This window comes from Bos grunniens, chromosome 17, assembly GCF_055505025.1.
Source record: "Bos grunniens cultivar Pamir isolate PY7600 chromosome 17, Bosgru_T2T1.0, whole genome shotgun sequence".
Classification (NCBI taxonomy): Eukaryota; Metazoa; Chordata; class Mammalia; order Artiodactyla; family Bovidae; genus Bos; species Bos grunniens.
The window spans coordinates 69,556,077-70,074,447 of NC_141181.1; the positions used below are offsets into that span (position 1 = coordinate 69,556,077).

Genomic DNA, 518,371 nt, shown 5'->3' on the forward strand with positions numbered 1-518,371 from the left:
GGCCCCAGAACTAACCGATGTGTTAAAATCCAGCTTGGAGGACCGGGAGAGGCCTGACCCACTTGGAAAGCTGGGGTGGCAGGAACACCCAAATAAGGCAATGACTCACAAACAGAGATAGAAAGACCCCCCCCCCCAGAGCTGGACAGGTGACCAGGAACCCTCCAGATGCAGGTCAGGCAGCCCCGGGAATTCTGGTTCTAAAGCCCCCATCTCAGCCTGGGATATCCCTCCAGCCAAGGCCCAGGGTGGGCCCTCCAGGGAGAGAAGCAAGATTCCCCCCACCCCAAAGACAATCCACAGACAAATGCCCTCTCCCCAGGGCCCAAGGGGTATTGGATCCTGAGCGGGCTGCCTCCCGGGTCTCCAGGCACTGGGGAAACTGAGGCCAGGGGGAGGGGGGAAGGGCTGGCCTGGGCCCCCGACCGCCACTCACCGGGCTGGGCCGTGCTCCCTGCTCCTCTGATCTGCAGCCCCCAGGTTCCCAGGGGCAGGGCGGGCGCGCTGCCAGAGGCCTGGCCCCGCTCTGGCTTTTCTGGGGAGCCACCACGACCTCTGAGTACCCCGAAGTCACACCCTTCTTCCCTTTCTGTGTGCGGGCGGGTCTGGGCTGAGGGCACCCGATAACCTCCCCCGCGCATCTGTAGGGCCCCATCAGGTCACAGCGGAATCCCAGCCCACGGAACGGGGAGGTGGCCCCACAGCGACAGGAAACCCAGGCCCAGGTTTGTGGAGCCTCTGGGCGCAGAGGCTCCTGGGGGCCTCCAGTCCCCCATCTGGTCTGTGTGGCTGAGCCAAGCCCAAGCCCAGCATGGACTCTCAGCTGCCCACTCTGGCCGGCCCCTCCCAGCACTGCTCCAGGAAAGCCCTGGGGGCAAGAACTGAGTGATCACTCCCACCAGGGATGGCCAGGACTCAGGTGTGGTCCGAGAGAAAGCTGACAGCAGGCCAGCCACAGCCAAGGTGGCGGTGGGGTCGGGGGGGATGCGGGACCCCCACCCCAGACAGGAGGGTCTGGGAGCCTCTGCTCTGCTCCGAACCTCCTGGGTTGTTCAGACCCAGAAAGGAATGAAGAGAGAGGCTGAACCTCAGAGCTGGGCAGCCCCGGCAGGGAATCACATGGCCCTGGCTTGGGTCACTTCCCCTGCCGGCGCTCCAGTCACTTTGTCCTGAGAACGGGGGCGCTGGCTCTCGAGGTGAGCACAGAGGGAGGCTGAGGTGAGCCCGGCCCAGAGCCGGCTGCACAGGATGGGGTGGGAGAGGAGGGTACAGTCCAGGACCTCAGGCGGCAGCCCCGTGGCTGAGGCTCGGACGACCCCAAGGACCACAGCCCGGTCTGCTCGGTATAAGCTCTTTATTAACAAGTTGATTTAAAAAGGAGAGAGAGAGAGGTGTAAAAATACTTTTCTTGGAGGCCCCAGGAAGGGAAGGCACGGTCAGAACTCCTTTGCTGGGTCAGGCAACCCAGCCGGGGGCGGCGTGGAGATGGGGGAGGCTCAGGCCTCAGGCAGGGAATGTGCAAACCCTGAGGCCCCGCAGGGAGGGTTGAGGGCTTCCTGGAAGAAGCCCAGAGCACCACGTCCCCTGCGTTGGGCAGACACGCGGCGGCCACGTTGAGAGCCGGTGTCTGCTTACAGCTTACATACACAGAGCGGAAGGAGGGGGCCCCCCGGCAGGAACGTCCCAGAGCTGGAGCACACAGCTTTGAGAAGTCTCTGGAAGCCAGAGGGCCAGGGGAGACCCCGGAGGCTGCTGTGGCCTGCCCCTGGAGCCTCAAGAGCCCAGGCCATCCTGCCGGCGCTGGAGGACCTCGATGACGCTGCCGATGCCGTCCTCGGGCACCTGCGGGCCGGCGGGCACAGGGAGGCGTCAGGGTCGCCCTGCCCCCTCCCCCTCCCCCCAGGTCCCCCTCCCCAGCCAGGGGGCTCACCAAGGCATGGTCGAAGTTGAAGGTGCTGATGTAGTAGGCAGAGATGTCGGCTGCAGCCAGGGGGCCCGCGATCTGGGCCACGATCCCACACTCGTCTGAGGGTCGAGGAGGGGCTGTGTGGGTCACCGCAGTCTACCCCCCACCACCCCCCCAGGCCCCAGCCCTTCCGCAGCCCCCGACACAAGGCCCGGCCCCTCACCGAAGCCCAGGGGCTGTCCGCCAATGCGCACCATCCTCCACAGCTCGCCCGAGGAGCTGGTCAGCAGCAGGTCACTGGGGAACCTAGGGCAGCAGGAGGGTGGTGGGCGGGGGTACCGCGATCCACCCTTGCCCGCTGTGAGCCCGGGAGGAGGTCAGCCTGCTGACCTCAGCGTTGGACGCTCTAGCTGCCCCCTCCCTGGGGCTGGCCGAGGGCCTGTGTGCCACCTGGGGTCAGGGGTCACTTACTTTTTCTGCGTCTCAGCATCCATGACAATGGAGATGTAGCCCTCGATGAGGGAGAAGGCAAAGAAGGCGATGGAGCTGGATCCTGGACCGCCAGAAGCTGCCTCCCTGGGGGGACTGGGGAGGATGGGAGGCTCAGGTGATCTGCCCGCTCCACCTCCCAGTCGGGCTCCACGCCTGCAAAGGGGCTGGCACAGGGGGCCCTGGGCAGACCCTCCTGGCCCCCTGTCCTCCCCCCTCATCTGAGGGCCCTGACCTGCTGGTATGGCTGGGGACGGGAGAGGATGATGAACCCTGAATGTGACAAAGAGGATTTTACCCCAGGTCCAGAGGGCCTGACCAGGGCATAGCTCAGGTGGCTCTGCCCACACCTGAGGAGGGGGCCCCAGCTGTGGCTTTGGGGCCTTGCCTGGACCTCAGTGCAGGGCAAAGGGGTGTCACAGACAGCCAGGAACCCCAGCCATGGAACAGGACACAGAACTGCAGATCCCAGGGGTGGGCGGAAGGTGATGGGAAGGAGCCCAGGAACAAGGTGTGTAGACCGATGCCAACGGGCCCACCTATGCGAGTAGAAGAGGACGTCGATGAGGGTGGTGGCGATGGCTGGCAGTGTCTCGGGGTCCAGCGTGAGGACGCAGAATCGGTTCTGCGGGCTCTGGATGGGGTGCACCGTGGGGCTGGGCCCTGCTGGGGAGGGACCAGATGGTGGTGGAGGTGAAAGGCCGACTGTGGACGGGGGCGCCCCCTGGTGGCAAGCCAGAGAGAGACGGCCTGGGCTGGGAGTAGGGTCAGGCAGCACCTGCAGGAAGCTGCCTGGGTTCTCCCGGCGCCCTCTGGTGAGGAGGCGGGGGTCCGTGTCAGCTGGTCTCCCCAAACCCACAGCCCCACCTGCACAAGGCAAGGGCCCCCGGTGGCAAGAGGAGTCCCCGCCGAGGCCCGGGTGTCAGAGAGCGACCCTCACCATGCTGGGCACGGGGAAAGCCGTTGCTGGAATCGTCCCTGGCAACAGGCACAGGCTCCCCGCCCACCTCTCGGTAAATGTCGAACTCCCGGGCCAGCGTGTGGATCACCACGGACAGGTCCTGCTCCCGCACCTGGGCCAGGAGAGGCACAACGCATGGGTCCCCAAGCACCCATGGGGCCCGTCCTGCCCCGCACCCCTCCTCCCCCCGCCCCAGCCCAGCACCTGCGGGAGACTCACCAGGATGAAGTCTGTCTGGTAGGTGGACAGCATCAGCACAGACACGTGGTGCTCGGCCAGCGGTGCGATCACTGACCGGGCGATCTTGGTGACCCCGGCGGCCTGCACAGCTGCGCCGCTGGGGGACGACACGTTCAGCACCAGCCACGTGGCCTCGGCCACTTGCAGGAACTCGGATGGGGGCAGCTCTGTGGGGCAGGGGGCACAGGCCCGGTCAGGGCCTACAGGGTGGACCCTGCCCTGTTTCCCTGTCTGAGCCTTACGGGGAGCTCTACCAAGATCGGGTCAGGTCTGGAGACTGGAGCTGTCTTCCTCCCCCAAGTTCTGGTCCTGAGACCTGCATGTCTGCAAGGACTGAGAGGTGCTTCAGGTGTTGGCCTGTCAGGGATTGAAACTTCCCAGTTAGGATCGGAGCTCCGAATTCAGACAGAGCTGGGTTCCAATCCCAGCCTCACCATCTACTTTCTGTTGACCTGGGGCAAATGATTTAACTTCTCTGAGCCTCAGTTTCCTCTTCTGTAAAATGGGATGCCGGTATGGGCCTCAAGACAAATGCTCCGTGGGCGAACAGAAGCCTTATATCACGTGGCACCACCAGGGGGAGCCAGCACACCAAGTTGGCTAGGGGATGCCTTTTACTCTGAGCAGATCCAAACTTTCCTGCTGCACAAATAGGGAAACTAAGGCCTGAAGCAGCGCTATGCCTGCCGATGAAGCCCCAGTGATCTGGCCTGAGACTCCAGGCCTGTCAGCATGGGCCAGGCTGGCAGGAGTAGGGAGGTAGATGTCAGCTCCAGGGATCAGGGACGGGCCAGGCTGGCGTCCAGTCCGGGGCAGGAGCCACGGCCAGGGTGGCTGCTAATTGCCCAAGCACAGCTAGGAGGCCCGCCAGGACCCTGCCCTGGGCTGGCTGCCTGCTCCTCCTGCATTCCTTCCCCAACCCTCTCAGACTCCTGGAGCCGCCAGACCAGTTGGGGAGGGGGTGACACACACCAGAGAAGAGAGGAGTCAGTGGGGGGAATAACGGCGGGGCTGGGGTGGGCTGGTGAAACAGCCGCAGGAACCCGATTCTTGCCCCAGAACTGTAACTGAGGCCCTGCCGGCCGGCCAGGGGCTGCTAACCGCCCTTCACACACAGCCCCGTTTATAAAGCCCTCGAGGGACCCTATTAGATCAGAGCCGTAACTATTCCATTTTACATAAGAGGAAACAGCTCAGAGAGGGGAAGTGACTTGCTTAAGGGCACACAGCCAGTGAGAAGTGGGAATGGATTCGAACCCAGATCCATCCGCCTTCGGCCCCCAGCTCTTGCGACCATGGATCTTAGCATTCGGTGAGAACCTCGCAAAGGGACGAGCGCAGTCTCCTCCCTTAGACCCCCTCCCCAGCCCAGCCCCCACCTTTGAAGCCCTCCTCGTCCACCATGAGCGTGTAATCCTCGGGGGTCTCCGTCAGGCTGAAGAACTTGCACCTGGTTGGGGGCGGGGGGCATCTTCAGCCTGGGTGGGGCGGAGGGAGCGGGTAGACCCCGGCCGGGCGCCTCCCTGCCCCCTCAAGCCTGTTTTCTCCCCAGGACAGCGGGGTGTGTGCCCCGTTTCCAGAACTGTGAACTGCTTTCCGCCTCCCCGACCTCCACGCCAGGACACGAGGAGAGGCTCACCCGCGGCTGCAAACTCAGGCCGTCGAACCTTGAGCCCTCTAGACCAGCCCCTCTGACCCGACGGGAGGCAAGTGGAAAAAGTTCTACGCAGTCGCCAGGAAAGAATGCCCCCACCTGACACCACTAGGGTTAAGCATTGACCATCCCAGGCTGTTTGCGCCTTAACCGGCCCTGGGAGGGGGCCTCACGGGGCCGGATAGGCGGCGGTCCCGGGGAGGTTAGGCCCAGGCCGGATGGCGGCCGGGGCGGGGGAGGGAGGAGGCCAGGGAGGGCTCTCCCCGCCGGCTCCCGCTGGCCCCACGACGGCCCTAATCTCCCGACCCCGTCCCAGAGCGACAGTGCAGCCCACCCCCGTCTGTGCCGCGAACCCGGACGCGCACCGGCTTCGGCGGGGCAGGAAGAGCAGCTTGATGAGCGGGTGAGTGTAGAGCCAGAGGCCGGGGCGGGCGAGGCTCAGCACCCGCACCCGGTGCTCTAGGATGTGCAGCTCCATCGCGGCCCGCGCGGACCCGACCCCGCAGCCCACAGGACCCAGGCGGTGCTGGGGGCGGGTCGCTGGGGGCGGTGCCGGGGGGCTTAAAGGGGCCGCTGCGCGGCCGAGCGCACGCCGCCAGCTACGCCAGCTCCCCGAAGGCCACGCCGCGCGGACCGGGCGGCCAATCCAGGGTGGCCACGCCTCCTTCTAGCGCCGGAGCCTCACTCTGCTCCGTCCGGCCCGCCCTACCCGCCCCTGCTGGCTCCGCCCCACCGGTTTGGGCTCGGGAATCACCCGCTGACCCCACCCGCGTCGAGTCCTCCTGCGGGGGTTGTGGTGGGGGGGGGCCCTGCCGCGCCTTGCCCCCTTTCAGGGCTCCGCGCTTTCTGTAGGACGCCCGCTGCGCTGGGGTCCCGAGCCGGCGGAGACTGGGAGTCGTATCTGTCCTTGGGCCTTAGAATTAATTTCGCTGAGCCTTGGAGGCGCGCCTGGGACAGAACACAGCCCCCAAACTCCTGGAACGTGCGAGGGGCGGGGTCCGCTGCCGCAGCCCAGGCAGCCGTGTGGTTCTAGGCCCTGAGAGCGTCCTAGGGCCTTGCCCCTCCTTCCTCTCGTGGCTCAGAGCTGGCAGGGCCACCAGAGCTGGCAGGGGTGGCGGGGACAAAAGTCCCCCAGCGAGGGCTGCCCGGGACTAGTATTGACACATACCCTCCCTGCTTCGTGAGCCCCGTGAGTGGACTGACAAGGTGAAGCTTGACTCAGTGGCCTCAACATCTTTTACTCTCACCCAGCTTCCAGAGCAGAAGGGAGGGCCCCAGCCATTCTCTGAGCAGCACGTGGTGGGGAGGGGGCTGAAGGCCACCAGGCTGAACACTTGTTTGGGCCAGAAATGCCCAAAGCCCAACCTTTGGGGGAACAGGGCCACGCATCTGGGGCTTACTGGGTCCTCAGGTTCTCCGCCGAGACATAAGGCTGCAGTTGTGAGCAGGACTGACGTGGCCTGAGCACACCTAAACATGCTTCATGCCCGAGGAGGCCCCCAGCACTGGCAGGCGCCCCAGATCCGAGGCTGGTGAGTGCCAACTTGGGCTCGTTTCCACATCAGGGCTGGGCTCTGCTCAGGCGTCCTCAGGCCTGCAAAGACCCCGGCGCGCACAGGCACGAGCACACGGAGGCTGGCCCTGCAGCAGGACAGAACGTGTTCCAGGGGCCCTTGCCTGGCCCAAGCGTCCTCAGGCCCCACTGCCAAGGCTCTGAATCAAACAGGTTAGAGCAGGACTCGGGTCTGATGGACCCAGCAGGTCTGAGCAGGCCTCCTGCCCGCTCGGCAGGCTTTACGGTAGGCGGATGGAAGAGGGGCAGCACTTGCCCTCCCTAGACTCTCCGGCTCAGTGGGTCCCCATGGAACGCCGCAGCCACTGATCCTGGCCAGTCCCTTGGAGGGCCGGGGAGGGGAGTGTCCTCTGAGGCCGAGCCCTCAATTCAGGGGCAGGTGGCATAGGAAGCCACAGGGGGGGAGCGGCAGGAGGTGAGAAGTAGGTGGTTTGCCCTGAAAAGTTCATGTGACCCTTGACCTCCTCAGCCTCAGTATCCCTGTTTCTACCAGAACAGGGCGTCCCAGGCCAAGGCCGCAGCCCTGCGATGCCTAAACGCTCCCAGGGAGGCTCTGCTCCTCCCTCCCTCTCCCCCGGCACCCCCACCCGGCCCGCCCAGCCTGGTGGCCTGCCAGGAACAGCCACTATTGTTTGACTGGAAAAGCTGCTTCCTCAGCAGAAGGGGGGCCTCTCCCAGGGACACCCTGTTCTCACCCTTGCTGGTCACCACACTGCCTGCCTGGGTCCTCAATGCGGAGTCAGGTCACCCTAGTCAGGAGAGGTAGCGAGGGGCTCTGGGTCCCAATCTGGATCAGCTTCACCTCTCCCAGTCAGCTCCTCTGCTTCCTCCTCTGTAAAACGGGGATAGGGATGAAGCCCACCCAGTCGTCAATCAGCCAGCCCAGCCTGGCATGTGCCCAGCTCGGTAAGCGGCCAGCAGGCACCTCGTATCACAGATTCAGGCTTCGCCCCGCACCCCTCTAACTTGGATGGAGGCCTGCGCTAAGCATGAGAGGGTAGTTCTTCACAACCACCCACCCTTGGCACCAGCACCGGCCCAGAACGAGTACCTTACTGGGGTCCAAAGTGGCATCCAGGCCAGCCCCTGGAGGAGGAGGACTCCGGAAGGACTTACGGAGCCCCTCACCTCTGTGACGGGCAGGGATCAAGGCCTGGGGAGCAGGCCCTGCTCTGCCTTAGCCCTGGTGACCCTCACCCTTGGCAGGCCGTGGCCATGGGCCGGGGGGATGAAGTAGGGGAAATTGGGGCCGGGATGGGGGCCTCTGTAGGGTGTGGAGGAGATGCTGAGCCCTAGAGGTGGGACCCCCTTCCCAGTCCCAAGATACACACCAGCTCTCTACACAAGCCTGTTTATTTCTGTACAAAACCATGTTTCTATTTTACACAAAGAACCTCCCCACCCCCCACCCCCACCACATCCGTGCCCTGGCCCTGGGGAGCATCCCCCCAGGAGGGGCTGGGTGAGGCCCCACCCATCGGCCCGCACTTCTACCCGCCCCAGCTGGGCCGGCCCGAGCTCCACTCTGGAGAAAATAAATAAGGAGACTCAGGCAGAATCTGTGCTGGGCCAGCCAGACTCTCTGCCGCCTGGGGCCAGGCAGCGGGCCCTCGGAGGGTGCGCGGGCCCTGGAGTGTCAGTCAGTCAGTGAACCGTGTGGTGTGTGGAGACCCCAGCCCAGGGGCCTGAGCTACCAGGGTTACAAGTAGGTGTCCTCGCTCTCCTGGGACGTCAGGCTCTCCCGGGAGCGGTGGTGGGCTGAGTCCCAAGGGGCCGAGCCCTGGGGGTCCTGGGGGGCTGGGTCCTGCACGGGCATATCCTGTGGGGGTGATGCATCTCCTGCGGCAGCCGCTGCCTTGGCTTGACTCGCAGCAGGCGGCTGGTCCCGCTGCCCACTCTCCCTCGCCGGCTCCCGCGGCTCCTTCTGGACCTGCTTGGATGCCTTGGACTTGCCTTTGGAGCCAGAGAGGGGGGCGTCCAGGGGCAGGCGGATGGATGGTGAGGGCTGCAGGCTGGGCCGTGGGCCCGGCTCTGCCTCCAGGATGGCCTTGGCGCCGTGCAGCCTGGGTGGGGACGGGCACTGCAGCTCCCCCCGCGTCTCCTGCCAGCGCCGCAGCTGGATGAGGTGCTCGCGCTCGATCTGGCGCTCCGTCACTGGCAGCTCCACCACCTGTGGGGCGGTGAAGGCAGGGGGCGTCAGGAAGAGCTGTCCCCTTCCGCCTCCCAGCCCGGGCCATGCGGGCTGACCACAGGACGGTGGTCACAGGCCCCAGAGTGACTGCCAGGTGAGCCAGGCCCTCGAGGCCCACCGCCTCGGAGGAGAAAGCCACGAGTCCTCCTGCCTACCTGTGTATCGCCTCACTCCAGCCCCCCAGAGACAAAGATCCACAAGACAGAAAAACGGGAAAATAAAGCCAAGGCTTGATGGGTGGGGGCCGCACCTACTCATTCCTTCTAGGGGGATCTGGGCCTCTCTGTGCCCCTCTCCTTGTTCAGACAGAAGGACGAGGTCTGTCCACACCGTCTTGGGCTGCTGAGCACAAGGCCGCAGGCCCCCACCAGGCCCTCAGTCTCCCCCTCCCTCCGGGGGTGAGGGGCAGGGGTGGCTGTACCTCCTGGACCAGGAACGCCTCCTGCATGACCTTGGGGTTGAGGCTCCGCAGCCGCTCGATGGTCTCGTACTGGCCTTGGCAGCCTCGGACCTTCTCGGGGGAGCCCAGCGCCTGCTTCAGCAGCACCAAGCCCACCCGGAAGATGATCTTGACTCCTGCAGGGGGGCAGGCAGTGAATGTGGGCGGTGGGGGCTGCTCTGGGGAGTTTCTCTGCAAACAGAGGCCCCCCCGTGAACTGGACTGGTGGCAGGGGTGCCGCCCCGAGCCCAGCCCAGTACCTTCACAGAAGAACATGTCCCAGACACGCAGCACGGAGCTCCAGGGCAAGGTGCGCGAGAAGGCGCACATGAACCACTCGGTCATGTAGAGCAGCGGGTCGATCTTCTGCTGGCTGAGGTGCTTGTGGGCCACGGGAGACACCTTCTGCAGCAGCGAGAAGAGGATCTCCCCGTCCAGCTGGATGGCCTCCTGGGGGGACAGGGAAGCCACCGGGCCGTGACCGAGGGCCCGCAGCAGCCACCCCTGGCTCCTCAGGCGGCTCACGCTGCAGGGTGCCAAGCTCCTGCTGGGTGCTGGGTTGCAATGATAAGCACACCAGACACAGCTAGTCCCCCTCACTGAGCGTGTCCTGCAGAGAGGCAGACAGACACAAACCACAGAAGCATCGGGCTGAGGGAGCAGAGGGAGGGAGGGGGCTAAGTGCCCTCTAAGGGCACGGCAGGAACAAGACCCTGGGGGGCATGTGCCAGAGGCCCCGCCTGTCAGGTCAGGGAAAGCTCGTGGGCTGAAAGCTGAGAGGAAAGAAGAGTTATCAGAGGAAGGAAGGGGCGGAGGATTAAGCCTATTGGAAGGCCAAGGCAGGAGGAGCGTGGTGCCCTGGAGGAACAGCCATAGGGAGGCAGAGGTGGAGGGAGGGTGGAAGTGGGAGGCCGGGAGGGACTTCCAGGGGCACAGGGAGTTAAGGTCTGGAGAGGCCACAAAGGTGGCAGGTCTGGGGCGGGTCTCAGGCCAGGGCCAGGCTGGCAAGCACTCACCAGCTTCTCACTGTAGTAGCCGGGCAGGTACTTCTCACAGATCTGCACCAGGCACCAAAAGGCTTGCTGTGGGCAAGAGAGACGTGAGGCCTGGCTGCTGGGTGTTCCCCGGCCGCCTGTCTGCCCACCCGCCCGTGGCCTAAGGGTACCTCGGCGGGCATGTGCATGAGCAGCACGGCGGCGATGGGTGCCTGGGCCTGGCAGTAGCCCTCCTCGGGTCGGTACAGTGTGTAGGCCTTTAGCACCCGGAACAGGTCCTGCTGGCTGCGGAGAGGTGAGCAGGGAAGGGCTGACGGGTGGACTCGGCCACCCACAGGCCTCACCTGTGCCCCACTGGGCCAGACCTGACTCAGAGGCTGCACTTCCCTGCAGACTGGGGTCACCAGGGGTCAGTCCTCCTCTGCAGCCCCTGCACCCTCCTTTGACAGGTGAGGGCAGAGGCTCAAAAAGAAAGCGGGGAGCAGGGCCGGGGCAGGGGGCGTGGCCCCTGGCTTAGCAGCTGTGGCCCCTCGGCCAGGCCAGCCCCGTCCCAGGTCTGTCTCGGTCCCGGCCTGGCCGCCACGTCTCTCCTTTCCTGCATACCTTGTACCCACCCAGCTCTCGCCAGCCTTCTTTCTCCCCACTCGATTTGTGCATCTTCCTGTTTCCAGAGGAAGGCCAGGCCAGGCAAGCCTAACTCTCTGGGAAGTACAGGATGAAGTGACCCAGACCTAAGAGGACCCATCTTTGGTTTGAACCAAATAGGGAACTAACAGTGCAGTCAGGATCCTCCAGCTTCCGGGACCCCCAACGTGCCGCCAGATTCATTTTACCTCCTCTCTCTGAGGGAAAGGGACAGCCCACAAGGGCCAGCCTGCTCACCCGTGGCCCCCCCGGGACACAAACATCTCGTGGAAAGGGAACTGCCGGTGCAGGTCACGCTCAATCACATCCAGCCACTTGGGGTCCCCAGGGGACATGTCCAGCTCCTGGAAGCAAGGTCAAGAGCATCTCTTAGGAGTTAGGATGGCTGGGAGGATATCATCGTCCCAGGTTATGGAGGAGGCCCCATCACCAGGGACAATGTCCACCTGATCCCATCCTGACTGGGCCTCCCCGAGGACAAGTCAGGAAGCTTGGGCGGAGCACAGACAAGGGGAGCAGAGTCCTGGAAACCCTGAGGGGCTACCTAGGCTCCAGGAGGAAGACCCACGTGGGTAAGAGTGCCTGACATAGCTGTAGCTTGAGATAACCTCCAGGTACTTCATTCAGGACTCAAACACCTTGTTACCCCCTGAAGATGGAAGGCAACTTGGAAGCAACAACTCCCACCTGGGAGCATCACCCGGAGCACCACTTGAGATGGCACACGTGGGCCTTGCCGAATGTTCTCCTCAGCCCCCCAGAGACAGGTCTGTCGTTACACTGTTCACAGGTGAGGAACTGAGGGTCAAAGAAAAGCCACTTGCCTGATGCCTTGTGGCTAGAAAAATGATGCAGCTGGGTCTGGAAGCCAGGCTGACTCAGAGCTGTCAACCCCAACTCCTGTGCTACCCACCTCCCTGTACAAGAGGTGCCACCCATTCAGGAAGCGTGTGTGTGTGTGTGTGTGTGTGTTCTGCTACCCTGAGCAACGTCATGACATCTGTCACACCATTAGCCTCAGAGCCATCTCTGGGTGCTGGGGTTTCAGCAAATTTTTACTCTTTTCTTTGAAATTTCGTGAACATTTTTGCATGAGTTCCATTTATGAAAACAAAGCTACTACACAAAGAAAGATCCTGTCTCAATTACTTGAAATGTCCTCTATCTTACTTGCTTGTTGGTTACAGGGGTATATATTATTTGTCCAAACTCTCTGAACTGTGTGCTTAAGATCTGTGCACTTTACTTTATGTAAGTTCATAACCTCAGCTTTCAAAAAAGAAAGAAACAACTCAGTGGAAAGGATGCCTGGAGGGCTGAGCAGGGAAGCAGACAGAGCCCTTGTTGTCTACGTGTTGGGCAGTGCAAGGAGGGCCCCAGGAGGAAGGCTGGGTCCACAGCAAACACATCAGTGGGTGTAGGCCCAGGCCCCTGCCCGGCAGGTGACTTCATACAAGTCCCTTTCCCTCTGTGCCTCCTCAGTGGGGGTGTCCCAGGATTGAAATAAGGACCCTAGGGTGTCAGGTAACTTGATACAAGAGGGTAAACACTGAGACAAAGGAGTGTTGGAGGCTGGAGGGTGAAGGGAGGGGCGCAGGGTCTGGACAGTGGGCCCTGGGGCAGGTGCACACGAGACCTGTGCCTGCGCAACCCCCCTCGGCGGGGCCGCTAGTGCCCCAAGCACCTGCAGGTCAGGATGCGGTCCTGATCCGAGACACTGTCTTGAGTACAGTGCAGGTCTGCTTTTGTCAGGAAGGAAAGGAGGGTCCCACAAGTTCTCCTGAAGGTTCCCCTGAGGTGTGGACCTGGGAACCTAAGGTTCCTAGAACACGCTCATTGGGTTCCTCAGCAGCTCACGGCACTCAGCGTCACCACCCCTCAGAAAGGGAAAGGTGCAGCCGAAGGGCCTGCAGGGAGAAAGGGTGCCGAGAGTCCAAGGCAGATAGGGGCCGCTGGGGGTGATGCAGTTACCGCAGCCCCCATGGAGCCTGCAGGTGCTGGCGTTGTCAAGAAGGGAAATCAGAGAAGAAAACCAGGGAAGAAAAAGACTGGAAGGTCCTGTCCTGCCTGAGGAAGGAGGAAGAAGTGGCCAGCGCAGAGGAGGAGGAGCTGCCGGGGTGTGGAGCCTGCGCTGATGGCGGAGGCTGGGGTCAGCGCGGGCCTGCAGGGGCAGGATTGCTGCACCACAGCCCCTCGCGGAGCCCCTGCCTGTGGTCTCTTGCCCCAGCAGCCAGAGGCAGCTTCTCTCCCCGTCCACTTCCTCCACCCCACAGGCAGGCAGAGTCCCTCCTGCTGTGCTCACAAACCACTGTCCTGGCCCCCAGGATAGCTTCGGGGCCCTGCCACTAAGGTTCAAAACATCATGAAGGGCTTTCTGGGCCAATCTACGTCCTCCCGCAAGCAACCTTCAGACTCCAGAGGCAGCCAACCCCTCTCAGGACGTACCACTCCCCAGACATACACAGCACAGAGAGCTCTGCACTCCGCTGCTCCTCAGAGGCATCACGTCTGCTAACTGGAACCAGGAGGCTGACCGGGCCCCCGAGCTCCCTCGGCTCTCAGGCTGTGCTCTGGTGGCTGAAGGTAACCTAGGGCCTTGGTGACGTTCCCACCCCACCCCTGAGCCTCCCACTCTGCCAGAAGGCAGCCCCCTGACATGGAAGTGATGTAGCCACAGGGAGGAAGACTCTGGAGCCAAGAGGCTGCCTGAGTGGGCATGATGTCGGTGCTCTGTGGGACAGCCTGACCCCTGATTCAGGCCTGCCCTCAGCCAGACACTCCAGCAACCCCCGTCCCCTGGGCCACTCTCCCCACCTCCCGGTCTACAGCAGCAGCTCCAGGAATAGGTTTGGCGGGAGAGGGCTGTTCACTGAAGCATGAATTTTGTCAACAGGGAGCTGCTGACTGACAGCTCTCTCACTGCCTAGCATCAGTCCCAAGAGCCTGAGAGGTGCCCTGAGGCCTGGGGCCAAGTCTGGCAGGTGAGCTGGGGCAGCCCCGGGAAAGCCAACTGACTCGCCGAGTTCCCTAGAGAAGCAGGCTGGAGGAGCAGCCTGGGCCGGGGGGGCCCCAAGAAGCCTCATGAATAGAGGGGTGTGCTCCACCTTGGCAATCTGAGGTGGGGAGCAGTGGGAGGGGAAGGCATGGCTGTCAGAGGGTATCCTGTCTGACCCCTGACTGGCTTCTAAACTCTAAGGACACTGGTTTGGCTCTGCCACCCCCGGAACAGACAAGCCCATAAGCAACACGGGTGAACCAAGTTTAGCTGGCTTGGATGAGGCAAGAGAAAGAGTAGAGGACGGGAAGTCAAAAGGTGTTAGGGTCCTGTGACCCTGCTGGGCAGCCCCCGAAGGCCCAGAGCTCAGGCCCCAGGTGGTCAGGGAAGGGCTCTGAGTGTCCCTCCCAATAACCAAGAGCTGAGAGGTAGTCCACCAAGTCCAAGAGAGCAAATCTGGGCGGCTGCCAGTCTGTCCACCCCACTGAGGCCTGCTCAGGGCTGGTGCCTCAGACGAGTGGAGCCCCGAGTCACAGACTGACCAGGCCTGGCAGTCGGCTCTGGAGGCGAGAGGTCCCCTGAGCACAGAGGATCACTGCGCCCTCGGAAGATGTCCAGAGACGAGGAAGGGAGGGCAGGGGAAGGAAGGGCAACTCACATCGAACTTTCCAGGGTTCTGCTGCAGCTTCACCTTGCCTCCTGACAGGTACTGCCAAGCACGGCCCCGCAGAGAAGGTGGGATGCCCTTCTGGCACCGCAGCCGGATCTGGAAGTCAAAGGGAGGCCATGCCTGTGCATCCAGCCAGGCTGCCCGCTGCCCCCTCCCTAGCCCCCAAGAGGCTGGTGCTCGTCAGGCCTTCAGTGAGCACGGGGGCAAGAGCGGAACGGGGGGAAAAGCGGACTCCACCTCTGTTGCTCCAACACTGCACTGGGTCTGCTGCCAGCAGGTGACGGCAGCAGCCCTGTGTTCCCTGGCCCAGTGACAACACAAGGATTCTTGAAGTCCACACAGGGTTATGAATCCCCATCTCAATTTTCTGAATCCAAATGGAACCAGACAAGTTAGAGGAGCCCCTGGGATGTCATCAGGAAGGGATCTGCACGATGTGGAACATGGCTCAGCCACAGGGAAAGCAGCTCACAAGATGACCTGGAATGTGCCCAGAGACGTGTCCTGGGTGCTTTCATGGGAGTGTTTAAGCAGCTGTGTGGCAAGATACATCCAGCCTAGAGAGGAAAGATCTCAGCAGAATTCAGGAAGAAGACAGGAGGTGATCAGAACAGGCCCCCCCTTGTTTGGTCAAGAATCCCCTCTCTTCTGCTCTCCCTGACCCCGAGCTCTCACGATTTCCAGACCAGGGTGGAGGCAACTGGTCTGGGTGTGAGTCCTGATCCCAGGCTAAAGTGACCCCGGCCTTCCCCATCACGGCCTGGGAGAGGGGAGGGAGGAAGTGTCTGGGGATCTCACGACCCAGAGCTAGTGCTCAATGCGTACGCTTGTTCTCTTCAACAGAAAAAAGGCTTCCACTGCCAAACCCAGCTTGAGAAAGCATCATGTTTTACAGATGGAGAAACTGAGGCACAGAGTGGGGACAATATTAAGGTCATTCCATCAGGGACCACGCCAACTTCCAGCCACACCACACAGCCTGGAGAACCGAGCCCTGGGTGCTCACTTCTCAGGCCTCTCCAAGTCACATGGGGAGATGAGCTTCCTCTGGGCTTGAGGGCAGAGTGAGGCTCGAAGGCAGGTGCCCTGATCATGCTCCTTGACCTCAAGGCCAAGGGTCAAAGAGATTGAGGGCAAAGGCAGAGGCACCATTCCTCTGGAAAGAGGGTGGGGAACTGTCAGGTGACACTGCCCTCGGCCCCTGCACCGAGCAGCCTGGCCTGGGGTGGAGATGGGAGCTCAGGGCAGTGGGAAGTGGACGGTGCCTGGATGATGAGTTTGAATCCAGCGCTGACCTCAGCCCATCACCTCTTATCAACTGTAAGATCAAAATGGTAACAACTAGGATTCTATCAGAAGTAGTGCAGAGGGCACATGCCTAGCACGGGGCCTGACACAGTCGGTGTTAATAAATGATGGCTTCCTCTCTGCCCCTCCAATCCCGGGAGGACACCCGACTCAGAGGCCCTGGGCCCCGGGCTCACTCCTAAGTCCCCTCATCTGGAAACCCCCTGAGAGAGTCCCCTGGGAGGCTCTCTGAGGAGGGAGCACAGGAGGCCCGGCTTTCTAATGACCAGCATAAACAAGAGAAAACTTTCCAAGGGTCAGAGGGAGTCAAGAACCAGGAAGGAGACAGGCAGGCAGGCTGAGGGCAGTGGGGGAAGAGCAGAGTGGCTGGTCAGAGGAGCCAAGTTGCGCTTCTGGGACTGCCTGCAAAGCGGGGAGAGGAAGGGAGCAGAAGGGACCGACCTGACTCCATGGACACTTTCCTGCTGCTGTGGGACTGGGGTCTCCTGAAGGAAGCCACGTGGTCTGGCCGGGCTTTGGCAAAGGGGTGCACAAGACCTGGAACCACAGGCCCTTCAGGCTCCCCAGGGCCAAGCTCAGCTGAGCTGGCCCCCACATATCATTGCAGCCCCATCACCCTCGGTCTGCTCAGGACCGTGGAGAGTCCAGGAATACCTTCAGTCCACTAAGCTCTCAGAGAGGCCCGGCCTCACCCAGGCCCAAGGTGGGGGAGGTGGGGATGGAGAGCTGGGAATACAACCAGCTTCCTCAGTGGCTCAGTGGTAAAGAATCTGCCTGCAATACAGGAGATTTAGGTTTGATCCCTAGGTCAAGAAGATCTCCTGGAGGAGGAAATGGCAACCACTCCAGTATTCTTGCCTGGGAAATCCCATGGACAGAGGAGCCTGGCGGGCTACAGTCCATGGGGTCGCAGAGTTGGACACGACTGAGCAACTAACCTTCCCCATCTGGCCTCTGGCATCTGGCATCCTCCTCAGCTCAGGGTGCTGGAGATGTTAACCTCTTAGGGAGAGGCAGAGGTGGGGATGAGCAAGGGTAAAGCCAGAGGGAGTGCTCAGCAAACGGAAAGCACAGGAATTGCCATTATCTGAGGTAAGGCCTTGGGAAAGGAGAGTTCTGATGACAACTGAGAGAAGCCACACCTAGCCTGCTGAGCTCAAGGAGGGCAGAGCCTGACAGGGGAAGACAGCATTCCAGCCAGCACCCTGTCTCTCTGCAGGGCCTGGCGGGTCCCGGGGACTCGGGATCCGTGCAGGGGGTGGGGGTCTGGATCCACTTCTGGGTGCAGGTGTCGTCCTTCCTGTGCCACCACCTCTAACCCAGCTGGCACGGCAAGGCAGTGAGAGCTCCGGAGCCAGAGTGCCAGCAGATAAGCTGTGTGCTAGGGTTCCTGCGAGGGTGGAGTGCAGCCTCCTCTGGTGGCCCCGGCTGGGCGGGTAGCCCTGGTCTCTAACCGCAGTGCCAGGGAAGCAAAGGGGAAGAAGAAGTGATGCTGGAACCCCTCTGGAATCCCCATCTGCGAGGAGGCGGGGGTGAGAATGCCATAGCCATCTTCCTGCCAGCCTCAAGTCACCTCCGCAGACGGTGAGAGGAGCTGAAGCTCAGGGTAAAGGCCTGAGGGCTGAGGAAGCAGGCAAACAGACCCCAGAGTCAGGCAGGAAGCAGCTGGGCAACAACTGCCTTAAAAAAGTATTTTTTTAAGTGAAATTTTTTCTAATAAGCAAAAAATGAAAGCCCCAAAGTCCACATAGAACAGTAAGAAAGAGCCCCGGTCTGGGTGCCTCTCTCCTCCCACAGGCACAGGGCTTTACAGGAGGAGCCTTGCAACAGGACGCTCATTCCCACTTGGGCAGGGAAACTGAGGCTGGGGGAGTGAAGTGATTGCCCAAAGTCACTCTGCTAGCCATGGGCTTGGAGAGTTGGGGCTGTATGGCTGAACCCAAGCCCAAATGTGACCTTTGGCCCTGGTTTCTGCTCAGCCCTGCCGTGGCTGTGCCAGCTTGGCCCAGACCAGCATGTCAGCTGACGATGCGGGCGAGGGGGCCACTGTGCGCTGGCGACTTGTGCAGAGAGACCCCAGCAGTGGGACTGCAGACGGGCTCCGCTCAGCCAGGGAGTGAACAGACCCTGCTAAGGTGAACAAGAGTATCAACATACATGTGGTGGACAAGGATGCGCCTACAGTGTGGCAGAGCTGGCACCTAAATACAGCCCACCAGAAAAGAACCACTGGTATTTTCATTTTTATGAGACCATTAAACTGTGAAGTCACTTTTCCTTCTTTTTGCTTTGGCTAGGGGACAAGAGGGAACTCATCGAATTAATCTAGAGGGTAAAGAAGGCCCCTTATTGTGGTGGCGAAGCGTGCAGGCACTAGTTAGACTCCTGGGTTCAAACTTTGACTCTGCCATCAGTCATAAGTGGGGATACCACCACCACCAACCTCACTGGGGTGCTGTAAGGATGACCCAGCTAAGTGCCCAGCACGCTGCGTCAACATACATTAGCCACTATTAGTATATCAAGTCCGCCCCTAGGTGGTAAGCAGTGGTAAAGACTTGCCCCAGGAGCGCTGCAGGAAAGCTGCCTGAAGGGCCTTCAGCTGAGCGCGGCTCTGCAGTGTGACTCAAGAATCTGCGTCAGTCTGAAGTCATCTGGGAGGACCAGCTTCTGTCCCCATTTCCAAGCCGGTGGGGGGACACTGGGTGGCTGGAGACCCTCCTGCTCCTCCAAGTGATGCAGCCCCTGCCTCCCCCACTGCGACTCCCAGCCCCAGGCTAAGGCCAGGCCCCTCACCTTTTTGTGCTTCTTGGCCATCCACTTGTCCCAGTTGTTGAGCATGTCCAGCCACTTGGACTCCCTCTGCCTCAGCACCTCCAGGGGGACTTCCTCCAGCCTGTGGAGCAGAGGGCAGGGCCCGTCAGAGGTGCCGAGAGAAGCAAAGGCCCTGGCTGAGGCCCCAGGTACCAGCCTGGTCAGTCCCCGTCCCTCCCCCTGCCGTCCCCTATGGGGCTAACTCAAGAACCCTCTAACACAGACGCGAGGGACACAACGCCCTCCCTAGAAGGCACAGGCTGAAGAGACACTAGGTTCAAGCACTCACTCCCCCATGTGTCAAGGGACCAGGGGCCCCAGTGCCTGCACCTGTGCACCAAAGCACAGCACTCCCACCCCGGATCTGTGTCGATAAACAAGCCTCTTCAGAGAACCAGCATGCACGGTACAAAGCTGGACGGAAAACTAGTCAAACAAGTACAGGGACACCATGCTCACCTCTGCATTCTAACAAAGCTGTTACTCATGGTTTCCCCAATTACGCCCTGGCCCTGTTCCCCTCTCAGCCTTTGCTCATGCCAGTCCCTTTGCGGAAACACACTCCAAGTTGTCTCTGCCTATCCAAATTCAATTACACTTCAAAGCCCCCTCAGACACCACTCGAATTTGCACATCCACTCATGGAACCACTGTCACAGCTATCCAGGCGGAGCTCTAGGGCCAGGGCGTCTGGGTAAACTGTGGGGTACAGTCGTGTGACTAGAACAAGTCCCAGCCCTCATGGCACTGACATTCTACAGGCTCTGAACGCCCACGAGAGCTGGTGGGGAAACACCTCAGCTTGGAGACCTACCCTGGGCAGCACCAAAGCAGCTGCGGCAGACTGGGCGAGACCCCTGGCTTAGAGGGTGCTTTGAGTGAGTGAGCTCCTTCCGAGGAGGGAGTCCCTGGAAGTTCCTGAGTTCACATACCCACGGGGGAAAGAGAAGAAGACTAGCATCTGAAGGCTGCGTCCTCTACACGTGCTTCCTTGTATTCAGCCTACAGAGCAATACTGGTAAGAAAACAGTGAGAATAACGTGTATGTGTCCTTCTCTACACACACACACGCACTCTCAGAATTATTTTTAAAGTAGTAGATTATGGATCTTTTAAATTTCTTTCTTGTGCCTCTCCCCCTTTTTTTCCAATTAAAAAATACTGGCATTATTGAGAGGTAAGATACCCAGGAAGGGTATATTGCTTAGAGTCAAACAGCAAATCAGTGGAAAAACCCAGACTCAAATCCAAGTCAGATCATAGCCAAGGGCTTGCACTCAGCACTGCCTGACCTCCCAGAACGCAGCGTGGGGTGGAGGCTCTCAGGAACAGGACACAGCGGGGCCAGGGTTTGGCCCAGGCCTTGAGTCTCTAATTCTCTTTCTACAGGAAGGAAATGCACTGCTAGAACTTTTACTGGTTGGACGAGCAGTGGGAGGGGCCCTGGCAGAGCAGGGCTCCCAGACACAAAAGGGCAGGTCCTCTTCTTCGGTTTTTTATCTGGAGAACTGCACAGACCTGAGAGCAGCCCTGGTGCTGATCAGCCGAGGAGAGACAACAGCCCCTCCACACAGGCCACCCGCTCACCTCTCACTAACTGGAGGCAGAAGTGGGGCACAAGGACCGGCTCCTTCCTATCCCTCCCCTCAGGAGAAAAGCAGAGACCACACCTTTAGATCAGGTAATCTACAAAGAAATGTGTGCACATCTCCAGGCAGCCCCCAAACACCCAGGTCCAGCATCACAGGCCAGGTCGCCTCCCATCACTACAAAGCACTCCCTCACACAAGTCAGGGGATGAGCCTTCTAGTTATCTAAACTAAAGGAGGTAGCCACACGGAGTCAACAGGAAGTTCTGGCAGCTATGAATGTGGATAATATCTGATCCAATCGCCCCACTGAGCAGAAGAGACAATGGAGGCTCATAAGAGGGCAAGGCTTTTGCCTGAGATTACCAGTTTCCAGACAATTCCCATCTGATTAAATACATACCCATCTGACACCCTGACCCTCTAGTCTGTCTCTGTTGACAAGATCTGACAGCAGGGCCACAGAGATACCCAGTCTCCCAACTACAAATACACAGGGGAACACGTTCAAGCTCAGTGTTCTTTTAAATGATGTCAGATAACAGCTTTTGCAGTTTCAAAGACCCAGCATCAAACCTCAAACCGGAATTTCAAATGGGTACAAAACAAACTACCATATTTCCTGGATTCTAAGGCACTACTGATTTTAAACTGCACCATTGATTTGGTAAGATCGTCTCAGAAACAAACAAAAAATCCACTACTACTTTAAATGTACATGTTCATTGAAAGATCTATTTTTATTTTCAAAACCTCAAATTGGGAAATTTTGGAGGAAAGATGGTCATTTGAGTGGCCTCTCCTCCAACAGCAGAGGAGTTTAACCACCTGCTGGACCCGGCACTCAGCACTTCACCTTCTAACTACAGGTGAACTTCTCTTCACACACAGAATGTGCTCCTGAATGGCTGCACACTACCCATTTTCTGAAAAATCAAAAGGTTCACATCCAGTCTGGTGGGTCAGGATCTCAAAAGGCATCTGATCAGAGTGCTGTCTGATATAGAAATTCCTTCTGCAATAGCCCCTTGCCCTCTCTGAGCCTGTTTGCTATACAGCTGGATGGCCTGCCCTGTGAACTGACCCTCAAAAGATGCCCAGAAAGGAGCTGTGACGTAGACTGGGGTCTTGGCATCTCTACAGATGACACGGTGTGGAGGCCCTGAGGTGGCTTCCTCCTAATAATGGGGGGGGAGTGTGAGCCAGTTTCCAGTGACAGGGAGGCTAACCAAATAGCCAACTTAAGGGACCAAACGGCCCATGGGGATGCTTCCAGCCTGAGAGTTTCACTCACCCTTGCAGAAAACTCCTCTGTCCTTAAGGTGGCCTGAAGGAGTCTCTGCAACCAAAAGAGTCTAATGAGGACAGTCCCTAGTGGAACTCCTCAGGGCTGGGCCTTCATCATCTCCAGGTGAAGTCACCCTCATTGCTGAAGCCATACTGTTAAGTTTTCTGGTACCTTCTGTCTACTGCAACACCCCCTTCTAAGGCTGCACAATTCTCAGCCAGATCAGCCTCATATTAGACAAATGTAATTATCCCTCATCACTCACCCACCCCTACCTGGAATGCCTTTTCTTCTCCCCTCTCCAAGTCACAGCAACACTTTTGGGGCCCAACATAATAAAAATGACAACTTCAACAATAACAGCAGCAACAGTAGTTACCATTTTTAAATCATTTACTACTTACCAATATCTTTCAAAATATTTATATATTACTTAAAATACTAATATATATATACACATGTATCATTTTCATGTATCTTTCATAATAATCCAACCATAACATTCTCTCCATTTTCCAGAAGTCGAATCCAAGACTTAGTAAAGTTAAGCTCCTTGCTCAAGGCCATGTTGTTGCCGTTTAGTCTCAGTCGTGTCTGACTCTTTTGTGACCCCATGACTGTAGCCTGCCAAATCCTCAAGCCTGGGATTTCCCAGGCAAGAACACTGGAGTGGGTTGCCATTTCCTTCTTCAGGGGATCTTCCTGACCCAGGGATTGCAGGCAGGTTCTTTACCTCTGAGCCACCAGGGAAGCCCCCAAGGCCATGCAGCTGCATTCAAACCTAGGCTTGCCTCACTCCGCAGTGCATGCTCTGAACCCCAAAGTCAAGCCCTTAGCCTCCACACAGCTGCTGTGCCTGCCCAGATCTCGTTAGCTGTCTTCCAACCTGAAGACTTTCATCTCGACTACTTACAACACCATTTCTCCAAGCTTTTAAACTGAAACTCACAGTATGAAATACATTTTGTACTGAGACTATACACACACACACATAACCAAAATACATTTTATGAAAAAATTTACTCCTACATGTACTAAAGCACCTGATATTTTCAGTTCAATTTTTGTATTATTCTATCCTACTTCCTACTTCTTTTTTATTTTTATGCTGGTCACAATCTCCTAATCAATTTCAGCACTAAATCACCAATGAATCAAGACGTGATGTGAAATGAGCAGTTCATTACAACTTGGTCATGCTGCTCAGCCCCGTCACTCCCTAACCGGACTGGGCCTTGAGCTATGTAACTCCCACTGTGTATCTCACGGATACCGACAGACGCCTGCCTGGTTATCTCCATGACATCATTACTTTCATCTATTGCCTTCAGGGCTACAAGCCACTGCTGCCTACAGCAATTGTATCTGTGCCCCTAGTAGCCCAGTGAGAGCCTCACAGATTAATTACTATTTCCATTGGACCCATGAGAAACCTGACCCAATCAGAGAGACTGTATGACTTGGGCAAAGTCACAAAGCTATTAAGTGGAAAACCAGAGCTTCTCTTTGCCACAGTGACTCCTGTGCTGTTTCTCCCTCCCCTGGGAAGACTGGGAGGAAATCAGGCCGCTCTCCAGATGCCACCGTGGGGCTCTATCTCTGGCCCTCAACCCCCTAGAGACAGTCTAAGCCTTCCTCCAGTGCTCTGACTGTCCCAGACCCTGCCCAAACCTAGCAAAGCTCAGCAAGGCCAATACGCTGGATGGGCAAAGCTCACAAGCACACCCTTGACCACCCCCTCCTGGGGAAGGAGGCACAGAGGAGACAGAAACATGCAGCTAGAGGGTGACTGAGCCCAGATTCTGCTGGGCTCTCAGCTAAGCTAAGCTTAGCCGTGCCGTGCCATGCCGTGGCCCAAGGCAGCAGTGACAGCCCACTGACACCAGCCTCCCCACCTTCTCCCCAAACCCAGAAGCTGAAGACTTCCAAGAGATGAGACGGACAAGACCAGCTCCCAAGGCTACCTGAGACCCAGGCTCTCTCCGCCTTGTCCTTCCAGCCATGCACTTTCCACCCAAGAGCGCCTCAGCCCCTCTGGCTGGCAGACTCAGCCAGGTGTGGCGCCTGTGCCCATGACCCCTTTATTCAAAGGTGTCAGATAAAACCTGGTCCCAGGGAACCAATGTAACCCCCCTCCGCTAAGCCTCCCTCTCCAAACCAGCCCAAACAAAAAGAAACACAGCCCAAGCATAAGGCCCAAGGTTGAGACCCCGGGATGAATTCTCCTCATCTCAACCGTCAGGAAGGCCATGTGGACTGTGGGAGACAGTAAAAAGAGTAGGGACCTTGAAGCCAACCGACCGAGGTTCCATTCCAGCTCCTCCACCTGGGAGACAGACCGTGAAGTCTCCACTTCATCTTCAAGTGGGACCACACACATAAGGTCTAAATGAAGAATACACGTGTGTAAGGACCCAGCCTGGCAGGTGGCCAGCTAATGGCAGCTCTGAGGGGACCAGCATCTGCAGCTTGCTAGCACTTTCCCATCCCTCTTCTCATCTGACTGGTCTGCACACACGCAGCAGGGCAGGACTATCCCCATTTTACCCACGAAGCAACTGAGACCCCAAGAGATTAAGCCGTTTACTCAATGATACACGGACTGTGACTGTCAGCTTCTGATCCAGCTCTGCCACTCTGAGCTTCCAGTTCACCACCTGTAACATGCGGGCAAGGCCACCCCTTTGGAGGGCAGGAGGAAAGACCACATGAGACAGGAGGAACTGACACACTTCCAGCACCCATTCTGCACCATTCCCGCCAAGCACTACATAGGCACACAATTCCCCAAGGAAGCAGCTTTTATTATCTCTACTTAACAGACACGAAAACTAAAGTTTAGCACAGCTGAGTAATCTGTCCAAGGTTACACAGCCTGGAAGCAGAGATGCCAACTGAGCACTAAGCCATCCAATAAATATAAGGTGATCCCCATGTAACAGGGCCTCAGTATCTGTTACATTCCCTTCCTCTTCCTTTACCACCCAGTAGACAACCACTGCTCTCTGTGCCGAGAAGGCAAGAGTGAGCAAGATGCAAGTGTGGAAAATTGGGAAATGGATGTGCAATCACAGATCCAGGGACAACAAGGGTGGGGGAACTCCCCTCTCCCACCCAGAGCTGGAAAAAGGAGTGAGGCTAAACAAAAAGGCTGACCTACTTTGCATGCTGAGTAACAACCTCTGGAGTTCATTAATCTAAGCGGTGGTAATGACTAAAAGTATAAATAGCCTTTATGCCAGCTCCATAATCACCCATGATAGGAAACGAGAAGGCAGGAGAGGGTGGGCTGGTGATCTACAAATGGCCGACGATCAGGGCTGGAAGGCCTGTGAGGTTCTGGAGTGAGTCCCCAGGCAGCTAGAGAGGCCTAGGGACCAAAGGGTACGTGATCTGCCTGAGGTGGAGCTGTGAGTCAGTGCGGGGAAGCAGGATGGTCTGCAGCAGCCTGGTGCTCCCTCCTGAGGCCTGGCAGCCCCCGCTTGGAGGCAGGGCAGTGTGCGGGCTCCCTGTCTAGGTGAAAGAGTCCCGCTTGCTTCAATCTTCCCCGACACCCCGTGCAAGCTAGGTCCGGGCCTGCCTCCCTTTCCCACAAGGAATTCCCTGGCTTTGCTCCTTGCAGCCCCAGGTCAGCGCACAATGGTAAACAGGTTCTCTCCACCCTTCTCTGGCCTCGGTGCCCTGGGCTTCTGCCCAACTCTCCACTCGGCACAGCCCCACCCCCTTGACGTCAGAGGCAAGAAATGGTTCCTTTAAGCACCAGCCTTGCTGGTTCCAAAAAGCAAGGAATCCCCCCCCCCGCCCCCGACTCCCACTCAGCTAGGGAAAGGCACAGACCAGAGCAAAAACCCCCAGGGCAGCTCTCTCTGACCAGTGCAGAGAGGTATGGAGACTACTGGGTCTTCCCTGGTGGCTCAGCGGTAAAGAATCCACCTGCCAGTGCAGGAGATGCGGGTTTCATCCCCAGGTCAGGAAGCTCTCCTGGAGAAGGAAGCGGCAACCCACTCCAGTATTCCTGCTTGGGAAATCCCATGGACAGAGGAGCCTGGTGGGCTACAGTCCATGGGGTCGCAAAGAGTCAGACACAACTGAGCAACGAAACAACAACAAAAATGGAGACTATTCTCAACTGGAGACATGCCTTCTCCAAGCCCCCACCCCTACCGGGCAGAGTATTACTTGAAACTCCCCACTGGCAACTGGGTCCTCAGGTCACAATCTCACTGTGGGCACCATGACTCATGTACAGCCCCTTACCCATCCTTACAAAACTGCTGAATTTGATTGATAGATCTTATCAATTTAGTCTTGACTCACGGTTTATCTCTGCCAAGACTCCTGCAAGGATCCCTACTGCCCATCTTGTTCAACAGAACTTCAGGCCCTGGCTCCCAGGCCTTCCTAGTCCCTCTGCACATCCCCCAGCCCTATTTCTAGACGTCCCTCTCTCTAAGCTGCCCACCCTCACCCCTACCCCGACTCTAATTCAGTCCCACTTGTTTCCTGAGGCCTCATTCAGAACAGCCTCTCATCTCTACAAAGTCCTTCCTAGCCACTGAAGGAACAGAACACAATCAGCGCCTCATTACATTCCATGCACATCTCTCCAGAGCCTGCATTCCAGGCCCTGACTCTACAAAGTTGAATAAAACGTAGGTCCTGCCCTTGGGGTCAATCTGGCAGAGGAGACAGATTGGGGAGTAAATAACTAGCCCATACAGAGGTGCTATCACAGAAGCGAGGAGGGCGGAAGGCGCTACGAGACTGCAAGAAGGCCCCAGGGTGGGGGTGCAGGTGTTCAGGGAAAACCTTAAAGGGAGCTGACTTGTTGGGATGATCCTTGAAGGGTGACAGGAAGTAGCCAGGGTGAGAAAGGGGAAACAGCACATCAGGCAGAAGACCCAGGATGAGAAAGCACACATTAATGGAAAAGAGCCTGGTGTGTTTGGGGAATGTGAGCAGTCCAGTGGAGCGAGTCTGGCTTCTCTGCCTGACTGTCCGGTCCGCTCGCTGAGGCAGCATTCCACGAGGTGTGCTCTTGGGGGCAGGGACTCTGCCAACCACTCTCCCCAGTGTGTCCCGACCCTAGAACAGAGCCTAGGGGCCTGTGTTAGTCGCTCAGTCATGTCCGGCTCTTTGCGACCCCAAGCCCTATAGCCCACCAGGCTCCTCTGTCCATGGGATTCTCCAGGCAAGAGTACTGGAGTGGGTTGCCGTTCCCTTCTCCAGGCCTGGTTGGTGCCTAGCTGGTGCTCAATACACGTATGTTGACAGGTTCAGTGGCTCTGTGACCTTGGGCGCTCTAAGTTTCAGCTTTCTCCCCAGTGAGATGGGAATAGTATCCTCTGCCTTGAAATCAGAGGGAAAAGCAGGAGCACGGAGAGCTTGATGAAGGGCACTCCCTCCCCAGCCTGAGTCCAGCGATGGATCTTCCTTGAAGCCCAGCACAGGGCTGAGCCCAGATGTGTTTGATGATGGCCTTTTACAATGTTTTAATTCTGTATTCAATTAACATAATTGAATGTCTGTTATAACCCTTACCAGGCAATTGCTATGGACCAGACATGGTGCTCAGCACTTAGATTATTTCATTTAATCCTGACAACAAGCATATGAAATAGGTCCTCTAATTATCACCTCCACCCCGCCCTTGGGCAGATGTAGAAACTCAGGTTTTTCAGCAAGCCAGTAACTATGCACCATCCAAGGGGAGCAGAGGACACCTGGGAGGTGTACCCAGGCCCTTCTGCTCTGTCACTCAGCTCTGGCACTGACTGAGTGATGCCATACGCTGTGTGATGCTTGGCAAGTCACTTCACCACTCTGGGATCTGGGATCTACCTCTGTTAAATGGAGATTATGATGATAATAACTATATCTCACGGAGTTAAATACGGTGGTCTTGGTGAAAGCCTGGTCCACCATGCTGGCACTTCTGCGAAGTGGCATGATCAAGTGACTGTGCTAGGGGGACGGAGGGGGTCACTCAGAGGCAGGACAGGGAGCCCAGGGTGAAAGTCCACGAGGAACACAGGAGGGTGGTGGCAATTATGAAGCAAACTCCGATTCCTTCCCCAAGTGACTATCTCTACCCAAGAGGGCAGAGGCCCCAGGCAGCCCTATGACTGCATGCTTTGAATTGAATCTTTCAGGAGACCCACCTCTGTTCTCACTTCCGCTTTATCTTCATGCCAAAGAGAAGATGAGGCCCTCGCATCAGGGCCCTCAGAGTCAGGGTCACCTGCAGCCCTGTTCCAGATGACTCAATGAGGAACTAACTGGGGGATTCCCAACCTGCCCTGGCAGGTCAGAAAGCTCCAGACCACAAGCTGAGTGGGACTGGCTCCCGTCTTGCCCCCAGGGTCCAAGGGTATATAGGCAGAGCACAAGGAGGGGTGTGGATCCTCAAACCCAGGGTGCCTGTTCTCTCACCATGAGGTCAAAGGCCTGAAGTAACCCTTAGAGGATAATCACACTCGAATTGTGAGAGCCACCGTGCACCACAGAACCCTCACTTGGTGGGAGACACTGCTGGGCACTTTACCAACATCATCTCCTTATACTCACAACCATAGCACACATGGGGCCAGTTCCCACTCCCAACGCCACCATCTGGCCCATTTACAGACTCAGAGAGGTCAATGGCTAGAAAGTGACGGAGCCAGGGCTTGAAGCCAGTCTGCTGGTGTCCTGAACCCAGGATCTCCCAAATTTAGGTTCTCCTTTTTTGAAATCAAGACAGAGAGGGAAGCATCCTCCAAATGTGGCTGGCTAAGAAGGACCGCTTCTGGACACACAGAATCCAGGGCCCAGAGGGCAGAGAGGAGGAACAAGAGTTCTCCATTCTATGTTCCTGGGCTCCCTTAGCATCCAGCTGCTCCTGCCTCATCTTGCATGAGGTGCTGTGTGTGGAGGGCCTGGGATAGGAAGTGTGCCATCCATTGTAACAACTCAACAACAAAAACAGGACTTCCCTGGTGGCCCAGTGGCTGGAACTCCATGCTCCCAATACAGGGGGCCCAGGTCTGATCCCTACTCAGGGAACTAGATCCAGCACGCCACAATTAAGACTCAGCACAGTCAAATAAATTTTTTTTTTTAAAGAAAGAAAGAAAAAAGCCAACAAAAACAACTCGAGAAACTCGCTAGGAGAAGTATAGACATTTGGAGCTGGACTGAAAGTCCTAAGGCTAGGACAGGAAGAGGGAGGAGCGGCCACACAGAGGCAACCAGCTTTGGTAAGATGGAAAAAATTGGAAAGGCAGAACCCTGGCTTCCAGGCACAGTTTCCTTGCTTGTTCAGCTTAGGTTTCCCTGTCTGTAAACAGGGCAAAATAAAACTTACCCTCCTGAGTTCCCACTGCTCCTGTTAGGATCACTGCAAAGCAATGAGAAAGAAAGCACTGCACAGACCAAAGAGCCAGACAGACCAACGCATTCTTTGAGTTGACCGCACTCCCAAAGACATGAGGGCCATTGGTCTGACAGACAAAGAGAGGTCCTCTCATAAGAAAAACAGAGTATGCTGCAGGCTTTGGCCTCTGTGGGCTGTGCCCTGATGACCCCTTGCACTTATGAGGTACCTGACATAAGTGAGAAAGAAAGTGAAGTCGCTTAGTCATGTCCGATTCCTTGCGACCCCATGTACTATAGCCTAGTAGGCTCCTCCATCCATGGGATCTTCCAGGCAAGAGTACTGGAGTCGGTTGCCATTTCCTTCTCCAGGGGGTCTTCCCAACGCAGGGGGAATAAACTTCCCAAAGCCCTTTTCGTATACTCCAAGGGCAGTCTCAGTATGTTAGAAGTAGAAGAGCTCTTCAACTTCATTCATTAAGGCTGCCTTAGTTTATATGTAAGGGAAACTGAGGCTTAGAAAGATTCAGCAAATTTCTCAAGGTCACAGGGTTAGTTAGGGGCCCAGTGAAGCCCAGGACTTGGGTTTCCTGATCCCTGGTCAGCAGTGTTTGTTTACACATGCTCCTAATCCAGTCATCTTATTTGATCCTCATCATCAGACCACACCTGTGTCTCCTGCCCACTATGCTCCAGGTCCTGGGAAGGCAGGACCAAGTCTGCACCCCCAGAGCCTAGCACACAGCTGCACACGCAGCATGTGCTAGGTGAAAGCAAGGAGCATTAGCCCTACGGCCAATGAGAGAACATGCTTACTCACAGACCACCAGGGTCAGTGGCGGAGCCAGCCCTGGCACCTTAGTCCCTGGGTTCAGAACCCTTTCCCATACTAGCATAAATCCACATGTCCTGCCAGAATCATCTCTGAGAAGTGCATGGTGGTGCCCATAAGGGCTGAGGGGTTCATGTTCTCATAGGCACTGGATTTGCTTCCACTTCCCAGCTGAGGCACCAGCTCCAGGAACATAATACAGACTGGAAGTGAGAGGAAGTCAGCCCTCCACTGCCAGGCTGCCTCCTCTTGATCAGCTTTTATTGTTGTTTAGTTGCCAAGTTGTGTTGGACTCTTTGCGACCCCATGGACTACAGCCTAAGAAGCTCCTCTGTCCACGGGGTTTCCCAGGCAAGAATACTGCAGTGGGTTGTCATTTCCTTCTCCAGGGGATCTTTCCGACACAGGGATCAAACTAGCATCTCCTGCACTGGTAGGTGGATTCTTTACCACTGAACCAGGTGAGAAACCCCTGATGAGCTTATGCTGTGCCTGAAAGCCTTATAAACATCCCCCCTGCTCCACCCCGCCCCCCACAGCTACACACTGCCCTAAGGGAGGTTTTCCATGCCCTCAGGACTTCCTCCTCTCTGCACAGAGAGGTGGCTAGCTCTCCCGATAGCCTTCCTTGCCATCCAATACGTCTAGCAGGAGAGACCACAAAGCTCAGCTCCACTCACCCACCCCCTCCCAACCAGGCCAGCTAATCTGCTCTCTTACTGAAGAGATACAAAGAACCCCTTGATGGGCCCTGAGCGTGCCAGCCATGCCAGGCACCTTGGGGAGCCCAGGGCTGTGACAAAGCAGTCACCAGCAGCCCACTGTCTGCTTCAAAGGAAGGTCACAGATGGCCTTCCTTCCCTGTGGTCAGAGGCCCTGGGATGGCGAGGGCCACTTCAGTTTGGCCAAAGTATTAGTATTAGTCGCTCAGTCGTGTCTGACTTTTTGCAACCCCATGGACTGTAGCCCGCCAGGCTCCTCTGTCCATGGGATTCTCTAGGCAAAAATACTGGAGTGGGTTGCCATTTCCTCCTCCAGGGGACCTTCCCAACTGTACATAAAGGAGACTTCAGCCTGGCCAAAGCCTTCGCCAAGTCCCTGCAGGTCCACACAGCTGATCAGGTACCATGCCCTACTCGCTGACTCTTCATCCTCTCAGCTCCATAACCTTCCAGACCTCTCTGCAGCCCTTCTGGGCTGTCCCAAACTCTCCCAACTGCTTTCACTGCCTGTGGTCCAGCTCCTATTCATACCATCTTCTATGCCCGCACCAGACTGACCTTAATGAAACACAGGAGGCCTCAGTGTGACACTCAAGGCCAGTCACTTCTGCCAAATCCACTTCCCTCCCCTCCCCATGCTTCACCTCATCCTCCCACCTCCCATTCTTCCTGTCACCTCCTGGCACACATTTCTCAAACAGCTGGCTTTTCTTCACACACTTCCCCTCCATACCATGGATTGCCCTTCCTTGCTCCTTCCAAAGCCTGAATCAAGTGCCACTTCTTCTTTCTGAGCTCCTATGGGTGGAGCTGGCTGCTTCTTCCTATATATGTCCATATTAACCACAGGCTTCCTGCCCTGGGTGTGGGGCCTCAGGGATGGTGAGCACCTGGCACCCTACCTGCTACACCTTAGCAAGGCTTAGTCACTGGATTCAGTATCAAGAAAAAAGGTTCTAGTCCTAGTTCTGCCATTTACCAGCTGGCAAACCTTGAACGCTTTCTTCTCAGAACTTCAGTGTACTCATCTACAAAATGGGATAACCACGCTTATCCGGGGAAAGTGAGGGTTCATCATGGGTTAGTGTTCACTCCTGCTCACAGGGGATGGATCTCACTGATGCTCACCAGAGATGCAAAGTAGAAAATGAAAAGACAGGACCACCAGGTACTCCAATCTCTATGAGGAGGCAGAACATTCACTGAGCAGCTACAGTGCTGTCAGGCTCTTTGCAAGCATTAGTTCTTTTAACCCCCACAACAATCCTTCAAAGTCAGTGTTATCATAAGCGTTTCACAGTGAAAAACTGAGGCTCAGAAGAGTGAAGCAATATGTCAAAGGTCACACGGACATCTGGGCTCAAAGGGTTAGGTGTGAGGCTGAACAGAGCACCTTCTTTCCCCTCCCTCAGTGTAAACAGACTGGGGGGCTGGACCAGAGCCAGGCCTCACTGGCCCCCCAAAGGTCCTGTTTCAAACCTAGATGCTGGGAATACAAAATATCAAGCAGGTCCCACTGTTTTCTCTCTTTCCCACAGCTTAGAGTTTCCTAGCAGGCGGCACACAGGCACCTTCCCAGGGCAGCAGCTGGTGATCTGGCCCCCTCCTTCGCCAAGTCAAGTCTTGTCTGACGCCCTAGAACACCCACAGGGCTACCAAGCTGGATTTTCCTTTGAAGCTGGGGCAAGAGGAGGAGGAGAGAAAATGAAGGACGTGTGGCCCCGAGTCATAGACCAGGGCCCCACATGTGCAGTAGTCTCTTTCCAGATGGGCCACCCAGGGACCACTCCACGCCCAGCTCTAGGCTCTCCTGGGAACTGTAACAGCTCAAGAAAAGAGGATGTCCTGAACTTACAAACTGGAGAAGGTGGTGGGAAAGCAGGGAGGCAGGACCTGGCCTGTTAGGAGGGCCCTGGCCCAAAAATAACTGGCAGAGACCAAACTACAGGGATGTCAACTGAGCCAGTTATATGATCTCCAAAGTCACAGTCGACTAGGAATAGTGGAGGGCTCAGGGGACAGGGGAACTGCTCTTCCAGATGTTTCTCCCTGCGCCCAGTTCAGATCCATTTCTCCCTAACAGGAAGCCAACAACCACGGGATCCCAGACAGCACAGCTCCTCACCTCATCTAGCTTGCAGCACTGCACACAGTAAAGCTGGGTGGGAAACTCCAGCTTCAAGAGGCCAGTCTTGGCAATCACATAGGAAAAGGAGGGGGAGGCCAGGGACCCACCCCTCTCAGGCCATCTTCCTCAGGCCAGAGACCTGGTATCCACTGAAATCCTTCTTTCCTTTCTTGACCAACTCCAAAAGGGACCCCTTCCCCACAAACAGGTCTGCTCCTCCTGTCCCCAGAGTCCTCTGGCCACCTGTCCCTGCTGAAGATCCTTCTTTCTTCTCCTCTGGTCCATCTTGGACTTCAACAACCAGCTCAGCTGCCAGCCACACCGAAGGGGCCAATGCTATCAGCACTTGGTCTGCGCTCACACCACCACAGGGCCCTTCACTGGCGGGCTGCTTTCTTGCCTCTCCCCATCACTGGCTACTGCTCCACGGCAGGCAGGGACCATCTCAGGCCCCACAAAGGTTCCCTGCAGAGTAGACTCAAAAGATAGACAAGGTGAAGTAAAGAGGGCCTAGGGCTGGGAATCAGGAGTTCTGGGTTTACTTCCTGGCTTTGCTCCCAACTGACTGAACAGGTGAGATTAATCATTTATTTCAGGCCTCAGTTTACCTATCCATAGGATGAAGGCCATCTCTAGGTGGCTTTCAGCTTCCTGACTTGAAATGTGTGTCAGAAAATGTTAACTGATCATTTACTTCTCTGCAGGCCTGAGAACAAAGTGAATAAGCCTGGTCCCAGGGAATTCCCTGGTGGTCCACTGGTTAGGACTCTGTGCTTTCACTGCCAAACTGCCAAGGGTCTGTGTTCAATCTCTGGTCAATCCCAACTCAAGATCCCACAAGCTGCAGCCAAATAAAAAAGGCCTGGTCCTAGTTCTGATGCTCATCAGTCTAATGAGTGTAACAAAGTGGTAATGACAACACAGTCTTATCCTTGCTGGACCATCTCTGTGGACCTCTCACACTGCTTAGGGAGTCAAAGTACTGAGCTAAGCCAGGGAAGGTAAGGGCACACAGGTTCCTGTTAGGGACCTTCTGTTCTACCTGTCCAGGACTTGGTTTACTGCTGGGGCCACCACACCATATTAATGGGTGGGAAAGGCAATGGAAACGGTCCTGACTTGGGAGTCAGAACCTCTGATTTCAAGACCTGGCTCTGCCACTGGTGTACTGTGTGAGCTTAAGCAAGTTCCTCTCTTCTCTGTGACTTGAGTTTCCTCATCGTATAAGAAGTTAGGGTTACACTGGTCAAATTCTTAAGATCCCTTCTATAGGAGAGATATAAGTCTATGATTTCATGATCTACTCACAACAGGCACCAAGCAGTCACCTGAGGAGGAAGCTTCTGATCTACTTTCCTCCCCTACCCCATTAGCCCCTGGCAATTGCCAAAACTGTCTTAAGACAACCTTTGGCCCAAGATGGCTGAAACAGACCTTTAATCTGGAGCCAGAGTCCTGGCCATCTCCACTGCAGCCATCAGGGCTAATGTTTCACTTCTCTGGGCTAGCACATGGACTCCTAGCCCTCAACCACGAGACTGGGTTCAGGGCGGTCACTCTGAAACTTCCCATAACTTCCTCTCTTATGGCCTTGGGCAGGAACTTACTTTTGGCTATTTTTTTTGAACCACAATATTGACTCTACAGGGTACATCCAAGTTTTCAGACACCAGAGATTTTAGGGTGGCCAACAGGGTCAAGAAAGTGAGGCAGGGAGAGAGGAAAAGACCTGGAATCCCACCTCAGCCCCAGCCCTATAGACACCAATGATGCAGAGGGCGTCTGCAAAGCCCGGGTTTGTGGTTGGAGGGTGGGAAAGACAGATGTCTGGCTGTTTGGTTGGGGACTACAGCCAAAGGGAGGTGCTCCCATTGGGGCCTCTCTCTGTTCATAAATACCAGAGGTATGCCCTCATTTTCTCCTCAATTTTCAGACCCTTAGAAGGCAAAGAAAGGAAACTAACATTTTCCTAGGCCACTACTTGCACCAGGCACTGTGCTAGGCACTTTTGAATACTTAATCTCTACAGTAATCCTGGGAATAGGTGTTACTGTTGCCCTTTACAGTGAGTAAACAGGCTCAGAGATTCAAGCTCTTGCCCAAGGTCACACAGCCAGCAAGTGTGATTTCTTCCTAAATCTGGCCTTTTCCCACTATTTCACACTGCTTTGTACCCTGAGATCTAGTTAACTTCCTGATAAGCATGTGGTAGGAATTTTTATCTCCCAGAATTCACCAGCAAATCTGAACTCTTTCCTTCCAAGCACCCACAAATGCAACTGGTAACTCCTTTCCCACTTTTGACCTCATCCCTCCCAGGACCCTAATCTCTGGTGTTTGCTCTTCAATTCAAAAATATACCCTAAGTCCTCTTTGGGTTCTCACAAGCTACTCCCTGGGGAACTGTGACAAAGCTTCAAGTCAGAGTGAAGGATCAGAATAAGGGGTGTTCTCTGAGTTCTGGACTGGACTAGGCTTGGCTTGCTCTGAGCAAGTGGGAAGAGGCTGGAGGAGAGAGATCCAGTGGGTAAAAGAGAACTCTCCTTAGGGGAGGGGCCTGCATTTCTCTCCAACTTTCCAAAGGAGAAGGAGGTCTGGTGAATACGAGGCTTTGGGACCGTGGAAAATCCCAGAAGTGAACTTTATGGGGTTGCTTGTGTAGGGTGGGTATCTTAAAGATGGTCAAGCCTCTTCCATAAGTCATAAGAGAGGCTGAAGAAGCCTTAGACGATCACAGCTGGTCAGAGAAGGGGAGGAAGGACCCTCTGGAATAGGGTCATGGCTGAGTCCTGTAGGCTCTCCCAGGTGATTGTGTGGTGCTCTCTATTGAAGGGGAGGCACATCTCAAGGGAGGCTTGTCGGTTCCGGGCAGAACACTGGTCTCAAGTGACAGGACAGCTGGGATGTGAGTGGGCTCTGGAGTCCATCTTTCCTAAAGGGATCACCAACCCATACATATGATCCCTGTGAGGACTGGACTCAGGGAGTACTCTGGGGGCAGAATATGGCTGCTCAGCTCACCCGGCTTGGAGGGAAGGTGCTGCTCCACTGACTCACACTGCTCTGCCTGCCAGCTGGGGGCTCCTGGGTGTGGGAGATCTAGGTGTGCAATGAGCGGGGCCCCTGCTGTCTCCTTGCCTGCACTCTGGTCTGCGTTTGAAGAGGAAGCGTCGACAGTCTGTCCTGGAGGTGAGGTACCGTCCCCCTGCGGGTACTGGGAAGGGGCAGTGCCTGCCCACCTGTTGCTGGTGACAGGGAGAAACTTGCCTCTGAGGGGGAGGCGGGCATTCTCTGTCCCTTCCATGAGGGGAAGTGACTCTCTATCCCAAGGTGGGAGGGAGGTGACCAATGTCAGTCTATCTAGAGGTCCCTGTGCCTTGAGATGAGGGTCAGTCTGTGCCTGAGCGCGGTGGGGGCAGGGCAGCCCGTCCCTCTGAAGTCGGCCTAAGGTGTCCCCTTGATGTGGCGGTGGCGGCTGCTGAGACAAGGACGTCAGTGGGTCTGGTAGGGGGCGGGATACGGAGAATACCGCGCTGTTGGGGAAGGGGAGACCACCTATGAGCCTGTCAGGAGCTGGCCGAACCAACCAGCCCTAAGGCGAGGGTGGCAGCGCTGGGGTTGGGAAAGGTAGCAGTCGATCTGTGTGCTCCGGTGAGGAGAGCACTCTAGGCCCTTCCTAGGGGCGGGTCAGTCCGCCGGGGGTGGGGGTGGGGGGGAAGGTGCGGGTGGGGCAAAGGAGATAAGGGATTGTTGTTCCTGGTTGGAAGGGAGACGTGTCTGTCCTTCCTGAGAGCGGCTCTGTCAGCGTCGAGGCACCGCCGCGGGTCCTGCCCCGGCCCCTGGTCCCCTGGCTCCGAGCCCCAGTGATACTCACGCGCCCTCGGCGCCCTGCGAGCCCACGATGAAGCCGAACTTGTCGATGCGGCGCTCGGCGAAGCCGTTGGTCTCTGAGTCGGAGCCCAGAGAGCTGAGCTCGTCGGCGGCTGCGGCGTCGGGGCCCGGGGCCAAGCTCTCCCGGGTCCCCGACAGGCTCCCCTGAGCTGCGGGCGCGCGCGGCCCGTTCTCTTCGAAGCTCTTCGCCATCCTGGCCGCGCCCGCCGCCTCAGCTTCAGCGGCCACCTCAGCCGCCTCAGCCTCCCGACCTCCGCCGACGCCGCCGACGCCCCGCCCACGCGTCGCGCCCATTGGTCGCCGCAAAGCCGGGGGCGGGGCCCTAGGACTTCCCTGGCGCTTCCTCCCCGCAACGCCCAATGGGTGCCGCGGACCCCAGGGCCCGCCCACCTCCCCCAGGCTGGCGCCAACAGGCCCGACGTGAGGGGGCGGGGCAGCCGTCACCCGAAGCCCTCCCCTCCGAACTGCCAATCACCGAGGGCTCACCTGAAAGAGCTTTAGGGCTTTTCCGGATTAGCCCCTGCCTGGCGGATACCTGCAGCACCGCGAAGGCAGAGACCGAGGGCGCCCTCTGGGAGTACTCGCCCTCTCCTCGCGAGACCTTAAGGACGTGGGTGAGGATTGTTTTCCCATTCATTTATGAGTAGCTCTGAGGAGACTCGGGATGGGTTCGGGGACTCGCCCTGGGACATGGCAGCTTGAAGAGGTAGGCTGAGACAGAAATTCAGCAGCCCTTTCCTTCCCCTGCTCACTGCTTCTGGGGCCTATTCAGTTCAGGTCAGTCGCTCAGTCGTGTCCGACTCTTTGCGACCCCATGAATCGCAGCACGCCAGGCCTCTCTGTCCATCACCAACTCCCGGAGTTCACTCAGACTCATGTCCATCGAGTCAGTGATGCCATCCAGCCATCTCATCCTCTGTCGTCCCCTTCTCCTCCTGCCCCCAATCCCTCCCAGCATCAGTCTTTTCCAATGAGTCAACTCTTCGCGTGAGGTGGCCAAAGTACTGGAGTTTCAGCTTTATTGCTGCTGCTGCTGCTAAGTCGCTTCAGTCGTGTCAGACTCTGTGCGACCCCATAGACTGCAGCCCACCAGGCTCCCCCATCCCTGGGATTCTCCAGGCAAGAACACCGGAGTGGGTTGCCATTTCCTTCTCCAATGCGTGAAAGTGAAAAGTGAAAGTGAAGTCACTCAGTCGTGTCTGATTCAGCTTTATTAGGGAGACCTAATTAATAAGAACGACTTCCCTGGTGGCTCAGACGGTAAAGCGTCTGCCTACAATGCGGGAGACCCGGGTTCGACCCCTGGGTCAGGAAGATCTGGAGAAGGAAATGGCAACCCACTCCAGTATTCTTGCCTGGAAAATTCCACGGACGGAGGAGCCTGGTAGGCTACAGTCCATGGGGTAGCAAAGTGTCGGATACGACTGAGCAACTTCAATGTCAATGTCAGTAAGAATAATGATCAAGGACTGTTGAGCCACTCACTGCCCTGAATGACTTCTACCTACTTTCTCTTATTTTTCCAAGAGCCTTATTGAGATATATAATTGGGTTTAAAGTATATAATTGTGTTTTAAGTATATTTGTATTGTTGTGCAGCCATCACTGTAACCTAATTTTAGAACGTTTTCATCACTCCAAAAAGAAATTCATTCCTATCCTTACCAGTCACTCCCCATCCTTCCTCCCCCAGTCCCTGGCAACAACTAATCTGTCTCCATAGTTCTGCTTTTTCTGGACATTTCATATAAATGGCATCATACAGTGTGTGGCCTTGTGTCTGGCTTCTTTCACCTCAGATGTTTTCAAGGTTCATCCATTTTCATGTCTCTTGGGTAGATAGCTAGGAGTGGGAATTGCTGGGTCTTTAACCTTTTGAGGAACTGGCAAACTGTTTTCCAAACTGGTCACACCATCACACCATCTCTTGCAATCTTTCAGCAAGGAGGTAGATAACTATTTTTAGGTTTCACTGGTGGCTCAGTGGTAAAGAATCTGACTGCTAATGCAGGAGACTCAAGTTCAATCCCTGGGTCTTGAAAATTCCCTGGAGAAATAAATGGCAACCCACTCCAGTATTCTTGCCTGGGAAATTCCATGGACGGGCTACAGTCCATGGGGTCACAAGAGAGTCCAGCATGACTTAGCGACTAAACACCAGAGACTATTTAGTCCCATTTTACAATTAAAGAAACTGAGGTGCAGGGAAGTGCTGTCAGCTGCCTGAAGTCTCAGGACTAGCTTGTGGCAGAGCCAGGATTTGAATCTAGCTCTTACCAACAGCATTCTTGGCAACAGATACTCTTGCCTGGAGAATCCCACGGACAGAGGAGCCTGGCGGGCCGGAGTCCGTGGGGTCACAAAGAGTCGGACACGACTGAGCGACTAACACTACTACCACTACTACTTACCAACAGCTTCTACTGGGAAGCACAGGCTAACAGTATTTATATAGACTTAGCTCCTGGCAGCCAACTTCTTACCCCAGGGTTTATCAACTCATAGAATCGTAATGGTAACTCCTCACCTCAGTCCAGTACTTCATGGCTCATAAGTCACAACCATATTGTCATGACACTTGCCTGCAGACCTATTGGGAGACAGGCTTAGAGAGGAGAAGGGACCAGAAGACCCAAGCCTGAGTTGCAGAACCTGGGATAGGCTGCTAAGGGGCCCAAAGCAGCCCCAAGAAGGAAGGTCTTAAGCTGTGACTTCACCAGCCATTCCTTAATGCCATGTGGCTCAGACATTCTTGAAGACTTCACTGTGCAGTCTTGACATTCCATAGGCTTCTGGTTTTCCATAAACAGGGCAATAACAGATACAAGGGTGAGCACATGCTATTTTGGTCTTAAACTCTGTCTGGAGGATGTGTTCCACCTCTCTAGCAGCTCCAGAGTGGTGGGCTCTTAGTCCTTGCTCCCAGGAAGGGCAGAGTACACCTGGCCAGAGGAGGAGGGCCTATCCCAAGGGAGGGAGAAAGAGTCACATGCCTGGATCAAATGTCCAGGTCTGGCAAAGTATCCACAGCCCTTTGACTGCAGTTCTGGTTCTACACTCATATCCCAAACATGCTCAGCTCTATGAGGCGCCTGTACAATTCACTTCAGGGGCATTTGGGGTGGGGGTGGGGGTGGGCAGATTAGAAGCATCCAGTGTCCTTCCTTAGGAGACTGGATAGATGTTGATCTCAAGTTAAGGCCTTGAGGCTCCAGCTTTTACTTTTCTTACATAAGACCATCCAGGGGAGCTCCCTGGTGTTCCAGTGGTTATGATGGCACTTTCACTGCCGAGGGCACGGGTTCCATCCCTGGACAGGGAACTGGGATCCCGCAAGCCACAAGGGGATGGCAAAAGAAAAAAAAGGACCACCCTTGATGTAAATCTCTGCTGTCACTGTGTGACCTTGAGCAAATCACTTCTCTCTGAGCCCATGTCCTTACCTGTAAAATGAAAATAAATGAAAAAATGTCTCCTTGTTGTCCCTGAGACTTTTACTGTGATCTGTGTGGTAAGCATCTGGCACGTGGAAATACCCAGTCAATGGGAGCCAGGAGTGGTGGCATCTGTAGTTTGCCAAACATTTGCAAATTCATTATTGTCTTGAGTATCTCCCACCACAGTCTGAGGCTGCAGCGGGGGAGTTTTCCTAGTTTTTGGCTTGGGAGACTTCACTTCATGGCTGTGCCCCTCAGTAACTGGATGTTCTCATGCAAAATTGCTTAGCTTGGGACTTGGCTGGTGGTCCAGTGGTTAAGACTGAACTTCCATTGCAGGGGGCGGGTGAGTTCGATCCCTGGTCAGGGAACTAAGATCCCACATGCCCTGCATTGTGGCCAAAATTTAAAAAAAAAAAAAATTTGCTTAGCTTCTCAGATCCTGTTTCCTCTTCTAAAAAATAAGAATGTCAGTCATTACTTGGTGAAGAATTGGTGGACCATCTTTGAAGCCTTCAGCATACAGTGGATAATAAATAAATGTTACAGTTCTTTACTTCCGACTCCAGAGCTCTTTAACTTATCTGATGTTACTCTAGTAACTCTGGGGGAGGGCTGGGCAGAAGTGGAGGCAGAAGGAAATGAGGAAGGCTCTCTGCAGTGCTCTGGAAGAACAGTGTGCAGCAAGCACAAAGGCCCTGAAAGGGAAGCAGGTTCAGAAGACAGTGTAGCTGAGTGAGTAGGAAAGCAGAAGTGAATGAATGGATGGTTCAGAAGAATGCCCTGCACAATCACGTGGTTCACTGGAGCACAAAACACAGGCCTTTGGCAACACTGTGAAACACCCTGGTAGACCGGCTGCAGTATTCTTTAAAGGATAAGAGGTGCATGGCCAGACCTACAGGAATGTGTTGAAAACCTGCGAGTCTTATCTTACTGGCATCGTAAGTAGGAGTGTATGAGGCCCTGACACAGACACAGGCCTCCGGCCAGCACCCTGACCTGGATCCTAGAATATGCTCAGGAAATGCCAGTGTTCGCCAGGAGCAAACAGATGTCCAGATATCATAGTCTTTATCTACAATGACAGCAGAGCTGACGTTCATAAAGTAGATAGCTGGTGCCCAGGAGCCTATGAAGAGCAAATAAACTATAAAGCTTCTTTATCCCTTTGGTTCAGTTCAGTTGCTCAGTCGTGCCGACTCTTTGCGACCCATGGACTGCAGCACGCCAGGTTTCCCTGTCCATCACCAATTCCGGGAGCTTACTCAAACTTATGTCCATAGAGTTGGTGATGCCATCCAATGATTTCATCCTCTGTTGTCCCCTTCTCCTGCCTTTGATCTTTCCCAGCATCAGCATCTTTTCCAATGAGTCAGTTCTTTCCATCAGTTGGTCAAAGTATTGGGAGTTTCAGCTCCAGAATCAATCCTTCCAATGAATATTCAGGACTGATTTCCTTTAGGATGGACTGGTTGGATCTCCTTGCAGTCCAAGGGACTCTCAAGTCTTCTCCAACACCACAGTTCAAAAGCATCAGTTCTTCAGAGCTCAGCTTTCTTTATAGTCCAACTTTCACATCCATACATGACCACTGGAAAAACCATAGCTTTTTAGTTAATAAAGTCTCTCACTGTTTCCATTGTTTCCCCATCTATTTGCCATAAAGTGATGGGACTGGATGCCATGATCTTAGTTTTCTGAATGTTGAGTTTTAAGCCAACTTTTCCTCTCTCCTCTTTCCCTTTCATCAAGAGGCTCTTTATCCCTACACTGAGGATAACAGTTAAGACTGTTTTGGCAGACAACACAAATGGGGTTAGCACAAAAGTGCAGTTAGAAGGTCCCACAGCTTAAAAACATTCACTTTTTTGTATATAAGCTTCAGGAGCAGTTTGATTCAAAGGTTGTCACCAAGGATGTCAGCCTTGTTACCCCCTTTTCTCTTTGTCCTCCTTCCTCTGGTCACTTCATCCTCAAGCTAGAATTCATGGTAGCAGCTCCAGGCTCACATGCTTCCTCCATCTATCCATCCAGTGGATGACTCTTCTGGTAGCTTCTGTTCAATGATGGGAAAGGAGTACGACAAGGCTGTATATTGTCACCCTGCTTATTTAACTTATATGCAGAGTACATCATGCAAAATGCCGGGCTGGACGAAGCACAAGCTGGAATCAAGGTTGCCAGGAGAAATAATCAATAACCTCAGATACACAGATGACACCACCCTTATGGCAGAAAGCAAAGAGGAACTAAAGAGCCTCTTAATGAAAGTGAAAGAGGTCCCAACATTTCATGGCAAATAGATGGGGAAACAATGGAAATAGTGAGACTGTATTTTCTTGGACTCCAAAACCACTGTAGATGGTGACTGCAGCCACGAAATTAAGACACTTACGCCCTCGAAGAAAAGCTATGACCAACTTAGACAGCATATTAAAAAGCAGAGACATTACTTTGCCAATAAAGGTCCATCTAGTCAAAGATATGGTTTTTCCAGTAGTCATGTATGGATGTGAGGGTTGGACCATAAAGAAGGCTGAGCAATGAAGAACTGATGCTTTTGCACTGTGGTGCTGGAGAAGACTCTTGAGATTCCCTTGGACTGCAAGATCAAACCAGTCAACCCTAAAGGAAATCAGTCCTGAATATTCATTGGAAGGACTGATGCTGAAGCAGTAGCTCCAATACTTTGGCCACCTGATGTGAAGAACTGAGTCCTTAGAAAAGACTCTGATGCTGGGAAAGATTGAAGGCAGGAGAAGGGGACGACAGAGGATGAGATGGTTGGATGGCATCACCGACTCAATGGATGAGTTTGAGCAAGCTCCAGGAGTTGGTGATGGATAGAGAAGCCTGGCGTGCTGCAGTCCACAGGGTTGCAGAGTCGGACACGACTGAGCAACTGAATTGACTGACTGTTCAGTGGTGAGGAGGCTGTTTTCCTTCACTCTGTACTAGGACACAGGTCTATCTCTAATTTAATCATCACCACGGCTCAGAGATACGGAGCACCAACTTGTTTAGTTGACCTCAGCCTAAGACAAGGCAGATGTCACCACCCTTATGGCAGAAAGCAAAGAGGAACTAAAGAGCCTCTTAATGAAAGTGAAAGAGGAGAACGAAATAGCTAGCTTAAAACTCAACATTCAAAAAACTAAGACCATGGCATCCGGTCCCAACACTTCATGGCAAATAGATGGGCAAACAATGGAAATAGTGATTTTGGAGTCCAAGAAAATAAAGTCTACTTCCATTGTTTCCCCTTTGCATTATAGGAATAAATGAAATATTACCTATAAGGATGGCTGTAATTAGAGTGTACTGCATATTTCAAGTACTCTGATACAATTTTTGTATACATTCTCTTAATATATAATTTTAGAACGTGAAATGGGTCTAATCATTAGTGGCCTCCAATGGGCTACATGGTTTTCATTTCAAGCAGCTGGTGGAACTGAAATTCCTTAGTGTCTACTACTTGAAGAACCCTCTTCGTCCAAGTCTTCAAAATCAGTGAGCCTGAAAGCACCGCGCCAGGCCGTTTTCCCAGAAATCTCACAGCAGGAGCATTTCTCCCCATTTCACAGTCTGGCAAGGTGTGAGGATGCTGTGGTCACCAGGAATACAAGAGCAGCTTTAGCCTTCCAGAGCCCTTGCTGGCCTCGGGGTATCCATTTTATCTAGAAAATTGGCCAGATAATCCCCAGAGGAATGCAAGTGAGGTCAGAAAAGCTGTGCAAGCAAGGGGCTGCCTACACGCTGTAGGCTCTAAACAAGAAGTGCAGAGAGCTGGGCTGCACACTGGGCCTGCAGCCACTGGCAACCACAGGGCCGCCTGGTCAATGGGCCTTCTGCAACTGAGTGAGCCAGAACAGATGTTCATTCAGGAGCTCCGGGAAGCTGAGTTCAGGCCCTGGACGGCGGCTCAAAGGACCCATTCACTGACATTCCGCCAGCAGCATTCCCAACATCTAGGCACAGCCTCAGTCACGGAAGGCCTGTGAGATCTGCCCATCTGTGGAGGACAGGCTGGTCCCAGAGCCATACCGGGAAGAGAAGAGAGCTTGGAGTGTGGGACTCCCCCAGCTCTACTAACCCCCTTCCCCCTGGAACAAGACCCAGGGGCTGTCCAGGGGGATTTCTGGTGTTGGTCATGGAGAAGCAACCAACAGCTGGCTTACTTCTGGCACCCAAACCTTGGAACTTCAGGAAGCCAAATTTCAGTCCTGGCCCCTGGGGGAAATTTCTAGCTACCAGGCGGGAAGCAAATATCAGTGAGGAATAACATCCCACTAACCAAGTTGCAAACGTGAGCAGTTTGTAATGGAGCCACATAACTGGCAGTCGAAGGGCCACTTGAGCCCAAGGTCTAGAGCTGGAAACTGAGCTTGGCGAGGCAGTGGAGGGAATGGTGACTAGAACACTGTGACTTCGGGGATGGCCTCACCCCTCTGGGCCCGGGAAATGACTTCTCAGGATGAAATGGAAGCAATGAAAGAAAAGGCACTGGGAACTCTCAGGGGGGAAACACACAAGATCTTCAGAATGAAATCAACATTAGGTTTAAAACCAGGAAATGGTTATCAACAGGCTCTCAACTTCCTCCCTGTGAACACCCACGCACAGCAGCACCTACCTCCCTGTGACAGCACAACTCTGAAAATAACCGCCTGAGCCTGGCCCCCACGAGGGGGCGAGGACTGTGGCAAGTGTTTTGCACACATTCTCTTTTTATCTTCTCACTGTGCGACTGTGGGCATGTGATTCAGCCTCTGTGCCCAGTTCACTCACGTGTTAAACAGGAACGCCCACATCAGGATCACATGACTCAGGGAGTTCCCTGGTGGCCTAGTGGTTAGGGTTCTGGGCTCTCACTGCCTTGGCCCTGGTTCAATCCCTGGCCAGGAGCCAGGGTCCTGCAAGCCGCACAGCACTTACCTCATTAAAATTGATCAAGTGCTTGAAACAGTAAGTAGTTGGATAATTTTATAAAGTTTAACAAAAACAGTTTATGGCCTTGGAACAATGAAGTAGTTTTAAAATAAATACATTTTTGGAAAGAAAAAAAAAAAAAAAAACCTCATCATACACTTGTGCTCACTCCGCATAAGCCACCTGCTCAAGGTCACTTATCAGGTGATGAGTGAGCCCTGGCCTGGGAAACTGCCACCCTCTGGTCTCATCTGCGTGCTGCCCACTGACCCAGGAACTGCAGCCCAGCGCTCTGTGTTCTTCTGGGGTCCTGGCATGTTGAAGGTGTTCCGTGTTAGTCTGTTATACACACAGGGCTATGCCTTTGAAGATCCATGTGTTTCAAAAAGGTAATAAAAACATACCTAAGAAAGAGTCATAGAAGACTGGATGGAGGCAAGAATTCAGTTAGAAGCCCAGCATTTCTCAGAGCAGAAGAGGAGCCACAGGCACCGTGCCATACTCCATACTCCTAGGTCCAGACAGGGCAAGGTGGCCAGGAGACAAGTCTCATGACACTGATTTCACAAGAAGGGTTGAAGAGGTTTATTAGCCCGTGGCAAAATACCAAATGATCAACGATGATGACGACAGCCACTCTCTACGAGCCACTTGGCGCTGTGATCGCATCCTACAGGGCATTCCTGGTTTCACGTCTCCTAACAAGCTGCCTGAAGAAACGAATGCCCTCAAACCAAGACCCGAGCACAAAGGGATTCCAGGGACCACTGGGGAGGAGAGAGCCTGAGAAAGCCCTCTGCGATCAATGTTGGGGGTGGGGGTGGGGAACTCTGCCGGCCAATTTGAATTTCCAAACTTAGCAAGAGGGACACAAATGTGCAAGTCAGGGTCTCCTGGCTCGGGGCCAGGGAGTGGGGGCAGGAGAGGCAGAGCAACAGTGGCAGGACCTGAGAGCAGGCTTCTCCTACTTCTTCCTCCCGCCTCTCTCCTTGAGCGCCAGGTGGATGACGGCACCGTTGGCCATGTTGTAGTAAGCCAGTGAGTTGGAATCCTTGATGAAAATGCCCTAGGAAATAGAAGGAGTGCCTCAGCCCAGGGCAGTGTGAGCACAATGAGCTGCTTCACAGCTCCCAACACTCTTAGCAAACACAGGGGCTTGAAGGCACGAGGGGCAGGAACGGGAGTGGCGCTGGGCGGGAGTGCAACACTCCCAAGAATCTGGCCCTCATCAACCTATGAATGTTGACTCTCAAATCATAAGATTGAGAGGCCAGCTAGTCCAAGAGCCTCATTTTACAGAGAAGGAAACTGAGGCCTGGAGTAGGGATCAGAGTCAAAGTCCAAAAAGGGTGAACGCAGCAGCCCCTCATCTGGCCGTGCCAGGGTGGCTGGGCCGCCACCTGTGTCTGAGCACAAAGCCGGGCTGCCTGAGGCCACACTCGCTGGGGTGGCTCCACCCCCGGGGCAGGAACCTACCAGAGCACCCCCAAGTCTTGTCCCCAGATGTCACTGAGACGTCCAGACCCCACACAAGACTGTGCTGTGACCCTGCCAGAGCCTCTCACCCTGTCAGACTAACCTGCCCCAGCACCAGCCACCAGCATCATGGCTTCTAGGATGGACTTACATGGCCACAACGAGGCATCTCCCCACTCCTGATCCCACAAATGACTTAGCTTCTGGGACAACAGAGGACAAGGGCGGCTGACACCCAACTCACCTCGTACTGCAGCTTCTGTTTCCCTGCTGGCATGCCTGTGGCTTCATGAATCTTCACCTTGATGACGGAGACCTGTGGGATGGAGGAGCGGTCAGCCACCCCTCGCTAAGGTCAGCTGGAGGAAGCGTCCCCCTGAGGCCTTGGTGCCCCTGTGCCTGAGGCCAGTTGGGGGCAGCAACTCTTACCTGGTCTGTGAGGGGGAGGGTGAAGACCAGCACCTGTCCATTCAGTTTCCATTCTGTCTTATCCTGCATGTTGGGCACCTGGACTTTGATGGACACTGGACCCTGCAAATCAGGAGTGGCCATTATGCCGGGGAAGTCCTGGGTCAAACAGGAACTACGCTCTCTAGTCCCGGGCCCTTGAGACAATGTCACCTGTCCATCAGGATTCCTGGACTCTGGCCTGATTTACTACTGACACCACCTGTGACATGGAACAACTCACTCCCCTTTTTCAAGAACTGATCTCTCTTCTTTAGAATGATCCCTAACCTGCCTAATGGTTAGGCTGGAGCTGAAGAAGGGACATGAAAGTGCTCTGCAAGCCTCAGGAAGTACCACAGGGGAAAGAACATGAACTGTGAGGTCAGAAGACCTGGGTTCCCAACTCAGTGAAGCCGCTGATCACAACTGCTGGCTGGTGAGGCTGCGAGCCTTCAGTAAAAGGCGTGGTTCTATCCCAGCACTTGAGTAGGTACTCAAGAAATGGAAACTACTGTCAGAAAGGAAAAAAAAAGGATCTGCTCAAATGCCCTGGGGCAGTGGGGCTGGGACTGTTTCTGCCTCCTCACTAGAGCCTGCCAGCTTCCCCAGGCCCCGGAAGTGCCAAGGTTCCCAGCCCTTGTTCCTAATACCCCAACCGGATCCCTACAAGACTCCTGAGGGCGGCAACTGGAGGCAAAGTTCACAAAGAAACGAAGAACTGTCCCCAGGATTTCCTCCTGTGTCCTGAACCCCCTTCATACTGGAGCCCGGCTGCCTGTGCAACTGGGCCTCCCTGCTGGCCTCTACGACTGTTCACACCAGGGGGACCGCTGACAGCTGGCGGCTGACCCCACATCAGGCATGTTGGGCACTTGGAAGCCTCAGAAGCCTCCTGGGCCTCCAGCAGCTGACCTAGGTCCCAGAAGCCAAAACCATGGGAGCAGCACAGGGTGGGCCAAGGCATGTAATGGGGGCAGGACGGTCCCCCCGACTTGTCTAGACACTGCACGTGTGGGCAACTCTGGGTCACATGCCTTGTTTCTGCGCAGAAACTCCTCCTCGGGCATGAGACTGTCCTCGGTCTTCAGTTTCTTAGAGGCAGGCTCGTCTTCCATGGGAGGCGGGGGGTGGACAGGCGGCATGGGGGCTGGAGCAGGGACAGGTGCCACGGGCGGGGCGGGCACAAAAGCTGCAGGGCAGGAGCGAGCAGCCACGTGAGTGGGAGGAAGGCGCCCAGGACCCCGGCGGCTGACGGTGAGGGGAGACTGCACAGGTTTCCGACTTCTCCCAGGCAGAAGCATGAAAGACCACTCCTGGCTGAGTCTGGCAACCAGTGAGCTCCCCAGCAGGGGACCTGGGCGCCTGCCCAGACCGGGTACCAGGAAACTGGAGGAAGGGCGGGGCCAACAGAAGGAGCAGGAGCCACCAACAGGCCTCAGCGCCCGTTCAGGCCTGACCCCACTGGGTGCACATACCCCAGGTCTGCCTCATCAGCCTATCTCCCCCAAGAGCCAGGAGCCCAACCTCCTCCACCCCAGGAATCTCTCACAGAGCTAAGTCGAGGCTCTCCTCTGGGCTGGAGCCATAGCTCGAACAGCTGGCGCTCCCCTCAGCCACTGCTCTGCTCCGGGCCTGGTCTGTAGCACTGACCCAGTGGCCTGGAAAACGACATGACACTGACCTGTCGGCACAATCATGGGTGGTGGGCGAGGCGCCATGATAGGAGGGGCCGAGGGAGGCATGGGCACCACATTGATCCTGGGCGCGTGGATGATCGGCGGCATGGGGGCGATCACTGAGCCTGGGGGCAGCCGGACCACGGATGCCATCGGGGGCCGGGGCATGACAGGTACTGCGGACACAACTGTGGTGCGGACGGGAGGCGGCATCTGCGGGCGGGAGGGACTCGCGGGTCACGGGAAGCCGAGGCTGCACCCCAGGGCACACCAGCCGGCAGCCGACCCCCTGCAGCCTCTGGGGACAGCGTTGGATAGCCTGGGGCTAAGAGCGCAGCCTCACACGGGGCCCTGACAGAACCACAAACCACACGGAGAGAGACCTAGGGCGACATTCTTGCCGCTTGGGACTCCACCCACTGAGAGAGAAACTGAGGAGACTGCCCTTGACTCAGTCCACCGGAGTCAGGCCAGCGGTCCTCCAAGGCCCCTTAAGTCCTCCCGGCCCCCGACCCAAGCCTGCTTCTCACATTCGCCACCCGCCTCCCTCCCGGTTCCAGCCCTTCCACACAAATGGACGGCCAGCCTGGAGGTTCCCACTTCTAACTAAAGGGCTCTTTTCTCTTGATTTGACCCATTCTGCCCTCAGGCTCCTGTGAGACCGCTGCCCTGAGCCGGCACTGTCCAACCCGGGGAACCCAGCTCCAGGGACCCGTCCGGGGTGGCTGCGGGCTAACCGCGGGCGGCCGGGGCACCGACGTAATGGGCGGGGCCGAGCTGGGGATGTTGGTGGCTGAGGACGGCGGCGGCGGCTGCTGGGGGATCTCGTTGGGCTTGCTCGGGCCGATCTTCTCTTTGGTGTCATCCTCCGGCACCAGGCCCTTCGCCTTGTGGATGGCCTCAATCTGCTCCTGGAGGGTGATGTTGGCCTGGGCGGCCTGCTGGGTCCGGGCCATGCTGCCAGAGTGGCCGTCCCAGGTCACCTGCACGGGAGGCGAAGCCACACTGGTCAGGGCTCCCGGAACTAAGCGCAAGTGGGGGTGCTGGCAACAGGAAAGGTGGTGGCAGTCACCGAGCCGCACCTTCTCTTCCGGCTTCTGGATCTCCTCCTCGCCGATCTTCTTACCGATGGCCGTTTCCTCCACACCAAAGATGTCTGTACGCCGCTCGGCCAGCTGCTTCAAGCTGCTCTCGATATCCAGACCTGGACAGAGCCAGACAACAGAGGCGGGCAACAGAGAGGAAAACTAAACCCGGTGCCCGGCCGACAGGACGGCGGCTCAGTCGGTGCAGGTGGAGGCTGTTCTTACGGGACACAGCTGTCTGTGGGTCCCAGTGCCTCGTGCCAGCCCTCTGAGCCTGGGGAAGGCCGCCTGATGAGCACTAGGCCTGGAAACCGGAGCGTGTCCAACCCCGACTTAACAAAAGGCATCTGAGAGGACAGAGCCACATGAGCAGCGTGGCAAGGAGAAGAGCCCGGACTCTAGAAGAGGGGTCTCCAGCCTCCGGGACAGTCTGCTCCCTCCCTGTAGGGCTGCTTCTCACAATCAAGGGACCAACAGCGCCCTCCAGCCACCACAGCCTCCACTCCAAGATGGCCTGGGAGTGAGCACCCCTCCCGGCTGCAGTCAGATCCTGCTCCAGGATGCCGACGGGCACACGCCACCCACCTCGGGTGCCCGCCTCTGCAGGGTTTCTAGAAAACAGGCGGTTCTTTTGTAGCTTCCTAGACCACACCTATCCTCAAAAGCTCCTGCTGACCTCAAAGCTTTCTGCATTTGATTAAAGCAAGTTGACTATTAACTTAAAAGATCCCAATGGGCCAAAGTGAATTAGGGCTGAGTCAAAGGAGGGGTGTGGTCCGAGTGGGGAACACCCCACCTCACCTGGCGCGTACACCTCGTCATCGCTCTGCTTCTCACGGATGGAGCGATCCCGCTGCTCCAGCCAACGGGGGTCAAGAAGCCCAATGCGCATGTGCTCCTGCATCTTGCTGGCAGGGATCTTCTCCCCAGTAATGGGGGACACAAGATACTCATCGGGAGCGGGGGCTGGAGGCAGAGGCTTGGAAGCTGAAAGGCAACAGAGGGCCGAGTGAGAACCTGGGTGGCAGCCTGGGTTAAGAGGGTGCTGCTTCATTCTTGCACTGCCCACGCAGTGCCATGCTTTCCCAGGCCCTGTGCGCTGAGCCAGGGCACCACAGACGACCAAGTCCCACGCCCTGCTGTGGGGCCCACGACACAGGGGCTCCCAATGCCTTATGACAAGCCCCCATCCTGGAAACAAACACAGGTCTGAGAAACACGAGGCAGAAAAACGGAACCCACCTTTTGGGTCATAGTCCTTCCGGACAATAACCTGGTCTGGAGTTGGGGGCAGAGGAGGTGGCATGGGTGTCTCCGGGGGTGGCGGCACTTTCTGCCCTTCTTCTTCATCATCCGAACCCTGAAAAGCAAGGCAGTGGCGTGACTCAGAGCAGGAATGAGAAGCCATCTCCCTGCAGCCGAGCCCGGCAGCTCGCAGGGTGGCAAGCAGCCGAGGCCCCTGCCGGCCAGCATCCCCATGCTAAGCTCCCTGGGCAGCCGGGGCCAGCCGGCAGCAGGCCAGGCAGCTTCCTCACAGCTTGAATGGCAGCGCTGGGGGCTGTGGTGCTGACACTCTGCCCAGGCATTTCCAGCAGCTGGCACCAGGCAGTCCCAGGAGGCCAACGGCACTTAACGTGCTGGGGAGGGCCATGGGGGGCAAGTCAGCGCTCAATGGGAGCCACGCACAGAGCAATGCTGGGAGGGAGAGAAAAAGTCAATTCCCACAGACACGTGGGCCTTTCTTCTCAGGCTGCACATAAATTCTTTCCGAGGGGAGGAAAGTGGCTTGGCTCTGGAGACTCTAAGCCTGCGGGGAGGCCTGGCTCGAAGGGGCAGAGGCGCCCAGAGGAAGCACAAGCTACAGTCAGAAAAGCTCTGGAAACTGCTGATCGTTTGGGCCTAGGCTCAAAAGCATCCAAGTATCCGGCACAGAGGGTTCCCTAAGGAGAGCCAGCCTGGGGGCGGTAGTGAGCGGGGCCTCTGGGCAGAGGAGGACGGTCACCAAACAAGCCGGCACGGCTCACGGAGCCTCGCCTACGAAGGGACCTTTGTTGCCCGAGCTGGAAAAAGGGACGCCTTACTCAGGACCCAGGCCTCCTCTCAGGCGTCAAGAGGGGGCTGGCACACTCACTCAGAGGAGCGCACCCCCTTGCCCTTGGCTCCAGGAAAGAGTCACCCCAGGCCCCCCAGGAGCGCACCTCGTCCATGTCTTGTACTTGAGTGTCCTGGTCCAGCTGGGACGGAGGCTCCTCCGCCTTCTCCTGTTTCTCGTCCTCCTCATCGGACTCAACCTCCATCTCGACCTCCTCGCTCTCCCCAAACTTCTCATAGCGCTCCTGAATAAGGATCCGGGCCCCCAGCTCCTCCGGGGTGGTGGGCGGGGGGAAGTTCCCTGGCAGAGGGCGAGCAGGAGTCAAGGGAGGGCTCCGCAGACACTCCCATCAGAGGCCTGTCGGGCGGCCCGCCCCATGCCGTCGGCTCTCAGGGCTGGGGCCGCCTGGTCTCTCTCCCACCCCCAGAGGCCCACCCAGGGCCGCGCACAATGCTATCTGTTGAACTGCGTGTAACTGGGGCAGCAGGAGGACCAAAGTCTCCTGGAAACAGGGAGGAGACAGAAGCCTCCCCGGGATCCTCCTGCTCCCTGGGGACAGCCTGGCCCACTCCCCGGGATCCTCCCGATCCCCGGGGACAGCTTGGCCCGCTCTCCCAGGACGATGGCGCCAAGCTCCTGGCTCTGCCAACAGGAGTCACAGACCGACCTTGCTCGTTGGGTTGGAAGTCCACTGTTTCCACCACCACGAAGTCATGCCAGTCGATCTGAGCGTAGGCAACCCGCTCCTTCTCCTTCTCCTCCTCCTCCTTCTTCCTCTCACGCTCCTGGAACTTGGCCCACTCCACGCGATAACACACCTGAAGGGAGGGGAACGGCACAGTGCTGAGCTGAATCAGGGTCGGCTCCCAAGGAGGCTGTCACCTCCAGGGCCTTCACCAGAGCCAGCGTCTCCTTCAGAACAGGAGGCTGCTCTGCCCACCAGAGGGACTTCCTGGAGCAGACTATGGAATCTGCATCTGGTTTCAGCCAGGCCCAGAGTCTGGACAGGATGAAAATCTGAATGCCAGAGACCTCTGTCTGGGCCCCAAGGGCAGCTCTCTGTTAGAACCTCAAAGTTTTCTGCTTGAGTTGGCGGGTGGCGAGCAAACTCCTCCCTCCCAGGAAGTCTGTGTGACAACCACGTGCCCACAGGAGCCGCGGCTGCCTGACAGCCTGCAAAACCGAAGGCTTCAAGCAGCCTCCCAGAACAGCCAGATCAACATGCCTGGTCTCCTGACTCTGTAAACCAGACTTCAAAAGGCAATTGTTGCCCAAGAACCCATTCAAAAGCTGGCTTCTAGCAAAAGAAGAAAACCGGAGACTGAGAGAAGAGAAGAGAAGAGAAGAGTGGCAAGTTAGGGACCAGAGAACCCAGGTTTCTTTGCTCTTTGCAGCCTCAATGCCCTTCTTCCCACCACGACTGTGCCTGGAGCATAACAAGGGGCCGATTCAGAGACCATTTCCAAACACACAGCAGAACCCACACACTGTAACTTGTGCAGTCAGTAACTGGTTGTAAGAAACTCAGTTTAGGACTTCCCTGGTGGCACACCTGCCAATGCAGGGGACATGGATTGGAACCCTGATCTGGGAGGATTCCACATGCCTCAGAGCAGCTAAGCCCGAGCACTCGAGGGCCCGTGTGCTCTATCTCCTGAAGCCCACGTGTCCAGAGCCTGTGCTCCGCAACACGAGAAGCCCACACGCCGCACTGAAGAGCAGCCCCCACTCACCACAACCAGCGGAAGCCCGCACAAAGCAACAAAGACCCAGCACAGCCACAAATAAGCAAAACTATTAAAAAGGAAGAAAGGAAGAAATTCAGTTTACCTGGTCCAAAACTTCTCGGGGGTTCTCTGCCTCCTTCTTGAGTTTGGTAAATAAGCCTTTGGGTGGAATCAAGATCTGAAACACGGAAGAGTTAAAGCACCTGTCAGTGCAGCACAACACGGGACAGAGCGGCCTGCGGAGGAGAGAGGAGAGCACGGGATGACAGGGCCAACCTCAGCTGCACTTGACTAGGCGACCCTAGGCAAGGTACTTAACCCCCGTACCTTGGTTTGCTTCTACAAAACGGTGACGCCGCCACTTAAAGGTGGCGTTATCAACGTAAAAGGCTGCGAGGATTAGCAGGGAGTAAGTAAAAGCACCAGCAGATCACCATGCACACCGTCTGCATGCAGTGACTACCCCGGGGCGGATCTGCCCTTACGCTTCTGCACAGGCCCCCAGGATCCCCAGTGACCATGCTGAAGACTGCAGCCCACAGGTTCCCCCTCCCTGGACTTCCATGCCCTGCTTTCTCTGTAGCATTTTATCCACAGTGTTTATCACCATCTGACACACACTAACGCTGTGCTTAGTTGTTGCCCCCTCGCTAGACCAGTCTCCACAAAGACAAGAGATTTTTGTCTTCAGTTCACTGCTGCATACCCAGAGCTTGGAACAGCGCCTGGCACTCAAAGCTTATTTGCTAAGAGAGCAAATGGTGGCCTCGTGTAAAAGAGCCACTCTTTCCAACCGGCCCAACCGTACCCACCCTCACTGGCAAAGCGGCTCAGCCCCACTCCACCCTCCCTGTCCCCCTTCCCCAAGAACAGATCTGTTCCTGGAATTCCCGAGTCCAGAGACACACCAGCGCCCTCAGGTTAGAGTGCTAAATGTCCATACCCAGGTTCTGAGGGAGAAGGAACAGGAAGCAGTTAACCCTGGAAGCAGCCCGCTAGGGGAAGTTAACCCAGGGCTCACTTAAACTTGATACTGTAATAACCCTCGGGTCTGGTGACTTGAATGGCTGTCCAAGGCCATTCAAGTCCAAGGATGGAGGAGAGCCATCACTGGCGACAGCGTGCTCTCCCCCGGGGCCCCGCCCAGGCACCTTGGTGTACTGCTCCACCAGCTTCGTGAAGTAGTTGAAGAGGCTGTGCTGCGGGCGCAGGAAGTCAAACTGGTAGTTGCGCTGCTCTTTCTGCATCAGCTGGGTCAGAAACTGGCGCCCATTCCTGGCCACAAACTGAGCTGTCAGCTTCACCACGTCCAGGTCGAAGGCTGAGATGGAAGGGGGGTCTGCGATGAACTCAAACTCAGGAGGGGGCTCTTTGGGCACAATGGTCTCTTGTATCACTTGGGCTTGAACCTAAGATGCAAAGGGAATGTGAGGTGAGAGGCAAGAGGTGGACTGGCTCCAGAGACAGGGCAGGCTCACACCACCAGAGGACGGCATGGCTCTCTACTCCTCTGTTAATCACATGCATGCCCCAGCACGTGGAGGGAGAGAAGCCCAACTCAAAGAGCATCGATGTCTCGGCCAAGGGTGGCCTCAGCTCCTGAGTGGCTTTCTGAGTGAGAACCGTGTCTCTCTGCATGTCCCCTGCTGCCCTGAAACTGAGGACCAAAACTGGGTGGCAGAAGATCCAACAGGGATAGTTTATTAAATCCCACCCAAGGGGGACAGAGGATGTAGGAAGCCCTACACATGTGCAGAGGACCCCTCATCTGACCTCCACACGAACCAGGAGTGGACACAAGTACTGGGAATTCTTTCTACAGATGAGGAAACTGAGGTTGCCTGAGGCACCAGGAGTAATCAATTGCAATGCAAGGTCTCAGAACCTTCTCCAACCTTTATTTCCCACAGTAACACAAGGGGTGGCCTTTGTCACCATGGCTCGGGAGGGAGCAAAGAGAAAGGCCCAGTCCAGGTCCACACAGCAGGCAAAATGTGTCCTCACTGACAGCCCGAGTCCTCCCCAGTGCTACGAGGGTATGAGGACAGGCCACACAGAGGGGCCCCGGGAAGTGAGACAGGAGAGAGGGACACACAAGAAGGGGTCCACAAGCCACGCCGTGGCACTGCCCCGACGCCACGGTCAGGCAAGGAGCAGGCACTGGGAGCCTGGACTTTAGGGTCCTGACTCCGTGACCATGGGTAGACTGTGCTTCCCTGAGCCTCAGAGTCCTCGTCTGAAAAAGGGTCATTTTACTGGCCTCCTCATGCAGCCCGTGAGGCACCAGTGAGACAAGGCTGCCAAAGCTCTGAGCACAGAGCTGGACAGGCATTCAGCCAACGCCAACTGTCAGCAACCCTCTGCTGTGTGAGGCTCAGCATCCACCTCTGTAAGATGCAGACAGAGGCCTCACGTTCCTGCACGTGTGGCTGCGGGGTGTGGACAGCAGTTCATTGTCTCCCTCCCCCAGCCCCAGGGCAGTGAGGTGCAGGGCGGGCTCCCACCTTCTGGGGCAGCTGCTGCTGGGAGGCCTGCTGCTGCTGCTGCATGACCTTGGGGATGGCGGCCGAGGGCTCCTGAGCCTTGCCCTCCTTGAACTCGCTGACCTTGTGCCGGTAGTAGGCATGGTAAGGGTCGTTGGGGTTCAGGAAGTTGAACTTGGGGTTGTTGATCTCGTTCTGTCGTATCCTCGCTTCAAATTCAGGTCCATTTCTAGAAAAAGGGAAAAAAGAGAAGCATCGATACCCCAGCCCTTTCAAGTGCTTGGACCAGAATACGGCTCACTCAAGTCCCATTCTTGCCACCACCCACCACTCGAACGGGCCCCTCCCTTGGCACAGCAGGTCACCTCCCCGAGACTCCTGGTGTCAGCGGCCGGCGCCCCTGCCTCCTGCAGCCCACGCAGGCCTCAGCGACCCCAGGGCCTCAGACCTCCGTCATTCCTGCAGCACCTCTGCCAGTCTCGCCAGCTCTAAAACCAGCTCACTAGCGCCCTTCTAATAAAATGTATTCACTTCGAAAAAAATACTTTCAAAGGAAGGCATGAGAATCCCCCGGCGTCTAGGGGTTAGGACTCCACGCGCTTTCACTGCACTGCAGAGGGCTCTGGGGGGGGTGGGCAGTGGGGGTGCTGCGGGGGGAAGGGGGCAACAGGGGGAGGAAGGCATATGTTACTACTTCAAATAGAAGTCATTATGGCTTTGCTAACAAAAGGCATCATACGAGTCAATACAATGAAATCAAAGCAGCATGGCATGGTTCAAGTTCAGTTCAAAGTTTGCTGAGACTGAAAGCAGTTCTTAGTCGAAAAGCAGGATGACTGAGTGCTTGTGAGGCATCAAGGATGTGTTAACACTAAACTGAGATGCTGGCCTCTAGCCAGCAAGGATGGAAAAAAAAAGAAAATGTGAACAGGGTTTAACACCCTGTCCAAGTAACAGCTATAATCACCTCCTTTACTACTGGGTGGACTCATACAGGAAACACTGCTCTCCAGGGCCCGGGATCCGAGCTGCTGCGTAAAGCACACTCAGGACAGTGACGTGACGTCAGGGAGGCCCGTCTCTCTGTATCTGGAGGAGTTTCCCACACACACCCTATGTCCCCAGTGTGTATGCCTTTAAACCCTCAACGTCCCTCTCGTGATGTATAGGAAACCCTGATTTTTTAATAGAGTCCCAACAGTAACATTTCAAGGTGTCACACATCCACAATACCCGTTATCAGTCAGAAAGTACACTCACCTTAAAGACACAAGATATGGATGTGTTCAAGTTTGGGGTTCACTACTGACTTACCAAGTTACTGAACATCTCTTTGACTCAATTTCCCACGGTAAAATATGGCTAAATACCACCTTCTCTCTCTACTCTGAAGTATTGAGAAAACTGATGAGAGAACGAGAAGCCGAAGTCTATTGAACCACACAGGCCTGAACACCCCAGGGCCTGTTACTGCTCTGAAGGCTGGAAGGGGCTGCCCTACGAACAGGAGAGGTGACTTGGGAGCCAGGAGACGGCTGTGGGGCCTCCCTTACTCCTCCGGCCAGAGCCCTACTCTCAAGAGCGCCCCAGACACACCAAGGGGCGGCTCCAGAGGCTGGGGGCAGCCAGTCCGCCCCCCGTCCTCAGACTTCCACGCCCCGGCCCGGTCACCTGAAGAGGAGGCGGGGTGCAGGCAATGCTGTGCCCCACCTTAGCAACCTCGGCGGCCGCGGTCATCAACACCCCGGCTAGCTCCTCCGCAAGTTCTGGTCACACTCGGCGGTGTGACTAACACCGCGAGGTCTGGGTGTGACAGTGTGCTAGCCCAGCTGAAGCCCATGCTCGAGGACGAAGGGTTCCCCCCACCGTAAAATAATGTGAACCACACAAGGTCGATGTCCACTTAAATACGGCTAAACAAGGCTGCCACCCAAAGGGCTGCTAAAAAAGGGGCTCTGGTTGTCTTCTCTACCACCAACTCCTAAGCCATAACCTCACATCTGGTAACGATCTGAAATATAAAATGACGAGAGGACAGGCATGCTTATTCCAAGCTACTCTGTTGCTTTAAATTAGCTTCCCTGGTGGCTCAGAGGTTAAAGCGTCTGCCTGCAATGCAGGAGACCTGGGTTCGATCCCTGGGTTGGGAAGATCCCCTGGAGAAGGAAATGGCAACCCACTCCAGTATTCTTGCCTGGTGGGCTACAGTCCACAGGGTCGCAAAGAGTTGGACACGACTGAGTGACTTCACTCACTTATGTTTAGAATTATATTCTCTAACATAAGGAATAGATTTCAGCAGGAAAAAAAAAACATGAGTCTGACTCAACCCAGCTGGTGGGACTTTTTAAGGGTAATTTCCACTTCAGTTTCTTGACAGGAAAATGCAGGGAAGGGAAAACCAAACCTAGAGAGAAAAAACTCCTTTTGGAAAACCACACTGGCCTGGTGAATTTTACTCACTCAATACACGTGAACCCCACACAAGTAAAGCAGAGGGTCCTGCACGTTTGCTTGAACCCAGCCCGAGAAGCTGACCTGTCCCTTCACGGCAACACTAACGAAAGCAAGTCCACAGACTTCAGAAACGCCTCCGAGGCAATTGGGGCTTCCCACGTGCCATAGCGGTAAAGAATCCATCTGCAACGTAGGAGGCAGGGCAGGAGCCACAGGCTCAACCCCTGGTTCGGGAAGCTCCCCTGGAGTAGGGCATGGCAACCTGCTCCAGTATTCTTGCCTGGAAAATCCCGTGGACAGAGGAGCCTGGTGGGCTACAGTCCAGGGGGTCGCCAAGAGTCAGACAGGAGTCAAAGTCAAGATCTAGAGATGCGGACGTACAAATTTATTATTAAGGGAACTTGGAAAGAATTCTTATTTCTGTGGTTGGCACAAAATGACTGGAAAGCCGTTTGGCAAAATGTTTAAGAAATATTTTAAAATGCTCTTTCGGCCAGCAATGTGCCACACAGTTTTCTTCTAGGAAAAGACTTCCTCCCAGCTTTATGTGCCAAACTGAAATGCTCGAACAACCTCCAAGGAAGACACAGAGGAGTGGGTCAGGTCAAGGAAGGCCAACGCCGCACATGGCGCATCTTCTCCGGAGAGGAGCAGGCGGCAGACCAGGGGCGACCCAGGAGAACGCTCAGCACCGGCGGATGGGAGAAAGCAGGGTGTGAGAGTACCTCCACCAGTACAAGGACCTAAAAAAGGACGCCAAGACCCAGGAGGACAGGAGAAAGTGAAAACAGCTGGTAGAAACTATTCTGGCTGTGAGACCGGTGATTCGTCCTCTAACATCTTCTTGCTGTTTATTGTCTTCAGAATACCCGGGGAAAAGGGGAAGAATGAGTGTTGCTATGAGGTATTAAAGTTATGCGTGCAATACCTGCTGCCCTAAGTCAGACATGGCCCCATAATGTTTAATCAGGCACAGAGCCGTTTCAGCCCAGTATCCAGGTTAATCAAAGCCTTGGAAATGTGGAAGGTTAATTTACACGGAGCCTGACACAGTGAAAGACACTAGAGGAGCCTCTTTCTATGTTTCATTTCATAAGGAGGCTGAGAAAGGAAGGACCCGTCTACTCAATGATGTTTTTGCCTTAAACCAAAGCTAGCCCACTCCTAGACGGGGACACTGTCCCAGGGTCAAGGTGCGGTTCCCTGGAAAGCGCGGGCCTGACTGCGGGCAGCGCTCTGCTCGAGGCTGGCTACCGTTTCCATGCAAGCAACCGTCCAATTTAGCAGCAGCCAGAAATCCAGACTTATGGTGCAATCTCATTTCTAAGCAGTGACAACCAATTCAAAAGTTAGAGAAATCACTGAGAACGAACAAAAGATCTGAAGGCTGGACATGGCCTGCTGGCTGCCAAAGGAATACTCGAAATGCACTACACCAGGGATGGCTGACCTTTGGAGTCAAGTGGCCATCAAGGAGACTCCATCTGAGGAAGCGTGGGTGTGCTCAAGTATAATGGGGAGGGACAAGAGGAAATCCAGCTGACTTCCACGCCATCTGGGCTGACAGCTACACGACGCACCCAAACTGCACCCGGTCCCCTCTCCGGCCTCAGTAACTCTGTGGGGGGCATGCTATTCCATTCTGCAGCTGGGTCAGGAATGCAGTCCTTGCTCCATGAGACTGTCTACTCCCTGTTCTGTCTTCCTCAGGCCAGCAGCTCAGAACGGACACACATCTCTGACAAAACAGTCTTCCAGGCACTTCTTCAGGCCTGGTTAGGAAGCACAGGTTCTTGGTGACGCTGGAGCTGGGTGGGCCTGTCCTCTGCCACCGCCAGACCATGTTAGAGATGCCAGTCCTGCCCACAGCCGACCTCACACCATACTGTGCTCTCCGATGAGCTGACAGGCCTAAGCCTACAATGCCACTCTAAAAACCCAGCTGTTACCCTCGTGAGAATTCAGTTCTGTGCTAAAACCCACCTGTGACCCACGCGAGCAGGAGCAGCTACGTTACCTGGCCACGAAGCTGGCAGTCTTGTCAACGATGTTCCTGACCTCCGGAGGAGGGTAAATAATACCCACCACGGGCTTGGATGGGGTAGAATCCTCCTTTGAAGATGCTTCTTCTTCTGTGGGCTGTGAAAACAGGAAAAGGAAGGCCTTTAAGTCTCTGGCTTAGTGTCGAATGCCAACCGTTAAACTCCTCTAGGATATTACTGAGAACACAGACTCTCTCCCATTCAATTCATCACGACCTCCTCAAGTTCGGAACCTCTGCTCCCGAAGAACCACTTCTCTCAACAGCTCTGGGCGTGCACGGGACTCTCCCAGGGACCAATGAGAACAGCGGCCTCCCTGGCTCCCCTCGCTGGACCACCTCTGCAACACTGGGAGTCTGCATTTTCACCAAGCGTCCAGGTGACTCAGATGTGTGGCGGGGGGAACGATGGGACATCGATCTGACCACATTCTGAGAAACCAGAATCCAGAAGGCCGTGTGTGTATCCCCACACCCTTGGATGTGCCTAATACAGGATATTTCACCACCGTCTGCTGAATAAACAAATGGGAAACTCCTTGCTGGCCACTCCTGCCTCGAATGCCGTTTCCCTCGACACCCATTCTACGGTCTAAACCACCATTTAACGTTCAAGAGGTCTGTGAAACCACTGGAATGCTCAGCATTAACTGCCCTATAAGTTCCAACACTCTCTCCTCAACAGCTTCTTCCTCTAACAAAGGGCCAAGCCTCCCATGTTAGAAAGCTTCTCCGCCGCCCTCACCTTCCTGACTGCTACCACCTTCCCCCAGCCCTCCCCTGGTAGCTCAACAGCCCGTGTGCCCTCAGGCTTGTCGCCCCCACTTCCTCACCTCCCACCTGATCCCCATTCCTATCAAGGGCTCTTGTCCAAGTCAAGAAAGACAGCCTACGGCCAACTACTGTGGTTATCTGGCCGTGCGACCAGTGACCACCCCGTCACAAGAGCCGCACCTCCTGGGCCCTATCCTCACCTGTCTCTCTTGCCCACCGTCCCACCCAGGTCTCCCTCCTGGCTCCCGTTTCACCCCCTGCCCTATAATGTGAGTGTCCCCCAAATTCTGTCCTCTTTTCAGACTCACACTGTCCTCAGTAGGCACTGACAGAGCATCCCCCACTTTCCCAGCACCGCTAGGCCGCACCATCCTGCCCACACCAACGCCCCCCGTCACTCTCACGTGGCCACAGAGCTGTAAGAGCCACGGTCCCAGGCACTTTCATCTCCAACCACCTTCCTCGTGGACAGCCAACCGTGCCTCCAGTCACCCAGGGCAGAAACATGGGTCTCTTCTCCTTTCCTTAACCTCCACATTCAGCAGTAAGGAACACTTCTCAAGCACAGAGTAGGTTTCACATACTTCTCTGAGCACTTTAAGCATATTACATCTATAAGCCTTACAGAGCCCTGTGATGTTAAGGATTCTTACTACTGGCATTCTACAGATGACAACCTGAGGAATGGAGACTTCTCCCTGCAGAGGCCCACGTGACAGAACCGGGATTCCAACGCATTGGTTTAGAGGAGAGCCTGCACCATCAGCATCTCATCTTTCGTGATGTCAGTGCCCTCTGCCCCACACCCCAGCCACAGTGTAGGCCAGGTCCTCGTCTTTCAAATAACATGACCAATCGTTCCTCTGAGCAATTCTCCACATCACTGTCTACCTCCATTTCTGCAACACAAACATGTCAATTTCCAGCTTACATCCGTTCTTCTTCTCCCAAAAGCCTGCTAGGAAAAGTTCAAATCCCCAGTAATACAGCTCTTAAGTACCACTTTCCCAACTCCATGCTTTAACCTTCTTTACCCTTGATCAGAGGCACTGTTTGATTCCGACCTCAGTATCTCTGCACTTAAGTGGCTTCACCTGGCTTATTTTTCCCCAAATACTGGGAAAATGCCAGGGTTACAGAGGTACTTGCAGTGGTCAACAGATAGGATATGCTCAATAAATAAATTTGCTGAATGAATACAGAATGGTATTTGCCTGCCCCATCACCTACCTGGTGAACTACTGATTCATCCTTCTGAACACAGCTTACACTCCCATGGGCTTCGCCTACCTTAAGCTCTCCTCTAGCCCATCAAAGCAATGTTGATTAGAATCGCTGCCTCCACTGTTTAAAATAGCCAAGCATGGAAGGGCTTCCCTGAGAGCTCAGCTGGTAAGGAATCTGCCTGCAGTGCAGGAGATCCCAGTTTGATTCCTGGGTTGGGAAGATCCCCTGGAGAAAGGACAGGCTACCCACTGCAGTATTCCTGGGCTTCCCTGGTGGCTCAGACAGTAAAGAATCCACCTGCAATGCAAAAGACCTGGGTTCGGTCCCTTAGTTGGGAAGACCCCTGGAGGAGGGCATGGCAACCCACTTCAGTATTGCGTGGAGAATCCCCATGGACAAAGAAGCCTGGACTACAGTGCATGGGGTTGCAAAGTCAGACACAACTAAGCAACTAAGCACAGCAGGCAGCACAGGACACGGAAGCAAATACCATTCAAACATCCATCGACAGATGAACGGAAGAAGAAGATGTGGTACACATATATGATGGAATATTACTCAGCCACTAAAAAGAATGAAATAATGCCATTCACAGCAACATGGATGGACTCACAGTGGCATACTGAGGGAAGTAAGTCAGAGAAGGAGAAGTACCGTATGGCATCCCTTAGATCAGATCGGATCAGTCGCTCAGTCGTGTCCGACTCTTTGCGACCCCATGAATCACAGCACGCCAGGCCTCCCTGTCCATCACCAACTCCCGGAGTTCACTCAGACTCACGTCCATCGAGTCAGTCATGCCATCCAGCCATCTCATCCTCTGTCGTCCCCTTCTCCTCTTGCCCCTAATCCCTCCCAAAATGAAATGATATAAATGAACTTACAAAACAAAAAGAGACTAACAGACTTCGAAAACAAATTTATGGTTACCAGGGGGGAGGAATAGTTAGGGAGTTTGGGAAGGTCATGTATACACCACTATATTCCAAATGGATAACCAACAAGCACTTACTGTATATCACAAGTGGTAGCCTGCATGGGAGTGGAGTTTGGGGAAGAACAGATACATGTATATGCATGGCTGAGTCCTTTGCTTTTCACCTGAAATTACCACAACACTGATAATCAGCTATCAGATCAGATCAGATCAGATCAGTCGCTCAGTCGTGTCCGACTCTTTGCGACCCCATGAATCGCAACACGCCAGGCCTCCCTGTCCATCACCAACTCCCGGAGTTCACTCAGACTCATGTCCATCGAGTCAGTGATGCCATGCAGCCATCTCATCCTCTGTCGTCCCCTTCTCCTCCTGCCCCCAATCCCTCCCAGCATCAGAGTCTTTTCCAATGAGTCAACTCTTCGCATGAGGTGGCCAAAGTACTGGAGTTTCAGCTTTAGCATCATTCCTTCCAAAGAAATCCCAGGCCTGATCTCCTTTAGAATGGACTGATAATCAGCTATACTCCGATACAAAATAAATAGTTGTTCAAAAAGAATTCCTGCCTCATTCCTACTACCCGTACTTTATCACTCTGCAATTACTGACCCCCGTCTTCCTCCTTAGCTGATTGAAATCTTTTTAAGGGCTGTCTGAAACTGCATCATTTACGGTGACTGAGACGATAAATATATTTACTAAGTATTCTCTCTTATCTGTCTCCCCACTAGTCCGTGACCTTCCTAAGTCACGAACTGTGCTTCACTCATTTGGCTAACATCGTAGCCTGGCACGGTGCTGGGCTTACAGTAAGCACAAAACAAACGCTGAGAGTTAACATTCAAAGATGTACCGTGCAGGCTGGGTAATTAGGGACTCCAGGGCAAAGGCCCAATTAACCACACAAGACCGGAGGATGCGCTAAACAGGGCTTCTCAAACGTTAATGAATCACCGTGGGATCTTATTAAAAACGCAAATTCTGATTTCAGAAGATCTGGGGTGGGAAATCAGCATTTCTAATCCACCCAAGTGCCGCTGGTCCGCGGACCTCAAGGTTGAGAACCACGGTTCTAACAAGGCTTCTTCCGCTAGCCGAAGGCAGGCGGGAAGCGCGCTGCCTCTTGGGACTTGGAGTCCCCCGAAATCCTCCTAAGCGGCAGCTCCTTCCTGCACGAGTTAGGAGCGCCCGCGTCGGAGGGGAGGGCCCAGGCCTGCTCAAGCGGCCGGTGGAGGTGCAGACCTCGCCGTACCTGTTTGGGCTCGGTGGCCGCGGGCGGCGGCGGGGGCACCGCCTGCACGGGTCCGGCCGGCATGACTGCGACGCTCAGGGCTGCCAGTCCGCCTCGGTGTAGGTGAGCGGTGCGGCGTCAAAGCGCCTTCCCCGCACCAACAGTACGACAAGCTCTCAAGATGGCGGCAGCCGACCGAATTGTCACCGAGGGGGCGATGCTGACGCACGTCCGGACCCGCCCCTTCTCCGTGACGTCACTTCCCGCCCTTCCCGCGAGCGAGACGCCGTTGCCATGGCAGCGGTCAAGGAGCCGGGCTAGGTTTTGCACTGGATCACCGGAGCTGCAGGAGCGCCTGGGGGCGGTTCCAAGAACCCGCCAGACACAGGGGCTGAGGCTGCGACGCCGGAGACTGGTGAGACTTTTTACATCTCCCGCCCCAACGCCCGGACCCCCCTCCTTTACTCTGCCAGGCCATTTCCCCTCTCCCTCCGACCCCGCCTTCTAAGTCCCGGGTTCTCTCCCATTGGCCTCCCACTTTGGCCAAATCTCCGCCTGCCTATTCTTCCAAGCTCCTCTTTGCTTCAGGTCCACGTACTCCAGACCCCTTCCCAAGTCTCAGTCCCTAATTCCCACTGGTCCCTTTTCCCGAGGTCCTGTCTTTTCCAGTTCCACCCCCGCCTTCCATAGTCCCGCCCTCGAACCGGGTGGACCAACTCAGATCTAGGTTTCTCCTTTAGGCTCCACCCCTCACGTCTGCAGGTTGGTCCCTGCGGGCCACTTCCCCGCCCCTAGCACACCCCGACCCCCCTCTTTTCGCTTCTCCTCCTGGGGGCTTCTCCTCCCTTTCCCCTCTCCCCTCCCTCGTAACTCCAGAATGTGTCTGGCTCTGAAGCCTTGCCTGGACTTCAATTTCTTCACCGATGAAATGGGGGTGTGGCGGGGGTAGTGACAGGAAAAGATGCCCTCCCAAGTCTCCTCCCATGTCTCTTTCTCACACCATAGCTGGTTGATGTTAGTGTTACTGTTAACGTTGAATTATAACGATAGTTAGGATTTATTGAACATGTACCATGAGCTAGATAGACTCTGTGCCAAACACTACATGTATTCCATCATTTATTTCCCAGAGCAACTCATTTACAGATCCTCAATTTACATGGTGGAGTGGGAATCCAAACCCAGGCCTTTCTTACTGTTCTACTAGTGCAGTTACTTGCTTTGTCTTCACTGAATTCCTTCAGTATCCCCCGGGGTATCCAGGCAGTTAGCAATCCTGAGTCAGAGACTGACGCTGCTATATAGATGGGTTTAGAGTTTCCAAAGCATTTCCATGGGTTCACTGGTCAGGATATGTGAAAACACTCAATTGTGTCTGACTCTTTGCAACCCCATGGACTGTAGCATACCAGGCTCCTCTGCCCATGGAATTTTCCAGGCAAGAGTACTGGAGTGGGTTGCCATTTCCTTCTCCAGGGGATCTTCCTGACCCGGAGATCGAACCCAGGTCTCCCTCATTTCAGGCAGATGTCTGAGCCACCAGGGAAGCCCACTGGTCAGGAGGTAGGCATAATCTTTACCTGAGGGGTAGGGTCCCAGGGCTTAAGACAAAGAAGGGATCTGAATGTTGAACAGGAGTGAAGGAAAGGTTCCTTCACTCTCTGTGGGTTAAAATCCACCTTGGGCTGAGGGACCTATGGAGAGGCAAGGTTACCAGCTGCTCCCACCCCAGGGTAGTGGTGGCTCAGTTAGTGTCATCATTTGTGTGACCTCAGAAGCAGTGCAGGGAAGCTTCAGGCTGAGGGTTCTCCTCAAGACCCAGGAATGATGGAGAAAGCTTGTGTCCAGTGCTCCTTCACTTCACACACACACACGTGGTTCTCAAACCAGGCTTATATGTGCAAATTGCCGCTGTTCGGAAGAAATGATGTAGGGTAACCTCGGATGTTTTTTCAGTGTTGTGTTCTCCTCTTGTATATTCTGCTGCTTTGGCATTTGCTGCTGCTCATCAGGATCAGAATCTGGGGCCTTCCCTGGTGGTCCAGTGGTTAAGAATCCACCTTCCAGTTCAAGGGTTGCAGGTTTAATCCCTGATGGGGGAACTAAGACTCCACATACCAAGGGGCTAACTAAGCCCACCCGCCACAGCTACCGAGCCCATATGCCACAACTAGAGAGTCAAAAATAAATAAATATTTTTAGAAAAGAACCATGATCTAACATCTGGCCCCAGAGGGACACTGTAGTTATTTGAGGGCGAACAGGTTACTGTGTCTTTGTGTCTACACAAGCAAGCTCCTGAGTTCCAGGTCCTTTACCTCCTGAGAACCCCTCCTCCCACGGTGGGATTTCTTGCTTGCTTTATTTATTTCCTTCTTGCAGTTCCAGGAAGGGAAACCGGAATGTTTCAGTCAGTTTTTCCATTTGTTTCTGCCTCATCCTTTGGGGACATAACATCTCATGGGTGATATCTCGTGAGACGTCATCACTAGGGCAACATACGTACGTGGGACGTTGACCTGTGTGTGTGTGACCTGTGTGTATTTCCACCTATATCACCCCACCTGTGGGTGGAACTGCTGTACTGTCACACCCATGACTTACTCCCTGCAGAGACCCTCAGCCATAGGTGGCTCTTGCTGGTGGACTGGGCTGTGTGCCCTGCTCTGTCCCTATTCTTTAAAGACAGTGCCCAGCACATAGTAGGTACTCAATCACCATTTTTTTTGTCCGCTTACTGAACACTGGATCTGACCCCCTACCCTGCTCTGTCCAATGCAGTAGCCACCAACCCATGTGGTGCTGTATTTGAAAATGGTGGCTGGTCCAAATTGGGATGTGCTGTCCATGTCACATACACATTGGATTTTTGAGACAATATCTTTATACTGATTTCACATTGAAGAGATATTTTCGGTACATTAAGTTAAATAATGTATGTTATTAAAATTAATTTACCTCTTTCTTTTTACTTTTTTTTTTTAATGTGGCGAGTATAGAATTTTCAGTCCTGTATGTGGCTTGCATTGTATTTCTTTTAGACAGTGCTTTAGACAGTATTTCTTTTAGACTCCTAGAGCAGCACTGCCTGAAGTCAGAGCAGAGATGTTGGACGCAAGAATGCCAGCTCCCTGAGTGACCTCGGCCTAGCCCCCTAACTTCCCAGAGCCTCAGTTCCCTCATCTGTTTAAAGGAGGTGGATTTGGGGAGTGACACCCAGCAGGTCCCGTGGTCAGAGCCAGCAGTGCCCTGAGCTCAAGGCCAGCGGCCCTCACTGCTTCTCCCGCTTGGGGCAGCCCGCTTCTTCCACGGCAACCTCCTCCCAGGAAGCCCTCCCAGAGTGCACACTCCCTCACTCTCCCTTAATCTACTCCCAGGGACTGAAGGGCTGGACACGGGAAGCCAGGCCACTAACTGAGCATCTGACCTTGAGCCCCAGAGCCGGCAGGCAGGTCCAAGAGCCGGGCACACTCAGACATCCAGCTCCACGGACAGACACCTGTAGAGACGTGAGGACAGGGCCAGTCCTCTGGGAGGCTGGCTGGCCCTCAGGAACTACCCTGGGGCCCTCTGGGTTTCCCTGCCCCTGTGGGTGCAGGCAGGCCCTAGGGTCCCCGCCCAGGTGGCCAGGTCACACTGCAGTGGGAGAGGTGTGACTCAGAGGAAACAGATGGGCACAGGTTCAGAAATGAGTGCCCGCATGGGAACTGCCACTTGTAGCCAATGGTGTGCGGAGTGGAGGGGACGGGAGCGGAGAGAGGACAAGGGGAGGGGTGTACCCAGGGGCGGCCTTTCTCCCCAGAGCCAGAGAGAGTCCCGGGGGGCAGCCGGCCAGTGTAATGTGGTCAGGTAGGCTTGGCCCAGATCTCCATAGCAGAAGTGGATCAGATTCCAGCGGGTAGGCCCGTGGCCCAGCTGGCAGCTGCAGGAGCAGCCCAAGCAGGAGACAGTGGCCAGGGGTGGCCCAGCACTCCCCGTCATGCTATAGCTACGGCTCTCTCTCAGTTGTCAGCAGCTTGTCCAGGGTTTTGCTCAGAGAGGGGTGGCCAGCAGGTACATCCTCCTGCACAGCTGTATAAATAAATAAAAATAAATGGGCTTCCCCGGTGGATCAGAGGTAAAGAATCCATCTGTGATGCAGGAGACACAAGAGACTCGGGCTCGATCTCTGGGTTGGGGAGATCCCCTGGAGGAGGAAATGACAACCCACTCCAGTATTCTTGCCTGGGAACACAGCTGTTAGGCACCCAGCATTTAGCAGGGGCCTGGCACACAGGTCCTCAGAGGAGCTGTGGACCGATGGACTCGGCCGTATGGGCATGAGGTGGGGCAGATGAGAGGGAGGCTTGTGAGGTCACCCACAAGCAGGTCCCGAGGGGGCCAGGCATCAGACTTCTCCCCGCTGTTGAGGTTGGATTTCAGCAGGTTTTCTGGGGCTTCCAGAAGCTTCCCCCAGCAGCAGCCATGCAGCTCTGGCTCGGGGGGGCCCTCTCTGCCCCACCTCAGGAGCCACGAGGATGGCGCACCTGCTGGGCAGCCCGGCCTGCATGGACAGCCTGCGCAAGGACCTTACCGACCTGCAGGGCGCCATCGTCGACGTGTTCTCCCGCGCCGGGCCCGTGCGCTTCCCCTCCTGGAAGTTCCCCGACCGTGCGGCCTGTGACCTGGACATGGTGGCCCTGCTGGAGCACTACGACCACGTGCCGGGCGACCCCGAGTTCACGCAGCTGGCCCACGCTGTGCTGCTGGAGCTGGTCATCGACAGGTGAGGGCCTCGCCGGAACCTGCTCACCGCAGGATGCCGGCCCCCGCCCCTCAAAGCCCAGCAGCAGCCCGGGAGCCCCCTCCAGCACCAGCGGTGACAGCCATCACCTTTGAGTGCGTGCCATCCAGGGACAGGTCAGCTCAGGCCCTCACGGCACCCGCTCCACCCGCGACATGCCGCGTCGCGCCGTGTCTCACCATCCATCTTCAGGGAGTTGCCAGCCACCCCGTCGGTCCACGTGGCACCGCGGCTCCGCCACCTGCTTCTCCAGCTGCCTCTTAGGGTTTCTGCACGCCGAGGATGCTACGTCTGCTGCTCAGAGTCTCCACCACAGGCTCTATCCTGTCCCTTCTCTGTGTCACGGCACCAGACACAGGGTGCACTTGTCCACACCCTGGCCCTGCTGGGAAGAGGTCACTGGACTCCCCCCCGCAGCACCATGGCTTCTACAGCGTCGTTCACGTTAGCAGGGTCATCGGCCTCCACTCCCTGGCGACCGCAGCCCAGGTTCCACGTGCTCCAAACCTTGCATGCTAACGAGGTCACGGGCTGACAGGCGGGGACCCCAGTGGCTTGGGGATGACCTGCCTGGGGACAAAGAGCCCCAGGGTAACCACTCAGAGGCCTAGAGGAGCTGTGGGCGGGAAAGCACTTCTGGGACCCTATGAGGGGCTGAAGGGGTGTGAGCCCAGAACACACCCCCCTTCCTCCGCTGCTGCACCCTCTCCCAGGAAGGCCCCACCACTCCTTCCTGGACGGGTCAGGCCCTACCTGCCAGGCACAGCCTAGTCTACCCATGGCCTTCTGGGAAGCTGGTGCTGACATGTCTTCCCAGCCCTCACCTGGCCGCTCTGTCCAGGCCACCCTCTGCCTGCCCCACCCCACCCCCAGGCTGCTCATTCATTGTCACAATTCACAGAGGAGGACACCTCGGCCAGAGAGGGGCATGGCTGGGAGGCGCTCAGCACCCCCTCCCCCAGTCCCTGCCTGCCCAAGGCCCCGGGGGGTTTGGACAGCCCTCCTATATCTGCAGCAACCGAAAGTCACTTTTCTGCCCGTTCTGTCTTGTAAACACAGTTCCTTCGTCTTCTTTTAAAACAGCCAGGTTCCCATGCAAATACGTGCATCTCTCCCCAACACCCTTTACCTTAAAATTAGCCCCTCACTCAGGGTAGGAGAGGGACCTACCTCTCTCCCTCCAGCCTCTGCTGTCTCAGAAGCAGCTCGTCACACAGGAGAAGCCCCCCCACCCCCCGCAACACACACACACACCTAGAATCAGGAGACCACAGGGCGCGCTGCCCCGCGCCCTAACCCTGAGGCATGTGCAGCCTCCCCCATGAGGGGCTTCAGCACTGTCCTCTGTGAGGTAAAGGCTCTGAGCCCCATGACGTACGGCGGCCACTCAGCCAACACTTCCTGAGTACCGAGGACACAGTTGAGGCAAAGCCCAGCCTCCCAGAGTCTCCCAGTCCAGTGGGGAGCAGCCGGGCAGAAGTGCTGCCACCCAGGTGGCCCCAAAGAGGCCCCAAGCTTGGCCTTCAGGGAGGGCTTCCTGGAGGAAGTGGCTCTTGGGTTGTGCAGAGCATACTGTGAGATGCTCCGAGCCCCTTAGGCCCAGGCCAGTCTCCAGAGCTGGAGGCCACTGGTCATGTGGTGCCAGGGTGTGTTGGCACCAGGGTCTGCCCCAGTCGACCCTACCGTCTCTGCCCACAGGCTCCTGCTGCTGCTTCAGAGCTGCGCGAGCTACCTGGAGAACCTGACCTTGGAGCAGATAGTGCCCCCGGCCCGGGCTGCAGGGCCCTGCATGTCTGTGGGACTCACAGTACGACGCTTCTGGAACAGTCTGCTGAGGCTGGGCATGCTCAGCCAGCAGGCAGCCCTCCAGGTGCGTCCACCACTCCCCTTCCCCAACTGCGGTCACCCTCACGCCAGCCCATCAGCCCCAGCTGCCTTGTCCACCAGGTGAGCAGTGTGCCCGCTGCTGGCTCCACTCTGGAAGGTAGCAATGCAGGCCTTGAGGGTCACATTTGGGCCGCCCAGCTCTGTAGTTTACACTGTGGGACTTTGGAAAACTCCTACCCACTCTGAACTTAAGTTTGTTCATCTGTGCAGTGGGAGTGATGACAGTCCTTACCTCCCAGGGCATGTTTGAGTAATGGGGATTATGAAAGTGCTAGTCACTCAGTCATTTCTGGCTCTCTGTGACCCCATAGAGTGTAGCCCGCCAGGCTCCTCTCTCCATGGGAATTCTGTAGGCAAGAATACTGGAGTGGGTAGCCATTCCCTTCTCCAGGGGAATTTTCCAGACCCAGGGATGGAACCTGGGTCTCCCACATTGCAGGCAGATTCTTTACCATCCGAGTCCCCAGGGAAGCCCCGATGGGGTTTACAATGAGCCCCGTTTGTCTTGGGTCACCCCATAACCCTCACAACCACCTGTGGGCAGGACCACTGTCACCATAACGGGAAGGAGACCAAAACCGAGAGTGGCTTCAGTGACACGCAAGCACATGGGTCCACCCAGCAAGGGCCCCGCGCCCGGCAGCTGTGTCTGTCACCGTGTCACTCCCAGTGCCAGGCAGGTACCCGCATCGACCTGGGCTTAGTAACGGAGGCAGCAGAGAGGAGAAGGCGCGCTCCCATTCACGCTGCTGCCAGATACCGTCTGAGGGGCTGAGCATTGGGCGAGGCTGCTGTCACAGAAATCCCCGGGGGTCACCACCCAGGCCTGTCTCCCTTACCTGCCTTCCCTTTCTTTCCCTGACCACAGAAAAGGGCAAACCAAGGAGAAACCCTCACCTCCAAGCCCACAGCCAAGGGCGAGCCAGCCGGGAGCCCGGAACTGGGGACCGCCCAGCTCGTCAAGCCACCCTCCCCAGTGCCAGGCCTGCCCCAGGCCTGCCCAGAGCGGGACAGCCTCCCCATCAGCGTCTCGCTGCGGCGTCCAGGCCGGACGGCCGAGAACACCAAGAGTGTCCACTCCCAGACCATAGAGACGGCCCTGGTGCCCTGTGACGCGTGCACCAGCGTCCAGAGCAGCCTGCGGGAGGTGGGCAAGGTGGTCGTCAACCTGTGTCAGAGCCAGAACCTGCCCTCGTCGCTGGGCCGCTTCCAGCAGCTGGTGCGGGACAGCATGGGGCACAGGCCGCTGCCGGCCGCCACCGTGGGCCTCTGGGCGGCTGAGCAGAGCAAAGACCTGGCATGCCTCGGCAAGCTCGTGGGGCTCCTCAGGGCCCAGCTGGAGGAGGCCGAGGGCCAGAAGGATAGGCTGAGGATGCAGGTGGGCGAGCTGGAGCAGGCCCTGCAAGAGGAGCAGGCGGCGTGGCAGCAGCAGGCCCAGGAAGCCGAGCAGCGCCGGGCCCAGTGGGAGCGCGAGAGGCAGCAGCTGCTCGCAGGTCAGCCCCCGAGGCCGGGCCCCCAGCGCTGGGCCCTGCCGCCCTCAGAGCGTGGGCTCCCCCAGGAGCCGACCCTGCAACAAGGGTGTGGAAGAAACCTAGGCTGGGAGTGGGCTGGAGACGCAGGGTATGGAAGGCAGGGGAAGGGATGCACTCCCCAGGCCGGTTACCCTGCCGGCAGCCTGATCCCCATCCCGCTGGGGAACGCAGAAGCTCCTGGAGAACAGGAGTCGTCCCACCAGAGGGGCTGGGGAGCTGGGGGATTCATACACTCCTGTGGGTCACTGAAGGGAACTCCTGGTACCCCCAGCCAGCAGAGGCGCCCCTCCGGCCTCCGCAGAAGCCGTCAAGAGACACGGCCTTGGGCCTCACAGCGGGCCAGTCCCCATGGAGGTCGTGAAGCCTGAGGGAGCTAGGACGAGCTGCCGCCCTTTCTGAGCCACTCTGTCAACCCCCCGGGAGGACACGGAGGGCCAGAGAGGTGCAGACACATGGCAGCCACCCAAGAGAAAGCAGGGTGGAGGGGCCAGGCCTGCCAGCACCTCCCCAGAGCCCCTCCCAAGTGTCCCACCATGGCGTCGGGCACACTAGGCATGAAGCCCCCACCGAGTCCCGGGGAGCCTCTGAAGGGCCTCTCTCTCGCGGCTGCCACAGAAACAAGTGACCTCAAGACGAAGGTGGCCACTCTGGAGGGGGAGCTGAAGCAGCAGCGCGAGTCCACGCAGGCCGTGGGTGAGGAGTCCCGCCATGGAGCCTGGCACCATGAGCCCTGCCCTCGGTGGCCGGACCACCAGCCCCCCATCTCTGTCTCCCGGGCTTCGGGGGCAAAGCCAAGGGAACCACAGAGGAGGCTGGGACTGACCAGCCACACCGCTGCGTGATGCCACCTCCCACCCAGAGAGGGCCTTCTGTTTTCAGTACCCACCTTCGGGCAGGGCTCGGAGCCCCACTCTGTGGCTGAGGACAAACACCGAGGCCCAGAGATGTGCTGTGACAGTACCCCCCCAGGTCCCAGGTCCCATCCTGAGGCAGAGGCCGTGCAGGGAGTCCCCAGCGCTCCCGGGCCCTGCCCCTTCCTACATGTGCTCCTTCCTGCAGAGAGCAAGGCCCAGCAGCTGCAGGCAGAGGCCGAGCACCGGTTGGAGGCCGAGCGGCAGGTGCAGCAGCTGGAGCAGCAGGTGGAGCTGCTGGCGGGGCGGCTGGACGGGGCCAGCCAGCAGATCCGTTGGGCCAGCACGGAGCTGGACAAGGAGAAGGCCCGCGTGGACAGCATGGTCCGCCACCAGGAGGTGAGGCTGGGGCCTCCTCCGCGCCTGGGCTCCCACAACAAAGGGTCTGGGGAGACAAAACTCCACCGAGGGGCGACATGCTGGAGACCTCAGAATTCCTGAGTGGAGATCCTGACCCGAAAGAAGTGGGCGGAGCCAGGCTGATGGGAGTCGGCCAACTGTTGTCCAGGGGGCGGGGTCTGCAAGCCTGGGGGCCTGGCCTCGCCCGGGGCTGCGGTCGGTCGGGCTCCCCTCGGCCCTCCACAACTCGCACTGCACCCCGGTGCACAGACGGGATGCAGCACAAGGGGGTGGGCTTGGGCACGGTCGCCTCCTGTGTCCCTTACGGCCTGCCTCTCGCCCACCCCCGGCTCAGTCCCTGCAGGCCAAACAGCGAGCCCTGCTGCAGCAGCTGGATAGCCTGGACCAGGAGCGCGAGGAGCTGCGGGGCAGCCTGGACGAGGCCGAGGCCCAGCGGGCCCACGTGGAGGAGCAGCTGCAGAGCGTGCAGGGCGAGAGAGAGCAGGGGCAGTGCCAGCTCCGGGCCCAGCAGGTGCGGGGCGGGGCGGAGGGCGGGGCCGGCTCCTCCCGGGGGCAGGGCTGCGAGCCGGTTCTCAGCTCGGAGCCTGCCCCGCCCCCAGGAGCTGCTGCAGAGCCTGCAGCGGGAGAAGCAAGGCCTGGAGCAGGCGACCACGGACCTGCGGCTGACCATCTCCGAGCTGGAGCGGGAGCTCGTGGAGCTGAGGGAGCGGGAAAGGCTGCTGGTGGCTTTCCCGGACCTGCACAGGCCCGCAGAGGCCCAGATCCAAAGTAGGGACCCCGGCTTGGTGCAGAGGACCTGGGGCCTGGGGCGGGCCGGCGGCTGGGGGCTTGTCTGGCCAGGACACTGGGGCCTGCAGCGAGGGTGGTGGGGGGTGCAGTCGTGTGGCCTCCAGAGGCCCCGTGACACGTGGGTGCTTTGTGTTGCCCACTCCTGGTGTGGACAGGGACACAGAGGCCCAGCAGTGAGGTGACCGCTCAGAGTCACACAGCCAAGTCCAGATGCCGGCTGGCTGCCTCTGTAGCCTGTGCCCTGTCACATGCCAGCCCTGGCTCAGCTTCCATGTCCCCCGTCCCGGCATCTCCCCAAACCACACCACAGGGCCAGCTCCAAGGGCGCAGTGACCCCAACTGTCCAGTGTCTGGGACCCCATGATATGGGAGTGCTAGGGACTCAGCTCGGAAGACCGGCTGCCAGGCCACCTGGGTTCTCGTCCCAACCCCTCCAGCCCCTAGAGCTCCGGGTGAATCCGGTGCAGAGCTGGCAGGATGATCCACTGCGATCTAGCTGGTCACGTAGGTCATCATTTCTGAGTGCTGGGCCTCGTGATGCCCTGTTGACCGCCCCACAGGCAGGTGACGAACCAGGAAACAGATAACAAGCGGCAGCAGCTTGCCTGGTTCACAGTCAGTGGGGAGTACCCATCCCCCAGCAGTGGGAAAGAACATCCTCGCTGAATTCCTGGCCCTCAAACCCAGGAGCTGGCCATGCCTTTGGGCGAGTCACTGTCTCTCAGGCCCTCCAAAAACGGGTAGCCTTGGAAGAGCTTCACTTCCTTACCTATTTGCTAAATCTTCAGTGAGTTCCAGTTCCCCCACCCCCACCCCAGCTCTCAAATTCTGCAAGGCTGCGGTCATCTCCCACAGGCAGGGGGCTACGGAGCAGGGGCAAGGCCTCAGGAGAAGGAAGGTGTGGGGGGCCCGGAGCACTGACCCCGCCCACTTCCCCGTGCGGCACGGTGCGTCTGCCCTCGGAACTGCTGTCCCGTTGGGCACGAGAGGCCGACCTGCTGGGGTGCGGTGCCAGGTGTGCGTCCCCACAGGCTCTGGTAACGTCACGGACGACATGGAGAGGCAGGTGCAGGCCAACGACATCCGCATCCGGGTCCTGCAGGAGGAGAATGGGCGGCTGCGGTCCATGCTGTCCAAGATCCGGGAGGTGGCCCAGCAGGGGGGCCTCAAGGTGGGCAGCATGGCTCCCCCGCCCGAGAGGGGCCGGCCCTGGGGACTCGGAAGGCCTTGGGCTTCCCCGGGGAACCCGCCGCCAGCCCTGCTCCCAGCACCTGGGGCCCTCCCGGCAGGTGGCTTTAGCTGTGCCTGCTGTGAAGCCTCCCACGATTCAGCCAAGCACGAGGGTGTCTATGTGTCCTCCCGCTCCAAGCCCCCTCCAGCCCTTTGAGCCTTTATTTCAAGTGCACCAGGAGCCTCGTCCAAAAGCAAACCTTCCCATGCTTAAGAGCTGACAGGCCCCAGGAGGCTCCCAAACCTGCCCCTCAGAGGAAGGGGTGGGCCACAGGTGCAAGCCACCCCCCACCCTCCGTGGCACCCTCTCTGGTGGGTGCAGAGTGGGCCTGGGTCTTGCTGAGCTCGGTTTTCTTTGCAGCTGATCCCGGAGGACCAGCTCTGGGCCCCTCGCAGCAAGGGAATCCAGGGAGCAGAGCCCCCACTGCAGACAGCAAGGACGTCCCCGGGGTGAGTGAGGCTTTGTCAGAGGCCGGGCGCATGGCAGGTGGCGGGCGTGGGGGGAGCCCGCTCACTCACAGGGTATCTTGCCGTCTGGTCTTCCCTCAGGGGCCCGGGCAGGCGGCACCTGCCGGGCAGCAGGCCAGCCAGTGCAGGCAGGACCCTGCCGGGCCAGCCCCAGGCATCCCCGCCCCTGCGGCCCCACAGACGGCCCGGCGAGTCCTCCCCAGAGGATGCAACCTACCTGACCAACTGCGCCCAGAGCCCCATCCGCGCCTTGGCCAGGCTGAGGAGGAGACTGTCACCAAGCAGTGGCCGGGCTAGCCCTGCACACCAGCCCCAGGAGCGGCCCACGTAACCTGCCAGTTGGGGGGCAGGCTGCAGGGCAGGCAGCTGGCAACCCACCAGGTGTAATAAAGCCCAGGCCACCTGCCCACGGCAACCTTGGCCTTACTGCCTTCCTCTCTGTTCCTGAGTCCCCAGCCCTGTGGGTCACTGGCTGGCAGAGGCCTGGCATACCGCATGCCCTCTGTGGACAGGAACCTCCCGCCTTCCTCCTGACGGGCAACAGAGGACAAGGACACGCTGAGGGCACAAGGAGGCTTCTAGCACCTGGGCTACCTGAAAGGCAGTCTTTTGATTCCCCCACTGCCGCCAGAGCAAAGGCTAAGGGATAATGTAGACACACGGGCCCCCGCCAACGAAGAGCAGGGTCAGAGTCACGGGTGTGCGGGCGAAGGGGGATGGCCCGCTGAGGACCCCGAGGCAAGGAAGGGGTCAGAGGCAGGCGGGGCCACCCAGCTGTGCACCCGGGGGTGGGGACACTAAGAACCCCCGAGTCAGCCTTCCTTTCACTGAGGAATGCCTCACCTTCAGGACACACGAGTGACAAAGGCTTTCTCTAAATCCAGGAGGTTGGTTCCCCACGAAGCCACTGGAGGCAGGGCAAGGCTTTACCTAGCCAGAGAGGGGACACCCCCACCAGACTGGCTGTCCCAGGCCTGTCCCGTGGGGCCCCAGCACCGAGGCGTCCAGGCTCGCCAGCCCTCAGTCGTCCAATTTTCCTCATGAAGCCTCTGGCCTGTCCTGAGCCCCCTCACCTGTGAAGGACAGGCGCTAAGACCTTGCTGAGGACTTCTAGGGGTGTGAAGGGGTGCTCTTGGCTTTCTGGGAGTTTTCCCTGGTCAGGATGCCAACAGATAGAGCACCTCAGTTTACAGGGAAAGGTCAAGAGAGGGCATGTGTGGTTGGGGTGAACCCAAGTCCTGCTTCTGTGGAGCCTGGGGGGCTCCCTGAAGCAGGGGCCTGAGAGCCAGGGGTGAACCTGTCAGCCCGGCTCCGCTCTGCACCCATTCAGCAGTTCACAGGTCCGTAGGTCAGATGTCCAGGCCCTGCATGGCTGGGTTCTCTGCTCAGGGCCTGAGAATCAGGCCGAAACGAAAACATCTGCCAGGCTGCATTCCTTTTGCAAGGGACTGGGGCAGATTCCAGGCTCCTTCTGACTGCTGGCCACATTCCAGCTCCTGCAGCTGCCGAACGGAGGTCCATTTCCTCGCTGGCCGCCACCAGGGCCGCTTTTGGCTCCAAGAGGCCGTCCAACTTCTCGCTACGTGGCTCCTCCATCTTCGAGTCAGCAACAGAGAATATCTCAGGCTCCAATCCCCTCTACGTTTCAAATTCCTGACTTCCTCTTCCTCCACCAGCTGGAGGAAACGCTCTGCTTTTAATGGGCTCACCTGGTTAGGTCAGGCCTCCCTGGACACCTTCCCACACGTTAAGGTCAGCCGTGCCACACCACACAACCTAATCACGGGAGTATACCCCATCAGAGTCCCAGTTCCAGGGTCACACACGGTGTGTTCATGGGGGCTGGGGGCATCCTAGGGGCTGTTTTATTTTTTGGCTGCACTGGGTCTTCCTTGCCACGTGTGGGCTTTCTCCAGTTGTGGCGAGCGGGGGCGACTCCAGTTGCAACGCAAGGGCTTCTCACTGTGGTGGCTTCTCTTGTTGCAGAGCGTGGTCTCTAGGGCGCACCACCTTAGTCATCCCAAGGCATGTGGAATCTTCCCGGACCAGGGATTGAACCTGTGTCCCCTGCACTGGCAGGCAGGTTTTAACCACTGGGTTACCAGGGAAGTCCCCTTCGGAGGCATTTTAGAGTCCTCCACCTCCTACAGGCAGTAGACACCCAAGGTGACTTGTTTATCTTAAAACATCCACAAGTTTTACATCTTATATTAAAATATATCCATGTTTATTTTAATATTAAACCTCTTTGACCCCCAATTATTTTTTTAATAAAAACAGATGACCCTGGAAAATGTACCACATTTACCCTGTGGCTTCAAGTATCCTGGTCAGCAACCTGTAGCCCCACGGAGAAGCACAGGGCTAGATGGTTTCTAAGGCCTCTGGTCCCAGCCAGGCCCCAGATGCAAGCCCAGCCGGACAGGCCATGGGACCCATGGCCCCCAGGGCCCAAAGGCCCAATGCCAGCAGACAGCGGGGGCCTCTAGGTTCAACATCATAGCCTTGACCAAGGTGTGTCCACAAGATGGTCAGGCTAGGGTGCCTCCAAGGCCAGATGGCGCCTCCCCCAACCCACCCCCCAATAAATACGCACAGAACCTAGCCTCTACAGCCTCAGCCCTCGAGGATGCCCTGCCAGCCAGGCCAGGGAGCTCCCAGAGCTCTGGGAACAGGGGCACTACCCACACCCTCTTCCCCAGACGCCTGGCAGGGGTCCTGGGAACTGCCTGGGAGGAGGCAGACAGAGACACCCCAGGATGGCAGACAAGGCCCCCAAAGCCGCCTCTCTTCCTGCCAGGTCCGGGCCGTGCATCCTCAGGCTGGGGACAGTGGTCCCTCCCTCCTGGTGTGGATGTGGGTGGGGGATGCCTTGCCCCTGAGCAGGGGGGGCCCCATCCCTCCCCTCACCCCAGGGCTTTCTGTTCTGCCCCCAGCTGTTGTCCTGTTCCAGGCGCCCAGGGCGCAGGCAGGCGGGGTCCCTTCCCCCCGTGCAGAGACCCCGCCGGGGCAGCTAATCATCGGAGTAGCGGTTCCCTGCAGGAGAGGAAGAGGAACGACAGGGAGCGAGGCGTCAGGTGGGAACCAGGTGGAGCCGGCCAAGAGCCCCCACCCTCGGTGCTCACCCAGGACGTTGAATTTGCACAGCGGGCAGGTCTGCTGGAGCATCAGCCAGGGGTCCACGCAGTCTCGGTGGAACTCATGCTTACAGGGCAGCACCCGGAGCCACTGCGGGGGTCGGGGGGGCGTGAGCTCAGGCCACAGGGAAGGCCTCCGGTGGGGGTGCCAGGCCCCGTGCCCTCACCTGAGCTGGGAACCGAAACCCCTGTGGCCCGCCGCACCTTCCCCCCTCCCCCTGCCACAACTTGTTCTGCTTCTCAGATCTCTGGTGGGGTGGGAAGAAGGCCGGTGGGGGCTCTTCCCAGGTGTGTCGGGAGCAGGGCAGCCATCATAGCCCCGGCTGCCCTCTGCCCAGGGTACTAACCTGCTTGTTGCAGAAATAGTCCAGACACACAGCGCAGGTCTCAGCACCAGGCTCCGGGGGGCTCTGCGCTGCCCGGCCCAGCCGGCACCTCCGGGTCTTGAGGGATGCCAGCCTCTGCATCACCCGGCGCTTGAGTAGCTCCACCTTGAGGGGGGGCGGGGAAAGGCAGCACAGTTCCCAGCACTGAGGACACGGGCCCCCCGCCCATGGGCCCCCCCAAGGGCTGGCTCCCACCTGGCCTCCAGGCTCCCGCCGGCTCTGCCGGGATGCCTGCCGCTGAGCCTGCACCACGAGGCCCGTGCACAGGAGCATGGCCACCAGCAGGATGGCATTCCACAGCTGCTGCAGCGGCTTCTGGGGAGGGGAGCCGGGCGTCAGGGCCCCTGGGGCCACCCCACCCCACTTCATCCCCCAGTAAATCCACCCTGAGGACCAGGCAGGTGAGGTCCACAGGCATCATGACCCTGGAGGCTCCTGGCTTCATTTTCTGAAGCCTCTGTCCTTCCTGGCTTTCGCAGGAGAAACTGTGAAACCCAGGTAAGGAGTCCGAAGGGGAGTCAAGGCTTCCAAGAGGCAAATGGACGTGACAACAGCAGCAGCTAACGCTGACTGTGTGTGACCCCGGGTCAGGCACCCACACAAAGCACCCACCCAGCCCCCGAACCCTCAGAGCAGCCCTGGGAGGTGCAAGAGGTGGTCTCCCTACCCGGGGAGGAGGGGGCCACAGGACTTGAGACAAGGCATGTGTGTACCCGGCCCCCCAAGTACCCACCTGCTCCTGGGCCCGACTGCCTCCCAGGCACACCAAGTCCTGCCATCCTCCGTAGCCATCCTTAGAGAGGCCACAGGTGGTCCACAGAGTTAGCTTCCACTCGATGTTAGCCGACAGGGACTCTCCGCTGGTGATCTCAGCCGTGGCCTGGGTCCTCCTGGGAGGGGAAGCCAGAGGCGCCAGACGGAAGGGCTCTTGGGAGGAGAGGCTCAGGCCCACCTGCCCCAGCCTTCTGGGAAGAGGATCCCCTGAGTATCACCCCATAATAGCCCTTCTGCTTTGGCCCCCAGGCCTGTCACAGCCACTGGTTTCTCCAGGTCTCATAAGAGGCGGCCAAGGAGGCCCATAAGCACAGGAAGGATCCCATCAGGAGCTGGCTTGCTCCATGTAGAGACCAATCCCCTCTGCAGAGAAAGTAGCTTCCTCGTTCCACACCCTGGCACCTCCCTCCAGTCTCTTCACCCGTTCCTCAGGCCAAGTGACTACAGGCTCAGATGAACAGGGAAGGGCCCGGTCCCAAGACCCCTGAGCTCACGGCAAAGCCAGGGAGCCTAGCGCCCAAGCCCCGTCCTTTGGAGCCCACGCCCCAACTCACTGCAGCAGCGCCTCCAACAGCTTGGTGACGTTGGAGGAATAATGCAGGACGATCACTGGCCTGAGCAGAAGCTGGGAAATGTCCAGCTAGAGGCGGGACAGGGAGGTCAGGCAGCCCGGGTCACCATCCCCTCCAACCCCGCCCCCCCCCAGCCTGACTCGATTTACCTCTCGGACCACATTGTGGTTTAGGACGAGGAGCAGCAGGGCTGAGGCTCCCAGGAAGAGCGCCCTCCGCATCTGCAGGGCAGAGCCAGAGGTCAGCACACAGCCTGCCCACACGCCCGCCCCACCACCAGCAGCCACAGTTGTTCTCGGCTCCTGGTGAGCACTTCCCCTGGACAGACTAGCAGTAAGCAACTCGAGGTCAAGGACAGAAACCCTTATTTCTCCCACCCCCACCTCCAGATGCGCTGTGGGACCCAAACAGCACTGTGCCTTCCCTGCTCCAAGCAGAGTAAGCCTACCTACCCATCGGCTCCCCCGCAAAAACTTCCCATTGGATACTCTCAGAGCCTGGTCAAGCTTCTGGACTCTCTCTGGTCTCCTGCCACCTCCCTGCTGCCAAACACCGTGACCCTAGTCTACACCTGGGGGTCCCTTGTCCCACGCAGGCCCAGGGCTTCTCTGGAAGGTCCTTAGAGGCCCATCGGGTCGTCTGGCCCTAGCAATTGCCTTGAAAACCCTTCCTCCAGCCCCTCTTCCACATACCACCACCCCCGCCACTTCCGCTGCCCACCCCGCACCTGCTGAACCAGAGCCTTGGGATAGGCCTGTGGGCCGGCGCTCCGACTCTCCTGGTGAATCTGGGCCTCCTGCTCTTTGCCCACGTATGCCACTGCAATCCAGCCTTCTACGGGCGCGTCCTGCTCAGCATCCACGATGTCCATCTGTGGGGCGAGGGGCCGTGGGTAGAGGGAGGGCAGGGAGGAAGGGGATCGGACGCAGAGCGGATGCAAGGCCAGGGTTCGGGAACGAGTTTGCAGGAGAAAGCACCCGATCTCAGGTTCTGGAAACGGGAGGGCTGGGAGCCTGGGCAGCCTGGGGGAAGGGGCGCTGGGCTGCCAGGGCTTGGTCCAGGATGAAGACGGGATGTGGGTGCAGGGTCTACGGCGGCTCAGCGGCGCTCACCAGCAGCAAGCGGCCGCCCAGCGGGGGCGCCGGGTCGGCCTCGGGGCCGATCCTCACCCCCTGCAGCACCAGCGCGTCCTGCCGCGGCAGCCTCACGTCCACCCGCACGGCGCGGGCCCCGCCCCGCCCCGCCCCGGCCGCGGGCTCGCCGCCGTCCGCCGCGGCCCCCGGCCCCGCCAGGCCCAGCCAGAGCGGCAGTAAGGGCAGCAGCAGCAGCAGTGGCGACGGCGGCGGCGGAGGAGGAGGCGGCGGCGGCGGCGGCGACCTCAGCGCGGGGCGAGCGGCGGGGCCCATGGCGGGACCCGGGGAACAGACGACGCAGGGGCGCCGGAGTGGGGGGGAGGGTGGTCCAGGGCGTGGGGGGGAGGGGGGAGCGGCGGGAGCGAGGGCGCAGCCGGACAGGGCGGGGCTCTGAGGGGCGGGGGCGTGACTGCAGCCGGACGGGGCGGGGCGCTGAGGGGCGGGGGCGGGGCTGCAGCCGGACGGGGCGGGGCGCCGGGAGGCAGGGCGGGCCCTCGGCGCCGCCAGCACCCAGGCTGGACCTCGCGCGCCCCCTGGTGGCCGCGGAGAACGCGGAGCGACGGCAGCCACGCGGAGGTGGAAGTCTGTGCTCGCAGTTTTCCTTTGTCCGATGGCAGAGACCAGAGGAAAGGACACCGACAGAAACAGGTGAAAAATAGTTGGTGACTCGGGGAGGCCGAGGCCCGCCGAGGGGCCCAGAAGGGCATCAGCAAGGAACTTCTGGGGGTCTGGACACTGATCCTTGCTCTTGAGCGGCCTGGCCTGACGGTCACAAGGTCGGCCTGGTTCTCCAGTTCTCTACCAGACTGAACTCCAGGAGACGGACCAAAGACTGGTCTGGCAGGAGGGTGGGTGATGGGGAGGGGGTGACTGAGACAAGAGTCCTGGAGGGGCAGAGAGAGGTGCCAGGCGTTCCCGCCCCAGGGGCCCAGAGCCTCAGAGGGGCCCTGAGGCTGGGTCTTCAGGACAGTCACTTTCCTGGGCTTTGAAACGGGCAGGTTGAAGACCAGCACCGTCAAACCCCTGACAAGTTATCTCTTGATGCCCGCAGCAATCTGAAGATTATGCGAGTGGTCCCCAACGTGTCCTTTACTCCCAGGGGTTGCTGCTGCTGGGAGCTGGCTCAGTCTGAAAACAGCCTTTAGAAAAACTGCATCGTGATAAAAGAACAGAGCTCTAAGGAGGCGTACATTCTTTTCCCCAGTATTTTATTATGGAAGATTTCAAGCATGCAGAAAAATGGAAAGAATATTGCAGGGGACACCTGTGTAACCACCAACATTGAACCACCAAGATGCTCCTGAAGAATTAATTGGAGATTTTGATATCTGGCAAAACTAATACAACATTGTAAAGTTTAAAAATAAAACTGAAAAAAAAAAAAAAGAATTAGTTGGAGAGAATAAGACATACAATAAAGGTGCAGTAATCAAAAACAGTATGGGAAAGACAGACATATAGACATGCGGAATAGAATTGGGAGTCCAGAAGTAAACCCAGAGGTCCACAGCCAGTTGATTTTCAACAAGAGCACCAAGACCATTCAGTGAGAGCAAGAACATTCTCTTCAACAAATGGTGCTGGGACAACCGGCTATCACATGCAAAAGAATGGGACTCCTACCTCACACTGTATACAAAAGTTAACTCAAAATGGACTAACAGTGGAAATGCAAAATGGTGTCGCTGCTGTGGAAATCAGGATGGCGGTTCCTCAAAAACAAACAAATACAGATTTACCCTCTGATCCACTTCTTGGTATATCCAAAAGAATTGAAAGCAAGAACTCAAACAGATGTTGGGACGCCAGCGTTCATAGCGGCATTATTCACAACGGCCAAAAGATGGAAACAGGTTTGTTTTGCTTGTTGCATAAGGTGAACGCTGAGACACTGAGGTTTGCAGCAAAGAGAGGGTTTATTTGTAAGACAGCCAGGCGAGGAAATAGGAGAACAAGTCTTGAGTCTGCCTCCCTGAAGGCCAAGGGCTCCGGGTATTTATGGCATGAAAATCAAGCAGCAGGGTGGTCTGCGGGTGGGGAGCCCAGGGAAAGGTGACTGGGGAAAAGTGCAGCAGTCTTCATTCTGCGCAGGCGCAACTAAGCTACAAGCCCCTGCAGGTTCATCGCATAATCTGAGGGAGGAATTATCGGCTCTCTGAAATCAAAAGGTTTCGAAGCACAAACCCAGCACGTGCCCAGGTGGAGGGTCAGTGGTCCTATCTAGTCTTAACCGGCTCAGCTCAAACTCGACACAGCTGACTCCATTTCTAGAAAACAACTCGGATGAACATCTTATTGTTTACACTATATGCTGCTTAGAAGACATGCATCTTAAAATGACCTTGGTTAGTGAGGCTGGTGAAATGGGTTGACTCATCACCCTCAGTTTCACAACTGAAATGTCCATCAGTGGATAAATGGGTAAACCTCAGATATGCAGATGACACCACCCTTATGGCAGAAAGCGAAGAGGAACTAAAGAGCCTCTTGATGAAAGTGAAAGAGGAGAGTGAAAAAGTTGGCTTAAAGCTCAACATTGAGAAAACTAAGATCATGGCATCCAGTCCCATCACTTCATGGCAAATAGATGGGGAAACAGTGGAAATAGTGACAGACTTATTTTTCTGGGCTCCAAAATCACTGCAGATGGTGACTGCTGTCATGAAATTAAAAGATGTTTGCTCCTTGGAAGAAAAGCTATGACCAACCTAGATAGCATATTGAAAAGCAGAGACATTACTTTGCCAACAAAGGTCTGTCTAGTCAAAGCCTTGGTTTTTTCAGTAGTCATGTATGGTTGTGAAAGTTGGACTATAAAGAAAGCTGAGCACCGAAGAATTGATGCTTTTGAACTGTTGTGTTGGAGACTCTTGAGAGTCCCTTGGACAGCAAGGAGATCCAACCAATCAATCCTAAGGGAGAATATTCATTGGAAGGACTGATGCTGAAGCTGAAACTCCAATACTTTGGCCACCTGATGCCAAGAACTGACTCATTTGAAAAGACCCTGATGCTGGGAAAGATTGAGGGTGGGAGAAGGGGGCAACAGAGGATGAGATGGTTGGATGGCATCACTGATTCAATGGACATGAGTTTGAGTAAACTCCGGGAGTTGGTGATGGACAGGGAGGCCTGGTGTGCTGCAGTCCATGGAGTCACAAAGAGTCAGACACAGCTGAGCGACTGAACTGAACTGAGTTTTGATACAGCCGTATCATGGAATATTCAGTTCAGTTCAGTCGCTCAGTCGTGTCCGACTCTTTGTGACCCCATGAATCACAGCACGCCAGGCCTCCCTGTCCATCACCAACTCCCGGAGTTCACTCAGACTCACGTCCATCGAGTCAGTGATGCCATCCAGCCATCTCATCCTCTGTCGCCCCCTTCTCCTCCTGCCCTCAATCCCTCCCAGCATCATGAGTCAACTCTTCGCATGAGGTGGCCAAAGTACTGGAGTTTCAGCTTTAGCATCATTCCTTCCAAAGAAATCCCAGGGCTGATCTCCTTCAGAATGGACTGGTTGGATCTCCTTGCAGTCCAAGGGACTCTTAAGAGTCTTCTCCAACACCACAGTTCAAAAGCTTCAATTCTTCGACACTCAGCTTTCTTCACAGTCCAACTCTCACATCCATACATGACCACTGGAAAAACCATAGCCTTGACTAGAAGGACCTTCGTTGGCAAAGTAATGTCTCTGCTTTTCAATATGCTATCTAGGTTGGTCATAACTTTCCTTCCAAGGAGTAAGCGTCTTTTAATTTCATGGCTGCAGTCACCACCTGCAGTGATTTTTGAGCCCCCCAAAATAAAGTCTATTTAGTCACAAATAGGAATGGGGCTTCCCGGGTGGCGCAGTGATAAAGAATCCACCTGCCAGTGCAGGAGATGCAAGAGGCTCGGGTTCAATCCCTGGGATGGGAAAATCCCCTAAAGTAGGAAATGACAACTTGCTCCAGTATTCTTGCTTGGAAAACCCCATGGACACAGGAGCCTGGTGGGCTACAGTCTGCGGGGTCAAAAAGAGTTGTACACAACTCGCAGTCATGAGCCAGTGAGCACAGCATGAATAGGAATGAGGTGCTCACATCCGTGACAACATGAATGACTTGTGACAACGTTATGCTAAGGGAGAGAAGCCGGACACGAGAGGCCATGTGTTAATATTATTGTATGATGTGTCCAGAATAGGTAAATCAGATGGGAAGCAGATGAATGGCTGCGGGGCGGGGGGGGGGGAATGACATGTGACTGCTTCATGGTTCAGGGCTTCCCTCTGGGGTGACAGAAAGGTTTTGAAACTGAACAGAGAAGCTGGTTGCCCACCATGGTGAATATACTCAATACCACTGAAGTTTTTACTTTTTTGATTTTTTTAAAGATGTCAGTTATTATGCCATTAATCTTTTTTTCAATATTATTTATTTACTTCCTTTAATTTTTGGCCTCACCGTGGGGCATGCAGGATCTTAGTTCCTTGACCAGGATCGAGCCCAGGCCCCCTGCATTGGGAATGCGAAGTCTGAGCCACTGGATCACTGGGGAAATCCCTGAATTTCTTTTTTCACTTTAAAGTGAATTTAGGTTAATTTAAGGTTGTGTGAATTTCAGTTCAATGAAAAAAAAAAATAACGCAGGCCTGGCTGTATAGTAACAAAACTCTAAAAATCAAGCAAATGGGAAACACGAAGTTCGGGTCAGCAGTGTGGGGTTTTATCGTGAAGGGGCACCCTGGGCCCCCGCAGTCTCAGTGCTGTGCTTTTAAGTCACCTGATTGTTATATCATCCTGCTTTGCATGGGTTACTAACCTTCTTTTGTAAGGTATCATTCTTCCTAAGTTGCGCCATGCCCTGGGGAGGCCCTGTGGGGTCCATGGAGAGTCTTGCTTCTCTAATTCTGTGAATGCCGCAGCCTGTCTGTCAGCCCCAGTGACAAGGTTGCAAGGACAGAGCCTGCAGTCAGCCAGGCTGTTGGCTCCAATGCCTCCCTGTCCATGTTCCCACCACTGACTCCCTGTTCCCACACTTCTTCCCAAGGCAGGAGGTCCTCGCGGCCCTCCAACACACACACAGCTCCCAGATGCAGATCTTAGCTCACACCCGTCCCCCGCCTGGAACACACCTCTGCTTCCCTACCAGTGTCCACATCCTAGCCTTCCATCTGAGGGAGCCTTAGGGCTGCTGTAAGCATGGCGAGCCGTCACTGCCTGCGGTCTGTCCTCCCGCGGGTAACCCTGGCGATCCTGGAAGAGACAGAGGCCTGAGGATACAGTCTTAATGTGGGAGAGTGTAGCCCAGGCCAGCCCAGTCGAGGTCCTTCTGCTGCTGGGTGGGGTGGAGCTGGGGGCTGTCGGCGGGGAGCAGTCGAGATCAGCTTTCTTGCCCTGGGTCCCCAAATGGAAGTTGGACTAAACAGTTGTTGGCAGGTAGGGGAGTTCCTTTCACCAGGTGTACTGTGATCCCAAACGGCTTGTGTCTTGCTGTACAAGGTTTCCTGGCCCTGGGCTGGACTGAACTGTGTGGAAGAAGCCCCCGTGTCCCTCCTCTTTCCTCACCCCTGCTAAAGTTGCAAGGGGACAGAGGAAGAAATGAAGCTGTTAATGAAAGTGTGAGGCGCGTAGGGTGTTTTGCCCCATGCACTAATGGGGTGGGGGCAGGGAAACCATTTAGACTTGGTACCAGGAATAGGGTATGTGGGGGGGCGGTGGCTGGCACGGGCTGCTCTTCCTCTGCTGTGAAATGAATTCTTCAGTGTGATTCCAGGCTGTGAATATAATGGGCAAGCATCCCACGAGTCCAGGGATGGTAGTGCTGGCAGGATATGGAGAGGGCAAATCCATATTCAGAATACAAGCTGGCCCCAGTGAGCGGGAACCTTGGCCCCTGTGATGGCGACGCGGCAATGTGCCGAAGCTACCACTAGGTGGCAGGCTCGTCCCCACAGAGCGCTTCTGGGGGTGGGGGGTGGGGCACACTGGGCCAGGTGTTGGTGTCTGCTGTGTTTAGAAAGGGGGCCTTCAGAAGGGCTTCCGCGGGCGGCACAGGGTAAAGACTCCACCTGCCAATGCAGGAGACGCGGGTTGGATCCCTGGGTCGGGACGATGCCCTGGAGGAGGAAATGGCAACCTACTCCAGTATTCTTGCCTGGGAAATCCCGTGGACAGAGGAGCCTGGCGGGCTACAGTTTAGGGGATGGCAAACGAGTTGGACACGACCTAGTGACTGAGCCCTCCAGGAGGGCAAAGCCTTGCTCACAGGAACTCATCACCCGCGGATGAGGACCCACAGGCTGCTGGCCCCAGATCGTTGAGGCGCAGATCAAAGGAATGATTCCAGATCAAAGGAATGATTCCAGCGAGCCCAGACTCTTGCATCTTCCCAGACACAGAAAAGTGCTAAGTACCTTAACTCGAGGTATCCAGTTTCTTTTATTAACAGTAATCTTTTGATGTTCCGACTACCTGGGCTTTGTCACAAAAGCTCCTATCCCTCTTGGCTCCCCACTGCTTCTTCTTTGAACAGTTTCTCAGAATTATCTGAGATGCTGTGTTCTGGGCTTAAGTCCTTAGATTTGACCACCAAATTAAACATAACTTTTAGGTTATGCTTTTTTTTCCCCCTCCCCTAGTTGACAGGGGCTTTAAAGCCAGTTGCAACAAGAGAAGGCTAGACGGTGGCAGGGAGGGCTGTATTTTCAGAACTCAGAGGTCCTTGAGGTCTCCACATTATAGGCACGAGCCCCAGAACACACACCAAATCGTCTCAGCAAAATCTTAGGCTGTCCCTCAGTTGCCTAGTGTCCTTGCCACCTCCCTCCACTCATCCAGATGCCTAGTGAGGGGTGATGCCTCACCTGAGGTCACACCAGGCGGGTGAAGAGTGGCTGTGTAAGCGTGAGGTGGCGAGGGGAGGGGCTGCAGCATGGGGGGGTCAGCATGGTCAGGGTCCAGCCCTCAGGGGACAGATAGCGTCGGGGGCAGTGTTCAGCATGGTCAGGGTCCAGCCCTCAGGGGACAGAGTGTTGGGTCATGCCTACAAATGGATGGCCACCCCAGTGGGGTTCGAGGCACTGGGCGTGTAGCTGTGACCATGACCAGCCATGGCTCCTGCCCTCAAGAAGAGATGATCAAACATAACCATTTATTTCAGACCATGGTAAGTGCCACAGAAGGAGAGAAAATGGCATTAGAGAGTGCCTGGGGCTGGGGGCCACTTCAGCTTCAGTGCCAGGGAAGGAGGCCTCTCCAAGAGACAGGTGGTGAGGGTTAAGACCTGAATGGCAGGGGCTTCCCTGCTGATCCGGTGGCTAAGACTCCCCTTTCCCAATGCAAGGGGCCTGGGGTTCAGTCCCTGGTCAAGAAACTAGGTCCCACACGCCGCAACTAAAAGTCTCGTATGCCACAGGGAAGATCAAGGCTCCCACATGCCGCAACTGAGGCCTGGTGCAGCTAAATAAATGTGTAAAAAACTTTTTAAAGGCCCGAATGGCAAAAAATATCTGGGAGAAGCAGCAGGAAGTTCAAGTAAAACAACCAATACATTTCCTATGTTCCAGGCACTGTTCAAGAGAATTGCATGAACTCGCTCTAATCTCATCGGCACCACATGGGTAGGAAAATTGTCACTGCCATCTGACAGAGGGAAACTGAGGCACCAAGGTCAAGTAACCCCAGTCGGTGATGGACCCTACCAGAACCCAGGTAGTCTGGCTGCAGAACAGGCTGCTCCGCTTCTCAAAAGCATTGGCAGGGAGTGAACGAGCCTGGCGGCGGAACCTGGGTGCAGGGGTGTGGGCAGAAATGGCAGCCCGCTCCTCCCAAGGGAAGCCTCCAGGCCCACGCCAGCCGGTGCCAGAGCCGGGGCAGGGTCTCCAGGACCCCCTTCTGCCCTCCCCTCCTCACGCCTCCCCTCTGGGAGCCCTGGAATGCCTGCTCCCTGCCCCCAGCCTCTCGGTTCACAGCTAACTGGGCCACCTCCTTCTAAAGGGATTTGACTCCTGAGAAAACAGGAGACTGGTGAGAACGGGTTTAGGGATTAGACAGCGATACCCAGGAAGGTAAGGGACTTAATTGGGGGCTCGGGTGTGGGAAGTGGGGCAGGGAGAGGATTTGTGTCTTCGCAAAGCCCGGGTGGACTGCGGAAGTGAGGAGGAAGGGGGTTCCTGGGAAGGACGGGCCAGGTTTCTCCGGTTCTGTGTGCCTTCAGGAATAATACAGGAGAGATCAGAGCACTGAGAAGCCCTCCCCTGCATGCACCCACCACTGTTCCAGCCATTATTTCACTCAGAATTCTCTCGGCAGCCCTGGGAGCGAGGCGAGGATTAGCTTTCTCCCCAGGTGACTGGCACCCAGAGAGGGCCGGTGACCTTGCCACCAGGGGAGCTGGGTTTGGCCACCGGACTCCTCGCTGCTGCTCCCGGTCTGCTGCCTCTGCTCTCGCAGCATCAGTGCGGGGGGGAGGCAGAGAGGCATGTCCAGGGGCAAAGCAGGGGGGTGGAGAGCAAACCGTGAGGGGATTGACGTTGCCATCCCGTACTCTGGGCTGGACCCTGGGGGCTCCTTAGCCCCCTCCCACCTCCCTGATATGTACCCCTCCCCCCAAGGGAAATCCTGTGTGGCCCTCTGACCTTCGAAGGCACTCTTGTCCACAGTCTGAACTCACCCTGTCAGATATTCCACTGTCGTCCAACCTCCAGGATACCCCAGGTCTGAGATGGAGAAAGACCAGCCACCCCCCCCAGCTCAAGGATTTCAGAATAGCCCCTTCCCCCCAACTCAGAGATGGGCAACAGAGGATGAGATGGTTGGATGGCATCACTGATGCGATGGACATGAACTTGGGCAAACTCTGGGAGATGGTGAGGGACAGGGAAGCCTGGCATGCTGTAGTCCATGGGGTTGCAAAGAGTCGGATACAACTTGGAGACTGAACAACAACACCGCTCAAGGGTCCTTCCTAACAGCCAGCAGCCAGCCCTCCTACCGCCACGCCCCCCAAGCCCCGACTCTTTATGTGGCCCCCATGCCCTACACACTTCTCCACAGCCTGATCTCAGTCTGGGTGTGCCCCTCTCCAACACTGTAAGTTGCCCGAAGGCATCTTTTTACTGCACGATTAGCACCGTGCTCAGTTAAACAGGTACCAGATGCGTGAATGAACGGGGCTTCCCAGGTGGCACAGTGGTAGAGAATCCACCTGCCAAAGCAGGAGACGCAGGTTTGATCCCTGGGTCCGGAAGATCCCCTGGAGAAGGAAGTGGTGACCCACTCCATATTCTTCCCAAGATACTCCCATGGACAGAGGAGCCTGGTGGGCTACAGTTCATGGGGTCACAAAAGAGTCGGACGCGACTGAGCACACACACGTGAGTGAGTGTATGAATGAATGAAAGAATGGCCTCCAGACCTCCTCTGTTCCCTCCTGTCTGGCCGACTCCTGCTCAGCCACGGGAGCTCTGGGGAATCTAGGATCGCCCTACCCCCTGACAGGGCAGGGACCCTCCTGTCTGTACCTGCTAAGGCGGCACCAACCACTCTGTACTGAGTGGCCTGTTGCCTTGGCCATCTCCCTGTGGACCAGGAACTCCCTGGGGGGCAGGACCTCTGACGCGTCCCCCCCTCCTGGCCCCACTCCTGCTGCCTATGTGCTTGTGGAGCTGAGGTGTGACAGGTGCTCAGGCTCTGCGCTCCACTTGGGAGCCTGGGCCGCCTGGATGGGGCGGGCGGGCAGGTAGTGGAGCGAGTCCCTCACCTCAGGGGCCTCCGCCTGCTGCTGTCCCCTCCACTGTCTTGGGCGGTGCAGATCTGTTTATTCTTCCCCCACTTGTGTCAGAAGAAGACTTTAGGCAGCACGTGGCAGGGCTGGCAGAGGCTCAGAGTCTGGGCCTTTCTGCACGGCCTCCCACAAGCACAAGGGCTTTCTGGAGAGTTCCAGCTGCCCCAGCCCCCTGCAAGTAGAGCGTTCCACAAATATTTGTTGAAGGGTTTAAAGGACTGTTCTCTCTGACTCTCGAATCACCATGCCAATCTCCGCACCACCCCTTGCCCGTTGGCACCACAGAACCAGAGGGCAGGGCACCCTGGGGCCTCTGACCTCCTGGTCAAGGCCCTTGTTTCAGAGAAGCCCAGAGGTCAAGGGCAGACGGCCCCGAGGAGGTCCCCTGCTGAATGGTCACTGCAGCACATTCACTCCACAATTCTAAATGAAAAAGAATATAAGCAAAGAATATACATAAGTGTATAACTGAGTCACTTTGCTGTACAGTGGAGATTGGCACAACATTGTCAATCAACTATACTTCATTATAAAACAACAACAACAACAACAAAAAAAAAAAAAACAAGGAAACATGACTTCCCTGGTGGTCCTGTGGTTAAGAATCTGCCTGTCAGTGCCGAAGACTCGGGTTCAATCCCGGGTCCGGTAAGATCCCACACGCTGACGGACAGCTACTGAGCCTGTGCTCTAGAGCCCCCGAGCCACAATGGCCAAGACCACTCGCTGCCAGCGTGAGCTCTGAAGTGTGGACCGCCGAAGCCTGCGTGCATAGAGCCTGCGCTCCACAGCGAAGAGTAGCCCCCACTCACGGCACCTAAAGCCCGCATGCAGCAATGAAGACCCGGCACGGCCAAAAATAAATAAATAAAAACCAAAACAAAACTAACAAAACATAAAAAAAAAAAAGTTGTCTAAAGCCCAGGCTCTGGACTCCCAGTCCAGGGCTCCTGTCTGGGTTCAGAACCGCCTCCCAGAGGAATCTCCAGCTCCGGGTATTACCTCTCGAGACTAAAACTGTTACCCCACACCTCCTCAGGCTCTGGGTTCTAGCAGCCTACTTTTCAGCTGTCTGCACGCCCATGCCGGCAGGGTGCCCTGGGAACAGCGCACCCATCACAGAGCTGGCAAGAGGCAGGGCCTGGATCGTGCCTCGGGCCTGCCTGCCCCGCGAGGCTGGGCTCTTTCTGTCGGGCCGGGCTGTGCCTCACCGTCACCACTACAATACAAAGCGGTCAGTGTCAAGGCCGGCAGAGAGGGGGCTACTGGTTGGCAGAGGTCACGCTGGGCTAGGAGGATCTGGGCGAGGTTGCTGGAAACAGGATTGGATCAGGCTTTGAAGGCCAGGGAGGGCCTGGCAGGAGGAAACGGGAGAGGGAAGCAACTCTGAAGAGGCAGGGGGGCAAATCTGAGAAGCAGCCTGGGGCTTCTCTGACAGAGACAAGAGTGCGCAGCAGGGAGGAGCGGCCATCGAGGCCCCGGGATGCTGAGCAAGCTGCAGGTAAGGCCTTGACTGCAAGTCAGTGAGGCTGGGCTGACCCCTGCAGAAGGCACTAGGGAGCCATTGCAGATTCTTGAGCAGGGGAGCCACATACTCAGATGGGGCTTGGGGGATGGAGAAAAGGTGGGGATATGGAGGAGCGAGTCTCACTAAGTAACCAGCCTGGAGGAGTTTCATTTTTGTAGATAATAAAAGCAGAGACATCACTTTGCTGACAAAGGTCCATCTAGTCAAACCTATGGTTTGTCCAGCAGTCATGTATGGATGTGAGAGTAGGACTGTTAAGAAGGCTGAGCGCCGAAGAATTGATGCCTTCGAACTGTGGTGCTGGAGGAGACTCTTGAGAGTCCCTTGGACGGCAAGGAGATCCAACCAGTCCATTCTAAAGTAGATCAGTCCTGGGATTTCTTTGGAAGGAATGATGCTGAAGCTGAAGCTCCAATACCTTGGCCACTGGATGCGAAGAAATGACTCATTGGAAAACACCCTGATGCTGGGAAAGACTGAGGGCAGGAGGAGGAGGGGGCGGCAGAATATGAGATGGTTGGATGGCATCATTGACTCGATGGACATGAGCTTGAGCAAGCTCTGGGAGTTGGTGAAGGACAGGGAGGCCTGGCGTGATGCAGTCCATGGGATCACAAAGAGTCAGACATGACTGAGAGACTGAACAGCAACAAAATATATAATAAATAAATATATAATCTAGATTTTGATTCCAGGACTTATATGGTCAGATTGGCCATTCCATTGGGCTGGAGATAGGTAAGTTTCAGTGGACAAAGGAGAAACAGGCAGCCCCAAGGCTTGGGAAGGATACGTCATCTAGGCCTTCATAGTAGGTAACTCCAGATACTCTGGGAAAGGGGGGTTGGTTGGGGCTGGAGACTGCTGCTGAAAAGTGAAAAATGTTAGTCACTCAGTCGTGTCCAACTCTTTGCAACTCCATGGACTGTAGCCCACCAGGCTCCTCTGTCACTGAATTTTTGAGGCAAGACCATTGGAATAGTTTGCCATTTCCTCCTCCAGGAGATCTTCCCCACCCAGGGATCGAACCCGGGGCTCCCACACTGTGGGTAGATTCTTTAGCACCTGAGTCATGTTTGCTGCTGGGGTAAACGTTTTCCTGTGCTTTCCTGGGCAGTCTTTCCAGGAAGCTCCCAGGGTAGTCCACATTCATGGGCACCTGGGAGCATTTGGCCCAGAAGCCGAGGTCTTGGGTTCAAGTCACAGCTGTAGACACTCTCACGTGGCCAGATCTCTCCCTCGGGTTCCTCACAAAGTCACCTGATCCACCTGCCTTAGAGGGTCATCATGGGCTTAAATGACAAGCCAGCTCTGAGAGAGCCTGTCGTCTGTGGAGTGTTGAACCCACACGAGCGGTTGTTCCAGGTTCCTTTGAGTAGGCCCTTCACTGAAAAGTTCACCTTGCACCTGAAAGGGTCTTAAAGAAAGATCTCAGCCAGGCACGCAGCAAGGCAGGTGGCTGTGCCCTGCCTGGAGCCAAAGCTGATGAGTCTGTAGGCAGGGCAGGACTGCAGGGATCTCGGGTGGCCTCAGCCTGTGATGACATGGAGCGGGGCTTGAGTTCCTAGCTGGGTCTCTGCGGTGAAAGTACCAGATCCTAGGCGCTAAGCCAGTGGTCAGTGACAAGAGCCCTGGCCCTTTAGCTTTGCAGAAAAGAATTCTCACAAAGACAGGAAGTAGTGAAACAGTGAAGTATTAAGAGGGGGAAAAAAAGTACATTACATTTAGATAGATAGACATATGGGCAGACTCAGAGAGAGTCCCTGAGTTATACCCTCGTGGCACTTTGAATTACTTTTATGGGGGCACTTCTTCCGGGTTTCCTTTGACCAGTTGTTTTGGTTTGCCTGGTTCACAGTTCGTATTGGTATATCTCAGGATCCACCCACGTGTGCGCACACATCTCTTAGCCAAGATGGATTCTACTGAAAAGCGGTCTGGGTAGAACATCCTTTGACATAACTCCCCTGTGGCCTGCAGGGAGCCTTTCTGCGCACGTGTAGTCAGGGAGGTCTCCTGACTTCAAGAACGAGAAATATGTGGTCTGGGCAGGGTCCAGCCCCCTCGCTTTAATTGTCCCACTATTCTGGTCTTGGAGTTTCAGTCAATAGGGAATGAATCTCCAACTTCTTTACCCTGGGGGAGGGGAGGCCCATTGACCTCCTGCCCCACTAAGACTGCCTGAAAACGCCTTGCAGGGGTGGCGATGGGGGCCACTCGGCCACCAGGCTGGACCCAAGACCTTCACCTTGTGCCCAGCTGCACACCTTCTCAGCGGAGACCATGCCAGGCGCAGAGCGAAGTCCTCCCACGCATCTTTCAGAAGCCTTCCGCAGCCTGCCTCTGCCTTCTATCCCAGAGAGCCGGGGGCTGTTTGCTTCCCACTCTTCCTGAGACAGCGCAGAGGTGGCAGGGCCTGGCTCTGGGCCCCTCTCTGCATGAATTCCAGCCAGCAAAGGGAGGATGCAACTCGCCAGGCAGCGGGCAAAGCTCTCCTCCTCAGTCACGCCACTGATGCCTTTGGGGGCAGGCTACGGCCTTTGCGGGCCTGTTTCCACAGCTGTTACGTAAGGTGAGTTACTTGCTTGATCCTTGAACGATCTATGTTTAACTCTCCACCCCGGGGCTCCCAGCTCGGTGCCCATGAGAATGTTTCCTGCATTCCCTCGTTCATTCATTCACTCAGTATTCATTTATGGAGCAGCTCCCGTGCGCAGTATGCTGTGTGGGGGAAGGCGCTTGTGGGGATTCAGGGGTGAGTAAAACAGGGTCCTGTTTCTGAGAACTCACGGTGCAACAGCATAGATGCCCCTAAGCAAGGCCGCGTCAAGGGCCCGCTGGGCTTCCCAGTTTGCCCCTTCTCTCCTCTCCTGTCTGGTTCTAGCCATGCTTCCCACCTACCACCAAGACTTCGTTCGTGCATGATGCCAGCATGGAATGAACCTCCTTTCCATTTCCTTCCGCCCCGGATCTTCTTTTAACTTAAAAGTTTAATTATTCGGCTGTGTCAGGTCTCGGCTGCAGCACGTGGGCTCTCTAGTCCTGGTGCACAGGCTCTGGCCCTCACGAGCTTAGCTGCTCGCACGGCATGTGGGATCTTCGTTTCCCTACCAGGGATCGAACCCAAGTCCCCTGCATTGCAAGGCAGATTCTCAACCACGGGACTGACAGGGAAGTCCCCCACCCCAGGTTTTTAGGGCCCAGTCCAATGTTGCTCCCTCCATGAAGACTTTGAGGATGCTTCCAACCTGAAGTCAGGCACTTTGTGGCTCTCTTCGGGGCATTTATCTCGCCCTTGTATTCTAGTTCCTTAAGGATGCCTGAGTATTACTGATCCGTGGCCCAGAAAACAGGCCCAAGTGCTAGACATCAGGGCATGCGTGTGTGTGTGTGCTAAGTCATTTCAATCTTGTCAGACTCTGTGTGACCCTATGGACCATAGCCCGCCAGGCTCTTCTGTCTATGGGATTCTCCAGGCAAGAATACTGGAGTGGGTCACCATGCCCTCCTCCAGGGAATCTTCCTGACCCAAGGATGGAACCTGGGTCTCTGGTCTCTTCTGCACTGGCAGGCAGGTTCTCTGCCACTACCACCTCTGTTGCCTGTGTCTCACTTCTGGGAGTGCAGGATGGCACCCTACTCATTTCAGGATCCCCAGAACAGCACCCAGGGCCTGGCATGCAGTAGGAGGAAAGAATGGCCACGGCATGTGACCCGCTGCTATCCTGGCGGTAGGGTTAGCGTGGGGGAGGGGGAACCCGGGCAGAGAGGGAGGTCTGGTGAGCTTGGCAAGTAGGAAATGGCTTCAGTGTATGGGGAGGGGACACTGCAGGACCGTCAGATGGCTTCTGTCCCACAAGTCAGGCTTGCAACTTCCCGGGGAACACACAGCTCTGGCCCCTGGGTGTGGGCGGGGGAAGCAGATAAGCTTTCACTGGGCCATCGGCTTTCACTGAGGCTTCCTCCGTGTCCACCCTGCATCCCCACCCCAAGGCCAGGCAGGCATCAAAGGCAGGCTGAGCAGAGAGGATGAGGGCAGTGGTCACAGAGGGGACCCTTGGGCTAAGCACTGCACCCAGGGCATTATGTATGTTAGCTGGCTTTATCCTCTCCTGCTGACCCAAGGTCCAGATCATCTAAATCCATTTAGTGAACGAAGAGGCTTGGATTCAGAGTTGAACTTGCTCCCCGAAGTCTCATAAAAAGAAGGGGAAGGTTTAGGATTCAAACCCAAGATCTTCTGATTCCCAGAGAGGAAGCACTCCTCCATGCCAGCGGAGGGTGCCAGCACCTTGCGACCCTCTCGGAGAGCTGAGAAGGTCAGGAGCAGAGGACAGGGCCCTGGGTGGGAAGATGAGGTCTGGGCTTCCCTACCCCTCAGACTGCCTGCCCCACAGCAGGAAGCGGAAAGGCTGTTAACTCCTGCAAGGGCCCCAGTTGGGTTGGCAGCAGCGGCCCCAAATCCATGGCAGGACAGGAGGCAGGCAAGGACCCCAGAGAGAAAAAGCCACTGTCCTGGAGGTGATGGCTAGTCTTAGGGGACCTGGACCCCCGCGACAAGGGCATCAGGCAAGCTCCCTCCCGGGTTGGCAGGAGAAGTCTGGCCCCCTGGGGACCTGATCTTACAAGAAATCTTTAGATAGTTCTCAGATGGGGTCACACGGCCCAGAGAGCTCAGGTGTCTCCTCCAAGGTCACACCGTGAGCTAAAGGTAAATTTGGGACTGCAACCCAGACTTCCTGCCCCACTGCGGTCCACCGGCCTCGGCCCCGGGTGGGCACTGGCGCGCGCCCCTCCCGCCCAGGTCTCCGCTTCAGGAGGGCGGAGGGGACCCGCCTCGGATGCTCCCGTGCCCAGCGCATCGCTCCCTACTCCGCCCCTTGGGATTCTTTAAGAGGCGGGGCTTGGCCGCCACACGCGGCCCGGGCAAAAGGCTGGGACTCGACTCCGGCGGCGGCGGAGAACGCGTCGGCGCTCCATCTGCTGCGACAACCGCCGCGCCCCGAGCCTGAGCCACGATGAGCGGCAGGGTCGGCGACCTGAGCCCCAAGCAGAAGGAGGCGCTGGCCAAGGTGAGCCTCGCCCCGGCTCGGGCGACGATGGCCGGCTGCTCCTCCGGCGGCGGCGGGGGGCCGGGGAAGGGGCTGGGCGGGGGGGAGCGCGGGTCCGCGGGCGGCCGGCGGAGGGAGCGGCGACCGCCGCCCTGAGCTGCCCGCGGCCGCCGACCCCCACACTCCCTGGCTCCCTCCGCCGGCCGAGGGGACCCCGGGGAAGTTTGGCCGCCCCGGCCCCATCCCCATCCCCGGGTGAGTCCTCGGCGCTGCCATCTGGGAAAGAAGTGGTTGCTTGGGAGCCCACGGAGCCAGCTGGGGGGGTGGGGGTGGGCACAAAGGCAACGTTGATTCGCAGGCACTGGCAGCCGGGCCCGGGGGCAGGGGCAGGGCCCCAGGTTCCCTCCCATTTCCGGGAGGCTTTCCTCTGGCAGAGGCGCAGTGAGTGGTACATGGAAGGGGCCTCCTCCCGAGGGCTCCTTGGGAGACTTGGATGGCTTCTGCTCTGGCCCCCAGGCTGTCTGCGACCTTGGGCACAAGCGGTCCTTCTCTGCTCCCTCCTTGAGGGAAGATATTGAGGAGTTTGGACGAGATGGTGGAGGGGGAGCACCTGCTGGTGCAAAGCCTGGGATCCTACCGGGGCCAGACTGAGTTGGGGTTAGTTTGAGCTGAGACCAGCCCCTCACCCCCAACCCCAACTCCCCTGTCCTGCCCACCCAGCCGCCCTCCCACCCCCAGCCTCCCTGGCTGGGGACTCCGGCTGATGCTTTTCAGGAGGCAAGGAGGTAAGCCTAGCTTTGCCTTGGTGCCTGGACAGAGGAAGGGAACAGCAGTTTCGGAGCCCCACCCTCTCCCACCAGCTGCCCTTGGGGAGAGGAGAGAGTGGCCATTCTTGGAATCGACTGGGTCCAGCCTTAAGGGCTGGAGGCTCCACAGCTGGGCACTTTTCCACTGCTGAGAAACTGGGGGAGGAGGGTTGGCAGACGCCTCCTGCCAGTAATAGTGGGGCTGTGGCATGAGCCCCATGAAGGTGTCCCCGGGCGGGGCCTCCCCATCCCAGGAGGCTGGGGGGTAGGGAGGTTTCAGATATTACTGCTGACCTGCAGGGGAAACCAGGCAGAGAAGGGATTAGGTGGTGATTAAGCTAGGAACCGGGGGCTGGGGAGGGTCCTTGGTAAGGGGTGGCGGCACGCCAGAGTTCCTGGGGTTCTGGGAGCTGTCTGCGGGCTTGGATGGTTCCAGTCCCTGGCTGACCCCAGCAAGGGGCAGAGGTGGTGGGTCCTCATTGGTCCCTCTGTGGCTGCCCTGTAGGTCAGTGACTGGGAGCAGGAGGCTTGGGGACAGCACAGCACGTGGGGGCGTGCTCACGGCCAGGGTCAGAGTGGGCGTGGCCATCCTTGGGGTCACTGTCCAGCTCTTGTTTGGCGCTCGCCGCCCTTTCCCCCTTTGTGGCTTCTGCCTGGAACTGCTCCCTCCACCCGGATTGCTGCCTCTGGAGTCCTTCAAGCTCAAATGCCATTATTATATGAAGACATAGGAGACCACCCCCTTCCTGGCCCCAGTCAGAATCTAACTCTTCCCTCTGCCCCCCAGCACGTTGCTCAGCATCCCATCACTAAAGGGGGAGACCATGGTGGACAGAGTGCCTGCACTGGCCTGGGACAGACCGGGGGGTTTGCTTACCAGCTCTGCTGATTTCTAGCTGTTGACCTTGGGGCCGTCACTTAACCTCTCTGAGCTCTGATTCCTTCGTCTGTAAAATGGGAGCAGTCATACCTCTAGGGACTCTTGAGTGAAGAGTGAATCAGTGCCAAGTTCAATGCTGGGCACACCAGAAATGCTTGGTAAACAGATGCCCTTACGGTGGCACACCCCAGGTTGTCTACTGTGACAGTTATCTAGGGACATGTCTGCCCATCGGCCACAAAGGAGTGTGTAAGTGCCCGCAGCCAGGCCGGGGTGGTGTCATACTTCCTGCCCACCTCCTCTTGCTACCCAGCTCCCACCAGCACAACCCACACAGGGTCCCGAGCCGCCCAGGTGCTTAGCCTGTGTCTGCAGAGTTGCCCCGTACTTAGCAGGAGCCCAGCGAAAGCCTCTATGGAGAGCCCTGGGCAGAGGGTGGTCAGGGTGGGACCTGCCGCTCACCTAGCCGCCTCTCGCTGCAGTTTCGAGAGAATGTCCAGGATGTGCTGCCTGCCCTGCCGAATCCAGACGACTATTTTCTCCTGCGCTGGCTCCGAGGTGAGGGGAGAGGGGCTGCAGGAGGGAGGCTGGGCCAGACGCTTGCTCTGGGTCACAGAAATGGCACCCTCTGGGAACCCTGCCCCTGGCGCTCTCAAAATCTGGAGGATTCAACCTTTAGAACCAAAAGGGTTCTTGATTATTAGATAATTTCAACCCTCCTGTTGGATAGTGTTGGATATTATTGGATAGATAATGACACTGAGGCTCAGAGAGGTGAGGTCACTTGCCCCAGGTCGCACAGTGTTGAGCTGCAGGCAGAGGACCGGAGCCCAGGTTGGCTGGCTCCCAGCCCTGTGCCCTGTCCGTCCACTGGATGAACACACTCTGCCGATGGATGTGAGGAAGCAGGTTGAGGAAACCCCGAGAAAGGCCCCACGCTGGTGGGAAGTTGGAGGCAGAGCTAAGTTCGGAACCAGAGTCTTGGCCGTGGGAGAGGCTGGCCCCTGCTGTGGGAACGGCAGGCTGCCTGCTGCCAGAGGTTCATATATGTCGGAGGGGCAGAGAGCGTGGGGAAATACCATGGGTGGCATTCAGCCCGATCTAGGTTTACAAAACTCCCCTCAAGCCAGCGTCTGGTTCCAGAGCCCTGAGATCTCTCCCAGCTCTGCCTGGCCTGTACCTGGGTCAGGGGTGAACCTCTGTCCTCGGCTCCTGTGTGGGAGGGCAGGACGAGATCGGGTGTCCTGCCTGCTGTAGGGTGGGCCGTAACAGCGCTGTGCAGGTGCTGGTGAAATGTACACGTTTCTGCTAGTGTCGGGTCCGGCTCAACCTCACGCTGCAACTCCTGAAAGCTTTTCTTTCTTCTCCTCTTCTGTGATTCAAGTCAGGTGCCACTCTCTCTCTCTCAATTCTTGTGACATATTTTTCTTTTTCTTCCTTTGTAGAAACTTTATTGCCAGACATAGAAATAATAGAGAACATTTCTCTGTGTTATTTTAGCAGAGATTAAATCAGGACCCAGAATCGTGGTGGTTTAGTTGCTAAGTCGTGTCCGACTCTTGTGACCCCACGGACTGCAGCCCGCCAGGCTCCTCTGTCCATGGGATTCTCCGGGCAAGAATACTAGAGTGGGGATACAGAGTTGTAGCCCCCAGTATTAAAGTTTAAGTCCCGGCCGATTAGTTGTTTATAGACACAGACACGTGCGTCCCCTACGAGTCTTGGGACAGGCGGAGAGACATGATTTTCTGTTTTAGTCCAGGAACTGAATAGCTGGGGCACTCTGGAGACGCTGCTGGCAGGCCTCCCCACCCCGGACAAGTGCCATCAGGAGAGCCCCCTGGGGCTCTGTGCACCTCAGAAAGTGCCACTTGCCATTTCCCCCACCCCCAAAAAAGCTGTGAACCCCTCCTACCTGTGCCCACTCAGAGAGGGTGGGGGGCAGCGAGGGGGGGTGGCGGTGGAGTCAGTCCAGAGTGGGAGAATATTCTGGCCCAGTCTTTACTGAAGGGCCAGCTGCGTGAGGATCAGACACACCTCCCAGCTACCTTGAGGCTGGGAGATAGTGGTTTCAGAGAGCCGTTGAGGTGAACAGCATCGCAGCTCTCTTTTATCTAAGAGAAGCCGGCAGCTGGTTTCCCGGGCACCCCAACCCCCCACCCTGGGATAGCTCCTGTCCCTCTCTTTGCAGGAAGAGGAGTGCAGTCATCCTCATCTGCCAGATGAGAAAACTGGGGCTCAGAGAGGGGAGGGCGCTTACCTGAGGGCACACAGCAAACGTGAAAGAGAATCAGGGCAGCAACCCCGGGCCCCTGGTCCTCAGACCAGCACCCTCTCGGGCAGCCACAGCTGTCCACCCGCCTCTCCGCCTGGCCAAGCTCCGCCTCTTCAAACACAGGACGCATCTCCTCTGCACGTCATTCGTGCCCCACATTTTCCTGGGCAGGAGCTCAGGCCTGGTCAGACTCTACTGTAAATTTCAACTAGGGTTTTTTTGTCCCCTTACTTTTCTTTTCCTTTTTTGCTGTGCTGTGCAGCATGCAAGGGTCTTAGTTCCCTGACCAGGAATCGAACCCAAGCCCTTGGCAGTGAAAGCTCAGAGTCCTAATCACTGGACTGCCAGGGAATTCCGCCCTGCCCCCCCCCCACCTTTTTAAAAGAAACCTTTTTTCTGTCTCCTTTTCATTCTAAAGAAAACATTTGCAAGGCACCTGCCAGCCAGATGTCTTTCTCTAGCCTTAGGTGTGAGAGGGCTTCCCTGACCCGGGCTCAGCTTTCTGCTGGCCCTCGGGCCCTCACACATCACTCTCTGACCACCCACCCTCCCCTCCCCAGTTCTGGGCACGCTAGTGAGGAGGAGGGTCAGATGGCAAGATAAAACCAGGAGGTGGAGGAAACCTGTGAGCCTGGCAGGGCAGGGCTGAGCCTCCTTATTTCCTAGGACTAGGAAGGGATGAAATAAGAACCCAGGACTCCGGCTCCCAGGCCCATCTCTCTGGCCATGCCCTAAGCCGTGCCCTGAGCTGCCCCCTGACCAAGGAGCAGAAGCCCCGGGGAGGCCTCAGGCCCATACTGCCAGAGGCAGTGGCAGCTTGGGGAGGGCCCTTGAAGACCCTGAATATTGGGCCTGAGCCACTAAGGGTTAACTAGAGAGCTTCACTGAGATAAGGGGCTCACAATTCACCACCACTCCTGTTTCCCAGGAAGATGACTTCACAGTTGGGGGTTCCCTCCCTTGCCTGGAGGATCCCCACTTTCAGGTCTGACTGCGTCCCCCCGTCATGACAGCGTGGTGCCTTGTGTCTTCCAAGTGTTTTTAGCTCATTGGGTGATTCAGCCAGAGATGCTGCAATATCTTGTCCAAGGTCAAACAGGAAGAAGGCGGAAGGGCTGAGATGCAAACCCAGATCATATTCCTCTGATAGCTGCCCACCCCCCACTGTCATGACGGCACCTGTAAGGGGACCATGAGAAGGAACTTCCCCAGAGCCAAGGCTGCTTGTTTCTGCAGGCGCAAGTCTGGCCCAAGTGACGGGCGTGGCTTTGGGCATATCTCTTGTTGCATCCTTTGGGTGCAGGAGAGTGGACTGTGTTTCAGGGCAGCAGAGTCAGGGAATGTGCCCGGCCGCTCCCAGAGAGCAGTGATTAAGGGGCCGGTGGCAGTCCAGAGGGCAGCCTGTCTGGCCCAGGTCCCGGGGCTGTCAGCAGATCTGAATGTCGATGTGACCCACAGAGGACATCAAGCTGGGAGGGGCAGTTCATAGGCCGCATGGCAAAATTGCCCACAATGTGGATCTCAGAAGCTCTTTAAGAAATGCAATGTGGCTGACCATAACAAGATGAAATCTGATAGGGAGAGATCCAGAAAACCGCCTCTTAGCCTGTGGGATAGAGGCTTCTCAGTAGCCCAGGTGAAAAGGATTTGGGGGTTTCAGTTGACGGGAAGCTGCACTTGAGTTAAGGACCTGGCCTCTTGCTGAGAAAGTTCTTAGGCTTAATTGGAGAAGGGTAGATAACACCTGTGCTCTGGCTCACACACATTAGGAGAGGCGCTGGGAAACTGGAAAACCTCCAAAGGGAAGTGGATGGACTTGACACCAAGCTATGCCGGATGGTTAAAGGATCCACGGATGGGCAGCATGTTGGCAGGCGGGGACTCAGGGTGGCAGCACAGAATTTTCTTGGAAGGGTTGTCACGTGGCTGAGGAAGCACCCCCTCCTCTCTGAGGGTCTCTGCAGAAGGGTCTCTGCTCAGAACAACAGTGAGGGGCAAGTGCATGTAGCTGCCTGGATTGTCTGGGAGCAGGTGGCCTTGGTGAGCCTTTGTGTTGAACCGTGAGCAGGACAGCGTGTCGAGGTTTGTGCATGAGATAGAGTTGACCCAGTTCAGTTCAGTTCAGTCGCTCAGTTGTGTCCAACTCTTTGTGACCCCATGGACTGCAGCACACCAGGCTTCCCTGTCCATCACCAACTCCCCGAGCTTGCTCAAGCTCATGTCCATTGAGTCAATGATGCCATCCAACCATCTCATCCTCTGTCATCTCCTTCTCCTCCTGCTCTCAGTCTTTCCCAGCATCAGGGTCTTTTCCAGTGAGTCAGTTCTCATCAGATGGCCAAAGCATTGGAATTTCAGCTTCAGCAGCAGTCCTTCCAATGAATATTCAGGACTGATCACCTTTAGGATGGACTGGTTGGATCTCCTTGCTGTCCAAGGGACTCTCAAGAGTCTTCTCCAACACCACAGTTCAAAGGCATCAGTTCTTCAGCGCTGAACCGTTGAGCCAGGGGAACTCTGATTCTGAAACTTTCTGGGAATCCTGGGAGGAGGAGGGTCCTCTGTCCCCCTGGGGTATGCGTGGGCCCTTTGATGAGTGGAGGCTCATCACCGCCACCCCCATCCTACTGGAATGTACTGCCAGTCCTGCCCCAGATTACAGGCAGCTGTGTTCATCTTTGAACCCAAGGTCAAGTTCTCAGCACTGAGTGTTAGACCCTGCAGGAGATTAGCTTTTTGGAAGGAGAAGGCTAAATGATAAGGGAGTCCAGGGTTCGCTTTTCCTAAGAGGAGATAAGATCCTTCACTTGATTGCATCCACTAGGAGAGAGCTCTTTTGACCCTGAACTTGCAGGGCTGCTCCCACCTGCCCTGAGCCTTGACCTGTTCTTCCTGCAAGCCCAGGGGTCGAGGTGCTCCCCAAACCCTCAGTGAGTGTCCTCACCCCACCTCCGCACGCAGGGTGATCTAAGAGCCCCCAGGACCCCAGCACAGGAGCAGGACAGTCTCTTAGTCCTCAGTGCCCAAGCTACTGGCCTAATTGTTGTCCGTGTTTCCCTGTTACAGCAAGAAACTTCAACCTGCAGAAATCCGAGGCCATGCTCCGGAAGGTGAGACCCTTGGTTGCTTCTCTTCCTGCCCATCGGAATCACACCGTGCCCGGACTTCTATCCAGCCCTCCCACCCTGATCACAGCCTGTACTGCCTTATCCTGGGGGACAAAGTTCAGTCCCTTCCCGGGAAGCAGAGCTTTCATAGTTCTGGGCCAACCAGGAATTACAATCTGTGCTGCTGAGACCTTGGAAACAGGCACTGCCTTCTCTTCCTGCCAGTGGCTTTCTCGTGACTTACCTGTGGTCCGTGCTGCCACCCGTTGCTAGATGCCTGTTAAGGGCAGCCCCCTCCCCTGCCCCGCTTTATTAAAGTCCCGATTATGTGTTTGCAGCACGTGGAGTTCCGGAAGCAAAAGGACATTGACAACATCATGAGCTGGCAGCCTCCAGAGGTGAGGACAGATTATGCCGCCCCACCCCACGTGAGGAGGTCGGTTACAGCCATAGCCTGTATCCTGCATCCACAGGACTGGGACCCTCAGACGAAAGGTCTGACAAGGCCGAAAGTTGACCGATGGCTCAGCGTGTAAAGAATCCGCCTGCAATGCAGGTGACAAAGGAGACTCAGGTTCTGTCCCTGAGTGGGGAAGATCCCCTGGAGGAGGAAATGGCAACCCACTCCAGTATTCTTGCATGGAGAATGCCATGGACACAGGAACCCGGTGGGCTACAGTCCATAGGGTCACAAAGAGTCAGACACGCCCGAGGGACTGCTGTAGGACAGTACGGTACCCCATGTGAGGGCTGTCAGGGCCAGAGTCCTGGAACTGTGGGCCTGGGGCCTTCAGAGGAAAGGTCTGACGATGCCGAGTCACTGAATGAGTATCCTTGGCACCCAGGGGAGGATAAACCCAGAGGAAGGCCCTGGACATGGGGAAGGGGTGGCTGCCCTGGGTCTGCTGACCAGGCGCCCCTCCGTCTTGGCCCAGGTGGTGCAGCAGTACCTGTCAGGGGGCATGTGCGGTTACGACTTGGAAGGCTCCCCCATCTGGTACGACATCATTGGTCCCCTGGACGCCAAGGGTCTGCTCCTCTCGGCCAGCAAGCAGGACTTGTTCAAGACCAAGATGCGGGACTGTGAGCTGCTGCTGCAGGAATGTGTCCGCCAGACCGAGAAGGTGAGGGGGCCAGCATGGCCGAAGAGGGGTTTGCCCAGTGGAGTCGGTCACGCCGGAGCCTGGATGTCACACATGGCTTGAAGTGCAGCCTCAGGGCTCAGGCCCTGATGTGTGGATTTCATTGACCAGTGAAATTACAGAGTTTTAGGGACTGACCTGTGTTTCCAGATTTCATTTTTTTTTTCCAAGTAAGGACTGAGGAAACACTTACCAGCTATTATTGCCATAATTAAGCCCCAAACTATAGGGAGGGTGTCGTCTCAGAACAAGGGGTAGAACTTCAGGACTTGCCTGGCAGTCCAGTGGTTAAGACTCCCTGTTTCCACTTCAGGGGGTGGGGGTTCAATCCCTGGTTGGGGAAGTTCAGCATGGTGCAGTCAGGAAAAAAAAAAGAGACAGTCCTTTGATTTATTTTTCTTTCTTTGTCATTTTTTAATTTATGGAAGTATGATGATACATTTACAGGAGACTTAGAAAGTACAGAACAAAGTTAACTACAGTTTCACTGTATATTGCAATTACTGTTTTAAGTAGATAAATTAAGATTTTTAGTTAGAATTTCAATATCAGACTCTTCAGAAACTAATGGAAAAGTAGAAAGATATGGATGGATGGATGGTTTAGTCGCTAAGTCATGTCCGACTCTTGCGATCCCACGGACTGTAGCCTGCCAGGCTCCTCTGCCCATGGGATTCTCCAGGCAAGAATACTGGCGTGGGTTGCCATTTCCTTCTCCAGTAGAAGGATACAGTAGACGAAAAAGCACTATGAACCAATTCAACATAATTAAGATTTATACAGTTTTCACACAACAGCAGGATATGAATTCTATTCAAGTTCCCATAGACTATAAACCAGGAGACACTGGAACATACAAAGGGACATAAAACAAGGTGCAAAAATTTCATGGTATAAAGGTATTGAAATCATACAGAGTCTGGTCTCTTAACACTGTGGAATCTGTGTTAGAAATCAGTATCAAACAAGATTTGAAAACAACCCACATATTTTCAAGTGCAGTGTGACATTCATCACGAGAGATCTTTGACTCAGCCGTTGAAAGAAGAGGCAATCCTTTAAACTGAGTGAAGTAAAAATATACTATGTTGTCGTTGCTTTTCTCCTGCTGCCTGGGCATCAGTGGAGTCTTTGTCGGGACCACCCTATCCTTGGACGATTATTTGGGTGCCGCTGGTGTCAGTGAGCTCAGATTCTGTGCTTGTCTAACTCAATTCAGACAGAGAGAAGGACAGCTGACTCTCTTACAGGAAAAAGACTGAAGAGCAAGCTGGAGCCGCCACGGTCTTCTCTCTTTCCCTCCTCCTCAGTCGTCGTAAACATGCAGTCAAATGATGTGATAGGTTTGGGGACATTTCAGCAGTGTCTTCCATGGTCACTGAGCACCTAGTGTGTGCCGAGGCATCGAGAGGAGCGTTAGATGGGGATGCCCCTTTAGGGCTCCTGTTGGCCGGAGAGCATCCGTGCCTGCGAGCTACGTGGCCATGTGGAGTGCAGAGGAAAGGGAGCTGCAGAACCAGGTCAAGCTGCAGAATGGAAGGGGCTTCAGATGTCATCTCGGTCTACCCAGTCATTTCCTGGATGACAGCAGGGCGATCTAGACGGGAAGGGACCTTGTCTAGGCCACAGTTCCGGCCTGGGGGTAATTATCCTGATTTGGAAAACTCTAGGTCTGGCCCTGCCCAGATCTGGTTGCAGTGTGGGCACAAGGCACAATCAGTGTTTCCCCTGAACCGGGGTGGCCTTCGGTGTGTGTTTCTGGGGGCGGGGCCGTGTGATGTGACTTTCTGCTCTTGTCCCCCTGCAGATGGGGAAGAAGATAGAGGCCACCACCCTGATCTATGACTGCGAGGGCCTGGGTCTCAAGCATCTCTGGAAGCCGGCCGTGGAGGCCTATGGGGAGGTGAGGGCCAGGGCTGGGGTGGGGTGGGAGGGTGAGAGATGGGGGTGCTCGGAGGCCCTGTGGGGTGGGGGAGGCGGGAGGAAGCAGAGCCTCTCTCCTTGGCGCAGTTCTGAGCCCGCTGAATTCTTTCCACAGTTTCTTTGCATGTTTGAGGAAAATTATCCCGAAACGCTGAAGCGTCTTTTTATCGTTAAAGGTAAGTTGGGAACTACCTGTGATGAAGCCAAATGGGAAGGAGGGGCCGAAAATGTTCCTGGGACAAATTCGGGGGAGAATAAACATAGAATGAGCCAAAGGTCAGGGTGGCGGTCTTGGGACACGTTCCAAAGACTGACCTGTGACTACACAGACGGCTTCATAATTCGCATGGCTTTTAGCATTTACCTCCTTGGAGCCTCCCAGCCTGGTGAGGAAGTTGGAGCATTCCACCCGTACAGATAGGCCAGCTGAACTTCACACAGGCTGCCTACGTGGGCTCCATGGTCCCGGGAGCGTGTGGCCCGATGCTGGAGGCCGTGATGGACATGGTTAGGGATGCAGGGGGTCCTCACGTGGCAATGGTTAGGGATGCTCTGGGGCTCACATGCCCTGGTCTCTATTGTAGCCCCCAAGCTGTTCCCTGTGGCCTACAACCTCGTCAAACCCTTCCTGAGTGAGGACACTCGTAAGAAGATCCAGGTCTTGGGAGGTGAGTAGCCCATTCTCTCTGAACCATGGCTGCGTGGCAGCACCCCCACGGGGAATGGCGTCATAGGGAAGGCCCGAGCCGCCGGGGCCAAGGCTCCCTCTTCTGGTTGGGGCGCAGTGGCACCCCGGAAGCAGGCTGGGCCCCAGCAAGGGGCTTCTTCCTCTTTGTTTTCATGAGAACTCTTCCTGTAACACTCTGGGGAAAATCAAAGGTGAATGAAATGGCAGCCCTCATTCTCAGTGAGCTTGCAATAAAGCAGGACAGGGCCCTTTAAGAGAAAGCTGGGACACAAGCCAGAAGAGGCCCTGGACGCGGCCGAGCAGGGGGTCCCAGGAGCAGAGCAGGGGGTCCCAGGAGCAGAGCCAGCCGCGTTGCACAGGCTCCTGCTGTGCGCCCGGCCCTGAACTCAATAGGTGTCAAGGCCACAGAGGGAAGACAGAGTCCCTTAAAGAGCTGGTGGCCTCTCGGGAAAGGGAGACACAAACAGCTGTATCAAGCGTGAGCATGCGTGTGTGCTCAATCGCGTCCGACTCTGTGAGACCCCATGAACCGCAGCCCACCAGGCTCCTCTGTCCATGGTATTCTCCAGGCAAGAATACTGGAGTGGGTTGCCACTTCCTTGTCCAGGGGATCTTCCCAACCCAGGGATCGAACCCACATCTTCTGCGTTTCCGGCATTGGCAGGTGGATTCTTTACCACTGAGCCACCTGGGTAAAACCACAGCAGTGTGTGACGTTACATGTAAAAGGGAAGAGCCCATGGGGACACTGAATGGGGCACTCAGCCTGCCCAGCCTGGGTAGGGGCGATGCCTCCCTCAGCTACGAGCTATAGAGTGAGTCGGGCGGCTGGATAAAGCGAGGCAGCAAGCCGTTGGGCAGAGAGAAGGGCGCTTAGCAAAGACTTTGCACACTGTGGCAAAGGTGGCTGTAGCGTGCACCGCAGGGTGTGGCAAGAGATGATATGGGAAGGGAGCCGGGTGCCAGGAGCTGGATGGCAGAGAACCCAGGGCACTGGCACTGACTCTGGCAGGCTCCTGGGCACTGGAGAGGAGTTCTAATCGGGGGGCAGGGTAGGTGCCAAGATCTGATTCTCTGTTGATTGTGAGGAACGAGATACCATTTTTGCACCCCACAGCCAAAGTCCGCACGCGTGGAGTTGAAAGGCTGAGCCGGGCTGGGGACGGTAGGGACAGAGAGGAGGGGATGGACTTCAGACTTCTGTAGGAAGTGGAACTCAATTGGCTGGAGGTAGGAAGGGAGAAAGATAAATCTAGAATGGCTCCCTGGGGTCTGGCACGAGTGACCGAGCATTGCAGTCACTTCCACTGGGGAATAACACAACCAGAAGAAAAAGCTCCAGGTTGAATTTGAGGAGACTGTGAGATGTACAGATGTTGGGGAGGCCTGGGCCTAAAGCTTAGGGACAGACTCCAGTTAGGAGTTCTGGGACTTTTCAGAAAGAGGGTCAACCCTGAAGGAAATCAACCCTGAATATTCACTGGAAAGACTGATGCTGAAGCTCTAGTACTCTGGCCATCTGATCCGAAGAGCTGACTCATTGGAAAAGACCCTGATGCTGGGAAAGATTGAAGTCAAAAGAAGGGGGTGACAGATGATGAGATGGTTAAATAGCGTCACTGACTCAACGGACATGAATCTGAGCAAACTCTGGGAGGTGGTGGAGGACAGGGAAGCCGGGTGTGCGGCAGTCCACGGGGTTGCAAAGAGTTGGACACGACATAGCGATGGAGGAACAACAAAGACAAAGGCAGATGAGACCCTGAGAAGGACATGAGACTAGTCGCCCACAGAACAGAGGCTGACCGTGCGGGATATCCAGGCTCGAGGGCAGGCAGAGAAAGAGGAGCCTGCCAGGGAGATGGAGAAGTGGTTGGCGGGGAAGCCGGTGGACGTCGGGCCAAGGGAAAGCCAAGAGGGAAGATGCTTGGGAATCAAGGCAGCCAGGGACAAGCAGGGGGCGAGTCTGGCTGGAGTATGACGTGGAGGGGTGGGAGAAAAGCCTAGAAAAGTAGATCGGCTTCATGGGTGGCTTAAGACCACCTGTGGAGTTGAATTTGCTGCTGCTGCTGCTAAGGCGCGTCAGTTGTGTCCGACTCTATGCGACCCCATAGATGGCAGCCCGCCAGACTCCGCTGTCCCTGGGATTCTCCAGGCAAGAACATTGGAGTGGGTTGCCATTTCCTTCTCCAGTGCAAGAAAGTGAAAAGTGAAAGTCGCTCAGTCGTGTCCAACGCTTGGCGACCCCATGGACTGCAGCCTACCAGGCTCCTCCGTCCATGGGATTTTTCCAGACAAGTGTACTGGAGTGGGTTACCATTGCCTTCTCCAGAGTTGAACTTGAGGGGGAAGAAAGGGAATTAATTGTGAAGGCTTCTGAATGCTCACCTTCAGGCACCACATTGAACGCAGAAGTTTTGCAAACACGTGCTGAGGCCTGGGTGTGGCACAGAGCAGTCTGGAGGGCACAGGACCTCTGGCTGTTGGTGCTGGCTCTGGCGCAAGGAGTGCTGTCCTTATTGCCTCAGTTCCTGTCTGTAAGATGGGAAGAATGCTCCTGGCCGGACTCCAACCCTCCAGCTGAGCTGGGGGAAGAAAAAGTCTGAGCGAAAGGCTCTTGATGAGTTTTGGCTCTTCTGTGGCTGCCGCCCACCACGTGCGTGAGCCCAGCTCTGGTTCCTGGCAGCGGCTGCGGAGGAGGTTCAGTATGTTCCCACCCACACCTGAAACCCTTTCAGCCGAACCCGCCTTGGGCTGGGAAGGCACAGATCTTCAACAGAGAGGAGGCAGAAATTCGCCCCGGGCTGCAGCTTAGCACAGATGGAAGCACCCCGAGACCGGGCACCCCGAGGCCGGGCACAGGGCCCTGGAGTTGCTTAGTCGCAGGTCTTTAAATCCCTGCGGCTGGGAGCCCCCGGACTGTGCTCGTGGGTTTCCAGGCCGCACTGGCCACACAGGATGCTGCAGGTACCCTGTGACTCGGAGCTGCTGCCTGTGTCTGGTGTTTGTAGTCAGCACGGAGAGGTTCCCAGGATCAAGACACTGTCCTCTGGCTGACACTCGTTTAGGAATCTGAAATGGCAGAGAAGTGGATCTCAGCCTTAGTTGCACCTGAGGCCACCTCTCCTACCAGGAAAGGGTTTGATTACTAAAATAAGAGAAAAAAAAAAACACCCCAAATCACCGGTTGCCCCAGACAGCCTAAACAAGAGCAGAAGTGAAAGTGTGCCTGGGGGTAAAGCCAAGGGACCTCGCTTAAGAGGTTAGTCTACAGTGACGCATTCATTCAGTCATGATTGAGCACAGAGGGTGATGGGGGACGAGACCCCTGGTCGGGCCCTCACGTCGGTCTAACCAGGGCAGAGCGCGTTGACTCAGGCCCTCCTGCCTGACGCACGTGCCGTGCCCTCTGCATGGAATGCCCTTCCCTTTGTTCCTTCCTGCTTGCACTTCAGACGTTTGTATCCCTTTCCTGGGAGTGATGCTATACTCTCCTAAGGATAGGGCACTTTACAGTTTAGGACAAACACCTCCTCAAGTGCTTAGTTCACTTCCCTCCCACCATGATCTTGCAAGGCAGCAGGGGGACCTAGGCTCAGAGCAAAGTGGCTTGCCTCAGGTTGACCAGCTGGCCAGAGGCCATGGGGACATGACTCTGCTCTTGTTTCCTGGTACAGCATAGGGCAGTCCTCTGGGTGATGGCCCATCTCGAACCCCCTGAAGAGCTGTGTGCACGTCCTGTGCTCCCAGGGCCCGTGTTTGGTGTGCAGGGGTGGACGGGTTTTGTTCTGCCTCTTGTGTGTAGACTGCCTGGGCTGTGATGAAATCCTGCCTAGTGCTGATCCTTTTTTTTTTTCTCCTTCCTTCCCTCTCCTGCCAGCAAACTGGAAGGAGGTTTTGCTGAAATATATCAGCCCTGACCAGTTGCCTGTGGAGTATGGGGGCACCATGACTGACCCTGATGGAAACCCCAAATGTAAATCCAAGGTATGGGCTTCCCCAGGGGGACTGGAGGTGACCAGGGAATCCCTGGCTCCAGTGCTTGTTCCAGCTCATTCCGTGCCCCACTTCTAGATCAACTACGGGGGTGACATCCCCAAGAAGTATTACGTGCGGGACCAGGTGAAGCAGCAGTATGAGCACAGCGTGCAGATTTCCCGGGGCTCCTCCCACCAAGTGGAGTATGAGATCCTCTTCCCGGGCTGTGTCCTCAGGTAAGGTCCTGGACCCTCCCAGGAGACCGGAGCTTGCCGCCCTAGGTGGCGGTCGGAGGGCTGGGGTGGGAGAAGCCTTGGTGACAGGACCCTAGAGAGGGCACGTGCAGATGGAGTCATGTCTGAGTGGGTGGTTGTCCCCTGCAGGTGGCAGTTCATGTCGGACGGTTCGGACATCGGTTTTGGGATTTTCCTGAAGACTAAGGTGGGGGAGCGGCAGCGGGCCGGGGAGATGAGGGAGGTGCTGCCCAGCCAGAGGTACAACGCCCACCTTGTGCCCGAGGATGGGAGCCTCACCTGCAGCGATCCTGGCATCTGTGAGTCCCTCAAAGCCCCTGCTCTAGCTGTCTGCCTGTGAGGTCCCTCTTTCTCCCTGGATTTCAGCTCACAGATGGTTAGCTCTAGAAGCAGAATGCCATCAGTTCCACCCTCTCTTGCTAGGATGGAGGGGTGAGAGGGCAGGCTCAAGGTGACCCAGCTGGTTAACAGCAGGGTAGGACTCTGACCTGATGCTCCCAGGTAAAGGTGAGTCACAGTGCTGGGTGCTTGCAAGGGTTCAGAACACCTGCTCTCTGGTTCCAGGTCTCCCTGGGCTGTGACTGCCGCTATCAGACGTTTCCGGGGGATGCCCCTTCCCCAGACATCAGAGAGGCAGAACAGGCTGGGCAGGTGCAGGGATCACAGGGTGAGCAGAACCCAGCCTTGACTCTGCTGAGCTTCACTCATCCAGCTTGATCAAAAAGTGACCACAGAACATGAACAGGAAGTTTACTCAAGAGGAATAAAAATGGTAAATCGGCATGGGAAAGGTGCTTAACCTCCCTTAGCTTTGCAATATTGGTCAAATTCCATTTGACTCAGCAATTCTACATCTGAAAATTTATCCTACAGAAATATTTATACAAGGACACAAAGATATAGGTACACAGATGTTCCTAGCAGTTTGGGATACTGACGATAAGTTAAATGGCTTTATTAAATAAATTATGGTCCGTCTATACAGTAGAATATAATATCACATTAAAGAGAATAAAGTGATGGATAAGATATCTGAAACTGAAAGTGAAGTCACTCAGTTGTGTCTGACTCTTTGCAACCCCATGGGAGCCTGTAGCCCACCAGGCTCCTCTGTCCATGGGACTTTCCAGGCAAGAGTGGGTTGCCATTTCCTTCTCCAGGGGATCTTCCCGACCCAGGGATCAAACCCAGGTCTCCTGCATTGCAGGCAGACTCTTAACATGTTTAAAAAAAAAAAAATAAGGCATGAGACATACCATATATGGTATATCCTCACTTTGACTAAAATAAAAAGTCAAAAGAAGTCTGTGGATTCTATGCTAACGCTAGTGGTGGTTATCTCTGGGAACTTAAGAAAACATAGAGGGCTTATGTTTTTTCTATACTGGTTCTGCAAATACAGTTTATGTTACAAAGAACATGTACTATATTTCTAGGCAGAAAAATCACACATACACACACAGAAAACCCCCCTCAAATCTCCAGTTTCCTCTGTCTGAGCCGAGGAGCCAGGCATGGAAAATCAGTAACAGTAAGGGCTTTGTCATCAAGCTGCAATAGACTTGACCACTGACTAGTCCTTAGGCCAGTGACTTGGCCTCCCTGAACTTCAGTCCCCCGATTGCTACAATGGGGATCAGATTCTCTACCTCATGGGGACACCTGATGATGAAATGTGATCAGGTCTGTGCAGCACTTAGCATCATACCTGCTGTATGGCACTCAGCACACCCTGGCCCCCATTATTATTTATTAGGGCAAGACCCGGAGGAGATAGTGCCGGAGAGGGGAGAAGCCCTGCACCCTGTTTCCATGGCAACACCACCAGTTCTGAACTAGTCCCACAGATGTCTCTGTCTCTGTACTTGTCCACACCACCGCCCAAACCTCAGATCCGTGTCCTCCCCCGCAGCCCAGGCAACCTCAGTCTCTACCGCCCCCTCCTCACAGATGCTCTGTGGTCTGGCTCCCCAGGGAGGAGAGCTATGCTTGTTAGCGAGCTGCTGGGTCCTGAGGGAGAAGGCGGTATACCTTGCATCAGGCATCAGGTGAGCGCCAGCCCAGACACTGTCGTCCTCGGGGCGTAAAGCACTTCGTCCATGCAAGCCCGAGCTTCTTTATTTTAAAGGACAGGGAAGCTGGGGTATAGAGGTATACTGTCCCACAGTGTGGTGTGCGTAGACACCAAGAGTCAGATACAGGCAAGAAATGGGGCAGGATCTCGTGACCACAGACTACCCTAGAGATGGTCACGTGACAGAGGAGAGAGCACGGTCCCAGACCCAGGAAGTGATTGGCCCGAGCCCAGGAGCAGAGCCCAGCCCATTTTCCATCACTGCCCACTGCCTCTCTGTAGTACCACGTAGGACCATGAACTCTTTAACATAATCAGGCTTAGGTTTGCAAATCCCAGATTTTAGTTCCTCGTGGATATGTTGTCAGATGGAGTGTTTACCTGCCTGCGGGGCCTTGACTGGGAGCTTTGTATCGTCCGTTCTCAGGAGGCACAGAGCCCTAGCATCCACGCCCCCTGCCCAGGTTTAAAGACAGCGTGGTGGGGTCAGCTGTTGCCCAGGCCATGGCCAAGGTTAGAGCTGAGCCTCTGAGAACCCGATATTAGGTTACAAGCTGACCTGTGGGAGGTGATGCCTTGGGGGAACCAGGCAACCCTCTGTAAAGTAGAGCATAACCACCCAGTGGAGAAATTACAGCTCTGAGTCCAATGGTAGGAGCCCACGAACCCTCCCTGGGTCCAATGGTAGGAGCCCACGAACCCTCCCTGGGCTGTGCCGGTCATTTCCCAAGTATATTCAAAGTTTGAACTAATTCCACTTTGTTTTCCTCCCAACTAATATATCCTGAGGCCCTGAGTGTAGAGTACTTGTCTAGGAAAGAATAAGATTCAGAAAAAAAAAAAGATCTGAACTCTGTCTGCTGGGAGTGTGCAGTGTGGTCAGAGAGCTGAAACATGTAGGGAGATTAAACAGCTCAGCTGGGCACCAGGAGACCTGGTTCTGAGTCCAGCTTTGCAAGTAACCCTCCAGGTGTTTTGAGCAACTGCCTCTAAGTAATTAGATTTTGCTCTTTTTTTCCTTAAAATGAGGGGAGTAGGCTAGAGCAGGAGATCTTAATCTGGGGTCTGTGGCTCCCCAGAGCAGTGCTTTTAAATCTTAAAGACAAACCATCTCCCTTTTATAATAGTATCTAATGTCTCCTCTACTATCCTGAAATGAAATTCATACATATTATAACCCACCTACACAACATAACTAAAAATTTAATACACTCTCCTATCTGGAATATAGGGCTTCCCTGGTGGCCCAGACATTAAAAACAGACTGTCTGCAATGCAGTAGACCTGGGTTCGATCCCTGGGTTGGAAAGATCCCCTGGAGAAGGGAATGGCTACTCACTCCAGTATTCTTGCCTGGAGAATTCTATGGGCAGAGGAGCCTAGTGGGCTACAGTCTATGGGGTTGCATAGAATTGGACATGACTGAGCAACTAACTGGAGAAGGCAATGGCAACCCACTCCGGTATTCTCGCCTGGAAAATCCCATGGACAGAGGAGCCTGGTAGGCTACAGTCCATGGGGTCGCTAAGAGTCGGACATGACTGAGCGACTTCACATTCACTTTTCACTGTCATGCATTGGAGAAGGAAATGGCAACCCACTCCAGTGTTCTTGCCTGGAGAATCCCAGGGACGGGGGAGCCTGGTGGGCTGCCATCTATGGGGTCGCACAGGGTCGGACACGACTGAAGCGACTTAGCAGCAGCAGCAGCAGAGCAACTAACACTGTCATTTTAATCTGGAATATAAAAGAGAAATTAAAGGACACTAATTGAGACTCTTTCACGAATGAGAGGGCACGGTTACCCCCCAGCACCTGTCTTCAGAATGGTAACCTTCCTACTGGGAACCACTGCCCCAGAGGGTCCATGATGGGCTCCGTGGGATCTGAAATTGTATGCTGTCAGATTCTCAGCCCTGACATTGTATGCCCTCAGATTTTGTAGGGATCAGTTCCCCTACAAAAGTGAAGAAGCCCTAGCCTGGAGGATCTCTGGGGCCTCTACGAGTCTGTGAGTACATAATTAGTGTCAAAATGAACCACTGCAATTCATGACCTCCACTTCCCTCAGGCCTGGGCCTAAGAACAGCCCTTTCCTTGTTTCTGAGGGCAGAATGTCATGCTAGGCAGAGTCATCTCAGCCCTGGTGCTTGGTCCAAGGAGCTCAAAGACTTCTCCTCTAGCATGACTGACTCTGGTTGCTAAGGCTCTGTCATCCAGGGCAGAGAGGAAGTCTCCTTCTTTCCAGAGGCACCATTGGTCCTGAAGAACTCTGGCACAGAGAGAAAATTGATGACTGTTATTACTCAGTCCATACCATGAAGAAAAGGGTGGGTGGTATGTCTACCCTTGGGTTAAACTATGCATTTTATCCAGGGTCAGAAAAGGGGAAGATTACATCTCAGGATTAAATACACAGGGTATTTTTTGGCTGGGAAAAGTGAGAGAAGACAAGGATGCGGAAAGAGCAGAGCCAGTGTTTTTGTTTTCCCACCCTGTTCTTTGGAAGGGGTGTTTGACTGGAATGGAACAACTCAAAAAAAGAAGGGTTAGATTAAAAGCAGTCTGTTTGTTGGCCAAGGCTTGGAAGCCTTCTCTGCCAACTGCATGCCCATTTTCTCTCTCCCAAAGAAATCACTAACAGGTCTTGTGAATTATCCTACCAAATATTTTCCATCCCTTTAGGAGCATTACATGTCTCCATAATATATAGGACATGTGCCCACACATACACATTCATAGGAATTAACATCTGTCATTCAGTGTATATTTGAAGGAGTTTTGACACTGTAAAATTAGTCAGTGTAGGTGGGCCAAATAACAAAGACAAAAAAATTTTTTTTTTTTACATATATTAACAAAAAGGGCTTCCCCAGTGGCTCAGCGGTAACAAATCCACCTGCAGTGCAGGAGATGTGGGTTCAATCCCTGGGTCGGGAAGATCCCCTGGAGGAGGGCATGGCAGCCCACTCCAGTAATCCTGCCTGGAGAATCCCATGGACTGAGGAGCCTGGTGGGCTACAGTCCTTAGGGTCGCAGAGCTGGATATGTCTAAGCAGCTAAGCACTCACCGATACTAACAAAAATGTTGTAAACAGTCTATAGACTATTCTGCAGTTTGCTTTTTTGGCCTAAGGATATATTGTCAACGGTTTCCCTGGTTAATTCTCATGAAGCTCACCTCCTTTTTATCCAGTATAGTATTTCAATAAAAACTTTTAAAGCAGTTCTCCTTTGAACATTTTAGTTTTCCTCATCTTTTATGATTACAGATAGGGGTGCATTGAGCATCTTTGTCCATTTATCTTTCTGTGGGATAAATTTCTGGTTCAAAAAGTTTGCCTAAAAAAAGGGTTGCCTATTTTACTTTTTTCAGAAAATGAACAGGACTGGGCTTTCCAGGGCCCAAGTCAGGCAGCAGTGCAGACCAGAGGGAAATTCCAGCTCCATCCCTTCCTCACATGTGACATAGTAACTTCCTGTTTCTATAAAACAAGACTAACGTTGAACTCAAGAGTTCCCATGAATAATATAGATTGCCAACCCTTTCCTGAGTCATAGGAATAGCCGTTGTCGCCATTACTATCATTATTTTAACAAGTACTGCTGCTACTAACTCTGCTCCCCGCCTTGCAAGACCCAGTTCAAGCTCTAACTCCTTTAAAAAGCTTTTCTCATGATTTCAGTCTATAGGGCCCCCTCCTTCCAAGCTGTTAACAGATGTGACTGTCTCTGCCACTTATCTGGCACTTGGCATGTTCTTTTTCCCTCTTGATGAACATCTTGTAACCACCTAGTCTGGGTTTCAGAAGGTTCAGGACCATCACTGTGCCACCTTCGTCCTCATTACCTACCACACTGACTTGCTCAGTCAACAAATAGCGCTGTCTCTAAGCTCTGTGGGGCTGCCTGAGTGTCTGTCTTTTTGCCTCCCCTCAGATGTCCTGCGGTTTGACAACACCTACAGTTTCATTCACGCAAAGAAGGTCAGTTTCACCGTGGAGGTCCTGCTTCCAGACAAAGCCTCAGAAGAGAAGATGCAACAGTTGGGGGCAGTCACCCCAAAGTAATGCCTACCCCCACAGCAGGCCTGGCTCCCTCAGTGTCTCCCCATCAGTTTCTGCCCCTTGTAATGGTCATTTCCCCGGCACTCAGACACCCAGAAAAACTGGGCTAGAAGAAGGACCTTGGGGCTGGATCTGGGGAGCCTTCATTTGAGAATAAGAAAGACCGGGAGAGTAGCTGGAGTGGGTCTCCTTGCCTCTCATATTACTAAGGAGTCCCAGGGGTTGGGCACCGAGATAGTATCTGCCTTGTAAACTGTGCCAACTTCACCTGTCCAGTGTCAGCTGAGACAGGAAGGCAGGTGCCATGGGGTGGCAGGGAAGAAATTAGGAAAAAGGGGAGAGACTGAGACCTAACACTAAAGGGAAGCCAGCTGCAGGGGGTGGGAACTTGCTCCCAAATGAACATGGAAATCTAGATCGTAATGAATAGCAAGGTAGCCAGTTCCTAGAGTTATGGTGGGGGTTCTGAGGCTCTTCTGCCCTTTGTCTCCGAGGCTGGGCTCTTGGCTTTTCCCAGGTCTTGGAAAGTGGCCTGAATCAGCACAGATCTTCCCCTTTAATGGTGAGAGGCAGGCCTCTCCCTCACCTCGAGGAATTCAGCAACCCCTGGGTCCCGCTAGCTGCCTCTTTGATTACTAATGATTGTCAGTGACTCAGAGCTTCCTGGGACGGTGAGCTTTGGTATCCAGCCACTGTCCTCAGATGCAAACAGAGCGCAGGGAAGTCACCTCCCGAGATCCCAGCTCTGGGAAGGGCCAGAGAGGCTGGTGGTGGGTGCGAGTTCGGAGGCTTCCACCCCTATTTTTAGTGCCGCCAGGCTTTCATCAATTAACTCTCCATTTGAGCACCCCACCCAAAAGTGACAGCTGGGATCAAAGCAGTGAGGGCGCTGAATCTCCCAGGGGGCCCGACAGCCCACTTCCTGACTGACCTGAGCGAGGCCTTAGCAGTCCCGTCTCTGGGAGGCACATGGTGGGTGCCGCGGGTTCTTGGTGCCTGCTGGGGAGGCTTCCACGGCAGGGGCTCAGGGCAGCCACAGATAGCCTCGCGGGCCCCCACCCCCTCCGCCCACGGTGACAGGCAGGGATGGCCACGGTGGGTAGGGGGCGGTTAGGAGTGGCGGCTCGGCGACCAGGGGCTGCAGGTCACAGGCCCTGCGGGCGATCACGACCCTTAACCCAGTCCCAGGTTTTCCAAACGGACACCAGGTCCTGGGCTGCACAGAGCCGGGGAAGGCTCCCTGCCCCGGCCCTCACTGCCTGGGGCATTCCTTCCGCTCAGAAACCCAGGCCCTGGCCCAGCCTGGGGAGATGGTCTGGCCAAGCTGAGGGAGCGGGAGTAGGGGGGAGGCTGGCGCCGACAGGAGGCCCGAGGCCGCACAGGCCCCAGCCAGACCCCTCAGGAGGACATCCCGACCTTTGTTTACAACGCTCTGTTAGGAAAAGTAGCCAATGAATAAAGAACGTTCAGCGCGCAGAGCGCGTAAGTCTGTGCCCTCTGTCTCGCTCCTCACACTTCCTCACTCAGGCAAACTTCCGCCTCAGGACTACCCGCCAATCAGCGGGGCGCACGCGCAGAGCCACCTGCTACACTCGCGTGAGCGCCCCCACGGCCAGCTCGTCCCCAGATTGGCCCGGCAGGTGGGCTGTCTTCCGCCATCATTGCTAAGGGCACTAATGGTCCTCCTGATTGCCTTCACGGTCAGGGAGGAGGCCCCGCCTCGCTCCGCTCCGGCTTCTCCAAGCAGCTACCTAGTGTGGGTCCGGCGAGCGCGCGCACAGCTTGTGGTGGGCCTGGATTGGGAGGGTGGTGGCGAAGCGACGATCACGTGGCGTTAGAGACCGTCTCCTAATTCCGCGCAGGCATTACCAGTGTTTCCGGGGCCGGGGATCGCCTTTGGTTCCCGAGCCCAGCTTCCTGCAAGATCCCGCTGACCTGGCTGCCCTACACGATCCTACAATGATAAAGCCTCCCAGGGCTGAAAACGGCTCTCAATGGGAGGCTGTGCTCTTTGTTTGATAATAATAAAGCGAATTCTTTAATGAGCATTTCCTGGGTACCAGGCCACAGCCCTGTGCTTACCTCTTAAGAGTTACTGCAAGGATTCAAGGAAACAATCATAGATGCAGAGCGCTTAGAAAGCCTGATACGCTCAGTAAATATTGGCTACTTTTCATTTCTTCAGACCTGGCTGACAGTTCATAGGTGGCACAACTGGGATTTGAACCCAGGAGTGCCTGTGTTGAAAGGCTATGCCTTTGTTTGCGGATACCCAACCCCGCTCCCCAAGGGAGTCACAGAGCTTTAGTGAAGTGCGCTTATTCCTCACGTGGGTAAACGGGTCCAGGTGGCGAAGAGTTTCCTCTTTAGTGATCAATAACCCCATGTCCTGGGATTCTGTTCCGCTCATTTCCCCGAAGTTTTGTACCCCAACTCTGTTTCCCTGGCCTCATTCCTTTATTGTTCATTCGAGGTCCTGCCCGGAAGGAGGGCAGCCTAGTGAGACCCCAGTGCTTGAGAGCACGGGCCCTGCGGGGAAGGGTCTCCAATACGAGTTCAAGCAGCGACTTCGCTGGGGGTCCAGTGGTTAAAACTCTGTCACACTTCAATGTAGCGGGTGGGCCCCATTCCTGCTTGTGCAGCTAACATCCCACATTCCCCGGCACAGCCGGGAAAAAAAAGTTCAAACACCCTCCTCAGCGGGGCTCTCACCGTTCACCACCCCTGCCTTAGGAGCATGGGAACTGGAGCTGCGCTGCCTGGAATCAAATGCCGGTTTCACTACTCAGCAGTTTTTTGTCCTGGGGAAGTGATCTATTTTTTCTGTCTCTATTCCTCATCTGCAAAATGGAGTGGGATGGGGGTGGGGGAGGCTGGTGGGAAGGTTTAAAAGAAGCAATTCATCTACTCTTTAGCCAATGGTCTGGCCCGTAGTAAATTCAATCAGCGATGACTGTGTAATTAATCCTGGAAATCGTCCCAGAAGTAAACCTGTCCTGTTCCTCACTTAACAAATGAATAAAGCGAGGCTCAGAGAGGTTACAGGCTCTTGCCCAAGGTCACATAGCTGTGCTGCGCAGCATCCCGTATTTGAATCGCCTTTCTTTGGCTCCAACACCACAGTTAGTGGTGGAAGAGGATGGTGCCGATCTCTCAACTCCAGAGAAAGCCGTGAAGAAAATTAATCTGTAAAACCCAAGCCAGGGAGAGGGGCTCCGGTGTGCGGAGGAATTTGCAGACGCTCCCTGCTGGCGGGGAGAGCACGACCTGTCCTTCAGTCCGGGACCTTCGGCCGGTCCCGCCGCGGCGAACGGGAGAGCTGGTGGAAGCCGAGGCGGTAGGATCTGCAGCAGCGGCTGAGACCCTGGCGGAAGCGCCATGTCCGAGCCGCCCTCGCGGGGGGCCGAGCGCGACCTTTTCCGGGACACGTGGGTGCGGTACCTGGGTGAGCTCCGGGCAAGGGGCACAGCGACCCCCACACCACGTGGCTAGGGAAGCGGGAATTGCTAGAGGCCGGTGAGGGACCTGGAGATGGTGGGAGGATCTTTAGTTCTCTTTCAGCCGGGGGCAGAGACTGGGCACAGAGAGGGCTCTGAACTTGCTCAGGGTCACACAGCTCCGGGCTGCCCAGCCCTGCCCTTGGGGTTTTTGCTGGTCAGTCTCCCAGGTGGATTTCCATCCCATGTATGGAAGAGCCTGGTGGGCTACAGTCCATGGGGTCGCACAGAGTTGGACACGACTGAGCGACTTCACTTTCACTTTTCACTTTCATGCACTGGAGAAGGAAATGGCAACCCACTTCAGTGTTCTTGTCTGGAGAATCCCAGGGACAGGGGAGCCTGGTGGTCTGCCGTATATGGGGTCGCACAGAGTCGGACACAACTGAAGCGACTTAGCAGCAGCAGCAGCAGCAGCAGCAGCAGCTCCCAGGTGAAAGCTGCAGTCCAGCTCAGAGGACGGGTGAGCGAGCTCTCCTCTCTGGCATGCCCCCAGGGGCTGTGGAGTCAGGGCATTAGGACTCCCATCTTGGCTCCTCACTGGCTGCATCTGAGCCTGTTTACTCCTCAGGGTAAAGGGGTGAACCCTGGGTCTCTCTCATTGCCTGGTAGTTGTAAGGGTAGAATGAGATAAGGTACAGAAAGGCCGGGCATGTGGTGAGTGCCTGGTCAGTGGGGCAGCCCTTCGTCTCTCTCACTGCCTCTGTGCCCACCAGCTCAAATGCTTCTCGAACCCACACTGTGAAGGCAGGTGAGTGATGAGAAAGGTGTCTGTGCTCAGCTCTTCCACAAGAGGACAGCTGGGGTGGGCATCATGGGTACCATTTTATAGGCTGGGAAACGGAAGCTCAGAGGGGTAAGATCGCTGTCTATCAGCACAGTCACCCAGCCGCTCCTCAGAAGGCTGAGGTAAGAACCAGCTGGCTCCAGTGCCCCCTTGTGGAGCAACCCAAGGGCTCAGGAACTGACGAGCCTCTCCCCACCAGGCTACGCCAATGAGGTGGGGGAGGCCTTCCGCTCCCTGGTGCCGGCAGCTGTCGTGTGGCTGAGCTACGGTGTGTCCAGCTCCTACGTGCTGGCCGATGCCATTGACAAGGGCAAGAAAGCCAGAGATGTGAGTGTTAACCTGCCCCGCGACCCCTCACCCTGGCCTGCGCCCCCTTGTGGTCAGTCCACAGCCTTGCACATGGTTAAGTCCCTTATAGGACAGTCCACTTCCCACAGCCTGGCCTGGCACACTCTTTACCCTCTCCTTTGTAGGGTAGTGACCCCCGCCCCCAGTCCTGTGGGTGACATAGTCTATACCCTGGTCGTGGATGTGAGTCCACACTCAGCCCTGAATTGGTACAGTCCAGAACCCAACGCTAATGTGGCTCTGTCCCCAACCCCCACTTCCCTTCCCTCTCCCTGGTCCAGTCTCATGCCCCTTGTCCACAGGGTTTCCCGCCTCTGCCCCTGCTGGATTAAGTGTCTCTTATGCCCACCAGGTACCGGGCCCTGAGGCAGGCCGCAGCAGCAGGGTGACCGTGGCCGTGGTGGACACCTTTGTGTGGCAGGCTCTGGCCTCTGTGGCCATCCCAGGCTTCACTATCAACCGCGTGTGTGCGGCCTCCCTCTACATCCTGAGCACTGCCACCCGCTGGCCTCTGGCTGTCCGCAAGTGGACCACCACCACACTGGGGCTGCTCGCCATCCCCGTCATCATCCACCCCATCGACAGGTGGGTGCGCCCCCCAGAGCTGAGCTTTGGGAGGGGTGGAGTGTAACGCCTGCGGCAGAGGCAGCGCTGCTCTTGCGGCTCCTGAGATGAAAAGGGCGGTCTAGGCCCTTGTCGTATGATCTGGCAGGTACATCGGCAGTAAAGGTAGGAGGTGCCATGAGAGTAGGGGACACAGGACAAGTCAGTTCCCAGAAAGAAAACTCAGAAAACAACCAGAGGTAGGCAGGAACAGGTGCACCCTGGAAGGGATGGGTTTTGAGAAGTTTTGGTGACAGAAGTCCATCTGAAACTGGGTTAAGTAAAATAGGAATTGATTGTTTCATGTAACTGAAAAGTTCAAGGTTGTGCTGCTTGGGACCAAGAAACCAACTGATGCTCTTAGGCGTGTAGGTCTCTTTGCTGGTCTTCTCCCCACCCTATCCCGTCTTGGCTTTAGTCACTTTCCCTCTTCTTAGGAGCAGAGATATCCACTCCAGTGTTCTTGCCTGGAGAACCTCAGGGATGGCGGAGCCTGGTGGGCTGCCGTCTATGGGGTCACACAGGGTTGGACACAACTGAAGAGACTTAGCAGCAGTAGCAGCAGCAGGAGCAGAGATGGCTCCCAGCAACTCCTAGCTCCCCTCCCACCAGCTTAGCAAGCCCATAGGAGGCGTCTTAATAGTGACAGCAAAAATCCCAGGGAAGGCTGTCATTGGTCCATCCCGGACTGGGTGCCCACCCCTGAGCCAGTTTCCATTTTCTGATTGGCCAGGCTTGGGTCATGTGCCTGCCCTTAGAACCAGAGAGGGGACCAACCGAACCAGACCAACATGGAGGGGGAGGAAGAGTCTTTCCCCACGGGAACAGAGCTGACCCTGAGGCCCTGCATGAATCTTTTATGTTTTTGGGCCTCAGTTTTCCCAACTGGGTAAGGAAGAGGGTGATGGCCGCCACCTGGATGGCACTTGTTCCCTGTGTCCAGGAGTTCCTTTCCTAGCCCTGGTCTCCTGCCTCCCGTTCCCCCATTAGCATCCCTTGGTCAGCTTGGGTCATGACCCTACACTGCCCCACAGGTCGGTGGACTTCCTCCTGGACTCCAGCCTGCGCAAGCTCTACCCCTCAGTGGAGAAGCCCAGCTCCTCCTGATCCTGCCCCGCCATCCCTGGCCTGTGGGCCAGCCCATTCCCTGCTCTGTTCCCACTCCTTCCTCCTGCCAGGGGATGCGGATGCCTCGCTCTCTGGGGTCCAAAGCCCTGGCACCTGAGTGGGTTTAAGCTGCTTGGAACCCGAAAGACAAAGACCTCAGAGCAGCAGCTGCAGTGACCCACAGACAGGACTTGAAGCCCGTCCGCTCCCGTGGAATCTGTGATACTGAGCCAGACTGGACTGAGTGGGCCCAGCCCCGTCCCTTGACAGGACAATAACATCCTCCCATGGAGGGTAAAGCACCTGAGGCCCAGACAAGGCGAGGAGCATGGCCAAGATCACTTAGCAAGCTGGGGACCCAGGACTCCCAAAGGCTCAGCCAGGTCACCCTGATGGCGGAGCAGCAAGTCACTCAGAGAAACAGGCATACACCTGCGGGGACCCTGAGGACAGATTCTCTGCCCCTTCCTGGTCAAGGCCTGCTGGCGCCTGGCTGGACGGCATGCCAGCTCTCAGTCCAATAAATCCTCAAGAAGTTGAGTTTTCTCCGTTTCTGTTGGGGATGAGCAGGGATGTGGTGAAGGGGAGCAGGGCGGGAGCCTCAGAGGTGGAGGCTGGTGTCTCTGGGAATGCACCGCTCACAGTGGCCAGCAGTGGGCCTGTCTGGTACCTCCCTGCCCACCAGTGGTCCCCTGCACGTGCCTGGAATTCCACCTTGGTGCTGCCAGCCTCCTCTGGGATGGGCATTGTCCTTTTTCTGCAAGTCTCCTAAGATACACACTAGGAGGGGAGTCTGTTGGGCAGATACTATCTGAGCCTGACTGCAGCCCAGTCTTCCCTTGGTTCACCCCCTCAAGATAACCTCTGTCTCCACAACCTCCTCGGGACTCCCTCCACTGCTGTGCTTATAGCCCCACCTCACCCCATGTGAGTCCCTAGGGCCAGGGCCTCCATCTGTCCTAGAAGCTGCAGCCCCAGTGCTCCCTAGGTCCCTGCACACATCAGCTCTGTGCCTCCGAGCCAGCGGGCGTTTCAGTGGCCCCAGTGTGTGTACGCATGCGTATGTGCTCAGCTGTGTCTGACTCTGTCACGCCATGGACTGTAGCCCACCAGGCTCTGTCCATGGCATTTTCCAGTCCAGAATACTGGAGCAGGTTGCCACTTCCTTCTCCAGGGGATCTTCCCGACTCAGAGATCGAACCTGAGTCTCTTGAGTCTTCTGCACTGGCAGATGGGGTTCTTTACCAGCTGAGCCACCAGGGAAGCCCCCCTCGGTGAGGTAGGGTCAGCAGACTCCTACCAGTTTGTGAGAGCTGACCTGGGAGGCCCAGAGCACCAGGCACAGAATGGACCGTTGCCCCTCCCAGTTCTGCTCTGAATGCTGCAGGGTAGGGCTGCTGGATATAACAAATAAAGTAACAGGATGCGCCATTAAATTTGTTTGCTTTAAACAACAAATAAGACTTTAGTACAAGTATGTCCCTAATATGGCATGGAATGTATATGCACTGAAAAGTTCTTCCTTGTTTATCTGAAATTCAAATTTAACGAGGCATCCTGTATTTATCTGCAACTCTTCTCTGGGGTAGCGGGCATCCATGGAGCTGGAACACCTCCCCCAAGCACCCCAGCCCTCTAGAGGTAGGAAACACTGTCTCCAGCTGCCTCTTTCCGGGGCAGGGGACAGTTCTTTGTGACTGGACTAACTTGTGTTATCCTATTTGATGGGAAACAGACAGAGAGGTCGGTCAACCGGACTGGAGGTGGCAGATGCTGGGTGTAATAGGAAATTGCTTTCCTGGGGCCTAAGAGGATAAGGCAGACCCCGGATGGGGTTGGGGGAGATGTCTTTTCCCACCCCGGGGGGCCTGGTGGCCTTTGACCTGGGGCACGCTGGGAGTTAGGTCCCCCAGTGGCCGCTTCATGCAATGCTCAGGACCACCACGAGGAGGCAGCACCTCCCAATCCGCCCACCTTGGCTGGTTCAAACCACTTTCAAGATTACTGAGAAGCATACATGTCATTGAATCGCCCCTAGTCGGCCTGAACCCATGCTAAGTGTTTCCTGTGATGTGGCGTATTTACTCTTTACAAGCACGTTGTGGTCGGGTCTCTGTTTCCTGGAGCGGGAGTCCCTTGAACCCCCCATCTCCCCCATCCCCCTTTCCTACTGCCTTCCAGCCCATGGCTCTCTATAGACTCAGATGCAGAGCTGACTCACAGGCTGTGTGACCTTGGGCAAGTTACCTAACCTCTCTGAGTCTTGGTTCCTTCACCGTGCAATACTCCGTAACGACCCTCTGAAGCTGCTGAGAGGGTTACAGGAGAAACGGCTTGCAAATTCGGCCAGAGTGGGTCTCACAGAGGGGGCTATTTAATCAGTATTATGACTATAATAGGCAAGACACTTCAAGAACACACAATTGGTGACTGTGCCATCAGATGAGTAATTTAGAGAGCAAGTATGCCAATTATACGGTTCAGGAACTCCAGCCCTAAGGATTTATTCAGAGGAAATAATTGGATGGTGATTTGAAGATGTGCATCTGAGGATGATCGTCATGGTTTTATTTTTATACGAGAAAGTCTTGGGCACTCCTTAAAGCCCCAGTGCGTAAAGGAGCATTCTTCCGATCTGATCCTGCTTGTTACTGAGTCTCCCCAAGTCCTTTCTGTGTCCTGGTATCTTCTATGACTCCTGGAAGTCCCCGGGATCCAGTCTGAACATCCCAGATTTCAGAGCCTCCCCGCCGAGGCAGTCTCATTTCTCACCATGACACACCCTGCACCTCTGTCCTTGCCTTCCCCTGAACCCTCCAGTCTCTGAGCCTTTGCTCAGGTCATGCTGCCTGCTGGGAATGCCCTCCCCACCCCCACTTCCCTCTGTTCTCAGCCTTCAAGATCCATCTCTAATGGTACCTGCTCCTTGAACCCTCCCTGCCACCTTCCCCACCTCATCATCATGCAGCCCCTCTCCTTGGACAAGAATCATCAAATGACACCCACAGAGAACACAGCCGGAGTGCTTCCTACATGCCAGGCGCTGTGTTACAGAAACTCTGTCACGGCCTTTTTGGCACCTGGTGCCACCGTTATCATCCCACAGATGAGAAAGTGAAGTCCACGTGCGATGAGCCTTCCGTGAGCAGTTAACTCTCACTAAATCTCACGTGAGTGAGGAGGCTTCAGAGCATTTTCTAAAAGGAGGCATTGCAGGCAGGAGGATGTGGGGACCTGGGGTGGGGGAACGTGCACGTGCTCAGCCTGGCCCAGCTTGGCCGGGCCCTGGGCTCCCGTGTGGGCTCCAGGTGAGGCTCGTTCCTTCCTCAGCGTCCTCTGGGCCAATTTAAGGAGGCTGGGGAGGGGGCAATGTCTCCTCATTATGGCTGCCCCCAGGAGGCTTCTGTGGGTTGCTCAGGTCTTGCTTCTCCGCAAAGTCTGGGTCCCCCCCTTCACACACAGTGGGCAGCTTGCAGGCCTCCGTCTTCCTGCTGCTATGCTGCTCGCTGACCACAGCTGAAATGGGGGTGCCCGTTGGCCAAGGCTAAGCAGGGTCTCTTTCTCTCCCCATTTCACCTCCTGGACACTCAGAACAAAGCGCCTGGCCCCTGAGTGAGACTGGGCACCCGGAAGCTGGGAGCTGGAGGGCTCCTGCCCATTGACTGTGGCTGGGCATCGGTGGATGCCAAGGGGCACCTTTTGACTCTTGGCTGCAGCCCTAGGCTAGGCTCTCTGTGCTACCCTGACCCCTCTCCTGGTAGCAAGTCCACGCCTCTGTCCACAGTGGGGTCTGTGAACTGTGGTCAAGGAGCTGGGACAGATGTGGATAATCTGACAACACAGCTCACAGCAGCCTCGGCCCCAAGGGTGGAAAGGGTCCACCCCTTCTTCCTCTGCACCCCTGCTGCAGCCTAGGGGTGGGACCTTTCCCTCAGGGGGCAAGGGTGAGACCCGATGCTGAGCCATCCTCCCCCACCACATCCTTGCCCAACCTGCAGACACTGCCACCATCTTCCAAGAGTATGGATCCATCCATCTCTGCCTACCTCCCCATCCCTTATTTGTAGGGTGGCCAGATAAAATATAGGACACCCAGTTAAATTTTAGTTTCAGATAAATAGCATGTCCCAAGTATTGCTTTTTTTCTTCTTCTAAATCTGACAACCCTTTCTTCTCTTCCTCCTTCCTATCCACCCCTCTCCCAGCCCCCTGCTCGGAGAGTCGGCGGTCTTGTCCTGTTCTGGCAAGTTGCTGCAGTAACGGGAATTGGTGGGAGGGTGGGAGGCAGCAGGTGGGAGGAGGGAGGCTTTGGCTCCAGTCCTATTTCTGCCACCCATGGGCTGAAGGAAACGAGGCCAGTGCTGTTTTTGATCTATAAAATGTATCCCTAAGTGCAGATGGAAAGTGCTAGCTGCTGCTGCATGTTAGCTTGAATGGTCTCGGACTCAGGCCTCTTCTGCCCGTGACGGGGCTCACCCCAGCAGGCTGGGCTCTCAGCTTATTCCCAAGGAACGTCAAGTCCTTCGTTCCCCACCCACCCACCCATGTTCTCTGTGGAACTCCTCTCCTCCTGTCAAGAGATGTATCAGGACCTGGGGCTCAAGCCAGCAGCTCCATGTCCCCGGAGCAGAAAGCTCCTGGGGCCGTGGTGTCTCCCCGAGTCACCCAGGGTCATGGTGGGTAGCAAGAGGCTACGCTTCTCAGCGGCCATGTGAGCAGTGGACTGGATGCTGGGCTCTGAAGCACAAGCCCTGCCTGCTCTGCTGTGAGTTTCCTTGGATGACCTGCTTAATCAGCTTCGGGGGTCTCCATTGTTCCAACTGCTCAATGGGCATAATCCTCTTCTGCCCACAAACTGGGATTGGAGAGGGTGACATTCAAGACATTTCCACTGGACAATCTAAGATATTCCTTCTTCTCTGTAAAAGTAGAGTCTCAGGTGGTGGTATTATGGAGCAATTAAGAGCAATGTCTTTGGAGTTAAAAACAAACAAACACACACCTGGGTCTTGGATGCTGTGTGGTGTCGGAAGAGCGACTTCACCTCTCTGAGTCTTAGTATCCTTATGCATGTGTGGCTGTGACATGTAACCCCAGGGCAGGCGTGAGAGTGAAATGAGCTAAACTCACAGAGCACTTGGCACCATCTATGGTACATGGAGAGAACTCACTGAATGACAGCTGTGATTTTTTTTTTTTATTGCCAGGCAGCAGCTAGAGCCAGATGTGACTTCCTTTGCTTTTAGGGAAGTGCCTTTAATTGCTTGAAACATAAGATGTGAGTTCCAAGGGGAGGTGGTAAGGGTGGGAGTGAGAGGTTGGGAAAGCTGTGTGTTTTGAGTCAGACAAAGCCTTCTATAGACAGCTCCTAACTACCCCAGGGGGCAGCCACTGCCAGAAATCTGGGGGCTGGGTCACCTGAGTCTCAGGAGAGACCATCCCCACCACAGCCCCTGTCCGAGGTGCTGAAATCTCCCCTTGTAGAATTCTTTTTATCTTGCACACCCATTTGCTCCCTACCTCCATTCAACTTCACATTAGTTGAGCATTTGCTTATATAAGAGGTAGAAGTAAGAAGAATTTAGATACATCTCTGACCCAAGTTGCTGATAACTCATGGGGAAGAAATTCAAGCACACAAATGCCTCAGGAGAAGTGAGGACAAAGGCCGGGAGATTCCTTTTTCTATTTCTCAGGTTGCAGGGACATCCATTCTTGTTCCTGCCCTTGCTTCTTCCTCTTCTGCAGCCTCAGCATCCTCCAAAGTGGTGCCTCCCCCACTTTTCCTGATCTGATCACAGCGCCTGAGTTTTCCCCAAGGCAGCCCTTTCTCTTCTGACTAGTGTCAGAGTCAAGAGGACTACTGAGCAATTTTTGGAGGGGAGAAGAATATAGAGACAGAAAGCAAAGGGCCAGGGTCTCTGGGAAGTGAGGGAGCCACCTAGACAGGGGTGAGCTCCTTGTCGTATTTCTGCATGCCCTCGTCTGGGAGCAGCACCTCCACTGTGAAGCTGACCTTCTTGGCATGGACAAAGCTATAGGTGTTGTCAAAGCGCAGGACGTCTGGGGAGACAGATGGGAAAATGGGTAGTTGGGCCTGACTCCATGCCTGCACCCTGCCCCAGCCATGGGGGAGAACAGGTTGTGTTCCCACCTGTTGTGTTTGCCAAGCGGGGCCAAACTCCTCCCACTCTTCTTCTCTCCCCCATGGGAACTACCCCTCCTGAGCAGGGCCTGTAAACAGACCCTGATCTCCCCCGGCACATGCCCAGCCTGGCTTTAGTCGCACCAACTGGCAACGAAAACAATGGCCACTGCACTCTGTTGTCTCCACACCTGGACACTCACATGACGGGGTGTCCTCGGGGGGCAGTTGGGAATGTCAGAGGCCTCCCAGCCCCCAGGGATGAAGTGGGGTGCTGGGCTAGGCCTGCACACACCTCCTGCCTCCCCTACTTAAAAACCTCCTTACAAGCACCCTGAGAGGTAGGAGTCGTAACCCCTGCTTCACAGGTGAGCAAACCAAGCCTCCAGGTTGGTGAGACTTTCAGGATTTTTGCCCAGGGTTATGCTGCTACCGCCAGGCTGACCTAGAACCCTGGTGCCACATGCAGCTGTGTGGCTCTGAAGTTGACTTGCTTCTCAGAGCCCTGGTTTCCTCCTGGGGAAAGTCATCTTCCCTGCTGTCCCTTGCCTGTGACCTGCGATGCTCTCAACCCCTTCAAGGCCCGTTTGGCTCCCCGCACACCGCAGGTGCGCTGGAGTGTGGGCCGCATGAGTGACTCTGTGGATGAGCGGCACTGACCCAGGCTGTATGTCCCTGGGGGCGGGGGGGTCACTGCCTCTCTATTGCTTTCTCTAAACCACGGGACAGGTGGCTCCATCCTTCCAGAGCTGGGGCCCAACCAGGGCAGACTCACAGACGCCAGCTTCCGTGCAGGTGAGGCTCCCGTCCTCGGGCACCATGTGGGCGTTGTAGCGCTGGCTGGCCAGCACCTCCGTCATCTCCGCGGCCCGCTGCCGCTCCCCCATCTTGGTCTTCAGGAAAACCCCGAAGCCTATGTCCCCTCCGTCCGACGCAAACTGCCACCTGTGTTGGGGGGAGGGGAAGGAGCACGGGCTGCTGCTGAGTCTGAGAGACCCCCGAGGGGCGAGGGTCCAGCTGGGGCGTGGGCGGTGGCCTGAGCCTTACCTGAGGACACAGCCCGGGAACAGGATCTCGTACTCCACCTGGTGCGAGGAGCCACGGCTGATCTGCGCCGAGTGCTCATACTGAGTCTTTACCTGGTCCCGCACGTACATGGACTTGGGGATCTCCCCACCGTAGTTGATCTGCAGACACAGAGCAGGACGGGCTTGCTCCCTGCTCCCAGCCATTGCATCTTTCAGGCTGTGTCTCCTGTTGGAGACGTTTCCCCATCGTCTGGAAGTATTCTGCTCATCCTGTCCTCCCCCACCCCTCAGCGGGAAGCCTTCTGTGTCCCACCAGCCTCGGTCAGGGCCTCTTCCGGGAACTTTCTCTCTCAGCTCATCCCTCTGGGTCAAAATTCTCCCATTTCTCATTTGCCTGAACAGCTGCTGAGAGCTCTGTTAGGGCAGGGCTGGGACTAACTCAGTACCTGGCTCACCGGTGTCTCTCCATAGACACTGGTGGAATGAATGAGTGGATGAGAAAGAAACCTAGCTTGACGCCTCTACCCTCCCCTGTTCTGGGGCTCTTCATACCTTGGTTAAACATTTGGGGTTCCCATCTGGGTCGGTCAGGGTCCCCCCAAACTGGGCAGGCAGTTGCTCAGGACTGATGAGTTTTAGCAATCCTTCCTTCCAGTTGCCTGTGGGCAGAGAGGTTGAAGGGTGACTATTGAGCATGGAGGGGTCCCGTCAGTGCCCCCTATTCCTACCAGGAGGGCCTAAGCTTGGCAGGTGGAGGAAGCCCTACAGGAGCTGGGCTGCCAGGGCTGATTCCCCAGTCTTTCAGGCCTTGGGCTGTAGAAGTGTCTTCCGGCGTTGTGTTGCTATGGTAACATGTTTCCCCTGGCTGATCAGTTTGCCCATTTTTGATGGTCTCCCAGTGATGAGCAGTCAAGATTAGTGTTGTCTATGTGCCTTAGGAGACTTTAAATCCCAACGAGGTCAAGGACCATGCTGGGGGCCTTGCAGTGTGCAAATGGCCCACCCAAGTCAGACCTCTGGGTGGAAGACGGTTAGCCTGGGATCTTTGAAAGGACCTCCCCCTCTTGCTGCTTCATCATCACAATCATAAAGCCCATTACTGTTCTTCACGCCCTGTGCAAAGCTCTGCGTTCTGGATTCTCGGGTGTCACACGGCCCCACCCTTATAACCAATCCAAGTTATCCCCCCTACATGGCCATAGAAGGTTAATATAAAGAAACTGAGCCCATAGCCCAGAGGTTGACCAGCAACCAAACTGAAACTGGTAAGGAGGAAGATGTGGACGCCTTAGTTGCCAAAGAGGTATGGCAGGGAGTAAGACAGAGGTAACTGGATAGACTCCATAGTGTAAGACCCACTACATCTTTGAGAAGGAGGAGCCTCTGACTCCAGGTGATGCATGGACCTCTGGATGGGGGTGATGGGCCACCTTACTCCAAAGCTCATGAATAGAGTTCAGGGGATGGAGCTGGAACAACTTACTTCCCAACACTACAATTTTCCTGCGAGTGTCCTCACTCAAGAAGGGCTTCATGAGGTTGTATCCCACAGGGAACAGTTTGGTGGCTGGAGAGATATAAGCAAGTATAATGGGGAAAAAAATGATTCCATCGGGCCATTCTCTCCATAACAGTCAGAGCCAACAGCATGGAGGAACCATGAATTAGGTTGGCAAGTTTCAATGCCCTGCACCTGACAAACCATCCAACCAACTAAGCCAACAAGCAGCCAACAACCCACCATCCAACCATCCAATGTATCACACAGCCAGCAGACCAGCCAACAAGCAGCCAACAACCCACCATCCAACCATTCAACGTATCAAACAGCCAGCAGACCAGCCAACAAGCAGCCAACAACCCACCATCCAACCATCCAACGTATCACACAGCCAGCAGACCAGCCAACAAGCAGCCAACAACCCACCATCCAACCATCCAACGTATCAAACAGCCAGCAGACCAGCCAACAAGCAGCCAACAACCCACCATCCAACCATCCAACGTATCACACAGCCAGCAGACCAGCCAACAAGCAGCCAATCAATTCTCATCAACCCATCAACCAGCCTACCAATCAACTAGCCACCCGACCAAATAATCAAACCCTACCAAACCAATTGACACGTCAGTCAATCAGAAAACCAGTTAAACAACCAGCTAACTGCCCAACCAACTGCCTTTTCCAGTCAGTCAATCATTCAAATAACCAACCATCCAACCAGCCAACCAACTAGCAGTCAACCATCCGCAATCCCACCAAACCAACTAACCAGTCTGCCAACTAGACACTCACCCTCATAGCCAACCAAAATGCTAACTAGTCACTCAATCAGTCTACCAAACTAACAACTATCCAACTAGCCAATCAGATATGCAATCAACCACCAGGCAGTCAACTAGTCAGCTAACCAACTGGCCAGTTAAACAGACAACAGATGAAGCAATGAGTCAACCAGTCCAGTCAACCACCAACATACAACCATCTTTCCATCAATCCACCCACCCAGATAACAACTACCCAAATACTATTGAGTTCCCACCTGGCCCCAAGCCTGTGAGGGATACAACAGAAGTGAAGAATCAAAGGCTTTGCCTTCAAGGAGTAGACAACTCAAGGAAAGCAGGATGAATACATAAAGCTAACTGGAGGCTCAGAAGGCAGTAGGCAGGAAAGGCCAGACTGGGCTGTGCCAGCTGCCAATGGGAGAGGCAGTTTGAGGAGGGAGAGATAGACGTGGATAGGAGAGGTGAGCGGGGATTCCTGGACAAGCTGGGGTTGGGGCTGCCTTTTCTTGCAGAAAAACCAACCGTAGACTTTACCGTTTATGGAGAACTTACTCTGTTCTAGGCACTCTGAGTGATTTGCATGCAGCCAAGCAACCAACCTGCCTCTCTGCTTCCGGGAAAGAAGGCACTATTACTGTCCCCAGAGTTCAGATAAGGGACTGGAGGCACAGAGGAGTGCAGTCACCTGCCACACACCTTTCACAATGAGCATGAACTTCAGGGTCTCTGGGTAATTCTCTTCAAGGAGGCCAAAGAACTGTGGAACCAAGAAAGACCCCATCAGAGCCCGTACCTCCTCTTCGCCTACCCCCGTCCCTTTGCAACCTCCCCTTGGAGGTTTCAGAAGGCTGCGGAGGGATTCCCTTCTTTCCATCACTTCCATGGTCCCTGGAGGAAACCTCTCCAGACTATTGTGACCACACTCTCATAATAATTACATAATATTAACCATCTTTAGAATAAATCTTGTATTTATTCTATTCTGTACTACTATTCAACAGTAGTACAGTGATAATAACGGCTACTGTTCGTTGCTTGTTCACTACTGGGGCTTCACGGGTAGTGGTAAAGAATCCACCTGCCAACGCAGCAGATGCAGGAGACACAGCCTCAGTCCCTGGGTCGGGGAGGTCCCCTGGAGTAGGAAATGACAACCCATTCCAGTATTCTCGTCTGGAGAATCCCAAGGACTGAGGAGCCTAGTGGGCTACAGTCCATGGGGTCACAGAGAGTCGGTCACGATGGAGCGAGTGAGAAAGCACACTCGTTTGCCAAGCGCGGTGTGTGCAGTTTATGTATCAACTCACAGAAGTGTGGCTATGTCCCTTTGGAGTGCAGACAATCAGTACCCCCACTGTGTAGGTGAGGACAATGGAGCATGGCGGGACAGAGTGACTTGCCCATGTCACAGAGCAGAGGTGACAGGGCAGGGGACAGTTTGTTGGAAGCTGCCCCTGTGGCGTCAGTACGTGCTGTTCCCAAGGCCTGGTCTGTGCAGTCTTCGGGAAACACAGTGATGGGGCCTGGGCTGCAGTGGTGGAAAGGCCACCACCTGTCACTAGATCCTGGCTCTGAGTGAGCAGCCAGTCACTGCTGGGCAAGCTGGTGGTTAAAGCAAGCAGGGCCGCCCGGGGCCTTTGCTCACCTCCTGGTACACTTCCACCAGGGGTTTCCAGAAGTGCTTCAGCCCCAGCCCCTCGCAGTCGAATATCATCACGATGGTCTCAATCTTCCTCCCCAGCTGCAAGGACAAGAGCAAGGATCAGGGTGCGGGCTCAGAACTTGGGAGATGGTGCCTCAGCACGTGACCCCCAGGGCTTCTCCCAGCTCCCTGCTCTGTCCTCAGAGGAATGAGCAGACAAAACGGTGACTGCATTTACCATCCGTCCATCCACTGTCCATCACCCATTCATCATCCATCCACCCTCCACCTGCCTATCAACCCATCCATTAATTGACCCACCTATTCATCAATTCACCCATCCTTCCCTTCATACGGCTGTTCATTTATCCACTCATCCCTCCATTTGTCCAGCTAATATTTATTAAAAACCTATGTTGAGCCAGGCACTGTGAGTATGGCATATAGCTCAATAATCCAGAGTTCTTATCCTTAGAGTTCAGTCTGCCTGGGGAGACTGACCAGCAACTGGGTCACCACGGTCCTGAGCTGAGAGCCGCGACTGGACGCACAGAGGTGTAGGGTGCACGTTAACCCAGATGGGGGCCTCAGCGAAGGGGACGGTTTGAGCCTTGAAAGATGGATAGGGCAGAGCCAGTGGAGGTGTGAGGGGAACGTGTGTGTGCTGGGGGTCGGATTATCCCACAGAAGGAGCAGCAAGGGCAGAGACTCAGAGGGACTCATAGTAGCTAGCACTGCTGAGGCCCCAGGTGCCGGCCACACGCTGTTATCTAACTTCATCTCTGCAACCATTATTATGTGTCAGTTTTGGAGGTGAGGAGACAGGCTCAGAGAAGGGTGAGGTGACTTTCCAACGTGGCACAGCTGGGACGTGTTGGAGCTGGTGTGTGAGCCGAGAGCCCTCTGACCGGGACGTTGAGGGCGTAGGTGTGTTCCTGGGACTGCGGGCCCGGGCGGCCTCACCCGCTCGGTCTGCAGGTCACACTCATGCAGGATGCGCTCACAGTCCCTCATCTTGGTCTTGAGCAGGTCCTGCTTGGTGACCGAGAAGAGCAGGCCCTTGGGGTCCAGTGGCCCGATGATGTCGTACCACACGGGGCAGCCATCTCGGTCATAGCCACACAGGCCTCCAGGCATGTACTTCTGGATCACCTGTGTGAGGCCAGACACATGGAACTGGGCGGTGTGCAACCTCCCAGAGACCGCCGTGGGCTTCCCTTGTGGAAAAGATGGAAAAGAATCCGCCTGCAGTGCAGGAGACCCGGGTTTGATCCCTGGACTGGGAAGATCCCCTGGAAGAGGGCATGGCTAAACCACTCCAGTATTCTTGCCTGGAGAATCCCATGGATGGAGGAGACTGGTGGGCTGCAGTCCATGAGGTCGCAAAGAGTTGGACCCGATTAAGCGACCAAGCCCAGAGATCGCCGCCCCACCCCGCCCCCTCGCCAAACCAGGCTGCCCTGGGTGGTCTGAACCTATACACACCGTGGTACAAGCACCTTCCCTTCCCTGGAGGGTGGCCCTACGTCCAGGTGAGAAAGCTGAGGGGCTTGCAGGGGAGGTGCTCGCTAATGGCAGATGCATGGCAAAGGCAGGACTCAGCCAGGCCTGCCGGAGGCCTCCCTGAGTTCTGCCCGCAGAGTCTCCCGTGCCCCTTTTCCATGGAGAGGGGTTGGGCTTAGTGATGAAAAACACGGATACTGAAGGTGAGCAGACCTGCTTCAAAAAACAGATGTGCCTGCTTCCCTGCTGTGCACCCTTGAACAGGTGACACCACCCCTCTGAGCCCCATTCCCCCTCCTCTGCTGGGGAAAGTCCCCAAGATCACACTGGCTTAGCAGCCTGCCTGGCTCAGAGCTTGTGCTCTGCAAATGAAACCAGGACTGTTATTTAGCTAAGGCACCACGGTGGGGTCTGTTCTTCCCGACTCGTCAGTGGGCAAAGTTTCTTTCCCACCTAGACAGGATGCTTTGAGCAAGGCACCAGGGGGTAAGGGCTCAGAGCCACGAGCTAACTGTGCTGCTGAAGAGCCTGCATTTGGAGGCTTGAGGTCAAATCCCAGCTCCACCTAGAGGCTCTGGGACTTTGGGTGGCTGCTTAACCACTGCTGGGCCTCAGTGTCCTCATGCGTACAATGGGTACAGCTGTATCCATCTCAGGCGTTTGTGAGGATTAAATGAGTTCATGCAGGTAAAGTCTTAACTCAAGCTTGGATCTTAATAGGAAATATTAATAATTATTACACGAGAGTTGGCTGCAGTTTCCCGGGGGTTCCACAGGCCTCTCAGGTTTGCTGCCCTCTACTCATGGTCCCCAGTGATGCCGAGGCTGTTGGGTGGTATGTCTATCAAAAACTTGGGGTGTGGGGGGCGCTGCTGTCTCACCTCGGGGGGCTGCCATTCAAGGATGTGGTCAATGTCCATGGTCTTCCGGAACTCCATGTACTGAAAGGGAAATGAGTGGAGATAGAGGCTGGAGGTGGGAATTGCCCCCAACAAACGCCCTTACCAAATTTTCTGGGGGGGATAGGTCTCACCTTGCGGAGCATGGCCTCTGATTTCTGCAGGTCGAAATTCCGAGCTGTGGGAAGATGGAAGGAAGGGGTGAGGTGTGAAAGAGGCTGCCTTGCAGTCATCTTGTCCTGGTCCTGGGCAGGAGGCGGGACTATGGAGGGCACCGGGGGCCTTAGAGAGGACCTTCCTTTCCTGTCCCCTCCCCTCTTCAGGACCTGAAGGTGAAGCAAGATGATGTGGTCGGATCCTGCGAGCCATGGGTCCTCCTGGAGCAGTTGGTACCAGGTCCCTCTTGCTGCCCCTTGCCCTGACCTCCCCCACGTCCGCCCTCACCTCGGAGCCAGCGCAGAAGGAAATAGTCATCCGGGTTGGGCAGGGCGGGCAACACATCCTGGACATTTTCTCGGAACTGGGAAGAGAGATGCTGGTTGAAGAGGTGTTCACACTGAGCCTTGAGCTCAGACTCAGTGATATTTTTTTTTTTTTTCCAGTTTCTTTCCTTCTCTTCCAGTGTAGTCTGGCCTGCGGTGATGGAAGATGGGTGGGCGGAGGGATGGGGAGGTGAATGGAAGGTGAGATGGGTGAGTAAATAGAAGAATGGATGGGTGGGTGGATGGATGGGACAAAATGAAGAGGAAACCAGTGAATGGATAGGAGAGATGGGGCGTGAGTGGACAGAGGAGGAGAGATCATTGGGTGGGGTGGGAGGGAGGAGGAATGAAGGAAAGGATAGATGGGCGGGTTGGTGGGTAGCTGGGTTGAGGGGTGAATATTCTTTGTTCTTTTCATTCGTTAGCCCCCCAAAGCTTCTTTTTTTCCATCCCATTTTCCATGAAAACATGGCTGGTAATTATGCATCCTCTTCCCCATTGACCGTGGGGATGACATACACACTCTACCCTGACTCTTAGCTCTTACAGGTAAGAGCTTTCAGGGTCCCGGGCAGTGAAACGGAACAGAGTCCGAGGGCAGAGCCTCAGCATCTTCGGCTCCTACCTACGGGGAGGTGGGGAGGAGGCAGGTCAGATAAAGTTCCCAGGTCTGGCACCTGCCCTTCTGTCTGCAAGCAGTGCTGTCCCCCCGGCCGCTGCCCTGGACAGGGCAAACATCACCAGGCACTGTAGGCTCTGACCCCGGGTGAGGTGACGGCCAAGAGACAGTGTCGAGGACGTGCTGAGCCCAGGAGAGGGGGAGGGTTCCGGCCCCCATGCTCCCGCAGCCCCTCAGCCCTTGCCCCTTCCCTCAGCTCACCTTGGCCAGGCTCTCTGCCTGCTTGGGACTCAGGTCTCCCACTCGGCCGCTCATGGCGCTGGGGGAGGCTGCAGGGGCGGGGGCCACTCCAGTCAGAGGCTGAGCCTGCTCTGTGGCCCTGACCAAGCCAGGTCTTTTGGCCCCACTCCTGGGCGTGGCTCCAGGGCGCCTCCTCCTTGGCCAACCGTTGGATTGCACGTTACATAATTGGGATTAACTGAGGTCCCATGCTTGGCTCTGGACGATTCTGGGGGTGGGTGGGGAGCAGGTGGGGAAAACAGGGTGTGTCAGAGGTCCCCTGCCAGGGCGAGGAGGCTGGGAGGGAATGAGGCTGGCCTCCCAAGGTGTGAGTGTGCAGCCTGGGTGCCTGTCGAACCCCTCAGTGCTCCCAGGCCTCCAGGGGCAGGGGAACTTCAGGGGGAAAGAGTACTAATCCGAGTGCTGCTTCGCAGGCGGCAAATACTAGCAAAACAATGGGTGTGCTCCCTGCAGGCACCATCCTCTCTGACCCTCGGTCTTCCTCTCTCACTGATGAAACCCTGCACCTACAGTCCTGCTAAGATCACTCTTACCCAGCTCTGCTGGCCAGCAGTCAGGGACTTAGTCTCGTAAATATGTTGGTCACTTTTTCGGGGTGGGAGGCTCGTGGCTTTTTGCAACAAGTGTCCATATTCAAGAGGAGGCAGGCTGGGCAGAAAAAATGGAACTCAAAAGGTGTCCTCGATAAAGGCTTGTTTTTCTATGGGGCGGGTTACTGCTCTTCCTGTCTTTCAAATTCTCTCCTGCGGTGCCCGTCCTGCGCCTTCAATACAGGGAAGGGCTGAGGGCCCCCAGCCCTGCCGACCTCCCTTCTCATGGCAGAGGTCACGAGGACACAGGAGGCCTTGTCCAAGATCCCCCATCCCCTGCGTCCTAAGGGGGAGGAGGGGCATACTGATGCCCGGGAGGTGGTATCGGTGTTCCTCAGGATTTTAAACATCTGATCAGTGATGGGTGCCCCACCACTCTGCCAGGTGATGAGGGAAACCCAGAAGGTTCCCCTGTCCTTTGACTGAGACACGGAGACTATCAAGGGTTGTGCACCTCTAAGAGATTTATCCTCCAGCTATCGGAAGCTCCGAGGGCGGAGGCCACATTGTCCATGACTGTCTGTAAGGAAACCAGGAGTGCATCTGCCGGAGACCACAGTATAGATACGTGGCTACCTCTTCCACGCCTTGGGAGGCGGGTCCAAGTGGGCTGAAACTCTCCCCTGGCCTAGCCTTGGACCCAACAGCTGGGCTAGCCCAAGGCCCTGTTCCCAGGTCTCTCCTACCCTCAGAACACCACAGGTCCCCATGCCTGGGCTATCTTGGGACCGATTTAGCTGAGGCAGGTGAGTGCTGAAACCTCCCTGCTCTGGGCCTTGATAGAATCAGGTGCGGGAGAAGGGGAGCCATCTCCCTCCGTCCAGGGCGCCTGCTGCATACACTCTGAAGCAGTTAGGTAATTCTCCACCCTCTGGTCCCTCCCCTCTTCACATTCCAGCCTCTTTCTGCCGCCACCCACACCCACTTCCCACCAGGCGGGCAGCAGGCAGGGATTGGGTTCCTCCACTGCGCTCTCATTAGCCCCTAATCCTGCTTGGTTCTCACCAGTCTCCTTTCTCGCCCTAATCCTCCTGATGGGAGGGTCTCCGGTTACCCCTGGGGACGTCAGAGACTGGGCAGGCAGGGCCAGGAGGAGGAGTTGGGGGTCCCCCCAGGAGCTATGAGGAGCTGAGGGGTATGAGACATATCCTTAAGAGCTTTTCCTGACCCAGACCACAAATTCACATTATCGTCATCATGACTGACAGCACTATGCACTGGAACTTTCTTTAGCAATGGACATGTTCTGTATTTGGGGGGGTTTCTAGTGGACATCACTGGTAGCCAGTTGTCACATGTGAAATGTGGTTGTTGTTATTGTTCAATCACTAAGTCGTGTTCCACTCTTCGCAACCCCGTGGACTGCAGCACGCCAGGCTTCCCTGTCCTTCACTATCTCCTGGAGTTTGCCCAGACTCATGTCCATTGAGTTGGTGATGCCATCCAACCATGTCATCCTCTGTCGCCTCCTCCTCCTCCTGCCCTCAATCTTTCCTGGCATGTGGTTAGTTTTAATTAACTTATATTTCGATTAATTTTATTGTAGATTGTCCCACATGGCTACCATATTAACACAGATCTACAGTGTTTATTGAAGGCTTTGTACATGTCAGGCCCCAAACTAAGTGCATCGCCTCATTTAAACGTCAGAGCCCCCTTCTGGATAGCTACTATCATTAAGTCCAGTTTGCAGACAAGCAAACTGAGGTAGAGAAGAGCTCAGTGGCCTATCCAGAGAGAAGCACATGCAGTTCATCACTCTGCGGTCATGCTGGAAGCCGCCCCTCAGCCTCAGCTCTGGAGGCTCCACCCCAAACAGGGAGAAGATCCAGGCACGGAAATCACCCCACAGGGATGCAGGTGGCATTGAGCTGGACCTTGAAGAAAGGGAGGATGTCAATCAGTGGAGACTGGGGTAGAGGAAAGGGCAACCCCCGACACCCCGCGGAGGGCACGGCGTGAGCCATGGTGTGGAGCGGGGCGGGTGAAAAGCACACCTGGGCTGTCTTGGGAGGGCAGAGCTGGGGACGTAACATGATGGATCGGGTCCCTGCCCGCAAGGAGCTCAGTCTGCATTTCTGTGCTGAGAACGTTACGTCCTTATCAAACCGCTTGGAAACAGGTAGGCGTATCCTCATTTTACAGTTAAGGATATGAAAGGCCAGAGAGATTAAGAAACTTTTCTGAAGACTCACAGCCCAGAAATGGGAAGCCAGGATTTGAACTCAAGCCCGTCTGACTCTGAAACCTATAATGGAGCTACCACCCAGGTGTACCTTCCCCCAAAGGGCTCAACGTTGTACCCGGCATGTAGGAGGTCGCTCAATAAAAGTGAATAATCATCGCGTGTTAGGAAACCTGGATCCACGCACCTCGGGCTGCAGCGTATTCCGAGCCCAGGAGAATAGATTTCCCTACCTCGAAACAAAGACCTCGGTGAAAAAGAACCACCCCGAACCCCCACCCACAGTACCCATCTTCTCCAAGTCCTAGTTTGCCAAGCTCTCAGGGGCCCATGGCAACAACCAGGCCACAAGCAAACAATCGCAGGGGGTAGACAGGGCCACCCGCGCCGCACCCTGGACCCCTCCTTCCAGACGCTAGTTACTATGAAATGCGAAATGCCATAGTATCAGAACCAGTTGGGTGAGTACAGAGGGGGCCCAGGGAGTGAGGGAGCCTCACCATGGGGTGAACGTTGCTGGGGAAGAGGCCAGGGTGGGGTTCAGAACACAGTGGGGTGAGGTGGGGTGGCCTGAAAAGGAGAGGTGAAAGGGGAACTGTGGGAGCGGGAGGTGGTGGGGGGGGCGCCTTGCCCCAGTCCCAGTGGTGGTCTGGGTAGAACCCTGGGGGGGTCTGCTTTCCCTGTTTCCCCTCTGGGCAGTTTCACCTTCTTCTTATTAAAGTGTGAATTCACATACAAGTTTACCATTCTTAAAGTGTAAAATTAGTATATTCACAAGGTTGTATAATCTTATACAATCACTGTCTAATTGCAGAATATTGTTTACAAATATTTATTTTATATTTGGTTGGGTCGGGTTCTCAGCTTTGGCACAGGCAGGATCTTCTTGTAGCTGGCAGACTTTTCTCTAGTTGTGGCACATGGCTTCCATAGCATGTGGGCTCTGTAGTTTTCGACGCATGGGCTTAGTCGCCCCGAGGCATACGGAATCTTAGTTCTCACACCAGGGATGGGGCCCACATCTCCCGCATCGGAAGGCTGGATTCTCAACCACTAGACTATCAGGGAAGTTCCTAATTGCAGAATATTCTCATTATCCCCACCTCAAAAACCACTGTACCCTCCATCAGTCATTCCCCATTTCCTGTACTCCTGCTCCTGCCTCTGGCAACTACTAATCTACTTCCTATCGTGATAGACTTTCCTGTTCTGGAAATTTTATATTAATCAAATCATAGAGTATGTGATCTTTTGACTGGCTTCATTAACGTAGCATAATGTAGACAAGGCTCATCCTTACTGTAGCTGGCATCACTACATCACTTCTTTTCATAGCTGAATAATCATTTTTTGCATGAATACACCACATTTTGCTTACCCATTCATCAGTTGATGGGCATCTGGGTTATTTCCACTTTTGGGATATTATGGATTAATGGTGCTATGAACATTTTTTGTACAAATTTTTGTGAAAACATGTTTTCACTTCTCTTGGGTGTATCTTTAGGAGTGGAATTGCAGGTAGTAATTCTATGTTCAACCTTTTCTTTTTTTGATATGGACCCTTTTTAAAGTCTTTATTGAACTTGTAACAATATTGCTTCTGTTTTGTGTTTTGGTTTTTGGCTGCAAAGCATGTGGGAATCTCAGCTCCCTGACCACACCCATATTGCTGACATTGGAAGACAAATTCCCAACCACTGGACTGCTAGGGAAGTCCCAAGATTTAGTTTTAGCTCTTATATTTAAGTCTCTCTGTTTAAAAAAAAATTTTTTTCTATTGTGGTAAAATATGCCTAACATAAAATTTTCCATTTTTAAGACTGCAGTTGAGTGGCATTAAGTACATTCACACCGTTGGGCAGCCATCACCACCATTCATCTCCAGAGCTTTTTCATCTGAAAAAGCTGAACTGAAACTCTGTACCCATTAAACATTAACTTTCCATTGCTTCCTCTCCTTAAAGCCCCTGGTGTCATTGGCAAAGCTCAGGAACAATTCTCGGGAAATTAAAATAGAATGTGGGTAATGAAATAAAGGCTAACCTTTTTTTCCTTTTTCCTCTGTGCTTAGTCTAGTTCCAATTGCTCTCAGGGGGGCTGCATGCAGAGACCTTGCATTGGCTCTTCAGACCGGAGTTCCTAGTGCAAAATGGCTGCGGCAAGCCCTCAGCTCAGTGGGCCGTGTGCAGAAGTGCTGCACACGACACTCAATTCAAGATGGCGGCAGCGTGCCGTGTGCAGAGATGCTGCACCCGGCACTGCGATCTGAAGCCGGGAGCAGCGCAGCTCTGTAGAACTCCGCCCACTCCCCCCTGACCCTATAAAGCAGCCCTGCCCGCGGCCTGTCAGGAGACCCTGGACTCCAGAGCCTGAGCTTGCACTTCTCCATTCTTTGATGAAAGAAATAAAGCTTTCCCAGGTGGCGCAGTGGTACATAATCCACCTGCCAGTGCAGGAGATGCAGAAGACGTGGGTTTGATCCCTGGGTCAGGAAAATACCCTGGAGTAGGACGTGACAACCCACTCCACTAATCTTGCCTGGAAAATTTCATGGAAAGAGGAGACTGGCGGGGTTTAGTTCATGGGTTTGCAAAGAGCTGGACTCGACTGAGCATGCATGCAAACTTCTTTCAAAACTAAACTCTGTCGCATTCTTTTGACTTGAATGACAACAGGTAGGGGGACCCGTGTTGGGGCCTGACTGGAAAGGTCAGTAACCCTGGCAACCACCATCGTACTTTCTGTCTATACAAATCTGACTACTCCAGGTGCTTCTTGGGAGTAGGATCATATAGTATTTGTCTTTTGCATCTGGCTTCTTTTGCTTTAAGTTTAATGTCATTGAAGGTTCATTCATGTTGTAGCATGTGTCAGAATTTCATTCCTTTTTAAAGGTTAAATAATATTCCATGGTATGAACGGAATACATTTTGTTTATCCATCCATTTCTTAATGGACACATGGGTTGACTCCACCTTTTGGTTATTATGAATAAAACTGTTATGAACATTGGTGTATAAATACCTGTTCGAGGCCCCAGGTTTCAATTCTACCCAGAAGTAGAATTTCTGGATCGTAACGTAATTCTATGTTTAATTTTTTGAGGAGCTGTCATACTGTTCTGCACAGGAGCTGCACCATTTTACATTCACAGCCATGCACAAGCGTTCCAGTTTCTCCACGTCCTCACCAATACTTCGCACTCTCTGTTGTTTGATAATAGCCATCCTCAGGGGTGCGAGGTGATGTTTCACTGTGGTTTTGCTTTGCTTTCCCTAATAATCAGTAATGTTCAGCGTCTTTTCATGAGCTGTTGCCCCTTTGTACATCTTCTTTGGAGAAACATCTACTTTTTAATTCACTTTTAAATGAAGTTTGTTGTTGTTGTCATTGACTTGTAGGAGTTCTTTACACATTCTGAGTTTTAATCTCATCAGCTACATGATTTGCAAATATTTTATCATTTCATGGGTTGCCTTTTCACTCTGTTGATAGGTCCTTTAAAGCACACAAGTTTTAAATTTTAATGAAGTCCAGTTCATCTGTTGTTTCTTTTGTTACTTGTGTGTTTAGTGTCATTTTCAAGAAGTCATTGCTGCCAAATCCAGTGTCATGAAGCCGTCCCCGGTGTTTTCGGCCAACATGCCCTTGCTGCTTACCATAGGAATGGGTTGCTATGGTGATAGGAGCATGGAGTAGGGCTGTTAAGGAGGCTGCAAAGTGGAGGAGCTTGTACGCTGTCCAGGGCCAGAGCTGGCACACCTCTGCTCGTGATACCAGGGGCCACCCTAAGGGCATGGAGTGTTCCAAGATTATGCCAAACTGGTCTCTGCTTTTATGGCCATTCTTGGGAACCTGGAGTGCCCAAGACTGCTGTGGGGGAGGCCGAGTCTGGTGGTGATTGCAAACAAACTACCCAACAGCTGTAGTTCCTCTCCCAACACTGAGCAAGTCATCCTCAAATGGTTCAAAAATATATGGTGCTGAAACAGCTGAGTTTGAACCTTGGCGTCCCCTCTAATGTGCTAGGTGAGCTCGAGTGTCAGATTTCTCATCTGTAAATTGGTGCTAATAATACTCCCTTCTTATAAGTTTACTGGGATGGTTAGAAGAGGCCAGTAAGTTATTTCACCACCTCCCGGCACATGACAAGTGATCAGTAGACCTGGTTTTTATGGTTATGTTTGGGCCGCTCACCCCGCCTGCCCTCAACTCCAGGACACCGACATAGCTAGGCAAGCCCATCCTTTCTGGGTCCTTCTCTCTCTGTGGCTGCCCCACCCAACCCTCTCCTTGGGTCTCTCCAGAGTGCTGAGTCACGCTGCCAGGTTCTGCCCTCCTCCAGCCGTACTCCTGGTATGACCCAACCTCTGGGGGTAGATGGGTGAGGAGGACGCAGGGCTCTGGAGCCTGACATCCCAAATTCCAGGCCTGGCACCATCACTGAGCAAATGAAAGTGTCTCTCAGCCTTACTTTCCTTCCCTGAAAAGCAAGGAAGACGATGTTTATTTCTCAGAATCAACACAAGATAGTGTAGGTGGGGGTCAACAGCAGTCAGCACGAGGCAGGTGACAACTCCGCTGTGTGATGAGCGCTGGTCCTATTGCTCCGAGAACATGGAGAAGGCACCTGAACCCTGCTGGGGGGCGGGAAGGGGCCTAGGGAAGGCCTCCCGAATGAGGGCTCTGGGAGCCTTGAGGGTGCACGCAGCAATATCAGGGAGGGATGGACTTCCCTGGTGGTTAGGACTGCGCTGCCCCTGTAGGCGGCGTGGGTTTGACCCCTGGTCAGAGAACAAAGACCCTGTGCGCTGCATGGTGTGGCCAAAAATTTTAAAAAAAGATTGGGGAGGAAGTCCAGGCTGGGCAAAGGCAGGGAGGAAGGACAGAGCTTGACGGATTGGTGAGTTCAGGTTGTTGGGGTCGGGGGAGATGCAGTTAAGGCCCAGTGTGGTCAAGTCCCAGAGGACCTGGTCAGCCACCACTGAGAATGACCCCTCTTGGGGGGAAACGGGTAGCCAGTGGAGGGCTTATGCAGGGAACCATGTGATCAGATTTTCATTTCAGAGATTTTTTCTGGCTGCCCTGTGGAGTGTGGACAGAAGAGGGCAGGAAGCGGCAGAGAGAAACTCATGGGCTCCTTTCTAAACATCCAAGCAAGAGATGACGGAAGCCCAGACCAGGGCAATGGCCGTGGTGCTGGGGGTGGAGTCCAGACGTATTTAGTGAGCAAGCCAGCAAGCTGAGAACCAGGACGCAAACCCCGGTCGGACCCCCTCTTTCTGCCTCTGCAGATGGCCCCAAACAGCCCAGGGCCTGCTGAGCTTGGCTTGTTGGGTCTCAAAGGCACTGCATTCCTGAGCAGAGTGCCGAGAGACCCAGTTCCTGCTTCCTCGGGGACAGAGGCCCTGCTGGCCCAACACCGCCCTCTGATGGCCGAAGGCGAGGTTGCCACAGTCGCCGCAGCACTCCTGCAGCCCAGGCCTGTCGCCGCCTCCTCTCTGAAGCCTCCTGATGCAAAGCCCACCCACCGAGCGTGCTCAGCAAGCTCCGTGCTGTCTGCACAGATGGCCCTGGGTTCACATCTCATCTCCTCCCTTTAAAAAAAAAATTTATTTAAAAATTTAAAAAAAATTATTTTTGGCTGCACCAGGTCTGCATTGCTGCGTGCAGGCTTTCTCTCTAGTTGCAGCAAGTGGCGGCTTCTCTTGTAGAGCAAGGGCTCTAGGGCGCGGGGCTTCGGAAGCTGCAGCTTGCAGACTCTGGAGCTCAGGCTCAGTAGTTGTGGCGCAGAGGCTTGGTTTGCTCCGCGGCACGTGGGATCGTCCTGGGCCAGGAATCAAGCCCGTGTCCCCTGCACCGGCAGGCAGGGTTCTTAATCTCTGGGCCACCAGGGGAAGTCCCCTCCTCCTCTTCATGTTGTTCATCAACCTGAAAAGTCTCTTCCCGCCCTGATCCTCACTCTCCCCAGCTTCTGGAGGCGAAGCTTCGGCCCAGGCCTGGTGCCCAGTCGTGGGGGCGGAGCTGGAGTAGAGTCACGTCCCACCGAGGCACAGATCCCCGGGCAGCTTTGTCCAGACCCTGGGCATCTCCACCCCACCCCCAGGAACCCAGCCGTTCGCCCAGTCCCGCTATGTGCCCCCTGCCCCAGGCTGGCGCTCACTGGCAGGGGCCCACCGTCCCACATGGACCCTCCCTTCCCCTGAGAGGCAGGGCAGGGCCACTGCTGGGAGCTGACCGGAGTTCTGGCTCCACCTCTGCCATTGGACATGGAGCTATTGGCCAAGGCTCTCCCCCTCACCGAGTCTTGGTTCCTGGACCTGTAAAATGGGCTATAATTCCTGGGTGCTTCAGGGTTGCATATAAAGGCTCTGTGCAAACTGGAGTGCCATGCCACGGAGCGCTGGTGAAGCTGTGACTGTCTCACGGTGATGTCCCCTTCAGCCTGGGCTTTTGGAAGGTGAGCTGGACAGCAGTGGAGATCTGAGGGGCACGAGAGCCTTTCCAACTGCATTCAAAAACCCCTGTAGGCCCCTTGCCTCTGTCCCTCCCCCTGGACCTCCCGGAAGGTCATGCGGCTTTGCAGCCAGGAGGAGGGCAGGACGGCAGGCCCTGCCTCCATTCCCCTGGGCAGGTGAGGCCTGGGAGATTTTGCCATTCTTTCCTGACAAACAACAGGGCCGTTTTGCAACCTGCCTTAAAAAATGGTTTTGTTTTGTTAATAACCACCAGATGTGTACACACAGAAATGACAAACATCAGAGAGCCGTTAGCAGCGCCGCTCAAGAGCCCTTCTGGCTTCCCTCCGGCTTCAAACACCCGACAGGCGCCCTCACCCCACTCCTCCGTCTGGAAGGCCTGTCGCACCTGGTCACCCCCCACCCCCACCCCTGCCACGTCTCTCAATTATGCCTTCAAGGGCCCCTAGAATTTGGCTCCTGCCCCTCTAAGCCCACGTGATGGCACCCTCCCACTTGATAATCACAGGAGTCACTTCTGCCTCCCTCACTGCAGGCAGCCTTCCCATTAGTGGAGTCAGATCAGTCCAGTGTCCCCAGGATACCCACGGCCTGCAGTGCCTGGCACCGGGCACTCAGTAAACATTGATGAATGAGTGAACAAACAAGAAAACAAGCTCCGGGTAAACCAGCCCCTTTCTGGGCTACTTCCTTTTTAAAGTGGTGGTTAGAAAGGCCAGGGTCAGCGTTCATATCCACAAACCTCTTGTTTTTAGGCGAGGGATGTGAAGGTGGCAGGAAGGCACTGGAAGTCGCCGTCATGACAGTTGGGCCCAGTGAAACCTGGCACAGGGTCCCCCTCCCCCTCCTCCCTTCCCTGCCACGGGCGGTGGGAAGATGGCCTTGGTAAGCCAGGGCCTTGAGGGCTCTAGATGTCCCTTCAACTGGGAGGCTGCACAGAGGGTGACCTGTGCAAGTGGGGTGATGGGAAAGCCTACCACATCCGGGATGTGGGAACGCTCTTGGACATGAGATGCTGTGTGACTTTTTTCCTGATGGACCCAGGCTGTCCCCGTGGTGATGGTGGGGCAGTTTTTTTTTTTTTTTTCCTTGCCAAATGATTTAAACACTCCTTTGGACCAGAGTGCCTTGCAGCATTGGCTTATGATATTCAGTTTCTTTCTTTCTTTCTTTAAAGGTTTTTTGAGGTGGACTATGTTTTAGCGTGTATTGAATTTGTTACAACATTGCTTCTGCTTTATGTTTTGGTTTTCTAGCCCTGAGGCATGTGGGGACTTAACTCCCCAGTCAGGGATTAAACTCACAGCCCCTGCACTGGAGGGTGAAATCTTAACCACCAGACCACCAGGGAAGTACTGGCATTCAGTTAGTTTGCTTTGCATAGCGGCAGAGACCCTGCTCAGACTCTGTGCTTCATCGTTCTTGGCGGATGGAGGGCTGGGTCCACAGAAGGAGGGCTGGGGCCTCACCTGGCTCACCGGAAGACCCCCACCTTCCCAAGCCTCATTATTTCCTTGCCTAAAACAGGCTCTGGGAAATCGAGAAACCTCTTATTAACCAGGGAAGATGAGAGCACAGAGTTTGAGAGTGGGGAAGGGACCAGAGGCGGGCTTCTTGCTGGTGAAGCACCTGGAGAGTGGGGCTCAAGGAGGCTTGCAGTCCCTGGGAAGGGCCTGGGTGGCCAGGATGCTAATGCTTGGCAGCAAGGACCCCTTTCACAGGGATGTCTGGCCACTCACTCCTGGGGACGTCACCCGAGTGGCCAGCATTCCACCCTGTGGGATAGCAGTACGGGAGCAGGAATCCAGAGCCGGGGGCCGGATCTTCAGAGGTACTGGGGGCCGCTGGCCTGGCCCAGCCAGAGGGCAGGGGGCAGGGTGCAGGGTCGTGGGGCAGCACTCTCAGGCCCTGGTGGATGGCTTCATTGACAACTAGAGTCAACCTCAGAGCCACAGTCAGCTTGGCAGCTTCCTGCTGGGTGCGATCCTTCCAGCAGAGCTGGCAGTGGTCCTGACTGTGGGCTGTGGGCCCCAGGAGAGCCAGCCATTGAGGAATAAAGCCTTCACTGGCCTGCTGCTGAGTCGCATTTGGGGCGCGGGAGGAGAAGGGTTGGCAGCCGACCTTCAGCTGTCCCCCTGGTGAGACGCAAAGATGGAGGAAAAGCCTGATGGTTCTCCTAAGGAGCAAGTCTGAGTCCAGGCTGGGTGCCCTGGGATGGCAGCTCCACTCTGCACCCCAGCACGCCCATTGCATCTCCCTCCAGCTCTGCTTGGGTCCTGGCCCCACTCAGAGCCAGAAAGAAACCAGGCTGGAGGTCGGCTGGATCACAGCAGGTGGGGACGGGGTGGGAGACAAACTGGGAATTCCCGGGAGACTCGGTTTTGCGGAAGGCTGAGTGTGGCTCTTCACTGATGGCTCACTCTCTATTTCTGATCTTCCCCCCAAAGGCGGTAGAGCCAACCTGGAGAGCTGACGCTCTGCCAGAACAGAGACCCGCTGCCCGCGCCCCCCCCCCCCCGCTGCCCGCCCCCCGGCAGGCCTGCCCATCCCTCTCCCCGGCCGCCTCCAGCCAGCCCTGCAGCGCATCCCTGCTGAGCCCCTACATGCGGAGAATGGGGCTTCTCTGCTCTTCAGGCCTGAGCAGTGCTCCCTGCAGCCAGGGCTCAGGCACACCCCCATCAAACCAGGGCCAGGCGTGGGTGCGCCCTAGGATGTGGGGACCTTGTCGGGAAGGACACAAGGGCAGGTTCTGCAGGCAGGATCTTTCCTCCTGGACACTGGCTCTCTGTGAACAGGGGATGGGGTGTCTGCCAGGATCTTCCCGTGATCCACACACTGGGGGTACCCTTCCTGCTGGGCCACCGAGCCAGGCGGGCCCACAAGGAGCTGAGACAGCGAGGTGAGGTGAGGTGGGAGGCTCTCCGTGGTCCCCTCCAGCACCGCTCTGCCTGGAAGGGCAAGGACAGGGCAGGGTGCTGAGGGGTCGGAGAGCTCGGGCACAGGGGCAGCAGGGTCTTCACTGCAGTGGGGACTGTCTTGAGTCCTCGAGACCCTGAATCTTCTCCTCAGAGGCCTTGTCGGGGAGCAGCACCTCTACAGTGTAGCTGATCTTCTTGGCGTGTATCAGGCTGTAGGTGTTGTCGAAGCGCAGGACATCTGCAGAGACAGAGGAGAAAGCAGGCAAAGCGAGCCCAGCATACCTGCACAACTGGGTGCTCTTGGGAAGGGGCTGCCCAGGACCGTGGGTGGGGCAGGCGGGTCAGCCATGGCCTGGCTCCCAGCCCATCCCTCCCGACTCTCTCCTTGGCTGATGCTTGTGCTAACCACAGGAGTCACAGTAACCTCCAGCATGCATCAGCCCGTCTATGGGCATCACGTCAGGGCTCACAGCTCCCTGAATCCTCAAAGTGGCCCCACACAAAGTACGATCATAGCCATGTTATGGACAAGGAAACGGGCTTACGGAGGTTGATGAGACCTTCTGATGATTCCAGAACAAGTGAGGGGAGGGACTGGGATTCCCTTATCCTGATGTTCCAACCCAGAGGGGATCCCTACTTTCCCCACCAGTCACTTTCTCGTGTCTTTAAAAAAATTTATTATTTTTAAAAAATATTTTTATTTTACTTATTTGGCTGCACCAGGTCTTAGCAGTGGCATGGGAAGCCTTTTCTGTGGCATGCAGGATCTAATTCCCCGATCAGAGATCGAACCCAGGTCTCCTGCACTGGGAATGCGGAGTCTCAGCCACCGGACCACCTAGGGGGTCCCTAAAATGTTTATTAAGAAAAAAAAAAACTTCTGGGTCGTTTTGTGCAGCGTGTGGGATCCTAGTTTGTCAAACCGGTGGACAACAAGATCCTATTTCCGGGCTGTGTGCTCAGATAGGCATGGCGGCCCTCCCATACCTGGGCATCGTTGGGAGGGGCCCAGAGTCCAGGCAGGTGGTGGGCTGTGACCCCTGCATCGGAAGTGCAGAGTCCTAACCACTGGACCACCAGGAAGTCCCTCTTATGTCTCTTTTAGAGGAATTTTGTTCGCTGCCAAGGTCCAACATGATCTGGATCTGATGAGCCATACAGGTTTCTGTCTGCACCCTTCTAATCCCTGCTTTGCACAGAAAAGTGAACTGTGCGTGACTGGCTCATATGCTCAGTCGTGTCTGACTCTTTGTCACCCCACTGACCGTAGACCACCAGGCTCCTCTGTCCATGGGATCTCCCAGGCAAGAATACTGGAGTGGGTTGCCATTTCCTCCTCCATGGGATCTTCCCAACCCAGGGATCAAACCCATCTCATGCCTCCTACATTGGCAGGTGGATTCTTTACCACTAGCACCACCTGGGAAGCCCTGGTTGAACCCATTCTCCTTCTCCAGGGAACATCAACCTTGGGTCTCTCTTCTCCTAGTGCTATTCCCTGCAGAGGCAGGAGGTCAGCGATGGCCCTGGGCAACACCGCTTCTGCCAAAACTGACCAGCCCGAGAGGCCTGGGAGTGGGGGACAGACACCTGGAAGGGTCATCTCCTCGGGTGGTCCACGCAGGTGGGCAGCCTGGGAGCCCTGATGCTGAGCCCACAGCTGTTTTCCAGCTGTCTCTCATTTAGCCTGTTGAGTGCGGTGAAGGGTCTTCCCAGGAGCTGAGTCCACGGGGCTGCGAGCCCTGCTCTCCACCACACCTCTCCACTCCTGTACCCACACCTGGGAGCCTCTCCTCAGATCCAACACCCGAAGCTGATGCCCCAGCGTCCAGGGTATCTAGGGGCTTGCACAGAGCCCCCCACACCCACCCTGAGAGCTGGAAATTGGAGCAAACAGAGGGGCCAGACCGGCAAGAGATGTCAGATCATTTCTCCACCATGAGGAGGAAAGCGACCCCAGTGAACCCTGTAGCTCTTACAGACGCCGGCTTCCGTGCAGGTGAGGCTCCCGTCCTCGGGCACCATGTGGGCGTTGTAGCGCTGGCTGGCCAGCACCTCCGTCATCTCCACAGCCCGCTGCCGCTCCCCCATCTTGGTCTTCAGGAAAACCCCGAAGCCTATGTCCCCTCCGTCCGACGCAAACTGCCACCTGCAGGGGACAGGGCCCCACTCACCGCCACCTGCCTGGGCTCCGGGCCCCTCCCGACCACACCAGGTGTGTGTGGGGGGCGCCGTGCCCACCTGAGCACGCAGCCCGGGAACAGGATCTCGTTGTCCACCTGCAGGGAGGAGCCCCGGCCCACGGTCGCCTGGTGGTCGTACTGCACCCTCACGTGGTTGCGCAGGAAGTAATGCTGGGGCACGTCGCCCCCGTAGTTGATCTGCAGGCGAGGGTGGTGAGCGGGCACCGCACCACGGCCATCTCCCCTCCCTCCCCGTCCTCTGGGCACCGGACCTTGGTCAGGCACTTGGGGTTGCCATCGGGGTCGGTCATGGTCCCCCCAAACTCCACGGGCAGCTGGTCGGGGCTGATGAACTTAGGCAGCTCTTGCTTCCAGTTGCCTGTGGGAACAAAAGTGGGGCTCTTTTGAGGGGGGTCGGGGGTTCAACAGAGGGCAGTGGGGCCAAGTCCAGGGAGAGGCCTGATGTGTCCTACACTGGCTCCTGGGCACCAACTCCTGAGAACACCCAGGAGCTCCGCATGGCCACCCAGGCCATTGTCTAGGGCCCAAAGCCTCGAATGAGAGTGCAAAGGTCACTGAGGGTCGGGCCAAGGTCAGGGCCTGAGTAAAGAGGAGGAGCTACAGGGAAATGGAACCTCTGGCATCAGCCTCTGCTTCCAGGCAGATGCAGAGGTGTCACAGCTGGGAGGCCGGGTCACTCACCTCCCATAATCACTATCTTCTTTCGGGTCTCCTCACCCATGAACGACTTGACCAAGTTGAAGGCCACGGGGAACAGCTTGGGGGCTGGAACACACAAACTCCCTTGAGAAGCTGGAACGGAGAGGACCTGAATACACAGGGTCACAGCCAAGGGCATGGGTGGGACAGAGGTTGGACAGACCTAGATGCTGCCATTTCCTTCTGTGAGACCTTCAGGGACTCACTCACCCTCTCTGAGGCTTAGCACTCCTAACTGAAAAGTGGAGATCAAATGAAACAATAAATGGTTGCCTCCTCTTCCCCTGTGGTAGGGCATCAGCAATGGTGATTCCCCAGGGGCGCCTCTTCCTTTCCACACTCACGGTGTGCCCATGTTGCCTTGGCACCCTCTTGGGTGCAAGTAGGGGGCATCTGCATTCGACCTCATGTTCCACCAGGACGACTCAAGCTTACTGGGTGCTTTCTATGGGCCAGGCTCTGTGCTACACTTTCCCCACAGACTATCTCATGTAACCTCACAGCTATCTTATAGGGAAGGTGCCACTGTATCCCCATTTTACAGAATGGGAAAACAGGCTCAATGAGGTGATGCTGATTTGCTCCATAGACTTGATGGGAAGCCAGATCATCTGACCCTAGAACACATGCAGCAAGCCCTTTGTCATATAGCTGTTGCAGGCACAGACTGCACTCCATGGATTCTCAGTCCGTGGACTCTCTGATGCCAGTCCCCAACCAGGTCAGTAAAGAAAATTACAGTAAACATTTAGAGACATGGCGTATTTGACATTGCTGCAGCACACGAGAGCGTGATTTTGTATATTCCAAGAGAATCAGCTGAACAAAGACAGACCCATTCTCCACCCAGGAGGGTTTAACAGTCCCTGGTCTGGGTGGCTTCCCCGCTGTCCCCCTCCCCTATTCCTCACCCTTCCCACCCCAGGAGGTCATCCCCATAGTGGGCTCACCTCGAATAACAATTAAATTCTTCATCGTCTCTGGATAATTTGCTTCCAGAATGGCAAAAAACTGTGGGGTCAAGAAGAGTCTGAGTGAAGCCAGCTGCCAACACCTCCAGCCCCCAGATTTCTGCGGCCCTGATGCTGCTGGACCCCAAGAGCACCCCCCCCCACCCCAGGAGCCCATCCCGTCCTCCCCGGGAGCATGGCTGTCATCCTCAGTGGAGCTCTTGTTCAGACTCTTTCTCCCTGGAGGGTGGATCCCCAGGTCAGCTTCACTGGCTGCTGTCTGGGGCCCCTGGGCAGTGACCCCTCCTCCATGGACTGGAGGCTGGTGTGGGCAGTGTGGCTCCCTGTTGGCTTTGAGCCAACGGCCAACCTCACCTGCTGGTAAACCTCCACTGCTGGCTTCCACAGGTGTCTCAGGCTCAGCCCTTCCATGTCAAAGACCATCACGGCCGTGTCAACCCTCCTGCCCAGCTGCACAGGACAGAGCAGGCACTCGGGTCAGATGATGGCTCCAGCCAGGAGATCCTGGCCAGAGAGCGCCCCTGAGGATCCCTCCCTCCACCGTCCTGCCCCCTCCGCCAGCTGCCCACAGCATTTTCCAAACAGACAGAGCCCATCCAGGGTCTAAGGAGGTGCCACCTCTGAGCCTTAGCGTGGTGGCCCTCACACTCTGCTCAACACTGTAGCCTGGAATGAGTTAACTGTGATTAAAGACATCATTTGTTCACTGGGCATCTTCACGTACAGTAGTATACTTGTCAGCCAGCGATGCAGCCCCACAGGTGAATCCAAGCCAGAACTGCTGCTGGGGGGCTGTGTGGCTTTGAAAGTATTAGTCGCTCAGTCATGTCTGACTCTGAGCCCAGGGACTGCAGCCCGCCACGCTCCTCTGCCATGGACTTCTCCAGGCAGGAATACTGGAATGGGTTGCCATTCTCTCCTCCAGGGGATCTTCCCAACCCAGGGGTCGAACCTGGATCTCCCTGCATTGCAGGCAGATTCTTTACCATCTGAACCACCAGGCCTTGGGTGGATTTTTAATCCCTTTGACCCTTACTTTTTCCCTCTGTAAGATGGGGATAATTCCAGGCCTTGAGAGGTCTGTGAGGATTCAACGAACCCAGGGTCCGGCGCTTGGCCAGTGCCTATTAAATCTTAACAGATACTAACTAGCGCCACCGCCACTTTAACTGCTGGCTCCGATTGGGAACGTCTGTGAAGTTGGAGACACTGCTTTGAGCCTATAAGTGAGCCATCTTACATGAGAACACACAGGCACGACACACAACATTAGGTAATTCTCTCCTGCCCGCCACAAATCTCGGTGGAGGGTCTATTTTGTGCCCCGCTCTGTGCCAGACGCTGGGGATGCAGGCCTTGCCCTTGTGTGGAATCCCATGAGGACACATATATATTAACCATAATATCCCACAGTGCCATAACAGCTTTAGACACTTAGACTCACAAAACCAACCTGGCCACACTTGGCATTAGATTCCCTCTGAAGGCTAGTGACCAGGAAACACAGAGTCAGGGGCCAGGAGAAGCCCTGCAAAGGAGGGTGTGGTCCTTCTTGGCTTAGAAGCCCCGTGCCCCACATATTTTGGTAGTAACTCCCTAGAGGCACCAGGGATGTGCCCAGATTGAAGGGTCACCAGCTTCTGGGGATGCCCAAAGCAATGGCTCCTCCATCAAGGTTCATAGTTACACAATCAAGGGACATCTTTTCTGTAAGCAAAGCTGACCACCCACTGTTCCCAGGGATCCAGGGGATTACAGCTAGAGGATTCGTAGCACCAAGGCCAGCATCTCACCCAAGGTCACAGGGGAAGGGCTTTGGCCACACTTGGTGTGCACCAGCAGAGAATGGCATGCACGTGTTAGACGCTCGTGCAAGGGTGACTGCAAGTGAAGCAGAGCCCAGTGTGCTGAAGGCTAGGGAGGAGCGGGTGCCTCCCTCGCCAGTCCTGGTACCCACCTTTAGACAGGCGGGACCCACCACGTGCCGTCTACACGCTCGCATACCTTCTGACTCTGCTGCTCACACTCGTGCAAAAGCAACTCGCAGACCCTGATGCGCTTCCGGATCAGCTCCTGCTTGGAGGCTGACAGGAGGAGGCCCCTGGGGTCCATGGTCCCGATGATGTCGAACCACACGGGGCAGCCCTCGTAGTCGTAGCCGCACAGGCCGCCGGCATCGTACCGCTGGACCACCTGGACACGGGGTGCGGTCTCAATTCGAAGCAGCCTCCAGGCCAGGTCCCCGCTCCCTCGGGCGGCTGGACGCGATGGGCGAGTTGAGGGGGCGGCAGTGGCCTGGGGGACCCCACGTGGGCTCACCTCTGAGGGCTTCCACTCGAGGATGTTGTCCAGGTCCTGTTGCTTGCGGAACTCCACGTGCTGCGGAGACACGGCTGGGCTTGCAGACTGCCTGCCCCAGAGGTCACAGGCCACGCCCCTCTGCCCACGGACACCAGGATCCTACCAGAGCCACCCCAGGTGCCACCAACATAGGACTGGGGGTGGGAATGCCAGGACGAGGGCTGTGGGGGACCCGGGTCTGAGGCAGAAAGGGATGGAGGGGGAAGGACTGGGCAAGAGTCCCTGGCCTCTGTCGATAATCCCTGGGGATAATTCCTGGGGTGCAACGTGTAGGAGACAGGATGCTTGTGAGCACAGGGTCTCACCTTACGGAGCATGTCCTCTGATTTCTGCAGGTCAAAGTTCCGGGCTGCAAGAAGAAGGCGTGGTAAGAGGACGCTGGAGGTAGAATGCAGCCTAAGCCATTCTCTAACAGCTCATAAAGAGATAAGCTCCGGGGGCAAGGAGGGTACACCTTCCTGATGCTCCAGGAATACACTGGGGGTCTGGAATTTTTTTTAAAAAAAGAAGCAAGGATCTTTAATCCTCTCGAAGACTGTGGAAGGCCCCTGATTTCATTTTCCAGGCCTTAAAAAAAAAAAAAACAACTTTATTGAAGTATAGTTGATTTATAATGTCGTATTAATTTCTGCTCTACAGCAAAGTGATCCAGTTATACATACATATATGTTCTTTTTCATAATGGTTTACTATAGGATACTGAATATAGTTCCCTGTGCTCTACAGTATCCAGGCCTTTATTTTTTAGATATTTATGTATTTGGCTGTGCCAGGTCTTAGTAGCAGCACACGGGCTTTTGAGTCTTTATTGCAGCACGTGGGATATTTAGTTGTGGTGTGCGAACTCTTAGTTGCGGCATCTAGCATCTAGTTCCCTGATCAGGGATCAAACCAGGGCCCCCTGCATTAAGAAGGAGCTCAGAGACTTAGTCACTGGGCCACCAGAGAAATTCCTCCAGGCCTTTTAAACTTGTTCACTCTAGAGCTGAGCTAGCCTGCAATATTTAACATCCCCCAGGGAGCAGAGATGCCCCTGGTGTTAGGAGGGGTAAGAGCATGGGCTTTGGGGTCAGATTTGAGCTTAAACTCTAGTTTTGTCCTTTTATTTGCTGCGCAACCATGAGTAAGTCACTTACATTCTCTGAGCCTTAGTTTATCTGGGACTATCATTTTAAGAGTTATTCAAAGGATGTCATGAAGGACTTTTGTCTTATAAATAAAATTTGAACCTTTTCTGATGCCCTTTTCTGCATTGAGATAGCCATATAATTTCTTATCTTTAACTCCATTAATGTGTTTGATGACACTGATAGGTTCTCCTTTCTTTTCTTTTTTTTGGCTGCGTGACTTGTGGGATCGTCCCGATTAGGGAGCGAACCAGTGACCCCTGAAGTAGAAGCTCTAAGTCTAACCACTGGACCACCAGGGAATTCCCTAGGTTTTCTGATGTTGAACTCTTCTTGCATACCCAAGATAAACTCTCCTTGATACTGTTGCATGATTTTAATACCTTATTGGATTCTGTTATATAATATTTTACTTAGACTTCTTGAAAAGCAGAGACATTACTTTGCCAACAAAGGTTCATCTAGTCAAGGCTATGGTTTTTCCTGTGGTCATGCATGGATGTGAGAGTTGGACTGTGAAGAAGGCTGAGCGCCGAGGAATGGATGCTTTTGAACTGTGGTGTTGGAGAAGACTCTTGAGAGTCCCTTGGACTGCAAGGAGATCCAACCAGTCCATTCTGAAAGAGATCAGTCCTGGGATTTCTTTGGAAGGAATGATGCTAAAGCTGAAACTCCAGTACTTTGGCCACCTCATGCGAAGAGTTGACTCACTGGAAAAGAGTCTGAAGCCGGAGGGATTGGGGGCAGGAGGAGAAGGGGACGACAGAGGATGAGATGGCTGGATGGCATCACCGACTCGATGGACGTGAGTCTGAGTGAACTCCGGGAGTTGGTGATGGACAGGGAGGCCTGGCGTGCTGTGATTCATGGGGTTGCAAAGAGTCGGACACGACTGAGTGACTGAACTGAACTGAACTGAACATCTACATTAGTAAGTGAAATGAGCCTATAATTTCCTTTTATCGTCCTTGGCTAGCTTGGGAATCAAATCTACCCAAGCCTCATAAAATAAATCTCACTCTTTCATATATTTGAAAACAACTCAAACAATTTGTATACCTAAGAAATTAGCTGGTCTTAAAACTGGAGAAATTCACCTGCAAAGCCATTTGTGGTCTGAGTTTGGAGGGGAGAGGATGTTTTTATTACCATTTAAATGTCTTTCATATTTACTGATCTATTGAGGGTTTTCTTTTTCTTCTTCCAGGAATGTATCCATTTCATTTAGATTTTCAAATTTGTTAGTGCATAATCATACCTGCTATTCTTTTATTGACTTTAAAAAAATCTGTGAGATGTCTCTAGGAGATTTTTCTATTGAGAACCAGAGTATGGTTTCTGGTCCTATAGACAGTGGTTTGGACACTGCTCCTGGGTCCTCTAAACTTTTTTACTATGTGTCAGACTGGGAGTACCGGGCAGGCACAGTCCTCTTGGAACTGGCATCCAAGAGGGAGAGATGGACCCAGACGAGGGATACGGACAAAGGAAAACAAAGGAATCAGCCTCAGAGGGTCGGGAAGGCTCCTCCGCTTCCAGCTGAGCTCAGCCCTGGCCTTTGACCCTGCGATGCTGGGAGGACAGCTGAGCTGAAGGGGGCGGGGCCGCATCAGCAGAGCAGCTGCATTGCGAAGGGGAGGGCTCTGAGGCCTGCACCCTCTTCCTATCTTAGGTCCTTTTCCTTCCCCTGACCCAGCCACCTACAGTGCATACAATTTCACTCTTTTATCTAAGACCCATGAGGTACCTGAAAAGCTGATTTTTAAACCCAAAAAGATTCAAAGGAGGAGGAGAGAGGTCTGAGGCTGTATCAAGTGGCTTCAAGAAATCTGCCATCCCCAAAATGGTCCAGATGAACATATTGGCAGAGCAGGAATAAAGGTGCAGATGTGGAGAATGGATGTGTGGACTCAGGGGACGAAGGGGAGGCTGGGGTAAACCAAGACAGCAGCCCTGACACATGTACACGCTGTGCAAAGCAGACAGGAGCTCGGGGCCGTGACCACCCAGAGGGGCGGGATGGGGGTGGGTGCTCGGGGCCCGTGACCACCCAGAGGGGCGGGACGGGGGTGGGAGCTCGGGGCCCTGTGATCACCCAGAGGGGCGGGATGGGGGTGGGAGCTCGGGGCCCGTGACCACCCAGAGGGGCGGGATGGGGGTGGGTGCTCGGGGCCCGTGACCACCCAGAGGGGCGGGATGGGGGTGGGTGCTCGGGGCCCGTGACCACCCAGAGGGGCGGGACGGGGGTGGGTGCTTGGGGTCCTGTGATGACCTAGAGGGGCGGGATGGGGGTGGGTGCTTGGGACCATGTGATCACCCAGAGGGGCGGGATGGGGGGTGGGTGCTCGGGGCCCTGTGATCACCTAGAGGGGCGGGAGGGAAGTGCAAGAGCAGGGCATATATATATACACATAGAACCGAATCACTTTGTTATACAGCAGATACTAACCGCATTGTAAAGCAATTATACTCCACATTAAAAAAAAAAAAAGAAAAGAAATCTACTGTTCCAACTCCTTTTTTAGCTTGGGTGGGGAAAAAGACATTAAAATGACATTAAAAATGAAATAGAAACTGCCTCAGCCAAGAGCGCCTAAAGAGACAGGACAAGAAAATGGAATGTGGTGTCCTGGATAGGATCCCGGAATGGAAAAAAACTAAGCAAATCTAAATAAAACACAGATCTTAATTACTAATCACATAGCAATAATGGCTCATTAAAGGTCACAGACATACATATGAAAGTCAAGTGTTAATGTGAAGCATCTATGGGAACTTTCTGTACTATCTTCACAACTTTTCTGTAAATCTTTTTAGAATGGTTCTAAAAAATAAAGTTTGTAAAAAAACAATAATTAAAAAAAAAAAAAAACAACCAACAATCAAATGAAACAGAACAGAAGGGAGGCCTTCCTCTGTGTAGGCTCTGTGTGTGCCCATGACCTCAGGTCTGACTCCCAGCATCTTGAAGGTAGAGACCAGTATTACACAGGCCAGGAGAGCGAGGCAGCTTGTATGGGCACCCTGCTAGCAATCACTGTTCTGCCTGATTCCAGCCTGGCTTCTGACTTCTCTCCTGGCTCAAGCTCAAAAGCCATTCCATGGAATATGCTGAGATGACATGAATTTTTTCCCTAAGTTCTAGGGTGGTTTCTGTCACTCTAACTATTCTGCACTACTGCGGCAGTTCCTAGAGGAAATTCCTCCTCTGCCTTTAAATACACCCAGTCTCTGAACATTCACTGGGCACTGGTGTCAGATCCCTGAGAGAATGACACTTGAAGCCCTGTCTTCAAGGAGCTGGAGACAGACCCAACCCTGAAGACAGTTCAGTGGTATTTACTCAAGACCTGGCCAGGCCTGTCATCCTGAGAACTTCCTAGGCGTTACCTCTAACCTCACCTCACCCTGTTGCCCACCATGCCAGGCACTACACCCTCTCATTTAATTAATAACAACCCTTGGGGAGGTGGCCTCATGCCCACTTTATGGATGAAGAAACTGAGGCGCCGTAAGATTTTTGTGCTGCGCTGATTTGGACGGGAACTGAGATTCCAGCCCACTCTTCAGGGCTGTCCCCCAAAGTCTCCCACCTGCTTTCCTGAAGCACCACCCCCATTCCCTGCCACCCTGTCAGCCTCCACCAACCCCAGCTGGCCTCACCTCGGAGCCAGCGCAGGAGGAAGTGGTCATCAGCCTTGGGCAGTGTGGGGAGCAGATCCTGAAGGTTGTCCCGGAACTGAGGGAGGGGATACAATGGTCAGAGGTGCTCCCACAATCCCAACGCTGTCCCAGACCTTCCCAGTCTCAGTCCACTGGTCAGTCCTGCCCAGGGACCCTGCAGAGTTAGCAGCACATGCCCGGACCAGGTTGCGACCTGGGAATGGGCCAGCCCTCAGCCCACCATGGCAGGAAGAGTTGGCTCCTTCTCAAACCTGAGGGGTTCTTTGCCCCACAAGACCCTTGTTCTGTAGGTTCGAGGGAGGGTTGTGCCATTTCTGTTTTTATAAACATCCCTGGTGAATCTGATGCAGGCCCACCAGAACATTCTGGAGACGTTGCCTGGATATTGCATCATGAGGGTCTGGACTTGGAAGCAAGTAGCTTAACCTTTCTGAGCCTCAGTTTCCTTGTCTGTGAAGTGGGGATAATGATACATTTGTGCCAGTCAAAGGAGTTTGTGAAGGTAAAGGCTTTAGATTCAGGCCTGGCTTGCAGCAGGTGACAGATGTGAGGCTCACAAACCAGGAGCCTCAAAAGAAACCCTTCTCCAGCGTCTGAAACTGCCCTTTCACAGGCTTAAGGTGTGAGCCACAGTTGTGATTGGAGAAGGAAATGGCAACCCACCCCAGTATTCTTGCCTGGAGAATCCCATGGACAGAGGAGCCTGGTGGGTTACAGTCCATAGCATCGCAAAGAGTCAGGCGTGACTGATCGACTGAACAGCAACAGTTGTGATACCCTCCTGTCCCCAACGTTGCCACCCTGAATTCACAGCTTCCAGTCTCTGGCCACCTGCAAACTGATTTTTTTTTGCGGGGGGGGGGGGGTTGCCGGGAGCCGGTGAGGCATTCCACTCGTGACAAAGGTCATGAGGAAGGAGGCTCGGCATACACAAAGGCGGGATCGAGCCTCAGGAGTCCCCCCGGATATTCTCGAGCATCTGCCCCCAAAAAACCAGAGTCTGCCTACTTTATTGCTTTGTGCTCTCACCTCTGATTTTACTGGGGGCTGTCCCCTACCACCATCTCGCTCTCTCTGTCAAAGAGTTAACTTACAGCTCCAATTAATAAAGTTCCTGGGCAATTAGGAGTGTTTAAATCCAAACCCCTCAGATGGCTCTCTAACTCGCCTGACAAGTTTACCCGGACTCCTACAGCTATGCATACGATTGTTTACAGTCTCCCAGCCTCGAGAGGCACGGGAAGCTTAAGATATTCAAATAGCTTAGAGCCTCTCACAGAGTTACAAACTGTCGGAATAAACTAGTAAAAGATTTCATTGATGAGCCAATGCTTGTTGCCAAGTTTTCACATCCCCTGAATTGTATCCTTGAATATGTATTAATTAATAGTTGGTATGTAGAAAAAATAAGTAGTGGCCTTGGTGTTAGTAACTTTAGACCCTTAAGGTAATAAATTCTTTCCTTTGTTGTAAACCCATTACACATCCACCCTATAGGAATGCAATTTTATCTTGGGAAGATGGCGCCAAACCTTAAAATAATTACTCTTAGAGAAAATAAGTCTTTGTTGATAAGTTCTTGTCAAGAGTCATAAAATGTTAATAGACCTTCTGGCCAGAAGATGATGTAAATCACCTAAACCATTTGTATACGATAAATTTGCAGGAAAGAAACCCTGGGTTTTGATAAGAATCAAAGACTGCTGACTTTGCATCCCCTATTATCCTCTATGTGTAACTTAGGGTATATAAGCCCCTGTTGAAAATAAAGCTACGGGCCTTGCTCACCAGCACTTGGTCTCCCCATGTCATTCTTTTCACATTCTGGCTGAAGTCTCCATCTGGAGCGCGGAACCCACCATGCTTACTAATTATGCCTGGGCTTCTAAGACCCACTCGAGAAGGTGTCTAGGGTGAGGCACCTTCCGCTATTCGAGAGGGCGCCTGCGGCCTACGTAAGTGGTGCAAACTTCTTGTCTTGAAGTTTTATTGGTCTCCCGCGTAAACCGAGCTACTCAGCCTCTTTTCTCCACTGAATTTTCCTACTGAGCTATCCTCATTCTATTACTCTTTGTATCTCTAATTAGCATATAAATAGTCGCCTAGGCAGTCTCTCCTTCGAATACCCTGGATCAGCCGGGGCTGGACCACGGCGGCGGGGAGGCGGGGGCCATGCCACAGGGTTGTGGGATCTTAGTTCCCTGACCAGGGACTGAACCCAGGCCACAGCAGTGAGTCCTAATCGCTGGATTGCCAAGGAATTCCTGGCAAACAGAATTAATGCTGTAGCACCTAAGACCTCCTCATGGTTATGACACTACCAGGTGAGGCTCAGACTTCCCTGGTGGCTCAGACAGTAAAGCGTCTGCCTACAATGCGGGAGACCGGGGTTCAATCCCTGGGTTGGGAAGATCTCTTGGAGAAGGAAACGGCAACCCACTCCAGTATTCTTGCCTGGAAAATCCATGGACAGAGGAGCCTGGTAAACTACAGTCCGTGGGGTCCCGAAGAGTCGGCCACGACTGAGTGATTTTACTTTCACTTTAGGTGAGTCCCATAAGGCTGTCTTGATAGCACCAATCCCCCCGCCCATTTCCCTTTAATGAAAACATTAACAATAGGGAGAAGGCTTGCCGCCTGGGGATTCAGAAAGCCACAGAGAGAAACCAAACAAATAAAGGTTGCAATCTGGGCAGGAGACCTGAGCGGCTGTCTACCCAAGGCTGCCTCAGTGCAAAAGGCAGGGCCGCCCTCCTCCACCTTCCTCAAGGGACAGGTGCCGGCAGAGGTGGAGAGCGGGACTGAGTCGCAGAGAGGCCCAGAGAGGGGCCTCCTGGGCCAGGTGGGTGCCCAGCTCCCTGGACAACCTGTGCGCTGGAGCCGAAGGTCTGGACGCCCACTCTCCAGGGTCCCCTTTCGCGGCTGTGCCCCGGGGGCTGCTCGCCCCCTGCCCAAGCCTCCCCGCTCCCAAGTTCCTCACCCGGGTCAGCGCCTCCTGCTGCTCGGGGCTCAGGTCCCCAACTCGGCCGCTCATGGTGCCCTGAGCGCCGGTGTCCAGGACGAGTCTGTCCTCCCCGCCGCCTGGGCTGTTTTTGCTGGGCGGGTCGTATGTTGGTCCCGCCCCCACGGCCTGGAGAGCACCCCTCCTTCCCCGACCCTTCCCGCCAGCTTTGCGCCTCCGCTCAGGGACTTTTCCCACAGTCGCTAAGGCACACCCTACCCGGGGCAGGGAGGTGACCTGCTCCAGAGGGATCCCAGAGCACAGACTCTAGGCGGGGGTCGGGGGGTGGGGAGGGCCACCAGGCTCCTCCCACCTCCCGGTGACCTCATCCCAGGGGCTTCCACAGGGTCCCAAGGGACAGGCAAGACAGGGGGGCATCAGAGACACGTGGGCAACTTTCAGGGATCACAGCAGATCTCCTTCCCAACAAACTTAATAAATTTGGTTCACCCCTCCGGGTGGTAGCGTACCTTTCTGCCAACCTGCCCCTGGTCTTGACCACAGGCTGGGTGCTTGCCTGTGCTCCCTAGCCCGTAGGAGCTCCGGTAAATGCAGAATGGTTTCAGCCTTCAAGACAGCCTGGAGGAGGGCCTTCCCTGGTGGTCCAGTGGTTAAGACTCCGCTCTGCCAGTGCAGGGGGTGCTGGTTCCATCCCTGGTTGGGGAACTAGGATCCCACATGCCCTGAGGTTTGGCCAAAAAAAAAAGATCCGGAGGATTGCATAAGGCAACCCAGGATGGGCTCCTAATCATAGTTATTACTGTCGAGACTCACCCTGCAGGGATAGAGAGCTAAAAATGCACGCTCCCTCCCCAGGGTGAGCTCCTCAGCCCAAAGGCTGGGACTAGAAGGTGTCAGTGAGCAGATGGCAGCCCCGGGCGGGTGGTGGAGGGTTGGGAAGCCCAAGGTGCTGGGCAGCTGCCACAGGTGTCCAGGGCGGCATCCGAGAGCCAGGCAGAGGTCACCAGGGACGGTGAGAAAACCCAGGTTGCTTGGGCAGGAATTTTCGAGGGAGAGGAGCAGGCGGGAGGTGAAGGGGAAGAGGGTGGTTAGTCTGGTCACTGGAACCTTTACCCTCTGTCATCACTTGCAGTCAAACCACGTTCTGCGCTTTGCTGGCCAAGCTGGTGGCCACCAGCCACGTGTGGCCGGGCATTGGGAACGTGGCTTGTCATTAGTTGAAATGGAGATGAGCTGTAACTGTGAAATGCACACCAGACCTTGAAGACAGCACTCTCCAAAATGAAATGAAATAGCTCATTAATTGTTATACAGATTACATCTTGAAGTAATATTTTTTGATACATTGGGTTAATATATTGTTAACATTAATTGCACCATTTTTTCACTTTTAATAATCTATAATTTTTTTAATTAATAAACTTATTTTTAAGGGCAGTTTTGGATTCACAGCAAAATTGGGCAGAAAGAAGTATAGAGAGCTCGCATATCCCCCCGTCCCTTCACCCCACAGCCTCCCCCACCGTGGACGCCCCCCACCAGCAGGGACATTGATTACAATCAGTGACTTGGTGTTGTACATGCTATGGGTTGGTCAATGTATAATGACATATTCACCATCGTGGTACCATAGAGAGTAAATTCACAAGCTCACTGCCCTACAAATCCTCTGTGCTCTCTGCCTTCTCTGTTTTCACTTTGTAAGAATGTGAGGACCAGAAAAGTTAAAATTACATGTGTGGCTCACATTTGTGGCTTGCATTATACTTCATTTGGGCAGTACTGTCCTGGAAGGATTTTAAATCTTAAGGAAAAAAGAAAAAGAAATTACCAAAGGCTAAAAGAAAGTAGAAGCGACGCTTACCACGTTTCTAGAAGGGGATGGTCTGCACTTAAAAACAATGACAGAAATCACAAAGGGCGATCAATTGGTTTGCCTACATAAACATACAAAAATCTGTGAAACAAGAAATGGAATTCAGGCATTTAGTCACTATTGGCTAATGTGAATTTGGGAAAAAATAAAATGGGACAGAAATTGACATCTTCATAAAGCAGGGGTCCGCAGCCTCCGGGATCTGACGTCTGATGCTCTGAGTGGAGCTGATGTAACGAGAGCAGAAATCAAGTGCACAGTGACTGTCATGTGCTTGAGTCACCCTGAAACCACCCCCACCCCCTTGGGGTCTGTGGGAAAATCGGCTTCCACGAAACTGGTCCCTGGTTCCAAAAAATGTTGGGAAACGCCATTATAAAGAAGGCAGGCAAACTGATAAAAATGGCCAAAGGACGCAAGGCACCAATTATCAGAAGAGAGAATGTACAGAGGCAATAATCACGTGGTTAATGCTTAACCTCCAGGTCACCAAAGGAGTTTGTATACAAGCAATGACATGCTTTTTCCTCCAACAAATCAGCAACAAAAGAAAATAAACACACACAAACACACAGACACAAAATCGCTTTAAAAACGAAAATAAATTTCGTTATAAGTTGGTGAAACGGAGACATTCATATGTTGCTGGCAGGACTGCAAATCCACTTCAGCTTTTCTAGAAACTACGGACAATACCTATTATTAGAATCCTTCAATCGTTTACCACGTTACCCAATAATAATCCTAACTAACAAAAGATTTCCAGCTTAAAGTTGTTTGTGGTTAATAGGAATATTGGAAACAATTTTTCAGAAAACCACTGCGCTTAATATGATGATGAAGACGTTATAGCAACATGGAAAAAATACCGTGAAACAAGTTGGAGAAGGCAGGACCACGTGACATACGCCGTGTGGTGTGTGAGCTCAGTGCGCAGTCGTCACCAACTCTGTGCCACCCCATGGACTGCAGCCCACAAGACTCCTGGTCCAGGGGATTTTCCAGGCAAGAATACTGCAGTGGGTTGCCACCTCCTCCTCCAGGGGATCTTCCCAGCCCAGGAATCGAACCCGCATCTCCTCTATTGCAGCAGATTCTTTACCACTGCGCCACGTGGGGAGCCCTATGCTTCCAGAATGTAAAACAAACTCCACTAAATAAAAGAAAAGGCAGACAAGAGAAGAGACGTGTCCCCAACTTTTCTCACTCCTTGGGAAGTCATAGTTTTTAAATACCACAGGTAACAAGCCACCTCTGAAGAGAAGTCTTTATTTAACTAACACTTTGCCAGTGTTTTCTATGGGCCAGGCCCTGCCCTAAGGGCTTTGTAAATATTAGTTCAGGCTGTTTAATAGGTAATGGGAGCCACATTGGTAATTTTAAGTTCTTTAAAATGTAAAGACTTAAAGTTTAAACACATTAAATTAAAATTTAGACACATGAAAATTTTAATTGTAATAATACAGTTTATTTAAGATAATGCCTCCGAAGTATTATCATTTTGGTGTATAATCGATATGCTTAATAAATGAAATCATTATTTAATCAATAAGTTAATAGTGAGAGAAATCAAAGAACTAAAGAGCTTCTTGATGAAAGTGAAAGACGAGAGTGAAAAAGTTGGCTTAACGCTCAACGTTCAGAAAACTAAGATCATGGCATTGGGTCCCATCACTGTACTTCATGGCAAATAGATGGGGAAACAATGGAAACAGTGACAGACTTTATTTTTGGGGGCTCCAAAATCACTGCGGATAGTGACTGCAGCCATGAAATTAAAAGACGCTTGCTCCTTGGAAGAAAAACTATGACCAATCTAGACAGCTTTTAAAAGGCAGAGACATTACTCTACCAACAAAGGTCCGTCTAGTCAAAGTTATGGTTTTCCCAGTAGTCATGTACGGATGTGAGAGTTGGACTATAAAGAAAGCTGAGCACTGAAGAATTGATGTTTTGAACTGCCGTGTTGGAGAAGACTCTTGAGAGTCCCTTGGACTGCAAGGAGATCCAGCCAGTCCATCCTAAAGGAAATCAGTCCTGAATATTCATTGGAAGGACTGATGCTGAAACTCCAATACTTTGGCCACCTGATGTGCAGAACTGACTCATTGGAAAAGACCCTGATGCTGGGAAAGATTGAAGGCGGGAGGAGAAGGGGACGACAGAGGATGAGATGGTTGGATGGCATCACCAGCATGATGGGCATGAGTTTGAGCAAGCTCTGGGAGTTGGTGATGGACAGGGAAGCCTGATCTGCTGCAGACCATGGGGTTGCAAAGAGTCATACATTACTGAGTGCCTGAACTGAGCTGATTGTGCATTCTTTTCTTTTCTTTGGATCAAGTCTTTGAAGTCCAACCTTCGTTTTGGGTGGCACATTTCAACTCCAACCAGCCTCATTTCAAATGCTGGACCAGCCACATACGGTGTTCTGTTTGCTTGTTTTTACATTTTCATTCATGTATTTATTTCTTTTTGGCTTTGCTAGGTCTTCCTTGCTGCGTGGGCTTTGCTCTAGTTGCGGCGAGCGGGGCTACTCTTCATTGCAGTGCGGGGGTTTCTCGTTGCGGGGGCTTCTCTTGACACTGAGCTCAGACTCTAGGGGGCAGGCGTGTGGGCTCAGTCATTGCTGCCCCCAGGCTCTAGAACACAGGCCCAGTTGCTCCGAGGCATAAGGGATCTTCCCTGATGGGGGATCAAACCCATGTCTCCTGCATTGGCAGGCAGAATCTTTACCACTGAGCTACCAGAGAAGCCCCTGTCTGTTTTGGTTTGGTTTTATTGGTCACGTCTCACAGCTTGCAGGGTCTTAGTCCCCTAGTCAGAGATTGAACCCGGGCCCGTGGCAGTGAAAGCAAGAAGTCCTCACCACTGCACTGCCAGGGAACTCCCCACTTGTGGCGTTACGGACTGCATTGTGTCTGCCCCCCAATTCATACATTGAAATCCTAATTCCCAGCATCTAAGAAACAGGGTCCTTACAGATGTAATTAGTTAAAATGAGGTCAGAGTGGAGTGGGGTGGGCCCCTAATCCACCATGACTAATGTCCTTATGAAAAGGGGGAATTTGGGTACATCCATGCCTACAGGGAGGAGGCCACGTGAAGATGAAGGCGGGGGTTGGGGCAATGCTTCTATATATGAGCCGTAGAACACCAAAGACAGCCAGCAAACTGCCAGAAGCTAGGGGAGAAGCAGAGCATAGATTCTTCCCCGCCCCGTCCTCAAAGGGAACCAAGCCTCCCGGCCCCTTGATCCCGGCCTTCTAGCCTCCAGACCTATGAGACAATAAGCCTCCTGCTGAAGCCTCTCGGTTTGGGTGCTCTGTGGAGGTAGTCCAGCCAATTAACACAGGTGGACAGTGGTTGCCGTATGGACAGTCCAGCATCGTCTCATCCGGACACATTCTAAGGTTGGTCCTACGACTGTTCCCATTTATGGGTGAGAAAACTGAAACCAAACCCCTCCCCGCCAGGTCTCACACTCGGCCAGCAGCAAAGCCAGGGTTGGAATCTAGACAGTTGGTGCAGGGCCAGCTGCTAAGCCTCTGTCTGCCTAGGATGGTTCCAGGTCAACGTTGAGTCCCTGTTTTTCCCACGCAGTACAGGTGTCCTGCCCCGAGCCTGAGCCATCACTGGGCATAGAGGACTTCCATTCTACCCATCTGGGCACCAGGCAGCCGGATCCCCTCTTATGTAATGTGCTGTCTCCTCCCACTTTCTGAAACTTGGCTCATTTCCTTGGTGCTCCTGACCCATGGGCCCAGAAGCCGGGCTATGATGATGGCAGTGTCACGGTATGTGACCCCGATCCCTCACCTCCAAGCCCACTCACGGCAGAATCTATCCCTCCCACCTCCCAGCTGCTCCTAAAATTCCTGGCATCTCTCAGGGGCCCTGCTCGCAGTCCTCATTCACACCTGTAACCTGCTAACTGAAGGAAAGCCCGTGCGGTGAAGGCCATCTCCATTTGTTGGCATGAGATCAGCTCTGCCAGGAGCTCCTGCCCAGTCTTCCCCCATCACGGCTAAACTGATCCCATTCTGTGGATGTCTAGGCTGGGCAAATGCCGCTGGATGTTCCTCTAGGAATGTAGGGCTTGGCTTGGGTCACCCTAGGTGGAGGGATTGAGAGAGAAGGTCCACCTGACTCAGATGCCCAAGGCAGGGCAGCCTCACACCTGGGCCTGCCTGGGAAATGGAGATTAGGCTCTAGGGCAGCTGGGGGAGTGTCTCCTTGACTCTTCCAACCAATTCAGGGTGACCCCAGGAAAGACAGGACCTTACATGACCATACCCCCAGTATCATCTATACCCTAGAAACGGAGATGGCCACAAGAGCCTGGGAGAGAGAGAGGTGGCCAAGGGGATTCTGACCCACGACCCCCAAAGACCTGGGACCAGGGAAAGAGGCGGATCAGGGGCCATAATTGGATGCCTATCTTTCTTCTCCTACAAAAGACAAGAGGGACCTGGCCTTTCCAAACCACAAATGACCAAATAGGGTGTGTGTGGAGCTACCTGTCTCCCCTTGCTGCTACCTCCTGCTACAGGGCCTTTGCACATGCCATTCCTTCTGACTTGAGCTCACTTCCCTTCCCTGCTCCTCCCATACTGCCTATTCGTGCCTCCCCGTCTCCTTCCCATCTCCTAAATGCTCAGGCAGACCCCTGCTCCTCTGTTGCAGAGACTTGCTCTCAGTAGACATGGCTTGGTTTGACATCTGATTCAGCCCCTTAACTGTCAGCCCCATGAAGGCATGGGTCATATTTGCTGCTCATCTTTGGATCCACGTGCCCATTTCACATGTGCCAGACTGAGCCTCACAGGCTGGTAAGAGCCAGAACCAGGGTTTGAACCCTTATTCGCACCCAAGTCCTGTATCCTTAACCAATATCTGTCCTGGCTGCCTGAAGATAGAGGGTTCTAATAGAAGTCTGAGCAAGACCACTGCTCTGGAGGTCTTGGAATGTCCCCCAGAGGAGGTGGTATTTGAGTTGGGCCTCTAAGACAGGAAGAGGAGGAAGATGTTCTAGATGGAGGGGTTTGCATAAAGAAGCCTCCAGAGGCAAAAGGGAAGAGGGATACTCCAAGGGCAGGGGGCTCAAAAGACTGAGGTCAGGCCACGCTGGGGACTATGCCTATGAGCTGTCAGAGTGGGCGGTGGCCTTTGAAGCTTTTCGAAGAAAACACGGATGTGATTCCTCCTGCGGCAGGAAGATAACCCAGGGCCTGTGTTGAAGGGTGGCCTGGTGTGAAGGGTGACCTGGCCAGGGCAGATGTTCAGAGAAGAAACACTGGTCAGGACGTTATTGCACAAATTTGTGGTGGAGGTGGGTGGGGAGCGTGGGGGAGCGAACAGTGAGCTGGGGCGGGTCAGAGCCTGGACTCTGTACCAGACCAGAGCTCTGTCACAACCTCACTTGGGGAATCATCAAAGAGCTACTCCGTGTCTGATCCATGGGAATTATACCCTACCTGTAAACTACAAATTCATTACAGCTGATGGTTTTGAGCACTTCAAATACCCAAAGAGCAAATACAGAAACCCAGTGAATCCAAAAATTGTTACTACAGTTTTATTTAAGCTTGTTCTAGAGACATCCCACTTGAAACTGCTTTATTGATTCTTTCTTGTTTCCTGGGCTTCTCTGGTGTCCAGAGAATACCTTTGGCAGGTATTAGACCTGCCAATATAGCAGATGCAGGTTCAGGCCCTGAGTTGGGACGAGCGCCTGGAAAACGAAATGGCGATCCACTCCAGTATTCATGCCTGGGAAATCCCATGGACAGAGGAGCCCCATGGGCTACAGTTCATGGGGTCGCAAAAGGCTTGGACACGACTTAGGACGCAACAGCAACCATTTATTTGTCTCCGTACCTTCCTTTGGTGTAGTCCTTGGGTTACAACTGTATTCTTTGACATCTTTAAATTTCAATATTCGTTTTCCACTGTTGTGTTGGAACTTTAAATCTCCATAGATCCAAATGGAAAAGTAAAATGTTTTAGATATTTCTTGGTATCAAAGCTTTGAGTTATTGGCCAATTAACTCTGGATTGGGTGGCGTATATCTGGGGGTTTCTCCCAAGGTGATTAAAGCCTGAACTGATGGTTATCAGGCTGAATTTACTATCAATAGCTCAAGTTCACTTGTTACCTCGATCAGACTTTGAAAGTTTACACTTTTTATTCATGGTTTGTTCGTTTACAACTTAGAAGGGCCCTTTCCTTCTTCTCAAATATCTTTCTATGCTTTCCCATTTTTATTGATCATTGGTCCGATTTCTCTCTACCCTGCCTCACTGGTGGGGCTCTCTGGAGGATGACTTCTGAGATGAAGGCTCAGTTTGTCTCTGGTGTTCCTCTCCTCAGAAGGCCACCTCGTACACCCCACGATGTACACACTGCTCAGTAGAGCTTTCCACAAGGGTGGACACTTCCTGTAGCAACCGTGTCTGGCTGGGTAGTGTCAAAGATAAACAAAGTCAAACGCTAGTTAAAGAGGTAAAGATGGATTTTATTAAGCATTAGCTATCGAAATAGGGAAGAGAGACTGGCATAAACTGAACTCAACTCTGTTGAAACAAAATGCAATTTCTTTCTTTTTTATTTATTTTTTTAACTGCCTCAGGTTTTGGTTGTGACTCAGGGACATCAGCTGCAGCATGAGGGATCTAGTTCCCTGACCAGGGGTCGAACCCAGGCACCCTGCACTCGGAGTTGGAGTCTTAGCCACTAGACCACCAGGGGAGTCCCCGAGAAGATGGAGGCTGAGCAGGTGAACCAATTCTTAGATACCCTCACACTAGGAAAGGGAGCGTGTGAGCCAAGACTTCTTTCTCGATGGGGAAGGAATGTGCATTCAGAGGGGCAGCGGCACAGCTGCTTGCTAGGCAAGTGTATTAATCACGTCTCCTATTTTCTGTGTTCTGATGCTTTGACACCTGGGGCTTTGTTGACCCTGGAGGGACCACCCCTCCCAGGGATAGCCAGTTCCTAGAGAGACAGTCAAAGACCTTGATGCTGGGAAAGACTGAGGGCAGGAAGGGAAGGGGGCGATAGAGGATGAGACAGTTGGATGGCATCATTGACTTGTTGAACGTGAGTCTGAGCAAGCTCCGAGGGATAGTGAAGGACAGGGAAGCCTGACGAGCTGCAGTCCGTGGGGTCGCAAAGAGTTGGCCACGACTGAGCGACTGAACAACAAGAGAGAGTCTTGCCCACGAGTGTCCTTTTCAAATACGGAGCCCACACTCCAGCCTCCTCCTGCATCAGGCTCAAACTCCGGGCAACTGGTACCCAGAACCAGGTTCCAGACAAATGGGACAACCCCTTGACCCCAGAGCCTGAGGAAATCACCCAAAATAGCCAATTCTAGGCCTGCTGACCCCGCCTCACCCATTCCTTCCGGGGAAACCATAACAAAGGCTTTTGCCCGCAGGTCCTCCCCCTCCTTCCACCTCATGACCACCCCCCTCCCACCCACGCCCACCCACCGTTTCTCCGGGTGATCCCCTGTGGCATCCATGCCCTCTCCTCTTGGGAACTATGAGTAATGCATTATCTTTTAAATGGCAATTGTTTCCAGTTCTGTCGGTCATATTATATTTCACATTTTCTTTCTTTTTTACAGTATTTATTTATTTACTTTTGGCTGTGCTGGGTCTTCACTGCTGTGCGTGGGCTATCCTCCAGTCGCAGCGAGCGGAAGGCCACTCCCTGGTTGCGGTGCTTAGCCTCCGGTTGTGGTGGGCTCTCTTGCGGAGCACTGGCTCTCGGGGCTCACGCTTCAGTAGTTGCGGCCCCTGAACTCCAGAGCGCACGCTCAGTAGCCGCGGTGCACGGATTCAGCTGCTCTGCGGCATGTGGGAGCTTCCCGGGTCTGGGATCAAACCTGTGTCTCCCTCTTTGGCAAGCAGATTCTTTACCACTGAGCCATCAGGGAAGCCCTGCACATTTTTTTGTTTTAACACGATGTATTTCAGAACGGGAACTCCCGACTCAGTATTGGTTGGTAGAAAAGGGGCCGCGAGTTTTCTCTGAGCTTGAATCACACGGCTGGAGAGTTTCTGTTGCTTTGCTGGCTGCCACAGTCCCGCAGTTCCAAAGATGCAGACCCACTGTGACAGATGGGCTGGGACCAGCTCGGTAGGATCCCCGTTCCTGGGGAGCTTGGAGGGCAGTCTGGCTAGGGAAGGCTGTGAGCTCACTGCGGACCTAGAGGCCACAGAGGAGGGTGTGGGAGCCGCGAGGCTTGTCTAGAATTTCTCTATCTTCTCCAGGGAGGTTTGGTCCGGGAGCAGCACCTCCACGGTGTAGCTGATGTGCTTGGGGTGGATCAGGCTGTAGGTGTTGTCAAACCTCAGGACGTCTGCGTCGGCGGGACAGACATTCAGAGAGGACGCCCACCTGGGACCTCGCCCTCCTGTGCAGGTACTAGACCTGGGTGCCACTGCCACACCCGAGAGCCCGGAGCCAGGGCCCCTGCCTGGTGGGACCTGATGCACGCAGTGCACCTGCCCCCCACGCCCAGGTCCAGGAGGAGCCATCCCTGCCAACACTCACAGACGCCGGCTTCCGTGCAGGTGAGGCTCCCGTCCTCGGGCACCATGTGGGCGTTGTAGCGCTGGCTGGCCAGCACCTCCGTCATCTCCGCGGCCCGCTGCCGCTCCCCCATCTTGGTCTTCAGGAAAACCCCGAAGCCTATGTCCCCTCCGTCCGACGCAAACTGCCACCTGCAGGGGACAGGGCCCCACTCACCGCCACCTGCCTGGGCTCCGGGCCCCTCCCGACCACACCAGGTGTGTGTGGGGGGCGCCGTGCCCACCTGAGCACGCAGCCCGGGAACAGGATCTCGTTGTCCACCTGCAGGGAGGAGCCCCGGCCCACGGTCGCCTGGTGGTCGTACTGCACCCTCACGTGGTTGCGCAGGAAGTAATGCTGGGGCACGTCGCCCCCGTAGTTGATCTGCAGGCGAGGGTGGTGAGCGGGCACCGCACCACGGCCATCTCCCCTCCCTCCCCGTCCTCTGGGCACCGGACCTTGGTCAGGCACTTGGGGTTGCCATCGGGGTCGGTCATGGTCCCCCCGAACTCCACGGGCAGCTGGTCGGGGCTGATGAATTTCAGCAACTCTTGCTTCCAGTTGCCTGTGGGGACAAAAGTGGGGCTCTGTGGGGGGATCGGGGGCTCAACAGAGGGAAGTGGGGCCAAGTCCAGGGCCGTCCTGTCCATATGACAGCCTCCCCCTACCTCCCACATACTCTCAGCGCCTCCAGGACAGAAGCCAAGAAAATCTAGGTCCACAGTGTCTGTGTGACCAGTTCCTGCCCCTTCAGCCCTGGTACCCACCCCTATCCGTCCAGGTGTTGGCCCATGAGGCATCTTTTTTTTTTTTTTGACCATGCCACGTAGTTTGTGGGATCTTAGTTCCCTGACCAGGGATCGAACCCGGGACCTCGGCAATAAAAGCGCTGAGTCTAACCACTGGACCACCATATTTGCAGGGACTCAGATTAGTGTCTCCTGGAGCGTGAGGCTGAGCAGGGGCTTGTCTACCCTGGGCTTCCCTTTCCCTCGGAGACTGAACTCAGCCTTCCAGTCAGTCCCTGCCCTCAGCTCCTGCAGCTCCAGCACTCTCAGAACTGGGGGGAGGGTGTATCAGCCCTCCTCCCCCAACACTGCTCTGAGAAGCCAAGGTTGGTCCACAAAGGAGTGAGAGCATTATGGGAGCACAGTGGGAGGAGGCAGAGGTGAACTCCCAGCATGCCCTGGGGCAGTGCGGACACAGAAATGAGACAGACTTCCCGTGCATTCTCTTTAAGGGAAAAGAACTCTTCATTTCTAGGCTATTATTTTATGGAAAAAAATTAAGACGTGTACAAAGATTCATCTATAAGCATCTTCACACCTCACTCTTCCCTAATGGTAAAAAAAAAAAAAAAAAAAAAACCCTAAATTTTGGACTTTACCAAAATAAACTTTATCACATGGTATGTGAAAAACGTAGGTTCTAAAAGAGTATAACGTGGTATGAACCCATTTTTTTTAAATGAATTTCTTTGAAAAGATAGTACATGTTAATAATAGTTCCTTGAGAGACAGGATTTACTCTTTCTTCTTGATATATTTCTATATTTTTCTAAATTTCCAAATTTTATCAGGTATGTAATTTGGAAAACCTGCATCTTTTTCTCCCCATTTTATGGGGGGAAACTGAGGAATCTGAGACTCAGAGCCGGTGACTCAGCCCACTTGCAGCTCACAGGTGGTGTTGTAAAGAACAACTCACAGGTGAGTTGTAAAGAATCCGCCTGCCAATGCAGGAGACGGGGGTTCAATCCCTCGATCCAGAAGATCTCCTGGAGAAGGAAATGGCACCCCACTCCAGTATTCTTGCCTGGGGAATCCCATGGACGGAGGAGCCTGACAGGTTATAGTGCAGGGAGTCGCAAAGAGTTGGACACGACTGAGCAGCTGAGCACATGTGTGATTTGAAAAACCTGCCTCTTATGCTCCCCATTTTACAGGGAAGCCTGAGGAACCTGAGACCCAGACAGAGCTGGTGACTCAGCCCACCTGCAGCTCATAACAGACAAAGTCATCCCTCAAATTCACATCTCAATCCAGAATTGGGGGCCCTCACATAGGCTGCCTCTGGGGTCTCTCAGAGCCCTCCTGGCCCCTCAGCCCTCTGGCAGGTGGACACATTGGCCTCAACAGTTGCTGCCTAAGGGAGTGGGTCCCCCAGAGCAGCTGTGTTCCCGAGCCTGGTGCCCTTGTGTTCGGGAACCCTCAGGTCTGCGGAGGAGCCACCCTCAGACCAGGTTCTGGAGCTGCAAAGGAGCTGCCCACTCACCTCCAAGGATCAGCACCTTCCTGCGCGTCTCCTCAGTGATGTACGGCTTGATCAGGTTGAAGGCCACTGGGAAGAGCTTGGGGGCTGAGACAGGCACCGTTTCAGGGTTTCCTGGGGTCTCCTTTCCCTGCCTCGTTGCCTCCCTGTCCCCTGCACCGCCCCCCAGCCCCACTTATGCATATGCAGAACTGCTTCACTCACCTTTCACAACAATTAAATTCTTCAAAATCTCAGGGTAGTTTGCCTCAAGTGCTGAGAAAAACTGTAGGGTCAAACTCAGGTCAATGCACAAGATGCAGGTGCCTAAATGCCGCCCCCTTAAGGCCCCTGAGGCCTCTCCAGACACCCCAAAAGCCTCCCAGACAAGAGGAACTCCCCCTGTCCGGTTTGTTGGGTCCCTGTCTCAGACACGCCCCCCGAAGCCATGAGTGCAAATTCTTGACAGATTTCCAGGGGATGACCCCACCTCCTGCAGACCAAAAAAATCCCCCTCAGTCAGGTCCCTGGAAGGTTCCCCTCTATGTGGCTTTGGGAACAAAATGCTTCCAGGATAAGAAACATTCAAAGTGGCAAGGCATGGCTTTTTTTTTTTGTAATTGGAATGTAATTTACATCCCATAAATGTCACCCTTTCACAGTGTAGAGTTCAGTGGCTCAGTGTACTCACCAGGCTGTGTAACCATCAGCACCGTCTAGTTGCAGAATATTCTCACCACGCCGGAAGGAACCCCGAACCATAGCAGTCACCCTTCCCCACTCCCTGCAGCCCTGGTTGACTACCAGCGTGCTTTCTGTCTCTTATGGATTCACCTAATCTGGATATTTCATATCAAGGGAATATACGTGGCCTTTTGAGTCTGGTGTTCTCAATTTATTATGTTTTCATGGTGGTTCTTTTTTTTTTTGGACCTCGGCGCACAGTTTATGGGATTCGTTTCCCAACCAGGGATTGAACCTGTGCTCCTTGCACTGGAAGCGTGGAACCTTAACCACTGGACCGCCCGGGAAGTCGCTCGTGGTGGTTCTTGAAATGTTAAAATTTTTAGGTTCTCTGCTATCCTGGATTGAGCAGAAAGAAAAGGCAGGCTAGCTGCCCCGGCGGAGGCAGACCTTATCAGGGTCTCCCTTCCTTCCTCAGGACCCCTGAAGATGACTTGCTCCCAGCCCCCTCCCAGGTAAGAGAGGGTGAGCGGGGAGGGAGTATAAGAGGGGAAGGGATACCCACGGGGACCCTGACCAGCCTGGGGACCAAGCCCTGCGGTTGTGACCTCCCGGACGTGCGGTGGTGATGCTGAGGTGATGGCTGTGGCTTGGCACAGCCCTAAGAGACTTCGGGTTTGAAAGGATCCCTGCAGGGTCTTCCGTGATGGTCCAGTGGGTCAGGAATCCACCCTCCACTGGAGGGAGCGTGGGTTGGATCCCTGGTCAAGGAACTAAGATCCCACAAGCCTCAACCAGAGAGAAGTCTGTGCTCCACAAAGATCTGACAGCCAAAATAAATAAATACATAAATATTTAAAAAAGAAAAAAAAAGAGCCGCAAAACTGTGGGTGGAGTCAGAGAACCTCCCCACACACAGCCCACACCAGCAAGCGAGGGGCAGAGACCTAGGCGAGGGGACACCCAGCCCCCTGGGTAGGGCTCCCTCACCTCCTGGATGAGCTCCACTCCTGGCTTCCACAGATGTCTCAGGCTCAGCCCCTCGAAATCAAAAACAGTCGAGATTTTCTCCACTTTCTTCCCCAACTGCAAAGGAATGCTGAGAGGTGAGACCCCAGGAGGGTCTGTGCCCCCCACAGCCCACAGGAAGTAGGGCTGGGCCTGGCTCATCCTGGCGTGGAGGTTTCATGCCGGGAAGCCAAGTACAGGGAGACAGGGCCGTCCCGAGGGGCACCCTCCCATCGTCTGCCCCTGGGAAGGCAGGTCACCCGAACCGTGTCTACTCGGAGGTGCTGGGAGGAGCCGAGGAGTTCAGGGAGGCAGGTGCCCAGTGCTGGGGGCTGTCTTGGAGGGGGCCAGATTTCGGCGGCCCAGGGGGATGGGGGGCCCTGGGACCCCCACCTTCTGGCTCTGCTGCTCACAGTCTCGCAGGAGCAGCTCCAGGCTCCAGAAGTTGAATCTGAGCAGCTCTTGTTTGGAGACGGAGAGGAGGAGGCCCTTGAGATCCAGACCCCTGATGATGTGGTACCAGACGGGGCTACCCTCCCTGTCATGGCCGCAGAAGCCACTGGGCTCGTACAGCCTGACCACCTGGATGGATGCACAAGAGAGCAGGGCTGGGCGGTGGGGGCGGGTTTGATGGAGAGCCGGGGTCTGGGGCGGGCAGGGCGCTGGGGGCTCACCTCTGAGGGCTGCCACGCGAGGATGTTGTCCAGATCTTGTTGCTTCCGGAACTTCATGTGCTAGAGTCAAGGGAGGGTGGGGCGCAGCTGAAGACCCCTCCTGAGCCAAAGGGTCTGCGGGGACCCAGGGATGCCAGGCCAGGCCCTGCTGCCGGCAACCACTGAGGGCCCGCCAGGGCATCCCGGGCTCCATGGACCCAGAACTGAGGGTGGGGATGCAAGGGGGACGGAGGAGACGGGGTCTGACACGGATGAGGACAGAAACACTCAGGACCACGTGAAGCCCGCATCCGTAGCTGCCTCTCCCTGAGTCATCCCTCCTGGTCCCCAGGCTCCTGTCCCCACGTGGCTTTCCAGGGAGCCCCACAAGCAGGGTCAGACTAACCCTAACCCTAACCCCAGCTGCCAGTCACCCTTAGTCAAAAGCCTAGACTCCCTAGGTGGCCTGCTGGGTCCCCGGGGATGGGCCTGGGCCACCCACTCAGCTGTATCTCTCCCCTTTCTCTCTAGGGCACAACCTCCTGTGCGCCTGGGTTACTCCAGCTCGCCCGCACCTCAGGGCCTTTGCACGGCTCTGCCCTGTCTCCAGTCATTACACGGCTGCCTCCTTTTGGGCATTCGTGCCGGGGCCAACACATCGCCCTTCGGCAAGGAAGGCCTTCCTGCCCTCCCTCACTTCTTTCTGCCTTACTGTCTTGGCTGCAATTTCCACTCTCAGAAATTGCCTTGTCTATTTATTGATCTGGTTTCTTTTCTCTCTCTCTCCACCACTGCACTCTCCCCAGTGCGAGAAGCAGCGAGGCTCCACTTTGAGGTGCAATAAATGGTCGTTGCAAGAAAGTAAGGAAGGAAGGGAAGAGGGAAAGAAAGAAGGAAGGAAGAAGGATGGAAAGAAGAAAAGACAGGGAATTCCTGGCAGTCCAGTGGTTAGGAGTCTGGGCTTTCATGGCTGAAGGCCCGCGTTCAATCCCTGGCCCGGGAGCTAAGCTGCCACAAAGGGCAGGAAACGGGGCCGGGCAGGTGTTGCCCTCACCTTCCGCAGCATGGCCTCTGATTTCTTCAGGTCAAAGCTCCGAGCTGCAAGGAGGAGATAGGGTGGTGGTTGTGGACTCCTGGGGGCAGTGATCCTAGCTTGTGCCCCTCGGTGGGTTATTGGCCTCTGGGGTACTGTCCACTCAGAGGTGCTTGGAAGAGTCAAAGAGCTCAGGGAAGAAGGCTCTGGGTGCCCAGTGCTGGGGGTTGCCTTGGAAGGGTCAGGCTGTGGCTACCCGGGGGCTGGGAGGGCCCCCCGGCCCCCTTACCTCCTGCCTCCCTGATTCCCTGGGCTGATAGCAGTGGGTGTGCCCCTGGGTGGGCCATGGTGGTGGCAGTAGAGAAAGAAGGCACAACCCAAGAGGAAGCTAGGAAGAGAAGGTGTCCAGAGAAATAGCACATGGAGTCCCTGCCACATCCATGGCCACCGTCAGGGCCCTGGGGACCATGTTGTGCCCAGGGTTCTTTTCCTAATGCTCTAAAACCCTGAAGAGATCAGACCCTCTGTATCTGGTGGAATCACAGAGCCAGGAATTATGTAAATCAGGAGCCTCTTCCACTCACACATCATTGAGGATGCCAATGAAGTTTTGTTTTTTAGGTTATATCTGTTGATACTTACTCAGAAACTAAAATTGTACACAGAAACTGTGTACACAGATAATACATATTTGCGGTTGCTTCCAGTGCCTGTGATTTGCAGCAACTTGTGACACAACAAGAGAGACCTCGTATGCCCTTGACCTTCATCTCATGTTACCGTCCATGCTCACCTCGGAGCCAGCGGAGCAGGAAGTAGTCATCGGTGCTGGGCAGGACAGCCAGGATATCCTGCACGTTCTCCCGGAACTGAGGGCAGAGCGGGGAGAGACCCGGGTGGGCAGGGCCGCACGGTACCCCACGGCCGCAGGGGACAGGCCGGTGCCACAGGCCTGCAGAGCCCGCGGGAAACGGGGTGTCTGAGTAAAGGGGGCCCACCTGTGCTGGGGGAGCCGAGGCCTGGGCCAAGTCACGACAGTTCCCTTCCTCCCTTTGCGAAATGGGACAGTGATGATGAACCAGTTGCCCAAAGAGAAGATGAGATGCAGATTTTTTTTTTCTTTTCCTTTTTTATTTTGGCTGCACCATGAGGCTCGTGAGATCGTAGTTCCCAACCAGGGATTGAGCCCAGGCCCTCAGTAGTGAGATTGCAGAGTCCCAACCTCTGCACCTGCCAGGGGATTCCCTGAAATGTGGAATAAATGAGATTTATAGGGCTGACTCTTCCCTGACACCCAAGGGGGCAGGGTGGGTCCTCCTAAGGGCCCAGCTCTCCACCCTCAGGGAGCCCCCAGGTCAATTCAGGTGGGAGGGTAGGTGACATGGAATCTAGGCTCAGAGAGGTGGAGTAATTTGCCCAGCGTCACACAGCAAGAGGCAAATGGTGTGTTTGATCCACACCCCATCATCCAGGCCTGAATGAGGGGTGACTCCACCCAGCCTGAGAAGACCCTCTGCAGACAGCCCCCGGGAGGCGATGGGGCAGTTTAGCTGGGCCCCAGCCCTCTCCAGGGGCTGAGGGTGCCACTTCTGTGTGAATGTCACGACTCTGAGACAGAGCCAGCTCTGGGGACTCATGGATCTGGACCAGGACTCAGCAGTCCCAGTGCCGTCTGGCCTGAGTCATTCTCCTCTTCCTGCATTTCAGTCTCCTTCGACTCCAAATAGGAGGGTCAAAGAACTAGCTCTGGGCCCCCCAGCCCAAATGAGCTGATAACCTCTGTCCTCAGAAACACAAGGAAGGGGTTTCCCTCGTGGTCCAGTGGACAAGACTCCAAGCTCCCAGCGCAGGGGACCTGGGTTTGATCCCTGGTCAGAGAAGGAGATCTCACAGGCTGCAACAAAGACCGAGCATGCCACAACTAAGAACCCGCTCAGCCAAAGAAAGAATTTTGTTTAACATATATTTAAAGAAGGAAAGAAGCACAAGAGAGTGTTTGGCCCTGAGCTAATCATACCGCTAGTACACCCATCCCCCCGCCCAAGGGAGGAATCTGAGGCTCACATGACCTGCTCTGCCAAGATCTGGACCTAATTCTGTTTGTTTTTTTTGGCTGAGCCACGGGGCTTGTGGGACCCTCGTTCCTGGACCAGGGATCTAACCGGGGCCCTTGGCAGTGAAAGCGACGAGTCCCAACCACAGGACGGCCAGAGAGGCCCCTGGACCTAATCCTTGACCCCAGTTGTCTTGTAAGAGGACTTATTCTCCCAGCCTAGCTGGAATCTGCCCTCTTTCAGATGTAGAATTCTTCAACGGCAGGATTCAGGGCCTCCCTCCATGCTACTGAGGTGAGCGACTGTGCCTGGAGCCCTCACTTGCCGTGTTCAAGCCCGAGGGAAAGACCCCAACGAGCTAGAAAGGACGCGTGCCCGCTCCTGCGTCCCCCAGATCATAGCTAATGCTGGGACCTGCCACCCCAGCAGCGCTCACCTGTGGGGCCCAGTAGAGTGGCCACTAATGTCTGAGACGTGGCCAGTCTAAATCAAGATCTGCCGTGAGTCTGAGACACACGCAGGATTCTGAAGACAGTACCAGAAACATCTCAGCGACCCTTTCTATACTGATTACAGGTTGTGGCAACTGATTACATATTGATTACATATCGTTGTTGCAACGATAACAACTTGGCTCTATCGGGTTAAATATATTACAGGGAATTCCCCTGCAGTGCAGTGGTTGGGACATGGCTTTCACCGCCGAGGCCCAGTTCCTGGTCCGGCAACTAAGACCCTACGATCCGGCCAAAAGTAAATGAGCAAAATATATTATCAAAATTGATTTCACTTGTTTCTTTTCCCTTTTGTAATGTGGCTGTTAGACACTTTGAAGTGATAAAAGTGGCCTGCAGTTGTGGTTCACGTTATGTTTCTATCGGATAGCGCTGGTGCTGACACTGGTCTCCAAGACCCTCAGAGTTGGGAAGAGACCTGGGGGTACAGAGCTCAGAGGGAATCAGGGGCCCCTGGGGCATTAGGAGAAACTGAGGCCCGTGTAGGACTCTCCCCTCCCCCACCCCCTGCCACACTCACCTGGGCCAGTGCCCTCTCCTGCGAGGGGCTCAGGTCACCCACCTGCCCACTCATGCTGCCCACGGCGGTGTGGGGTCCGGCTCCCTGGTCCTGAGTGCAGGCCCCACTGTGTGTCTCCCTGCAGGCTCTCCTGTCTTCTACTGAGCTGCTAGCCCCACCCCTTCCTGCCAGGCCTGTCCTCTCTTCCTGGCCGAGGTCATTCCTTGCCGGGTGCCTAGGGCACTGACCCTTGACTGGCCTGGATTCACATCCTCCTCTGTGAAACAAGGGCAGCGAAACTTGCCCCACAGCATGTTGAAAGGTGACACCGCCTGTCGTTACACACCCAGGGGCTGCTCTCCACCCTGCCTCCGGGCCCCCACCCCCGGCTCCTGTGTTCCCAGCAGGAGCCTCCTTGAGCCAGGAAGGCCACCACTCACCCCCGACAGAGGCCTGGAACCTCACTGTGTGTCCCAGGCTCCAGTGGCCGCCCCATGTGTCTGGAGCAACTGCCCGTGACTCATCACAGCCTTGAGGGCACGAGGCTTCAGGGGAGAGGAGAGAACTTCCCAGGCCCAGATCCAGCAGGTGGATGTGTCGCCTGGAGCTGGGTCACACCTGGCCTCGGGTGAGGGGTGACAGCGGACTCCTGGCTAGTCAGCTGCCCCAGCTCCGGACAAGAAAGCCAGAGCCCAAAACCAGGACACGGGGGGCTCGTGTGTGCATGGGACCTGCATGCCTTAGGTACTTGTCTGAGACAAGCACTCCCACAGTGTACACAGCAGGTGCTCAATAAGAGCTTGCCAAAGGCCTAGAGGAGCTATCCTACGTTGAAGGTCAGGAAGGGCGGTGGTGAGGAGATACCCCTCGTCCAAGGTAAGGATCATTGGCTGCGCTTTGCTGGAGCAGCCGTGAAGAGATACCCCACGCCCAAGGTAAGAGAAACCCAAGTAAGATGGTAGGTGTTGCAAGAGGGCATCAGAGGGCAGACACACTGAAACCATACTCACAGAAAACTAGTCAATCTAATCACACTAGGACCACAGCCTTGTCTAACTCAATGAAACTAAGCCATGCCCGTGGGGCAACCCAAGGTGGGCGTGTCATGGTGGAGAGAACTGACAGAATGTGGTCCACTGGAGAGGGGAATGGCAAACCACTTCAGTATTCTTGCCTTGAGAGCCCCATGAACCGTATGAAAAGGCAAAATGATAGGATACTGAAAGAGAAACTCCCCAGGTCAGTAGGTGCCCAATATGCTACTGGAGATCAGTGGAGAAATAACTCCAGAAAGAATGAAGGGACGGAGCCAAAGCAAAAACAATACCCAGCTGTGGATGTGACTGGTAATAGAAGCAAGGTCCGATGCTGTAAACAGCAATATTGCATAGGAACCTGGAATGTCAGGTCCATGAATCAGGGCAAATTGGAAGTGGTCAAACAAGAGATGGCAAAAGTGAACGTCGACATTCTAGGAATCAGCGAACTGAAATGGTCTGGAATGGGTGAATGTAACTCAGATGACCATTATATCTACTACTGCGGGCAGGAATCCCTCAGAAGAAATGGAGTGGCCATCATGGTCAACAAAAGGATCTGAAATGCAGTACTTGGATGCAATCTCAAAAACGACAGAATGATCTCTGTTCGTTTCCAAGGCAAACCATTCAGTATCACAGTAATCCAAGTCTATGCCCCAACGAGTAATGCTGAAGAAGCTGAAGTTGAACGGTTCTATGAAGACCTACATGACCTTTTAGAACTAACACCCAAAAAAGATGTCTTTTTCATTATAGGGGACTGGAATGCAAAAGTAGGAAGTCAAGAAACACCTGGAGGAACAGGCAAATTTGGCCTTGGAATACAGAATGAAGCAGGGCAAAGACTAAGAGAGTTTTGCCAAGAAAATGCACTGGTCATAACTAACACCCTCTTCCAACAACACAAGAGAAGACTCTATACATGGACATCACCAGATGGTCAACACCGAAATCAGATTGATTATATTCTTTGCAGCCAAAGATGGAGAAGCTCTATCTCCACTCAGCAAAAACAAGACCAGGAGCTGACTGTGGCTCAGACCATGAACTCCTTATTGCCAAATTCAGACTTAAATTGAAGAAAGTGGGGAAAACCACTAAACCATTCAGGTACGACCTAAAACAAATCCCTTATGATTATACAGTGGAAGTGAGAAATAGATTTAAGGGCCTAGATCTGATAGATAGAGTGCCTGATGAGCTGTGGACTGAGGTTCGTGACATTGTACAGGAGACAGGGATCAAGACCATCCCCATGGAAAAGAAATGCAAAAAAGCAAAATGGCTGTCTGGGGAGGCCTTACAAATAGCTGTGAAAAGAAGAGAAGCAAAAAGCAAAGGAGAAAAGGAAAGATATAAACATCTGAATGCAGAGGTCCAAAGAATAGCAAGAAGAGATAAGAAAGCCTTCTTCAGCGATCAATGCAAAGAGATAGAGGAAAACAACAGAATGGGAAAGACTAGAGATCTCTTCAAGAAAATCAGAGATACCAAAGGAACATTTCATGCAAAGATGGGCTTGATAAAGGACAGAAATGGTATGGACCTAACAGAAGCAGAAGATATTAAGAAGAGATGGCAAGAATACACAGAAGAACTGTACAAAAAAGATCTTCACCAGATCATCACCAGACCCAGATAATCACCATGGTGTGATTACTCACGTAGAGCCAGACATCCTGGAATGTGAAGTCAAGTGGGCCTTAGAAAGCATCACTACGAACAAAGCTAGTGCAGGTGATAGAATTCCAGTTGAGCTATTCCAAATCCTGAAAGATGATGCTGTGAAAGTGCTGCACTCAATATGCCAGCAAATATGGAAAACTCAGCAGTGGCCACAAGACTGGAAAAGGTCAGTTTTCATTCCAATCCCAAAGAAAGGCAATGCCAAAGAATGCTCAAACTACCGCACAATTGCACTCATCTCACACACGAGTAAAGTAATGCTTAAAATTCTCCAAGCCAGGCTTCAGCAATATGTGAACCGTGAACTTCCTGATGTTCAAGCTGGTTTTAGAAAAGGCAGAGAAACCAGAGATCAAATTGCCAACATCCGCTGGATCATGGAAAAAGCAAGAGAGTTCCAGAAAAACATCTATTTCTGCTTTATTGACTATGCCAAAGCCTTTGGCTGTGTGGATCACAATAAACTGTGGAAAATTCTGAAAGAGATGGGAATACCAGACCACCTGATCTGCCTCTTGAGAAATTTGTATGCAGGTCAGGAAGCAACAGTTAGAACTGGACATGGCACAACAGACTGGTTCCAAATAGGAAAAGGAGTACATCAAGGCTGTATATTGTCACCCTGTTTATTTAACCTATATGCAGAGTACATCATGAGAAACGCTGGACTGCAAGAAACACAAGCTGGAATCAAGATTGCCGGGAGAAATATCAATAACCGCAGATATGCAGATGACACCACCCTTATGGCAGAAAGTGAAGAGGAACTGAAAAGCCTCTTAATGAAGGTGAAAGTGGAGAGTGAAAAAGTTGGCTTAAAGCTCAACATTCAGAAAACAAAGATCATGGCATCCGGTCCCATCACTTCATGGGAAATAGACGGGGAAACAGTGGAAACAGTGTCAGACTTTATTTTTCTGGGCTCCAAAATCACTGCAGCCATGAAATTAAAAGACGCTTATTCCTTGGAAGGAAACTTATGACCAACCTAGATAGCATATTCAAAAGCAGAGACATTACTTTGCCAACAAAGGTTCGTCTAGTCAAGGCTATGGTTTTTCCTGTGGTCATGCATGGATGTGAGAGTTGGACTGTGAAGAAGGCTGAGCGCCGAAGAATGGATGCTGTTGACCTGTGGTGTTGGAGAAGACTCTTGAGAGTCCCTTGGACTGCAAGGAGAACCAACCAGTCCATTCTAAAGGAGATCAGCCCTGGGATTTCTTTGGAAGGAATGATGCTAAAGCTGAAACTCCAGTACTTTGGCCACCTCATGCGAAGAGTTGACTCATTGGAAAAGACTCTGGTGCTGGGAGGGATTGGGGGCAGGAGGAGAAGGGGACGACAGAGGATGAGATGGCTGGATGGCATCACTGACTCGATGGACGTGAGTCTGAGTGAACTCCGGGAGTTGGTGATGGACAGGGAGGCCTGGTGTGCTGCGATTCACGGGGTCGCAAAGACTCAAACACGACTGAGCGACTGATCTGATCTGATCTGAAAGAAGTGATGGCAAGGGAAGCTGGAAGGGGCCGCCTCTCCCTTTTCGGTTCTTATATGGGTCTCTGGTGCCTGTGGCTGCCGAGGGGCACCCCCTCTTCAGACTCCCTGCCTCAACTTGCCCCCTGACTGGGCCCCCCCCAGGGTCATGTGAGTTCTCTGCTAAGGAAACCAGCCCTGCACTCCTGTACCTTGGCTAAGGTGTTAGCCTCCGCAGGGATAAGGACCAGGTCAGTTAGGACAGGTGTGGAGTAGGCCCTCAAGGGTGAAGTAGCTCCTTCTCTTCCCGCTGCCCTATTTTCTCTCCCTCTTTTTCACCTTCTCCCTACCTCCTTTCTTCTCTTCCTTCCCATTTTCCTCCCTATTTTCCTTTTTCTCGACCATGCAGCCTGCAGGATCTTAGTCCCAAGATTTGCACCCACCCCCTGCCATGGAAGTGTGGAATCCTAATCACTGGACCCTTTCCTCTGTCTTTCAACATTTATTAAGAGCTGACTGTGTGTCAGGCCCTGGCCTGGCCACCGGAGGCTGGCTGTGTCCATAAGACCCAGGCCCTGGCCTGGAGGGGCCTCGCAGACAGGCAGATCCACGGCTCTGACCCTGGGCTAGCCGAGCTGAGATGTGCAGCCTGGAGGCCCTGAACCAGCCTGAACCTGGAGGCTGGGTTGTCAGAGAAGGGTGCCCAGAGACAGAAGGCAGAGCGTGCTTTGAAAACACGTAACAGTGTGAGGCCTGCAAAGGGAAGGGGGCTTTACACCATAGGAACAGCATGTGCGAAGCCCCAGAGGCATGCGGCTGCCTGGTTTCTCGTGAAGGGGATGCAGGGACCGTGGTGGGGGAGGGGCTCGGAGCAGAGGATGGCCTCAGGCTACAGGCGGAGGGTGGCTCTTAGGGGCGAGCCTGAGGGAGGGACGAAAGGAGGGGCCCAGGTGAGGGGCAGAGTCCTGACCCGGGAGAGTGTGTTCGTGTCCTGGGGCTGCCTTAACAAAGTCCCAACAGACTGGGTGGCTTCAAACAACAGGAGTTTATTCTTTCACAGATCTGGAGGCTAGAAGTCTGAAATCGCGGTGCCACGTTCCCTCTGAAACTCTGGGAGAGTCCTTCATTGCCTCTTAGCTTCCGGAGGTGGCCGTCACCCTGGCGTTCCTAGGTTGGCAGCTGCGTCACGCCAGCCTCTGCCTGTCTTCGCGTGGCGCGGTCCCTGTGCGTCCGTGTGTGTTCACATGACGCGTCCACGTCTCATCAGGACACCAGCCATGTTGGATTAGGGTCCACACCGAGGACCTCGTCTTTCTTGTTATATGTACAAAGACCCTGTTTCCAAATGCCAGTCATAGGGAACTGAGAGGTAGGACTCCAGCATGTCTTTTCAGGGGATACAGTTCAACCCCTAACAGAGAGGAACAAGTAGTTTCACTGAATTTCCCCCCGGGGCAGCCTTGATCCCTGCTTGGCTTTCACGGGTCTGGCCTACGGGTCGCCCCCACTGGCCAGTAACGGCAGAACCCGCCGAGACTGAACTTGGTAGCATGGCGCCCTCTGCTGTCCAGGTGTAGCACGAGCAGCCCGGTTCCTGAAGGCGACCCCCTTGCAGAGCCGCTTGGAGACCTATTTTTCCGGCCACGGAAAAGCCCTTCAGTCCTGAGGCTGAGGTGGCCAACTGGAATGGTGCTGAAGGTCTGGGGGCTGCGAGCACCAGCTTGGCAGCTGACTGACCTGGGTTTGCATCCTGCCTCTATGGTTGGCTGACTGGGTGACCCTGGGCTGGTGGCTCTGCTTCTCTGTGTCTCCATCACCTTCTCGGGGCAGCAAAGGGTATTGTGCGTGTTCCCACAGGGCACAGTGCTGGGCACAGGGTGGTTGCTCAGTATCTGGCAACTACTCATTATCAAAATGTTAATTATGTTAACATGAGTTAAGAACTGTACTGATTTTAAAACAAACCAGGCAGATGATCAATGCTAATAAAGTAATTTATGTTCTTAGCATCTACTAACGGCCAGATTTGTTCTCCTTGGATCCCCTAAAGGGCCTAAAAGTGCCAATATTCATAATAATAAATAATGAAATAATATATCAGATTATTATTGGCATTTCTAGGCCCTTAGGGTTCCAGGGAAATAGAATTACGGGGTTCCACGAGCCAGAAAGTTATAATATTGCACTCGGTCACATCTCTCTCTGATTAATAAAAGGAGGGAAAATTCTCTAATAAATGTGGGGTCAGTTACAGCATTTCCTGCAAATACACCTAGGTATTGTCAGTTTTATTTATTTTTGCTTATATCTCTCCTTATGAATAAAATAAAGACTCTGAGGGTGTGCTAATCTCTTGCTACAAGGAACACTATGAGGGTGCAGGCAGTAGCCCCAGGCGGTTGGTGGGGTCAAACCGGTCCCTGCCGACCGGAAGTCCTGGTTGCCCAGGACTGAGGCGTCTGCTGCAGTGTGGAGCTTTCAGGGCTGAAACCAGGTCGGCCCCAGGAACTGAAACAGTCGGTCACCCTCACTCCTTCCTACCCTGCTTGGACCAGAAGCTCACTCCAGGAAGGACTGACTCAAGCCCAGGGAGGTGAGTGATCGATCGGGCTGACTTATTTGGCTTCGAATTCTGACCCTGGCACTCTTAGCTGTGTGACCTCAGGAAGGTCACTTAACCTCTTTGAACTTTGGTCTCTAAAGGTAGGATGCTGTACATATTCAGATAAGATATATAAGCACTTGGTTTGGAGCCTGGCACAAACAGGTCTCCAAGAGTCTCCTGGCTGCAATTTCTGCCTTCCACATCTGGCTTCTGGCTCCTGGTTAGAGACCTAAGGAAGGGCCTTTGTCCCCTTGGGGAGGCTGAGGGAGGCAGGTGGTTTGAGCTGACAAATCCCCACCCTGATTGATCATACTTGACGTGCATGGCTGCTCTCTGGACCTGAGCTCCAGCAGGGCCTGGGCCATCTAGCTGACTGCTGTCTGCTCAGGACCAGCTCAATGCTGGGGTGCACAACCGACAGCTAATAAATACCTTTTTTTTTTTTTTTGTATAATTGAACCCTAGGATGAGAGGGGGAAATCCAGGACTGAGGGAGGCTTGGAGCACAAGCAGAGGATGAGGCAGCCGGGAGAGGTCAGTGGGGGAGAGGGAGCCGGCAGGGACAGGGTGAACAGACATTGGCTGTGGAAAGGAGTTGGGATCCTGGGGAGATGGGTTAGTACCGGGGTCTGATTCATCCTGCAAGCAATTCCCTTCTGTTCTCAGAAGGTCAATCCCACATGGTATATGGGATGGCGACTGCGCCTATCTCAAAGGGTTACTGTGAGGACTGATGAGATTGCAGGAGGAGCCCTTAGCCTGGGTCCAGGGTCTGCTAAGTGCTCCCCACCTCCCTGTCACTCTCACGCACACACACTCACCCCCCCCAACATGATCTTCTAGATCTTGGGACCTCACGGGAGTCCTTCAAACACAAAGGGCTTCAGCATGTGACAGATACACACCAAACCCCGCCCCACCCCTGGGCTCTGAACCCCTGGGCTCTGTCCACAGGTGCCCACTGCACTCCCTTGCTGCTGCTAAGTCACTTCAGTCGTGTCTGACTCTGTGCGACCCAGAGACAGCAGCCCACCAGGCTCCCCCGTCCCTGGGACTCTCCAGGCAAGAACACCGGAGTGGGTTGCCATTTCCTTCTCCAATGCATGAAAGTGAAAAGTGAAAGTGAAGTCGCTCAGTCGTGTCCGACCCTCAGCGACCCCATGGACTGCAGCCTTCCAGGCTCCTCCATCCATGGGATTTTCCAGGCAGAGGACTGCTCTCCCTTGGGGTTCCCAAATCCCCACCAGTCACACCCCACACACACACATCAGGGCCGCGCCAGTCAGCACCACTGAGGCTGATTAACAAAAACACATCAAATTCTTTTACTTCTGAAGTCTCCCCTTTAAGGGGAGCCAGAAAATAGAACATTCTTTTTGGGTGGAGGGTAGGGGGATTTAATTTAAAAAAAAAAACAACTCTAATTAGTCAAATACTGATCTCAGTTAGGCCCTGTGTGCCGTGGGCCCAGTCCTTGGCTGGTTGCACCCCTGAGAACAGCCCCACCTCACCCCAGGAACTGGGGTGGCACCAAGAGGGGCCGCAGGGGGGTGGCTGGCGGGACCCCCGCCGGGCCCTCCTCGGCGGGGGCCCCGGCGTCACCACCGCAGGAAGTCCCGGATGAACTTCCAGAGCTTGGTGATCCACAGGTTGGCGCCCAGGTCCATCAGGTACTGGATCTCCGGCGTGAGCATGCGCCGGCAGAGCTGCGCATGCCGCTGCCCGATGCTCTTCTTGAGGTTGTAGCCCAGGATGGACTTGGCGCCCAGCGGCTGCCAGGGCTGCATGGCCGAGTCCTCGATGGCCGCCGCGTCCACCGCGCGGCCGCCGTCGATGCAGATGCGGCGCATGCGCTCGTTGGCGCGCCGCAGGGCGGCCACCTCGCTGGCCATGCGCTCGCGCCCGAAGGCCTCCACCTTGCGCCAGAAGCTGGCGTTGAAGTGGCGGTAGAGGCGCGCGTCCAGCACGTTCCAGGCCGTGGCGCGCCGGTACAGCTCGCCCGAGAGGCGCGGCACGGCCGAGGCGCGGCGGGCGTTGAGCTTGAAGTAGAGCACGTCCTCCAGCTCCCAGCACAGCAGGTCCTTGAGCAGCACGAGCGACTCGTCGAAGTACTCCTGCAGCAGCACCAGGTGGAAGTGGCGCTCCACCTCCAGGATGTGCTCCTGCACCTGCGGGCTGCTGGGGTCCAGGTCGCTGTCGTAGCCCAGGTCGAAGAAGAGCAGGTTGCGGAGGTAGTGGGCGTTGTAGCCGCGGGGGTCGTAGTAGCGGTCGGGGTCCTGCAGGAACTCGGCCAGCTTGTCGCGGCCCGAGAGCTTCCACGTGAAGGGCACCACGGAGCCGAAGTAGTGGAAGGAGGACTCGAAGAGGCGGGCGGGGTCGCGCAGCACGGTGATGAAGGTGGCGTTGGGCGCCACCAGGCCCCGCACCTCGTCGTAGTGGAAGCGCATGTGGTTGCAGATGATGTTGAAGCAGGCCCCGGGCCGGTAGTCCTGCACCAGGCTGCGCGCGAAGAAGGCGGGGTAGTCGAAGTCGTTGCGGCCGTTGGGGAAGGCGAACTTGAGCCCGTGCTTCTGGCCGAAGCGGAACAGGATGTTGAGCAGCGTGCTGCTGGCCGTCTTGTGCGTCTTCATGAACACGATGTCCCGCCGCGGCTGGCAGCCTCCCGCCGAGCCGTTGGCCGAGGTGGGAGCCTCTGGCTCACTCGGGGCCGGAGAGCAGGGTGCCGCGCCCTCGGGGGTCCTGATGGGGATGGAGGGGTGGCAGAGCCTCAGGAATCGGCCTGCCGGCCCCTCCACCCCGGGTCTACAGAGCAGGTGGCTGGGAGTCGGGGGGGGGGGACCCCAGGGACTCGCCATGGTCAGGGAGCTGGGGGACCAGATGGGCCTGTGTTCCAGGCTGCAAGGCTTAGGTCAGTGGTTTGGCCTATCTGGCTTTACTTTCCTCTTCTGTGAAATGGGGACAGTAACCCTCTTTGTGGTGTTGCTGTGAGGACAAGAACAAGTCTCATTCATGGCCACTGTGATGTACATTCATCATGAGTTCGTATGAGGCTAGACCACATGAAACCCTGCATGCAAAAATGGGCATTTCCTCTAGTTCGACTTAATACCTCCAACTAAGGGCACAGGCTTGGGTAGGTGATCAGCCCAATGGGGAGGCAGGATGACCTCATGGTTAGGAGCCAGGCTTGGAGGCAGGCAGACCGCAGTTTGAATCCAGGCCTGTGCCAGCCGAGTGCTCTTGGACTGGGCATCCCCACCTCCCGGCCCTGCTGGAGCCCACCGTGCAGATGGTGATATTTTATTCTTATGCTCCATGTCCGGCTCTGTTACCACACCCACTTCACAGATGAGGACACCGAGGCTTGGGGTTCCACAGTGAGTTCCCTGCCTTCAGTGGGACTTCTGCCCCGGGCACAGGGTGGCCACCCAGGAGGTAGCCCTTGTTATCAGACTGGGAGCCAACCCTCTGCTACCCTCAGCCCTCAGCTGCCCCCAGGGCCACTCACGTGGAAGCCAGGCCAGTGTACAGCGGGGGGACGGCATAGGAGTACAGCAGTAGCAGGAAGCTGGTGAAGAGCGCTCCCAGCACCAGCCCCTTGGCCATGGACTCCCAGCGCTTCTTCTGTGGCAGCGGCATCTCAGACACCTGCAGGGGGTGGGAGAGGGGGTGCAGAACAGGGCACGTGTTAGGAGGCCGGCCCCAGGGAGCCCTCACCACCATCCCCGGCCAGGCTGGCTTGAGAGGCAGCTTTTAACATTGGGACCTGCCTTTGCCAGCTCTGTGGCCACCCCCACCTCAGCAGTCCAGATAAGGACAGCATCTGGGCTGCAGATGGACACGGTGGACAAAGCCAACGCCAAGAAAGGCTGGGGCGAGAGGCAGGGGAAGGCTCTGCTGCCTGGGTCAGTTTTCATTTGTGAGCTGAGTGGTGGGTATATGGGTGTTATCCGTTTTATTTTTTTGTAGACCTTTCTGGGCTTCATAATGAAATCGTCTAAATAAAACAAGGAAAAGAAGACCCTTTCCTAGTGCCCTGTACCCCCAGGCCTGGGCTAGGGGTATCTACAGAGAGGGCCCTGGGGCCTGAGTCTCTCATCTTTCTGAAGGTTCAGCCAACCTGCCTGGCCCCCCTGCCACCCTTCCCAGCCGTCCAGTGAGCGGCTGAGCTCCTTGTCTCTCCACACTGGCTCCTGTTCCCATGGGGTCTGTAGGGGACCAGGTGGAGAAACTGAGGCTCAGCGTGAGGAAGGAGAAGACTCAGCTCACACAGGCCTCTGCCCACATGTCTGCCTCTTCTCCAGCTGCTGGCAGGCTGGGTCAACCAGGTTAAGTCTGAATTGCAGGTGAACAACAAATGTTTTAGTTATCTGTATGTCCCAAATAATGCCTAGGATATACTTATACTAAAAATTATTCAGTATTTCTCTGAATATCAGATTTAACTAGATGTCCGGGGGCCGAATGAGTGCTCCAGCTCTCAGCAGGGAACCGCTGGACTGTGTCTACAGGGGGCACCTGTGTGCCTTGAGACCAGTCTGTGACCTCAGGCTGAGTAGCAGGCAGCCCAGGAGCTGGAGCGGCCCATTCACCCTGAAATTCTCCCTTGGTCACAGCCTTTTTCAGCAGCAGCCTGGTCTTACTTTTCAGTCCCTGGTGGCTCAACACAGTAAAGCGTCTGCCTGAAATGCAGGAGACCCGGATTCGATCCCAGGGTTGGGAAGATCCCCTGGAGAAGGAAATGGCAACCCACTCCAGTGCCCTTGCCTGGAAAATCCCATGGACGAAGGAGCCTGGTAGGCTACGGTCCATGGGGTCATAAAGAATCGGACACGACTGAGTGACTTCACTTCACTTTTCACTTTTCCTGGTTTTTGGGGGCTAGGTTTTAGGTCTGACTGTGGTGACCCTGTCAGCAGGGGGCTGAGGCCTGAGCTGAAATGGGGGCTGTTCAGGCAGAGCTGTGCGGGTCCAGGACAGAGCTGGGACTCACAGACTTTCTCATGGCCCCTTAGCTGCAAAGCCAAGGTCCCAAACTTTCCATTCCGTGCTGCACTGGGCCCCGGGTGCTGGAGGCCATGAGAGGTCATCCATGCCGCCCGCGATCACACATGGCAAGTCACCACTGACCCTGGGGCCAGAGGCCAGCCAGCCAGCCTGGAGGAGAACCCCTGGGAGAGTGACCGGAGGCACCCACAACCCTTTCCCAGAGAAGGGGCATTCCAGGCCTACCTGACCAGTCCCTCAGCCCCCCGCTGATCATCTAGAAAGTGCTCTCACAGGAAAGGACTAGCCGGAGGGAACCTGGCTTCCCTGGTGACAAGGACATATCTCTGTCCACTCTTAGGTGGGCAAGGTGGACAGGGTCGGGAGGGAAGGAGAGTGTTTCCGGAGGGTTTTCCTTTCAAAGGAAGACTGTAGAAACCCTCCCAGTTCTAACTCTTCTTCAGAAAGACTTGGGGAAAGTCACCCAAGTAAGGGTGTTCACAGCAGTTTGGTCAGAAAAAAAGAAACCATGTCAGTGTCCATCAGCAGGGAATTCACTGCACAAACCAAAGCCCATTCCCAGACAGAGGCATCTGTACCTGCTTTAACAGATAAAAAAAAAGAAAACCAAGGTGGAGCTGAATGGACTGGCTCAAAAACACACCATGACCTACTAACATGAAAAAAGAAGTTCTGGGACAGCATGCCGCCAAATCCATATAGGTGATGGTAAATACACACAGACCCAGTTAGACACCCCTGGAGGGTATTCTAGGTTTTAACAGTGGTATCCTCTGCATAGCTAGGGAGGGGGTATATGAGCAAATACTCTTCTATATTTGGCATTTCTGTAAGGGTTGGATTTCTTTATTAAAGAGAATATATTACTTTTTAATTAGAAAAAGGCAATAATGTGTATTTACTATATTTAAAGAATAGATAAAGCTTGCAAGGTGGGGAAAGTCAGCTCGCGCTGGTCTGGTCACAGAGAGGCCTAGGGGAGGGAGGTGCTGACCCGGGAGCCCCAGGCCCGGGTTTCAACCACAGGAACCCTTTGGAGCCCCAGTTTCTCATCCTAAAATGGGGAAGCTGGTGGTGCTAGCTCTCTCCCTGCCCCGCCCCAGAGATGGACCAGGCAAAGTGACTGGCACATAGTTGTCGCTCAAAGAGAGTGGGAACCTGCTCAAAGTCCTGTCCTTGTCACTCTCGGGGTGGGTCCCCCTTGCCAACCAAGCGCAAATCTGCCCCCCACCTCAAGCGCCCCCACCGGCCTCCTGTTCCTTGGGGTCCCACAGGGCAGTCCTGGGCTGGGCCAGAACCTCAGACTCGAGCCCAAGCCCTGAGTGGAGCCCTGGGCATCTGTTTCTGACTTTCAAATGTGGAGGGGTTTGGATTGCTGCCCTCTGACTCACTCCCCTCAGGGCCCACCCCTGTCTTAGGAGCCCACTCACCAGGGCACCTTCCGGAACTCAGGGAGGCTGCTGGTGAGACTCTGGGAGAGGTCAGGCAGCAGGGGGCAGACCAGCCTCCCAGGACCACCAATCAGGCTCTGCCTGGCCCCGCCCAGGCCCGCCCCCGACCCCCATCAGGACTTTCCCTCATGCATTCGTTCATTTCCCACTCTGGAGTCCTCAAAACCAGCAGGGCCCTGCCCTGCCAGGTGCTGGGCCCTGGGCCTCGCCACCCTCTGGGTTCACTTCTGAGCCCCTCTAGGAGCCAGGCCCTGGGACGGGGCTTCTCCAGAGCATCTTACTGAGTCCACCCCGCTGTCCTCGGATTCACTTCTGAGCCCCTCTAGGAGCCAGGCCCTGGGACGGGCCTTCTCCAGAGCATCTTACTGAGTCCACCCCGCTGTCCTCGGATTCACTTCTGAGCCCTCTAGGAGCCAGGCCCTGGGACGGGGCTTCTCCAGAGCGTCTTACTGAGTCCACCCCGCTGTCCTCGGATTCACTTCTGAGCCCCTCTAGGAGCCAGGCCCTGGGACGGGGCTTCTCCAGAGCATCTTACTGACTCCACCCCGCTGTCCTCGGAGGCAGGCCTCCCTATCACCCCTGTTTTGCAGGTGGGGAAACTGAGGCTCTGGGTCACAAAGCAGGGGGCACAACTGGGATTCGAGCTGTGGTCTGTTGGCTTGCAGTGTGCATCTTCCCGGCTGTCCGTGGCAGCTGCTGCCCAGCGTGCCACGCGCCCAGCCCCAGCCCGAGGGGAAAGGGTATGCACAGCTGGACCTCACAGAAGGCCGAGGCTTGCAGGCAGCTGACAGTCCCAGGGCTGAGGCCATGAGGTGGTGGTGGCGGCTTAGTTGCTCAGTCCTGTCCAGCTCTTTGCGACCCCGTGGACTGTAGTCTGCCAGACTCCTCTGTCCGTGGCATTTTCCAGGCAAGAATACTGGAGTGGGTTGCCATTTCCTCCTCCAGGGCATCTTCACCACCCAGGGATCGAACCCGTGTCTCCTGGCCGGCAGATTCTTTACCACTGAACCATCAGGGAAGCCTAAGGCCTTGGGGTACCGAGGACAATCGCAGCACGGCCCAAGCCTTCCAGCCTCCACCTTGGAAAACGGTGCCTCCAGAAGGCTGAGGCTCAGAGAGGGCAGAGCCCCCATCAAGGTCACACAGCACAGCAGTGGCAAAGACAGGACTAGAGCCTGAGTCTCCCTCCTCTGCTGTGGTGGGACAGTCCCAGGCACTCAGGGCAGACCGCCCCCCTCCCCACCCCACCCCTCTATTCCTGTCCTCCGGGGTTACCCCAGCCAGATCGCCCTCCGTGTGTGCCGACGGCTGGCTCCCGGCCAGACCCAGCACTCCTCCTGTTCAGCTGGACCAGCAGACTCCAGGGAACGAAGGGGAGACGGGGCTCATCCTCCGCAGCATCCACACAGGGACCCCAAGCCCAGGATGATGAGCCTTCCAGCCTAGGGCGCCACCAGCAGGCAGGCCTCCATCCCAGGACATCGGGGCCGTGCGCAGGGCAGAGGAAGACACTCACCTGGGGCCAGGTCTGGCTGCCCCTTCCCTCTCCCTGCCTGAGCCACGTCTGACTCCCAGGCTGCCTCTGCGGTCACTGGGAAACCGGAACGCTCCAATGACACCCAGGAGTGTGCTGGCTGGCTCCCTCTTGCTTCAGCGGCCGTGAATATTCATGAGTTCCCTCCCTGGGGAGAGCAGGTGGCATATCCCTGTAGTATCCCTGTACACTGTGGGTGCTGCCCCGGCCCTCTGCCCCCTGGGTGGTTCCCCCCGACCCTCTCTGGACCTCAGCAGCCCGGCAGCTCCTCCATCCCAGGGCTCAGCAAGGTCTCCGGCGTCCTTGGCCCAAGGACACAGGCAGCCGCAGAGCCCTGCAGAGAGCCTGGGACTGGCTTGAAGGCCATGGGAGGGACACGAAGGCAGGTGAGAGGGGAAACTAACTGCTTCTCCAATCACATCTCATGTTAAGTCTCAAAGCTGCCCTCTGAGTCAGGTACTACCGTTAGCCACTCCCCAGGTAAAGAAACCCAGGCTCAGAGAGGTGAATTCACCTGTCCAAGGTCACACAATTAGCCATGAGCAGACAGAACCAGAGTCAAAACACGGACTTGCCAAACTCTAGGTCTTAGAGATGTCCAAGGCACGACTGGAGACCAAGGTTGGTCTAAAAGCTGGGAGAGCCCAGAGAGCCAGGACCTCAACCTGGATGGTGCCCTGGAGGCAAAGTACCTGAGCAGGGCTGGAGGACGAGTCTGATGAGACTTCACCTCTCTGAGCTCCAGGTTCTTCATCAAAAAGGCACAGAAATGGTGCCTCTCCTGCCTTCACCCCCAGTGAGGTGGTGGCACAGGACACCCCTGGATCAGCCTCCAGGGATCTGGGCTGATCAGAGATGCAGATCCTTCCCAAAGTCTCTGTGGGAACAGGTAGGTCTAGGGGCCCTCAGGCTCAGCCCAGGCACTGGAATCTCTCATCCTTGCTCAGCGTTGCTCATGGACAGAGGGTGCCCAGAAAAGCCTCCCCGCTACACCCCACTAAATCCTTCCTTCAACACTGATGCCCAGAGCCCCACCATGGCCCATGCGTGGGGCTTTAGGGACCAAAGTATCGCCATCAATTGATCATAATCACTACTGTGACAGTCAGTGATGCCACAGCGAGCACTTTCATAAACCGAGCAGCTGCCAGTGCCTCCGAAGGAGCAGCAGGCATGTGACCCTGTGTGCTCAGCGTTCTTTCCCCCAGAGCCCCGCCCAGCTTCCACGGAACAGGGGAAGCCCAGAGTCCTCCTCTCCCTGGGGGCTGAGCCGAGTCCAGGGCTGGCATCAAAGAGCAGACACCGAGGTTTAGGAGCGTGGACTCTGGACCAGAGTCTAGTCTTGTGCTCGGGACTCGCCATGCATCACGCACCCTCATAACCTTTGCAGGGAGCCCTCTTTATCCCCCACTGTACCGTAGACGAGAAAGCTGAGGCGCAAGGAGAGCAAGTGACAAGCCCAGAATCGGGAGGTAGGGGGGCAGATGTAAGATCCTCATCCAGGTGGGAGTGAAGCGCAAGCTTTTGAGCAAGAAGTGAAATCGTGAGAGGAGTGGGAATCTAGTAAGAAGAGCCAAGTAAATATTTTATTTACACACATATGTATCAGTAACATAGAGTTTTGGAAAAATAAAGCACTGCAAGTTTGGGAACTTCCCTGGTGATCCAGCGGGGAAGAGGATACACTCCCAGTGCAGGGGGCCCAGGTCCAACCCCGGTCAGGGAACTAGATCCCACGTGCTATAACCAAAGATCCCATATGCCACAGTTAAGACCCGGTGCAGCCAAGCAAACCTTTTTATTTTAACCTCAAATTTTCATATCTCTAAATATTGTTCTTGTCCTAGTGGATTGAGGCCAAGCATAAGGGAAAATCTACTCATTGCTTCTGCTCTTAATATTTCTACTTGGAATTTGATCACTGCATTTTCTCTTTGACAACAACACTGCTCTAGTAGCCAGTGTATGCAGTGCATTGTATAATTTGATTCAATTAATTTGGTTGAACTAATTTTCATACTGTTCTTTACTAGCCAGCCTTTAGCTGGGGTTCGATGTCCACAAGCACTTACCATACAAAAACTTCATTTTAGAATGGCGAATGATCACCCAATAAGAGTTTTGTTAGGAAAATTATTTGAGAATGATAGAAGATGCCTAAGGAAACTTCTGATCCAGTGACGCTCAAAGGAATAGACTATAAAATAAATTGGGAGAGATAGAGGGAAATTTCAGTGTAGTATAACCTAGACTTGTACTTTTTTATTATGTATTCATTTATATCCAGAAAAACAAAGATGAAATTCCCTCTCGTCAACACCAGTTCATTTTATATGCAATTTTGGTTCCAGAAATGTACATTTTCCTCTCCCATAAAATTAGTCTAGAGGCTAGACATGAAAACAAGTTACTAGTAGCCAGTTTTTCAGTTATAAGTGACCCACAACTTAAAACTCACTGCAATAGAGACACAACCGTCCGAACAGCTTCCTCTCTGCCAGCCCTTTTATTAAGGCTTCGTAAAAAGTGAACGGTATGTGTGCACGGGTTTAGTCACTCAGTCGTGTCCGACTCTCTTCGACCCTTCGGCCTGTAGCCTGCCAGGCTCTTCTGTCCGTGGGACTTTTCAGGCGAGAATACTGGAGTGGGTTGCCATTTCCCTCTCCAGCGGTTCTTCCCGACCCAAGGATCAAACCCACACCTTTTCTTTCTGCTGCATCGCAGGCGGATTCTTTACCCACTGAGCTGTGGTATAGAATATCGAAAAACCAACAAGCGCTGATTCAAAGCAAATTCCTCTTTTAATCACAACACGGTAACAGGTCAAGAGAGTTTAACATCTGAGACAAGGGCAACTCAATAAAACAATAGCATCTTGATGTAGTAATTAAGAAATATGACTCCATGGCTGTCATGGATATCTCAAGCACTTTGGATCTTTTTATTGCTTTTATAAAAAACTACAATACAAACACTACTCTGATTGGTGCTATGTTTGGTAAGCAGTTAGCGTATTAAAAAGCAGATATACTAGATATGCTAGATAAGCAGATATGTTGGATAGCATATTGAAAAGCAGAGACATTACTTTGCCAACAAAGGTCCGTCTAGTCAAGGCTATGGTTTTTCCAGTGGTCATGCATGGATGTCAGAGTTGGACTATACAGAAAGCTGACCGCCGAAGAATTGATGCTTTTGAACTGTAGTGTTGGAGAAGACTCTTGAGAGTCCCTTGGACTGCAAGGAGATCCAACCAGTCCATCCTAAAGGAGATCAGTCCTGGATATTCATTGGAAGGACTGATGTTGAAGCTGAAATCCAATACTTTGGCCACCTGATGTAAAGAACTGACTTGAAAAGACTGATTTGAAAAGACCCTGATGCTGGGGAAGATTGAAGGTGGGAGGAGAAGGGGATGACAGAGGATGAGATGGTTGGGTGGCATCACCGACTCAATGGACATGAGTTTGAGTGAACTCTGGCAGTTGGTGATGGACAGGGAGGCCTGGCGTGCTGTGGTCCATGGGGTCGCAAAGAGTCGGACACGACTGAGTGACTGGACTGAACTGAACTGAACTGGTAAGCAGTTTCGGGAAGTATGAAGAAAAGACATGAATAAAAGCATTTTCTAAAGTGAGAGATGTTTTGGAATTAGACAATGCGAGCTATTATATATAGAATGGATGAACATCAAGGTCCTGCTGTATAGCACAGGGAGCTATATTCCATGTTCTGTAATAAACCATAATGGAAAAAATATATATGTAAAAATATATATATATGGAAAAAGAATATATGTGTGTGTGTGTGTGTGTGTGTGTATAAGTGAATCACCTTACTGTACACCAGGAACTAACACAACCTTGTAAATCAACTATACTTCAATAAAATAAATTTTAAAAAGAAGAGCTGCATGGAGCCAAGCCTTCCAGAGTGCAAGTGTTGATTGCAGGAGCTGTGCCTGCAGCCTTGCCAGAGGGGGCTTTTCCCAAGTGTCAGTGACACCGACTCTGGTTGGTTCTGCCCCCATGGGAAAATTTCTTTTTTGTATAATTTTATTTGCTTCTTTTCGGCCGTGCTGGGTCTTTGTGGCTGCGTGGGCTTTTCCCTAGCTGCGGCAAGCCGGGGCCGCTCTCTAGTTGGGGCCCACGGGCTTCTCTTTGAGGTGGAGCACAGGCTCCAGGCATTCGGGCTTCAGTAGTTGCAGCACGTGGGCTCAGTAGCTGCGGTTCCCAGACTCTAGAGCACAGGCTCAACAGCTGTGGCCCAGGAGCTTAGCTGCTGCTGGGCATGTGGGGTCCTTCCGGGCCAGGGATCGAACCCGTGTCTCCTGCATTGGCAGGTGGAGTCTCCACCACTGAGCCAGCAGTACAGGTGTTCTGCAGGTATTGACTGAGCACCTGTACAGTGCCCAGCACTGGGGTGCAGGCTGCCCAGTGCACGGAGCCCAGGCTTTCAGGGCGGGGGGCGAGAGAGGTGCAGGCAGACAGCTGCGGGTGCTCTGATGGAGACACACAGGCAGAGCTTCCTGGTGCAGAGAACACACCGGATCCAGCCTGGAGGGGCGGGAGCGGGGGTGGCCAGGGAGAACTTCCTGGGGTAGGGGACTCTGTTGGCAGAAGCTGCTGCGTGCTTTACTATTTCCAAAGGCAGTTAGTTCCCTTTCTCCTTGGGGTACGTGGCTAAACTGCCTTTCCCATCCTTCCTTCCAGCTCAGTGTTCTCATGGGACTGAATTCTGGCCATGGAATATGAGCAGAATGACAGCTGGTGAGGGTAAGTGAGCCAATCTCTGTGATCTCCTTTCCCACCTGCTAGTGAGTGGGTCTGGAGATGGGCAAGGCCGGGAGGTGGGAGGAACCCGGATCTCTGCATTTCTGATAATCAAACATCTGATTAAATTCAGGAAAATGACAACAAAACTGCCATTGTGTTAATAAGCCTTTTAAAACGTGGGACTTGGGACTCCCGTGGCAGACCAGTGGTTAAGACTCTGCGATCCCAACGCTGGGGACCCAGGTTCAATTCCTGGTCAGGGAACTAGATCCCACAGGCCGCAACTAAGACTTCACACGCTGCAATCAAAGACCCCCCGCATGCCACAAGAAGATCAGAAATCCTGCAAGCAGTTGGTACAGCCAAAACACAAACAAAACCAACTTGGGGCTTATCTGTTTCAGCGGCTAGCATTAACTAATGCAGAATAAGCCGGACAGAGAGAAAAGCATGTGCAAAGGCCCAGGGCAATTGAGAAGCTAACAAATGGCTAGCCTGGCTGGGAATGTCCAGTACATGTGCCTGTCAGAGGTTGGGTGCGTGAGCAAGAAGACCAGCAGCACAGCCAGAATGGGGGCAGGGGCAGGCAGGACACGCAGGGCCTCGGGAAGTGTGTTAAGGAATCTGGCTTGGATCCTGTGGGCAAGGGGAGCCCTAGGAGGGTCTTCAGCAGAGGAGCGAGGAGATGAGGCTCCCATCAGGCTGCTGGATGAAGAATGAGCTGTGGAGGTGGGAAGGAGTGGGAGAAGCAGGCACACCTAGATGGTGGTGGTCACGGCTGTGCAGATTTGAAGGGACCTGGACCAGGGGGAAGTCTGGGGATGGACTGGATCCCCCTGTAGATCATGGCATGGACAGCATTCGGTGGGTGAGGGGTGTGAAGGTGGGGGGAAAGAATTCCTGCTGGAGGTGACTGGCTGGCTGGGTGTGGAGCTAGTCCCTGAGAAGGGGAGGCTAAGAGAGGGGCGGGTTTAGTATTGGGGTTAGGGGGACAATGTCAGTTTCAGTTTAGGATACATTGAGTCTGGGGGATGTACTGGGTGCCTGTAGAATGTGCAAAGTGCAGGAGGAACCTCTGCTTTGAGTGCAAGAGCGAGATCTTGGGCGAGAGAGGCTGGGGGCCATGGGGACAGAGGTGGGAACTGAGGCCGGAAGAGGAGATGGGGTCACCAGGGAAAACGTGAGGAAGGAGAAGAACTCTGCACTTATGGGAACAGGGAGGGGAAGAGCCCCCTGCCCTCAAGGAGATAAAGGGCCCCCAAAGCCATGGTCTACAGAACATTTTGTAGAAGCACTGACCTCTCAACCCATTCCCCCACCGATGGGCATCACCGTGTGTTCAGTGGGTATATAGGAACAGGGACCTGGCAGAGGGAGGGTGGCCTAGAGCTAGCTGTTTCCTGTGGTTGGAAGGGAATCTCACAGGGCCACGGGAGGAGATTTTAAGAGGAGAGCACAAAGACTCTCCCTACAGTGCTCGTACATACAGTGTCTGTACACGTGTGCTAAGTCGCTTCGGTCATGTCCAACTCTGTGACCCCATGGACTGTAGCCCGCCAGGCAGCTCTGTCCATGGGATTCTCCAGGCAAGAACACTGGCGTGGGTTGCCGTGTCCTCCTCCAGGGGAGCTTCCCGACCCAGGGATCGAACCCCGGTCTCTTACGTCTCCTGCCCAGGCAGGCGGATTCTTTACCACTAGCACCACCAGGGAAGCCCCACTCAGGATGCGTATTTGACAGCAAATACCGTAGTTCTAAAAGTGTCCAGCCTCCGACCCAGCACTTCCACCTGTGGGAATTTGTTCAAAGAGGACAAACGAGATCTGACACGGAGCACAAGGAAGGCCATTGCAGTGGTGTTTAGCGAAGGAGCAAAACAGAGACAACCTCAGTGTCCAACAGGAGGGGATGGTTGAACGTACCATGTAATGGGGACTTCCCTGATGCTCCGGCGGTTGAGAATCTGCCTTACAATACGGGGGATGCAGGTTTGATCCCTGGCCGGGGAACTCAGCCCAGGAGCAGGGAAACTAAGTACACAGGCTCTGAGCCCCCGTGCTCTACACCCTGTGTGCCACGAGTCGAGAGAAGCCCACACGCTGTGGCAAAGATCCTGCGTGCCACAGCTAAGGCTCGCCACCACCTAAGTGAACACATATTTTACAGAATATATTATGTGACATACATCCAATGATCCCATATGTATTCATGAAAATTATGTCTGTAACATATAATAAAGTGGGAAAAAAATACATAGCTACACACATATAAGCTTCCCTGGTGGCTCAGAGGTTAAAGCGTCTGCCTGGAATGCGGGAGACCCAGGTTCAATCCCTGGGTTGGGAAGATCTCCTGGAGAAGGAAATGGCAACCCACTCCAGTAATCTTGCCTGGAGAATCCCATGGAGGGAGGAGCCTGGTAGGCTACATGGGGTTGCAAAGAGTCGGACACGACTGAGCGACTTCACTTTCACTTTCACACACATAATATTCACACACAGATAATTTTGTTTTTACAAAGAGTCTGTATTACTCTGGAAAAACATGAAAAATAACAATATTTCCATTTTGAAAAACTGCCGGCTGGCTGGAGGAGGAGGGAACCGTGGCTAGTCTGAACCATGCCCCACCTCGCTGCGTGACCTCGGTAGGCAGGCTTCCCTCTCTGAACCTCAGTGTCCAAAAGCAGGGGAGAAGCAGCAAAAGGGTGTGGGACAGAGAAGAAGCTGGAAAGTGTGAGCCACACAGTTGAAGGGGCAGATGGAAAGGCTGGCTCTCCATCCAGGAGCCCTGGGGGACTGACTTGCGAGAATCTGGAAGCTTCCTCTCTGAGACTCTCTGCGCTGGGGTGCTGGAGTAGAGAAGGGGAAGCTCGCCAGAGAGACATTTCAACTTGCAGAACCACCTCCGAACGTGTCAAGGAGCCCTGACGGCTTGCTCCTACCGCCCCCACCTGGCTGGGGGGATGGCTGCAGCTAGGTGGGGGGTCTGGCAGCTGACTAAGAAGAGGTCAGTGTACTTTGATGACTCAGAAGATTTTCTGATCTTGCAGAGTCACCTGTTTCCATGACTCCTAATGGTAACCACACCTGCAACCTCAACAGATAACCTTTGGTGTCACCTGCCAGCTTTGTGACGGTGGGCACTCTGAGGCTCTGCCCACAGGTCTTCCGACGTTGCTTTATCCAGACAAGCTCACCAGCCCTCCTGATGACAGATTTGAGTCACCCCAAAACAGCCCTAACTGAAGAGTAGCGCAGCACGGGTTAACCCAGCGGTCAGTCAGCTTCAGAACTCCTGAGAACTCCAGAGGTGAGTGTGTGGGCATTGGCAGTACCACCCTCTGTACCTTCTAGCGTGACTGAAATGTTTCTTTAAAAAGGTATGTCATGCATTTATTTGCATAACAATATGTAAAATATAAAGGTTTTTCAAAAGGAGCTGAGCAGTTGCTAGGTACAATGCCCTGGATCTGCCCGCCCGCCTCATTAATCCTGGAGAAGTTTGGCTAGAAATCTGGCTCCACCACTCCCCAGCTGGGCCACCTTGGGCAGGTGACCTCCCCTCTCTGAACCTAGGTTTTCTACCACATGGGGATACCATGACCTTCCATGAGGATCAAACGGGATGGGGCATGCGGAGCCCTTTGCACACACCTCGGATTATTATCCTGACCCTTCTAGACCCACCAGGCAGGAGAGGCAGCACCCGCCAATGCGGTCTCCTGGGGCCACCCTCCCCACTCCAGCACCCACATCCCTCCCATGCTCGAGAGCCAAGGTCCTCACGTCCCAGATTTCACATCTGAGAAAACCAAGGCACAGAGAGGGAAGGACTTGCCTGGAGTCCCATGGCAAGTCTGGGCATTACTGGGATCAATATTACTGGGGGTGCCCAAGCCACACCTCATCGCTGCCCTGGGGCTGGCGGGCAGGAGAGAGGTTTCCTCTGGACCCCCATTTCCTCTGAACCATCGCTCCTCAACAGGCGATCCCCCGACCCCAGCCTGCTGACCCCTATGGGCGCTCTGCTCCCTCGTGCCCTCCCCTGTCTGGAGTGGGGTATGGCTCCTAAATGGGGATGGTCCATATTCCTTGCTCAGTCCGAGGGGCGCAAAAAACCCTTCACAAGCCTGCTGCCGTGCCTGGAATCCCGACATCTGTGTATCCTTCTCCCAGGTTAATCATCGCCGCTTTCACCCGGTTGACATGATCAAGTCCCTTAGAGCCCAGAGGGAGGGACACACTCCTCCCTTTGCTGGATTGGACCCACAGCGTCCAATATCAGACCCCCGCCCATCAGACGAGGGATGCACCAGAGCCGGGCACGCTTCTTTGTCCTTAGGGCGCTTCCTTCAGGAAGGGCTCTGCCTGAGTGAGAAGCAGGGAGGAAGCGGCCCGAGGTGGCAGCTGAGAACAGGGCTCTGTTGTCTCTGCTCCCAGGGTAGCAGCCTGCCCACCCCTCAAGTGTCAGGCAGAGCTGGGAGCTAGGGGGGCACGTGGGGGAGGGGTCCTGAGCTGGGGGCTGGGGGCAGCCATGGCAACTCGAAGAGGCTAGGACCCCAAAAAAGGGGCAGAGAAGAGAGAGATCTTGAGCAAGGCTGGGGTCCTGAAACAGGGCCTCGGGCACGTCTCCGAATTTGGAGTCCGTTTAGCCACATCTGAACTGTACGACTCTGGGAAAGTCCCCAAATCTGCCTGAAGTTCAGTGCCCCCGCTGGAATCCCCGGCTTAGTAATTACGGCTCCTCCGAGGGGTAAGGTACAGTGCCGCCACATAGCGACTGCTTGGGCTCAGGCCTGCCCATGCCCATGCCCTTGCCCGCTCTGGGCCTTCGTAAAGGGCCTTCTCCCATCTGGACCGTCCTCCTGAGGATTTCCATGGCGCCTGTCACCTGGGCAACCCAGGTGATCAAGTGTCTAACCTGCCGCCCTTTCGCCTTCCCTCCCGCTGCTCTGGGTTACTGCAGCCAGAGGTGTGCCGGCACCTCTCCTGCTCTGTGCAGGTGGGAGGGGGTCCCCACTGGGAAGGGACCACAGCCTTTCTCTATGCTGCTACCAAAGCACCGGCTTGGTACCAAGGTGGGCAGACCAAGCTGGACCCCTTTCTGAGCACTGGTCCAGGAAACATGGGAATTGCTGGCTTAGCTAGGGGACCCTTCTCGGACCCCAGAGATTGTCCCACTCCCTCACGTCTTTCCTGCGTGGCCTTGCCTGCTAAGTGGCAGAGGACAAGGCCTTCCACAGGCAGGGGGGATCCAGCCTTTATCCTGATGCCCAGCCCCTGCTCTGACCGCCCCTCTTCTGGGGAGGGCTGGTGGGAAGAGGGAACATCCCCGCCTCTCCTCCCCCCAGGGCTCTGGCACCGTGTCCAAGATTAATGATTAATGAACACCCAGCTCCAGCCCAGCTCCCGCCCCACCCACCCCAAGTCAGGAACTGGGTAAACCCTGGAAACAGGAGCCGGGGGAAGAAACAAGGGCCGGGTGAGCACCAACCTGCTCCCCATCAGGCTCCAGTCTTCCCACCCTCTGTCAGCCGGGACGGGCGCACGGACCCTGGAGCGGTAGAGTACCTCTCGGGTCCAGCGTCTGGCGCGCGCAGCCCCAGTTCCGGGGCGTGGAGCAGCGCGGCCGGGCCCCAGGGGGTAGACTGAGGCAGGGTGCAAGCTGGTGGTGGGTGCCGGGCCCCCAGGACATACCTTGTCCCGGTCCTTCTCGGGCTTGGCGTGCAGTTTCGGCCACGGGCCGCGCCGCCCGGGCGCTTACTAAGGCGGCGGGGCGTACCCGCCGGGTCCCCCCGCTCGGCCGGGCCTGGACCATGCTCCCGCCCCCGCCGCCGCCGCGGCACCCGCTCCGGCCAGGTGCGGCCGCCAGCCTGGCCCGGCCCCCCCGGCGCCGCGGCCAATGGGTGCCCCGGGCCCCAGCCCCCTCCACGGCCCTCCGCGCCCGCCCGGGCGCACAGAAGCCGCATTCAGCGCGCCGGGGCGCAGCGTCGCGCCCCCGCCGCGGGCCCAACAAGGCGCGTTTGTCTCGGATGCGCCAACGGGGCCATTGTCCCGCCGCCGGACCCTGAGGCTCAGCCGATCTCCCGGCCCCGGAGGGGATTCGAGGGTGCCTGGGGAACGGGGTGGCGTGGTGATGGTGAGGGCAGCCCAGCTCTGGGGAGGAGGCGGCCACTCTAGTTGCTTATCTTCAATGGAAGGTACAGCCTCTGGCTCCAGAATCAGCGCAAACTGGGGACACATGTTTTTTTGGCATCTGAAATGTGGATGAGAGGAGTAGGGGCTGACCCCACCTCCCCAAGGTCCCCAGCAGGGCACAGTGCGTCAGGATGTGGGCACCCCACTCAGGATCTGACCTTTCCCAGTCCTAGGCTTTCCTCCTTCACCCCAGAGGATCAGGCCTAAGGAAGGGGACTCATGCCCCCCTGGAGCTGGGAATGCTCAGCTCCAGCTGTGGGCAGTGTGAAACCAACCGGTCACCCAGTGGGGCATAAGCCACGTCAGAGCCCCACTGCCCCCGCCATTACTGGGCGACTCTGGAATGGGGAAAATTCCATATCAGCATGACTGCCAGGAACTTTTCCGTATCTGATGGGCTTGCTGGCTCTCCAGCCTCCACGGCGCTGGGGTGCACACGCACCCAAGCACGCTCAAGGTAATCCCTTGGGCTGCAGACTTTGGTTCCAGAGGCCCTGACCCTAGAAGACCCCCCCTCCCCCACTAGGAAGCATGTCAGTGGAATGGCTCTCTTTGGACACCCACAGCGAGGGCCAGGAGCCCAGGCTTCTCCTCGGCCTCAGCCAGAGAGGCTGCCCAAGCTCCTGCCTCCCCCTGCATGTGCTCAAAACACTGCCCTGAAGACTTCTGTAGAGCCCGGGCGCTTCTACAGAGTGAAGGGCGGAAGGCCAAGGCCCTCAGGCACCCAGATTTGGGCAAGGAGAAGCCCAGTTCCAAACTCCCACTCCCCCCCACCCCCCCGGCCCTGCTCCTGACAGTACGCGGCCTACGGTAGACAGAGCGGGGCTGGGGCAGGCTCAGAATCTCCCTGCCTGACCTAGGAGGGATTGAGTGACCATCCCATGCCCCCTGATTTTGGCCCTGGCTCTGCCATGAGGTACCAGCAGTCCAGACGAGGCACTGCCAGAGTCAAATGGAAGCTGTAAGGATGGCCCGGCCTAGGTTATAAGCCAGGCTGCTGGCAGAGCCACACTGGGGGTCCCCGGCAGCTCTGCCCACAAGCCCGCCAGGTAAAGCCGTGGCCCCTCCACTCAGGCCCCACAGACGCTTAGACACTGGCTTTCACCTCCGGGGCAGACTGCAGCAGGAAATGAGTCACGCTGGGGGTGCACTGAGCGCTTTGTGTACCACACACACCTGATACTAGCGAGTCTCTAAAGCACTGTCACTGAACCCACCACAGGGGCCTGGGACAAAGGTGCCAGAATTTCCACTCTCAGCTCACATGTGAGGAAGCATTTCACAGAGGAAAGGTCTCCAGGCTGGAACGTGGGGTCCACGGACATCCAGAGGGGTCTGGCAGTGACTGGCCCCTCTCAGTGAGAACCGAGGGCTGGAGCACAGGGTACAGGGTGGCCCTTCTCCAACCCCAGGAAAGCTCGTGAACACAGGACTCAATTGGCTGCACAACTCCAGCTGTTTATTAACAAATGCTTCCCCACCCTCTGCCCATCACACATGGGGCCATCCGAGTGTGGGGGAGAGGGTGCGGAAAGCCAGGGTGAATGGGAGCGGTCAGGGAGAGGCAGGTTGGGCTCCCCACCCCCATCCCGTGGCCCTTGGCTCCTGGGAGCCTGACGTCTGGCCAGACAGAGAAGCCTCTCCTCTGCACAGACACCTGCTGGGAGCGCTATCCAAGGGAGGCCGGGGCTGCCCGTGGGCCCAGCCAGAGAGTGTGAGCGGAGGCCAGGGCCGGCAGAGGGGGGAGGGGGCTGACAACATGTGGTCCAGGTCCGTCACCACGCCCAGGCCCTCCGGTGCCTGTGCCCAGTCCTGCTGCCGCGAGCTGGCCTCGCCTGATGAGAAGCCGCTACCGCTCACAGCGCCCGCACCTTCTTGGCCTTCTTCTCCGATCTCACAGCCTCGTCGTGAGCTTTCCGCTTCTCCGCCAGTTTGTTGGCCTGCAAGGAGGAAGGGGAGGATTAAGCTGTGATGGGGGGGAGGAGGGCGGGAAGGGGACTCCCTTTTCTCCTAATCAAGGCCACCCCTTAAAAGCAGAGCTTCCAGAAAAGCTAACGGGCAAATTGTCACGGGGAAAAAGCAAATTGATACAAAGAGCCTCAGGTGAGGAACCGGGTCTTCACTCTCCCTTTATGACTCTGTTACTTCACGGGCCACCAGCAAGCCAGGAGGACCGCAGGCTCCCAGGGCTGAAGGCCACTGCCCCATTGACCCGCTTCGCATGGGGAAGCAAGGGCCTTTCAAACCTTCACCAGAAGCTGCTGGAGGGGTTGGCCTGGAGCAGTCTTTTGCCTGGGCCATTTGGCATGATCTATTTCCAAAACAGGCAGGTCTTTCCTCCTGGCAATTACATGCCTAAGAATTTATCCTGCAGACAGACACTTGGAAGTAAGACGGAGAGGTGCTCAAGAATGTTTTCTGAGAATGACCAGAAAAGGGAGACAGTCTAATCCTGTCAGCAGGCACTGTATGATGCCATGGACAGCTCACACTAAATGAGAAACACAGCAGAATGATCTTCAAGCAGACCAGACCCTGGAGATACTCTGGGTTTGAATCCAGCCGCCACCCCAAAAAAGCAAGCATTAAAATAAAGAGAGTCTCAGGAACGTTTTGGTTTCCCAGGGCACATAAAAGTTCTGTTTATGCTCTGCTGTTGTCTATTAAGTAGTGTGTAGTAGCATCATTCATTAAAAAAGACTTCACTGCTGAAAAAATACTCCCCACCATCTGAGCCTTCAATGAACTGTAGTCCTTTAGTGATGGTAACATCAAAGAACATTGATCACACATACTACAATAATAATAATGAAAAAGTCTGAAATATTGTGAGAATTACCAATGTCACTGGTGACAGAGAAACATGAAACGAGAAAATACTGGGAAAATGGTACTAAACAGACTTGCTCCACATAGAGCTGCCACAAACCTTCCGTTTTTAACAAACACTGCATCTGTGAAGCACAGTAAAGCGAAGTGCTGTATGTATAGCACATGTGTGCGTGCTGAGTCGCTTCAGTCGTGTCCAACTCTTAGTGACCCCATGGACTGTAGCCCACTAGGCTCCTCTGTCCATGGGATTCTCCAGGCAAGATTACTGGAGTGGGTTGCCATGCCCTCCTCCAGGCTGTATGGCATGATGCCCCCCAAATAACACCCGTGTGTTAGTACATGCACAAAAGAAAACTGGGGGTCTGTTACTACAGATCACTGTAAAGGCCGTGAGGTGTGAGCCACCTTCCCACCCATTCAAGTTCTGGTGTACACAGTACTCTCTTAAAAATTTTTTTTTTGGCCCAGAGTCCGCCCAGGAGAGCCCACAGGCCTGGAAGCTCATCTGTGAGGCCCCATCTGGAGCCTCAGGTTGGCGGGGTGGGGTGGGGAGACTCACCTCGCGGATTTTGCGCTTCTTGCCGAACATGATCTTGTTGTAGAGGTACTTCTCCCGCTTCTTCATCATCATGATGGCCAGGCGCTTAGCCTCGCTCTCCTCCTCCTGGGCCAGCCGCTGCTTGTCCTCCAGCTTCACTGTGCCTGCCATCACCTTGGGCTTCTGGGGACACAGGGAAGACGCTGCTGGGGACAGGCTGACCCCACACTCCACCTCCAGCCCCCTCTGGCTCCCGCCCTTCTGGCACCAAGACGGCTGGGGGTGGGCGTGGGGCCGCTTCCTGGGCTGAGACCCTGGTCCACACCCCGGTACCTTCCCCTCCAGCCTCTGCTCCTCCGGGGCGGTTAGCCGGGCCTCCGTCTTCCCCTCCAGCTTCCGCTCCTCCGGGGCGGTTAGCCGGGCCTCTGTCTTCCCCTCTAGCCTCCGCTCCTCCAGGGCGGTTAGCCGGGCCTCTTCCTCCTTCTCCGAATCAGCCTCCATGTCCTCCTCCTCCTCTTCTTTTTCTCCCTCTTCCTCACCATCACCGTCATCTTCCTCCTCATCCTCCTCCTCAGATTCATTCAAGTTTCCTACAAAGAACCAAGAATTCTGTACCCTGGGGGTCTGCTCTTCCCCTCGCGGTGTGAGAACCTGCACCCATACAGACCTTCCAGGGGCAGAGCAGGGCTGACTCAGCCACGGCCCCCTGGCACCTCCCCCTGGGCCCAGCTGCCTTCAGAGCAAGCTCCAGGCCCCCCACCCCTCAGCTCTGCTGCCTCCCACGGAAACTTCCAGACCATTCTGCTCAGTTGCCCTGGACATCAAGTGACACGAGACTCCAGGACACAACACCTCCTTCTCCTAAGCCATGTTACTCCAAGGAGGGGTTACAAGGTTTTGTGTCCCCACTGACTGCCCAGTTCTCTGGAAGGTGCCACCTCCGTAGCCAACCAGGGAAATGGCCAGCTGAGCCCCGGGAGCCGAGGCCAGCCTGGAGGAGCCTGCCCAGCCCGCCCGGTCCAGCCTCCTCCACGCACCTGCGTGCTCGCCCCGCTGCAGGGCCAGTAGCTTCAGTTTCTCCGGGGGCACATAATCTCCTTCCTTCTCTGTCACGAAGGGTGAGAGGTGTGGGGGCAGCTGCACCCCAGGGAAGTAGTCTGCCACGGGAAGGAGGAGCTGGGCATTCACTGAGTCAAACACCCACTGGGGCTGCACGTAGTACCTGGCGCAGGGCAAGAGTGGAGAAGAGTCACGGGGCCCCCGAGGACCCGGCTGCATCTGCAGGGCCCTGGACGCAGATCTCTGCCCCCAGAAACCCAAACACACGGAGGAAGAGGGCCTCGGGGGCCTACCTGCCAATGACCGGGGTCTGCTGCCCAGGCCGGTCGACAATCTGGTGGGTGATGCTGGGGTCTGTGACGTCATAGGTGGCCCCGATGCAGAGAGATTTGTCCCAGGACACGATCCCCCCAAAACTCCTACAGGCACAGGGGGAGCCCACAAGGGTCCTCAGGCACAAGCTCACCCTCCCAGGACACACCTGTTCACTCCCCCAGGGTCCCCAGTCTAGAGCGGGACCCGGCCGGCACGGGCAGGCCCCCACCTGATGATGAAGGCCAGGGCCTCGCGGGGCACCTCGCGGTTCAGGAAGAACCTCAGGCCCTCGAAGAGCTTCTTGTGCTTCTCCTGCGCCTCCAGCTCCTTCCTGCGGTCCTCCTCCTGCGCCGCCATCTCCTGCCGAGAGGAGGGGCCGCTCACGCTGTTGGGCCCGCCTGCAGCCCCATGGGAGGCAGAAGCTGGAGACAAGCCCCTCCCCAGCTTCCTCCTAAACCCCTCAGGGCCCCCAGCCCGCCTCCAGAAGGCCGCACAGCGCTCACCCCATCAGCAGGAAACTCGTCCGCCTCAGCTTCCTCCTCCTCCGTGGGCACCACCACGCGGGCCAGACTGGCACTGAGGGCGGCCAGTTTCTGTGGAAAGAAGCAGGGCTGTAGAGACGCTGCTCGCGGGCAGGGGTGAGGGCAGAGTGGGGAGGGGGAGCACTGACCACTCTGGGACAGCCGTCAGTGGGCTTGGGTTCTGGGGGACGCAGGGCCGGCGCTAGAAGCCCCTCTCACCTCCAGAGAGCTCTCCGAGTTCAGCGCGTAGGTGTCCTCGCTGGTCTTCGCTTCTGTGTGGACCTGACTCTCGAGCTTGGAGACGGGGTGGGGGGACGGTCAGAGGAAGGGGAAGCCCCAGCCCCCACCAGCCCCCACCTCCCTGCGGGCAGAGAGGCTGGGCCTACCTTGGGCGGGTAGTGCAGGTTGAGAGACTGGTAGAGGCGGAAGTTGACGAAGCCCAGCAGGGTGGTGTAGAACTCGGTGAACGTGGCCATGACCCTGTAGTCCACGTCTGTCGGGTGCTGCGGACACCGCAGGTGTGCAGGCAGTGTCAGTGCAAGGAGCACACGGACAACCACCCGGGATGGCGGCTCTGGCTGCCTGAGGACCAGGAGGGCCCTCAGGGCCGCCCTGCCTTCAGACCTCGGCCCCTTGGGAAGAGTCCAGGGGGCCCCACCCAGGAGCATCCTGGGTACCAGTCAGGCTCTGGACAAGGGTCCCAAGGGTTGTCCTGGAGGCCAGAGCCAGATCCCCGCTAGTGGTGAGAAAGGGAAGCCTTTGTCTTGAGGTGCTCAGGACTGGCTGATGCCCACTGCCCCCTCACTCTGCAGGTCAGACTTCATCCCTGCAGAGGTCGCTCACGCCTGCTCCACCGCCCAGCTCACAGTTTTCATTTACTGTCTTCTCTGGGGCTAGCCCGTGAGCACCTGGGGGCCAGTTGGGCAAGGCGGCCCTGAAACAGCCCACCTGCCTGGGTGGGGGCAGTTGGGGCAGTGGGCGGATGGCACACTGCACCCACAAGCCCTGGTGGGACCCTTGGGACCAATACTCAGAATCTAATGACCCTGCCTCAGGCCCAAACCAAAGGCACAGCCCAAGGACCCAGGATAGGCCGCGGCCACCTGGCCCAGCCTCAGGGTGCTCTTGAGAAATGCTACCTGCCTGGGCAAAAACACAGAGCACAGTCCCACCTGCCCCCCCATTGATACCTCGGTCCTTCCAGAGGCCTGGGGGCATGTGAGCAGCGACTCTCCCACGGCCCGGAAGCCCCCTGAACCCCACTACCTGCCTGGGTCCTGCTGCTGGGAGCCCAGCACTGGCTGTGTGCGGGGGTGGGGGGGCCATGAGGGCCCCAGCTCTGACCCAGCCCGGGGCCCCCATCCTCCTGCTAGGCGGAGGCAGCGTCAGTGAGCTCGCCAGAGAGGAAGGAAGAAGGGGAGGCCTGTGCCCTCCCCCGTGCCCCCAGCGCCAGCTGTGTGGAGGCCAGCCACCATAGGGCCCTATTCACCCCCGCGGGACAGACAAAGGCCAGTCTGAGCAGCGCGGGGGTGGGACATCAGAGAGCAGGAAGGAGAGGGCTGAGGAAGGAGGGCGGGTGGGCAGGAAGGACGGTGGAGAGGAGGGATGGGGCAGGGCATAAACAGGGAAGAGCACGGACTTGCACACGCCGGCCCCCAGAGCAGACACAGGGGCTGCTGGGGGCCAAGCACCTCTTACCCACGGAGGCTGCCGCCGATCCCCACTGCCGGGCCTCAGAGGGCTTCTGGCCAGCGGCCCCCCAGCCCAGCCCAGAGTAAGGAGCAGGGAGGGGCCCAGCGGACCCCGACTATGAGTTCAGGCTGGAGCACCCACTCCCCGGCCAGCAAACCCGCCATCTAGCCAGGTCTCTGATGAAGCAGGAAGCAGGCCCCACGTGGGCCCACCGCACGAGAAATCAGTTGTGACCCTATAGGGCTGACAACCCCCATCTGGAGACCAAGTCAGCATTTCCCCTCATGGATCCTGCCCCAAACCCCCCCGGTCTAAAAGACAGAGAAAGCAGAGTGAGGACTCCAAGGGTCGGAGGCAGGCTGGGCTCTGCGTAAGTCCGTGCACACAGGCGCACTCGGCCTGGCCGCTGCTCACTCTTCTTTCTGCGACCCCTGAGGACCAGGCGCTGTGAGAGCTATTCTCCCTCAAATCCTCATGACAAAGGCTTAGAAGTGCAGGCCCCTTATTAAACGTGGCACAGAGAGGTAGAGGAACGTGCTGAGGCCAACCAGCCAGCAGGTACGGCAGCCAGGCTGGCTCAGACTCTTTTTACCACACACTCCCCCTACCCTCACCACCCCATCCGGCCGGCACTCAAGACCCCAGCTGGCTCTGCAGGACAGGACGATCCCCTCCCCGTCCACTCCCTCTAGGAACTGGAGAGGGAGCCACGGCCCGCACAAACCCTCCCCGGGGAAACACTCACGTCGTGGGAGAAGGTGTAGGGCGTGATCCACACGATCGGCTGGCCCAGCACCTCGGCCTGGTAGTAGATGCCTTTGATGGACAGGAAGACCTGCGGAGGAGCGGGACGGCGTGAGGCCCCCGGGCGGCGGGAGGGCAGGGCCCCGCCGGCGGCCCGGCTCACCTTGCGCAGGGCGCGGGCGGCGATGACGTAGTGCATGAACTCCACGGCCAGCCGGCGGCACAGCTGGATGGTGTGCACGTGGCACTTGCCGGTCCGCGGGAAGGTGGAGAAGAGGAAGCACATGGACAGGGCATCGTCCAGGTCCCGCAGCGCATCGACGAACGTGGGGTACCTGCGCGGCCGGGGGGCGGCGCTCACGAGGCCGCTCCGCCTGGGCTCCTGGGGGGCCTCCGACCCCGCTGCCCCCACCTGTCAGCCACCCCAGAGGCCCCATTCCCCACGCCAGGCCCGGCCAGGCCACCACCATCTCCTGGACGGGGAGCCGGGCCACGCCCCGGGGCTGGCAGCACCGGCTTCCCTGTGGCCTTGGGAGGAACCGCGGAACCAGGACGAGCCCGCTTAGCTCCGAGGGTCAGGAGGGGCGCCGGGCCTTCAGACACAGCCCGAGACAGAGGAAAGGCCTGCGGGGGCCTCTCGCGAGACAACAGGAGAGGCGCTCGGCTTCCGGGTTCAGAGGCCCGCGCCTCGGTCAGCCCCTGGACGTTTCCAGGTCCCCTCGCTCTCCACCTCACAGACCACCCCCACCACCGAGCCCTTCCTAGAAACACCACCCGCCACTCATTCTTGAGCCACGGCTGAGGAGGGGTGCCGCAGACGGGAGCACCATCACACTGCCACCTGGTGCGCCTGTGAATCCAGACACCTGCTTTTTTCTTGTGCACCTTTTTGTTTGCATTCCTTCCACAGGACAGCCGTGTCACACTCGCCAGCTCTCTGTTAGCGGAGGACCGCTCGGAGCAGGAGCTGTTCCTGGGCCGCCCAGCTTGCGGCCGCAGGGCTGGGGTGAGAACGCCTGCCGTCGAGCTCCCAGGCTGGGGCTGCTGCTCAGCTGGCTGGCCCAGGGCTGGCCTGACTAACAAGACCAAGTCCATCCGGCCCGGAGCTGAGTGCTCCCAGGCCAACAGCCCCCAAGAGAAAGACAGACGTTCAGGGAGCCCCAGGTTTCTGAATCTCACCACAGCTGCCACTTTGGGCCAGGTTGTTCTGGGTGGTGAGGGCTGCCCTGTGTGCCGCAGGGGGCTGGGCAGCATCTGTGGCCCCTAAATACTAGGAGACCCCCCTGCCATCCTAGTCATGAGAACCGGAAGTGTCTCCAGACACTACCAAGCGTCCCCCCAATTTAGTCAGTGACGGAGGGGGACCGTGGAGAAGGATGGGCAAGAAACGGCTGACATCAGAGGCGTCGAGCCACACTCCCAGGGCTGACCGTGCACGTGTGCGCCCCAGGACCCTGGCTCTCTCACCAAGATGCACTCGCTGTTTGCTCCTCCTGAACTACACTTCCCCTGGCTGTCTCAGGCCTGCCTGCAGACACCTCCTCTGACCAGCCTGTAACTCACGCGTCATCCGGTTCCCTTCACAGAGAGCATCCCCCATGGCACTCGTGTGGACTTGCAACCATTAGAGCAACATGGAGTTGTTTCCTGGCTCTGGGGGTGGGGTCTCGGCCGAGTTCCCCTCTGTGCCCCCAGCGCTGGGCCACAGCTCCGCTCACCGCTCCTTGACAATGTGGTCGAGCTTGTAGTTGGGCTTGTTGTCCTTCAGACGCTCCACCGTGTTCCACTCACTCTTCCCATAGGCCTTCCGCAGCTTCCGGACGAACACCTGGGGGAGGAGGAGACCGCTGATGCGGGCCAGAGGCTCCTGGACAGCCCTTCTGTGGGGGAGGGATGCTCGGCTTTGGGGGGACTCCCGAGGCCACCAGAAGCCAACCACGGCTGTCTGCCGGCACCATCTGCCCCCTCGGCCACCTCCACGGAGCAGCAAACCCAACCCAGCCTGCCACACTGTTGATGGGTGAACAGGGATAAGCACTCAGATGTGCGACTCCACATGTTTACATGAAAGTCTGACATTTTCAGCCCTATTTTCCAACCAAAAAGTGAGGCAGGTCAGGGCCAGATCAGGCCAGAAACACCAGCCGTGTGTCTGTGAAAACAAGCCATGTGCCCACGTGTGGGGCTGGGCCACAGGAGGAAACACACTTGAGGCCAATGGTGGCCCCGGGAAGTCCTCTTCACTGACCAGCTGGCGCCCTCTGAGCACTTCAGGGCAGGCCTGTCCTCTGTGCTCCCCAGATGCTCGGAGGCCCCCTCCACTGTGGTCGTGAGCAGTGACCAATCCCACGAGGGGCCCACTGTCGTGAACTCAGGCCACAAACCCCAGCTGCACCTTGGTGGGCTCTGCGGAGAGGGCCACCAGCAGCTGCACCCCTCAGCCTGGCCCTGTCGCTCGGCAAAGGCTACAGTACCAGCAGTCTACTTTCAATTATTTGTGTTTGGTATAATTAGATCTCTACTTTCTCTATGGTATTTAAGCATTTAATGGTTTCTATTTGTGGAATGAAAAGCCTGATCTCCTGGGAGCAATTTCAGAAAGAACCTGAATCAGATGGGGTTCTTTGAGCAGAAAATACACCAGAGAGACCCCGAAAGACTACAATCTTTGCCTCACAGGCAATTAATTTACTTTTTCCCAAAAGAACTAGGGGAAAGGTATGACAAGTAAAGTGTTAATCATTGGCCAGGTTCTGTGTAAATGATTTCCACACAGAAAGAGCTCAGTCAATTCCCCCGACACAATTTGGAGGTAGAATTACCTCATCCTTTGTAGAGACTTGCTCACAGAGATCAAACAACCTGCCCGAGATCAGTGTTAGCAGGTCTCCATAGAACTGGGAAGGGCCCCCTGCAGGCCCCGGAGCCCAGCCTCACCTTGTACTCTCGGAACTTGTTGACGATGGGTTCGTGGAGGAGGAACTTGATATCTTTGATGAGGTAAAAGGTTCGGGCTGCCGTGGAGCCCTTGTTAACCTTCTTCTTGTGTTTGGGTTCATGGGGATAAATGCCCTTCAGGATGCACAGACGCCTGGAAGACAAATGCCATTCCTTCTATCAGCAAACATGCTGAGCACTGGCCATACTGGGCCTGGAAAACCACAGTGAACAAGAACACAGGAGCCCTGCCCTTGGGAAAGCTCACATCCTCAGGTAGGAGCCTGACCGTCACAAGTTCCTGACAAACACATGCAAAATGTCCGAGGCACCAGAAAGGAGACCAGCAGGAATACGGACAGGGGCCAATGCAAGTACCTCTTTTACAAGGGGAGCCAAGAAAGGCCTTGCTGAGAAATCAGTGTTTCAGCCACACACAGGCACACCTTGTTTTATTGTGCTGCATTTACTGCACTTCACATATACAGCCTTTTTAAAAAAAAAAAAAATTGGAAGTTTGAGCAACCCTGCATTCAGCAAGTCTATCAGAGCCAACATCTGCTCACTTCGTGCCTCTGAAACATTCTGCTAATTCTCATAATATTTCAAACTTTTCCTCATTATTATATTTGCTATGGTGATCTGTGATTAGTAATCTTTGATGATGCTATTACAATCAATTTTAGGGCATCACACTGGTCTAAGATGATTAACTTAATCAATAAACGCTGTGCATTCTGGCTGCTCCACCCAACTGGCTACTGCCCAGTCTCTCTCCCTCTCCCCAGACCTCCCTACTCCCTGGGACACAGCATTGATATTAGGTCAATAAATAACCCTACAATGGCCTCTAAGTGTTTCAGTGTTTAGAAGGAAGAGTCCCACGTCTCTCACTTTAAATCAAAAGCTAGAATGATTAAGCTGAGGAAGAAAGGGGTGTTGAGACCTGAGACAGATTGAAAGCTAGGCTTCTTACACCACAGTCACTCAAATTATGAATGCAAAAGAAAAGCCCTCGAGAGAAATTCAAAGCGCTACTCCAGTGAACACCCGAATGATAAGAAGGCAAAATGGTCATACTGCTCACCTGAAGTCGGCCAGGCTCAGCTGCAGCTTCTTCCGGGCTTTATTTCGGGTGATGTAATTGGTGGCAGAACCTCGTTCATACTTGGGGAGGAAAATCAATTCTCCATTAGCAATGGCTGCAGTGACGGACAGCCACTTCTGGACATTCCTCATGCAAAAGGCGACGACTGCTCTGGATTCGTGGCCAAGAGGCCGCGGGGAGGGAGCGTGCCCGCACGGCCCTTACAGCTGTCAGCACGGAGGGCACACATATCTGTGTGATGCGGGCACCGCGAGGTTGCTGTGGAGCAGGTGCCACGCCAAGCCCTTGGCAGTAGCTCTAAGTATCGACCATGATGATTGCTGACTTGCACGCTACTTCATTTAATCCCCACAACACTGTGAGGTGGGTGCCGTTAAAATTCTCATTTCACACGGGGGGAAAACAGGCTCAGAAAAATAACGAACCTGGGTCCACAGCTTTCTAAGAGCTGGGGCTGCATTCAGACCTAGGTCCCAGTCCAGAGCCTGAGTGCCTCGTCCACTAAGCCAGGGTTCTCAACTTCTTTTTCATTCTAACCACCCTTTCCACCACTGGAGGCCTTGTTAGACCTCTTCTCCCCTTTCATCACCCTCTCTCACAGCCTCCCAAAATGTTAACACCATAGATATACTACAGATCTCTTTAAGTAATGTGGTCCTTCAGAGGGGCACACATCATTGTAATATCTAACATGTTCCCCAACCAATTCCTGTTCCCTTGAAGATGACACTGTCTGGTTGAAAATGCACAATCTAGGCCACACAGCCTCCTTCCTTCCCCAGTCATTCATTCATTCAACAGACAATCATAAGACCTATGCTATGTTCCAAGTGTTTATTTAGCTAGACGCTAGGAGGGTAATACAAAAGGCCTGGTCTCTACCTGCCCTCTGGACCATATGGTCTTGTGCAGTCACCTGGGTGTGTGCAGCACTAGATGCGGCCTCACTCAAAGCTCTGTATCCCAACAGACCAGCAGCACACTGTACCAGCTCCCTAATGTAACCAAGCACATCTTTCCCAACGAGGTCTTCTGCGGGATTATAACAGGATAGACCTCCATGGCCAGGTCCAGCTCTAAAGGGATAAGCCTGTAGCCTCCTAACGGGTATGTTATGACTAACCCCAAAGTCACAAAACATGCCCTGCCTTCATTCACAACCTTAGACATTTATTACCTGTCTACTGGGGATCAGGCCCATGCCAAATCCTGGGGACACAAAGATGACTTTCTGCTTTTGTTAAAACTGTTTTCCACTGCCCTATGCCATACTGTCACCATTCTTGTCCTTCAAATCTTAAGGAGATAATCAAAGATAACTGGGGTGACTTTTCTCCCCGGGTGTACAGGGGGATGGATTCTGCACTTGGGGCTGTTAGGTGCTACTGGCACCTAGTGGGTAAGAGGTCAGGAGCACTGCTAAACATCCTACAAACACACAGCGTAAGCCTCCCCACAACAGTTATCTGGCTCAAATGTCAAATTTTAAATGTCACAGCCTTAAAAATTGTCATGATCCACTGACATGTCTCCATCTGTGTCTCAAGCTCAGGTTTGCTATCTTGTATCTTTATAGCTCCAGTTGCAAGCACTTTCTAGGTGTTCAAGGCCTGCTGGGTTAAAAACAAATTGGCAGTCAGGACCTGCCTGGGTGGTCCCATGGTTAAGGCTCCATGCTCCCAATGCAGGGGGCCCAGGTTCGATCCCTGGTCAGGGGACTAGATCCCACATGCAACTAAGAGTTCACTGCTGCTGATGCTAAGTCGATTTAGTCTCGTCCGACTCTGTGCGGCCCCTGGTGGACGGCAGCCCACCAGGCTCCCCCGTCCCTGGGATTCTCCAGGCAAGAACACTGGAGTGGGTTGCCATTTCCTTCTCCAATGCATGAAACTGAAAAGTGAAAGTGTAGTCACTCAGTCGTGTCTGACTCCTAGCGACCCCATGGACTGCAGCCCACCAGGCCCCTCCATCCATGGGATTTTCCAGGCAAGAGTACTGGAGTGGGTTGCCATGCGGCAACTAAAGATATCACATTCCATAAAGAAGATTCCTCAAGTTGCAACTGAGACCAGGTGCAGTCAAACAACAACAAATCTGTGGTAGAAACTTTCAAGCTGAAAGAAACAATTGAGGCAACTATATCTTCCTCATCCCCTCTCTAATCTCTTCCTACAACCAAGACGATTCTCCATACAGAAACAAGAACAACTCCTTGAAAAATAAATCACATTCTCTCCCTTTAGTTGATTCTTACTGCACTTTGAATAAAATCGTTTCCTCACTGTGCCTGACAGCCTTGCATGACCCGGTCCCCGTTCAACCCCAACTTCACCGGATGCCCCACTCCTCCCTCGGTTTACTTATTCCTGGGCCATCCTGATATCGTTTGATTTCTTGCACACAATGAACCCTTTCCATCTAAGGACCTTGGCACTTAGACTTCCCCTGCCAGGCTTGTTTGTGACCATTTCATTTGATCGTTTACTTTACTGTCCAACTTCCCCACAAGAAACTGAACTCCGGCAAGGCAGGGACCACATCTGGTTGTTTATATCTCCATCCCCAATATCTAGAACAAGGCCTGATTCAACGAAAAAAGGGAGTCACTAGTCTCAGAGACGATGAACTCGACAAAACGGTGAGCTCTATATACGGCTCATCACTTTCAGTAATGAAAAGGCCAGCTCGGCCTGTTTTGGGGTGGAGCTTTGCCTGGTAACCTCAACTCTCTTTCGCAGCTCTACCCCAGGTTTCTTTTTCAGATTTCACAGCGAGTACTGCCGTCCCGGCCCATCATTGGATCCCTTCTGGCTGCTGTCTCCTGTCGTGTTGATCCCAGCCGCTTCTGCACCCACGAGGGTCCAAGGCCGGGGAATCCCCAGGCTCCATCGCTCCCGTCCCCCACCTCCTAGGGCAGCCCCAGCCCCCTGCCCCGGCCTCTCGCCCATCACCTTCTTCTTCTCCAGGCCTCCCATAGCTCCACGCTGGATGGTCTACAGGCGCCGCGCGGACAGACACCGCCACTTCCTCCCACACGTGCCCCGAGTAGGGCCCCGAGGCCCCCACGCCGCCGGCCTTCACGGGCTGCCCAACGAGGTGCCTGAGCGAATCTAGGGAAAGGTGGAACATTTCTCCTGAAATTTACAACTAAACCGTCTGAAAAAAAATCGCTAAGACTGATCTTTCGGCCTCTTTCCTATCTATGAGCCTCTTACAGGCATTTTTAATGTTTAAGTAAAGGCGGATATTCGGGCGTTTTTATAACCATCCTGATGACGCGCGCTGACGTTTAGAGCCCCGTTGCATGTTGGGATGGAAGGGGGCGGAAGGCTTAGAGGCGGCGCAGCGCCTTCTGGGATGCAGAGGGGAACTGCTTTCTGTGGTGAGGGAGCGGGTTGCGTTGTTATGGTAGCGGTTGCTGGGCGTCGTCGGAACTAGTCTCGGTAGTCTGAGAGGGTGCCTGGGCGGTAAATGAGGCTGCTCTCCGCTATTGGCTTTGCCTTGTGTCCAGCGGCTGTTACCGGGTATACGTAGAACACAAGCCGACTTTTTTCCTCACAAAGGTGGAGAGATTCGAGAGGCCGCTTATACTTTCTGAGCCTTAGAAGAGGGTTGAAAAATGACGAAAGCCCAAGCAGAGTTACAGAACTCGTGTTCTGTATATTTTAAATGCCCATTTAGGGACCTCCCTGGCGGCCCAGTTGTTAAGACTCCACAATTCCTCAGCACCGGACGCAGGTTCGATCCCTGGTCGAGGAGCTAAGATCCCTTATGCCAGGGGGTGCCACCAAAAAATAAAAATAAAACGCACATTTAACACGTTTGAGCTTTTAATATGTATACACAAATTTCGTATTGTGTTCTCACAGGATAATTACAAGATTTATACAAATATACCAAGTGGTGTGGTCTGGGAAATAGATAAAATTTGTAAAATTTGATGTTTTCTTTCTTCAAGCTTCTAAACTCCATTTGGATTTTGCCTCAAAATTTTAAATTTGAGGCCCTGTGAATATGACGTGACCCAAGGTCGTGGTTATAGATGGTCAATCGGGTCCAACTGTTTGCGACCCCATAGACTGTAGCCCACCAGGCTCCTCTGCCCATGAAATTTTCCAGGCAAGAATACTGGAGTGGCTTGCCATTTCCTCCTTCAGGGAATCTTCCTGACCCAGGGGTCCAACCCGTGTCTCCTGCATCTCCTGCATTGGCAGGCAGATTCTTTATCACTGCACCATCCTGGTCGTAGAAGTCACCCTTTAAAGGTAAATACAGACATTAGGCAGGGGCCAGTGCTTGTTTTGAAAACTGTGTGTTTTATTATGTACTTTCTTTTTAAATTGTATTTACTTTGGGCTGCATTGGGTCTTAGTTGTTGCTCGTAGGCTTCTCTCTAGTTGTGGCGCCATAGGTTTAGTTGCCCTGAGGCACACGGGATATTAGTCCCTGACCAAGATTCAAACTTGTGTCCCCTGCATCATGAGCGTGGAGTCTTAACCACTGGACCACCAGGGAAGTCCTCTATCATGTACTTTTTGAAAAATATAATTTTATTTATTTTTGGCTGTGCTGGATCTTCATTGCTGCATGGGCTTTTCTCTAGTTGTGGTGAGTAGGGGCTACTCTCCAACCGTGGTGCATGTGCTTCTCATTTCCGTGGCTTCTCTTGTGGAGCATGGGCCCTAGGGTCTCCCGGGCTTCCGCAGTTGTGTCTCCAGGGCTCTAGAGCACAGGCTCAATAGTTGTGGTACATGGGCTTAGTTGTTTCGCAGCATGTGGGATCTTCCAGGGTCAGGGATAGAACCCATATCTCCTGCGTTGGCAGGCGGTGTTCCTTACCACTGAGCTACCAGGGAAGCCCTAATATATACTTTTAATTAAAGCTAAAATAAAGTAAAAATCTAGTTATTCTACAAACAGCAGAAAATGAATGAAAACTGGATAGGGAAAGGTGACTCAAAGATTTTGCAGGAAATTGCCAGACAGGTGTGAGGAAAACCAGAGTGATGTGGTGCTCACAGCAGAAGACTGAGGAGTGTTCCAGTAAGGGGGCAAGAGAGAGGGAAGAATGACAGAGATTGGTGCCACTATGAAGGATCTAAAGGGTGCAGAGGCGGCGGTCTCTATCACAAGTGTGTGTTAGATTATGGCCCACCAGGCTCCTCTGTCCATGGGATTCTCCAGCCAGGACTACTGGAGTGGATTGCCATGCCCTCCTCCAAGGGATCTTCCTGACCTGTCTCCTGAGTCTCCTGCATTGCAAGCGGAGTCTTTACCCGCTGAGCCATCAGGGAAGCCCAGTCTCTATCACATCTCTGTTTAATTCATCAGTCTGATATTTGCAGAAACTGAATTGATTATAGAGAATGACTGTAGATTACTGTGTACTCAAGCAAGTAATAGCCCTGATCACAATTGCTGTGCTTGAAATTGTTTCATTGCTAGAGCAAATCAGCAAGAATACTGGAGCGAGTTGCCATTCCCTTCTCCAGGGGATCTTCCCAATACAGGGATCAAACCAGGGTCTCCTGTATCGGCAGGTGGATTCTTTACTGATTGAGCCACCAGGAAGCCCTAGGTATATGGTTTCCTGAAATTGATTAAGCAAGTGCATTATTTTCCTTAGACAAGAGAATCAGAGACTTCTCTGGCCGTCCAGTGGTTAAGACTCCGTGCTGCTATTGCAGGAGGCGGATTCGATCCCAGGTTGGGGAACTAAGATCCTGCATACCTTGAGCCCAAAAAAAGAGGATCAGAAACAGTTCTCATCTTCATGGACAGTAATATTCATCTAGTTTCATGTTGGGGTATGTTTACTGTCCTGCTTTCCGTCATAATATTAGTCTGAAGAGATCTCGATCATGGGAACAGCCCACAGGCGTTACACTGATCTGTTATACTGATATCATGCTGATCAGGCAGGATAAGTAAAGACAGGGCTCTGAAGCAGGTCCTGCCTGCAGAGCAAACAGTGCCCCCACTTGGACCACCCGATCCAGCCGACACCGTGCTGTTGGTGGAGTCAGTGGAGGGAAAGAGGCAGTGTGGAGCTTATGGCAAGCCCCAGTGCGTGAATCACAAGGCAGAACTCTGGAATTCTCAGGCAGGTCATGCCATCTACTGCAGAGATGTATACACCATTGAAGAAAGCCCTCCTGGCTTGTCACTGAGCCCTGGTAGAAAACAGTTGGGTTTGGGGGGCCAAGTACAGAACTGCCAAATATAAGTTGGATTCTTTTGGACCAAGGCATAAAAGTAAATGGATCCAGCAGAGGTCAATTTAAATTTGTAAAATAAAGCATAAAATTAGTATTACAGGGCTGGTTGAGACAAAATAGAAATCAATCAACTATGATACTTGATAAACCTTCAAAAAGATGATACTAAGATTTTGGTTTCCACTAAGAACAATTAAAATTAAGATGTGAGTGAGTCTTTGAGCAACTGGTAAAATAGCTTCACTTTTAACCTAGTCTCCCAGAAGACCCCCAAGTGGCTTAAAATCAGTAGACCCTCCAGAGCATGGCATGACTTATTTAAGAGCACGAGCAAAAGTACCTGCAAAGTCCACACAAGTGATGAGATGATCATTTTAAAGAAATTCCTCCTTTAAAAAAATAGGCTTTATTTTTTTACAACAACTTTGTTGTCTAGTCGCTCAGTCATGTCTGACTCTTATGCGACCCCATGACTGTAGCCCACCAGGCTCCTCTGTCCATGGAATTTCCCCGGAAGAATACTGGAGTGGGTTGCCATTTCCTTCTCTAGGGGATCTTCCAGACCCAGGGATGGAAACTGCGTCTCCTGAATTAGCAGGTGGATTCTTTACCACTGAACCACCAGCGAAGCCTTAGAACAGCTTTAGCTTTACATAAAAATTGAGTAGATAGTACAAAGAGTTCCCACGTACCCCAGAGTCAGTTTCTCTTATTGTTATTACTATTTTTTAAAACTTGTGGGATGTTAGTTCCCTGACCAGGGACCAAACCTGGATCCTTCACGGCAGCAGAAGCGAGAGCATAGAATCTCTTAATAGTAACACCTAACAGTATGGTGTATGTGTTACAATTAATGAACCAATATCAATACTTTATTATTAATATACGTTACTCAGATTTCCTTAATTTAACCTATTATCCTTTTTTTCCCTTCTATTCCAAGACATCGTGTTACATTTAGTTGTCCTGTCTCCTCTTGGCTGTGACAGTTTCTAAGATCTTCTTTGTTTGTGATGACCTTGACAGTTTTGAGGAGTCGTGGTCAGGTATTTTGTAGATGTGCCGTCTTTGGAATTTGTTTTGTTTTTTTTAACTCATGGTTAAACTGTGGGTTGGAGGAGGACCACAGAGGCAAAGTGCTATTCTCATTACATCCTGAAGAGGGTGTGCGCTGTCAACATGATTTATCGCTGTTCATGCTGGCTTTGGTCATTTGGTCAAGGCAGTGCTTGTCAAGTTTCTCCCCGGTAAAGATGCTGTTCCTCCCACCCCCTTTTCACACTGTAATTTTTGGAAGGCAGTCACTCGGAACAGCCCACACTTACGCTTCCCCTCCTTGAAGGCAGAGTATCTATGTTCGTTACTGGAAATTGTTCTGCGTGAGAGATTTGTCTCTCACCCATTTGTCTTAGTCTGTCCAAAGGGTATAACAAAATCCCATTAGTAGCTTATAAACAACAAAAATTTACTGCTCACAATTCTGGAGGCTGGAAAGTCCACGACCGAGGGGCGGACAGATTTGGCGTCTGGAGAAGGCCAGCTTTCTGGTTTATAGACAGCCACCTTTTCACTGTGTCCTCACAGAGCTAAAGGAGTGAGGGCTGTCTCTTTCTAAAAAAAAATTTTTTTTAGTTGAAATATAGTTGTTTTACAATGTATTAGTTTCAGGTGTGTAATAAAGTGATTCAGTTATATCTTACTCATGTGCTCAGTCATGTCTGACTCTTTGCGACCCCACAGACTGTAGCCCATCGGGCTCCACTGTCCATGGGATGCTCCAGGCAAGAATATTGGAGTGGGTTGCTGTTTCCTCCTCCTCGGGATCTTCCTGACCCAGAGATCAAACCCTTGTCTCCTGCATATCTTGCATTTGCAGGCAGATTCTTTCCCCCTGAGCCACTTGGGGGAAGACCCCAGTTATTTTACATGTATGTGTAAAATATATACATAGTTATTATGTGTGTGTATTCTTTTTTAATATATTCTTTTTAACATCCTCTTCCATTATAGGTTATTACAAGATATTGAGTGTAGTTCCCTGTGCCGTACACTGGGTCCTTGTTGTTTATCTATTGGGATCTCTTTTATAAGGGGTCTAATCCCTTTCATGATGGCTCCTGATTACCTCCCAAAGGCCCCACCTCCAAAACCCGTGGCATTAGGTATCAGTTTTCAACACGTGAATTGCGGGGGGTGGGGGACATGCAAACATTCAGTGTATGTCAGAATTTATGTACTGAATCATTTATTTGTATCAGTATGTACTCATGGCTATTTATTTTTTACTTTGGGTCATAGTCTGCATGCGTGTCTGCTAAGTTGCTTCAGTTGTGTCTGACTCTTTGCAACCCTATGGGCTGTAGCCCGAAAGTCTCCTCTGTCCATGGGCTTCTCCCGGCAAGAATACTGGAATGGGTTGCCATTTCTTCCTCCAGGGGAATCTTCCCCACCCAGGGGTCAAACCCAGATCTCCCACATTGCAGGCAGATTCTTTACCAGTTGAGCCACAAGGGAAGCCCAAGAATACTGGAGTGGGTAGCCTATCCCTTCTCCAGGGGATCTTCCCAACCCAGGAATCGAATCGGGGTCTCCTGCATTGCAGGAGGATTCTTTACCAACGGAGCTATCAGGGAAGACCTGGTTATAGTCTGCTGCTGCTGCTGCTGCTAAGTCGCTTCACTTGTGTCCGATTCTGTGCGACCCCATAGACAGCAGTCCAACAGGCTCCCCCGTCCCTGGGATTCTCCAGGCAAGAATACTGGAGTGGGTTGCCATTTCCTTCTCTAATGTATGAAAGTGAGAAGTGAAAGTGAAGTTTCTCAGTCATGTCCGACTCTTCGAGACCCCATGGACTGCAGCCTACCAGGCTCCTCCATCCATGGGATTTTCCAGGCAAGAGTACTGGAGTGGGGTGCCATTGCCTTCTCCCATAGTCTAACATCACTTTATTTTTTTGTTCAAAATATTCCAGCTTTGGCCACTAGGGGGCCCTTTCTGTTTGCTTTTGTATCTTTTTGACATTATCCCTGTGTGTGTGTGTGTGTGTGTGTGTGTGTGTGTGCGCGCGCACGCGCGCACGAGTGCACGCACTTCCTTACCTTCTAGCTTTATAAGATGCACCAGACTCATCTTGCATATTTCTTGTCCTAGTCCTGGTGTCAGCCATACTAGGGGAAGTGAAAGTGAAAGTGAGTGCAAGTCGCTCAGTCATTCCAACTCTTTGCAACCCTATGGACTATACAGTCCATGGAATTCTCCAGGCCAGAATACTGGAGTAGGTAGCCTTTCCCTTCTCCAGGGGATCTTCCCAACCCAGGGATCGAACCCAGGTCTCCCGCATTGCAGGTGGATTCTTTACCAGCTGAGCTATCAGGGAAGACCTGGTTATAGTCTAACATCACTTTATTTTATCGTTCAAAATATTCCAACCTGGAATCAGCCTGGTTCCTTTTATATACCAGGGGAACTTGGTTTCTTTAGTTGGAGAATGGTTGCTACTGCTAAGTCACTTCAGTTGTGTTCGACTCTGTGCGACCGCGTAGACAGCAGCCCATCAGGCTCCCGCGTCCCTGGGATTCTCCAGGCAAGAACACTGGAGTGGGCTGCCATTTTTATAAACCAAAACCTAGGCACTTGGTAATCTTATTGCCACTGTGGCATCTTTGCTTCTAGACCCTCTCAGCTGACAGAGCAAAACGTTATGTTCGTGTATACTGTTTTGCTGTGTACACATGTGCTTGTCATTAGCTCTGGATGCAACCATCTACGTCTGTATTAAGCTAACCCTGAACTCATACTGATGTAACCACCTCTAACCCATCACCACACGGATCATCCCAGCCTCCTCCCTGTGCTTATCTGCAAACCCCTCTCCAACATTGAAAAACCAGCCCTTTCTCTGCAGTCTGCCATACATTTAATTGTTCAATTCTAGTACATATGTCTACTAGCCTCCTGAGAAACCTGTATGCAGGTCAAGAAGCAACAGTTCAAACTGGACATGGAACAACGGACTGGTTCCAGATTGGAAAAGAAGTACGTCAAAGCTGTATATTGTCACCCTGCCTATTGAACTTATATGCAGAGTACATCATGTGAAATGCCAGGCTGGATGAAGCACAAGCTGAAATCAAGATTGCTGGGAGAAACATCAATAACCTCAGATATGCAGATGACACCACCCTTATGGCAGAAAGCGAAGAGGAACTAAAGAGTCTCTTAATGAAAGTGAAAGAGGAGAGTGGAAAAAGCTGGCTTAAAACTCAACATTCAAAAAACAAAGATCATGGCATCCAGTCCCATCAATTCATGGCAAATAGATGGGGAAACAGTGGAAACTGTGAGAAACTTTATTTTCTTGGGCTCCAAAATCACTGCAGATGGTGATGCAACCCCAAAACTAAAAGATGCTTGCTCTTAGCAAGAAAAGCTATGACCAACCTAGACAGCATATTAAAAAGCAGAGACATTACTTTGCCAGCAAAGGCCCATCTAGTCAAAGCTATGGTTTTTCCAGTAGTCATGTATGGATGTAAGAGTTGGACCATAAAGAAAGTTGAGCACCAAAGAATTGATGCTTTTGAACTGTGGTGTTGGGGAAGACTCTTGAGAGTCCCTTGGACTGCAAGGAGATCCAACCAGTCCATCCTAAAAGAAATCAGTCCTGAATATTCATTGGAAGGACTGATGTTGAAGCTGAAACTCCAATACTTTGGCCACCTGATGAGAAGAACTGACTCATTGGAAAAGACCCTGATGCTGGGAAAGATTGAAGGCGGGAGGAGAAGGGGACGAAAGAGGATGAGCTGGTTGGATGGCATCACCAGCTCAATGGACATGAGTTTGAACAAGCTCTGGGAGATGGTGAAGGGCAGGGAAGCCTGGCGTGCTGCAGTCCATGGGGTTGCAAAGAGTCGGACGCGGCTGAGCTCCTGGACAGCAGCAACAGCAGTGTCTACTAGCAGCGGAGTTATCAATCCTTGCCCTCGTGATGCAGTGCCTATGTGGGGGTCCGTTTACCTTTATTCTTACAGACCTCACTCGCTATAGAAGTTTCTGAAGTCAGCACTCTTTCCACCACTCTTTTTGAAATATTTACTTATTTATTCAGCTGTCCAGGTCTTGATTGTGGCACAGGGCGTCTTTGATCTTCACTGTGGCGATGCGGGGTCTTCAGTTGCAGCATGCAAACTCCTAGTTGTGACGTGTGGGATCTAGTTCCCTGACCAGGGATGGGACCCGGGCCTCCTGCATTGGGAGCAGGGTCTTAGCCACTGGACTGCCTCCTCTATCTCCTTCTTCTCCCTTAACATGTTTTCTAATTTTTTGTGCAACCCACATGTGTTACTTACATCATTTTTATAATTTAAGATTAATTATGAACATCTTTCTACGTTAAATGGGCTCTAAGATTTTAATGTGAAGGTGAGGATGTTAGTTGCTCAGTCGTGTCCGATTCTGCGACTCCATGGACTGTAGCCCGCCAGGCTCCTCTGTCCATAGATTCTCTAGGCAAGAGTACTGGAGCCATTTCCTTCTCCAGGGGGTCTTCCCAACTCACTTTTAATTACGAGAATGGATATCCCGTATGTGACCATACAGTCATGCATTTGTTATATTCATTCTCCTCGTGCCACCGTCATGCATATATTTTTTCACCATTTTTTTTTAAATTGAAGTATAGTTGACGTACAATGTCGTATAAGTTTCAGGGGTACAACATAGTGATTCAAAAATTTTAAAGGCTGTACTCCATGTTTAGTTCTGACAAAATACTGGCTGTATTCCCTGTGCTGTGCAATGTTTCCTGGTTCATAGATACAATGTAACTTTCTTTCCCTGTTGGATTCCTTCTTAGGCTGTGTCCTAGCCCAGTCATTCTGAGACCACTAAGAAGGCTTTAGCCTAACAGAATCAGCTCAATTGATCCACTGAGATGAGGTGGAGGAACTGTGGGGGTCTGACCACACAAAGAGAAAGGTTATTACAGGATTTGGGTGAAGGGTTGGGTTAGGTAAAATGTAAACCAAACAGTATTTTTAGTTTTAATTGTTTTGGCCACATGCATTCGGGATCTTAGTTGCCTAACCAGGGATGGAACCCGCACCCCAAGCGAGGAGTTTTAACCACTGGACTGCCAGGGAAGTCCCAATCAAGCAGTATTTTGGTGGGTTTAACACAGCACAGGGCTGCATGAGAAGGGTCAGCTTGAGGTCTGGACAGCAAAGTATCCTGTTTACCTGAAAACTACAAAGTTGAGGTAGGCAGGGACTGCTGAGTCCGGAAAATACATACTGGAGCAGCTTCCCTTGCCAAAGGGACTTGGCGCCTCCGATACTGTCTTTCTTACTAACAATTTCAAACAGCAAATTACTGATGGTTTGTGATTTTAGGGGGAAAAAGAAATCCCGGTAAAAAAAGTAATAGTCACTCAAACAGCATGGTTACTGGGACACTTTACAGCTGTGATGTGACCTTGGGAGAAGTGATGCTTCCTGTTTATGTCGCAGCTGGCTGTGTCTGTGCCTGCCTGATGCCCAGACACGCAAACTTCTACCTGCCCGTTCCAAGCCAGTGTTTACTTTCTCGGCTTGTTGCTGTTGTTTAGTCGCTCAGTTGTGTCCAACTCTTTTGCGACCCCATGGACTGTAGCCCGCCAGGCTTCTTTTGTCCATGGGATTCTCCAGGCAAGAGTACTGGAGTGGGTTGCTATTCCCTTCTCCAGGGGATCTTCCCTACCTAGGGATCAAACCCATGTCTCCTGCATTGACAGGTAGATTATTTACCCCTGAGCCACCTGGGAAGCCACGTTCCCAGCTCCAGACCCCCGAGACAGAAGTCCTGAACCAAACGATTATCATTTCCTTTTTCACTTCCCCTGACCGCATTACCTAAAACATTCCACCCCCAGTCAGTCGGTCTATTTCTACTGTTTATGGAAATGCACCCCCTCCCCTGCTAGTCACCAGCGGCACCTTCAAGTTCTCAGGGGGCGGAGGTGGTGACTCTCCCAAGGAAGCCGCTTCTCACAGAGGCTGCTGTGTGGAGATGGCAGGAGACAGAATCATGGCCGAGGGTTGGGGAGCCGGGCAGCCCTGTCCCAGACCATGACCGCTCTGTTGCCCCCAGAGTTCCAAGGTCCCCCTGGAAGTCTGAACCCGAGGGGCTGCAGGAGAGCTTCACCCTGATGGGCAACACCCAGCCTCCTTGCACCAGACAGTCTAATTCTGTATTTGCAAAGTACTTCCGTGAACAGATGCACATATCTGTATTTATTTATGTCTGTATTTATTGGCTTGTGAGAAGTCAGGCACAAAACCAGATTATCTTGAAAAAATGAACCATGGCAATTACCCATAAAATGATTGCAGAAAAAAATTGTATTTGCAAGTGATTAAAGATGTTTTAAGGTCTAAGGTTGAGCTGGAAGGGAGCTTAATTAGAATGGTCTCCTCCAACCCTTTTGACTCACACAAGAGAAACCATTTCAGACTCAGAGAGGCCAAGGTAACACAGCACCTCCAGAGCTAACTCTTGGACACAGATTCTTCTGTGGGGCTTGGTGGACGGGGAAGCCTTTGTTCTCTCTTCTCGCAGAGACTATTTCTAGGTGACTTTCCTAGTCCTTGCAAGTGGCCCTGCTAACCGTGGCTTCGTGTGTCTAACGATTAAATCTCGCTCCCTAAATTGCTTTGTTTTGTCTCCCAGGAGGCGCCCAACTTTCCGGTTGGTTGAGAAAACTGGGCGGTCTGGTCCGGGTCCCGCGGCCGCGCCCACTCTGAGCAGGCGGGCAGAGAACAGCTGACTGCTCACGTGACTGTCCCAGCTCCCAGTCCCGTTCTCCTGTCCCAGGCCGGGGTGGGCAGTTTCAGGGGCTCCTTCTGGGAGGGGTAGCAGGTAGGCACCCTAGCCTACCGTGTCTACCGAGGGCATACAGACAGGCGTGGCTGAACAGACTCAGCAGTCAGACGTTCTGCACCCCCATCCAGGGCTCTTCGGGGGGCGGGGAAAGTGTGGCTGGCCGCACTCGCCCCTGCCCCCGCCTCCAGGAAGGCCCGTGCTGCTCTGCCCTTCCTTCCCCTGTTCTTTGGCCTCCCTTTCCCCTCAGCTACAGACCTTTTCCCTTTTCCCTCTGCTGACGTAGCAGTGTGCTGCCGGGCGTGGAGGGATTAATCAGTGACAGGAAGCTGCCTCTTTCGGAGCAGTGACCATTGTGGTCAGGAGAGCCTCTCTCTACCCGGCCAGCCCTAGGAGCCTGTCCCGCTCCCTGCCTGCTGTCCACCCCCTGCTCCTGCCATGGGGCACCTCGGGGCCCTCCTCTTCCTGCTGGGGGGCCTGGGAGCGCTAGCCAACATCTGCGGTGAGTAACTGGATCTAACCTGGAGAGAGGACCATCTTGTCCCAGCCCCTCATTATACAAGGGGAGAAACCAAGGCTCAGATGTGTGTTTGGGGGGTGACTTAGCCGCCCCTCCGGGCTCCCATGGCAGTTTGGACTTCCCTGAACCTCAACGCGTTTAGCGCGCTGTGTTGAGATGAACTCTACGTCTGACTTGCTACCAGACAAGATCGCTTCCATGACATCAGTCATTTGTTGATTATTCATTCAGTAAATGTTGACCGAGCCTTCGCTATGCCAAGTGTGGGACTAGGCTTTGGAGAAAAAACAGGGAGCAAGAAAGGGGTCCCAGCCCTGCCCCAGCTAGATAGAGCTTCCGTTCTAGTGAAAGGGACAGTGGTCAAGACGCGAGTCAGTGCTGGGCTTGGGGGCTGTGGCCAAAGGAAGCCCCCGGCCTGCAGGGAGAGAGCTGGGTGCCGCCAATTCAGGGAGAAAGGGTGGGATTTCCGAGGACCAGGAGGCGATGCAGGAACTGAGACCCAAAGGAGGAAAAGGCGCTGGTGGCGGCGAGGAGAGGAGTGTGGGGGGCAGGGGGGGCCACCCCAGACAGAGGGAAAGTGAGCAGGTGGAGACCCGGGGTGTGAGGACGCCGAGGCATTAGCTTTGCACTCCACATCCAGGGGCCTGCCTGCTCCACCGGGGGCCTCTCAGGGCCTGTCTGGGTGTCAGAGCACACAGGCTCAGGGCTGCTGACGCCCTGGAGACCCGCAGGAAACAGAGGCAGGAAGGGAGGCACCCAGCAGCAGGATCTCTTGTGACTCATGGAGAAACCGACAGGCAGGCTCACTTGTGTCCAGGTGACAGATGAAGCGGTCAAGGGTCATAGGGACCAGGTGACCTGCCTGCCCAAGGCACCTTGGCTTTCCAGGACTTGGCTGGAACTTGGTTCTGAGAACTCCAGGTCAGGGTCTTCCCCTGGCACCAGGAGTCTCTGACCTCTCAAGCCCTTGGCTCTTGGTTCCTGTCCAGACAGTCCCCAGGGGTGACCCAGGACCCTCTGTTGGGTATGAGCCTTTCAACAATTCATCCATAGGCTTGACCCCTTTAGAGTGCTGGGCTGGGTTTGGGGGTACAGCCCACTGCTGCCAGGCCATTTAGTCGCCCCCAGTCTCATTCCCTCACTCGTAAAAGGGGTTGAGAATGCTCCCCGGCCTTCTTCCTGGTGTGACGCAAGCATTTCTGCTCTGCCAGCTTCAAGCCCCGTGTGGTAGTGAATGTGACAGGGATGCCAGCACCAGCTCCTGCATGGAATTCCCATTGTCAGAGCCAGTCCTCAGCTGGCAGAGCTGGGCGGCCCTGTGAACCCCAGGCCCAGAGGGCAGCGCGCTCACCCAGGCTCACTTTTATTGCCTCGGGGGAATCTGCCCGGCTCCTTCCTGCTGAGACTGAATCGGGTTTACCTGCCTCTCTTTAGAGCACCAGCTTCTCTTCCTGTCTCTCTAATCCCAGAGCTGACTCACCCGCTGGAGGTTGGAGCCCTGGCTTGGGGCAGGGGCTCCCTCTCCGGTTTGAAGAAGAGGGAGAGGAAAAGAGAACTGTGGAAGGACCGATAGGCAGACAGACTGGCTGAAAAATGAAGAGAACGAGATAGATCCAGAGAGAAAGAGAGAGAAATTCCTCTAGAAATGGCGGTGGACACACAGAAAGCCACAGAGAAAGAGCAAGGAAAAGAGAAGTACCCTCCCCTCAAGTTCCTTTGCTGCATTCTTGGGGGTGGGGGCGGGTGGGGGGTAGCTGCCCAGCAGCTGGAATCCCCACTGCAATTAGGAGGAAAGAAAGTGAAATCGCAGTCGCTCAGTCGTGTCTTTTGGAAACCATGGACTGTAGCCCGCCAGGCTCCTCTGTCCATGGGATCCTCCAAGCAAGAATACTGGAGTGGGTTGCCATTCCCTTCCTCCAGGGGATCTTCCTGACCCAGGGATGGAACCCGGGTCTCCTGCATTGCAGGCAGATGCTTTGCCATCTGAGCCACCATTAACCAATTAGGAGGAAGTAGCCGGCAAAAGTCCAAGGCCACCTGCTCAGCCCAGGTCCTGTCCCCGAGGGAGGCCGGCTCCTGTCTGCTGGACTGGGAAATACCCCTGAGGCTTCTGCTTCCCTCGTGGGTGAATCCCGAAGCACACAGATAAATGGCTGCAGACAATGACGATGGCTTTCCAGCAGTTTAGCTCCCGATCTCAGGTCCTTCTCACCTAAACTCAGTTGGCAGGAAAAGCATTATTCTGAGACCTGCCCCCGAGGAAGTTCACCAGACCACCCCAGTGAGCCAGCGGGCAGCCTGCAGTGTTGTTTTTTTTTTTTGTAATCGGAATAGAGTTGATGTACAATGTTGTGTTAATTTCTGCTGTACAGAGAAGTTAATGAGTTATGTGTATACCTATGTCCACTTTTTTTTTAAGATTTTTTTTTTCCCATATAGATCATTACAGACTATTGAGTAAAGTTCCCTGTGCTATACAGTAAGTCCTTACTTAGTTATCTGTTTTATATATATATAGACAGAGTAGTATGTACATTAGTTATCTGTTTTATATATATATAGACAGAGTAGTATGTACATGGGCTTCCCTGGTGGCTCAGATGGTAAAGAATCTGCCTGCAATGCACGAGACTTGGGTGAGATCCCTGGGTCAGGAAGATCCCCTAGAGAAGGGAATGGCAACCCGCTCCAGTATTCTTGCCTGGAGGATCCCAGGGACAGAGGAGCCTGGCGGGCTACAGTCCATGGGGTTGCAAAGAGGTGGACACGACTGAGTGACTAACGTTTTCAGTGTGTGCATGTCAGTCCCAATCTTCCAGTTTATCCCTCTCTCCCCTTTTCCCCACGGTAACTTTCGTTTTGTTTTCTACGTCTGTGAGTCTATTTATGTTTTGAAAACTGGATCTGTAACCTGTTCCCACGTGGGCCGAAGTTTCTGTAAATGGGTGGGACACGCCCACAGCTTTGAACTTCTGTTTTCTCTTTGCTCCCAGCACCTACATCGCAGGCAGGGCTGGCGCGAGGACCAAGGCGGGTGGGGCGCGGTGCCTGGGGAACCACCCGTCGCTTGGCCAGTCTCTGATGGGCAGAGTGGCTGTCTGGTACCCGCTTCTGCCCTGGGCCCACCACCTCTTTCCTGGCCCACTCCAGCCACTCTTTCGGGATACTGGCTGCCTCTTGTTACAACCAGACTCCCCCATACCAGTCAGGTGTGTGGCCGGTGGCCATAAAGGTGGGGATGTTTATTCCCTGGAAAATACCTTGATAAGGTGCTGCTGTGGCCTCGCCCTGCCCCCTCACTTGGCCTCTTCTCTTTCCTAAGAGATAACCGAGGTGGACAGCACGCTGGTGGAGAGGCTGGGCCAGCGCCTCTTGCCCTGGATGGACCGGCTCTCCCCGGAGCAGCTGAACCCCAGTATCTACGTGGGCCTGCGCCTCTCGAGCCTGCAGGCTGGGGCCAAGGAGGCCCACTACCTGCACAGCCTCAAGCTCAGCTACCAGCAGAGCCTCCTGAGGTCCGGCCATGCTCTCTCCTCCTTTCTCCGGGGCGGCCCCTCATCCTAGGAGGCAGGAGACCCGCGCTCCGGTCTGGGCCTGCCTCTGCTTTGTTGGGAGACCTTAGAGCAAGTTTCACCTCCTCTGGGCCTCTCTCCATCTGTGGAGTGGGGTTGATCTGACCGGATTGGAGATCCCAATCCAGGGCCCTTGTGCGGCCTTTGTACCGCCCTCTGCCCGACTGAGGCAGACATCACTAATCCATGGCCGCACTCTTTCACACTGAGCCCAGCGGCAGCATCGGACTATCTGCGCTCCCTTTCCAGGGGCTATTAAGGGGGGAGGGGCTTGTCCTGAGGTCCAGCTTGGGAGTTTGAATGAGGGGTGAAGGGTCAGGACCGTCAGAGAGCGTCTCCTGCTTGGGAAGTGGACGCAGGGCGAGGAGAGGAAGAAAGGGAGGCTGCAGGGGAAGCGTGGCCACAGTGGGGGGGGGGGCAGACAGGTCACTTGGACTCAAGAGATCTCAGAGTTTGCCCTTGAGTTCAACTTGTCATTTTTATGAAATATGTGTGATGTACACCTCACAACTTACATCGCTGACTACATCTGCTTCTGGCAGGTCTCAGAAACTTTCCAACCACTAGGATTTTTTTTTTCCAGTTTGTCATATTGGCAGGGAGAGTGCCCCAAGGCAGGCTCACCGGGAAGGCCCTTTCTCACAAAAGTGTTGTTCCCTGGCTTGGTCCTAGGCCTGCCTCCAACAAGGATGACAATGACTCCGAGGCCAAGCCCTCTATGGGCCAGCTGGCCCTCTACCTGCTGGCTCTCCGGGCCAACTGCGAGTTCATCGGAGGCCGCAAGGGGGACAGGCTGGTCTCCCAGCTGAAGCGGTTCCTGGAGGACGAGAAGAGGGCCATCGGTGAGGAGGCGCGGGCTGCCAGGGGCAGGGAGGGCGCATCGGACAGCATCATGGAACGTGCACATCAGAGCTTTGGGTTTTCTCCTCAAGCCTCTTTCCTGCCCTCCGCTCTGCCTGTCTTGATATTTATCGAGGCTTGGGCCTGCTCCAGGGGGAATCCTTAATCAAGCCTTTCCTGCATCCTGCATGCATTCTGTTGGCAAGTCCTGCTGCTCAGCCACCAAGCTTGGTCTGATTATCCTCCTCTGGACAACTGCCCAGCCTCCTTACTCCTTAGCCTCCCTCTGCTTCCTCTCCTGCCTCCTGACTCAACCCGGCCCACACAGAGTGAGCACTTAGAGTATAAACCTAGGAACTGCCCCAGCAGCCCAGCGGTTAAAACTCCACTTTCCAATAGAGGAGGCGTGTACTCACTGCAGACGGTGACTGCAGCCATGAAATTAAAAGACGCTTACTCCTTGGAAGGAAAGTTATGACCAACCTAGCCAGCATATTAAAATGCAGAGACATTACTTTGTCAACAAAGGTCCATCTAGTCAAGGCTATGGTTTTTCTAGTAGTCATGTATGGATGTGAGAGTTGGACTGTGAAGAAGGCTGAGTGCCAAAGAATTGATGCTTTTGAACTGTGGTGTTGGAGAAGACTTGAGAGTCCCATGGACTGCAAGGAGATCCAACCAGCCCATCCTAAAGGAGATCAGTCCTGGGTGTTCATTGGAAGGACTGATGCTGAAGCTGAAACTTCAATACTTTGGCCACCTGATGAGAAGAACTGACTCATTGGAAAAGACCCTGATGCTGGGAGGGATTGGGGGCAGGAGGAGGATGAGATGGCTGGATGGCATCACCAACTCAATGGACATGAGTTTGGGTAAACTGCGGGAGTTGGTGATGGACAGGGAGGCCTGGCGTGCTGCGATTCATGGGGTAGCAAAGAGTCAGACACAGCTGAGCGACTGAATTGAACTGAACTGAGGAACTATGTTCTCACATACCACGAGGTGCGGCCAAAAAAAATTTTTTTTTAATAAAATAAATATACATTTGATCCTGTTAGTGCTGCGTAAACCCTGCAGGAGCTGCTCGCTGCTGTGCTCACAGCCCTCAAGCTCAGTCTGTCTGCCTATTTCTCCTCTGCAGACCCTGCCCAGCCACTCATCCACCCCTCTGTGGGCTCTGGTCACCCCGGCCATATCTCTCAGCTCACCTTGCAAACCAGGGTCTTGACAGATCCAGGGAACCCCCTATCTGGAAGGTTTCCTTCCGCTTCTAGCTCACTCCTGTGGGCCTCTGCCTCCCTCCCTCCCTCCCCTGGGTCACTGCCTCAGAGAGAATCCTGCCCCAGCTCCCCAGCTATTCAGAGACCTCTGTTATTCAGCCCCTTGGACCTCAGTACACGATTCAGTTATAATCATGGTCTCATGAGCATGGCAGCCGGCCCTCTCAGCGGCTCAGAATTCACAGGGAGAATTCAGGTGGGAGAGCAATTGCATATCCCTGAGGCAGAGGCGAGGTTGTGCCCACACCCCACCAGCAGAGGGCAGCACTCAGCATTTCCTCCCTCCCCAGGCAGACCCCACCCCACTGCAGTTCAGTTCAGTTGCTCAGTCGTGTCCCACTCTTTGTGACCCAATGGACTGCAGCACGCCAGGCTTCCCTGTCCATCAACAACTCCTGGAGTTTAGTCAAACTCATGTCCATTGGGTCGGTGATGCCATCTAATCATCTCATTCTCTGTCTTTCCCTTCTCCTCCCTCCTTCAATCTTTCCCAGCATCAGGGTTTTTTCAAATGAGTCAGTCCTTCGCATCAGATGGCCAAAGTGTTGGAGTTTCAGCTTCAGCATCAGTCCTTCCAATGAATATTCAGGACTGATCTCCTTTAGGATGGACTGGTTGGATCTCCTTGCAGTCCAAGGGTCTTCTCCAACATCACAGTTCAAAAGCATCAGTTCTTCGGTGTTCAGCTTTCTTTATAGAAACCACCACAACCCCCAGGGAAATCTTCTCTCCTATGGCTTCTAGGAAAAACTGCCACACCAGATTTCTACTTGGACACCTAAAAAGTTAAAGTGGCTTGATAAACAACACAGGCTGATTTTTTCCCTAAAGAAGCAGCAATTGATCTCACCTAGACTTGTTATTCCCCTGCTTCTGGGGGCCCAGGGAGAAGGCAAACTTTTGTTCGGAAAACGAGAACAGCCAGCCGCATACTGACATGTCGCTGCCTGGGCTGGGTTTGAGCAAGTCCTCAGCTAGCACTGGCTGCGCTGTGCTTGGCCTGTCATCACCGTTCACACCTCCGGGCACAGTGCCTGACACTCAGTGGTGTCTCAGCAAGTATGAGTCAAGCGGGTGAAGAAAAGAAGGGTCCCTGATAGCTCAGTTGATAAAGAATCCGCTCGCAATGCAGGAGACCCCGGTTCGATCCCTGGGTTGGGAAGATCCCTGGAAAAGGGAAAGCCTGCCCACTCCAGTATTCTGGCCTGGAGAATTCCATGGAGGGTATAGTCTATGGGGTTGCAAAGAGTTGGACACGACTGAGCGACTTTCACTTTCACCACCCAAAGGAGGGTGTCAGGGTGCTGGCAGGCGGCTGGTTGCTGGGAGGGGCAAGCGTGACGCTCCCACCCCGTGGTTTTTTTGCTCCCAGGGCACAACCACCAGGGTCACCCCCGCACCAGCTACTACCAGTACAGCCTGGGCATCCTGGCCCTGTGTGTCCACCAGAAGCGAGTCCACGACAGTGTGGTGGGCAAGCTCCTGTACGCCGTGGAACACAAGCCGCATCTCCTGCAGGACCACGTCTCTGTGGGTGAGTGGGCTGCACCCTGAAGGCCAGGCTGGCGCCCCTGCAGCCCCTGGCCCCAGGCTCACCTTTCCTTGGGACCCCTCCTCTCGGGTCCATTAGGAGGCGGAATGAGGGCTCACTGTGGTGCAGGGTCTGTGAGTCAACTCTCCTCCCCCCATCCTCCACCACACTCTTACTGCAGGGCACCCCGGGCAGCTCAGCTGGCCTTTCTAGCTCAGCTTCTCTGGTAAAATAACCCCCGCAGCAGCATCTCAGTAAGAGATGTCTGGTTTTTTTTAATTAATTAATTTTAATTGGAGACTACTTACAATATTGTAGTGGGTTTTGTCATACATTGACATGAATCAGCCATGGGTGTACATGTGTCCCCATCCTGAATCCCCTTCCCACGTCCCTCCCCAATCCATCCCTCAGGGTTGTCCCAATGCACCGGCCCTGAGCACCCTGCCTCATGCAAGGAGATGTCTAATAAGTAAAGGATATAGCATGGCGCCCAGCATGGAGAAAGTGCTAGACACACAGCTATGATGTTCTCATCGAATAATCTGGGAAGGGACAAAACAACCAAAAATGAACCAGGAGGCCTGAGACCTGGATTCCAGATCTGCTTCCTTCCTGTGTGACGTGGGTCTTCAGGGCCCTCTCTTGCCCTGGTGCATCTCCCACTAACAGGGGACAGAGTTAAGCAGGGTCAGCCCAGGGAAGGACCTCGGGGTAATGGGCAGCCCCGGGAGGGCTGGAGGAAGGGGAGCAATAGGGTCAGAGCAGCATTTTAAAGTTTCCACCAGCTAGGGGGAACAACTCAGCCCAGTCTGCCCAGTTCCCAGGATGGCAAACTGGGATGGTCAGTCACTGGATAGAGGTCAGTGAGAGAGACTGGGGCAGGGAGGGTCAAGAGGACCTTATCCTACACCACTCGCTTGCAAACCTGCCTGCACTTTAGAATTACCAGGGGAGTTTTTTTGTTTGTTCATTTGTGGTTTTTTGTTTTTTGGGGGTGGGGGGGGCCATACCACACAGCTTTTGGAAACTTCGTTTCCCCAACCACGAAATTAAAAGATGCTTGCTCCTTGGAAGAAAAGCTATGACAAACCTAGGCAGTGTATGAAAAAGCAAAGACATCACTTTGGCCCCTGCAGACACCATGGCCATGGCAGGCATGGCCTTCTCCTGTCTGGAGCTGTCCAACCTCAACCCCAAGCAGAGAAACCGGATCAACCTGGCCCTCAAGAGAGTGCAAGAGAAGATCCTGAAGGCCCAGACCCCAGAGGGCTACTTCGGGAATGTCTACAGCACCCCTCTAGCTTTGCAGGTGGGGAAGAGACTCCGGGGCCATGCTCTACCCTAGTGGCTGGAGGGAAGTGGACCAGCCAGGGGCTGGAAGACCCGGCCCCTCTGACCTCCCTCCTCCTTCTCTTCCCCATTCTGTCCCCAGTTGCTGATGGGCTCCCTCAGGCCCTCGGTGGAGCTGGGCACGGCCTGCCTTAAAGCCAAGGCTGCTCTGCAGGCCAGCCTACAGCACAAGACCTTCCAGAACCCTCTCATGATCTCTCAGCTGCTGCCTGTCCTGAACCAGAAGAGCTATGTGGATCTCATCTCCCCAGACTGCCAGGCTCCAAGAGGTAGCTGGCTTTTCACAAAAGCCCCACTCTTTTCAATCTGCATTGAAGTCGCCCTGTCCCAGTGGGGGTGGGGGGGATCTTGCTCTATCTTGATTTGCTGAATCAGCAGGGGTTTGCAGGTGTGCGTGGGACACACCTGCAGCTAAGATGCCTTCACAGGTTCTAGACGCTCAGTATGGGGAGGGAGACCCCAAACGGTGAGCTCTGGGCCTGCTGTGACTCTTCAGCCCCTTGTGTGGTGCCCAGTACAGAAATGTTTGAATGAATGAATGGATGGATGGATGGATGGATGAATAGATGGATGGATGGATGGGTGGGTGCATGGATGGGTGGATGGATGGGTGAATAGATGGATGGATGGATGGATGGATGGGTGGATGGATGGGTGAATAGATGGATGGATGGATGGATAGATGGGTGAATGGATGGATGGATGAATAGATGGATGGATGAATAGATGAATGGATGGATGGGTGCATAGATGGATAGATGGGTGAATAGATGGATGGAGGGATGGATGGATGGATGGATGGATGGGTGGGTGCATAGATGGATGGATGGATGGATGGGTGAATGGATGGATGGATTAATAGATGGATGGATGGATGGATGAATAGATGGATGGATGGATGGATGGGTGAATGGATGGATGGATGGATGGGTGAATGGATGGATGGATGAATAGATGGATGGATGGATGGATGAATAGATGGATGGATGGGTGGATGAATAGATGGATGGATGGATGGATGGGTGAATGGATGGATGGGTGGATGAATAGATGGATGGATGGATGGATGGGTGAATGGATGGATGGGTGGATGAATAGATGGATGGATGGATGGATGAATAGATGGATAGATGGGTGGATGAATAGATGGATGGATGGATGGATGGGTGAATGGATGGATGGGTGGATGAATAGATGGATGGATGGATGGATGAATAGATGGATAGATGGGTGGATGAATAGATGGATGGATGGATGGATGGGTGAATGGATGGATGGGTGGATGAATAGATGGATGGATGGATGGATGGATGAATAGATGGATAGATGGATGAATAGATGGGTGGATGGATGGATGGGGAGAGACATTAGCTCCCCAGCTAACATTTTGATTAGCTCCCATACCTCATAATGACTCCCTGAATTATGAAGTTAGCTGTCTGAATCAGGGCTTCATCTGAGCGAGGAACTAGGGTTGGTGGGTGGGATTTGCCAGTGGAGAAGAGAGGCGGAAGGCAGAGTGGGGAGGGGGCATCAAGGGCAAAGGCTCAGAGGCGTACAGTCTGGAATTGAGGGGAGGGTCTCACTGCAGCGTGGGGTCTGGGAGGATGAGCTGGAGTGGCAGGAAGGCAGGAGGATGAAAAGGAGGGGATCCCTCAGAAGTAACGGAGGATGACATGAACAGATGTATGTTCTAGTTAACAACCCCCGGGGCTGCTAGGGGGGCAGGTAGGTGGGAGGGGGACACTGGAGCAGAGAAACCAGTGAGGGGCCTGAGCTTGGGTGGTGGGGGATGTGGGAGCTGAGGGGCTGGGGAGGCTGGGAAAGCAGCTGGATGGTATTGGTGGTGGTATTGACGGGGAGGGGACCCAGGGGAAGGAGGAGGTCCCAGTGGGCTGCAGTGTCTTCCTGGAAAGAAAGGAGGACTAAGGCCTGGCCCCCTACCCTCAAAGTGGCTGCCCCTTCCCCTCTCCCTGGCTCAGCCCTGTTGGAACCGGCTCTGGAGACCCCGCCACAGGCCAAAGTCCCGAAGTTCATTGACGTCTTGCTGAAGGTCTCCGGCATCTCCCCTTCATACAGACACTCTGTCTCTGTCCCTGCCGGCTCCTCCCTGGAAGACATCCTGAAGAACGCCCAGGAGCATGGAAGATTCAGGTGAGACCTCCCCACCTCCCGGCCCTTGCCTGACCCGACCTGGCATCCCCCGAAACAGGACTCAGTGAGGCAGGGGATGGAGACAGGGCTCCCTCGGGAGAGGCCCAGGCTTTCTCCCACCTGCTGCGCCCCCGGCGCCCCCATGCTGTGGTGGAAACAGGCGTCAGGGTTGGGAGAGCAGGCTCCCAAGGCAGACCCTGGAATCCCAGCTCTCCAGCTGGGGACCAGGCCAGATGCCTTCCCTGCAGCTCATGAGGACGGCATGGTGCCCCTCACCTCCCACCCGCCAGGGCCCGTTCGGGAGCTAGGGCATGAGGGCACAGACAAGACATGGTATTAACACATGCTTTTTGTGCACAGGGTCACGCACTTAGTAAGTGCTCAACACAGGCTAGCTTTCAGAAGGATGAGACTTTTTAGTATCAAACGATCCTGGTCCGATCCCTGTGATGAAGGAGTCACCTGGCCAAGCCTTCTGCAGAGTGTGGTGGGACAATGGCCTTCCTCTTGCTTCTCACCCTGAGATGGGATGGATCTGAGATGAGTGTTTCCAGAGCGCTGCTCTGGGCCCCGCCGTGTCCACACCTGAATAAGATGGGAGGGGTCCCCGGCGGGGATCTGGCCCAGAGGATGAGTGCCTCCCAGCGGACCTCGTGGCCTGCAGTGCGCTGATGGCCGCGTCGCGGGGCCCACACACACCGGGTGCCCTTGGCAGGCTCTGGGATCACCTAGCAGACGTGCATACTCAGTCACTCAGGCGTGTCTGACTCTTTGGCGACCCCATGGATGGTAGCCCGCCAGGCTCCTCTGTCCGTGGGATTTCTCAGGCAAGAATACTGGAGTGGGTTGCCATTTCCTTCTCCAGGGGATCTTCCTAATGCAGGGATCGAAGCCGCATCTCTTACATCTCCTGCAATTGGCAGGCAAATTCCTTATCACTGAGCCACCTGGGATTACCAAGGTCGTGTTTGGACATTGTCATCAAAATGGAAAAAAAAATTGAACTTTTTTTTTTTGGCCACACCACAGCATGTGGGATCTTAGTTTCCATAGCAGAGTCGAACCCACACTCCCTTGCAGTGTAAGCGAAGAGTCTCAGCCACGGACCACCAGGGAAGTCCCAACTTGGACAGTTTTATTCAGAACTGCAGGACCTCTGAGAAAACGTGAGGGATACCAATCTGAGAAATGATTCTCTTGGTGGTAGAGAGGGTGCCTGAGCTGGGTTCAGGGGCCAGAAGGGAGGCATGTTCGAGGCACATGAGTGCACGGCAGAGAAAGCCGGACTCTGGAAGGAGAGAGAGGAAGAGACAGGCGGCGAGGAAGAGACAGAAAGAGGGGAGAGAGCAATGGAGCGAGGCAGGCCAGCAGCGCTCTGGGCAGCCACGTGGCCCCCGAGACCTGGGTACGGGCTGCTCCCTAAAACCTTCCCTTTGACCAGGTCACCCTGAGGGCATTTCTGTTTCTTAAAACTATGAAAACCCTCCATCTCCAAGGCCAGTGCTACTGATAAGGAGAGAGGACAGCCACAGCATTTGAAGAGAGTCATTTTGGCAGCCGTGTCCATGCTCAGGAAGGGGTGGTGTGGAGTGTCTTGGTTGCAAAGGCCAGGAATCTAATCCAAGCCTTTCCAGTAGCAGGCAGCATGGGGTGTGTAGACTCAGAGGGAAGACTGAGCAGCCCAGCTGAGAGAATGGGGGTGCCCCTGAGCCACAGAGGGGGCTTCCCTGGTGGCTCAGTGGTTAAAAAAAAAAACCCGCCTGCCAATGCAGGAGACTCGGGTTCGATCTCTGGATCGGGAAGATCCCCTGGAGGAGGAAATGGCAACCCACTCTAGTACTTTTGCCTGGGAAATGCCATGGACAGAGGAGCCTTGCGAGTTACAGTCCATGGAATCCCCAAAGAGCCTGACACGACTTAGCGACTAAACAACAACTGAGCCACGAAAACGCCACCGGTGTCTCTGCCTCTGTCTCACCTGCTCTACTTCTTCCTCCTGCTGGCCTCACTCTGGGCGTGGGCAGCTTCTGATTCTCACCCCGCTGCAAGGTCAGCCCCCAGAGTGGGAGGTGTCTAGGGGGCTGGAGAGGAGGCGTGGAGGAAGGGCGCCTGGTGAGGCTGCCCAGGAAGGGCTTGGCCAGTACTGCCCTGAAAGTGAGGGCAAGGTTTGCTTTCTGTGAGTGGTTCAGCTTCTGCCCTTGGGTTGACGGGAGCAAAAGTCACCTTTTCTTTCTCTTTGTCTGTCCCTTTGGTAGGTTTAGAACACAGGCCTCCCTGTCTGGCCCCTTCCTGACCTCCGTGCTGGGGAGAAAGGCTGGGGAACGTGAGTTCTGGCAGGTCCTCCGAGATCCTGACACCCCCTTGCAGCAAGGTGAGTCTGGTGGCCAGCCCCCTGCGCACGCGTTCCCCAGCCCAGCCCTGTCCCAGAACCCAGGCTTCGTCAACTCACCCCAGCTTTCCCCCAGAACCTTCCTGGCGCTCAGCCTCAGGTCACCGCTGACACTCAAGCTTGCATATAATACATTTAACTGTATTCTTAAGAACTTTTGTGTATGTCACTGTGGCAACTCTCGGAAAGCAGATAGGCAAAAAAGAAGAAATTTAAAATTGCCCACAATCCACTACCCAGCGATTAACTTTTTTTTTTTTTTTTAACTTCTGGTGTATTTTCTTCCAGGTAATTTTAAAAAATATGTACATATGTTTTTTCGTAAAAATGAAGCCATACTCTATAGCAGTGCTGTCCCATAGAAAAAAAAAATGTGAGCCTCGTCACATGTAATCCTGAATTCTGTAGTTGATCAAACTAACATTAACAATACATCTTATTTAATCCAGTACATCCAATATCATTCCAAGATGTAATCAATGCAAAATTATTGATGACATATTTTGCATCTTTCTTTGGTTCCTTTCCAGTGCTCAGTAGATACATGTGGCTACTGGCTGGCGTATTGAATGGCACAACTCGATACACGGTTTTGCAGTTTATCTTTTTCATCCTTAACATATGGTAGCCATCTTTCTATGCGGGTATATGCAGATCTTCCCCTTTCTTTGTAATAGCCACATAGGCTATATCATCCAGCAGGGTGCTTTGGGCTGCAAGGAACAGTAATGTGACACGAACTAGCTTCCACGATGCAGCTTTCATTGGCTCATCTCTTGGCTCCTGTGACCAGATTCCAGTGGGAGTAAGGATTTCAGGCCCAGCCCCACCTCCCCTCGACCCTCCTCCTCTCTTTGCTGGCTTCCTCCTCCAGAGAAGCTGCTCTGTGTCTTCCCGGGGCTGCTCCCTTTTGTGAGGCAGGAAACTTGTCTGTGAATTGCCCAGCACACGTCTCCTGGCATCCTGAAGGCGGACTTGGGATTCAGGCGCGTTCCTAGACCCTTCCCTGTTGCCAGGAGATGCCCCTCTGCACCCATCACTGACTAGAGAGAAGGGACCGTCGCAAAGCCTGGCTTGCCAGTCAGGGCCCAGCCCCAGTGTGGAGTGGGATGGGTGGATCGCAGCTTATCAACTCCCGCTGGGCCTTTAGCGCATCTCCAGTTTTAACGCCCCACGCCATCATAGCATCCCTGAGCATCAGCCCTATCACTGGACAAACTCTTAAGGATCATCTGTCCCCGCTCCTGGTATCTGGGACTTCTAGGGGGCACTTGCCATGTGCCAGGGGATTAGGCCATGTGCTTTACAGAAGGTGGGACTGACTGAGGGAGCCTAGTAAAAAGCCATCTTTCTCCCTGCCTGGCTTCTGGAAAAATTGAGAAATAAAACCAAGAGGCGACAGATGGAGAGACCGGATCTGGCCTCTATTACCGATAAAGGCTGGATTGAGGAGGTAGCCGAGGGGGAGAGCCTGATGGACTCAGCCACAAGGCAGACGTGGGCGGTGGTGTCCTCTACCTCCCCCACCCGGCCCCCCGGTCCAGCAGGAGGCCCGCTCCCCTGGGAAAAAGGAGGCCGGGTTGTTGGTATCATGACTACCCTCGTTTTAGAAATGGGAGCACCAGTGCTCCGAGAGGTTACATGAGCTGCCCAGAACCACACCCCTATGAGTACAGAGCTGGGGCTTGAACCCCGGAGTCTGCTGGAGCCTGGATGGTGCCTCGTGAGTGAAGGCTGACTTCCCTCGTGGTCCTGCTTCTCCCCAGACCTCCCGGAGCAGGTCCCTCTTCTGGATGGCTCCTCGGGGGCACCGTGAAGACGGTGACCCCGCCCATCAGTGTTGTCAGGGTCTCTGGTTCCTTTGGCCTCATGATGGTTATTAGGGTGCCATCTCATGCCCTCCCACCTCCCTGGGGGGTACCCCATTGCAAAGTGAGCCTGTGGGTCTCAGTGACCCTGAGGTCACACTGAGTTCGGAGTCTCCAGACTGGCTCTGCACAGAACCTGGGTTTCCCACCACCCAGCCCTGAGCCCATTTTACAGGGCAGGGGTCTAGAAGGTGAGGTCTGCCCTGTTAACCCCCACCCCCCAACCTCTTTCTGCAGGTATTGCTGACTACAGACCCAAGGATGGAGAGACCATCGAGCTGAGGCTGGTTGGCTGGTAGCCCCCCAGGCTCACCCACGCCGCTGCCTCCCACACTTCCTGTCTCCCACCCTCCCTCCAGACACCCCGGTAATGGGCACACGCCTGATCCTGCTGCCTTCTCTTGCACACTTGTCCCTGGATCCCACAGCCACCAGCCCTGCGGGAGTCCTAAACCACCGCCCACCTGGAGCAGGGAGCCCAGCACCTCCCCCAGGAGGTCTGTCTGCCTGGGTCTGGTCCCACCTGGCCCGGCGGGTGTCCCGAGAAGGTCACTCACAGGCCGGAGGGCGTAAACGTCTCGGACTCCTCCCCGGCCGCCTCGTGAGTACCGCTCGCTCTGTGATGGGGGTCGCTTGAGGACAGCCCTGCGGCCCTGACCCTAGCTCTCCACTCTGTCGTCCAGGCTGCCGCCCCAGAGCCGGCTGCATTGTAGCGGCTGGTGAGGGTTTCTGCAGAGCTCTCAGCCCACCTCCAGAAGGATTAAAGAGTTGGTTGTGCACGTGGCCCAGCGTCCTGATGCCTTGAGCTTGGAGTCAGTGCAGGTGCCAGGAGCAGAGGAGGGGGGACAGCCCCGTGGGCAGCAGAGGAGGGTGAGTGAGCATCCTTCTGGGTCCTGGGGGACCGAGGCTGGTGGTGACGACGCAGATTCCTGTTTAGGAGTGTGTATTTGCTAGATGCTTTCGTGCACAACTCTGAGGTTGGATGTTTCTCTTTTCCTCTCTGCTTTCAGATGAGGAAATCAGTGCCTCAGAGAGGGAGAGTGACTTGCCCGAAGTGGCCCGGGGCTGGGGTGTGGGCTGGTGATTTAGGAGACAGACCTGGGGAGGCCTCCAGGCTCTTCCACGCAAACACTGAAAACCAGGGCCCTCAAAGATTGTGTTGACTTAAAAAAAAAAAAAAAAGCGTAACATGAGAGTAGGGAGTTAAGTTTTATTTGGGGCAAAATGGAGACTATGGCCTGGGAGGCAGAATTTTAGATAGCTCTGAGAAACTGCTCCAAAGAGGTGGGGGGGGGGGTCAGTATATATGTATGTGATTTTAGTGAAGGAGTTATGTGCGGTCAAGCACACATTTTAGGAGAAGCTTCCTGCTCATCTTGTGAAGGTTACTGCTGACCACAAGGAGCAGATGGCTCCATTACTGATGTTAGTGCTTTTCCAGATACGAGAAGATGCAAGAATTAGGCTCATAAAATCTCCTGAAAATATCCACCTGGTGGCGTGTTCTTCCAGGTTTTCCCAGAGCACAGAGTACCTCGTTCTCGATCTCCACCTTGAACTCCTTTCAGGGTGTGTTAAGGTCAGTGCCTGCAGTGGCTAGTGACTTAATCCTTGTAGAGGCAGAGGGCGACTGACACTTTTTAGCTGGCAATGGCTGGGATTACACGGCAGAGTCCAATTCAGCTGGAGGCCCAGGACCCCCGAGCTTCTCCTCAGAGGACGGTCAGGGCCTCAGCTGCCAGTGGGGTGGCGACCCTGCCTGTCAGCGGGAAGGGCTGGGTTCTGGGTTCCCCTCTGAAAAGTGGGGTTCTAGCCAGGGAGGCACCCTGTTAGCCCCCTTGCACCAAGGTTAGGAAGGAGGTCCCTGGGAGGGACCCTCTGCCTGCACATCAGGTTTTACCGTGACTCTCACGGAGTCGGCAACACCGTAGATTAAACACGTGCTTCTTCCTCCAGTCCAGGGTCTGGGCAGGTGAGGGAAGTAGGCAATTTAAAAAATGCTTTGAAGGGACTTCCCTGGTGGTCCAATGGTTAGGACTTCGCCTTCCAATGCAGGGGGTGCAGGTTTGATCCCTGACCAGGGAACTAAGATCCCACATGCCTTGTGGTCAAAAAACCAAATCATACTACAGAAGCAACATTGTAACAGATGCAATAAAGACTTTAAAGTAGTCCATATCAGAAAAAATCTTTAAAAAATAGAAACTGCCTTGATATTGAGACAAACATCAAAGGATCTGAAAGCCACATGAAAACAGGACCTCTGTGTTCAAGGTGAAATGTCCACGCCCAGCCCCCCAGAGCACTGGTCCCCCTGCCCGCCTTGATCTAGGCCAAGGGTGCTCCAGAGAGGGATTCGGGACCAGCCCTGTGACCCCTTCACAGTAAGGTGAAGGCTCAGAGAGGGCTGTGGCTTGCCTCAGGTCACACAGCCTGGGGGTGGCAGAGCCAAGATCCTCACCCACTGACCCCAGCCCTTGCCCCTGAACCACCTCGTTGCCCCCCACCCCCACCCCAGGAAGCCAGGGTCCCTCCCATGGCGGGGGTGCTGGCTGGGGCGGGTCCCAGGCGAGGCTATGGGTGGGGGGTTGATGTAAAGGACCCTCGGTGGTCCAGGGTCTGGATGTGGTCCTCCCCACCCCCCCCCCCAGGGACTTAGTCGGGTGTGTTTGGCTCTAAGAAGCAGGAAGCTATTGAATCCTGCTCCAATCAAAGGATGTTTGCTGGGAAGGCTCAGCCCACCAAGTGAGGGCTGCAGAGGTGGGGGCAGGGCAGTGGAAGCCCGGAAGCTTGGCTCCTTGCCCCGCACCCACTCAGGCCCTCTCCTGGCCTCCCCCTTGACCAGCTTCCTCTGAACGTGGTAAGTTTGCCAGCCCCCTTTTATTTTCTCAGCCTGTGTCCCAAAGCTTGGGGAGGGGTCCGACCAGCACAGCCGACTTCTGGGCACTGGGTCAGGTGTCTAGTCTGGCTCCATCTGCAGGGACCCTGAGAGGGGGTGGGTGAGGACAGTCATGTCCACAGTAAGGATCTGATGGGGACTTCCCTGGCTGTCCAGTGGTTCAGACTCTGCACTTGCACTGCATGGGTCGTGGGTTCGATCCCTGGTCGAGGCCAAAAAGTGAAAAAAGAAAAAGAACTGTCGTAAGCAGAGGCCCTCCTTGGGAATGGGGCCCAGGTTCGTGTCTGACCCACGTTTAGAGCTGTGTGACTGCAGACAAGCCACATCCCCTCACGCCGCATGTTCCCTAACCCGCAGCTGTGGGCAGGCACCTTGGATCAAGCCTGTGAACCCACGTCAGATCACAGACAGGAAGGCTGAGGCCCTGCAGCGAAGTGACTGGGCTGGGGACATGCAGAGACCTGTCCCACAGCCTCTGCAGCCCAGTTGCTGGAAATGGTGCTGCTTCCCTCCTGTGCCCTCAGGGTCCCTCGCCGAATCACCTGCTTCCCGCAGCAGCTGGGGTAGGGGGGTAGGGGGTTAAGGGATGGGGGTTAGGGGGTGGACACCCCAAGGGCAGTACTCAGACTTGAGGGCTCTGGGAGCCTGTGGGCAGGGCAGGCTCCTCAGGGCTGGTCTGGGTTTTGGAGGGGGCAAGGAGTGCGAAGGAGCCCCTGCTGTGTTCTGTGAAGCTAAGCGCACCCCCTCATTCTTCAACGAGGGGAATATCCTGTAGAGAGCCTTGCTGCCTGCAGGTCAAAGCAGGTTAAAAACTAGGGCTCAGGACCTGGACAGACCTGGTCTGAATCCACCCCCACCACCCCAGCAGCATGAGGCCCTCCCCCTTGCCCCCACTCCCACCCCAGGGTGTACCGCTTTCTCCCTCCCACCAATCCTCTTTCCTCTTAGCTCACCTCTCACTAGGCAGGGGAGGTCAAAGGGCTTTGTGGCAGTCTTGGAGAGGGTTGACACTGCCTACCACTCCCCACTGGCTCAGCTCTGAGAAGATGGGAGGGTGGATAGTATTTTTGAGGGCTTCCCTGATAGCTCAGTTGGTAAAGAATCCGCCTGCAATTCAGGAGACCCCAGTTTGATTCCTGGGTCAGGAAGATCTGCTGGAGAAGGGATAGGCTACCCTCTCCAGTATTCTTGGGCTTCCCTTGTGGTTCAGCAGGTAAAGAATCCGCCTGCAATGAGAGAGACCTGGGTTCAATCCCTGGGTTAGGAACATCTCCTGGAGAAGGGAAAGGCTACCCACTCCAGTATTCTTGCCTGGAGAATCCCCATGAACAGAGGAGCCTGGCGGGCTACAGTCCATGGGGTCACAAAGAGTCGTGTCCACGACTGAGCAATTGGATGAATGGATGGAATGAATTAAAAAATACTAAAGTGAAAGTCACTTAGTCATGTTCTTCTCCAGGGGATCTTCCTGACCCAGGGACCGAAACCGGATCTCCTGCATTTAATTCATTGCTGTTTTGTTTTGTTTTTTAATTAAAGGAAGCTTAACGGAAAACTGACAAAAATCTCAAAACTAATCTAACCCACAGGGGCTCTGATTCCTCCTCTTCAGGAAATGTGGGGCAGGGGGATCTGCCCCCCTGGCTGGCTCGGTTTCCCTCCTGCAAACCCTCCTGGAGAAACCCTCTCTAAATATTAATTCCTGCATATTTTGATCCTTTCTCTGGAAATCTCCTGCCCTACAATATGGACTATTTGCAGGCTCCTGCGGGTCTCGGAATCACCAAAGGAAAATGAAAAAAGCACATTCCTGAACACACCAGAGGGTATCTGATTCAGCTGGTATGAATCAACGGCCGGGCTGGGGGGTTTTAATTCCAGTCCAAGGATTGCAATGGGGATTAGGGGACACCTGCAGCCATTCTGCACTCTGACCACCAGAGGGCGCCATGGACCGAGCTAAGCGCTCCCCCTTTGCGGTCTCGTTCCTCCAGACAGGTTGCTGTCATCAAGGGCTTGCCGGTCAGATAACAAGGCTAGGGGTGAACTGTGCCCCAGGGGACAGGAGCTTCCACAGAGAAGGAAGCTGTCAGCAAAGGGGCTCACTCACAGCGGGCTGTGGGCACTTGTGATCCTTGCACACTTGGACTCCAGAGCTGAGAGAGGAGTTCCGAGCTTGGAATTCCGATCAGATTGTCCTGCTTCTGGGGTGTGCTGTTTACCCGGCCCTGAGCTCAGAGAGCAGCCCGTCTGTTCCGATGAGAAAACCAAGACCCAGGCAGGGGCAAAAGCTTAGTGGCAGCTGCTCTGGCTCCCGGCCCACCTACAGCTCTCTGTCCTCCCAGCGAGGGCAGAGGGTGAACCCCAGGAAAGTTCAGCTATGAGTCAGTTCTGAGCGCCCAGGGGATGGGACAGGGGCTGCTGGCCAGGGATAGAGCGGCCGGCGGGACCCTGCTTCTGCAGCTGCGGGTGGCCGTGTTGATTCAGCTTCCTTCTGACTGCCTGGAGGGGGGCCCGCCCCGGGCTGGGAGACGGAGGAGGGATTGGGGTTAGGGAGGGGCGAGGGAGGGGCATTAAGGGGCCGAGTGGGCCAATTCTTTTGGATGCTGAGGTCCCACGGGATAACTGTGGCCAGAGATTAGGTGGTCCCGAGACCGGTCCTAGGTTGAAGTCTCCTGGGGCGGGGGGCGGGGGGGTGGTTCTTGAAGATGGAATCTCCTGAGAGGTTAGGGGTTTTTCATCAGGAAGATACCCCACTGGGTATCGTCCCTATTGGGGGCTTGCCTTGGCCCTGGGTGGGGCGGGGCCTGATCCCCGACTGATGCGGGGAGGAGGACAGACAGGCTAGCGGGGGTGGTCTGCGAACGGAGGAGGAGCCCCGAGCGGGCGGTGTCGGGGCGGGGCGAGACGGCCTTCCCGGCTCCGGGGGCGGGGCCTGACCCGAGGTGGCGCCCCCGGGCTGGGCCCAGTTTTCCGGGTGGGGCGCGTGGGGCGGCCGCGGAGGCGGGGCCTAGAGTACGGAGCCTCGCTCTCCGCCCGAGCCTGGCGGGAGCCGCCGGTGCTGCCGCCGGAGCCGCCGGGAGCCGGAGCCACAGCGCAGGCCCTGCGGGAGCCGAGCTGAGCCGAACTCGCCGCGTGACACCGGCCGGAGCGCGGGGCCGGCGCGTCTGCCCGCTGCTGGGCCTGGGCAGTGTCGGACGCAGCGAGCCGGACCCACCGGCACCAACCCGGCGCGGGAGCCCGGATCGCCCCCCACCAGGCCTGGCGTGAACTAGCCGGAGGACCCGGGGACTGGACCGAAGAGAAAAGGGATGGAGGATTCCGTCTAAGCGTAGCGTGGGCACTCGGGCGGGAGGAGAGTGGAGACTTCGCCTGGCACGGGCAGAGGTGCCCGGCGCTTACTAGGCCAGGCTTGAACACCAGAGAGCTTGGCATCCCAGCTGAAGCGACCTGGGCTCTGGTCTCCCGGCGCCGAGGACACCGCACGGCTCCTGGACCTCCGCTGCCGCAGGCTGGGCGCCAGAGACTGTGCCTGCACCTGCTTGAGACGGGGCGGGTCCAAGGTGGGGCTCTCTGGTGGCCCAGAGCTGGTCACCGGGGAGCCGGCCTCCTGCCGCGGCCCTACTGGTACCCATGTGCCGTTGCCCGCCGGAGCACCATGACGGCAGGATGACCTCTGCCGAGGCAGTGGAGGTGGCTGGCGGCGCTCGGTGGGCCGGGTCCGCCGAGTGGCCCCCTGGCACCCCGCAGGCCCTTCGGCGGCCTGGCCGGGCCCGGGTGGCCGTGGCCGCGCTGGTGTGGCTGCTGGCGGGAGCCAGCATGTCGAGCCTCAACAAGTGGATTTTCACGGTGCACGGCTTCGGGCGGCCCCTGCTGCTGTCGGCGCTGCACATGCTGGCGGCCGCGCTGGCCTGCCACCGGGGGGCGCGGCGCCCCTTGCCCGGGCAGACCCGCCGCCAGGTGCTGCTGCTCAGCCTCACCTTCGGCGCCTCGATGGCTTGCGGCAACGTGGGCCTGAGCGCCGTGCCGCTGGACCTGGCACAGCTGGCCACCACCACCACCCCGCTCATCACGCTGGCCCTGTCCGCGCTGCTGCTTGGCCGGCGCCACCACCCACTGCAGTTTGCGGCCATGGGTCCGCTCTGCCTGGGGGCCGCCTGCAGCCTGGCCGGAGAGCTCCGGACACCCCCGGCTGGCTGCGGTTTCCTGCTGGCGGCAACCTGCCTCCGTGGCCTCAAGTCCATTCAGCAGAGTGAGTAACCTAGGTCACTGGTTGAGGAGGTGGGGACCCGGGTGGGACTGTGGGAGTGTGGCCTGGGGAACCCTGTGAGGAGGTATGGCTGCTATCCCATTTTACTGATGACCAAACTGAGGCATGTGGCTTTGGAAGAGGCAGGAACTGAGGCTCAGAAAGGGCCAACTGCTCAGTGATTTCCAGGCCTCAAACTTAGGCTCTAGAGGCCCAGCTGGTTTTGTCCCCATTTGACGCGTAGAGGGGCTTGCCCTGGGCCATGTAAGCAGCAGAGGCAAGATTTGAACCCAGTCAGACTGTAAAGAATCTGCCTCCAATACAAGAGACCCAGGTCCAATCCCTGGGTGGGGAAGATCCCCTGGAGAAGGGCATGGCAACCCACTCCAGTATTCTTGCTTGGAGAATCCCATGGACGGAGGAGCCTGGCGGGCTACAGTCCATGGGGGTTCCAAAGAGTCGGGCACAACTGAGCGACTTTCACTTCACTCAGACAGAGTCCGTGCTGTCCTAGGGATGTGGCATAAGACTGTGGACCCAGCTTGACAGTGGGAACTGGTGGGAGAGAAAGAGGGCAAGATGGTAAAGCAGGATTTGGAAGAGGGGCGGAGGAGTGGGGCTTGCTAAGTCTGGGAAGGGCGGTGTCTTCTGGGAACTGCAGTGTAACAGGCCCTATGCTGGGTGTTCACTTTGAGTTGTCATGGCAACCACTACTTTCATCCCCATTTTACAGATGATGGAACTGAGACCCAGAGAAATTCATGATTTGCCCAGAGTCACACAGCTCCAAAGGACCAGAATCCTGGTCCATGTGACTCTGGACCTTAGCTCTGGTGGAAGGGGGCTGGGGGCTCTGGGCAGAGGGTAGAGTGGAGACTCCAAACCCAGACCCTGCGAAATCACTCTGCTGGAGGGTGGAGATCACGTTCCTGCCTGTCCTACTGAGGGTTCTTTGAGTCACAGCCCCCACCCTGTCTCTGCCCCTACTCAGGGTAGGGAGGCCTGTGTTTCAGCCACAGGTGGGCTCATAATCCTGGGTGACCTGGGGCGGATCTGGATCTTGTCTGGGCCTCAGTCTCCCTATGTGTTTGATGGAGGAGGTCAGAGTTGATAGAGTCCCAGGACTTTCTTGCTCTCCCTCCCTTGTGGCTCTGAGATCCTATGACCCAGGCCTGGAAGAGGGAAAGGGTTGCTCCAAGGGCACTGGGCTGGGGTTAGGGCAGCCTGCAGCCAGGAAAGGTTGAAGTCAGAGCTCAGGCCTGCCCTGGAATCAGGACCCAGAGGCCCTGTCCCCATCTTCCAGGGCCCTGAGGCAGGGCCAAAGCCCAGTTCTATTTTTGCCTTCAGGTTACTTGAGAGCTGGGGCCTGAGCTCTGGGCATGAGTCAGTGGGAAACTTGACCTTGTGCCCCGCCCTGAGCAGGGCCAGAAGGCTGGGAAGGCCCCAACCTAAGGCCCACACCACACCTGCTGAGGCCCAGCCTCCTCACCCGAGAAGAGCCCCGGCCAGCAGGACAGGCTGTGGCCGGCCAGGCCTCGGGCACACGGACAGGGGCTGGCAGGTGCCTGGCATCAGGCTGCTCCTCGGCTCTGCCAGCTCCCTCCTTGTCACCTGCCTGCCCTTGAGGCAGGTTGGATGCTGGCTCCGGGCTCCCACAGGGCCCTCTGCATCCCCCATCAGGACTCCATGTGCCTTGTATTGATATTATAGCCACTTGGTTACCTGTCTGCCCCTCACCAGGCAGGAGCTCCTGGAGGGCATGGCTTAGCTTTGGGGCAGCTCCATGTCCCCAGCACTTGACTTGGGGCCTGGCGCAGGGAAGGTACCACTTAAGCAGTGAATTTATTAATGGTCTGATGGAAGAATTGGTAGGCTGCTTAAGCTACTTGGCTCAGGATGCTAAGGAGAGAGCTTAGGAGGCTGGAGGTCCCACTAACAGAGATGGGAGCCCAGCACAGAGGTGGGTCAGATCAGACTGGAGGAAAGGAATGAGGTGGGTTTTGGACAAGAGGAGGTTACTACTCGCAGACTTTCCAGGAAAGTCACCAGGGCCAATTTAGACTAGAATGTGAGTGACTGACACCAGCTCCTTTCCTGATGGCAGACTCCAAGGGAGCAGAGGATGAAAGTCCAGGACGAGGAGTGCCCAGCAGCTCCCCTCCTTCCTGGGCCAGTTGCAGGCCCGGGGGGGCGCCACTCGTGGAGAGGAGTGATGCTGCCTCTCCCCTCACAGAAAGGCTGGGAGACGGGGTGCCAGCGCGCTGAGACTTGTCCTCAGCTACACACACCTGCATCAGGTTGACCCCATTCCCATCCGCTGAGCTCTCAGGCTGGTGGGGAGACACCCTCAGAAGGAACGATCACAAAGCAGGGAAGAAGGGCTAAAGCCAAGGTGGGCACAGCTATGATTGGGATGGCTACTTCTCGGGGAGACCAGAGAAGGCTGCCAGGAGGAGGAGGCAGGCAGTGATGGTGACAGCCGAGCCCTGACTATGGGCCCATGCTGTGCCCAGCTCTTCACACGGGCAGAGCAGGAAAGGGCATTCTGGGAGCGGGACGCAAGCCCTGCCAGGGTGCGGGTGTTAGCCAGCGGGGTTGCACGTAGCGGGTCATGACAGCCACCGTGGGCAGCAGTTGCCCCTGGGCACAGGTCCTGCGCTCAGCACCTCACACGGCCCCGTGAGGGCATGTTGTTACTTTGCCCATGCTTCCGCGGGGGGGACAGGCATAGAGAGAGGGTGGCCTGTGTGATATCACACAGCTCGTGATGGAGCAGAGGTGGGATAAGCCCGAAGCCAACAGAACGGCGTCCAGAGGGTGTTAGTCTGCGTGTGTCTGAAATGTGGCATGCTCAGATGATGAAACGGAAATGCCTTCGGAGGAGAAGTTGAAATGCGGGGTTTGGGGTAAGCAGGCACGGGAGGGGTCGCTGAGGAGCCTGGATGACAGGTCGGTGGGGTAACTGGCTCTTTTCCTGGGCTGGAGGGGACAGTGTGTGGGGGGAGGGGGAGGGCTGGATGGATTACAGAACAGGTGCACGGGGCCGAGCGGGGAAGTTAGGGCCTGCCTGCCTGCCTCTCAGAGAGTGAAATTCGCCAAAGGTGAAGTTCACCTGCAATCCTGACCACCTTCCAGTGATTGCACCTTGAACACGTAGGCCACAGGCAGCTCGTAATGGTGCTAAATTTGGAGCAGCCGAACAGGAGGCATTCCAGTTATCTGTTCATTTCTAGAAATGCTTGACAGAAGGACTGTTGCCTAGAGAACAAAGCCAAAACATCAAAATGAAATCGAGAGACAAATGAGATTTCCTATTCTAAGCATAGCCTCTGAGTAAGCGCCTCTGTGGTTCTTTGGAAAGTGTGTGTCAGAAAACGCATAGAGGCTGAGAGAGCCCTGGGAGGGGCTGGGGAGACCTTACTCATCTCTCTCCACGAAAGCTTGGAGAAGGCACAAAACCACCGTTGCCTCTTTGCAAGTCCTATCATTTCAGCTCAGCCCCGTGAGATTTTATGATGGGCCCTGCTTCCTTTGTGAACCGACTGGGTGGTAACGTGTACACACACAGGCACACACGGGCAAGATGCTAGGATGCGCTCTTTCCTTGCAAAGCCCCAGGTTTCCTCCGTGTCCTGGATTTGTCTTGACGAGCTCCAGCGTCCGTAGTGACAGGTGCTAACTATCTGCCGCAAACGTGAGTGACAGCGACTCTCCCTGGCGGTCCAGTGGTTGGGACTCCACCTTTCAGTGCAGGGGGTGCAGGTTCGATCCCTTGTTGGGGAACTAAGATCCCACGTGCCTCTTGGCCAGGAAATCGAAACGGAAAACAGAAGCAATATTGTAACACATTCAATAAAGACTTTAAAAATGGTCCACATTAAAAAAAAAATCTTAACAAAACAAAACACACACACACTCACACAGTGAGTGACAGCTGGGCGCAACAATGACCTCCTTGTTGTGCCTGTCATCCCAGTGGTCACAAGTGATTGAACGTGACCTTGCTTTCAAACTCTCCCTCTTGTAACGTAAAGGCCCACATAGCTAGTACGTGGCAGAGCTGGGGGTGCTGGAGCGAGCAACGTGGGAGCCACACTGTGGGGCGGGGGTGCCAGAATGGCCGAAGCCAAGAAAGCAGACTTGGGCCCCCTTGGCTCAGCACCTTCAAAGGCGGTTACGAGTCCAGGATGTTTGTTTCCAGGGCCTGGAGAACCCCTGAAGATTTTTTTTTTTTTCACATTTATTCATCAGTGGGATATCACAGATTATTGTTTCAGCTTGTGGGAGGAGTCAGTGATAACAGGCTTATTTCTCCTATCTTTTTACGCTTACTGACCGAAGCTTACCTGATAAGGGCTTTATGTACATTATTTTAATCTGCATATTTAAGGTTTTATTGGGACTTCCCAGGTGGCGCTAGTGGTAAAGAACCCGATTACCGATGCAGGGGACACGGGAGAGACTTGGGTTCGATCCCTGGGTCGGGAAGATCCCCTGGAGAAGGGCATGGCAGCCCACTCCAGTCTTCTTGCCTAGAGAATCCCAGGGACAGAAGAGCCTGGCGGGTTACAGTCCATGGGGTTGCAAAGAGTCGAACACGACTGAAGCGACATAGCATGCACAAGGTTTTATTATCCTCTGACTCTGCAGGTGAGGAAACCTAGGCCTCCCGAGGTTAAGGGCCAGGTCACAGCTGGCCAGGAGCGGACCAGGTCACCACCCAGGTGGTCTGACCTTCCCATTACAGAGCCGGAGCCCCTCGTTCCGCCAGAGGGGCTGGGGCAGGCTTCCTGGAGGTCGTGGCAGGCTGGCCTCGCAGGGGATCATCTGGAGCCCAGTGCTGACGGCTGTTGCCCTGGTTGCAGGTGCCCTGCTGCAGGAAGAGCAGCTGGACGCGGTGACCCTGCTGTACGCCACCTCGCTGCCCAGCTTCTGCCTGCTGGCCGGCGCCGCCCTGGTGCTGGAGGCTGGCGTGGCGCCGCCGCCCGCCCCCACCGACTGCCACCTCTGGGCCTGTGTCCTGCTCAGCTGCCTCCTGTCCGTGCTCTACAACCTGGCCAGCTTCTCCCTGCTGGCCCTCACCTCGGCCCTCACGGTCCACGTCCTGGGCAACCTCACCGTCGTGGGCAACCTCGTCCTGTCCCGGCTGCTGTTTGGCAGCCGCCTCAGCACCCTCAGCTATGTGGGCGTGGCGCTCACCCTTTCTGGAATGTTCCTTTACCACAACTGTGAGTTCGTGGCCTCCTGGGCTGCCCGCTGGGGCTTCCGGTGGAGGGACCAGCCTGGTAAGGGTCTCTGAGACCTGAGGGAGCACAGGGACCACCCGGGACTGCCCTGGCCCGAATCCAGCCTTGGCCCATGGCCATGGGAGAGCGGGCAGCCGCTGGGGCCGTCGGGGGAGACAGGTCTTCCTGCGGGGTTGCTGTGGAGGCTGCAATGGGGTCTCCTAGAGCGCCCCGGCTCCTGTCCCTGCCTGCCTCTCCTCATCACAGACCCCACTCACCGCTGGATGGTGCACCCAGGCACGGTCGCGGTGCTTGTCAGAGGACTCACGACGATTAGGGTCAAGTACTGTGCTGAAAATTGCTGGCTAAGCTTGGAAAACCTCACCAACGTTCTGACGGTGATGGTGGTGATGATGGCAATGATTCTTGGCGGTCGCACAATCCTTCCTGCAGGAAGTGGGGGAGGCAGCTAGGGGGCCCAGGGAAGAGCAGCTTTGCTACTTGGCTTACCTAGGGAGCTGGGGGTTGTCTGTGCCAACTCCAGGCAGCTGCTGTGGCCTCAGCCCTGGGCCCCCCAACGTTGGGTCTTCCGTCCTCAAATAAACTATTTTTGCTTGTACACCTGTGTCATCCCTCGGGGTAGCGGCCAAGGAAACACAGGCACACCATCCACCCACCCAGAAACAAGGACTTGCTCCCACCCTCACTGGGGCCTGGCCAGCCCCCCCATCCACCCAGACCGCTGCTCTGACCCCTCACACCATCTTCCCACAGCCTCGAGGGGAATCTCTTAAAACACATGGTTTCTGTGGCTCCACGCTGCTCGTGGGACCAGGTCAGGCCTAGCCCCATGGCCTCTCCCCTCTCCCCTCCTTTGTTGTCATTGTTCAGTCGCTAAGTTGTGTCCGACTCTTTGCGACCCCATGGGCTGCAGCAAGCCAGGCTCCTCTGTCCTCCGCTATCTCCCGGAGCTTGCTCAAACTCATGTCCATTGAGTCGATGATGCCATCCAACCATCTCGTCCTCTGTCGGCCCCTTCTCCTGCCCTCAGTCTTTTCCATCATCAGCACCACTTTCAATCCATACCTGCTTCCATCAGGTACCCCGTGACACCCAGCTGCCCACTGGAGTCTCCACAGACGCTGGTCCCTGGTCTGCGGTTCTCCTCCTACATCAGCTTCTCCCTTCTCGTGGCCAAACCCTTGCCTGGGGGTGAAAACCCAAACTGTGCAACTCTCCTCTAAAGGAAAAACCAGAAAAGAAGCCTGAGGAAGGAAAGGCCTGGGTGAGGGGCTGTGTCCAGGGCTGTGGGCGCAGAGGGCAAGGAATGGGGTGGTCCCATGGCAGGAGGAGCACTGGGGGTGGGGGGTGGAGCGTCTGGGGAACTGGCCTGACCCAGCTGCCTCACTTCCCATCCTTCCCTTGGCTTAGGCACTTAACTCCAGCCACCCACCTGTCTCCACTGCAGGCCCCTGTTAAAAACCATAACGTCCCTGCCTGGGTTAGAGATTCTGGGGACCTAATCCCACTCTGCCCGCCTCACTGTGCCTGGGGCAGGTACCTCCCCTCTCTGAGCCTTGGTTTCCAGATCTGCAAAATGGGCTGATGATCCCCGGGGAGAGGACTTCCAGTGAGGACCTGGTGGGCAGAGCCAGGGGTGGAGAGGGGACGATGGGGCTAGTGGGCTTGGTCCCTAGCATGAGCTAGTCACCCACTCTCTCAGGCTCTAGGTACATCTTGAAAATGGGAGGATGGGAGCTTGGCCAGGCTGGGGCTGGGGTCTAGGGTGCCTGGGACTCAGAGCTAAGACTCAGTCATTCCTTCACGTGGCCGGAATTTGTGGTCAGGGCTACACGGAGGGTTGGGCCCAGGCTGGGGTAGGGGCAGCGAGGGCCTGGGGAACGCCTGGCACAGGCAGGACTGGTGCAGGGTTGCCTGTCCCGGCCTCTGTGCAGGCGGGTCTAGCAGAGGGGAAGTGGGCCTCGGCTGAGTCACTGGACACCCACCCTCTGTGTGAGTCAGAGAAACCACCAGCCCAGCCCTGTCCTGGTGCAGCCTGGATACCTCTGGGCTCCACCCTGAGGCTTGGCCAGACGGGACAGAGGATGGATGGTTTCCGGCGAGTGGGCCCCATTGGTCCTCAGGACCCTTCCCCTTTCAAGGCACCTCCTGCAGCGCCCTGGGCCCCGGGGAATGCTTGGCTTCAGAGTGAGCCTCCTGTCTGATCAAAGCCAGCCCCTGGTGGGGGTGGGGGGGCAGGGGGCAGTTGGAGCCATGCTTGATCGGGGGACCACCCAGCATTGAGGTGTTTCCTTCAAAGTCAGAGGTACACCCCTCCTAATCACTCCCTGCTGGAGTGGGCACAGTGAATGCTGGCCTGGGGGTATGTCCTGGTCTCCTTTCTCGCCGTCTGACCTGGCTTCACAGAGAACCTCACAGTGAGGGGCTTAGGAGGTGATTCCCATGGACAGCCCTCTAGGTTCTGCTTCTAACTTGTCCCGTTGCCTCCGGTGAGTCACTTGGCCTCCCCAGCCTCCCTCTTTGTACCTAGTGCCAGCTGGGAAGCCTTCTCGGGATGACAGATGTCACCTTCCTTGGGGGAGGTTCCCTACCCCACCCTTCCCCACCCCACGCCAGTCTGGGTTGACAGCCACAGTTGAAGGTCACCCCAGCTCCCTGCACCTCTCCAAGCAGGGCCGCCAGCACATCCCGCTCTCAGAACTGGTTTGTCACCGAGCTGTCTGCTCACCACCGTCTCCCCAGCACCAGCACATAACCCGGCGTGGATGGAGTAGGCGGGAGATACCAGTCAAAAGCAGGGGTCAGACTTGGGTTTGAACCCCAGCCCTGGCATGTCTGAGCTGTGTGACCCTGGGCAGGGGTTTTCCCTTCCTGTGCCTCTTGTGTGTTAAGGGGTGGGGGGTGGTGGGGGTAGAGCCTCACGAGCCTGTCTGGCTCTGGGAGGCTGCAGGGGCTAATATGGGGCAAGTGCTTAGCGATAGTGGCTGAGACTGGATGAAAAATGAACCAGTCGATCTAAGAAAGAAATGAGAGATTTTATTTGCACTGAGTTTGAAGACTGTAACCTGGGAAGAGCATCTCAGAAAGCTCTGAGAATTGTTCTGCCCGTTAGAAGTCAGGGAACAGTTATGTAAGTATTTTTGAGACGGCAGTGGGGGGGGGGGTGCTGTACATCAAATGACAGTTTACATAATCCGGGTCTAAGCGTCGCCGTGGTGGATCATGTGACCCCTTACAAGTTTCAAGAAAGAGTGTTATCTTTTGAGGCGTTGTCTTGATGCTGGGAGAAATTCTGCTCTTTGTGGTTGAGCAGGTATTCCTGCTGGTGGGATGTTCTGGTCGATGGGTACATGCAGATGCAGAATGCACAGTGTGGGGAGAGGGGAGGTCAGAAAGGCAGAGGAGAGTGTACTGTCTTGAGCTTTTTCCTGTCTTGACATAGGGTGTGAATTTTATTTCACAAACCTACTAGGTCCTTGAGCCATGTGAGCAGACGGGCTCACTCCAGGCGCCTCCCAGTTCCTCTCCCAAGGCTTCCCGTGCTGTGCGCTCCCGCCTCGCAGGCTTCCCCTGCTCACCCAGGGCCCCAGGGCATGCCCTTGGCCTGGCTCCCACCCCCTTGCCCTGCCTTGGAGGAAGCTGGCTCTGTGCTGGGCATCCTGCCATTGTGGATTCAGAACAAAGCGGCTGCCTTGTCTCAGCCCCAGCTGCCAGGGGGCCCCTGCCCACCCTCCGCAGGGGGGCCTTGGATTCTCATTCCAGGGGGCCAGGGCAAACGAGGACTCTTGCTCCCAAATCAGCTCAGGGATGCCAGGAACCGACCATCACACTGTTCCGGCTCAGTGGTGAATACTTCCGGGAAATGACACGGAATACCGCGGTGCACCATGGGAGGTTCCGATCGCGCAAGGACCACGATGGAACAACAAACACTTCTGGTCATGGCCTCCCGGGATCTCAGCTTCCATCTGCGCCCTCCTGACCGCCATGGCCACCATGTGCCTCCTGCCTCCTGTCAACACAACCAGGCAGCTCTTGTTGCCTGGGCTGGGCACTTCTCTTTACATGTTGAAACTTTCTCTGGCGGAAGGACCCTTGTCCATGCTTCTTATGCTGTAGCCCAACATCAAATCAGCTGAAGCGAGCTTGCCAGTAGATGAACCAGCAACCCTTCGCACCTCTGCCAAGTCTCCCAGGTGGTCCAGTTCAGCCCTTACATATACAGAAAACGGAAGCCCAAAGAGATGGCTGCAGTCCGTCCAGCTGCTGTAACGAAATGCCGTAGACAGGTGGCTTGTGAACAGAAACGTATTGCTCCCAGTTCTGGAGCTGGAAGTCTGAGACCAGGGTGTCAGCATGGTCGGGTGAGGGCCTGCTTCTGGGTCACAGGCTCCATTTATAAAGGTAATAATCCCATTCATGAGGGCTCCACTCTGATGACCTCATTGCCTAATTACCCCCCAAAAGCCTAAATTCAACATGTGAATTTTAGGAAGACACATTCAGGTTATAGCAACCATCTTGCACAGAGATGGAAAAGCAAGGTGTGGTCTTCACCCCCTAATTCTTGGGGTTCTGCTACTCCTTGCTTCCCACTCTGCTGTGAACCACAGAGCCAGGGTGTGAGGTTATAGGGGTGTGTGGGGTCTGCCCGATTCACATGAGGTGTCTGCTGGGTGTTCCCCAACTCCGCCAGCAAAACATTTTTTTCTTCAGGGAAAAGGCATTACCGGTATTTTGCCAAAGGAAGTCTAGAAAGATTTGTGGGCTTGGACCCTCTCAGGACCTCTCAACCCCAACATCTCCCACTTAGGATGTGAAATCCTTCCTGCCATATCCCATCCTGAATATTAAAAGAATAACTTAAAAAAGAGGTTCGAATATCTTCTCAATGATGAACAAAAATTATATAGAAAGAAGGAATATACCACAACACCAAAGTGCTGACTTGAGGATCGTATTGTAGATGCACTGTATTTTCGTTTTTCCACAAATGAGCCTTTATTTTTAAAAACACATTTCTGAGGGTTCCAGTTCTAAGACTGAGTAAATATAGTCTGTCCTTCCTCTGAATGCAACTAACAACCCAGGATGGAATGCAGGAAGCAGCTCTCTGAGGACTCTCAAAAAGAAGTGGTAGCAGGTGGACTAGGAGAGGAAACCAGAATTTGGGATATAAAAGTCTGATGACGAGTCTCCTGTTTTGCTTTTTGCCCTGTTATCTGCTGGCCTAGTCTCCGAGGCAGCGTGAATCCTGGGACTGTGCAATGGACATGGAAAGAAAGGCCTTCAAGAGCAGCCTTGTCTTCCTGGTCTGAGGACTCTTCAGGACAGAAATCCCCTTCTTCGTTCTTTTTTTTTCCCCCCCTTATACAGTGCCATCCCTGCGCAAGCCTCACGTGAAGTGGAAACCGGGCCGTGGAAGCCAGGAAACACTTAAAGCTCAGGGGAACTCGTTCTGACCCAAAGAACTGCGGTTGAAGGCATGTATGGTGGGCAGGAGTCCCCTTGCTGTTTTTCCTCTCTTCGTCCTGTCACCTGGCCCCGGAGCACACTCGGTCACAGGATGCGTGCAGCAGGGCAGGGAGACTAAAAGCCCCAGTTTCTAGCTGGAGGACCAGGGGAAGGGCGGCCTTGAAAACTGGAGAGCCTGGGAGAACCCACGGAGAGCGGGAGGCTTGAGAAATGGATCCCACAGGCTCACGTGTGTGGATCTGACCCCAAACGGCATCCCAGTGACTTCGACACTACTGGGCAGACCACTCAGATTTCAGGCTGGCCCCTGGGTGGCACTAGCTTAGGACAGATTTGACCTAACATTGCAAAAGTTCAGAAAACCGACCATCGAACTCTGGCACTGTTTAAAAAAAATTCAGCTGAGTAAGTTTTTAAAATCTTGTTGGCTTTATTCAGTGATTCATGAATTGAGAAGCATCCATCTAGCAAACAGAAGGGGCCCCGAGGCCCCTTCTGAGGGACTTTTAGGGGCAGGAGGGAGCAGGCACAAGGAAGCTATTCCAGGCAGAAAATGGCTTTGGTTATTGCAAGTCTACTTTCCTTACGGGATGGCCAGAGTCTATCAGGCTGATTACCTAACTTGTGCTGATCTGGTGATACAAATTGACTGGCTTAATATTCCATTTCTGGAAGAGCTGAAACTATTGCCAAGTCTCAGTTTGGTGACGTGGGTTTTAGCATTAAGAGACTCCACTTTAACGCTGTTCTCTTGTTTTTAACGGCCCAGACGACAAAGACCGGAAATGATCCTAAATGGATCAACTGCCTCCTAAAACAAAGACTCAACATTTTCCATAGGATTTAACCAAGACCTAGAGTCTCAAAATATAGTAATATTCAAAATGCCCAGGACACAATCCAAAGCTACTCTACATACCAAGAACCAGGAGAGTCTAAACACTGAGATGACCCCAATGTTGGACTTATCAGAAAAGGACCTTAGAAATAAAAAGACAGAAAGTCTCAGCAGAGAAAAATAGGAGATACAGAAAATCACCAATTAAAAAATTTTAAACTAAGACAATACATCAATCAAAATTTGAAAATATACTGGATGGTCCTAGTAGCAGAACAACAGAGGAAAATCTGTGAACTTGAAGACAGGTCAGTAGAAAACTAGCTACAATCAGCAGGATATCCACCTCTGCCAAATGCCCGGTTGCCTGGAAAGTGTGAACGATACTTTACATGATAGAAGAGATTCTGCAGTTGTAATTGAGGTTATGGACTTTAAAATCCAGACTGTCTGGGTTACTGAGCGGGCCTAGTCTAACCACATGAATCCTTAAAGGCAGAGATTGCTGTCTGACTGGATTCGGAGATGCGGCAGGAAGAAAAGTCAGAGGTGTTCAAAGCCTGAGGAGGATTCAACAATCCTCCTACTGTTGGAGGAGGCCACGTGGAAAGGAATGCAGGAAGCTTCTAGGAGCACAGAGCAGCCCCCAGCTGATAGGAAGGAAATGGGGTCGCTTTCAACTTCAAGGAACTGAATTCAGGTAACAGTGTCAATAAGCTTGGAAGAAGAATCTTTTCCCAGAGCCTCCAGTTAAACAAAACAAAACAAAACACACAGGGTTTCAGCCTGACAAAACACCTTGATTTTGGCCTTGTGAGACCCAAAGCAGAAGCCTCGAGCTTCCCCAGTGGCTCAGGGTGAAGAATCTACCTTAGTGCAGGAGGCGCAGATTCAATCCCTCGGATGGGAAGATCTCCTGGAGGAGGAAATGGCAACCCACTCTAGTATTGAGAGGGTAACAGGCAGGAAGGCCAGGGGTCTCCAAATGGAGGAAATAGGCTGCAAGTGTCAGACATTTCTCTCTCAAAGGGCAGGAGGAAACAAACTCGTGTTACATTTTTTCCCCTTCTCTATACAAATTTAACAAGGTTTCTCTTAAAATTCTGTGTTGCCATAATGAGATTATGGCTCCACCGGAACTTAACCGTTCTCAAACCTTGAGCTAACCAGTGCATCTTTCTTATGGAAATGTTTGTCTTAAGCTATGTTAATGTGCTATGCATTTATCCCAGACTCTGTCTTCAAGTTGGTTTGCCTAAAGGCTCAGAACCGACTTGACAAACCAGTATGTTATACTCATTCATTGTTCTCCTAATCTGTTAATGAAACAATTTATTTGTATGGGAATCTGCCTTTCTTCAAGAATCAAGTCAATCGTTTTATGGCCTGGGATGACTCATCAGATGCCAAGATTATCTCAAAATGCATCTTGTAGGTGAGGGGCCTGGTGCCATTCTCTGAGTTTTGAGACATTTCATTTTTTTTAAATTAGGAGACTGCTAGTAGCTATATAACATCCAGCTAAAGACTAGCACGGGGGTATTCTTTCTGCCCCCTTCTGAGGTCTATGTCAGAAGCTTTCTCTCTTTTATACTTTAATACAACTTTATTACACAAAAGCTCTGAGCGATCAAGCCTCGTCTCTGGCCCCGGATTGAATTCTTTTCCTCCGGAGGCCAAGAATCCTGACCTCTTTCGTGTTTCAGCAACAACCTTTCAGTACTCTTGCCTTGCGAGTCCCATGGACAGAGGAGCCTGGAGGGCTGCAGACCATAGGGTGGCAAGGAGTCGGGCACGGCTGAGCACATACACGAGCAGAAGACTTAGTGAAGCCCGACCAGACTTGTGCCCTACACACAAGCAGAAGACTTAGTGAAGCCCGACCAGACTTGTGCCCTACACACGAGCAGAAGACTTAGTGAAGCCCGACCAGACTTGTGCCCTACATAAATCGTGAAGTAATAAATAGGTATTGTTTGTAGCCACTAAGTTTGTGGTAATTTCTTATGGTGGCAAGAGAAAACTAATACACTATCCAATATGAATACCAGTGAGAGGTAGTAAGATACTAATTTAGGTAGATTACAAACAGTTAAGTATGTATGTTAAAATCTCTAGTACAACCTCTGGAAAAAACTATACAAAATTAAAGTGGAATAATTTTAAAATACTAGTAATCCAAAAGAAGGCATGAAAAGGGAAACAGAGGAATAAAAAAACAGAAAGGATAAACAGAAAACAATAAAATGGTAGACCTAAACCCAAATAGCAATTTGGGTCTAAACACACCAATTAAGAGACAAATTGAAGATATAAATTTAAAAAAAGACCCAGCCAAATGCTGTCTACAGGAAACACACTTTAGGTTAAAAGTAAAAGGATGTGAAAAGATATATAATGCAAATACCACTTAAAGCTGGAGTGGTTCATGTTAATGTCAGACAATAGACTTCAGAAAATTAAGAAGGAAAAGAGACACCGCATGTTGATACAAGAGTGAGTTCACCATGAAGATGTAACAAACCTAAGTATGTATGTACTGGACAAGAAAACTTCAAATACATGAAACAAAATTAATAGAATTGAAAGGAGATGTACACAAATCCACAATCTTAGTTGGATACCTCAACATTTCTCTCAGTAATCAATACGACAAGGCAACAGAAAACCACCATCCATCAACTGGTCCTAACTGACACTTACTGAACATTCTATCCCAAATAACCATCTTCCCCTTTCCAAGTGCATCGTAAACATTCACCAAGACAGCCCATATCCTACACTGTTAAGTAAACATCAACAAATTTAGAAGGAATGAAATCATACAATATTATGGTCTCTGACCTAGACAGTATTTAAAATTAGAAACCAACAACAGAGATGGTGGTAAAATTTCCAAATACTTACAAGTTAAACTACACACTTCTAAATAATACACGGGTTAAAGAGGACATTGCAAGGAAAACTAAAAAATGTTTTGAAATGAACAAAAATGAAAATGCAGCATGTAAAACTTTGTGGGATGCAGCTCTCGAATCCATAATCTAAGTTTCCACCTTAGGAAATTAGAAAAAAGAGAAAAATAAACTCAAAGTAAGAAGAACTATGAAAATAACAAATAACAGAAATCAGTCAAATAGAAAAGGGAAGAACAATAGAGAAAATTAAAGACACAAGGTAGGTAATTCTTTAAAAAGATTCTTTAAATTGATAAACATCTAGCTAGACTAACAAAGAAATAGAGAAGACAAATGATCAGTTTGGAGAATGAAAATGTGATGTCACTCTGCAGACACTAAGGATATTAAGGGAATACTATGAACAACCCCACGTGCATAAACTGGATCCATTAGATGAAATGAATCTATTCCTTGAAAATCACGAACTACCAAAACACACCAAAGATGAACCAGTTTGATTAATCCTTTAACTATTAGTGGAATTGAATTCACTGTTAATCCTTTTGAAAAAAAAAAATCTACAGGCCCAAACAGTTTCACTGCAGAAGCCTACCAAACATTTAAAGAAACACCCATCCATATATCTCTTCCAGAAAACAGAAGACTTCCCAACTCTTCCTTAATCTAATACACGGCAACTACAAAAACGCCTATAGCTAACATCATAGTGAACGGTAAAATAATGGACACTTCTCTAAGAGTAAGAATACCGTAGGACTCACTCTAAAGTTACAATCATCAAGATAATGTGGTATTGGTAAAGAGAGAGAGACACATATATCACACTGAATGAGCATAAAAAACAGACCCTGTAAAGGCAGCTCAGTGGAGGAGAAAGGACAGCCTCCAACAAACAGCTGAAACCATCAAACACCCATATGAAAAAATACGAACCTCAAACTAAACCTCACACCTTATACAAAAGGATCACGGAAATAGGGAGAAAATTTTAACTCTCCAACACTAGAGAGAATCTTTGTGATAGGAGGTTAGGCAGAGTTCTTAGATGTGGCACCAAAACAATAATCCATAAAAGGAAAATCTGGAAAGTAGCACTTCATCCACATATAACACTTCAGCTCTGCAGGAGACACTTTAAAGAGCAGCTAGAAAAGACATGCTAGATTAGGGGGAAAATACTTACAGATCCATATCTGATAAAGGGCTTGTATCCAGAAGACTCTTGAGAGTCCCTTGGACTGGAAGATCAAACCAGTCAATCCTAAAGGAAATCAACCCTGAATATTTGTTGGAAGGGCTGATGCTGAAGCTGAAGCTTCAATACTTTGGCCACCTGATGTGAAGAGATGACTCTCTTGGAAAAGACCCTGATGCTGGCAAAGATTGAGGGCAGGCAGAGAAGGGTGTGACAGAGGATGAGATGGCTGGATGGTACCACCAACTCAATGGACATGAACTTGAGCAAACTTCAGGAAAAGCCTGCTGTGCTGCAGTCCATGGGGTTGCAAACAGTCAGACTCGGCTTAATGACTGAACAACAACAATCCAGAATATTCAAAGAATTCCCAACCTTCAATGGTGAGACAACAACTCAATTTAAAAATGGGTAAAATCGTTGAATAGACACTTCACCAAAGAGGGAACATGGAAGGCAATTAAACACACAAAAACAGGCTTAATATCATCAGCCACATGGGAAGTGCAAATCAGAATCACAGAAGTTAACACCACACACCTGTAAGAACGGCTAAAATAAAAAACACTGGCCGTTCCAAAGACCGGAGAGGAACCGATCTCATAGTGGAAGGCAAAAAAGTAGATACTCTGGAAATCTGGTGGTTTTTTAAAGTTAAACCTTTACTATATGACTGAGCAATCTCACTCCTAGGTACATACCTTAGATAATTTTCTGTTCATATAGAAACCTAAACACAAGTATCTGTAGCAGTTTTATTCAAAATTGCCAAAAACTGGAAACAAGCCAAATATCCTTCAGTGGGTGAAAGTAAGACACACTGGCTCACCTGTGCAAAGGAACAGCACACGGCCACGAAAGGCAACACGTGTGAGCCTCAGACACACTCAAAGAAGCGTCTCCAGAGGCTACACCCGCTATGACCTATGTATGTGAGCTTCTGGAAAAGGCAAATCTGTACGGATGGAGAACAGACGGGTTTGCCAGAGGCTGGGGTGGGGCAAAGGGCCAGCATAAGGGAATTCTGAGGGGACGGAACTGCTCTGCATCCTGATTGTGGAGGTAGTGACACAAACGTGTTAAAACACATAGAACCTTACACAGGACACAGTTACTTTTATGGTATGTTGATTTAACCATTTTAGAACCTGAAACAAAATAGACCCAAATAAACTTCTCTTAAAAAAAGAAAATGCTTTCAACGAAATTTTCCACCTGGGTTTCTTTCAGATGGGTTTCTTCTGCTTTGTGGGGGCCTCGCCACACCAGCTCTGGTGTTTGTGGGTCTGTTTATCCTTCGAGAAAATGAGACGGGTCTCCCCCGACCCTAAAATGACACCTGTGGGCAGGCTCTTCGTGAAAGCAGGGGAGGGGTGGGCGTGGAGAGAAGGTGTGTTTGGCCTCCACCGGGCTCTGGACCCAGATGGAGCAGTTGTCCTTTGGTCTGAAAACCTCTGGGTTAGAATAGCTGGTCTTGACCCAGATCCTTGCACACCTTGGACCCACCCTGGATTTCAGGACCTTCAGGTGAGGTTTGCTTATTCATCCCTTTGGCACACGCCCCCATGGACCCCAGCAGCCAGCTAGGCCAGGGCTGGCTCTCATGGCCGGTGATCTAAACAAGGCCCTTTGGGAGAAGCCGGATGTGTGCTCCTTGTTCTAGGACTCCCAGGTGACATGGGGGTTAAACACAGTGGGAAACCTGAAAAGGCTCTGAGATCTAGGCCTCCTGCAAGGCAGGGGTGCGCGAAGACTGAAACCGTTTTTTCCCCATGCAGGACAACTTTTGGAAAGAGCACTTTCTGAGCAATAAGGGGCTGTACACAGATGCAGGGAGCTGCTGTTGTGAGGATGACTCTCAGACCCGGGCCAGTGGGGCCAGGGCATCATTCGTGCAGAGAGCGGCTGGTCACACAAGCACCTACCACGCGCTGGGGCACTGCGCTAAGGAAGCACTGATCCTCACGACGACCCTAAGAGGAAAGGGCTGTCATCACTGGGATGAGGAAACTCAGGCTCCATGAGGCCACAGGTCACATGAGCAGGAGGTGACAAGGCTGCGTTTCGGTTCACAGCTCCAGCCTTCTGGGCTGAGGCCTGACGTCAGGCCTGCTCTCCAACACGTGCCCCGAAACAGAGACCAATGCCACCTTTCATCAAAAGCTGGAGAAGAGCTTGCCGTGTAGAGCAGTGCTCAAATAAAAAAAAATGTTAAAAAAAATTTAACACAACAGAATGCATCCTTTGAAAACTATCTTATGTGTAAGTCCAATCCATCCAGAAAACCAGACTTGGCCAATGGTGGCTAAAGGTGAAAGCAGGGTTGCCTTGGGGCTCCCAGAGTTTCTGGAACACTGCTTGAAGGCTACTCATCCAGTAGGTTGGCACCTAAACCGTGAGAAGCACAGGAGGTGCCATGATGCTTAAGGCTGGCGTTGGGTTCGAAAGAATGAGGTGGAATTGTGAAAGACTCATTCAGTTAGTTATCTTATTGTTAGTTAATTAGACTTATTCAGTTAGTTAGTTGGTCATGGGGAAGACTGCAGGATTCCAGACTTGCCACGTGCACTGGGCGCTGGTCCACTTGACCTGGGCACCACCTGGTTCACCCTCCCCCCTGGTCAGCAGCCATGACCTGTCACTCACTGGGGAGAAAACTTATCTTCACCATCTTACATGTAGTAAGCTGACTCTTTAAAGATGTGAATGATAAGATTAAGAGCTTACAGCACGCTTCCTTTTTCCTTGCCCTTATAAAAGGTGTCACCTGGTTTTCCTGTATTGATAAAAGGAGGGTGTCTGAGCACAGATCTTGGTGGAAGATCAGTGACCCTGGGGCACGTGCTGGCGGAATGGCTCAGAGTGGAATCATCTGACGGACCTCCTTCTCGTAGATGTCAGGGATCATGCCCACGGGGGAGCTGACCATGTGCACGGTATTCCTGCCAAATAGCTGGAACTCATAGTGGATGAGCTGCTCCCAAAAGCCGTTGTTGGGCCGGATGATGGGCCGGCAGGACTTGGTCCACGTGTGGGCGTCCAGCAGGGACATGGCGTGGTACTTCATGAGATAGGCGAGGCAGAGGGCGGCCGAGCGGCTGACGCCGGCGGCGCAGTGCAGCAGGGTGCGGCCCTGCTTCATCTCCACGCTGTGGATGTGGTCTGCGATGGGGTCGAAGAAGTCACAGAGCCGCGAGGTGGGCGTGTCGGCCACGGGCACCTGCACATAGTGAATGTCCTCGTACAAGGCGTTCACCACCTCCACTGAGACATTGATGACCGTGCTGATGCGGTTGCTGGAGAGCATGAGCCTGTTGTTGGCGGCCACCCCGCTGCTGATATACAGGCTACTGGTGATCTGTGAGAGGCCGCTGACCGAGGGCTGCCAGAACTGAACTGGGAAGGCACACGGGGATGCTGTCATCAGGCCAGTGGGTCAGCGGCCCGTGAGACATAAAGGCGCCCTCTTCCTGCTAGGCTGTGTCCATGGAAAACTGCAGGGAGGGAGAGGAGACAGATGAGGAGCCCCAGTTCAGGGCCCCCTGCTTCATATAACTCAGTGGGACCCCTCAGTGTGGCTGTCAAGGTCACTTGTGGCCTGGCTCCCTGCCCATCTCTCCACCCCGCTTTTAACCTTTCTCATGTCCTGAAGGGCCTCGGCTGGGCTGAGTCCTATTCTGTTCTAGGGCCCTTCCTGCTCTCAGTCCAGAACCCCCTTTCCTTACAAGCCTGGCAAGTCCTAGTCTGTCCCATTCAGCAGAGAACTGTTGAGCATTGGGATCTTGGCCAAGAACCACTTCCTGAGGGAAACTTTCTGGGACTATACCCCTCCCCTACACGTGATCAAATACCAGCTCCTGGCAGGTCCCAGGTGCCCTCCTTCCTAACATTTCCTGAAGATGTGCTTTTGCCATGCCCTGTGTGTGAGTTCTCATGGTTTATCACTGTTTCTGCCTTTGTTCCTACTATATCGCCAGTGCCAAGCTGCATGTTCCCACAAGCAGGTGCTTAAAAATATTTGCTGAATGAAGAAATGACTCCAACAACCAAGACTCTGCCTCCCGAGAGATTTTCTGGAAAAGATGGGATCTCTGGCCATGTTTCTCTACAATTCAGGAGAGGAGCTGGCTGGAGGTGAGGGTGGTTCTTAGGCTGCTAGAGAGGAAGGTCAAAGGCTGCCTAGACAAATCCTACCTGCCAGTACCCCCAGAGTCCAGTGCAATAGGCTCACCCCAGGTAGGTAGGGCGGATGGGACTGGTTTGTTCTGAAAGTCTTACGTGAAGTGAAAGTGAAAGTCACTCAGTCTTTGAGACCCCAAGGACGGTAGCCCATCAGGCTCCTCTGTCTATGTTTTTCAGGCAAGATTACTGGAGTGGGTAGCCATTCCCTTCTCCAGGGGATCTTCCCTACCCAGGGATCAAACTGGATCTCCTGCATTGAAAGCAGATTCTTTACAGTCTGAGCTACCAGGGGCAGAGGAAAAGCCCGACCCTCAACCAACTGGAAGCCCAAATGCTAAGGGATGTTCTGGAGCCTCATCACCTGAAAACTCAGAGAGAAGTGGACAGAAGGCCCCCAAAACTAGTGCCCAGCGGGCAACAGGAATTAGGGGAGGCTGCCATTCATTACAGGCACAAAATGTGTGGTGAGAAGACACTGCTCTGGAAGGTGAGGATAGTGATGAGAGGAAAGTCATTTTCATGCTAATCAAGAAACACTTATCAGGCACTGTGGTAGGTGCTGGGGATACTGAAATGTACAAGACAGCCATGGCCCCCTCTCTCACAGAACTCAAAGTCTCATGGGAAAGACAGACATTAAATAGGCAATTATGGGTGCAACAGAGTTGAGCAATAGGGATAATAGTGCCTACCCTAAAAAATCTTTTCCCTTCCAACTTTTAGATTAAAAAGAGAAGAAAATTGAAGATCATTTTTCACCTGTACAATGAATACCTAAAAGTGCTCTAGGAGAAAGACCTTGGTGTGTGTTATGGATGATTAACTGCTAAAATTATTGTTAAGTTATCTGGATTTAGCAGAGAATTTGCATCTTGAGTGATCTGAGCTGAACCTGAAGACTATTAATAAGTTACATTTGGAAGTTTAATTTCAATGAAGTAAATGTTTGTTGTGCAAGAAACAAATACTGACTTACTAAACAAAGATGGTGTGGTATGCTTGTTTTTTTTTCACAAGGCTCCTGAGAACCCAACTGCAGCATCTCAATTCAACTGAATGAGAAACGTGTTTAGTATCAAAAGAGCCCAAGACACTGGTGTGAAAGTACATCTCAGAGGTTGGTTAATTACTGTGGCATACTTACTGGTCACTTTGTACAATGTAGGTCTGAAGTACAGTGGTGAAAACATTAAATGTGACATTTCAAAAAAAAAAAGAATGGTGTGAGGATTAAATGAGGTAATCCATGTAAAGTGTTTAACACAGGGCCTGGCACATAATTAACTACTGTTGCTGTTGTTAGGGAAGTTAAAATCTAGGGCATTATGAGAATGAAGAATAAATGGAGTTACTTCAGGCTGGGGCTACAGAGTTGCAAAGATCGCCTGAAGAAATGACCCAAAGATCTGAAGAACTTTTAACTTGAGGGGGAGAGAGCGGGAGAAAGAGCGACTCGGCGGCATCTCAGTGTCACAATTCTACAGCCTACAAAACAGCATAGCAAGCCGGTGTCTGGGGTTAATATCTCCATTTTATACACGGGGAAAGTGAGGCAGAGTGGGGAAAAGGACCTGTCTAGGGTCACAAAGCAAGGCTCAAAACAGCCGATCTTTCTAGAGAGAAAAGTGGGCAAACGCCATGCGGCTTTCGTTAATACTGGGTTATAAAACGTGGAACATAGTCCAAGGGTTGATGGGAGAAAGGCGCCACTTCAGGGGTGAGTCAGGTAGATTTCCCGGGGAGTTGGCGTTGGAATGGGCTTATTTGCCCGCTGTGTCAAGACCTCGGGGTCTTACCTCTCTCTCGCGGGCGGGAGGGCAAGTGCATTCAGGAAGCAACCTTGGGCGAGCGTCTCCGGGTCAGAGAAGATCGGTCACGACCCAGGAGCCACTGTCCCCACCGGCCAGGGGCTCCGGTTTCCATAGCAATGGTCCCTTGTTGCAGAAAGAGATGCGCCGTGCCGGGTCTCCGGAGAAACCCCGGCCTCGTTTTCCCCGTCCTGGAGCTGCCAGGCCCGGACTCACCAGCCACCGCCCTGCGATCACGCGGGAACCCCAGCAGTCCTAGTCGAAAAGTAGGGTCCAGGCTCTGCGTGCCGCAGCCCACTAGTTCTCGCCCAGCCCGTCTCCATGGCAACGCACCGGGCGGCGCCACGGCAGTCGCCAAGGGACAATCCGGCCGCATCCGCAGGCTTCCGGGCTACGCCCACACGGCCCGCCCCACCCCACCCCCTGGTCCCGCCTTCCTTGCGTGTCTCCCGGGCAACGTGCCGTGCTCCGCGCACCGCGTCTGCGCAGGCGCTCACTCCGTGTCTGCGCGCGCTCAGAAGAACATGGACCCCGAGAAGGCTCCCATTCCCGAGTTGCTCGCCAAAGCGGGAGACGAAAACTCAGCGGTTGGCCAGCAGCTCCGACCCTCGGTCACATGGAACCTAGACTCGCCCGTTGCCGGTGAGGCGACCAGCAGTTCTGGCACCTACCCGGCGTCGGCCTTCTTCCGGCACAGTAGGCTCAGTAACCGCCGGGACACTCACGTAGGGAGCCAGCCGAAGATTTGCTTCCTGCGGCCGCGGACCGCGCAGCCGCTTGTTCTCTTCAGGTGCGGCCCGGGTACCCAGAGCGTTCGTCAGAGCCCGGACCCACGGGGAAGCCGAACTCTCTCAGACTTCTGTTCCCTCAGGCAGCCGCGGGGATCTTGGTCCTGGCTCTGCAGAACCTTGGGCGCCTCAGAGCCGGGGCTTTTCTTAGACCCCAGGAGAGTCTGAATGTCCCAGTCCAGGTCTTCACCCTCTCCGGAGCCCGAACGCCCTCAGCCCGGACTCTGAAGGAGGCTGAGATTCCCAACTCAACCCATATATCCTCCGAACGCCCGGGCCCGGCCTGTAGTCTCCCAGGCTTGACGTCGTCTGTCCAGAAGGTTCCTAGCGCCCCCTGGGCCGAGTCGAACTTCCTTACCAGCCGGGTGAAGCCCAGGTTCTCTCAGGCCTGACGCTTTCCTCAGTCTGCTTTCCACAGTGACCCAGGGAAAGCCGTTCGTTCCCTCAGCCGTGGCCATGTCCCCACAGACCTCAGCTTCCCCTCGCCGCCTCCATTTCACACTCCCTCAGAGTACCCGCCCCCGCACCCCGCACCCCTGCCCAGGCTCCCACAGAGGCCGTGCTCTGGCAGCCTTATGTTTCAAAATGATCATTACTACTTGAAAGGGAGTATTTCCTGTCATGGCCTTTATCTCCCCGCCCCCCCCCCCGCCCCCCTTCCCAGGAAGTATTGGTAATTTGGTGCACCATTGAGTGGGTGAACTGTTTAGTGTATCTTTAGGTATTTTACGCTTTTTTTTTTTACCCCCAGCAGAATTCGGGGGACTTTTGATTGTGAGCATCTTGATCTCTAAAGGAGTCTTTTCTATCCCCTCATGTCTTTTCTGTACGAAAAATTATAAATGGGAGATAAAGGGTGTTTCTTTCTACTTGTTTGTAGATGTAAAAGCATTCAGAAAAGCACAGTTTCAAACTGGCTGAACATGAATTAGGGGGAAATTTTTTTAATCCTTCGAAATGTTTTATCCTCTAAAATTTGTCCCTTTTTTTTTTTTTTTTTTCTGTGAAAATAGTATGCACTTCTAGAAAAATCAGATGGACAAGCAAAATGAATAATCTGGAGACAATCACTGTTCCAAACGGGCTGAAAATGAATTAGGATAAAGAGTTTTTTAGTCCTTCAAAGTGTTTTATCCTTTAAAAATTGTACTATTGTCCTATCAGAATAATATACACTTATAGAAAAATCAGATGAGCATAATGAATGGCTAGAGACAATCACTGCTACCATTGTGGTGTATATTGTTTCAGATTTATTCATAAATGCATACTGCAACATGCTTTTGCATTTTTTTTTTTAGTGGTAGAGAGGGAATATGTCACAAAAAAGTTTATTATTTTGTAAACTTGCCCCGCCCCCCCCCATACACTGTGGATGTCTGTTTTATCCATAGCTGCTTAGTATTTTATTGTATGGCCTAATCACAATTTATTTAGTTGCTTCCTTATTGTATATTTAAATAGTTTCCAAATTTTAGAAAGAAAATATTATGAATAATTATTTTCAAGTAAGCAAAAAATATTTATATAGTTGCAAAACCACTTCATGGTGTCACCAAATTATCAAAAGTGAAAACTCAATGCCTGGTATTATCCATTTTTGACCAGTTCCTCATTTTAACCAAATTATTACCTCTAGTTTAGCCTGGAGCACCTGGCTTCATTCTACCGTACCCCATCCCATCCCAACTTTTGTTTCTCACCCTCCAGAGTCTCCTCAAGTGTTTGTCCACTTCAGACTTTCTTTACCTTTCTAGACTTTTCCCAAACCCTTTTCCCTTAGAATTTCCCAATTAACCAACATAACCTGTGTCCAGGGATTTTATTCTCTTTTTTCCTGATTCCTTTGACCTTCCCCACCGGGATCTCCCTTAGACCTAGGCTGAACAGTGCCCCTCCCCAACCCTCCTCAAATTTATCCCTCTGACTTTGCTTCTTTCCTCTAAGACCTTTGCCTCCCATTTCATCCTGCATTTTCTTCAGTTGACTGCTCCTTTGGACACTTATAAGTCCCTCTTGACACTTCTTTTATGGATTACTCTGACCTTTCTACATCCTTCTCAGGATTTTATTTTCCTCTCAGCATCTTCCAAGAAACACCCCTTAGGCACACATACTCCACAGGAAGAAACCTAAGCCTACTCCCTTGCTCCTCTGACAGTTATGACAAGGCAGTGCCTCTCCCAAGAAACTTGAGGAAGGGTCAGCCACTACCCCGGGATCCCATCAGATCAGGTTGTGTTCTAGTCTTGACCCCAGCCATCAAGCCTGTACCACCTTCTCCTCCCTCTCCAGCTTAATGAATTCCAGTGAAGCAGCAGTGAAAAAATTTTTACCCAAGAGCCACTTATCTCGGGTGATAATACGTGACAACCTCAGTGCACAGCGAATCTATGAGATGGAGGTAAAGTCATCACAAGCCTTTCCATTAGAGGGTGTTAGTGGCTTGATCCATGTTCATTTCACTCTCCCGGAAACCTTGGAGGGAGCTCTCAGATCTTAGAAGTGGTAGGAGGCCATCAAGGTGCTCTAATACAAGCCTCTTTTACAGAGGAGACAATTGAGACTCCAGGTTACTGATTCACCCAAGTGTCATAGCTATTCCTTGTTTAAAGGAGCCAAGGAAGATTCCACATCTCTTGGTTCCTGTGGGATTTTTTTCCCTCAAAACACATTACCTTTCTATTTAAGGAGCCCCTGAGTGTATTCCTACAATCTCCTGTAAAAACAAGTCTTGCTTCTAGAGCTTGAATTGGCATTGACACCATTTGGTCATTTTTTTTTTTACCTTCAGGGATTATCTCCCACTTTTCCACATGAGAACTGAGATTTTTCTACTTTTTGCTTATGGACAAGAAAGGTTTGACCTGCTTACCCAAAAACTCTCAGAAGAAGAGAGCAACCACAGTGTCATCATCCCACAGGCCCTGACTGATTAATTCATTAAATGCATCTTCAGGGCTCACTTGGGACAGGCAGTGTTTTGGGCATGAGGAAGAGACTAGTGAACTTGATGGACTCTGAGAATGTGCCCGTTTTTTCCACTAGAGCAGGGGGCCAGAGTTAAGCTGCTGTACCCTTCTTGACTTTTTTGAGCCCCTCTCCACTTTCCAGGACCAAATCTGGAGGGACCCGTGAGATTCTGACATTGAAAACAGTGGGAAAGATTTAAGAGATGGTGGCAGATCTTAAATGTCACCGAGACCAAAAGAAGAGTAGAGGTGTGAGTGTCTCTCTGCTAAACTTCCAGTGGCATGGTGTAGTGGAATTAGAGCAGTGTTTCTCCCACACACAGTTCTCCCATTAGGGGAGGAGATGGCTCTGGCCAGCCATTGATTTCTCAGGGCCTCCAGGAGGGCAGCAAATATCTAGTGTGTTGGGAACCCTCTGAACAGTGCTCTGAGAACAGTGGATAATGGCTGGTATCCCTGCATGTGTGGCCATGGTTCTCAACTGGGATGGCTATGCCCTGTGGGGACTTTGGCAATATATTGTAATAGAAGAAATAAGTAGGGAATTCCCTGGTGGTTCAGTGGTTAGGTCTCTGTGCTTCACTGTTGAGGGCACAGGTTCAATTCATATCCAGGAGCTAGAATCCCACAAGCTGTGTGGTGTGGCCAAAAAGAAGTCCAGTTCAGTGTGACATAGGGGGTGTCACCGACAATATGTGGGGGGCACCAAGTGAGTAATAGGGACTGAGTGATAAGAGTTAAGGAGGGGGGTTACAAGATGCACCCTTTTCCCTCCCTCTTTCTGACCACTCTCCGAACAGAGATGTTAGTCTCTGAGGCTGCAGACTGTCAGAAGGTACCACAGGAGTGAGCTGGCTAGAGGCCCTCTACAAACAGGGAAATGGAGCTCCCTGTGAGCCAAGTTATTGATGGAATACTGAGTTCATCTGGCTCCTTTTCCACCTCGTAGCAGCAGCACAGATCCCTCTCTTACTGTGAAGTAATCTCACCTCTGCTTTTTGTAAGATAAGAGCTGCAGACAAGACCAAGAAAAAGATGAACCACTTGTATGACCACCTGAAAAAGAAATTCATGACAGACCAGCTCAGAAAGTTGGGGCGCTGGCGACGGGAATCCACGAACATCCGGCAGTACCTGGATAGCATCCGAGGGAACAAGGTCCCATTAAAACCTTAGCCTAACAGGAAAAATCAGCCACCCTAGTCAAGGCAGAGTGGTCCATCCTGGGGCCATGACGACGCTAGGCTGACTGGAGACAAGCTGGAAGTGAGCCAGTCTACACCATTGTAGAAGAGCAATAAATGAGACCTGTGGACAGTGGAGCACAAAGCCGCTTGGCAATGCTGCTATTTCTTGCCCAGTCCCATCTCCCCTTTTCTGGTGAAGGCAATCCTGATAGTCCTGTAGCTGCCCAAGTGGAAAGGGCTGAATTGAGCCAGCTTCCAAGGTTAAGGCAGGAATTGACCTCTGGTACCCACGTGTTTGGTGCAATGCCAGGCCAGGTGTGCTGGGACAGTGGTACCTTGTATGGGAAGGGCTTGGTAATGCCACTGCCTGGCATTCCAGTGTTGAGTCAAGGTGGGGCATCAGGCAGACCTGGGTTAAGGGCTGTTTCTGCCGTCCATCAGCTGTGAGTCTGTAACCTCTCTGAGCCTCTGTTTCCTTATGTGAAAAAACGAGGCAGCAGTGAGGGAACCTGCCTCTGAGAACCGGCGTGAGGCTGCGGAGCACTCAGCCCAGGGCCCATCATTCCACGGGCTCTCACCACAGTGCCTTCAGTTAGCTTTCAGCCTTGCCAGCCCTGCCGCTCTGGCCTGCCCGCTGCCCCAGCTGCACCTGCAGGCTCCTCATCTAGAATGATCTTCAGGGCTCTGAGGAAGTTCTCTTCACCCTCCAAGGTTTATCCCAATGCCATTTCCCCACCAGCCCCTCACAAGCTTCTCTGATCTGCCTCCTGCCTGCCCCTCCACAACCCAGCCCAAGCCGCATGGGTTCCCCTCTCTCTGAACTTGGCTTACCAGTGGTGGCTCTGCTCTGCCTTTCGAGGTAGGTGTTTGGATATTTGTCCCAGCCTTGTATCAGACTATACAGCCTTTGAGGGTAAGAGCCAGGGATCCCCAAGATTCAGTCCAGGCCTCTCCTGTGCCACTCCACCCCACCGGCAGAGGCCTCCCCTTCGTGTGCTGACGTGTCTCTGCACTGAGTGTGCGGTTGGCCATCTCTTTGCTCTGTCTTCCTGACCATGTTGTGAATATGTCAATGACCGGGTTACTCATCTGTTCACCTCTGTAACCACAATGCCCAATAACACTGAGCAGTCAGTGTTTTCTAAGTGATTATTCCTTTGTTTAATAAAAACAGCTTCAGCACAGTGCCCAGAGTAAGGGCACGGTACATATTTTTTAAAGTTAACCAGGTCCCCTCACTTTACAGATGAGGAAACAGGCCCAGAGAGGTGGCTTGACTTGCCCAAGGTCACACAGCAAGTTAGTGGCAGAGAACTAGAAGCAGGTTTCCTGGCTGCCGGGGAGTGGTCGTTCTGCATTACCACAGCTGCTAGGTAAGGACCTCAGTCCTCATCCAGGGATGGAGAGCCAGGTGTCCACGAAGCTTCTGTTTTCCCTTTTAATGGTCTTCCTTTGAGAATACGCTACTTTTCAGTGGGAGCCAAAACCTTATTTTTCTAGGTTTTTGTCTGTTTTCTTGGCTAAGCACAACTAATTGAAATAATTGACTTTAAAACTTTAAGTTTTATTATACAAGCAATATGACCACATCTGCCAAAAACAAAAACTCTTCCCTTAGACCAAGCACTGCTAGCATTTTGATGTGTTTCTTATATTTTGAGTATTCGTTTCATTTCAACAACAGTCCTTTTCCCTGGCACTGTGCCTAGAAAGGGGAAAGAAAGGCTTCGGGGATCCTGATGTCTTCTGAAGGCCCACGAAGCCACCCAAGCTTCTCTTTTCTCCAGAGAACTGTGCCCCTCCTAAATCTTCCCCTAATGCAGCCTCTCTAAGCCTCACCCCTGTCTAGCCTTCAGCCACACCCACCCTTCTCCTCTCTTCTGGATGGCTGGTCTTGGCAGAGGGTCTTTGCAGTCTTATGCTGTGGCCCAGCAGACTGGGGGAACCCTGGGAGTGAGATGGGTGGGAGATTTGGGATGTCTACCTAGTAAGTCACTTTATAAACCACTAACTCACGGGTGGACTTAATCTTCCCATATTTGCATTGAAAACCAGAGGATTTTGCATTTAAGTAAGGAACAAGAAGTAATGAAATTCTGCAGAGGCCCCTAATTTTTTTTAATAGAAATTTGCCAAGCTCTTTTTTCTTTTTAAATTAGGCATTTATAAGCAAGCAAGCATATATTAATTACATAAAAATAGTTTTTCGAGTAGTAGGGAAAATCATCATATTGTCATTAGCAGCAGTGAAGGAGAGAAGGGAACAGCAATGCAGATGCTCCTGGTGGGCGTGACGGTGGAGCTGTGAGGTTTTTTTTTTTTTTCTTAATTTAAAAAAAGTGTCATTTGTGACTCCTGACTTAAAGCAAGAACAAGATGGCATCTCCAAGCCTGGTAGGTGCAGAGGGTGGGTGGGGTCAGCCGAACCTGTGGGCATTAGGTGGCCTAATTGTGGAGAGAGGAGAAAAGAAAAGGGAAGGAAAATCAATGAGAGAAATGAAGGAGTATTGGATAGGAAGATATTCGAGAAATAGAATCCTGAAGCTAAGGACGGCCTTAGGGATTCTTTAGTCCAGTGGACACACAAACACACACACACAGGTGGAACTCCTAGTTTAAATGAAATCTCCCTTGGCATCCCATTCCCGTAACTAAAATCACTGACATAGTCACATTTATTGAGCACTCATATTTCAGGCACAGAGCTCAGTTGTTTTCAAACATGAGTCATTGAATCCTCCCAACAACAAAGTAGGTAATTTTATTAGCCCACTTTATAGATGAGATATTGAGGCTCAGAGAGCCAGAATCCTGCCCAAGGTTGGGCAGCTAGTAAGCGACAAAGTCTACCTTCAGCCTGTCTAATGTGAAGACCATCTCCTAAACAGCATGTGATAAGCCCCCAGTCTTCGTCACTGTAGTCAGAAATGGAGGCGGGGCCCCTCCGGAGCATGAGTTCACAGATGATGTGGAACCTCAGCTGTGACGTCAGTTACCCGAGACTGGCTGTTTCACAGAGAACTGGAAGGAGCTCCAGGTCTCCCTTCTGCCAGGTGGCTAAGGGGAACTTGTCACCCATTCTGGGCTGGACAGGCTGAGGGAGAGTTACAGAGATGTGGATGAGGCACACGCCCACCCAGGAAGTGGAGAACAGGACACAGGAGTCCTGACCACTGCCCATTAGCTATGAAAAGATGTCTTTAGTTTGGTCCTCAGGAAACCTTTGTGGAACATCCTTTGTGTCTGAAGAACCATGCTGATGGCAGGGGACAGATGAATGATACTCTTTTAGCGGGATCTAGTGTTTTGGGTGTACTCTAATTCTCGCTGATGGCATTTCCTTCCCTCCTGCCCTTTCACTAGATACACGTCACTCCTTTAGGGCACTTGGAAAAAACTTCCCAGTTCAAAAATCTTGCTGAGTGCACAGTGGGTTCCTTTAGATTTTCTCCATGACCTGGGACAAAAGGAGGGAACTTCTGTTTACCAAGCATCTGTTACACGCAAGACATTGATATCCTACCTCAGTGTTCACAAGAGTACTCTTCAGATATCACGCCCACTTTAAAAAAAATTTATTTTTGGCTGCTCTGAGTCTTCATTGCTGGGCACAGGCTTTCTCTAGTTGGGGAGCACGGGCTTCTCATTGTGGTGGCTTCTCCTGCTGTGAAGCATGTCTAGGGCACACAGGCTTCAGTAGTTGACACGTGGGCTTTAGCTGTCCCAAGACATGTAGGATCCTCCCAGACGAGGGATCAAACTGGTGCCCCCTACATTGCAAAGTGGATTCTTAACCACTGGACCACCTGGGAAGACCCATGTCCACTTTTAAGATGAGGAAACTGAGGCACAGAGAAGCTAAGAAACTTGCTCAGAGTCGCTCAGTTTGAACCAGGCTGTGAGATGCATAAGGCGTGCTCTTCCCTTGCCATTCGGCTGCCCCAGTGATGCTCAGCTTCATTTCCAGCACCACCCTCAATTTCAGCCATTGTCGATGCAGGAACTGCTCTGTGACAGATGTCCATACGTAGCCCTGGCCCTTGACTTTCCTCACAGGCTACCACCGTTGACCATGTGGTCACTGACACGGCAGGGAGGAAGTCTTGGGTGAGAATGCTGGGACATCATGGCAGGTCCCAGCTCCAGGGTGTCAGGCAAGGGCAGCGGCATCAGATCCCAGCAAGTGGGTGTGGGGCAGCCTGCCAGGGGCTTCCGCAGATGACCGTAGGGGCAGATAGCTGGGGAGCAGGGGAGGCAGTCGCAGCTAAGAGTGATCCCACAGTTCTTACATGTTCGTCCCATCCGCCTGTCCTCCCATCCATCCACCCATCACTCACTTATCCATCTGTCCATGTGGCGCTTCAGCCCACAGTCGGAACACAAATGTGGAGAAGCTGATTCTCCTGTTTGCCGTGACACCCTCACTGCCCCCCGCCGCTGTGGGAATTGGGGTGACCTGCCCGCTGGGAGTGCCTCTGCCCTGATTCACTCTGACCTCTAGCAAGTCACTTCTCTTTGCCGAGAGTCTGGGGAACTGGGAAAATCTCAGAGCTGCCTCAAACAGGCCGCTTCTCTTATTTCATCAACAGGTAGCTGAGACAGAGTGGGGAATTGACTTGCCAAGGTCAGATAAGGAATTACTGGTGGATCTGGGACTAGATCCCGGGGGGCTGCCAATCGTTTGTGAAGCGGGAATGGGAATTCTGGCTCTCCTCACTTGCTGGGATTGTAGGGAGGACCCCACGAGATAAGTGGTAGGAAAGTGACGTGAGAAATGAGGTCACCAGGGCAGAAAGTCCCAGAGCTGCAACCTAGGCCCTTGCTGCCAGGCCAGTGCAGATCCAATGGTGACCACAAGGGGTCAGCAGATGCTTGTGCACTCAGCTGGGATCTGCTCAAAGGCACTTTCTGTGAGCCAGGGTCTGGGTCATTTCATTCCTGGGGACCCCTAGCACAAACAAGACGATGGACGCATCGCAGCCCAGCCCACTGTTGAAGCGGGAAGTACTACTAGTTATTACAATTCAGAGCCTGGCCCAGCTGCTGACTCTGCAGGGGTCTGAGGGCTGAGGGGCCAAGCCCGGAGCAGGCCTTGGCTGGGTCCCCCTGTGTCCCCAGTAACCTTTATCTGGGCTTCGGCTCTCTCGCCTGCAACTGTTCCGAGGGGGTTGGTGCAGGTGGCTGATCTCTTCACTTCCGTTCTCAAGCCCGAGATGTGGCACAGAGCTTTGCACACATGATGCTCCAAAAATATCTGCTGAGCAACTCCTGCCCTGAGCAGAGCCAGAAAAATCCAGGTCAGCTTGTGGCCACAGACACAAAGGTATATATGCTGGTTTGTGTCCCATTTACCCAGGGAAAGAGATGTACAAGCTAAGAGGGAGGCAGGACAGCATGTAGCTAAGAGCACAGATTTGGAAGGAAGGCCTCAGTTCAAATCCCAAGTCAGCTGCTTTCCCAGCTTTATGTCCCTTAGCAAGTGCCCTGTTTAATCAAGCCAGTGTACGTTTCCTCTGCCATTATGCAGTTAGGTTTGGCTTACCTCTGGTGCCTTTGCCGAATGAGAATATCTGACTGGAAGCTTTGCGTGGGGCAGAATCAGAAATAACAGAGTCAGGAGGGCTCTGTTCTGTGATGCCGACATCCACTCCACCAGCCTTTGCTGGCCTCAGATGTTTCATTCAGTCTCTTTAGAGAAGAGACATACTGTTTTCTGCCTGGGAGAAGTGTTGCCTTCACTTTGCAACCTTCAGTGTAGAGAGCGGTGGGGCAGTGGGTTGGAGCAGTTATTCCCCAACCCCTGCTCAAGGTGGTATGTGAGTCTATGTTTATTATAAACTGAGCAGGTACAAAAGGATACTGGAAACTATGTGTGCGGCATACAAACAACATCAGCACAAAATGCCTGTGAGCTCACAGACGAGTTTGGAATCTGCTGTTCCGTCACTCAGTTGTGTCTAACTCTTTGTGACCCCATGGACTGTAGCATGCCAGGCTTCCCTGTTCTTCCCTGTCTCCTGGAGTTTGCTCAAACTCATATCCACTGAGTTGGGAATAAAATCCCCCATTTCACTTCCCTGTTCTTGCTCCTACCCTCTGCCATAACCTGTTGACTTTGAGCCTGAAGCCTCCTTGGGTTCTCTCAAGTCAGCTGGCTCCCACCTCCCGTTTAGCTGGCTGAGAGACTTCTCAGCCACTGCTTCCACCTGTTGCCCTCGTAAGAGCTCGCATCCTCTTTCCATATTCCAAGCATTTGTTGAAATCTCCCATTTATTGCCGGGGTCCAGCCTCCGCTGATCCAGGGAGTTCGAAGCGGGGACGGCGTCGGCAAGGATCAGGATACAATAGCTTCAATTAGATATTAATTAAAGATGTAAAGAGTAATAGAATGAGGATAGCTCAGTAGGAAAATTCAGTGGAGAAAAGAGGCTGAGTAGCTTGGTTTACACGGGAGACCAATAAAACTTCAAGACAAGAAGTTTGCACCACTTACGTAGGCCGCAGGTGTTCTCCCAAGGGAGAGGAGACACTGAGGCCTCCCCGGTCGGATCTTAGAAGCCCAGGCATGATTAGTAAGCATGGCGGGTTCCGCGCTCCAGATGGAGACTCAGCCAGAGTGAGAGAGCGACATGGGGAGACCAGTATTTCGAGAAACTGATCCCAATTCTTTATTTTCCATGGTCTACTTTTATACACTGAGATGTTATGCAAAAGTCACGCGGGGTCAGCAGTCCTGACTTTTATCAAAGTCAGGTGCTTCATACAAATGTATACAGAGGTCTTAGGGGTGTTACATCATCTTCTGGCCAGGGGGCCTGCTGACAATTTATGACCCTCTCCTTGTGACAGCGGTCAACCAGGACACTTATTTCTCCTGGGGTGGTTATTCTTAAAACAGATGCCACCCAAATAAAGTTACATTCCTATAGGATGAGGGTGTAGTGGGTTTTAGTTAAGGAAAGAATTTACTTAGCCTAAGGTCTAACATGATTAATATCAAAGGTTAATACTTATTTCTTCTATATATTCATTAATGTGTGTAAGGGCAGGGGATATGGAGACTTAGCAACAAACATTGGCTCAACAAATGAAAAACCCTTCACCAATACAATTTCTAATCAGCCCATTATACTTATACTAATAGTTTTCTAACTTTTCTAAGGAACCTGTTTTTAGAAGGTTTAAAGTATCTCGTGCCTCTCACGGTTGGGAGGCTGTGAGCAATCACATGTGGCCGGACAAGCCTGTCAGGCAGGCTAGAGAACCTTCAGAGGAGTTTGTAGGTTAAAACACTCTTGTCACGCCCAGGAGTTTTTATTAACTGGAGCTCTAAGTTAACTCCTTCTCTGAAAGAGGTGGTGGGGGACAGCCCCCCATAAAGTCAGAGGTGTAGATGAGCACAAAGTAGTAAAGCAGGCAGGCTCTGGTTATGGGGGTAGATGCTCGAGGATTTCCAGGGGGACTCCTGAGGCTCGATCCCGCCTTTGCGTATGTCGAGCCTCCTTCCTCATGACTTTTGCCACGGGCGGAGTACCTCACTCTGGCCCCCAACAATTTATCAGTGACCTTTCTTTCTTTCTGGCCATGCAATGTGAGATCTTTGTTCCCTGACCAGGAATCGAACTCATGGCCCTCTGTAGTGGAAACACTGAGTCCTTAGTGATCCATCTTTAAAATTGTAACATGACCTTCCCAAGCCTTCTTAACTGTTCTCTTTTGCCACATGGCATCTGTCACCTTCTAAGTGATTTAATTGGCATATTTCTGTCTTCTTTTATTAGAACGTAAGCTCCAGAATGACAGGGATTTTTGTCAGAGTTCTTTTTTATTTTTTAATATTTTATTACTCTTATTTTTGTTTTTTGGCCCTCCCACATGGCATGTAGGATCTTGGTTCCCTGACCAGGGATCAAACCTGTGCTCCTGCATTGGAAGGTCAGAGTCTTAACCACTAGACCACCAGGGAAATCCCTGTCAAGTTTCTTTCAATGCTCCATCATCAGGGCCTAGAAGAAGACTTCGAGTATGATATGAATTCCATGAACGTTTGTTAAATAAAGTCTTGTTTCTAGTTCTGTTTGTTGGTAAATGCTTAGTACTTTGGCAATCTGTCCCACTTTTGTTTCAGTGGGGTCTCTTTGGGTCTCAGTAAAGATGGGAGGCAGACATGGGTTCTTATTAAATACCCTGAGCTAGGAGTCTCCGTGTCAGTGGTTCTCTGTGAAGGGGTCATGGGCCCCTTTAAGATTATAATGAAACCTACCACAAGTTGGAACTTATATTTAAAATGTACATGTAATTTACGAAAACTATACATTTCATCTTAAAGACCTGTTCTCTTCTGGAGAGATACGTAGAAACTATCAACACTTGGAACTTCCTGAGGTTCAGGGGTTAAGACTCTACACTTCCACTGCAGGGGGCATGAGTTCGAGCCCTGGTCCGGGAACTAAAGATCCCACATGCTATGTGGCACAGCCAAAAAAGAAAAACACCTCAATCAAAAACTAGATGAAGGATGTAGCCAAACCAATACAAGTGCAAATGACTAAACATATATATTTTTTAAAAAAGAAACTATCCGTATGGTAGCCCCAGAGAGGAGGAAGAGGGGAGTCCTTCTTTCACAGTATAATGTGTTTACTTCAGTTCTGTACAGTGCAAGCATTACGATCTCAAAGTTGAAGAAATTAAAGAATTTAAATTTAAAATTAAATAAATTTTAAAGGAACTCATGTTCCAGTCCCTTGGGGCGATCACAAAATCACATATCTTTAGGGGCCAGGGAGGTCAGTGCCCATGGCTTTAGGACCATAGGCAGCAGTGGAAGCTGTGGCGACACGGAGCTTGCACACCCCACCCCAAGATGCTTAAATTTAGTGGCACGAAAAGCATGGTGTTCATCAAACTTCACTGGCCTGTTTTATTCATTTTGCCAAGCATTTCACAGAACCTCTTTAGTTAAATAGAGAATATTTACTGAGCACTTACTATGTTAAATGAACTTTACATACATGATTCTATTACTGTCAACCTGTGAGGCAGGGATTATTTTCTTCATTTTCATTTCACCGATGAATAAGAGGAAGCTCAGTGAAGTGGCTGAAGGTCCCACAGCTATGAGAGTCGTTGGGCTGGGATTTCTTTAGTGGCTCTGACTCCCAAAGCCCAAGATTTTCCCTCCACATCACTGCCCATCAAGATGTGGTCCATGATGGGAACTTCCCTGATGGTCCAGTGGTTAAGACTTCACCTTCCAATGTAGGAGGTATGGATTTGGTCAGCTAAGAGCCCATATGCCTGGTGGTCAAAAAAACCAAAACATGAAACAGAAGCAAATATTGTAACAAATTCAATAAAGACTTTTAAAACGGGCCACATTAAAAAAAAAAAACAAAAAAACAACCTTTAAAACAAATGTGGTCCAAGATTCACCCACTCAGAAACCCCTGGGGAACTCATTAAAATACGTGCTCCCGGGCACATCCCTGGTGGTCCAGTGTAAGACTCCCACTTCCACTGCCAGGGGCATGGGTTCAGTCCCTGGTTGGGGTCCTAAGATCCTGCATGCTGCATGGTGAGGTCAAAAACAAATAACTAAAAACTAAAATTCATGCTCCTGAATTCCACCTCAGACCTACTGACCCGGAGTCCCAGGGAGATGGGGATGGAAAACTGAATTTATAGTAAGCTTCCCTGGAGAGATTTGAAACATTATTTTTGAACAGGTGAAACAGACACTTGGTTAAAATATTCAAGAGGTTCAAAATGGGATAAATGCAGAGAGAGCCCCCCACTGCCTTCCCTGCTTGCACACTTCCCCTCTACCCGCTGTCCCCAAGAGGCAATCACTTTTCTTTGACTCAGCACATTGAAGTTTGAGGCCCATCTTAGTGTTTGCGGGATATACCAAGATGGGTAGGTTTCTGCACCCTAGAACTCACAAAAACCCTCAGGCAAGGCCATCAATCATTCAGGGGCAGGTGCCCCAGGAAGGGGTCTCAGAGTCACCAGATGGTAGGACTTCTGCTTGGGTGCATATCTGCAGCCTCTGTTTCTAGGACCTTCCAATCTGCTCAGCTGCTGCCATCACTTTGAGTAGGGGGCTGGTCCCTGCACAGGTGGTTCACAAGACCAGAAATGGACAGTGAGTGAGGGGCGGGTAAGGACCAGCAGAGGGGAGCCTACACACAAGTCCGGTCTGGAGGAATATGGAAGCGCAGTACCCAACCTTTCAAGCTGTGTTTCCCCTTGTTTGTGGCAACCATGACCTTCCCTTTGGGATAGATACTGAAAAATCAGTTGTGCTTAATCTTTCTGGGATCACAGACTCCTTTGGGAAGCCCATGAAAACTAGGGACCTCTCTAGAAAAATGCACAGACACGTTAAACTCCACAGGCTAAGCTTCACAGAGGCCAGCCAAAATTCCCCAGGGGTGTCCAGGAGCTCCGAGTCCGGAACTTCTCTTTTGGAGGTGGTCCTTGTACTACACCGCTTGGCCCACTAAACTCTCTCTGTTCCTTTAGAGAGTCTGAACTTCGTTGCCACTTGCAGCGAAGTGCCCTGGATGAAGCAGAGGCTAGCTGGCCCAGTAGGTGGGGGCGCGGTGGCTCCGCCCCGAGCCTGGTGGCAGGGAGAGGGACCCCTAGACAGGTAACAGCTGCCACAGCGGGCGGGGGCGGTGCGCGGTGGGCGTCCTCCTCAGCTTCTAGCGTCATCCGGCTGGGCCCCTGTGCTGTGGGCGCATTTTCTGGGTTTTGTGGAGCGAACCCCCGCCCCGTCCCCGACCCCACCCCGGGTCGGAGGCGGGGAGAGCCGGCGCGGGGCCGCGGACAGAGCTGCGATGGGAGCCGGCGGGCTCCGCATTCATCATTGTTCCCCTAGCGCCTGGCACGGGTTGGGGCACAGGCAGGGTTGGTGATCCGAAGCGCGCCGGCCCTTCTGTGTCGCCCGTTCCCCGAGCTCTCGTCCCACAAGTGTTTCCTGAGCGCCTTCCGAGGACCAGTCCGGGAGCCGGGAGCTGGCGACTCAAGGAAAGGACGGGGGTTCAAGTCCAGCCGGCTGCGCGCCGCGAGGACCACGAAGCGCTGGTGCGGGCGCCGCGGGGCGCACGGGCCGCGGAGGGACCCGCGCGCGCCCCCGCCGCGCGCTCGTGACGGCGCCCCCGGCCCCGCCCCAGGCCTCCGCCTCCCGCGTCCCCCCTCCCCCCGGCTCGGCCGCGCTCGGGTCGGCGGGCTCCATGGGGAAAGCGGCCGCTCTCTGCCGAGGCAGCGGCTGCGGCGGCCGCTCCCGCGGGCTGTCGTCGCTCTTCACGGTTGTCCCCTGCCTGTCCTGCCACACGGCGGCGCCGAGCATGAACGCTCCCACGCCCGGCTCCGGACCGGAGCCCAAGCCTCAGCTTCAGCCGGTGCCCCAGCCTCAGCGGGAACTGGTGTCAGAACAGGTGTTGGAGCCAGTTTCTGAGCGGGCGCCAGGATCGGAGCCTGAGCCCAAGAAGATGTCTGAGCCCAGGCCAGGGTTCAGACAGGAACTGGAACTGTTGCCGGCGCTGGGGACCGGGTCAGGGCCCCGGGAAGAGTGGGGCTCAAACCCGGGGCCTGGGCCCCCCACCAAGGCCCCCTTTGAGCAGGTGCCGGCGCTGGGGCCAGCAGTGGGGAGCGTGCCCCTGATCAAACCTGAGTCAGGGTTGTTGCCGGCATCAAAGGACCCGCGCCCGGGGCAGGTGAAAACACACCTTGGGATGGCAGTGCCCCGGAGCAGCTCGCCGGGCGTTGTCCCCATGGTCTCACTTCCTCTGGACAACTTCAAGGGCTGGCTTCTCAAGTGGACCAACTACCTGAAGGGCTACCAGCGCCGCTGGTTCGTGCTCAGCAATGGCCTCCTGTCTTACTACAGGTATGGAGGTGTCAGGGTAGAGGCTGAGTTTGAAGGGTGGAGATGCTGCCATCATAGTGATGGAGGGCATCCAGGGTTGGAGGGTGTGACCACTGGCCCAGGATTTTTGGAAACAGGCAGTCTAGCAGGAGAAGTAACGCCTCTGGCTAACCTTCAACTCTGGCAGGGGAGTCCCCTGTGGACACGACCTTTGGAAAGCTTGAGTCTGGCCGAGTGAGCAGGGAGGTTGGAGTGAGGGAGTGATCTGGGGCCTGGGGACCCCTCTGGCCCTGGTGGCTGTGGGACCTGGGGCAGCTATCCACAGTCGGAACCCCCCACATCCTTGAAACAAGAGCTTTCTAGTTGAGCTAAAATTACTGTATTTGGAGCTGAGGGGGCAGTAACCTTGTTCAGCCCTTAGGACCCGCATGTGGGAAAGGCTCCTGCTCCCTCCTCAGTGAGTCAGACTGCTTCCCACTTTCCCTAGAGTCTGCTGTTTGCCGACCTTGGCCTGGGGGCACCGCAGACTCAGCCTCCTCAGACACTTCAGGAGCCCATCTTGACATTCAATAGAGAATCAGGAAGTGTCCCACCGTGGCCTTTCTTATTCCTGAAGCAGCATGGGGCTCAAAATTGAAGTCTAGTGGTGAGATACCTAACACTGTATTCCACTGAAACGGATTGAAAGGGGGAAAGATCCTGAAGGCTGCCTTGGTATGTTTCCCGGGGACGGGTGGTTTAAACTTTGAGATCTTAGATCACTCTTTACCATAATAGATTCTCAAACCTGAGCAAGCATTGGGATTCGCTGAAGGGCTTGTTGAAACGTGGCTCCGCCATCCTGCTGAGTTCTGCTGCAGGGCGTCTAGGAGGGGCCCCACGAGTCAGCTTTTCTAACGAGTTCCCAGGCGGTGTTGCTCAGGACCACAGTCTAAGAAGCGAGGCTCCATTGTCAATGCAAACAGGAGAGCCCTGCCTTTCTGAAACTCAGGTCACTCTGCTCACTTTACTCAGCTGGGCAGTCTCTTCAGGTTACCCACTGGAGCATTCATGTGGTCCTTCCTAGCCTTTTTGGAACACGATTTCTAGAGGATAGTTGAATCTGTGACGCCCTTGATTATTTGAGACTGACCTTAAGCGATGGTTCCCCCTCTAAGTGGGGATCGAATCGCTGTCTTTAATTCCCGGCAGGGGGGAAAGCTGACCTGTGTTTCTCACGCGACCGTCTCGTGTGGTGTTGTGGTACCCCTCGGCCCTCTCGGCTGCACCATGCACATCACAGGACAGAGTGTTCTCAGAGCTAGGCGACTGAGCAAACTGAGATCCTTTTCCAAATGATGTTTTTATCCCATTTCCCTACCCTGTCTGGCGTGTAAACATTCACCTACGCATGCAGTGATAGAGGTCATCAGTGATTTGCTATAAAGAAGTGTCACCCTGTCTTCTTATAGGCAAGGGACGTAACGCATAGGACATGTCGACTGTGGACCACACATGAATAAATGTTCACTTATTTCATCCCCGAAATCACACTGTGAGGTGGGTTCCGGATTGTCTTCTTGTACAGATGAGGAGTCCTGAGGTTTGCCAGAGGGACGTGTCTTATCCAGAGCCACCGGGCCAGGTAGGCAGTGGAGAGAGAGTCTGACTTAGGCCTTTTGCACTCCAGAGTCTGTGCCTGTCCCAGATGTGAGGACTGATGCCAGTTCCAACTTGAGTTCAGCATTTCTGAGTTATTTGTATCTTCCCAGGTACTAAGAGTCAGTAGTTGGGGTCAAGGTAATGTTTATGAGTCTAGGGTCCCATCGTGGCAGGAAAACCCATCAGTGGAAAACCTGACCTCATGTGTTTTTGTTTTGTTTTAATCAGTAGAACAAAAATGTCCCCCTTTTTTTTGGATATGAATAACTATCTATAGACAGTTGGCCTTTCAAGGTAACTTGAAATGTCTAGATTCTCTGGGTAGTGAAGAAAAATTCTCCTTGTTTGCTGATTAGATTGTGGGGACAAATACTGGTTTAGGGGAGAGGAAGGGGTGGGAACAAGTTTTCTCGTGTGTGTGTTTGCACAGTCCAGCTCTGTAGTTTGATTCGTGGACGTTTCTAGATTTCAAGATGGGCCAAGTTGTTGCTCCAGTCGCTTGGGTGGGATGAACGATCCCTGACGTTTATACAGCTTTCTCCCTCCTTTAGCCCCATGTGAGGCCGCCACGAAGATGTTCTCAGTCCCATTTTACAGGAAGGGAAATTGAGGCTGAATAGTGAGCTTAAGGGGTGGTATATGCCAAGGTGCCCAGCCTGAAGGCGGTGTCTCCAGTGCCACAGAAACTGAGTTAGTCTCCGAGTGCAGAAAAGGCCCTTCTGCAGTGGAATCACGCCTCACTTCTCCCCTGCACTCCAGTTCTGCTTTGGTCTGCTTCTCCTCAGGCCTCCCGAGGCCTCAGGTGTTGACACCACTCTGCTGTCCCTGCTTGTGATCTGAATCCTGCCTTCCAGACCAGGCCTGGCCATCCTGCCTGCTGGGCTCAAGGGCTGAGCAGCCTCCAGGCCTGCTGCTCACAGTCTCGACAGCTCAGGGTGGGTTATCCAGGCCTCCGTCTGCACCCAGGTCCGTGGCTCTTTAAGTGTGTGTGGCTGGAATAGAGGCAAATTCTGGTGCTTGTGAGTTGCACACAGATTAAGAGAACTCTTTTTTCATGATCTCTTTTCTTTCTTTTTAGATGTGGCACGCAGAATCTTTAGTTGCAGCATGTGGGATCTAAGTTCCCTGACCAGGGTTTGAACCCAGGCCCCCTGCACTGGGAGCATGGAGTCCTAGACACTGGACCACCAGGGAAATCCCCAGAGTTACCATTTCTTTCATGATCTTTCCTTAGGGGCGTGGTGGAGTCAGCGTTAGTGCTGGGTGACGTGGCTGCTGGGGAAGGAACTGGAGCCTCTTCTCTTGGTAGCTTCCCTTTTGGAAAAACTGTAGATTTTGTTTGTTTGTTTGTTTTGAAACTGAGCAAAGCCTAGTTTGGACATTTCTTGTGTTCTTTGCCTGATCCTATGCTCCAGCCTGCCTCTCTCCAGGATAACTATCATTCCAAATCCTGATCAACATCCATTTTCTTTTTTTTAATTTAGTTTTATCTCATCTATATGCTGGAGAAGGAAATGGCAACCCACTCCAGTATTCTTGCCTGGGAAAATCCCATGGACAGAGGAGCCTGGTGGGCTGTAGTCCGTGGGGTCACAAAGCGTTGGACATGACTGAGTGACTAAGCACTCGCACATCTATATGCAATTAAAAAAAAAAGTTTTTCATTTCAACCACTTTAATTTTATTTTTAAAAATCTTGTTTTATTTTATTTTAAAATATTTATGTATTTGGTTGCACAAGGTATTAATTTCGGCATGTGGGATCTAGTTCCTTGACCAGGGATCAAATCCAGGCCCCCTGCAATTGGGAGCATGGAGTCTTAGCTGCTGGAGCATCAGGGAAGTCCCTCAACCATTTTTAACTGTGTGAAAAGGGATCTTGTACAACATATGATTTGGGGGGACTAATTTTGGGTGCTCTATGACAGCCCGGGTTGAAAGTGTACCTTTTACCTGTGTGTGCTCCTCTTGTTAGTGCGTGCCTGCTCAGTAGCATCTGACTGCAGCCCCATGGACGGTAGCCTGCCAGCCTCCTCTGTCTGTGGAATTTCCCAGGCAAGAATACTGGAGTGGGCTCCCACATCTCTTGTGTCTCCTGCAGTAGAGGAGACACAGTAGAGGTGGATTCTTTACCACTGAGCCACCTGGGAAGCCCTGCTCCTCTTGATGAGTGATTACAGAAACACTTGAATGCGTGCGGGAGTCCTTGCAGGTGAGATCACTGGGTTGTGGAGATTGTGAACGCCGACCTCTTTTCCAGAGCAGTTGTGCTAGTTTATAGTCCCACTGGGAACAAATAAGAGCTTTTTGTGGATCTCTGATCTCTGTCCTTTGCAGCTCTTGGTATTGTCAGAGTTGACTTTGCCAATTAAATGAGTATTGCATCACAGTCTTGACCTGCATTTCAGTCCCCGTTATTTTTACTTTGATAGAAAATCGGGGGCGGGGTGGGGGTTGGATTAGAATTTCTCCATTAAGTGTGGCTTCCTCGAGTGTTTCTGTCCTAGATTCTGCTGGAAAAGCTCACTCAAAGTCAAGTTTGTTCCAAGGGAGAAAGTACACAGTGCCAACAGCTGGGCTTAGTAACATTCGTATTATCAGGAATAACAAGACGCTCTTTGTAAATATTGTCACATACTGAAAGCATTTCTGGGAGGTCTGGGTAATTGTTGGCAGGTTTTTACTTCTTTCCAACAATGTGCTAGGAATATAAATACAGGAGGCAAGGTTATTCTATTGCCTGGCACACTTAATCACGTATTTGTTTGACTATTTGAATACCAATAACGGAAATATGGTTTTGTGCTCTTTTTTGGTTGTTAGTTCCCATTTAAAAACTTTCATCCCAAGTTCTCATCTCACAGGGAATGTGTAACTACCTGAAATTAGGGAAGAATTCATAATAATAATGCAGAATTTTCAAAGGTATGGGCTTCCCTGGTGGCTCAGCCAGTAAAGAATCTGCATGCAATGTGGGAGACCTGGGTTTGATCCCCAGGTTGGGAAGATCCCCTGGAGAAGGGAACAGCTACCCACTCCAGTATTCTGGTCTGGAGAATTCCTTGGACTGTATAGATTTGGCTCGTAAAGAGTCGGACTCGACTGAGCGACTTTCACTCTTCAAAGGTATTCAGTTCAGTTCAGTCACTCAGTTGTGTCCGACTCTTTGCAACCCCATGAATCGCAGCACACCAGGCCTCCCTGTCCATCACCATCTCCTGGAGTTCACTCAAACTCACCTCCATCAAGTCAGTGATGCCATCCAACCATCTCATCCTCTGTCGTCCCCTTCTCCTCGTGCCCCCAATCCCTCCCAGCGTCAGAGTCTTTTCCAATGAGTCAACTCTTTGCATGAGGTGGCCAAAGTACTGGAGTTTCAGCCTTAGCATCATTCCTTCCAAAGAACACCCAGGGCTGATCTCCTTTAGAATGGACTGGTTGGATCTCCTTGAAGTCCAAGGGACTCTCAAGAGTCTTCTCCAACACCACAGTTCAAAAGCATCAATTCTTTGGCACTCAGCTTTCTTCACAGTCCAACTCATTAGCCCTTAACAAACACATGAAAAGATGCTCAACATCACTCATTATCAGAGAAATGCGAATCAAAACCACAGTGAGGTACCATCTCACACTGGTCAGAATGGCTGCCATCAGAAAGTCTACAAACAATAAATGCTGGAGAGGGTGAGGAGAAAAAGGAACCCTCTTACACTGTTGGTGGGAATGCAAACTAGTACAGCCACTATGGAGAACAGTGTGGAGATTCCTTAAAAAACTGGAAATAGAACTGCCATACAACCCCGAAATCCCACTGTTGGGCATACACACCAAGGAAACCAGAATTGAAAGAGATACGTGTACCCCAATGTTCATTGCAGCACTGTTTATAATAGCCAGGACATGGAAGCAACCTAGTTGTCCATCAGCAGACGAATGGATAAGAAAGCTGTGGTACATATACACAATAGACTATTACTCAGCCATTAAAAAGAATACATTTGAATCAGTTCTAATGAGGTGGATGAAACTGGAGCCTATTATACAGAGCTAAGTAAGTCAGAAAGAAAAACACCAATATAGTATATTAACTCATATATATGGAATTTAGAAAGATGGTAACGATGATCCTATATGTGAGACAGCAGATGTAAAGAACAGACTTTTGGACTCTGGAAGAAGGCGAGGGTGGGATGATTTGAGAGGATAGCATTGAAACATGTATATTATCATATGTGAAACAGATCACTAGTCCAGGTTTGATGCATGAGACAGGGTGCTCGAGGCTGGTGCATTGGGATGACCCTGAGGGATGGGATGGGGAGGGAGGTGGAAGGGAGGGTCAGGATGGGGAACACATGTACACCCATGGCTGATTCATGTCAATGTATGGCAAAACCCACCACAATATTGTAAAGTAATTGGCCTCCAATTAAAATAAATTTTAAAAAATAAATGGAAAAAAAAGAAATCTTTTAAAAAAAAGTATTAGCCTCAACAAGTCCTTATGGTGAGAGTGTTTGACACATAAGCTTTATCCACGTTAATGACACAGTTGATTTGATTAAACAAAAGTCTGTTTTGTTCTGTACAGGTTGCCTGCTCAGTGACATTAGAAATGACATTTGCTTCCCAGGAAATGATTTCAAGCAAATCATGAAGCGAAAACTTTAAAAAAATATTTGTTTGGCTGCATCGGGCCTTGGTTGTGGCACTCAGGATCTTCGTTGCATCGTGTGGGATTTTTCACTGGTGCGCAGTCTTCCTGGTTGTAGCACGTGGTCTCCAGAGCGCGTGGACTCAGTCGTTGTGGTGAGTGGACTTGGTTGCTCACCCAGGGATTGATTCCGCATTCCCTGCATTGCAAGGCCAGTTCTTAACCACAGGACCACCAGGGAAGTCCACCCAAAAGGTTTCAATTTATTATTGTTCAGGCTAATCTGTGGGTAGGAATGGCGAAGCCAGTTATCGAGAAAGGGGCCAAGGAAATTAGTCTGGGTCTATAAGAAAGCAGGCTTCAGTCAATTAAAAGTAAGTTTTCCAAGTCCTCCAGCTGAGGAAGCCCACTGAACACAGGGTGAATCGGGCCCACTTTAGGGTGGAGGCCAAGACGTTTTTGCCTGTAGGATGGATCGAGTACTCCTCCAGTGAGGCCAACTCTCAGAGGCAAGCTCTCCTGGAGACAGTATTTTTCCTCTGTGTATATAGTTTTATTGTTTATTTTTTGGCTGTGCTGGGCCCTTGTTGCTGCATGTGCTTTTTCTGCCCTTGTGGTGAGCGGGTGCTGCTCTGCAGCTGCAGCGCGAAGGCCCTCATTGCGGAGGCTTCTCGTTGCAGAGCGTGGGCTCTAGGGCACGGCCTCAGTGGTTGTGGTGCCGGGCTTAGTTGCTCATCAACGTGTGGGACCTTCTGGCATCAGGGATCTAACCCCTGTCTCTTGCATTGGCAGGCAGATTCTTTACCACTGAGCCATCAGGGAGGCCTAGTATTTTTTTTTAAATAAAGTTTTATTGGGACACAGTCATGCCCATTCATTTTTGTGGCTATGACTCCTTTTTTTTTTTTTTTTGCAGCACTGAAAGTTTTGTGGGCTCTTAGTTCCCCGATCAGGGATTGAACTCTTGTCCTCATCAAAGAAAGTAGAGTCTTATATGTGACTGCGCAGTGAAAGTGTAGCCTTATCTTAATCCCCTGAGACAGTCTTTTTGATGTCAGTTTGGTGGTGGTTTAGTCACCAAGTTGTGTCCGACTCTTGTGACCCATGGACTGTAGCCTGCTAGGCTGCCCTGTCCATGGGATTCTCCAGGCAAGAATACTGGAGTGGGTTGCCATTCCCTTCTCCATGATGTCAGTTTAGGTGATGCTTAAAGGATGGAGCTAGAAAAGACCATCCAGTTGCAAAATGTCCCTGAAAACATGAAGTTGAAAGTACAAGTCTTCAGGTTAAGCCACTAGGTTATCCACCCCAGAAGGTGGCCTTATTATATTGGATTCAGCTTTAATTTGAAATATCATCCAGTATTTTATATTATGAGACCATAAGGAAGCTGGGAAGGAATGCATGGGTTGAAAATGTGTACACATTTCTTTAATGTTTAGCACGAAGGTGTTGCAAAGAGCCTCCAAGAGGACTGGCAGTATGTTTTGGAGGAGGCACGGCACATCAGTGTTCTTAGCAAGGTCTTGTTGTTCAGTTGCTAAGTCATGTCCTACACGTTGGGACCCTATGGACTTCAGCACACCAGGCTCCTCTGTCCTCCACTGTCTCCCGGAGTTTGCTCAGACTCATGTCCATTGAGTCGGTGATGCTGTCTAACCATCTCATCCTCTCCTACTCCCTTCCCCTGTCGCCTTCAACTTTCCTAGCACCAGGATCTTTTCTAGCGGGTCGGCTCTTCATATCAGGTAGCCAGCTTCAGCTGGATTTTCAGCTTCAGTTACAGTCCTTCCAGTGAATATTCAGGGTTGATTTCCTTTAGGATTGACTGGTTTGATCTTGCAGTCCATGGGACTCTCAAGAGTCTTCTCCAGCACCACAATTTGAAAGCATCAATTATTTGATGCTCAGCCTTCTTTACGGTCTGACACTCACATCCATACATGACTATGGGAAAAGCCATAGCTTTGACCATACAGACCTTTGTGGGCAAAGTGATGTCTGCTTTTTAATATGTTGTCTAGGTTTGTCATAGCTTTCCTTGCAAGGAGAAGGCATCTTTTAGTGAGGTGTAGTCACACAAATTATAATTTCCCCACACAACCCGCTCCTCCTCCTGACCTTCCTTTCTTTGAATAGCTGGAAACCCAAGTCACGCTGCTTCCTGCCACCCTCACCCTACATCAGATGGAATAGCCAAGCCCTGCCTGCCTCCTTCTCCGAGTCCACCCCTCCTCCCCATTGCTGGTGCCGCGTCATGGCTCAGGTCTGCCTTCTGCTGAGCTGGTGTCCCAGCCTCCAGCTTCTGCCCTGGACGGGGGCCCTGGTGTGGGGCCACCTGCCCGCCCCAAGGGCCCTATATTTCCCTGTCCTCTCCAGGAATCTCTTTCAACAGTCCCATCCCCTGTGTTAGCAGTTGCCTACTGTGGGTTTCTCACATTTGAAATATCCATAATGGCCCCAGACCGACCTAAGGACCACATCTTTCTCCTTTGGGAGTTTATAGGGTTGCTGTGTGGGCACCTCTGCAGACAGCTTTGTGCCAAAGGGACACTGTGGCCAAGTTTGGCATCTTCCTTTTTTTTTTTTTTAATTAAAAAAATCTTTTGGCAGGGGAGGCTGCGTGGATCGAATCTGGGCTCCCTGCACTGGGAGCACAGCATCCTAACCACTGGACAACCAGGGACGTCTCATCTCAGGCACTTTTCTGACTAGACCTTCCCCAAGGCCCTTCTTGGATTTGTCAGGCTTGGGTTTGCCTGACTTGGGTTTGCCCAGGACGAGGGTACACTCGCCACATGGACCTCCTTCCTCTACAGGACCTTCCCTTTTACACCTTTGGTGAGATGTCTGGTGTGAGTTCTTCAGCTGCTGCAAAGCCTTGTACCTTCTTCAGGGAGGGTCTGTTAATCCAGGATCAGAGCCAGCACGCAGTCTGGAACATGGTGACAGTGAACGTACCGCAGCTTTGGTTGTATCACTTATCGAGGGCCAACAATGTACAGGCAGCGTGGGAGACAAGCACGTGCGCATCGTGGAACCACGGGTGGAGGAGGAGGGGCCCAGTCTCCAGTTTCAGCAGTAATTACGTTCCTGGCCAGCCTCTGCCGGGGTCCAGCCCCGGCTGATCCAGGGTATTCGAAGGAGAGACGGCATAGGCGACCTATTTATTAAAATATTTATCAAAGATGTAAAGAGTAATAGAATGAGGATAGCTCAGTAGGAAAATTCAGTGGAGAAAAGAGGCTGAGTAGCTTGGTTTACGCGGGAGACCAATAAAACTTCAAGACAAGAAGTTTGCACCACTTACGTAGGCCGCAGGCATCCTTCCGTTCTCCCGAAGGAGAGGAGACACTGAGGCCTCCCCGTTCGGATCTTAGAAGCCCAGGCATAATTAGTAAGCATGGAGGGTTCCGCGCACCAGATGGAGACTCAGCCAGAATTTGGGAGAGAGAGCGACATGGGGAGACCAAGTTTCAGTGAACAAGGCCCGCACTTTATTTTCCAAAGTAGTTTTTATACCTTAAGTTGTGCATAGAGGATAATGGGGGAAGGGGTGGAGTCATGCAAGGACAGCAGTTCCTGGTCCTAATCGAAGCCAGGCTTTCAAACTTATCATATGCAAAAGTTCAGGTGAATTACATCATCTTCTGGCCAGGAGGCCTGTTAACATTTTAAGAAACTTATCTTTCTCTAAAGGTGATTATTCCAAAGTCAGGCACCAGCCTCCAAAATAGCATTGGACAAAGCTGCATTCCTATAGGGCAAAGGTGAGGTGGGCTCAATCAAGAAAAGAATTAACTCAAGGGTCCAAGGTTACAAACATTGAGGCTACTACTTACATTTCTATACACCCATTATATCAATCAATACACTGCCAAGGACACAGTAGGTAAGGGGTATGGAGACTTAGCAGCAAACATTGGCCCAATAAGTGAAAAACCCTTCACCAATACAATTTCTAATCAATCTTTTAACTACTCAAAGGAATCTGTGTTTAGACAGTTTAGAACATCTCCTGCCTCTCACAGTTGGGAGGCTCTGAACAATCACATGTGGCCAGAAAAACCTATTCAGGCAGGCTAGAGGATTTCCAAAGGAGTTTGTAGGTTGAAACACTGTCACACCCAGAAATTATTAACTGGAGCTGTAAGCTAACTCTTTTCAGAGAGAGGTAGTGGGGGACAGCCCCCCGTAAAGTCAGAGGTGTAGGTGAAAGCACAAAGCAGAAAGTAGGCAGACTGGTTTTGGGGATAGATGCTCGAGAATTTCCAGGGAGACCCCTGAGGCTTGATCCCGCCTTTGCGTATGCCAAGCCTCCTTCCTCATGACCTTTGCCACGGGCGGAGCTCAATCCCTGCAAGCCTCTGCATCCGTCCTGGCCAGTCAGTGAGAGGCCCGCGGGTTCAGGCAAAGTGCTGTGGGGCTTCCCAGGGGGCTGGCTACTCAAGCCTGTGGCTTTCACACCTCCTTTAGTCTTCTGGGATGCAGTTGGCAAAAGATGTCAGTAAAGAAAGACAGGCTTGTGAAAAGGATGTGAGGTTCCTTAAACCAAGATCAATATCTGTTTATCCCAGGAGGGAACAAAATATGGAGGAAATGGGCCTGTTTCCTGGACGACGACTCTGGATGGTGACATGCGGAGAGGAGATGATGAGCGATGCCCTGAACTAAAATTGATATTGGCAGCTTAGTGTGTGTTGAGTCACACACCAGGTGTCCCCACACGGACGTGGCTTAAAAGGTTCCCTTGGTAATTGCACACACGAAGCAAACTGTCAGCGAGTCTCTGGGCACTGTGTGCTTTTCTTCTTTTACGAGCGACTCTTTTCCCTCGTGTTTCCGCTTTTAAAAGTTCTTAGAGTTCCGATCACTTAGCTTCACCCCTCTTGGCCACTCGTCACCTGTTCAGCCACAGCTCTGTGCGTCGGATGCCGGTTTAATGACCTTGATGCACACCTTTTGATCTGCGTTGCTGGGCCATTGCCTAAACCAAAAAGAGGGCAGATGGCCTTGCTGAGCTGGCTCGGAGCCGGGCTGTGTTGTCCTCTGAAGCGGCAGTAGGTGTTGTCTCCCTAAATATAACTTACAGTTTGTGGCTTCCCTGGACTCAGTGCTCACTGCCCTTCCCAGTCAGCTCCCTCCACCCTCCTTCTCTGTCTTCAAGTCTTCTTCTGCCCAGCCGACCTTATTCTCCTTCTGCCAGCCACGTGCCTTTCACTCTTCCCTTCAGATCCCTGCACCTACCACCTCCCAGCAAGAGCAACCCTGCCCACTGCTGCAGGTAGCCTAGCCAGGCAGCCGAATTCCAGGTCATCGCAGCCTGAAACTGCCTGGATCCCCCTGCGATGAGTGGGGCTGGCAGAACCATCGTTCCTCTGACGGCCCTTTTGCGTGGTGTCATTTGGCTGTGTACTCCTGTTAGCTGGCTGTTGGCCCGTCTCCTCCCCGCCAGAGCGTGGGGCTGTGTCTTCTCTCTATGGTGTCCCCTGGGGTGCTGGGCATGGTGTCTTGTAGATTCCCAAATGCCAGTGGATTTTTTTCCACAGAAGCTACACATGACCCAGCTTCTCAGCTCCTATTCAGAGGCTTATCCTAAGACAAGGATATGTGATGAATTTGAGATCTCATTGTATTCATTTACATTTAAAACTCTTTGTTATAGAGAATTTAAAACATCTGTAAGAGTAGACAAGAGTAAAATGGACCCGCATTCATCCATTTCTCCAGTTTCAACAATTATTAACTTCCCGGCCAGTCTTATTTCATCTGAGTGCCCTTACCCCACATCATTTTGAAGTGAACTTCAAATATCATACATCACCTGTAAATATTTCAGTATCTTTAGAGGATAAGGATTTTTAAAAAACATATCCACAGCACCATTGTTACAACTAAAATTAGCAATAATTCCTTATTATCATCAAATATCAAGTCAGTGTTCAAAGTTTCAGTGGTCTCAAATGCCATAAAGTTTTTTTCCTAAGTGTTTTTTGATACATTTGTTTGTATCAGGACCTAAATAAGGTCTGCCTATGTAGAATGTCTGTGGGGCTTCCCTGGTGGTCCAGTGGTTAAGAATCTGCCTTCCAATGCAGGGGATGTGGGTTTGATCCCTGTTCGGGGAACTAAGATCCTCACAAGCCACTGGGAAACTGAGCCCATGTGCTCTGAAGCCCGCTCACCACAACTAGAGAGAAGCCTGCGCGCCACAGCGAGTATCCAGAGTGCTGTAACCAAGACCTGATGCAGCCAAATATATTAATCAATTTCTTAAAAGTTAGAAAAAAAGGATGTCTCTCTAGTTTTGCTGGTTGCCTCCTCTTGGTGTAGGTTAACATGTTCCTATGTCCTCTGTGGTTCCCTAGCTTGGCGGATGGAGCTGGAAACTTGATCAGGTGGTGACGTGTTCATCAGGAGCTCGTGATGTCTGGTAACTTCTTGGTCTTTGACGTTAGCGGGTGGTAGCAGTCAGTCTTAGATTAGCCTAATTCTATCATTCTTCCTCACTTATTTGCAGGAATACTTCTATAAAGAGAAATTTACCCTCATCTACTTGGGTTACTCAAGGATACAGTTCACACAGGAAAGGCAGAATAAATGCCGTGTCCACCCGCTGCTGCGTAGTCCTTACTGATACTCATCTCATCTGGCCTTCTCTTTGCCTAGTGCAGCCTCTTCGGTTGGTTCCGGAGTCCTCTGGAAAGGACCCTGATGGTGCTGATAGCATCCCGTGTCCGGCTTGGAAAGATGTTCCAGGCTCTTCTTGCTCTTGTCTTGGCTCAGCCCTGGAGTCGGCCATTTCTGACTATACTCCAACGGGGAGGCTGGCGGGTGCTCGGATGAGTCATGTGAAAACAGGAAACGGCCTCGACACCAGCCTGCTTTGACTTGCAGGAATCTTTAAAAGGAACGGAGGCAGAGGTACAAACCTCAATGTTCTGTTTGCCCGATGTCTTCGTGAGCTGGGCAGAGGCTGTTCTAGCTGTATTTAAGGTTTTTGAGTCATCAAGGAAATCTTCAACACATGACACACAAATTGTGACGGAGACAGTACCCTGTATTTTTACCCTGTTCTATCTTAGATTCCACTAATGACTATATTTGAACAGTGACTAGAGGTGTATAGGGCTTCCCTGTGGCTCAGCTGGTAAAGAATCTGCCTGCAATGTGGGAGACCTGGGTTCGATCCCTGGGTTGGGAAGATCCCCTGGAGAAGGGAAAGGCTACCCACTCCAGTATTTTGGCCTGGAGAATCCCATGGACTGTATAGTCCGTGGGGTCGCAGAGAGCTGGGCACGCCTGAGTGACTGTCACTAGCGGCGTATAAGGTGCTTATGCCTGCGTCATCCCATTGGATGACACACCCAGGGGGAAAGGTTGCCATCATGTCCTGGTAACAACTGAGAAAGCCAGGGTTTGTTCCACTGAGTTGGTGTCGCTTAGTGGGTGGCTGAGCTAAGATCTGAACCCCACACTTTCTGGAATTGCACCACCGGAGCCTGTCCTCTTAGTGTTAGAAGCTGTGTCTCCCACCCAAACAAGCCGTCCCTCCAGATCCCCCTGGTGTAGACACTTCTGGGTCCCACTTGGGAGACCTGCGGGTGGGCAGCCTCCCCCATGAAGAGATAGTGGGGGTCCTTTGTCCCCTCTCGGTTCCCACCAGTTCCCTTCATTCAGGAGATACCCTGCCTCGCCCGTCTTCAGGGTCAGTCCCTGCATGAGACCCCACAGCAGGCCCCTCCCCCCTTTTTTAAGCAGGACGTTTTGTTATCAGGTCTTTGCTAAACACTGAAACCATTGGCAAGGTCAGCTGCCTAGTGCACTAGGCTTACCCGCTATCCACTGCCGCGGAACTCTGAGGCTTAAAACAACAACAATGCTTTTATTATTGCCCACAGTTTTCTGTTGGGTGGGAATTCAGAAAGGGCTTGGTTGGACAGTTCTGGCACAGGCCCTCGAGTGGGGCTGCAGTCAGCTGGTGGCTGGGGTTGGGATGGCAGGTTCTGGAGCATCTGGAGGCTGGCCGAGCCTCTCTCTCAATCCACAGGGTCTCAGAGCTCCTCCTTGTGCTGTCCACATGGCTGGTTTGGGCTGTAGCACAGTAGCTTCAGAGCAGATAGTCTGCTTCCCTTGGGGCTGGTTTCCCTCAGAGGGAGCATCCCAAGAGAGCAGGGCAGACAGGCACGGACCAGACCTCTGATCCGGAGACTGCGTTTTCAGCAGCACTGCTTTGATCGCTGGACCCGGAGTTGTCTTAGATCCTTAAACCAGTTTGAGTTCATTTTTGTGTATGTGTAAGCTAAGGGTCCAGTCTCACTTATTTGCGTGTGGATACAGTATCCAGTTTTTCCAGCACCATTAGTTGAAGCGGGCTTCCCAGGTGGCGCGGTGGTAATGAATCCACCCTGCAAGGCAGGAGCCGCAGGAGATGCAGGCTCCATCCCTAGGTCGGAAAGATTTCCTGGAGGAGGAAATGGCAACCCCCTCCAGTATTCTCGCCTGGAGAATCCCATGGACAGAGGAGCCTGGCGGGCTACAGTCCGTGGGGTCACACAAATAGTTGGACACGACTAAGCCTGCACATGACAGCAAATTTGTTGAAGAGAACTGTCCTGTCCCCATTGAGCGGTCTCGGCACCCTGTCAAAGATCACTTGACCACATATGCAAAGGTGGAAACCAAACTCTTTTGGAAAACGTGGTCACTCACTGAACGTGCCAGCCTGTCATCCTCAGGGTCTAGCTGTGGCTCTGTCCCCAAGGACCGTGGGAAGCGAAGTCCAGGAAGATGGACCTCTTTGGTTGCGTCTCCCTTCTCGAGACCGCTGTGACCAGCTGCAGAGCCCTCTACTCACACAGAGTGTTTGCAGTAGCCTAAGAGGAGGCGGGCGGAGATCAGGAGCAGACGCTGAGGTTGCCCACAGAGGCTGCTGACAGGCGCCTGCTTTTCCACACTGGAGCCTCCTTCTCCACCTTCCCTTCCTCCTGTACGCGTGCAACCCGTTCACCCACAGGACCAGCCTCAGCTCTGCCTCTCCAGGGTCATCTGACCTCGTCCTCCACAGTCACACTCTGGTAACAGCAGGCTCTGACTGTCCTGACAGGAGAAGGAGTTAGAGCTGGGTCCTCAGCTCACTTTCCTCCTGGATCAGGCAGCCCCAAAGCAGACCACCCCCAAACCCAGAGGCTTAAAGCAAGGAGGGGGTCGGGACTTCTAAGACTCGGCACTCCCAATACAAGGGGCCTGAGCTCCATCCCTGGTCAGGGAACTAGATCCCACATGCTGCAGCTAAGACCTGGTGCAGCCAAATAAATAAAAATTAATTTAAAAAACATTAAAAAAAATAAAGCAAGGGAGGCAGTTATTTTTGTTTGCGTATCTCCCCAGCTCTGCCTCAGCAAGAGACACTCTGCTCCCCCCTCTGCCCTGTGGGCTGGGGGAGCCATGCACCCACATTCCTGTCCACACCCCACTGGCCGAGTCCAAGCACATAACCCCACCCAGTGTCGGTGGGGTGGGAATTCACCCACTTCCCACTCCAGTGTGTGATCCTGCAAAGCCCTGTGGCAAAGGACATGGGCATGTAAGTGTAATTCAAGGAGGATTTTAAGAATTGGCGGGGAGGGAAAAAAGCTTCAGTTTATCCCAACCTCCAACCTCCCTTTCAGCTATCACACTCTTCATTTGCAGGGTGAGCTCCGGGGTTCCTTCCAGCCCCAGCCTCCTGAGAACTTGATAGTTCAACCAACTGGAAGAAAGGGAGATGAGCTATCAGAAATGATTTATGCCTGGCACTGAGCTTGGCACGTTGAGGGGCGCAGGTCTGTTGACTCAGTGGCTTGGAGGTCAGAGTCCAGGCAGCCGGGAGCTGGTGGCTGAGCTGGTAGAGGAGGACCGATGGATGCTTCTGCTGGGCATCCCGTGTCCTCTGGCCTCCCTGCTCCTGCACAGACCTGTGGGAGCTCTCTGGGGCTGCAGCAGCGGCATCCAGGTGCTCGTCTCCCTTTACTCCTACTGTTGATATTGGATTTGGTCTGGGGGCAGCGGAGGCCCCTGCCCTGAGCCCAGGGGAGCATGGGAATAGAGCTAATGGCGTTTCCAGGTCCCAGTCTGGGGAGACTTGTGAGCAGGCTGGGTAGGGACAAGGAAGGCACTGCCCCTGAATTTTCCGCTTTTAGAAAATTAAATTATTTTGCCAGATGCAGGCACAGAGCGATTTTCTTCATCTGAGTCCCGCAGTTGTCCTAAACTTGACTTTATTTTGCCTGTCGGTTTACCGAGTCTGTGCCTCCTGTACGTGGGATTACAACATTCTCGGCCTCTGAGCAGACTCCCGTAGTGCCTCCTCTCCCACCGGAGTCAGCTTCACGACCTGCTGTTGCCTGCAGCCCACCCGTCCCCCCTCCCACTGCGGTCCTAGTTTGTAGGCGGCGTTGTGTTGTCTCTGCACGTGCAGCTGCTGAAGGCCAGGACCCTAGGTCATGTTTCCTCCCACAAGGCCCATCGCACGTTAGATCAGCGTTGAGTAACTTAGCCGGCCACGCACTGCACAGACCTGCCACTGGGGCCTGGGAAGCTGGTGGGGGGAGAATGTCTAGGTAGAAAAGGAAGGCAAAGGTCACCTTGTCCAACCATCTGTCTGTTCGTTGACTTCTTTATTTTTCATTTATCATTTTTTATTGGCGTATGGTTGCCTTACAACGTTGCGTTCGTTTCTGCTGTACGACAAAGTGAACCAGCTCTTAAGTACGCATACATCGCCTCCCTCTCGAACTCCAACCCCCGTCCCAGCCTCTAGGTCATCGCAGAGCATCGAGTTGAGCTCCCTGTGCTCTACAGCAAGTTGCCACTAGCTGTCTGTTTTACACTTGGTAGCGCGTATACACTGATTTCTTCCGGTAGCATTTCTGCCCCCTCAGCGCCAGCCTTGCGCAAATCTCTCAGGTGACGGAGAATAGACCTTCGTCTCCCAGGATAAGCTGGGCTTCCTTGGATAATTCTGTTAGAGCGCCCTTCTTCCGTTGATCCGAGCTGGGTTTCCAGACAGCACCTGTCCTCGCTGGGGGTGATTCTCTGCCCCGCAATGGCTGGACTTTCCCTGTCCGTGTGGCCCCGCTGTTCATCCTCAGAGAGACTGACTTAGCATCCTGTGTCTTCTCTATTGTTCCACGACGGTCGCACAACCTTCAGTGGCAGAAAACAATAATAAGCACCTCACTGTTTCCGTGGGTCAGGAGTTCATGAGCAGGTGGGTTGCTGGAGGAGCCGTGGCTGGGGATGGTCTCATGAGGGCGACACTCACCTGAAGGCTCGACCGGGGCTGGAGGATGCACGTCCAAGGCCACTCCCTCCACCCGCCGGGGCCAAGTGGCGCTGGCCGTGGACAGGAGGCCTCCGCTCCTGGCTCCGTGGGCCTGTCCGAAGTGTCCTCACAGCATGGCTGCTGGCTTTCCCTGGGGGGTGTGATCCAGGAGTGAGCACGCAGGAAGAAGCACTCGGTAAGCTCTTTCATAAGTGACGGGGATGTTCTGAATGGAAGAGTTTTGCGGGCAGCGAATGCTTAACGAGTGAGAGCCTCCTGTGTAACCCCACACTCCTGTTTAACTGGTCCGGTCAAGGAGAGCGGGCTGGATTTGCCAGAGGATGAAGAAACATACTCAGGGGTAGCCACGCTGTGGACTATCCTTCTGGAGCTGAAGAACTGTGTCGTGGGGAGACCCCTCTTTGCTGACGGTACCCTTCCCTCGCTCAGTCCAGATGCTGGGGGAGGGACAGAAGGCCACGTGCTCTTTTCTTTTTTTCTTTGAATCTTTATTGATTTGGCCATTGCAGGTCTTCATTGCGACACACGGGATCTTTCGTCTTCATTGCGGCACGTGGGGTCTTTAGCTGAGACATTTGAACTCTTAGTTGTGGCCTGTGGGAAGGATCTAGTTCCCTGACCAAGGATCAAACCCAGGCCCTCTGCATTGGGAGTGTGAGGTCTTAGCTACTGGACCGCCCAGGGAGTCCCAGAAGGCCACACACCCTTGCTGGATGCTGTGGGGGCCCGGGAGAGAGAGACTGTCCCACAGAGACCCTAACTGCCTCTGTCTTACTCACCGACCAGACCCCAGGGCCTGGCCTGCCATGTTGACTGAAGGAAAGAATGAACGTGCACGGGGGTGAAGGTGGTTTTGAACTCAGCCTCTGTTCGGGAGTCCATGACGATGGTGTGGGAACTTTGATTTTGCAGGCTGCTGTCATGGCTTGACAGGAATTGAGCTGCTGTTTCTGCTTCCATTGAAGCTGGGTAGGAGTCAACTTTTATGTAAGATTACTTCATGTAATATTAATGTCAGTGCCTATAATACCAGAGGCCATGAAGGGAAGAAGTAGAATTCTTGAATAAATTACACGTCTCACCATCAGTAAACTCATAATCTACATTTAAATTTGTAATTGTCCTTTGCTGTTGTCGTTGAGTTGCTCAGTCACGTCCGACTTGTGACCCCATAGACTGCAGCACGCCAGGCTTCCCTGTCCTTCACTATCCCCTGGAGTTTGCTCAGACTTATGACCATTGAGACGGTGATGCCATCCAATCAACTCATCCTTTCACCCCCTTCTCCTGCCCTCAGTCTTTCCCAGCATCAGGGTCTTTTCCAATGAGTCCACTCTTCAAATCAGGTGGCCAAAGTATTGGAGCTTCAGCTTCATCATCAGTCCTTCAGTGAATATTCAGGACTGATTTCCTTTAGGATGGACTGGTTTGATCTCTTTGCTGTCCAAGGGACTCTCAAGAGTCTTCTTCAACATCACAGTTCAAAAGCATCAATTCTTCAGCACTTAGCCCTCTTTAAGGTCCAACTCTCACATCCATACATGACTCCTGGAAAAACCACAGCTTTGATGATATGGACCTTTGTTGGCAAAATGGTACCTCTGCTTTTTGATATGCTGTCAAGATTTGTCATAGTGTGTTAAATTCTGATTTCTTCTTAAGTGACATTTTAATCTTCCTCTTGTCTTGGTAACTGATTTTCTTTTTTAGAGCTTCCTTTGCTTGATGTGGGCTTTCAGCTGATAAAGAATCTGCCTGCAATGTTGGAGACCTGGGTTTGATCCCTGGGTTGGGAAGATCCCCTGGAGAAAGGAACAGCTACCCACTCCAGTATTCTGGCCTGGGGAATTCCCTGGACTGTACAGTCCATGGGGTTGCAAAGAGTCGGACATGACTTTCACTTTCCTTTGCTTGATGTGGCATTTGGGGAGGGGGTTATGTTAGTGCTGCTGAATTTTTAAGCTCAGAGATCGCTTGTTAAAGGAAGAATCTAGGATGCTGTAGATCGTGACTGCAGCTCCATGGATTGTGTGATGATTTAAAAAATTAAATCTGTTCAAGTACCCTGAATTGTTCTGTGTAGGCTCATGACTGAGCTCAAAATAGATCCTGTCCTGTGCCCTAGGGACCCGTCATCTCGCTCCAGAGACACTTGCGCACGCAGCCCCATTCCTGGGCTGGCTCACAGGGACCTGTCCCCAGAGTCCTTCAGCGCCGCTGTTGGCCATCAGCGTACACAGGAGGGACGAACTTAAAATGTGACAGATTTTAAATGGATTTTATTTACTATGGAAATTTTCAAACACATAAAAGTAGCTGATACCCATCACCTGGTGTCAGCAAGTCTCACCATAAGGCCTCCCTGCCCTCCCCTGATGTGAAGTCAGTCCTGTGGAGACTTCCCTGTAGTCCAGTGGGTGGGACCTGGCCTTCCAGCACAGGGACTGCGGGTTTGATCCCTGGTAGGGGAGCTAAGATCGCTCATGCCTCACTGCCCCCAAACCAGAACATAAAGCACAGAAGCAGTATTGTAATAAATTCAATAAAGACTTTTAAAAATGGTCCACATAAAAAAATTCTTTTTAAATTTGAAGTAAGTCCCAGACATCTTTTACTTAATGCCAAGAATTACGTTAAAAATAATTTTAATAATAGTGAATATTTGTAAATATTATGTATCTCTTTAGAGATGAAGGTTTCTTAAAAATTCATCTAAATGGCATTAAAATGCCTAAAAATTTAACAATAATTCCTTAATATTATCAAATATCCAGTAAATATTAAAATTTCCCCATTGATTTTTTTAAAAATTAAAAACGTGTAGGCGCTCAATGGGTATTTATTGAATGAAAATTTCTTTAAATTCAATGGTTCTTTATAATTTTCACAAGGTTCACACACATGATTTCATATAATCCTATAATAAATTTTCCCCATTGATTACAAATTTTTTTTACAGTTTCCAGAAATCCTAATAGAGTCCATTCAGTATAACTGTTGCTACTTCTCAGATTTTTTAAAATAAACTTTTTGTTTTGAAATAATTTCAAAAATTACAAGAATAGTACCAAGAATGCCCACCTCTCAGATCCCTCAATTATTTTTCTTAATATTTATATTCATTTATTCGGCTGCCCCTAGTCCCAGCAGCAACCATGCTTCAGATGGTAAAGAATCCACCTGCAGTGTGGGAGACTCGGATGGGATCCCTGGGTTGGGAAGATCCCCTGGAGAAGGGAATGGCAGCCCACTCCAGGGAGGGTCTCATGGACAGAGGAACCCCGCGGGGCCACAGTCCATGGGTGATAAAGAGTCGCGCCTGACTGAGCAGCTAGCACTTTCACTTTCAGTCCCAGGGGTAGCGCACAGGGTCTTGGATCTTAGTTATGGCATCAGGGCTCCAGCTCCCTGAGCAGGGATCAAAGCCCGGCGCCCTGCATTGGGAGCACAGCATCCCCGCCCCTGGATCACCAGGGAAGTCCCTCCCCAAACTGTTAATATACGTCATCTATGTTATCAGTCTCTAGAAGGAAATGGCAGTATTCTTGTCACACCAGTATTCTTGCCTGGAAAATCCCATGGACAGAGGAGCCTGGTGGGTTATAGTCCATAGGGTCACAGAGTTGGACACGACTGAAGCCACTTAGCACAGCAATATATTTGTATTCTTTTTTTTTAACTCTTTAAGAACAAGTATCAGACGCGAGGCCTGTGGTCACATAACACATCAGCGTGCATTCCTTAAGCCAGAACGTTCTCTGACATACGCAGAGTGTAACCACTGACACGGCGCTCCCATCCAACCCGTGGACCCCGTCTGTATTTGCCAGTTGTCCCAATCACGTCCCTTCAAGAAGATCCACTCCCGACCATAGATTGCATTTGGTTGTCCTGTCTTGTCACTTTCGTTTCGGTCTGGAACAGTTTTCCATTTTCCCTTGTCTTTGGTGGCCTGAGAGTTTTTGAGAAATTCAGGCCGGTTACTTTGTAGAATATGCCTCAGTATGGGATTGCCTGGAGTTCCCTTATGTTTAGAAGCAGTCCTGCATTTGCGGCAGGAACACCATAGGACGCATACTTGTCTTTCACAGTGCTCCGTATCAGGAGGCACACCATGGTTTTTTTTTGTTTCTTTCTGGCATGTGGGATCTTAGTTGCTCAACGAGGAATCAAACCCAGACCCCCTGCATGGGAAGCTCAGATTCTTGACCGCTGGACTACCAGGGCAGTCCCAGGAGGCACACCGTGTTGATTTGTCCTACTGCTAACAAATGTGGCTTCCATCATTTCGTTAAGATGGTGTTTGCCAGGTTTTTCCAACTGTGAAGTTACTTTTATAATATTAATTTAATGACTGATTAGAAAATATTTTTATGGGGAGACACCTTGAGGCTCTGTAAAACTGTTCCTCACCTAGCATCCCCACTGGTGTTTAACACTGTTTGGCGATTCTTGCTGGACTCAGTTATAACTTTGATGGTTGCTCTTTAAAAAGAGCTTTTCCCTATTCACTTATTTATGTCAGAGTGAATTCATGGATTTCTAGCTTATCCAGTGGGTTAATATCTATCATTACCATTTATTTTGATGCTCAAGTTGTCCTGGATTTGGGTAAGAGGAATCTTTTAATCTAACCTATTATTTCTTTATTTTTAAAAATACGCATTCGTTTATTTGACTGCGTTGGGTCTTACTTACAGCACCTGGGATCTTTATTGCGTCATGGGGGATCTTTCCTAGTGGCACACGGACTCTCTACTTGTGGCACCCAGGCTTAGTTGCTCTGAGACATGTGGGATCTTAGTTTCCTGACCACGGATGGAACCCATGTCTCATGCATTGCAAGGTGGATTCTCAACCACTGGACCACCAGGGATGTCCCAGCTTTTGTCTTTCTATATGTCTGGGTTGAAACTTGCTGCCTGTCCTTTTTTTTTTTTCCCTTGCCCATAGACATTTTTTTGTGAAAATCCCCCAGAAAGCATAGTCCAAGGCAAGAAATGTTAAAGAGTCAACACTTTGAGAGGTGCGATCACAGGGCAATGAAGCAGAATTGGGGAGTGGAAGGACAGAAGCGATGATGCAGTGCGCTTGCTTTGCTGGATGTCGCTTCACCTTGAGCGGCAGAGACACAGTGGGCCTGGCGCACAGACTCCTCCAGAACACATGTGAGGAGAAAGCGTGCCGCCGAGCAGAACACATGTGAGGAGAAAGCGTGCCGCCGAGCAGAACACATGTGAGGAGAAAGCGTGCTGCCGAGCAGTCCGCAGAAGCAAAGGGGGGGGAGGTGGTATCTGCCCTGTTTGCCCCCATTTCCTGATTCCCGCTGTCATTTTACGAAAGTCCATAAGCAGAGGGACAGCTGGACAAGGAGGAGGCACTGACCCAGAGACAGAGGAGGAGGCAGTCAGGGGAACTGGAGAAAACGCACAAGGTTTGTGTCCAGGACGCTCCACACCTTGCGCTAGTCTGGTCCACTCGAGCCTCCGATGGCGTGAGCCCTCCCGCTTCTATAGGGACCAAGCTGCCAAGGTCTGCTGCATCACCGAAAAAGCAAGAGAGTTCCAGAAAAACATCTATTTCTGCTTTATTGACTATGCCAAAGCCTTTGACTGTGTGGGTCACAGTAAACTGTGGAAAATTCTGAAAGAGATGGGAATACCAGACCACCTGACCTGCCTCTTGAGAAACCTATATGCAGGTCAGGAAGCAACAGTTAGAACTGGACATGGAACAACAGACTGGTTCCAAATAGGAAAAGGAGTACGTCAAGGCTGCATATAGTCACCCTGCTTATTTAACTTCTATGCAGAGTACATCATGAGAAACGCTGGGCTGGAAGAAGCACAAGCTGGAATCAAGATTGCTGGGAGAAATATCAGTAACCTCAGATATGCAGATGACACCACCCTTATGGCAGAAAGTGAAGAAGAACTAAAGAGCCTCTTGATGAAAGTGAGAGAGGAGAGTGGAAAAGTTGTCTTAAAGCTCAACATTCAGAAAACTAAGATCATGTCATCTGGTCCCATCACTTCATGGGAAATAGATGGGGAAACAGTGGATGACTTTATTTTTTGGGCTCCAAAATCACTGCAGATGGTGATTGCAGCCATGAAATTAAAAGACGCTTACTCCTTGGAAGGAAAGTTATGACCAACCTAGATAGCATATTAAAAAGCAGAGACATTACTTTGTTAACGTCTAGTCGAGGCTATGGTTTTTCCAGTAGTCACGTATCGATGTGAGACTTGGACTATAAAGAAAGCTGAGTGCCGAAGAATTGATGCTTTCGAACTGTGATGTTAGAGAAGACTCTTGAGAGTCCCTTGGACTGCAAGGAGATCCAGCCAGTCCATCCTAAAGGAGATCAGTCCTGGGTGTTCATTGGAAGGACTGATGCTCCAATACTTTGGCCACCTGATGTGAAGAGCTCATTCATTTGAAAAGACCCTGATGCTGGGAAAGATTGAGGGCAGGAGGAAAAGGGGACAACAGAGGATGAGATGGTTGGATGGCATCACCGACTCGATGGACATGAGTTTGGGTAAACTCCGGTAGTTGGTGATGGACAGGGAGGCCTGGCGTGCTGTGGTCCATGGGGTCACAAAGAGTCTGACACGACTGAGTGACTGAACTGAACTGTGATAGGGGGACCACCGTCCTCCAAGACACCTTGCCTCATTCCCTGGGAGGGAACATAGGAAGTCCGGTCAGTGACAGGGTCCTGCCCTGGTGGCCCGCTGGGGTCGCCTGGGAGACTGGCGCAGGCAGGCTGTGGAGCAGGCCCCTCTGTCTGGTGCTGTGGCGGGTCCCGACGCTGTTCTCTGTGTTCATCCTCTTCCCCTCCCCCGCTGGCCATTCTAGGTCCACCGCAGCCTCCGCCAGCACCCAGCAGATCTCACCTATGCTTGGGTTGGGTGCTTCTCACCCCCGGTGTCGTTCAATGTCAGCCGCACATCATCTTCTCTAAGGAATGTAACCAAAGCAGGAGAGAATCAGAAACAGCAGCAGCTGTTCCAGTGAAAGATGAACGTCTTGTGTCATTTGACTCTAGAACTGGTAGAAGAGTTGAGAGAGTAACAGGTGATGAGCAGCCAGGGAAAGTAAGTGAGCGCTGAAGAGCAGCAGAATTGCCACAGGGACTCCAGCACCGGCAGGGCTACGGGCTGACCTTGTCCCCACCCGCTCTGTGGACAGAGCTTTGGTTTGTCGTGGGGAGGAGGACTGGTGTCTGAATTTCCAGTGAGTGTCTGAGGAGTGAGTTAAGTAGATCCAGTCATGGTAGTTGGAGCTCAGTTTTCAGACATTGATCACAGTTGGAAATGGCCCAGGCCTTAGTCACCTCTGCTTTTCCTTACCTTTTTTTTTTTAAGCTTTTTATTTTATATTGGAGTGTAGCCAATTAACAGTGCTGTGATAGTTTAGGGGGACAGCAGAGGGACTTAGTGATACACATGTATGTTCCCCTTACTTTGGTACCGTCAGCTCCATGATCTTGTAACCAGCACAGAGTAGTCCCTTGTCACTGGGGGTACTGGATCAGCCCAGCCATTGCCCTCATCCCCTGGGGCTAGAAGAGAACGGTGGTTTCCTTGCTCTTCAGGTCTCAGTTCCCAGGTCATTTCTGGCAAGTGGTTGGGGGGGCCCTCCAAGTCCACCCCCTGGGGTTCCGGGTCTCTAATCGCAGTTTTAGCAGTGGGTTCCCACCATGCTCCAACTCTGTGGTTCTGAGACTCGGTGGAAAGAGCCTGGGGTGGAGTCAGAAGTCTATGCTGCCTGGCAGGGCCCTGGCTGTCTCCCCTCTCCATTTCCCGGTGTCTGCAAGGGCTCAGAGCACAGCCAGCATGCCCTGCACGTGGCCCTGACGTGGGCCCTCCTCCCTCAGCCCCTCTCCCCGCTGAGAGCACCCCCCGCCAAGGCCCAGCCTCTACCAGTCAGTCCTGAGAGGCGTTCTCTCCTAGCACTGGCGTCAGGGCCGCGGCCAGCTCCAAGGGTCCGAGACTCCAGGGATGGGCCTTGAGGTCTCTTCTTCAGTCTGGAACAGCAGTCCCCAGCCTCTTCAGCACCAGGGACCGGTTTCGTGGAAGATAGCTTTCCCACAGACCTGGAGGCGGGGGATGCTTTTGGGGATGATTCGAGTGGGTTACATTAATGTGCACTTTGTTGGCATTATTATTCCATCAACTCCACCTCGGATCATCAGGCATTAGATCCTGGAGGTTGGGGACCCTTGGTTCAGAACCACCGAGTCTGGGAGCCTCATGCCATCCCTCCTCTCGCATCCCACAGAAACCAGGGGGAAATGGCCCACACCTGCCGTGGCACCATCAACCTGTTCACCGCGCACTTCGACACGGAGGACTCTTGCGGTATCGTGCTGACCAGCGGGGGCAGGACCTACCACCTCAAGGCCGGCTCGGAGGTGGAGCGGCAGCAGTGGATCACCGCCCTGGAGCTGGCCAAGGCCAGGGCTGTCCGCATGATGAGCAACCACTCAGGTAGCCAGCGCTCGGCGTGGCGGGAGCACGTGCAGTGTCACGGGTCTGGAGGCCGAGGGAGCTGAGAGTGTTGGGGGGACAATGGTGACCGACCGGAAGACCCACCTCGCCCTGCCCACTCAGCTCCGCGTCCTCAGCAGCCGGATGGACGTTAGACGGCAGGGGTGGCCGGCAGTTCTCGGGGTGGGGATGTGTGTGGTGGGCGGGGCTCGGTGTGCCTTTCTTGGGTCAACCCTGGTTCCTGGGCTTCAGCAGAACCTTTGGATGCTGTGATGGGTCAGCTCCAGAGGCAGAAGGCGGGGCGGGAGACCAGGATGGTGGGCTTGTGCCTCAGGCCAGACTTTCTCTGAGGTCTGCTTCGGAGACTGAAAACCATTTAGCCAGAGCTGCCCCCTTCGCCAAGGTGGAAGGTTGGCTCAGAAGTCCTAAGCAAGACATTTTACATTTTACTTTCATGCATTCATTTTTTTACCATGTAATGTCTTTACAAGATTCGTAAACCAACAGTTTCAAAGGCGCATGCTGTGAAGTCTGGCCTTGACTCTGCCCAGCTGACCACCCTGTTCTGCCACACGGGGCCACTGAGCTTCCGGGATCGTGTGTCTTTACGTGTGTATATTCAAATAAGTACACTTTTTTTGGCTGCACCGTGCAACCTGGGGGATCATAATTCCCTGAGTAGAGATTGAACCCGCACCTCCTGCATTGGAAGGCAGTCTTAACCACTGGACTAAGGGGAAGTCCCGCAAATAAGTACTTATTTTTAAAAAGTGCAATCCCCCACTTTGCTGTTTTTTTTTTTTTTTTTTTCTGTTTAGCGATAGTAGATCTTGGGATTTCTCCCTGTGAGTGCATGAAAAGCTTCCTCCTTGTTTTTATAGCACTGCAGTGTCCCTGCGCTGGGGTCCCGCCAGCACGAGCCTCTCAGTGCCTGTGGAAGGCAGGTCACTGACTGTCAGTCCGACCTTCTGTTCTGGTCTCCACTAGTTAGAATGTGGGTCCCCCTTACCATGATGACTCTCTTCCTTGGGGTCCACACTCTGGTGTTTGAGTGTGTCAGCAGCGATGCTGAACTTGGCAAGGGGCTCCCCCACCAGCCGATTGTGTGCCTCCCAGCATCCTTCCAATTCAAAGATTTCTAAGTCAGTGGGATCCAGTACGCCTGGGTTCAAACCGTGGCTCCCTTCATGGCTGTATGACCTTGGTCAAGGTGCTGCTTTCTGATGGGCTTAATCATAGAACCACCCCCTTGGAGGTGCGGTGAGGGCTGACATAGTGGGTGATATGAACCTGGCACATGGCTTGGCAAATGCTTAACGGAAGTCAGCTGTAGTTACTGATAATAGTCACCTTGGCAGCTTTAAAATAACACAGACTCCCAGGTCGCTGGGCAGTGATAAATCTGAATGAATGAGAGCAGTGTTGGGAATGGGGTGGGCAGAGGGCACCTGCATTAAAAAATCTCCCTGGATAAGATTGCCAAATTTTCGTGAATACACATAGAGGCCCCCGAGTTTCATTTGAACTTCAGACACACAACAAGTAATGTTTTAGTGTAAATGTGTCCCATACAATGATTGGGGCATACTCATACTGCAGTTTGTTTATTCTTATTCAGATGTAAAGCGTCTTTCGCCTTTCATCGACCTGCATTTAGCTGCATCTTGCGGGGACGTGAGGCTCAGCCCACTTGGGACTTTCTCAGTCAGAAACCAGAGCATGTCCTTTCATTTGACACAGGAGGGCGCTAGAAGACGGTTCATTTGCTTTCCTTGCTCCTGAATCGGTGCCTGAATCAGTTCCCGAAGCGCCAGCCGCTTGGCTGGCTTGCCACGTACCTTTCAGGATTTGTGAATCATTTTCAGATCTTCAGGCCCGCCTCCCAGTGGGTGCCAGGAGGTTGTGAGCCGTGAAGCCACTGCCGGACACCCCCTATCTCGCGCCTTGCTCCCACCATGGGGTGGCTAATCCAGCCCCTCGGGGGCTCCCTCTCCTGCCCTGCTCCCCCAGGCTGACCTGCCCCCACGTTGATGTCATAGCCCTATTCTGATATCACAGCCTGGGACTTGGAATTACCCCGGGCCACCCAGATTCTGCCCTTAGAGCAACCAAGGTGGGCGTTCAGGCAGGGGCTGCAGGGGGGTGGCTGGCCGGTGGCCCTGGGGGCTGAGCCTAAAGAACATCTGGGCAGCCTGCCGTCCTAGAGCTTCAAGATGAAAATCCTCTAAAGGTAGGACCTGGAAGGCTTTCCTGCTGTCTCTGTTGGCTGTGATCCCTCCAGGTGAAAATAAATCCCTGGGGAGTGGGGAGGGGGCTGTTCGGGCTCTGGAGAGAGCCCCTGGAAAGCCTGCTGCCTCTGTGCCTCGGCTCGCACGTGGCCTGGAGAGAGAGTGGTCTCTCCTTGGTCCCCTCGGCACTCTTCTCATTCAGAGGAGTGGCTTCCTGAAATGGGGGTTTCTGGCTTGTTGAGTGGGTGGGAGGCGCTGCTCCTGAGTGCTCGGAGAATGCTTGCAAGTACTGAGCCATGGCTTCAACCGTGGCCACCCCCAGAGGCTGAGCGGGGGTGGGGTGCGCTCGTCTCAGGACAAACGGAAAACACGGGCACATTCAAGCTGTTACCCCTCAGATTCCCAGGGCCCAAGAAGGAGAAGCCTCATCCGCTGAGGTGGACAGGTTTACTGAAGTCTTTCACGAGCTGATTAAGGTAGTAAAATATTGACTGGCATGGATTAGACAACAGCAACAGTACACACGCAGACACACGACACGCACACACACACACACCCAGAAACACTTCTCTGTAACTTAGGTGGGCACGAAGGCCACTGGGGTGAACACGTTAAAATTCTTAGGGGAGGACCATTGAGACTCTGACGAGATGATCAGGTGGTGCTCAGGAACTCCCATTTTAAATGTACACATTTCTGTTTTAAAAAAATAATTTTTTGTTTATCTTGGCTGCTCCAGGCCTGAGTTGCAGTGCCCGGGGTCTTCAAGCTTCGTTGCGGCACGCGGGGTCTTTAGTTTCAGTGTGTGGACACTTTTTTTTCCCCTAAATTTTTGGTTGCCCTGAGTCTTCATTGCTGCACACAGGGGCTACTCTTCATTGCAGTGCACGGGCTCCTCATTGCAATGGCTTCCCCGGTGGCGCTAGTGGTAAAAGGCCCGGGCAGTGGTACCCCACTCCAGTACTCTTGCCTGGAATATCCCATGGACGGAGCCTGGTAGGCTGCAGTCCACGGAGTCGAGAAGAGTCGGACACGACTGAGCGACTTCACTTTCACTTTTCACTTTCATGCATTGGAGAAGGAAATGGCAACCCACTCCAGTGTTCTTGCCTGGAGAATCCCAGGGATGGGGGAGCCTGGTGGGCTGCCGTCCATTGGGTCACACAGAATCGGACACGACTGAAGCGACATAGCAGTAGCAGCAGCCAAAGCAGGAGATGTAAGAGATGCGGGCTCGATCCCTGAGTCAGGACCCCTTTTAGGAGGAAATGGCAACCCACTCCAGTATTCTTGCCTGGAAAATCCCATGGGCAAAGGAGCCTGGTGGGCTACAATCGACAGGGTTGAAAAGAGTCAGACATGACTGAAGTGACTTAGCACTCTCGCGGAGCACAGGCCCCAGTCGCAAGGGGTTCAGCAGTTGTGACCCATGGAGTCAGAGCTCACAGGCTCTAGAGCATGGGCTCAGCAGTTGTGTCTCATGGGATGAGTTGCTCTGCCGCACGTGGAATCTTCCTGGAGTGGGGATTGAACCTGTGTCCCCGGCACTGGCAGGCGGATTCCTATCCACTGCACCACCACCAGGGAAGTCTGTGGTATGAACTCTTAGTCGTGTCATGTGGGATCTAGTTCCCCAGAGGGATTGAACTGGGGCCCCCTGCACTGGGAATTTGAAGTCTTAACCTGTAGACCATCAGAGAAGCCCGAGAAACCCCATTTTTAATATGCATTCCAGGCAGTGCTCCTGTCAGCCCCCCACGGATCTCCTTTGAGAAACACGGTCTACTCAGACTTCCTGGATGGCTTGCTGCACCCGTCTTGCTTCCCCCATTTCCAGACTGCACGTTTTCCATGGAATGAGGGTTTAATTCTGGTTTACTGCCATGTATTTTTTTTTTTAATGAACGGGATCCAGAGAGACGACGGGCAGTGTGGGGAGTCCCCCGGGGGCACTTGTACCTGTATCCTTGGCCGCTGTCTTCCTGGTGTGGGTGAAGCCTTCTCTCCTCCTGAGAAGAGGGACTGTGTCCGTACTGGGAACGCTGCGCCCTTCGCCATGAAGACTCTGGCTCCACGGTCCTCACCTGGACTGAGAGAGTGGGACTGTGGGTGTGAACTGTGTTTCACCGAAGCTGATAGCAGCGAAAAAGGCGTTGCTGACCAGAGGGTTTGGCTTCCGTTTCTCTAGTGGCCCCAGGATGAACATTCAGTGGTACTGGGGGCAGGGGGGTGGGCAGCCACTGCTCATCGATAGGTCAGCAGCTCGAGATGGGAATTCTCTGGTCGCTCTGGCTGTGGATCCGGGGCCCCCAGAATGCCACACGGCCCTCTGTACAGATAAACAGATCTGTGCCCAGTTTGGCAGGAGGTGGGGGGGTCTGCTTCTGATTTCTAGCCCTTTGGATTAGGCGGTGTCCGGCGTTCAGGCGTTCAGGCCTCGAAGCCCCTGGTGGTCTCAGCACTTCCCTCCAAGCTTCTAGCCCAGGTGAGAGGCAGGCCTCTCCTGGCCTGTAGTCCTTGGCTCACAGGTTGTGGGACAGAGGGGCTGAGCCCACCCAAACCCTCTGAAACGTGTATGAGTCAGCTTCTCTCTCCCTCAAACTCTTCTCTGCCCTGACTCACATCTGGGCCACTTCATCCAGTAAGACCAAGGGAGGCACAGGGTGGGGGCAGTTAAGATTTCCCCTCAGCGATGCCAGGACAGGAAGCCCAGCTCACCCCACTCCACTTCACAGGCCCACCCTGGTATCTGGGGAGAGAAAAATCTGTGCTCAGTTTGAGAAATGAGTCCCTGGGGGGGTTTTGTCAAAATCGAGGCCCAGCCTCCTCATCCTGAGGGCTCTTTGCAGGAGCGCCAGTCGCTCTTACTTTGCAGGGGAGGGTTTTGTGAAAATCGAGGCCCAGCCTCCTCATCCTGAGGGCTCTTTGCAGGAGCGCCCGTCGCTCTTTGCAGCTGCAGCAGCGCCTTGTGTGGAGTTGTTGCTCAGTAAACACGTCGGTTCAAAGAGGCATGAAAGCCTCAGGAGGGTGCAGGTGGACTCAAGGATGCTGCGGAACCCAGGGGACGACAGAAGCAGACAGAAGTCTCAGGAACCGGCCCATACCTGTCACCAGTTATCAACTCAGTCTTGTTTCTGTGTCTCTGCTCTCTTCCCTAACCTTGCATCATTTTGAATATTTGTCAACATTTCAGGGTGTGTGTCTAAAAGATAAGGATGCCTTTTTAAAAAGGTTAATATAGTCAAGGTACCGTTATCATATCTGAAAAATTAACAATGCAGTGCACTGAGGCTTTTTTAAAGGAACTTGTACTCTCCCTGGTGACTCAGAGGTCAGGAGGGAACTAGAAAAGGGGGTCGGGGCCTGAGAAAGGGGGACACACACGTGCTTCCAGCAGAGAAGGCTGGGCTCTCTTCAGAGTCTGAAGAAACCAAGGAGAAAGTTAGTGTCTCTGGGAGAGAATTCTGGCCCTTCCGGAAGAAGCAGGAATTGGCATAGGGCACAGCTTCCTGGAAGGACAGAGACCTCGGAGGGCTCGGCCTTGCCAGGGCTTGCAGGGCGGGGAAGGGACGTGAGTTGGAGTCAATTCTCAAGTATCCTCTTCAGCAAAGGCGAGAGCCACCAGGAGGGAACTTTGCAGAGCGACAGTGTCCTGTTGTGTAAGCGGTGTTGGCAGTTTGGATTCAGATGTGACCCTGTGCCCATACAGATGGCAGCGGCTTACCCTGAGGGACTCATGTAAGTCAGTGCTGGCGGAAGAGGCTCAGGGTAACTGGGTCACTCTCCAGCGAGTTGGAATGTACGTGCAGAACGCGAGCAGGTTGACAGCTCAGCTCTCAGGGAGGCTGAGCTGGGTTTTCAAAGCGAGGGTGGTGTTTGTTCCGACTCTTCCCACAGACCCTCTGCCAGCTGGCAGAGCCCAGGAGCCCATGGCCCAGAGGTGGTCCCCTTATTTCAGTAGAAAAAGAAGCATTCTGAAATGTCTGTACTGGAGGTGGACTTCATATGAGGATTAATAGGTCAGAGTCGTTTGACCAGAAAGATAAACTAAAGACTCACTTGTCTGCATTCCGTCCATTCTTACCATTAAGATGCTTTAAGCATCATTTTCCTGCCAGGGCAATTATCCTGATACTAATTGTTTCCTTTGTAACTAAAGGGCATAATAGCACTTATCTTTGTAATTATCAGATTGAGAAGGTCCATGCTTTGTTGCCATTTAAATGTTAACCTACTTGTGGATCTGTGGGCATGAGCACCGGTCTCTGACGTGGGTGGGGTTGGCAGCTCGTTTCGGCAAAGTACGTGACCCGAACCCAAGGTGAGCTGGGATGGGACATCTTCCTGGGTTCCTTCTGCACTCGACTTTGCCAGCTTGAGCTTTGATTTGGAGAGAAACTTACAAAGCTCAAGGCTAGGTATTCGGGGCTGTGGCACCAGCAGGCGGGCAAGTTCACCCCGACAGGGGGCATAGCTGAGTCTCATTTGCATGACAGTGTGCAGGGCTGTGGCTTAGTAAAGGGGGCACAAGATTTGGGACCCTAATTTTGCCTTGAGTCATTGTGTAGCTTAAAAACAAATTTTGAAAGTTGGTTTACAATGTTATGTTAGTTTCAGGAATACAGCAAAGTAATTCGGTTATACATATATATGTATGTATGTGTATTCTTTTCCAGATTCCTTTCCATTATAGATATTACAAGATACTGAATGTAGTTCCCTGTCCTGTACAGGGAACTTATTACTTATCTAGTAATAGTAGTGTGTATCTGCTAATCCTAAACTCCTAATTTATCCCTGCCCCCCCCCACACTTTCCCCTTTGATAACCATAATACTATTTTCTATATTGGTTGTGAGTCTGTTTCTGTTTAGTAAATAAGTTCTTTTTTTTTTTTAAGATTCCACAAATAAGTGATGTCACTTTTTGTCTTTCTCTGTCTTACTTTACTTAGTATGATAGTCTCCAGGTCCACGCATGTGTTGCAGATGGCTTCATTCACTCTTTTTTGTGGCTGAGTAATACTCCACTGTGTACACACATATATATTCCTTATCTTCTTTACCCATTCCTCTGTCGACAGACACTCAGGCTGCTTCTATGTCTGGCTGTTGTGACCAGCGCCGCTGTGAACACTGGGGCACCCATACCATTTTGAATTAGAGTTTGTCTTTTCCGTTGTGTAACGAGCTTTTAAAATTTACTTAGTTGCCGCCCACAGGATCTTCACTGCATCATGTGTGATCTCTTGTTGAGGTGCAGACTCCCAAGTTGTGTGATCTCTTACTGAGGTGCACAGACTCAAGTTGTATGATCTCTTGCTGAGGTGCACAGACTCTCAAGTTGTGTGATCTCTTGTTGAGGTGCACAGAGTCTCAAGTTGTGTAATCTTTTGTTGACGTGCAGACTCCCAAATTGTGTGATCTCTTACTGAGGTGCACAGACTCCCAAGTTGTGTGATCTCTTGTTGAGGTGCAGAGACTCCCAAGTTGTGTGATCTTTTGTTGAGGTGCACAGACTCTCAAGTTGTGTGATCTCTTGCTGAGGTGCACAGACTCCCAAGTTGTGTGATCTCTTGTTGAGGTGCACAGACTCCCAAGTTGTGTGATCTCTTGTTGAGGTGCACAGACTCCCAAGTTGTGTGATCTCTTGCTGAGGTGCACAGACTCCCAAGTTGTGTGATCTCTTGTTGAGGTGCACAGACTCCCAAGTTGTGTGATCTCTTGTTGAGGTGCACAGACTCTCAAGTTGTGTGATCTCTTGCTGAGGTGCACAGACTCCCAAGTTGTGTGATCTCTTGTTGAGGTGCAGACTCTCAAGTTGTGGCACTCGGGCTCTGCAGCATGTGGGATTTCAGTGCCCTGACCAGGGTTTGAACGCGTGTCCCTTGCAGGGCAAGACTAATTCTTAACCATGGACCACCGGGGAAGTCCCTTCCGTTGTGTCACTTTTGACGAGGCCCTTAACCTCGCTAAGCCTTCATTTCTTTGCTCCTCAAAGGGAGGATCATTGCTGTGTCTTCAGGTAGTCTGAGGGTAAGTAATGACCATTGGCAGGGGCGTCCAGCAGTGGAGATGGCCACTGCAGAGGGCGGTGCCACCAAGCGCCCAGGTGTCAAGCTAGCCAGGTGGCTCTTGCTGGGAATCTGCCATTTTCCCAGGACCATTCTGTGAGACTGCCTGAGGTAAAAAGGGTGTTCTAAACACTTCTGCTTTTTAAGATGAAAACCTTTATTGTTTTGTAAAAAGATTGAATGGAAAAAAGAAAAGTGCAAACCATACTGGGAAATGAACAAAATGGAGAAAAATCTCAAATGTACTAACCTAGAAATGATCACAGTTAAATCTTTACTGAATAGCATCGCAAACATTAATTTATGTATACAGATGCATTTTTATATGTAATTTCACACCACTGGAAAATTCACAATATTCAATATTGAAACTGGTTCATTAAATTCAACATGTTGCAGACATTCTGAGCCAAAAAAATATGCATCACTGTTTATTATGGAAGCTATCCAATATGTTTCACGCATGTGTATCTAACACACTTATACCATACATAGCCCCACGTTCTTATCACTCACCTTCCAACAAGTATCAATTCATGGCCAGTCGTATTTCACCTCATCCCATCTTCTGGTAACCCTCCACTATTATTATTTTTTATTGTGATAGATGCACATGACACAAAATTCACCATTAGTGACACTTAGCACACTCACAGCATCGTGCAGCCGTCACCTCTAATTCCAGAACACTTTCATCATCCCCAAGAGGAAGCCCCATGCCCATTAGCGCTCACTCCCTGTTCCCCACCTCCCTCTGCTCCTGGGAACCACTAATCTGCTTCACCACTGTTATTTTAAACCAAACCCCATCTGCAAATATTTCACATGTCTCTCTAAAACCCAAGGACTCAGCGCTTCCCTGGCAAGCCAGTGGTTAAGACTCCAGACTTCCACTGCAGGGGACGAAGTTTCAATCCCTGGTCTAAGATCCCACGTGCTTCACAGTGTGGCCAACAAGTAAATGAATAATCAAAATACAAGGACTCTTAAAAGCATCCATTCGAGGCCACTGTCACACCTGAAACAGCAATTCTTTCATCTTGTCACCTGTTCGGTATCTAATTACAGTGTCTTTTTTCTTTCTTTGGCTGCACCCTGTGACACGTGGGATCTTAGTTCCCTGATCAGGGATCGAACCTGCAGGCCCTGCATTGAAAGGCGGGGTCGTTAACCACTGGACCACCAGGGAAGTCCCTGTAATGTCATTTTTAATAGTGCGTGGTATCCATGGGGTGGATATAGCACAATTTAATCAAACATTTTCTTAGCCATTCGGGTTGCTTGCCGTGTTTCCTTATTATCCAAAAAAAGCACTGGGACAAGCATTTCTGTGCTCGCTTTCTCTTTTCTTTGGCTGTGGTGTGGTTATTTCCTAAGGGTAAATTCTTAGAGAAAGGATTACTGGGTTGAATGCACACTTTCCATTTTGATACTTGGAGAGTTATAAAGGTTGTTCCAGCAAACACTGCCTCAGCAGAAAGTGCGCAGCATGGCTAAGGGAAGGTAAACCCACAAATACCCTCGCGTGAGCCTTGGCCATCATAACTTATCCAGAAGGGCCTATGCTTGTCCATTTTTATGGAAATGCCCCCATTGCACCGGGCTCAGGGTCTCCCAGATGCGATCACAGCTCACGGCCATCAACTGATACCCACACTCAGGAGAAAAATGCCAGGGCGCCCCTGCGGCCACAGCCCAGGCAGCCCATCCGCGGAGGGAGGCAGGAGCTGTCCTGGAGAGGGATGAATTCAGGAGGCCCCAAGGGCAGAGACAGGCTGGTTCGCAAACACGCCCGTCAGGCTGGAAGCCGGGGACACTTGGAGGAAATCCACACTCTCCTGTGGAGAAGAGGAAGGAAGGGGGAACCGGTGGGAAAAATCATCCTCCACTCTTGCTTCAACTTGACTCTCTGTGCCATTAAAACATGGCAGGAAAGGCAGCTTGAAAGAAGCAATGAAAACACTGCTGTGATCCAGCCATCGCCACTCCCTCCCAGCTCCCCACACACATCCCCGCACAGCGAGCCGAGCTCTCCTCCACTTAGCATTACAGCATCCGTGTTCCGGGCCAGTGTTCTGCAGCCTCGCCTGTCCCTTTTTCACGCCTGGCTTCTGTTCTGTGCAGAGCCGGTGCCCCAGCTTCCTCATCCCGCCGTCCTTCGGCTGGACGCTCGGGCTTCTTACGGCTCCAGCCTGCTGCACAGGTGACAGCCTGCGGACCCTGTCTCTCTTGCAGCTCCCTCTCTTTGCTGATGCCTCCCTAGGAGACGTTGTGCTGGGTACTGGTGCGATGGTGTCGTGGGTCTTGACTCCCCTCTCCTCTGGCCTTGTTGTTTCCAAGAAGGATATGAGTTCCGCTGACCCAGAGAGCACAGGTTCGTCAGGCGTTAGTCAAGCAGCACGACGTGCGTGTGCATCATCTAGAGATGCTCAGGCACTGTGGACGCGTGATCAAACCTTTTCTCACATGGAATACGTGACCACTAACAGCTTGGTGGTGTGGCCTGTGGGTTCTGATCAAATCTTTTCTCGCATGGAATACGTGACCACTAACAGCTTGGTGGTGTGGCCTGTGGGTTCTTTGAGGACCAGTACGACCTTCTGCAGGGCTTCCCAGGTGGCTCAGTGGGTAAAGAACCTGCCTGCCATGCAGGAGATGCAGGAGATATGGGCTCGATTCCTGGGTCAGGAAGATCCCCTGGAGGAGGGCAAGGCCACCCACTCCAATATTCTTGCTTGGAGAGTCCCACAGACAGAGGAGCCTGGTGTGCTACGGTTCATGGGGTGGCAAAGAGTCGGACACGACTGAAGTGACTGGACACCTAGGACCTTCTACTCCCTCTCTGTGCCTGTGGTCAGCACGTCCCACAGACATTTGACAGTGCTTCTGAAAGGCAGCCTCAGGCGGCCCTGCCCCCTTCCAGCCTCTGCCGTCCGGGCCTCCCTGCACCTCCAGGGCTGCGCTTGCAGCTACGCGAGCTGGACAGATGAGACTCTGAGTAACAGGGACCCACGCCTGTCCTTCCCTGAAAGAGCGCCAGAAAAAACAGGAAGCACTTTAAACCAAAAGAATAGTTAATTATTTTTGGCGGTGCTGGGTCTTTGTTGCTGCGAGTGGCCTTTCTGTAGCTGCGGCGAGTGAGGGCTGCTCTTTGTTGCGGAGCTCGGGCGGCTCACTGCAGTGGCTTCTCTTGTGGCTCCCAGGCTCTAGAGCACACAGGCTCAGTAGTTGTGATGCACGGGCTTAGTTGCCTCAAGGCATGTGGAATCTCCCCGGACCAGGATTTGAACCCGTGTCCCATGTATTGGCAGAAGGGTTCTTATCCACTGGACCACCAGGGAAGGCCAGGAAGCACTTTTTAAACTTTTTTTTTTTTTTTTAAAGATGGAGCATTTAAAAAATCTTTATTGAATTTGTGACAATACTTCTTGTTTTTTGGCTTCTTGGTCGTGAGACATGTAGGATCTTACCTCCTTGATCCATGATCAAACCTGTAGTCCCTGCATTGGAAGGTGAAGTCTTAACCACTGGATCACCTCAGAAGTCCCAGGAAACACTTTTTTTCCCCAGTTTCTTTGCAGAATGAAGTAGCAATAGACTCGAAGGGACAGAGGAGGGCTCAGTCTCGAGCTTGGGTGATGGGGAGCCTTTGCTGATAGGTGCCCCGCCCGACGCCCCCTGCCCAGCCCTGCCCTTTGCTTCTCCTCCCCTCACGTCTGGTCTAGCTCCTGTTACACAGAAACCAGCCCATCCCCCTTGCTTCAGACGCGCTTCCTGCTCTTCCGTATTCCTCGGCTCATTATTTTCCCTCTTACATAGTATTTCATGTGTGCCAGTCAGATTCTCAATTTAATACGAAGCGAAAACCCTTAATCTGTCCATAGTCTATTTAAAACCAAATGAAGGTGCCCGAACCACATGATTGCTCGGGCTGAGAGCTCAGTCCGCTTGGGGCTCAGAGGCCCCAGCCAGCAGAAAGGCACAGTTATTTAGTGTTATTTTAAAAACTGCGAGTCGTCCAGTGCCGTTTTTCTCATTGCCAGTGCCAGTCCTTTTGCAATAAATGTGCTGCAGTGATCCATCTCCTCTCGGAAAATGGCCAAGCGGTTGTCCAGAGCAGGTCCTAGGGCACATTCAGTCACCAGTGAGCGGCGGGGCTGCTAAAACTCTGAGCAGTGCACTGTCCTCGGTGCAGCCCCTGCGGAGTCGCGACTCGTCACTTGTGAGATGGGGACACGCCACACACTTGTGACTCTGCCATTTCCCACAGCCCGCTGCAGTGCGCTCAGGCCACTGAAATACCGTTAAGCCCTTTTGATTTAATCCCCTTGGCATTTGTGGATCTGACTTCTGTCAGACCACTGCGTTTCAAGCAACCCAAAAGTAAATGCCGTGTCCCAATTTTATTTTAATATTAAAAATGGAGTTTTCTTGTCCCACTAATACACACGGGGAAGGAGTAGTGAAAGTCGTGCTCACAGTGGGAAGCAGCGGCCCCTGCCCACAGCCTTCCATCATTCCTGCGTCATGGTCCCACCACACACTGAATCATTTGTCCTTGGGCTCAGGCCCCAACCCGAGTTGTGGGTGTGGAGAGGCCGGTCTTGGGGGTTTCCTGGCCAGGGTACCCACTGTCCATCTCTCCACTGAAGGCTGCGCTCCTCAGACACACGCCTCTTGGTGTCTCTGTGTGTAAGGTGACTGCAGGTGGGCCGGAGCATTCTGTCCTGGGGCCAACCGGAGGGAGACAGACCCATTAAGGAGCACACCCCGTTTCTTCTCCCTGCACCCCACCGCCAAGGCTGACCCCGGGCGGTGCTGGGTCTGGTGCAGGCACGGCCGGGGCAGCGGCTCAGTGAGTCATGAACGGTCTGCTGAGAGGAAGGTGCTTTACCCCTGTTCACAGGGGCGACCTCAGCCCCTTGCCCGAGATCTCTGTTAGGAAGTGGAGATGCTTTGTTCAACATCTGTCCGTTCAGCTAGATTGCTGGCTGCCAGGAACGTGCAGAGCGCCGGGCCTGCCACAGTAGGTGCCCAGGATTTGAATGAGTGTGTGAGCAGTGGTGCTGAAATCCCGATGTAGAGTTTTGCAGCTCGGAGCTGTGCTTTGCCACATTCCCTGGATGAGGACCCAGTGAAGAGCAGGAGCAGAAAGCGTCGTTTTGCTTGCTGCCTGGTGGGGGAAGCCGGGAACAGGGAACTCTGCTTAGACGCTGGCCCTGGAGCTTGAAGGAGTCACTGCAGCTTCCCCAGAGCCCAGGCATGCTCCCGCCTTCTTGGGATCACCTCTGTTCTATTGCATTGAGCCTCGGGGAGAGGGAAATGGGCCATGTGAGTGGGATTTTCATTGGCCATCGTGATGGTGTCCTTTTGCCTAAAAGCAGCTAAAGAAGATAATCTACAATCACAAATTGAATTCTATCTGAAGAACACCTCTGCCTCACGCAACAGTCAGTCCTGGCCAGTTAGGGGGGGATGCCCTGGGGAACCTGAATGGTGGTCCCGAGCGTCATGACCGGCACGGTAGCCTCATGTGGGCTGATGGTGGGGGGGCGGGTAGGGTCTTCTTAGTGAGGGAATGTGGGGCCTTCCCAGGGCACAACTGGGCCTTCAGCAGGCCAGGTGGGAGATCTGACCATGTGAAGGTGCTGGTCTTGTGGCCTCAGAGGCTTGCAGCAGCTGCCCCAGCTGCAGGGTGTGGAGCGCAGGGTTTCTCGGTGGACAGCCTTTCTCTGTCTCTCTCTTTCTTTTAAAAGTTAGCTTTCATTTTTTAAGATTGAGGTATCATTTTTTTAAAATATGTATTTATTTTTATTTGTCTGTGTCTGGTCTCAGTTACTGCACGCAGGATCTTTCGTTGTGGCGCATGGACCCTCTACTTGTGACGTGCAGGCTCAGTGGTTTGGGTGCATGGGCCAGCATGTGGGATCCCAGTTCTCCGACCAGGGATTGAACCCAAGTCCCGCAAATTCTTAACCACTGGAGAACCAGATCAGATCAGATCAGTTGCTCAGTCGTGTCCTACTCTTTGTGAATCGCAGCACGCCAGGCCTCCCTGTCCATCACCAACTCCCGGAGTTCACTGAGACTCACGTCCATCAAGTCACTGATGCCATCCAGCCATCTCATCCTCTGTCGTCCCCTTCTCCCCTTGCCCCCAATCCCTCCCAGCATTGGAGTCTTTTCCAATGAGTCAACTCTTCGCATGAGGTGGCCAAAGTACTGGAGTCTCAGCTTTAGCATCATTCCTTCCAAAGAAATCCCAGGGCTGATCTCCTTCAGAATGGACTGGTTGAATCTCCCTGCAGTCCAAGGGACTCTCAAGAGTCTTCTCCAACACTACAGTTCAAAAACATCAATTCTTTGGCGCTCAGCCTTCTTGACAGTCCAACTCTCACATCCATACATGACCACAGGAAAAACCATAGCCTTGACTAGACGAACCTTTGTTGGCAAAGTAATGTCTCTGCTTTTGAATATGCTATCTTGGTTGGTCATAACTTTCCTTCCAAGGAGTAAGCGTCTTTTAATTTCATGGCTGCAGTCACCATCTGTAGTGATTTTGGAGCCCAGAAAAATAAAGTCTGACACTGTTTCCACTGTTTCCCCATCTATTTCCCATGAAGTGGTGGGACCGGATGCCATGATCTTCGTTTTCTGAATGTTGAGCTTTAAGCCAACTTTTCCACTCTCCACTTTCACTTTCATCAAGAGGCTTTTGAGTTCCTCTTCACTTTCTGCCATAAGGGTGGTGTCATCTGCATATCTGAGGTTATTGATATTTCTCCCGGCAATCTTGATTCCAGCTTGTGTTTCTTCCAGTCCAGCGTTTCTCATGATGTACTCTGCATATAAGTTAAATAACCAGGGTGATAATATACAGCCTTGACGTACTCCTTTTCCTATTTGGAACCAGTCTGTTGTTCCATGTCCAGTTCTAACTGTTGCTTCCTGACCTGCATACAAATTTCTCAAGAGGCAGATCAGGTGGTCTGGTATTCCCATCTCTTTCAGAATTTTCCACAGTTTATTGTGACCCACACAGTCAAAGGCTTTGGCATAGTCAATAAAGCAGAAATAGATGTTTTTCTGGAACTCTCTTGCTTTTTCCATGATCCAGCGAATGTTGGCAATTTGATCTCTGGTTCCTCTGCCTTTTCTAAAACCAGCTTGAACATCAGGAAGTTCAATGGCATCACCAACTCGATGGACATGAGTTTGAGTAGACTCCGGGAGTTGGTGATGGACAGGGAGGCCTGGTGTGCTGCAGTCCACGGGATTGAGTCAGACACGACTGAGCGACTGAAGTGAACTGAACTGATTATGCTCAGTAACAGCATTAAAACAAACATGTATTGAACACCAAAGAGAATGGTTGTCCATCAAATCGTGACGCTGTACACCTTAAACTTACAGAATGCTGTATGTCAACGATATCAATAAAACTGGGAGAAGAAAATAAAACACATAAATGTGTTCTCTTTGTCCATCACCCATCCATCACCAACTCCTGGAGCCTACTCACACTCATGTCCATCGAGTCGGTGATGCCATCCAGCCATCTCATCCTCTGTCGTTCCCTTCTACTCCCACCTTCAATCTTTCCCAGCATCAGGTTCTTTTCAAATGAGTCCGTTCTTCATGTCAGGTGACCAAAGTATTGGAGTTTCAGCTTCAACATCAGTCCTTCCAATGAATATTCAGGACTGATTTCCATTAGGATTGACTGGTTGGATTTCCTTGCAGTCCAAGGGACTCTCAAAGAGTCTTCTCCAACACCACAGTTGAAAAGCATCAATTCTCTGGTGCTTAGCTTTCTTTATAGTCCAACTCTCACATCCATACATGACTACTGGAAAAATAGGCGTGTCATAACTACCTATGGGCTTCCCAGGTCACGCTGGTGGTAAAGAATCTGCCTGCCAGTGCAGGAGACATAAGAGATCCAGGTTCAATTCCTGGATCAGGAAGACCCCCTGGAGAAGGAAATGGCAACCCACTCCAGTATTCTTGCCTGGAGAATTCCATGGACAGAGGAGCCTGGCAGGCCACAGTCCATGCAGTCGAAGAGAATCAGACACAACCGAGGGTCTGAGCATAACTGCCTGTATTTAAACTGTACAATTTGGTAAGTTTGAGGTAAGTACATATCTATGAAACCACCACCTCAGTCAAGATTAGGGACATATCCACCACCCCAAATTGCCCTGTGTCCAGCCCCTCCGGCCTCCCCAGGCCACACTGACCTGCTTCCAGGCACAGTAACGTTTGCGTTTTCTGGAATTGTGTGCAGGTGGACTTGTACAGTAAGTCTCTTCTTCCTCTCCGTTTGGCCTCTTTCGCCCAGTGTAACTGTTTTGAAATCCACTCACGCTGTGCGCGTGTCACTGGTTTCCCCTGGAGATGTGCTGCAGCTTACCCACTGCCTCCTGCCTCAGGGTGTTGCCAGGTTCTGGCTGCTGCAGGTAGAGCCGCTATGAACATTCCTGTCCAAGCATTTGCGTGGACATGTGCCTCCCTTTCTCTTGGGTAAATACCCAGGGGTGGCATGCCTGGGTCAGAGGGTAGATGGATGTTTAACTCTCTAAGTAGTTGCCAAATTGTCTTCCAAAGTGATTCTACGATTTTATACGCCCACCAGCAGTGTGGGGGAGTCCAGGCTCAGGGAGACCAAGTCAGCCTACCCAGGAAAACCAGAGGAAGTGTTCAAGTCACGTTTTCTTGATGAACACACTCATTTCGCCATTTTTTAAGTTATTTTTTTTTTAAATTTCTGTATTTATTTTTGGCTGCACTGTGTCTTTGTTGCTACGCACAGTCTTTCTCTAGTGCAGTGAATGGGGGCTACTGTTCACTGCAGTGCGGGGGCTTCTCTGGTTGTGGAGCGCATGCTCTAGGCATTCAGGCTCAGTGATTGTGGCCCAAGAGCTTAGTTGCTCTGCGGCAAGTGGTGGAATCTTCCTGGACCAGGGATCAAACCCACGTCCCCTTCACTGGCAGGTGGATTCTTAACCATTGGACCCCCAGGGAAGCCTTCCTTTTGCCTTTTAAAAATGACTGGACATTTTTCTCAGGCATCACAGCATTTTATATGTCCTCTTTGCTTCAAAGAACAGGGGGCCTGTGCACAGATCACATTCATTGGGACCCCTAGTGTGGAGCGGGATCAGGAAGGTCACTGTAGATACAGGCTGCTCCTCTTTTCTTTCTGCTGGGGCCTGAAACGCCACATCTTAAAGTAGACAAATAGCTCTGCAATACCGCTAATACTGTCGCTCCCAAAATATGACTGATCGTGTAAGATCTTTGCCTTAGGGAATGTTTGAGCAAGAATGCAATTCACGGAGATTCGTTATTTTTGGAAATAGAAAAACCATGACACCTTGATGCAAAACATGCCTTTTCTCAACCTGGTGTCCCTTGCCGACCCTGTCCCTGGGACCCAGAAGCTTCCCAGAGCCCTGCTACTTAGGTCAGCCAGGCAGTGCTGGAGCAGACCACCCTGTCTGAGAAATGAAGGTGGTCACTCAGGACTGTGCTAAGGGAAAGTGATCCCCAGGATGTGAGACCTGCAGAATGACTGCTTCCTCCCACAAAGAGGCCTCAGAAACAGCAGTTTTTGCAGACCATGTTTGTCCTTTGATGAGTTTTAATCATAGATCTGGAGCAGGCAGTGCCTTCTGAGTTAGAAAACTTGCTTTCTTGCTAAATTTTATGGAGATCAGTATATTTTAAGTTATTATACAACAAATGCTTACTGCACATCTCTCTGTGCCAGACAGTGTTGGAGATAAAGATTGAGTGGAAAACAGAACCAGTCTGTGCAGCCAGGGACCTCACTGCCTGCTGGGAGAGGGCAGACAGAGCCACAGACAGTCACAGTGGATTGTGTCTGACACTTGACCGGGACAAAGCAAGCACAGTGAAAGGCAACTAACCCAGTCTGGATGGTCAGGGAAGGCTCCCTGGAGGAGGGGATGCATAAGCCAAGACCCAGAGGGCTGATGGTGAGTGAAGTGCAGTGAAAGTGAGACTCCGAGGGGGCAGAGAGCACGGCGGTCCTGAGCTGAAGACAGTTCTTGGTGGTGGGGGCGGGGGTAGGGGGCAGGAGCAGGGAGAAGTGGGGAGGTGAGGACGTCCCAAGATGAGGCTGGAGAGACCAGCCCGGGCCAGATCCTGGGCTGTGAAAGGCCTTCCCAGCCAGGCTGGATTCCCAAGGGCTGCCAGTGGGTGCCTCAGCTCTGCTTCTCTGGCAGCAGGTGGAGTGAGGCTGGACGGTGGGTGGCAGAGGGGCCAGTGGGTCCAGGTGGCAAGTGATGCCAGCCGGGGGTGGTGGCTGTGGGGAAGGAGAAGAGTACTGGGATCTGAGAGAGCCTCGGGGCAGAGCCGGGCTCTGTGTCCTGCCTGCTCCTCATGGTGTGTGAGGTGCCAGAACCCAACTGAACCGGGATCCTGGCTGTGCCACCTTCTAGCCACATGACCCAAGACAAATGATCTAACCCAACCCCCTCCCAGAGTAGGAGATGGCACCCCACTCTGGTGTTCTCGCCTGGAAAATTGCATAGACGGAGGAGCCTGGCGGGCTGTAGTCTGTGAGGCCACAGAGAGGAGGACACGACCGAGAGGCTAAGCAGCAGAACTCCGTTCCCAGTCAGCCCATTCCTTTATTTTGAAGAATCGGCTTCTTATGAGGACATGTAAAGTGCCAGCACTGCCTGGCCCACATGGCACCAGTACCTGCGACAGTGGTGATGGTGGGGGGGAGTTCGATTGGCTGCAGGGTGTCCTGCGGGTTAGGAAAGGGGAGGGGAAGGCGTCCTGCCGGGCCCTGAGGGTTTCCCATTTCCCTGGTGTCCCATCAGTCCCTCTGGAATTGCTGCTGGGGCACAGGGTGCAGAGTCCCACCCGGTTCCCAGGGAGCCTCGTCCTGCAAGGATAACCTTCAGCAGGGAGCCCCCGGGCCTCTGCTGCGTGGCGAGCGAGTGGTGGCCATGTGCCCAGAGCAGGTCCTGGGCTGCAAGCACTCAGCGTCCTCTTTCCAAAGGCCGAACATGCTCTTGGGTGGCTGACAGAACAGCCAAGGCCTTTGGTGTGATTGACTCTGACAGACTCCAAGAGGAGCATAAAACGAGTCTGCAAGCTCAGGCTTGCAGAGCTCCCACAATGACACGTCCCCTTTCATGTAAAAGTAGATTAGCCCTGTGGATCCAGCATAATGAGTCTCTAATGCCGGGGACTGTGGTAATTAATAAGTTGTAAACATTGACTTTTGATTCAAGGCTTCTTGGGGAGGGGGTGAGCAATTAATTTTAATAGCTTTGTACAAATTTACATGAGATATCATAAAAGGGTGAAAAAAAAAGGCTCGACATCAGCTCGTTGAGAGGTATTGAACTCTGCTGGCCGCCTCAGAGTCCGCACCGTGCAGGAAGAGTGAACGTGAGGGGGATGCTCCTGGGGCTGGTGAAGCAGCTTCGGACTGTGGCAGCCTCTTGAGCGAGCCGCAGCCCGAAGGGAGGCTCCTGGAGCGTCCACTGCGCCGTCTCTGAGGTCCACCCTCAGGCCTCAGGGAGAGGTTCTGAAAGGAAGCCCAGCGCTGACCAGAGGGGAGGCCCTGAGTCTGGCAAGCCCATGGGGACCGCATCCTCGGCAGATGCAAAAGTCAGGATTTCTGGGCTGTGAGACCAGCCCTCTCTTAGAAACGACCTGGCCCATCTTCTTTCCAGACTGCACGTCTCCCACTGTTTCCAGGGGCCAGTAGCCAACACACATGGGCGAGGTTTCCTTTCCATTGACCTCACCAACTCAGGTCAGATACTGCAGAGAGAAAAGATCAACCTACAGAGCACACAAACATCAGGAGAAAAACACAGAAGAGCCCCTGGGACCACCTGGTGCCGCTCTGAGGGGTTCAGCACTTGGAACAGGCATTTGTTTGGGCTCCCCAGGCCCCTGGAGAACCCTAAGGGGAGAGAAACGTTTGACTGGAGGTGGTTTGGGTGCAGTCTTTCCGGAAGGCAGCCCCACAGACCGGAATTCTGATGGACAAACCTCAGTACTAACCCCGAGAACACAGAGCACAGCAAGATTTCTTGAGATTGTTTCTCTGTAACAGCTTTGCCTCCTTCTCCAGTGGAAACTCTGTTCCCGTTTTAGAGTGTAGCTTAATTTGACTTTGTGCGGGTTGTTTGAGGGTGGGAGGGATGTGAATCTTGTGCCCTTCTCCACACACGCAACCCTGGCAGTCGTCCGAAAGAAACCGAGGTGGTGGGGGTGACTCTGTACCCCTGGTCCAAGGCGGTCGGCCTGCAGGAAGATGATGTGGGCTCCTAGGGTTGGCATACGCAGAACGTTTCGTTCTAGGTGTCCATAGGTGGTGGGCTCTGTGGGCTGGAGGTGAAGCTGGCTGGGTGACACGCAGGGCTTATTGTCAGGTTTGAGCCTCAGCCTGCAGGCGTTCCCAGGTCAGGAAAGACTTTGGATATGTAGCCCCACATGACCCTGCTGTTGAGCCCCAGTTTTTAGGGAGAGAGAGAAAGGAGGGATGGCAAAGATTGGACAGGGTGAAACTGCGTCACCCTTCCTGTACAAGTTTTAGCTGCTTGCCTGGTTTGCACACATACGTGATCATAATGGGTTTGAGGGGGAGGCCGAAAGAACAAAGCCAGAGTGCGCTTGTTAGTCCTGAGGCTTCAGGATCTGCCCGTGGGAGCTGGATTTGGAGCATGTGTATTTATGTGTTTCCCGCAGTTTCCACAGCTGTTTGCTCTTACAGCTTGTGTGCTGGTAGCTTTCAGGTCATACAAAATAGCAAGACTGTCAGCAAAACGCAAAAACCAACCCTAAAGGAAAGGGCAAAGTGCATTTTGCTAAAGAGAGAGGGAGAGAGTTGGGGGAAGACTTGATAGGTTATTGGTTAGTTATTTGCTTGTTTTTTTGCTTTGAGATGTAACTTCCTGAGACTGCACTGACCAACGAGGTCTAGGGTCTTTTCAAGACCAGCAAGCTTTTGGATAAGCCATTTAAATATCAGTCAAGGGGGTTTTCTTCTGTTGTGTCTGTGCTTGCCTCGCTGCATACAATGGCTGCCCTGAAACTAAGGGGACTAAGAGCTGATGATCGGAGTTTTAAAATTAATCATTTGGCTGCGGCAGGCCTTAGTTGCGGCACGCAGGACTTTGATCTTTGCTGGTAAATGAGCTGTTCGTTACAATTGATTGTTTTCTTTTCTCTATACATGTTTGAGACACTCAGCTCATATCAGAGGAATATTCCTCTTGAATCATTTTCCTATTATGCACATATATATATTTTAAATTAATTGATTTGGCTATGCTGAGTCTTAGTTGCGGCGTGTGGGATCTAGTTCCCTGACCAGGGATCCAGCCTGGGCTCCCTTTACTGGGAGTGCGGACCCTCAGCCAAGGGACCACGGGGAAGTGCCTGATAATTGGTTTTTAAAGTCCATTGCTTGGAAGGACTTTGACAGTCAGGGCCAGCATGATCCCTGATCCAAACACTGCCCTCACCCGGTTGTGAGACCTTACAGATACATATACCTGCCTCTTTCTGGTGTCCGTGCCACAGCCCTGTCCTGTGAAATACTTGTCGATCTTAATTCTACTTTGTGGATAGAGAAAAGTGTATGGAGCGGCAGAGTGCCTTAGCTAGCTCAGATTGGCAAGACAGAGACGGTCACGGTCGTCTCCCAGGGCTGGGCACAGGCCAGTCGGGGTTACAGAAGCCTTTGTTGTGAATGGCTTGGTTCAGAACCCAGCTAACCTCCCTCTCTGTCCCTAGTGGGTACATATCACCAAAGTCAGCAATAGAGTCAGAGGGCTGATGATTTAAAAAAAAAGTCTGTAAGCATTTATTAAAGCAGAAAGAAACTCAGTATTTAAGAATCATGTGTAGAAGCTTCAATCACCAGGGTTTGCATGATAAGAAATCATTTATGAATACAAGTATTTTTTCATCCACCATCTGCAGTCTCGTTTACTGAAGAAACTGAGGTTATAAACCTTCTTGCAGTTGCTTCTGGCAGACATCCACTTGCAAGCCCACGGACAAAAGTTTCCATTTGTATTTTTTAATGAATCGTCTCTCCAGGGTTTAATTAGTCATTGTGGCTATGCATGAATCATTCATAATCTGGGTTTGCCACTAGCGCATGGCAGTTAAACTCAGATGAATAGAAACAGTATTTTCCAGCAGAATGTAAAATGCTCTTTGGCCAGTTATCATTGGTTGGCAACATGTCTTATCAGGATAAACGTTGATTATTGGCAGCCGTTACATGTTTTGGTTTGGGTTCTTGTCTGTGGGGAGAAAAACAACACACAAGCCTCATGTATCTTGTTTTTCTTTTTTTTAAAATTTGTTTGTTTATTTTGGCTGCACTGGGTCTTAGTTGTGGCACTTGGGATCCTCGATCTCTGTTGCCACACGTGGGATCTAGTTTCCTGACCAGGGATTGAACCCAGGCCCTCTACTTTGGGAGCTAGGGGTCTTAGCTACTGGACCGCCAGGGAAGTCCCCTCAATTATGTTCCTCACGGCACGTTGAGAACCCAGAGTCGAACACTCCCCACCCCACCTAACATCAGAGAGGTGCCTGGAGCTCACGAGAGTAACAATAAGCACTGCCGCGTGTGCCTGCCACGTGCCTGGCATTTCTACATGCTTTATGCGTCATCCTTCAAGTAACTTGCCCACAGTCACCGAGCTAGTAAGTGGCCGAGCCTGGCTTTTGGACCCAGGTCTGGCTGTCTGCTTTTGAACTATGGTGTTGGAGAAGACTCTTAAGAGATCCAACCAGTCCATTCTGAAGGAGATCAGTCCTGGGTGTTCTTTGGAAGGAATGATGCTAAAGCTGAAACTCCGGTACTTTGGCCACCTCATGCAAAGAGTTGACTCATTGGAAAAGTGTCTGATGCTGGGAGGGATTGGGGGCAGGAGGAAAAGGGGACGACAGAGGATGAGATGGCTGGATGGCATCACCGACTTGATGGACGTGGGTTTGGGTGAATTCTGGGAGTTGGTGATGGACAGGGAGGCCTGGCATGCTGCCATTCATGGGGTCGAAAAGAGTTGGACACGACTGAGCGACTGAACTGAACTGAACTGAACTGAACTGGCTGTCTGTAAGTCCTCTGCCCTGTTCGGTCTACCATGCTATCTGAAAGCTTGTGTTTCAGCTAAAAGGATGATTTGAAGAAAGTGATTAAAAATCTTTCACACGATTTGGGAAAATTCATGGCCACTATTTCTTCTCTGACTGCTTCTGGCTTGCCCTCCCTCCTCTTCCTTTCGTGGGCCACGAAATACACACATTTTAGGCCCTTTGACCACCTGCCACGCAGCTTCTGGGCTTTGTTCTGTCTTCTCCATCTTTATTCTCTGGAAATCTTTGATTAACCAAGCTTTGAGTTCATTAATTCTACTTTCTGCTTACCCTTTCTGCTATGGAGCTTAGTCAATGAACACTTAATTTCAGATACTGTATTTTTAAATCCTAGAATATCCATTTGATTATTTTTATAGACTTCCAATTCTATTGAAATGCTCCATCTATGTACCCATCTTGTCCTTTCCTCTTTTTTTATTTGACTTATTAATCATCATTATTTTGAAGTTAACTTCTTGCCAGTCAAGCTGCTTAGGACACACTCAACATGCCAAGTGGCTCTTCTCACTGGCTCCTGACATTTCAGCCATCTGTATTTCTGAAAGCCCACATTTCTCATCTTTGGTTTCCCTAACTGCCCATGTGCTCCGTGCAGGGAGAATACTAAATTTCTGAGAACTTCCCAGGAGTTGTGGGGACATGCGCCTCCAGAGTTATGGAGGTTATCTGCTTCAGTTGTCTCAGTTCAGAGCCACCTAACTGAGAGCCCCTTGGCTGGGAAGTTGAACCCTACTTGGTCAGAAGCAGGGTGATGGCATTTCAGGCTCATAACAGGGGCAGTGACAGTCTGTGCCAGTGTCTTAGGAAGAGTCAAGTGGCCAGAGGGGAGGCAGAGCGCTGGCGGCAGGCTGCCATGGTGGGCCAGGAGGAGGAGGAGGAGGAGGAAGGCTAGGTGCAGGTCCCCCGAAGGGTCAGGAGGAAAGGGTGGGCCAAGGGCTGGTGGAGCTGAGGCAGGCTGCTCGTGGGCGGGGAGGAGGGGCTGCACCATGCAAGGGCTTGGGCTTTCAGGGCCCAGCAGGGCACCGCTGGGCTGGGAGGGCAGAGGGCGGGCCTGGCTGGGGTTTACCGGCCACACCAGTAATAAAGGCGGCCTTCCCGGCGGGTCAGGAGGGGCTTACTGGTTGTCAGCAGCAGTGGCAGTCAGTCTACCCACCAGGATGAGAGTGTGTAGTGAGAAGGTCAATGCGCGAGGCCTGAGCCGCAGGGCAGAGCAGGGAAGACATCCTGCGGGCAGAAGTGTATTCCTGCTTTTGTGGACAAGAATCCGTGGCCTGTGTTCCAGTTCTTTAGCTTTTCCAGAACCTAGAAAATAACTGAATAGAAATTTAACATCTTGCTGTATGACTTGGATTGTTTCTGTTAGTTCCAAATCTTGAATATTTGGGGGTCTTCAGTATAGACGTGGCCTATCATGTCAGTAGAGATTCTGGGCTTTGTGCTAGTGATGTGTGTGTGTGTGTGTGTAGAAATGGACTTCCCTCGGTCTCTCATTGCCCTCTGGGATGGTGAGGATGCAAGCATGCTGGTGGTTGCTGGATATGCCATACATTAGACAAAGGAATTAAACTGAAGGAATCATTTATTACAAAATGCTCAAGAAAGTCCATTCCAAGTGAGGAAAAGCACCAAGATTTGAGACTCTCCTCAGAAGTGTCAGTATGTCCACCTGGCAGTTGTTGCATGTTTGAAAGGTAACTGGGAGGTACCCCACCCCCCTCGTCTGATGCCTGTGACCACTGAAGCAGGAAGCCCACACAACGCCGTTCTCCTGGAGCCTGACTTGTTTCTTCTTCTGTAGAATAGTACATTTATTTATTTATTAATATTTACTTATTTGACTGGGTCTTACTTGCGGCCTGCAAGGTCTCTGAGGCACTGTGGGATCTTAGTTCCGCCATCAGGGATCATACCCACATCCCCAGTGTTGGGAGGTGGCTTCTTAACCACTAGACCACCAGGAGAGTCCCCTGACTTGTTTCTTATCTTTGGATTTTGATGCTATGCTACCTTAAAGGGGAAAAATGCTCTTGGAAGTTGTTTTCAAAGGAGAAAAAGAAGATGTTAAGTTAAAAGATGGTCGAGGTCGTGATTTTGCTTATTTTTAAGGTACCACATGTGGCTTGTGATCCTTCTTGCTTGGTGTGAAAATGGAAGGAGCTCGTCCCCCCACCTTTCGGCCTGCCTCTCTCCCGCACAGCCGGTGCCCACTCCTGCGCCCTTTGTGAGTGGTCAGCCCTGCGCTGACAGTCCATGAATGCTTGAGCAGAGTCCCTCATGCCTGCTTGGACAGCACTTATTAACCTTGACTTGAACTCATTCCATTTGGTTTTCCCCCTTCAACTGGAGCCTTTTCCAAATGGTAAAAATGAAGTTGTCTTTGAACCTGAATTAATGAGGCATAAAAGTTGTTGTTATAAAGAGAGTTAAAGCAGGAGTGGGCAGTTTAGGCCAGTGAAGGGAAGGGTCTCCTTGTCCTGGACTCCAGAAAGGCTTGAGGGAGGTCATGAAGCAGGCGGGGTCTGGGTGACTGTCCAGTCTGTGGAGTCCCCTCTGCTTGGCCAGCCAGGCTTGGTTTTCTCAGACTTGCAACCAGAGGGAGCCCCCCCCCCCACGCCCACCATCTGCATGTCCCATAGGGAAGCTGAGCCTCGCTGAGCATGGAGGTGAGGGTGGTCAACGGTGGCTGTTTTTCTTGTCTGTGGCAGAGCCAGGGTTCCCCCATCGAAGTCTGGGACTTTCCTGGCCGGGAGTGAGGAGCAGTGGGAGGGATTTGAGCAGAAATGAAGAAACGTGGAAGCAGTTCCTCGTGACATCACCAGGCCCCAAGCAGCCCCATCTGTTGGTTGATTGATACGCTGGCACCAAGGATATGAGGGAGGGAATTGGATTCCAGGTGAGGAGGGGACCCCCTAACAGCCTTCCCTCCCTTGGTTCTGAAAGGAACTCTTAATTGGTGAACTCCTCGCATCCCCAGGGTGTATGACAGTGGGGAAACGAGGGCTTGAGCCAAGGGCCACCCAAGGGTCCCTCCCTCTCTGGATTCTGGTGAAGGGCCAGCCTTCTTTGGCCTCCATGGGGCTGGGTAGCACCCTTATGCCGGGTCAGGTTCCCGGCCATGCTCGCGCACTTTAAGAGGCTGAGCTGCGCTGTCCGCTGCCGTCCTCGTCCCGCCGCGGAGAGAGCTAGCCTTTGTCTAGCCTGCTGGGCTTGGGGAGAGCTAGTCCCTGCTTGGGACCGGGCTGGAAGCGGCGTGTCCAGTCTTCCGGGGACTGGCGAGTGGCCTCGTGGGGAGCCCTTCGCTCTTGGAGAGCGGGACCCTGGGGGGCAGAGGTGGCCTCATAAGGCTGGTGGGGAGGAGGCTGGAGGAATGAGATCGCGCCGCGCCGCGCCCCTGCCGCGCTCAGGCTGACCGACCGGCGGGCGGAGCGGGGCGCGCCGCTCCTCTCGGCTCGGAGCGCTCGGGCTGGCCTCTGTCCGCGGTGCTGAAGGGGCGGCCGCGGCGGGGAGGCTGGCGCGGGGCCGCCGGGCAACACACACCCAATCCGGGGACCGCCCTCCTCCCGTGCTCGGCGCGGCGGTGGAAGCCGGCACTGCACCGAGATGGACTGAGAGCGCGGCGACGGAAAGGCGGCGGCGGCGGCGGCGGCAGCGGCAGCTACAGGAGCCCCCGCAGCCTCGGGGCCAGACCCGCTTCCACACCCAGGAACCCCTCCCTGGGGTGAGTAAGGGGCAGGCGCAGCCAGGTTGGGGCGAACGAGTACTGGAGCATGGGGCTCTCTTGGGCTTTAAAATTTCCCTTCCCCATTGTAAATTTCTTCCAGCCCTGATCTTGAGTAACCTACAGGGCTGAGAGCTCAGATCTCTGCCCTGGTACTTCCCCAGCTCTGGGATAGAGGGCAGGTCCCTCTGCCCTCACAAGCCAGGGGACAAAGGGTTCAGCCAGAAGTCTAAAGACCGTCCCAAGGCATGTCCTCCTCCCAACCCTGGATGCAGCTCACTGTATGGCACTGGGAAGGGCTGTTTGTCCAGGCTGTTGTCAGAAGGACAGCACCTTCCCCTCTCTGTCCCCGAGGGAATGGCTCTGGGCAGCCTGGCCACTGGAATTCAGCCCAGACAGAGGCCAGCCATCTTTTAGCAGGGAAAACAGGCTTGAGCCTCCACTGGGGCTGCAAGTGAGAGGTAAAGACCTTTCCCTGCCTTCCCCCGGTCTCCTGACACCTGAGCTGTTATGAGCAGGGGTTCAGGGCCAAGGGTCACAGTGCACCTGGCTGTGGCCAGTGGGCTGGACTCAGGCAGAGGAGCTCTGGAGTGGATACTGGGCAGGCACTCCCTGCTAGTGTGTGTGTGTGTGTGTGTGGCTATTTTCCCAGCACGCAAAGGGGATTTTAAACTCCGGTGGTGCCTGTCACAGGAAAAGCCCTTCTCCAGCCGGCCTGTGCCTCTGAGTAAGCAGTCTGAGGTCACGCTGGTCAACTACCCAGTCCGAGGAGCCCTGGGCTTCCTCTGTCCCTAAAGCTGCCCCCCGCCTCGCCGTCCGCTGGGGGGAGATGTGTTTAAACTTGATGGGTCACCTCTGCCTTCGATCCCACCAGCATTCGGTTCCCATCTCCATCACCTGGCAAGGTCAGACAGAGAGACCTCTTGATTCCTGCTGGGCGGGCTGTTGGGGGGCCTTTCCTGCCTCAAGAGAGGGCTTCGGCTGTACTGGGGAGGTGAGGGGCCAGAAGGGAAGGGGAGAAGTCTAGTTGTGCAGGATTCCAAGCTGTGTGAGGTGCTCGTTCTACTCTTGAATGGGTGGAAGTGATGGATGCAAGTGAAGCTTCTAAGTCTCGACAGGCTCGCGCTGGAGGACTGAGGTCTGTGTTTTGTTCCGACTGTCTAGCCTAGGCTGTGGGCATCAGAAACGACTCTGGTGGGCAGCTTTCTTGGATCATGGGGTGTGTGACTGTGCCGCTGAAAGAGAGGTGGAGAAGGTGTGTGAAATGATGTGCTGATTTTAGGGTCAGTGTGAGCTGCAGTGGAGCTGCAGTGTTGACAGAAATGCATGCCAAGGATGTGCTCGCATTACTTGCGTAAAGCAGACCACTGGTAGCCAGGTGCCATTTATCTCTGACCAATGTTCTGTAAGAGGAAAGGTCACCAGGGAAAGCACGATAACTGCGCCTCTGGCATGTACTCAGTTTACATGATTCTTGATTGTTTTTTCCCACCCCAAAGCATTTTTGTTTTGAGTAGGTAAGTTTTTTCCTATCATGTAAACACTTTGTATTTTGGCCAGGTGAATAAACCTCTTTAGATCCAGCATAATTGTCTGGAAGGATGACTGACACATAACTGTACTTTGACATCCTCGTTGACATCCTTGTTTCATTAAAATACGAAGTTGAAAGTATATAATGGCTGGTCAGCTAAGCAGCAGGCCAGTGCTTCTGCTTTGGGGAAACAGGGTTATTTGAGCTTCACGTGTTGTTTGTTTTGAAAATACATTTATAGCCCCAAAGTTTTCCATATCTAGATCAAATTGAGGTATGTGTATATTTTTAGCATGCTCCACACCTGTAATGCAATCAGGCTACCTATTTTTATTCACAGTCTGAGCAACTTAAAACCTCCTCAATAATTAAGGTGGGCTCAAGTTCTCTGTAACTGAAGAAGATAACACTTGAGGGTTGACTGGGTGCAGTTTAGACCCAACTCTCAGTCTCTGCTCAGAAGCCCTGCACTTGGTTGTATCACGTGTAAGCCTGCGTCTGTGCACATTTGTCAAATGGGTGTGAAAAGTAGGAAAGGAACCTTTCTGAATGGATTTCTCAAGGCCAAGGCAGAAAGTGAAGACACAACAATGAAACTTTATTTTGATGAAAGCAGTTGATCTTGGTTTCCCGGTGGAATGGTGTCAGGGATGGCATAACGGCTGCGTCATATAAGGGAATGAAAGGAGGCCCAGCTTTGTAGATTGAGAGAGCGGGGTTCAAGTTCCCATTTTTACCTCTTATTTATGGTATGCTGTGATGTAGCTTCTCTCAGCCTCAGTTTTGCCATTTGTAAAACAGAGAAAGTTACAGCTGCCTGGTATGTAAACTTAGCGTAGGACGGTATGAGCTCAGTGTTACACCGAATAATAATGTCCATGATAATATAATATATTATTATTATATAACATCTAATAATAATAATATTCACAGTCTACCACCACTGCTTTTTTGTTTTGTTATGTCTTGGCTGCACCACGCGCCATGTAGGACCTTAGTCCCCTGACCAGGGATCGAACCCACGTGCTCTGCCTTGGAGGCAGGGAGTCTTAACCACTGGACTGCCCAGGAAGTCCCTGCTCCCGGTTAATAGGACAATGTGAGTGTGTTGAGACAGAAGTCTCCACGTGGCGGTGTTCAGTCTCAAACCACGCGGGCCATGACCGGACTCAGTAGTTTGCCTTCGGGTAGCCTGGTCCCATCCTGGAGGTGGTATTCAAGGTGAGGACTGTCCCTAGGTCTGGGGACATTGGTTGGCCAGTGGTGGAGCTCAGATAAAAGGACTGTTCTCCCCAAATGCCAAAGGCCATGAGGGGGTCTTTGTCCAGAGAAGCCCCTTCCAGGAAAGGGTTTGTGGCTGCTGCTGTTCCCGAAGGCTCTCTTCTCTCTGAGACAGGGTTTTTCTCCCAACAATGGTGTGTCTTCTCTTCCCACCTCTGTCCCACGTGCCCCGTGGTCACAGCAGCCGACCTGGGTGGGAGCTCACTTCAGGCCAGGCTTTCCTGCCTGCCCTCCACCCTCATGACAGCCCTGTGAGAACCATTACCACGCCTGGGGTACAAATGAGGAAACTGAGGCCTGGAGAGGTTCGATCACAGGCGCCCAAGGTCTGACCACAGCCCCCGCCTCCCCAGCACGAGGAGAGGGCCCCCGGCGAGCCAATGGCGCGGGAGGGGCTGTCATCACCAGGCTCACAGCCAGTGCCCCTCCTCACGCTGCGCTGGCAGCATCAGGCTGGCAGGAGGAGGTCTCAGCGGAAGGTCTCAGCGTCTGAGACCTTCCCTTCCCAGCCCGCCGGATCGGCTCCTCCTCACACCGGGGCAGGGCCAGGACAGCAGCGGCCGAGGCCGTGAGCAGAGCTGGGCGGGGAAGGGTCCTTGGAAATCAGCAAGACTGACCTCCCAGGATACGAAGAGCCTGAGGCACTGAGAGGGACTGACTCATCCTCGGGAGGAGGGTCTTTATTCCATTTCCCAGGGTAAAAGCCCCCCTTAACTGACCTCTCTGGGGAGCCTGGGGTTTGCTGGTGGCTCTGTCAGAACGGCTCCCTAAGGCCCAGGGGCCCCTATGATCCCAGAGAAGACCCGAGTGGGCAGCTCCCTCGGGTCTGGCTGCCCGGCCTGGGAAGCCGCTCCATCTGGCCTCTGCTGGCACGTGGGTGCATTTGCAGACTGCACCGATTTCCATTTTCCGGGTGATGAGGTAATTTAAAGGTTATTCAGTTGAGTTTGTTAGTTCCCCTGGCTTGAGGCCTTCCTCTGAAAACGCCTGCTGCTAATAGCCTGGGCACCAGGCGTTGATATAGAAAGACGTGCTTGTTGCCCATAAACTCAAATTATTGACGAAGTGCGTGGGTCTCTCAGAGCTGCTTTGCACACATGCCCCGTCTCAACGGTGCCTTAATGAGTGTACCCACGAGCTTGCTTTTTTAATTGAATGGCATTTCATGAGGCTAAACTCACGGCAGCCTCTGCGGGCGCACTGCTCTTCCTGGGCTGCCATTATTGGCAGTCGCTGGCTCCTGGCCTCTTAAGTCTCCAGCCTTGAACCTCAGCCCCTGTGGGCCTGGACTCCTCCTCTCTTAGCTCCTCCGGCCGCGCCCTGTCCATTTTCCTACCGCACTTCCTCTGGCTTCCGTCCGTCCCCCCCGGCCATGCTACCACTGCTCTGATTCAGTTCCTCATTATCTGCTGACTTTCTGCCCAAGCCTTTGACCAGCTGCCTCTCTGCTTCGGGCAGCCCCTCGTAGACGCGTCCCAGTGTGCTTCCGGCAGACTCATCTTTCAGGAACACCGGATCTGCTCTTGTCACCGCTCTCCCGACAGACGTTCCCTGGCCCCTTCCTGCCTCCAGCACGAGGGCTGATGCCTCAGGCCAGCCCAGCTCCCCGCACTGCGCAGCGCAGAGCCAAGGCCTCTCGTGCAGCCCAGCCCTCCTCCTCTCCCAGGCAGTGGTCCTCCCAGGGCCTGGACATGTCTCTTCTCGCCCCCACTTTCTCCAGGCCCAGCCTCAGAGCTTCCTCCTCCAAGCTGCCCTCTCTCTCTGACTTTCCCTCCCCTGACTGGACCCAGAACACACTGGCTGCATCATCCGTTCAATCACAGGGATCAGCAGAACTTCGCTTAGGCTCAGATTTAGTGCCGGGCACCAGGGTTGCCAGAGCGAGCGGGCTTGGGTTGTATTGTGCACCGCACCCCCCCCGCCGCAAAAGATATTTTGAAGTCCTGACCCCCAGTACCTTTGGATGTGGCTTTATTTGGAAATAGGATGTTAGCAGATATAATCAACATGAGATCAAGAGGGTGGTCCCTAATATAATATGACTGGTGTCCTTACAGAAAGGGAAATTTGGACTCTCTCTCTCTCTCTCTGTCTCTCTCACACACACACACACACACAAGAAGGTCATGTGAGGACGGACACAGAGGAATGCCATGTGAAGAAGGAGGCAGACACTGGAGTTATGCTGCGGCAGGGCAGGGGCTCTCAGAGGCTGGAAGAGCCAAGGGGGGATCCTTCCCTGCAGCCCTTGCGGGGAGGGGCGTGGCCCTACCAACAGCTTGGCGGGGGCTGCTAGACTCCAGAATTGTGGGAGAATACGTTTCCGTTCTTTGAAGCCACCTGGTAGAAAATTAATACAGTGAGTCCCAGCCCTTCCTGGCCCGAGAGGTGCTTACTGTTTGCAGGGGGCAGACAGCATCCTTTTGAGTCTGTGTGATGAGCGCAGAGAGGCGTGCTGTTGTGATGGGAACCCCGAGGAAGGGCCCTCCTCTGAGCAGCATACCATCCCCTCTCCAGGTGGACAGCGGTCAGTAAGGCTCCCTCGGGGAGGCCCACACCCCAGTCTCCAGAGGTGACAGGAGCCAGCCACGCGGGGGAAAGGGAGGGCATCCCAGGCCAGGCGAGCAGAGGCTTGAGAGGGACGGGCAGCCAGGCGAGCCAGGGAGCAGGGAGCTGGGGGCCGCTGAGGCCCACAGGGCTTTGATCCTGGTGGGCTGCGGTTGGCCAAGGAGTTGGAACTTAAAACTTGCTGCTGTGGGTGTCAGGGAACCACGGAAAGGAGGTGACAGGAGAACAGATGGTATTTTCAGTAAATGATTTCATGGCAGCAGGAAGGATGGATCAGAAGGGGTAAAAGAAGCTGAGACCTTGGAGGTGAGCCAGGGGCTGGAGAAAAGGTGTATAGATTTGCAAACTGCTCTGGATTTAATATTGTCAGGACCCAGCAGCCCTTCAAATGTAGGGGATCAGGGAGAGGGAGAGACCCCGGGAGCTGACCCTCAGGTCAGCTGAGAGAGAAAATTGTCTGGAGAGGGAAAGCTTGCACTGAGGGAGCAGAGGAGAGGTGCTGGGCTCAGCTGGGGGACACTCGGGTGGCTGTGGAGGTCCAGAGCTTGGAGGGGAGGACTCTTCTGAAGGTCCAGATGGGGAAGCGTGAGCAGGGAGATGGGACTTGGCGCCCTGGCCATGGACACCATCCCTTGGGCCCAGCACGGAGCAGGAAGTGGACAGGGTGAGGGCCGACTCCTGCCTGGGAGCTGGGGCAGAGGAGGCTGGAGGGCAACGGATGTGTGGCAATGGGCCAGGAAGCAGGGGGCGGCTGGTGTGACCCGGGCCGGCCCAGGAAGGGCCCCAGGAGGGCATCAGACTGGGCATCAGGAGGGCTGTGCTCGGGGAAACTCTTCTGAGCAGCAGAGGGTCCATCACTCCTTCCCTTCCCTGCATCTCTGTAGGCACCACCGACCACACCCTCCCTCCCCCTCTGGCACCTCTCCCTATGACGCTCTCCCAGAGCGAGCCTGGCCAGGGGAGTGCAGAGGACTCCCAGACCCCACGCGGTAGCCTCTTCCCTGGTCGCTGCAGGCTGGGGTGGCGAGGCCTGCCGCCAGCCCGGATGACAGGTGCCTGAGCCCACTGTCCCCCACGCCCGGCTGCAGCCGTGTCCGTGTCTGTTCTTTGCAGGGCCCATCGCCATGGGCGGCTCTGCCGCTCCGCCTCATGGGGATTGTGCCACGGGTGCGGCAAATGCTCCAGCCCCTCTCTGATTGCTGCCTGCCAGGTTGGTCCGTGTGCACTGCTGTGCTGGCTTTGCTGACGCGACTTCCGGGCCCTCCTGCTCCCGAACCCGCTCACTCCTCCTGTGCCCTCTTTGTGCCTGACCTTCCACCATGAGAGAGGCTCCCGTTTCAACACGAGCAGGAGCTGATTCTGAGGCACTCTTTCCAGCGATGACTGGCTGAGAGATTGCTTTAGGTTAGGAAACGCAAGACTGTAAAATATTTAAATGATTCCAGAATATATTGTCTTGGCCAAAAAGTTTGTTTGGGGTTTCCCCGTATGGCAAACCTGAATGAACTTTTTGGCTAACCCAACTTAACAAAATTTAGGCATCCATCATTACCTCCCTACATCTCTTGCCCTGCTAAAGAGATACACACACCCATTTTTTTTTAGTAATGGTCCTTTCTCAGCTCTCCCCATGCATTTACAAAGCCATGTAAGTCCCCAGGCACCGACACACACACACTTGCATGTATATATGTGAGGTCATATCACGCATATTGACACGCAGCTTGCTTTTTCCCTTACCAATATGTTTTGTAGATCTTTACATGTCAATACAAATAGGCGTATCTCACTTTTTTAAAAGATTTTGTGTGTGTGTGTGTGGACCATTTTTGAAGTCTTTATTGAATTTGTTACAATACCGTTTCTATGTTTTGGTTTTTTGGCTGTGAGGCATGTGCGATCTTAGCTCCCCAACCAAGAATCAAACCTGCACCCATTGCGTTGGAAGGTGAAGTCTTAACCATCTGACCACCAGGGAAGTACCAGGTGTACCTCATTTTTAAAATAACAGCATGGGAGGAGGAAATGGCATCCCACTCCAGTATTCTTGCCTGGGAAATCCCACGGACAGAGGCGCCTGGCAGGCTACAGTCCACAGGGTCACAAAGAGTCGGACACGACTGAGCGACTAAACAGCATCCATCATCATCCGTGGTTTCAAACATCTTACTAAGCTTTTTCTTCATGAAATTTCATAATACACATATGAGTATATATTTGTGTGTGTATATGTACACTTTTATGTCACATATGTCACAATTATTGATATATGTGGTGGTTTTTTGTTTTATTTTTGCTTTTATTGTCTTAAAAAATAAAAAAACCCTATAATTTCTAGCTAAAAAATAAAACAGTAACAGCATGGGATTTTATTGTTGTTGTTGTTCAGTCACTAAGTCACGTCCGACCCTTTGCAACCCCACGAACTGCAGCACGCCAGGCTTCCCTGTCCTTCCGTATCTCTAGGAGTTTGCTCAGATTCATGTCCATTGAGTCGGTGATGCCATCCAACCACCTCATCCTCTGTCGTGTATCGTAATCTGTGCAGTCTTTTTCCTCCTCTCAGACAGGTGTTTCCTTTATCTTTTACCATCTCAGGGAGTCCCCTGGTGAGCCTCCTGCTTGTCCATGCATCTTTGTGTACGCGTGCCAACGTTTCCAAAGTATAGATTCCTAGGAGTGGAATCGCTAGGTTGCAAGGGCATGGCCATGATAAATATCAATAGACACTATTAAATTGTCAGCCCCCCAAAAATGCATAGACTTACATCTCCCAACAGTGTGAGTTGTCAACAAAATCTACCCCATCATTCTTTTTACTCTTTGTTACTCTAATGGGCAAATGAAAAGGCATTTCCTTGCTCTTTTTCGCATTTCTATTATTACCAGTGAGACTGAATTCACTTTTTTTTCTGTTTATTGACCAATCATATGCATTCTGTGACTTGTATATTCATATTCATTGCCATTTTACTGTTTCGATTTGTGTATCTTTTTTTGTTCTTTTTGATGCTGGTATGTAGGAGCTTGTTTTAAGTCATGGTTATTTCTCCTTTGTTGTTATATATTTTGCAAGTGTTTTCTCTTCCTTGCTTATCTGTTTATGGCGGCTGTGGTGCTATGGAATTTCTCAATGTTTATGTTGTACGATCTATCAATCAGAGGCTTGTTTTTAGTACTGGGGGAAGAAAAGGAGCTTGGAGGTTTAAAACATCGCATTCTCCACCCTTCTCTGGCCTGTGCTTGCTCTTTGACTTTGAACAAAACCCCCAATATCACTGAGCTTCCATTCTGCCGGCCGGCCGTATCACAGGGCTGTCTGTCCTTCCCGGCCTCCCCTGCCCTGCCCCCGGCCATGAGCGTCACGGGAGAAGCTGTCTCCCAGGCTTCACGGCCATTCTGAACTTCAGTTAAACCGATGTGTTGATGGACGTCGACAGCCAGTCTTGATACAGGCCGCGTCTGCATCAGTGGTTTTCAGGGTGCCAGGACCCTGCCTCTGACTCTTCCCGGGTGTTGTTGTTGTTGTTCAGTACTTATTATTTGTTTATTTGGATGTGCCGGGTCTTAGTCATGGCAGGTGGCATCCTCTAGCTGCAGCATGCAGAACCTTAGCTGGGGCACGTGGGATTTAGCTCCCTGACCAGGGCTGGAGCCCGAGCCCTGCCCTGGAGCCACTGGACCAGCAGGGGAGCCCCTTACCAGGTGTTTCCTGAGTGCCTGCCCCACGCTGGTGATGTCACCTCATGACTCTGCAAAGGAAGTGTGTTCGTTTGCTCCGGCTGCCATAACCAGATACCGCAGACCGGGGGCCTTAAACCACAGAGATGAATTTTTCTCACCATTCAGGAAGCCAGAATCCAAGGTCAAGGTGTCGGCAAGGGCTGGCTTCATCCTCAGGCCTCTCTCTTGGCTTGTCGGTGGCCACCTTCTCCTTGTCTCCTCACATGGTCACCCTTGATCTGGGTCCAGTCTCTTCTTTTTATAAGGACACCGGTCATGTTGGATCAGGGCCCAGTATATGACCTTGTACCTTAACCACCTCTTTAAAGGCCCCATCTCCAAATAGACTCACATACTGAGGTCTGGCAGATCTGAATTTCAACATGTGAACTTGGGGGACAATTCAGCACAAAACAGGAAGACAGCCCCGTGTCTGGATGAGCATCAGGGAGCTGGTGCTCCCGGACTTGCTTCCAGTCACCCAGGGAGTGGGCTGCAGATCCCAACTCAGACCCGTGCATCTGACCCCCCAGGCCCACACCTCCTGGGAGGAACCAGACTGCCGTGAAGACTGTCTTGGCTCCTCTGCCCTGACTTCCTGCCCACTGGTCTCTGTCCCGCCATCCTGCAGCCTCATAACTCACCGCCGGAGCAGGGTAGCTGCTCCTCGCCCACTCTTCTGCATCGCCTTTGTCCCCGCAAGAAAGGATTTCATATAAGAATTCACTTTTTTGACCATATCTTGTTCAACTTTTGTTCTTGTGGGAAAGATCTCACAGTAAGATAAAGAGCGTCTGGAATACAGGAAACTCCCCGGTAACCTCACACCCTCACAAAACCGTTCTTGATTTTTGCACGTCCCCTTCCCTTCGCCCCTCAGCACATACAGTCGTGTTTCACAGTTCCGGTATCACCTTAAACAGGGCCCCTCAGGCGCTGCCCTTCTCACTGCACATGATCACTATCAGTTTCCCTGTCTTTATAACGACGACTTTAATGGCTGCATAATATTCCACTGAGTGGTAATACTCTAATGGTTTGAATCTTCCTCCAGCTGTTGAGCATTTGAGTTTCCCATTTGGACTTTTATAGACAGCGATGTAATGAATGTCTTTGTACTGAAAGCATTTTGCTTCTCTTGAACTGTTTCCCGAGGGAAAATTCCCAGGAGTCAGATTACTGAATTAAGGGCGGTGGTGTCATCACAGGCCTTGATGAGCTAGGATGTCTCTTTATGGAAGGAGCCTGCAGCGCCCTGTGCCACCAACGAGTGAGCACGCCAGCTTCACTGTACTCCCACGGCATTAGGTGTTAATTAAATACGTTTCTGACCATTTGAATATACTTAAAAGGGGGCCTGCCTCAAGGTGGCTTTAATTTGTATTCCCTTAATAAGCAACAAAGAAGGAGGAACATTCTGCGATAGATTTGTATTTTCAACACTTTTTATTGTCGCTTTCTTTTTAAAAATATTTGTTTTTGTTTGTTTATCTGGCTGTGCCAGGTCTTGGCTGTGGCTCGCAGCATCTTTATTTGAGGCACGCAGACTCTTAGCTGCAGCATGTGGGATCTAGTTCCCTGACCAGGGATCGAACCCGGTCTCCCTGCATTGGGAGTGTGGAGTCTTAGCCCCTGGACCACCAGGGAAGCTCCTGTCGTCACTGTCTTTAAAAAAAAAAAAAAAGAATTGGAGACTAGACAGATGGATATTAATTCCTTGGGAATCCCAGCTCTTCTTTGGTTTTCTTGAGGGATTTGTTGCTAAAAGTAGTACTTTGATTTTGAGAGAAAAGGCCTTTTGGTCAATAACGAACACAAACTATGAGGTGGGGCCAGGTGGGCTGGTCATTCCGGGGAGCAGAAGGGGCTGAGAAGAGGCCACGTCCTCAGAGTGACCTGGTGGGACCTGATCCTAATTCTCCAGCCGGTCCTCAAGCCAGCCATCCCTTCCCGTAGCCCCTGCTTACCCCCGGGCAAAGCCCGGCAGACTCAGCTTCCTACCTCTGGCCCCCGCCTCTTCGGCCGCCTCTCCAAGCGGAGGGCACGTGTGAGCAGCGTCAGGCCCAGGTACTGTCCCTGGTGGAATCTGTCTCATCTCTACCTTCTTTCAAACTGACTTGAATGATGCGCTCTTCCCCCATTCCATTTTTCTGATCTAAAATAATCAACGATAAATTTAAAAAAATTTCCCCCCTCGGAAGTTTATTTTAATTGCCTAGCAACACATTGTCATAAATTGCTCTCAAATTAATTCTCTGGCTTCAGTGTGGAATCCTTTATTAATGATGGTGGCAGTCAGCATCTATGCACAGCTATTGTTAGAACACTGCTGTTTTAAAGGGCTTCATTCTTAAGACATTCCCACAAGGAGTGTGTGTGCAAGACAGACCCTCAGAGAACTTGGTCCTCCAGACAACACAGAAAAGGTCAGTACTTCTCTTCTGCAGGCCGAGCCCCTGCTCAGTGGTGAGCCCGGGGCCCTGGGGGGATCCGGCGGGCCCTGAGCCCCACGGTGGTTGGAAGTTGTGGCCCACTTGAGTCAGAGCTTGCCCCTGTGGGACTCCCAAGCCTGCGCTCCCCTCTGCGAGGTCCAGTCAGGGTCCAGACAAGGGCAGAGGGGCAGGGCCTGCGTGGCGTTGTGCGTTAGAAATGCCCTGTGCCGGCTCGGGGAGGGGGTCAGCGACAGGGTCAGCAGTGGAAGACGTGGCAAGGCCAGTGGGCGGTGTGGGTGTGGAGACCGAGCCAGACAGGGCTCCTGTGAGTGACACAGTTGCTTTCATCCATGGACTCATTGGTCAACTGGTTGATGTGTTTATTCCCGGGCTCACTCATTCAGTGCATACGTGCTGTGTGCTGAGCCCCGCTGGAGGCTGAGCGCAATAAGCAAAGACCGGGGTCTCTGCCCTCCGCGGTTCACAGTCTGGTGTGGGAGACAGACAAGCAAACAGGAACCCACAGCAGGGCACGCCAGGTCCCGGGAAGGAAAGAAGCCTCCAGGCGTTCTGGGAGCCCAGACTTGAGAAAATTCCCTGTGGTCATATTATTTTTAACATTTCCATGTATACATGTCTTTCACACCATCACAGCTATATTGCACAATTTGCTTTTTTCCTCTCAGCAATTTGTGTTTCAGCGCAGTTTCTTATTTCTACAAAGTCATCACATACACACTTCTAAATGGTCCCAGGATAGTCCATGAAGGTGGTGAAATAAGCATTCACCTGCCGTTAGGCTCCTTGGCTGCAGAGCCTTGCACTCCCTCTTGTTCACACTGGGCCGGAGGGTGTGGGCGTGGTTATGGTTTTTATACAGCACGACCACATGCCCGCCCCCGCAACGCCTCACACCAGCTTCCGGGCACCTGTTTCTCCGTTGCCTCCGGCACTGGGATGAACAACAGATCCACCCACCCACCAACACGCTCGGATACGTGTGTACGGATTTTAGTTGAGTGGGTGTGCACGCCATATTATTGAGCAAGTTCAGGGAACGTGTCAGAACTAGACTCTGTTGAACAGTGTTCTGGCAGCAAGTGGAAGCCGGGAGGCCTGCCTCTAGGGAGACTTGCAGCCACTGCCACCCAAGTGGGACGCGACACGCTATCGGTCACTGTCACGGTGAGAGCAAGCCAAAGACGCGGAGGTGAGCAGATCAGCCGGCCTTTATGGGAGGTCGGAGAGAGCTTAGAGGGGAGGTCGCAGCTGCCTCCAGGGTTGCCAGCACGGGATGTTTGGGGCTGAGTGGCCCTCAGGAAGGGCACGGAGTTAATGCCTTGGTCTTAGAAAGTCACATTTAGCGTGTTGGGGGCCATCCATAGAGCTGTTCAGGAGATGCCCTCGACGTGGGAATGCAGACAAGGGCGAGAGCAGGGCTGGGGTTCAGCCTCACCCACACAAGGTTAGGAGGCAAACTTGGACGGGTGGCTGGCAGAATGGATGGCATTAACCACCCGTCGTCATTTGCTTGGTCTCTTGGCCTTCTGACTGTTGGGCCAACTAAGACTTTTCAGCTAATGTATTTCCTTCTTTCTTTAAAGAAGAAATTTATCTATTTGGCTGCGGTGGGTCTTGCCAAAGGCAAGTGGGATCTAGTTCCCTGACCAGGGATGGAACTCGGGCCCCCTGCACTGTTAGCACACAATCTTAGCCACTGGACCACCAGGGAAATCCCTGTATTTCCTTCTCTGAGGACAAACCGGCACTCTTCTGAGCACTTGTGAAGCTGGGTCGTAGATTTTTAAGTATTTCGCGTGAACAGAATCTGATCATTGTTGATGTGATTTGTAATGTAAAAGAACTATGTCTGTGTGTGCGTGCTCAGTCGTGCTCAACTCTTTGCTACCTCCTAGACTGTAGCGCCCACCAGCCTCCTCTGTCCATGGAATTTCCCAGGCAAGAATACTGGAGTGGGTTGCCATTTCCTCCTTCAGGGGGATCTTCGCCACCCAGGGATCAAACCCACGTCTCCTGCATTGGCAGGCAGGTTCTTTACCGCTGAGCCACCAGGGGATCCCAAAAGAACTATATGTTGATAGAAAGAAGAAAGAGCAACTGCTCTTTAGTTTAGGAAACTAAAACAGTAAAGATGAATACAGTAGGATCCATGAGTTCTTCTGTATTCACCTTCACTATTTTAGTTTCCTCCCCGGCTGTGCTCTGTCCACGGTCTTCTGTCGGCCAGGCGTGGCTTTAGGTGGGGATGGATGGGTCAGCGACCCCAGTGCTCACTGGCCGTGACGACAGTGCCAGGCCCGCAGCCCCTCTGCCTCCCCTTTCTCGGCTCTGAGCCGGAGGGCACGGCTCTGCATTCAGAAGATTCTTCCAGTTCTGAGTCCATGACCCTCGGAGTGTCTGGTTCAATATCCTGGGTTCACTGCACACACACATCCTGCGAAAGTCTCCTGTATGTTCATGAACGTGTCCCAGAGCATCCAGGACCCTGCTCCCGTCTCACCTCATCTTTCCTGGTGAGGCGCCTGGAGGCCCAGGGAGCAGCAGTCTGCTTAAAGGACCCCACAGAGCACAGTTCAGGGTGTGGCCTCTGAGGTCAGCCAGAGCAGGCCGGCTCCAAGCACGCTGATCCTGTACGTCAGAGCCTTAGTTTCCCCATCTGTAAAGAAGGTGTTGAGGAACCCATCCTTGGGGATTAAATGCAGAAACTCAGGGAATGCAGGTGAAGCTCACAGCCCAGCACTCAGCACTGGGTCGGCAGTCCATCTCTGGTGGCCGTTTGCTTCACTGTTATGCTCTTCATTTTGTAAGCCCAGCACCAAGGCCCACAGTGGCCAAATGCCTTATCCCCCGGAACCAGTGAAGCTGACATGATCACTAAGGATTCGTTCTTCAGGTAGGAGAAGTAGCCGTCGCTTCAAAGGCCCAGAAGGGAAGTGTTGACTTAGCACCATCTTCCCTGAGTCTATTACGTGTTACAACAGGGACTATTTGAAAACCTTTAAATTGGTGAAAATTGATTCAGCTTCATTAAATTGCATGGACGGAGCCCGCCTTAGGTGGTGGTGTTGAGGAGGGCTTGTTTGGGGAGGGCAGGACGCAAAGGGCTTGATGGTGGGAACGACAAGCAATCCCAGGGCTTGATGGTGGGAACGATAAGATGCAGGGTGGGATGAGGTGGGGGCTGAGGCTAGCGAGTGGGGCTGGGCCCGGAGGTGGGGGTGGGAGGGGAAATCCCCATTTCCCACGTGCCGCTTGTCTCTCTAGGGCATCTTTACTTTTGAAATAAAGCAACTCTTAGCGGCTGCTGCAGGGGGCGGCACCTTCGCTCGGGTTTTCATATTAGAATATGACGTTCAAATGGGGCAGGGGTCCTGCCGGTCGCCTAGGTCTCAGCTGCCCTGGGACGGGCGCACGGGCGAGCAGGCGGCGTGCCGGCCGAGACCGCGCTCCCGTGGCCGGGCGCACTGCTCGCGCTGCGCCCGGCCCCCACGGCGCCGACGGGGTTAACGAGCTCAGCAGGCTCGTGCACCGGGCAGCGGGCGGCCGGCGGGCGGCAGTGGTGCATTGTGGTCACGCGGCGCCGGGACCCGCGAGTGCCCGCCGCCTCCGCCGGGCGGCCCGCCGAGCTGCGCGCGCGTCCCTGCGAGCCCCCCAGGGCGCGGCGCCATGTAGCGCCCGGCCGCTCGGAGGCCGCCCCGCCGCGGGGATGAAGGGACGCGGCTGCTGGGAGGCGGCCTCCGTGCGCTCCTTCTGCAGCTCCGGCTGCCTGAATAAATTTAAGAAGGGTTAGTTCTGCCCAGCTTCCACCCGGAGGCCCGGCTCCCCGCGCACGCCCGCCGGAGCGCCCGGCTTGCTGCATGACCAGCCCCGGCGAGCCTCTGATGTCACTCCCTCGCGGCGTGGGGAGCGCGGGGAGACTCGGGGAACCCCTGTCCCGGTTCCCTGCTGGCGTGAGCTCCGAACTCGCTTACCGCACCGGGTATTTTGGAGAGGGGGCTGCGGCTAGAGATGTGTCCGTGATTAACCTCTGCAAAAAGGAACTGAAATACAGTCCAGAGCTTTCTGGAAAGAAGGGGGGAAGTGGCGGCCTTGTTCAATCCACCCACTTAGCTCTCCTGCTCCAGAGTCTGCTTGGGGGGCCCCCGCGTGCTGTGGTGCCTGGGCAGAATTCCTACTCTGCCCGGAAGGGCTTCTTGGCTTCCGAGGGCCACCTTGCGTGTTGGCTCTGCTCAGTGCATGACCCGCTCCCTCCACGTTTGCCCTCTGAGCAAGCTGCTACAGACCAGGAGAGTCACTGTACGTGGCCGCCTGGGTTTGAGCGAGCCCTGAGGATGCTGTCCCTCAGGCACAGCGGTCCTGAATGACAGTGCAGGCATAGTGGCCTGAGAGCCCTTTGTCAGCAGTGGGGGTAAAAATTTCTTGGTTGTCTTAAGGGTAAAGCCTTGCAAACTTCTTAAGTTCCTTAGTGCAATTTCTGATGCGCGAAGCCTTCATTATTGGAGATTTTGCATGAGTGAGACTTGCTGTGTTTTCCTTAATGAATGTTTCCTTGGTGTCTATGTTATCATTTGAAACTGGGGGAAAATTGGGATTTTTTTTTGACCGTGTAGACCTGAAAGACACAGAGGGAGTTAATTTCACTTAACACCAATTTATTAGAAACTGGCTCCTTTTAGGAATTAACGCCCTCTGATCTGTAATAAAGCTTGTAATTAACTTCACCTGCTTGACGATCACACTCACAGCTCCTAAGGCCCAGGCCCAGCATAGACCTCATTCCAGGAGCCAATTCCCAAGCTTCATTCCCGGAGCCACATTTAATCTTGCAAGCTCAACTGAAAACACCATCTGAAGTCTTAGGATGTTTGTAATTGTACGCATTTTAAATTTATTTCATGGGGAACTAATAACCACAACTCCGTCTTGAGAATCCTTTAAAGAAACTTGCAAGTGAATTTTGTCCAAAATATTGCTTTCTCTGGTTTTAGAAGATTGGTCTTAATTTCTAGTTTTTATTCTGGATGTAGTGTCATTTCTAATGCAGCTTTGTTCTTTATGTGAAGTTTAAATGATGTTCCTATTATCAATTTGGATGGATTTATTCTGAGGGTGAATTTTAGAGCCTGGGGAAAAAAAAGGTACAGCTCATATCAGTTAAGTGTTAAAATTGTTTTTCATCTGGCCTGGCTGATGACTTTCTCGGTTGCCGTTCTGCAGAAGATTCGCTGCTAACGCGTGCCCTGGGCCTGGTGTGCACTTGCTTTTTGCTTGCTTGTGGGAGGGACGCTCACCTTTGTCTGGAAGGAAGCTCAGGTGGCCAGGGCAGCTGTACCTGGAGCGTGGTGACAGGGTAGCCTCTTGTTGGCAGAGCCCCGCAGGCCAGGCCTGCTTTCCTACCCCTCATGGATCCACTCTGCACGGCGGGTCTGGGAACGAGGAACTCAGGACATGGTATGTCTGACACGGTGCTTGGAGCAGGGCTGGCCGTGCTGGGCACAGGAGGCCCCAGAGCCCACACGGTGCCAGGATGGCCTCAGTGTCGAGGCCCCATGGGCAGCCTACAGAGTGTCTCCCTTGGGCATCCAGTGTCAAGTGGGCCTAGGAAGGCCAGAATGGAGGAGTTTTCAGGAGAAACTGGAGATCTCTCAGTTTTTAAAGGTTGGCCAAAAAAACATTTTTTAAAAACACTCTTCAAGGTCAAACAGTATGTCTGCGGGCAGGATAATGCCTGATGAACCTTGCTGGCCAAAGAGAGAGGCGCACGAGGCAGAGCTGGGGGCTGTGGGAGGCCTGGATAGCTGTCAGCTCCAAGGGGCTGGGGGTGTGAGCTTCCTGGCCCCTCACTCCCTGGGTGTGCCAGACACAGGCAGGGGCCCTCGTCTCCAGCTTGCAGACAGGGTGAGACTGGTCTCACGTCTCCTTTCAGACTCCAGAGGTCGCTCCAGACAAATTTCCCCTTAGAACAAGGTCCCAGTGAAATTGCCCAGCTTTGTGCAGGCTGGAGGGGACCTGGGCTTGCCGCCTGCCCCGGGGAACTAGGCCTTGAGTTCCAGGCAGTGACTGATTCAGTGGCAGGACAGCATCTGGGCTCGTGGAGGCTCTTCACAGGGGGTGGGGCTCTAGGGTCCCTACAGGGTAGGTGGGGGAGGGGGGCCAGGGGTCCTGGGTTACCGTCCTGACTCTGCTGCTGGGCTCTGTGACCACGGGCCAGTGTCTGCTCCTCAGTGGGCCTCAGTTGCCCCCAACCCTGTCAGCGAAGGCAGGAGTGGGTTAACAAGGACCAGGGCATAGAAGGAAGAGCCCAGGAGTCCGTTGACAGGAGGCAGGTCATCAGTGGGCACCGGTGTGTTCAAACCCCACCACTTGCCTGACCTTCCAACTAGCTTCTGAGCATTTTTTTTTTAAGATTATTATTACTACTTTTTTAATATTCGCCGTGCTGGGTCTTTGCTGCGGCGCATGGACTTTCTCTAGTTGTGGCGTGTGCTCTCAGCAGCTGTGGCCTGCTGGCTTAGTTACTCTGAGGCATATGGGATCCTATTTCCCTTCAGTTTCAGTTCAGTTGCTCAGCCGTGTCCACCTCTTTGTGAGTCCCTAACCAGGGAGCCAACCTGTGTCCCCTGCATCAGAAGGCAAATTCTTAACCCCTGGACCACCAAGGAAGTCCCCTGAGCCGTTTTGATTTTTAATTTCCTTGTCTAAAGGATGGCTTTAAGTCGGGTGGCACCGCCTTACCTGACAAGGTGGCCGGGAGGTTGAAGTGAGATAATCCGTGTCTATACCTACTCATCAGTCTGTCTGTTTATTTGCATCTCTCTTTCTCTGTGCTTCAAACTGAGACAGGTGCCTCAAATGCGGAAATGCCCTTCCAGGGTCATTGGACACCTCTGAATTCAGCCCCCGGCAGCTGACAGAGGCACTCCTTTGTCTCTGGGTGTGCGCACAGGAGTGTGTAGGATTTCTGCATCTTTTCTGGTCAGAACGCAAAGCCATGACAGTGCAGAATATAGAGACTCCTCACTCTGGCAGGGCAGACTTGGCAGGAGTCAGGGCCAGGTGGCCTTGGGCGGCACTGTGCATGGCACTGCTGAGGGGGCCACTTTCTCCTCTGGTGCCTCAAAGGGCCCCCTGGGTGCCCACCAGCCAGCCTCCACCTTCTGATTGGCCGCACTTTCTGCAGCGGGTTGAACTGAGCTCGGCACTTTTTGCAGAGAGTTGAACTGAGCTTGGCAAAGACTGGGTGATGTGTCAGGGAAGCAGGAAGGGACGGGGCTAAGTGCCAGGAACTACAGACTGAGAATCCGCTGGACTCCCGGGGAGCCTGGCCTGAGCAGAGCCTCAGTGAGAGGGGCCAGGGGTCCAATTTCTGGGGCAGAACCTGCCAATTATAGAACGTGGTGACTTGGGGGAGTTCCTTCTTGAAAGAGGCTGAATGCCAGGAGAAGTCTCAAAATGTGTGGATGTTTTTGAGTCAGAGTTAAGAGCAGTAAATGGTAGGAGGAAACAGAAGAGCCTGTCTCTTCCGTTTAGGAGAAAGTCTGGTCAGTCTTGCACACTGTGTGAGAACGTGGCCCAGCAGCTGTGTAGGACCTGTGGTGTCCACATCCGGGTGACCGGAGTTGAACCCCGAGGGGCCGGGGGTGCCGGGCCAGCCAGCGTCCTTCTCCCCCTGCACATCCGGGTCCCTGCTGGGAAGGGACAGGTGGCGGGGAACAGCTCTGGCTGGCCAAACTCGGGGCACGGGAGGTACCCAGATGCCGTGGAGAAGAGGTCTGAGCGTGTTCACACAGCCTGAGGGCACAGTGGTCCTTGGGCTCCAAGGGGCAGAGAGGTGGGCAGGGCACCGGCATGGAGGGCCCTCTGTGGGCAGGTAGCTAAGGGGTGGGCTGCGTGCAGGCTTGTCCCAGGTGAGGGAACAGCCTGCGGGTGGCACTGTGTTGGGGGGCAGGCTGGCAGGGCGCTAAGGGCAGGGGGAGGGGAGGAGAGGCAGGGTGGGGAAGGGTGTGCCAGGTCCTGAGGGCTCTGGAGGGAAGAGGGTCACGATCTCTACTTCGGGGGCAGCAGAGAACTGGACCCAGCCAGGCACTCGAGCTACCCCTTGTCAGACCCAGCAGACTGGCAGCGTGAGGTGACAAGGCCGTGACAGGTCCCGGGCTGCCCCAGCCGCGGTTCTGTTGTCATCGGTGACCTCACAGACACAGGGGTGATGAGCTCTTTCTGGGGAGCTGGTTCATTTCGCGTTCATGGCTGGACGTGCAGGGCTACGATGACCCACTCAGCGCCCATCTCTAGGAAGAGCACCCCTTCCTCAAGATTCCTTGCTCCCACGTGTCCTGAGACTGTTGTCATATTCTGACTTGTTGTCATATTCTGGTTTGTCAGAGCAATGATATTTTTTCTAATTTGCTGGATGCGTGTTATAATAGAAAGCTCCCCGTGTCTGGCGAGTGGTGCCTCCTGCAGCTGTGCAGTGCGCGACCTGCTCAACCACACGCAACAGCCCTGTTCATATAAATGCAGATCAGGAGCAACGTCTGGCTGGTCCAGAGGATGACACAGTGCCCTCTGTCACCTCCAGGCAAAGAGAGAGTGGATGGACTCCCCAAGTGCCAAGCCAGGTGACCCCACATGGGGACTGGAGGAGGTCAAAGTGGGAGCCAGGCTTGGAGTGGTCCCGGGAAGCTGGGTGGGGAGGGGCCTCCAAGCCACTGTGGAGAGAGGGGCAGCCTGAGACTGGCTGTGTGCGGTCAGGCTTGAGCCCCAGGCGCCTTCTACCCGGGGCTGAGAGGTCAGCTCTGGGTTCATCTTCCCCTGACCTCATCCGGGGTGTCCTACAGCTCCCAGCACCCACCGCTACGGACACGAGCCAGCCCCACCCCCCACCCCAACACCCAGTCTTCCTGTAAAACCAGTGAGCTCAGACTGGCCGGCAGCAGCGTCTGATCAAATAGATGAGCAATATGAATAAAGATGAAGTTACGGGCCTCGGGCTGCCAAAGACAAATTTCCTTTTATGTCCCGTTTCCCTCTGACGTGTGTGCTGTTATGCCTGACGCACATCTTCAGGAATAGTAGCTGCTCAGCCTGGGCGGGGTGGCGAGGCTGGAGATGGACCTGCCCCCACCCCCGGCAGCCCTCCGCGTGCTGGCCTGGCGTGCCCCAAGTCCTTGTGGTCCTTGTGGGAGCTGGTCAAAGATACATGTTTTTCTGGGGAGGCTAGAAATGAGAGCCGGCCAAGCCCCGGGTGCACCCCTCCACCCGGGATGTTTTTAGAAGCAGTGCAGTTTGTACAGGATGGGGCCCCTGGAGCTTGACTCTTACCAGCTCATTAACCATTTGGCAACCGCTCTACCTGACTGATGACATCCCCGCCCCAGCCCTGTCCCCAACACACACACACACACACACACACACACACACACACGCTTTGTTCATGGTCAGACTGAGTTTCATCTGGGCCAGTCCTCTGCACCCTGTACATTCAGTATTTTTAAGGGTTATTTGAGCTTCCCTGGTGGCTCAGCTGGTAAACAATCTGCCTGCAATGCAGGAGACCTGGGTTCAATCCCTGGGTTGGGAAGATTCCCTGGAGAAGGGAAAGGGTACCCACTCCAGTATTCTGGCCTGGAGAATTCTATGGACTGTATAGTCCATGGGGTGGCAAAGAGTCGGACACAACTGAGCCACTTTGACTCACTCACTAAGGGTAATTTACCATGAAGGCAGCAGTATCAGATGTTTAAGATCATGGTGTCTCCACATCTTCATCACCCCTAGTGCCGCTGTTTTCAGGTCTTTGTATTAGTGTTTTTCTTCTCTGTGAACGTCCTGTTGACATCACTGAGATACAAAAACATCACCATTGTCTCATGGTTATACATCATAAGCAATTTCTTATATTATCACAGGCCTAATGTGCATCCGCTGAATGGCTGCGGAACGCCTTTTCCTTCTGTTAGACGTTCCCCTTCCCTGGTCGTCTCCAGAGCCAGACTGCCGCCTGAGCGTCTTTGCAGCATGTGAAATTTTTCTCTGCTGTTTCATCCTGGGACACACTCCCAAGAGTGCAGTCGCTGAGTCAAGGGGTGTGACTGCTTCCATCTGGCACCCCATCGCCCTTGGCCAGAGGGTTCTGGTCCGTGATGCTCTCAGGGCTGTGTGTGAAGATCTGCTTCTCCTTCTCCTGCGTTCGTTGTTTTCTGCGAGTGTGTTTTGACCAGGCATAAAATTGTGCTGTTAGGCTTTTAACTTGCAACTGACTAAACAAACGGAGAAGGCAATGGCACCCCACTCCAGTACTCTTGCCTGGAAAATCCCATGGATGGAGGAGCCTGGTAGGCTGCAGCCCATGGGGTCGATGAGGGTCGGACACGACTGAGGGGCTTCACTTTCACTTTTCACTTTCATGCTTTGGAGAAGGAAATGGCAGCCCACTCCAGCATTCTTGCCTGGAGAATCCCAGGGACGGGGGAGCCTGGTGGGCTGCCGTCTATGGGGTCGCACAGAGTCGGACACGACTGAAGTGACTTAGCAGACTAAACAAAGAAAGATGAATTTCACCCCCCCTCCAAGTTTGGTTATTATTTGTTTTTACCCCATGTGGCTCCTCAGCCAAATCTTCTCCTGCCCTTGTGTAGAAACCCGAAGGGAAGCGTCGAAAATCTTGTTGGTTTATGTCGGACAAACCAGACAGGACTTCTGGAGACCCTGACACTGCTTGACTTTGTTCAGCAGGTGGGGTTCAGAGGCGCGGCCCCTGGACCCAGTCTTCCTCTAGCAGGCTCTGCTGTGTAACCTATGAGCCCCTTGTTCAAAGAGTATTAGGTTTCAAGACAGAGACAGCTACGCATTAAACAGAGGGAGGGAGCCTTCTGGGTGGGGGCCTTGGAGTGACTGCACAGGTCACACGCCTGTGACAGCTACGCTGCCCCGTGCCGTGGAGTCACGTGGCTGGAAGTGGACAGAGTTTGGAAGTGGCTTGCTTGACTGGGCTGAAGCCACCAAGGGTCTCTTCAGACACAGATCCAGGCATGGATGGGCTTCTGACGTGGGGCCGCTTGTGGCCGCCTGCAGCCCCTGCTCCTGAGCGACACTAGCCACGCACCCACCCACCCCGTCCCCATCTCTTCAGCCCTGGAGATAGTTGTCCTTCTCTCTGTGGCCATTTCTGTGCCCACTTTCACCTCGCCCTGACCCCCGGCGGCTCTTCCTGGTGGAGAGCTGGCCCTTGGCTCGTCTTTGCCTCTTTGGCCAGCTCACCATCCGGGATGTTTTAACATGTTTTGCTGTTTCTCCACCTGGAGCTTTCACTTGGGCCTCACCCACGTCTCCCTCCCCCGCCCCACCCCGAGCCTTCTCCTTGCCAGCCTGGGGCTAGGAGGAGCTGCTACTTAAATAGTGAGAAGTTGGTAATCCCAGTGGCTGTGGATAACTGTGGGTCATCAGGGAGGCTGGTCGCACTTGCTGTAATCAGAGATGCCGATCTCTCCCCCAGATCTCAGTCCCCAGGCTCTTCTAAACAGCCGTGTTAACTCTGCAGGGGACTCTGGGCCTCCATAGCAGGAGGGCGATGACCCTGTGTGTCCTCTGGGAAGTGGCATTCCTCGGGGGATGGGACCTAGGCTGGCTGCAGCAGCCGGAGCATCACTCCAGGAGTTTCTCCCCATGAACTGCATAGAGTTTGGAGCTTTCTGGCTTGGTTTAGCTCTTACTCTCATGGGAAATGCAGCCTTATACTTGTGGGGGTTTTTCCATATTTTTCAAAGATTGAATCAGGAAGGTGTCAATGTGAGAGTTCTCACACTGGGCTGAGAAGTGTTCACTTATCCACACAAAGGAAAACCATGTAGCCACAGAATCCCCGACTGTCAGAGTGGAGTGGGATGATTGCCATTTGTTGGTTAAAATAATTTTTGACATTTTTTTCCAGATTGCAAAGATAATTCAGTTCGTTGTAGAAAATTTAGTAAAGCATTTAGAAGAAAATTAAAAGTGCCTATAATTCCATTGCATAGAAATAACCCCCAATAACAGCATTACTTCCTGATATGGGCTTCCCTGATAGCTCAGTTGGTAAAGAATCTGCCTGCAATGCAGGAGACCCTGGTTCGATTCCTGGGTCGGGAAGATCCCCTGGAGAAGGGATAGGCTACCCGCTCCAGTATTCTTGAGCTCACCTTGTGGCTCAGCTGGTAAAGAATCTGCCTGTAATGCAGGAGACCTGGGTTCGATCCCTGGGTTGGGAAGATATTGCCAACTGAAGTTGGCTACCCACTCCAGTGTTCTGGCCTGGAGAATTCCATGAACTGTATAGTCCATGGGGTCACAAAGAGTCAGACCAACTGAGCAACTTTGACTTTCACAACAGCATTACTATGAACAAAGCTAGTGGAGGTGATGGAATTCCAGCTGAGCTATTTCAAATCCTAAAGGATGTTGCTGTTAAAGTGCTGCACTCAATATGTCAGCAAATTTGGAAAACTCAGCAGCGGCCACAGGACTGGAAAAGGTCAGTTTTCATTCTAGTCTCAAAGAATTAGCAATGCCAGAGAATGTTCAAACTATTGCAAATTTGTGCTCATTTCACATCCTAGCAAGGTAATGCTCAAAATCCTTCAAGCTAGGCTTCAACAGTACACGAGCCAAGAACTTCCAGATGTTCAAGCTGGGTTTAGAAAAGGCAGAGGAACCAGAGATCAAACTGTCAACACTCATTGGATCATAGAGAAAGCAAGAGAATTCCAGAAAAATATCTGCTTCATTGACTACACAAAAGCCTTTGTGTGGATCACAGAAAACTGTGGAAAATTCTTAGAGATGGAAATACTAGACTACCTTACCTGTATTCTGAGAAACCTGTATGCAGGTCAAGAAGCAACAATTAGAACCAGACATGGAGTCTGGAACAATGGACTGGTTCGAAATTGGGAAAGGAATACGTCAAGGCTGTATATTTTCACCCTGCTTATTTAACTTCTATACGAAGTACGTCATATGAAATGCTGGCCTGGATGAATCTCAAGCTGGAATCAAGATTGCAGGGAGAAATATCAACAGCCGCAGATATACAGATGACATCACTCTAATGGCAGAAAGCGAAGAGCTAAAGAGCCTCTTGATGTGGGTGAAAGAGGAGAGTGAAAAAGCTGGCGTAAACATTCAAAAATCTAAGTTCAACTTTCAAAAAACTAAGATCATGGCGTCTGGTCTATCACTTCATGGCAAACAGAAGGGGATAAAGTGGAAACAGTCACAGACTTTATTTTCTTGGGCTCCAAAATCACTGTGGATGGTAACTGCAGCCATGAAATTAAGATGCCTGCTCCTTGGAAGGAAAGCTATGACAAGCCTAGATAGTGTGTTAAAAAGCAGACATCACTTTGCCTACAAAGGTCCAGTGGTCAAAGCTATGGTTTTCCCAGAAGTCATGTGTGGCTGTGAGAGTTGGACCATAACAGAGGCTGAGCACCAAAGAATTGCTGCTTTTGCACTGTGGTGCTGGAAAAGACACTTGAGAGTCCCTTGGACAGCAAGGAGATCAAGCCAGTCAATCCTAAAGGAAATCAACCCTGAATATTCATTGGAAGGACTGTAGCTGAAGCTGAAGTTCCAACATGTTGGCCACCTGATGCAGAGAGCCCACTGATTGGAAAAGATATTGATGCTGGGAAAGATTGAAGGCAAAAGGAGAAGAGGGCAGCAGAGGATGAGATGGTTGGATGGCATCATTGACTCAAAGGACATGAGTTGAACAAACTCTGGGAGATAGGGAAGGACAGGGAAGCCCGGCATGCTACAGTCCATGAGGTGGCAAAGAGTTGGACACGACTCAATTACTGAACAACAACCTTAGTAAATATTCAAACCCAGAGCTAATCTTGCCACACACCCACATCAGCATTCAATAGCATTTTGAAACCTGCTGGGGCTTCTCAGGTGGCGCTAGTGGTAAAGAATCCACCTGCCAGTGCAGGAGATATAAGAGACGCAGGTTCGATCCCTGGGTTGGGGAGATTCCCTGGAGGAGGAAATGGCTATCCACTCCAGTATTCCTGCCTGGAGAATCCCATGGACAGAGGAGCCTGGCGGGGTACAGTTCATGGGGGCGCATAGAATTGGACATGACTGAGCACCCACACACATACACACAACCTGCTGAGAGTTAGGAATGGCATCTCATTCTTTTTTAAAAAAACTAAAATGTATTTATCTATTCTTTCTCTTGGCCATGGCATGCGGCATGCAGGATACAGGATCTTAGTCCCCCAACCAGGAATTGAACCTGTGCCCCCTGCTTTGGGAACTCAGTCTTAGCCACTGGACCACCTGGCAAGTCCTCAGCTTAATGTTTTTGAGGTTCATCCGTGCTGTCACACAATCATAAGTTTGCTTTTTCATGCTTAGTACTTGTTTTACTGTATGAATGCAGCATAGTTGATGCATTCTCCCGCTGATGGCCACTTGACCTCTTTTCAGTTTGGGGGCTGTTTCAGACAAAGCTGCTCTGGACGTTTTCATGCAAGGCTTTCTGCTGACATTTGCTTTCATTCCTCTTGGATAAATACCCAGGAGGGGAAATGCTGACTCCTTCACAGTTCGTTCACGCCACTTCTGTTGATGGACATGGGATATGTTTCTGATGCTTAGCAAAATGAACATTGCTGCGGACAACATTATTGTACACATCTCCAGGCACACGTGTACAGAAGTTTGTCAAGGGTATACCCACGAGGGCCATTTCTGGTTGTGTAATATGTGAATGACGAGCTTTGAAAAATAATGCCACGTCATTTCCCAAAGTGGTTATATTGGGTTGGCCCCAAAATTCATTTGGGTTTTTCCGTATCATCTTATGAAAAACACAAACAAACTTTTTGGCCAGCCCAGTATTATTTTTACCCTCCACTGGCAGTAGATGGATGCCCTTTATCATCCTCTGCAACACTTGCTGTTGTAGCAGAGTTGGTTCTCCTTTTTTGGCAATGATGAATAATAGCCTTGAATTGCCATGAACATTTCCCAGGTCAGTTGTTTTTTTTTTCCCCCTCATGTGCTGGTATCACCCTGCCTTAAGTACTTAATAAAGACATTTTGACATCTTGTAGTTCAAGTCCCCCAGCTTATCTCAGGGTGTGTGCTGTTCAGTTCTTCCCATTTTACATATAAGAAAGCTGAAACTGGAGAGGTGACATCCCGGGCCATATTGGAGTGACCGGTAGAGCCCAGCTCCTAACATCTGGAGCTCGTCACCATGCCTCGGTGGTACCAAGCCCAGCTCCTAACATCTGGAGCTCATCACCACGCCTCGGTGGCACCCAGCTGTCCAGTTGAGACGGTCCTCGGAACAGCCTCGTGGAACCGAAGCACTCAGTGCGGTCCTTGGTTGAGGCACAAGGAGTCTGAAGGTGAAGCGTGCCTCTCTTCCAACGTGGGCTCCAGTGTTAGGGCTCCCTGGGGAATGTGAGCACGTAAAGGATAAGAATCAGGCCTGACTCACATCTATAGAATAACGGAAAAATACAGCAAAACATGAGGAAATAAAAATGCGCAAGCCCACAAACATACAAACATTTTGATGTACATTATATAAGTTTTTTTGCAGATCTTCTAAAAGATGATTTAATATTTGTGTGTTTCTCTACTTCCTTGGCTGCTCTGGGTCTTAGTTGTGGCACACGGGATGTTTGGTCTTCGTTGCGGTGTGCGGAATCTTTCTTTCTCCTTTTAGTTGGGGCGTGTGCGATCTACTTCCCTGTCCAGGGGTCAGACCTGGGCACCCTGCATTGGGAGTGCAGAGTCTTAGCCACTGGACCAGCAGGGACGTCCCTGCCCGTCTCTTACAATGTTGCAGAAATTTCCTTTTCAGTCCTAGTTTGCTGAGAGATTTTATAATGAATGGATGTTGAATTTTGTTGAATATTTTTCTTGCAGTCTGTAAAAATGATGAGTTATATTGGCTTCTTATATTTTGGCCCTTGGCACCACCCCCAGATTCTTCTGGTTTGGAAGGTCTGGGATAGGGCCTGAAGATTTGCATTTCTAACAAGTTCTCAGATGTTACAGCACGTGTGTGTGTGTGTGTGTGTGTGTGTGTTCAGTTCTGCCCCGCTCTTTGTGACCCCATGCACTGCAGCACACCAGACTCCTCTGTCCTTCAGTCACCCGGAGTTTGCTTAAAACTCATGTCCATTGAGTTTGGTGATGCTGTCTCACCATCTCATCCTCTGCCACCCTCTTCCCTTCTGCCCTCAATCTTTCCTAGCATCAGGATCTTTTCCAGTGAATTGGCTCTTCACATCAGGTGGCCATAGTATTGAAGTTTCAGCTTGAGCAGCTGTCCTTCCAATGAATATTCAGGGTTGATTTCCTTTAGGGTTGACATTTTATTCCTTAAAAGTTGTCAAATAAGTATTCCACTGCATGGATATACCACTTTTATCCATTCATCAGTTGACGGAAATTTGGTTTGTTTCAAGTTGGGGCCACTAGGAATCTGCTGTGCTGTGAACATTCGTGTGTAAGTTTTCACGTGGACAAAGTTTTCATTTTTCTTGGGTGGATACCCAGGATGGGATTGCTGGGTTATTACTGCCGAACTGTCTTCCAGAGCGGAGAAGGAAATGGCAACCCACTCCAGTGTTCTTGCCTGGAGAATCCCAGGGACGGGGGAACCTCGTGGGCTGCTGTCTATGGGGTCGCGCAGAGTCAGACATGACTGAAGCGACTTAGCAGCAGCAGTCTTCCAGAGCAGCTGCGTCATATTTTTTCATGTGTTTATTGACCATCTGTATATCTTCTTTGGAGGAATGTCTATTCAAATTCCATTGTTAATTGGGTTGTCTTTCCTTGATTGATATTTAAATGTTAAACCAACCTTGCTTTTCTGGGACAAACTTCACTTAATGAAGATGTATTACCCTTCTTATGTATTGCTGGATTATATTTGCTGATATCTTTCTGAGGATTTTTGTTTCTGTTCGTGAAGGATATTACTGGGCTGCAGTTTTTGTTGTTGTTTGGGTTTTTTTTGTAATGTCCTTGTCTGGTTCTGTTATCAAGTAATACTGGCATCATAAAGTGAATTGGGAAGTGTTCCCTCCTCTAATTTTCTTACAGAGTTTGTGTAGAACCTATGTTGTTTTTTCCTTAAATGTTTAGTCGAATCTGTCAGCTGAGCTCCTTTTTTTTTTTAAAAAAAAAAAAAAAAAAGTACATTTGATTTATTAGTACAGTGTTATGTTACTTTCTCATGTACAGCACAGGGATTCAGTTACACACATACACACACCGAAATATTCTTTTCCATTATGGATTATTACAAGAGGTTGAATACAGTTCCCTGTTACACAGTAGCAGCTCGTTGTTTGTTTTATGTATAGCGGTGTGTATCTGCTAACCTCAAACTCCTAACGTGTCCTCCCCACCCCCTTCCCCTTTTAGTAATCATAAGTTTATTTTCTATGTCTGTGAGTCTGTTTCTGTTTTGTGAGTAAATTCATTTGTATCACATTTTATTTTTAAGAAACATTTATTTATTTGGCTGTGCCAGGTCTTAATTGCAACACTGGGGATCTCTGATCCTTGCTGTGGCATGCGGGATCATTCTCGTTGTGGCATGCCAACTCTTAGCTGTGGCGTGTGGGATCTAGTTCTCTGAAAAGGGATTGAACCCCGGGCCCGCTGCATTGGGAGCATCGAGTCTTAGCCGCTGGCCCACCAGGGAAGTTTTCTTAATGTGGAAGCTTAGATCACTCATTTTAAACCTCCCTTCTTTTTTTGTAAGAAGCTATTCAAGCTATGCATTTTCATCCAAGCACTGCTTTGGCTGCATCCCATAAATTTTTCTCAGGCGAGTTTATGCTCCTCGGTTTTGTCTCGCTACAAAGATTTGGAGTGATGGACATTAAAGCCCCCTCGGCGTGTCACAGCTCTAGGGTCTTGGACAGAATGTGTTATAAGTCTTAGACAAATCAGTGTTACAGCTCAGTGTTACAGCTCTATTTTATGTAGAAGATAGCAGGAAAACCCATCTTCGAGGAGTGAGGGCATGTCGATCCAAAGCTGGGGCGGGGTGGTGGGGGAAGAGAGAGAGAGCGAGCCCTTTGGCTCCTCTTTTTATATGCTTTTTCCCTCCTGGGCCTGTCCTATGTAAATTGGGCCAGCCAGGCGTGCTGTTTGTTTTACCTGAGGTCCTCACTCCGGTCCTTGGACCTTCCTTTGTTCTATCTTCTCGGGCTAACCCTAACTCGGCCTTATCTTTTAGCAACCGCCATTCTGGACTCCTTTTCCCTGTTCTAACTACCTAACATTTTGATATGTTGTACTTTCTTTATCATTCAATTACAAATATTATCTAATTTTCCTTGTGGTTTTTATTTCACCCATTAGTCATTTAGAAGTGTGTGATTTAATTTGCATATATTAGGGTATTTTCCAGGTTTATTTTTGGTATTGCTTTCTAAATTAATTCTGTAGTAGCCACAGAACATACGTCTTATCACTTTAAATTTGAGATCTGATTTACGGCCTAGCACTGCTCTGTCTTGGTGAAAACTTCACATATTGTTGGAAAAAAATGGGTATTCTACCATTGCAGGGTGTGGTGTGCTATAAACATCACTTAACTCAAGTTGATGGGTGGAGGATACTTGAAGATTCACATCTTCCAAATCTCTCTTCTGTCTGTACCTTCCTGCAATTGCTGAGAGAGTGGTATTGAAATCTCTGTAACTGCAGATTTCACTTCTGGTTTTGCTTCATCTACTTTCAGACTCTTAGGAAGTGCACGCCCAACCAGGAGATTGTCTTCATAATGAATTGACTTCTTTTGTCATTATGGAACTTTCCTCTTTATCTCTATCTAAAAGCCTCTTTTGAGATGTTATTAAGGTCATTCAGCTTTCTTGTAATTGCCATATGCCTGGTGTTTCCTTTCCTAGTATTTTACTTAAAAGTGAAACCCATCAATGTCTTTATATTTAAAGTGTGTTTCTTGTAGAAAGCATGTGGTTGGTTATTTTATCTATGCTCTAATATTTAAAGGGGTTTTATTGAAGATAGCCTATAATGGGTCTTGCTTTTTAATCCAGTCTGATAAAGGCTCTGACTTTTAGAATGTTGAGAACATTTTAATTTAATGTAATTATTGATATGAGAAGCCCAGGTGGCGCAGTGGTAAAGAATCTGCCTGCAATGCAGGAGACTCGGGTTCGATCCCTGGGTCAGGAATATCCCATGGAGGAGGAAATGGCAACCCACTCCAGTATTCTTGCCTGGAGGATCCCATGGACAGAGGAGTCTGACAGGCTACAGTCCATGGAGTTACAAAAGTCAGACACGACTTAACAACTAAACAACAACAATTCTTGATGTGTTTGGGTTTATATCTACTCTTTTGCTGCTTGTTTGGTCTCATCTGTTTTGTTCTTTTTTTCTCTTTTCCTGCCATCTGTGATATTTTTAGTATTCATTTTTCCCCTTTATTGGCTCATAACTGTATATCTCTCTTTTCAGTGGTTGCTGTAGGGTTTACATTAGGCATCTTTGACTTATTACAGTCTTCCTTCAAATCATATACCATTTCAGCTGTAAGTAAGACCCTTAACAACAATATACTTCCATGGTCCCTCCCCCTCTTTCTGCTGCATCCTGCTTTACTTTTGAAGATACAACACACTTTTTTAACTTGCTATATGAGTTACCTTTAAACAAAATTTAAAAGGGAGGAAAACCAGCCTCTGTTATGTTCACTCACACATTTATCTTTTCTGTTACCGAACCGGACTTGGGTCCTCTCAGCACCAGTCTGTGGCAAAGGGAAGTTCAGTGCTCATTTGCAGGGCGCCAAGCAAGGAGAAGGTTCCTGCTCAAAGGACCCAAACTCCGATGGCTTTCAGGGACGGTTTGAATTTAAAGGCGACATTTGGGGTGAGGTCCATAGGCTGCGTGGCCTTCTTCTGACTGGTGGGTGGTAACAGGGGAACGTTTCCGGAATCAGAATCGTCAGCCTTCTGGTTCCGACCAGCCTGGGGTCTGTGTGCCTGTGCTCAGCGTAGTCTGCATCCTCCACCTGCGTGAGGGTCACCATCCTGCAGAGAGTCCAAAGACGCGTGTCTGATTGTCGTGTGAATGCCTTGTGGAGGAACTGGGACTTCGGTTTATGCTGAGTCGTGTCATCGCTTTCCTCCCTTCACCGCTTTTCCTTCGTTCTGCATCCCCCCTCCTCCCTGACTAGTAACTGCTTGTGCCTGCTCTTCGGAACCCGGGGGGACTAAAGCCTTCTTCCTACAAGCCAGACTCAGAGGGGCGTTTGTACCCGAGAGACCCTGCAGGGTCCTGCCCGCCATCATTTCTAGCCCTCTTCGCTCCTCTGTGTGGATCTGAGTTGCCATTTGGTATCACTTCCTCTCGGCTTGACAAACTTACTTTCACGTTTACTGTAGAGCAGCGAACCACAAGTTCTCTCAGGTTTTATTTATCCGAACACATCTTTATTCCACCTCTACTTTTGAAGGACGTTTTCATTAACTATAAAGTGCCAGGGTCCTTTCTCCCTGCTCTCTAAGGAAGCCGCTCCTTCCTTGTCTTCTGGCTCACGTGCCTGTCGCCCGGGCACATCTGCTTTCAGGGCCCCAGCATCCAGATCCCGGAGTCAAGCTGCCCACTGGGTGGCGGGGGCAGGACCTCTGCAGCGCCCCTGGCACTGAAGGGTGCCGGAAGTGGAGCCCACAGCCCCGGGGTGTGGCGAGACCCGGGCCCGGAGGCTGCGCAAACTGCAGGCTGACTGTGTGCTGTCAGCAGGCAGGGAGCCTCTGTCGCTGCCTGGGTCTCTGCCCCGGCCTCGCCAGCTCCAGGAAAGGGGCCTTTTGTGCACACAGCCAGCCCATGGCCCCGAGGTCCTCCAGTCCAAAGTGGCCTTGAAAAACCCCTCCACACAGCCCCCCAGAGCCTCCCACCAACCTGTTCCATCAGTCCCTCCCCTTCCTGCCCAGGTGGGCCTGGGACTAGGACTGCAGAAAGTTGACCTATTTAAGGGGAGCCCCCGACCCAGGCCACTGTGGAGCCAATTGGAGACGGGTCTCGGGTGGAAACTTGGCCCAAAGATGTTGGGTCTCTGCAGAGCTAGGGGTTGTAATTCAAGCCCGCCTGGCCGTGGGGTGTCAGACCGTGCGAGACTGTCTTCCGACGCCTGCAAGCGCTGTGTGTATCTTTCTTTCAGTATGTCCAGGTTTCTCCCTCCGTCCCGCCGCCTCAGTGAGAACTCCCTGGGCTCTGCAGTTGAGGGGAAGCCCCCAGACAGGCTCAGAGGACCTCAGCTCAGGCTCAGGCGCCTCCCCGGGGGCTCGGGACCAGCTGCTGAGGAGGGGTCCCCAGGACTGGGGCAGGGTGCCCGCCGGCACGGCCCCAGGCGGCCGGGTGGCCCTACTCTATGAGACGGGGTTCTTCCCTCCACGCCCCCTCGTCCCCCGTCTCTGCTGCCCCTCCCCTCCCGGGCCCCACGGAGGCTGTCGCTTCCACCACGTGCCCCTCCCCACGGTTCCCCATGGCCATATTGCCCCTGGGCACCAGCTCCTGGTCACCCCCTGCAGTTTTTAGGGACAGTCACTTTCAGCGTCTTCACAAATACCATCACAAGTTGGAATTTCCAATTTCTGTTTCTTCTAGAAAGCAGAAAGCCAACCTCTTGATTTACAGTGAGAAATGTAACAGCCAAGACCCTGAGAACGACGCTCCCTGGCCCTGTAGGAACTGTTTTCCGACCGAGGCTGGGCGAGCAGGAGGGCGGAGCCCGGGGCCATCAGACGTCCGTGGTCACAAGCCTTGACCCCCATTCTCGGGAGCAAAGGGCCAGCGAAGTCCCGCCTCGTTCATCTTTGGCCCAGCTTCCTTCCCGAATGTGGACTTTTCCGGGGTCTGTTTTCAGATTGATTTTCCTCCTTAGCCGTCACGGCTCAAGTGGCTTTTTCCCAGCCAAGCCTTGGAAGCCCCTGCCCGTGGTGGTGTCTGCAGGGGTCCTGCTGGTAGGGCCCTCTGAGCTGTGGGGTGGCTGCCCGCCCTCCTAGTCCAGCAGGTGGGGAGGCGATGGGGAAGGAACCATGCCGAGGGCTGGGGCTGGGGTCCGGTTCCCTTGAGCCTCTCCCCCCGCCCCGTCTCCTTCCCCCGGCTCTGGGTCTGAGCCCCAGTTCTGACTCCCAGGTGGTAGATCTGGGCTCTGCCTGCTCTGCTGGGATGCAGTTACTCTCGCAGTCATCGTTCTGCCCCGTCTCACGGTGGCCTGGCTCCCAGGGCTTCTTCAGCAAACTGGGGTGGGGTGGGGCTGCTTGCTTGGTCACAGGGCCGTTTCCTCCCCCTTCCCTTCCCCCTCCCAGACGCCCCCAGGATCGAGTGCACGTGCACATCTGCGTTAACTTCTGTATTAACCGTAGCAGTGAGCCTTTCCCCCGGAGCAGTGTGGGTCTGCCCGGTAGACCCCTCCTCTCAGGAGCAAACTCTGGGGCCCAGAGAAGGTAGAGACCTGCTCAAAGTCACACAGCCTACTGGTGGCCAAACCAACACCTGAGCTAAGGCCCTGCTGGCCCGGCAGTCTCCCTAGTGACCTGGGGACATAGGAGACAGCGGAGGCTGGACTGGGTACTGGGAAGCCTCGATGTCGTCCAGGCGCAGGAATGCCTTCCCCGGCCGCGCCGACCCCTGTCCCCAGCCTCCCCGGTCAGTTGTGGGTCGGGGCTCCCCAGGACGGTGGGTCACGACGAGGATTGTCCACTGTCCCTCATGTCCTCCGGGAGGAATGTTCAGAGGCATGCGAACACACGGCCTGGCCAGGCTCCCAGCTGCATGGATGGGGACCCAGAACAAGGAGAGGAATAAAAGGGCCTTTGGAGGAGCCGGACAGCCTCCAAACACACCCCACCCCTGCTGCTTTCTCTTGGCCTCACTCTGAACACATTCCGCCAGGTTTCCTCTCCCGGAGTTGCCATCAGAGACACGAGGCTGCCTCTGCCGCCCGGGGCCCCTTGGCTCCGAGGTGATGAGCCCCCCGCCTCAGTCACTCTCTGTCACTGAGGCCCAGACACAGCCCTGCATGGAAAGTTCTCTCATGTGGTCTCGTGGAAGTCTGATTTTTTCCGAGGATAAGCAGCCGTGGCCGTCGTCAGGCCAGGGAAACGTAAGCCAGTGGCTCCTGTGACGGCTCAGCTGTACTGCACCCAGCTCAGGGGCTTCTCGTGCAGCCGCAGACCTCCGAACTCGAGACCGGTGTGGGTGCTGAGCTAAAACCAAACACTCCCACAGGTGGAGCTCCTTGTTATCCATCCCAGGACGCTCTGATTGTTCTGGGGTCTCTGGTCCCACAACAGGCAGCGGAGGGGTGGGTGCCCTTGCCTCGCGGGGAGGAACGGGAGGGGGGTTGGGCTGACGGGGGCAGAAAGAAGCCATCCTGGTGTCCCCAGCACAGCCCCGGTCCATGCGGGTCGCAGCTGATGGTGCGATGGGACCCGGGCGGCTGCTAACTGGTGATGCTGCCGTGGAGAAAAGGCCTCGGAGCAGAGGCGAGACCCCGGCACCCAAGCTGCCTTTGGGCTCTGTGGACAAAGGCTGGATTCCAGCGTGGAAATTCTGTGTGATCTCCTGAGCTGCCAAGACGATAGAACTTTCATCTTCTTTGATTACTCAGAAGGCAGCATAGGGCCCCGGAACTATGGAGCCCCCAGAGCCAGACGCCTGGGGTCCATGGGAGCCCCTCAGCCCTGCTGGCTATCTGCAGAGCTGGCAGGGGGCAACACCCGAGCTGGGGTGCGGGGGACAGAGAGCATCAAGGCAACACAGCTGGGGAGGCCTCACAGTTCTCACCCGGCCACAGTGTAAAACCTCCTGGAGACACTTTTCCAAAAATACTGAGGCCCTTCCCAAGAAGGGTGGGCCTGCCAGGCTTTCTGTGAGCCAGGAGCCAAGCGGTTGGTGGGGTGGAGTTTGGGGGCCTGTGGTGGAGGCTGGGGGAGCGCAGCAGCTCCCCCCACCATCAAGGCTGACTGTTGTCTGGGCGGGCCTGGCACCTCGGGGAGGGTCCGCGTGCTGAGACGCAGGTGGGTTGGCTCCCAACACCAGCAGGTCAGAGGGAGGGGAGCGTCCGTGCCCCTTAACAAGGGCTCACACGCCAGGGGGTGGGCTGCGGTGTCTCCGCCCACACCCGGCCGGCGTGGAGTCGTGCTCTTATGCCCCTGCCTCAGGTTGGCTGAGGGGCAGCCCACCTCTGCCCCTTGGGACCCTGGGCGAGCCGCAGACCAGGACAAGGCAGGTGAGTGAGTCCAGAGGCCTGGCAGGGGTGGTGGTGGGGGGGCCATGGAACAGCAGCCCCGGCAGCGCACCCCTGTTCCTTCAGGAGACCCGTGGGCTCCTGGCTAGGGTGGAAGCGCGCTGGGCTGGGCGCTCTGCCAGCGGGCAGGGGCTGTGGCTGGCAGGTTGCCTTCAGCGTCGCAGCAGATGCCGCAGTTGGAACTGCGCGTCTATTTCTGTGCTCCATCTCTGCACCAGTGTTCGCCTCCCCGGAGAGGGGCCCTGCGGCCAGAGCCGTCCGTCACCCTGAGGACGCTGCGTGGCCCCGGGTCCTGGGCGCTGCCGAGGAGGGAGGCGCCGGGTGGGGGGGCGTCTCTGGTGCCCGGATTTCTTTCACTCGTCGTCGTGGCTCACGGCTCTGACCCTGGGCCCCAGCCCCTCCAGGGAGAGGAAAGGGAGAGTGTTTCTTTGCTGTCTTGAGATTTCTGCCCAGCCTTCCGCTGGCCTCTCCAGCCAGGGCAGGTTCCCCAGGGGGTGTTTTTCCGTGGGGAGAGCAGAGTCATGCTGGTGACGGCCTCCAGATTCATGTTTGTGGGGTGCGGTTTGTGCCCCCACGTCTCCGGTGGAAGCGGAGCAAAGCCCGGGGCGCCCACCCCTGGTGGCCCACTCAGCCTCGTCGACAGCTGTCCTGGTCAGGGGGCCACCCCTGCACCCCGCTGCAAAGGGAGCCGCCCTCGGCACACCATGCCGACCGCCAGAGGGAGGAAGGGAGACAGGCCACCCGACGCCTGCGCTCCGGCTTGCGCCTTCCCCCTGCCTGCCAGGGCTTCGCAATTTATTCTTGTTACCTGATGTTTCTACCAGATCCCGACATGCCCTCCAGGGTCCTCAAGGCTGAGCTTCTCGGAGCTTTTGGTCACCTATCTGCTTCGGGGGAAGGGACATTATTCACTCTGTTTTTGAAAGTTTTTTTTTTTTAATCATTGTTTCCTTTTTCTGCAGAGCCCCCTGCAGGACTAGTGACCCACAGACTCTGCCTTGGGAAGACAGCCCTGCTTTCCTTCTGGGTTCCCCAGTCAGGAAGGACCGACAGTGTCCTGGTGGAGGGGCAGCCCTGTTCCCAGGGGCCCTCGGTGGCGCTGGTCACGTCTGGGCTGGTCCCCCTGCCTCACCGTCCGGCACGGAGGCCCCTGGCCTGCCTCGGGGGCTGCACCTCAGGGGTGCGTGTCCTCCAGGCTCTGGTCGCCCCACCTGCGGCCTAGCGCGCCTGCTACCCCGCCTGGGGCAGCCCCCTCCTCCTCCGTGGTGTCGCCATGCCAGCCTCCCACAGGGCGCACCTGCAAGGCAGCGCCCTCCTCCCAAGGCCTCCCGCCCTGTCTTCTGTGGAGTGGCAGGGGGCCGGCCGGGGGAGCGCTCAGCCCGGGTCCTGCCCCCCGGCCTTCCCTCGCCAGCCAGTGGCTCTCCTTGACTGTCTGCTGGTCTCCACCTGCCTTGGCGGCCCACCCCGAACGGCTGTGGGTCGCCTCCTTGGGGAGCGGGACAGGGCTTCCCTGATGGTCCTGCCCACTCTGGGCCCCTGCCTGGTCTGTGACCTGGTACCTGCCTAGCAAGGATTGAGCCTTGACCTCCGAGAAGCCCCCACCTTCTTCTCACATTTTCAGGTGTTCCTCCCATCATGGAGGCAGGTCCTGGCCGAGCACTGGGGAGCGAGCTGGTAGGTTCAGGGCAACTCTTCCTCATCTCCAGCCACAGTGGCGGAGGGGAGACGGTCCTCTTCACCCTGTGCTGGACTTGGAGGTGCTTGCGGGCAGGTGAGGGCAAAGCCAGGTTGAGAAACAAGCGAGAAACAGTGCAAAACGGGGCGGCCACGGGGCGCCCGACTCCACGTCCCCACCGTGCCCGTCCTGCACCTTCCAGCCCAGCCTGCACTGCCCCCTGACAGGGCTTGCCCACCCAGAAACTTGATCCATTTTCCTCAAAGATGGGCAAAAAAAAAGTTCTAAAAATAGCCCACCTGGCTCTGCTCTGCTGGCTGTTTCCGTGGCAACCCTCTCCTTCCCAGGAGTTCCAGGTGAAAGGGTTCCAGCAGCCCTGGTCCGGGTGGTGCCCGGGGGCTCCTCAGTCACAGCCGGCCAGTGGAGGCTTTAGGAGACCCCCAAGTGGTCAGGGAGAGCTGTGTGTGCCAGGCTGGCGGGAGCTCGAAGGGGCCTGTGAGGCCTCTGCATGCTGCTCCTCGGTGTGGTGGCAGAGTGCCGGCCCCCAAGGTGTCTGTGTCCTGATTCCCAGAACCTGTGAACGTGTTACCGTCCATGGCAGAGGGATTGTGGCCACGGGGTTAAGTTGAGGACCCTGAGCTGGGGAGGTTACGCAGGACCCACCTGGATAACCTGGGGTAATCACTGAGTCCTTGTGAGAGGGAGGCAGGAGGGTCAGAGTCAGGAGATTGGAAGATGCCGGTCTCCTGACTCTGAGGATGGAGGAAGGGGCCACGAGCCAAGGAATGGGAGTGGCCTCTACGAGCCAGAAAAAGGAGGACACGCCCTCCCCAGGAGCCTTCAGCGGAGCGCAGCCTCGCGGCAAGCCCACACTTGGGGCCTCTGCCCTCCACGGCTGTAGGAAATTAAGTCTGTGCCACTTGAAGCCGCAGGAACCATTTCCCAGGGCTGCAGTAACAAGTCTCCACAAACCCATGGCTTCACACCACGCAATTTTACCTTCTCACGGCTCTGGAGCCCGCAAGTCCAAAATCAAGGTGTGGGCGGGGCTCTTCCCTGGTGGCCCAGGGAGAGTGTGTCCAGGCCTGTCCCCGCTGCTGGTGCTGCCGGCAGCCCTCGGCTCGTAAGTGCTTCACTCCAGTCTCCATCAGCGCGTGTGTGTTCTGCCTCTTTGCCTCTTACGGTAAGATCCGTCATGGCAGATCAAGGACCGGCCCTACTCCGGTATCATCTTAACTAATGGCACCTGCAGCAACCCAAATAAGGTCACATTCTTTTTAAATTTTTACTTACTTTTGATCACAGTGGGTCTTCATTGCAGGCTTTCTCCAGTTGGGGTGAGCGGGGCTGCTCTCCAGTTGCAGCTTCTCATCGGGCGGCTTCTCGTGTGGGAAGCACAGGCTCTAGGCACCCGGGTTTCAGCAGTTGCGGCTCTCGGCTCGGTGGGTTGTGGACAACAGGCTTAGTTGCTCCGTGGCATGTGGGATCAAACCCGCGTCCCCTGCATTGGCAGGTGGACTCCTATCGACTGTGCCACCAGGGAAGCCCTGTGGTCACATTCTGAAGATCCAGGAAGGACATGAATTTGGGGGGGCACACCAGCCAACCCAGGGTAGCCCCCAAGGGTTGGAAACTCCTGCACTGGCTGTGGACTGCCATGCTCTGCTGGCCCGGTTGGGGTGGATGGAGAAGTTGCGACCGCTGCCTTGGGAACGCATCAGTAACCTCAATGTCATGGATTTATTCTCTTCTAGCAAAAAAAGGATTCGTTTTTGCATTTAGCCAGTGAAATCCAATGGGTATTTTGGGAGTTGGTGCTTTTCTAGAAATGGTGGTGTCGGGAGAACAGGCTGGAGCCCTTGATGCCACGGGCTGTTGCGGCACATGGTCCCGCCATCCCAGAGCCGCCGGCATCGTTCCCTGACCACCCCTCCAGCCCCACTCCCCGGCTCGTGGGCCAGACTGGGGGCTCTTCCCAAGCTCCACAGCCGGGAGCTGCCGCTTGCTGTTGTCACTTGAGCCAGGGAGGCTCCGGGCACCCCTGGCTGAGGAACGTCGTTCTTAGAAGGTGCCAGCGCGTTGGCCTGGAGTTCCCTGGGGAGGAAGGGCAGACCTGGCCTCCCCACCTGCAGGCCAGTGTCGGCTCTCAGGAGTCGTGGCCTTTGCGGCTGGTGGAGCAGCTCGCTGGGCTCCTGCTTAGTTGCTTTTCTGTCAAGTTTGTTTTAATATTCTTATTTTTAATTATTTTTAGCCATGCTGGGTCTTCGTTGCCACACACGGGCTTTCTCTGGTTGCAGCGAGTGGGGGCTACTCTCCAGTTGCGGTGTTCAGTCTTGTGGCTTCTCTTGTTGCGAAGCAGCAAGGCTCAGCAGTTGTGCTTCACGGGCTTAGCTGTCCCGCAGCACGGGGAATCTTCCTGGACCAGGGATTGAACACGTGTCCCCTGCATCGGTAGGTGGATTCTTAACCACTGGACCACCAGGGAAGTCCTGTGTGCAGGTTTGATCTGAATGCCAGAAGCCCCAGGAGCAGCAGCGTGCAGGCAGGCAGGCGGGCAGGCAGCAGGGGTTCAGCACAGAGGCGGCCAGGCCGGGGGGAAGGAGGCAGGAGGCCGGGCGGGCAGAGCTGCTTCCTCCTGCCCCGGCCTCCTCCTCGCCGTGCCCCCCAGCTCTCCCGTCCTTCCTCCGGCACAGACACTCCGTTCAGCCCCCTTGGGCCAAGCCTCTGCTCTCTGACCCCTTCATTTTCTCGCCCCCAGCACAGTCTGGCAGGCCCTCCCCACGGCTGTGCTGTGCCGAGTCCTGGCCTTCACGTGGGCACTGCCACCAGCCAGGGCGCCTGTAGCTGGGAGCGTGGCTCCGACGCGGCCCTGGGATTCAGGCGCTGCTGCTCTCGCAGTCGTAGCATCTCTGTAGGGTTTTGAGTCTACGGATAGTTCAGTGTCTGCCGTGTTGCGGAGATGTGGGCGGTTACTTTCTTCCTCTCACGAGCTCATCGTCCCCGAGTTTTAGTCCCAGTGGAAGTGGGGACACAGAGGACATGTGGGGTCAGAAAAGCCTGAGAGCCCCCAAGGCCACCTGCTGGAGAACCGCAGCCTAAGCCACTTTGCACACGAGCGTCTTCCTTCCCCGGACGACACGCCCGCCAGCAGAGCTCCCTTCTCAGGTGGGGGGCGCGAAGCAAGCTGCCCTGTTCATGCACGTGAGGGGATCTGCCGGTCCATTTTTCAGAAAGTGTGAGTGGAGTTAATGCCACCTGTCCTTTCTGCCAGCCTGAGCACGGTCACATCGAGTGGTCTCATTTGCATCTCTGATGAGCTTTATCTGTGTGTCCAGCGTGGATTTGCTGCTTGCAGAGACCCCTGAACTGAGACCTGGGACTCGACATGGCCAGAGTGCACCATTTGGGGGCCAGGGTCCCCTTCCTCATTAAGCTTCTCCCTGCACTCCGCCACCAGAGCCTCTTCTTTAATGTGGACCTCTGCTCAAATGCCCACACAGTCCGTTTGGCCACAGGATGGAGGCCCAGGCTCCTCAGCGTGCCCTTTCCCCGCTCCAGCTTGCAGCTCTGTGCCCCTTCTCCCGACCCTGCCCTCCTGTGTGTGACTGCCGCCTCTGTGCAGGCCTCCTGGGACGCACCCAAGATCAGTCGTCCATTCACTCCCCTTCCCCTTCCTTCTCGTGCCCTCACTGTCTCTCTGGGAGGCACTGGCTGCCCCTCCCCACAGGGCAGACTGTACTGCTCAGCAGTTGCTGACCTAGTGCCTTCCCATCCCCCCCCAGACACCCAGCCAGCGCCCCAGGAGCAGAGCAAGCAGCTCCCTGTGTCCCGGGCAGCTGGACCTGACCTGGACCCCAGAGCTACTTGCTGAGGTGCAATGACCTGCCCCCTACCCCAACTCCTGGCCGCCCTGCAGGATGATGCTCAGAGTTTGGGCAGTCAGTTCTGGCTCGGAGTACAGGGGCTCACGTTCCGGCTGACCACAGCCAGGGTTCCCCCGCCCCATGCCCCTCCCGGTGCCCAGCAGCAGCCACGCTGACCGATCAGTGGCCGTTCTGCTTATTAGACATGGTGAACCCAGGAAGCGAGAGGAGGTCGCGTTGTAACTCAGAGCCCCAGCTCTGAAGCTGGCAGGCCTGGAGGCTGCAGAACCCACAACTGTGGCCCTGGGTGATCTCAGAGCACCTCCTGCCCCCCAGACCCACCTCATCAGGTCATCAGCGTGCACTCACCAAGGCAGCGCCTTGCCCAGGGCCCGGCACCCAGATACGTCCCAGCCATTTGAGCCTTTCTCAGGTGATCCAGGAGGAGGAACCGCCTCCGTGCAGACCGCCTGGGTTCAGATCCACCTCTGCCCCCTAGCGGCAGGGCCCTAAACCCGCGATTCAGTGTCAGGAGCTGCGTTTTCAGGCCTGCAGAGTGGGAACCGTCGCTGTCTGCCAGCCACCTTGCAGCTCAGCGTTCTCGCTGGTCGGGCGAGGGGTCAGGACCTGGCCCGGCACGTGTGGTCTCCAGACTCCGGGTTGCTTCAGGGCTGCCGTGGGGCTGGATGGGTGGGGTGAGCCCTGTCCCTGGCCCGGCTGCCCCCCCACCGCCTCCTTGCCGGGGGGCCCTCTGCGGCTGGCCAGGCACTGCCCCCAGCTCAGGGTGTGCGCAGCGGTGACTCAGCCATGGCCGCCCCCACGCACCCTGCCTGCCATGGAAGGAAGTCTGTTCCTCATGCTGTGTACTTTTTTCAAAAATCTGTATCTTGGGTTACAGATTTTCGTCATCAAAAAAAATATATATATATAAGTTTCTTGCTGATTATTTCTGAAACAAGGCGTCTTAGAAACCCTGGGCACTCACAGGCTGGTATCGAAGCAGCTGCAGGGCCCGGGCCAGCCGTCCACCCCGCCCCACTCGCCACAGAGGCCCCCTCGAACGCAGGCTGGGCCGGCCGGGGGCCAGGCTCCAAGGTACCCCAGACTCCCAGGACGGGGCGCCGAGGGCACCTGGGGCCCCATGAGAGGTGAGGGGGTGGCAGGAGGGGAGTGAGCCAGGGACCCCTGCAGCCCGGCGTGAGGGGGCTGCTCTGGAGGCAGATAGACTAGCCCGCAGTTGAGGGGGCGGGGGGAGTACGGGGCCAGACTTCACCTCCCCGAGCCCCGTTGCCTGTCTGTCCCCCGGGGACGGTACAGTCCTTGCCTGACAAGGCCGTTGAGAGGCCACGGCCAGTGTCTCCACGCAGAAGAGCCCACAGGCGAGTGTGGCCTTGCTCCTTGGAGGAGCCCTGCAGCAGCAGGGAGGGGCTGTGACTGTGGCCTGTGGGGCATTCCGGGGGGCGCTGAAGGTGGGCCGACGTCATGCCAGGGACACAGAGGGCAAGCCCAGGGGCACGAGCAGCACTGTGTCTGCAGGGAGTGGGCGGCTGGGTGCTGCTGGGAGGCGGGCGGAGAGCGGACAGGGAGGTGAGGTGCGGGGAGTCGGGGGAAGCGGGGTCCGCCGGGCCCAGCCTGTGACTCGGGGCCTCTGAGGGTCTGGGATGGGAGCTGCCCACCCCTGCCTGTATCCCGCAGAGCTCAGCCGGGCCCTGTCATTCAAGCTGGTTCCTCTCTCCATCCCACCCACCAGGGGGCTGCGGGACACCCCGCCCTCACCCGCTCGCTCTCCCGGGCAGCTCTACCTGCCCCTCCGTCCTGGCATCACCCCCCCCCACCCCGGGGGCCTCGGTGTGCGCTGGTCCCTGAGAACCACGCCGCGTCTCTCCACAGATGACTCTGGGGACGACGAGGACGGGACCCCCTCCCCAGCCGACAAGAGCGAGCTCCACAGCACCATCAAGAGCCTCTCGCTGAAGCTGGACGACCTCAGCACATGCAATGAGCTCGTAGCCAAGCACGGCGTGGCGCTGCAGCGCTCCCTGAACGAGCTGGACGGCCTCCGGATCCCAGCTGAGAGCAGCGAGAAGCTGAAGGCAGTCAACGAGCGGGCCACCCTCTTCCGCATCACGTCCAATGCAATGATCAATGTGAGTGCCCGGGCCTGCGGGAGGGGCCGCTCGCTGCCCGGTGGGTGGTCCGGGCTGCCCCTCCCTGCTCTCCGCCTCCTCCATGTCACCCCATCCATGCCCCTGGGGCCAGGCCAGGTTGCTGGCCCTCACTGTCAGGTGGAGCCCGGAGCTGGGCGTGGGGACCGGCCGGGCACTTCAGGCCTGGGCACAGGAGGCCGTGCTGAGCGGAGCAGTGAGCTCTGTGCCCATAACAGGGATGCAGCTGCCACACTGTCCCAACACAGCTGCTGCCCACCCCCCGTTCTCGGGTGCCCAGCCCAGACGTGGCGTGTCCGGGACCCCTGACCAGGGGGGCTCGTGCACGTGGAGGGGGCCTGGCATTGGGGGGTATCCCTCAGCTAGCAGAGCTTCCCAGCTGAGGCTGCCGCAGTCTTGCCCACCTGAGAGTAAGGGGCTGAACGAGGGACCACGTGTGTGGACTGAGGGTTCAGCTCCTGGGGTCACCCTCTGCACGGGTCCCAGGAGCCACACGGCAACATGACCAGGAACCCAGAGGGTGTCTCAGTGGTGGCGGAGGACAAGGCTGAGCCAGGCCGCAGGGCCTGCCCTCTCTTGGCCTGATGAGTGCTCCCTCTGGACACAGGCCTGCCGGCCACAGCCTCCCCTCCAGGTGAGCCCCCCAGGAGGGCACACCCTGGCTGGGATGGCGGCACTGGGAGCCAGGGCCAGGCGTGGGGAGTGGAGGCGGGTCCAGAGGACGAGGCTGGGGCAGGTGTTGGGCTGGCCACAGTGGCAGCAGGTAGTTCCCTGCTGGGGACTCGGGCCCTGCAGCAAGGGGCCTGGGCGGAGGCTGGGCCATCCATTCAGCAGCAGGGCAGCCGAGGGCAGTGGGACGGCGGGGGCTGGAGCCCACTGCATGCCCAGCCCCTGCACCCCGTCCCCGGACTCCAGGGGCCTGGGTCAGCGCATGTCTCTTGGTAACAGGCTCAAGGGTGAGAATGGGCTCGTGGGTCCCCACAGCTCCCGTGACCTGGCCTCCCCGCCTGCCAAGCCTGGAGCCGCATCATCTCCACGGGCAGTTCTGGGTTTTCCCAGATAATGAGTTGCTCAGTTGGCATCTCTAGGCAAAAGAATTTATCGGGCATCAGAGGCTCATCTGTGTTTACAAAGCCATCAAGACGGCTTGCCACCTGAGCGCGTGATGAGTTGTGTGGCGGGAAGGAAGCTGAAGCCCTGGGGTTGGTCAGGAAGCCCGTGGGCAGCTCTGGTACCAGAAGACGTGGCTGCGTGGCGGAGCCTGCGCTCTGCCCGCCACGAACGTGACCCTGAGGAGGGCCCCGCCCCGTCTGGCTCCTGTGAGGGGCCGAGAAGTGAGGTGCTGGGAGACCAGGCTCTAGCAGACGCCCCATTCCTTCCGGGGACCCTTCCCTTCAGCTGCTCCTCACCCGGCAGGAGTCGGCGTGGCTCTGGGAGGGCGGTCTGCATGGCTGACAGACACCGAGTGCCCAAACCCCCACCGTGTGCAGAAGGGCCACGCAGGCGGAACGTCCCCACCCCTGGCCAGGCCTCGGCCTCCACCCCGGTTCTGAGGAGGGGTTGGACCAAGGAGCTGTAACCAAGGCCCGTCCCGCCCAGGACCCCTTACCCTCCCCATGGCCTCACCATTAACACCCACGTGGAGAGCTGCTGGGGGCCACCAAAGCTGGACACAAGCCCAGGTCTGTGCAGCCTGCGGGGGGAGTGTCAGTCCTCGTGACCATCAGGGTGAGACCCCCAAGGGCCACAGAGGCCCCTCCTACTCTGAGGTCAACACATGGAAGGTGGCCTCTGCCCAGGCCCAAGCCCCGTCTCAGACGCCGAGACCCTGATGCGCCTCTCACCTTTGGGCAGCAGCCGCACCGGGTTCTTTCCTGCAATGGTGGGGACCCAGGATGGGCGGGAGCCGCCCCATCTGTCCCCTAGATCCCCCAGGTCTCACGGGAGGAGGAGGAGGCCAGATCTCCCACTGCTGGGAGCCCCTGCCTCTCTACCACCCCCTCCCAGCTCCCTGCCCTGATTGTGGGGAGCCCTCCACAGGAACCTGGGGGACCTCTCCTCCCACCCACTCCTGGCCCCCACCCCGCCCTGACCAGGGGGTATCCTCCATGGGAATCTGGGGACCTCTCCACCACCTCCTGTGGATGGTGAACAGCTGTGGGTTCTCCACCTCACAGACTCCAGTTGAGCCTGGGTCGTGGCAGGGGAGCAGGAAGCGAGGGCCAGCTGGTCAGGTGGTCACCTCCACGGGAGGCCCAGGGAGGCGGCTGCTGGACCTTCACTTTTCCTCGGGAGTCCAGGGTTGCCCAGCCTTCAGGAGAGAAGCAGGGCGAGGCTGCTGAACCTCCTTCAGATCTGCGGGGAGGCAGCGTCGTTCTTAGCCTTTAGATCCTGAGCTCCCAGCAGGGCAGAGAGGGAGGCATGCTGGAGTTTCCAAGGCCCCAGGGACTGTGGCGACTGAGGCAGGCCTTCCGTGGCCCTGCTCCCCAAGGGCGCCCGGCCTCAACCGAGGGCAGCCCCTGTGATGCGTGTTCGAGTTACAGGAGGCTGGGGGGTTCTGCATCAGGGATATTGCAGTGTTGCCTCTGCTGTGCTGCGCCTTCTAGAACACCCCTCCCCCTCCACACCGATGCTGGGCAGATCCCTGCTCATCTTTCCGAGGCCCCTGGACATCACCACGGCCAGGAGGTCCTCCTGTTAGATCCCCCAGGCAGCACCACTGAGCCCGCCAAGATTTAACCTGCTATTTCCGCGTCCGATCCCCACCAGACGCTGTACCCCTCAGGCCAAGTGCAGGTCTTACCTGTGGCCCTAACAGTGGCCCCATGGGCTGCCCGAGACACCACGCTGTGGTCTCACTGGGCCTCACGTCTCAGGAAAGACGTTCCAAGTGGCCCAGATCTCAGTAACCTGCTACAAAGTCATCCTAGCCCCATTTCCTCAGCTGCCGCGTCGGTAAGAAAGTGCGGGTGCTGCCCCCAGGCCAGGCCCAGAGCGCGGTGCAGAACCACCCGGTCACCTGGCCTTACAGAGACGTGACCCAGCCCAGCTGTGGAGAAATAGGAACAGGGCTTTATGCTGTCAGATCGTAAACGCATTTTTCTCACGGGAAGGTCACCCGGAGCCCACCCACAAGCCCAACAGCTACTCCCAGGCCTGTCTCACAGTCCGCTTGTCTGGCTCAGCCCTGGTGCCAGGGGCTGGGATGGACCATGGCCCACAAGGAGCCAGACAGAAAGAGAAGCAACTTCCTGTGGTCACACTGCTGACAAGGCGTTCTGCACACCTGGCCCACTCAGTAGCGTATGTGGGGAAACCGAAACAGCTGCTAAGGATAAGGGCCCAGGTCTTGAGGCTCCAGAGCCCCCGACTCCAGCCTGTGGCCTCCTAGGGGGCAGGAGGGTCAGGAAGCCCCCCTCTGCCCACCCTCACCCCACCTCCAGCCCTACATCCCCGCCTATCCCACTCTGCCCTGTTGGCAGGTCCACGCATCTCTGGGGCTTTTAAAAATCTATTTAATTGAAGTGTAGCTGATTTAGGATGTTGCACTAGTATCTCCTGTGCAGCACAGTGTCTCAGTCACGCACGTGTTCACGTTCCTGTTTTGTTCTCGTCCACTGTGGCTTATCCAGGGTGCTGACGAGGTAGGACCTTGTTGTTTCATGGGCTTTTCTGCCCTAGCATCGTGCCTGTCCTCCCCGCTGAGCTGGGCGCCTGCAGGGATTGGACACGGTCTCCCTCATGCTGCGGGAGCCCTGTAACTTCCAGGCGTGGCACAGAGTCTGGCATGTGGGAGCGTCAGTGAATGAAAGAGAAAGACATCGGGGCGGGGCAGAGGCTTGTGAAAGAACGCAGGAGCGACCGAGCGAACCGCTCCGTGTCTGGCAAAATTCCCTAGTGAGCGATTCTGTGAGACTGATCAAAGGCAGCCCGGCGGGCCTGTGCTGGCATCGCCGACCAGGTAACTGCATCACTGCCATTTAGGAGGAGCCTGACCGCACTGTGAGCGACCGGGGTTCCTAGGCTGAGCCTCAAAGTGTGTGCAGGGCACCCCCAACCCTGGCCTGGGTGTGGAGGCCGCAAGCCGCACCGGAGAGCCAGGACACGCCCTGTATTACAGCAGTGGCTCCGCCATGGGGTCTGAGGTGGAGACAGGCAGAATTAACACGTCACCAGTGCATCTTTGGGTGTTAGCTTCCACGGGGTGAAAGAATGCACTCCCGTCTTCTTCCCCCGAGCTTGTCTTTGTGGTGAAGCAGATGCCCTGGTTCGGGGCCAGCCTCTGGGGCGTGGCAGTGACAACAGGCGCCCAGGATGCCCCGCTTCCTTCCTGGTGTCTTGTTTGCTCCCCGCAATGGCCACACCTGGTTGGTGTCCTTACAGCTTCCTTGTCACCGTCATTTGGATCATTCAGGTGCTACCCCGAGGCCCAGAGCGAGGGCAGCCCCAGTGTGGAGGTGCCGGGCCCCCTGGTGGGCTGACAGCCCAGGACCCCTTCCTGACGCGGCCCCTCTGAGCTGGGCAGGAAGAGAATGAGGGCCACCGACAGGTGAGCAGAGCTGGGGGGTGGGTGCGCCCCACAAAAGACCAAAGACAGTTGAGGTGCCGGAAGCTGAGGGGTGGGGGCCACCAAGACCCCCGACGAGGGCCCAGCAGGACAGAACCTGCGCACTGGGTCCCTCGTGTGCCAGGGAAGGTAGCCGCCCACAAGGGACACGCCCTGCTGCCCGCGGCAGAGCTGGCCAGCGGGGGGGCTGCGGACCCTGACGGCAGGGGCACCGGACGCGACCAGCACAGCTGGGCCTGAGGCGGGGCGGCCAGCTCCAGCTGGGGGAGCTGTGAGGACAAAGGCGGGCTGAGCAAATGTGCTGGGGGCTGGGGAGGCGGACGGCGAGCAGGAAAGCGCCACAGCAGGACAGGCACGTGGACGCAGAGGCAGCAGCTCCGGGCACTGGGCCGGGGCCTCGCCTGTGGGGCGTCGGAGGAACAGACCAGGTCAGAAGTGGCCCTTTCCCGCTGGAGACCCTCTGGGGCTGCTCTGAGCCCCGTCTGGAGAGCATGGGAGGCCCCTCGCACCCACCCAAGTGGAGCCACCCTCCAGGTCCTTCCAGGGCCTGCAAGCGGGCTCCCAGCAGCTTGCTCACTCGGGGCCTGGGGAGAGGAGTAAAAATAGATTCCGGGACGGCCTAAAATCCATCGGCGAACTGGCATCCAGATGGGGCCGGCTCCTGCCCACAAGGGTGAACTATTTTGAGTCTGGAAGGAGCTACTTTAAAATGTGGAGGGAAGTGAGAAGCCGCCCCCACAGGGTCGTGAGCAAGTGCCCTCCGCGTCCAGGGAGCCAGGCTGAGCCAAGCCCACAGGAGCAGGGGGCCTGGCCCCAGGAGCAGCTCAGCCCAGAGGGGTGGCGAGGCTGGTGGACGCACGATGTGGCCACATGGCTGGTCCTGAGCCACAGGGGCCTCCTGGAGAGCTCGGCACTGCTGTGGCTCCTCGGGGGCCCTTGTTCTCAGTCTCAGAGCCTGGATGGCTGTGCTTCTCCCCAGGTGGCCACCTGTGACCTGGGCAGTCCCTTCCCACCGTTGGGAGGCGAGCGCAGAGGCCAGCCTGCCGCTCCTGGGTGGGAGGGGAAGGTGGCTCCCCAGACCTGGCATGAGCTGCTGGCCACACAGAGGGGTTCACAGAACCTTTGACTCAAGAGAATTTCCCCCTATTTGCCGCCTTTAGTACCACAGAGCAGTGGGGGCGGGTCCAGACGATGCGGCCCACAGGAGGGTCGATGTGGCAAGGTGGCTGGCCGCCTGCCAACCTGGGAGCCAAAGGCTGAGAGCCAGCCACGGGGCCATGCACCCCGGGCAGGGCCTGGCTGCTGCAGGGGAGGCGTGGCCCTTCCCCCATCCTCCCTGTGAGCTGGGTGAGCGGAACCTGCTGGGTGTCGAGGGCTGGAGACCATTTCCGAGCTGGCCCTGTGGCCGAGGGTGCCTGCCCTGCTCAGTCCTGGGCGTTGGCCCTTGAACCCACCTCCTCTGTGGTTCTGAGGGCCACCCAGTTGACACCCACAGACTCCCCGGCACCCTCGTGGCCCAGCCGGGGTGGCTGTGGCCAAGCAGGAGACCGATGGTTTCTGAGTGGCTGCTGGGAAGGCTAGACCCAAGCAGGGGTCCCAGCTCTGCAGACCCTCCTAGACCTTGAGAGGCTCCTGGGCCAGGTAGAGAGGGGTGCAGAGACCCAGGCGGAGGCCCGACGCTCTGCTTGCCAGCCCGCGTGTGGGGAGCAGGGAGGCTGTGGTTGCGATGAGGATTAGGATTAGGGGGGACAAAAGCGATTTAGTGCGCGTCCTTCTTCCTCTGGGTGCGGCTGGGCTGGGGGCGCAGCCCAGACCCTCGGCGTCTGCCCCACAGTACACCTGCTGGGGTGACTGGCAGCTGCTTCCCTTGGGCCCCAACGGGCTCCCCAGGTGGGCAGCCCTCAGCTGTCCTCACAGGCCTGCCCCCAGGTGGGTGGCAAGGCGATGCCGTGAGGGGCCCCGGTGCAGGCCCAGGGCGGTGTGGGCGGCTCTGCAGCGGCCTGGGGCGCTGCTCCTGTACAGGGCGGGGCCTCGGGGGAGATGAGATATGACCGTGCTCATGGCCAGGGTCAGCCAGGCCCTCCCGGGGCTGCCGGGAGCCACCCCCGGCTGCCTGCCCATCGCCGGGCCCCAGGCCTAATCCAGCTTAGCGAGCGCAGCTCAGCATTCTGGGCGGCGGGGCCAGGCCAGCCCCTGCTCCCTCTGCACCGGCCGGGATGGGGCCCGGGGAAGGGCGGCAGCCTCAGGGGAAACCACTGCCTCTGGGGACGGACACCAGGTAGGCAGCTCGGGGCGGCGAAGGCACGGGCTCCCATCACCTGTAGACCCCCACCCCTGATCCCTGGCGTCGGTGGGAATGGCCCACCCCGGCCACATGCGATCCAGAGGCGGCCCTGGACTCCCTGTGCCCCTGTGGCTCCGTGTCGACCTGTCCTTCAGAGACGGTGAGGTGGGGGGGCGCCGGGATTTTGGCGGGCAGCCCTGGCCATGTCAGCAACAGTCTCAGCTTCAGGGACCAGGCAGGGCAGCATCCCGAGGAGCCCGGCTCCGCTGCAGGGAGGCCCTGGAGGCCACACCAGCCCAAGGGGCGCCCAGACAGGCGTAAGTATCCATCTTGACAAGGGAGACTCGGACCCTGGTCCTAAAGCACAACCCGCTGTCTTGAGCAGGTCCCTTGGCCTCCCTGAGCCGCATGTCCTCGCCATACTTGTAATGGTTCCTCAGCGCTGTGAGGATGCCCCTGACAGCCCTTACCCCAGCCTGTGGGGGGCTCAGAGGGTAGTGGGGCTGGAGAAAGGGAGGAAGACACAGGGGCCACGTGGGAGGGGGAGTGTGGGGAGGGACGGGGCCCCAGAGGTGAGTGTGGAGGAGGTCCGGGACCAGGTCTGAGAGAAGCTGGGCGAGAAAATGGTCGTTTCTAGAGTATTTAGAGCCTCATGAACATCAAGAGGAGGAGGAAGGGAGGCTAATTCATCTTCATACCACAAGCATCTTTCCCTCCTTGGCTTTGTCGTTCTCTAAGTGTTTATTTGGCTGTGCTGGGTCTTGGCTGCAGCCTGCAGGAGCTGTTTCCTTGACCAGAGATCAAATTTGGGGCCCCTGCGTTGGGGGAGTGGAATTTTAGCCACTGGATCACCAGAGAAGCCCCTTTTTACACTGATTTACATTGCTAACTTGAGGTATATGGCAACATGGTTCAGTTATTTATTCATTCTTCTCCGATTCTTTCCAAGTTATTACAAGATACCGAGTCGAGTTCCCTGTGCTGGACAGTAGTCCTTGTTATCTTCCCCTCCTTGCTTTTGCTGGCAGGGCGCTGAGGCCACGTGGAGTTCTCTGAGTCTGTATGAATTATGCAGGTTGACCTTAGGGCTATTATATACTGTTGTTTGTGGCTCTTTCACAAGCATTGTTTTAAATGCTGTGAGTTATATAAAAGCAAAGCATCCACCTCTGTTAAAACTGGAGGGGTGGCTGCAGGATCTCTGCAGGGTTGGGGGGAGTGACGGCAGCAGGTGCCACGAAGCAGCGCTTCGGCAGAGGCCCTTGGGGAGCTGCCAAGCCAGGCCAGTGGGGCAGGCCAAGTGCCGCCGGAGAGGGCACCCACAGACCCCAAGAACCAGAAAACCGTGAGCACCCATCACGTGTGTCTCCCGTAACAGGGCTCCACGCATGGCTCAGCCCTGGTCCCTTCATGCCCTACCCAAGACGGGCAAGCCAGGGGCCCTGGCATCCTGTCCTGCTCGCCCCTTCTTCACCTAGGCAGCCCCTCCTCCCTGGGCCTCAGTTTTGGGGGCTTAGGAGCCCCCAGCAAGGGTCTTCCCTGAAGCGGTGGGCCCAAGAAGACAAGGGCACACCCCTCCCACCAACTCTAGGCCTCTGGGGTGAGTTTCTAACACACCACACACCCAGCTCAGTGGCCCGAGAGCTGCCCAGACCAGCAGCGGAGTGGACCAGTACCCTACAGTTAGGGCTCCCTCCTTGGGTGGCAAACAGGTGGCCGGAGTCCAGACTACCTGACGGGGCGCTGGGGCTGTGCTCAGGTCACTGGGGTCAGCAGAGGAGGGGTGACGCGTGCTCGGGTCACTGGGGTCAGCAGGGGAGGGGTGACGTGCGCTCGGGTCACTGAAGGCTGGCAGCTCACCAGGGTGGGCTGAGCTCTGGGTCAAGGACCTGGGGTCCTGGGGCTCCTGTGTGGGGGACGTTTCTGAGGGGGTGCTCGGCCCTCCCATCCCTCTGCTGCCTCTTAACCTGCCAGGGGGCAGACCCAGGAGAGAGGTGCCTTCCAGTCTGGCCCCTGCAGGGGCGGTCAGCGGCTGCTGTCAGGGCCCCTACCCTGAGGTTTACTGTGAGGAGGGGCGGGGCAAGGGTGAAGCTGGGGCCACTGTGGGACCCAGGGTGGGAGGCTTGGCTCCAGGTCACAAACTCGGGAGCAGGACAGATGGGCCTAGAGCAGGCCTCCTCAGACCCACCTTGGGGCCCCCAGGTTGTGCGGTAGTCCGTGGCTGCAGCTCCAGTCCAGGGGGTGAGCCTTACGGAGCCCACTGAGCCCTAGGCCTGCAAGGGCCGGGCTGCAGCCTCTCACCTCCAGAGCCTGCTGAGCACATAAGCAGCTTTCTTCCCTTCCCCACGAGTCTCTCCCTCCCCCAGCCCGTGTCGGGACACCTGTCACAAATCCCTGCCCCGCTGGAGAAGTGAGTTACAGTGGCTTAGGTGTGGCTGGGCAGGGATCAGACCTGCCAGGGAGGGCAGGGGCCCCTGCACAAACCCGCTCCCCAGAGCCTTGCAGGGGAGCTTCTGGGGACTGAGCCTGTTTCCTCTTTTGTCAGATAGGGACAGTCCTTCTCCTCCCACCTTGAGGACTCTGCTGGGTGAGCAGGGACAGGGGCTCACGAGTGCGGGGTCTGCAGGGCATTCCTGTTGGGGTTCACGGACAGGACGTGCACTCAGAGAAGCCGAGTGGCCCATGCAGGAACTGGGCATTCCCACTCTGATCTCTCACCCTTTTCTGGTTTCCTTGAGGAGAGCCCTGCCCACTGTGTGCTGTGGGGGCTGGGGGGCGGTGAGAGGAGATGGGGTGACGGAGGGAAGGTGCCTGGGAAGAGCTTGTTAAGGGGCGACGTGCAGGACCAGCTGAGCAGCCGGCCCTCTGGAGCCCCAGGCCAGGGCCCGTTCCACCGGCCAGGCCGCCCCCGCTGGGGGCACGGCTCCCTGTGGGGCGGGAGAGCCGGCTGAGCCCGGGCAGGGTGCTGACCTTCATGAACAGGGTGTCCGTCAAGTGCTCCCTGGCCCTGAGCTCTGCGTTGCCCCTGGCTCCTCCCAGCAGCCCTTCAGGTTGTGCTGCGTGGCCCCTGTGCCTTTCTCCCTGCAGGACTCAGCTCTCTAGTCCTCGGGGAGGGGCCACGTGCCATGTTCATGGAGCGCAGTGGCTGGGGAGGGTGGCGGCCTGAGACCACCAGTGCAGCTTGGGCTGGGAGCCAGTGTCCTTTCTGAGAAAGGGCAAGTCCAGAGTGTCCGGCTTGGAACTCTCTGCCCCCCAGGGACAACAGAGGCCCGGCCCCCTCTGCACTGTGGCAATGGGGGCAGAATGGCCATCCCCCGCTTCCTCGGTGGGGGCCGGAACCACCTGTGGACCCAGCAGGCTGAGCAGAATCTGGGTGTCAAAGCGGCCACAAGTCTGAAGGGAACTTGTGGTAACTGACTGTGTGCTAACTCGGTACAAAATTCTGAGTCCCAGTTCCTTTGCTGGAACTGGGGGCTTCCGCGGTGGCTCAGACAGTAAAGCCTCTGCCCATGTATGGGAGGCCCAGGTTCCATCCCTGGGTGGGGAAGATCCCCTGGAGAAGGAAATGGCAACCCACTCCATTACTCTTGCCTGGAAAATCCAATGGATGGAGGGCAGGCTACAGTACGTGGGGTCGCAGACGGTTGAGCACAACTGAGCAACTTCACTTCTCCTTTGCCAGACAAGACCCTTTAGCTCCGGGCCAGGCAGTGCAGCAGAAAGCAGGTGGCTTTCCTTCCTTCTGCACCTAAGTCAGGGTCTGGCCCGGGCTGCCAGGAGTGCGCTGGTTCCAGCGGGGACGGGGTTGTGACAAACCTCAGGCCCCGCACACAGAGAAGCTGTGGCAGCTGAGAGCTGGGGCCCCGCCCTGAGAAACACCCAGAGCGCTGGCTGCTGCTGGCCGCACCAGCTTGCTGCTCTCGAAGGGCGTCTCAAGTGCGGGCTGCCAACCAGGGCAGACGCCAGGCTGGCTCTGAGAAAGCCGGGGTCTCTTGACGCCACGACAGGCACAAGGGGCAGCGTGGGTATTTCTGAGCCCTTTGGGGATGGACTCCTGTGGCCTCCCTCTGCTCACAGGCCACCCCCCACCCCCCGCCCCAGGCTTGCAGGGACTTCCTGGAACTAGCGGAGACGCACAGCCGGAAATGGCAGCGAGCCCTGCAGTATGAGCAGGAGCAGCGCGTCCACCTAGAGGAGACCATCGAGCAACTGGCCAAGCAGCACAACAGCCTCGAGCGCGCCTTCCGCAGCGCCCCGGGCCGGGCCGCCAACCCCAGCAAGAGCTTCAGCGAGGGTGAGCGGGCGCCTGTCCACCCGCCCTGCTCCCTCGGCGTCCCCTCTGCCAGCTGGCTCGGCTTCTGCGGCCCCCCAGATGCACAACCCTCCTGCCCACACCTGTTGCCCACCCGTGCCCCTGCACCCCCATGACGGGCACAGGCTCCAAAGACGAGCCCTGTGGCCAGACCTCCTGGGTGCCAGGTGGCCGCCCACCTAACCTGGGGCTCGGAGGTCACAGGCGCCCCGGGAAAGGGAAGCCGGGCCACTGGCCAGCATTTTGGGAGATGGGAGAAGCTTCCGGAAGGAGGGAGGCTCCCTGGGCAGGAGGCTGAGAGGGAAGCCCATTCCGGGGAAGGGAGCAGGGTGGCTGGCGGGTGACAGGCTCTGCACTGCCAGGGGGTGGGGGCAGGAGGCTGCCGGCTGAGGCAGCACGGTGTGTCTCTAGGAAGCCTCTTCACCAGCAAAGCCGAGGACAGTGAGGACGATGAGGACACAGAGTACTTCGACGCCATGGAAGATGCCGCGTCCTTCATCACCGTGACCACTGAGCCCAGCGAGGACGGGTGAGCGCCCAGCGCCCACTCCTGGGCCGGCCTGCCCCTCACGCGCCTCCGCTCTTTGCACTCCGGGTTTTCTTCTCAGTCGTGGTCCAGACGGGAAGCCTCTCATTCTCCACCTCGAAGCTTTTGTTTCATTTCTCGTAAAAGCCAGCTCTTTCAGAAATGATCTGTCTAAATACCAGTTAGTAGTGACGGGGACAGCTGACAGCCACGCTGCCAGTCTCGGGGCCTCAGGACACAGCCAGGCGTGCGGGAGCTGGCAGGACGTGCTGGAGGAGCAAAGGGAGGTGGGGCTGTGGGCAGGGGAGCGCGCGGGGTGGGAGCGCGGGCTTCACGGGCTTAGGGCATGGCCCTCACCAGGGCTGCTCACTCTCGCCAGGGCGCCTCAGGTCCTGACACCCAGGGGGGCTGCGTTGGTTGGCATGGGGGCCCTGAACTCGATCTGGGAAGGAGCTGCCTCTCCACGTCCTGGGGACACCGACAGAACTGCAGCCCCCTGCCCGTCCCCAGGCGTGTCTGGCTTCCCGGCAGCCCCAGACCCACGCCTGTGCTACTGCCCCTCGAAACCCAGCCAGGCAGGAGGGGGCCCGTGAGAACCTGTGGCTGCTCCTCCTCTGCCTTCGTGGACCAGCACGTCTCACCACCTCCCCGTCCTGGCTTCTTCCAGGGAGAGGCCTGGTTTGGAGTCCTCTTACCCGCTTAGGGAATTTCTGGTCAGCTCAGCAGGATATTTCCAACTCAGAGTCATCTTCTGTTTCCCAATAATGTTTGAAACAAAGTCTTGAAAATTCTGGCTGCCCAGGGAGCTGGATAGAAGGGGGCCAGGCCCCCAGGAGGCCTTGGGATTTGGAAACAACTTGCCTCTCCTTTGTTTCCCACAGAAAAGCTGAGGCAGGGACTGCAGGCTCCGTGGAATGGACCGCAGACAACGTGAGTGAGGGGACCCTGGGTGGGGTAAGCGGGGAGGCCGGCACTTTGACCTCAGGCCCTTCGGGGGGCCCTGCACCCTGGGGGCCTTCATCTCAGCCCTGGCAGAGCCTGCCCCTCCCCCAGCAACGTGCCAGCCGGCGCCGCCTCTGACGGGTGAACTCCGCGTCCCTGGCAGGTGCTGGATGGCGCCTCGCCTGTGCCCCAGGGGCCCCCCAAAGTCAAGAGGCGTGTCCGCATCCCTGACAAGCCCAACTACAGCCTTAATCTCTGGAGCATCATGAAGAACTGCATCGGCCGGGAGCTCTCCAAAATCCCCATGCCGGTAGGAGCCAGGCAGGGGCCCCGGGGGTCTGTGCTGGTTCCTGGAGGGGACATAGTGGCCCGTGGGAAGTGCACGCAGCCCTGATGTTGTTTTCTTAGCGGCACACTTGAGCACATATCGCATTATTGAATCGTGTCCTTCGGCGCTGCTGACGTTCCCCCAGGTTGGAGGTCTCGGACTCAGGGAAGGAGCCAGGGAGGGGCTCTGCTGATCAGACGTGGGGCTCACGGACTGCCACCTGCCCCGGCAGGAGAGGAAATGGTGGGGCTGGGTTGGGTGTGGGCCGAGTGGGCCTGCCCTCTCTGAGCTGGGCTGCCCCAGGCCCCCACCCCAGCGAGGTCACTGCAGGCAGCTGACCACAGCGGCCTCCCCACAGAGGGGAGCCGGGGCTCCAGGTTGGACTTGGTTTCGCTCTGTGACCCAGGGCAGAAAGCTGCGTGACAGCTCAGAGTGCAAGGTGGACCCACGTCGTCCACTTGCTCGCTCGCTCGCTCCCTGACTCCTAGGAGTCACTGCCGGGGCGCCTGCATCCTAGGAGGGGAGACTGAAGGTAAACCTCACCGTTCTGCCAAGGCCGCAGGTCGGACCATGGTGAGGACCTGGAGAAAACGGAGGCAGGCGAGGGCAGGCAGGGTGGCAGAGGAGCCTCCCAGTGACGGTGGTCTGAGCGGTGACGTCCCTGGACGGGAGCAGAGCAAGGCTGTGGTGACGGCCCCAGGTCCGTGCAGACCCCGGACCAACCCCCCGCCCGCCTGCAGGTGAACTTCAACGAGCCCCTGTCCATGCTCCAGCGGCTGACGGAGGACCTGGAGTACCACCGCCTGCTGGACGCGGCAGCGCGCTGCGGCAGCGCAGTGGAGCAGATGTGCCTGGTGGCCGCCTTCTCCGTGTCTTCCTACTCCACCACCGTGCACCGCATCGCCAAGCCCTTCAACCCCATGCTGGGCGAGACCTTCGAGCTGGACCGTCTCGATGACATGGGCCTGCGCTCCCTCTGCGAGCAGGTGAGGCCCATGCCCGCTCCAGCCAGGCCGGGGGTCAGGGTCAGACAGACGGGACACGGACTGACCCCGGGGGCCATCAGGCCAAGGCCTGGTCAGGTGGCTGGGTCTCCCGTGGGGGGCAGGCTCCCCAGAGAGGCGGGGGGGCCGCGTGGGAGGAGCGCTGCGGGGGAGGAGGCCCCTTGCGGCCAGGAGCGGTGGGCAGGGGCGTCTGCAGGGACCCGCGGGGCTAGAGCTGCTGGGGTCTCCGCTGAGCTGAAGGCCTGCGCCCCGTGCGCTGTGGTCAGCGACGGTGGAGGCTGGGGGTGATGAGCCCCAGGCCCCACCCTGGCACCCTCGTCTGCAGAAGGGCAGCTCCAGCCATGCGGCACTGCGTGCTGGGGGGGCAAGGCAGCCAGGGCAGACCGGTCAGGCTGCCGCTGAGCGTCTGCTCTGTCGGCCGCTGCCGCGGGCCCAGGGATGAGTCAGGACGCTGACAGTCTGCAGTCCAGTAGCTGGTTTCAAAGGCATGCTCGGCCTGCCGCATGGGGCTGTGGGAAGCCGGACCAGGGGAGGTCGGAGGTCAAGCAGAGGCACCTTCAGGAGGGGTGGCTGTAAGGAGCGGGGCTGGGGAAGGCGGCGGCGATGCCCAGGGTTCCTGAGCAGAACAGAGCTGAGCCCTGCCCACGATGGACCAGGAGGTGCTCGCGCTGGGGGGTCTCATGGGCCGGGGCGGGGATAGATACTGTGTGAATGGACGGTTCTGGCTCTTTTAGGAAGGGGGGTGGTCTGGGAGCAGCTTGGCTGACAGAGTGGGGGAGAGACAGCCGCTGAGGTCAGAGAGAAGGGGGCGGGCGGCAGGAGGCCTCTGGCTCTTCTCTGTGTGGAGGAGTCACTGGAGGTAGAGGGGGCCGTTTTATGGGGAGCCCCCCGCCGCCGCCACCATGGGGAGAGTGCAGCGTGCAGGGCAGACTCTGGATGCTGTTTTGAAGAACAGCCAGGATTTGCTAAGGATTAGAGGAGGAACGTGAGAAGGGCCAGGCATTTGGTGTGAGCGCTGGACGGACGGGGTCATCTGCCCGAGGAGGAGGCCGAGCAGAGCTCCAGGGCGCAGGGTCACGTCCTGAGTGTGGGGGTGGGCTCCAGTGGGGACCCTGGCGGCTCACTCGTCACCCAGGAGCGGCTGGCAGGTCTGGGCTGTGGAAGGCAGTGGGGGGGCCACTGTGGGGCGTGTCAGGAGCCTCTGGGGGAGGGCTGGGCCCACAGCCGCCGCGCCAGGTGGCCGCAAGATGGGAGGGGCTTCACCCCAACCCTGCGGCCAGCAGCCACAGAGACGAGGAGGACCAGGTGCGGGAACGCTGATGCGGTGGTTGTGGTGTGCTCAGACACAGTCGGGGTGCTCGGTGTGGGAGAGGACAGGGTGGAGGTGCCCAGCGGGCCGAGCAGGCGGCACCGCCGTCGGGCTGGGGCAGGAGCCGGGCTGGCTGGGGGCCTCCTGGTCTGGGCCACCTCGGTGCAGACACGCATGGCGTGACTGGAGTGGGTCCGAAGGCCTCCCTAGAGCCCATCACGCTCACTTCATTCACCCCGCCCCACAGCCCAAGTCAGGTGTGGAGACCCCCAGGCCGCTGGCTCAGGCCCGCGGTGGTGGGGCGCCCGCCCTGCCTCCCCCCACCCAAGCTGCTCCCACTGCCGCGCCCTTGCTGTGTGGCTCTCCTTTCTGGGGGGTCCAGGGCCCCCCGTGCATCTGTCCCCCAGCTGATAGGGGAGGGGCCTGGGCCGTGTCCATAGACACTCGTGACCCGTGGGCCTGGTCTCAGGTGAGCCACCACCCACCGTCCGCCGCGCACTACGTGTTTTCCAAGCATGGCTGGAGCCTCTGGCAGGAGATCACCATCGCCAGCAAGTTCCGGGGGAAATACCTCTCCATCATGCCGCTAGGTGAGCAGGGGCAGAAAGACGTGCTGGGCAAGGGCGAGGGCCTGCCGACCCCGAAGCCAGCTTGGGGCCTCCGAGGGTAATGGGAGTCCTCCCAGAGGCCTCCTGGATCCCCCCTGGCCTGCGCCCTGTCCCCAGTCTCTACAAATGCTTCTTCTGGTCCTCAGGACCCCAGGATTATGGGTGGGTGGGGCAGGTTGGCTGGGACCCAGCTTGGCAGGCTGTGACCTCTGACCCTGTGTCTGGCTTCCAGGTGCTATCCACTTAGAATTCCAGGCCAGTGGGAATCACTACGTATGGAGGAAAAGCACCTCGACAGTGCATAACATCATCGTGGGCAAGCTCTGGATTGACCAGGTCAGGGGGTGCCCCAGGGGAGGGCCACTGGGCCGGGCAGGTAGCAGCCACTGAGCACCCCCTGCCTGTCCAGACAGGGGACGTTGAGATCGTGAACCATAAGACAAAGGACCGGTGCCAGCTGAAGTTCCTGCCCTACAGCTATTTCTCCAAAGAGGTGGCCCGGAAGGTAAGCACGGCCGCCTCTCCAAGTCTTGGGCGACCCCGGGGTGGGGCACGTGCCCACACCGGCCCTGCCAATGCCCACAGGTGACTGGAGTGGTGAGTGACAGCCAGGGCAAGGCCCACTACGTGCTGTCCGGCTCCTGGGACGAGCAGATGGAGTGCGCCAAGATTGTGCAAAGCAGCCCCAGCAGCCCCAGCTCAGATGGGAAGCAGAAAACGGTCTACCAGACGCTGCCGGCCAAGCTGCTGTGGAAGAAGCACCCGCTGCCGTGAGCGGGGCCGCGGGGCCAGGCGCAGGCGGGGGGCGGCATGGGGGCGAGCGGGCCGCGGGGCCAGTGGGAGGCACGGGGGCGAGAGGGCCGCGGGCGGAGGCGACCGCTCAGCCAGGTGGGAAGCATGGGGAGCACAGAGAGCGCTCTGTCCCCCCATGAGGGGCAGATGTGCAGCTGGAGTCACGCGTGACACAGTGTGATGGGCAGCAGCCAGTCCTTCACAGAGACTCGGGCAGGCCCCACAGGCCATGGCAGGGACACAAACGCAAGGACAGGAAGCGCAGCAAACAGGAAGCTATAAACAGTAGTGCAGCTGACTCCAAAGAAAAGGAAGCAAGTTCTACAAAAGAAAGATCAAGTAACTGAAATTGAGAACTCCACAGAAAGGATTAATAGAGTGAACCCACTGACTGGCTACAGGTCAGAAGAAATAACCAAAATCTTCAGATAAAGAGACAAACCCTGAAAAAGACAAGAAGCTAGAGTGAGAAGGCTGACCACCTGGGGACCCAGAGAGAGTCCCGGGAGCAGCGCACGGGCACCCCTGGAGCCTGCTGGATGCAGTGGGGATGTGCAGTGCATGTGGGGTTGGAGAGCAGGGTCCAGCAGGCAGGTCAGAGTCCAGAAGAAAGAGACCAGCAGAGAAAGCAGCAGAGAATTTTCCACATCTAAGTCTATACAAGGAGATGTTAAAACTAGCTCAGAGAAGATAGTAAGTAGCTAGATTTCTGAAAGACTTTACTTTCCAAGCACCAGTAGACAGACAGACATCTCCTCATGGGCAACGTCACAGAAGCTTGAAAAGTCAAATGACATCTTCCATGTGCAGAAAGACTTGCTGCCGGCTTAGACTTAGTTGCACACCTGGCAAGAACATCTTTACAGACTGAAGTTGCAACAGGCATTTTCGAACAACTCCTTTTGCCACCAGCAGACCTGCGCTAAAGGACAGAGCTCCCAGATGGAAAAACCAAGACGTGTGAAATGAGGAACAAAACCTACGTGAACAGTGAAGGAATAAGAACCTCTCATGAAGTTCAAAATCTAAACATTAAATACAACTGCACTCCTCTGTCCATGAAATTCTCCAGGTCAGAATACTGGAGCGGATAGCTGGTTCCCTTCTCCAGGGGATCTTCCCAACCCAGGGATCAAACCCAGGTCTCCCGCATTGCAGGCAAATTCTTTACCCTCTAAGCCACCAGGGAAGCCCAGAAAAGGATTAACTGGAAGGAAAATTTTCAAAGGCCTTTCTGCTACCCAAGAGGAGGTTCAAGAGGCACACTAACTTCTGACTATGTTACGGTGGATACTGTAATTTCTAGATTAACCATGAAATTAATGCTTACTTGGAATCCTAGGAGGAAAGGAAAAGAAAGAAAAATAGAAAGGAGAGAGAAATAGTTAAAAGAAATAATGGAGATAAATTTCCCTGTATAAAAGTGAAGACATGAAAGACCTTGGGATTAAAGGGCCCATCAGCATTCCAGAAACAAAAAATAAAGAAAAGCTGCCTAGATCATACTATACTGAAAACCAAGAATACCAAGGCGGAAATTCTAATAGCTTCCCAACAGAGAAGATTTCAGCAGAGAATGAAAAATCAAATTGACATCAGATTTTTTAAACAGCCAATGTTGGAGTAATATTTTCAAAGTAATGAAGGGAATTAAATTAGAAGGTACAAGTTTCTGTCCAGTCGAGCTATCATTCAAAATATGAGGCTGTGATTAAAATAAAAACATTCTCAGGTGAACAGCACCAAAAGGTCTGGCACACAAAACCCACAAAGAAAACAGTACTGGACATAACTTTAAAAGGGGAGGGAAGAGTCCAGAAGGTGCTACAGTACATGAATAAAAGATGGTGTGAAGGGTTTTTTTAAAATGACTAAGACCAAAGAAAAAAAGAGCAAACATTCCCACAAGAATCCAGAATTAGAGTGTAGATGATGTTAACACAGTGGGGTTTGGAGAGACAAAGGACAAGGGATGTGAAGGCGGAGGCCGATAGATTTTTAAACCACTTAAAATATTTTTAAGAAAGGCAAATAAAAGCAAAATATTGACTGAATTTTTAAAAATCCAGATGCATGCACCTTCTAAGAAATATCCAAAGTATAAAGATGGGCAAAGATGGAAAGTAAAAGATAAATAGATCATGAAAACACTAACCAAAAAAACTATAACAGCTATGCTATTATTTCAAGTAAAAACAGGCAAAAGTATTACCAGGAATGGAAGCGTTGCTACATGATAAAGGCTGAGTTCTTTGAGAAGATATGAACAGTATGCACGATACAAGCATCACGTGTGTCGTGCAAGGGCCTCAAAAACACACAAAGCACATGCTGACAGTGAAGGGAGAAACGGGGAAATCCGCCGCCCAACGGAAGACAGACTTCAATACGCTCCTCCCTCTCGTTGAGAGTTAAAACGGGGAAACAACTCAGCAAAATGGAGAGCAAAAAGCCACAGGATATACATATGGTTATGGCTACAACAGACAACACGCTTCTTCTCGAACACACACGGGGTTTATGCAGAACTCAGCTGTGCACTAAGCCCAAGGAGAGCCTCAACACTGCACAAGAGGCGGCACGCAGACCACAGGCCACGGGAGACAACCAAAGTTACACGCGGTATGTCAGAGAGTCCCCACGTAGTCGGGAAAAAATTTAAGTGCTAAGTAACTCATGGGGAAAGTAAAAAATTTGAATGGGAAGTTTTAAATTCTTCTGAGAAAAAAACCAAAACTGGCTGGATGTACCAAAGGCAATGCTTCAAAGGAAATTTTTGCCTTAAATAGGTATATAAGCTTATAAATAGTGTCATTCTAAGAAATTAGGGAAAGCTCAACATACAAACTGAAAGAAAAAAGAAAATATAGTTAAAAAGTAGAAATAAAGTTTAAAAAGAAAATATAGTTAAAAAGTAGAAATAAAATAAAGTTTAAAAAGTAAGAAGTAGATCTTTGAGGGAAAAAAATAGAAAACTACTGGCAAGACTGATCAAGAGAATATAGAAATACGTATTATTAATGTTTTCATTGTGTCTATTTTGATATTTAAAGTATAAAGAGATCACTAAAATTCAGACTGGAAAGACAAATTTTTAGAAAAATATATCTTTTCTAAATACAATTTTTCTTGTAGAACTGAGTCTAGAAATAAAAAAGCATGAATAGTCCTATAATTAAAGATACTGAAGCAGTGGTTAAAAAATTCCTAGAGGGAAAACACAAAGCCCAAGTCATTTTATAGGTGAATTCTACCAAGTTTTTAAGAAATAAATATCCCAATTTTATCTTTCAGACCATATAAAAAAGAAAAAATACTTTATTATACTGTGAGGCAAATATAAGATAACTGGTACCAAATGAGGATAAAAGAGTAGTAGGAACACAGAATAATAAACCCTTTTCCACTCATGGATAATAAGCACAATCCTAAAATGACACACCAGAAAATCCAACAGTATTAAACAAAACAAAAACGTTCTTCAATCATATTTTGAGTTTATCCTGGGTACACAAGGGTGATTTTATACTAGAAAATCCATCAATCACTTTGTTACATTAACAGATGTAAACAGATACAGAAAAAGCATCTTATGTGCCTCAACGTAAGATTAATATGCAGAAGTCAGTTGCCTTTCTACACACTGAAATCACCAGAAGGTACAGTTTAAGAGAAGACACCAATTATCACATCAGAGAATATCAAGGACCTTGCAGTAAATCTTGCAATATATGCAAGACCTCTACAGAGAAAAGCCTAAAACTCTGCTGCGATATCAAGGAAGAGCTTAATGAATGGACAAAGATACCATGGTCATGGGTAGAAAGACTGAATATAAAAGTATCATGATCTAAAGAGTCAGTAAATCAAACAAAATCCCAATAGTGATTTTCCCGGTGGCTCAGTGGTAAGGAACCCACTTGTCAATGCAGGAGACATAAGAGACATGGGTTTTAATCCCTGAGTTGGGAGGATCCCCTGGAGGAGGGCATGGCCACTTCACTATCCTCGACCGGAGGATCCCACGGACAGAGAAGCCTAGCAGGCTACAGTCCATGCCGTCACAAAGTCAGACACAACGTGAGTGACTCAGCACACACAGAGTTAGCAAATCCAGCAAAATCCTGATACTGAACTATTCATGGAACTTGGTATTATGATTTTCAAGTTTATATTAAAGAATAAAGGCCAGGATATTTCTAAAGAAGAACAGAAAAAAGACGACTTGCCCTACTAGACCCCAGGACTTATTCTGAAGCTGCAGTTTAACAGAATAGTGAGCCTGGAAACAGAAGCCTGGACGTGTATATATTTTTGCTACCGGACAAAGGTGGCATTATCCTATCCATGGAAGATGGCACCATGCACTAAAAGGATCTAGGGAAAATGGTTATCCATACAGAAGGTTAAATGACTCCCTCACATTATAACAAAAATCAACTCCAAATAAAGGACTTCGAATAAGTATTAAGTCTGCTGCTGCTGCAGCTAAGTCGCTTCAGTCGTGTCCAACTCTGTGCGACCCCGTGGACTGCAGCCTTCCAGGCTCCTCCATCCATCTGACTTACTGTTAAACAATAAGTTAAACTCTAAGTAGAAAATATAGATGAGTATCTTCTAAAACTTAAGGAACTACATATTAAGTAAGACAAAAACAATGATGTATTCAATTAAACTTTTGTTCATTAAAAGAAATTTTGCTCATTGAAAGATGATTTAAAGAAAGTGAAAAGACAATAAATAAATTTGGAGAAAGTAATCACAATATTTACACCTAACAATTAGTATTAAGGATACGTATGTATTCTACTACAATTAAAAACAATAATTTAAAAAGAATACAGAGAGATCTTCTGCCTAGGGCTTCCCTGGTGAGTCAGTGGTAAAGAATCCTCCTGCCAATGCAGGAGACACAGGTTCAATCCCTGGTCCGGGAAGATCCCACATGCCGTGAGGCAACTAAGTCCCTGCACGACAACTACTGAGCCCGTACCCCAGTGCCCAGGAACTGCAGCTACTGAAGCCCACGTGCCCTGGAGACTGCGCTCCACAGCGAGAGAAACCGCCGCAATCAGAAGCCCGTGCACTGCGCCCGGAGAGTGGCCCCTGCTTACCACAGCTAGAGAAAAGCCCACACAGCAACAAAGACCCAGCACAGCCAAATATAAATGAATAAAGAAAAAGTTTTTAAACTTCTAACTAATAAATAAAGCAAAAAAAAAAGTGCAAGGAAAATGCAAGGGTCATCAACACGAATTTCACAGAAAAAGCAACATGACCAGTCATCATATGAAAATTATCAACATCATCAGTAGTCAGGGAAATGCAAATCAAAATCACATGAGATATGCAGTTTTACCATCATTTGATTTGAAAAAATGAAAAGTCTGGTAATATCAAGTCTTGAAGATATGGATCCACAGTATCTTTTACACATTACTGGTGGCAATGTGAGCTGGTAGGACCACACTGGAAAGCAGCGTGACCTTACCTCCTAAAGAAGGATATCACAAACTCTGCAGCCCAGAAGTCCCACTTTTAGGTACTCAAGAGAATTCCTCTAAGTGTATAACAAGAAACATGAGTAAGATTACTCCAAAGCAGAAACTTGGAAACCACCAAAACAACCCAAATGTATGGGGTGAATAACTAGTATATTCACACAGTGCAGTATATACAGCAGATGAAACAAATGAACAGCAACATACAGTATAGGTACATGTTGGTAATTTAACATTAAGTCTAAAAAAGCAACTCCCAGAAGGTTCTATGACATCTCTTTATACTTAAAAACAAGTACCTAAAATACAGAGAGACATACACACACACTTAAGCCTACACAAAGATGCAATAAAACTGTACCAAGGCGATGGCACCCCACTCCAGTACTCTTGCCTGGAAAATCCCAGGGACGGGGGAGCCTGGTGGGCTGCCATCTATGGGGTCTCACAGAGTCGGACACGACTGAAGTGACTTAGCAGCCGCAGCAGCAAAAGGAAAGCAAAGGACTGATAAACCCAGGAGACCCGCCAGAGGCTGCCTGAGAAGGGTGTGGATTGGTGAGTTTTCCTCATGGCTACACGTAGATTTTGTCAGGAGTCTACCTTTTGGTCAGGTGGGAAGGCTGCATTAATACAAGCAGGCCGTGTAAGGACCAACGTACCAAGCATCAGGACTAATCCAAAGCGCCTGAGGCCCAAAAAAGCAGCAGTACGCGCTGCTTTTAAGGCTTCAAAAAAGCAGCACAGGACGTGCCTTCACACACATTAAAGGAACCGACATTATAACACTTGAGGCAGATAACATGAAAAATCGGAGAGAATGGGCAAGTTTCCAGAGAAGTATAAGGTGGCAAAACAGATGCAGGTTGGTGGAGCCTGCAAGACGCAGGGAGGGAAGGGTGAGGCGGGCGCCAGGCTGGGTTTGGGGGTTCAGCGGGTGGACACGCAGGAGGGGAAGCAGAGGGGCCGAGTGTGTCCCGACTGCTCACCCACGGGACCCCGCAGGGACAACGCGGAGAACATGTACTACTTCTCCGAACTGGCCCTGACCCTCAATGAGAACGAGGAGGGCGTGGCGCCCACAGACAGCCGGCTGCGGCCGGACCAGCGGCTCATGGAGAAGGGCCACTGGGACGAGGCCAACACGGAGAAGCAGCGGCTGGAGGAGAAGCAGCGCGCCAACCGGCGCCGGCGGCTGGAGGCCTGCTCCCGGGGCTGCGGGGTGGATGAAGGTGAGCCGCTGGGAGAGGGGCCGGCGGGAGAGCCGCGGGGTCGCCCAGGAGCTGGGAAGGGCTGGGGGCTGCTGGCCGCGGGGAGGGGGCAGGGAGTGGCTTTCCGGGGACAGCGTCGGAAGCAGGCCGCCCATCGCCGCCCCGCTGTGCCGCCCCACAGAGAAGGAGGCCGAAGTGTATGTGCCACTGTGGTTCGAGAAGAAGCTGGATCCGCTCACCGGGGAGATGGCCTGCGTGTACAAGGGGGGCTACTGGGAGGCCAAGGAGAGGCAGGACTGGCACATGTGCCCCAACATCTTCTGAGCTCCGCCCGTCCTGCGGACACAGGCGCCCGCACGCCGCTCCACCTCCTGTTTCGCGCACTCAGTTTAGCGCTGTGTGGCCCTCCCACCCCACCGTTCCCTTCTGGTTTAATAACACTTTTTTGGGGCTCTCACCTTGGAAGGAGGAAGTGCTGACCCGGGTTCTCTCAAGCCCCCAGGTGCCCCGGGTCTCCCACCCGCCTTCACCATGGACTCGGGCCCCCTGGGGCCCCCAGCTCCAGTTCCCACAACTCAGGCAGGCTGGTCCAGGCCCTGGGCTGCCTCAGTCACCAGCCCCCCAGGGAGGAACCGGCCCCTCCCAGGGAGCCACTTCCGAGTTTTTTAGAAAAAGTTATCTCCCATTTCTTTTCAGCCAAGATGTTCAGTAAATATTTTTAGTACAGCACTTAGTGGACCACTTCCTAACTGTGCTTTCTTGCCACACAAGTGTCCTGGCAAGAGCCCCTTCTCTTTAAGACATCAGGAAGCCAGCTAGACCCTTTTGGGTCGGGAGCGCTGTGCAGCCCCAATAGCAAGGCCGTCTGTGTCTGAGCTGCCGGCCCCCCGGAAGCCCAGGACCCCCAGAGGAAGGAGCCAGGAGAGCACAAGTCTCTGGAGCTGCAGCCCCACCCATGGTTGGGAAGGGGCCCTGCGGGGCCGCCGCGTGGGTCTGAGGACAACCGCCCCGTGGAGCCCGGCCACCTGGGCTACTTCCCGCCCCGAGGGGCCCGGCGGGCCGCAGGCGCTTTGGCCACAGAACCACGCCACGTCAGCAATAAGAGCCGAGCCTCGGCCCAGCCTGGGCTGGTGGCCTGGGTGCCCGAGAACCCAGCGTCCCACCTCCGGGGTACCCCATCTCAGCGCCCGTGAGCTCTCTATTTGCCTGATTTATATGTATGAGATATAAATATATACAAAATAGCTATTTTGCTTAAATTTCTATGGTATGTAGAAGTGAAAAAATGATGAAGACAGGGTGCTCCTGTCTGAGTTTGGCCTTCCTGTCAGCTATGCCCTGCCCTCTCCTCACACCCCCTTCCAGTGGCTTCTGCCAACCACTGGGGGGAATGGGACTGGACCACTGTGGCCACTGTCCCAGCCCCTCAGAACTCCTATTCCAACCCATCACACTTTGGTTTGGTCCTGAAAAGTCATCACAGGGTTTTACTTTCTACTCCAGGACTGGTTCTGTTTTTATAAAAATACAAAAGTGAAAACACCAACGTATGAAAGGCCTTAGGGTACCCACTGGAGGGTGGGCAGGCAGCCCCACACAGACTGTGGCAGAGCTGTTCAACGTTCCTCTTCTCAGAACTGTTTGGGAGTGAACACCTTCTGACCAGTAATAAAGAAGCCTTGGATTTGGAGCTTCCCGTGGCCCTGCCCCTGTGTCTGTCTGTGACTGGGTGGGCGAGGCCACCACAGGGGAGCAGGCAGCGCCCACAGGTGGCACAGGGGAGGAGCAAGGCTCTATGCTGCTTGGCGCCGGCAGCAGGCAGTGGGGGGCTGGCCTGGATGGGGCAAGGGGGCACAGGAGCTGGTGGGGCAAGGCCTGGGGAGGGAGGCTGCGGAGGGCTGACGCGGCACCCAGCAGAGTCACCGTTTGGCCTGGGGCCCAGGCAAGGCCCTCACCACTCTCCACAGGCACACTGGCCCTGGTGAGTTCTAGGGCTGCCCAACAACCATTACCTGGGACACTCTGTTGCGCCAAGTTGCCAAGCAACTTGGATCACTAGCTCTTGGGACCCATCCAAGGGCGGCTGGTCTGGCCCAGTGGGTGGTGCTCCCGCTGCTGGCACGTGCAGGTGAGAGGAGGGAGTCAGGCAGGGCACCACGAGGGTGGGAGCCAGGCGCCAGCCATCAGTCACGACCCCCCGTGCTGTGGGGTCCAAGACTGGCAACCACACAGCGCCCTCCTCTCCGTCTGTGGGAGCCAGGCACCAGCGAGTCCTGGCCGCACTGCTGGAGGGGCAGCTCTCCCTGGAGAGAAGGGCAGCGGTGAGGCAACCCCAGGGTGGCCTGACCAGAAGGCAGGGGAGGAGGATCTGCTAGGGGAGGGAATGGGCTTTAAGAACAGAGTCTTCATATATCCAAATATGATAACAGCACATAAAAGCTGGTGGTGGTGGTTTAGTCGCTCGGGCATGTCTGACTCTTGAGACCCCATGGACTGTAGCCCACCAGGCTCCTCTGTCCACGGGATTCTCCAGGCAAGAACACTGGATGGGCTGCCATCTCCTTCTCCAACATACATAAAAGCTAGCTACATACAAAACACTGATACTCCAAGCTGGTTTTACACAGAAATGCAAGAATGGGGCAAAATCGTTAAGTTTTTAGTTGTAAATCATTCATTATACCAACCAGTTCAAGAAGGACTTCTCCTTCTGGATGGTAGACTAGGTGACTGCATAATCCTTTGTAGAAAACTAGACATGTTGGGTAAAATTCTAAAACACCTTAAATGTATCCATGAGCTGGAAGAAGTATAAGGAAGCCTCAGGCCAAGAACTAAGCGGGTGTGGAAACCTGGGGAGATCAGAGCTCTAAAGCCTGCTTCTCACGGCCATTCACTGACGCCACTGAGCCTAAGTTTTCACTGCCTCAAATGACCCGCCTGCTACAGGGCATCCAGTAGGAGATATTCTTCCTAAAGCTCGGCCTCCATAGGGCTATACCTTCACTATGATGGCGAATCAATCATTTTTACAAAAGCAAGGAAAATTGCTTGTCTTAAAGCAAAGCAGGAAAAAGAATCTAAGGATGTATAATCAGGAGTAGACTCTCACTTGGCTTCACAGCCCAAATGTTATCAGGGTGGTCCACGAAAACGTCTAGTAGAGAATATGGCGTGGTCCCAAACTGGCAATGTCCTCAGTCATCGAGAGAAGCACATCCTCTCTAGAGGCGCTCTCCTTCATTCCAGGCCTTATGGGACCCTAGACGTAAAACTGCAAGGAAAACGAGCAGCTCACAGTGTTAACAGCTCCAAACACACGAGGAAATACAACCACAAACAGGTATAAGCAATGGCCTACAAAAGTAACAGCAGAATCAGACATAACAAAACTCCTCAGTATAGTGAGATTAATGAGACACAATAACATGTTTAATGTATTTCTAGAAACAGGTGGCTTGAAAATGAAGTTTAAAGCATTCAAAAATACTAAAGAACTTGCAAAAGTTTTAAAAAATTACTAAAAATAATGAATAATTTTATAGCAGACTACACACAAAGAGAATATTAATGACATAGAAGTGCGATCTGTGCAAAGTATCCAGAAAACAACACAGATGCAAGAGAGGTGAAGAACACGAGACATGGAGGATAAAGAGCAAACGTCCCATGTATGTCCAATCAAAATGCAAGAGAAGCACTCTGTTGATGACTAAAAAGTTCAACTTTTTAACAAGAAACACCAATATACAATACAGAGAGCCAATTCCAACAAATCCCAGTCAGAATAAATAAAAAGACATCCACAGCTATTATATATTAATATATATATTTATAATATATAATATAATATATGTATATATATATATAGAGAGAGAGAAATTGCAAGACCTTTAAAACAAGATTTTAAAAGGACTCAAATTTGGGTGGGGTATACCCTGAACGAGCACTGATCAGAGAGTTTACTTCTTCTGACCACCAAAGAAAGCCAGAAAACAATGAAGTGATTGCTCCAAAGTAGACGAGAAAATGTTAGTATTCCCAGTGAAAATATATTTCAGGAACCGAAGGAAAATAAAGACATTAACAAAATATCTTATTAAAACAATAAAAAATGGCTTATAGAGTTAGACTTTGATGAGTTAAGTACTATGTAAAACATATAGAAAAAAAGGAATATTACATTTCTAAAATACAGGAAGAACATTGTATGTGGGGAAGAAATTTTCAGTTAATCAAAAGGAAAGAAGAGGAAAAAAGAAATGTAAATAAGGTGGAATAACAATGAATATAGTAAAGTTGCAGGATATAAAATTAACACACAGAAATTCCTTGCATTCCTATACACTAACAATGAAAAATCAGAAAGAGAAATTAAGGAAACAGTCCCATTCACCATTGCAATGGAAAAAATAAAATACTCAGGAATAAATTTACCTAAAGAAACAAAAGACCTGTATGTAGAAAACTATAAAACACTGAAGAAAGAAATCAAAAATGACACAAATATATGGAGAAATATATCATGTTTGTGGATTGGAAGAATCAATATAGTGAAAATGAGTATGCTACTTAAAGCAATCTATACATTCAATGCAATCCCTATCAAACTACCCATGGCATTTTTCACAGAACTAGAAGAAATAATTTCACAATTTGTACGGAAACACAAAAGACCTCAAATAGCCAAAGTATCTTGAAAAAGATGAATGGAACTGGAGGAATCAACCTTACTGACTTCAGACTATACTACAAAGCTACAGTCACCAGGACAGTATGGTACTGGCACAAAGACAGAAATATAGATCAGTGGAACAAAATAGAAAGTCTAGAGAGAAATCCACGCACCTATGGACACCTCATCTTTGACAAAGGAGGCAAAAATATACAATGGAGAAAACAGTCTCCTCAACAAGTGATGCTGGAAAAACTGGTCAACTACACTCAAAAGAATGAAATTAGAACACTTTTAACACCATACACAAAAATAAACTCAAAATGGATTAAAGACCTAAATACAAGACCCCAGAAACTATAAAACTCTTAAAGGAAAACATAGGCAGAACACTGACATATATCACAGCAAGATTCTCTATGACGCACCTCTCAGAGTAATGGAAATAAAAACAAAAATAAACAAACGAGACCTAATCAAACTTAAAAGCTTTTGTACAGTGAAGGAAACTATAAAGTGAAAAGATAGCCTTCAGAATGGGAGAAAATAATATCTCCAAAATGTACAAGCAGCTCATGCAGCTCAATACCAGAAAAACAAACAACCCCATCAAAAAACGGACAGACATTTCTCTAAAGAAGACATACAGATGGCTAATAAACCTATGAAAAGATGCTCAACATCACTCATCATTGGAGAAACGCAAATCAAAACCACAATGAGATATCACCTCATGCTGGTCAGAATGCCCATCATCAGAAGGCTACAAACAATAAATGCTAGAGGAGGTGGAGAAAAGGGAACCCTTTTACACTACTGGTGGGAATGCAAACTGGTATGGCCACTATGGAGATCACTGTGGAGATTCCTTAAAAAACTGGAAATAGAACTGCCATACAACCCACTGTATTTCCTCCCCGAGGAAACCAGAAATGAAAGACACACACGTGTCTTGTTCACTCATTGACACACACAGTGTCAATGTTCACTGCAACACTATTCACAGTAGCTAGGACATGGAAGCAACCTAGATGCCTGTCAGAAGATAAGTGGATAAGGAAGTTGTGGTACATATACACAACGGAGTATTACTCAGCTATAAAAAGGAATGCACTTGAGTCAGTCCTAATGAGGTGGATGAAACTGGAGCCTATTATACAGAGTGAAGAAAGAGAAAGACAAATACTGTATATTAACACATATATATGGAATTTTTAGAAAGACAGTAACAATGATCCTACATGCATGGCAGCAGAGGAGACACAGCTGTAAAGAACAGACTTCTGGACACAGTGGGAGAAGGTTAGGGCAGGGTGATTTGAGAGAACAGCACTGAAGCATCTATATGAGCATATGTGAGACAGATGACCCACACAAGCTGGATGCATGAGGCAGGGCACTCAAAGCCAGTGCTCAGGGTCGGCCTGGAGGGACGGGGTGGGAAGGAAGGTGGGAGGGGGGTTCAGTATCGTGTACACAGCCACAGTGTACCTGTGGCTGATTCACGTTGATTGTAAAGTCATTATCCTCCAATTAAATAAAATTTAAAAATAATTACAAATAAGAAGATGGAAATAAGTGAAAAACAAATACATAATAATTATACAAAATTTAAGTAACTTAAATGCTCTGGTAAGAACAAAAAATATCAAAATAAAAACAAAATTCAGCTGTATGTTGTTTATAGGTAAACACCTAAAACATAACAACAAGGTAGACCTTAAGGCAAAAAATATTACTAGATGTCAACTTTTAGAAAATAAAATATCCACTGTATAATAATAATAAGTAAAATTCAAAGTTCTAAAACTCACAGCCATCTAATATCTCAAAATAAAGTAAAATGGACACAATCAAAAGGAGAACTAGACAAACCACAAACACTTCAACATATCTTGCCCAGTAATGAGATCTCAGACAAAAAATATTAGCACTGGTTCAAAAAACACAATTAACAACTTGGCATAATGGGCACATACAGGGAATTACACATAAATGCAAAATACTTATTTCTGAAATGCACACAGAACATTTATGAATATTAGCCACACATGTGGACCAGTTGTAAAGCCTCAACAAGTTTCAAAGGACTGGTATACAGACCACATTCTCAGATCACGATGAAAACAGTTCAAAATAAATAACAAAAAGATAATTCGAAAAAGAACCTTAAGAAATATACTTTTAAATAACTCATGGGTCAAAGAAGAAAACAAAAATCAGAAAATACAGAAATTATAGACATTTCTATTATTCTAAATTTCTAAAATATAGAAATTATAAAATATTATATACTTAAATTTAAAGGACATAGATAAAGCTGTATTTAGAGGGAAATTTATAGCCTAAGAGCTCAGGTTATAAAAGAACAAAGGCTAAAATATAATGAACTAAACATCCAATTTGAGTAGAAAAATGAATATTAGGATAAATCCAAAGGACACGTTAGGAAATAAAGATCAGAACTTAATGAAAGAGAAAAGAAACATAATAGAAACGACCAAGAAAGCTGAAGTTGACTCTTAGAAAAACGAAAACTGACAAAGTTTACTGACAAGGACAATGACGGATGAACCCCAAAAAAACATTTGGAGTGAAAAGAAGACAGAGAGATGCTACAGATATTTTAAGGGTGTTATAAACAATTCTGTAACAGTATCTTTGAAAATTGAGATAAAATTCTAGAAAAATAAAACCTGACTCAAAAATTAGAAAAACCTGAATAGTATTATAACCATTTTTAAAAAAAATTCAGTTAAAAAAAATTGCTTTACATATAAACACACACAACTCCAGACACAGCTGACCAAGGAATAACCAACCTTACAGAAACTATCCCCAGACAAATGTTCCCAGCTCATTTCTTGAAACTAGCAAAATCTGGTTGCCAAAGCCCAACTAGGACAGTATGAGAAAGGAAAATTACAAACTAGTGTCACTCACAAGGCTGGTACAATTCAAAGCAGCATATTAACAAATCCAGTATGCAGTCACCAAGAGTTGGACATGACTGAGTCACTGAACTGAACTGAGCAATATAAAAAACCTATAATCACTCCAGAAGTGCAAAGTTAGTCTAACCTATGAAAAAATAACATTAACAAATGAAAGAGCACTGAAGATGACTCCACAGATGCAGAGAACACGAGATAAAATTCAACATGCATCCATGATACTTAGAAAAGGAAAAAACACTTAAAAAGAAACTTCCTTAATCTGATTAATGATAAAACTACCAAAAGAGAAAAGGCCTTCTTTGTGAGACAGGAACAAAAGATAACCATTTTTACCCTTTACATTCAACACTGTATTGGGAGTCCTAGCCAATACAGTAAGACAAGAAAAATAAAAACATATGAGAACTGGCAAAATTATCACTGCTCCCAAATCATGTATCATAGAAAACCCACAAGAATCTAAAGATAAATTAGAATAATCAATATATAAATATCAATTACATTTTTATTCATTAGCAACAAACTACCAGGAAATCAAGTTTTTCAAATATTTACAATACCATCAAAAATCATCAGATACCTAGGATACATAGGTACATACAGTAACAAAAGACATATAAGACTTTTAAAGGGAAAATTACAAAACTTTCTTGAAAGACACTAAAGAAAGATCTAAATTAATGGGGAGTTATACTATCTTCTTGGTTTGAAAGAGTTACAAAGATATCAACTTTCTCAAACTGATGACATACAGTCAATTCCAATGAAACCCCCATAAGCTTTTTTCATGAAGCTTGATAAAATGATTCTAAAACTTTTCAGTTCAGTTCAGTCGCTCAGTTGTGTCCAGCTATTTGCGACCCCATGAATCACAGCATGCCAGGCCTCCCTGTCCATCACCAACTCCCGGAGTTCACTCAGACTCACGTCCATCAAGTCAGTGATGCCATCCAGCCATCTCATCCTCTGTCGTCCCCTTCTCCTGCCCCCAATCCCTCCCAGCATCAGTCTTTTCCAATGAGTCAACTCTTCGCATGAGGTGGCCAAAGTACTGGAGTTTCAGCTTTAGCATCATTCCCTCCAAAGAAATCCCAGGGCTGATCTCCTTCAGAATGGACTGGTTGGATCTCTTTGCAGTCCAAGGGACTCTCAAGAGTCTTCTCCAACACGACAGTTCAAAAGCATCAATTCTTCAGCGTTCAGCCTTCTTCACAGTCCAACTCTCACATCCATACATGACCACAGGAAAAACCATAGCCTTGACTAGACGAATCTTTGTTGGCAAAGTAATGTCTCTGCTTTTGAATATGCTATCTAGGTTGGTCATAACTTTCCTTCCAAGGAGTAAGCGTCTTTTAATTCCATGGCTGCAATCACCATCTGCAGTGATTTTGGAGCCCAGAAAAATAAAGTCTGACACTGTTTCCACTGTTTCCCCATCTATTTCCCATGAAGTAATGGGACCGGATGCCATGATCTTCGTTTTCTGAATGTTGAAGTTTAAGCCAACTTTTTCACTCTCCTCTTTCACTTTCATCAAGAGGCTTTTTAGTTCCTCTACACAGCCATGACGTATTCCTTTTCTTATTTGGAACCAGTCTGTTGTTCCATGTCCAGTTCTAACCTTTGCTTCCTGACCTGCATACGAATTTCTCAAGAGGCAGGTCAGGTGGTCTGGTATTCCCATCTCTTTCAGAATTTTCCACAGTTTATTGTGATCCACACAGTCAAAGGCTTTGGCATAGTCAATAAAGCAGAAATAGATGTTTTTCTGGAACTCTCTTGCTTTTTCCATGATCCAGCGGATGTTGGCAATTTGATTTCTGGTTCCTCTGCCTTTTCTAAAACCAGGAACATCAGGAAGTTCACGGTTCACATATAGCTAAAGCCTGGCTTGGAGAATTTTGAGCATTACTTTACTAGCGTGTGAGATGAGTGCAATTGTGTGGTAGTTTGAGCATTCTTTGGCATTGCCCTCCTTTGGGATTGGAATGAAAACTGACCTTTTCCAGTCCTGTGGCCACTGCTGAGTTTTCCATATTTGCTGGCATATTGAGTGCAGCACTTTCACAGCATCATCTTTTAGGATTTGGAATAGCTCAACTGGAATTCCATCACCTCCACTAGCTTTGTTCGTAGTGATGCTTTCTAAGGCCCACTTGACTTCACATTCTAGGATGTCTGGCTCTAGGTCAGTGATCACACCATTGTGATTATCTGGGTCATGAAGATCTTTCTTGTACAGTTCTTCTGTGTATTCTTGCCATCTCTTCTTAATATCTTCTGCTTCTGTTAGGTCCATACCATTTCTGTCCTTTATCGAGCCCATCTTTGCATGAAATGTTCCCTTGGTATCTCTAATTTTCTTAAAGAGATCTCTAGTCTTTCCCACTCTGTGGTTTTCCTCTATTTCTTTGCATTGATCGCTGAAGAAGGCTTTCTTATCTCTTTTTGCTATTCTTTGGAACTCTGCATTCAGATGCTTTTATCTTCCCTTTTCTCCTTTGCTTTTCGTTTCTCTTCTTTTCACAGCTATTTATAAGGCCTCCCCAGACAGCCATTTTGCTTTTTTGCATTTCTTTTCCATGGAGATGGTCTTGATCCCTGTCTCCTGTACAATGTCATGAATCTCATTCCATAGTTCATCAGGCACTCTATCTATCAGATCTAGGCCCTTAAATCTGTTTCTCACTTCTACTGTATAATCATAAGGGATTTGATTTAGGTCATACCTGAATGGTCTAGTGGTTTTCCCTACTTTCTTCAATTTAAGTCTGAATTTGGCAATAAGGAGTTCATGATCTGAGCCACAGTCAGCTCCTGGTCTTGTTCGTGCTGACTGTATAGAGCTTCTCCATCTTTGGCTGCAAAGAATATAATCAATCTGATTTCGGTGTTGATCATCTGGTGATGTCCATGTATAGAGTCTTCTCTTGTGTTGTTGGAAGAGGGTGTTTGTTATGACCAGTGCATTTTCTTGGCAAAACTCTATTAGTCTTTGCCCTGCTTCATTCCGTATTCCAAGGCCAAATTTGCCTGTTACTCCAGGTGTTTCTTGACTTCCTACTTTTGCATTCCAGTCCCCTATAATGAAAAGGACATCTTTTTTGGGTGTTAATTCTAAAAGGTCTTGTAGGTCTTCATAGAACCGTTCAGCTTCTTCAGCGTTACTGGTTGGGGCATAGACTTGGATTACTGTGATACTGAATGGTTTGTCTTGGAAACGAACAGAGATCATTCTGTCGTTTTTGAGATTGCATCCAAGAACTGCATTTCAGACCCTTTTGTTGACCATGATGGCTACTCCATTTCTTCTGAGGGATTCCTGCCAGCCGTAGTAGATATAATGGTCATCTGAGTTAAATTCACCCATTCCAGTCCATTTTAGTTCGCTGATTCCTAGAATGTCGACATTCACTCTTGCCATCTCTTGTTTGACCACTTCCAATTTGCCTTGATTCATGGACCTGACATTCCAGGTTCCTACGCAATATAGCTCTTTACAGCATCGGACCTTGCTTCTATTACCAGTCACATCCACAGCTGGGTATTGTTTTTGCTTTGGTTCCATCCCTTGATTCTTTCTGGAGTTATTTCTCCACTGATATCCAGTAGCATATTGGGCACCTACTGACCTGGGGAGTTCCTCTTTCAGTACCCTGTAATTTTTCCTTTTCATACTGTTCATGGGGTTCTCAAGGCAAGAATAATGAAGTGGTTTGCCATTCCCTTCTCCAGTGGACCACATTCTGTCAGATCTCTCCACCATGACCCGCCCATCTTGGGTTGCCCCACGGGCATGGCTTAGTTTCATTAAGTTAGACAAGGCTGTGGTCCTAGTGTGATTAGATTGACTAGTTTTCTGTGAGTATGGTTTCAGTGTGTCTGCCCTCTGATGCCCTCTTGCTACACCTACTGTCTTACTTGAGTTTCTCTTACCTTGGGCGTGGGGTATCTCTTCACGGCTGCTCCAGCAAAGCGCAGCCGCTGCTCCTTACCTTGGACGAGGGGTATCTCCTCACTGCCGCCCTTCCTGACCTTCAACGTGGGATAGCTCCTCTAGGCCCTCCTGCGCCTGCACAGCCACGGCTCCTTGGACGTGGGGTTGGTCCTCCCGGCCACGGCCCCTGACCTCGGACATGGGGTAACTCCTCTCATCGCCGCCCCTGACCTCGGACGCAGGGTAGCTCCTCTCAGCCATTCCTGCGCCCTCGCAGCCTGGCGCTCTTGGCCACTGCCCCTGACCTCTGACGTGGGGTAACGCCTCTTGGCCGCCACCCTTTGGGCATGGGGTCCTCCCGGCTTCTGCCCCTGACCTCGGGCGTGGGGCAGCTTCTCATGGCCATGCTTAGTGCATCGGTCGCAGCCGCCTGCACTTAGTATACCAAGAAGAGTCAAGACACTCTTGAAGCAGAAAAGGTGGTAAAACTAGCTCTCATTCAGTTCAGTTGTTCAGTCGTGTCTGACTCTTTGCGACCCCATGAATCACAGCACGCCAGGCCTCCCTGTCCATCACCAACTCCCGGAGTTCACTCAGACTCACGTCCATCAAGTCAGTGATGCCATCCAGCCATCTCATCCTCTGTCATCCCCTTCTCCTCCTGCCACCAATCCCTCCCAGCATCAGAGTCTTTTCCAATGAGTCAACTCTTCGCATGAGGTGGCCAAAGTACTGGAGTTTCAGCTTTAGCATCACTCCTTCCAAAGAAATCCCAGGGCTGATCTCCTTCAGAATGGACTGGTTGGATCTCCTTGCAGTCCAAGGGACTCTCAAGAGTCTTCTCCAACACCACAGTTCAAAAGCATCAATTCTTTAGTGCTCAGCTCTCTTTATAGTCCAACTCTCACATCCACACATGACCAAAGGAAAAACCATAGCCTTGACTAGATGGATCTTTGTTGGCAAAGTAATGTCTCTGCTTTTGAATATGCTATCTAGGTTGGTCATAACTTTCCTTCCAAGGAGTAAGCGTCTTTTAGATATCAAAACTTATTGTATAACTATAATAATTAAGTCACTGGCCTAGAGATACTGGCATAGAGATAAAACAAATGTAAGTAAGTAAAAATCCAGAAACAGATTCATACATGAACATTTGATATACAAGAGAGACTGTGCTGTCAATTAATAGAGAAAGGTAACACTTTTGTAAGGGCAATCAGGAAGAAGGAAAGAACTGGAGCTCTACCTCACACCATTACAAAAGTCAACTTCAGATGAATTAAATATGTGAACAACAAAAGTATAAACATTTTAGAAGACAATACAAAACAGTGTCTTCATGACCTCAGGATGGAAAAGGATTTCTTAAACAAGTTCCAAGAAATGCAACAATAAAAGAGAAAAAATTGATAAATTAGTCTATATTAAATTTAAGAGCTTTCATCAAAGACTATAAAAAGGAAAACCAAAGTACTCTAAATAATGGAAGATTTTTGCAACACAGATAACTTATAAATAACCTGTATGTAGAAATATGCAAAAGTATAAATCAATAAAAAGACAAAAGAATAGAAAAATAAGCAAAAGTCTTAAGCAAACAGTTTACTAAAGAAGAAATCCAAATGGCCAAGACATGAAAAGATGCTTAACATTAGAAATCAGGTAAATGCAAATTAAATCATAATGAGATCACTACACACCCATCAAACTGCAAACAACAAGTCAAGTTTAGCAATGTCAAGGGCAGGTGAGGAGGCACAGGAATGAAGCACTTGGTGCCAACGGGCATGTGACCTGATACAACTGCCTCTTGAAAAACTCAGCATTGCCTAGTAAAGTTGATCTGGGCATGGCCCATGACGGAACAAGTGTACTCCAAGGATTATCCAAGCAACAGGAGACATAAACACGAATGTGCACAAATGTACTGCAATAGCAAGAAGCTAGAAACAAGGCAAATGTCAATCACAGAGACATGGATTTTTAAAACTGTGGTATGCCTGCAATGCAGGATACTCAGGTTCTGCCCTGGGTCGGGGAGATCCCCTGGAGAAGGGGAACGACTATCCGCTCAGGTATTCTTGCTTGGAACATTTCCCGGACAGAGGAGCCTGGGGAGCTACAGCCCATGGGTGGCAGAGTCGGCCACGATGAGCGGCTGGCACTTTCCTGTCTCAGGGTGGACGTGGTTTGCTTTCATCGCTGTGTTCAGCACTACTACACAGTAGGGAAGATTAATAAATCGTAGCTACGCTCAACAACATGGGTGAATTTCCGGAATACTGAAAAGAAAGCAAACTGCAGAACAGTAAATAAAACACTATATCCAAGTTCAAAAACAGGCAAAACAAAACAAGTACTTAGAAATACAAACCAATGTGGTGGAAGTATAAAAAGGGCAAAGAAAAGCACAGAATTCTGGACTATGGTTATGAAAGGTTGTTGCTGAGCTGTGAAAGATGCCAGGATTCCTGGCCTCTGGAGGAGCAGAATTCAATCCGGGGCCAGTGACGAGGCTTGACTGCTCAGAACTTTTGTGTGATAAAAGTTTATTAAAGTATAAAAGAGATGGAGTGCCTGAAGAACTATGGATGGAGGTTTGTGACACTGTACAGGAGGCAGGGATCAAGACCATCCCCAAGAAAAAGAAATGCAAAAAGGCAAAATGGTTGTCTAAGGAGGCCTTACAAATAGCTGAGAATAGAAAAGAAGCTAAAGGCAAAGGAGAAAAGGAAAGATATACCCATTTATTTGAATGCAGAGTTCCAAAGATTAGCAAGGAGAGATAAGAAAGCCTTCCTCAGTGATCAATGCAAAGAAATAGAGGAAAACAATAGAATGGGAAAGACTAGAGATCTCTTCAAGAAAATCAGAGATACTGTTGGGGCCAGTGTGAGGAAAGCAAGAGAGACTCCATCCTGAAGCTTCTCATCCATCTTAAAGACAGGATGTGAACTGGGCCTAAACCCTGCCCAAGAGTGAGGAAACCTTTACTAGTGAAAATCAGGTTTCCTGGAGACTTCCCTCCCTACAGCTGGCAAATGGAGACTGTAGTTGAGGTCAAGCTGCCCCTGTTAGATTAGCCATGGAAACATCCCCCCTTGATGTATAATCATTGTCTCCCCCCACCACCCTTAAACTTAATTGTTTGTTCTCCTAGCACCTACTTGTTGTAAAACTCAATCATAACAACAAAGGGACTACATGTAACCAACCAATCACGTAGTAGGGGTATAAAACTGGGCCTCTCAGAAACATCAGGGTCCTTGTTGGGAAGTGACTCCCCTTGGACCCGCTGGCGTAGTAAACTGTGCTCCACTGCTTTGAGTGGCCTCTGAGGTGTGTTTTGAGACTCCAGATTCCACAATAATACCAAAGGAACATTTCATGCAAAGATGGGCACAATAAAGGTCAGAAATGGTATGGACCTAACAAAAGCAGAAGATATTAAGAAGAGGTGCCAAGAATACACAGAAGAACGATACAGAAAAGATCTTCATGACCCCGATAATCACAATTGTGTGATCACTCAGAGCCATACATCCTGGAATGCAAAGTCAAGTGGACCTTAGGAGGCATCACTATAAACAAAGCTAGTGAAGGTGATGTAATTCCAGTTGAGCTATTTCAAATCCTAAAAGATGATGCTGTGAAAGTGCTGCACTCAATATAACAGCAATTCTGGAAAACTCAGCAGTGGCACAGGACTGGAAAAGGTCAGTTTTCATTCCAATCCCAAAGAAGGGCAATGCCAAAGAGTGCTCAAACTACCACACAATTTCACTCATCTTAATGGCACCCCAATTCCAGTACTCTGGCCTGGAAAATCCCATGGACAGAGAAGCCTGGTAGGCTATAGTCCATGGGGTCACAAAGAGTCGGACACAACTGAGCGACATCACTTTCTTTCTTTTTGCACGCTAGCAAAGTAATGCTCAAAATTCTCCAAGCCAGGCTTCAACAGTACATGAACTATGAATTTCTAGATGGTCAAGCTGTATTTAGAAAAAGCACAGGATCTAGAGATCAAATTGCCAACATCCGTTGGATCACTGAAAAAGCAAGAGAGTTCCAGAAAAATATCTACTTGTGCTTTACTGACTATACCAAAGCCTTTGACTGTATGGATCACAGCAAACTATGGAAAATTCTTCAAGAGATGGGAATACCAGACCACATAACCTGCCTCATGAGAATCTGTATGTAGGTCAAGAAGCAACAGTTAGAACTGGACATGGAATAACAGACCAGCTTCCAATCGGGAAAGGAGTACATCAAGGCTGCATACTGTCACCCTGCTTATATAACTTATATACAGAGTGCAGTTTAGTTCAGTTCAGTCCCTCAGTCATGTCCGACTCTTTGCGACCCCGTGAATCGCAGTACGCCAGGCCTCCCTGTCCAACACCAACTCCCGGAGTTCACTCAGACTCACGTCCATCAAGTCAGTGATGCCATCCAGCCATCTCATCCTTTGTCGTCCCCTTCTCCTCCTGCCACCAATCCCTCCCAGCATCAGAGTCTTTTCCAATAAGTCAACTCTTCGCATCAGGTGGCCAAAGTGTTGGAGTTTCAGTTTCAACATCAGTCCTTCCAATGAACACCCAGGGCTGATCTCCTTCAGAATGGACTGGTTGGATCTCCTTGCAGTCCAAGGGACTCTCAAGAGTCTTCTCCAACACCACAGTTCAAAAGCATCAATTCTTCGGCGTTCAGCTTTCTTTATAATCCAACTCTCACATCCATACATGACCACTGGAAAAACCATATCCTTGACTAGAAGGACTTTTGCTGGCAAAGCAATGTCTTTGCTTTTTAATATGCTGTCTAGGTTGGTCATAACTTTCCTTCCAAAGAGTGAGCGTCTTTTAATTTCATGGCTGCAATCACCATCTGCAGTGATTTTGGAGCCCAGAAAAATAAAGTCAACCACTGTTTCCACTGTTTCCTCATTTATTTGCCATGAAGTGATGGGACCAGATGCCATGATCTTAGTTTTCTGAATGTTGAGCTTTAAGCCGACTTTTTCACTCTTCTCTTTCACTTTCATCAAGAGGCTCTTTAGTTCTTCTTCACTTTCTGCCATAAGGGTGGTGTCATCTGCATTTCTGAGATTATTGATATTTCTCCTGGCAATCTTGATTCCAGCTTGTGCTTCCTCCAGCCCAGCGTTTCTCATGATGTACTCCGCATATAAGTTAAATAAGCAGGGTGACAATATACAGCCATGACGTATTCCTTTTCCTATTTGGAACCAGTCTGTTGTTCCATGTCCAGTTCTAACTGTTGCTTCCTGACCTGCATACGAATTTCTCAAGAGGCAGGTCAGGTGGTCTGGTATTCCCATCTTTTTCAGAATTTTCCAGTTTATTGTGATGCACACAGTCAAAGGCTTTGGCATGGTTACTAAAGCAGAAATAGATGTTCTTCTGGAACTCTCTTGCTTTTTTGATGATCCGGCAGATGTTGGTAATTTGATCTCTGGTTCCTCTGCCTTTTCTAAAACCAGCTTGAACATCTGGAAGTTCACGGTTCATGTATTGCTGAAGCCTGGCTTGGAGAATTTTGAGCACTTTTTTACTAGCGTGTGAAATGAGTGCAATTGTGTGGTAGTTTGAGCATTCTTTGGCATTGCCTTTCTTTAGCATTGGAATGAAAACTGACCTTTTCCAGTCCTGTGGCCACTGCTGAGTTTTTCATATTTGCTGGCATATTGAGTGCAGCACTTTCACAGCATCATCTTTTAGGATTTGAAATAACTCAACTGGAATTCCATCACCTCCACTAGCATTGTTCATGGTGATGCTTCCTAAGGCCCACTTGACTTCACATTCCAGGATGTCTGGCTCTAGGTGAGTGATCACACCATTGTGACTATCTGCGTCATGAAGATCTTTCTTGTACAGTTCTTCTGTGTATTCTTGCCACCTTTTCTTATACACAGTACATCATGCAAAATGCCCGGCTGGATGAAGCACAAGCTGGAATCAAGACTGCTGGGGGAAATATCAATAACCTCAGATCTGCAGATGACACCACCCTTATGGCAGAAAGTGAAGAAGAACCAAAGAGCCTCTTGATGTAAGTGAAATAAGAGAGTGAAAAAGTTAGCTTAAAGCTCAACATTCAGAAAACAAGGATATCCAACCAGTCCATTCTAAAGGAGATCGGTCCTGGGTGTTCTTTGGAAGGAATGATGCTAAAGCTGAAACTCCAGTACTTTGGCCACCTCATGCAAAGAGCTGACTCATTGGAAAAGACTCTGATGCTGGGAGGGATTGGGGGCAGGAGAAGAAGGGGATGACAGAGGATGAGATGGCTGAATGGCATCGCCGACTCAATGGACATGAGTTTGAGTGAACTCCGGGAGTTGGTGATGGACAGGGAGGCCTGGCGATCTGCGATTCATGGGGTTGCAAAGAGTCAGACTGAAGGACTGAACTGCGGGCACCCAGCCCCCATTTCAGTCTGTGTAACTGGCGCCTCCTACTGCTCAACTCAGACAAGACTGGCAACTGAACTGAACTGAACTGAAGATCATGGCATCCGGTCTCATCATTTCATGGCAAATAGATGGGGAAACAATGGAAACAGTGAGAGACTTTATTTTGGGGGGCTCCAAAATCACTAAAGATGGTGACTGCAGCCATGAAATTAAAAGATGCTTGCTCCTTGGAAGGTAAGTTACAACCAACCTAGACAGCATATTAAAAAGCAGAGACATTGCTTTGCCAACAAAGATCCATCTAGTCAGAGCTTTGATTTTTCCAGTAGTCATGTATGGATGTGAGAGCTGGACTATAAAGAAAGCTGAGCACTGAAGAACTGATCCTTTTGAACTGTGATGTTGGAGAAGACTCTTGAGAGTCTCTTGGACTGCAAGGAGATCCAACCAGTCCATCCTAAAGGAAATCAGTCCTGAATATTCATTGGAAGGACTGATGCTGAAGCTGAACTCCAATACTTTGGCCACCTGATGCGAAGAATGGACTCCTTGGAAAAGACCCTGATGCTGGGAAAGATTGAGGGCAAGAGGAGAAAGGGATGACAGAGGATGAAATGGTTGTATGGCCTCACTAACTCAATGGACAGAGTTTGAGTAAGCTCCTGGAGTTGGTGATGGACAGGGAGGCCTGGCATGCTGTAGTCCATGGGGTTGCAAAGAGTCGGACATGATTGAACTGAACTGAAAAGACAGAGAAAGCTTCTGACACAGACATCAAAAGGGGGCAGAAAGAGTGCCCCTGCTAGTCTTTAGCAGTATGTTATACACCTATCAGCAGGCTGCTAATTAGAGAAAGGAAATGTCTCAAAACTTGGAGTGCCACCAGGCCCCTCACCCACAACATCCATTTTGAGGTAACAGTGGCACAAGGTAGTCATCCTGGGTGGTAGAACAGTTGACATGAATCTTGAAGGCAGGTTTCCAAGCAAATACATATAACACTATTTACAACAGCTAGAACATGAAAGCAACCTGGATGTCCATCGACAGATGAATGGATAAAGAAGCTGTGGTACATATACACAATGGAATATTACTCAGCCATAAAAAGGAATGCATTTGAGTCCGTTCTAATGAGGTGGATGAACCTAGAACCTATTATACTGAGTGAAGTGAGTCAGAAAGAGAAAGGTAAATACTGTATTCTAACACATATATATGGAATCTAGAAAAATGGGACTGAAGAATTTATTTACAGGGCAACAATGGAGAAACAGACATACAGAATAGACTTATGGACATGAGGAGAGGGGAGGAGAGGGTGAGATGTATGGAGAGAGTAACATGGAAACTTACATTACCATATGTAAAATAAATAGCCAATGGGAATTTGCTGTATGGCTCAGGAAACTCAGACAGGGGCTCTGTGTCAACCTAGAGGGGTGGGATGGGGAGGGGATGGGAGGGAGGTTCAGGAGGGAGGGGAGATACCTATGGCTGATTCATGTTAAGGTTTGACAGAAAACAGCCAATTTCTGTAAAGCAATTATCCTTCAATAAAAAATAAATTAATTTTTAAAATATACATAGCTTCATTAACATAGATTAGGAGAACAATTGTATGAGTAAAACATACTGGTTCGTTGAGCCATTATTGGGTCTGAGTCTTAGGTGGAACTGACCTGAAGAAAGAGTTTAAGGTAAGTACATAGTTCATTAACATAGCTTAAGAAAAACATTCCCATTAAGAAAACCGCATCGGTTAGCTTAAGGTTTGAGAAAAGTTGAGTTCAGGTGGAACCAGGTGTCGTCATGGCAACAGAGAATTTTAAAAGAAACCTCCTAAGGGAAACATCTGACACTTGGAGTTTGTTAACTCCTGCTGCTTAAGACAGGGATAGAAAACATCTGACGCTTGCAGCCTGTTTCCTCCGTTTGGAGACCCCTAGCCTTCCTGCCAGTTCCTCTCTCAGTTACCGCTGAGCAAGGAGGAAAGAGGAGAGGACCCAGGAGGCACACACAGGGATTATAAAGAAATAATAAAAGTGTCTTCTAAACCAGGTGATGGACATACACTGCATATGCTTCCTATCTTATATTTCATAAACACAGTTTTCTTTTGTAGGTGTGTGTGTGTGTGCTCAGTCATGTCCAATTCTTTGTGACCTGATGAACTATAGCCTGCCGGGCTCCTCTGTCCATGGAATTTGCCAGGCAAGAATACTGGAGCGGATTGCCATTTCCTCCTCCAGGGGATTTTCCCGACCCAGTCGTTCAATGTCTAACAAAAATAATCGCTAAGACAGGAGATTAAAGGTGAAAAACTCCACACGATTTTATCAAGATGCTGAAAAGACTTTTGACAACCGGGGACACGGATGGCGGGCGCACAGTCCCCATTTCAGCCTGTGTAATTGGCGCCCCCTGGTGCTCAACTCAGACAAGACTGGCAACCCCGGTTTCAGCCCACTTTTTAAAAACTTCATCCCAAGGTTTTTAACAAAAACAGAAACTCCACACTTTAAAGACCAGTCACCAACAGACAATATTCTGCTCAACTCCAATATATGAATCTCCATCCTCATCAACAAAAAGATTTGAATAATTAGTTATTCAACACTGTTTCAGAGGTTCAGCAATTAAAACGGCACTCTGGCAAATCTGCACATTTGATTTATAAACAGGTTTATTTTTAAAATTACCAGAGTTCATAAGATAGAAAATAAATTATGTTAAACAATCTGCTTTTTACATATTAATAACTAGGAATATAAATGGGGAAGAAAATTGCATTCACAATAGTGATTATATAGGAATAAAATGAGAAAGTTACAGAACCCGTATGAAGAAATAGTAAAATCTTATTAGAACATGTAAAGGATTCAAACAAATGGAAAACCATTTCATATCATCTAGGTAAATTTAAAATCATAAAAATATCAACCCTCCCCTTAACTTACATCTAAATTTAGCACAATTTAAATTTAAATCCCAGTGGAACTTGGTTGGGGGTGCGCAGGAATGGGAGAAAGTTGGACTATCATGATTTTAAATTTCATGTGAGAAGGAATTCTAAGAACAGTTTGGGAAAATATTTTAATAAGAAAAACAGCAAGGAAGATTGATCCATCTATATGCTGATGATGCCCCCAATGTTTGTTTCACCTAGAACCGCACCCTTCGCATCAGAATCACCTGTCCAGCAGGTAACATGATGTCTCCACCGATACATGCAAGCATCACTTCAAGCCCAACAAGTTGAAAACTAAATAGAGTGAAAAATAAATACAGGCCAACGTGGGTCATTAATAAATGAGACTGGGACTTCCCTGGTGGTCCAGCAATTTAAGAATCTGCCTGACAATGCAGGGCACACAGGTTCGAATCCTGGTCCAGGAACTAAGATTCCTCACGCCTCGGGGCAACTGAGCCCAGTGCGCCACGACTACTGAGCCCACCAGCGGGCAACTACCGAAGCCCCAGCACCCATTCTGCACAAGAGAAGCCACCACAGTGAGAGGCCGGCGCACCGCGGCCATGCAGAGAAGTCCCCACCCCCACAACTGCAGAACGCTTGCGTGCAGCAACCAAGAGGCCTGCGCCTCAGCAAAGATCCAGCACAGCCCAAATTAAGTTTAAAAAAATAAATAATGGGGCTGGCGTAAGTGACTTTCCATCTGCAAAAACCAAAACCAAAATTTGACTCCTGCCTTACTGCTGATACTAAAATACTTCCCACACGGAGTGGGGACACAGAAAAGAACAGTGCGACAAAATACAAGAGAATTGGGTAGAGGGGGAAGAATTCTCTTAAACGTGAGAGGAAACCCCAAAACCTTTCAAGAAATACCATAAACCAAGCCTAGCACAGATAAATCCCATGGACAGAGGAGCCTTGCAGGCTACAGTCCATGGGGTCGCAAGAGGCGGTTCGGACACGACTGAACAACTACACCACCAACACAGATAAACCAGCAGAAAAAATAAAAGCTGTGAAGCTGTGAAAGACAAGAGGCCTCAGGTTGTGAGAGGCCTACAAAGGGCTGGGCCTTCAGGGGAAATTACCTGGAGAAGACACTTAACGCATGCAACTTCCCTTGTGGGTCGTCGGTCTTGCAAATGTAAATGCACCACACCATTAAGGACATTCATACAAAAAAGCTTTCTGTATGCCACAAGAGTAAAACAACCGGGGAAAAAGTTTCACTGGTGTCGAGGCTGAACACGCAGACTCCGGCGGAAAACAAACAAAAAAATCCCTGCTTCTCTGCTTGGATTCCAACGCCTTCCACGGGCCCTAGGGTGTGGGACCCTCGAGGCCTCAGTCCCCAGGGTGGGCCCAGGGCGGGCCTCACACAGCCGGGTTTGACGGCCTCGCCTCTGCCTGACACACTGACGCCAGCACATCCGACTCGGGCAAGACGCGGGGCTCGTTATGTTCTAAGGCGCATACGCATGGCGTAGAGCAAGCGCTGGACGTCAGCGTCACGCACACGCCAGGCGTCGGCGCCATGCACGGGCAGTTGCACATCTGCCTCGAGACTGGGAGAGGGTAGCGTTGCGGGGAGGCTGGGGGGGGGTGGCGTTGTGGGGAGGCGGGGGGGCGTTGCGTGTCCCGCAACCGTTGGTGGCCTCAGAGAAGGCAGGCTCCCGGATGGGTGTGAACGTTGGACACCCTAAAAGCCATTGGAGAGTGATGGCCGAGGGCCGGGACCAGGTGAGTTGCAGCCAGTACTAGGGCTCGTGCTGTGTTGTGATAGTTGATGATTTTGCATGAGGAACTCCCTATCTCCCTGAATTTGCTCAAACTGTCCATTGAATCGGTGATGCCATCCAACCGTCTCATCCTCAGTCGCTCCCTTCTCCTCTTGCCCTCAATCTTCCCCCAAATCAGGGTCTTTTCCAATGAGTCCGCTCTTCACACCAGGTAGCCAGAGTATTGGAGCTTCAGCTTTAGCATCAGTCCTTTCAATGAATATTCAGGGTTGATTTCCTTTAGGATCGCCTGGTTTGATCTCCTTGTTGTCCAAGCGACTCTGAAGAGTCTTCTCCAGCACCACAATTCAAAAGCATCATTTCTTCGGTGTTTAGCCTTCTTTATGGTCCAACTCTCACATCCTTATGTGACTACTGGAAAAACCATAGCTTTGACTAGATGAACCTTTGTCAGCAAAGTGGTGTCTCTGCTTTTAATATGCCGTCTAGGTTTGTCATAGCTTTTATTCCAAAGAACAAGCGTCTTAATTTCATGAATGCAGTCACTGTCTGCAGTGATTCTGGAGCCCACGAAAATAAAATCTGTCATAGTTTCCACTGTTTCCCCTTTTGTTTGCCACTAAGTGATGGGACTGGATGCCATGACCATTTTTTGAATGTTAAGCCAGCTTTTTCACTCTCCGTTTTCACCCTCATCAAGAGGCTCTTTAGTTCCTCTTCATGTTCTGCCATTAAACGGTATCATCTGCATATCTGAGGTTGTTGATACTGCTCCTGGCAATCTTGATTCCTTCCAGCTTGTGATTCATCCAGCCCAGCATTTCTCATGATGTACTCTGCATAGAAGTTAAATAAGCAGGGTGACAATATACAGCCTTGATGTATTCCTTTCCCAATTTTGAAGCAGTCTGTTGTTCCACGTCTGGTTCTAATTGTTGCTTTTTGTCCTGCATACAGGTTTCTCAGGAGACAGTTAAGGTGGTGTGGTATTCCCATCGCTTGAAGAATTTTCCAGTTTATTGTGATCAACACAGTCAAAGGCTTTAGCTTAGTAGTAGTAGATTTTTCTTGGAATTCCCTTGCTTTTTCAATGATCCAGCGGATGTTGGCAATTTGATCTCTGGTTCCCCTGTGTTTTCTAAATCCAGCTTGTATGTCTGGAATTTCTAGGTTCACCGTACTGCTGAAGCCTAGCTTGAAGTATTTTGAGCATAATCTTGCTAACATATAAAATGTGCAATTGTACAGAAATCTGAACGTTCTTTGGCATTGCCTTTCTTTGCGATTGGAATGAAAACTTACCTTTCCAGTCCTGTGGCCACTGCTGAGCTTTCCAGATTTGCTGTCATATTGAGTGCAGCACTTTCACAGCATCATCTTTTAGGATTTGAAATAGGTCAGCTGGAATTCCATCACCTCCAGCTTTGTTTATAGTAATGCTTCCCAAGACCCACTTGACTTCACGCTCCAGAATGTCTGGCTCTAGGTGAGTGATCACATCATTGTGGTTACTGGGTCCTTAAGACATTTTGTGTACAGTTCTGTGTATTCTTGCCACCTCTTTATTTTTTCTGCTTTTGATAGGTCCTTGACGTTTTTGTCCTTTATTGTGCCCACCTTTGCATGAAATATTCCCTTGGTAGCTCTAATTTTCCTGAAGAGATCTCTACAGTCTTTCCCATTCTATTGTTTTCCTCTCACTTAAGGAGGCTTTCTTGTCTGTCCTCGCTGAGACCAGTTATTTGCCGCCTCTGTGGGCCTCTGGATAAATTTCTGGTGAATTCAGCTTAGTAAGTCAGAAAACTTCTACTGTCATCCAACTCTTTTTAGAAAAGAAAGGGGAACCCAGAATGGGCAGTGATTTGTCTGACGCCTTGTGAACTGAAAGGAAATTTCTGCAGGATCTATCAGGAGTCCTGGTTGGGGCTGGCACATTGCAAGTTACTAGATGAAAACTACCAGACTGAAACACAGGCTTGCAACATTCTGGCTCCTTGCTGAGTGGGCGGTCCCTCACCAAACTCTTTTCTCTGTCCAGTCTGTCTTGCTCACTATGGAGAGGGTGCCCCCAGCAGTGCTGAGGGCAGTCAGAGCATTGAAGTATGGCCACAGAGAAGGAATATTCTTCTGTAGCTCTGCTTCCCATGGCCAAGCTGCCTGTCCACTTTCTTAGGGAACCAAGAGCAATATGGCCCTTCCAAAGGAAGCCTCAGAGGTTCCATCTGCAAAAAAGGGCAGAACCCTCCAGTGGAATTCTGAGGATGTTTCAGGCATCTTGGCAGCTGCCAACAGGTCCCTTACAGCCTGGTCCACCTGCAAGACAGCCTTTCACTGGGGACGAGTAGCCAGTGGCAGCACCACCCGCTCAGGCCAAACCTGTGTTCTATGTAAAAGACATGGAAGTTTGAGCTTTATCTGTCTCACACTTGTTGGTCTTCAGAGCCATGAACTCTTGCCCAACACTGCTTGAACCACAGGTCTAAAAGACAGTCATGTCTTCAAGGGGACCTGGACCCAACAAGAGGAGCCAGAAGGCAATATCACTCGGACACACATGCAGGAGAAACAAAAGTTTCTCTCATCCTGTTATTAATCCATTGCCTTCCTTTGGTAAACAATGTCAAATCCTTGTCTTCTAGTAATATGGTACTGATGTGGGGTTTTTAATGCTAAATCCACGGGACACCTAGGGGCTGAAGGGGTAGTATAAGGTGGACATTTCCCAGAAAACTCACCCCTTGTTTTTCATGATTTTGATGTTCAGTATCTAAATCATGTCCAACTCTTTGTGATGCCATGGACTGCAGCATGACGGGCTTCCCTGTCCTTCACCATCTTCCAGAGTTTACTCAAACTTATGTTGAGTTGGTGATGCCATCCAACCATCTCATCCTCTGTCGTCCCCTTTTCCTCCTGCCTTCAATCTTTCCCAGCATCGGGGTCTTTTCTCATGAGTTTACTCTTCGAATCAGGTGGCCAGTTGTTGGAGCTTCAGCTTCAGCATCAATCCTTTCAATGAATATTCAGGGTTGATTTCCTTTATGATTGACTGGTTTGATGTCCTTGGTTTAAGTCCCTAACCCAAGACTCAGAACTACAGCCCTGTCCCAGAAAGAAACAATGATTGACCTCACATAAATTCATTCAGACCAAATCAAAAATCCATAGGCTTTTCACCTTTCAGATTAAGATGGAAGAGACTGCAGACAGGCAAGGAGAGGGGTGAGGAATACACTGTTGGTGGGGACTGAAATTGTAAAGTCTTTTCTGGAATGCCTCCACCTTCTGACACAGACATTTCTCTCTGGAATTCATCCAAATAAACACAGATCTAAGTACACACACATAGATAGTCATCATGGAATTTTTTGTAAACATTAAAAACCTAAATGTCTATAAATGGGACCAATGAGTAACAGTACATCCAGGACACTGAAACGCTATGTGGCTGTCAGGATAAAGTAGACCCATGTGAACTCTTACAAGTCCCAGGATCTACTAAGGCAGAGCAGAGGAGATGTGCACTTGCTCAGAATGGATACTCTTTAGGGAGAAAGAGCACTGGGGCGGGGGCGGCGGGGCCCTGCTTTCACGGTCCAACCTTTTACACTGTTTGAATTTTCATCATGTGCATGTGTCACCTGAAAAAAAAAACCAAAAATATTCCTCCTGCTCCATAAAAACAGGTTTCTGCACCCATTCACCTTCTTGCAACAGACATTCCAGACCATCCTCTTCTTCCCAAGTTGTTAGACAATTCCAAGCAGCTTAGTTACCCAGTTTAGAAGGGAGTTCCTGCATCTTATCTTCCTGCCCAGAATGGCAACAGCTCTGCCTGGAAGCAGGCTGTATTCAGCACCGCTGTTGTTGGGTTTAAACAGCAGAGTAGGAACACCTGGAAGTTGAAGCTAAAATATTTACGAACTTCAGTATGTCAGTTTCTGTGGGTGTCAAAGACGGTGAAGATGTAAGACAATGAAGATGGAGATGAGGAAGAACTTGAAGACAGCTTAAAGACACATGGTGGAAAGAATGAAGAGGAGGAAGGTGCTGGGTTTTACTAGAAGAAAACAGACTGAGTTCAGGAGTCTCACCAGTAAAAGTTTATAGTATTGCATTTTGATTACAGGTGTGTAAATAAAAACCTTGAGTATTACCCCCTGGTAAAAATGCAGAATCAGCTTCTATCTAGATTAAAACAAAGTTTGAGGACAAAAATGGATCATATGCTGCCTGTGATGAAGAAAACGAGCTGGACAGGATAGGAACCACCAGCTCAAGAAACCCCAAGACTCTTGGAAAATCTTCCGAGGAAGAGGTCAGGGCCTCCCTGGTATTTCTCCGGAACAGCCCTTGCCCAGGGGTGTGGTTTTGAGAAGTCCCAAGCCCACAAATCATAGGCACTTCTGGCCACATGCACAAGTGGGCAAAGACCTTAATTCCCGTGGCCTGCCTCCCTCACCATTGCTTCCCCATCTCCTGCAGTCTTCATAGGGCGGCTCGTGGCCACTGCTGAGCAGAGGTGGGCAGATGCTGGAAACACACCGAGAGGTCAGAATTGCAGACCAGTGGGGCAAGATCATGGTTCTTGTGCCTTTAGAAAACCCGAAGTCCCCAAATACAGGGGGGTAAGGAGTGAGTTGGGGGAAATCGAACCAGAACTTTTCCAATGGCCATTATAGAAAACTCAGCGACTCTGGCCTTGGTCTTTGACCCTGAGTTGTTTGAGGACCACAGCAGTATGAGGCTGTGACTAGGCAGAGGGAGGCATGGCGTGCTCAGGGGCTCGGTGACCCCCTCCTCCCATCTGCCCCAAACCAGAGACCCTGACAGGGCGTGGTGGGGTGAACAGAGGGGAAGCAATAAGAGCAGCAGCCCTCCCCAGGACCCTGCCACAGTGGCAGATGAGGCCACCACCAGACCAGCACAGCGCTCCTTCACACACAGGATTCCTAAGGGGACTCCTTTGGAACGCAAATGATGTGCTACCCAGGTCAGCAGTCTGACCAGTCAGATCTGTCCACGCCTTAACCTGGACTCAAGTTTTTGTGGCAGGAAACCTCACCATCTACCGCTAGCTAAGGAAATGTCCAGCAGGGAGAATTTAGGTGGTGGATGGGGAAGCTGAACAGGAGGATCTTTCTTCCCCGAGCTGACTGCACAGTGCCACAGCCGAGAAGACCGACCACTCGGACCACCACTCACCTCCCTGACCTGAGGCAGGGAGCTCCTCAGCGCTAAGCCTCCTGCTGATGGTAGCCCCATGGAGATCCCCTGGATTGAAGCTCCTGGGGGAGCACCAGCCTGGGAAGGGTCCTGTCCCTCCCCCAGCCCTGCCCCTGGAGCCCCTCCAACTTCCAAACGGCGCTGGAATTCACCACATCTTGAGGAGCCAGGAGCCGAGAGAAGCAACTCAAGACTTGGCATCCTGGTTCTGTCCTTTGCCCAAGAGTCACCAAAAAAATGTATGGTCTCACAGCAGGCACAGCATGTTGTTTCTTTCAAAAAATAAATATTTATCAACTTAGGGTGGAAGAGTCAAAGAATCAGTCTCTCTCCCACCAAAAGCACAGATATCCCGTGAGTCAAACCAAGGTAAGTCCATCAACCCATAAATGAAACGCCACCCTCAGGAGCTCTGCCTTGAGGGGCAGGGGAGCTGATCTCTGGCTCCGGGCCCTAGTCCCCCTTGGTGATCAGGTCCTCGATGTAGGCATCCAGCTCGTCGTCTGTGTTAATGTCTAAGTCCTGGAACAGAGCAGGGCAGGGTCAAACGGGGCTCACAGGGTGGTGGGAGGCCCGCCTCCCCAGCCTTCTTGCAGCCCAGGCCATGCCCTCTACTCTCCCCCTCCACCCTGTCGAGCCGCCCTTGATCATCCATCCCCTCTCCGTCCTCCCACTCCTGCCCGCCTCCCCCCACCCAGGTCCCGCCTGCCCCAGCCTCACTCTTACACTCAACACATCCAACAGCTTGGTCCCACCACCCACCCCGGGTTGTTCCCATCTCAGTACAAGCCTCCCCGCTTCCCTCCACTCAGGGACTCAGACAGACTCGAGCAGTCGCCCTTGCTCCCCCGTCCTCCCCTCAGACACTTCTCTCCCTCCTCACTGGCACCATCCAAGGTTCAGGCCTCCAGAATCTCTCACCCAGATAACTGGGAACCTCCTCAGTGGAGTCCTGGACTCTAACCTCGGCCTCTCCTACAACCAACCAAAGTAAGTGTCTTAGGCTGCACACGTCTCAGCACCACAAGGTCCAAGGACCTCCCACCTGGTACAGGGCCCTGCCATGGGCCCTGCTCTTCTCTCTGCCTACAGTTCACACCCCACCCCAGCACGTCTGCTTCTGCCTTGGGCCCAACCACCTCCTCACAGAGGCTCCCCTGACACTCTAGTACAGTGGCTTCCTGTTGCTCTCTCCTGTTTCCTTTGTGGCACTTCCTGCCGTCAACAGTTCTGTCTCCTCCCTCTGCTGTGCTCCGAGAGCAGGGCCCCTATTGGTCACCAGGGGTCACAGGACAGGGATCCCCAGTTTCCTGCCCAGATGAAGGGCTGAGACCACAGGACATTCCCCACTTGTGGGCTACCCACTCCCATCCAGGCGTCATCTGGAAAACCAAGAATGTCTTTGTTTCATGACTCCGAAGTGTCTCAAACCAGGTTGCAGGTCACCATGTCTAAACAAGGGCAGAACTCTGATACCGTGGGTCTGGCTGGGATGAGGCCCAGGCAGCCGCACCACCTCCAGCCCTCCTGGTCAGGATGCTGTGCCGCCAGGGTTGGAACCACACATTCCTATGAGCGGGGAGAAGGGAGCACGAGGTACCCAGCACCCCCCCGCCCAAGACACCAGGTGGTCCGCTGCAATGAGAGGGTGGCCTGGCTCACCTCCTGCACCTTTTGCAGGAGTGCCACGATGTTGGTCCTCAGCTTCTGCAGCTTTTCCTCGGTCTCACGCAGCTTTCTCTCGGATGTGCGCAGGCTCTCCTCAGAAGCCTTGGCCCGTGAGTCGGCACGGCTCTGGTAGGAATGGCACAGGTTCTGGAGCCCGACTTCATACTGCTTGAAGTACTCTTTCTGTCGGAAGAGAAGCCAGCGGGTAAGTGCGTGGGCTCATAAGGGTCCCCAGGGCCCTTCCAGACGGGCACTGGTGTCCCCAACTGGCTCGGCACCAGGAAGCTCGGCCTGAATGGATATCAAACCCAGGAGCCAGTGCCCCTGCAGCTCCGAGAGGAAAGACCTTGAGGCCCACCTCACAGGGCTGCCTCAAGGGTGGAGACGGGATCACACACAGGAAGCACTTGGCAAAGAGCTCTGCAAACCCCAAGCCGTGAGTAAACATGAGGCACGATCCTCAACCATTCTCCTTTTAACTTGCCAACAGCACTGATGAGCAATCCACATCCAGGTCACACCCAACCAGTATGTACTGGGCTCGTCAGCAGCAGACAGCCCATCCATGTTTGTGAAGTATGTTTACACAGCATACAACTTTTCACCATCTTCTCCAAGCACCTGAAAGTCCCCAGCAGTGTGTAGTGATGTTAACCAGCAGCTTCTCTAGACAGGAGCTTTTCCAAAGTAGCAGAACACTTGTTTTGAGTGAAAGTTACATGGTATCTCAATATGAAAAACAATTTAGGTGTATCTCTTTATGTTTAATTTATTTTCAAAGTTATTATGATTTACTCATGAATCACTAGTGAGAACGAAAGGGCCATTTTGATGAACACAAACCTAGAACCAGCAGTCTGGCTGACCACCACAGTCTCTCCAACTATAGCATTTATTTACTTCTCTGAAGACCTATGAGCTACCCAGCACTGAGTGGCTCCTCAGTGCTGTTTTTAAAACGTTGTTAGAATGCTTTATTTACAATCTAGAATACTATCCTAGTAAATCAAGATGGCAACAGAAACTTCAAGTTCTGCACAGAAAATAATTATCACTTGGCAGCTCAAAATAAACGTTCAAGCAGGTGCCAAGAGTATTAAAATTTAACATACAATGTCATGAGCCTAACTATGATTCCTGTATGTTTCTGAATTTTTTCACTTTTAAGCCATTACAGATTCACATGCAGTTGTGTTACTTTTAAAGTACACATTTGAATCTAGTATTGCAGGGCACCTGAGCGCTTCATGGAGCGCTTTGGCAGCATGAGGAGAAGTAGGATGGTCGTTGACAAACGGACACAGACACAGTGAACATTGTTCTGGTGTGTCCCTAAGATGGAAGTATCAAAGTTTGAGTTATTTTAGGCATTTCCCTTAGGAGCTATTAAGGTGGCCCATTAGTGGTGCCTCCTTTTACAAGCGTGAGAGAAAGACTATTTCCGGCTCAGACACTCCTGCTGACCGTGCTTTGGCCTGGGTCATGCCCGCTGTAGAAATCCCACTGCACCCAGGCTTTGCTCGTTTTGGCAACAGCCTGAAGCCAAAAGCAACGAAGCTGACAAGAGGATGGCAGGCCAAGCCTGCTGGCCTATCAGCAGTGTGTTCCCAGGACCTGCAGAAGACGCCTGCAGCCCAAACAAGGGCGAGCACTGAGGCGCAGCAGCTCCCTGGGAACCCTGGGAACTCATCGCCTGGAGAGCAAGACCCTTGTCCTCTCAAGGTGTTCCGGGTTCAAATCTTGGCTCTATCACAGCAGACTGTTAACCTCTCTGAGCCTGAGTTTCTTCAACTCCTAGCCTCATTTCCTTGAAGTGGAATGGAGATAAAACTCCCTGCTTTTCTCTCGGACAGACTTCATGGAGCACACAACTGAGACCTGGCAGTCACAAGAAGCACCAAGGCGGGTGGGTAGACTCACCAGAGGAAACGAGATCAGCTCATCTGAATTCATAGCACTCAGCTCCTTCTTAGAGATGGGGAAACTTGGAGGCAGGAAGTACCGTAAACAATTCCTGAACAAGAAGGAAGGTGGGACAGGAAATCAGAATGGCACAGAGTCGGAGGGAGCCACCACTGGTCCCGGAGCAGGACGATGACACACCGAAGAATCTGGACGAGGAGGTCAATGGTCTCGTGGTTGGTGCTGGGGGCGGTGGTGTCAGGCTCGATGGGGATGCAGTCCGAGGTGGAGGGCTCCACCGTGGCTACAGCTTGCTGGGCCACCAAATCCCCCGCCGGGGCCGCCGCCACCGCCGCCTCTTCCCTGCCCTGGCGCGTGTCTGGGCTCTCATACTCTGGGGACGGGGGCTTCATCAACCGCACATCGTCGCTGCCTTTCTCCACCCTAGGGAGAACCCAGTGTTTGCCACACGTGTTCCAGGCTCCCAGGCGGGCTGCCTGCCCCTGCCCTGGCCAACTGTCAACCCATCTTCCTGGAAGGGGTGTTACCAGCGGTCTCTTGGTGTTGTGTCCGTGGGCACATAGTCAAATTTCACCTTCCACCGCATCGCATTCTTGCCCACCTCCACAGCTGTGACACGGCCTGTGTACCACTCCCTATTCACACGCACCTCCACGTGCAGCCCTTTATCTGAGAGTGGGAGCAGGGCTGGAGTCAGAAAAGTGGATGCACTAGAGCCCCCCACCCAGCCAGGGCCACCCAGGTTCACAGACAAGAATCCCTAGAAGCTTGATCCCACTACGCCAGGGACGTGGAGCCCAGCCACCTTGGCCTCTTTCCCCCACTTCCCCCTCACGAGGGTGCCACAGAGCAGCAGCATGAGTGACAGCCAGAGGTGAACACCAAGGAACTGACGCTAAAAATAAACATGAAGCTGTGCTATCCTCAGAAGGCTTCTCCGAATTAACACTTGAAACCACTGTTGGAGGAGAGCCCAGAGCCAACAAAGCCTTCGCAATGAGGTGCCGCTGACCAAGGGACCCTTTCCCACTGCCCCAGAGGCTCCAGGCACCTCCTGAACTTACCTTTCTGAGCCCTCTTGAGGTCAGCCGAGTCCTCTTCCCCAGAGCTGTCTGAGAGCTGCAAGGACAGTCTGTTAGAGACACCGCCAGTGCCCCTGCAGAGCAGACCATCTGCCCGGGGTCATCTCATGCCACCTCAGGCAGCCTCTTAAATGCCCGAGCTTCACGGAGAACCACTCTCTCAACCACTATCTCAGTATCTACATACCTGCCTCCAAAAACCTCGATGAACAAGAGGAGGCAAGGGGCAGAGAGGCACAGATCTGCATGGGTGTCAGCTCAGGCCTTGAGCAGAGGCACAATGCATCTCAAGACCCTCCCAGGCACTGGCTTCTAGGCGTGTGTATGACTGTGAGCCCCTCAGAGGGGGCCTGGGCTTCTGGTCAGCTCGTGTCAGACTGCAGGGGTGGGGAGGAGGCTGAGGACCTACCTCATTCAAGTCCTTCTTTTCCTCCTTCACAACCAACTTGCCCCGCTTGGACCTCTCCTTCCTCTTCTCAGCCTCTTCCTCTGCTTCTTCCTCATCAGAGACCCCGAGGCTCCGCTTCCGACTGGGAGTGGCCTGCTGCAAAAGCAGCAGGAATGTGAGGGACTCTTTCAGCCCCTCAGGTGCTGGAAGAGCCCATGTGATGTAAAGGAGCCGTTCAGAGAGGGGCCTGTGGGTCTCCATGCCCACCAGGGCTGGGCACCCAACACAACGAGGGACAGGGCAACCCCCAGGCCCAACACCCACGAGGACCTCTGCTCAGAGCTGTCACGGCAGGGCCCTCTCGGTTCACACCTCACTGAGCCACACCCACCACTGCTGTCACCAAGATGCACCCTCTGCCCAGAGCAGGAGAAGCCAGTGGAGGTGACTTGAGTCTGTGGGGTACCCAACCTCAGAGGGGTACCAGAGAACTTCCTGGACAGGGGACCAACAAGCTCTGTGCCCCCCACCCAGTGCCTTCACATCCCTCTCCTTTGCAGGGGCAGCAGGGAAGCCGGATTTCCACCAAGCCCCGCCCCCATGCAACCAACACGGCCCCTCCATCCCTGTACCACTGCGGGCGGCGCTGGGGGAGCTGCAGCAGCTCACCGGGGAGAGTTTAGTGGGCAGCTCTGGCTTCTTGACCACTGGAGTCTTCAGAGCTCGGGAGGAAGGGACCTCCCGAGGGCTCCTGGAGTTGGGCTGGGGAGATGGTAACGGTGGCTGTACCGGGGGGGTGGGCCGGGACGCAGGCCTGACCAGAGTGTTGGCAGGCTTCCGGGGTGCCTCGGGAGGCTGGAGTAGCCGGGAAGTGCTGGCCTCCTCCCGGGCGGCTGGGGCAGCAGGCTTTGGGGCATTACTGATGACAGGAGCCTTTCTGGGCTGGTTGGCTGGCCTGGGTGCTTGCAGAGAAGGGGGTCTGCTCGGGGCATTCTTGATCACAGCAGGTAAAGGAGGCGACCGAGGACGCTGAGGTCTACGTGCAGGTTCCTGAAAGAGGCTCAGAGAGTGAGAATACCAATCCCAGCATGAGACCCAAGAAGAGCCCCCGCCACCCCAGGGCTTCACCTCAGAGGAAGGTCTGGTGGTCACTTCCAAGGGCAGTTTCTTCAGGTCAGCCTGGGAGCGAATGGGTGTGGTTTTCTGCAGGGTAAACAGGATGAGTAGGTTGTCTGGTGCTTGGAAGTCAACTCTTTTTGGAGCCCTCTCTATTTGGGACAGTGGGCAAATAAAGACCATCTGGACCACAGTCCTAATATTACAAGCCTCCCATTCTCACTGAGAAGACAAACTCACAGACAGTAAACCACCAGCAAATTACAAGATTCTACATCATTATTCCAGCAATCAAGAGACGGGAAAAGTATCAATGGACTAAATTCCTACAAAACAAGGCAAAAAAGACGGGAGATCCCTGATGGACAAAGCCAGAAAGGACCCATGGGATTTGGCAGATGGAGGAACATACAATACGATGAGAGCACCTGCCTGACCAGAAGCCAGAAAGGAAAACGCTTTTGTAATAAACATGATAAAAGGTGGAGGCTACATACATACCTTAAAAAACCCTGACTAATCAATTAAGGAAAAAACAATAACCAGTTTTGAAAAGAAATATGTGAAAAAAATGGTTCAATTTTAGAAATATGAAATTCAAATTATAAGATGTGTATCTTTTTTCAAGTTTTCAAAAACACTTAAAAAGTACTTGTATTAAAAAAACCTACGATATACTACATCTTCTGGAGGATACCTTGGAAATAAATCCACAGAATTTTAAAAATCCTTTTACTCTTTCAAATTAACTTCTGGAAAACTATCCTATAAAAATAATTAGACCTAAAAAAAAGTATGTCTGTGTGATTTGACACAAAAGTCATGATCTCCATATTTCCAATAAGAAATACATGTATTTATGCTAGTGGTCATGAAAAGCTGGATATGAAGTTAACAGTTACCTCTAAAATAGGATATTTCCTGGAGTTTCAAAACATTCCAAATGAATTGGACCTCTTTGTCATATACAATTTTTTTTCAGAATAATCACGGCATAGGAGAAGAGGGTGTTGGGAAGCTCGGGCAGTGCTTATGGGTTCAAAAGGAGAGTGAAACTAGCCTGAGGGGACAGACGAGCTACTGAGGGGCCCTGCCCATCTGTCCACTGCCCACTCACTTGCAGGGCCTCCAGCTTCTCCTGCTGCTGGCGAATTTTTTCTGTCAATTGCTTCTGCTTCTCTTCCTGTGTCTTCAGGTCCTTTTTCAATGTTCCCAAGGGAAACTTCTGCTTCTGTTCTGAAGCCTCACACCTGTGGAGAGAAAGTGCTAGAGCAGGCATGGCAAGACGGTTCCAGGTAGGGCAGGGTCCTTTGTCCTCAGCCAGCCCGTGCTCTTTCTCATCAGAGCAACCTCAGACCTCCCAAACGCACAGAATACTCACTGCAGGACACGCTTCTGTATTTCCAGGCACTTAGTATGCACAGCAAGACAGAGATGTAAGGATAGAGCAGTGACCTCAAGAAGCACAGTAGAAGGGTGGAGGAAGCTCAGGGGGTGTGGGGGGATGCCCACAAACTCCTTGTTAGAAAAAGAGCTCACCGGTCCTGCTCAGGATCAGGGTTCATGGAGCAAACCCAAGTGTCAGGGTAATCTCTCTCCACAGAATTCAGCTGAAAGGGGAGTGTCCGCCACTTCAGACACAGATCTGTGACACAAAAAACACCCCCAAGCGTCGGCCATGCCCACCAATAACAGTCAGGCTCCTCCCAGCCAGGCCCAAGACAGAGATGCCCCTGACTGTCTATGCAAAGATCCTCAGCCTGGCTCCACCTCTGCCTTCCTAACAGAACAGTCACTCTTCCCAGGGACAGTGATTCCAGCAAGGATGGAAACTTTATTCATACACCCTCAGCGGCCCCAGCCCTCTCCTGCTTCCAGCAGGATCCTGGCTCAGTCATCACTCACATTTCTACCCATGTGGTACCACACTGGGTTAGATGACCTCCTGCCTCATTCAGGTGGAACACATGGGCAAGGCACAGTCCCAAGACTGAGTTCCCAGGGCCATCACCAGACAGACTGGTATACCCAGCGAGACAGAAGTCCCTGACTGTCAGCGCAGTGCAGAGACCAGCACGGGGCCACGATGGAAAGGAGCCGGGGAGAGGGGCTGCATGACACCCAGCTCACCACACTGGATGGTGGTCGGGATCTCCATGGATCGCCGCCGCTTGTAGCGCAGGTCACTGGACGGGGGCTGGTTCCAGTTGGCAGAGAGGTAGCCAAACTCATCCCAGAACTTGATGATTCCCCGCTGGGCTGGAAGGCAAACAGCCGTGTGTCGAGTGAGGAGTCGAGTGAGGCATCAGGCCCCTGGACGGGGAGGACCCCGGCTGGCAGGGAGGAGGGCGCCAGCTGGCAGGGAGGGGCGCGGCACTACCGATGGCGATGTCCTTCCAGTACTGCGCCAGGTGCTCCCCCATGGCCCGCAGGAGGTGCCGGTACTCCTTGGCGTCCGCAAAGTCCTGCTTGTTGTGTGTGGGCTCCAGGACCAGGTAGGGCACATCAACGACCCCGACAACCCCGCCGCACGCCCTGCAGGAGACAGAGGAAGACACCGCGCTCACCCACTGGCCAAAGCCCACCTACCACCTGTCCACGCAGAAGCCCTCCCTGGCAGCACTCACATGCCACCTTCCAGTTGTGGGCCCACTTTCTCATACATCTTGATCAGGCGGCTACAGTTGTAGATGAACATTCCATCCAGGTCCCGGTGTTCAATGTTGACCCCGAAAACAAAGTTCAGTTCCTTAGGTTCTTTAAGTGCTCTGAGAAGGCGAAAGATAAATTCAAGCAGATCAACCCCTTAACACACACCATAGTGTTTATGATTAAGCTGAAACTTGAGACACTTAGACGTTTTGCCTTTGCATTCAATATGCAACCTGTTAAGACTCAGTAAGGTCACTGTGCAGTCACTCTTAGTTCCCCCTAATTAAAAGCAAATGACTTTGGCTTTTGGTATCAAACAGGAATGGATTTAAGAATGAAGCAGATTCTGTGAAGCTGCTGCAAATCTCTGCAAAGATAGCTGTACTTTGGAATAAACACAAGGTAATCTGCAGACAGTAGAGAATCCGCCTGCAATGTAGGAGACTCGGGTTCAATCCTCGATCTTTGGGTTGGGACAATCCCCTGGAGAAGGGAATGGCAACCCACTTCAGTATTCTTGCCTGGAGAATTCCATGGACAGAGGAGCCTGGTGAGCTACAGTTCACGAGATCACAGAGAGTCAGACACAACTGAGCGACTAACACTTTCACTACAGTCTGCATAAACACTCCACCAATGTGACAGTAATTTTAAAGAGACAAAACTTCACAAGAACAATGAACATGTGAGAGAACAAACATCTCATGGGATGTTAACAAAATCATGGAAACTGAAGAGCAGATAGACAACCAGTGGACGGACTCACAAGACAGAAACTGGACACCTAGGCCTGTGGTGAGGAGGTCAAGAAGCAAGCAGGACTCACACCGAGCCTGCAGAGACTCCAGACGCGCAGGCAGACACGGAGATCATGCAATGAGCATGACAAATGCCCAGTTTAGATGAAAAGGAACAAACTCAACCTATAGCATTATTCTATATCTGTAACCAGGGATAAAAATTAAGAGTCGGTATCACCAAGTGGGAGACATATAAGGAACTTTACAATTGTATTTCTTACACGTCCTATATTTTACAAGCTCTGTATGATGAGCACTTTATCCACGCTTTCAATGAAAAGAAAAACTAAAAAGGAAGGGAAGAGGACAAGGACAGGAAAGGTGGGGAGAGAGCAGAGGCGAGAGAGAGAAGGGGAGGGAAGGCGAGACAGTGCCCGGAGGACAGGCTGGTGCCCCACTCACGGTGCCGGTTCCGCCCGCCGAGTCCTGGCTCAGGAAGGAGCTGAGCCAGGAGCCACTCCTGGGAATCACAGCACTAAAGGCTTTCTCAAGGGAGCCATGTGTGACAGAGGGCAACCGAGCAGGGTGGGGAGGGAGGCCTCGAGCTCTCTGTCCATCATCCACACAGAAGTACATGGTTACACCAGAGCCGCGGGCGGCCGGGCACTCACCGCTGCTTGGCCTCCTTGATCCGCTTCTTGACGTCGGCTTCCCTGCGCAGAGTAATGGCTGTGTTCTGGACCTGCCGCAACATCACCTAGAGACACACGCCAGCTCCAGATAAGGAGAGGAAGGCCTCTGGGCCACAGCTGGGAATGTCGCAACAACAGGCCTGAACTGCTCACTTTGAATCATGTGGACGCCAAGACCAGACCTGGAAATTTAGCTTTCTGCAGAAAAGGGCCCTTACTAGGGACAAGTTCAAAAGCTGTGCTTCATGTTATCAGAGTTGCTGACATTAAGGAAACAACCCCAACCAAAGCCACAGTCTACAGAGGTGCATATGGCAGAGGAGGGGCAGAGAACTGCTTCGACCATTACTACTGCGTGTGACCTGGGCAATCGACCCTCTTCCATTTCCTTCTATGAACTGAGGATACTATAACAGTGTCCTCCTCGTGTGGCAAGGTGCCATGAGTGTGCAATAGTGACTACAGAAACATCAACATATCCCATTTCACAGCTTTAGCGCAAGGGTTCGTGATTGGCAGGACATGGAGCCAGGTCAGCAACACTGAGTCTCACCCTGGAGTCCCGCGTGAGGTCTCCGCCCAGGCGCACTTCCAACGTCCGAGCTTTGCTCTCTGCCTCCCGTGCCTTCTCTTCAGCTGAAACCCAGAAGAAGAAACCATGATAAGGACGCAAAAGGTCAAAACTCTTGGTCAATTCCCCCTTAGTGTGCAGTCCCCATGGGATGCGATGTTTGACACTGTCCGGGAACACGGGAGCGCCGGAGCACAGACTTGCTTGGAAAGTCAAGGAGGCTGCGAGGAAAATAGACACATTTTCCCAACTCTACAAATAAATCAGACAAATAAAAAACTGCCCAAGGCAGCAAAAACTAAACGGTCAGTAGGAGCTGCAAGTTTCCAACATCCTCAGCAAATCACTCTCTGCAAGCGGCCAAGAAGCTCTGCCAGCATGAGAGACCTTGAAATTTTTGCCCTGGAGTCAAGAAAACCAATTTCATGAGTATCTGCGCCAGAGGCCAGCGTGGGATTCTTCGCTTTGGGCAGATGAGCTAAGGAGTTAGTGCTGCTTTAGGTAAGTGCCTATAAATGGGTGAAGGAGTAGCCTGGGGAGAAAAACTGCTGAGGCGACTGGAACGTGGAGGGAGGGTACAAGAGGAACCGGAGCAGAGGTTCAGGACAGCCCACCCCTGGGTGCTGGATGGAGCTTTTGCCACAAGTCCCCAGACAATCCTGCCAACCCTCCTGCCCAAGGGTTCATTACCAATCCTCGCCACGTGCTCAGCTTTCTTCACCTCCTGCTCCGCACGGGTCTTGAACCGGCTTGATGTGTACTTGTACATCCTGGGGGAGAGGTAGGTAACCTCAGGGCCCAAGTAAGAGGGACCCAGGGCAGCAAAGGTCCTCGCCGGCCACCCCGTGAGTCGAAGCTGGGTTTCTTTTAGCAAAAAGACTCAATTCCCTACTCCACTTGCCCTCTGCCTCCTGTTCCATCTCTGAAAAGCAGCCTCCCTGCACTCACTGACATAGCCCCCTGTGCCAGCTGAGCACCCTCCACCTTAGAAGGCACATTCAGCGAGCCCCCCGAGCCAGCTCCACCCCTCCCTCAGTACCCAACAAGTTTCTCCGCAGTAAATCGCAAGCAGTTTAAAGGCCCAAATGCAGTCAACACTGTCAGCCACTCATCCACCACGACTCCAACAATGCCCCAAAGACACTTGGTCAGGCCCCGTCCTAGGCCTGAGGAAACAGCAGGCCCAGGTGGGCAGGCCCCTACCTGGGCTTGTACAGGCAGCAGGAGAGCCGCTTGGTCTGCACCTTGTGCCCATGGATGAAGATCCGCATCCTGGGATCAATGTAGAGCACGGCAGCGTAGGCACGGAAGGAGCGGCGCTCTGGCTTCCTGGAGGTGCGGGAACAGAGTGTCTGTCTCTGCCCCACTCCCAGGCCACTCCAGGGCTGGCTGCACAGCCTCTCCTCAGGCTCTCCACCTTTCCACTTCCCACCTCGGCTTCTCTTGCTGTCGAGGGGTGCTTTCCCTGGGTGGGCACGTGCCCACCACATCCCCACTATAGACTCGGCAATTCTGCGCCCCTCTAGGCCTCTGTCTCTTCCTCAGTTAAGGAGTTGGGGCAAGGATCTGGATTAGCTGAGGACCTGCTGTCATCCTATTCATCCCTTCTGCCTCATGGCAGGAAGACATGCATTCTTAGATTTGCCAGCTCTAAAGCTGGGGAGTTCAGGGCACATGCTCACCCCTCCCCTCAGGCCACCTCCCTTTGCCTCCCTCCCCAGCCACACTCACGTGCCCTCCAGCGAAGTCTCTGCCATCTGGATATCCCGTGGATTTGAGACTATGTCCAGCTCTGGCTCTCCGTTATCCATGAGTTTGAGGTTGAAGATGATTACCAGCGTTCCTAGGAAACAGAAATCCTCCTATGGTTCTGCCAGGCAACCCCAGCCAACCCCACACCACTCAGGGCTCTGGCACGGTCCGATGCTAGAGCTGCAGGTGCAGAGCTTCCTTACCGCTGTCCCCAAGAATCTTCATGAACTGAGTCATCACCTCCTCTTCATTGCGGAAGGGAGAGTATTTGTAGATGAGTTCTGTCTCGATGGCAAACTTCTCCACGTTGTCTGTGACAGGTTCCCGGGTCCGAGCATTCCAAGTGGGCAACGGGACTATCACCTTTGGAGTGAGCACAGCAGATGCTTTGAAGGAAGCCCCAGAACAGCCTTCCCCCCAAATATGCATCCATCTTGTCCTTCCCCACAGTGGCTCCACACTGGCCCAGAGTCTCCAGCCAGGTGGCAGAGGCTCTAGCTTTGGCCCCTTCCCAAGGCTCAGCCTCAGGTGCTAGGTCCTCTGGGTACATATGCTGGTTGATGGCCAGGCGGTCTCTGCATGAGCAGGTCCCTGCTTGGGATGTCCTTGGTCACCCCCCCATTTTAGTAATAATTCGACTTTTTCCCCTAAGCAAAATATATTTCCAACTATCTGGTGAAACTCCAATACTTTGGCCACTTGATGCGAAGAACTGACTCATTTGAAAAGACCCCAATGCTGGGAAAGATTGAAGGCAGGAAGAGAAGGGGATGATAGAGGATGAGATGGCTGAATGGCATCACCGACTCAATGGACATGGTTTGAGTAAACTCCGGGAGTTGGTGATGGACAGGGAGGCCTGGCGTGTGGCAGTCCATCGGGCCGCAGAGAGTCGGACACAGTTGAGCCACTGAACTGAAGTGAATCCGAAGGTACACACAGACATAACTTACAACTCAGCAATTCTACCCCAGTTATCTACCCTAGGAGAGATTCCTGTATGTACTTACCGACACATGTGTAAGAAAAACAGCAATAACTACGGAACAGATAAGCTAAACTACAGCGTATTCATAGCACGGAATTCTGGGCAGTGATGAAAATGAACCACCTACAGCTACTGCGTCAGCAGAGACGGAGCTCACAGACAGCGACGTGAAAGTGGCAGCGTACAGAATCAACAACAAAGCCGAGGGGGGAGCTCCGCAAGGAGGGGCGTGGGTCCCCTTGTTGATGTATGACAGAAAACCACAAAACGATGTAAAGCAGTTATCCTGCTGTTAAGTTAAAAACAACCCTACAGTACGGGTCCATTTATATAAAATTCATAACTAGGAAACTAAACTACTGTTCACGAATGCATACACAGGGGACAGAACTATAAAACAAGGAAACGATCATCCCCAAAGCAGCTTCTTCGGAGGTGAAGTGAGGATATGGGGGGTGAGGGGCACAGAGGGACCCCCAGCCTCAGTCTATGACGGTGGCTATGTGAGTACCTGCTTTATGATCTACAGTGTTAACTGCTGCTCTATAGCAAAGCGATTCAGTTACATACACCCAGTTTTAATATGCCCTGTCATATGTATGAGATTTAATCTTACATCTAAGTAATCTTCTAAAAAAATCCTACTCTTGTCAATTATACCTCAGTAAAGCTAGGGGGAAAAAGTCCTACTCATTCTTCAAAAACCCTACAGCAAATGCCACTTCTCCAGAGGCATCAGCTGAACCTCCCGCAGCTCCCAGGGAGCCCTGTGGCCTGGGATTCCCTCTCCCGAGGGAACAAGCTCTGCACCCCAGCAGGGTCGAAACTGATGCCCACCCTGTGCAGAAGGGGACTCTGTGACTTAACAAGCTCTGTGGTGATAAACTGTTAAGAGTTCTGAGGCACTTCACTGGTTTCTAAGAACCAACCCTGGGGCTGGTTTGGACACATTCCTACCCAGCTGAAAATGATCTTATTTTAAAATCTTGGCTGAGTTCACACTAGAGCAGGATCCAAAACAGTGACCTTCTAGCACCAAGTAAGGAAAAAATTTCACCCTAGCTTTCCGGCCAGGGGTACTGAGCCCCATTTGTGTTCTATGGTCTGCGCCTCTCGCCACACCTCTCATCCTTCTCAGCACCCCAGGTGACAACCGCATCGCTGTAACCTGTGGGCACTTCACCGCTTTTGGCATCGCCTGCCGTGGGAACACAGCTCCTTTTCTTTCGGTGTCGCCACTCTCTTGGCTTCCCCTGCACACTAGGACCTCAGCCGTCCATGAACCCTCCTCCTTCCCCTTCCCCTGTCCAATTGACTGACCACCAAATTTGAGGCCCCACGAGATGACGACCACTCATATTTATCCAACTTCCTGCTGGAGTCCCGCCAGGCTACAAACAGCCACGGCCTCTAAACACCAGTGCCCTGATCTTTCCAGTCCAGCCACCAAATAGCCAAACTGATTTTTCCAAAGAGAATCTGACACTGTCACACCCCTGCTTAGATTCCCTTTAGTGGCTGCTTTTAATAAAGTCTCACACACTTCCCAAGGCCTGGGGGTCAAGTCCAACTTGCCCTCCCTGTTCTCCAGAGGCTTCTACCATCTGCCAAGCCCCCACCCACTCTCAGGACCTGGACCACTTCTGCTGACATGCACCCCTCCTCCTGCCCCCCTCAGTCATTCACGAAAAGACCCGAAGAGCCCAGCAGGGGCTGCACCCTCCGGCCCCTCCTTCCCAAGAATGCCCTCCTGCTGCGGCACCTGACTCACTGAAAAGGCAAACGCTCTCTGGCTCACCAAGAAAACGCGCACGAGCTCATCTACTGCGATGCAACCTCACATCTAAACAAGGCCAGGGCCCGTCTAAGCACAGCCAGCCAACACAGATGAAAGCCACTGAAACTCTGACCGAATCCGCCTGCTTACACGACAGACATGTTCTCTGCCGACCCGCTCGGCCTCCTTTCTCAACCTCTTGCCTCCATTTCTCACAGCAAAGGAGGTAGTCCAGCCTGAGGCTGGGCAGGCCAAGGCCTTCCATGATCCTCCAGTGAGCGGGCATGGACCTCACCAGACCAGCTCTGCAGATATCTGAGCCACCAGGCCCAGAATCAGCTGGGTGACTTATGTTTTTAATTACCAAAAGGTTTCAAAATCAGAATATTCTAGAGTCATTAGGCCTTCCTTCTAGTGTAACAATAATCAGCTGGGGCCGAGTGACAGTTGCCACTTACCGAAGAACTTACACTGATTTCCCATGTGTTTACCTGCTTCACTACCCACCCAGGCCCCTGCGGGTAATCAGACTGCCTCTCTGATACCGACGGTGAACAGAAAATGCACTCAGGGCACATGGCACTGAATCACCATCACACCGGAAAGACAGCGCTCTTCCTATTATTATCACCAGCTGTGGTCTCCACCCGTAGTGGGGGAGGCCCCAAACACTCCCCCTGATAAAACAGCTCTCCGGAGGGACACCCCTAGCCCCGCCCCACACCCCAGGACCAAACTCAAGCTGCAGATCTAGGAGAGATACAAATGCACGTCTTGGCTCCTGCCATGTGCAGCCCCATTCTTAGAACAACTGTTCTCTGAAGCTGTGAAATGATACCTGCCTTAACCCCTTAACTAATTCATACAACCAATTGGCTAATCCCCTAACCAGGGATGTGGCTGCAATTCTGAAACCCCAACAAGCTCAGCATACAAGTGACCTGCGAGAAGAGTCTGGACAGAACCGGGAGACATGGGATGGTGACTGGGAACGTGAGGAGGGGACCCACCTCATCAATGCCTTCCTCCTCATGAAAGGTGCGTGACAGGAAGAGGCAGGTCATGGTGTCTTCCTTCTTGGTGAAGAGGATAAAATCCTTCCCGATGCGCATCGAGCCCCTGAAAGGGAAGCAGACAAGGATTACTCTCCCAGGGAATCAAAAGCTCGACTGAAAAAAGGGCAAATCCCTGCTCTGGGTGTGATGAAACTGCCTTTGGAGGATTCTCCTGAAGGCGTCCCTGGGGCCCAGGACCCCCTGCTGAACGCCACAGCCCTTGAACCCCTTCCTCCCCTGTGACACTCCTCCTCCTGCCCTTCACGGGCCCAGCTCTCCTTACCACCTTCTCCACAAGGCCCCACCACACTAGGCTCTCTCCTCTCTCACCACCGAGCACCAGCCCCAGCCTGTCACTTCCGTGCTCTGGGCACCTCCCAGTCACACAGGCTTCACTCCAGTAACACCTTCAACACGTCGACTTCCACACTGAGCATATCCAGCTCTCACCCTGTCCTTGCTCCGCTGACACTAACCCACCCCATCCACTCGTTGAAGGACAGCACTGTCAGGAAAAGGGAACAGCCCACAATACCTGTGCTCACAAGTCCTCCAAAAACCAGGGTGACCTCGAGGCTCAGCCAAATACAGGGCTAACCAGGCAAAGCATCACTGCTGAAGAGTTTCAAGGCGTTCTACTACTGGCTCACGGCCTATAACCACAGCCATCCTGGGTCTTGAATTGTATTGTTATGTCTACTCATTAAGCCACTGGTTCCTGCTGTAGGACCCGAGTGATTTCTGAGAAATATGCCTCGAGGCTGACTTCCAGAAGGCAGAAGCCTGAATGGAATCAACTGCCCCTTCCTCAACTTGGCCGAGTTAATCCTTCTGAGGAGCAGACAAGGACACACCTTTCCCAACAATATGAAACAGGGTAAAAGCGTGAAACCCTGGCGGAGGGGTGCCCACCGAACAATGGCCACGCGGTTCCCGTCTCCTGAGCAGCTTCTGTTACCTCATTAGTCCTCTAAGACCCCAGGGCGGTGATGGTGGTGCGAAACCTTATTACTCTCTTCTGTGTACAAACACAAGCCGGGCCGGCATGCCAAGCACACGAGTGAATGCCATGACCCACTTCCCCAAACATTCGGGAAAACTCCAGGACACTATCCAGAGACACCCTGGGGGCTGCCAAGTTATGTCTCTCGTTCTCCGTTTTTCGAGGCGCTGGCAATGCTCCCTCCCCCACACAATCCCATGGTCCTCCTCCTGAAGCCTGCTGCTGCTGCGGCTGCATCACTTCAGTCGTGTCCGACTCTGTGCGACCCCATAGACGGCCTCCTACCAGGCTCCCCCGTCCCTGGGATTCTCCAGGCAAGAACCCTGGAGCAGGTTACCATTTCCTTCTCCAATGCAGGAAAGTGAAAAGTGAAAGTGAAGTCACTCAGTCGAGTCCGACTCTTAGCGACCTCATGGACTGCAGCCTACCAGGCTCCTCCATCCATGGGATTTTCCAGGCAAGAGTGCTGGAGTGGGGTGCCATCGCCTTCTCCTCCCTGAAGCCTACCAGAGGCAAAATGCGGCGAGCCAGCTTGCCTTCTGTCAAAGCCTGCTCATGCCCTAATTTGGCAAAACCTCCCTTTTGTGCCTCTTCCCTCTGTCTTTGATCCTGACCTTGGAGGGGAAATAAATAGCAACCACTCAAAAATGCCACTTCTCTGCTGACTTCTCTGCTTCTTAGCCCTCTTCTCACCACAAATCACTTCCTCCTGAAACTCTTAATTTCTAAATTCATCTCAAAATGAATTCAGTCTGAACACTAGATGGCCCCATCTCAATGGCTCCTCCCCAAAAGGCATTCTACTAAAATACGCTGATGACAACACTCCCAACTTCTGTGTGTTTTCCTTCCCGGTCTTCTAAGCACTTTCAGACTCACATTTCATCTGCTCCCGAAACTTGCTCAGTAAGGAAGAATGTCAGGGATTAGAAACCCATATTTTACAGCAGGAAGCAGACATTCAGAGAGGTGAAAGGGCTTGTCTGCAGCCATAGAGCTGATGAAACCACATGGGAGGAGGCTGCCTACCATCCCGGAGGGAAGTCCAGGCTTCTTACATCTGACACATCAGTGGCTGGAGACTTAGATGACCACACCAGAATCACCTAGGGAACACGTCAGGGGCAAAAGAAAGGTTCCCAGACCCTACCCCAGGTCCACCAAAGCAGGCCAAAAATTTAGCATGGAAAGATTAAAGAAGGAGAGAGAAAATCAGAAGTGAGAAACCAGGCTAGGGCACTCACGGCCCTGAGCGAGAGCACGTAGTTCTTAACCCACTCACATGCGTTACACCCCACGTTACAAAGGAGGAAGCCGAGCCTCAGAGGGTAAGTGACTGATATCACATCCGAACCCTGGTTCATCTGACTGAAGTGAGGCAGACAGCAGCTCCGGCCTTGCCATCAGAAAGACGTGGTGCACACCTCAGCCCCTGGGCATTTTCACACCTCTGGGCAAGTCACTCCACCCAGATAAACCTTGCTTCTTGCATCTGAAGCCCTGCACCTCACAGGGCTTGGGTGAGGATTAAACTACATCACCCAGGTGAAGTTTTTCAGCACAGTGTCCAGCACGTGCTAAGTGCCTGACACTGAGAGACGAGTGGGAAGTCCAGGCATTAGGTCTGTGTAGTCGTGGGAGGCATCGTCTCTCTCCCGCACAAGCCCAAGCCTGCTGCATAGACGCACAGCCGATGCTGCCGCCCGGCCAAACACGCCTCAAAGAGCACAACACACTTCCACAGCAAGACCAGAAACATGACTCAGAACTCCATCTGTACAAACTCTAATCCCAATAAATCTTAGTCCATCCAAAGGTATGTACAGCTGGAAGTGAGCATTTCAGAAATAGAAACCCTTCTCTTGGGGCTTTGCTCAAAACCAGAACAACACATTCCACACACCAAACAAGTGGGAACCAAGGGACTCAGAAAGTAGTCCCAAGGGATATGAAGACATAAGGTAAGTCCCTGCTACAGGGCCTGGCAGGACATGTGAGCAGCAACCAGGCCCTCCATGTGGGGGAGGCTTTGGGTCTCTCACCCTGGATCCCCAGTGCCTAGCACAAAGCATGCCAGCTGCTCTGGGAACAATGCTGCACCGGGAGACCCTCACCACCTCAGATGCATCCCCAGCACACAAAACGACCACGAGCATCCTCAATCACAGGTACAAATGAGAATTTCCAACCAGAGGGGAGGCACCCTTCCAGAACACAGTGCTCAGAGAAGCCTACAGATTCTCCTCCTCAACGGTTCTGGAAATTCACACTCTTTCATCTGTGGCATAAACCAGACTGAAAGTTGGTTTAGTTCACGTTTCTGGCCATCAGTTGCTAAGTCCCTAACCACCACCCCTTCCTGACTGTCCTCCTGTTCCAGGATTAAGGTGATGAAGTGACAGGGAGAGCAACGCTTGATTTTGTTGAGTCCTGTGACGGGCTTGTGGTATACTTACGACTTTAACCCGTTCCCGTACTGCCCGATCTGGGTGGACTCAGGCGTTCGCTTGGCCGACTTCCCGAACTGGATCACGCTGGCAGCATCACCTGAAGAGGCAGGCGAGAGAAAAAGGGCAAAGTGTGCTTTTCTTTCCCAGGCTCTCAAAAATAAATCCAAGCGGGGCTGTCTGTCTACTGAAAACCTCTGCCAGGAAATTCACAACTGGGAGGCAAATGGAGGAAACCTCCGATTGGCCTGTCAGCACCACCATCACGAGGTCCTAGTTCCATTACCAGAACGCACTAACTAGGCTGGGGCAGGCCACCACAGTTCCAGCTCCAGGATATTATGCAAGCCAATGTCAACAGACAGGTAGCCTGACGGACTTAAGGCTGCCATTCAGATCCTATCTCCCACATTAGGACAAGACCTGGCAAATCTGTGAGTGGAATTAAGCCTGAGATGTTGCAAGAGACTGCCCTCACCCTTCTAGTCACAAGAGTGAGGCAACAGAAAAACAAATTAACACAATAAGCATTTTATAAAAATGCTTAGTTACATCCTCCCCAAAAGAAGCAATCAGCCCATCACTTACTTGGATCCATTCCCGCTCCATCATCCAAAAAACAAAGCATAAATCCTCCTCGAAGGTCCTCTCGCCTTTCTGTAAAAGGAGGAGCTGCCATTACTAGGCGGTTACCCACCAGAGGGCAGTGACTTGGGTATGATTGGAAGGCGGATCCCTGTGGAGCTGGGCCCAAAAAGCCTTTTCTTTCCCAGGCTCTCAAAACTCAAAGGTCTGAGCCTCATTCAACCCAAGACCCCCCACCCCAGGAGCGAGACCGAACGGAGCGCAGTGAGAGCCGCCTGGTTTCCCCCTGCACCTGCTCGAAGGGCCTGGGAGGAGGGGCAGTCACTGGACAGTAAAATACGGTGCAGCTGTGGCCAGGCATCCTGGCTGATGGGAAGGAACCCCACGGAGTAAGGCCACCATTCCAAGGGAAAAAAGAAGCCCCCTGCAGCGGCCGTTGCTGCAGCAACAAGTGGTCACTCAGAGTAGTCTGGTCCAAGTACACCATGAACCCATATAAGAGTCTCCCAAATAGGGAAAGGGCTGCTAAACCAGTTTCCAAGGTGCCCTTCGACGCCAGTCACGAGGCTGACATGGGCAAAGGAGGAACAGCGCAGGTCTTGGAATCAGGAGACCATGTACACTAAAAGGAGGAAGGCCAGTTTACAGTGCTACAGAGGTAAGTCCAAACTGGCTTTGGAGTCTAGTTCCTAACTGAGGACATTTCTATCTCCACCAAGCTACAGTTTGTCAACTTTATACAACTACCTAAGCAAGGGAATCTCAGTCTAAAATGCTCTGTCCTCCCCTCCGGCTGAAGATTCAAGTAAATTATAATTGCCTCTTAAATGGGTTAATGTAATTTAAAATGCTATTTCAAAAGTACAATAAGCCACAGAAATTTTCAAGTATCACTTGCTGTTCAGGAAGCTGAACTTTCAGTTCACTTCAGTCGCTCAGTCGTGTCCAACTCTTTGTGACCCCATGGACTGCAGCACGCCAGGCTTCCCTGTCCATCACCGACTCCCGGAGCTTACTCAAACTCATGCCTATCAAGTCGGTGATGCCATCCAACCATCTCATCCTCTGTCGTCCCCTTCTCCTCCCACCTTCACTCTTTCCCAGCATCAGGGTCTTTTCAAATGAGTCAGTTCTTCATTTCAGGTGGCCAAAGTATTGGAGCTTCAGCTTCAGGATCAGTCCTTCCAATGAATATTTAGGACTGATTTCTTTAGGATTGACTGGTTTGATCTCCTTGCAGCCCAAGGGAGTCTCAAGAGTCTTCTCCAACACTGCAATTCAAAAGCATCAGTTCTTTGGCACTTAGCTTTCTTTATAGTCCAGCTCTCACATCCATACATGACTACTGGAAAAACCATAGCTCTGACTAGACTAAATTTGACTTTGATGGCAAAGTAATGTCTCTGCTTTTTAATATGCTATCTAGGTTGGTCATAGCTTTTCTTCCAAGGAGCAAGCGTCTTTTAATTTCATGGCTGAACTTTACTGAAACATTAACAAATGCTTCTTGATAGTTCAAGCATAAGGACCTTCCTGGAAGCCCGACTTGTAGATAAGAAAATTTCTCCTTGTGGCAGAGCCTTTTATCAGTCTGGAGAATCCAAATGAGATCTAGTGAGCAGAACCAAGTGCAGAAAAGGGACAAAAATCTTCAGTTTTCTTCTGGAGGAAGCAAAGTGTCAGATGGAGACTCAACTGGGTCAGGGACAGAGCATGGTACAGGAAGTGTTCTAAATGTAGCCAAGAGCCATTTGCTTGATGATTTAGCCTAAGATGCACATGAAGACTCTGCTTTGGGAGCTAGAAAGTGGTTCAAGCCAAGTGCATCTGAAAAATCTCCAAGGATTACTGGTATTTCTTGAACACTACCTAGGAAGTTGCTTCCAGGCCCTTGCGTTTGGTAGAATAGGACTCACAGGCTGTTTTAACACACAGTCATCTCTTAACGCTGGCTCTGAGATCCCTTTCTTGCTCAAGGACTTCATTTTAAATCTTTTTCATACCGTTTAAGAGACACACCTATGGAGGGTCCTCCTGGCCATATAAATGACACACAGCCTGAAAGCGTCTAGCAGTGTTCAGGTCCATGGTCATGTGCAGCCAAGACAGACTAGCTGACATGGCAGTAACTCCTTCAACTTCGTAAACAAAACAAAACCAAACCAGGCAGTATGGCATCTTCACAATGCTTCACAATCACACATTTATTTGATGTGCCCGGCCCTGTAATGAAGATAATAGCCAAGAACAATGCCACTATGACCACTGCCTTCAGGGAGCTTCCAGTCCAGTGGACACTATCCCCTGCAAGCATATGGTTAAGGAGGGTTTAAGCAGAAGACAGAGAAGAGCGTCAGCTCGAGCAAAAGCAGTGTGCGTTTAAGAATCACCTGAAGAGCTTGTTACAACAGATTCTGGGCTCCACCCTGGAGGATCTGAGGTCTCCATCTGCATTTCTAAACTGTTCCCAGGTGATGCCAATACTGTCCACTACTGGACCACTCTTTGTAAAGCAGAGCTAGAGTTAGCAAGAACTAGAGGCTCCCCTGCCTGCAACAAAACCCCCAGACGTTCCAGCAGTTAGGACATGCATTCCTCACACCTTCTACTCACTTTAATCAACCAACTGAATGACATCCGAAGCCTCGAGGAAAGGATTCTATGAAGCTGGTGGGAGTTCTGGACAGAGGAGGGGCTCTGGGCAGCTGGGGATTGTCTGCGCCCCCTCTCAGCATACATCCTAGAGGAGGACAGAGCCAAACTGCCTTCTGTGCAGTTGGCCTCAGACGCTGGTGGCAGCTTAGGACATCACAGAACCGTGTGGGAGGCGGCCCATCTAAGCTACCCCTAGATGACCAAGTCTGGCTTCTCCCAATTACTGCAACATTCCTCCATCCAGCTCCCACTGGGAAGAACAGGAAAAAGAAGCTGGAGGAGACATAAAATGGAGCTTTAAGTGAACCATCAGAGGTAACAAGATAACGCTGTCCTCAGCAGAGGCTGTAACAGAACGACCGTCAAGTTATTCATCGTACTCTGCAATCTGTTTGAACAGTATTCATTTCAGCTGCATTTGCTCTAAGTTTCCATTTACTAACCACTGACCTGGCATCACAAGAGGAATCTTTCTTTGAAGCACAGCAGTCCCTATCGAAGGAAGTCCAGAAAGTCAATAAAAACAGTCTGACAGGCATGTTCTAGTCTGGCCCCATCTAACAGGAACACGTTGGGTACTGGAGTCTGGTTTCTTTCTCACCCTTCTTTAAGCTGTAATGTGAATTTGTGGCAAATTCAAACTACATTTGATGTTTGGGAAGATTTCTAAGTTCAGGATCAAGCTACTTTTAGAAAGGGAGACAGGAAAATACGTTCCCTGATAGATTAACAACAAAAACTTCATATTATATTATTAATTCTATTATCCTCCATACAGTTTGTCCTTTATGAACTAAAGAGCCTCTTGATGAACGTGAAAGAGCAGAGTGAAAAAGCTGGCTTAAAACTCAGCATTAAAAAAAAAATGAAGATCAAGGCATGCGGTCCTATCACTTCATGGCAAATAGATGGGGAAACAATGGAAACACTGACAGACGTTATTTCCTTGGGCTCCAAAAATCACTGCAGATGGTGACTACAGCCATGAAATTAAAAGACGCTTGCTCTTTGTAAAACTATGACAAACCTAGAAAGCATATTAAAAGGCAGAGACGTTACTTTAGCGACATAGGTCCGTAGAGTGAAAGCTATGGTTTTTTCAGAAGTCAATGTATGGATGTGAGAGTTGGACCATAAACAAGGCTGAACGCCAAACAACTGATGCTTTTGAACTGTCGTGTTGGAGAAGATTCTTGCGAGTCCCCTGTACTGCAAGATTAAACCAGTCAATCCTACAGGAAATCAGTCCTGAACATTCATTGGAAGGACTGGATGCTGAAACTGAAGCTTCAATACTTTGGTCACTTGATGCGAAGAACTGACTCCTTAGAAAAGACCCTGATGCTAACGAAGACTGAAGGCAAGAGGAGAAGGGAAAACAGAGGATGAGATGATGGGATGGCATCAGCAACTCGATGCACATGAGTGTGAGCAAGCTCCAGGAGTTGGTGATGGACAGGGAGGCCTGCAGTGCTGCAGTCCAGGGGGTCACAAAGAGTCGGACACAACTGAGCAACTGAACAACAACAAATTCTATTATCCTACTTGTAAAATGAGGTAGCTTTTATTTCTATTGAATGTGCTAATGTAACACTGAAGTAGAAGAGTGTGAAGCTGGGGCACCTCAGTCAAGATTCCCAGTCTCAAGGCACTCGGAGTAAATGAAGTCTTTTCCCAAAACGGTAGAGTGCTTAGTGCTTCTATCATGCCATTTAATCCGTAACTACCTTGACAGTTCCCTCTAGATCAAGTTATTCTTCCCTAATCAACTGTGGAGTCCTGCCATCGATAAACAACTAAATTCTCTAATGGCAATTTAGCAAAGGCCCCACCTCATACTCTCTGGACTCCTCCCAAAGTCCTCCCAAAGCACAACAGGTAACACTGAGCACACAATAAAAGTACACTGGGCCATTTGCATTTAAATTGAAATCCAACTGCTCTGTTGCATTCCAAGTGAAAGCACTGCGTCTTTGCTGAAATCCACCCACCAAAGGTGGTAAACGACTGAAAGACTGAAATGAAAGGTCAAAGGTGGTAAACAGGAGCAGAGATGATCTCTTTTAAAAGTTTTTCCGAGGGAGAGGGTGGGAAGATTTGGGAGAATGGCAAAAAAAAAAAAAAAATAATAATAATAAAATAAAATTGTGACACCACAAAAAAAAAAAAAAAAGTTTTTCCCATGAATTCCCTGGCTGTCCAGTGGCTAGGATTCCTGGCTCTCACGCTGTGACCCTAGGTTCAATCCCTGGTCAGGGAACTAAAATCCCATAAGCTACACAGCCAAAAAAAAAAAAAAAGCTTCTTCCAAAACAGGATGATTTTTTCCCCTTCCACATCACTTGCAGTGGAGACATATTCTCTGCTTTGCCATCTGTGCGATGATGTAAACAGCTTCGACTTCTTCCAGAGGTGGTAGTTCTTGCTCCTCACTGAAGCACTCTGGGGTGGGAGACCTACTGTGGTGCACGAATGATACCTCCACCCAGCCTCCAGTTCAGTTCAGTTACTCAGTCATGTTCGACTCTTTGCGACCCCGTGAATAGCAGCACGCCAGGCCTCCCTGTCCATCACCAACTCCCGGAGTTCACTCAGACTCATGTCCATTGAGTCGGTGATGCCATCCAGCCATCTCATCCTCTGTCATCCCCTTCTCCTCCTGCCCCCAATCCCTCCCAGCATCAGAGTCTTTTCCAGTGAGTCAACTCTTCGCAGGAGGTGGCCAAAGTACTGGAGTTTCAGCTTCAGCATCATTCCCTCCAAAGAAATCCCAGGGCTGATCTCCTTCAGAATGGACTGGTTGGATCTCCTTACAGTCCAAGGGACTCCCAGGAGTCTTCTCCAACACCACAGTTCAAAAGCATCAATTCTTCGGCGCTCAGCCTTCTTCACAGTCCAACTCTCACATCCATACATGACCACAGGAAAAACCATAGCCTTGACTAGACGGACCTTTGTTGGCAAAGTAATGTCTCTGCTTTTGAATATGCTATCTAGGTTGGTCATAACTTTCCTTCCAAGGAGTAAACGTCTTTTAATTTCGTGGCTGCAGTCACCATCTGCAGTGATTTTTGGAGCCCCCAAAAATAAAGTCTGACACTGTTTCCCCATCTATTTCCCATGAAGTGATGGGACCGGATGCCATGATCTTTCTTTTCTGAATGTTGAGCTATAAACCAACTTTTTCACTCTCCACTTTCACTTTCATCAAGAGGCTTTTGAGTTCCTCTTCACTTTCTGCTATAAGGGTGGTGTCCTCTGCATATCTGAGGTTATTGATATTTCTCCCGGCAATCTTGATTACAGCTTGTGCTTCTTCCAGTCCAGCGTTTCTTATGATGTACTCTGCATATAAGTTAAATAAACAGGGTGACAATATACAGCCTTGACGTACTCCTTTTCCTATTTGGAACCAGTCTTTGTCCCATGTCCAGTTCTAACTGTTGCTTCCTGACCTGCATACAGATTTCTCAACTAGACCATTCAGGTATGACCTAAATCAAATCCCTTATGATTATACAGTGGAAGTGAGAAATAGATTTAAGGGCCTAGATCTGATAGAGTGCATGATGAACTATGGAATGAGGTTCGTGACATTGTACAGGAGACAGGGATCAAGACCATCCCCATGGAAAAGAAATGCAAAAAAGCAAAATGGCTCTCTGGGGAGGCCTTACAAATAGCTGTGAAAAGAAGAGAAGCGAAAAGCAAAGGAGAAAAGGGAAGATATAAGCATCTGAATGCAGAGTTCCAAAGATCAGCAAGAAGAGATAAGAAAGCCTTCCTCAGTGATCAATGCAAAGAAATAGAGAAAAACAACAGAATGGGAAAGACTAGGGATCTCTTCAAGAAAATTAGAGATACCAAGGGAACATTTCATGCAAAGATGGGCTCGATAAAGGACAGAAATGTATGGACCTAACAGAAGCAGAAGATATTAAGAAGAGGTGGCAAGAATACACAGAAGAACTGTACAAAAAAGATCTTCACAACCCAGATAATCATGATGGTGTGATCACTCATCTAGAGCCAGACATCCTGGAATGTGAAGTCAAGTGGGCCTTAGAAAGCATCACTACGAACAATGCTAGTGGAGGTGTTGGAATTCCAGTTGAGCTATTCCAAATCCTGAAAGATGATGCTGTGAAAGTGCTGCACTCAATATGCCAGCAAATTTGGAAAACTCAGCAATGGCCACAGGACTGGAAAAGGTCAGTTTTCATTCCAATCCCAAAGGAGGGCAATGCCAAAGAATGCTCAAACTACCACACAATTGCACTCATCTCACATGCTAGTAAAGTAATGCTCAAGATTCTCCAAGCCAGGCTTCAGCAATATGTGAACCATGAACTTCCTGATGTTCAAGCTAGTTTTAGAAAAGGCAGAGGAACCAGAGATCAAATTGCGAACATCCGCTGGATCATGGAAAAAGCAAGAAAGTTCCACCTGGCCTAAGGGTTATTAAAAACCATCTTCTAACTTTCTTATGTTATGACCCATTCTCCTGTTATTCTCTTCTAAAAATAAAAGAAGTCTTATTTTCACCACTTGGCAGAGCCTTTTGAACAGAGGTTTTTAGAACTTAAGCAGGATAGCTGATTTTTAACTGTTTTGAGTATTTTCTTTGCTCCAAAGTGTATCAGGCAGAAGGAAATCGTATCTGGGAATATTCTTTACAATTATATGACACTGGAAGTTCTAAGAATTACTTTCTATTGAGGGCTTATTTCCATTGATCAAAATGGGTCTGTAAAGAGAAAGGGGGGTTATATGATAACCATATATTCCCATAAAAACTCAAGTTTTTCAAAAGTGAGGCAATGCCAGCCAAACTGGATTTAAAAGCCATCTTCCTCTTTTCCACTTCCAAATTTTTAGCACTCAAATGACAAAAAACGTGCCGGTACAAACACTGAACAGGCAGAAAGCAAGCTGTTTATTAAAAGGTGGGTAGGGCAACGAAGAAGGCAAGGGCACGCCACTCCAGTACTCTTGCCTAGAAAATCTCACGGATGGAGGAGCCTGGTAGGCTGCAGTCCACGGGGTTGCTACTAGTCAGACACGACTCAGCGACTTCACTTTCACTTTTCACTTTCACGCATTGGAGAAGGAAATAGCAACCCACTCCAGTGTTCTTGCCTGGAGAATCCCAGGGACGGGGGAGCCTGGTGGGCTGTCGTCTATGGGGTCGCACAGAGTAGGACACGACTGAAGCGACCTAGCAGCAACAGCAGCAGTAGGGCAACGACAATGACTAAGATTTCTGTCACTGCTATACACACTCCATAACAAAGAAAGGACTTTACTGCCAAAGAGCAAAGCCAATCAGGCAAAAATAATAGACGGTGTCAATATTTTAAAATTCTAAGCAAAGCAGCCCTATTTCCCACCTGACTCCTCTGCCTGAGAACATCTCTGCAAACCTCAGTGCCAATCCAGTTACACAACTGTTTTGTACAACTGACACCAGCAGCTCTTCAAGTTGGGATTTGTCCTCACCAAGATTACAGAGGGATAAGATGGCCTTCAACAAGATCTTTCTTTGGCTGCAGAAACTACGAACCCCACAAACCTGGCCACCTGCTAACTCCAATCAAGAAAATCAGTGGTACTTGGTCATTTCACTCCGCATCAACCCAATTAATATCCCAGTGGCTTTCTTTAAATAGATACATAGCTCTGGAAAAGCTCTATACAGTCAGCAAAAACAAGATGAGGAGCTGACTATGGTTCAGGTCATGAACTCCTTATTGCCAAATTCAGACTTAAATTGAAGAAAGTAGGGAAAACCACTAGACCACTCAGATCAGATCAGTCGCTCAGTTGTGTCTGACTCTTTGCAACCCCATGAATCGCAGCACGCCAGGCCTCCCTGTCCATCACCAACTCCCGGAGTTCACTCAGACTCACGTCCATCGAGTCAGTGATGCCATCCAGCCATCTCATCCTCTGTCGTCCCCTTCTCCTCCTGCCCCCAATCCCTCCCAGCATCAGAGTCTTTTCCAATGAGTCAACTCTTCGCATGAGGTGGCCAAAGTACTGGAGTTTCAGCTTCAGCATCATTCCTTCCAAAGAAATCCCAGGGCTGATCTCCTTCAGAATGGACTGGTTGGATCTCCTTGCAGTCCAAGGGACTCCCAAGAGTCTTCTCCAACACCACAGTTCAAAGCATCCATTCACGTATGACCTAAATCAAATCCCTTGCGAATATACAGTGAGAAATAGACTCAAGGGATTAGATCTGACAGACAGAGCCTCAAGAACTATGGACAGAGGTTCGTGACACTGTATACAAGGCAGGGATCAAGACCATCCCCAAGAAACAGAAATGCAAAAAGGCAAAATGGTTGTCTAAGGAGGCCTTACAAATAGCTATGAAAAGAAGAGAAGCAAAAAGCAAAGTAGAAAAGGGAAGATCTACCCATTTGAAAGCAGAGTTCCAAAGAATAGCAAGGAGAGATAAGAAAGCCCTCCTAGTGATCTATGCAAAGAAATAGAGAACAGTAGAATGGGAAAGACTAGAGATCTCTTCAAGAAAATTAGAGATACCAAGGGAACATTTCAAGCAAAGATGGGTACAATAAAGGACGGAAATGGTATGGACCTAACAGAAGCAGAAGATATTAAGAAGAGGTGGCAAGAATACACAGAAAAACTATACAAAAAAGATCTTCAAGACCCAGATAACCATAATGGTGTGATCACTCACCTAGAGCCAGACATCCTAGAATGTGAAGTCAAGTGGGCCTTAGGAAGCATCACTACGAACAAAGCTAGTGGAAGTGATGGAATTCCAGTTATTTCAAATCCTAAAAGATGATGCTGTGAAAGTGCTGTACTCAGTAGGACAGTAAATCCGGAAAACTCAGCAGCGGCCACAGGACTGGAAAAGGTCAGTTTTCATTCCAATCCCAAAGAAAGGCAATGCCAAAGAATGCTCAAACTACCTCACAACTGTACTCATCTCACACACTAGCAAAGTAAAGCTTAAAACTCTCCAAGCCAGGCTTCAACAGTACGTGAAACATGAACTTCCAGATGTTCAAGCTGGATTTAGAAAAGGCAGAGGAACCAGAGATCAAATTGCCAATATCCACTGGATCATAGAAAAAGCAAGAGAGTTCCAGAAAAACATCTACTTCTGCTTTATTGACTATGCCAAAGTCTTTGATTATATGGATCACAATAAACTGTGGAAAATTCTAAAAGAGATGGGAATACCAGACCACCTGACCTGCCTCCTGAGAAATCTGTATGCAGGTCAAGAAATAATAGTTAGAACTGGACATGGAACAACAGACTGGTTCCAAATTGGAAAAGGAGTACATCAAGGCTGTATACTGTCACCCTGCTTATTTAACTTATATGCAGGGTACATCATGAGAAACACTGGACTCGGTGAAGCACAAGCTGGAATCAAGATTGCTGAAAGAAATATCAATAACGTCAGATATGCAGATGACACCACACTTATGGCAGAAAGCAAAGAACTAAAGAGCCTCTTGATGAAAGTGAAAGAGGAGAGTGAAAAAGTTGGCTTAAAACTCAACATTCAGAAAACTAAGATCATGGATGGCATCCAGTCCCATCATTTCATGGCAAATAGATGGGGAAACAATGGAAACAGTGAGAGACTTTATTCTGGGGGGCTCCAAAATCACTGCAGATGGGTGACTGCAGTCATGAAATTAAAAGATGCTTGCTCCCTGGAAGAAAAGTTACGACCAACCTAGACAGCATAAAGCAGAGACATTACTTTACCAACAAAGGTCTATCTAGTCAAAACTATGGTTTTTCCAGTAATCATGTATGGATGTGAGAGCTGGATTATAAAGGAAGCTGAGCACCGAAGAACTGATGCTTCTGAACTGTTGGAGAAGACTCTTGAGATTCCCTTTGACTGCAAAGAGATCCAACCAGTCCATCCTAAAGGAAATCAGTCCTGAATATTCATTGGAAGGACTGATGACAAAGCTGAAACTCTAATACTTTGGCCACCTGATGTGAAGAACTGACTCATTTGAAAAGACCCTGATGCTGCGAAAGACTGAAGGCAGGAGGAGAAGGGGGCAACAAAGGATAAGATGGCTGGATATCATCACCAACTCAATGGACATGAGTTTGAGTAAACTCCGGAAGTTGGTGATGGAAAGGGAGGCCTGGCGTGCTGCAGTCCATGGGGTTGCAAAGAGTCATACACAACTGAGCGACTGAAGTGAACTGACTGATAGATCTGGGCACCTCGCAGTAGTTCCCTTAATACCAATATTCTTGATTTCTATTAAATACCTGATCAGGGCTACCTGTCTTGCCTAATAACCTGGAGTAATCAGGCTGTCTACCCAGACTCCAGAAACTAGTTATCTCCCACTCATTTACTTTTAGGCACAACAGTAAATTCTTCTGGGAACTGGGCATGAGAAGGAAGACTGGTATCTGTCTTACCTGCATAAATATCAATTCTCGTGGCATCAGCATCTCTGCAAAGTTGGGGGAAAAAAAATCAATATTCAAATGAGAATATGAAGTATAACCATCAAGATGCACAGTACTGAGTGGGATACATACTATTTTGAATCTATTTTCAGGAAATCATAAAAGAAATTCTATATACATTAAAGATATACTTTTACATTTGGTAACACACTTTTCCTTATATGTCTGTGAAACACCTCTGGAGCTCCAAGTTATTTAAAACAATCACAAGATACATAGGGTCTGAATACACCTTTTTTAAATAAAAATTTCACAGTGAAAACAGCTAGAGGATAAATAAGAACATTCCTTTACACACTAAATGACTCCAATCACTCGTTTGACTGCGATCATAAACAATGTTCCAATATTTCATCCATTGTTCTTTCTCACCAAGATTTGAGAAAAAAAGGAAAACAATACTCTGCCACAAAGCCTAAGAAAATCAGGTCTTACGGTATATACACTACAGTCAGTACACTGACTCATGAGCCTATAATCTTATCCTCCCTAAACCTGAAAGGAAGTTTAGGGCACCCCATTAGGTCCCAGTCATCAGCTGAAATAAAAGCTCAGTCATCATTGAAGTCTTCCATAAAGGCTTGAAAGTAATCTAGCCCAATTCTGCCAACTGCAGGCAAAGAAAATGAGGCACTGAGTTTCAGTGCTTTTAAATGCAAAATAATCCACTCAAATCCATACAACTCTACAGCTACTTATTCCCAAAAACATAAAAACATTTCAAAAACAGAAGAGATCGGCAAAGTATGTGTATGAGCAGGAACATACACTCCCAGGCAATCTCCAGTTCACCATGTAATATATAAAAAAGCAGCCTGCCAAAACACACTGTCGTATCACTAAACAAGTGGCAAATTCAAACATAGTTCCATTAAGCTACATTTTTAAATATAAAAATTGAGTCAACCAGGACTGAAACAATTGAAAAACACTGAAAATGGGGCTTTTCAGGTTAAACAAGTTGTTAACTAGCACACTTCCATGCGCAGTCCAGTAAATAATAACAATAAAAGTATAACGGTAGACATAGGTAGACATAATTACCATTATGTCATTAATTGGACATCTGTTTAGAAAGTATTTTTGTCAACTCTTATCATCTTCTTCTTCATTAGTCACATTGGTCAATAAACACCATGTCTGAATTTTATGTGTGCATTCAGAAATCTGTGATATAATTATAGGCAGACTTTTGATTTAGGACTTCACCATCCCTGAACCAATCCAAACTTCTTTTCAGTCTTGCACAGTAACATTTAGAGGCTTCTATCACTAAGAACTCAGTATAACACCGTGCTGAAGAATGATTTCTTCCAAGCACAGCTGCTAACAATGGAAGATGCTTTGATCAACTAGTCTAATCTGACAAAAAAACTCACTCCTTAGCATCCGCAGGGGACTGGTTTAAGACCACCAAGGACAACAATATCTGCAGATGCTCAACTGCCTTCTATAAAATTGTGTAGCACTTGCATATAATCTATGCACATTCTCCTGTTCACTCCAAATCATCTCTATGTTACTTATGGTAACTAACACAATGTAAATGCTGTGTAAATAGTTGCAAGCAAGCAGCAAACTCAAGTTTTGCCTTTGGAACCTTCTGGAACTTTTCCAATACTTTCGATCTGTGGTTCCTTGAATCCACAGATGCAGAACCTGCAGATACAGAGGGCTGACTGTACATTTTGGGAAGACACAGAACTCTGAAATAATTTTAAAGACATAGATGGTTTACTGTCCTGGTAGCGCAAATTTAAACAGTTTGTCCTAGTAATTAGATCCCTAAGTTTTTATCTTAATTCCCTGTGTTTCACAACAATCATCTTGTTCTAACACATAGGGAAAGTAGCTTTGGAGGTTGTAAGTTCACTATTTTTAGTCTGCAACATACAAATGAATGGATTATCAACCAATGTGCTATTTAAAATACTTTTTGGGTAAGATGCCTCCTAGGAGTGAGTCACATATGCAAAAGAACTGCCTTCCTCCCAAGCCTTCAGAGATCAGAGATCACAAAAACCCAATAAGTTTTCAAGAACAGACTGCACACCTGAGGACTACATACCTTGCATTATCAACTAGTTCAGCAAGAGCACCAAACAAGAATTCATGAGTGGTTCTGAAATGATAAATATTAAGAATCAGCAAAAGAATTATGAATTAAGCTATAGTTCTAATAAAATGTCAAGGTTATAAAATATTTAAAAGGTTTTTTGGAGAAAAAACTAAAATTGCTACTTGCATCAATTTACACTACTCAAGTTTTAAACTTCTCCACAATTCTTTCTAGAGCTCAGATGTACTACTGCTAAAGCAATGTTTTTCACTATCCATATTCTACCTAGAAAAATATCTATGTTTTATTTATCATTGCCTTTACCGGCTGTCAGTTTTTGCACATCTGTAAGAACACTCAATGGAGAAATCATTACTATTTAGCTTTACCAATACCTTTGTGATGATTTACTGGTGAAAAACCATTCAGTCTTGTGTAATTTATATGCAAAAATACTCTACTTGAAAGTAGGGAGAAAGGAGAAAATAATCCAGTTTTTGATGCTCCCTGATTTTGGCCAAAACCAAAACTTTCTCCACATAAAGGAATCCATAATACTCCTGAACAACCCCTTCCTAAGAGGAAAAAGGTTTGGTGTGGTCTCCTAGGGTCCTTGCTCAAGTTAGTCCCTTCCAGAAGGATAGCCAATGGTCATCTCCTCCTCTAGGAGGCTACTCAAAATTCAGGTAGGATAAATTCACAATTACCATATTCACAGCACAATAAAGATGGTATTAATGCATGTTTTCCTCTATTTACACCGTCTTTAATTTGTGCTATTTCCCATAATAGCCCTCATTAGAACCACCTAGAATTTTTTTTTTTTTCCCCTGGCCCTGTGGTGCAAACATATGGATAAACCCATGCCCTTTGCAATGGAACAGCAGTCTTAACCACTGGACTGCCAGGGAAATAAAGAAACTCTTACTTTTGTAAGCATTAACCCACATAATATATTACTATCATAATGTAAAAAAAAACATATTATTCCAGTTAATTTTTTTGTATACAAAGTTTCAGTCAATAGATGAAGTGAAAATTTCTATATATATTTAGAATATACCAATATTAAAGAGCCAGCATCTAGGATTTGTGAGTACTTACTGTATTGTTCAAAACAAATTGTAAAACACTTGTTTATAAAATAAATACCAAAACTCAACTGTCCAGGAACAGTTTTTTCCTCAAATAAATCTTCAAATTTTTATAAATGCAATTTTTTAAATTAAAACTACTAGTCCTTGGAATTTTAGGAAGAACTTTTCCCCATGAGAACAGTGAATATATCTGTTGCTGATCCAAATGAAGTACCATGCTTTAACAAAAAGTAGAAATTTAATCTCCAATTTCCCTGAAAAGACCTCAAATTCCTCTAAATCTAATTCTTAATTATTTTACATGAAATAAAAAAATTTTCGCAAGGAAAAAAACCTGCATAAAACATCTATATCTTTAATTATTCAAAAATTTTTGTCTCCAAAAGTATCACCCTAAATTCTTCAAATTACCTACTGAAGAAACAAAAAATTTTCTGCATATCACTCCATGTATTAAATTTGGAGAAATAAGCTAGATTAAATAAATTGATTTGCTGAAAGTAATACAAGTTAAAAGTAAAAACTAGTATTTGCTCTAAAGCTTTCAACCAACCATTTTCCTGTCTGACTTTGTAGTGACTAAGTAACTTATGAAGTGAATTAGTTTTCTATACATTTTAAAATTTTTTGAAGGTTAAAATGTAAAATAACAAATTCCACTGCAATACTTCTCATTTCCTTGAATTCAAGGAATCTCAGAAGTAAGCTCCTAGGGTAGGGGTGGGGGACACAAGAATACAATCTGAGACTACAATCTGTGTAGAAATAAAGGAAGAATGAAATATCTGGCCTATGGTAGTGACAGTGGTGACTATGAATAATCTGGAAAACTAATTCTGATACCTCTGCCATCCAGGCAAAGAAATAAAAAAAAAAACCAGATATAGCAATGGCTTCTCACAAAACCTATTTTTTGTCACTTCACATGAAAATTAAAGACATTCAGAATTCAGTAACATCTCAAAAAGGAAAGGACAAAGCACTTCTGGCTAAGTTTTCACTGTTTTCTACACAATTAGAAAACTGCTTTGTATATTTAGAATCTAAAAACATCCCAAATGTCTTCGTTGTTCCACACAGTATCAATGCTGTTCCACAAAACGGATTTCAGGTAAGTTAACCTATCTTTCAACGTAGCTAAGGGGTGTTTTTATAATGTGCACTGACACTTCGCCTTTTGCGACAACTGCTGCTAAGGTCAGAGGCGACACTCAGAATCTTCAAACCTTCAACTGATCCTACTAATAAATGCTAAAGTTTGAAATATCTCTCAAATCATAACAAAAAAAAATACCAACTATAAAAGATCTTCCCTTTTTTTCAAATAATATTCAAAGAGATGCACTCGTTGCTAGCAAGCAGTTTAGAGTTATTTATATAAGGAACAAAGGAAATTCCTTTCTTCACAGACATAAAGATTCTTTACATGTAATCCAAGAAAGATCAACCATCTGGAAAAAGACAAAGATTTTTAACGAACTCTTTCACTTTCAACTGATTGTGGCTTTTATACCAATTGTGCCACAATCAAAATAGCTTTGCATCTCAGCATTTCCAATGACAAATTCAAGTTTAAATCTACTCATTATGTAAGGAAAACGGTCTATTTATATTCAGTCTGAATTGAAAGCAATAGAATATTTATAACCCCATCACACAGTAATACTGAGTTCTTAGATATGCAGTCCAGAGTTAATTGCCTTAACTGCTAGAAAATAAAGCTGAAAAATTCCAGGGCAACCTTTTTACATTCAAAGGCTTTAATATATTTAGTGTGAACCCATATTTCAACAGGAATATAAATCACAAGAAACGTAAAGTTGAAAGGTTCCTCTACCTTCACTTCCCATATCAATAAAACAACTCAAAGATATCAAATGGCCGGGACAGTAAGCTTTTAAATGTGCCAACAGGAGTAGACATACACAGCAGGCATCTTATCCATAAGCACCCTGCTCTATCAAACCGCTTAACAATACTGCAAACAGAATGACCTAAGATATGTACCTTCTGCCAAAGGAACATCACGACTATTACTCCATCTTGAATCTAGCACCTAGACTGCTCATGGACTTTTCAGCAGCAGTCACAAAACCCACCACACCAAACAGCAGTAAAATCATAAAACTATTTTTATTCAAAAACCCTAATTTCAATCATCTCGTATCACCAATTTGCAGTATTTTAAAGAAATTCACCTAAGACTTTCATGTTAGAATTTCCCAGACCTGCCTCAAACCCTTACTGATATAGTCAAGTTAATGTAGAACAATACCAAAACAATAATAATTCTAAGCAGGTGTTTATTATCTTCAACAGATGCTCGAGAACTTATTAAAAATTAATCTGCCTAATGACCATCCCCAAACATCAAGTTGCTATCACACTGACCAATTTTTGGTTTATATGAGCTAATATTATAACTAGAACAAATAACTGTCATTATCTATTTGATATTTACTATGAACTATGTGCAATCTAATTACTTTATAAACATTATTTTATACAATCCTCATAAACATTGTCAGATTAGTCCTGTTTTGTAAATGATGAAACTGAGGCTCATATAAGTAGACCTACCCAAGAACACAGCCAGGAAGCAAAGAGAAGCCTGGCTGGCTCCCAAGCCCATGCTCTTTCTACTGCATCACACTGATTCCTACCCTTCTATCCTGGATTCTGCTAAATGGGTGCTAAGGAGTCATTTCTTTCACAATATACACCATGGTAATTTATAGATATCAGACAGCCTAAAATGGTCTTGTGTTTTTTTAATTATAAAAAGGGAGAAGGGAAACCCTCCCTTCTCTGAAGGTTAACACCATACCACTTAACCCAGTGGACACATCTACCATCCTTACCATTAACAAGTCACATTCTCTGAAAAATTTTAAATTTGTTTCCTCTAGAAATGAACTTCCAGTCCGGTCACAATAAAGGTCTTGAAACTGGTTACAAACCAAAAACTTATCTAGGTGTTCTGGGCTTCATATTTTCTTCTCGTAGAACTGGATACATTCAAAAGTAAACAATTTCTAAGGTCTGATCCAGATAATAAATTCCAGAGCTTCCAAAATGATACATCTGACTCTCAAAAACATTTATGCAAGTGGTTCCAGTTCAACACAGTAAGGCAAATTCCCAGAAAATTCTCCAATTTCAAACAAGAGACTTAACTGAGGTTCAATTCTTTCCCTCTGCTCTGTTCTGTTTTCAATAAGCCATAAAATAGCAACAGAAATGAAATATCCCAGAATCCTCAATTTAAGAGGTTCACTGAGATAAACTAAAATTTATCTCCTGGCCAGAATACTGGAGAGGGTAGCCTTTCCCTTCTCCAGGGGATCTTCCCAACCCAGGGATCAAACCCAGGTCTCCCTGAATTGAAGGCGGATTCATTACCAGCTAAGCCACAAGGGAAGCCCAGTCTAAAATTGAAGACTTTCAAAACGGAAAGTAAACCTTCTGGCATATATACAAGGAAACAAGCCTTTAAAGGTAAAACTGACTACAGCTGGTGTTGCCTAATGGTTAAAAGCACTAATCATGTGGCCAGATAAATCTTACCGCTTTGAAGCGGTGCCTTGAAGCTGCCTTGAAGCTGTGTAACCTCTGGCATGTAATAATCTCTTTGAACTTCAGTCTTCTCAAATGCAAAACAAGAATAATCCTTACTCTAGTAGGATTGCTAAAACGATGATTTTTGACCATGTTTAAATGTGACTGGCAGAAGCCACAGTCCCTGGTAATTCAGATGGTATGGCTCAGATGGTAAAGAATCTGCCTGCAATGCAGGAGACCCAGGTTCCATCCCTGGGTTGGCAACGTCCCCCAGAAAAGGGAATGGCTACTACCCACTCCAGTATCCTTGCCTGGAGAATTCCACGGACAGAGGAACCTGGTAGGCCACAGACCATGCAGCTTCGAGTCAAATGTGACTGAGCAATTAACACTTTCACTTTTCACTATCGTTTTATTATCAAATACAATCTTCAGGTAAGCTAAAACAAGAACCCAGAATCTAATGTCTCCAGTCTCCTTCAACGGTCTTCCAAGATCATCACATAGTCTGTCATTCCAAATTTGGCCCCTCACCCCAAAACTCAGAACTGAGTTTATCAAACACAATCTGTGAACAAAGTGGCCTTCAACTGCTTGTTCTTAATGTGGCAGCTCAAATACAAACAAGGATACTAAAGGTTCTGCTCCTGGCTATGCCATGAGCAAGATGGGTATAACTTTTGATCAGAGACCTTATCTAGTTGGATTTCAGATTCATCAGGCTGCGACACAAAACTACACCTAGGTGACCTCCACAATCCCTACTCTAATACTCTGGTTCAGTAAGAACCTTCCTAAACAAAACCAGGCTCTCATTTGGCAATTCACTACTCAGAAAAATTTTATTTCCTTCATAAGAAAAACAGCAATCAAAAAATTACAGATATTATCACAAATACGTGGTTATTTTCCGTAAACAGTTATTGCATTATTGTACTATTACTTGCCAGCTAAAGTTACTGTACTATTACTTGAAAACTGGAGTCTATATTCTCAATCCTGAAGGTGGTTCTTCTGATCTCTGGACCATTCATTAAGCTGCTCACCACTTCTCCAGTACTAAAATGAGAAACTTACCTTCATCTCAAAAGTGCCAAATGAATGTACTAAAAGACTAAACAATGATGCCCTCATTGCATCAACTCCAAAAAAGTGGGAGTAAGGATTAACCTTGAAATATTTCAGATCAATGGAGTGATGGCAATCTCTTCACAAACTCAAAGAACTACAAACACAGCATGTATTCAATGATTTGTGAAACTTTGGTGGAAAGGCTATTTAAATCATGGATTTAATCCAGTTATCACTTCCTGCTTAACATATTAAAAACTATTTTGGATGAGGATAAATTTCCCAGAAAAATAAAGCAAACTGTTTTCTAGGGGGGGAAATAACTTCTCACAAGTTGTCATTTAAATGTCTTCATTCTTTTTCTGCATCAGACAGGCTGAATGAAAAATCCAACGCCGACACTGGTTTTGGGGGAAAAAAAAAGACTTGTTATTACCCAACTGTATTGGCTGTTGACACCAAAGACAAGGAGTTGAATAGTCCAATTTTTGGCGATCCAAGAAGAGTATTTGTTGGATTCCTATCAAACACTTGAATGAAACTCAATACACAGACTCCAAGGAATTAGTTTGCCTTCTATCAAATAAATTTTGATCCAGTAAAGGAAGATCATATTCTTCTGGATTAGCAACAGACATTTCACTGATCTCAGTTCTTCCATACAGAGCTCAAGACTCCTCCAGTGACACATCCCAAAAAAAAAGAAAAAAAATGCGAGACTTCCTGGGAAAGACTTCCATATGAATATCGAGCAATGAGTTATCAGTGACCTCAAAGGCACCTACAGAATACTTACGAATTTGTGTGTAGATATTCAAAGGTTAGCTGAGCTCGATTCAGACTGCTGTAATTCGAGAAAGCCATGATTGCGGTGATGTCTCCAGTTCTTTAACCACTAATTGGGAAATACAAGCTTACAATGGAATAGATTTTTCAGGACTCCTTCCAGTGAAGAGTTGGTAAATCTCTGCTCCTCAGTTAAGCAAAGTTATCTACTTTTCCATCTATAATATATTCAAAAAAACGTCTAAAACAAAAACTGATTTCTTAATCTTTTTTATCCTCTCAATGATTACGATGTAATACTTTGGAATAAACTACGTCATAAATCTGTAGTCTTAAGGAACTTTAGCATGAATTTGCGATAATTCACTGAGTGGATGTGGTTCGTCCTAGAGTAGCTGATACTGGAGTTGGCGATTTAATTACTGCTCCATCTTCACGTTCTTCCGAGTTTTTTGTTGTTGTTGTTCCTCTAAATTTCCTGTGAGGAAATTTCACCAATCCGGAAACTTACCAATCCGGAAATCTAGCAACTGCAGTCATAAAACTGGATAGCCACACACGTCTTCGCCATCAATGATCCCAGGATCCTTAAATAAGCCTCAGACTGGCGATCACGATGTTGCTCGAGTGCATATGGCGTTAGTTTCGGCTTCACCACCTACCAACTGAAAGATTTCCTAAGCGCTGAAGACCGATTTCCGTTTTCAAAGCCAGATCAAACCTAGCTTGCTGTGCGCCCCAATTTCCTCAGGGTAGTGAGTCAAATTACCTCACAGTGGCCCACTAAGTCGCCACAGAATTGACCCACCCAATCAACTCGGGCGGACCGCGCCCCTCCCCCTTTCCCTCAGACAGCGGCCTCAGCCTCTCAGGCCCTCACTGGGCCTCGGTCCCGTGGTCTCCTCCTCACGGAGACAAATTAGTCCCAGTTTTCAAGGCCCGGATCGAGGGCAGTGGCGAGAGCACCACCTGACCGGGCGTTGCCCAGCGCTCACAGCTGCCTTTGTCCCTCCCCACGGAATTGGAACCCAACAACCGCAGGGCGCTCTTGGAACCATGTGCTGCCGCCACCTCCGCGTCCGCCGCCGCCGCCGCGAGACCAGCCGCCCTCGCGCCGCGCTAGATGAGATGGTGACGGGACTCAGCACTACAAAATTCGGCGACTAGGGCTGCTCCGCCGCTCCCGCCACGGCCACCTCTTTGTCTCCGCTAGTGCACACAACCCGGGCCGCCTCGCGCACTCCCCGACGCCCCAAGTCCCCGAGGCCTCCGCGGCGCATTCCGCCAATCATAGAGCCGCAGCTCCTCCCGCCCCCGCCCTGATGTGACGCCTCCTGATTGGTGGGTAGCGTGTCTCCACGTGACCGGATTTTGTTGCCGGGCCCGCCCCTGTCACGTGAGTGCGCGCGCCTCTCTTCCTGCTTTCTTGACCCTCTCCGCCATTTAAAGAAACAGTACCGGGGGCGGGCCGAGCGACGCAGCCGGGACGGCAGCTGCAGCGCGGACCGGAGGAGCCATCTTGTCTCGTCGCCGGGGAGTCAGGCCCCTAACTCAAAGAAGCCCTGGCGCGCCCTCCCCCCCTTCCCGGTCTGGTAGGGCGAAGGAGCGGGCGCGCGGTCGATCGAGCGATCGGTTGGCGGCTCTTTCTCCTGCTCTGGCATCCAGCTCTTGGGGCGCAGGCCCGGCCGCCGCGGCGCGCGCCCGGTGGCCGTTGGCGCTCGCGCCGCGTCTTTCTTCTCGTACGCAGAACTCGGGCGGCGGCCTATGCGTTTGCGATTCGACGAGGAGTCGTCCGGGTTGTTGGCGGCGGCGGGCAGCTGCTCCGCCCCGCTCCCGGGGAGGCGGCGGCGGCGGGATTTGGCGCGGCCGGGGAAGCTGGGGTGGCCGGGGCCGGCCTGGAGGCCTGGCGCCACCCTTCGGGGCCTGCAAGGACCCAGTTGGGGGGGCAGGAGGGAGCCGGGGGATGGTTGGTGGTGGGCTTTCTCCTTTGCCTTTTCCTCCTTATGCCGCCTTAGTGAGGGGCGGGAGCTCTGGCGGCAACTCCGGGGTGGAGAAGCGAGCTCCGGAGTCGGAAGAGCTGTGTTTGCTTCCGGGCCTAGCCACCAGCTGGCCGAGTGACCTTAAGCAAGTCACTCAGTAATTTGTCTGCGCCTCAGTTTCCTCCTCTATCAACGTTTGTGGGATTGAAAGCGCTTTGTAAACCATAAAGCGTCGGTGGATGAAAGGAATGATTATTGTTCGTTATGGTTGGCTTTTTTTTTTTTTTTTTTTTGGAGTTGTAAGAAAACTTAGAAATTCCCAGTCCTTGGATATTGAACCTGGAAACCTTGGATTGGAGATGGAGATCCCCAAACTCCCTGAAATTGTGTGCAGAAGTTAGTGGGAATATGCAATTAAGGGAAATGAGGATCCATCGCCATCAAGTTTTCAGAGGGGGCTGTGACCCGGAAGAGTTAAGAACCACAGTTCCTTTGCCACAAGGAGGAAACTGAGGCTTAGATGTCATTTGGGACCCGTAACAATCAAGTTGAAGCCCCTGTTGAATCCTTGGGATATGTGAGCTGTTCTATGCATAGTGGCTACTCGGGGTAACAACACTCCACTGCTTGGCTTCTGTTCTGAGTCCTTTCACTATGGGTTGCCTGAAGGGCGGCTGATGCTTATGGTACAGTGACACCCAATATAAAGCAGCTGAAACTAGGAGTGGATGTGTTCTCTAGTGTCAAGAAGCCTATTCAATCTTTGGCCCAACAACTTTTTATTTTCTGGTGCCTGACTACCTTTCTGACTCTTTCATTGACCATTTTCCATGACCATGGTTGCCATCCGTTACTTGCTCTTGTTTTATATTCTTAGCTCCGTGTGGTTGGTAGTGAGCAGGCTTATTTTTAAATGGTGCTGCCAAGTCCAGCTAATTAATGGTGCAGGTGGGTTTTTAGCAAGCTGTCTCACTGGAATAGACTGAACTAGACATGGAATTCCTGAAGATGTTTGTTTTTATTAATTGAAGGTTGACATTCTCTGAAAAGTTTTGTTAGAACTTCCTCTGAACCTCAAAGTCAGTAGTCTGGAAGTGTTTCAAACCTTAACTTTCCTCCCTGCCTGCTTTGTATTCTCTTTGCTTGCAAGTGTGTTATTAAGATGGCCAAAATGCCAGTTTTTGCTTCTTTGTTAATTGTCAGCTGCTTTTTATCAGATTCCAGGCCATTGTCCAGCAAACACTATAGAAATGTTTGAACACTTGGATTTCAAACATTTTCGTTTTGTGGAGTGGTGCTTACCGTGGTACAGCTCTAAGTAAGCAAATGCAAACACACTTAAGTGTTTTGTCTGTTAGGTGTTAGCCGGTTCTGCTATTTCATACAAATGTCTGGAAAAAATCAATTGACTGTTCCCTTTACCTGGAGGGCAGAGACAAATGATCTCAATTCCAGAGAAATGACTGTTTTGGAGACAAATGTGTTGGTCTTTTAGCTCTTTTGTAATTAAATCTGGATGTACCTCAAAAGAATCTTGAGACTGTGGTGATACTATGCTTTCCTCAGGAGAAAGGAGGAGAAAACCAACTGGAACTCAAAGCTTGAAATTCTGTGACAAAACATGAACTGTCCAGAATAGGAGGTTGAAAGGGTTTCACTACAGCGTTCTGCACTCGCTGGAACCGATGTCTTTCAGTGTAATCACCGCGTGGGCTCCAGATTTCCAGAATTTCAAGAACTGGATCTGGGACCTGGAAGAAAATACCAGGGTGTGACAGGAACTCGGGAGCTGGACTTGTTTTTGAATTTGAGGAGTGTTGTCCTTGTTTTGAAAAAGAGACAATGACTGAGCAAGCACTGCCACCAGCGCTATTACTGGAAATTCGGAGACCTGAGTTTTCACCAAACGCTCAGTGCATACTCTGGCGATGCTTCATCCAAAGTGAACTACGGTACTTGCCATTTTCCAAAATGCCTTTTTCTTTACCATCTCTGCACATTTGTTCATGCTGTGTTCTGTATCCTGGAATACCCTCCTCTGCTTCTTCATCTGTCAAAACTGCCATTTCCTCAATATCCAACTCAGATGCTCTCTTCTCCATGAATCTCTTAACCTTAGGCAGAAATTAACCTTTTTTAAGTTTTTTAATGTTTTCTTTTTTTAATATATCTATCATTATATACAGTAGCTTATAAAGTACTTTTTTGTGTGCATTGCATTAGTTCTCTTTACAGGTAACAGCCCCTTGAAAGCAGAACTTTTGCCCAGACATGTTAACCACATATGATGAAGCTTTAGTAGAAAGAAGAAATTTAGAGACCAGGCTGTCGCCAAATAAGCACTCAATATTTGCTTAGTTGCTGTGTGATAACCTAATTCTTGATTATTGAAAAAGTCACTAATTATGGGCCATGTCTCCTCCTTTACTTGATGTTTTATTATTTTTTAATTCTAACTTTAAAAAGATTTTAGGGACCCCTCAAATATGAAGAGAAACAACCATATTGCATAGGGTATAATAGAGGAGGGCAAGGGTTTTGTTCCTGTATACCTTACTCTCTCCTGCTCAAGATGGAATCATTAAAATTAAAGTTAAGGATAAGTTTTACAAGTATTGATATGTTATAAGACAGTTTGTGAAAGGCATTGGAAAAGGAAGAACAGCAGTGTCTCCTTTGCTTTGGTGTTTGTATATCAACTTAAATCCAGTTCTCAGACCACCTGGGAGCCACTTTGTTCTCCCCCACCAACCACTGCCCAGGAATCTGAATACAGATAAATTACTCCCCCAGAGTATGAGAATTGGAGCCATTCCTATTTGCTGCTTCCCTGAAACAGTTTGTCCTCAAGAGTCCAAAAACAGTCTTTGTCTGAGAACTCTCTGTTCTTAGCATCACTGATTATTAATCGTAAGCTCCCCCGCTCCCCGCCCCCCAGCATTTGTCAAGAATCAGTATCCATCAGGCAGTGGATGTGCTGACAGCAGCCCCACCCCAATGTCCTGTGTTTCTAATGCCAAGCATTTGCTATCTCATGTTTTGTCACTCTCCTCTCCAGTCCTGTGCCTCCTGGTTGCCGAGTGTTCATCTGGATCTTCTGATCACCTTTGTGCTATTCCATCAGCCTACAGATCTGGTACCTGGATTTTTGCCCATGGTGATGGATTCTGCCACCTCAGTGCTGAAGAAGACATCATTCCAGTGGACCACTGTGATCTAGGAGGCGTATCCAGCGAATCATGATGTGGCCTTCACCTCCACTCCTGTCCTGTTCTACCCAGATTCAACACAGCCTTTTGTAGTGAAGTTCAACTTCTCAAGCCAAATAGCTGAAGCTGTTTTATCACAACAAAGGTTCAGCTTGTTCCATAAGTGTGCATTTCGTTTCTCCAGTTAAAGCTTTCAGAGACACATAATAAATTTGGACCAGGGGATTTTTAGTTATCAGCACTGTCTGAAGAATGGCAGCATCTTTTTGAGAACCATATCGGACCACGCCCCACTGTCTCAAATGATTGAAATTCAGGAATTGTCTAATCTGGACCCCATTCTTTTTCCATTTCAAATCTGTAGTAGCCTACTGAATGAGCAAGCAGATATTCTGACCCGTTGGGATCAAAACAAAGGCACAGTGAACTCACAGCATCTTCTTTGGGATTACTCAGGAACCAGAACTTTTCACACAAATGTAAGAAATTCTACCAAGGAATCCCTTTACCTAACAGCATCTCATAAAGCTCCAATCAGATTCCAGAAAAGGCCTCTTGATACATCCAGGTAGAACCTATATGGTAATCCCTTACGTTTATCTAGCACTTTACAGTTTCAAAGCACTTTCACTTGTATTAATCTTATTAATTACCAAATAACTCAAATTATAATCCCTTTTTGCAGATAAGGAAATGGAAATTTAAAAGTTATCCAAGGTTACACAGCTGCAAAATGGTAGAAGCCAGGCCTTCTGACTCCCAGTCCAGTTCTGTCTTTGGAATTAACTTAGCCTCTATTTTATGTGCAGTGTTAAAATAACTGGAGATTTGGAACCCCAGAAAAGTTTTCAACTTCCTGATCTCAGTCAGTGCCCTCAGTCAGTCAGGATGTCAGAGATGTGATTTGGCCCTAGTTGTGCCTGGACCTGAAGTCCATGGCACCCTCTCTGAGGTTTGGCAGTAGTAGACTGTCTTTATGGCAGTATATTCATCTGACAACAAGATTACCTGTTAGAAAACACAAAGCTACTTTTAGATCTTTCATCCATCTTTGTGGTCTTCCCAAAGATGGCCTAGTTGATTGGGAATCCCTGTTGATTCCATGTCTTCCTTTTTCTTTTTTTAATTCTTATTAATATTCCCAGACACCAACTCTGTGGTCCTCTATCCCCAAATTAATATTTACATAGAATGAGCCATCAGTTTTTTTTAGAACAGTACTGTTCATATGTATGTGTGTATGTATATATTTGATATACACATGTAATATGTATCATATATAAAGAGCTTCTGTAGTCCAATAATGTGGTAAAATACTGTAAAATGTGTCCCCTTCCCTGATTGTTAATGCAGTGTAGTGTATTAAAGGATCTCAAAAGGCTTACATAAAGAGCCTCATTTAGTTGTTTGGCCCAGTGTGTCCTAAGTTTAATCAAATACATAATGTTATTTTTGTAGCATTTCTTTTAATGGAATGGGAAAACTTCTTTAGAGCAATATAGCCAGTGTTTCCTGATTGCCAACATAACTGCCCTGGAGACCTAGAAATAAACAGTATCTTTGGAACTCTCCACCTCCCCCCCTTTTTCTTGTCAATAACTTCTTGAATTAGTATGTCTTTATCATCTGAGAACCCTACATCTTGACAGTTAGCTTTGTTTTCTGTCAAAGAAACCTCTAGAAGATTTGTGGGGATACATGGGAGAGGGGTGTGGGGAAGTTAATTCTGCCAGGAAGATGGATTAATTCTATGATGTTTAGCAATATACTTGTCTCATAGAATTGTGCTGTAAATCTAGTTTAAGGGAACTATATCTCAGGTGAGTGAGGAGGGAAGAGGAGAAAAATAGAGTAAAAGGGAATGGATGAGAAGGAGATATTTTCTTAGGATTTAAGTTGTGGACCATTGAAATCTTATAATACTTAGAGTCATCCAGGCAAGGACTTCTTGAAATAATATTTACAAAGAAACTAATGCATTTTGCAGTCACTTGCTGACTGCAGAAAACCCAGCGCTATTGTCACTTAAAACCAATACCCTTGCCCTGATAGTCACTTAAAGCCCAATCAGGCGATCTGAGTTTGTAGCAGACTGGAATGTTAACTTCTTCATTTTGTAATGTGACCCACATTAGAGAAGGAATAAATAGGAAAATGCTTTGGCTTACCACAGGCTTTGCTCACAGTTTCTGGTTTCTGTGACCTATTTTTTTTATTTCAGCATTTTGTGAACCAACTTACTCTTAGATCATTGGTTTTCCAAAGGCTTTGTGGCCATGAAGCACTTTGAATGAAAACTTTATGGAAGCCCAGAGTAAAAGTGAAGCTGCTCTGGAGGAAGCAGAAGTGGGGGGCCTGAAACCTGCCACAAGCATCTTACTTTACCATCATGGTGACACCTAAGGAGACTTCCTTACAACAACTAGAAATCTTCAGAACACAGTTTGGAAACCACTGCCCTAGACAACAGTACGACCTGAATGGCATTCTGTTCTGTACCTCTACCCAACATGTCGGTGTTCAGTTGATAATGAGCATTCTTAGGAATACTCAGAGAGTGCAAGAAGATGGACATATCTTTGCCCCCAAGATTAGTCATATGGGCTGAAGGTAATATCAAAGAGACCTAGAATAATAGCCCTCTAACCACAAATAGACTTCCAGTGATTCCTGAATGATACAGCCACAGAGCAATTTGTACGTTACACTGACAAACCCCCTTATTCAACTTCTTCCACAAACACCGGATGCTCTAGTGGCACTTAAGATGCATGACTTTGAAGTCTTGATCCTCCTTGAATACAGTGAACACCAAGTATTGAAGCTGATGTTAAAGTCGATGCCTCATTGAGGCAGTATTAGACCAGTTGTACATTGGACCTCCCATTCTCAGCTATGGTACTCTACTTCGTGTGCAAGGGATAACCATAAACTATGAAAGCAGAATTCAGAGACTGGCAACATTACCGAAAAGGGCACCTGATGATGATTCATCTTCTCAAACTACGTCACTATCACTCAGCCGTTGGCAGTTACACTACTGCTTGGTTTTTATTCCGTTTAACTGCTGTTTCCAGAATAAAGAAGCAAATAACCTCTGAAAAACTGCTAAAACAATTCCTCCATCACTGGCACATCTGCCTGTTCTGCTCAGAAATTAGTACTCAGCTCTACATGTAATACCTGATCCACAAGAGACAATCTCTGAACACCTTTTTCTTGTGTGTGTAATTTAAAATGTGGCCATTGTAAAAATTTTCTTCCAGCCAATGAGAGAGTTTAAGATGAATCTTTTGATGTCTGATACCATCAGTTGTTGATGTTAATGATATTTAGAGGTAGGCCTTTGGATCAGGCCTTGATAGCTTACTTGGTGGGCATCTCAAATTCCATATCTACCTTTTTGCTGGAAATGTAGACTAACGTGAAAGGAAATCTACAAAGCCTGCAGCTAAAGAGTTTTAGCAATAGGCTCAAGCTTCTTGAGTCTTCCCAATGTCACAAGACCACAGTCCCTTGTCCTTGTGGATGTTTCCATGGAATTTCATCTGTTGTTTTAACTGAATCACAGTGGCTGACTTCATTTCTTGTCATGAAGTACTCTCAGGCATTAAGACAACTTGTCTGTTCAGGAGGGATTTGATACATGAATTCCCAGACCAGATCATGTAGAACAAGTAGACTTTAATCCATGCCCTGAGAAAAAAATCTTATTTCTTCAGAATTGACTCAAGGGCCAGCTGTCCTCAACTACTTTAATGAATGCACTGGTTAAAAGTTGGGAATGTTTATATCTTTGTCTCTTATCCTCTACACTAATTGTGATTATGTGACTCAGTGTACAAATCATCAAACAAAGCCTAAGTGGTTATTCTATACTGCTCATTTTCAACAAAATCTGATGACTAGCCTGCTTGTGTATATACAACTATTATTTGTAAAGAAGAAATTGTCTACAAACTCGGTTTTTTCACTACCTTCATAATGTCAACTCGATTTTCTTTTTCTCCTGGACTTGACCGGAAGATACATTGATCTATCACTGCCAGTCATTCCCTTTAACCCTGTTAAAATGAGAGACTTAAAAAGGTAAAGATGATCATCTGTTCAAGAGTCTAATGTATGCTGTGTATAAGAATTGATGGTGGAAAAAGCCTAAAACTCAAACCTAGTAACTGTCTCCATGCCTCAGATCTCATCTTGCAGCAGTACCATTCAACCAGTCTGAGGCCTTCACTTGTTGATAAGATGTTTCTCAGAGATGAGCTGAATTACAGAAGATGGAGACTTGATTACCAAAGAAAGTAGGGCCAACCTTGATGAACCTGGCTCTCCCAACCCTATCACTCCCAGATGTAGCATAGACTCCTAAACAGAACCTCAAGTCTGGATTTAAGAGATACCCTTCTCCTGAGCTGAAAGTTCTTGGACAGATCAGCAGGAAAGTGAAAGTTGCTATACCTGACTGGCCCTTTAAGATCAGAAAATTGTATCTAGAGTAAACCGTATGGATTAACCCTGGAATACTCAGGGTTAAAGCTAATTTACAGAACTTCAACGTTAAACTGCCTGTTTTTCTAGATCTTAGCCTGGCTACTGATATGACTGGCCCTGCTGAAGGTACCTTACTTACTTGTCTATTTACCTGATTCAGCCATTGCCTGCCTTTCTGACATATTGCTGCAATCCGACACTGTCCTTCAGAAGACTACAGCTGATCTCGGCTATCTTATATCCGTTTCCACCAAGAAGTTTTGAACAGAAGCAACCTGTACTTCTGTAGTCTCCAGGACTTGATGTTCACAACAGGAAGGAGCATGCTACATACTCCTTGACCAGCAGCTTTTTTTTTTTTTAACTGCAGAGTAAGTCTCTATGCCTATATATATTAGATCATCATTTTCAGCACTTGGGACCTTCTCTGCCAGATCTGAAGGAGCAGAGCAGATTGAAAGCACTGTCCATTCCTCCATTCTATGGTCATACGGAGATGAATCTGATTTACAGTATTCACAGAAATGTACCAGTTCAACTTGGCAAAAGACTTAAAGGAACATAAAACTTTTCCACTGAACTTAAAATTTACCACTGACTTGAGGAAGTCTCACAGAACTCTTTGCCAGTGGGAGGCTGGTTGTCCTGTTTTATGTCAGCAAGACAGTTGGGCTCTCAGGCTCATGCCGACTGAGTTTACTTACATTGAAACTCTTGTATCATCCAGATATGCTATTGGACATGATTATTCCATTCAGATGGATTACAAGCCTCCTGAGTAGAAGACAAACTTACTACTCATGATTTTTTCGAGAATACTTTTATCATCAAGGAAGGAACAATGCTAGTGGTTACCATTCAACTTTATGAGCACAGATTAAACTTTTTCAGTATCTGGTCTTACCACTGACATCAGTTGTTTTTGATTGACCAGCCTCCATTCCATTCCTTTGTAACGACTCCCTGATGTTTCTTCGAACCTCCTCTCCCTTTCTTCAGTCCACATGGTTCAGTCTGACCTAATCTTAGGTTTCATGGATGGACATGTAATTCAGACCTGATCAATCAGCACAGTCCATCTCCTTGACCATAGTGATTGATGCAGGATTGGTCATGTGATTCAAGTTGGTCCAGTGATTCTCAACCCTAAGAGTTTTAGTGAACTACGGAAGAGAAGCTCTTTACTGAGAATGCTTAGCTCTGTAGGATGAAAAGCTCAAACCAACAGGGCCCAACATATCAAATGAGCCAGTCGGAGAATGAAGCCAGTACAGAGGAAAATGGAGCCAAATGATGGAGAGACTTGAGTCCTGATGACAACGTTTGTGCCCCTGGATCAAACCGTGCCTGAAGCTAGTATATCCCCTGGACTTTTCAGTTATGTGAATCAATAAATACCCTTCTTTGCTTAAGTTACTTTGAGTTGGGTTTCTGTTACTTGAAATTGAGTCCTAAGATACTTGTCTACCAATATCAGAATCTTTATTAAACTAGAGGTCAAGGCCACACTGATATTATTTTCCAGTCCAGAAGATAGAGTGGAACAAGAGCTGACATATTTAAGTTACTGCAGAAGCATAAAAATTAATTACATGGTAGAAAAATATAGTAAAAAATCTAAATGCTTATCAGCAAAGAATTTGTTATAACCACTATAAAACACCTGGTTCAACCATATAAGGACATTTACATGTCTGTTGTAAAGAATAAAATACACTTATTACATATGGGCATGGAAAAATGGCCATAATTTATTAAGTGAAACAAACCATTGCTAGAAAAATGTGTAGTATGAACTCATCTAGGAATTTGTTTATGTTCATAATGCAAAGTCTCAGTGTAGATTACATGACTTTCAACTTTATACATTTCTGTACTTGAATATTTTACACTACTCACATTTAAACTCTTATTTCAAAATAAAGAATTTCAAAAATTAAATATAATGCTTACTGTTCAACCTTGACAAGTTACTTAACACTGAGCCTGTTTTGTCAAATAATTTAAAAGACCTGCCTTTATATTAGTGAATATTTAGATAAATATATTCATCCATTACTCAAACTGATGACTCTTGAACCTTTCTGAGCTTGGTAACTTCCTTAATTTTTACTGTCTGAGTGTATTTGGCTTATAAACTATAATTTTGGTGTTCATCAAAGGTTATTCCAGTTCTCAACCAACATTAATCTATTTAAGACCTCTTGCAGTGTTCACACTAGGCAGAGAGGAGGATAAAGTCACATTCTCCTTGAAATCTTTGAGTATTCGGATCTTCCTGCAGTCAAAGTCAATAATGGCCTTCTACTGCTAAATCCATTACATAAACATCTGAATGTTCAGCAGCACAACAACTCCCACCAGCATCCTGACTCAAGTGTCATTTCCCTCCTTCCCTGCCGGCTATTGCTCCTTTGTAGGTTCAGTTCTCAGTATTGGTATAGCAGACATCCATTGATTTTTGTCTCCTACCCCCACCTTTTTTTTAGTGATAGGTACCCATTTTTCCTTCAGAATGCTACTCTTTGCCATTCTGTGGGAATGCTGTAAATGACAGTATTTTTGTCTCATGCCCCCTGTCTGACTCAGGTTGGATTGTGTGATCCAAGCTTGTACAATATAAATTCCCCTCCCACCAGGACTTTGAGTCTTAAGAGAGGTGACACAAAATTATAGGAACTGAGTCCTGATTGTAGTGTCCCAAGGAAATCATAGGAGTTACATGAAGACATCCCCAAAGATGTCCTAGTTTCTGTTGTCAAAACCTGATTATCCAGATTTTCCATTGTTTGTGAGACCACCATATATCTTCATTGTTTTTGTCAAACAAAGTGGGTTGGTTTTTTTTTTTGCTTGTAACCAAATGACTGGTTACAGAAATTGTTAACAGTTAAATAGTAGGCTTCAGACCCTCAGAAGCATGGGGGATCTGGAATTGATTATTGCACTGATTGAATTAAAGGCAGCAGGAACACTTGCTGTCTGTGGACTGGGGTGGGGGTGGAGGGCAATGAGCCACTTAAAATGGCAAAAAAGCTAATAGAGATACTCCCCGTGTCATTGGAATCTTGTACCTGTTGAGAAAACATCTGGATGATCAGGTAGCTGTTGATAGTAGAACAATCTGAAGTGGATATGGAAGGTTAAGACCACTTGAGTTAGGCATGCTTAATTATAAACTAAAACTTGGAGATTGATTCCACAAGTTGCAGAATTATGAGGGCAATTTGCCATATTACTAAGATTTTTTGTGAAAAAGTTTGAATAGAGACTGACATGTAATATTGGTATCTGGGAAGATTCAAAAAGACTTGGAAATTTTCAACCCACGTATACCTCAGGAATAAAAATGTAGGTCTTCCCACTAGTCAAAAACTCTTGACTGAAGGAAAAATACAGTGTATAAGCAAGGAAGAAGAGAACGCACAGTTGGCTGTCCACAACCACAAGTTCTGCACCTGGATTCAACATGGATCACACTTGACAGTTGAATCTGGGGATGCGGCACCCATGGGTGCAGAAAGCCAACTGTAGTATGCCATTTACCCAAGAGACTTGAGCATCCTGAAATATTGGTATCCACTGGGGTCCTGGAACCAGTCACCTATGCATACCTTAGGAGAACTACCAGCTCTAGCCCTGTGACTTGTAGAAATAAGTCTGTATAGCTTCTACCCATATTTCCTACCTTGTCTTTTTATCCCTCTCCTCCATTTCAATACTTTGCCCCTCATACTTCCTGGCTGAAGTTCGAGCATGTTCCAAGTTACCCCAATCAAACTTTCCTCCATTGGACCTGAGCTATTCTGCTGGCAGTGTTCCCCCAAACTAATACGGGTGTGCTGGTGATGATTAGGCACCAGTAAATCCATAGATAGTAGACTGTCAAGATGGGGTTCAGATCTAGAGGGGAATGACTATCACCCAGAAATCTAGATTTGACACTGAATGTGTTAACTAGAAATCATTTTAGATGATTTCCCCTGAGAAGATGGAATTCATGTTCTACAGTATGTTGAATGGAGTCATTTACAAAGTTGCTCTAAAGAATGCATGTACTGGAAAGCCAAGGGTAGACAGCTGCATTTGCCTACTCAGTGTGCTTTCCCCCTTTTTTCTGAGAATAGCACCTCACCTTCCCTTTGGGAAGCTAGCCAGCAGATAATGTGTAAGAGGCATGTAAGTTCCTGTTACTGAGATTTCCTCAGTTCAGGTTCTTGATTTTCTTGAATGTTACGCTTCTCTGATTTTTGAGAGCTGCCTCATATCCCTCCAATAAATTACACTGCCTGAGAAGACTGTTAACCTATCACTGTACTAGGTACCTCCTGTACAACCATATGCAGAGGCTCAGTTGCCAGAGTTGAGTTTTGTTCCTTACAGTCCAAGAACCCAACCAAAGCAGTGGCCCTCCTATGTCTTAGGTCTTCTTGCCCTATAGACGGTCTGAGAAATCTCATCCAGTTTCATGGCTTTGTGGTTTCTGACTGCATGTTGATAAATTTCAGACTCCTATCTTAAGTCCAGGCACATTCCCTGAGCTCCATGTCTGAATGACCACCTGTTGTCTGGATATTCCCCCATTTATTTGACATCCGGATACCTTGCAGAGTAGGAAATGGCAACCCACTCCAGTGTTCTTGCCTGGAAAATGTCATGGACCGAGGAGCCTGTTGGTCTACAGTCCATGCAGTCACAAAGGCTCAGACACAACTAAGCGTACGCACAGGCACACGTCGCAACACTAGCCCCACCGTTTGCCCTTCGGTCTGCTGTTCTTCCACTGTTTCCCTTTCTCGGCAAATGGCGCCCTCCTCCAGTGTTTCTCAAACCACCACACAGGCGTCATTCCTGACGCTTTCTTCTCTCTCAGCCCAGATACCCCAGTCAGCCACTAAACCCCGTGATGTGTCATTTAAACACTCCGCAACCGTCTCCATGTCCATCACATTTGTCCGCGGGAACAGTGTGTCGCTGGGACTTGGCGCTTTTCTAGCGATGTTACTCCCAAACACGGTTGTCCTCCTTCAGCCCGTTCTTGGAAGAGCTGATTGTGTCACTCCTCTGCCTAAAATCTTTTAGTCATTTCCCCCATTTCACAATAAAATCTAAACTTTTGTTATAAAATTTTATCCTTGTTAACAAGGCTCTTGATTATCTTACTCTTCAACTTTGTAACGTCATTATCTTTCACCATGTCGGTTACAGCCAGTTTTGTATGTTGGAGTTTCCTATAATATTTCATGTGAAAAAAGAGAGAAGGGGAAGAGTCCATTAAGAGAAAAAATCAAATTCCATTAAAACTCAGAACTACCCAATTAATTACTTACTGCCGCAAATACTGTAATTTATTTTCTTCCCAAATTTCTTTTCATGAAGTTTCTCAATTAAATCTGATATGTGCAACTACTATTGAAACAGAACTCCAGAGAACAACCAAATCCATACCTCACATCATACACATACCAGAAGGACTACAGATGTAAATGTTGAAATGAAAATTATTGGAAGAATTTTTAGGAGACTATAATTTTATAACAGGAGATCATAAGTGAAACAAGAAGCCTAGAAACCCTAAAGGAAATTACATGTTTGACTACATAAGCAGAAATTTGGGAAAACCTGTAAAAGATGCATGATAGACTGGGGAAATATTTCCCACATAAATGACAGATTAAGATTAGTATGGCTAATATACAAAGAGTTACCACAAATTCATCCCTACAAAACAATCACACCGGTAGAGCACCCAATAGGCAACTCAAGAAATCTAAAATTTCAACAGTAATAGTCACCAACCATTTATTTAGTATTTGCTACAGACTAGATAGAATTTTGGGTACTTTACAAGTATATCTCTTTCAATTCTCACAACTTACCCTATGAAATAAATAATATCCCTGTTTTTCAGCTAAGGAAATAGGCTCAGAGGAATGAAGTAACTTGCCCAAGTTATACAGTGGCTAGTCACACATCTTAAACCAGGACACAGACTTGGGTGGAATGACTCCAGAATCCTTGAACCATTATGCTTGTCTGCATTTCACTAAGCATATGAAAGAGGATCAAGTGTACACGTGGTCAGTAAGATGTGAAGCAAAACAACAAGGTACCATAAGTCACTGTCAACCAGATGGCAACAATCTGTCGATCAGAAGAGCAGTGACCTCTGGTACTGGCAAGAATTAGGGTCAGTGAAAACTTCCATACATTATGGGTGGGAATGTGATTTGTTCCAGCCATCTTTTAGAAGGTAATCTCATCATATTGATTAAAATTTTTTAAATGCATCTTGTGGCTCAGCTGTTAAAGAATCCACCTGCAACGCAGGAGACCTGGGTTCGATCCCTGGGTTGTGAAGATCCCCTGGAGAAGGGAAAGGCTACCCACTCTAGTATTCTGGCCTGGAGAATTCCACGGACTATATAGTCCATGGGGTTGCAAAGAGTCAGACACGACTGGATGGCTTTTCTTTTTTCTTTAACCCAACAGTGCTACTTCAAAGACCCCATCTCAGAACTAAGAGCACTGAGATATAAATAAGGACATCCATACAACAGGTGTACTGCAACGTGCCTAAGGTAGCAGAAGAATGGAAATGACAGCCCATCAAAAGGAGTGCTTGAATCACTTATAGAAGAACTATATTCTGGAGCATTATGCAGCTGTTAAAATGAGTCAGATACCTAGCTCTTAACCTCTGGCATGTCAATGATGTATTTCTTAAGCAAAAAGAAATTTTCAGAGTTGTGTATTATCATGATAACCCATTTTTGTGAAAATGAAACATACAGCTGTGTTTAAATGATCATGAAAGAAAGGCGGGAGGACATGGAGCAGGCTGAACAGTGAAAGTGGAAGTCACTCAGGCGTGTCCAACTCTTTGCAAACCCCGTGGACAGCACAGTCCATGGAACTCTCCAGGCCAAAATACTGGAATGGGTAGCCTTTCCTTTCTCCAAGGGATCTTCCCAACCCAGGGATCAAACCCAGGTCTCCCGCACTGCAGGAGGATTCTTTAACCAGCTGAGCTACAAGGGAAGCCCAAGAATACTGGAGTGGTAGCCTATCCCTTCTCCAGGGGGACTTCCTGACCCAGGAATCGAACCAGAGTCTCTTGCATTGCAGGTGGATGGATTCTTTACTAACTGAGCTATCAGGGAAGCCCTGCAGCAGGCTGCTATGGTTTAAAATAAAGGGTTTGGAGAAAGTTAGTACTTTATACATATTGGCATTGTTTTAGTACTTATTGAAAACACATTTTCTTTTAATTTAAAAACATACTCATTTCTAAGAAAAATAATGTATAATTTTAAGAAGCAGTTAGAACTTGCTGTCATCTATGGGGTCGCACAGAGTCGGACACAACTGAAGTGACTTAGTGGTCCAGTGGTTAAGAATCTGCCGCCAATGCAGGGAACATGGGTTTGACCCTTGGTCTTGGAAGATTGCAGGTGTTGCAAGGCAACTAAGCCTGTGAGCTGCAGCTACTGAGCCCATGCTCCCTAGAGCCTGTGCTACGCAAGAGAATCCACTGCAGCAAGAAGCCCAGACTCACCACTGGTGGAGAAAGCCTGTATGTAGCAACCAAGACCCGGTACAGCTAAAAATAAAAATTTTTTAGAAAAGGAAGGAGCAGTTGAATTGCAACTGGACTTTTTCGTATTAGAATATGCTAATGGAAGAGTGATGATCAAACAAGAGCGCAACTAACAGTGACAGTTGCTTACGTTCTACACGTTTAGGGTTGCCTTTGGAAGGTGCTTGGGTTCCAGATGACTGGTCTTCAACCATTGGTGAGGCCACTGTCTGTAGCAGAAAAGGGGCTATCCGATGCGGTGCCCTTCTGACAAAGACCTGTTGTCTCCCTGTATCTGTTCTTCCTAGAGTAAACCCCACATTTCCCAGCCTTCCTTGCAGATAGATAGAACCCATTGATTCAACTTTTGCTTGTGGGGTGTGAGCAACTTCTGGGATTGTTCTTGAAAGAGTATGTGCCCGTCTGCTCCCTTCATTCTGCAGGGTAGAATGTGGGCTCGATGGCTGGAACTTGGACACATTACTTGATCCATGAAGGAGCTGTGTGTGAATGGTGATGGAGCCACAAGTGAGAAGGAGCCTGGGTGTGTGATGACCATGGAGCCGCCATACCAGGCCTAACCCGTTTACCTCTGGACTTGCTTTAACTATAAATAAACTTACATCGTCTTTAAATAATTGGTATTTTAGGTTTTCTTTTCCTCACAACTGAGCCAACTTGCCCACAAATGCTTTGATGGACATATTTCTTGCTCCTCGGAAGTAAGGCTATGACAAACCTAGACAGCATATTATAAAGCTGGGGCATCACTTTGCTGACAAAAGTCCATATAGTCAAAAGCTAGATTTTTTCCAGTAGTCATGTACAGATCTGAGAGTTGGACATTAAGAAGGCTGAGCACTGAAGAACTGATGCTTTTGAACTGTGATGCTAAAGACTCTTTCTTGAGAGTCCCTTGGACTGCAAGGAGATCAAACCAGTCAATCTTAAGGAAATGAACCCTGAATATTCACTGGGAGGACTGATGCTGAAGCTGAAGCTCCAATACTTTGGCCACCTGATGTGAAGAGTTGACTCATTGGAAAAGACTCTGATGCTGGGAAAGATTGAATGCAAAGGGAGAAGAGGGCAGAAGAGGATGAGATTGTTAGCATCACCGACTCAATGGACATGAATTTAAGCAAACTCTTAAATTTGAGGGAGATAGTGGAGGACAGAGAAGCCTGGTGTGCTGTAGTCCATGGGGTCACAATAAGTCGGACTTGACAGTGACTAAACAACAACAAATTTCTTAGAAACACATAATTGCATTTGTTCTGATTTTATACTAAATCAACCTGCTCCTAGCTGGACTGACACGCGGGCAGTGCTCTAGGTCGGTGTCTAGTTGGGTCATGAACCAGGCATATATCTCCATCATAAGTTAATAATTTGGCCCCTTGCTTTATTAGTTAGGTGCCCCTTCTTTATATTCTCAGAACTCCCTACTGTTGCCTTTGTCTCCCCAGTATCCATCCCCACTTCTTTTGATAACTGCACATCAATTGCCTGCTGGGTTTTCAGCCCTCCTCCAGTTTTATCCCTCTGATGACTACCCATGGCTCCAAGGTGAACACATAATGCAGATTAACCTACCAGAGCCCTGTAGCCCCTTGGCCAGGGTGGTTGGAAAGGAATGAGTATATGATCCAAGCCAAACCAGTCTTACACAAACCAAATTTTGGCGGGGTGGTGAGCGAATGTTTTTTAAGAGCAAAAGGCATTTCCTTTTGCTTTTAATTTGCTGAACTTAGAACTGTAAGGTTGCAAGCCTGGCACTGTTGGCAACCATCTTGCTACCACAAGATTGCCTATCTGAGAATGGAACCTACATGGCAACTAAGGAACAGAATCCCAAAGACATTTTTGTCTGCTGGATCCAGCCATGCCTGAAGCAAAACCAACCCTGGACATTTTTTGTAAGTCAATAAATCCAATTTCTGCCTATTCAGTTTGAGTTGTCATCTCTTCACGAAGTGGCCAGAGCCCTGACTAAACCATTCCAATTCACCTTATTACCAGCACCTGCCACACAGTACGTATTTAGGAAATATGAGATCATTTTGTAAAAGGCAAGCTAGAACCTGCTAACTCTAGCAGACTGAGCCACGGAGTTTCTGCACTGGCAAAGCTGAGGATGCTGGCAAGCTACTTAACCTCTCTAAGCCTGCTTTATAAAAAGAGGGGTAGCAACAGTCCATACCTCAAAGATTGAGTATTAGGAGAGAAAGATGTACACACAGCACTGAACACAGGGCGAGGTACCTAGTAAGTTCTCAGTAAATGTTAATAATGGTATTATTAAGGCAACAATTCCCTGAAAGCCTCAACTCAGCAGACAACCATTCTCTTGCTATCTTTTTAACTTCAAATAGCCAGTGTTCACAGAACACACTATTACTCTGACTCTTTTATAAAGAAAATCAATTCCTTATTTGCCCCATCACCATTGGAGTGCTGGTAGCAGCAAACATGTCACGTTCCATTCCTCTCGTGGGCTGAGGTCCTTTGACGACACCTGGGCCAGATGGCCTGTTAGCAGATGTGGTAGGAAGCCTGGATTAAGGAGGTCCAATTCCTGTTAGAAATATGTGCTCCTTCATCTGTATCAGATCAGACAGCCAGCCTGGGACCCTGGGCACATTCCAGAGGATTGGTCAGATCAAAAACCAGCACTCCCACTGCTCCCTGTGTTAAAAATACGTATATTTAATATACAGAGTTAAGACCCTGATCCTTAACATAAATAAAAATAAAAGATGTTTTCCTATTCAGGTCTAATTCTGAATATCTCAGAAGCCCTTGCATCTCCTGCATTGGTAGGTGGATTCTTGACCACTAGCAATGCCTGGGAACCCCAGGAGATGCAACAGACTCGGGTTCAATCCTGAAGATCCCCTGGAGTAGGAAATGGCAACCTGCTCCAGTATTCTTGCCTGGGAAACCCCATGGACAGAGGAGCCTGATGGGCTACAGTCCACGGGGTCACAAAGAGTCAGACACGACTGAGCACACAAAAAGACAGCAACAACAGTCCTCAAGACATCCCATCGTCAGAACACATCATTCATAGTGCGCTATGAGTTGACATTTAAAAATAAATATCCACTTCTCCACGACCAGCACAATTATACCACAGTATATTCTGTGTATTTTACCACATTCATTTTCCAGTGTGATCATTTGTGTTATACCACAAGTTTTGAAGAGAATACGACAAAGCAAGCATGAAATCAGAGTCCAGGGACACACACACACACCGCCACCCCACCCCCACCACTGAGCTGATAGCCCAGGGAGCCAGCCCCAGAGGCAGGGCCTCGCTGGGGTCTCCATGGCAATGGGAGGGGATGGCCCTCTTCAAGAGCCCTACAGAGGAAGTAGGTAGTTACGTATCTTCTTCCCATCACTTCCTGACCCAGAACAAACCCTTCAACCACTTTGGGGGTTTCATTATCTCTAACTATAGGAAAACCTGCAATAATCAAAAGTGACTGGAAAAATTCCAAGAAACCTCGAGTCTTTAACAGGCATCATTGGCTTGGGCCGAAAAGCAAATTGATACCAAGTTGTTCTTAGCACTTTGCCAAATGGGATGCAGTTTCCTTGTGCCTGGGGCACCCAAAAAGGGAACGAGGGCTCAGGCTGTGTTTATGGCTCTCTGCCTGGATACCTCTCTGAGTTCCCTCTTTTTAAGGCGAAGAGCTTTGCTGTAATAGCATTCTGTCCCCCAGAGCCTGGCCTCGCCTGCGTGAACCTGTTTCATGATAACTAGATACGTTTGGCTTCACTTTCTGTACTTGTCCTTGGGCCTACCAGCCTAAGAAGGAGAAGTGGAACCTGCTTGTGCCCCTCCTCCCCTGCTTCTCTTACTCTGCGCTCTACCTTCCACTCAAAATTCGAGTCAAGCCTCCACGTGCCCCATGCATGGGTCTTAACAGGAAACCACATCCTTTAATCCATCTGCACGTGTCAGGACTATACTGAGGGTATCCTGAACACTGTCTCCAGCCCTGGCTCCTTCCCCCTTTTCTAGTCCTCGAGTGTCCACCTTCTCCTAACCCCTGCCTTCTGAAATTTCATATTGAAGGAGGCACTCAAGATATATCAAGACTCGTACAAGATAGTGACTTCCCTGGCGGTCCAGTAGCTAAGACTCCTCACTCCCAATTCAGGGGGCCCAGGTTCGATCCCTGTTCAGGCAACTGGATCCCACACGCCACAATGAAGAATTCGCACACCACAGTGAAAATCAAAGATCCTGCGTGCCACAACTAAGACCTAGCATAGCCAATTTTTTTTTAATTTTAAGAAAAAGACTCATACAAGATAAAGGGATATAAGAAATTTGGAAACTTCACATGAAGATGGCTCCTAAGAACCCTGAGTCAAGATGTAATATGACAGGACCAGCTATATAATTATGGGGCCCAGTGCAAAACAAAAATTAAGGGGCCTTTGTCAAACCTTAGGAAGAATTTCAAGATGGTGACACCAGAGCATTGAGCCAAATTTGAGGGCCTCCTGAGCGTGGGGCTCTTTGAAGTATGGGGCCCCTGTGACTGCACAGGCCACGTGCCCAGGAATCTGGACCTGGTGATATATTTCACCCAGGTTCCCAGACTAAAACACATCCCTGCCGCCCAGTCTGCCACCGTTTGGTGTCCTTATTACAACACACAGTAATAGCACTTGCTAGAGCTGGGAGTGGGGCTAAGCCCTCTGCCTTTAATAGCTCAGTTAATACTCAGAGTACTCCAGCCATCACAAAGGAGGAAAACCAGGGTCTCTCAGTTTGTGGGGACCAAACCTCATCCTTCAAACCCCAGATCTCTCAGCTTCAAAAGGAACGGGACCCATGACGGTGGACAATATGAACAGAGGTGTTATAGGCACTCAAATGCTCCAGGAGATTCTGATATAATAGAAAAATAACTTCTGTTTAGCAAACCCGTAGTACACACCAAGCACGGGGCTCTGCAGTTTTCATGCACCTTCTCATTTGACAAGATTCTGGTGTGAATTATATTCTGTAGACCTAGTACAAGAAGTTTCCCATACTTCATTTCGGTAGGTCACTTAATACTCTCTTGAGTCAACTAGTCCACACACAGCCCTACTCCCAGCCATGCTGTCCTTGTGATGCCAGAAAACTGAGGCCCCTGCATGGCAGTCACCCCATGGAGGCCACTCCACCTGCTCATGGACAGCCTGGCCAAAGACTGCTTTTCCTCCTGGTGTCCAGGAACACTGGTCCTTACTTCATCCCCCAGCTGACTTCAGATCTATATCTGGACCTTCACCTTCTCCATGCCCCCACGGTATATTTCAGCATTCCCCAAAAGGAAACATGAGAAGAAGAAAGACCTAAGTCACCTCCATGTTTGAACAGCCCCCAAACTTGTACCCCTTCTGATTTCGAACTTTTCCATGACCTAGACAGGTGGGGAGAGGGATATAAGGCATTCTAGCCTCCTTTTGCTGAGGCTGGACTGGGAAGAGGAGCTGCTAACACCAGGGGGTAGGTTTGCTTGTTTTTTGTTTCAGGGGTGGTTTTGGCCACTCTATATGGCTTACAGGATCTCAGTTCCCCACCCAGGGATCAAACCTAATCCCATGGCAGTGAAAATGCTGAGTCCTAACCATCAGACCACCAGGGAAATTCCCCAGAGGGTGTTTTTTATTTTCTTTTAATAACTTGACATGTTTCAGCAGATGAAGGAAAATTAGCTGGAAGGAGGAGTCCCTGATCTAAGGTCCCATAGCCAGCAAGTGGGCTGGAATTTGAAGCTGTTGGACTCAAACCATCAAACGTGGATGACGTGCTTCAGCATTGGAATCACCTTGGGAGGGTTCATGGAAAGTTCTCAGGCCCTACACTGGTCTACAGAAGGATGATCTCTGAGAAGAATCTGTATTTTTACAAAAATATCCACATGTTACTAGAAGCTTCTGAAATTTCTACTTGGAATTCCAGCCACCCTCACAATATTAAGTGTGGCTGATGGACTCTTAAGTTGCCCTTACCGTGGTCAGTGGCCACTGGCATTGACGCTAAGTTCAAGTTGGCCCAGGCAGCCATAACAATACCACGGACTGGACAGCTCTAACAACACAATGTATTCTCTCAAAGTGCTGGAGGCTGGACATCCTGGATCAGGGTCACCAGCCCATGTGGCTTCTAGGGAGGCTCTCTTCCTGGCTTACAGGTGGCTGCCTTCTCGCTCTGTCCTCCGTGTGTGTGTGAAAGGAGAGAAATCTCTGGAGCTTTTTCTTATAAGGACACTAATCCTATTAGATAAGGACCCCACCTTTATGACCTTATTTAACCTTAATAACTTCCTTTGAGAATTCATCTCCAAACACAGCCACACTGGAGGTTAGGTCTTCAACATGAATTGGGGAGGTGGGATACAGACCTTCATCTCATAACACCACCTTCGGGTAATCCTTTCCCCTGAAGTCAGACATCCCCCTGAGGTAGGACTTGCAATTTACTTCTAACCACTGGCATCTGGCCAAAAGGATGGGATGTCATTCCGTGACTGTATTACATTGTATAAGACACAGTCCCCCATCTTGGGGACTTGCCTGGTGGTCCAGCAGTTAAGACTCCACCCTTCCAATGCAGGGAACACAGGTTCTACCCTAGTCAGGGAACTAAGATCCCACATGCAGTGCAGTGTGGCAAAAAAAAAAATTTTTTTAAAAGATAACACTTTGCTTGCTTCCCTGGTGGCTCACATGGTAAAGAATCCACCTGCAATGCAGGATACCCAGGTTTGATCCCTAGGCTGGGAATATCCCCTGGAGAAGGAAATGGTAACCCACTCCAGTATTCTTGCCTTGAGAATCCCACGGACAGAGTTACAAAGAGTCAGACATGACTGAGCAACTAATGCACACAACATCTTGCTAGCAAATTTGCTCTAGAGGCTCTTCTTGCTGGTTTGTTGAAGGAAGTGGCCATATTGGGAAAGCCCACGTGACAAGAAACTGCACTTGGCCTCTAGAAGCTGAGGGCAGTTTCGAACCAAAGAAAGAGCGAGAGGCTGGGGCCCTCAGTCCTACATACCTAGGAAGTGAAATCTGCCAACTCCCTGAGTGTCCTTGGAAACAGGTTCTTCCCCATTCTAGCCTCCAGATGAGAAAGCAGCCTGGTCAACACCTTGATGGTAGCCTTGTGGGCCCCAGAGAAGAAGAGTTATTTAAGCTGTGCCTGGACTGCCAACCCACGGAAACTGAGATCATAAATATATGCTGCTCTAAGCCACTCACTCAGTGGTCTTCTGTTACACAGCAAGGGAAAACAAATGAATGTGTCAGACAATCCCACAGTCTTCCGTAACCAGGCTGCTGGATTGTTCCTCTTTTTACTAATTCTATCTAGAACAAGTCCTAACCTTACCAAGCAGGACAAAGGACATGTATCAAACTGCCTGGTTGGTTTTTTTTTTTTAATTTTTTAAAGATTTCTTGATTATGAAAACTGATAGATGTTCACTGTAGAAGTTTTGGAGGCACACCAAAAAGAAAATAAAAATCACTGGGAATAATTTCCTCCCACCCCCTGAGATAACCGCAGATAACACACTGCCAAACAGCCTTCCTTCCCCAACTTGGTTCTATGCAGAGAAGCTGAATAAAGTTACAGAGAAAGCTCTGTACTCTCTGTACAGACTGTTTTGTAACTTGCCCTTTCCACAGCGTCAGCCCATGTTTTCTAAAGAATTTGAAGCATCAGAAGGGTGAACTTGTTCCTGGTATTTTGGGCTGTTGCCAGATCCCACTGTTAATGACTTCAGGTTTTTCCCAGGCTGGGCCTTGGCAAAAGAGACTCATAAAGGAAACTGAGGCTACACAGGCTGTTGTCACCCAGAAATTTCTGCCCCTCCAACCTCCTCAGAACATTGTAGTTGAGCTGCTATTTTCCCTAAGCTTGTTACCTTTGGAATTATTGCCAGAGTTCAATTCATGTAAGCTGCAGCCTCACTCGTGATGAAAGGGGCCTAGAAGAGGGGAAACCCAGCACCCCTCTGCCTGAGACCTGGACAGCCCACCACCATGGAGCCTGATTCTCCTTGGCTCCCACAGCAGCTGAAACTCGATTCCTGGAGCCACATTCTAGAACTTTAAGGGTCTGACTTCTTTTAAATGTGAATAGGAAGATAGTGAGATGGGAGAAGGAAGGCAGGAATCATTCATTCATTCAGTGAACTTTATCAAACCTCTGAAATCCAGGCCTGTGGAAGTAAGTACAGCATGGTCCCAATCCTAAACCATACTTCTGTATTTGAGTGTGATACAATGAACAGGTGTTACTTCTGTAACAGAAAAATAATGTTTAATGAAGATTTTTTAAAAAGGATGTCTGAGTTAGTTAAACATTTATAAACTGTGTTATTGTTCTGCTCGTCAGAATGGCCATTATCAAAAAAGTCTACAAACAATAAATGCTGGAGAGAGTATGGAGAAACAGGAACCCTCCTCCACTGTTGATGGGAATGTAAATTGGAGAACCTATGGAGAACAGGATGAAGGTCCTTCAGAAAACTAAAAATAACTAAAAAACTAAAAATAGAGCTGCCATTTGATCCAGCAATTCCACTCCTGGGCATTTACCCAGAAAAAAACATGACCTGAAAGGATACGTATATGCCAGTGTTCACTGCAGCAGTATTTACAATAGCCAAGACACGAGTTCAGTTCAGTAGCTCAGTTGTGTCCAACTCTTTGCAACCCAATGAACTGCAGCACGCCAGGCCTCCTTCTCCATCACCAACTCCTGGAGTTTACTCAAACTCATGTCCATTGAGTCAGTGATGCCATCCAACCATCTCGTCTGTCGTCCCCTTCTCCTCCCGCCTTCAATCTTTCCCAGTATCAGGGTCTTTTCCAAGAAGTCAGTTCTTCGCATCAGGTGGACAAAGTATTGGAGTTTCAGCTTTAGCATCAGTCCTTCCAATGAATGAATATTCAGGACTGATTTCCTTTAGGATGGACTGGTTAGATCTCCCTGCTGTCCAAGGGACTCTCAAGAGTCTTCTCCAACACCACAGTTCAAAAGCATCAATTCTTTGGTGCTCAGCTTTCTTTATAGTCCAGCTCTCACATCCATACATGACTACTGGAAAAAGCATAGCTTTGACTAGACAGACCTTTGTTGGCAAAGTAATGTCTCTGCTTCTTAATATGCTGTCTAGGTTGGTCATAGCTTTTCTTCCAAGGAGCAAGTGTCTTTTAATTTCATGGCTGCAGTCACCATCTGCAGTGATTCTGGAGCCCCCAAAAATAAAGTCTGCCACTGTTTCCATTGTTTCCCTATCTATTTGCCATAAAGTGATGGGACCAGATGCCATGATCTTAGTTTTCTGAATGCTGAGTTTTAAGCCAACTTTTTCACTCTCCTCTTTCACTTTCATCAAGAGGCTCTTTAGTTCTTCTTCACTTTCTGCCATAAGGGTGGTGTCATCTGCATATCTGAGGTTATTGATATTTCTCCCAGCCATCTTGATTCCAGCTTGTGCTTCATCCAGTCCAGCGTTTCTCATGATGTACTCTGCATATAAATTAAATAAGCAGAGTGACAATATACAGTCTTGACATACTCCTTGTCCTATTGGGAACCAGTCTGTTGTTCCATGTCCAGTTCTAACTGTTGCTTCCTGACCTGCATACAGATTTCTCAGGAGGCAAGTCAGGTGGTCTGGTATGCCCATCTCTTTCAGAATTTTCCACAGTTTGTTGTGATCCACACAGTCAAAGGCTTTGGCATAATCAATAAAGCAGAAATAGATGTTTTTCTGGAACTCTCTTGCCTTTTTTTTTAATTTTTATTTTATTTTTAAACTTTACAATATTGTATTAGTTTTGCCCAACATCAAAATGAATCTGCCACAGGTATACCCGTGCTCCCCATCCTGAACCCTCCTCCCTCCTCCCTCCCCATACCCTCCCTCTGGGCCGTCCCAGTGCACCAGCCCCAAGCATCCAGCATCGTGCATCGAACCTGGACTGGCGACTCGTCTCATACATGATATTACACATGTTTCAATGCCATTCTCCCAAATCTCCCCACCCTCTCCCTCTCCCACAGAGTCCACAAGACTGATCTATACATCAGTGTCTCTTCTGCTGTCTCGTACACAGGGTTATTGTTACCATCTTTCTAAATTCCATATATATGCGTTAGTATACTGTATTGGTGTTTTTCTTTCTGGCTTACTTCACTCTGTATAATAGGTTCCAGTTTCATCCACCTCATTAGAACTGATTCAAATGTATTCTTTTTAATGGCTGAGTAATATTCCATTGTGTATATGTACCACAGCTTTCTTATCCATTCATCTGCTGATGGACATCTAGGTTGCTTCCATGTCCTGGCTATTATAAACAGTGCTGCGATGAACACTGGGGTACACGTGTCTCTTTCCCTTCTGGTTTCCTCAGTGTGTATGCCCAGCAGTGGGATTGCTGGATCATAAGGCAGTTCTATTTCCAGTTTTTTAAGGAATCTCCACACTGTTCTCCATAGTGGCTGTACTAGTTTGCATTCCCACCAACAGTGTAAGAGGGTTCCCTTTTCTCCACACCCTCTCCAGCATTGATTGCTTGTAGACTTTTGGATTGCAGCCATTCTGACTGGCGTGAAATGGTACCTCATAGTGGTTTTGATTTGCATTTCTCTGATAATGAGTGATGTTGAGCATCTTTTCATGTGTTCGTTAGCCATCTGTATGTCTTCTTTGGAGAAATGTCTATTTAGTTCTTTGGCCCATTTTTTTGATTGGGTCATTTATTTTTCTGGAGTTGAGCTGTAGGAGTTGCTTGTATATTTTTGAGATTAGTTGTTTGTCAGTTGCTTCATTTGCTATTATTTTCTCCCATTCTGAAGGCTGCCTTTTCACCTTGCTAAAATGAGTATACTACCCAAAGCAATTTATAGATTCAATGCAATCCCTATCAAGCTACCAATGGTATTCTTCACAGAGCTAGAACAAATAATATCACAATTTGTATGGAAATACAAAAAACCTCAAATAGCCAAAGCTATCTTGAGAAAGAAGAATGGAACTGGAGGAATCAACCTACCTGACTTCAGGCTCTATTACAAAGCCACAGTTATCAAGACAGTATGGTACTGGCACAAAGACAGAAATATTGATCAATGGAACAAAATAGAAAGCCCAGAGATAAATCCACACACATATGGACACTTTATCTTTGACAAAGGAGGCAAGAATATACAATGGATTAAAGACAATCTCTTTAACAAGTGGTGCTGGGAAAACTGGTCAACCACTTGTAAAAGAATGAAACTAGAACACTTTCTAACACCATACACAAAAATAAACTCAAAATGGATTAAAGATCTCAATGTAAGACCAGAAACTATAAAACTCCTAGAGGAGAACATAGGCAAAACACTCTCTGACATACATCACAGCAGGATCCTCTATGACCCACCTCCCAGAATACTGGAAATAAAAGCAAAAATAAACAAATGGGACCTAATTAAACTTAAAAGCTTCTGCACTCTCTTGCTTTTTTGATGTTCCAGGGGATGTTGGCAATTTGATCTCTGGTTCCTCTGCCTTTTCTAAATCCAGCTTGAACATCTGAAAGTTCACCATTTACGTATTGTTGAAGCCTGGCTTGGAGAATTTTGAGCATTACTTTACTAGCGTGTGAGATGAGTGCAACTGTGCTGTAGTTTGAGCATTCTTTGGCACTGCCTTTCTTAGAGATTGGAATGAAAACTAACCTTTTCCAGTCCTATGGCCACTGCTGAGTTTTCCAAAATTCTGGTTAGAATGGCTATCATCAAAAAAATCTACAAAAAATAAAAGCTGGAGGCAATGTGGAGAAAGGGGAACCCTCTTGCACTGCTGGTGGTAACGTAAATTAATACAGCCACTATGGAGAACAATATGGAGATTCTTTTAAAACTAGGAATAAAACTACCATATGACCCAGCAACCTCACTGCTGCTGCTGCTGCTGCTAAGTCGCTTCAGTCATGTCCGACTCTGTGCGACCCCATAGACGGCAGCCCACCAGGCTCCCCCGTCCCTGGGATTCTCCAGGCAAGAACACTGGAGTGGGTTGCCATTTCCTCCTCCAATGCATGAAAGTGAAAAGTGAAAGTGAAGTCACTCAGTCGTGTCTGACTCTTAGCGACCTCATGGACTGCAGCCTACCAGGCTCCTCTGTCCATGGGATTTTCCAGGCAAGGGTGCTGGAGTGGGGTGCCATCCTGAAAAAACCATAAATGAAAAAGACATGTACCCCCAATGTTCACTGCAGCACTATTTACAATAGCTAGGACATGGAAGCAACCTAGATGTCCATTGGACAATGAATGGATAAATAAGATATGATACATATATACAATGGAATATTACTCAGCCATAAAAAGGAATGTTTTTGAGTCAGTTCTAGTGAGGTGGATGAACCTAGAGCTTATACATGAACCTAGAGCTTCATGCTTCTACAGCATGAAGTAAGTCAGAAAGAGAAAAACAAGTTTCATATACTAATGCAAATATATAGAATCTAGAAAAATAGTACTGATGACCCTATTTGCAGGGCAGCAATAGAGATGCAGACATAGAGAACGGACTTTGAACACAGAGGGGGAAGGGGAGGGTGGGACAAATTGAGAGAGTTGCACTGACATAAATACACTATCATTTGTGAAATAGATGGCCAGTGAGAAGGTGCCGTATGGGCACAGGGAACTCATCTCGGTGCTCTGTGACACCCGAGAGGGTGAGATGCAGTGGGGAGTGGGGGAGATTCAGGAGGGAGGGGACAAATGTGTACTTGTGGCTGATGCACATTGTTGTACAGCAGAAGCCAACACAATATTGTAAAGCAATTATCCTCTAACTAAAGATTTTTAAAAAGACACACACACACACAAAAAGAATAGACAACAGGTGTGTTTTCCTCAGATGTCTTTTTTTTTCTTTTTCCTACATGTAATTATCACTTTTATTGAACATTGTCTTAGAGACCAGGTTTTCTCAGTTACTTTTTTCTAGAGAGTTTGAGTCTTTTTTTAAGTATTTATTTTTATTCATTTATTTGGCTGCACCAGGTTTTAGTTGCAGCATGGGGTATCTAGTTCCCTGACCAGGGATTGAACCTGGGCCTTC

The 518,371-nt window shown here is 52.3% G+C and overlaps 19 protein-coding genes, 5 long non-coding RNA genes and 1 other non-coding gene across 115 annotated transcripts; 11 read left to right on the forward strand and 14 right to left on the reverse strand.

The window, feature by feature from the left end:
* Window positions 1-1,337: 1,337 nt before the first annotated feature.
* On the reverse strand, window positions 1,338-5,752 carry CASTOR1 (cytosolic arginine sensor for mTORC1 subunit 1). 13 transcript variants are annotated; one of them, XM_086348724.1, is made up of 10 exons: window positions 5,616-5,752; window positions 4,976-5,046; window positions 3,851-3,953; window positions 3,576-3,763; window positions 3,336-3,468; window positions 2,935-3,058; window positions 2,378-2,491; window positions 2,130-2,212; window positions 1,931-2,025; window positions 1,338-1,842 (listed from the first exon to the last, which is right to left on the reverse strand). In XM_086348724.1, exons 4-10 carry the CDS (start codon window positions 3,606-3,608, stop codon window positions 1,774-1,776), a joined length of 651 nt encoding a protein of 216 aa, XP_086204850.1. In that variant the 5' UTR covers window positions 3,609-3,763; window positions 3,851-3,953; window positions 4,976-5,046; window positions 5,616-5,752; the 3' UTR covers window positions 1,338-1,773. The 13 variants fall into 13 exon arrangements, 11 of the variants coding, with proteins under 11 accessions (XP_086204850.1, XP_086204846.1, XP_086204851.1 ...); XM_086348720.1 differs by having other exon boundaries at window positions 2,935-3,061; XM_086348725.1 differs by lacking the exon at window positions 5,616-5,752 and adding an exon at window positions 5,236-5,273.
* Window positions 5,753-8,160: 2,408 nt separating this feature from the next.
* On the reverse strand, window positions 8,161-37,837 carry TBC1D10A (TBC1 domain family member 10A). Its single transcript, XM_086348700.1, has 9 exons — window positions 36,667-37,837; window positions 18,863-18,962; window positions 14,747-14,854; window positions 11,331-11,437; window positions 10,619-10,733; window positions 10,470-10,535; window positions 9,714-9,903; window positions 9,436-9,590; window positions 8,161-8,993 (listed from the first exon to the last, which is right to left on the reverse strand). Exons 1-9 carry the CDS (start codon window positions 36,975-36,977, stop codon window positions 8,523-8,525), a joined length of 1,623 nt encoding a protein of 540 aa, XP_086204826.1. The 5' UTR covers window positions 36,978-37,837; the 3' UTR covers window positions 8,161-8,522.
* Window positions 37,838-45,616: 7,779 nt separating this feature from the next.
* SF3A1 (splicing factor 3a subunit 1) lies at window positions 45,617-64,908 on the reverse strand. 2 transcript variants are annotated; one of them, XM_086348695.1, is made up of 17 exons: window positions 64,733-64,908; window positions 60,519-60,640; window positions 56,066-56,273; window positions 54,713-54,970; window positions 53,665-53,739; window positions 52,502-52,652; window positions 51,941-52,134; window positions 50,985-51,102; window positions 50,544-50,729; window positions 49,740-49,861; window positions 49,395-49,640; window positions 48,663-48,870; window positions 48,016-48,170; window positions 46,961-47,062; window positions 46,776-46,847; window positions 46,003-46,121; window positions 45,617-45,765 (listed from the first exon to the last, which is right to left on the reverse strand). In XM_086348695.1, the coding sequence occupies exons 1-16, from the start codon at window positions 64,793-64,795 to the stop codon at window positions 46,020-46,022; spliced, it is 2,382 nt and encodes a 793-aa protein (XP_086204821.1). In that variant the 5' UTR covers window positions 64,796-64,908; the 3' UTR covers window positions 45,617-45,765; window positions 46,003-46,019. The 2 variants fall into 2 exon arrangements, with proteins under 2 accessions (XP_086204821.1, XP_086204820.1); XM_086348694.1 differs by having other exon boundaries at window positions 45,617-46,121.
* CCDC157 (coiled-coil domain containing 157) lies at window positions 64,893-77,086 on the forward strand. 4 transcript variants are annotated; one of them, XM_086348696.1, is made up of 11 exons: window positions 64,893-65,126; window positions 69,295-69,476; window positions 71,193-71,364; window positions 72,250-72,874; window positions 73,529-73,606; window positions 73,973-74,163; window positions 74,519-74,695; window positions 74,784-74,952; window positions 76,005-76,144; window positions 76,565-76,653; window positions 76,753-77,086. In XM_086348696.1, exons 1-11 carry the CDS (start codon window positions 64,893-64,895, stop codon window positions 77,000-77,002), a joined length of 2,307 nt encoding a protein of 768 aa, XP_086204822.1. In that variant the 3' UTR covers window positions 77,003-77,086. The 4 variants fall into 4 exon arrangements, with proteins under 4 accessions (XP_086204822.1, XP_086204823.1, XP_086204824.1 ...); XM_086348698.1 differs by having other exon boundaries at window positions 65,000-65,126; window positions 69,218-69,476; XM_086348697.1 differs by lacking the exon at window positions 73,529-73,606.
* LOC147355751 (uncharacterized) lies at window positions 65,818-69,462 on the reverse strand. The gene is made up of 4 exons (XR_015144764.1): window positions 69,285-69,462; window positions 68,491-68,782; window positions 68,139-68,210; window positions 65,818-66,771 (listed from the first exon to the last, which is right to left on the reverse strand). It is a non-coding gene; the product is annotated as an uncharacterized LOC147355751 (long non-coding RNA).
* Window positions 77,087-78,876: 1,790 nt separating the features above from the next.
* Window positions 78,877-83,054, reverse strand: RNF215 (ring finger protein 215). 6 transcript variants are annotated; one of them, XM_086348706.1, is made up of 9 exons: window positions 82,653-83,054; window positions 82,268-82,411; window positions 81,690-81,761; window positions 81,523-81,608; window positions 80,928-81,084; window positions 80,390-80,506; window positions 80,156-80,299; window positions 79,797-79,899; window positions 78,877-79,707 (listed from the first exon to the last, which is right to left on the reverse strand). In XM_086348706.1, exons 1-9 carry the CDS (start codon window positions 82,944-82,946, stop codon window positions 79,685-79,687), a joined length of 1,140 nt encoding a protein of 379 aa, XP_086204832.1. In that variant the 5' UTR covers window positions 82,947-83,054; the 3' UTR covers window positions 78,877-79,684. The 6 variants fall into 6 exon arrangements, with proteins under 6 accessions (XP_086204832.1, XP_086204831.1, XP_086204829.1 ...); XM_086348705.1 differs by having other exon boundaries at window positions 80,390-80,509; XM_086348703.1 differs by having other exon boundaries at window positions 80,390-80,509; window positions 80,928-81,156.
* Window positions 83,055-83,126: 72 nt separating this feature from the next.
* LOC147355753 (uncharacterized) lies at window positions 83,127-92,067 on the forward strand. The gene is made up of 3 exons (XR_015144762.1): window positions 83,127-83,321; window positions 83,725-84,526; window positions 90,226-92,067. It is a non-coding gene; the product is annotated as an uncharacterized LOC147355753 (long non-coding RNA).
* Window positions 92,068-98,910: 6,843 nt separating this feature from the next.
* Window positions 98,911-121,693, forward strand: SEC14L2 (SEC14 like lipid binding 2). 3 transcript variants are annotated; one of them, XM_086348707.1, is made up of 12 exons: window positions 98,911-99,044; window positions 101,192-101,267; window positions 106,051-106,094; window positions 106,430-106,489; window positions 107,027-107,215; window positions 109,041-109,136; window positions 109,272-109,332; window positions 109,741-109,824; window positions 113,725-113,831; window positions 113,919-114,058; window positions 114,206-114,375; window positions 120,090-121,693. In XM_086348707.1, the coding sequence occupies exons 1-12, from the start codon at window positions 98,991-98,993 to the stop codon at window positions 120,218-120,220; spliced, it is 1,212 nt and encodes a 403-aa protein (XP_086204833.1). In that variant the 5' UTR covers window positions 98,911-98,990; the 3' UTR covers window positions 120,221-121,693. The 3 variants fall into 3 exon arrangements, with proteins under 3 accessions (XP_086204833.1, XP_086204835.1, XP_086204836.1); XM_086348709.1 differs by lacking the exon at window positions 98,911-99,044 and adding an exon at window positions 99,438-99,808; XM_086348710.1 differs by lacking the exon at window positions 98,911-99,044 and adding an exon at window positions 99,661-99,680.
* On the reverse strand, window positions 107,623-121,285 carry LOC147355755 (uncharacterized). The gene is made up of 3 exons (XR_015144763.1): window positions 121,149-121,285; window positions 112,233-112,916; window positions 107,623-110,019 (listed from the first exon to the last, which is right to left on the reverse strand). It is a non-coding gene; the product is annotated as an uncharacterized LOC147355755 (long non-coding RNA).
* A 1,795-nt stretch (window positions 121,694-123,488) lies between the features above and the next one.
* Window positions 123,489-137,039, forward strand: MTFP1 (mitochondrial fission process 1). Of its 2 annotated transcripts, none has more exons than XM_086348729.1 (4): window positions 123,489-123,662; window positions 124,701-124,828; window positions 125,202-125,434; window positions 136,584-137,039. In XM_086348729.1, exons 1-4 carry the CDS (start codon window positions 123,596-123,598, stop codon window positions 136,594-136,596), a joined length of 441 nt encoding a protein of 146 aa, XP_086204855.1. In that variant the 5' UTR covers window positions 123,489-123,595; the 3' UTR covers window positions 136,597-137,039. The 2 variants fall into 2 exon arrangements, with proteins under 2 accessions (XP_086204855.1, XP_086204854.1); XM_086348728.1 differs by lacking the exon at window positions 136,584-137,039 and adding an exon at window positions 126,487-127,099.
* On the reverse strand, window positions 131,735-141,539 carry SEC14L3 (SEC14 like lipid binding 3). Of its 4 annotated transcripts, XM_086348711.1 has the most exons (12): window positions 141,428-141,539; window positions 140,510-140,585; window positions 140,200-140,243; window positions 140,048-140,107; window positions 138,627-138,815; window positions 137,667-137,762; window positions 136,718-136,778; window positions 135,216-135,299; window positions 134,285-134,391; window positions 133,752-133,891; window positions 133,480-133,649; window positions 131,735-132,622 (listed from the first exon to the last, which is right to left on the reverse strand). In XM_086348711.1, the coding sequence occupies exons 1-12, from the start codon at window positions 141,479-141,481 to the stop codon at window positions 132,501-132,503; spliced, it is 1,203 nt and encodes a 400-aa protein (XP_086204837.1). In that variant the 5' UTR covers window positions 141,482-141,539; the 3' UTR covers window positions 131,735-132,500. The 4 variants fall into 4 exon arrangements, with proteins under 4 accessions (XP_086204837.1, XP_086204840.1, XP_086204838.1 ...); XM_086348714.1 differs by lacking the exon at window positions 138,627-138,815; XM_086348712.1 differs by lacking the exon at window positions 135,216-135,299.
* Window positions 141,540-144,612: 3,073 nt separating this feature from the next.
* LOC147355758 (uncharacterized) lies at window positions 144,613-146,437 on the forward strand. The gene is made up of 2 exons (XR_015144765.1): window positions 144,613-144,702; window positions 146,316-146,437. It is a non-coding gene; the product is annotated as an uncharacterized LOC147355758 (long non-coding RNA).
* Window positions 146,438-151,380: 4,943 nt separating this feature from the next.
* Window positions 151,381-167,805, reverse strand: LOC147355759 (SEC14-like protein 4). Its single transcript, XM_086348731.1, has 12 exons — window positions 167,671-167,805; window positions 164,670-164,745; window positions 160,185-160,228; window positions 159,838-159,897; window positions 159,523-159,711; window positions 157,873-157,968; window positions 157,498-157,558; window positions 156,530-156,613; window positions 156,100-156,206; window positions 155,886-156,025; window positions 155,624-155,793; window positions 151,381-153,879 (listed from the first exon to the last, which is right to left on the reverse strand). The coding sequence occupies exons 1-12, from the start codon at window positions 167,722-167,724 to the stop codon at window positions 153,740-153,742; spliced, it is 1,221 nt and encodes a 406-aa protein (XP_086204857.1). The 5' UTR covers window positions 167,725-167,805; the 3' UTR covers window positions 151,381-153,739.
* Window positions 167,806-177,143: 9,338 nt separating this feature from the next.
* On the reverse strand, window positions 177,144-187,000 carry LOC147355760 (SEC14-like protein 6). Of its 10 annotated transcripts, none has more exons than XM_086348733.1 (13): window positions 186,872-186,994; window positions 184,534-184,609; window positions 184,030-184,128; window positions 183,762-183,805; window positions 182,729-182,788; window positions 182,448-182,636; window positions 182,037-182,132; window positions 180,588-180,648; window positions 180,387-180,470; window positions 178,571-178,677; window positions 178,357-178,496; window positions 178,095-178,264; window positions 177,144-177,900 (listed from the first exon to the last, which is right to left on the reverse strand). In XM_086348733.1, exons 1-13 carry the CDS (start codon window positions 186,881-186,883, stop codon window positions 177,788-177,790), a joined length of 1,251 nt encoding a protein of 416 aa, XP_086204859.1. In that variant the 5' UTR covers window positions 186,884-186,994; the 3' UTR covers window positions 177,144-177,787. The 10 variants fall into 10 exon arrangements, with proteins under 10 accessions (XP_086204859.1, XP_086204858.1, XP_086204866.1 ...); XM_086348732.1 differs by having other exon boundaries at window positions 186,830-186,992; XM_086348740.1 differs by lacking the exon at window positions 184,030-184,128 and adding an exon at window positions 184,739-184,985 and having other exon boundaries at window positions 186,872-186,973.
* Window positions 187,001-194,916: 7,916 nt separating this feature from the next.
* GAL3ST1 (galactose-3-O-sulfotransferase 1) lies at window positions 194,917-212,264 on the reverse strand. Of its 3 annotated transcripts, XM_086348744.1 has the most exons (4): window positions 212,082-212,259; window positions 201,590-201,755; window positions 197,124-197,263; window positions 194,917-196,354 (listed from the first exon to the last, which is right to left on the reverse strand). In XM_086348744.1, exons 3-4 carry the CDS (start codon window positions 197,252-197,254, stop codon window positions 195,214-195,216), a joined length of 1,272 nt encoding a protein of 423 aa, XP_086204870.1. In that variant the 5' UTR covers window positions 197,255-197,263; window positions 201,590-201,755; window positions 212,082-212,259; the 3' UTR covers window positions 194,917-195,213. The 3 variants fall into 3 exon arrangements, with proteins under 3 accessions (XP_086204870.1, XP_086204872.1, XP_086204871.1); XM_086348746.1 differs by lacking the exon at window positions 201,590-201,755 and having other exon boundaries at window positions 212,082-212,264; XM_086348745.1 differs by lacking the exon at window positions 212,082-212,259 and having other exon boundaries at window positions 201,590-201,978.
* Window positions 208,657-208,728, forward strand: TRNAS-GGA (transfer RNA serine (anticodon GGA)). Its single transcript has one exon. It is a non-coding gene; the product is annotated as a tRNA-Ser (tRNA).
* A 1,755-nt stretch (window positions 212,265-214,019) lies between the features above and the next one.
* PES1 (pescadillo ribosomal biogenesis factor 1) lies at window positions 214,020-227,380 on the reverse strand. 2 transcript variants are annotated; one of them, XR_015144766.1, is made up of 15 exons: window positions 227,280-227,380; window positions 224,308-224,387; window positions 223,221-223,374; window positions 222,002-222,111; window positions 220,447-220,618; window positions 220,285-220,374; window positions 218,234-218,350; window positions 218,067-218,141; window positions 217,830-217,919; window positions 217,556-217,724; window positions 217,305-217,430; window positions 216,990-217,174; window positions 216,286-216,542; window positions 215,974-216,135; window positions 214,020-214,522 (listed from the first exon to the last, which is right to left on the reverse strand). XR_015144766.1 is itself a non-coding variant. In XM_086348743.1 (15 exons), exons 1-15 carry the CDS (start codon window positions 227,301-227,303, stop codon window positions 214,439-214,441), a joined length of 1,857 nt encoding a protein of 618 aa, XP_086204869.1. In that variant the 5' UTR covers window positions 227,304-227,380; the 3' UTR covers window positions 214,020-214,438. The 2 variants fall into 2 exon arrangements, 1 of the variants encoding a protein (XP_086204869.1); XM_086348743.1 differs by having other exon boundaries at window positions 217,556-217,686.
* Window positions 227,381-238,743: 11,363 nt separating this feature from the next.
* Window positions 238,744-254,693, forward strand: TCN2 (transcobalamin 2). 9 transcript variants are annotated; one of them, XM_086348750.1, is made up of 11 exons: window positions 238,744-238,905; window positions 240,358-240,618; window positions 241,917-242,132; window positions 242,246-242,438; window positions 243,168-243,337; window positions 245,988-246,149; window positions 247,286-247,458; window positions 247,582-247,768; window positions 249,482-249,653; window positions 251,909-252,024; window positions 254,148-254,693. In XM_086348750.1, the coding sequence occupies exons 4-11, from the start codon at window positions 242,305-242,307 to the stop codon at window positions 254,207-254,209; spliced, it is 1,176 nt and encodes a 391-aa protein (XP_086204876.1). In that variant the 5' UTR covers window positions 238,744-238,905; window positions 240,358-240,618; window positions 241,917-242,132; window positions 242,246-242,304; the 3' UTR covers window positions 254,210-254,693. The 9 variants fall into 9 exon arrangements, with proteins under 9 accessions (XP_086204876.1, XP_086204879.1, XP_086204877.1 ...); XM_086348753.1 differs by lacking the exon at window positions 245,988-246,149; XM_086348751.1 differs by lacking the exons at window positions 251,909-252,024; window positions 254,148-254,693 and adding an exon at window positions 250,014-251,187.
* Window positions 254,694-259,659: 4,966 nt separating this feature from the next.
* Window positions 259,660-266,902, forward strand: SLC35E4 (solute carrier family 35 member E4). 2 transcript variants are annotated; one of them, XM_086348758.1, is made up of 3 exons: window positions 259,857-261,061; window positions 264,671-264,752; window positions 265,924-266,902. In XM_086348758.1, exons 1-2 carry the CDS (start codon window positions 260,443-260,445, stop codon window positions 264,703-264,705), a joined length of 654 nt encoding a protein of 217 aa, XP_086204884.1. In that variant the 5' UTR covers window positions 259,857-260,442; the 3' UTR covers window positions 264,706-264,752; window positions 265,924-266,902. The 2 variants fall into 2 exon arrangements, with proteins under 2 accessions (XP_086204883.1, XP_086204884.1); XM_086348757.1 differs by lacking the exon at window positions 264,671-264,752 and having other exon boundaries at window positions 259,660-261,061.
* A 5,283-nt stretch (window positions 266,903-272,185) lies between these two features.
* On the reverse strand, window positions 272,186-283,054 carry DUSP18 (dual specificity phosphatase 18). The gene is made up of 2 exons (XM_086348760.1): window positions 282,712-283,054; window positions 272,186-280,227 (listed from the first exon to the last, which is right to left on the reverse strand). The coding sequence occupies exon 2, from the start codon at window positions 280,155-280,157 to the stop codon at window positions 279,591-279,593; it is 567 nt and encodes a 188-aa protein (XP_086204886.1). The 5' UTR covers window positions 280,158-280,227; window positions 282,712-283,054; the 3' UTR covers window positions 272,186-279,590.
* A 164-nt stretch (window positions 283,055-283,218) lies between these two features.
* C17H5orf52 (chromosome 17 C5orf52 homolog) lies at window positions 283,219-287,812 on the forward strand. The gene is made up of 3 exons (XM_086348759.1): window positions 283,219-283,513; window positions 285,807-285,915; window positions 287,489-287,812. The coding sequence occupies exons 1-3, from the start codon at window positions 283,248-283,250 to the stop codon at window positions 287,657-287,659; spliced, it is 546 nt and encodes a 181-aa protein (XP_086204885.1). The 5' UTR covers window positions 283,219-283,247; the 3' UTR covers window positions 287,660-287,812.
* Window positions 287,813-298,580: 10,768 nt separating this feature from the next.
* On the forward strand, window positions 298,581-421,515 carry OSBP2 (oxysterol binding protein 2). Of its 5 annotated transcripts, none has more exons than XM_086348761.1 (14): window positions 298,581-299,566; window positions 325,456-325,664; window positions 396,167-396,423; window positions 407,394-407,586; window positions 408,016-408,133; window positions 409,012-409,060; window positions 409,236-409,382; window positions 410,141-410,386; window positions 412,183-412,303; window positions 412,554-412,657; window positions 412,731-412,826; window positions 412,907-413,091; window positions 419,620-419,846; window positions 420,007-421,515. In XM_086348761.1, exons 1-14 carry the CDS (start codon window positions 298,911-298,913, stop codon window positions 420,147-420,149), a joined length of 2,751 nt encoding a protein of 916 aa, XP_086204887.1. In that variant the 5' UTR covers window positions 298,581-298,910; the 3' UTR covers window positions 420,150-421,515. The 5 variants fall into 5 exon arrangements, with proteins under 5 accessions (XP_086204887.1, XP_086204889.1, XP_086204891.1 ...); XM_086348763.1 differs by having other exon boundaries at window positions 298,858-299,566; window positions 412,228-412,303; XM_086348765.1 differs by lacking the exons at window positions 298,581-299,566; window positions 325,456-325,664 and adding an exon at window positions 365,471-365,617.
* On the reverse strand, window positions 386,825-392,870 carry LOC147355769 (uncharacterized). 2 transcript variants are annotated; one of them, XR_015144768.1, is made up of 4 exons: window positions 391,077-392,870; window positions 390,352-390,498; window positions 389,547-389,622; window positions 386,825-389,136 (listed from the first exon to the last, which is right to left on the reverse strand). It is a non-coding gene; the product is annotated as an uncharacterized LOC147355769 (long non-coding RNA). The 2 variants fall into 2 exon arrangements; XR_015144767.1 differs by having other exon boundaries at window positions 390,713-392,870.
* A 25,126-nt stretch (window positions 421,516-446,641) lies between the features above and the next one.
* On the reverse strand, window positions 446,642-489,502 carry MORC2 (MORC family CW-type zinc finger 2). 38 transcript variants are annotated; one of them, XM_086348777.1, is made up of 28 exons: window positions 488,463-489,257; window positions 487,962-488,060; window positions 481,446-481,499; window positions 479,327-479,361; window positions 468,230-468,298; window positions 467,651-467,741; window positions 464,147-464,255; window positions 460,575-460,734; window positions 460,351-460,462; window positions 459,823-459,948; window positions 459,310-459,389; window positions 458,602-458,684; window positions 458,028-458,113; window positions 456,592-456,732; window positions 456,345-456,499; window positions 456,095-456,223; window positions 455,504-455,609; window positions 455,082-455,214; window positions 453,977-454,051; window positions 453,518-453,898; window positions 452,870-453,004; window positions 452,443-452,497; window positions 451,906-452,047; window positions 451,559-451,801; window positions 451,376-451,469; window positions 449,459-449,638; window positions 448,709-448,762; window positions 448,057-448,309 (listed from the first exon to the last, which is right to left on the reverse strand). In XM_086348777.1, the coding sequence occupies exons 2-28, from the start codon at window positions 488,027-488,029 to the stop codon at window positions 448,241-448,243; spliced, it is 3,165 nt and encodes a 1,054-aa protein (XP_086204903.1). In that variant the 5' UTR covers window positions 488,030-488,060; window positions 488,463-489,257; the 3' UTR covers window positions 448,057-448,240. The 38 variants fall into 38 exon arrangements, with proteins under 38 accessions (XP_086204917.1, XP_086204926.1, XP_086204920.1 ...); XM_086348773.1 differs by having other exon boundaries at window positions 449,450-449,638; XM_086348786.1 differs by having other exon boundaries at window positions 449,450-449,638; window positions 452,870-453,001; window positions 456,628-456,732; window positions 488,463-489,249.
* On the forward strand, window positions 489,502-499,049 carry TUG1 (taurine up-regulated 1; the record flags this gene model as incomplete). Its single annotated transcript, XM_086348810.1, has 3 exons — window positions 489,502-491,882; window positions 492,989-493,707; window positions 495,361-499,049. A coding segment is annotated over one exon (465 nt), but the record flags the coding sequence as incomplete, so codon positions are not given.
* Between the last annotated feature and the right edge of the window lie 19,322 nt (window positions 499,050-518,371).

Bases quoted from the DNA above. Each gene is read 5' to 3' on its own strand.
- TBC1D10A (XM_086348700.1), bottom strand. From the start codon at position 36,977: ATGGGCGCGACGCGTGGGCGGGGCGTCGGCGGCGTCGGCGGAGGTCGG. The intron at 11,438-14,746 runs GTGAGTTGCCCT...CCTTGCTTCCAG, and splicing joins AGAACCCTGGAAAGTTCGAT to GAGCTGGACATGTCCCCTGG. The intron at 9,591-9,713 runs GTACTGGGCTGG...GCCCCCCTGCAG, and splicing joins GGACATGTTCTTCTGTGAAG to GAGTCAAGATCATCTTCCGG.
- CASTOR1 (XM_086348716.1), bottom strand. From the start codon at position 5,728: ATGGAGCTGCACATCCTAGAGCACCGGGTGCGGGTGCTGAGCCTCGCC. The intron at 3,469-3,575 runs GTGAGTCTCCCG...CTCCTGGCCCAG, and splicing joins ACCAGACAGACTTCATCCTG to GTGCGGGAGCAGGACCTGTC. The intron at 2,213-2,377 runs GTAAGTGACCCC...CTGCTGCCCTAG, and splicing joins GATGCTGAGACGCAGAAAAA to GTTCCCCAGTGACCTGCTGC.
- MTFP1 (XM_086348728.1), top strand. From the start codon at position 123,596: ATGTCCGAGCCGCCCTCGCGGGGGGCCGAGCGCGACCTTTTCCGGGAC. The intron at 123,663-124,700 runs GTGAGCTCCGGG...TCTCCCCACCAG, and splicing joins CACGTGGGTGCGGTACCTGG to GCTACGCCAATGAGGTGGGG. The intron at 125,435-126,486 runs GTGGGTGCGCCC...ACTGCCCCACAG, and splicing joins ATCATCCACCCCATCGACAG to GTCGGTGGACTTCCTCCTGG.
- SEC14L3 (XM_086348711.1), bottom strand. From the start codon at position 141,481: ATGAGCGGCCGAGTGGGAGACCTGAGTCCCAAGCAGGCAGAGAGCCTG. The intron at 140,586-141,427 runs GTGAGCTGAGGG...CTCTCTTCCCAG, and splicing joins AGGCAGAGAGCCTGGCCAAG to TTCCGAGAAAATGTCCAGGA. The intron at 133,650-133,751 runs GTAAGGCTCAGG...CCCCCAACACAG, and splicing joins TTCCCGGGCTGTGTCCTCAG to GTGGCAGTTTGCGTCGGACG.
- CCDC157 (XM_086348696.1), top strand. From the start codon at position 64,893: ATGGCGGCAGCCGACCGAATTGTCACCGAGGGGGCGATGCTGACGCAC. The intron at 69,477-71,192 runs GTGAGGGCCTCG...CTCTGCCCACAG, and splicing joins CTGGAGCTGGTCATCGACAG to GCTCCTGCTGCTGCTTCAGA. The intron at 74,696-74,783 runs GTGCGGGGCGGG...CCCCGCCCCCAG, and splicing joins GCCAGCTCCGGGCCCAGCAG to GAGCTGCTGCAGAGCCTGCA.
- SF3A1 (XM_086348695.1), bottom strand. From the start codon at position 64,795: ATGCCGGCCGGACCCGTGCAGGCGGTGCCCCCGCCGCCGCCCGCGGCC. The intron at 52,135-52,501 runs GTCGGTCTGTGA...GCCCTCTGCCAG, and splicing joins CTTCCAACCCAACGAGCAAG to GGAACTTCCCCCCGCCCACC. The intron at 49,641-49,739 runs GTGCGGCTCGGT...CCTCCCGTGCAG, and splicing joins TCCAGAAGCCGGAAGAGAAG to GTGACCTGGGACGGCCACTC.
- GAL3ST1 (XM_086348746.1), bottom strand. From the start codon at position 197,254: ATGCCGCTGCCACAGAAGAAGCGCTGGGAGTCCATGGCCAAGGGGCTG. The intron at 196,355-197,123 runs GTGAGTGGCCCT...CATCCCCATCAG, and splicing joins TACACTGGCCTGGCTTCCAC to GACCCCCGAGGGCGCGGCAC.
- DUSP18 (XM_086348760.1), bottom strand. From the start codon at position 280,157: ATGACAGCATCCCCGTGTGCCTTCCCAGTTCAGTTCTGGCAGCCCTCG.
- RNF215 (XM_086348701.1), bottom strand. From the start codon at position 82,946: ATGGGCCCCGCCGCTCGCCCCGCGCTGAGGTCGCCGCCGCCGCCGCCG. The intron at 81,762-82,267 runs GTGCGGGGTGGG...TCTGCCCTGCAG, and splicing joins CCAAGGCTCTGGTTCAGCAG to ATGCGGAGGGCGCTCTTCCT. The intron at 81,609-81,689 runs GTAAATCGAGTC...TCCCGCCTCTAG, and splicing joins ACCACAATGTGGTCCGAGAG to CTGGACATTTCCCAGCTTCT.
- C17H5orf52 (XM_086348759.1), top strand. From the start codon at position 283,248: ATGGACCCCGAGAAGGCTCCCATTCCCGAGTTGCTCGCCAAAGCGGGA. The intron at 283,514-285,806 runs GTGCGGCCCGGG...CTCCCTCTCCAG, and splicing joins CAGCCGCTTGTTCTCTTCAG to CTTAATGAATTCCAGTGAAG. The intron at 285,916-287,488 runs GTAAAGTCATCA...GCTTTTTGTAAG, and splicing joins AGCGAATCTATGAGATGGAG to ATAAGAGCTGCAGACAAGAC.
- MORC2 (XM_086348809.1), bottom strand. From the start codon at position 488,029: ATGGCTTTCTCGAATTACAGCAGTCTGAATCGAGCTCAGCTAACCTTT. The intron at 468,299-479,326 runs GTAAGACAGATA...CTCCTTTTACAG, and splicing joins GAGAATTGATATTTATGCAG to AAAGGCGAGAGGACCTTCGA. The intron at 467,742-468,229 runs GTAAGTGATGGG...CTGCCTCTTCAG, and splicing joins TGGAGCGGGAATGGATCCAA to GTGATGCTGCCAGCGTGATC.
- LOC147355759 (XM_086348731.1), bottom strand. From the start codon at position 167,724: ATGAGCGGCCGAGTTGGGGACCTGAGCCCCGAGCAGCAGGAGGCGCTG. The intron at 156,207-156,529 runs GTGAGTGACCCG...TTGTTCCCACAG, and splicing joins GAAGATAGTGATTATGGGAG to GCAACTGGAAGCAAGAGCTG. The intron at 155,794-155,885 runs GTGGGCACGGCG...TGTCCCCTGCAG, and splicing joins TTCCCGGGCTGCGTGCTCAG to GTGGCAGTTTGCGTCGGACG.
- SEC14L2 (XM_086348707.1), top strand. From the start codon at position 98,991: ATGAGCGGCAGGGTCGGCGACCTGAGCCCCAAGCAGAAGGAGGCGCTG. The intron at 107,216-109,040 runs GTGAGGGGGCCA...GTCCCCCTGCAG, and splicing joins GTGTCCGCCAGACCGAGAAG to ATGGGGAAGAAGATAGAGGC. The intron at 114,376-120,089 runs GTGAGTCCCTCA...GCCTCCCCTCAG, and splicing joins CTGCAGCGATCCTGGCATCT to ATGTCCTGCGGTTTGACAAC.
- SLC35E4 (XM_086348757.1), top strand. From the start codon at position 260,443: ATGTGCCGTTGCCCGCCGGAGCACCATGACGGCAGGATGACCTCTGCC. The intron at 261,062-265,923 runs GTGAGTAACCTA...CCCTGGTTGCAG, and splicing joins CCTCAAGTCCATTCAGCAGA to GTGCCCTGCTGCAGGAAGAG.
- PES1 (XM_086348743.1), bottom strand. From the start codon at position 227,303: ATGGGAGGCCTGGAGAAGAAGAAG. The intron at 220,375-220,446 runs GTGAGCCGGGCC...GCTCCTCCGCAG, and splicing joins CCGCCCGCGCCCTGCGCAAG to GTCTTCCTGTCCATCAAAGG. The intron at 217,431-217,555 runs GTGGGGGCCTGC...CTGTGCCTGTAG, and splicing joins GCCCTGGCCTTCATCATCAG to GAGTTTTGGGGGGATCGTGT.
- OSBP2 (XM_086348761.1), top strand. From the start codon at position 298,911: ATGGGGAAAGCGGCCGCTCTCTGCCGAGGCAGCGGCTGCGGCGGCCGC. The intron at 410,387-412,182 runs GTGAGGCCCATG...GCCTGGTCTCAG, and splicing joins TGCGCTCCCTCTGCGAGCAG to GTGAGCCACCACCCACCGTC. The intron at 412,658-412,730 runs GTCAGGGGGTGC...CTGCCTGTCCAG, and splicing joins GCAAGCTCTGGATTGACCAG to ACAGGGGACGTTGAGATCGT.
- LOC147355760 (XM_086348732.1), bottom strand. From the start codon at position 186,883: ATGAGTGGGCAGGTGGGTGACCTGAGCCCCTCGCAGGAGAGGGCACTG. The intron at 182,789-183,761 runs GTGAGGGCAACA...CCTTGACTCTAG, and splicing joins CAGAGGCCATGCTGCGGAAG to CACATGAAGTTCCGGAAGCA. The intron at 178,678-180,386 runs GTGAGTGGGCAG...TTGTCCCCACAG, and splicing joins GAAGGTGCTGATCCTTGGAG to GCAACTGGAAGCAAGAGTTG.
- TCN2 (XM_086348747.1), top strand. From the start codon at position 238,842: ATGGGGCACCTCGGGGCCCTCCTCTTCCTGCTGGGGGGCCTGGGAGCG. The intron at 238,906-242,245 runs GTGAGTAACTGG...CTCTTTCCTAAG, and splicing joins AGCGCTAGCCAACATCTGCG to AGATAACCGAGGTGGACAGC. The intron at 247,459-247,581 runs GTGGGGAAGAGA...TTCTGTCCCCAG, and splicing joins GCACCCCTCTAGCTTTGCAG to TTGCTGATGGGCTCCCTCAG.